Below are 576,716 nucleotides of genomic sequence, written 5' to 3' on the forward strand. Positions count from 1 at the left end.
TGGTCTGGCCCAAGGACTACTGCATGGACTATTTCCTGTTTAATTCATTCAAAGGCTTGTTGTTGCTCAGGGCCCCATTTGAAATCGTTCTTCCAGGTCACCTGATAGAGAGAGCTTACAATCAGACTGTAATTTGTCATATGCATCCTCCAGAAACCCACAACACCTAAGAAAGCTTGTGTTTCCTTTTTGCTAGTTGGTGCTATTAGCTATTTTGTTGATCACATCCATTGGGATCTGACAGAGTCCATCTTGCCATTTTATTCCTAAAAACTGGATGTCCTGTACAGCGCTCTTAACCTTACTTCATTTTATGGCAAAACCAGCTTTCAGAACGATTTGGTCTATTTTCTTTCCTTTCTCAGAAACTTCTGCTGCTGTGTTGCCCTATATGATGATGTCATCAATGTATTGCAGGTGTTCTGGAGCTTCACCCTGTTTCAGTGCAGTCTGGATCAGCCCATGGCAAATGGTGGGGCTGTGTTTCCACCCCTGGGGCAGTCAATTCCAGGTGTACTGGACACCCCTCCAAGTGAAGGCAAACTGTGGCCTGCACTCTGCTGCCAAAAGGATGGAGAAGAATGCATTCGTGATATCAATTGTGGCATACCACTTGGCTGCCTTGGACTCTAGTTCATATTGAAGTTCTAGCATGTCTGGCACAGCAGCACTTAGAGGCAGCACGACTTCATTCAGGCCGTGATAGTCTCCTGTCAGTCTCCACTCTCCATTGGACTTTTGCACTGTCCGTATGGGACTGTTAAAGGGTGATCAATTCTTGCTGGTCACTCTCCAGTTGATGAATCAGCTTATGGATGGGAATCAGAGAGTCTCGGCTGGTGCAGTATTGCTGCCAGTGCACCATTGTGGAAGCAAGTGGCACCTGCTGTTGTTCAACCCTCAGCAACCCCACCACAGAAGGGTCCTCTGAGAGACCAAGCAAGGTAGACAGCTGTTTAATTTCTTCTGACTCCTAGACAGTTATACCAAAAGCCCATCTGTACCCTTTTGGGTCCTTGAAAGACCCTCTCTGGAGGTAATCTATGCCCAGGATGCATGGAGCCTCTGGGCCAGTCACAATGGAGTGCTTTTCCCAGTTGGACTCACTTTGGCCTCCAGTACAGTTAACTGTTGGGAACCCCCTGTCACTCCAGAAATAGAGATGGGTTCTGTCCCTTCATAGCTTGATGGCATTAGGGTACACTGTGCACTGGTGTCTGCCAGAGCCTTATACTCCTGTGGATCTGATGTGCCAGGCCATCGGATCCACTCAGTCCAATAAACCCCATTATCCATTTCTTCTGCCTGGCTGGAGGCAGGGCCCCTCTAATCCTGCTCATCATATTCATTACTTACTTCTTGTAAAAATGACTTAGAAGTCCCTTCAAAAGGATCATAAGTACAATCAAGCCTTCCACTTGGTTGGGGGAACTGCCCGCTGGAAATGGGAGCAGCATTTTTCCTGGAATAATCCCTTTTTGTGATTGTTTTGCCTTGCAACTCCTGTAGTCATGCCTGTAGGATTGAGGTAGGCTTTCCATGCCACTTCCTCATGTCCTCTCCATGCTCATGCAGATAAAACCACAGGGTGCCTCAGGGTGTGTACCTTCTATATCCTCTCTGTTGAGCATGGTGTGTACCCTCTATATCCTCTCTCTTGAGATATAGGAGCTTACTGCTAATAGCTGAGATACCGGTCCATATGGGTGGGGAGTAGGACCTGTCCTCTTTGAGTTGCTGGACCAGTTTGCACAACCAAGACAATGGAGAATGAGAGATTTTCTTCATATTGCTGGAGCAAACTAGCCAATTTATCCACTGTTGGCCCTTCTTCGTCTTCCCAGTCCATTACTGCTGATGAGTTGGCATACAATGATGGTGCGCTCCATACAAGCTTCCACTACATGGGTCATGTGCATTGGACTTAATCTGGATCTGTGGGTAACTGCACATTGTCCAAGTCATAATAAACCATCTCCTGCACAGCTAATTCCCTCAGGTATTGGATACCTCTCTCCATGGTGGTCCACTTGCCTGAATGACGTGCATCATCTTTCTTGAAGGGATACCTTTCCTTCACACCTGACAGAAGTCACCTCCAACGGCTGAGGGCGTGTGTCTTTTTCCCAATCGCTTGTCAATGCCCCCTTCCCTAGACAGGGATCCCAGCTGATTGGCCTCCCTACCCTCTGATTCCAGGCTACCGGCCCCATTGTCCCAGCATTGGAGCAGTCAGGTGATAATGTGCTCACCTGGATAATGGCTGAAATCTTTTTGCATCTCTCGCAGCTCTCAGGGACAGGGATTGGGTGATTACCTCTGGTTCTGGCTCTTCCTCCTGTTCTCGTGATGACCCTGGTTCATCATCATCCCTTAGTAAGCAAAATGATTTTTTGGTGTATTTCTTCTTGTATACAGGGGTGATTGATACCAGCATGGGTTGTTTTTTTACTTCAGCAGCAGTGCCTGTCGCTGGGGTTGGAGTGGCTGTGGTGCTTCTTGCCGGGGTTGGAGTAGCCACAGTGCCTGTTTTGTTGTCAGATCTAGACACCTTCTCTTCCCCTTGATGGTACTGAATAGTGTTGAGCAGAGCTTGGTAGCCATGGCCTAGGCCCCAGCACATTGCAACGATTTCTGTCTCTCTGGAATTGCAGGGTGACAGCATACTTTTCCCAAATATTCTACTAGCTTTTCAGGATTCTGCACTTGTTCAGGGCCAAAGTTCCAAAACACTGCATGTACCCACCATCCTAGGCATTTGCCCATGCTATCCCACACACCCTGCCACTCATAACTATCCAGCCTCAAGGCAGATCTCTGGGTAACATTTTTAAATAGTTGTTTAACCCTAAACAAGACCTGAAACACATTCAGGAGACATAGCAATAGGAACATGCTGGTCTGAACATCCCAAGGATATTCAAAATTCTCAAGAGCTGTTCTAACTAGCCTGAAGAAGAAAGAGAAGGTGGAGGTATCCCCCTTGCCTCCCCCATAGATTGGTTCTCCACGGAAAAAAGTTAGAGAGTGTGATTATTAATAACTACCAGGAGATCACGCCCAAGGCATGGAAATGGCAACAATGCTGAATACACAGACCAAATCATTCTCATGGCCAATAATGTTGTCACATGTGGGTAGTGCACAGTGCAGCAAAAGGAACATCCTCATCCAGCTCCCTGAGGTGATAAACAGGACTGTGGGGAATACATAATGCAAGTGAGAACTTACATGACACAACCATAAAAACAAATAATACAACATTGTGACCAGCAAGTATTTAATATAATGAATGCTTACAACAAATTTGTTTTAAAACATTCTCATCAGATCTATTGTTCTCTCAACCATTCATGCCCCATGTTGGGCACCAAAGGACTGTCGTGGTTTAACCTGACTGGCAGCTGAAACAACCACATAGCCATTCACTCACTTCTAAAGACAGTTTAATAGGACAGAAAATGGAGATAACAATATCAACAACAACAACAACAACAATAATAATATAAAAAATGAGTGATCCACAACACAATTTCTCAACACCTGAAGTTGATGCTCAGCTAGTTCCTGAGCTGCCCCACCTCCCAGCCAATCCCCCAGTTATATATGGAGCATGATGTCATATGGTATGGAATATCCCTGTGGCCAGTTTGGGTCAGCTGTCCTGGCTGCGTCCGCTCCCAGCTTCTTGGGCGCCCCCTCACCTCCTCGGCAGGCCAGTATGAGAAGCTGAAAAGTCCATGACTACTTAGCAACAACTAAAAACATCAGTGTGTTATCAAGATTATTGTCATCCTAAATCCAAAACTCAACACTGTACCAGCTTCTAGCAAGAAAATTAACTCTCTCCCTGCCAAAACCAGGACATTATATATTTTAAAGGAAAATCTTCACTTTGTCCAATGGACTTAAAAGTATTAGTAACCATCTTTGTTTACCATTCCTACCCAAAGCAAATGCCCTTTGTATCTGCTACGTGCTATTGCCAAAGTGGTTCAGCTTCTAAGATCTAAAGCCTTAGAAAGGCCTAGAAAGTCAGTTTCTTTTCATGATCTAATCCTTTCATTCAAAAGACACTGTAACAACTGCTGAAATATTTCAGGAAAATAGCTATTTCTACTGTGTTTTATTATGTCTGATGCGTCTGTGCAGCCACCCAAGAATGATTGCATTAGCAGGAATAACAGTAATGAAGAGTTATAATCTGTGTTTGGATGGCAATTACATAATTTCTAAACAATTCCAGAAACTTCTTTTAATGTAATTTCTGCAGCATAAATTCAGGGCAAACTTATAGGACTGGATGGCTGTTCTACATCTGGTTTCTGTCTCTGAAAAGCTGACAGACACCATTTGCTCAGACCATCTGCAGAGAAAAAGGTTGTTTTTTTCTTTTAAGATAGACTGCTTTTTGCTTTCAGCATCTCAAGCTTGTAGTAACACAAGGCACGTTACTTCCAGATAAGTCTGAGAATGCCATTGTTAAAATTGTTCTGTGTAGCACTTACTTGTATACTTGACATATGAGCAATCCACTCTTGAGAAACTGAATATCTCATTTTAAATATTTGGTGTGCATTAAGGGGCTGATATAAAGCCTGCTGTAATTGATGTGTGTCTCCCTGACTTCACTAGCATGTATCGGATCCTCAGCCCTTTTCGAGATTTGCTAATAGACCCAGATTCTGTGAAAATATTAATAATTTGTCTGCCTTTTCACTTGCAGCATCCTAGCTGTGTTAAAATATTTTCTTAATGGATGCCCAGAGTTAAGGAAGACTACAGAACTCTTTTAAACTATCCTAAATAAGAAAGAAACAAGGGGAGCACCTTATGTTACTTGTCACCTTGATGATCTTTACCAACTGTTTTTTGTCTGAGGTCCAAATGATGTTGATGAAGGTACCCCAAGGCTTTGTTGACCTGCAGCAGTGACCCAGAGGACAAAAGTGTTGCCACATGCCAGCACTTGCTGGCAGAATGAGACCTCCAGATGCCAATGTTGACTGCATTTTCCAAAGTTGGGTGTGCATTGGACCTCATGTTTGGGACTGAAGTACACAAAGGGATTAAAAGATTATTGGCTTTTCCTGCAAGGGACTGTCAAACAATCTAACAACCCCTAAAGACAGAGAACAAAATCTCCACGCTGGTTAATAAAATCCATGAATGCATGGATTCAGTTAGATTTGGACCCAAATTCAGGGAAAGCCACATCCAGTCCATGGACAGTCAAATGGATATGCTAAAACATTATAATTATTCTATTAATTAATTTATGAAACAGAAATCCCATACCTCTTTCAGATAGTTTTCAGGGTCTGAAATAGAGTAAGTACCAGATTTACTTTTGCCAGTTGATTAAAAAGATTTTTTTCCTTTTATTAAGGAGTCTTTCAGGAATACCTAATTGCTTTTTTAACAGTGTAATAATACTTCCCCTTACAGATTTAGTAAACATTAGGACAAAAGTCATGACCTATACAATACCCCTCCACACTTTGAAACACATTGCAATTACCAACAGCTTTGCCATTTGTATGACAGAGCTTGTTTGGTGCATCCTTGAAGCCATATGCCAGTGACCATCTACACCCACCTACAGCTGTAGTGTCACTTAGACTACAACACTTAAATCCTTTATACAGCCTGCTCATTGGTATTTGATTTAGTCCTTGTGATAAGAGGTTGACATTGCTGGTTTTGGAGGCTGAAAGTCTGCTTCTTCCTAGAAATAATAAGGCAGCTGGAATTTCCTCCTGCAGAACAAGTGATGGCAGAGGCAAACTTTCCCAGCTGTCTCAGTCTGTAGCTTCACTTCCATCCAGATGGATTAATTAGTAAATGACATGTGCTTCAGCCCTTTCCACAGAGACTATCCACAGGATGTTTGCTACTGTCAGGGATGATAAGTTTTGCTGCACTTATTCCTAAAGTGAGGAGTAATATATTCAAATGTTAGAAGCCCTCCTTCAAAGTAGGTTAGCTATTTACAGGCTGTGTTGGTTTTGCGTGGCAAGGTTTTGGTAGTGGGGGGGCTACAGGGGTGGCTTCTGTGAGAAGCTGCTAGAAGCTTCCCCTGTGTCTGATAGAGCCAATGCCAGCCGGCTTCAAGACGGACCCGCCGCTGGCCAAGGCCAAGCCAATCAGCGCCTCTGTGATAACATATTTAAGAAAGACAAAAACAGTTAGAGAGCGCTTTTGCAGCCAGAGAGAGGAGGGAGAAGATGTAAGAACGTCTGCAGACACCAAGGTCAGTGAAGAAGGAGGGGGAGGAGGTGCTCCAGGCGCCGGAGCAAGATTCCCCTGCAGCCCGTGGTGAAGACCATGGTGAAGCAGGCTGTCCCCCTGCAGCCCATGGAGGAAGGATGAGGGGGTGTAGCGATTCCACCTGCAGCCCGTGGAGGACCCCACGCCGGAGCAGGTGGAGACACCTGAAGGAGGCTGTGGCCCCGTGGGAAGCCCGTGCTGGAGCAAGCTCCTGGCAGGACCTGTGGATCCGTGGAGAGAGGAGCCCACGCCAGAGCAGGTTTGCTGACAGGACTTGTGACCCCGTGGGGGACCCACGCTGGAGCAGTTTGCTCCTGAAGGTCTGCACCCCGTGGAGAAGACTCACGTTGGAGAAGGCCGTGAAGGACTGTCTCCCGTGAGAGGGACCCCACGCTGGAGCAGGGGAACAATGAGTCCTCCCCCTGAGGATGAAGAAGCGGCAGAAACACCACGTGATGAACTGACCGTAACCCCCACTCCCCGTCCCCCTGTGCCGCTGGGGGGGGCGGAGGTTGAAGCCGGGAGTGAAGTTGAGCCCGGGAAGATGGGAGGGGTGGGGGGAGGTGTTTTTAAGATTTGGTTTTATTTCTCATTCCTCTACTCTGTTTTGCTTAGTAATAAATAAGATGAATTCCCTCTCTAAGTTCGGTCTGTTTTGCTCGTGATGATAATTAGAGAATGATCTCTCCCTGTCCTTATCTCGACCCGTAAGTTTTTTTTCATTGTACCTTTTCTCCCCTGTCTAATGAAAGAGGGGAGTGATAGAACGGCTCTGGTGGGCACCTGGCCCTTAGCCAGGGTCAACCCACCACACAGGCGAAGAAGAGCTAGGAACTAAAAATATGAGGGTATGCAGGAGGAATGCTATCCAGAGATGCAGAAATGTTTTTGTGGCTTTCAGTATCAGTTCAGTGGAGACAAGTAGAACAGGTTTAAGACACATTAGGAAAAAGTATTTTAGAATTGTTGGCAGCAATGCCTTTTTCTATTCTGTCTCACAGGAAAAATTGCAACTGTCCACACATGACAGTAGCTAAAACACTCAAAAAGGCAGAAGTACTTTTGCAACCCACTGCGCCCTGAAGAACACTATGTCCTGGTGCAGACAGAAAGCATGATTTTCTTTGCAGATAGTCTTCAGACAAGTTTCTTACTTTAAATATTTAACAGTTGTTGGAATAATGTGGACAAAGCAAGGCACCATCTCCCAGGTGGAAATCTATTAATTTGGTTTGGTACAGGAAATTCTGTGCTTCTTATTAAGAAGAATAACAAGCTCCTTTATCACTGTCTTATTTGGGTTTAAAGTCTCCTCTTCCCAATCTGTCTTTTCAGAAACATCACTATTATGGTCTGCTGTCACAGCAGCTTGAGCTATAATGATCTCATATCCCAAGCAATGTTAAACCTGCTCTGGGACTGGTTGGATGAATTCTAATAAAAAATTAAGGCACCACAGAAGCCGATTCTGATACGTTCAATATGTGACCTTTAGCTGATCTTTAATTGTACTAATAACCCAGTCTGGAGTTAACGATAGCCTCTTCTAAATCAGAAGTAAAACTTAGATTTTTATTTTAAGAGGTAATGAGAGAGCCCATTACCTAGTTTTGACTTGACTTTTTGGCCTCCGTGTTTTCCAGCCCTCCATCAGGGGCTTTGCACCCAGTCTACAGCATTCTACCCGCAGCTTGCAGTACTAGAGGCTTTATATTTTAGCACATATGCATGCAAATCAGTTTTATAAAACACAGTCTTTGTGCTGTGAAGCATCAGTCAGCAATGTATTACTCTGTTGTAGCCAAATGGGACTGCACAATAGATGATTTGTTTTACTAAATAGACAAATGAAAGGTGCACAAGTCCATGGGACCTGATGAATTGCATCCGCAGGTCCTGAGGGAACTGGCGGATGAAGTGGCCAGGCCACTCTCCATCATATTTGAGAAGTCCTGGCAGTCCAGTGAAGTTCCCACCAACTGGAAAAGGGGAAACATAACCCCAATTTTTAAGAAGGGAAAAAAGGAAGACCCAGGGAATCACGGGCCAGTCAGTCTCACCTCCATGCTTGGCAAGATTATGGAGCAGACCCTCCTGGAAACTATGCTCAGGCACGTGGAAAACCAGCAGGTGATTGGTGACAGCCAACATGGCTTCACTAAGGGCAAATCATGCCTGACAAATCTGGTGGCCTTCCATGATGGGGTTACAGCGTTGGTGGACAAGGGAAGGGCAACTGATGTCATCTACCTGGACTTGTGTAAGGCATTTGACACTGTCCCGCACGACATCCTTGTCTCTAAATTGGAGAGACATGGATTTGATGGATGGACCACTCGGTGGATAAGGAATTGGCTGGATGGTCGCTCTCAAAGAGTTGTGGTCAACAGCTCAATGTCCAAGTGGAGAACAGTGATGAGTGGCATCCCTCAGGGGTCGGTACTGGGACCAGCACTGTTCAACACCTTTGTTGGCGACACAGACAGTGGGATTGAGTGCACCTTCAGCAAGTTTGCCAACAACACCAAGCTGTGTGGTGTGGTCGACACGCTGGAGGGAAGGGATGCCATCCAGAGGGACCTTGACAGGCTGGAGAAGTGGGCCCGTGAGAACCGCATGAATTTCAACAAGGCCAAGTGCAAGGTCCTGCACGTGAGTCGGTGCAGTCCCAACCACGACTATAGGCTGGGCGGGGAATGGATTGAAAGCAGCCCCAAGGAGAAGGACTTGGGGGTACTGATTGATGAGAAGCTCGACATGAGCCGGAAGTGTGCACTTGCAGCCCAGAAAGCCAACCATGTCCTGGGCTTCATCAAAAGAGGTGTGACCAGCAGGTGAAGGGAGGTCATCCTGCCCCTCTACTCCGCTCTTGTGAGACCCCACCTGGAGTACTGCATCCAGCTCTGGGGGCCCCAGTACAGGAGAGACATGGACCTGTTGGAGAGAGTCCAGAGGAGGGCCACAAAGCTGATCAGAGGGCTGGAGCACCTCTCCTATGAGGACAGGCTGAGAGTTGGGATTGTTCAGCCTGAAGAAAAGGCAGCTCCGGGGAGATCTAATTGTGGCCTTCCAGTATCTGAAGGGGGCCTACAGGAAAGATGGTGAGGGACTGCTTATCAGGGAGTGTAGTGACAGGACAAGGGGTAATGGGTTTAAGCTGAAGGAGGGTAGATTTAGATTAGATGTTAGAAAGAAATTCTTCCCTGTGAGGGTTGCCCAGAGAGGCTGTGGAGGCCCCATCCCTGGAAGTGTTTAAGACCAGGTTGGATGAGGCTTTGGGCAATGTGGTCTAGTGGTGGGTGTCCCTGCCCATAGCAGGGTTTTGAAACTAGATGATCTTTGAAGTCCCTTCCAACCCAAACCTTCTATGATTCTATGATTCTAAATCTGCATCATGTTTCTTTTGGTGTTACAGAAAATTACTTTCATGGCGTTTATAAAATAAATTCCTATAAAAATATAGTGATATTTAGGAAGGAGCATTATTAAATTTTTGGCTAGTAGTGCCTGGGAAATAATTTTTGTCTTAAAATAAAGCCCTTTCCAGAAGTATTACTACTACATTTATCACATCTGACCTTCCAAAATGCCAAGGGAGTACTGTGATGCTCTGAACATCTATAATTACACAGAAAAATTAGTCTGCTTGTTTGTTTGAGAAAGGTGCTTTTGATGTGAATCTCCTGGTTACCTGCTTTTACAGTGCTTCAGTTCACATTGTGGAGTGGCCTTGGAGCACACCAACTGGATTTCTTCTGGATGAAGCTAAGTAAGAAGACTTGTGCTTCAATCGCAAGTGGACATTTGGTCTTTGGGACCCTTCTGAAGCTAGTCCAAGAATGGGGAATGCTCTGTCCCCAAATGCAACATATTAAAAACTGCACAGTAAGGATGCCAGGTTCTCAACACCAACTGTTACACTGTTCAGATCTGCAGATCTGCTCCTGCTGGTGTGCTCTATCCGCTAAGGTAGATGTAGGCTAGGGCACCATTTTGTAGTTGGCAGCATGGGCTTGCTTTCGGCTCTTTGTGTGCTGTGAGCCCTGTAACAGGGCAGCACCTTTGAAGCAAATTGCTTCCACACTCAATTCTGCAGGCATGCTTTCCATCTGAGAGGGAAATTGTTTCTGCAGTGTTGAGGTTAACAGACAGTTTCTTCTGTGCTGTGATGTTTGTTAAATACCAGCTGCACCATACTTCAGCATGATCCTGATTATAGTGTTTAAAGCCACCTCTCAAAATGTCTTGTTATAGACAATGCACATTTATTTATTCATTCAGAAGACAAGATGAGGTGAGAACATTGTAGTTATTCGGGCATTATTGGCTGCTAATCCTATATGTTACTGCTGGTCTCAATGAACTTTACTAACTTTTACAAAGATCTTTACAGTTTGACTCCACCCTTTGGACCAGTCTGAGAAATATTCAGGACTCTACCCCTCTGTGAGTCCTTAGACCTGCTTCTTGATTTGAAGCTCTCCAATGTCTGGGAAGGCTAACATCAATGCTAGTTTTAATCACTATAAAACATATGTTATGTTTTTTTGTTACATATTCTGATAGTATCAAAAGCACTTGTGAGATTGAACATCGGCTTTCCAACTGTCTCCTTTGAGGGTGTTCATGTATAAAAAAGGAGACTGTACCTGCATTGAATCTGCAACTTCAGTTTTACTTGGTAAAGAGTTTTGTGGAGATCCTAAAAGCTTTCAAAGTCTAGACTAATTGTGACTGTCAATTTTATTTACAGATTTTGAAAGTTTAGTGCTTTCTTCATTAAAATACTACAACTGCAGAAAAAAATTTCACTACATTTTGAGTAAGTTGTCAAATCATTCATGCTTGTCAGTAAAGAAATAAGCTGCTTCTACTTTATTTCCAGCATATTTCTGAACAAAAAATATAATACATTTGAGGAGTGCTTTGAAATTTTTTTTTGTTTTCAGTCAGCCACAACTTAGCCAAAGCAAATGTAAGTCAATTCCATACAATATTTCTGGCAGATAATATTATCTTCTTTGTTCAGAATAACGTATGCTGTTACTAATGGCAGGGGGGTATTTCCAGTGTATCACCATGGTTTAACATGGTATCAATTTTTGCATACCCTGATAGCTTACATTCCCCTGTCCCTCAGCAAGGCAAAGGAAGTTGGAAAGCGTGAGGGATTTGTATGTTTTTAGAAGAAATTGTGCCTGTAGTTACCTTTTATTTTGTAAAATAAAGGTTGGAACTTTGAAAAAAACCACACGAGCCTTGTACCATGGCTTTAACATGAGGTATTTGTCAAACTGTTGCAACAACTGATGCAGAATAAAACACCACTATCAACACAACTTCCATCGAAAGGAATATTTCGAGTTTATTTTTCTGAAGGCAATTTAGTCTTACAAATTTCTGAAAGAGTATAGAAATTCCCTTCTGCTTTGCAAACAGATTGTCTAAAGAGAAACTTGTCTCATGATCCACAAAGGTTAAATTAAAAACCAGATGGCTAGAAATTGTCCACCACCTAGCTGAGGAAACCATAGAAACCAGGGATGCCTTTTTGAATAACCGGTTCTCTTCCTCACCCCCACAAGAACATCATATCCACTGAATCCCTACCTTTACCAGTGAAATAAACGGGATTATTAATGTTCTGAAAGAGGACTTTTCAGCACAGTAATGTAGAGGAAAAGCAACTCACTCTCCCCCAATGCTTTAAACCTATTGGTACAGAAAACATTCTGTGTTTGTATTACCTGATGCTATTGACTACAAAAACCTTTTATAATTTTTTTCTAACTTTTTTAATTTTATTTTTTATTTTGCTTTTTTTTTTCCATTCCCTCTTTTCATTCTTTTTTTTCTTTGCACATGCAAAAATGCATGCACAAAATCAGGTTACAACAGCATTACCAAGATTACAAAATCTAGCCCTCCTAAATTGTCAGACTTGGAGGTACTATACAAATTTGATTTGTGTGTTTGTGCTCGTGTACTATGATACAGTCAATAAATATATCATTGAGTTCCACTATTTACCTTGGGTACCTGCCGGTACATGGACAGAAGTTGCTCACTCATGGAGTAGTAAAGTACTTTTCTGGCCACCTTCTTTATGCAGGGCCAAAATCCCTGCCGTATTTACTGTACATCAGTTCTTCAGAGCAGGGTTTGAATTATTTCACTATCAATCATCTCACCTTTTTTTTTTTTTTTAAAGCAGCCATCAGTACAATTTGTAAAAATTATCATTATCATCATCATCATCTTTTTTTTGCAGATATAAAAGCAAATGGAGAGATTCGTCTTACAACTTTTTGATTTGGGCACCCAATTAGGAACACTGAAAACCTGATTTTTCAAGGGAATATATGTAATAGCCATTCATATATTCAAAGCACAGCTTCTAGAGGATTTATTATAATTTGGGAGTTTTTCCACATCTTAAATTCAGAAATGTCTTCTGTTAGATACTTTGCCAATAAGGATCACAATGAGTGACCACATGAGGTAAGTTTGATTTACACATCTTTGACTCCTTGCAGCTCCTTTGGTAGAGGCCAAAGCAGAATATTGTTTTTCGAAGAATCTATAAGATTATGTAATGTTTTTCTCTTCATGCACTCCTTTACCTGATTATTTTCATAACTTCAAGATTCCTGCAGTCGAGTCTCCTTCATTGTATAACTGACTTGTGTCCAGCATTGTTCCAGTCCTCAATGAACAAAAATCCCTGCTTATCCTAAGCCTGGCTTATTATCAATAGACAGGGAAATTCTTGATAATATGACAAACTGTCAATATGCAAACTTCTTTTTGTTTTTCCCATAAGGACTATAACAGGCACATACAAGATGTTTACTGTTTCCTTGCCTCTAATAGAGCCACTCACAGCTCTATAAAGAAGGTGATTTTTAACATGGGAAGAATGTTTTTTTTCCCCTTCTAATTCTCCAAACTTGCAGAAAATTTTCAGGAAAGTTTAGTCTGAGGAGATATAAAATACAAAAATTATCATCCCAAAAATGTAAACCTTGGTGAAAATTAAAGGCAACTTGTAAATTGCAATTTGAAGTATCAGCAGTCTTGACACTTAAGCCATAGTGTTAAACCACATTAGCATAATAAATATACCATTTACAAGGGAGATGGTGATAGCTGTATCCTGACTAACATGGGATGAAACAAATCTTTAATGTTAAGGGGTAATTATCTAAGTGTATTAATAAATGCTTGTTTTGTTTTATTAAAAAAATTAATGAACTGTGTTCGAGATGATACATAAACTGGAAAAATCTGAGAAGCAGGCTTAGCAATTGTACAACAGAGAAAGGACTTAAAAGAAGTTACAAAGCCTGAAACAGAAAATAAAGTTTCTGAATACATATATTTCAGTTATGTTGTCAAATTGTTGTGTTTTCATGGGTATAACCCATATGTTAATAACAGTTTTTTCATCAATGGCAGGAAAGGTTATAAATATGCATATTACTCAAGACCCTCTCTTGCACAGGAGCTCTCATATCTCCTGGTCTTTGGTCCTCTGTAAATCCGTCATTCGCCCTGTCTTCAACTCTTATGCGTGCACTTCACTAATCTGGGATTGCTAGGGAGGTATCTCCATCCACAGATGCCTCTTCCAAGACAGCCTTACAGTTGCAACAGGTTTTATATACATGTGACTACTTATCTTCAAGAAATGATATTTTAAAGGGCTGCAAGTTATCCATGTGAAAATACATTGAGTATGTGACAAAGTTGAATATTAGCTGAAACAATAATTTATCCTCATAGGTCTTTCCAACCAGCAACAACATCTGGTACCTGACAGAGGACAAAAAAAGTAGCCACCCATGCCAGTTTGGAAGCTGACAAACATTGTTCCAATCTTCAAGAAGGGCAAGAAAGAAGACCCTGGTAGTTATAGGCCTGTCAGTCTCACTTCAGTGCCTGGTAAAATAATAGAGAAAATTATGCTGGGACTTATCAAAAAAACACCTGAAGGACAATGCAGTCATTGGTCACAGCCAACACGGGTTCATGAGAAGAAAAGCCTGTTTACCAAACTTAGTTTCCTTTTATGACAAGGTCACCCATCTAGTTGACCAAAGGAAGCCAGTTGATGTAATTATTTTAGATTTCAGTAAAGCTTTAGATACTGTCTCTCACAGTATCCTTCTGGACAAAATGTCCAGCATACATCTTGACAAAAACATTGTGCAATGGGTGAGCAACTGGCTGATGGGTTGGGCCCAAAGAGTTATGGTAAACAGGATTACATCAGGCTGGCGGCCAGTCACCAGTGGGGTTCCCCAGCTCCATTTTAATGTTTTCATAAACAACCTGGATGTAGGACGAGAAGGTGTTGTGAGCAAGTTTGCGGATGACACCAAATAGGGAGGAGCTGTTGATTCCATCAAGGGTGGAGAGGCCTTGCAGAGAGATCTGGATAGATTGGAGAGCTGGGCAATCACCAATCACATGATATTTAACAAGGGCAAGTGCTGGATTCTGCACCTTGGAAGGGGCAACCCTGGCTATACATACAGACTGGGCGATGAGACACTGGACACCAGCCGTGCTGAAAGGGACTTGGGGGTCTTGGTCGACAGCAAGTTGAACATGAGTCAACGGTGTGCCCAGGCTGCCAGGAAGACCAACCATATCCTGGGGTGCATCAAGCATGGCATTGCTAGCCGGTCTAGGGAAGTGATTGTCCCGCTCTACACTGCGCTGGTGTGGCCTCACCTCGAGTACTGAGTTTTGGGCGCCACAGTACAAAAAGGACATAAAACTATTGGAGAGTGTCCAAACGAGGGCAACAAAGATGGTGAAGGGTCTAGAGGGGAAGATGTATGATGAGAGGCTGAAGTCCCTTGGTTTGTTCAGCCTAGAGAAGAGGAGACTGAGGCGAGACCTCATTGCGGCCTACAGCTTCCTCATGATGGGGAGTGAAGGGGCAGGCACTGATCTCCTCCCTCTGGTGACCAGTGATAGAACCTGAGGGAACAGAATGAAGCTGCAATGGGGGAGGTTTAGGTTGGATGTCAGGAAAAGGTTCTTCACTGAGAGGGTGGTCGGGCACTGGAACAGGCTGCCCAGGGAAGTGGTCACAGCACCAAGCTTGACTGAGTTCAAGAAGCATCTGGATAATGCTCTCAGTCATATGCTCTGATTCGGCTGGTCCTGTGTGGAGCCAGGAGTTGGACTCGATGATCCTTATGGGTCCCTTGGATAGGGAATCAGGATATTCTATGATTTACTGTTTAGGACTGTGTAAGTGTGAAGAGAACTTAATCTGCAAAGTTAAGGAAATATAGTCACAGCAAAAGTAAATATTACATAGGGGTTTTTTGTGCAAATTAGCGCAACCAATTATGGATTTAAAGTGAGGGAGGTAGCTTTTTGTAATTATTTTTGGAAATAGACAAAAACTAGAAATAAAATCCAGATCTGCCAGGGACTGTCTTATGACTGTAATCTCTCTGTATGTGGTATGCAATATGGACAGAGTATATTTCTGTGCCAGTGACAATCAAAGACTTTTTTTTAAATTAAATGACAACACACCCCAATATCATGTCTGTGCTTGAAATTACTGTAGTAATATTAAATTTAAAACTCAGTTACTGCAAATGCTTTTGTAATCATGATCCAGGTTGTAAACAACCATGAGACAAATCAGAGAAGCCTTTAACTTTGTTTTTTACTTAGCCTGTCCCAGTTACTGCTTTTCATGCTCTAGTTACCTACAGTTGCAAGTGCCTCTTTCCTGATAATAAAATGAGAACTGTTACCCATTGGGTAACTCAGCACATCATTCTTTGTCTTTTTGGAATAAAGAGTAATCAGATAATAAAATGAGAACAAGCAAAAATAATGGATTTTTTTAAATGAAGTTACAGACTGGATTCTTCTTTGAATCATTAATTTAATTATTTATTGCTTAAGCTGACATAAGAAGCTACCTGTAACACAACACATGAATTAAATGATAAGTTATATCAGACAGGCCTTTTTCCCTTTTCAAAATATTTGCATTAACACATTCACAGGTGGGGCCTGCGCAGAGACATGTTTACACCCTGAGTAGCTGCAACTGTTAATCTTGACTGTTTTCCTGCAACACATGAAAAGAATGGTGACTGCAAAACCCAATCTGCCACCCCTTATTGCTTAATTTAATATTCTAGGCTGTTCTCCTTGCTCTTTTGTTCTTTCAGCAGCATGCAAGACTGTAGCTAATAGCAATATCTCAGCTTCTCAGGAGGCAACAATCTTCTTCCACTGCTGTCTGGTTTCCACATCTGGTGAACAAATCCCAAGGGCACTGTAATCTTGGCAGTGCTATAATTTTACATGACTTTTCATACCATGATGTCATAATTATTTAAGCTATTACTTGCCTGTTATAATCTTGAAGGTTGATGCCTGTGTTCCTGCCCTAATAATTAAATCCACCTTTTTAGGGTTGCAAGGAAAACTGTCTTTTAAATTGTGATGCTTGTGGCCAAAAAGTTAGATTTGCCTTGTATTTGGAAATGCTCCATGTGTACAGGGGCATGTGTATATAACCGAGACTTTCTGAGATGCTGATGCACCACCCGGAATGCCTGGAGGGCTGAACTGGAAAGCATTTGTCTCAAAGCATATGTATTTACAGAGGTGATTGAGAAATGTGTTAGATCACAATGCACCAAAACCTTGTTTTCTCATGAAGTATTCACCTGTGAAAGAACTGAGTAACTGACAGCTTTGACTACTTCAAGCACAGTTTGAAATTATGGCTGGACTAAATCTGCTATTTTCTCTACAGATGGTGCCTTACAGTAAGATATATTTACAAAAGACAGTGGTAAAAGTATTTCTTTCTCTTCAGTGCTTGTTTGGTAACCATATGCATACAGGAAAGAGAAAAAAAAAAATTCTACTTAGAAATTTCCCATTTTTTTATTTCTTGATATAACACTTGCGAGTCCCAGTTGTGACATTAGAAAATATGCTTGGTAGCTGTATGGGTGACAAAGCATTGAAATATATTACCTAGCGCAGAAGTTAAACTTTAATCAATTAAGGATTTCAATGACATCAGTGTAGTGATGTGTCATGAGGTTTGGAGATAGACTAGGCAAACTACTGAAGTCCCTTCTGGCCCTATTTCGTGTGATTTTTCAAGTTGGTGAGCAGGACTCCCTGGGAAACAAAGGGACATTAAGGTACAATAAAATCAGGAAGAAGAAAGGCTATGCTATGCTGAAGTCAGTGATGGTGTTGAGTTTGGCAAACAGTATGGGTGATTTAAAAAAAAAAAAAGTAATAAAATGTAATTTTAATGCAATAAATGTAAATGTAATAAAATGTAAAATTATTACATTGTTTCATTTGTGCTCAGGTATTATTGTTTTTCACCCCATGTCCCTGATGGAAAGAGCAGGGAACTGAGGAGAGTAGGTGAAAACTGACTATTGCAGGACTAATGATTCCTGAGTAATGTTTCCAAACTATATGTCTTATACTTTTTTATTTTTTTATAATGCCCCAGATAATAGCATCTGCACATGCTTGCCCTTGAGCAAGTGCCTAATGGCACATACTGTGACAGACCCATGATAACCCTAGCATGTGCAGTCATGGTCTCTTGGAGCTCTTGTCAGGGAACTAAAAACAAGTTTTTCCCTCAAGCCTGGTGTGTAGACAACCATGAGATGAACTAGCAGTAAGAGTAAGTCCCCTACTGGGACACCTTCTTATTTCACACACACACACACACACACCAGTTCCATGAGCATGGAAAAGATAAGAAACAGTTGAGCTTGGTGAGAAAAAAACACAAAGCAACCCATGCTTCAGAGCCTAAGACTGGATTAGTCAGGAATAGATTTGGGCCAGTATCTACTGCAAACAGTGATCCAGCTGGCAGGTGGGAAGTCAGGGGGAATGTCTCCTGTCTCTGTTATCTCTGTAGTGCTGGAGCAGGTAGGAAGACCCACCATACTGTAATTCAGCAATTCTGTTTGGCAACAACAGTTCTGGTTGGCAACAACTTCTGTCTGTGTCTTTTACATGATCTTATCTGAAATGACACAACTAAAATAGTCGTATTTTGCAACTTACATCCTGGTCAGAATATGAGCCAACAATCAGAAGGTGAAAGGCTGTGTAAAAAAGCGTTTTCAAGTTCCCTGGAGTACAGAAGAGAGACAATAAAGCTGGTAAACTGTCATGAAAGGAAGTTTGATAATACTGCTTTTAGAGATGCATTAGTTTCAGTATTCTTTATACTCTAGGGTGAAGCAAACAGTTTTCCAAGACAATCAATGATGGAAAATCATACCAGAGAGAAGGAGCAAGGAAAAGCTAGCACAAGATCCATATGCTGGCAGGAAATAGTGAATTTTACATTCCTGTCTTTATTCAGAGATAAGAGTAGCAAAACAAAACCTCTCCCTGGCTTCCAAACCATTTGATCCTGGGCTTCCTTCCCATGCCTGGATGGAGGTTAAACTGCTCTGGTGGATTCATCACCGAGTTCAGTGCACACTGATGCTTTCTTAGGAGTATCTGTCCTCAGCTCTTCATTTTGCTTTAAAGTTGCAGGGAATGTTTGAATCCGTGGCTTTTCCTGTAAGCTCAAACGATGCTGCTTAAAAACACAACCTCTGCTTCCAGGGTGGGAGTTGCCTGAAGCTGACAAATATGAATAATACTCAGGCCTTTGTGGATCTCCAGGCTAGAGTACAACAGTTCATCTTCATACAAATGTTTATATTTAAAAATAAAGTACTATAGTTAGTCACTCACACCATTTTCCCAAAAGCAGCTGGCACCTCAGTCTTTAGGTGATAAGATTGGCTCTGCCACAAAAGCTAGATTTCACTCAGTATCAGAATTTCCCAGGCAGAAGGAAAGCATCCAGGCAACTCAGCCTGAATGTTCCTAGGATGAATGTCCTGGGAATGGCTGCCTCTTTCTGCTACTCTGATTCTCAGGAAGCATAAGTGCTCATTAACTTGTGAGGTAGAGGTAACTGTGAATCTCACACTCCCAAAATTAAATGTAATATTCACTACATCATTCTTGCTTTCCCACAGGAGGGAAAGAAAAGTTGAGGTCAAAGAATGAGAGAGACATGGAGAAACAATGGGAAAGGGAGACTGAGGAGAAAAAAAGTGTAGTGAATCAATCATCATAATAAATACCTATTTAATATGTTGGTTGTCAATGTAGGGAAGTAAGGTGGAAATCTCAAGCTATTGGTGAAGTGTTTTCAAATCTTTAAGAAGCACTGCACCTGGACTGACTCCATCAGTCTTATAAAACATGGACAGAGCAAACCTGAGGATCCTCCCCACCTGGCTCAGAGGTGACATATTTTGCAGTCTTTCAGTAAATCACTTTCCTTTCACCATGCATCTGTTCAGAATGACAGGCTGCTGGAGAAAGAAGGCTTTTGCCATTACCTGATGATCACTCTATGCTTCAAAGCGCAGAAGCTGACATTGCTCATAATTGTTTTCCCTTTGAACTCTTAACTAATTTATGTGTAAATATTGTTTTCATTCCTCCTTGGTAAGCCATTTGCCTCAATAGAGCTGTTTGCATTCTTTCCCATGTTGCCTTTCCTACCTAGGGGCAAACAGGTCTGAAATCAGCAGAATGGTTTGGTTAGAAAATCAAAGCAGGGGGTCTTCAGGGATGTTCACTCAGGTACAAGCATCCCTATTACTGTGGTGCAAAGCCCTCATTTGACATAATCTGACACCACCACTGCTCAATGGCAGAGCTATGGGTTGTGGCAGGCCCAGAAGGCAGCATCAAGGACTGAGGCAGCTAAACTGAAACACAGCAGGTGTTTTTACATGAATACCCATGGAGGTAAAAGTAATAGGCATACAGAGTATGTAACAGAACAGTTTTCCCTGAAAAACTTCAGGGGTTAATACAAGCACTGCTGGGTTGGCAGTGGATTGTCCCTGGAATAACATCCTTCCCTTTTCACTGAGTGTTTGCTCTAAAAACCCAAACCTTGCTGTTTGCCTCCAGACAGGCTTTGCAAATTGCAGTGTTGAGTGGAAGTGACAAAGCAGGATGTCTTCTTTGTGAGAAGGTACCCTGAGTACACTGCCCATCATCACTATTCACCTTTCAAAACAGGGTTGACACGGTGGGAGAGTGCCAGGGAAAGATCTGGATGTCGTCGTCATCATCATCTGCCCTGGTTCAGCAACGGCAGGAGAAGAGCTGGACAGATAAAACCCTGGGCAGATACCCTTGGTGACCGATGTGGCAGTGAGGTGGCAGGGTTCTCTAGAACTCCAAGGAGCTCTAAAGGCAAGTGCAAACAGCAAGCCAATTCCTATTCAGAAACCTTCCCTCCCATTAAAATAAAATATATTGTAACATACAGTAACTTTGTTTTATTTTATTGTATCTTGCACTTTTCTTCTTTGCAACTTCATTCCAGTCAATATTACTGACATTGCTGAATTAACTCCAGGTCAATAAGTAAAATCAGGTGTGATTCTGGACCCCCAGGTTTAAAAAAGCAGGCTCTGCTTTGAAACAGCTCTACAGAGTAATCCCATTTTCTTACACTGCCAGCTACATGGCATATTTGCAGCTAGCAGCAAAGCTACGTTACACGCATTTTTATATCTCAGTAGCACAGAACCACAGTGGTTGTTGCAGTTTGCTGGAGTTTTGCTTTCCATGACACTCACCAATGATGCAGCTATTGCATTTCATTTACAAGGTCAAAGCCTTACCTTATTTAGATATGAGAAATTCTATTCAGAAACTCAAATACATATAAGAGAAATGCTGATCCTGCAGAACTTTTATTCCAAAAGCATTGCACAGCCTTACTTAAGAGGGACAACAGGGCTGACAGTTAAAACAGGTTGGGTTTTTGAGGTCTGGGTATGTGTGCTAAGGAATCATGAGAAAAAAGTGTGTGGAATGCCAACCTGCTGTTGGAGCAAAGCTGGGCTCCTAAATTGCCTTGAAACAATGAAGTATACACAACACAAAATTCGTTCCACCTACTCCTTTGAAATGTCACAGCATCACAACAAAGTATAACATAAGAGTTGATTTTTATGAGACAGATTCAGAATGTAAATTCACTAGTCCTTTTTCCCTTCACTATCACTGCGTGCATTTATCTATTTTAAATGCCACAGTAGACAGTGGAATTCATGCCTGGGTTGTGCAAATGGTAAATCATTTAACATCCTTCCTTTGCTTTCCACATCCTTGATTATTTCATAGGACCCGTGAGGCATAATATTTGGAAGTGCTAGGCCTTAAGTTGATAGGTATTCTTGTTTTGTTTGATCCTTTCCATTAACATATGGAAATGAACATTAATAGAAAATGGTGGCTTGTCTAAAGTACATCGGATTAGTTATCCACATAATTTACAGTATCTAGAATTTAGGATTGGATGATCTCAGTAGATGTGTATTGATACATTTAGTAGTTTGATGGATCGCTCTGGGGAAAAGAGACAGAAACATAGCTATGTATCTCCCTGTTCAGAAGACTAAAGACAAAAATATGCAAAACAAAGGCTCAAATTTGAATTCCAGGTCACATACTAACTGTTATGGACTAGAAAAATTAGTCACGTCTCCAGCATTAATCTAAGAAGTATCATGGGACTAGCATGCCAGAAAACTTAAATTATTGAGAAATATGAATATAGTCTAAGTAATCAATTTCAAAAATATAAATGTCAACCCTCTCTTAAGGAAAAGGAGGATGACGGTTATAAAGATATCCTTAAATGTGCATCTTCTTGCGTTGGCACTGGAAAAAATAAGGACTGTGATTAACCTCTTAGAGCCTCCACATTCTGAACCTTTAAAATATCTTAGTAGTTCATCTGTCTCCACAAGTGTTTGCTTCTTTTTTTTTTTCTTTTCCCCATTTTCTCAAATTTTTTTTTTCCCATGGAGATGGCCTTGGGGCACAGCAGACAAAAATCTATCTTCCCCCTTGCTCCAGCTCCAGCACAGGGCAGAGAATTCACTAGAGCCAAAGTAACTTGAGAAGTTATCAGGGCCACTCACAGCAGACAGCAGCAGGAGGAAAAAAAGGCTTCTAGGGTCTGTTAATTAAAGTACTTGCTAACAGGCTCAGCTCCTTCACTGACTGTTGCTGTGAGTTGCTTGCACAAGCTGTGTACGTTACTCCCTGCTGGAAGTATGTAGAAATTCAGTAAGCTTGCATACAAAATGACCATCCAAGTGCGTAGTAATAGTTAATTGGCCTGGCTTCTGTCACAATTCACAGAAAATAAAGAGTGACACACTTTTAATGCCAAGGTCCCTATGTTTTGCTGAACTTGTCCCATCTGATGAACTGAAGGCACTCAGAGACCCTGGCGGTTTCATCTGTTTCAACACAGGGTGTCTCTTAGTTTAGTGTTTTCAGAAGTTGTAAGAAGGGGGGGGGGGGGGGGAAAGGCAGATGGTCCAAAGGCAAAGAAATTAGGATTTTAAAGTCCATATTCTGAAATTTTACTTTTCTGCTTTTCATGAGCTACACATTTAACCAGCTATTATTGTCATTAAAATAAGACTAGTACAAATACAATGGGAATGTGTATTAGCATGTAAAACTTTATTTGTATTATGGAAGTGATATAAGAGTCCAGTGGACTTGGACCCCTTGAGATACATGTGTAGCTGCTGCAGTTTCCCCCCAGTTAATAATGCAGCTGAGAATAATATTTTGTTCTATGAAAGACCTGCTATGAGAGTTGTTTCTGAAGTGTAATGAAGATGATATTTCATGTACTGGTACTATTTGCTTCCAGGTGAGGCCACTGAACTGCAGATTACCCCAAGAAAATGGAGGTAAAACCAGTCTTGTAATGATTCAGCAACAACAGCTACTTTGTTTTTCTGTTAATGAAAAATATTTTTTCACCTTAATTGAATCAACCTGTTCAAAAAGTAACGTTGTTTACAACAATTTGCATCTCATTCTGAGAGTGACTTACTCCTGCAAACCAGTCTGTCTGAATACTGTCAAGAGTAATGATTTTTCTACCTGTAAACCCTTTGCCTGTTCTCTTTAAGGAGTATCTAATATTTTCATGCTGTAATTACCCTCTTCCAAATTTATAACTGTCCTGGGTTCAGCTAGGATAAAGTTAATTTTCACCAGAAGCTGGGACACACAGCCAGGACAGGTGACCCAAATTAGCCATTATTCCATACCATGTGACATCGTGCTCAGTATTAAAAGGAGGGGAGGGGCAGGTGGGGTGGCTCCAGGGTGTGTGGCTCTGGGGTGGATGTGAGCTTTATGGTGCTTGGGTGTGAAACTGCATTGTGTGTCACCAGTTGTGTATATTCTGTTATCAGCACTGTTGTTGCTGTTTCCCTCTCCCTTGCCATCCCAGTAAACTGTCCTTATCCCAACCCATGAGGCTTTGCCTTTGTTTTTCCCATTCTCCTCCCCATCCTGCTGGGGAAGAGGGGGTGAGTGAGGGGCTGTGTGGTGCTTGGCTGCTGGCTGGGGCTAAATCATGACAATAAATAGCTAGCAATTAATACAAACTTTGTGCTTGGAAGATGCATAGTTTATCAGTAGGACTCACAAGCTTGAAATCAAGTACATGTTTAAGTATTTCACAGGCTGAGTGCATCAGATAATTTTTTTCTTTTGCAATGTGACAGGACACTTGAAATAACCTGTTTTATTTGCAGCAGCTTTTATTTGAAATACGTTTGACGTCAGCAGGCAAAGGGAAGAGAGAAATACCAGGGCTGAGCCATAGTCATTACTTCTCCAAGAGTCAGCATGGATTACCAGCTCCCTGAAGCAAGGACTCTCTGATGTGTTTATACAGTGCCTTAAAACAAAGGAGCTCCTCTGTCTGGTGAAGGTCCCAAAGAGCCCCTTTAATACAACCAGTAGTAGTAAGTCACCATGGTATTTTCCACTCTAAAGATAAGAAATATTTCAAATGGTGTGGAGGTTTAACTGAGTGGAACATCACCCCACAGCTGAATTACTGGAGGAGAGTAGTGTGTTAGGATAAAAGGTGGAGGAATGCAAGTTTTAGAACCAAGTTGCTTTTGGGTGCTGCGTGGAGCAAAACAGTGCTGGTATCAGCATACCACAGGCACATCTGTGTAACTCTGGCTGTTTTCTAACTCTCTCATTGCTAAAGAATCATACTGCATACATGTATTTATTTTTAGAGGTGAATATTTTTCTATTTTCTTCTACCACTTTCTCTCCACACTTTTCTTTGGTTTCTCAGGCTGTTTGGTTACTCCCAGGTCATACTGTCATGGTAATTTAATGCAGAAATGTCTGTTATGTGCTCTGCATATTGCATTGCATTTCATGTAACACTTCCTTTTGACACCATGTCAAAATGATCTTTACTTCTATATTATGGGGACTGAAGTGAAAGGGGAGTTTTACACCTATACACTGAGATTATCTGGTAATGAAACTTGCGGTGGTGTGTTTTTGGGTTTTTTTTTTGTGTTACTGTATTCCTCCCATCCTCCTCAAGCCTGGTCTGTATTACAATGGCATACATGGCAATGTGAACTAGCCAAAAGGGTATTGAGATAACACCACCTTACTGCCCAAGACATGCTTGTTCCTGATGTGTGCAATACTAACAGATATTCAGTTGTCAGTGCCTGCTGCAGCATGCCTCTCTTAGCAATCCTGTGCCCGATCTCACAACACTGACCATTCTTGAAACAGTTTGGAAACTTAATGTGACAACATGCCTGTCTTCCCCACCCCCTGCCCTTTAAAAATCTCTTTACTTTCTAACCTGAGTTTGCAAACAGAAACTTCTGATTTCTCATTGAGAGACAATTGCTTAATATTCTGCCCCTGCCTGATCTGCCCGTAGAGATACTCCTGGATATTTGGGTGGCCACGGGAAGACACCAGTGATCTGATAGTCAAGTTATGGGGCTACCAGAGAAACAGGGAAGCAGAAGAAGAGTTAGAAAGCAGCAGCTGCCAAAACAAGAGGTCTGCAGCAGGCTGTGGGGCAAGTCTTTAATGCAGGAGATGTGAAGCTGTCCCCGAGACATAGTCTCCTTATGACAGGCTGCATAGCAGACCTGCATTCTGCACATGATGGGAAATGCACCCACCTGGCAACTAAGTCCCACACACCTGCTTGCTCACTCCCACCCCAGTGGCATGGGGGAGAAAATTGGAAGAGTGAAAGCGAGAAAACTTGTGGGTTGAGATAAAGACAGTTTAGTAGGTAAAGCAAAAGCCACACATGCAAGCCAAGCAAAACAAGGAATTAATTCACCACTTCCCATTGGCAGGCAGGTCTTCAGCCATCTCCAGGAAAGCAGGGCTCCCTCCATCATGCATAATGGTGACTTGGGAAGACACATGCCTTCACTCTGAACATTCCCTCTTCTTTCTTCTTCCCCTAGCTTTATATGCTGAGCATGACTTCATATGGTATGATGTGATACAACCCCTTTGTTGGGGTCAGCTGTCCTGACTGTGTCCCCTCCCAACTTCTTGTGCACCCCCAGTCATCCCACTGGTGGGGTGGTGTGAGAAGCAGAAGAGACCTTGACTCTGTGTAAGCACTGCTCAGCAGTAATGAAAACGTGCCCCTATTTCCAGCACAAATTCAAAACATAGCCCCATAGTAACTACTATGAAGAAAATTAATTCTATCCCAGCCAAAACCAGCACACACTCAGTTAAGTACTCTCTCTATGTGAAGTGTGATGCCAGGGAAATGCAATCAGTATTTCAAAGAGCAAGTTGGGCTTACAGGAGCCAAGATGAGGGAAGCAGAGAAGGGAACAGAGGAGAATCTCGGTTAATTTCAACCATGCATTTCCTGATGCATATGCTTTTAATTCATGTCAGCATCCCAACCCTTCCCCCTTTATTAGAAAGTGCTACCTTTACATGTAGTCACAGAGCAAAATATTCTAAAATAGGGATTTTATCTTATGAAAATACATTAGCAATGAAATAAAGTAATATTAGGGCTATGTGGTAGAACTGGATCTGCTACAAAACAGCAGCATCCCAGAAAGCTGTTACGTTGCTAAGGCAGAGCAACAAAACTACCTTTACACTATACTCTGCCTTTTACAGGAGCATAATTCATGCAGGTAGATGAACTCATGTGCATAATAGCAATTCCCTTGCTTCCACTCCTTTTTTTCTCTAGAAGGAGAAAAATGTAAATATGTTAAGGACCATGTTGTGTTCACAAAGGAATCCTCTCAGACAGCACTGGGGTGTTCCTTGTGCTAGACCTGAGCGAAGCCCAGGCCCATTTTGCCTTTCCAGTGAAGGCAATGAAAGCTCTTATTACACACAGATATAGAACAATCTTTGAGTATTTGGCTCCAGGAATGCAGCCACTAAAATATTTTCTTAAATAACAGCAAATTATTTTTGTTCCTACTCAAGTATTGGTACAGTGTTAAATTATATTTTCTGTGTTTAAAAAAAAATCTTGCTCAGTAGCAACATTTTTACAATATGCTTTTTCATAGATTTAGCATACTTACAGTATTCATACCGACCCACAATGGATGATTACGTATAGCTCCTTATTTTAATTCCATAATTTTGTAAGTTAAAACATTAGTGCAAAATTCAGCTTGCCAAACTCTTTCCTGGCAGAAATGCAGATAGTTTAAATACAATCATTCATCATAGAACAATGATTATATATAAAATATTATAGTTATAACCCAGCGAGAGTTACATAACAGTTGGCTTTACAGAGATCTATTTAAATGATGAGGCATTACACGGAAGTTTTCAGTCAGCCAAAACATCCTGCATCTAAATGGCAGCTGTATCTGCCTCATTTTTTCTTTTTTGTGAACTCAGGCAGACATGTGTGGGCAGGGGCCCCAGAATCATTGAAGCAATCTCCTCGCCCCACTGAGGACAGGCAGCTATTCCAGAAACTTAGGGTTCATCATAAGAGATTTATGTAAATGCATTTGACACTGTCTCACACGACATCCTTGTCTCTAAATTGGAGAGACATGGACTCAATGGATGGACCACTCAGTGGATAAGGAATTGGCTGGATGGTCGCACTCAAAGAGTTGTGGTCAACGGCTCAATGTCCAAGTGGAAGTCAGTGACAAGTGGTGTTCCTCGGGGGTTGATATTGAGACCGGCACTGTTTAACATCTTTGTTGGTGACATGGACAGCGGGATCAAGTGCACCCTCAGCAAGTTTGCTGACGACACCAAGCTGTGTGGTGTGGTCAACACGCTGGAGGGAAGGGATGCCATCCAGAGGGACCCTGACAAGCTGGAGAAGTGGGCCCGTGTGAACCGCATGAAGTTGAACAAGGCCAAGTGCAAGGTCCTGCACATGGGTCAGGGCAATTCCCAACATCAATACAGGCTGGGCGAGGAATGGATTGAGAGCAGCCCCGAGGAGAAGGACTTGGGGGTGTTGATTGATGAGAAGCTCAACATGAGCCGGCAGTGTGCGCTTGCATCCCAGAAAGCCAACCATGTCCTGGGCTGCATCAAAAGAAGCATGACCAGTAGTTGAAGGGAGGTGATCCTGCCCCTCTACTCCACTCTTGTGAGACCCCACCTGGAGTACTGCATCCAGCTCGGGTGTCCCCAGTACAGGAAAGACATGGAGCTGTTGGAGAGAGTTCAGAGGAGGGCCATGAAGCTGATCAGAGGGCTGGGGCACCTCTCCTATGAGGACAAGCTGAGAGACTTGGGATTGTTCAGCATGGGGAAGAGAAAATCTAATAAAGAAGGAAAATCTAATTGCAGCCTTCCATTACCTAAAGGGGGCCTACAGGAAAGATAGTGAGGGACTGTTTATCAGGGAGTGTAGTGATAGGAGAAGGGGTAATGGCTTTAAACTAAAAGAGGTAGGTTTACATTAGATGTTAGGAAGAAATTCTTCCCTGTGAGGGTGGTGAGGCACTGCAACAGGTTGCCCAGAGAGACTGTGGAGGCCCCATCCCTGGAAGTGTTCAAGGCCAGGTTGCATGGGGCTTTGGGTAACCTGGTCTAGTGGTGGGTGTCCCTGTCCCTGGCAGGGGGTTTGGAACTAGATGATCTTTGAAGTCCCTTCCAACCCAAACCGTTCTATGATTCTATGATGATTCTATGATTCTAAAACAAAGGCAAACCTTATGGGTTGGGATAGGACAGTTTACTGGGACAGCAAAGGGAGAGAGAAATAAAAACACTACTGATAACACAATATACAAAATGGATGATGACACAATACAATTTGCTCACCCCTGGAGCCTGTTGCCGAACCAGTCCCCGAGCATCAGCCCCTCCTCCCTGACCAGTCCTGTTTATATACAGAGCATGATGTCATATAGTATGGCATACCCCTTTGGCTAGTTGGACATTGGCTGTCCTGGTTGTATTCCCTCCCAGCTTCTTGTGAAAATTAACTCTATTCCAGCCAAAAACCAGGACACTAGCTGCTCCTTCCAAGGTAGCATTCCCTGAGCCAGCAGGAAATGGCGATTTCTAGCAAAGTGTTGCTGTTGGTTATTCTTCACTCCTCCAAATATGCAACTGCTTCCTTTCTCACCTGAGTAGGAAAAAAGGTCCCTTTTAACCCCCCTCTTTTGTTTTGCCTTGTGGAAACAGAGGTAAGTGCATTAGCAGTGACCTCAAGGAAGATTCAAATGATGTATCAACATCATCTCACGCAAGCCCTCTTCTCCATTTTTACAAAGCTGCTACTGTCTGCTGGTTGTAAATATTAGCAAGGGACATGTAACAAGCTTTATTTGTGATGACCGGGAACAAACCTGAATTCATGTATCCAATTCTAATTCACGGCATTTATTTAATACCATTTTATTTAAGGATCTGATTTTGTTCCAAAGTTTAGACTGACAACGCAGTAACACTGTGAAGATGCACCGATCCAGCACACTCCAGCAAGACACCTCCCTTCTTTGCAGTAACACCAAGTAATGGAAATTCTGCTGAGTGGGAATACAAAATGACCTCCTGTGTAGTACATGAAGATGAATGAACCTGAGAATAGTAAACACATTTAAGATTATACTGTACAGGAAGCTGCCAAGCTCAGCCAAAATAAAATGTCGAATAAAGGATTATGTCATAAATTGTCCTCCTTCCTGGTACACACGCATGAAGAGTTAGCTTCAAGGAGACGGAACTGTCTGAACTAGTCTTTAGAGTTCTAGGGTTAGATGCTTTTACCATCTGTTTCTCACTTGGAGCTGTTGGAGGGAAGGTGATTTTGCATCATGCATCTGCAAGCTGGCTCTAACTACTCAGTCCCTCTTCCAGAAGCCGTTTTAACTTCCAAAGGATAATATTAACTGCTTCTTGGAACAGTCTACTGGTTATTGCACACAGTTATAGGGGAAAGACTTGCATTTCAATCTTACCCAGTTCTTTATTAGCATAAAAAATTGCAATATATAAAGAAGCAGGGACTGGATCCCAGGCCCATCCTATCTCAGGTGATGTGGAGTTTCAAAGAACAATCTACAGTTACCTTTCACTGAAATCTAACAGGGTTTTAACTCAATTTCAATAAAATGTCCGTGAGCTTTCCAAAGACCCATCAAAAAATTGTATCTGGATGTAGTCCAGTAAAAGTGATACATTGTTGCTTAATATTTATTTACTGCCAGATATATTTGCCTACAACATAAGTATCCAGAGATTCTTCCAACAACTATTACTGCAAACCTCTATATCTGACTATTGCAGAGATTATTTTTTTTAATCAAGTATCAAAATCATAAAGAATCTGGAAGGAGGAATAATATGGTAACTTTTTTGCTTTGTTTATTTTATTTTTAAGGCAGAATAAAATGGAATGTACCACTGCTTGGCAATGTTAACAATAGGAGACAACAACTATAAATAAAAAAAGCTGTTAATGAACTTATGCATGTATGGCAGGGGATGTTTAATCTACTAGAGAATGTAGATTAAATGTACTGCATGTTCACATTTTGTGCATGTGAATTTCCAAACTGCACTCAGGAAAGATAGTAGATCATAGCATAAATATAATGAATAGTGGAACAGGCTTCCTGGAGAGGTCGTCAATGCCCCATGCCTGCCAGTGTTTAAGAGGTCTTTGGACAATGCTCTTAATAACATGCTTTAAATTTTGGTCAGCCCTGGAGTGTTCAAGTAGTTTGACTAGATGATTGTTGTAGGTCCCTTCCAACTGAAATATTCTATGCTATGCTATTCAACACATATGGCAAAGGCTGATCATGGGTTCAGAGCGGTAAGATTTATAAAGCACAGACTCTGAAGGGCTTTTTTTTTTTTTGGTAATTCTTTGGTCTCTACTAATTCTTACTAATGCACTTTTATCTTCTTAAAGGACTTGTTTTGCTCCTATACTCTTTTCTGTGATTGGCCCCTTAAAGATGACCTAGGAAAGCAGCTTCAGCCATTTTGTAAGGGTTTGCTTTACATTCTTCTTTTCTGTGTAGTAGCTGCTGTTTCTCAAAGAGGCAGTTTTTACAGTTCCTCATGTAAAATTACTGCTCTGTATGTATTTTGATTTTTGGCACATAGCCTGGCCACTTCAAAATCATCTTCCTGAGCTGTTTCTCTCTCTGTTGTTACCAGTGTTTTGAACTTGGCATTCTCCTGAGATTCTAGTTGCAGGGAAACTAAGTCAGTTTTTGTTGCATATTTTGCCTACATTGCAGGAAAGAACAGGATATCTTGTGGTTTGGCAAAATGCATATGATTAGCTTTTCCTTGCACTTCATATATATTATAATTGCAGCAGCTGACAGTTTATGTGTCACACCACATGTGAGTCTTTAGCAAGCATTACATGTACTTCAGTGGAGAAAATAAGACAGTGATAGTCTGTCTTCAACACTCAAGCACTGAAGGTCTCTTACCTCAAAACTTGCTGGGGAGGGTGGGAGGCCAAGTTTATCTCTTCCGTCCGAAATCCAAATTAGGATCCAAATTAGGAGTAGGAAACAAAAATGTCTTTGATCCTTCCACTGTCTGCCAGAAAATAAGAGATGGTGTGCTTTCTTTCTGAAGTACCCCTGAAAGTAGTATCAATTTATTTTGTGCATTTTATTTCCTCTTTAAATGCCATTCATACAGGGAAGCAATCTGGATTCCCATTTTCTCTTTAGCACTTTAAAAAGTCTTCACAGGTGTTTAAAGTTTAATAGTTTCAGCTCTCCTGTAGCTCAAGAAGTAATTTAAAAATAATCTCTTTCTAGTCTGTTATGCAATATACATGGCTTTAGGGGTACTGCAGCTTTGCCACACCAAATACTTTCAGGAAAAGGTCTTAAATTTAGCTCCACTGATATTAAATTTTTCTGTTATTTTCTAGGGATGATAGATTTTTTTTCACATACTGTAATACATCTTCATTTTCTTTTCTAAGAAGCAGGAATGCATGAATTCTCTAAAAGTCCTACACTGTCTGGCAGCACTAGTATGTTTAACATTCCTTCAAATAGCAAGTTTCTCATCTTGAGCACTTAATTTTATATTTTGCTGCAACAGGAATTTTAAATAATAAGCAGAGTCATAAAAATACACAGTATATTTAATTTAGAAGGATCAAGTTTAAAAAGAATAGTTTTGTAAAAGCTATGCCATGCTTTTCTTTCTTGTATAACTTTCTGACCAATTAAAAATGCAAGGTTATTTTTCCTTGACTCTATTTTTACATAGTTTGTTCAATCTCTTCTTTGTAAGAAAAGTCCTTTTATCTTAAGCAGATATCCAAATTAGAGTCTGAAATTAAAAATGCAGGAAATACAGATGCATGTAACTGCTAATCTAGATATTTGTGCCTTGTAAATAATGCCAAGCATGCTCTGTTCAGGAACAGAGTGCACATGGAAGCACACTATTCTTTCTTAGATGATATGTTATTCAGATTTGTTTTACTATGCTTCCTGAGCAAGCAACAGGCTGTACGGTATAAAGACATCACAAGAAAACAAGGACCCTTTGCAACAGGTGACCATATTCATAAAGGTATTTAGGTACCTATTGGGATTTAAACTAAACTGGGCAACAAACTCCAGTGACATCAGTTCACCTGAGTGGTTTAGACATGCTGAGCTCAAATTCTGACAGTCTGAAATGCAGCGTCTCACTTCCTAAACCTGAGAATTCCTCCAACTTGCACCCATAGGAGTGAGCTCTTAGCATTTTCTCTAGGCAGACATTTTAGTTAGAGCAAATCTATTTAATATCAGTGTCCGGCTGAGACAGAGTTAATTTTCTTCACAGTACCTAGTATGAGGCTATGTTTTGGATTTGTGCTGGAACAGTGTTGATAACATAGAGATGTTTTTTGTTATATAGAGGTGTTTTTTGTTATTGCTGAGCAGTGCTTACACAGAGTCAAGGCCTTTTCTGCCTCAGTGCCCCACCAGTGGGATGGCTGGGGGTGCATAAGAAGTTGGGAGGGGACACAGCCAGGACAGCCAACCCAAACTGACCAAAGGGATATTCCATACCATATGATGTCATGCTCAGCTTATAAGGGGCTTAGGGAAGAGGAAGAATGTTGGGGGGTGGCAGCAGCATTCAGAGTGATGGCGTTTGTCTTCCCAAGTCACCGTTACGCAATGGTTACTTTCCTGGAGATGGCTGAAGCCCTGCCTAATGGGAAGTGGGGAATGAATTCCTTGTCTTGCTTTGCTTGTGTGTGCAGCCTTTGCTTAACCTATCAACCTGTCTTTATCTCAACCCATGAGTTTTCTCACTTTTACTCTTCCAATTCTCTTCTTCATCCTGCTAGGGAGGAGTGAGTGAGCAGCTGCATTGTACTTAGCTGCCGGCCTGGGCTAAACCATGACAATCAGTAATCAGCTAGAGCATGAATAATGCTGATTGCTGCTGATTACATGGGTAGCATCAGATTGACCCTCTTGTCCATGACTGCTCTGAATGGAGTCATTTGATGTCAGCCCAACACATACCACCTTCAAGTTGCCTGGTGTTAATTTAGAGAATAACTCCACAGTGTTTCACTAATCCATCAAATGTATATATGCTCAGGCACCACAAGAGCAGAGATTAGGACTCTTCAGTTTTATCATTAAAGCTGCTTGGGGTAACTTCCTATGAAGTGGGGTAACAAATACATCCTAAGAGGAACTTGGTAAATGTATGTGTACCTGTCTGTGGCCCTTTTATAAATGGCAGAGAAGCACATGCTACGGCATGTACATAATTGCTTGAGCTGTGAACTTCTCTATGGAATTGGGAAACTCTGAATTCCTTTCGAGGCACTAATATACTGGTGTCACTTTAAAGTAAAGGGGAAACACGTGTAGCTTACTAGTTCATTTATGAAAAATACATGAACTATTGTTTGTTTTTTACAAATGAGGTCCCCATCTCCTCTTAATCTTGGACTGGATGTTTAAAGTAGTCAGTTCTACATAACAGCCTGAGGCACGAGCTCCTCTATGAAGTTCTGACATCTGTTCAAACCCCAAGTAGTGGTAAATGGAGATCACATTAGCTGTTTGTGTCACTGTTTATAGTGGACTTCATGGTGCAGTCTCTCATGGTCTGTGAGGCGTTTTACAGTATATGCTATGACTCCTATATTCTGAAAATGACAATGGCATTTGTACAGTTGCTGGCAGTGGCTTAGCCATAACTGAAGCTAAGTAAGCTCTGTTAAATTCACAGTAAGTTCAAGGATTTTCTGAGAGACAATGAAGAACTGCCAGTCAGAATGCTGCAACCTACATTTCTTGAGGAAATCTGAAAAGTAGGAAAAGGTAAAAGTTTCACTGCTGCCACGCTAGCCTCTTTTGAGAAGGGCCTTCAATGTGATGTTTATGCTTCTTGTGAGAAGGGACTTCTGGGTGGTGTTTATGCTGCTCTTGTCTATGCATGCACACTGTGCATTCTTTAGTGTTTTCCTGAAAAATGAAGCACTTCCATGTGCCATATCATGTGTACCTGAAACCCAGCACACATGAATCTAGCAGATGCTGACTATGAAAACTATAAACATTTGGCAAACCCTTACGAAAAGCAAAGTACCTTTTTAAAATTCCCAGTCTGGAAAGCAAGCAGAGATAGTCATTCTCATTTCTTCTACCATTTTTCAGAAAACAATGAGTACCTATTGGCTTCTTGAAAAATAATATCACCAGTGGGAAAATAAATCTTAAATTTTAAGACCTCTTGCCTCATCTAAATAAACACACAGCATAACATGGGGTGCTCAGGAGGTCAGGTGGACCCACGGATGGGGGCAAACAGAATGCAGCTGGCAGGGCAGCTGTGGCCAGGGCATGTGTGGAGTTTCTCTCCCAAGCAGATGCTCAGCAACTTCTTGGAAATGCGTGGTGACATCTGAAATGCTGCGGGGAGCCCCTGGGGTCAGGGAGGTGGCCAGTCCCTGGGCAGGACGGATTAGGCTGGGTGGGCTGGGAGGGAGCTGACAGTCCTCAGTTAGGCAGCAGAAAGCAAGGCCACTGCCCTGCACCACCCCAAATGGACTAGAACATTGCGGTCGAAGGGTGGGCTTTTCTTCAGATCCCACCATCTGCCCCCATGTGGGAGTCCCCCTGGAGGCGATGCGAGGGGTTAGTTTGCTGCAGGAAGAGCAGCAGCCAGCTCCCGCTGGACTGCTCTCTGCCTTTATTGGAACCCAGCCTGAAACAGGTACAGAGGAGAATGTCCTCCACAGCTTTGTGCACAGGACTCTGCCCATCTCCTTCCTTTTGGCAGCAAAAGTGACAGCATGATAATGAGGGTTCTGCTAGAGTCCAGCCATGTGTTTGTGATGGACTGTACTTCCCACACATTCACATCTCAGCGTTTTAAATGACGTTCAATAACCCCTTTTCTCTCTCTTCTTTTACATCTTGCACAGTCCACTCTCAAATGTCTTGAGGGAGTGTTGTAGGGCTGCTGCTGTCTGTAACAGCAGAATAGATGCTGAATGAAAGATTTACCTCATTGGTTTTTCTTATGCCTGCAGAGGTATTTGGAGACAGAAAATATTGTGCAGAATGAAAAAGGGGTTCTGGTTTGCTTTCAGCTAGTCACTGTTGTCTCAGAAGGCAATGTGACTTGCTGGTGTGATTTTATTGAGAATAATGTTGGAGCAGCCCTTTAAATTAAGATGCTCACAATAAGATCTGCAGTCCAGGTCATTTGAGTTTGCACTAGCAAATAAGCACTATAGCATACCTAGTCTTAGGGCTGCTCATTTTATCTCTAGCTGAAGGTTTATATTCAAGAGTGGGAAGAAATGGTGGATCCACTTTCTTCTGTAATTTAGAGTACCAGGCTATACATCCTCTCCTGAAGTTTATTCTTGCTTCAGCTTTTAGTAGTGCAGGATATTAGCAAACTAATACCAAGGAAATGCCTGCAACTGGAGTCACATTACTGGAATACGTTCTGTATGTATATGAGTGTGTGTTTAACATAGATAGTATGTGTGTTTGTCTTTACAGAATTTTTAACAGTATTATATTTATGTCTTTTTACGATGATGTTTACATGGGCACACACACAGTATGCTTTCTTCAACTATTACAGCAGTTTCTGTGCTTGCTTGTTATTCCATCTGTCAGTTATCCTCTTACAGAAATAAAAATCAGTTGTTACACTGCAGGTTTTCTGAGTGTATTTGGGTATGTTTCTTTGGTCTTCACCTAGAAGTTAAATAACAAATTCTCCATGAGCATCCGTGCCTGCACATAAAGCTCCCATTTTGTGCAGCTATTGTTATGATTATTGGTTAACTGCACCACATATTGGGATCTTGAAAGCAAAGTTCCTGGCATGAGTGGATTTATAATCTATCAAATACTCCACTCAAAATGTGCACCCTATCCTTAACTGAATCACACATACCCTAAACTTCTCTCTGCCTGTTCTCGCTTTGAGCGGTGATGAGACAATGCGTTCCTATTGTCACCAAAATTCAGGAATAAAACAAAACTCCTTAACACCAATTTAGCATTAAGAAGCAGGCATTTCCTGTTATTGCAGCGCTGGGTGTCAGGAGGATAGTTCCTCAAATCAGGCACCCCTAATGCTGGTTCTCTTGTCATATTTACACACAAATGTTACAAAGATTACAAAGTGGTACACTCCCCATTACACTGATTGGTTCATATTTCTTTACCTAGTATGCAAACTAGAACGCATGCTCAGTTCCTTTCTCCTCCTCTATCTTTTGAGTAGGTGGTATAATTTGGGTAGGGGGCTTATGGGTTGGTGGTCGTGGGGACCCTGGCCCAAGTTACCTTTCCCCTAGTTTCTCAATACTTCGGTGTTGGTAATTGTTCGCTATATGCCTCAGGAAGATAAGGATGCTCCTGGAGACAATTAGTGTCCTCCTTTTCTGAAAAGTACGTATATAAGGACCTTGAAGTGTCTTGTAGCTCCTCCTTTTTATCATGATGTGTAGCAAGTGCTCATTCTAAGAATCGTTAGCCTTCTACCTAAAGTAATAATGAATAGTTTCTTAACACATGTAAGTAGGCCTTCATTACTGGCCTATCTTTTTTGCTACACTATGAGCTGAACAAATATTTCACTATGCAACTCCAGGGAATGCTTTGGAACACCATACCTGGCAGGGTAACTGACAAATTTCCCAACTTTCTTTTTTTCTTTTTCTGATCTTAAAATTGCAAAAAATAATATAAGAGGCATCTCATGTGCTGTAAGGATAAAATGCAGGTATAGGCCAGAGTTGTGAAATGAGCTCTTTGGAAACATTCTACAAAATAACGTGCCATCTGAACAATATGTTCTGTGAATTAGGACAGGTATGGTCTTAAGCAAAATCATGGTGTATTTAAAAAAAAAAAAAAAGCTACAATTTTGGAGCTTCCTAGCTTCATGTTTTGACTAATATGATTTTTTTATATTTCTTCAATCTTTTTCCTCCATGGCTTTTTAGTTCCTAATACAACAGGGTCTTCATCAAAGATAGTCAATCCTCTGCTGTACTACTAATTAAAATGATCCCACACTAATGAAAAAAGGAAGTGAAAGCTGTGGAATTAGAGGTGGCTCATGATACATCAACTTAGACTTACTCTAAAAACAAGCATCAGATACCTATGTTTCAGAAAATGTGGCATATACCTTAAATGATGCTAGAGCTCTCCTTTTTGTCAATCGGGTGGAAAACATGTGAGTTAAAAGTGTGTATTCAAAGCTTCCAGTACAGCAAGTGGAAAGCAAATGTATTTGTATCTCAACTCAAAACCCCAATGTTAATAGTAACTTTTTTCTCTCTTCTCTTTTCTAGCTGATACCTTTAAAGGTCAGTGGAGTTTTGCCCTTGGCCTGAACAGGTTTTCATTCTTGATGCTATTTTGGAAAATAAAGTTGTACATTCATTTGAGTTTTCTGAGAAATTATGCTGCTATTATCATATTTGTGAAACATTTTGAAGGTCTAAATTTCACTGTCCACAATGTAGCTAGATTAAGGTTTTTCTTCTAAGGGCTTCTTACTTGCTATGAATTTAAACAAGGTATTAGAAAGAAATATTAGTATTTGGGTAAAATTAGTGAATGAAAAAAATGAAATTTCCAGATTGAGATATTATTTATGGACTATATGAAGAATTCTCCTAGGTCTGTTACATTTATTCATTTTCAAGCATACTCTGATAAGCCCTGCTAACATTGGGGTTTGAGATCTGTGAAAATATTTTTTTTTTTTGCCTTAAAGTAATCCAGACATGGTTTGTAGCCAATCTCATTCTAGTGTTGAAATACATAGGAGTCTTCAAGGATATTTGCTGTTTTGATGTTAAAAGTTAATTTAACAGAGTAACATAAGCTTTCATTTCTTTATCTTTCAGAAAAATCATCTGTACATTTCCAGCTATTGATGAAGTGTGTCTTGGGGCAAAACTTTAGTGTTTGCAGTTACTTAGTTACAATACCATTTCACTAGCAAAGAGACAGTGTTTTACTAGCATAGATTCACTACTACTTGTCTCATTCATCAAATGAAGTCCTACCAAAGCTAGTTTGTCATGTGAGGTTTGAGGCAAGCTTTTTCTTTAGTTATTATTATTATGTGAATGACATCATTTGTAATGATAAAAGATGCATAAAATACCAAACAATGATTTTTAACAGAGAGGATTTGGAAAAAAAAAACCCCATGCATTTTTTTGTTGTAGAGGACTGTGCACATTTGTTGTCACTATTTTACAAAGTGACCTTGTGTTTCCTGATTTGTGTTTCAACATTTTTTTTAAACACAACCACACTAATCCTTCGGCATGCTAGTGTGCGAACATGTTCTGAGATGCTTCATCATTTAGTTTAATAAAAGTTAAATTATCTTGCTGTCTTTCCAAGTGCTACTTCATTAAAGGAAACTTGAAATAGGTAGGAGAAACTGGTACAATAAAAGATGCTTTTGGGGGCAAGATGCCACATAAGACAAAAAATGCAGATTCAAAGGCACGTGGGTTGTGTCTCTTCAGAGAAGCTGTGGCATTTTTCAGCACCCTTCCCTGAATGCTTGGCTGTCCCCACTTGAAGACTGGCAAGGCATTATAGAGCTGGAGTCCACTATGTTCTTTGATATCTTCACTACAATTGCTGTGGCTAGTTACACATGTGTAAATCCAGTGACAGTAACTAAACTGCAGTCTTGCTTTAATGGGACATACTCTGAGAAAGAACACTCTCTTTACTCAGTGATGCATGAGGATGAATGAACACAACTTCGGCTCTTCTTAGCTTCAGGCTGAATTTACAACGGTTGGCACTGGGAACAACAGTTCTTCAGTTACAAGCTGTGCACATACAGGATAAAAATCACCATTCCAGTCACAAACATGAAATCCCACAGCATTTTTATTTACTTTTCAAAGTTCAACTGTACTTTTAAAAAGGAGTCTCAAATTGCAGCATGCACCATACTGTCTCTCATGTGGCCTCTGTCCCCTTTTATTTCAGGAAATGCATTTGTGCAGCTGTTATCACCTGGGTGGTTTATTTATCCACTGTCTCAGCTACCACTTAATTTTGGGACAAAGGAAGTGTTCTTAAACTTACATATAATAATGTACTTACTTACATGTAATGTACTATTTTATATGCATATATTGGATCTGGCACTCAGATTACAGGTACCTATGTAGCTGCTTCCTGTTGGGTTTTGTGCTAAGGTTGATGTATTATTTGAAATTTAACAAGCTTGCTGTGACCTAGGCTAATGGAGATAATTCTTACCTTGTTGTGATGCCTTATTAAAGCCATGAAGAGAGGTCAGCAGGAGGCTTGACTTATTTCAAATGAGCCATTTATAAAGCCATAAATTGGTAAGTCTTTAAAAGTGCAGGTTTTCAAGCTGCAATTAACAAGATTTTAATACTGAGTTCCTCTCCAGGGCAAATTTACCTCTTTGCAAAAGACCTTTGGAATAGTGTCTTTATTATAGGTCTTAAATGCAACTTGAGTAACAAACTGGCTTTGCATGGCTTCCACAACAGAACTTAAATTTCCCTGTTTAATTACAGCTGTTTGCTTGACCATTAATAAAAATAACATGATTATGAACAATAAAGCCATAACTGGGAACTGCCAGAAGTTCAAAAAGGACAATTCTGTTACTAGCAAAACAACTGACACTGTCAGCCACATAACATTTCAGATGGAAGCCCTGTTCTCTGAATATTTTGGTGTAAATACAGATAGTAATCCTTTCTTATCATCGCTCGCACTGTTATCTTAAATCTTTCCTATCTCCGTTCATTCACAAAACTTAAGTTATTCATAGAACTCAAGCTTTTCATGACGCTGCCCTTTTGACTGTGTTGATCCCATCATGTTCATACCATGATTGCTAGTGATTCTCTTTTAAACTCTTGGTGGGATTTATGTGAAACTTTTGCTATTTCTTTGAAAAAAAGTATGTTTGTGTTCTGTAGAGCTGTAGGAAAAAATCTTGAGTAACTTGGAAAAAGTAGATAGAAAAAAACTTGTGTAGCAATAAAGAAAGTGATGGTAAGCCAGTGCTTTGATATATTGTGTTTGGTTGTTGGGTTTTGTTTTGTGTTGGGTTTGTTTTGGTTTGGTTTGGTTTTGGGGTTTTTTTTAAAATCTAAGATGGGTAGTACTGTTTCCCCATATTGACTACCCCTATTTTTCAAAAACAGATTAATACTATATCTGTTTCAGACTTTCCTTCCTCTATTGTCTTTTGGTAATAAACCTCATGTGCCCCTTTGCTCAGTTAAAGCGCAGTGACAGGATGTTCTGCACTTCTCAGCATGGAAGATACAGCAAGATTAAGTGAGAATCACCAGGAAAACTAGAAATTTGGGTGACTATGAAACCAAACATCTGAAATAATCCTTGAGAACATCAGTTTTGATACAACACAGTGAATCAAAGTGAAAAGATGACCAAGTTTGAGGAAAAGCAAAGAATGACTGCAGGGTCATCCTTTTGTACAAGGGGATTTGCACTGCTGTCCTGCAAACTGGAGCTCCCTGGGTGGAGAAATTCAGCCATTAATGAGTGACATATCCAAGGCAGTAGCAAGATAGTCAAATAAAGTTATTTATGTCACTGAACCTGGGCTAGGCTTAAATCTGACAGCCTGTTGGATGTCAATCTGTCATGTGATCATTGAGTCCAACCTAACACTGCCAAGTCCAACACTAAACTATGTCCCTAAGCATCACACCTACACATTCTTTAAATACCTCCAGGGATGGTGACTCAACCACTTCTCTGGGCAGCCTGTTCCAATGCTTGATAACCCTTTCAGTGAAGAATTCTTTCCAAATAGCCAATCTAAATCTCCCTTGGTGCAACTTGAGACTGTTTCCTCTTGTCCTTTCACTTGTTATTTGGGAGAAGAGAGCGACACCCACCCCACTACAACCTCCTTTCAGGGAGTTGTAGAGGGCGATAATGTCTCCCTTCAGCCTCCTTTTCTCCAGAAAAAAAACAACCCCAGTTACCTCAGCCACTCCTCATAAGACTTGTGCTCTAGACCCTTCACCAGCTTCTCTGGTTGCCATTCTTTGGACGCACTCCAGCACCTCAATGTCCTTCTTGTAGTGAGGGGCCCAAAACTGAACACAGTACTCGAGGTGCGGTCTCACCAGAGCTGAGTACAGGGGGACAATCACTTCCCTACTTCTGCTTGCCACACTATTTCTGATACAAGTCAGGATGCCATTGGCCTTGGCCACCTGGGCATACTGCTGGCTTATATTGAGCCGGCTGTTGACCAACACTGCCAGGTCCTTTTCCACTTGGTAGCTTTCCAGCCACTCTTCCCCAAGCCTGTTGCATTGTTTGGGGTTGTTGTGACCCAAGCATAGGACCTCGCTTGTGAGAGCTGGCAGCTCCTGGTGGCTGGCTTGGCCCGACGAGCATTTCCTGGGCTGAGGAAAGGCCCCTCCATGCTGCTGTCAGCCACTCGGCTGCATACTGAGCCGGCACTGCAGCAGAGCGCTTCAGAGAGTGTCTCCTGCAATTTCCCTGCAATTGTCCTGGAAATCATTCCTCCCTCAAATGTGGAAGATCTCAGAGGATATTTAGAAGATCAAATGACTTGCATGAAGGCTTTGGTTCTTTGCAAGGTCCCTGCATCTCCTTAGCAGTGCACTAAGAAAGCAGCTTATTTTCTACTCTCTCTCTATGCTATCTTCTCTGTTTACATTCTGAACAGAAACGAAATGAAGGTCATACACCTTGGGCTTCTGGAAAGCAGAAATGATAAAAAATGCTACAAGTCTCACTGCTTTTGCTTATGTGTTTTACTATACAGCGTTATCTGGCACATCTAGATGTGGAATAATTGATCAGCTGCTTTTCCACACAGAGGACTCGGGTGGTAAATAAAAACAAAAAAACCACTGCTAGTGAAATACTAGAAAACGGAGCAGAGAAGCTTAGTTTGTTCAACTTAGTCCAAGCTATTGTCTATTCTAATCCCAAGGCTTGACTTCTCCCTTGGCGTAAGTGACTAGTCTTTCTTTGTATAGTCTCAAGGACATGGATCTCTGCCCATATCCCCCTGCACAATAGGCCGTGAGAGATGCAGTAAAACTTGCAGGCCTCAAAGATAAAATTCCAGGGCACAGAAGAGCAAACCACAGGCCTGCTAAGCAATGCAATGAGCTGGAGGAGATCTCTGTTATCCTTCTTCCTTCTCAGTTCTCATTTCAAACCTCCACAGTGTCAGTTCATATCTTTACCTTTTTTTTTGACACAATAGAACAGTCTTGGAAGCTTCTCTGGCAAGATTTAGTTATAATATTTAATTCTTAATTTCTTTGCTTTGCCAGCAATTGTCTATGATCTTTTAAAATTTGTTTTCTATTTATAATTGCTTGAACAATTTTTTTTGCAAACTGGATTTATTTCTTCATCTTTGCATTGAAAAGATGCAAATGGCCAGGCCCCTGTGTTTCTTGAGAGTTGTTCTGAAGTATCCTACAGACAAATTAATTTGCCAGACAGAAGCTTCCAATGACTACATGGATGTAGGAGCTTCCCTCAGCCAGCTGGCACCAGAAAGAGAAACATTCCAGAAGAGCTTCTTGCCTCCAAACGTCCAGTGCTCCCACCCCCACTTCATCAAACAAATAGCTTTTGCAGTGTGCCTGGAAGTACATCAAATTGAGACTATTTTGAACCAAGGGAAAGGAATACATGCCAGACTCCTGGGGCCTCGATTGAGAATATGCAGCTGCCAGCACTCTTTCTCTTTGTAAGGAAAGGATCCAGACCAAACTCTGCCACTGGCCACAGCTGTAGCAGTGTTATATTTTGTGGATTTCTCTGCAGTATTTGCTTTGAGCAGTTTGTTGGGCATTCACTATTCAGGCTGAATGAATTGGTCCCTTTTTCGTTTTCTACAATAAAGATTATGCTTTGGCTGTAGCTATAGAGCCCAGTTTTAGAGGGAAGGGGGATGCATCTCAGTGATGATGAGTTACAAATTAGCTCAAGAAATTCTGAACTGGAGTAGGTGTTGGTGTTTATTTTTGTTTTCTTATTGTCTAGTAAAATGAATAAATCTGCCTGCATTCAAATAACCCCATGTTTTGACTGGACTCTGAAGGCTGCCTCTAGACCTGTCTTCACTTAATCACATGGACTGTGACCAGGGTGAAAGTCTGTCTCCTGCAGTTAACAGCAAACTTCCAATTGATTTTGAAAGGCTAACCTCAGAGTTTGACCAAAGGGCAAATTTACTCTGTCAGGGAAGGTAGGAGGGCTACTCCTTCTGTAATTTTTGCCTACCCATTGGTGATATTGTGGCTGCATCTGACCTTTATGTTGCACACCAAAGCTAGGGTTACATTTCAGAAAATACTCTACAACTACTAGCTATATCGTGCATAGCTCTTTTTTCAGTATGAACATATTCAATGCATGGTTCCGCTTGATCTCCATTTTCTATGGATATTTCTTACAGTTATTCTTCCTATCCTTACAACCACTCACATCAGCAGGCCAGATTCACAGAAACAGGCCTGACTTCATTTGGATGTGTGCCATGTCCTTCTAAAGTGTCGATTGAGAGGACAGTTGATAGCCAAGGACAAGTCCGAATACTTAGAATATGATCACAGCCTTCACATCCTTTTAATATTTGAACATTTTGCTAAACAGAGGACAGAGATGAGCTTTTAACTACATTTAAAGAACCTTTTTTTAATCACTGGAATATTATTTTTAGTTCTGTATGTATAGTGTCACTTCAGAAAGAAGCAGAATGTTTTTCTTTTACTGCAAATGGGTTTTCTTGAAGACAAAATCTAGGGAAAGAGGTAAATATCTTTGTACAAATGATGGCCCTCTCATCCTTCCCCAGTGTCTGTACTGAAGCATTTCTGTGCCATGCATTATAGGCCCAGTTTGTTGAGATGGGTGGGTTGAGCTGCAGGATGATGGTTTCCCCTGGTGATTACAGATGCTGTCTGTCTTTTCTAGTTCACATTTTCTCCTTTCCCTTGGGGGACAATCAGATTCCAATTAACAGGGATTAGAAAAAGCAGTGCTTGAAAAAACACAGGGTGTACGTTCAGATGTTCTTTTCTTTCAGGGCATTAATGATCTAGGTTTCAAGTACAGCTCAACAATTCCTGCTAGGTTTACCACTTTCAGCTCTGTAACCACTTTACAGATAGCACTTCTGCCAGTAGAGTGGTACAGCCATCTCCAAGGCTCTCTGAAATAGATGTAGTTGGATCTCGATAGTGTAAAGCTTTCAGAAACATGTTGCTATTACATGATAACTGCAACACCTCATATTATACATTAAGAAGTCAGATTTTCCAGAAAAACAGTATGCTTTAAGAGCTTGTACCCTGATGCTGCAATTCCGAGTTTGTCTTATTTTTACTTCACTTTTGTTTAGACTGTGCTTTGGTTAGCCTGCACAAAACCTCATCCTTGCCAGGGTAAAATAGCTTCAAGCCTTCAAGCATCTATCTGATTCTGGCTACAGTACATGCAAAAGATTGTGAATTAAGCAACTGTATAGATTTACCAAATGCTAACTATAGCTCCTGGGGACCTTACCTCATCATAAACACACTGCAGCTTGGCTCACTTTCATTAAGGTGTAAGTTGCTATGCAGTCACCTTCAGGTAAGAGCAGTCACACAGACAGTTACAGTGCCATAAGTAATCTTCTGAGATACTCAAACAAGTTTTTAAGGTAGCTGTACTGTATGGTACTGTCCTTCTGTATGGTATAGCCATATAGCATGGTACCAGTAGCAGAGTGGTTCCACTATAGACAGTAGTGTTTCAACCATATGATTGCACTGCAGGAAACTGTCCTCATAAAATCTTTGGCTTCAGACACCCACTGAAGCTGGAGATAGGAATCTTTCTTATTTGGGTTTGGCCACCTGATGCAGTTAATTGATTTAGAAGATGTACAGGTCTTCAGTTGTTTGGTTTAGTTAGTTGTTCTTAGTTATTTCTTGTTTGTCTTGATTGCCTAAATATTTCTCCCAGGACAGAAGCATTTTAAAGTGAAGAATAGTGAATGCTGAGCTTTGTATATTTATTTGTACAAATGAAGTTTCCTCACAAAAATAAGTCAAATTTCCTGGATTCAGAAAAAAAACACGTAAGTATACAACAATTGTTCATATGGTTGTTTGTAATGGAAATTAAAGCAAAGAGTTTTTCTCATTATTTTAGTTTTGGTTACCTGCTCCACAAGGTAACGCCTGAAAAAAAAAAATCACTTATTTGCAGGCTTCCCCTTTGGTAAGTGATAGAGATGTCATTAGGATTGTTTAGGACTGAGACAGAAAGCTCTTTTCTTTCCCTGCCCCAAAGTCATATACCACACACCATGATGGCATGAGACCCTTTGGTCACTGGGGCCCGGGTTCTGCTGTTGAGGGCATGGGTGTCCCTCACACTGGTGTCTCTGGTAGGGGTTTACACAGGATCTGTCCTGATTAGACAGTGTTTGGAGATGATGGAGCCTCTCTCCCTCCGTGAGATCCCACCATCCAGCTGAATCGCAGCCTCACCCTCTTGCTCCATGCAGGGGAGCCCACACTGACTTCAGCAGGCAAGAGTTAGTCCACCATGGAGCCCAGCCAGGAGCATGTCTCTCGATCCTTGTTTCCTTTGTCATTGGAGGCACTGCAGCTGGCATGACATACGGTTGGGTTGATGCGTGTTTATAGATACTGCTGTAGTGTCTGTACATCTCCCACTACTACTCCAAATGGGATTTATGCATCCTTGTGGATGCTCTGAATGGCTGCATGACCCCATGATGACTGCCAGGGACCTGGTGTATTGGGTACCTACTGCAGAAGGAGCCTAAGGCATGAAAAAGTACCACCAAAAGTAAATATATGCATTTAATAGAGGCTTTGGAGAGATTGCCGCCTCTCAGATGTCAACACCACCCTAGCCAGAATAACTGCAACAGTGCTGTAGGGAGGCTTAGGTGGCTGGGAAGGGTGAAAGTTACAGTGCTAGGACTCAGGCTGGGAGGGAGCGACCCACATATGGGGCTAGGGGAGGAAGGATGAAGAATCTAGTTTGTTCTAATAGTATTTTGTCAGTGATTATTCCGATGTGGATGTTGGAGTGTTACTTTAGATATGAAGCTGCAAGCATTTCAGATCAGGTTTCAGTTGTACTGAATTCTCCTTTTATTGTTTGACTTCAGCTATAGGCAGTAATAGGAAAATTTGGACCTGAGAGATGAAACTCCAACGCACAGTGTCATAAGCTTAGCCCTCTCATTGCATATGGTGAGAAGGAACTTTTAGCTATGTATCAGTCTCTTTTAGCACTCTGCATTCAGATGAATAGGATGAAGACTGCCTTAGATTTTAAATTTATTTTGAAGATATCTTCAGGGTTTAATAGTAGCTAGGCTGTAGTGCCAGCTCTTGCACTGGTTGCATAGTTGTTACAGGACATTTCTGCAGAGACAAAATTAGCTTTGTGTAACAAACCCAAGAGCAACATTGAATTAGGCTTATGGTCACCAGTAAAAGTGCCTAATTTTGAACCACGTTCCACAGTCAGTCCCCTTGCTCCCACAGCCTCACTTTCTATCTTTCTGCTTTACTTGGAAAGTGTTTCTGCTTCCAGCCTGTTCCTCAGTGTTTTTATAGTTTAGCTTCTTGTTTCTGCCACTGTGATTCCCTGAAACTTCTGTGGGTTTTTTTATGAATATGACATCATTCCTAAACTAGATAAATAGATGCTTTTTTTCCTCACTGATGTGATGATCTTATGCTCAGAATATGGATCTTTTTTCAGTTGTTTCATTTTGGGCAGTGTCTTCCACTTGGGCGCTTTCCATTGGGGTAACATAAAGCTGTCGCTGGAGATATTCAGTACGCTTCATTCAAATGTGCTTTGCATTTTCTTTATCACATGTCTATTAAGCCTGTGCCTGCTGTGTGGCTTTGAACTGCTACCCATTTGCTTTTGTGCCCTGAGGAGGGACTGGCACTTGGGCAGTCATCTGTCTCAGGTGAGTTGATGCCTGTGTGGCCATACAGCAAAGCTCATATTAGTAGCACAAGTGCTAGGAGACTGCATGTTCACAAGCCTCCAAGCTCCATTAGCTGGCCTTCCTTGTCTGCACCATGATACTCAAGGCTCCTACCAGTGCTGACATTTATTGAGTCTTCTGGTTTAAGGATGCAAAGATCGCAGAAATGAAATTCCTGGACTGTGCACAGCACAGCTACCTCCTGCACATCCTCACCTACCGTGGCAGCCTAGCTCTGTTCCCCATGCTGCTGATGTTATCCACAACTTCCTCTCTGTCTCTTTCCAAAACTACCTGCATCATCCTCTTCCCCCCCCCCCCCTTTCCCAGAGGTTTTATACTATATTCCAGGCTTCTGTGTGTAATTGTAAATGAGAGGGATTACTGTCAGTCTGTAATCTCAGTTCTGTACTGCTAGGGCACAATTTGTACTCTCCAGTTAAGACATCATTGATTTTAATATTTTCCCATACCTTTAACACTAACAAATCATGGTTATGTGGCTAATGTCCATTAAAACGTCCATAAATTCTTATCTAACTGATTCATATTTTCCAACCATAGTACAATGATGGTACAGCAAAAAAACTTGGTTCTCAGTCACATCAGTTATACATTTTTCTGTGATTTTATTTCTTTTTCACTTCTTGTGACTGGGATTTTATTGAATCCGGCACAACAAAAGCAAAATATAAATTAAGCCTGGTAATTTTCATTACATTCCTTTTCCAGATGGATTCTGAGAGGTTTTGGAAGACCTTAATCCAGAATATATGAACAAAGCCTACAGAATGTAATAGTGATAGAACCAGTGGAGTTTTATAAACCTAAGGATAAAGACACTGTCTTTTGTGTTGGGATTTTTTGAACCAGCTTATTGAATTTGAGATCAGGGATCAAATTTTTTATTAAATTCTGCACATGCTAAATAAAAATCTATAAAAAGATATCACTTTACCTTACATTCTGAAGTTTTTACAGAAAGAAAAATGAGGAACCAGTTATCACAAGATTTATAACAAAAGCAAAGTGAAAAAAATGAAGCAAAAGTCTTGAGAAATATTTCTGTAGAAGGCAGAAAAATATTTTTATGCTGAGTTAATGTCAAAGTATCCCCCCTGGTTTTTTTGCTTATGGAATGAAAAACCATTAATCATTCATTGGTGGCTGCTTGATTAAACATAATGCTGACACAATTTCTTTTCACTATGACTGATGGAAAATGTCTGCAACACAGCAGAAATCAATGTCTGTCATCCACCTTATTCCATACTTGTCCTTTTAATAATCTGTTTGCTTGTGTCGCTCACTATGTTGGCTTTTTTTTTTAATCTCCTTAGACTGTACATTGCAAAGAGCAAGATCTGTTTTTCAGTTTGTGGATATACAGTAACTCAATGGTTCCCTGGCAAATTTCTATTGCAATAAAAAGCAACAGTAATAATCTTTTGAAATTAAAATTTTTCCTAAATATTTTACATCTTCTTACAGATATATCTAGTATCTTTAATCCAAGTTTCATATTGCACACAGTGTGCAAAGATACAATATGGTAGGCATTAGTGAGTTGGGCCACATATCAAGAGATACAAGTGTGCATAGAGATCTCTCTGTGTAACCTTTTTCTTAGGAGATGGAATACTGGAAGTTCTAACTGCTCTTTTATTTGCTTTATAAATGTATTTTATTTTGTTTTCTTCTCTGACTTTGGCAAGCAGCAGTCTGGCTAATTTCTATTCACTGTGTTTAAATCCGCTTTGGTATCTCATTAGGGTTTCCACAATACATGGGAACAGGTGGGAAGCGGAAGCCAGTGTTTGATACCGTTTCCAACCTTATGTTCGGAAAGGCTGGGGCTAGGTCAAGATGCAGATGTCAGCTACCTCTCTAAGTCCAGGCTAAGATGCAAAGATGCAGTGGGAGGAAGAGGGGCAGGGGAGATGATAATTCAGTACCCCTGTGGAGATCTCTCAAGGCATCAGCTCCAAGCGACTGTCTGCAACCCAGCCTACCAGGCACCTGAACATGTGGCACCTTGCCATCCCTTCAGTATGGCTTTCTCCTTGGTTTTAAATGCAGAGGCCAGAGAGGTAAATTAAATGCTTTGCATGGAAATTATTGACTGCTTCATGGCATGAAAAGGAGGCTCTCAATGAGCTTCCACCTCTCCCTGCCATATATTGCATTTACTAGATGAAGCTCAGAGAGGGGAGTTCTATACTAGAGACTTTAGCTGTGTGCATTTGAGTATCTGTGCCCTCCTGGGGAATTTTTGTGTAAGAATGTATATTTGTTTATTCTGTCGTCTCATCTGAAGCCTTTCCATGGTAAAGTTTAACCATGTTCAAGGTTACGTCAGGGCAAAAGGAAAGCATTTGCTTGGTAAACTGCTAGGAAACACTTCTAGAAGTGCTGTTCTTCATAAGCAATCAAGTCATAATTACTGAGAATGTGTTTCCATGTCCCCTGAGAAATCAATCTCCAAAGACAAGTGGTGTTCACAACGAGCTGAAATTAAAAACCCCTATTTCCTGCAGTCGTCCTAAAGGTGAGCCCGAGGTGCAACATGACACTGGAGTACCTTTTCCATAGTTTTTCAAATGTAGCTCTAGATGCAGAAGTCGAAGTATTCCCACTGCTCACCTCCTTTCCACAGCCCAGACTCGATTTCCTCCATGTGCTTTCTCTCTTAGAGAACATCTGTAGTATGGAGGATACTCTCTGGTCAGGCACTTGACATGTTAAAGTCATGATCTTCAGTGAACAGAAAAGAAAATGTGGTAAGAAATTGATTGCTCTGAAAATCAAGAAAAACTAAGCTATGATGTAAGCTGTTGATATTTGGCTCAAATGCTAGTCCTGTCTAGAAATATGTGGTAATTCTCACTAATTTGGTTTCCATACTTAGTTCAATATAATGAGCTTGAAATAAATTTTAAAAGGAAAAACACAAAATAAATTTCCAAAGATGGCTATGTCTCATTGTTCTTTATGTCTTGCACTGCCTAGTGTAAATGACCATTGGAGATTGTGTTGGTTTTGCGTGGCAAGGTTTTGGTAGCGGGGGGGCTACAGGGGTGGCTTCTGTGAGAAGCTGCTAGAAGCTTCCCCTGTGTCTGATAGAGCCAATGCCAGCCGGCTCCAAGACGGACCCGCCGCTGGCCAAGGCCAAGCCAATCAGCGCCTCTGTGATAACATATTTAAGAAAGACAAAAACAGTTAGAGAGCGCTTTTGCAGCCAGAGAGAGGAGTGAGAAGATGTAAGAAACTCTGCAGACACCAAGGTCAGTGAAGAAGGAGGGGGAGGAGGTGCTCCAGGCGCCGGAGCAAGATTCCCCTGCAGCCCGTGGTGAAGACCATGGTGAAGCAGGCTGTCCCCCTGCAGCCCATGGAGGGAGGATGAGGGGGTGTAGAGATTCCACCTGCAGCCCGTGGAGGACCCCACGCCGGAGCAGGTGGAGACACCTGAAGGAGGCTGTGGCCGCGTGGGAAGCCCGCGCTGGAGCAAGCTCCTGGCAGGACCTGTGGATCCGTGGAAAGAGGAGCCCAAGCCAGAGCAGGTTTGCTGACAGGACTTGTGACCCCGTGGGGGACCCACGCTGGAGCAGTTTGCTCCTGAAGGTCTGCACCCCGTGGAGGAGACTCACGTTGGAGAAGGCCGTGAAGGACTGTCTCCCGTGAGAGGGACCCCACGCTGGAGCGGGGGAACAATGAGTCCTCCCCCTGAGGATGAAGAAGCGGCAGAAACACCGCGTGATGAACTGACCGTAACCCCCACTCCCCGTCCCCCTGTGCCGCTGGGGGGGTGGAGGTTGAAGCCGGGAGTGAAGTTGAGCCCGGGAAGATGGGAGGGGTGGGGGGAGGTGTTTTAAGATTTTGGTTTTATTTCTCATTCCTCTGCTCTGTTTTGCTTAGTAATAAATAAGATGAATTCCCTCTCTAAGTTCGGTCTGGTTTGCTCGTGATGATAATTAGAGAATGATCTCTCCCTGTCCTTATCTCGACCCGTAAGTTTTACCTTTTCTCCCCTGTCTAATGAAAGAGGGGAGTGATAGAGCGGCTCTGGTGGGCACCTGGCCCTCAGCCAGGGTCAACCCACCACAGAGATCCAGGAAAATGGTGACTCAGTCCTATTATGCCCTGTAGTAATTAGAACTACTTGTAGATGCTATAAGGTGAATGAAACAACTTGCCTCAAGAAAGACAGCATGAATGCAACATGTTTGATATTTACTTTTGGTATGTATGTACATTTTCAATACTTCCTATGTTTAATCTCATACAATAATCTGGCCCATGATGGGACCATGAAGAATGGCGGGCAGTAGAGGTGTTCCCTCCACGCTTCCAGGCTGGAGTGGCTCAGGCTGCAGGTGTGCCAGAATGTGACAGACTCATGGGCAGCATTTTTAAGCAGTGCTTTCTTCCAGTGTTAGTCTTTGAAAATGATAGTTAGCAAAATGCCAGGACAAGTGTCAGCATGACAGCCATGTAGGCCACCAGTCCTGTGCCTGCCTCTATCGCCCTGGTTCACAGTACAGCGAGACGGCAACACTCTTGGATGTCCCTCTGTACACTCTCCATAGTGTACACATCTCCTTGCCATTATTGTCCTTGGGCTCTGCTGAGAAGGTGCTTGAGGTTTGGGGATGCTATCTGGTATGGGATAGAGGACATAATGGGGTCATTATATTGTATTCATGATTGCTTTCTCAGAATGAAGCCAAACAAGCATTAATCAGCTCCAATTTTTGCCTAAGTTAGCAATTAGAGTTTAGACCATAGTTGCTACCTTTCTGTTTACCTATGTCTCCTATTTGATCTAGTCACGCTAAAGGATTAAATTTTCCTCCCTCAAATTTAAGTGTCCTTGAGCCAGCCTAAGTGAACACTTTGCCCAGGAATTAAAGAACAGTGTCTGTACTGTAATTCAGGGTTTTGATTTCATTGCAGGATGATTAAAGTGAAATTGGACTGGAAAGAGAAGTCAGTAAGGCAGAAATATTTTTCATCATTAGAAAAAGCATTCCAAAAATAATTCCTCTGTGCTTCTTCCACTACAGGGCTCTTTCCTTCCAAATTTAGTTATGTTAAAATTTCCAAAGCTAAGGGAAAAAACAATAGAAGAAATGAATTTCCCAATACTTAAATAGTACCTCTGAGTACATGTAGTTCAAAGGAATGCTCTCTCCAAAGATTCCACCATATTTATCTTTTTTTCAGTGCTTTCCTTCTCAGCAGAGACAAGTATTTAAATTCTTGCCACAGGCTTTAGTTTGCATGGCAAAAGATACATGGGGACTTGTAGAAAAACACATGCTTGTTTGCATGACCAAACATTGCATGGAATAGTTTATTTGCTAAGAAGGCCCTAAACAATGTCAGTATAGATGGCAATAGAATAAGAACACTTCAATGTATGGCAACATTTGACCGATAAATGTGTGCAGAGACATTGGGAGAATGTCAGCTTTTCAGCTGGCTGCTAATATAAAGAGGTATAGTTTATGCATTGGAGTTCCCCGAAGGTCACATGTAATGGCCCAAAGACATAAATTAGAAGCCTCAGCTAATAAAGAGACTGTTTAGTTAAGGCAGAGGTTCAGTTTTCAGGATTGAAAAATGCTTCTGGTTTCATTTATCATAAAAGGAATTTGGAGAGGACAGGGAAGGGCAGTTGATGATAGATAATGGAACATGGAGGAGAAGGCAAAAATGTTTACGTTGTAATAAAAGATGAATTAAAAGAACAACTTGTTATTTTTCCTCTGCCTGTTCCAATATAACAGGAAGATACAGGTTTTATTAAATTAAGGAGCACTGATCTAATTTTCCTTGCTTAGAAATCAAGTTCAGGAAAATACTACTGAATATTGCATGGAACATGAATATTGGAAGAAAAGTGAGGACTTGCTGTTGTACTGTCAGGTTAGTCTCCAACTGGGTATCTCACTCTAGATGAAATTTTGCTATAGAAGTCTCTGTGGCTGCAATTACTAATAAAACAGCTCCCTGCCCCCCAAAGCTGTGCAATGTTATAAATAACATTTCTGATATTAGTAATTTGTTGATCGGATGCTTTTACTGGCTACTATGACATAAAAGAAATATAGAAGGTAAATTGAATGCTTATATATAAAAAATTCCTTCCTCAATCGCTGTGTACATCTGGGAGGAGGGAAGAGAGAACTTTGTGCTCAATGACTTCCTTTTCACGGCTTCTTTTATACTGAGCTTAAACAAATCAAACAGTTATGCCACCTGGAAAGTATTACATTTCAGGAAGTCTGGAGTTCTGGTGTGTTACCCAGCCATGAGGCACCGCAAAGCTATTTAAATGCTTCTCATGCATCTCCTTTTATGGAGATCAGGCAGCACAGGCAAAAGTTAAGGAAAAAAACCCCCAAACAACAAATCCCACAACAAAAAGCAAACCACCCCAAAACCAACTCTCTCCCTCAAAAACCAAACCAAACCAAACCCAAACAAAAAACCCAAAACAGAATAGATATGGCAACATGAAGTAGAATTAAGATAAATCGTAACTGAAGTAATCAAGCATCTTCTTTAAAGCCTTGCAGGCCTATGCTCATGAGCTTGAGACTTTCTTAAACATTTAATTAGATGAGGAAGAGATACACAGACTTATTACAGACACTGCAAATACAGTGAAGGAGGGATGATTCAGCTTGTATTAGAAGACTTTATAAAAAATATAATTCTGGAAAGAATAGTAGAAATTAAATCCTAATGCACTAGAGGAAGGAAAACACATTTTAAAAAATCTGATTTCTAAGCTGAATAAGGTGAATGTAATTTTTGCTTTGTTGCATAATATGTGAGCAGCATCTTTCCATCAGACTGAACACATTCTTTCAGTGCCAAGATCTATTGTAGCGTCATCTTTGTCAGCTATTTTGAAGGAGAACCCCCCCACACTTCCCTACACATGGACAGATACCCTTGTAGATCTGCTGCCTTCCAAGGAAAAACTGCTTCTGCCTTGACATATCAGCCACGATACGGTATTTCATATGCATATCTGTAAGGAAATGGAAAGATCTGCTTGCTTTTATTTTCTTAATAGGTTCATGACGTGGTTTAGGCCCAGCCGGCCGCTGAGCACCACGCGGCCGCTCGCTCACCCCTCCCCCAGCGGGATGGAGAGGAGAACCGAAAAACAACCGCAAAGCCTCAAGGGTTGGGATAAGGGCAGTTTACTGGGACAGCAAGGAAGAGGGAAAAACGATCAACAACAGTGCTGATAACAGATATTCACAATGGGTGATAACAGAGAACGATTTACCGATCCAACAAACGACCGAACGGACGCTCAACCACTCCGGAAACTGCGCCGAAACCGTGCCACCCCTCCCCTGCCCAACTAGCCCCCCTTTTATGGTGAGCATGACATCACATGGTATGGAATAGCCTCTGGCCAGCTTGGGTCACCTGTCCTGGCTCCTTGTGAAATTAACTCTATCCTTGCCAGAACCAGGACATTATCCACCCCTTATTCTATGCCATCTACGTCATGCCCAGATTATTTCACAGACACCATTCTCTTACTCCATGGGCCATCGCTCTAAAGTGTCCATTGAGTTCATTTAGTCCATGGCTTTGGGTTCCATCTGCCATTACAGTCTCCCAGAGCAGGAACAATGGTACGTGCTGCTGGATTGTTGCACGCTGCATCCGGAGTTTTTTCACAGCTGGTGTATCTGGTATGGTCCACGCTCGCAGTCTGGACGTCAAAGATGTGATTTTCGATGAAGTTCCTGGGCACCAGTTGAAGTCAGTTCTAGTTCCAAAGTCCATCCTTCATTAGTTTTGGGTGATTCTTATGGTCATACCATTGATACAGTATATAGCTATTAACATCATACAATTTAATTTATTGGCTATTTTCACCTAAAATCAAATCCCCTTGGGGTACGCACCGGACTTCCCCATCCTTTCTCATCACCCACCAAGTGCACCCTGGTCCCTGAGCAAAACCAATCCCGCAGATGGGCTTGCCTTTGCCTGAAGCAGGGATAACCCAAACTGTTTTACCCAACATATTTTTCATGCGCACTACGGGAACTTTATCCTCTTCTACTGGGCGTGGAAATTTTGATTGGGCAGGGCCAGCTCGATTGGCAGATCCCCTTGTGTTAACTAACCAGGTGGCCTTTGCTAAATGTGTGTCCCAGTGTTTGAGGGTCCCACCACCCATTGCTCTCGGGGTAGTTTTTAGCAGTCCATTGTATCTTTCAGTTTTCCCAGAGGCTGGTGCACGATAGGGGATGTGATACACCCACTCAATACCATGCTCTTTGGCCCAGGTGTCTATGAGGTTGTTCTGAAAATGAGTCCCATTGTCTGACTCAATTCTCTCTGGGGTGCCACGTCGCCACAGGACTTGCTTTTCAAGACCCAGAATAGTATTCTGAGCAGTGGCGCGGGGCACAGGATGTGTTTCTAGCCATCTAGTGGTTACTTCCACCATTGTAAGAACATAACGCTTGCCTTGGCGGGTTTGTGGGAGCGTGATGTAGTCGATTTGCCATGCTTCCCCATATTTATATTTCAACCATCGGCCTCCATACCACAGAGGCTTTACCCGCTTGGCTTGCTTGATTACAGTGCATTTCACATTGATGGATGACCTGTGAGATGGCGTCCATGCTCAAGTCCACCCCTCGATCACAGGCCCATCTATATGTCGCATCTCTTCCTTGATGACCTGAGGTGTCATGGGCCCACCGAGCTAGAAATAATTCACCCTTACGCTGCCAGTCCAAATCCACTTGAGCCACTTCAATCTTGGCAGCTTGATCCACCTGCTGGTTGTTCTGATGTTCCTCAGTGGCCCGATTCTTGGGTACATGGGCATCTACATGATGTACCTTTATAACTAGCTTCTCTAGCCGGGCAGCAATATCTTGCCACAGTGGGGCAGCCCAGATGGGTTTGCCTCTACGCTGCCAGTTGCTCCGCTTCCACTGCTGTAACCATCCCCACAGGGCATTGGCCACCATCCATGAGTCAGTGTAGAGGTACAGCGTTGGCCACTTTTCTCTTTCAGCAATATCTAAAGCCAGCTGGATGGCTTTCACCTCTGTAAACTGGCTCGATTCACCTTCTCCTTCAGCAGCTTCTGCAACTCGCCGTGTAGGACCCCATACAGCGGCCTTCCACCTTCAATGCTTTCCCACCATGCAACAGGACCCATCAGTGAAGAGGGCATATGGCTTCTCATCTTCTGGTAGTTTATTAGACGGTGGGGCTTCTTCAGCACGTGTCACCTCCTCCTCTGGCAACATTCCGAAATCTTTCCCTTCTGGCCAGTCTGTGATCACTTCCAGAATCCCTGGACGACTGGGGCTTCCTATTCTAGCCCGCTGTGTAATCAGTGCAACCCACTTACTCCACATAGCATCGTTTGCGTGATGTGTAGAAGGAGCCCTCTCTTTGAACATCCAGCCCAGCACTGGGAGTCGGGGTGCCAAGAGGAGCTGTGCTTCAGTGCCAATCACCTCTGAAGCAGCTCGAACCCCTTCGTAAGCTGCCAATATCTCCTTTTCCGTTGGAGTGTAGCGGGCCTCGGATCCTCTGTATCCCCGACTCCAAAACCCCAGGGGTCGACCTCGAGTCTCCCCTGGTGCTTTCTGCCAGAGACTCCAGGTAGGGCCATTCTCCCCGGCTGCGGTGTACAGCACATTTTTTACATCTGGTCCTGCCCGGACTGGCCCAAGAGCTACGGCATGAACTATTTCTTGTTTAATTTGTTCAAAAGCTTGTCGTTGCTCAGGGCCCCATTTGAAATCATTCTTCTTCTGGGTTATGTGGTAGAGAGGGCTTACTACCAGACTGTAATTCGGAATGTGCATTCTCCAGAAACCCACAACACCTAAGAAGGCCTGTGTCTCCTTTTTGTTGGTTGGTGGGGACATGGCTGCTATTTTGTTGATAATATCCATTGGGATCTGACGCCGCCCATGATGCCACCTTATTCCTAAAAATTGGATTTCCTGTGCAGGCCCCTTCACCTTACTTCGTTTTATGGCAAAGCCAGCCTGCAGCAGGATTTGGATTATTTTCTTCCCTTTCTCAGAAACTTCCTCTGCTGAGTTGCCCCATACAATGATGTCATCAATGTATTGCAGGTGCTCTGGGGCTTCACCCTTTTCCAGTGCAGTCTGGATCAGTCCATGGCAAATGGTGGGGCTGTGTTTCCACCCCTGGGGCAGTCGATTCCAGGTGTACTGGATGCCCCTCCAAGTGAAGGCAAACTGCGGCCTGCACTCTGCTGCCAAAGGGATCGAGAAAAATGCATTAGCTATATCAATTGTGGCATACCATTTGGCTGCCTTTGACTCCAGTTCATATTGAAGTTCCAGCGTATCTGGCACAGCAGCACTCATCGGTGGTGTGACTTCATTCAGGCCACGATACTCTACCGTCAGCCTCCACTCTCCATTGGACTTCCACACTGGCCATATGGGACTGTTAAAGGGTGAGTGGGTTCTGCTGATCACTCCCTGACCCTCCAATTGACGAATTAGCTTGTGGATGGGAACCCGGGAGTCTCTGTTGGTGCGGTATTGCTGCCGGTGCACAGTTGTGATAGCAATCGGCACCTGTTGCACTTCAACCCTCAGCAACCCTACAACAGAAGGGTCCTCCGAGAGACTGGGCAAACTAGACAATGGTTCAATTTCCTCCGCTTCCAAGGCAGCTATTCCAAAAGCCCACCTGTAACCTTTTGGGTCTTTGAAATACCCTTTCCGGAGGTAGTCTATGCCCAGGATGCATGGAGCCTCCGGCCCAGTCACAATGGGGTGCTTTTGCCACTCATTCCCAGTTAGACTTACTTCAGCCTCCAACAGAGTCAACTGTTGGGATTCCCCCGTCACACCAGAAATAGATATTGGTTCCACCCCTTCATAGTTCGATGGCATTAGGGTACACTGTGCACCCGTGTCCACTAGGGCCTTGTACTCTTGTGGGTCCGATGTGCCAGGCTATTGGATCCACACAGTCCAATACACCCTATTGTCCCTTTCCTCCACCTGGCTGGAGGCAGGGCCCCTCTAATCCCGCTCATCATATTCACTGCTCACCTCTTGCAGAAAGGACTTAGAAGTCCCTTCAAGAGGATCATAAGTGCAATCAGGCCTTCCACTTGATCTGGGGGGGCTGCCCGGTGGAAACTGGAGCAGCATCCTTTCTGGAAGAGTCCCTTCTTACAGCTGTCTTGCCTTGTAGCTCATGTACGCGTGCCCGCAGGGTTGAGGTGGGCTTCCCATCCCATTTCCTCATGTCTTCTCCGTGGTCATGCAGATAAAACCACAGGATACCTCGTGGTGTGTATGCTCTATATCCCCTCTCTGGAGCAGAAAAATGCTTACTCCTAACAGCTGAAATACGGGTCTGTACAGGTGGGGAGTAAGATATATCCTCTTTGAGTTGCCGGATGTCCTGGGACAGTTTCTCCACAGTTGAGACTAGGGAGGAAGAAAGGCTCTCTTCATATTGCTGGAGTCGGCCAGCCACTTCATCCACTGCAGGTGCCTCTTCACTTTTCCAGTTGATTACTGCCAATGAGTTGGCGTACAATGATGGTGCACTTCACAAAAATTTTCGCCACATGGGTCAGGTGGACTTCATCGGGGTCTGTGGGCAACTGTGCATTGTCCAGATCATAGTAAACCATTTCCCGCACAGCTAATTCCCTCAGATATTGGATACCTCTCTCCATGGTGGTCCACTTGCCTGGCTGACATACGACATCTTCACTGAAAGGATACCTTTCCCTCACACTTGACAGGAGTCGCCTCCAGAGGCTGAGGGCCTGTGCCTTCTTCCCAATCGCCTTGTCAATGCGCCCTTCCCTAGACAAGGATCCTAGCTGCTTGGCCTCCCTGCCCTCCAGTTCCAGGCTACTGGCCCCGATAAAGTGCTCCCCTGGAAGGCGGCTGAAATCTTTCCGCATATCTCGCAGCTCACTCAGGGACAGGGATCGAGCGATCACTTCTGGTTCTGGCTCTTCTTCTTGTTCTTGTGATGGCCCCAGTTCATCATCATCTCTCACTAAGCAAATCGATTTCTTTGTGTATTTTTTTTTGTGTATAGGGGCTACTGATAACTGGTATGGGTTGATCTTTTGGCTTGGCTACAGTGCCTGTTGCAGGGGCTTGGGTAGCTGCAGTGCCTGTGGGTCCGCTCTCTTCCCCTGGATGGTGCTGTCTGCTATCAAGCAGTGTTTGATAGATTTTGGCCAGGGCCCAGCACAGTGCAGTAAGTTGTGTCTCCTTAGAATCCCCACAGCATTTTCCTTTCAAATATTCTACCATTTTATCAGGGTCTTGCAGTTGTTTGGGACTGAAGCTCCAAACCATTGGGGGTGAAAAGGTCTCTAGATACCCGCCCATACTCTCCCACATGCCATGCCAGCCCTGACGAAGATCCCTGGGTGGTATCCTTGAAACAATTTTTGCTAACCCTGAACAGGACTTGGAAAACATGCATGGAGGCCTAGCAATAGGAATATACTGGCCTGAACATTCCAAGGGTATTCAAAATTCTCAAAAATTGTTGTAACCAACCAAAAGGGAAAGGGGGGGTGAAAGAGCGGGAGAAGGTATCCCCCCCGTCTTCCCCATAGATTGGGTGCAATTATTAATCAATTCTGAAAGATATTGACTGAGGTATGGGCATGACAGAAATGCTACATGCAAGTACCAGCTCAGACTCATGACTGTCAATGATATCTTATCATAAGTCATTATCACACAGTACAACAATATGAGAACAGGAACCCCTCTCCCAGAGGTGATAAACAGCACCGCAGGGATTACATAGAGTAAACACGGGTTTACAAACCAGAGCCATGTGACCAAACAGAACATCATTATGACCAGCGACTGTTTCAATAACATTATAAATGCTTATAACAACTTTGTTTTAACACACTTGGGTCAGACTTGTCGTTATCACAACCCCTCGAGCCCCACGTTGGGCGCCAAAAGGACTGACGTGGTTTAGGCCCAGCAGGCTGCTGAGCACCACGCGACCGCTCGCTCACCCCTCCCCCAGCGGGATGGGGAGGAGAGCGGAAAAACAACGCAAAGCCTCGAGGGTTGGGATAAGGGCAGTTTACTGGGACAGCAAGGGAGAGGGAAACAATCAACAACAGTACTGATAACAGATATTCACAATGGGTGATAACAGAGAACAATTTACCGATCCAATGAACAACCTAATGGACACTCAGCCAGTCCGGCGCTGAAACCCGCACTGCCCCCTCCCCTGCCTGACTAGCCCTCTTTTATGGTGAGCATGACATCACATGGTATGGAATAGCCCCTGGCCAGCTTGGGTCACCTGTCCTGGCTCCTTGGGAAATTAGCTCTATCCTTGCCAGAACCAGGACAGTTCATCACAGCTCCAGATAGTCAGAACTGCAAATCTGTGTTGTTTTTTTCCAGAGACCTCTTTGTGAGTGTGTTTGAAAAGTCTTTTAGATGATTGTGCAAGCCAGGCACAGAACAGTGTTAAGGCAATTCCATGAAATTCAATGACATCTCAGTTTAATAAACTCTTCATAGAGCAAGCACAGAATCAGATGTCTTAAGGATCTGTACAAGTTCTCTTCAAGGAAGGACTGCCTTGCCCAGAACTGGGTATGACCTCAGGAAAAAGAAGACCTACAGCTTATAGCTGCAGAGGTTTCAGCTTTCTCAGTTTTGTTTGCATGATTTAAATATCCACTGAAACAGGTACCTTACAGGGCCTTACATGGGCCTTACATGAATACATGGCTAAAAGAAGACGTAGATTTCCCTGGCATTTAGAATGGTGGTATATATGCAGAGTAATATTTTTAAAGTCTGATGTTTTAAGCCTTATTACTGTGAGACCTTGTAACTGTAGAAAATACCACAGCTTTAAAACAGAGATAATGAAAGAAAGTCAATGTACTGCTATTAGCAAAGCTCACTAGCCATCAGCAAATGGATCATTTCTCTTTCTAGTTTGATTTTGATACAGAGAGATATAAAATTGACTAAGAAGTGAGTATTCACAAAGCAGGAGAAGGTTTGGAAACCAAAATGAAAAAAAATTAGTTTACAAAACAAAATAATCAGGTTACCTTTAAACAATCACTGCAGAATTAAGAAAAAAATTATGACTGAGGGATTCATGAGTCTTGACCATTCTGATTAGTGTAGCTAGTCAGTGTTTCAAGTCCTTCCACAATATTGGAAGATAAATAAGGCATCAGGTTGGCTTTCGACTTGCACTTTTCACTGACAGTGCCAGTGAATCCTTCCCCAGTCAGTCCGCATGTGCACATAAATAGCTGTATTTGGAAAGGTGGAACCACAAAGAGTGCCCAGTCTCCTGCTGTTTCCAAATCCTAATCTTACTAATGGACCTGTACCTTACTACGCATTCTTGTCCTTTCCAAGTCCAGCAGTTTTGCTTAATCTTGCCACTTACTATTTACTACCATCTTATCACACAGAATAGGAGAATCCCCATCATAATTAGTTCCTCCAATGTGTTTCCCTAAATGATCCCTTGCAATATTTTATCATCATTAATTGCCAAAATGCTTTAGATCTTACTCAGAAGAAAAGGAAACTGATGCATGGAGTCTCAATCTGTCAGCAGAAGGCCAATCTGGGCAATCTGCTCAGCATGATAGGGTCCTGAAGCATTTTTCCTGGAGTGTGACACTTGGTGTGGAGAGGAGGCTTTTGTACATATTTGCCCTAGCTTTTTTCCCAGATTCTGTTTGCTCAGTAATACCAAGTTTAAGAAAATACAGACATTAAAACATGTTCCATCAAAGAAAAATTAATTTCTTATCTTTCCTAGAATACCTGGAATGCAATTATCTTATTAGTAGCTTCTGTAATTATAGCAAAAGAGCTCTTTGCTGCTCTGCACTGCTATAAACAAGGAATTATCATGACTTGACTATCCAAATAGTAAAATCATTAGGGGGCTGGGTGTGTAGTACTTTCACTGGCAGGGGAATACCAGAAGTGTTAATTGTGGTGCTGCTAAGATTGCCAAGCTGTATTTGCAAACAGAGGGACCCAGGGCCAGCTCTGGCTGAGCAGTAGAGCCTCTTGTCAGTGTTGGAGATGGTATGACACTGCTCACAAAGACCCCAGGGACAGCACAATCATTTCGGTGTATCCCAGAACCAGATTTCTGTTCAGTTGTTGCTTGTCTGCAATTGACCAATTTGTTGGAGCGAGTCCAGAGGAGGGCCACAAAGTTGATCGGAGGGCTGGAGCCCCTCTCCTATGAGGACAGGCTGAGAGAGTTGGGATTGTTCAGCCTGGAGAAGAGAAGGCTCCAGGGAGATCTAATTGCAGCCTTCCAGTACCTAAAGGGGGCCTACAGGAAAGATAGTGAGGGACTGTTCATCAGGGAGTGTAGTGACAGGAGAAGGGGTAATGGCTTTAAACTAAAAGAGATTTAGATTAGATGTTAGGAAGAAATTCTTCCTTGTGAGGGTGGTGAGGCCCTGGACCAGGTTGCCCAGAGAGGCTCTGGAGGCCCCCTCCCTGGAAGTGTTTAAGACCAGGTTGGATGAGGCTTTGGGCAACCTGGTCTAGTGGTGGGTGTCCCTGCCCCTGGAGGGTTGGAACTAGATGATCTTTGAGGTCCCTTTTGTCACCAAAATTGGCAATAAAACTCCTTAACACCAATGTAGCATTAAAGAGCAGGCATTCTCTATTACAGCGCCAGATGCACGGGGGATAGCTCCATCTATCATGCATGCCGCCAACTACAACCAGTGAGGGTTATATTGCCCCAAATCATACATATTCATTATGTTTCCTGGAACTCATTTGTGTTGGGTTTGCGTGGCAAGGTTTTGGTAGCGGGGGGAGGGGGGGCTGCGGGGGCAGCTACAGGGGTGGCTTCTGTGAGAAGCTGCTAGAAGCTTCCCCTGTGTCTGATAGAGCCAGTGCCAGCCGGCTCCAAGACGGAGCCGCCGCTGGCCAAGGCCAAGCCAATCAGCGTCTCTGTGATAACATATTTAAGAAGGGAAAAAACAACTTAGGGGGAGCTTTTGCAGCCGGAGAGAGGAGTGAGAAGATGTAAGAAACTCTGCAGACACCAAGGTCAGTGCAGAAGGAGGGGCAGGAGGTGCTCCAGGCACCGGAGCAGAGACCCCCCTGCAGCCTGTGGTGAAGACCATGGTGAAGCAGGCTGTCCCCCTGCAGCCCATGGAGGGAGGATGAGGGGGTGTAGAGATTCCACCTGCAGCCTGTGGAGGACCCCATGCCGGAGCAGGTGGAGACACCTGAAGGAGGCTGTGGTCCGTGGGAAGCCCATGCTGGAGCAAGCTCCTGGCAGGACCTGTGGACCCGTGGAGAGAGGAGCCCATGCCAGAGCAGGTTTGCTGGCAGGACTTGTGACCCCGTGGGGGACCCACGCTGGAGCAGTTTGCTCCTGAAGGTCTGCACCCCATGGAAGAGACCCACGCTGGAGCAGTTTGTGAAGGACTGTAGCCTGTGGGAGAGACTCAGATTGGAGAAGTTCGTGAAGGACTGTCTCCCGTGAGAGGGACCCCATGCTGGAGCAGGGGAACGAAGTGAGGAGTCCTCCCCCAAGGATGAAGAAGCGGCAGAAATAACGTGTGATGTAACCCCCATTCCCTGTCCCTCTGTGCCGCTGCGGGGGGAGGAGGTTGAAGCTGGGAGTGAAGTTGAGCCTGGGAAGATGGGAGGGGTGGGAGGAGGTGTTTTAAGATTTGGTTTTATTTCTCATTCCTCTACTCTGTTTTGCTTAGTAATAAATTAGATTAATTCCCTCTCTAAGTTCAGTCTGTTTTGCTCGTGATGATAATTAGTGAATGATCTCTCCCTGTCCTTATCTCGACCCACAAGCTTTTCGTTATACTTTTTCTCCCCTGTTTAGTCAACGAGGGGAGTGATAGAGCGGCTCTGGTGGGCACCTGGCCCCCAGCCAGGGTCAACCCACCACATCATTATAATATTTGCATCTTAATTACGCATGTGCTTTAAGTCCCTGGTGGTCCCTAGTGGTTTGTTGAAGAGGCGCTTTTGGTGTCCTTTCTCATGAACCTCCGAGTCTTTCTTCCATATGTGTTCATGAGTTGGCTCATCGAGCAGTCTCACGGTGTGTTGCAAGAGGTGTTTCCTGACTCTTATCTGGTGATCTTATCTGGCATCTGCTCTTAGGTCGTTTGTAAGTAATCCTCCAGGAGGGACATTCTTGCAACAATTCCCCCCTTTTGAGATCTCTCTATCTCACTAGAGAGATCTCAGTACTTTATATGACTCACCCGGGCTTCTAATTATAGGAATACATTGTATTAATATACAAGTTACCAAGATGATTATAATAATGACAGCTATGAAGATTTGTTTAACCCAGGCTAAGTTTGGTAACCAATTTGTCAGCCATGACCAATCCAGCCCTTGTCTTTCTTTAATATCATGGGCTAAGTGTTTCAGGTTCTGTATTTTACTATCAGCTCTGAGTTGTCTGTTAGGTTGAAACAGCTCATGCCTTTGAATTCTTCACATCCATGATTGTGACGGAGTAATAAATAGTCTATGGCTGCCCTATTTTCTAAGGGGGCTTGCCTTATGTGGAAACAAAAGTTAGAAGTATTAACTACTTTAGTGGCTAATCGTTCCCATAAATTTTCCTCTGGATCCCAGATGGGAAGTTCATATGCATGCCCTTCTGACTCTAAGCTTCTTTTTGATCTCTGTTTCATGTTATTGTGCCCTTGAAGGGAGTTTGCCAAATTAATTAAGATCCCTATGCCCAAGAGGAACCTATTGTAAGTTTTAAAATATCTCTGGGTTAGACAAAGATAATTGGTATGACACATGTCCGTCAGATAGTATAGGTCCTATAATCCCAATCAAGGTAAACAACAAATACGCTGGTTCACGTGACTCGATTGATTTTTATCTTCAAGGGTCCTTCAGATTGATATTCACAGGTATCAAGTGAGCTTTCCAGCCCAGTCATTAGAGCTCCTCAAAACAGATAAGCACCATGTTTGATGACAATGAGCATTAAAGGTCCAGCCCCCAGTCATACATACTTTGCTTAATGCATAGCTTTAATATTTTGCTTTGAAGCCATAACACACTTCAACTTTTTATTTCATCTACATGTAAGATGACAGGAAGTAAATTTACATTTTGAGTGTAAATGTTTTCGATACCTGTGAATATTGAAATAGTAAGATCAATTCAAGCAATTAGAGCCATTGCTCAATAGAGGTAACCAAACAAAAGGGAAACCATTGTAACTTAGAAAATAATTAGTTGTAAGACAAGAAGCTCTGGAACAATCTCATTTTAAACAGCTCGGCCTTGGAAGAATAGATGCGCAAAGATAAGAAAGTTACAAGGTGATCACAAAACCAGCCTTGAGGGATAAGGTACACGTGATACCAGGACTGAGTCTGAGCCTTCATCTGAAGACCCCCGATGACCACCTGGAGGTGCCAACAAACACGTGTGAAAGATATTAGCATATGCTAACGAGTTCCCAGAAAATCCATGAATGTGATAAGCATTACTCAGACATATAATGAATATGTATATTAACACAGTATAAATACTTGCTAGTTTTGTCTTTTGGGTGTGCATGTTAGGTGCAGTTACTCCCCCATGCACCCAGCGCTGCAATAAAGAATGCCTGCTTTCTAAAACTTCAAAATAAGTCTTAGAGAGTGAATTATATTGCCACTTTCTGGTAACATTTTGACTTTTAAAGTTGCTCTTAAACATTTCCTATTCTGTTTTCTTAAAGTATTTTAATTTACAGACAGCTTTTGGACAGATCATTACAAGTCTAGTCTATCAAAAGAGTGCTTATCTGTGAAAAGAGCAAGTGAGCAGATGTTTTTGAGAGGGCTGTGGTAGGGGGATATATTGGAGGTATTTAAAAACAAAAGAAAAAAAAAATCTAATGCCTGCCTCTTTTCAACATCCTTTAACCCAAAGAAAAGCTGATAAAAAGGTAAAATTTCACTTGAATAAAATCCCAGATTCAATCAGGATAGTCCCTTTCAGTGGTTTCAACAGCAGTCTGTTTTGATTTTTCTGTTATAATGTTTCAACTTGAAGGAGATTTTGCTACATATTCTTTTTTAGAATAATTGAATAATAATAACAACTCTCCTTACACATTAGTAATATTTGGATCCAAACAGAGTGGAATTTTCACAACTTTAAAAACCAGGGAAAACACTGGTTTGTTTTAATGTGCAAATGGTACAATAGCTTATGATCCTTTAATATGCATATGGAAGGCAACAGCTTTCCTGAAGAGACCTGCCATATTTTATATCATGCTTTAAACTGCATGCAGTATAGGATGAGGTACTGTGCCTTGCCCTGCTTTATGAAACATTTTTTAATGGTGAGTTCCTTTTGTCCTTCTTAGTCATGAGATACACAGAAAAGGCCAAGAGATTAATCTGAACCTAGCTCTTTGACATCTTAGGCTGTTCTGCTGAGCATTCAGCCCTCTCTTTAGTCTACAAGTCTGACTGTCTCCAGTGGAATTTATAAACAGCTGTAACATTGGTCAAAAGATTTATTCTCCCAGTTCATATTTCTCTAAGTGTACAGACATGAACTCTAGCAATGGTACCTTGTATGGCATACAACCTTCTCTCCAAATGAATCTTTATCACTGATGACTAATAAGAAATGGCATCTCATAGCCTGAAATGGGCATTACACATCATAAGGATGATCTTACTGAATGATCCGTCAGGAATTTGCATAATGAAACTAGATAGAAAACATATTAATTGTGCAAGTGGTGAGAACAGGCTGCTCAACAATTGGAGCAAGCTGAAGAACTTTTGGAAAATGTTGCAGATGATTGCAATTTGGTTTTAAGTAAATTTGCTGAAATCTGTGCATTTATATAGCATACCAAAGGCTTTCCTTAGAAGTCTGGTCTTGTACCCTGAGCCTGCTGAATGGCTAAGATACATGTGAAAGGTGTTAAAGTCCTTTAAAAGATTTTAGCACTTTTCTGCTTTACTGTCTTGCCTTTGGTGTTTTTGAAGATTCTCTCCTTTCTTGATTGCTCTGCCTATATGTTTGCTAAATGCAAAGTAAACTAGCTTAGAACATAGAGCACTGATGATGCTGAGGGGACTATTCCAAACCACTTCTCCACTTTCACCCACAGATGGTTCAATCTTTTTTGTTGTGAGTCATGCACTGTCTCCTTTGACTAGGAAGTGTAAAGTGAATTGTTCAGTAGTGATATTCAAAAAAGATATTTTGAGACCAGAGGAGTATTTAAGACACATGAAATCTATGCTGCCTCATGGGACCACTGAGAAGTGCTGAGGAAGCAGGGCTGCTTGCTGGTTTGACAAGATCCTACATGTTATTTCACAATGTGTCTTAATACAGAGGGTCATAGTCTCAACCAGATCTTGAGGAGCTTGTGAAGTCCCAGCTGTTACATCCCTTGCGCTCCTGTTGTGGCTGACTGTAGCCAGGATAACTGCCCAGGGATTTTTTTCTGACTCTGTACTCATTTTCCTTCTGAGCAGTAACTTGGAAAGACAGAAGACTGGTTTTAACTGGCATTGCAAGAAGAAAATAAAAACAGATTAAATGCTTGAAGCAAACTGGCCCATTTGTAATATTCAATGCTTTCAACTCTTTCTAATCTTTAGACACAGATTCTTAAAAATTAATAGCTTATTTTTGTAACATATGAGTGGTCAAATGTATTAACTGTTGGCATAATTCTGCTGTTGTGGAAATCAGTAGTAAAAACTATTGACTTCATCCTGACCAGAAGTAGTGCAGTAATAAATGCTTGTGGGAAAATTGTCTTGAAACTATTGCTAATGAAGACAGAGAAGTTTGAGTACATATTTTTATTATAAGAAGTTTATTAGCTTTGCTGCACCATCTACTAGAGAAAATAGGAAAAAATCCAGTTCACTCATTTAAAGAGATAACATATTTTTGATCTTGACTTCTCAGCTGGCTTTGTAGTATGCACCTCCAAACATAAAATCTCAGTGCAGAATTTTGGACAATACTGACAAGTTGGATATGACCTTTGATCTTAGAAAAATCCAAGCAGTAAAACTTGCTGGATGGGAGTGAACCTGCTGCTGAATTTTTGTAGCTCATAGGAGATTCTTACTGGACACTAGTCCCCGGGCCAAGAGAGGACTGAAGCAGTGGGCAGCTGAAGCACAATTCCTGTGTGCCAATGTGTTCTGGTTTCGGCAGGGATAGAGTTAATTTTCTTCCTAGCAGCTGGTATAGTACTGTGTTTTGGATTTAGGATGAGAATAATGTTGATAACACACTAACATTTTAGTTGTTGCCAAGCAGTCAAGGACTTTGAAGCTTCTCATACTGCCCTGCTAAGAAGAAGATGGGAGGTGCCCAAGAAACTGGGAGGGGACACAGCCAGGACAGCTGACCCAAACTGACCAAAGGGATATTCCATACCATAAGATGTCATGCTCTGTATATAACTGAGGGAGTGGGCTGGGAGGTGGTGTAGCTCAGAAAGTAGCTGAGCATGGGCTTCGAGTGCTGAGAAATTGTGGTGTTCATCATTTGTTTTGTATATTCTTCTGTCGTCATCACCATCATCATCATCATCATCATCTTCCTTTCCTGTCCTATTAAACTGTCTTTATCTCAACCCATGAGTTCTACCTTTTTTTCTTTTTGATTCTCTCCCCCATCCCACTGCGGGGGTGAGGGTGACTGACTGACGGGCTGTGTGGTTGTTTTAGCTGCCAGCCAGGTTAAACCACAACACAATGGATCACAGTGAAGTAATGCAGTTTAACATTGAAATAGCATGAAATAAAACAGTTGCTAAGCAGAAATATTTCACTTTAGGTCAAATCAGTCTAAAGCAAAATACTTTATTCCAAGCCACATAGCACTGGATAAAATCATCAAAGCTAAAATACACTTTGTCTATCAGGAAATAATCTGGTAGAAAATTTCTGACCTGCCCTCTCTCTTGTATCAGTATTCCTACCCTATATAAAACCTGTTCTTAATATGTTGGGATACTGAGAACTCATAGGATAAACGTGTAACCACCTTGAAATGTTTAAAAATTCAGTCTTATGCTTTGAAGAAGTTAAAGAAATTCTGTTTGCATCAGATCTCTTGTCCAGCAGTTGTGTTAGAGCAAGTCAGTCATTCCCCCCAGCTCCTATTTACCAGCCGGGCATAAGGTAACTAACAATTGCAAGGCAGGCAAGGATACATGGCCACTGAAGCACATTTTCTTCCAGTATGAGACAGGTGGCATCACTCCTGGGTTTACCCTGGTTTTCCATAGGCCATTGTTTGTTAAGTAAACATAGGAAACAGGATGTGAAATCTTAGATTTGTAACCGTGGGATAGGGGCCATGAGACAGAAACTATAGAATCAGTTTGAGATAATTAGTTTGTCACCAAGGTAATAGGTAATGAAGCTAACTGACCATGGCAAGGTACAATGCTGCTATGTTCCATGTACAGCCCCTACCAAACCAAACAATAGGTTTGGAGATATTAATCTTAAAAAGTGATTTGTTATGGACAGATGCATCCACAACAATGATACTGCGCATGCCCGCAAGAGGGTTATCCAACGGACACAGGTGCGTGACCACTGATGACCACCAGAGACTCCTTGAAGACCACTGACTCAAAGCACTGAGCATGCATGAAGGGGAGAAGAATATGTAAATGAATTCCGAGAAATGATTATCATAGGACTGCCTTTTCTGAGAAAAACTATGAATATATATATTTTAATCCTACCTAACCTGTGTGTTGGTGATCAGCTGGCATGCACGTAGGGTGGAGCTATCCCCTGTGCATCCAGTGCTGCAATAAAGAATGCCTGCCTTTTAACACTGCATTGGTGTTATGAGGTTTATTCCTGGGTTTCAGTGACAGATTCATGTGACTCCATACAGTTTGGCTAAATCTTAACCTCTATGTGACATGTTTTTACAAGTTTCTGAAAAACTTCCTAGTTTACAGTGCAAGAAAAATAAAAATAAGGTAAATACCATTAAATATGTAACTGGAAGTGGACTTCCAAGTCAACACGCAACAAGGAGAAGCAGGAGATTAAGAGTTCTGGTCAGATTTCTGCTTTATCACTGGCATTAGCAGAAGTAATCAAATGGGGAAATTGTGCAAGATTTGGAGTACAATTCTGTTTCCAGTGCAGTCATTGGTGGGTTTATCACCCATTTCTTTGGATAAGATTCCTGGCCCTGAGCCTTTTCAGTTTTGTTGTGTAGAAGCTTAGACCTGCTTTTAATCATTTAATTATCCTTTTCTGAATTAGCTTTAATGTTCTTTGTAATTATTTGTACTAAAGAAACTACAACTATTCTTTCAAGTGCTTAAGTACTGTCTGGATGGGTGGTCTTATTCTTCTTGAAAGACAAAAGTGGTGAAAAAAAATCAAGCCCTGACATTAATTAGCTATTTGTGACTTCTTATTAAATGTCAGATTGTCATTTAGTATATCCTACATAGCTTAAAAAAACTTTAGCTTGGGTTATAAAATAGACCCTGATTATATGTGACTTACCTTATCCTCCCTGAAATTATTTAGGCATTTTGTCAATATTTTTCCATTTGTTTAAGTAAAAGAAACCAAATAATCCCAGGCAGAAAAACAAAGTGCTAAAAAGATCATGACTTACTGCATAAGCCTTCAGAGAGCCAAGGAGATACTGTTTCAAAAGGCTATAATTAGTAACTAATTAGATAAATTCAACAAATAAACAATTTAACATAGATATAAGCTCCTGATGTTCAGAATATTGAACATGAAAATATAAGGGTGAGATTCTGCTGCCATCAATGGCAATCCCGAATGCACTAAAAATAGTAGAAATAATAGTTCGGCTTCACACTTGCACAAAATCGGTATTATACCCAAGACCCCACTGCAAATACACAAACTGGACTAATTTGTAACAGTATCGATTAACTTTTTTTTTTTCTTAGATCTTAAAAAGACTTAAAGGTTCCAGTGAAAGATCACTGTGCTATGCAATTTATTTATATATAAGGAAATGATAGTCTTTCCCATAAACAGTAGATTCTAAATATATATATGCACAAATATTTAAAATCTTTTAAACTAGTTTTTAATTTGGTACTTAAATTAAGCAGATGCATTTATTAAGTAAATCAGAATGTGAAAAAGCTTCAAAATAGTGTACTATAACCTGCAGGCACTGCTCACTTTGTTAAACGGCATCTGGAAAATAGGGCTACAGTCCAGCTCTGTAGCAGTGCTTAAGGACTGACATGTGACTGTGACAGTTTCTAGAGAAGCAATTAATCTGTCTAAACACAGATGTCTAGTGCAGGTTAAGATACACCCCCAAACACCCCTCAAAACCAAAAGCAGACCTTTCATTTGAAAATGAGAGATGGATGTGCCCCTTACCCTTTCCCTCCTTCAGGTAAAAAGACAAGAGTTAGCTCACACCTCCAAGGTGTGGAGGAGCAGTTCAGTTCCCTCAGTGAAGCACACTAATTCCAGGACCCACACAATTTGTAGCTGATTGGAGACTCCAGTGCAGATACATTTTGTGCTGGTTTTCCAGGGGTCTTTGTAGGTGCCCTCCAGAATTCTTAATGCTGGCACCAAGGCATAACATAAGGTCCTATTTACATCCTTCTTGTATAAGTTATTGTATATATTTCCTGCTACAAACCTATCTTGATTGATCTGGTTCATCTTGTAATAGCCCCTGCCCAGTTACATTAGCCATGGGTGAAAATAAAACTCGATCTTACAGTCCTTTGGTTACTTGGCTGGCTCCCAGGCTCGGAGCTTGTTCTGAAGATTTCCGGAGTAATCTGTTTGTTCTTCACATAAGAAACTCTAAGATGCGTTGTCTGGCAGCCTTCCTTGTCCAGGTCAAGCCCATGCCACCTTCTACACATTTACATAGGACTGAGACATACAATAGCAATATGGTGGCTGAACCAAAGCGTTGCCTTTCAGTTGAGCTGGGATAACTGACTTTGCATGCTTTTTGATCAATGACATGTGAAAAACAAATACATTAACCTAAGTCTCAGTGTCTAGAGGGCTAAAAGCTCATACACAGGGGCAGACTTCTGCCAGTAGGGCAGTATTAAGCAGGGATATAATATTGATAAAGATTAAAACCCCAAAGCATTTACTGAAATCAAGAAGCAAGGGCTGATTCATAAAAGTAATGAAGGTAACAAAAACATCTATTTTTCAGATGTGATTTCACTTGTTAAAAAACTGGCTGGATGGCTGGACCCAAAGAGTTGTGGTGAATGGAGTTAAGTCCAGTTGGTGGCCGGTTACAAGTGGTGTTCCCCAGGGCTCAGTGTTGGGTCCAGTTCTGTTGTTTAACAATTTTATCAATGATCTGGACAAGGTGATCAAGTGTACTCTCAGTAAGTTTGCAGACAATGCCAAGTAGGGTGAGAATGTTGATCTGTGTGATTGATCCCTCTTCAGAGGGATCTGGACAGGTTGGATCAATCAGCTGAGGCCAATTGTATGTGTCTAGTAGTTTCCTCACCAAAGAGGACTCAATGGGAATTTCTTTTTAAATGCAGGCTTGTCTCACTCACCCCCCTCCCCCCCCAAAAAAAACCAAAACCAACCCAAACCCCAACCAAAACCAAAAAACAATACCCGAACAAAACTTCCAGATGTTCAAAACTATATTTTTTTTTCAACGTGACTGGATTGGGTTTGCTGTGCCAAATTTTGATATGGTCTTTTATTTTAAATGCTCTTCAAATAACGTTTTGCAACAATTTTGGATGTATGTCTTCAAATATAAAAAATAAATGTGGATAGAGAAATGTAGTGGTTAATTATGTTAGGTATGATAGTGGGAAAATGAACAGGTTTTTTATGCAGTCATTTTGATTGAATTTTAATCTACTAACAAAATCCATCTCAAATAACCACTAAAATAAATTTTGATGCCATAATCATGCTTTTTTTATCCCATCCTTTACTCCATGCCTCCTCTCTTTGTCAATTTGTATTGCAAGCTTTTGAGGGCTAGCTACTTTTCAGTTTGTCCAGTGCCTAGCATGATCAGCCTTCATTCTGACTTGCTTCTCGGACATAATTTTAATGCACAGGATTAACAATGTGTGGTTATAAGAAAAGTGACTCCTGAACAAATTTTGCTATATTTAGATTTATTGTCATTCTGTTTAGGTATTTATATATGCCTTGCATTATCCATAACTTGACACTAATAAACGGATGAATTCCACCTTCATGTTCTTTAATAATGTTAATCTGATAACATGACTTTTTCAGGCATGAAAATAAGATCGTACAAACTGAGTCTCTTAAGCAAGCAATAATGCCATACAGAACTTAATTTTCCATTCATGTTAACGTGATCTGTGCTAGCAAAAGCATGGCAGGTGCTATCAGTTTCTGGTATTTCTTGTGGAAAAATTATGAAAGCATAAATTCCAATTTCATCTTCACGGGAAAAATGTGCATAACAGAAACCAAAGTAAGCTGTCTGTGGTTGATGCTAAATGCAGCTCTGCATAGGTGGTATGCTAAATGAATGCTCAGGGAGGGGTTCTGGATATTGCTTTTCATAAGATAGGTAACCTGTGGGAACTTTGGGTATTTTCTCCTTACCGTAGAGAAGAATATAGCCATTCCCTATGACCACAGCTTAACTTCCATTCAAGCCATTGGATGTTATATTTTTCCATCTTTAACTTCTATATGGTAAAGTAGAGGAATTATGTCTTCTTCCCCCCTCCCTATTTTCTTCTCATTTCCAGACCTAATCCCAGCTTGGAATGCAGGGGATGCCCAGAAGGACATTGAGGTCCTTAGTGATCTTGTTCTCACTGCCAGAGAATCCCATGGAATTTTCACTTAGGATAGAAATGGTTGATGGTTTCACTTAGAAAAAATAATACCTAAATGTGAGGAGAAAGGCAAGAACAGACATTGCTTTGAGTGCTTAAACCTTCACTACTTCTTGTTTTGCTTAGATTAAAAACTTTTTACTGTTTCTTGCAAATTAAGAACAGCTGCTTATAAGCATAAGGGCCTGTCCTGGTCTTAAACCCCCCTACAAGTTATTTAAAAGGCAATGATGAATCTTCATGTAGTTTGATGACCATTGTTCTTATACATTATGTTTCTATACATACTCTTAACTTGCTTCCTTTGTGATTTGACCTTGCAAAGCATTTATACAGATGAACACAAGTATGTCATTTATTATTAAAACTTTCTATGGTTCAGACTCAGGCCTTTGGGATATCTGTGCTTTTGTGTACTAAAAAGGCAAAAATGACAGCTTTAGTTTTGCCTGAGGAATCCAGAAAAATAACACTGGTTCTTTCATTGTGCTCCAAGGTACTCTTGCAAAAGTGCATCATTCTTTTGTGAATTGTTATAATCTCATATATTTTTTCCTCTCTGAAATCATTGCCACATTTCACCACATGAATCTTTTATAACTTGTTTTTGCTCATTCTGGTTCTGAGAGCAAGGAGAGGAATCTCTCTGGTGGTACTGCATGTGTGTGGTCTGGAGCACATAGCCGTACATCTTAGCTTTTTGTGAAGAACAAAAGGTCTGCAAGTAAATTTTGTTGATGATAGTACTGCAACATAGATCCTGTATGGCCATGCATCTGCAAAATGAGATTCTTCCTGTGACCTGCTGGAAACTGCATTCCAACAGAAGACCAGATGACATGGTCATTTTTATAAACCAGGTCTCACGTCTTGTGTGGGTGTATTGCGAGTGTTGGCAGATGGGTTCTTTAAGCCTCTGCTGTCTGCTTTTTATCTTTTGCACTGGAATGAATTTAACCTCGGCTAAAGACACAGCAAGAGAAGTCTTATTATTATGTGTATTACAGTACAGGCAACAGCCAAAATTACTATCACCTGGGCTCCAAGAAAACCCTTATTATTGCACAGATATGGTAGTGGCTTTCTGCAAGTGGCCAGATGTTCCCCCTTGCTTCTCCAGCACACACTACACATATCTAAGAACAAAGTGGAAGGAAAGAGAAAATCACACAGACTATATTCTCTTCCTTTGGGTTGTTCTCCTCCTGTGCCCTTTGGTTGCGTATACCATTCTTCCCCCAGGGTGCTGTATCATCCTTTACACGGTTGCCCCCAAATGACTAATGTATTGTTCAATCCTACTATATTTACATACTTCCTGTACTGATGTGCCAAAAATCTCTTTTCTGAATTTAAAAGTGCCAAGAGAGAAAAACACAGTGAATGTTATAGGCTATTTAGAGCAGTGTGTTGGACAGGTATTGAGGTGAAAAAATCATCAGTAATATATTACTTTTTGAGTGGGAGAAAAATCCAGGTGTTGGCATGCTCTAATAGGAGTGTATTTTGTCTACAGGACATTCACCTTCTGCTTTTTGGTTTAGTGGTTTGTCGGGGGTAGGGGTGTTAAGTGGAATGCTCAGCCAAACTACACCGTAAACAATCTCTACATAGTGAATGATGCCCAGTGTATCTTATGATGACTTAACTAATGTTCATAGTCTAACTGCATGTCTCATGCTTATATTTGATGGAGAACAACACTCCGTCCTTTTACGTCCAAACCTGAAGTGGGATAACTGGATTATGCTATCCTTACTAAGACAAGGACAATTCTGTCCATATATCTGATCTTTCCAGTACTCCCTGAAGGAGCATCTTGTGGAATCTCCAATAGGAGATAGTTTGAAAATGCATGTGCCCCCTCCCCCAACTGTAAACTGCACACAGAGAAAACAGCAGAAGCTACATTTTTCTTCTTTTCAGCCACTGAAGGTGTGTAACCAGGTGAACTAGATTCCTCTTTATGCTACTGAACAGTACACTAACTAGCATCTTCTTGTGTTTGTGTTTACAGAAGCTTTAGTTCATAAGTATATACACTAATGTTTACACACACGAATGGTAGGACTGAGGTCTTAAGGAATAAGAAACTAGCGAAAAAGAAACCCTTTGAACCTTTTTTCCCTCATCCCCTCTCCACCCCACTTGGGCCACACAGATTTAAAAACTACTTTCAGATGCATAAGGATGCATCTTAATGGATTTGCAAGAATAACTAATTATTAGTTTTAGAGAGTATTTTTTTATTTGGAATTTTCAAAATGTTGTGGAAACATTGATTAATTCAACTTAACTGTATTGACTGTGTGAAAGATACTGCAGTGTTATGCCAACTTGACAAAATAGGAAGCGAGACTAGACATGTTCAACGCAAAATTGGGGACAATTAGACATCTTAACAAGTGGTCCAATTTTCAGAAGGTCTAAGTTCTCCTTAGTGGTACAAGTTTTACAAGTATCTATGTATGGCCACTAATAAAACTGAATTGGCCAACTAATGAAAAGGAAACAGAATACTTAAATACCTTTTTCTCGTCTTTCACAATTAATCTTTTTGTTTATGTTGTGGTTTAGCCCCAGCCAGCAGCTGAGCACCATGCGGCCACTCACTCCCCACTCAGTGGGATGGGGAGGAGAATCGGAAGAAAAAGGTAAAACTTGTGGGTTGAGGTAGGATAGTTTACTAGAACAGCAAAGGAAGAGGAAAATAACAACAATAGTACTTATAACAGAATATACAAAGCGGGTGATACACAAAGCAATTTTCTCACTACCCAGAACTGATGCCCAGCCAGTACCTGAGCACTGACCCCTCCTCCCTGGCCAGCCTCCCCCCCCCCTTATATAATGAGCATGAATGTCAAATACCCGTTTGGCTAGTTTGGGTCAGCTGTCCTGGCTGTGTCCCCTCCCAGCTGCTTCTGAAAAATAACTCTATCTCTGCCAAAAAACAGGACATCATCTGCCTCTTATTCTATATCATCTACATCATACCCAGATCCTACACTGTCCAATTAATTACCACCACAAGTTTCTTTGTATTGCCAGACAGACTTTCTCTGTATTGCCAGAGTCGGCCAGCCACTTTATCCACTGCTGGTGTCTCTTTGCCCTTCCAGTCCATTACTGCCAATGAGTTGGCATATGATGATGGTGCGCTCCATACAAACTTCCACCACATGGGTCATGTGCATTGAACTTCATCTGGATTTGTGGGTAACTGTGTGTTGTCTGGGTCATAATAAACCATCTCCTGCACAGCTAATTCCCTCAGATATTGGATACCTCTCTCCATGGTGGTCCACTTGCCTGAACGACATATATTATCTTCTTTGAAGGGATACTTTTCCTTCATGCCTGACAGAAGTTGTCTCCAGAGGCTGAGGGCTTGTGTCTTTTTCCCAATCGCCTTGTCAATGCCCCCTTCCCTAGACCTGGGATCCCAGCTGCTTGGCCTCCCTGCCCTCTAATTCCAGGCTCTGTTATCCCACCATTGGAGCAGCCAGGTGACACTGTGCTCACCTGGATGGCGGCTGCATATATCTTGCAGCTCACTCAGGGACAGGGATTGGGTGATTACCTCTGGTTCTGCCTCTTCCCCCTCCTGTTCTTGTGATGGTCCCGGTTCATCATCATCCATTACTAAACAAGCTGATTTTTTTATATTTCTTCTTTTGTATAGGGACAACTTATACCAGCACGGGTTGGTTTTTTAGTTCAGCTGTGGTGCCTGTCATGGGGGTTTGAGTAGCCGCAGTGCCTGTTGATCTGTTTTCCCTCTCCTCCCCCTGAGGATGCTGCCTACTATCGAGCAGTGTTTGGTAGATTGTGGCCAGGGCCCAGCACAGTGCAGTAAGTTGTGCCTCTCTGAAAGAGTCACAGCATTTTCCTTTCAAATAGTCTGTCCCTTTATCAGAGTCCTCTACTTGTTCAGGAGTGAAGTTCCAAACCATTGGTGGTGAGAAGTTCTCTAGATACTCGCCCATATTCTCCCACATGCCATGCCACCCATGACTATACAGCCTTGGGGCAGATCTCTGGGTGGTAGTATTAAAATACTTTTTTGTAACCTTGAAAAAGACTTGAAACACATTCAGGAGACATAATAATATGAACATGCTGGCTTGAACATCCCAAGGATATTCAAAATTCTCAAAAGCTGCTGTAACCAGCCTGAAGGGAAAAGGGGAGGTGAAAGAGCAGGAGAAAGTATCCCCCGTCTTCCCCATAGATTGGGTGCAATTATTAATTCTGAGAGATGTCATCTGAGGTACGGGCATGACACCAATGCCAAAACAAATACCAGCTTAACCTCATGACTAGTGATGATATTGTAAGTCGATATTACACAGTACAGCAAAATGAGAATCCTGACCCCTCTTCCCAGAGGCGATAAACAGCACCACAGGGAATACATACAGCAAGTAAGGGTTTACATAACACATGCATGTGAACAAACAAACTACCATTGAGACCAGCAACTGCTTAACTAATATTATAAACATGTATAACAAATCTGTTTTAACACTCTCTGGTCAGATCTGTTGCTATCTCAACCCTTTGAGCCCCATGTTGGGAGCCAAAAAGGACTGCTGTGGTTTAGCCCCAGCCACCAGCTGAGCACCACACGGCTGCTCACTCACTGCTCCCCCCCCTACCCTGGTGGGATGGGGATGAGAATCGGAAGAAAGTGTAAAACTCATTGGCTGGGATAAGGACAGTTTACTGGGACAGCAAAGGGAGAGGAAAATAACAACAGTTCTTAGAATATACAGCAGGTGATAACAATGCAATTTGCTCACCACCCAGAACCCAATGCCCAGCCTGTCCTCAGTAGTGACACCTCTTTCCTGGTCAGCTGCCCCCTTATATACCAAGCATGACAACATGGTATGGAATACCCCTTTGGCTAGTTTGGGTCAGCTGTCCTGGCTGTGTCCCCTCCCAGCTTGTTGTGAAAATTAACTCTATCCCAGCTGAAAACCAAGACAGCTTACTATAATTGTTTTATTACTTTCCAAACATTTTTTCAGAAGATACCATAGAAGAGATGCAGAAAGGCTATTTTCTGCAGACTTAGTGGCTTTACTACCTTATTTAATTCTTTTTACTTTGTTTAAATAGAGGCATGCAGGAAAAACAATCTATATCAACCACTGGAATGAACATAAGTCTTAGGTGGTTGACCCCAATCTATCTTTGATGACAACTGAACAAAGAAATACAAACTCACTTCCATATGCTTCTTACTATTTGCACTCAACCAGATACCTAAACATTCTGAGAATCTGGTAATTCAGGATTGCAGGGAAACTTCAATGAGCTTTTGGGAGAACAAGGGATGCAGGATGTGACCCCCCTAATGTGAAGCCTGCCACACTAAAATTAGATGCATTAAGGAATTTGTATGGACACTTATAACTAATGCTGTTTCTTCTCAGATTGCAGTGGCATTCAACAAAATTAGTCTCCATGTCTTAGACCACCTGGGGAAAAAAAACTTAAACCTTTCAAAATCTTAATTATTTCTCTGTTTTAGATCTAGACACAGTCTGGCTGCAAAAATTTAGTTTCCCTATAATCAATGATTTTTAATCATTATTTTTACCCTTAAAATTTTAAGACAGTAAAATATTCTGTATAAAGTTAGAAGGTAAAACTTGGACAAAGTCCTGCTGTGTGAGGACACATGGTTACATTTTAAATTAAATGCTTAATTAGGTAATTTTCTTTAGAATTTTGATTTGGGAACTACAGTTCTAACTTTGGACTTCTTTTAGTTAAGCATTTTAACTTCTTATTTTTGGAGAGACTTTTCACTTTCATTGACTTTATCATTGGGGATTAAAGAATCAAAACCAAAAGACAGTGTTTGTTTCTGATGAAAAAAGCATACTTTGAGACCCATCCCCAAAATGTATATATAAAAATATGGCTTTTTTTTCATGGAGATTTCTGAGCATGGTAGCGTGGGGGTTTTTTATTTGGAATTCAGGCAAATATAGCAATTATGGATAGCCTGAATGAGAGAGAAAACTCATTCTTCTCATAGCCTGATTGGTTACTCATATACTTCTAGTGTGTGCAAAAAGCTTAAACATTTTCCTATTTGCAGCATCCAAGTAGAGGAAATAATGCCTTAACTTTTATCAAATGGAAATTTGAGTATGTCCTAGAAATTGCAGTGGAATAGTTTGAAATAAAGTAACTAAAGAAACATTGGCATTGCTGCTCTAATAGTGGTGAGTAAATGCCCCAGGCTGCAGTTACACAGTCAGATCAGTTCTGAGATTTTTGCAGTACGAGGATTATGGGGGGATGGGGGACAGGGGGCTTGTTTGTATGACTTCGAAGCATATCCCCATCTGTTTTCCTCATTTTTCTGCAAAACTTGTTTTCTAACATATTAGCTGCACTAAGAATTTATTAAAGTTTAAGCAGCTAAAAGACATGGACTGCTTTCACCTCGGCACATCCATCTTTAACGTAGCCTGCTATAGTCTCTCTTCATGCCTTTATGTCAACTGACTTTGAGTTTTTTGTGTCTGCAATGAATGATTTTTGACCTTGCATTTGGCAGGCAAGAGATCTGGGAGAATTCGGGAGCATATGAATTATAGGAACAGACAATATAACCACATTGGTTTGCATGAGTTGAAGGGACTTACATGCAAAACTATAAAGATGGGAAAAGACAAGGGTAAGATTGGAGACGGCAGAAGTTTTGTCCCTTGAGCCAGCATGCTTGCATTCGCATAAAAACTAGTTAGTTTGCACAGGTAGAGTTTTGTATGGCTTGAGGCTCCAGAACCAGCTGACTGAGGTGATGAGCGTGCACCCTTTGGTCTGGCATGGATCATGCTCTCTATCCTCCATCTCTCTTTCCAGGGAAGTGAAAGACAGAGGTGAAGACTTAGCATGAAGCTGGGATTCACTTGGAGATGGCAAAGTGTGGAGAGGGGAAAGCCCCTCCCAGCCTCGTTAGTTGTCACTCTTGAGAGGGAACTGGTGGCCAAAAAGAGTAACAGACAAACTTGCTGCTATACTCTGGGGTGACTGAAAGCAGAGGAATACTGACTGTCAAAGTTAAGGTTGCAACCCTCACAGGTAATCAGACCCCACTGTTTGTGGCTTTTCTGCTGTCCAGGTCAAGGAGCCCGCCTGACAGCTTTGCAAAAAAGACACATGAATACACACACAAATTAAATTACCAGGATTAGATCACACTGGAACCTATTTCAGAGCAGCATTATGCACATGTGTAAGAGCTTGCTGTTTGGGGCCTGCAGTATCATGCATATACTTTGTCCATTAAAGTGTACTTTTGTTTTACTCTGAAATCTCACTTTTCTCTCCTTCCTCCTCTTGTGTATGTATTCTCATACATTTGTAAGACTTAATTAACGGTGCTGCTTGCTCTGGACCTGCATATCTTATCACCCATGGGAGACCATAAAAGCTAAATACCTTTGAGTACAGCCAAATATTTTTTCTTTAAATATAACAGGATACACATATGAAACACAGCTTTTCTTTTTTCCTTTGGTGTAGGCAAGCAAATGTCTTTGGAAAGACTGTTTTTGATCATACGCTTAGGAGAAAGGGTGGTTTTGATGATATGTTTAGGAGTGGGGAGACAGCTTTGCAAGGGGAAAGTTTATTGGATACTTGGAAGGAAGCAGCTTGTATAAACTGTCCCAAGTTCTGCGGAGCCACTCTGTGCATGCATTCTTTTGGGGTTTTTTTCTGAAGGTAGCCTGCAGAGCTGAGTTTGGCTGTGAGTAACAAAAGCCTGGCAGAGAGCAAGCCCAATCACCTGCCTGCTCCTGGAATGCCAAAAGCACCAGAAGGCTGGGGCACAGGGGCTGGGGAACAGTTCAAAAGCTTGGACATCAGGCAAATGAAAACATTACTGCAGCTGAGGACCATTTCCTGGTATTTCACTGCTGTTTTGTAGCAAGTGGGGGTGGGAGGGTGAAGGGTCTGGAAAGTATTAAATTGGCCCCAGAGGTCATTAAAAAAAAATAAAAATCTGGAATTTTGCAGACATTAACTGTCTGATGCATGGCTGTGTGTTTTTCTTGGAAATCCAGCACTGTTATGTAACATGCACGCGCTTTTTTAACTTTCCTTTCTTTTCAAAGTACCACCAGAGCTTTTAGCTAATGTTTTCATCATTATAACAAAGTTTTAAGTACGTGTTCTTACTTTTCATGAATAGCTAAGCTGATAAAACCTGAAAAATTCCAATTCAGATCTGCATTTATGCAGAGGTTGCCTTTCTCTTTTCGCTGTGTGAGCCCCACAGTAAACCAGCTTTTGACAAAAGATTATAGTCTTAGCTTATTTACTTTCAGGGTGAGGCTTTATTTGGGGTGTGAGAGTTAAGGACATAACTATGTGGGGAGCAGTTTAAATGGTTTAGCATAACCCCCTTTTTCTTTCAAAACTTTCCAGGCACATATACTGGGATTATAAAACACATGTCTTTTCCTTATGTTTCCCAGATATAATGAAGTTGTTAAGTCTGCCACATCTGTCTGTCCTTTCTCGACCTCCCACATTTTTGGCTTGGGGTGAAGAGCAGTGTTTCCCCCATAAACAGATGGCAGAGCAGGGAAGGGGATGTTCCTGCAACTGATAGCAGAGCACAATAAATGACATCTTTTCTTAAGCCTTTTAACACTGGCCCCTTTGGGGGGAAAATTCTTTTGGCTAGGTTTTATTTTTGGGGTATCAAAAGGATAAGTTAATGGAGGAAGTGGACAGAGATTAGACAATGGCCAGAGTGGGTTTTTTTTTGACATGTGAAGTTTGTTCAGTTCTTTCTCCAAAACAGTCCACAGAAATTAGTTTATTTGCATATGCTGGTCTCAGGTTGTGACCCAGGGTAGTTACAAATCTTGGATAAGACGGTCATAGAGATTCAGTTCTTGATGGGAATTATGTTCACACAGTTTCTTTCTAAACGGAGCTCAGAACTGTTTTTAAAAGTATCTCAATAATAATCTTACTTATTAGAGGAACAGTGAAATTATTAGAAGGATTTTGACAATGTAAAGAGGCTATGCTTGTCTTGGGGAACTTTCAATTTCTGGCTGTAATATACAGTTTACCCATATGTGTGTCAAGATGAGATTCAAGCTTCTTTTATTCCACCTCTCTCATACTCATGCTGTATTCAGATCTGGAACCCGATTAGGATAGTCAGGCTATCAGCCCCACTATGACAAAGCTCTTTACTGCTATTGGCATAAAATGTTGCTGGTACCAGAGCCAACCAGTGTAATGTATAGTAACTTTTGTTGAGATAAATCCATGGGCCCTGACTGGAAGCACCCACCAGTGCTAAGAGAGCTGGCAAATGTAATTGCAAGGCCACTCTCAATAATCTTTGCTCAATCATGCCACTTGGGAGAAGTGCCCCAAGACTGGAGGAAAGAAAATGTCACTCCCATCTTCAAGACAGGGAAGAAGGAAGAGCCAGGGAACTACAGGCTGGTCAGCCTCACCTTGATCCCTGGGAAGGTGATGGAGCAGCTTATCATGGAAACCATTTCCAGGCACATGAAGGACAAGAAACTCCTCAGGAGTAGTCAGCATGGCTTCACCAAGGGGAAGTCATGCTTGACCAACCTGATAACCTTCTACAATGAACTGATGCACCTGGTAGAGGCTAGTGTCCACTGGGCCTTCACTAAGGCCTCTAACGCTGTCTCCCATAAGAACATCATATAGCCCCTTAAGCTGTTGCTGGAGGGGCTAAATGAGCAAAGTGATGTGGACTGAAAACTGGCTGAATGGCCAGGCTCTGAGGGTGGTGATTTGTGCCACAAGGTCTAGTTGGAGACTGGTAAGTAGCAGTGTACCCCAGGCATCAATACTGGGTCCAGTCCTGTTTAACATCTTTGTTAGTGATCTGCACAACCGGGCAGTGAGTTTACTGATGACACGAAGTTGGGAGGAGTGGCTGACAAAGGCCAGAGGTGTATGCTGCCATCCAGCACAACCTCAACAGGCTGGAGAAATAAGCTGACAGGAACCTCGGGAAGTTCATCAAGGAGAAGTCCTGCACCCGGTGAGGAACAGTCCCATGCACCAGTACATGTTGGGGACCACTCTGCTGGAAAGCAGCTTGGCAGAAAAGGACCTGGGTGTCCTGGTGGACACCAAGCTGAACATGTGCCAGCAATGTGCATTTGCAGCAGAGAAGGCTAACCAGTGAGCTGTGTTAGACCAAGTATTGGTCTCAGTGGGTGGAGGAAGGTGATCCTTCCCCTCTAGTCAGCACTGGTGAGGCCACACCTGGAGTACTGTGTCCAGTTCTGGGCACCTCAGTGCAAAAGAGATAGACATGCTGGAGAGAAGTGGCCAGTAAAGGGCCATGAAAATGATGAAGGGACTGGAGCATCTCTCCATTGAGGAAAGGCTGAGAGAGCTGGGACTGTTCAGTCTGGAGAAGAGGAGGCTCAGGGGCATGTCATCAATATCTATAAATACTTGAAGGTGTATTTGCACCTGAAGGGAGGGTGCAAAGAGGATGGAGCCAGGCTCTTTTCAGTGGTGCCCAGTGACAGGACCTGGTTGATCATGGAGGTTGGACCAGGTGACCTACAGAGGTTCTTTCCAATCTCAACCACTCTGTGATTCTGTGATGTTAGTATTAAATATTATACTGATTCTGAAATTCACTCTGGAAATACTAAACCTGATAAACCTTATTTTCCCTCAACTCTGCATGCTTACATTCCTTCTCATGAAAAAAAAAAAAAAGTTTTGGAAAATCTAACAGCAGGGCTACTCTTGCACTGTTATCAGACTCAAGGCTTGTGACTGACACCAGTGCATTACTCTGTCATTCCACTGGTGTCAGAGGGTCTAGGTACTGCCCTGCATAGCTGAGGCACCATTTCACCTCCTCCAGAAGAGAGTACTTAGTTTCCTCAGTCTTTAGAACTGGATGCTTCCTGTAAAATCCTTACCAAAAAGCAGTACTGTTTGTGCAGACTTTGAAAAATGTAAAGTTTTACAGAAGAGCACATTCCTTCTTATTTTTGCCCAGCTCTTAGACTGTGCCATTTAAAGCACTATGCATTAAATGCAATGTATTATTGCTCTCACAAAACACTGTTGATTGAGCTCTGTTGAAAACTGGCATAGATTGATCTATCCTATTTAATACTTATTTCTGTCAGCCCAAGCAGAATGAGCTGGTTGCCATTTTTCTTCTAAAAACATATTTTCGTTATGTCTAGATAATCTGAATAATAAGAAACAGCTAAGGCTAATGGAAGTCTTTTGGCAGTCATACACTGGAATAACAAAACTGTTCAGTACAGAGGGAAGCTAAGTATTTGAAGAACAGAAGGCTGGGAATTGCACAACCCTGACAATATGTGCAAAATTTAGGAGCTGTTCCTGTTTCCACTGCAACAATGCTAAAAATTCGCTGAGCTTTTGAAAGAATATCGAATAATTTCTGTGCAATCCATTTTTTCTCTGTAGATGTTTCAAGACAGAAGCAGGGTCATGAAATGAATATAATTTTTGTGTTGCTCAGAAAAATAATGGCACTACAAGGAAAATGTTCCTCTTGCCTGCCTAATCCCTCTCCCACCAAATAACTGGCTACAATTTCATTAATGAGTTCAGACTGGTGCATTTCCTGGAGAGTTAATGGCAGACTTGATGCTAATATGCCTAGCTTTTGCCTTGGGCTGCAGTCATTATTCTCTAGGAAGTAATCTATGTATTAGCCACGGTTAGTAATTTGAAATCACTACACATCTGTGCATTATTGTTACTTCTTCCCCCACACTCCTTGGTCCTTGCCAACCTCCCTCTGGTTTTGCTAGTGACAAGGCTGAAACTCATCTTTTCTAAGTGCTAACAGTGGTGGAGGAAGTAGGAGGGGGGACTGAATAGTTAAGGAAACTCTTTCTTCCAATCCTATTTACTTAAATAATGACGGGTCATTAATGCTTGTCTGCCCCTCCTATAAATAAAACCACATTTACTACTTTTTCTTTTAAAAGACCCCTTTCATTGCAGATACTGCAGTGGATCAGGTTTGTGGTAATGAGTTCTCTGAATTACTAATTAATGGCAGTTGAGAGCATTTGACATGTCAAGAACAGGCTAAACACCTTGTGGAACCCACAGATAAAATTCCCTTCCAATTATGAACAAATACCCACTGAATATTTTTGCATACAAGTGACAGAGTCAAGGACTAATCCATTGGCATTTGAGTCCCAAAATGCTTTTGGTTACCTCTGGTAAGAAAGTTGTAATAAAGTTCCTGTGATCTCTTCTGTAAGGTTAGCTGACAAGCTGCCCAGCTACATTTGAAGAATCTATATACAAAGGGAAGTGGTAGCACTAGTCAAAGAAAGCTATAACCTTAGTTATCTACCAGCAGCACGACTCCCTGTCCCCTTCTAATTCTTGACTCTGCTTCGGTTTTGAGAAAACAAATACTGTTTGGTGGGGTTTTTTTGTGGGTTGGTTGGGTTTTTTTTAATACCATAACAAGCAGCAGAGCCATACTAAACATTGGCTTGATTAGTTAAGCTTTGCAAACCCTTTCACACATACCAAGTCATATTTAGAAGAAGACAGTAACTAAAAGTAGGGTCAAAGCACTAAAGCAATGGAAGTGATCATTCCAGTAAGGTAGAACAGTGAAAAGTCTTTCAGAAGGGGCTGACATTTCCACATTTATACCATTTCATTTCTGCAGAGAGATTTCAAACCTGTCAATAGCCATTCCTATACTGTCAAAGTAACAATAATGACTTAAGTTCTCTCCTCTTCCTGCCTTTTATTTGTGGATCAGTCAACAAGGATCAAATGAACTCCCCTTGGAGTAGATGAGCCAGTACAACTGCCAGTTGGAGAGGTTGCTTTTGACTAGCTCATAAAAGTCACCTTCACATACAGATTCCCATATTATAACTCCAGTCAGTTTGGGATATTTCAAATACAGCTCATTAGTCACTATTTGTGACTTCTCAAGGAAAAGGTTACATGAGAGTATCAGACCTTCAAGTTATCTAAGACTAGCTCTTCCTGTACAATGATCCTTTCTTCCTTAGTCTATTCCTCATCCTGCAGAAATAACCCATTTGTGCATTTGGACTCTTTGAATACAGAGTTCAGGCAATGGAAGGTGGGGGGATAACCATGGGAAGATTTATGCAGTGAAAATAAGCTGACAGCCCAGAAATGACCCCATGTAGGCTACTCAGTGTATACCTGAACTCCTTCATGCACAAGATAAGTCATTTTACTTCATAACATGAGTTAAGTCACTTGAAATTGAGTGCCTGGCATAATGGGGACCAAGTACTCAATTAGACGATCCAAATGGTAAAAATAAAAAAATAATAGTTTTAAAACCCATTTAATTAATTTTCCTTTTTCTTTATAAAAGACAAAATTTTGACATAAATCATAACATGCCAGATGTTATCACAACACAAATGTTCAGAAATGATTTCTCATCTCTTCTGTTCCTTGAGGAAAACCAAAACTGATCAACCCAGTTTCTCCAAATCTATTTTAAGATGCCTCTGCTACAGCACTGAAATTCAAATGCTTGGAAATAGGTAACGAACAAACTCTACTCTTCAGTTACAGACATCTTTTACAGCATGACAGTCAAATAAACATGTCTTGAACTTCTCAGGACACATCAGAGGCAGGGAAGCACTGATTTATACCGTGTCCTTTATTGCAGAGGAGGAAACTTGAACACTCAAAGAGAAGACAGCTGAAAGTTTTTGCCCACGATCCCTTAATTATAGCAGCAAGACTTATCCAGTGTTACGCCCTAGGTCCTGGTGGGAGCTACAGATTCTCAGCACTGTGGGTAAAGCAGCTGTGCCTTTCCTAAAGCTGGAGATCTAAGAATTAAAATATGCAAAATTACAGCACATGTCTGCAAACTTAAATTACACAGGACAGCAAACGTCTTTGGCAAAGGGGGAAACGGAGCCCCTGTCTCTAAGCTTACAGTGTCGTGCTGCCATCACATGGTGCTGCTTCCGGCCCCTTCGTAGTGTGCACCCTTTTGGCAGAGAAACAAGTTCTGTTAAAAACTAAAGGGAATTAATGAACGTACACAGGCAGACAGATTACGCAAAGAAACAGGAAATTCCTGTAGGTTTTTCTCCTTCTGAAACTGTTTTGAAAGTAGTTCTTGGTGTCAACTTTAAATACCCATTTTTCTCTCTCAAATTACTTGGGTACTATCAGCTTGCTTTAGTGACAGATTGCTGGAAAGCTCGCTTTTCTTCTACACAAAAGCAGCGCACCCTCCGAGGCAGACTGTTTTGCGAGTTATTAGTTTCGTTGTTATTGTATCCATACCACTCCGCGATCCAAAAACCCTCCCACCAGGATAGGGAAGGCTAAGTTTCCCCAGCTGGAGACAGTGCTTTCGGCACCGGCTCTCTGATTTGTTGTCTTGGCCCCGGAGGGGGCACAGTGTGGTCAGCTCGGCAGCCCAGTAACAAAAGGGGAACTGAAAGGGGAAGGAGCTCGGAGAGCGGCCGACAGCCAAGGGAGCTCAAACCGGCTGGGGAAGAGTAGCAGGGGTGAGGGGCTCATGGCTGCCGGCGGCGGGTGAGGCAGAGCCGCGCTGGAGGCGAGGAGCAGCGGGAGTGCCCCCATGGGCGGCCGGGGCGAGCCTGGCGTGCCGCGGGAGAGAGCTGCGTCCCCTGCCCCGTCGCCGCTCGGCGCAAGAAGAGGCCAAGACGATGATTCAGGTACGCGGGATGTGCTCCCCGGCGCGGAAGGGACGGCGGGACGGATTTCGGCGCTGCCGGGGCCACAGCCGCCACCGCCGAAGGGCGGGCCGCGGGGAGGCGCCTGCGCCCGGCGGTGGGAGCATCGCCGCGGCAGTCGGGAGAGCAAAGGCGCGGGTATGCGCGGTGTCCTCTCAGCGCTGTCCGTAACTACTGCTGGGAGCTTCGCGGTGCCCGCCCTGAACTCGGCGCAGCGCAGCACTCCGCTCGGCTCCAGTGCGCGTACGCGGCAGCTCGCTTTTCCCGCTGCGCCGGCTCGGTGACGGGTAGTGAGCCCGCGGAGCTTGGTCAGCAGCGTGCTGCTCACCTGTGACACCAGCCGCAGCCTCACAGGCCAGAGTATGGCGTTCTCCTTCCTACTTGTGTAAATATTCCCTGTTACCTTAATGTGTACCTAAATCGCTTCTTGGGGCAGTCACAGAAATGTCCAAAAATTAGGGTGGGTTGATAATCCTGAGGTACACATGCCAACTTTTCATGGGTATGAAAATTGGAGCGACTTTAAATAATTCTGGTTTTAAACCTATTTGATTTCAGTGATGGGTTCCCTTTGACTTTATGACTGTGGACAAAAACAGAGAAACTGCCAAAATAGCAGTCTCTTGGCACAACTGCAAATAGAGAGTACCAGAAACCTCCCTAGAGAATTAGTCGAGACTCAGTCCCACACTACTCATTCCAGAGAGTTATTCAAGCATCTCTATTTCTGGTTTGCTAAGCAAGCCTCTGGACCTTTGAAGTTTCATGCAGTTTCTTCTGGGTTACCTCTGAAATCTTAATTCAACAACAGATTTAAATTAAGCATGTGTTTAAATGTTTTTGCTGACTTGGGTTCAGCAGTCTCCCTTTCCTCTTGCGTGCTTAAGTGAGCAACCTCTTTTATTTCAATTTCCTTCTGAAAACATACCATTTCTGTTGAAATCTTTTAGGATTAGTTTCCCACAAATTCATGAATAATATACCACACAAATGGTAAACTGTGGCTATATGCACTAAATAATCTTTATTGATTTCAAGTGTCATGTGACTATCTTATGTGCACTTGATCTGTGAAACCATCTCCATTACTCTTGTGTCTAACATTTCAAACCAAGCAGCTTCAATTAACCATTTTATTATAAAAAGTTCGAAAAAAAAAAAAAATACCTGAGTGTATATTTTCCTGCCAGAATTGCTTTTCTTCGAGGTGTAAGGTGCATTCAGTTGTAGACAAGTGACTCATTTAAAGGGCTGAAATTTTTGCCTTCTCTCAGAATTAGAAGACTGAGCTTTATTCCATTTGAAAGCATATACAATGACCTCCAGTGATCTCTTGCCAAAGAAACATTAGCCTGTGACTTTAGGCACGCTATTAAACCTGAAACTCATAATGTTGCAATAGAAAGAAAAAAATATTGTAACAACCATTGTTGTTGTTCAAGGATTGATAAATTTTGCTGGATGTTCTTGAAACACATTAAGAAATGTCCCACACTTTGGGAGCCATGCTTTGTTCTCTTTTTAATGCCAGCACTTGTATTATTAGGGCTTACTTAGGGATGGGTAACCCTATTGCTCAGAAAGTGTCACACTGCTGTGGTACCTGTTCACCATGACAGTTTTGCCCCACCATGCTTTGGTTCCTGCTTTTCTTTGTGGCTGCCTAGGGCTGCTAATTGAAAGTCTGCCACTCAGAGAGCTCTCCAGCTAATTAATATTGCTTAGGAGTAACTCCTGTTAAGCTAGATTTTACCTCCAGGTTTGTTCTTGATTCTTCCTTTCCTTGTTAAGATATCCTGAAGGGTCAAGTGAACCTGAGCATTGAACCTAGGAGCAAGAGAACAAGCTAAATGATGTTAAACTCCTCTTGGTGTGACACTTAAAAGGACAAGAAGAGGGTAACACCAAGCAATGAGATAAAGAAGTCTCGTAGTTTCCTTAGCATCAGTCTATAGGGATATAGCAGGGACTGCTGGGGCTAAGTAGAGCTTCACCACCCTCATACTAAGTTCCACAAAATGCATGGTTTGCATTTTTCTCTTCTTATATATTAGTATAAATCAAGAGTTTATTCTCTGAAACCAACTGCATTTCATCAGTTTTGAATTAGTATGAGTGATAGGGGAAGCTGGGCCAGGTACTTTTCAAAATATTGGTTATAAAATGAGTTCAAATGATGGAATAGTCTACAAAGCTGGCATAGGCTCCAATTTATGCTGCTATTAGGGAACAGAAAACATGTGGGCAGGATGTGTTAACATCAGTGGCTGTATTTTATATCTGGAACATGAAAAAGGAGGCAACAAGCAACAGCTTAAAATCTGATCTTTATATATTGTTGAATTTCTATTGATCTTTCTCTTCCAGCAGGAAGATATCTAATTGCACAGTAGGACATTTGAATTTCTACCACTGGGCGGTTGAAATAATTGTAACGTTCTGCCTCAGAATATGCCAAAAGGTCTTAACACAAAGTTGAGGGGAAAATAGCATAAATTTGACTCTACAAAGGTGTTTTTAAAGAGTGAGAGGGTTTGTTTTGTATTTTCAAGGGGAGAGGTAGATTTTTTTTCTAGTATGATTACACCAGACAAGTATTTTTCTCTTGGAATCAATGGAATTAAGCTAGCTTAAAATTGGCACTAATGCCACATGTTTGCAATTATGTGGTTTGTTTTTTTTGTTAGGCCTCGCCCTTGGGTGGTTTATCAGCTTTCTTTGAGGGATGCTGTGACAACGACTATTGAATTCCCTGTTCTGTCTGGACTGGAGTCAGGACTGAATGCAAGCACCACCTCTGGCTCAGTTTCTGTAGGCAATCCTTCCTGAGCAGATCCCAATGTTACCTGAAAACTCATTTTCTTAATCTTTACTTTTTAACCACATCTTCAAGTTTCTTTTTCTTTCTGTATAATATTGTTAGAAAGGTCAGACCCCCTGAACAATCTTTAGTGAGGTCAGACTTCTTAGAGGAGCAATTCTTGGGATGTTTTTTTTTTTAACCTGGAAGTTGAGTGTGGGAGGTAGAACTTGTTTGCTTATAGTTTCTGATAATTTCAGTTCAAAGACTGGTGCTTTTACAGTTCATAACATTTTATGATAAAAACCACCTGTGTTTTGCATTGCTGATATTCTCTTGAAAAAGAAAAAAGGTATATCGGACCTGCTGTCTTATATCAGCAGGCAAAAAACCAATCTTGAAAAGTGCAAATATTGAAGTGCAAAATAAAGTGAATTTTTCAGAGTTGCTCAGCAAATACATAGGACTTCAGGTTTCCTGATCCTCAGTGTAATGCTTTTCCACTGAAGCATATTAGCTTTTAAGTAATGAGTTGTCACTTGTGCAAAGCAAGGAAAAAAAGACAGTCCAAATGGACCTCCATGCTGTCTTCTCTGTACAGTAGGCTTCTATATTATATCTTAGTATCTGACTCTGGGTGAAAGTGTGCAAATGTGAGGGTGCTACTCTACATTAGAGAGTAGTCACCAATATTAGTAGTCACTGTCCATAACATCCCTGTAGGAATATTCTCGCTTCTGCTACTGATGACTTATTTGTACAGATGGAAAGAACAGGAAAAAAACTAGTTCTTCCAGGAAGAATTTTTTGGATTGAAAACTAAACAAATAGCAGCATAGATCTAAAATGCCCACAAGCTTAGAAGTCTTTAGCATAATTTCCTTGTATTATGCAACAGAAAAGTCAGAATAAAACAACAAGAAACCTTAATAATTATTATTTTTGCCACTGCTAGGTCCTCCGTGTAGATTGCAGGCAAAGATGATGACCACCCTAGAAGACCCAGACAGCGGGGGCATTCTTAGTTGAATCCTCTTCAGGAAGCTGATGAATCCTGCGTGCCAATCACCCTTTTGTTAATAAATGTGTTCTTTCATCTAATGAATGCATTCTGGAGGAAAGTGGCATCACTTTTATTATTGTGTGAAGCTGGAAAATTGCTTAGACTATGTATCTTGTTCCCACTCCATTATTATTATTTAACTAGTCGGGTTAATTCATGTAATTATGTCCCTGTTGCTAATGTTATTTAGTACAATGAGAATCTTGGGCAAAGTGGAAGCTAGCCTAATACAGACTACGTAACAGTATGCAACTGGAGTTCTTTTTAAGGTCATCAGCACAATGTCTGGTTCTTTAAGTGCAAGTTGTCTGTCATATTTTTAATGATCAAGGAAAGGAAAAAGCTTTACAAAAATCTGAAGCAATTTTAGCTGCTGTATCAGTTAGGTTTCCAAGCGGTCTCAGACAGATAAAGTACACTGAAACATAATGGCTGTTATTGGAAAGAATTACATCTTCACTTCAGTATCCTGCCTTCTGTCTGACAGCTGTGATATGCCCTGTGGAAAATGGGCTGGATAGTTTTCAGTAATTTTTAATCCAGTTTTATAGCAGTTTTCAGCAAAAAGGAAGTAAAGGTTTTTTAGAAAAATAAATGGAGCCTCAAAACTAAATAAAAATAATTTCTTAGAGGAACTGATAAGCAAAGAAGGATTTAAAACACTTTTTCCTTCCACAAGAATATTAATTGAATAGTAGGAAAGAGAAAGTTCCCCAAATGGCTCAGTTACTGCCCTCAAGTGACATCCTGTAAGATGAACAACTTTCCCATGAAATTTACAGTAGATCTTATTTATTTTTTTTAGAGTTTGAGGGTTACTTTGAGCATTGCTGATGCTTTATAATTTCAGAATTGTTTCCTCCTACAGACTATGAATGTTAAATTGTATTATTCTAAAAGAAAACTTGTTGGTTCTGTTTGTTTGGGGTTTTTAAATCTAAATAGGAAAATTTCCTGGATCTTGGATTGTCTCTGGTTATCCAGAAAACTGATAGAATAAAAGTCTCAGAGAACAGTGAGAGAAATGAATGTGTTGAATGTAAGTAGCTACAATCTGCATCAAATCCAGCTCATCAAAAGCAAGGAGGTTAAATATTTTCAGTCACCTCACCATTTCATAAAGCTGTTTCTTTACACAGGTGGTTCAGATCACATTCCATCACTGATACACATTGTTTAATCATCCAAACCAATGATTAAATGATCATAATTGTTATTCAAAACATGTGAGTTCTTTTATGATACGTGGAATGGGAGTCATGCTCCTTTTCCTATTTCTCCTTTATTCCAGCTGGTCCTTCCTCCTGACCTTGGGGCTGATGCAGATCCCATGGCCCTCCAACAGCAGAGAGAGCTCCTGCTGATTTTAATATATGCTTGAGTAGCACTGGTGCCTGAGCAGTCCTGGCCTCTCATGAAAAAGTAAAATGTTAGTAGCATTCCCCTTCCTCCTCCACTGTGCTCTACTCATGTAAGAGGTTGAGGAATCATCATGAGTCTGCCATGGTTGAATCTGCCCTTAGCTCCAGCAGCAGGGTTCTTCATTCAACAAAGCACTTGAACATTAAGCAATTTCTTAAGCCTGTTCCTATACAATAAAATACTTACAGGCTTATATGATCTTAACATCTCTAGAAATTGAAAATTAATTTTAAAGATGACTTAAGAAATTTTAATAATTAAAGTTAGGAATGTTTAATCCTCTATGGTGCTGGTCGTGATAAATTTCCCCATCCTCCCCAAACATAACAACACTTATCATTATACCCTCTCATAATTTCCTCTGAAGAGATAACTACTTGATATTCCCTTTTGCTTTGTTGCATGCTGTCATGGTTTAACCCAGCAGGCAGCTAAAACAATCACAGAGCTTCTCTCTCACTCCGCTTCCTTCCCCACCTTCCAGTAGGATGGAGAGAATTGAAAATGGAAAACAAGAAAAAACCCCACCAAAACCATCCCCCTCCCCCAACTCCTGCATTGAGGTAAAGACAAATTAATAGGACAAAAAAGAAAGAAAATAATAAAAGAATATACAAAAGTTATGAACAGTACAATTTCTCACCACCTGAAGTCATTGTTCCACAAGACCCAGAGCTAACTTACCTCCCAGCCCACCCACTAGTTATAAACAGGACATGACATCATATGGTATGGAATATCCTTGTGGCCAGTTTGGGTCAGCTGTCCTGGCTGTGTCCCCTCCCAGCTTCTTGTGCGCCCCCCACCTTCTCCTTGGCAGGGCAGTATGAAAAGCTGAGAAGTCCTTGACTGCTTGGCAGCAACTAAAAACATCAGTGTGTTATCAACATTATTCTCATCCTAAATCCAAACCACAGCACTGTACCAGCTGCTAAGGAAATTAACTCTATCCCAGCCAAAACCAGGCCACATGCTCTCAGATACCCTTAAAAAAACAGCTTTTTTTGCGCACTGCCCTCCTTTTTCCCTTCATATGGGTACATAGATCACATGGTGCTTGGGTGTGAAACTGTATCTGTGATGTAACCTAGTAAAGATTTTCACTTGTTTAACCCCATGTGGTAGTTTAACCCCAGCTGGTAACTGAGTACCATGCAGCTGCTTGCTCACCCCTTCCCCCCCACGAGGGGATGCGGAGGAGAATGGAAAAGAAAAAAGATTCATGGGTAGAGATAAAGCCAGTTTAATAGGGTAACAAAGGAAGAGAATAATTATATATATATATAAAAAACACAAGTGATGCACAAATGTAATTGCTCACCACATGTGGAAGGAAAAGAAAACCAACCCGATGTCTGAGCAGCGATCCTGGCTACCGTCCCCAGTTCTATAGGGAGCATGACATTCTATGGCAGGGAATATCCCTTTGGCCAGTCTGGGCCAGCTGTCCTGGCTGTGCTCTCCCAGCTTCTGGTGCACCTGGCAGGGCGTGAGAAGCTGAAAAGTACTTGACTGCTTGGCAACAACTAAAAACATCCGTGTGTTATCAACATTATTCTCATACTAAATCCAAACTGCAGGTCTGTACCAGCTGCTAGGAAGAAAATTAACTCTATCCCTGCCGAAACCAGGACACCCTGATATTTCATACTTTAACATGCTTAGTTGTTTATATATAATATAGGCCCTGGTTTAAATATCTGCAGTTGCTGAATTAGGGTCTGATTCTATGGATCCTACAGCAACAAAACTTTCAGTGCTGAACCCAGCTCTTTGTGAATCTCGTCCAGCATTGTAAGAGACTGCTGGTGCAACACAGACCATATAAATAAGAATCCTGATTCAGTTTCATACAAAGCTGATAATGACTGCTTAAAAACTCCAGGCGAGTGAAGATTGCTCTAACTCAGAATATAATTTATACAGAATATAGTGCCCTGACACTTAAAATACAAATACCCTGCAGAAAATTAAACTTAGACTTCAGGTGGCTTTTTAATCTTCAGCACGGGTAGTAGTTAACAATCTTTGTGCTAACCTTCTTAAGTATGGGCTGGGTTGGGGAGGCATACGTGGGACGGACCAAGGGAGGAAAAGGAGATTTAAGTTAGAGGCCAGCTAACAGCTTGCAATAAACTCTGTAACTTCATATGCTGTACTCCTGCTTTATTTATGTGAAGTCCCACTATCTAGGTTTGACCATTAGAAAAGAGGCTATGGTACATAGTGCATGACAAGACTCGTCCCAGTGGCTGGATGTTGCAGCTACCTTCATGTTGTGAATTCATTTTATGTGACCTACCACTTTCTATAACTGATCAATTCTGGGTAAAATCTTTCCCTTCCACATGGCCAAAAAACCCCCAAATGTTAACTGGCCTTCTCTTAAAAACAGATGGAGAGAAGACAGCAGTGCACTAACTTGTTTCTTTTCTCCTTCCAGCCTGCTCTGGTTTTAATACAAAAAGAGCCAAAATAAGCGGGATTAGATTTTCCAGCTAGACATGATTTTGCCATGTTAACTCAAGTAAACACAGTAGGAATGTAAAAAGTAAACATGTGCCCAGTGCTGAGTGTATGCTAGGTGTTTCTCTATGTGTGTGATGGGTTGAGATTATTTTTGGTTTAGTTTGTGCCCTCCATAGTTCCTTGCAAGATGGTGGGGAGAGGAGTTTAACTCTGCTTTGTGACAACTGAAGGCATTACAAGATGCTGTTTGGCAGCTCACCCATTTAAGACTTGAATAATGTTTTCGTCCTTAGGAAAAAGCATTAAAATAGTCCAGGATTATTTGCATTTGTTGTCTAGCATTCTGTGCAGTCTTTACCCTACTATTTAACCAATTTCTGAATCAGAAATTATTATTCTGCTTCACTGGTAGCTCATTTTTCTTGGAGAATTACTGTGGAGTGTATTTATGAAACCTTGTTTTCTGTTCAATGACCTGCCAGCTGTAAGACAAATGGAAAGGAAGTTTGACCTAGAAGGCACAGTGCAAATTTTATCAGCATAGAAAGATGGCAAGAATAAGTATGAGAATCACCTGAAATTTATATGTACACCTTTATGCTTTATGTCTGAAACAACTACTTGAATTATAAGTTCTGTTTGAAATCTGTTAGGTTGATCATTGAGAATACTTCTACCTTCAAAATTAGTAGCATATCCAAAATGAAACTTGTATGTAAAGTCCTAGAGGTTCTTTTCCAAATGAAGCAAATACAACCTCAGATGTCACTTGTAAGAAGTACAGGAAATTTTAGGTCATAATTTTGATTCCAATTTCACAGATTTTCCATTGTCTCTGTCACAACACAGCACTTTTTCATCTTGGTGGTAATGAAATAAATGGAATGGTGAAAAGATACTTAACCAAAAAAACTTGGTAGCACAGCCTGTTAACAGATCTTCTTACTTCAGTTTGTGCTTTAACTGTTGGTCAATACTGCTTTCTATGATAATGCGTTCCTGGCTATTTGTTTTATTCTTATAAATGGCAATTAATGCCAAATTCCACTGCATTGTGGATCTTCTCTTTTGAATTAAGGGCATCAATAGCTGTTTCAGCTATCAGAAATAACATAGATGTGGAATGTTTTAGAGAGTCAACTGCCACTATTTTTTATCAGAGCTGTTCCAGATCTGAGGAGAAAAAAAACCGAATGAAGCCAGAGCTAACTGAGGTGAATAGGTGCTCTCACTCATTCCTGGCCTGTTTCATTTTATAACACATACATAAACTAAAGGAAGAAGTCTTTAGGGTGATAGGATAAAGTGAAGTTTATCTGAAAGTCTTTGAGATTCCTACTCATTATCAGCCATCCAGTATATTTTCTTGTATGGACTCAAACCTCAAAGACAAGGCCAGGATGACCACTTCAAATCATGGTGATCAGGAGGTGCTTCAGTCTGGTATTTCTGAATTGGCTTTTGAAAACAGAGTTCATTCCCAAATCCCAGGTGATGACCAGCTTTGAGCGTGCCTTGCTCCCTGACAATACTGCTGTTAATTCACAGATTTGTACTTGATTTGTAGATCTTCCCACTGGCCCTGGTCCAGCTGGTCATGGAAGTTACTGCATCTCTGGGGAAGGGCCAACCCCTATTCCATCCCAGTCTTTTCTGGCCTCCAATCTCAGCCTGCTGGTAATATAAAGATTGTTGATAATATAAGAGTCACCTTGAGGTGACTTACCATTTTCTAAACCCTTTTGGACCCTGTGGGCTTTAAGAAAGTTACTTATGTCCCAGATCACCTTCCAAGTCACCAAAGCGAGGACTTCTCTGTCACTTCTTGGACACTTAAGTTATAATGATAATCCTAATTGAATTCCTTCACTCACTGGGTATGAATAAGAACAGTTTCTGTAGCAAGGGTTTAGGTTTTTTAAAAAAATTATTACATATATTTTCACAAAACATGGCACATAATAATAATACATGTGTGAAGTATTCACATGCCCACTGTCCTGGTTTCAGCTGAGAGGGTTGATTTTCTTCGTAGTAGCTAGTGTGGGGATATGTTTTGGATTTGTGCTGGAGACAGTGTTGATAATAGAGAGATGTTTTTGTTCTATGGACTTATTGTTGAGCAGTGCTTACACAGGGCCAAGGCCTTTTCTGCTTCTTGCACTGCCCTGCCAGCGGGATGGCTGGGGGTGCACAAGAAGTTGGGAGGAGACACAGACAGGACAGGTGACCCAAACTGACCAAAGGGATATTCCATACCATATGATGTCATGCTCAGTTTATAAGGAGCTTGGGGGAAGACTGGGGGGGGGGGGGGGGGGGCGGCGGCATTCGGAGTGATGGCGTTTGTCTTCCCAAGTAACCGTTACGCATGACAGAGCCCTGCTTTCCTGGAGATGGCTGAACACCTGCCTGCCCATGGGAAGTGGTGAATGAATTCCTTGCTTTGCTTTGCTTGTGCGTGCGGCTTTTGCTTTATCTATTAAACTGTCTTTATCTCAACCCACGAGTTTTCTCACTTTAACTTTTCCAATTCTCTCCCCCATCCCGATGTGGGGGAGTGAGTGAGCGGCTGCATGGTGCTCAGCTGCCAGCTGGGGTAAAACCACGACACCCACGCTGGTTGTTATTCATATCTCAAGTTATTTGTGAACCCCAAAATGTATTTGACCACATAGCTAAACTGGTGGTGTATTAATCATAAGCAATAAGTCATGATCATGATGGAACTAGGGCACATCACAGAGCTGCTCCTTTCCTTAGGTCATGATTTTTAACAGTTGAATTATGCCTTTATATATGCCGCCTTACATATGGTGTGAAATCAACTATTTTTTCAGGAGCTGTGACACATAAAGCAAGATGCATCTTTTTGCTTCCCATATAGACTTCGGGATGGAGGGACCAGGTTGGTTATGTTTTGACTGTGAGACTTGCAAGAGCGCTGTTGAACTGCTGCTTCCTGTTCTCACAACTAGCTAGTGCGGGCCCTTTCGTACCTTCTGCCCTGAGAAGACTGTCATTCACAAACCTTCCCAGCTCTGACCTACCCCAAATGCATCCTAACGCCTGTGGAGGCATTAGCCCCTCCATTACATGTCTGGCAGGAATGTGGAGCACAGCTGATGGAAAATGGGCTGTTGCTTTTTGATCACCACTGTTAATACTTGCCATACTATTTGGCTGTGCCACCAGGGCACCAGGCAGATAGCTGTTTGTGGCATTCAGGGAGAAAACGTGAAGAAAATTGGGGTGATATGTGGAAATACTATGTATTCTTTCCTTTCTATTAATTGACGGAGAGCTGCCAGTGATGAATCAGAGCTTGATGTCATAAGCCACTTCTTATTTATCAAAGACAGTTGTAAGGGAGACAAAGAGCAAATGTGCTGTTCAGCATCTTGTTTCTGTTGCTCCCTGTTCTCTGTCATCCAGCTACAGAACACTAGAGCCTAATGCTTTTTTGTCAGTTATCCAAGCAATTAGAGCCAACAAATGCTTTTTTAAAGTAATAGATTCTGAGAAACTAATGCAAGTTTGGGACTTGAAAGAGCAAAAGGTTTTCATTATGTTTTTAAAGCAAATGTCAAACACAAACTCTTTTTCATGTCCGTATAAGCCCAACAGGCATGGAATGCCTGCTTCCTGCCAAATCTGGTATTAACTATGGCTATCACTTAGAGGGAAATTAAAACCATTTGGGTCTTTGTCCTTGAAGGCTCCCCATATGATTTATGAAGCTCTCTGTAGATTTATTGCAATGTCAGTTCACGGGTTTTCAGTGCATGTATTCAGTATGCTGCTTCAGCAATGGGCTGATCATGTTGTGGTCTTGAATGCAGTGGTCCATGGGCTTCATTTAGGCATATGCACAGTGGCACCAGGACCTAGACATGGGGGGGGGGGGGTGTGTGTGCGCGTATGCATGTGTGCGAGAGAGAGAAAGAAAGGTGATACAGAAGATGAGTGAGTTCGACCTGGGGATTTTGACCTGGATTTCATAGAGCTGTAATTTTGGTGGGCAGTTAAACAAAGGGTTATATTTTTTAGCCTGACTTTAAGGTGTTTGGAATGTTTTTTTCTTGCTTTTATGCTTAAGCAGGGGAAAGTGCTACTTTGTACATGAGTGTTTTTGATGGGCACTGTAAGAAGAACTGTGAAGTATTCATGTGAAAATAAAGATTGTGAATATAGCACTTCACTCAGCTCTTCCTGCGCCATGGCACCAGTGGCAGTGCTACCCTGAGGAGGGCTGAAGTCATGCAGAGGTGAGTCTGGTGGCCGATCTGTTGCCCTGAAGTCCTGTGGTTGTAACTTGCCTAAGTAGAAGGAAGCTGAGTTTTGCAGTTACTCTGACACAAAAGCATGTCTTCTCTTAACTGCTTATATTTGACCCATAACTTTTCCCTGAGTCAGTCCTAACTTAAGGACTTCCCATTGTCTTCTGGGTTGCTTTAGTTGCATCAACTGTGTCCTCACCTGGGAAGAGAATCTATTGGCTCAAACTGAAAAAAAAACTTGCACGATTTTAGGGTTTGTGGGTTGTGGTGTTTTAAAACCAGTGATCTGAAGGCAAAAGCTGTGGCGTTCTTCACTGTGGAACCATGTCAGAACAGTACAGAGGTGGCTTTTCTTTCCTCTGTCCTCATTTGAAAGAATTCCTATTTAGGAATGCATTTACACATGTAGCATGAAGACTCTCAAGATGTGAGGGTCTAGACAAAAGGAGCATTGACAAAACGCTCAAAAAGGGTGATGGAGTAACCTCTGTCACCAAACCATGACACTTTGCTGATTTCCCTACAGAAAAAGAAGCATGTTTTTAATGTATCACCTGGGATTGATGAATGCACTGAACATCCATTAAAATGAGAAATGGAAGAATCCTGTTTTGAAAGCAAGAAGATGTTTTCCTTATTCATCTTATTTCTCCCGTGCAATCCATCTTAAAAGGCCATTGATGCTAAATATTCATTAAAATGTAGAATTAATTGACCAGAACCAAGTGCTTGGTTTCTCTGTGGATGGCCCCCATCTTGAAAGGCAGAGGCCCTTCTAGAAAGGCAGAAGCTGAGCCTTAGGCAGCTCTGACTGAGATTCCAGCAATGCTTGCTTCTTCTTGGATTTTGCAGCAATATTGAAGTTATCAGTGTAACAGCATCGGAATGTCACTCAAAAACTTAGCAAACCTGAACTGGTTTCAGCAATGTTGGAAAGCATTAGATGGAAAAATTAATTATGTGGATCTCACCAGAGAACAGTAGTTTCAGTTTGAATTGTTTTAAACTCCTTTTAATTCCAACTCAGATAAAGTTAGCTGCAAAGGACTGGCTCACAAGATTTAAAAATATAATCTTAACTTTTTGCTAAAACATGATGAGAATGAGAAAACAGGATGAGAATGATTAACGTTGCAACAGTACTGCACACAAAATGAAGTGGTAGTTGCTATGAAATACATGGTAGATTTAATAATTTCCTTATAAATATTCATGTTCTCTCTCCTGCTTCCACATACTGTAGAAATTTTCATTAAGAAATTTACGTATTATACTTTGTCACAAGGAATAAATAAATAAATAGCAAGAATCCTTGTTAATACTACTGCAATAGCATTCCAGTGCTATCTTCAGTGTTTTGGTCAATTACCACCGTAACTTTTTAAAGCTAAAGATCTACTTAATTGAATTATTGCCTTCAACACTTTTGCATCTTGAATGTGACTGCAAACTAAAATCTGGCTTATACCTGTCAAACACTGACAGGGCAAATATGAAAAGTGCATTTTCAGTCTATGTTTACTGGGAATAAAGATCTGAGTTGGGAGCTTGTGGTAGGAAGCTGGGATCCTGGCTTGAATAAGCATCAGTTCACAGGGATTTGACACAGATGAATGGACTGCTGGCTGCTAGATTCTTGAAATTCTTTGAACCTCCATTTTTGGCTAACAGTTAGGAGGGAGGAATCACATTTTGCCCTTCCTGTAATAAGTCAGAAAAAACTTGCCACAAGGCATTCCTCCTCCAAAATACTGTTGCAGTTTGGGCCATTGCACAGCAACTGGGAGCCAGGATTAGAGAGGAAACCCTGCCAAGAAATCCTAAAAATAGAAAGCTGAAAAATATTACTGGTGTCACTGGAAGACTTTACACTTCTAATTACTTTCATATTGTGGCCTTAAACTCTGTGAAAGTCAGAGTTGCATTGAAAGCATTCTTCTGCAAATACTTGCAGATTTTAAAAAAACTTGTAAGCTGGACATTGAGCTGTGAATCATATTTTCCTAGATGCTAAGAAATCTGACTGCCCTTCAGTATATAAAGGTAAAATTAGAAATCACATTTCATAGGTGGTTTCCCACCCCTACTCCATCCCTTATAACTGTCCTTTTAGCTGAGGGGATAATTGGCATTCTGGAATGCAGAGGAATTTATAGTTAAATCTCACTTGATCCAAATAGTAATACTGCTTTCTTATTTGATGGGGGATAATTTTGCTGTAGGCTACATTTTAAAAAGAAAACACAAAAATCATGCTGAAAAAATATTTAATATATAGATAATTATAATACTTTTTAAAGGCTGTGCATTTTAGCCCTTCCACATGACTTTTGCCTGCTCTATGTAAGCTATATTTTCCATATTATGCTCTTTTCTTGTAGCCTGAATACTTGATCTAATAGACTGTAGGAGCTGCAGAAATGTCAGCAAGACACATAGTAACTATTTACTTCATCAAGCTACCATTGAAGATAAGTCTTAATGGATATAAAAATCAAATTACTTAGGAAAGGAGGGGCCAGTATTACTGCTTTGTTAATAAGATGGTTTATTGGCTTTTTTTTTTTCCTGAGGTTTGGGGTTGTTTTGTTTTGTTTTGTTTTTTACTTTTTCTGGAAACTAAATAAATGAAAACATTGTGATGGTTCAGAGATTCAGTATAGAGAAGACAGTTGAAGAAGAATAGAGTCCTTACAGGGATCTGGTTTAGCTTCATATTGTGTCCTTTTTTCTGTGCTCTCTCAGTTCCTTGCATTGAGGTCATATGCTTCCTTATGTGTGTCCTAGATTTAGCTTAGCTATTTGCTTGCTAGAGTATATCCCAGTATATACCAAATATCAGACTTACAAATCAGAAACCTCAGCATCAACATCCAGCATCAGGATGCTGGATTTTATATTTTATTCTTAAATGAAACCACAGGAGAATCCTGTTCTGACTCTTCAGAGTGTATGTGTTGGTCTCAGGGGCAATGGATTAGAAATCAATGTACCTTTTACATGGTGAGTTGTGTTGCTGTTGTTGATAATAACAATAAATTTGAAACTCATCCTATCCATCTTCTGGACCACCAGGTAAGAAAAACTTTATGGTGTGACCCTGCAGATTAAAATGATACTTGCAGCATCAGTTAATACTTCATTTGTCCACCTTGCTCGGCTTATAGCCTAGTTCTTCGGAGAGACTTTTTCAACTAATTTTCAAAACCTAAGGTATTTAACTAAGGCAAGCTGGATGCCAACATCCAACAACCATGTTCCCAAAAATGCCTGCTAAAAAGGCCTGCCTCTGCTGCTGGAGAGGGCTGGACTCACTGAGTGCTTCTTTCACAGTTTTACAGTACATCCAGTTTTAGCAATGGCTAGATCAAATAGATCCGGTAGGGTTCTAAATCACTAGTAGAATGACTCTGGGTACAGTATTTGCTTACACAGGTTAGAAATTCTTACAAGAACCTTTTGCCTGAGAGGGAGTGTCCTTCCTTTGGCTGAACTCATGCTGTACATTCCTCGGAGGCACACAGAGATTGGGGGATTAAGGAAAAATATTGTACCCAGTGTGACTGTGCATCCTGGCCATGATATTATGGTGACTTGAAGAGCACCTTAATGTATTGATTATAATATAGTTTCACGGGCTGCTGGACAATGTATATTTTGAGGCATGTTTATTCTGACTTCCTTTGATTGACCTCGTTTTATTGACTGGAAAGATGTCATTCAAAAACCTACCCAACAGAAGCAAATTACATTATTACAAGGTACAAATCTACATACAGGATTATAACCTCTTTTGTTTTTCTTTTAAATCACATAGGAAAATGTCTAATTGGGACATAACATCATGAGCTGTGGAACACTTGTGAGCCGAGTTCTCACAGTTGAATACCATGCAGAGCGTGGGAAAAACAGAAACCTTGCCGTAGAGAGGCTTCTTCTGAGCCAAATGGTCTCATCTGAGACCTCAGATTAAAGTGTAAGAGGAGGAAAGAGTTGATAACTACAGCATCAGATACATACAACTCTCAGGACATAGCAAATCATAGGTTGCAAATATAACTGGCAGAGTGCACCCAGAAGTAAGTTCGTGGGGACATATTTTCATTCTGTACAGACAACATGAGACTAACTGGATTTAGCTGCAGTGCTAACCAGGAAGAGAGTTCAGTCTTTTGAGACAATATGGTACTGTCAATTGCAAAAAGTGCAAAAGGCAACATAATGTCTTGCTTTCTGACAGACTTAAGAAAAAAATTGGTGCAGCAGTTTGGTGTTATTTACTGCATTTATTATATGTTCTTGAAACACTGTCCTTGGGAGCTGAATAATGAATATCAGCAAAGTGGTGCTCTGGCTTTTGCCCCCTGGTGTTTTCTGCCTCAGTGCACATTACACACATCCTACTGGAGTTATGACCATCTGAAAGGACAGGTGTTTATAAAGGTGCAAAATAATTTTCAAGGAAATGAGAATTATTTTAATTTTTAGCCTCTGTGAAAACTAGCTAGAAGACAAGCACAAAGATCAAGGGAGGGAAATCCTGACTCCCCCAGATTAGCAAATGTCTGCTTGGGTTGCTGGAGCCAGAACATCAACCCCAGACCTTTCATTAGTAAAGGCCTCTCTATAATTGGTCCTTGCCCTTCTGATTGTTACCACTGTACTGATCTGGATATCCCTGAATAGCTGTGGTATCTATTTGCAACATGCTTTGCTGGTTGTGAAAGTTTTCCAGTGCTGGGAAGGTGGTGTGAGTTGAGAACGTTGTACTTTCCTTATGAAACTGGAGGGGTGTGGTAGTAGCAGCAGCCAGTGATTCTGACCAGCATGGGTCTAGCACTAGGACAGAGTGGGAAGCCCCACAACCAAACCTGGCCACAAAGGGGCTGTTTGGAATTACCATGCATACTTGCACCTAGGACACTCTTATATATGCTGTGGCCTCTTGCTATGTGATACAGAAATGATATTTTTTATTTGTTTGCTTCCCTTCTCCCCATCAAATTCCAGACAGACGTAGCAGGGGGGGTTGGTGGGTTGAGAGCCAGTTCAACACCTATCTGTCTGGTTGTACTACAAAGCGCCAGGTGAAAACAGAGCAAATGAAGTCTGAAAAAGGCTGGTTCCTGGAGAAGTGGATGAAGGCAAATGAATGCTAAAAAGAGGTCCACAATATGTTTTCCAACGTTTCTGCTTGTGATTAATCTATCATAATTAAGACTAATTACCAAAATAAGAAAAGGGAACATCAAAGTTACACTGGTATAGGGCCACTGAAGACACTTACTAGTTCCCCGGCATTTGTATGCGATGTGGTCTGCTCTGACCAAACCCTGTGGCAGTGGTAGTGAAGGGAAGTAGCCATGGAAACAAATATGAAAGTCTTCTGCATGCTTTAATTAGGTCTAATACCTTGCCATGACAGTTTTGTCAGAGAAAAAGGAAAATGAGTCCCATTGGCGCCTCCTTCCTCCTGTTGAGCCTTTCTCTCCCTCCCTGCAATGTACATGATGTTTGCTATGGGATTGCTTGTTGTGATGTACAAATGAGTTGCTGTGGGAAGTTAGAAGATATCCATCTGAAACTGATTCTGGAAACCCTGAGAAAAGTTTCACTGAAACTGCAACCATTTACCCAAAGGCTGGCTGTTCCTTTTTAAGAGTTTTAGAACTACAATATATTCATAAACTAGAAGGAATAAACAAATTGTTCTGTTTCTAACTAATTTTTATTGTAACTTAATTATTTTTTGTGCTTTAAAATTACATCCTGCTCCAGCAGACTTGAATTTTTAGTGAAAAAAATATTTAATAATGTCCTTCCTTTTCAGCTGTTGTAACTGTATTCTGTGAGTTACTACAGGAAGAGCATCTTATTCCTGACTGCCAGATCTGCCTGCAATCTGATATCTGGTGCCCTCCTAAAACGCACAATTCTGTTTGCTGGTCCACCCAGTCATGCCAGATTTATGTAAACAAGGTTTATATATCTAAAGATGCCAGAGAAGAAGATGTTTTATGTTTACTCAGGGTCTTCTGGCATCAGGAATTAGAAAACAAATTTAACACATCCAAAGCCACATGCCTTCTTTAATTGCACCTATATTAGATTTGGTGGAGGATCACCATTTTGTCAGGCAAGAGGTTTTACTGATTAAATTACTGATTGGTAGCTGTGCAAACAGACTCAGTCCTCAGACTCTTTCTGGCTCTCAACAGGAGGAGAAACTGATCTTTAACAGATACTACTGTTCTCTCTGCTTTCTTCCTACCCTGTCTGTGTAGGAAAAAAGCTGCTGCTTGATCACTCTCTTGACCTTAAACGTTCGACGACTGGGAGAGAGGAATAAATAGTAGGGGGGACTCTGAAGGAGGAGGCAGGGAGTGAATGATTTGTATGTGGAGATTAAAAAAGGAAGAGAGAGAGCAAAGGAGATCTTGAACAGGAAGGACCGGAAGCTGGATATGAAAGCAAGAGCTGCAAAGAAAAGTGGATGAGAAGTGAAACAAAAATAGCTGAGGAAATTAGAGATGGGCTGGGGAAGAGACAGGGAGAGGAAGCCAAAGATGAAAAACCAAGAAGAGATATCTTACCACAAGCTGCACAAATTTCTGTAATATGTATGTATTAGCTTACATTAATATTTATCTAAAAGTTATGCATCTAGGCCATTAAGAATCTAGGCTTTTTAGTTAAGTACCCAGAAGATGATTCATTCAACGCATGTTAAGATTGACTACTGCTGTTTGCTGACTACAGAGGGAGCTCTGTGGTGGGTTGACCCTGGCTGAGGGCCAGGTGCCCACCAGAGCTGCTCTATCACTCCTCTTGTTCACTAGACAGGGGAGAAAAAGTATAACGAAAAGCTTATGGGTTGAGATAAGGACAGGGAGAGATCATTCACTAATTATCATCACAAGCAAAACAGACTGAACTTAGAGAGGGAATTAATCTAATTTATTACTAAGCAAAACAGAGTAGAGGAATGAGAAAATAAAATAAACTCTTAAAACACCTCCCCCCACCCCTCCCATCTTCCCGGGCTCAACTTCACTCCCAGCTTCAACCTCCGCCCCCCTGCAGCGGCACAGGGGGACGGGGAATGGGGGTTACGGTCAGTTCATCACACGTTGTTTCTGCCGCTTCTTCATCCTCAGGGGGAGGACTCCTGTTAATTGTGCCCCTGCTCCAACATGGAGTCCCTCTCACAGGAGACAGTCCTTCACGACCTTCTCCAACGTAAGTCTCTCCCATGGGCTACAGTCCTTCATGAACTGCTCCGGCGTGGGTCTCTCCCATGGGCTGCAGACCTTCAGGAGCAGACCGCTCCCGCGTGGGTCCCCCACAGGGTCACAAGTCCTGCCAGCAAACCTGCTCTGGCGTGGGCTCCTCTCTCCACGGGTCCACAGGTCCTGCCAGGAGCTTGCTCCAGCGTGGGCTTCCCACAGGCCACAGCGTCCTTCAGGTGCCTCCACCTGCTCCGGCGTGGGGTCCTCCACAGGCTGCAGGTGGAATCTCTACACCCCCTCATCCTCCCTCCATGGGCTGCAGGGGGACAGCCTGCTTCACCATGGTCTTCACCACAGGCTGCAGGGGGATCTCTGCTCCGGTGCCTGGAGCACCTCCTGCCCCTCCTTCTGCACTGACCTTGGTGTCTGCAGAGTTTCTTACATCTTCTCACTCCTCTCTCCGGCTGCAAAAGCTCTCCCTAACTGTTTTTTTTTCTGTCTTAAATATGTTATCACAGAGGTGCTGATTGGCTTGGCCTTGGCCAGCGTCGGGTCCGTCTTGGAGCCAGCTGGCATTGGCTCTATCAGACACAGGGGAAGCTTCTAGCAGCTTCTCACAGAAGCCACCCCTGTAGCCCCCCCACTACCAAAACCTTGCCACGCAAACCCAACACAAGCTCATACAGTTTAAACTTGAAGGCCAGCTTTTAACTGGCTGATGTTTGGTAAAATGATTTCTACTTACTGTATTAGAGTTGGATACCTTTGTTTTAAAAGCTGTAAAAGATGTGGCTTTCTTAGAGAGATCTTGGCGTTCCTGTAAGATCAGGATGGAACTGTAGGTCAGCACCCTTACTAGTGGGAAGGAAAAATTGTTTAGGTCAAAATAATGTTGCTTGACGCTTATACTTTCTTTTCACTTGTGTGTGAAGAATATAAGTGTTTGGTTTGTGTGTGTGCTTTGCATATCACTAAATAATCAACTCTAATAGTTTTTTAGAGATCTTGCCAAATTGTGAGGGTGTCGGTATAAGTATAGCAAAGGTCTCTGAGCACAGCACCTTAGAATGGAGATTACAAAAAAAAAAAAAAAAGAAAAAAGAAAAAAGTTGTGATTACATTAGAAACTTAGTTCTGTTAATAAGCTGTCTCAGTCTCCACACTTGCAACTGTGATCTCCCAGCACTTGCAATTATGATCTCCCAAAACTTCAATTCCCATGACTGAGAATATAAGCCTTTGTTACTATTATTCAATGTGAATTAAGGGATCTTAATATATTTCTTTGTCATCTGACTTATAATTACATATGTAGCAGCACTGAAGGCTATGGGCTTGTCTTCCAGTTGAGAAGGGGAAAGCATTGCTTTGAATTCAGTTAGATTAATCTGGGATGCTTATGGAAAAATTGTTTTTGAGGGGAGAAATGAAGAGTTTTTTCACACACACACTTTCTTCTGCACATTTAAATGTGTGTCTGTAAGTGCAGGTGTTTCTCAGTTCCTGTTTCAAAGTAAAGTGTTAGGAACTTTTCTTTTTGCTTCTCTGAAAAAGTCTTGATCCTCTGAGTAGGGACCCACTAGAAAATGTCTGAGTATAAATAATTTTGCTAAAATGCTGTAAGTAGTCTTGGGCACTTAGGACTGTCACAGGGTTTAGGTTCAATTGACTCTGTGTACCTTCTTACTTGGAAAGTCAGAAGTACATGGTCATGTTTGCCGTGGCTGTGCTAAGACAAAAAAAAGTTGTTCATGTGTGTATGTGAAAGATTAAAACACCAAAAAAAGTAGAAGAATATAGAACACTTCCATGCGAAATAAAAGGATTAAGTAGGCAAACAAAATTTTACATAGGAAAGAAGAATACTTACTGGAATATATGGCCTTGGAATTAAATGTTTCATATTCCTCTCTGCATCTCTGAAGACTTGAACTGCACAAAGGAAATTAGCACAGTATAGCCTAGCAGACATCCTGATGCAGATTAGCCAAAAGCAGCCAAAAGCCTTTTCCATGTTTCCTGTATGATTCCAAGCCTGTGTTTGGCAATTTTTATTATGAAGTCTGTAAAAAGTGGAATGTGTGCATGTGTGTTGCGTCCTCCATATTGAAGGTTTGTGTAACCATTTCTCTGGACACTCCTGCAGCATGCTCTCATAGCCCTCCTCCTGTGTGTCCCATCCGTGCAGCCAGCTGACTGAAGCTGTGGCAGTGTTCTTTGTTGCTCGGAACAGCGTCACCTTGTTGTATGAGCATCTGCCAGGTGCCAAAGCTCTGACTTGATCCTGGAGGGAGTAATCGATCAATTATTAGTTATGATCAGTTATTAGTGATTATCAATTAGTAGTTATTAGCAACTCTGACCAATGTGGACGTTTAGAAGAGAGCATATGTTTTCTGCAGAGTTAGCGTATCAGCTGTCATCTGCTGTTGTAGTGGAGGTGTTTCGAAAGAGGAGAGGCTCTGAAAAGCCCAGGTAGCAGCCCCCTCCCTGGCAGGCCAGCCTGCGGAGAGCCGGCGCTGCCGCCACGGGAGGGCACTGCAATTCTCCAGCTCCATAGGCAGAAAAAAATGTGCACGGCCTCATTTCAGGGAAATATTTTCAAGTTTCAGTAGGAAGCATGTATTTTTTTAAAAAACATCAAAAAACTAGCTCCTCCTCATTCTAGGACTAATTAAGCCAGCTGTCTGTTTAGTTGTGTTCCATTATTTACGTGTTCACATGGTTTCATAGTGGTTACTGTGAACGGCTTGTGAGTTGATCTCCTTTCACTCCATCCTTTTCACTCTCCTTAATTAACCATCACTGCCTCTTGTTTCCCTGTATATGCTTTTACATTCCTTTTTATTCTTATTTTTCAGGGTGACTGTGTACTGTTTCATTTATTGTAACCAAAATAAAAGAATAAAACTATAACAATCCCATACAAACCATATATATTTAAGATAATGGTTATGGAAATCAGGAAATGGCAATATTAAGGATGCCCATGCAAAGAACCCAAAAGAAAGCAAAACCAAAACCCAAACTCACCTCCAAGAACAAATGCAAATATCTTTTCCTTAGGCCTATAATTAGCTCCTTTGTGACCTGTAGCTATCCTAAAGAAATTTGTAACCTGAAAAGCATATATTTATTTAAGTTGATGATTTCTCTGCTGAAAATGGAAGTGCTTAAAAGAGAAAGTCTGGGGTCTATCAGATCACAACCTGAACAGAAATTTTTGTAATACACCCTGCTTTTGGTTATACCAAGTGTTCTTTTCTTCACATGTGATGAGAACTGGCTGCACTGGGAAGAGAGGTCTCCCTCGTTCAGGTGCCACATGCCAAAGAGCCTGACTTTCATTTCTGTCAAACTCGGAGCCATTTTAAGCTGTACTGCAGCACTGCTGACAGACAGGGGAAGTTACTTGGAATGGCTTGCAAGCACACATTCAGCATTGCATGCCTGCTTTATTACTCCTTCCAGCTTGCTTTTCTGCTGATTTTTAGCTTGTAAGCAAGCTATCTCCATAAAGTAAGTTCTGTCAGCTGTCAAGCTGACTCTGTTGTACAGTAAGTGTGACGTTTTCCAAGCCTCTGTTCTGCAGTCTGAAGGAGCTGTTGCACACTGCCATTAATCCTAGGACCCCTTCCATCCCCTCGTTTGGGCTACCAGGGCCATCGCTTGACCCTAAACAAGTTAGTTTCCATCTGCTGGTTTCTGCACATCTCTGCTGTCTTTAATTTTGTAGCGCGGTCTGAGTTTGACTGGTCCTTGATTCCCCTGGCACTAGAAAAGGACCAGCAAAATATTAGAGATGACATTTTATCACTGACAGAGAGAATCTTGTCTCAAATGTCATAGTATTTTCATAATCCAGAGGAAATGAATGAGAGACAGAAAAGCTTCTCTTCCCTCAGATGTGCTTGTAATTTGATGTGGGTCTTGGTCAATACAACACTCACACATAGGCAGTGAAGATTTCCTTCAAAGGTTGCTGTTTAATGCTAGCTTCTGCTTAGAACACTGAGAAAAAGAGTATAGGAGAACTTTCACTAGCACAGAGGTCAATCAGAGGACTTCAGTTGTCTTAAAGATACTATCCCAGGTTTTCACCCAGTTTACCATCATGCCTCCGGAGGGAGAGGTAGTGAGGGGGAGGGAGCCCTTGTTGAGCAGGAATGGGGTGATTAATGGAGCCTTGTCATGGTACAGGGCAACTGGGAGGAGGGAGCTGGGAGGCAAAGGCCAACTTTTTGGCAGGTTTGTGAAAGGCAGAACTGTTCTGTTGATGTGTATCCCTCTTATCACCTAAGGACAATGTTAAGTTTGAATTCAGCTCTGGCAAACACTGTTTTTCTCTTTTGTTCTTTAGATGATGAAGCTTGTGTTTCTTTACTGTGATTTGGGCTGTGGAGAGGCAATTAAGTGAATGCCCTTTTGTTGGGGAAAGGAGGAAGAAGTAGTAAGTGCATTTAAATCGAAGATTTCTATAAGCAGCAAAGTTACTTAAATCTGTTTTCCTGTGCTTTAGTGTCTTGAGGTCAGTCTCCTGAGTGGACTTTTTGATGAGCAAGGATGTGCCCTCATGATGGTATTCTTTTGATGGAGGTATTAGAATAGTTTGCATCTTCCAGCTAACTCCTGTTTTCAGGAAACCTGAAGGAACTATCCAGGATTGAAGTTGCTGAGTCTAAAAACTGCTAGAGGAGACACTAAAGGCAGAGATTTAAAGCAAGGTGATTTTTGTACTTGCAAGTAATAGTCATGAAACCAAGCTAAAAATAAAAGAAAAAAGACAAATGCATTATGCAAGGCCACCATGGCCTGCTTTCTTGCAGTTAGATGCTTAGGATCTGCTGCCTCTCTCGCTACAGCTTACTGTGAACTTTCAGCTTGTCACAAACATTTAACAAGCACATGTTTCATAGTAAACTGGAAGGCTTCTGAGAATAAATGAACAGCTCCAGCCAAAGCTGAGTCAGAAAAATCTGACAAACTTGCATGAGGATGCTCTGTAATAGGCTTGTTCAAAAACCTCAGGCAGTTCTGATGCTGCTGAGAGGTAACTTTTAAGAGGAGTATATATGAATTCAACACATTTGCATCCTCTTTCATGGTAAATAAACCTTTATTACTGTTAAACATTTTTTAAAAAGGATATCTAGGTTACAGGCAAAAGTGCTACTAGAATCTTTATCTCACTACAAAACTTTAAGTAATTTTAGTCTGATTTTAACTGTTCTAGCTGATGATTAGAGGCAGTGAAAGATTTGCCTTTTGAGGCAGGTGGCATTTGACCCATCTGTTCCTCAGGGAGAAGAAAGCTGTCAACTGGCAAGCTTGAGACAGGAGCTGAAGACTCTCACATCAAAATGCTCAATACAGCCTCAGAAATTAGAATGATTTGGTTAAACATCTGAATGGTCTTACTGGTAAAGAAGAGCCAGAGTCACTGCAATTAATCTTTTCAGGAGATTCTTTTGTCAAGTGTTAGCCATAATTATCTGCATTTCCACTGTACTAAGAAAGTGAACGCTTTGACACAATACACTGTTGATTGTATCCTTTATATTACAGTCACTGGTATATTGCCAGTGGTTTCCCATGTAATCAACTGAGACACAGCTAGTCAGGCTCACAGTGTATTCCAGATGTCAGTGGCTAAATCCATGTTGCAAATATGGGGTTTTTTATTACTAGTTGGAACTCCTTTCTTTATATCTCCAAGTTTTCTTGGTGAGGAAGATATTTGTGTGAATAGAGTAAGAAAAGTGATTGATGTTTTATCTTTCTGAGTAATTTTAAATTTTTTTCCTCCCTCTCAGTCTTTATTCACGATTTCGTTGTCCTATAGCACACTGAAGCAGTAGGCATCTTTGTCTTGAATATGTCTTTCTCTGGTGATTGAAATGAAAGGAAGCAGGGTGTATGTGAGGCTATAGCATGAGCTGAATGGAAGTAGGTGATTTAAGATGTACAGTGGTATATCTTAAGATATACAAGTCGCATACATTTAATAGTAGCTGTGGAGCTGCAGAAGAAGGTGTCACAAACTATCTGTGGGATACCCAGACCCTGCTGACAGTGTTACAGCTGTCTGCCTGCAGCACTCTGGATGCTGAAGTCCAAAGAGAGGTGGCATAAATACTTCAAGACTAAAATGTCATCAGAATGTTTGCAAATTATGTAAACCATTGTAAAGACTTGTACAGAAGAAAGGTGTTAGTGTTCAGGGAAGTTTCTAATCTGTTAATTAGTTTGCTACTTTGATTCTTTTCTCTAAACACTGGCAAAAAATTTTTGTAAGGTATTATTTATCTACAAAAAACCCAGACTAAATAGGGTTTAGTCTTATTGCTAAAATCAAAGTTAACGGACATCAAATATAAATTGAAATAAATCTGAATTAAATATGAAATCTGATAATCTGGAGATAGTGCTAAAAAATGGAATGAAGACAAGAAAATTACAAACTGTTGTGGGTTGACCCTGGCTGAGGGCCAGGTGCCCACCAGAGCTACTCTATCATTCATTCACTAGACAGCGGAGAAAAAGTATAACAAAAAAGCTTATGGGTCGAGATAAGGACAGGGAGAGATCACTCACTAATTATCATCACGAGCAAAACAGACTGAATTTCATCTAATTTATCTTCAGGGGAATTTCATCTAATTTATTACTAAGCAAAACAGAGTAGAGGAATGAGAAATAAAATAAACTCTTAAAACACCTCCCCCCACCCCTCCCATCTTCCCGGGCTCAACTTCACTCCCAGCTTCAACCTCCGCCCCCCCGCAGCGGCACAGGGGGACGGGGAATGGGGGTTACGGTCAGTTCATCACATGTTGTTTCTGCCGCTTCTTCATCCTCAGGGGGAGGACTCCTCTCATCGTTCCCCTGCTCCAGCATGGGGTCCCTCTCACGGGAGACAGTCCTTCACGACCTTCTCCAACGTGAGTCCTTCCCATGGGCTACAGTCCTTCATGAACTGCTCCAGCGAGGGTCTCTCCCATGGGCTGCAGACCTTCAGGAGCAAACTGCTCCAGCATGGGTCCCCCACAGGGTCACAAGTCCTGCCAGCAAACCTGCTCTGGCGTGGACTCCTCTCTCCACGGGTCCACAGGTCCTGCCAGGAGCTTGCTCCAGCGTGGGCTTCCCACGGGCCAGAGCCTCCTTCAGGTGCCTCCACCTGCTCCGGCGTGGGGTTCTCCACAGGCTGCAGGTGGAATCTCTACACCCCCTCATCCTCCCTCCATGGGCTGCAGGGGGACAGCCTGCTTCACCATGGTCTTCACCACAGGCTGCAGGGGGATCTCTGCTCCAGTGCCTGGAGCACCTCCTGCCCCTCCTTCTGCACTGACCTTGGTGTCTGCAGAGTTTCTTACATCTTCTCACTCCTCTCTCCGGCTGCAAAAGCTCTCCCTAACTGTTTTTTTTTCTGTCTTAAATATGTTATCACAGAGGTGCTGATTGGCTTGGCCTTGGCCAGCGTCGGGTCCGTCTTGGAGCCAGCTGGCATTGGCTCTATCAGACACAGGGGAAGCTTCTAGCAGCTTCTCACAGAAGCCACCCCTGTAGCCCTCCCCCTGCCCCCGCTACCAAAACCTTGCTAAGCAAACCCAACACACAAACTTAACAAAGGGAGGGTAATTTAAAATGACTGTGCAGATACAGGCATTTATGGAAGTACAAAGGCTTGAGCTAATTAACAGGGCAGAGCTATAAACAAAATAGATAGATAGAAGCTAATGTAATTCTGCTTTATGTGCTACCCAGAGTTTATGTGTAAATACTCTGGTAGCAGAAAGGCATCCCAGGTTCTGAGGGCCACTGGCCTTGTAGAACAGGAAGAAGCTAGGAATGGATCCCGGTTAGGATGAACTGTGCTGTTCAACTAAAGGATGGGCACATTCATAATTGACAAAAAGGTGGACACCAACAAAAGTAAAGCAGGCACCATATACATTGGCTCTACACATGTGGTGATCAAAACTGAAGATAATAAAAAGGTCCCATAAAGAGAGGAAACATAGTAAATACAGAAGAAATAAGAACTAGTATTGATCACAGTATTCATGGTGGAAAGGACAAAAAGTATAACAGGGAGTTCCACTAGAAATGAAAGAGTCACTGTTGGGTAAACCTTATTTCAAACCATAGCACTCTTCAAAATTGATCAATTAGTCCTTCCAAAGTAGACATTTACATGATTCCCTGAGTTCTCTATCCATATCAAGGATGTTCTGAAACAGGGACACAAATTCCTTTCTCCAAAATTTTGGGAAGTATTTTAGTCCTAAAATGAATATGTATTTAATTTGATGGATTTAATTCTACCTCAAGTTACTTGTATTGTGATAAACTGTTCCCTCCACACACACCTGCTTCTAATGCAGCTAGGGATTAGCTGTAAGCAAATGCTGTTTTCTGATCAGTACTGTTTTGTGATCTATGCAAAATAAGCTGTGACCTTAATACAGTTCTTACTGAACAGGTGTCTGGTTTGAATGATTATTGAAAACCCAAACTGAAATGATGCTTATTTAGCATTTTTGGCATTTCAGCTGTTTCATCAAAATGCTGAAATTTCATCAAAAGGGTCAAACCAGGATGAATAGGCTGAGTCTCTGATGGTAGAAGTAACCTCTCAGTCACCTCTTCTGTTAGAAGTACCTGGGCAGAACAGTAGAGTACTTGAATTTGCACTGCTGATTAAACCTGGCCCTGGGATCTAAACCAAGGAAAAGAAAGTAACCTTTCTTTGGACAAGGGCATTCCCTTTCTTTGAGTTTAGTTTCAGATACATCATTACCAAATGTTGAACATGAGATCTCCCCTCCACTCCTATACCTATAAATTACAGAGCAGTAGTTAGTAGAATTCCTCAGGGCACAAGAATTAGGGTTGCATGGTGTGCACACTTGAGGTTTCTGTGGCCACATTTGCAAACAATAAATGTTGTGTTTTTATCTTGTTCCCTTGGGGAACATTTTTTGTGTAATCTAGTTAAATGGTACAAGGATTATGAGTGTGTGTGTGTATAAATATATACCCACAATTTATCCCCAGGCAGAAATATGAATAAATCGTTAAAGGTCAACAGTTGTCTTGTTGCTGAGCCAGCAGTAAGAGGCTCTCTTGTGATGAGCCAAATAATTATGCCTTCTTAGTTATGTTCCCTCAGATAAGTTATCTGAATGTGACTGAAAAGTACTCTTGAAGTTTGTTAAGGTGCTAATGAAGATCTCTTAACACATGTTTGCTGCTCATATTTTAACTTACTCCTCGCATGCATCATGGTGGCTTGGTAACTGGGCTTCAGATGTTCTTTGAAGTTATAAACACAACACTGTGATCTCAAAACACAGCCTTTGGTGTGTTTGAAGTTGTTTGAGTTTTGTACCTTTTTGTGGGGGCTGTTTAAAATAGAACCTTAGAAGCACACCGTTTCCTTTCCTAGACCTTCTCTGCTCCACTATATGCATGAAGCGTTGCTGTGGTGACTGTTAGAAGCGAAGGGGAAAAGCCTTGGAAAGAACAGTCGCAAAAATCTGAGTCATGCAGTTAGACTACCACTGTGCATACTGTCTGCAGTAGGCATAGGAATGATCCAAAATAGCCATAAGCTTGATAGAGCTTGAAAGAGAAATTCCCTTACTGCACAAGAAATTTGAGTGGGAGATAATGTCCGTTATTTTAGGCTTAGTTCTGTTCTCCATACTAAAGAGAGAGAAAAGCACTATACCTAGCTCATTTCAGTGGTACTACTTTTGGAATAATGCATAATCAGGAAGATCAGGCACTCTGTAAATTTGGCATACATCAGCTTTTCTGTATGAATTTTGCTAACATAGGCAAACAAGTAGATATGCCTTGCCCATAGCAACTTTCTGTAATTCTAGGCAACATCTTGTTCTGCCTGTAGCTTTGAGAAAGTAGTTGTGCTTAGTTCTACTGTTCATTTTATCATTTTATCTTGCAATAGTTTGGTGGTTTTATAAAGTCTGAAGGTAAGTAAATAATATCTTAATCACAGTTTTCTTTATTATGAGGAAAGTTCCTTGAAAATGTGAACTCTTCAGGCTTACAAAACAGATTGTAAAGAAAAGGGATTAAAATGAAGGTTATTATGGATGAAGGGGCAGTTAGCCTCAGAATTTTGTCTTGCTCTACATTGTAAAGTTGTGAAGTTGGACTGGCACAGCCATGTCAACTGGGAGTCCTTTTAGGGAAAATCCCCTTTTCTAAACTGATGGAGCACTGCTGACAAAGCCGCAGTAGAGATGGAGGCCTCCTGGCAGAAGAGTAATTCTGTCTGCGTGGCTCATGTTGTTTGAATAGGTGAGATGGCTGTAGTGGCAGAAGAGACCCTTCAGGCCAGCGCAAACTAAGTCTGCACTAGGAAGCGTGTCCACATAAGTGGGCCAAAAGTGTGGGGTTGTACCAATTAGTGGTTCCCAAGCTCTGCCCAAGAAATTAAGGGCTTTCCCAGGTGCCTGAATGGAAATAGAAGTTCATGCCAGTACTTCCTGCCACTTACTAGAAATAACGTTTTTGTCTCTACTTGTGTAAAAGTAGCATAATCTAACAGGTAGGCAGAGAGTAACTTTTCAGAAACTTCTACTGGAAATGCAGAATTGTAAGAAGGTGCTTTACTGTCTTCATGGAGTACAATGAGACAATATGAGTCCCAAAGATGTAGTGCAATTGTTAAAACATTCGCCATCCCTATGATAGATATCGATGAGAGGATTTTTTTGTTTTCTATCCTAAATTTTTCTTGGCTGGTACTACACTGAGATTTCGTATTGCACAAGTAGCTAATGTGATCCCCTGTGCTTTATAATTGCTGCTATGCTAAAATGTTCCTCCTTCTCATTCAACTCTCATAGTTTTGGTTTGTCCTGCAAACAAAGTCCTGGGAAGATACAATAGCCTTATTTGTGTCTCTTGTTCACACAGAGTAATGGTGTTCCTCTGTTCTATTTCATTATAGCTAATTTGGGATATTTTCCTAATTCATTGTGATTACAGTTACGTTACTGCAACTCTCCTGAAGTCATTGGACAACATAAACCCATGCCAGACTTGAAATTGGTGTCTTCCCTTCTCTCCATATGATTGAAAGTGGGGAGGAAAGGACTTTTTGATTTATAAAGTATGGAGGGAAAAGGATACAGGAGTTTGAAACAGGATTTGGTGCCTGGACCCTGGAGGCAGACATCCATCAACTAACAAGAAGATATTTTATAAAAAAATTGGTCTTGTTGCATCTCCCTTTCATAATGTACCTTTACAGGTTAGGTTCCACTCTTTGGGATCTCTTTAAATTGTGTCATTGTGAATTAGAAAGAATACATCACATTCCCTGAGGAGAGTAACTACCAGCCCTGTAATCTAAGTGAATGATAGATGAGGCATTCAAACCCTTAATGCTTTTGTACAGCTGACATTATAATGAAAGCAGAGGAAACTTCCTTAAACTGGAGATGGTATGTGGGGCTGTAAAAGGTAGCCAGGCAATAGGGGAGTCACTGGACAAAGATTTAGGCTCACTGGGGTACAGCCACTGGTTTTACATATTACAAAGACATAGCATACTATGCTTGAGAAGAGATAATTATAAGGAGATCCTTGGTTAAATAAATTTCCTGTTAATAGTAGTTTAAGAGTGTGGCTCCATCTACTCCTGTCTAAAAAATCTTATTTTCAAATTAATGCCTGAAAACCCAGTTCTCTGGCTTCATATTCTAGAAAATGGCGGCTAACCTGCTGTCCATGAAGGGTCTAAGTGGACATGTAAACTTGTGGCTACTCATCTACAAGTCATTGTATAGCTTCACTGATATTTGGTAACTGATAGTACTGGACCATAACTGGCAGGTAGGATGCTATGCACAGGCTTGGAGAAATCTTGCTTTCTGGTTTGGTTTAAAGAAATCCACCCAGCTCCACTAATAATTAGTGTATATACATATTAATGTTAGGCACACATGTACAGCAGATTCTGTCTCAGAGCTGTTATCTCAAAAATAAAAAGTCCTCTAGACATTGTTCTGAGTTGGGCCCTGTTTCACTGTGTGAAGAAGGGAAGGTGGAGGAATATATAATTTTGAAGCTCCTGTGCCACAAAAAAAAAAAAAAAAAAAGCGGTCACCAGTGCTTAGAGTACACAAGGAGCGATGCACTGAGGTTTGATAAGGCATGTTACAACATCATGCTCTTGGTTCTCTGTTTTCTTGAACTTTGTGTAGCCAGTTGCAGGAATTTTTGTATGCTCTGCACTAAATTTCCAGTCACGTTGCACTGAGTATATGATGCATGACATTTGATTCATAGTTGCCTCCCATCACAAGGGTTGAAGAATTGTGCAACTGATCCCTGTGTGTGGAACTTCTGTCTGAGTCCTGTGGGAGGAACTGGCTGAGTTCCGAGAACAGTAAAAAGCAGCAACTGTTTTACTTTTCATTTAGTTCTCTTTCCTACCAGTTTTTTCTGTATCAAGTAACACTCCCTCACTCAGTACCACCATACTTATGCTGAAAGCATCTTCTGGAGTTGGATTTTTTTCCAGAGTATGGTAGTGCTAGTATATGTTATACAAAGCATCAGTTATACAATGCGTTAGAGGTTTTTCTGCAGCCTTCACAATTTCACTTTTAAACTTGACAATTGCAATGTTTCTCACTAGTTTCTTCTTAATTTTTTTTTTGTTCTTTCAAGAAAAACAGAAAGGAGGAACAGCTCTAGGAAACTGGAGAATAGCAAAATGCTTATCAGGTAACATTAAGTACCAACCATTTTTTGTTATATCACAGGGCATTAAGTATTGGTTTACATGAATAATTACATGTACAGTGCTCATTATATCATAATATAAATGAGCCTACCTTAAAATTGCATAGTCCTACTTCTACTTTTTATGGTTCTTTTCAGCACGCCTATACTATCCTGTAGTGGGCGATGCAGACATGCCCTTAGTTCTGCCTTGCAAGCTGATAACCTGCAAAATGCAATCATTTATTAGGAAAATGTGGTAAACTAGTACAAGGAGAAAATGTTGTAAATACTGTGCAAGATTCTTGTCCATTCTTCATGAAGAAACAGAGTACCAAATAAGAATCAGATTAAAGGTAGATTTCTCTGCAGCACACTGTGGATATGGACTGAAGTTACTCGTATGGTTTAGAAAGATTTTTGTTTCTCTTTTAGTTTTGCACCAATTGAATGTTTCAGAAGGTTAATGTAGATTGATGTTTCATTGCCACACCTGTAACACAACCACTGGTGTGTTTCATCAGTCAGATTTAACATGAGGTTTTTGACCACCACAAACACCATGTTCTGTACCACTAAGTCGATGATGGAAAACAGGTCATGCGGGTTGATTCCTAGAGCATAGAACATGGAGTTAACTATGGTCAGTTTGTGTGGTAGCTTGAAAATATATGAAATTGTGGCTTAGTGCCCATAGTTGATATATGCAGGGGCAGTTCTGTAAACAATACATGAATGAGATTATTATTACTTGTACAGCACTGCAGCTATAAGGATTTGTTTTATTGAAAATGAAAGAAAACAATAAAAGCTAGTTACCAGAGAACTCTGCTTTTTTCTTGTTGTAAGTAGAAATGTAGGCACTGTTAATTTGCACTTTTTTTTCCCCACTGACTGCTTATGGAAATAATTTTAAGATCTGAAGTTCAGGCTAAGTTTGAAATTGTTTCTCAGTCTCTTTTGTTAAGATTAAGCTATCATCTGAGTAAGATAGTTTCCTAGCAGTCTTCTCCAAAACAGAGCAGTAGCTTACGGGAATTGCCTAACTTGCAGATGCATAGAAAAGTGTCCCTTAAAGAAAACTTGGTAAACTGCTTCTGTGGGAAACTACTGCACATTTTGGCAGTACTCTGAGGTACTGATTATAATTTATTTTTGTATTAGCAGAGCAATCCATGAACCATTTTCTCTTCTTCTGAGAAAACTGATTGTTTTGCTTTTCAAGAACATCGAGGTTGATCAGTTGAATATTCTCTTATATTACCATCTGGAGGGTTTTTTAATATTTTTTTCTGTAAAGTATTTTACTTATTTTACAATTCTTCCATTATAAAATACTGTAGCAGAAAGGTAAACTTTACTGCCTGTCTTTGTTGTCTGAGGAAGAGGCCTTACCAATGAAAGGTAAAATCATATTCCAGCAAAATAAATGTTGCATGAAGAATAGGGAGCCTGTAGTACAAACTGGGATTTAGTGGTTGTTGTTCATGCCAGAATATAGAGCTGCTGGAGAGACATTTGTGAAACACTGTAAATTCTTATGCTACTGTTTATGTTACATAAACATAGCTTTAAGTAGCTCCAAAGAAACTATTATTTTTTGATCTCTGACACTGAAGTCAGATTACAAATTTTTATTAAGTGGCTTGCTTTGAAAGACTGTACCAAGTTTTAGGAGCCTTGCTCAAGTACTTTTGACACAAACATGATGTGTATCTGTATGCCTTATGAGTGGTTATAAATATAGCATATGTTATCACTGTATATATTTTATGCACATGAAAGAATACTGTTTTGGTTTGGATTTGTGTTATTTAAGCAAAATAGCAACAGGTAGGTAGGATTGAAAATCATTTTTCTGTGCCCTGACCTCTGCATAACTTGCTCTCCAAGTTTTTGGTTGCTGACAAGTGTGGATGGTTAGTTTCAGCTCAGTGATGATTGAATAAGCAGTCTCTCTTCATTTTGATTTAAAAGCTTTATTTGTTTACCTTATGCATCACTTAAATTTGGGTGTTTCTGTAGAAATAAAGTAAGAATAAAGCACCATGCACAATCAGGGGCAAGTGACCCCCAGTGCATAAAAGGTATGAGTTACTACCATCACTCCTCTTACTCCATTCTTCGAATTTTTAAAAATGTTTCTAGTGTCAATAAAGTAGAAAGCAAGACTGTTTTGATTAGCAGGTTAGCTTAGAAAATCACTTCACACAGCAGATTACTTGATTTAGCAAGTGTGTATCTGAGATGAATGTTTGACTTGGTCATTGGCTATACCTCTAGGCAGGTTCAAATACATTTAAAGCTCTTTAAAACACAGACACAGATTTTCTCTCTCCCTTCCTATTTTTCCCCATTCCTAGGAAAAGCGAGGAGGGCAGGAATTCAGAATACAGAGGTGATAATTAGGGATGGAAACATATAAGAAGATACTGTTTTTCAAAGCCATGTGTTATAAAATTTAAAGAACATGCAGTTATGCTAACACTGTGGCAGTAACCCTACATACTGAAGCTCCTGACATTGAGTCTTCATGTTGTATTGCAGGTGGTATGCAAAAAGAAATACTTTTTTTCTTTGGCTAGTGTCATTTATGTGTAAAAATATGTGAGCTGGTATCTGCATATATATGAAGTGCAAAGCAAAAGTGCAAGCATTTCAAAATCATGTGTCAGATTACTAAATCACATGATAGTTTAGTTTTTTTAAAGTATAATAATTTCTGCCTTCTTTCCTTGGGGTTCAGGTTTTGAAACTTTTGCTTGAAAGCTAGAAGCTGATTGTAATTCTTTTTTTGTTTTGTTGGTGACATTTTCAGGTAATCACATGATGGGGCTTTAAGAAAAACACCAAATGTTGTGAGGCTTTGAAGGTGCTGATTGTGTGCACCTGTGCACTGCTGATTAAGAGCTTGACCCCCTTCCCAGAGTCTCTTGGCTTGATTTAGGGACACATGAGCCATACAGTGGGGTCATGCAGATGGCATTGATCCAGCAGGAAGTTTAAGAGAAACTGTGTCTCAGAGAACAGTGAGATGTATATGCCCAAAAGGTTTGTAACACGTGTTCTCTTTCTCTGCTTGGCACAAAGGGGGAGAAGAGATTTAAGATGTGATGATGAATAGAGGATTTTGATTATGTCTGGTTTCTAAATATGCTGGAGCTTTCCTAGCAATTCAATATAGTCTTGTCCAAGTGAGATGCTAAGCATGTCTGGGACCTAGTTTGTCTGGGACCTAGTTTGCTCAGTCTTCATTATATTACTATCTCTCAGTAAGTAACGTATCTGTATTTGAATGTCATTGCCTTCCTATTCCCATAATATGAAGCATTGCAAAGAACAGACTTCGATTTGAACTTTGAATCCCAGCTCTGAGATCTCTAGAGATCTCTGTTTCTTGGGGGTCCTTCCTCCTCAATGCAAAGGATTTGCAAATACTAACCATTGTACTGCCTAAATCAGCCAGGGGACGTGCCAAGTGCTAGAATGGACTGGTCATAAATCTTGCCTCTAAGAGTAATAGAGTGAGGTATCTATTCCTGCTTAGGATTCACTTCCATGAGCTTGTTTCTTGAGCAAGGTACAAAGAGGTCACATCAGTATGGACACCCTACATGGGGCTCTAGTCATAAGAGTTCAAATCCTTTCCTTGTCTCTAGTGATATGCATCCACCTCTCAGGTGAGGCTCCAGCTATCAGCTGATAGCATGATCCAGGTTGGCATCACAGTACTATTAATCAAATTCTATTTTGCTTCAGTAAATATTTTATTTATATTTTTTTTTTTAATGCAAGGAATGAGCCTCAGGTTATGCCTGTTTCAGCTAAGTTTCAGGGTAACTTTGGGGATGAAATTCTTCACCATAGGAAGGATGTGAACATGAAATTTCTTGCATCTGGGGTGAGAACTCTGCTTTCTGAAATGCTGAGCAAAAGGACAGTAGTACCTCTATTTCCTCCCTGCCCTGCTCTTTGGCTTTTTTTTTGTCGTGCAAGTTATCCCATTCTGCAAGCAGCAGCAGCAGCTGTGATCCAGCAGGTACAGAGGACTGTGCCTGGTTTGTGGATCCTGCAAGAACTCCAGGTGCAGAGCTGCCCTTTCTTCAGCTACCTCAAGGGAGATGCAATTCTCGGTAAATACCATAACGTCAGCACAATAAGAAACTGTACTTGCATGAACACATGTGCACAGGGAATCTATGGCCTTAGGCAGTGGCTGATCTGTGATTTTGGGGATCATCCTGGCACCTCAGATGCTGTGCTGAGAAACTTGGGCCCCTTAGCACCCAACTGGTTTTGGCCTCATTACTGTGGCTGCTTTGCACGCGGCTGCCCAGGGCTGTGAAGATCACCCTTCTGCCGGCAGCTATGGCTAGCCGTCCCGGAGAGAGGTGGGTGCTCCTGTGCCAAAGCTGCGGCTCCCAGCCTTGCACTTAAGTTCAAAGCCGCCGGGGCACAGGTGGGTAAAGCTCAGTCTTGCAGGGCGCTACGGGGTGGTGGCGATCCCCTCGGCCCGGAGAGTCCCCCGCCCCCAAGCAACAAGCATCCCGGGCGGGGGGGGTTGGGTCGCGCCAGGTAGCAGGGCCGGGGGGAGGAGGGGAGTTGGGTGGTGTGAGCGCAGCGGGCCCGGCCCGGCGGGGCTGCCCCGCGCCCCCCCCCGCGCCGAGCCGGGAGCTGTGCTACGCGCCTGTTCCCCGCCTCCTCCTCAGCCTTGATCGAGGCGCTGGAGGCTTCTCCCCGGCGGGAGGGACTGTAGGACATAAAAACAAGTGTGTGCGGCGCTGGGAAAGGGGGATCGCTGCTCCGCTCTGCAGTTGGGCCGCCCTGCCTTGCCGCGGAGCCGGGGATGCGTGGTAAACTTGGGCGGCTGTCGGGAACCGCGGGAGTGGGAGCGCGCCCGGCCGGTGCGGCGGCGCGGAGCTTTCTTCCTGGTGGGGCGGAGGTGGTCCGGCGGTGGGGAGGGAGGCCCCTTGGCGGGCCACGGTGTCTGCGCGGCGGGGCTGAGGAGGGGAGGTGGCTGTAGGGCCGAGCACCGCTGGGCGCGGGGGCCGTGCTCTCGCTCCTGGGGCGCGTTGTTTCCGGTGACGGGCCGGAGCGCCCCCCGGGCCTGCCTGTCCGTCCCTGGCGGTGCGGGCCGCGCCGGGCGGGGACCGGGCCGGGCGAGAGGAAACGGGAACGCCGTCTACTGGGAGAGAGTCAAGGGTTCGTGTTACGGGGAGTGCAAAGGTGGCGGAGCGCTACTGTAGGGGGGGGCAGGATGGCGATGGCGCGCCGGGGGCCGCGCTGTCCGCAGGCAGGATCCGGCCGAGGGGCGAGGAAGGCGCTCCCGTATCTCTGTGGCCCGGCTGGGTCTCTCCATGTCGGACGGCTTAGCGGCAAAGCACGCGTTTCTCTTCTGGAAAGTTACCTTAAACTGTGGGCTTGCCAGGCAGAGGGAACCCCCAGTGCAGGGTTGAGGTGCGCCCAGCAGCGCGGAGCCGCCCCGCGCTCGGCTTTGCGGGTCACCGTCTGCTGCTAGCCCCTGCTGAGACTGCCCAAAACCGCTGCAGCGCATCTGTTTGTTTGGTGTCTGTGATAAATGGTCCTGTCTTTGGTACCCACTCAGATCTCTCCCGATGCCCAGCTTCTAACTGTTGGCAGTGGTTTGACATCACTGCCTACAAGTGCTAGCCATCTTACAGAAGGGTCAAAATCTCTAGTTCTTTACCAGTGTTTTTCTTACATCAGTGTTCCTTGCTGAGGATTGAGGTTCGTGATTTTTGTGTGTCTTCTGACAACTGCATAGGTTGTAAACAGCTTTAGGTATCGGTGCTGACCAAGAGTGCAGGCCGGACAGCTCAGGCTCCAGCACCATGATCCTCCCAAGTCGGGATGGTCTGCTGAGTGGTAAGGAGTTGAGCCTCAACCAAGTTATCTCATTTCCAAGCCTATGATTAGGTGATAATTACAACATTTTGTGTAATTTGAAATGCTCTTTTTTTTTTTTTTTGTTCGGTTGTTTTTTGTTGGAATGCTGTTTACATGTTAAACAGTGTATTATTTTTTGTGTGTTGAGAAGTGCCTGGTGGTAGTCATTACATTTGTAATAGTGGTGTTTATGTTTTACTAGGTATGAAATGAAACAGTGGCGAGAGCCACAAGGGCTTTAGCTGTATGAACGAAACTCTGAGTCTATTTTATGTGATGCTTGATAGGAAACTTCTGGATACTGTTCAACACCGTGACTGATTACAGATGTCTAAAGCTGGCTAATTTTTAAAAGAAACTGCTGCAGTTGGTCAAGTTTATTGTATAGAAGGCCAAGTGAGGCTTTTACTGAAACTAATGAGATTCTTGATGACTTTGAAGCTGTGAAATAGAATCTCTGAAGTATTGGTAGTAGTGAGTTTTTCACCCTTTTTTTGTTGTAATTAAATTGATTACTTCTAATAACTAATGTTTATTGGAAGGCTTAATTAGTCATTTGATTTGTTGGATGTACAGGTGTTCATGAATCAGTGGTGCATTGCCAAGAGTTTTCCATGAATTAAATTAAAACAATCCATTTCAGCATAGATGTTTATGTGCCACAGGGAATGATTATTTAGAGAAGGCAGTGGATGCAAGTGGTTTAACGAGTGTTCCTTGCAATCTCTCTGTCTTAATCCAAAGTACCTTTCTGCAGTTCATACTTTGTTTTACTGAACTGTGTTATTTTGCGATATCGTTACTGTTGGCATTACCTTCTTTGGCCTGCTTTTCTTTCCTGGTCATGCAGAAAATATTTGTAGCTGGAACATAGCAAAAGATCCCCGTTATGGGTTCTTTCTCTAGCTGTGCTGCTTGCAGAGTGGCATGTGAGTCCATTCCTCAGGCTTCTCTCTCTCTCTGACTATAAGCTCTGTGGCTGGCAGAAGATGTGGTATCACTGAGATAGTGATATAATAGTACAGGGGATTGGAAGAATACAGAAATTTCTTCTGTGTCTGACAAAGCTGATGAAGAGTTTCTTAATCTCTTCTGTGTCTGACTTTCCTTTTCTGGAAATGACTAAAATGACAGAGAATAAGGTGGTATTTTGGAGAGATTGGTGAGGCTTGTTTGAGTAAAATGTTATTAGTGTAATTACTTGTGTGTCTCCTAAACATTTTGTTATTTAACAAAAACAGAGATGGTAACCAAAATAGCAAGCAGTGCTAAAATTGCAGAATAAATGTAATGAAGGAAAACCAAATGTGGTCAAACATTTGCATACAAGGAAATTAATCTAGAAGTCACTACACAAACTACAAGAAATGTAATGGTTGGTTAGGCATTTAATTTTAGGGCTTAGAGTTCTGTTTTACTCCTAATGAGAATTTCTAGTGGTATTTTTCTGGCTGCCAGTTGAAGACTCAAATTGTTAATTCATTCGCACGCTGGAAGAATCTCCTGATTCTTACTGAGTACCTACTGACAAAGTGCAATTCCTACCGTAGTAATGAGTGCTGAATGTGCCATATCCATCAGCTTTCACAAAATTTGTCAGAAATTTACAGCTTTATGTTTTTGGGTAGAGAAAAAAAAAGTTCTGAAACAGCTTGCACATTACTGTTTATCATTGTGTTCTTGTGATATGAAAAATGCTATGTATTGCTGTAACTACAGCTTTGCCACTCTTTTGCCCATGCAGTATTTTAGGTTGCACTTAAAGGGTAGTCTGATTCCTAATTCTGACACTGAGTCATTGAGTAAAGTTGCAAAAATCACAGTGGAAGTGTTTATCCAGATGTTAAGTAAGGTACTCATTTACCTCATGTTGATGGTTTAAGAATTAAAATGAATTGCTTGCGTGAAATAGTACTGTGGAGCAATTCCTGTTGTTTACCATTCAGGTGTGTCAGACCATTTTAGCACTACAGGAGATGGATAGGCTGACTGACCAGCAACAAAGAAATAAAGCCTGGAAAAGAAGAACCTTTGCAGGTCGAGTTAACCTCAGCTCCTGTGCCTTCCATGCAGAGGACTCAAGTACAGGGCTGAAAGTAACCAGAAGTTAGCAAATCCTACCGAGAGTCTTTATGTATTAACTACACACCTGAGCTATTGCTGAAGAACCTTCTCTTGGAAAATCCCTCTTGATGGAGACTCTCCAGCCATGAAGGAAGATTTGTGTGATAGGAGAGGTGGGGGACAGGGAGTGAGTTAGTAGTTCAGGCTCTTTTTGTTGGTGGTGGTTTTGTGGGGTTTTTTGTTTGTGTGGTTTTGTTTGTTGGGTTTTTTCTTTCTTTTTTTTTTGCTTTTTTGTTTGTTTGTTTCTCCTCACCTTAGTACCTTAGTGGCTGGAAGATGAGAAGGAAGCCAGGTGACTATACAGTCTCTCTGAAAATCAGTTAGGTCCCTGCATAATAGTTTCTTACACAGCAGGCCTGCAACAGGGATTTGCACATAAGTATTTGTAAGTGTTTAGCAGCAAATTATTTTAGTGAGGGCTAGAGGATAAGGTGGAGGGAAGCAAGCATCCTGGAAATGTCAGAGCTATTAAAAGTTTTGATGAGCCAGTGTCCCCAAAGTGAGGCCTGCCATTTGATGATGAATGAAAACTGAGTTTCAGAAAAACAGCCTGGAAGATGGTATTTTGTACCTGGGATTAGTGCAGTCTGCTACCCTGCTCCTTGCAACACCCCTAACACTCTTGATGGGAGTGTACTTGATTGTATTCATTTTGGCTTTTAAAATTAATCTTTTAGTGCAGTGCTTGGAATGGCAGAATAAACATAGAATCATACAATCTGTAAGGTTGGAAACAACCTCTAAGATCATCACGTCCAACCGTCAACCCAACACCATCATGCCCACTAAACCATGTCCCTAAGTGCCACATCTACATGTTTTTTGAACACCTACAGGGATGGTGACTCCACCACCTCTCTGGGCAGCCTGTTCCAATGACTGACCACTCTTTCAGTGAAGAAATTTTTCCTAATATCCAATCTAAATCTCCCCTGATGCAACTTGAGACAGTTTCCTCTTGTCCTTTCACTAGTTACTTAGGAGAAGAGAGCGACACCCACCTCACTACAACCTCCTTTCGGGTAGTTGCAGTGAGCAATAAGGTCTCCCCTCAGCCTCTTCTCCAGGCTAAATGACTCCAGTTTCCTCAGCTGCTCCTCATAAGACTTGTGCTCCAGTCCCTTTACCAGCTTTGTTGCCCTCCTCTGGACACGCTCCAGCAGCTTAATGTCCTTCTTGTATTGAGGGGCCCAAAACTGAACACAGTACTTGAGGTACAGGCTCACCAGAGCCGAGTACAGGGGGACGATCACATCCCTACTCCTGCTGGCCACACTATTTCTGATACAAGCCAGGATGCTGTTGGCCTTCTTGGCCACCTGGGCACATTGCTGGCTCATATTCAGCTGGCTGTCAACCAGCACATCCAGGTCCTTTTCTGCCAGGCAGCTTTCCAGCCTTTCTCTTCCCCAAGCCTGTAGCGTTGTTTGGGGTTGTTGTGACCCAAGTGCAGGACCCAGCACTGACCCTTGTTGAACCTCATACAGTTGGCCTTAGCCCATCAATCCAGCCTGTCCAGATCCCTCTGCAGAGCCTTCCTACTCTTGAGCAGATCGACACTCCCACCCAGTTTGCTGTCATCTGCAAACTTACTGAGGGTGCACTCGATCCCCTCATCCAGATCATTGATAAAGATATTAAACGAGACTCACCCAAAGACTGAGCCCTGGGGAACACCACTTGTGACTGGCTGCCAACTGGATTTAACTCTGTTCACCACAACTCTCTGGGCTCGGCCGTCCAGCCGGTTTTTTACTCAGCGAAGAGTACACCTGTCTAAGCCATGAGCTGCCAGCTTCTCTAGGAGAGTGCTGTGGGAGACATTATCAAAGGCTTTACTAAAGTCCAGGCAGATAACACCCACAGCCTTTCCCTCATCCACTAGGCAGGTCACCTGGTCACAGAAGGAGATCAGGTTGGTCAAGCAGGATCTGCCTTTCATGAACCCATGCTGGCTGGGCCTGATCCCCTGGTTGTCCTGCACATGCCTGGTGAGCGCACACAAGGTGAACTGCTCCGTATCTTCCCCGGTACCAAGGTCACGCTGACAGGCCTGTAGTTCCCTGGATCCTTCTTCTGGCTCTTCTTGTAGATGAGTGTCACATTGGCAAGCTGCCAGTCATCTGGGACCTCCCCTGTTAACCAGGACTGTTGATAAATGATGGAGAGTGGCTTGGCAAGCTCTTCCACCAGCTCCCTCAGTACTCTCAGGTGGATCCCATCTGGCTCCTTAGACTTATGAGTGTCCAGGTGACGTAGCAGGTCATTAACTGCTTCCTCCTGTATTATGGGGGGTTTATTCTGCTCTCCCCCCAGCTCAGGGGGCTGATGCCCTGGGGACAACTGGTCTGACTGTTAAAGACTGAGGCAAAGACGGCATTAAGTACCTCAGCCTTTTCGCCATCCTTGGTAGCCATGTTCCCCTCTGCATCCAATAAAGGATGGAGATTCTCCTTAGCTCTCTTTTTGTTGTTAATGTATTTGTAAAAACATTTTTTGTTATCCCTTATAACAGTGGCCAGATTGAGTTCTAGCTGGGGTTTTGCCTTTCTAATTTTCTGTCTGCATGACCTAAGGAGATCCCTGTATTCTTCTTGAGTTGCCTGCCCCCTCTTTCAAGAGTGATAGACTCTCCTTTTTTTTCCTGAGTCCCAGCCAAAGCTCCCTGTTCAGCCAGGCCGGTCGTCTTCGCTGCCAGTTCATCTTGCGGCACATGGGGATGGCTTGCTCCTGTGCCTTTAAGACTTCCTTGTTTAAGAATGCCCAGCCTTCCTGGACCCCTTTGCCCTTCAGAACTGTCTCCCGAGGGACTTTCTCAACCAGTGTCCTGAGCAGGCCAAAGTCTGCCCTCTGGAAGTCCATGGTAGTGGTTTTGCTGACCCCCCCCCACCTTACGTTGCCGTGAATCGAAAACTCTTATCATTTCATGGTTGCTAAGACCAAGACAGCCTCTGACCACCACATCTCCCACCAGTCCTTCTCTGTTTGTAAACAGCAGGTTGAGCGAGGTGCCTTCCCTGGTAGGCTCACTTACTAGCTGTGTCAGAAAGTAATCTTCCACACACTCCAGGAACCTCCTAGACTGTTTTCTCTATGCTATGTTGTATTTCCAGCGGACCTCTGGTAAAAACAAGGGCTAGTGATTGTGAGACTTCTGCCAGCTGCTTGTAGAGTGCTTCATCTGCCTCTTCATCCTGCCAGCTACATCTGATAAATGAGTGAGGAGGTTTTCTTAAACTATCTTTATGGCAGCATGGGAGAGCCTGTAGTGATAATAGTAATGCACTTTGTAATGCACCTCTCCCTTTTTTCCCCACTTGACTCCTGTATTGATATATTTCACCATGTAACCGTGCTTTTGAAGTTGCTAGCTTTTTTGCATAGTTTAAGAATATAACTGGACTTGTGCACTCAGGACTTCGTAAGTTCAGAAAGAGGGTATAGCTGTTCTGTACTTCATGTATTGAGGCAGAATTTCCATAGCCTGCAGGGTCTGTTGTAGTGATCTGCCAGTAATAGGAAATTAACATTGCCGTGCTTCACAGGGACTAGGTTCTTTCTTTCTTTTTTCTTTTTTTTTCCCTGCCCATGCTGCTATCTCATTATCCTGCGGGTACAGACCTGTGTGATAGCAGAATTGAGATAATGAATTGCTTGAGGCATAAGGTGACAGACTGATTTGCAGTAATCTAATGGACAGGTGTGTTGATGCAGCCTGCTTCCAGTGCATCTCCACTGGAAAAGATCTGAGGAAATTAAGCAGCCTTGGAGACAGAGCAAGGGAAGATGCTGTTATGTCTTTGTAGTTCCTTAAGCTATATAGACACTCTCTTGGCTTTGGGGATGACAGAAAGAGGAGGTTAATCCATTTAGGAATGTATTTATTTGTGATTTTGGGGAATGAGAAGGAGAATGGTGGTGCTTGGAGAGCAGTCTATTAGGTTTAGATATTCAGGAGGCACTTCTAGAGCTTAACTTTTTTATTAATCTATCAGTCTTGCATTGATTTACTGAAAGAGAAAGGTGGTGGTGATATCTTTTAAGCCTTAACAACAGAAATGAAGACTGTAGAGTTGAGGTAATCTTTTTTTCCTTCCCACTTGTTGAAAGCTGTACGCTTGTGGACAGCGTGAGTGATCAGGACTTCAACCTGCAGGCATATGTTTTTACTTTCAATTAAAGTGCTGTATTTTTATTTTTTTCTTTCTTGAAGGAGGTAATTTTAGTTGGGTAAAATGTGGAATCCTGCAATGTAAGTGAATTGGTAGTTCTTCCCTTGTGTTGAAAAAAATCATTAGACCATATGTAAAACTTTCAATGTATCATCCCGCCCTCTTGTTCCTTGCCTACCATTTCTCAGACTGTATGTTTTATAAGCACATTCCTGCTGATCAGTAGAAGTGTATTTACAGCTGTCATTTTAGTTGAAGTAAAATGGGTTGGCTTCCTTCTTCCATAGGTCTTTCTGTACTTGCCCTTTTTCTGCTGTTAGTACTACTAAAATTCATTTGCAAAGGTAAGGTGAAAACAGAAGCCACTAGTGTGTAATTTGATGAGGGGTATTTACATTTGCATGATATTGTCTTGTTGGATATGAGGGTCTCTGCAGAAATATTTTTCTCTAGCAGTGTTTTTTTGCACCAAAAAAAAAAAAAGCACATTGCACCTTCTGTCTTTGAGCATGAAAATAGACAGAATCTTCAGGTTTTTGCAAGACTTCTTGATTGCCAAATTAGAACACTTTTGTGTCCTAATCACCCATATTCATCTCAATTAATAAGTTTTGAGGCTTTTTTCTACCCTCAGGTTTCTGTATCTCTGTTTTGGTGATTCAGCAGGTGGCTGCAGTTGAAAGTGGCCCAGGGGACACTTCGATCTGGCTTGCCACCTTTTGTCTGGAGGGGATGAGGAGGGCCCAGACAGCTGTGTGCTGTGTTCTGCACCTCCTTCCAGCCTGCTCATCAGTGTCAGGTTGCTGCTGTTGCCTCTTGTCTTTGCAGAAGTGGCTGCCTCCTCTTCCTCCTGTCCTCTGGCAGCTGCAGTGTCAGTAGCTCAGTTCTGTGTGCTGGCTAGCATATGTCCTCCTGTTTCAGGGCAGCAGCTGGGTTTGTAGTGGCCACTGGAGATGATGTCGCTATTGGGCAGAAAAGTTTGTAGTTGGGAGGGTGGGGAGAATTGAGGGCATCACACTGGGAACGAGGGAGGGGGGAAAAGCTGGTTTTGGGATCTGAGACTAGGCCATTGTAGTAAATAATCCATTATTCATGGCGCCATGAAGAGACAGATACTGTAGCACTGTGTTTGGGATGTTTGAGCTCATCTGCAATGTAGAAGCAGAGGAGAGCAGGAGCTTGAACCTGAGCCTTTTGTATCAGATGAGAGTATACTGGCTTAGAGGTCCTATGGGCTTCTCTCTTTGCATGCTATGCATGCAGACTGTCTCCACCCACTTCGATGCTTTAGTATGAAGTGGAATTGCTGTACCAGGAGAGACTGAGAGGTGCTCTGACCAGGCATAGCTCAAGCATTCCTGGCTGTTGGTATCAACCACAAGGTAATGGATTACTCCATTAGATGTTTCTTCTGGAGGTGGGATGGTTTTGTAACACCTAGCTCTAGCAGTGTTGAGCTCTGTGCCACACTGTGGGCAGATGCCCTTCCTGGGGCTAGTGAAGAGGGAGACATGATCTGTGTTCCACAGCCTTATATGAATTTTCCCCAAATTGTAAAGGAATTAGTCATGTAAACACAACTTGTCTGCATGCAAGCTTTTGTTTTGTCTATCTTTAATGATTAATAGGTGCTAGTGGCTTGTTACAGGATATTTTCCTAGCAGTCTGTGTCCTGAAAATAGTAACTATGAGAGCAAAGAATATCTTTGTGGGTATTGTGTGCTTGTACATCTGGCAACATGTGATTTCCTGAACATATGTGTTAGGTTTTGTTTGCTTGGTGTATCTTAGCCTTTTAATAGTGTTTGCAATCCAAATCTAATTTTTTTATGAATTGTTGACATTGTACTTTTGCCAGGTTACAGGTAATTTGCCTTTTCTTTAGTTACACATATGTGAAGAAACTTCAGCAGCCTGGATTTCTATAACAAACTATTCCCTTTCAGTTTGATGGAGTTATCTGATTTTAGTGCATAAACACACAGCCTGTTGCTATGGTCAGGAAGCAAGAGCCTGGAACCTGACTAGGTCTATGGTTAAATTAATTACTGTTGATTTTAGTATGTAATCAACTTAATTTGTGTTTGAAAAACCTCTGAAAACCCTTCCTTAAGAACACAAGGTATCTCACTAATTAAAAATAAGCCTTTCCTGAGGTGTGCTTTTTTTTTTTTTTTTCAGTCATTCACTTATTCTTGCAGCTATCAGCAATTCTCAGCCTTCAGAATTAGTTTTATTTTCAGTTGAGACAGATTTGATTTGGGAGGCGAAAAGTCAAGTACAATTTATGACCTATTACTGCAGCTTCTAGGAAACCTGGTGTTTTCAGTGACAGTTTCAATAGATCAGGGTGTTTAAGATCAGACTCTGGGGGATGGTGTACGTTTTAAGTAGTAGACTGGATTTTAAGTAATACATTTTTAGATTAGTAGATTTCAGTAAAAATACTGAGATTGTTATTAGTCTGTTTCTTAAAATTAATCTATGCTTTCTCCTGTCCAGTCCAAATACTGTATTTTTTTGAGCTGTAATGCTAAAAATCTGCTATTCTATTTTAGCTGTTTTGCTCTTTGATTATGGCTCATTGAAAGCAAAATTGTATTTTTCAAATATACCCGTTCTGGAAGTGCATCTTATCTGTAAGTAAAACATGATGAGTAAATATTGACAAGTCTCATATTTTATAAGTTATGACTCTGAAAATAAGTGACTGACAATAATTCTGTAGTCATTGTCAAAAGAGAGTTCCATGTTTTGTGCTTTTTGTGACCTTGCAGGTGTTCCTTTTCAGCAGATTCTCAGCAGTGGCCATGCTGCAGCTTGAATCCAGCTGTTCTGTATTATTTGGAGAGCTTTCCACGTTCTGCAGTATTTTTACCAATGTCAATATTCCTTTGCTTATTTCTTTCTGTCTTTTATACTGTGGTTACATAAAATATTTTGGAGCTATCCTGAAACTCCTTTGTCTGCTGTACAAAAGCATACTTAAGTGTGTAGGCTTGAATCTTATGTTAAGATTCATCTGTCTATATTAAATTACATATATGTTTCAAGGTGCTTAATGATGGAGCAGGGGAAGAAATAGATTTAATTCTGGCTGGAAACTTTTCTTCCATAGAATTCTTGCCTTTTGAGGCTTAAAATTGTTGCGTTTTTGATCTATTACTTTGTTTCTGTGCTGCTTCATGAGATATGCTTCATTTGCGAAGCATATAATTTTTTTTAGTAATTCTTTTTCCTTCCCTTGGAATGTGTGGGACTTTTCTCCAAGTTGTGGCATTGTAAACAATGGTTTTAGTCTTAGAGTTGATGAAGTGCATCATGGGATTTGTAGTTCTCTTTAAAGAAACTAATCTCTAGAGGAATTATGCCATAAGCCAGCTAGAACTCCATCCCCCAGGAAGCACAAGAGTAGCGTGCCAAAATCTTCTGGCTTTTGCTGTGAGTATTCTTTTGTCAAATACCTGCTTTCTTTGCTGTGCAAAGGTATTTTGAAGAAAACAATAATTTTTAAAAATGCAATTTTCACTTTTTATTTCTATGTAACTGAAACACTTTCATTTTCCTGTATTTATGCATGCTGTTACTCTCAGTTATTTTGAAATTCAGATGCTCATTCTGTCCTGAAGAGATAGTAGCTGTTCTTTTTGTATGTTGTGGGCATAAAGTATGTCAACAAGCTGACCTTTCCTGAAAGCTAGAGACTAGGGTCATGAGGCACCCCAGCTTTGATTATGGCCTGCAGGAAACAGTGTGCTACTCCCCAAGAAAGAAAATTTGGGAGCTAATTGGCAAAGAGGCTGTGTTCAGGTGTGACATCTGGAATCTGCAAGTAGAGTACTTCTGGGGAAAACCAGGACTGAAATGTTGATTCATAGTCCAGTTTAACATAATAGTCAGTGGTTGTATGGTTAAAGAAACTGGTTGCCAGAAGGAACTGATAAATAATCAGAAGCATCTTTAAGGATTGGGTTTTTTTTAATGGCTTGTGCTCATTTGAGAATGGGAATGCACCTTGTCATCCCTAGTTTAATGAACTAACACTTCATACAAGCACCCAATTGAGCTGGTTAGTGCCTTATCCATGTGCTTTTAAGTGAAACTGTGTTCCCTGCAGGTGTGAGATTTTTTTTGAAAACATAATTATTCTGCTGAATGGAAAACATGGTTAGGCTGAGCTGGTATGAAATGTGAGTAATGGCTTTTCTTCCTCTTAATAGATTGTTTTGATTGGGTTTTGTTTTAAAGAATGTAGTGACTAATGCTTGGAGTGCAGGACTGAAGCAAAGCAGACTTTACTGTTAAATGTTCTCCATGTCACTGACTCATGCTGATATTGTCATCTGTAACATAGCTTGAAATGTAAATGATAGACAGTAGGAGAGTTTGACGCAGCCTTATTGGGATACATTTTGTGTTCTTTTTGGAGGCAATAATTGTTCCTACCTCTTGCAAAGCAACTTTAGGTTCTCAGGTATCATCTGCATGGTGATGCTTGTTGTTGCTTAACCAGGTGGAATTGTGCATCTTGTGCTTAGAGCAGGGCCGTGGATATTGTTGCTGTGGGAGGGAAGGACTCTGCCTGCTGGGAGGCCCAGTGAAGTGTGCTGCTTGGGGAGGCTGGGCAGTTCTGCTAATAGGGGTGGGCAAGCTCTTAATGGGCAGAAAGCCCTCATGTTTCCTTTTAAGCTTGGAGTTTAGGAAGAACTGAGAGCTGGAGGGCTTTGTCACTCTTGAGAATCAGACCCTTGCCAGTGAGAAAATGCGGGTTCTCTTTCCTGATGGTACTCCTGAGCTTTGAGTTGTGTTCCTCTGCTTTCAGCTTCCATTCTGAGTGTCATCAATGTTATTCCATTCCTGGGCATCCTGGAACAATTTATTTCTTGTTCAAGTCTTTCAAGGAAATGAATGCTTCTTTTACAGCTTGCTTGTAGAAGGAGCATCACCTGTATTAACATTTTTGGGTTGTTCAATTTACTTGCTTTGGCTTACCCATGTGGGTGCTGTTACAGTTATTTGTGGTTGTTCCCTAATGAATAAGTGCTCTGAAGACCTGTGGAGCTGAGAAGGGAAAAACATTTCAAAATAGAGTGGGGGTGTTGAAGGAGGCAGAATTTTTCTCTTTGTTCTACTTGAAGTGGTGAAGGAAGTGAAGCATGCGTGCAGAGCAAATCAAGGTCTTCCTATGAGACATTAACTACCGTTTGACAGTTCTGAGTGGTGAGCTAGCTCCACTCATTTCTTACTGACACTAAATTGGGCACCAGTTTTATCTTTTTTCAATGGTCATGAAATTTGCTGCATGTGCTAATTTGGGAGTTTCAGTTCAAGTAACTCTGTTTTACTGTATTCAGAATTGAAGTTGTCCTGCACTTTCTGAAAGAAAAGTGTTATGCTCACATGAAGACTGAGTGCAACTTCAGTGGGATATGGCTGATATAATGAAATATTTCAGGTGTAGCTGGAGCCATTAGTTAATGAAGAAATTTAATGATTGGGAAAAGTGTGAATTCACCTGACTGAGGTTACAAGAATACAAACTGAGGATTTCACAGATTTAAGCATGTTCCTGTGAGGCACAGACAATTTCCTAGGTATCGTAATTATTGCTGAGCAGTGTTCAGCAAGAGAAAAGGTATTCAAGAGAGAGGCGGTCAGTGGCAAAGCAGAGGAAAAATGAAAATACTCCTGCTTAAAAGTGGTATGAAAAGACCTAGAGAAGAAAGGAAAGAGCATTTCTGGGGTGATGTTTTCATTCTGCATAGGTCTTTGAATATAGAGTTCCTGAGAAATGAAACAGTTGAGACCTGAGTTATGTGTCATTTAACCCAGACTGTTCTGTACTTCAGGACTAAAAAGAGTGTTTCTTGATTGCGTTTTGGCTCTTTTGGTTATTTGTCTTTTGCTAGGAATCAGGTTTTAATTTTTAAGGTGATGTATTTGTAATGAATAAATTAGAGGGGGCAATGACAGATGAACTTTACACATTCAGACTTCAGCAAGATAATCTGAAGATAATATATAATATTATAATAATAATATATAATATTATATATATAATTTGGCTATAAGGTCTATACCAGGTGGTAAAGTACTTGAAGATACCTTTTGCATTTCTCTTTGTTATTTGCACTTGAATATATTTTTAAGGTGTGCAGTTTTCTATTAGTTACCCATGTTATAGCAACAAGATCACTCATTAATCATGAATAGTTGTATACAAATTTGTTTCCTAACCAAATGACTGAAACTTTCTAAAGAGGAAAGAAAAGTATAGTAGCTCATTGAAGAAGAAAACAAACCTTTTCTTCTATTAATTCTGATGTTATATACACTGAAGTGCTTCCAAAAATGTGATATAATTTTAGAATGCAGTCCACTGAGTACATCCTCTTGTATTGCTAGCTTTCTTTCATAAGTGTAGTGAAACTGGATTACTGCTGACACTTCAAGTATGTTCATGCACAAATATATTAACCTTTCTTCCCATCTGTTACATTGTATGTTACTGTGGTATCTGGACAGCTTATACTCCTTCTCAAAGTTACTTAGTTGCATTGTCATCCCAATCTTTAAAACCCCTAGTATCTCCATTTTAGAGGTGGTGCACAACTACATGGAAAAAGTTATTTGTTCATGTTTTCCCCAGAGATCTGTGGTGAGGCAGGGAGCTTTTGACATTTCCAAGATCGAAATGGCAGGCTGGTAGCTGAAATGGTTTGTGTCTTAGCTATCTTTTATTTAATTTTGTGTATAACCTCTCTGTAAAGGAGGCAGTGGCAAACTTGTGAGCAGTAATGAAATGAGAGAACTTCAAAGCCCAAGGATGGATTTAGCAGGTGGAATTTGAAAGTAAAGCCCCTGTTCATCGCTTCCTTCCTATTAATGCTGCCTGACTTAACTCATATTGTTTCATGAGTTGTTGGAGCAAGTGATGTTGCTTGTCAGTGAGCCACTTTATTCTGTACATGGCAATTTCCCAAATTATACACTTTTCAGTGTAGTGGAGCTGATGGATGTAATGTGGGTGATAACAGGATAGGTATGCTTGTAAAGTCCCAGTAGCATTGCTCCTTAATCTGGCCAGTGTTCTGATGTGGTGAGAACTGGCTGTATTAATGTTACTCTTGCAGCTCTTACCAACCCCATCAGCTACTAGGTTTTCTGTTTCTAATGCTTTTTGTGAAAAATGGGACTTTTGACACTTCTGTAGAAACGAAACTTCTTTAGGTTTTTTTTGGGAAGAATGTAACTTTTTTTGTCTATAGTTTAGCAGAACAAAAATCTCTTTTCAGGCCTTCTCCAAACCATGATAGTTTTCATCTTGCCTAAGGGAAAAAATGTCGAAGAGTTCAACGTCACAGATGCCCTTTTGACATCTAACTAAGATATTGTGTAAAATACAGTTGAGCAGTGGCAGCTCAAATGTGAATAATATCCTGGAAATATTAGAAGAACTACCTGTCATAATGCATATATTTGCTTTTCCTAATACTTTCAGCTTCTCACATTCACTTTTTCCTGTTTATAAAGCAAATTTGCTTCAGAGAATCTGTATTACAGATGATAAATATTACTTTTGCTGTTTTAGCAGTTGGAAAGGACAGTCATATCTCTGTGTGATGCAGATGCTGTTTCAAACTTGAAACTGAGGTGAATAATTTTGATGAAGTGTAGTATCATTTTTGATAGAGAATGGGGGATAAAATTGTCTCAGCGATCTGTATGTGCATGTCTGGGGATGAAGGGGAAGGGGGAAGAACATCATCTTTCAAAGAGGAAAGGAGGGTGTATGTATTCTGGGGAGTATCATATTAATCTAAAAGAGCTAGATGCATTCTTTGAGCTTGACTTTTTGCTCTGGGAGGGACTGAGGGGGTGTAGTGTGTGTCTGTGTGTGTGTGTTGGGGGGGGTAGGTGGTGAACATTCCTGGAGGGGATTAATTTTGAGGTGACTCAAACAGACACTTTGATCCTTTCCATCTGCAGGTTGGCTTGTTTTAGCTTGTTAATATATGGATAGCAAATTCCCTCCTTCCTTTTATGTTTGGAAAAATTGTTCATAGCCCACACATGGCTCTGTAATTGGGGAGAGATTGTTCATTCTTGCCTGCAGGAAGACATTTCTCTGTTGGCTGAGCTGGAGTTCCAGACTAGATAGAAGAAATGCAAGAAAAACATAGATGGGGAAGCAGGGCTACACAACTCTTATTTAAGTTATGATTCTTGAAGAAATGTCCACTAATCCATCTGTGTTTGCATCCGGAATACCATCTATTCTGCAGAATGAGGGAAGTAAAATTGCTCAGTAGTGTTCTCAACCTCCCCTGTGCCTCACTGTATAATGGAGTGGTTGCCTTTAGGACATGGATACTGCATAGAAACCTTAGTGAGTTTAGGAAAGTTTTCTTCATTGGTAATCCCTAATAGTTAAATGTTCTCATGAACGACATCGGGTTTTCTTGGTGTTTTCAACTTCAGACATCTTAAATATGAGTAGGAATGATTATATATATTTAAGTGACCTGAAATTAGACAAGGGTTTGGTGATAACAAATGTGCTCTGTTTCTCAACCAAACTTCTGAAAGATTTTTAAACTTGTGTTCTGTTGCACTCATTGCCCTGCCTCCTCTCAAGTTGCTCTTTTAAGTCAAGGTTTTCCAAAAGTGTCAAGGTTTTCCAAAAGTATCAGGATTTTCTTCACACTGGATTTTCTCAGAATTCTGCCTGGGTGCTTATCCTGCAGGTAAGATAGTCAGGTTACAGAGAGATTCAATCTCCTATATCTTCCCCCACCCCAGAAGACACTTTGGAAAGGTTTATGTGTGTGCATGTGTCGTTTGTAACTTTTCATCTCTCTAAGGGTATATCATGCCACAAGTGAAAATTTTAGTACTGTTCAAGATAGGAAATAGCAGCACATAATAGCCAGAGTCCTGGCATAAGCTTATAGTATTTATTTAGTGGAATTTTTCCCTGTGTTGCTTATACATTTAAATTTGAAGATTCTAGGGGCTCGCTTTGGCTTGGACTGTTGCAGTTCTCTCTGATTATTTGATGGTCTCACAGAATTTTGTTCATAAATGTGATTGACCATGGGGTCTGGCCACATTCCAGGATGGATAATTACAGTCTGTCTTCAGTTTTGATTAGATGCAACACTATTCCCTTATCTTTCTGCTTTTGTAGTTGGTCGCTCACTCTGGCTGCTTTGGGGTCCGAAGGAAAGAGTACAAGGACTCTTCTCAGAGCCACCTCACAGAGGCCTTTTTAAAAGAAACTCTGGGGATGATTTAATCCCCCTAAACTCAAGGGGACTTTTTGTCACTTGCTGGTGGCTGGGCCTCTGCTAGCTGGAGTTTGTGTATTTGAGGTTGTATTTGAGTAAACCAAGTAAAGCGTGGGGTTTTTTATGTCTGAAAGGTTTTGCATTTAACCTTCATAGGTGATATGGTAGTGTTTAAATAAAGGGAGGGGAATCAACAAATCCCACCATTTTACAGGAGCATAAAGTGGTTCCTAATAATTGAATTGCTTTCTTAACAAATGTCTCTTGAACAAAAGAAGCTGATGACTAAAGCAAGTTGCATGACTGAAAGAAAACTGTGTGATAGCTGCAAAAATGAGGTTTTTGAGAACCGTTAGATATTGGGACTTACCGTATGAAGATCTTTGGAGGTCCTTGGAGGATGATTGCATGTTGCTGTCTTTGTGGAAATATTTGCTTCTAGATTTAGATAGATCAGTTAACAGTGAAAAGGAAGTCTTAGCATAGATCATGATGTAAGTAAGCACTGCTGTAGGTTATAAGCTAAGATAGTGTTGACTGTAATGCTTGGAAATTATGGCTGCTATAAAGAATGGCACGAATTGGACAAGTGTAAGCTTAAATTCCAGGTAATCTGATTCTGCTAGAAATTTTCACTTAGGTGACCTTGCAGGATTACCTTTCCTTCCTGGGGCTTGTGTCACTGGAACACTGAGTTGTCTGAATCAAATCCAAATCTCAGTTCAGGGAGCCTTATGTTTGGGTAATACCACACATAAACCGAGATGTCTATAAGCAGTCCTTTTCACAGAGGATGTTCCCATGACTGCATTCAGTCACAGAGAGACAGTTAAACACAACCATCCTCTAAAGAGGCAGAGTAATAGATCTTAAATTTTCTGCAAAATGTCATTATGACAAGACATTTCACTTAGTCTGAAGACATCTGTCTGTACATGCAGCACTTGCAAGCAGTAAGAACAAAAAGGGCATCTGTATGTTGTTGTACAGGTATTATGCAATTAATATCTTGTGTGTATGTGCATATTTTGCATGGAAAAGATTCATTTGTTGTACTTGAGCATATAGACTACAGTAGTTCAGGTTACTAAATCCCTGTGTTTGGTTTGGCTTAACTTTAAAGGATTTTATCACTTGTTCTAAGAAAAAAATACTAAGCTCCACTCTTTATTTGCATGCAAAATGATATTTCTTTGTTTAAAAAGATCTGCACTGGTATTGGTGTCTTACTACCTATTCTGTCAGCAGTAATTTTTTATTTTGATTTCCATAGTTCAAGTTGCTAAGCATAAACAAAACATGCTGGTGACTGCATGGGGACAGGTTGGAGTCTCATGGGCGCATCGTGAACTGTGACCTGTTATGTTGCTCAAGGTGGTGAAAGAATAACTGAACAGTTTCTAGAAAGTGAAAAGATGGAAAATTAATTGCGGCTAGGGGAAGGTGACAGCTACAGTCAGTATAGTAATAAGCTGTGCATTGAACTTAACCTGAACTGAAAACTGATTTGAACAGTCGTTTGGCAGTTTGCTTTTCTTTATCTCCCCCCTGCATTAAGCTCAATGCAGAGCTAGGCTGGAAGAGCTTCAGTCCCAGTGGGATCTGAAATGGGACTGCAATGAAATATTGCCTTGATCCTGTGGTAATAATATTGACAAGCTTTTTCAGATGCTTTTGGAAACATTTTTATTGCTTACTTAACTGCTAATTGATGTACAGAGGAGAAATGGATATACTTAGAGCACACCCATGTGGCCATGTAGGGGTTAAATGCTATTTAAAAAAAGTTTTAATGGGGGGGGGGGGGAAGGTTTCTAATTGTAGTGAAGTATTTTTGGAATTTGCCCTGTCAGTTAGTAATATTTCACTAATTAAAGCAACCCTTTGTTTAAGCCAGGCTGACAACAGTTCTTCTGGAGAGTTGGCTGGTGGACAAACCGAGGTATGTTCATTCTTCAGCAATTCAACCGATTTTATATGCTGATGTTTCTGAAGTAATGCTTTTAACTTGGAAGAAGGTAATCACATCTGTGAATTCCTTGTGGTTTCTCTGCTGCTGAGGGTTGCAGCCTATAAACAATTTTATTGCCCTAAAGCCTTGTGTGTAATGAAAATTAACAAATAAAACAAGCATACAGGCGTTAGGCTCTTTATGGCAGGAGGCATCAGGTTTGTTTGAATGGCAAAATTAAGGGATTATAAATTTTTGCTGAAAGAATGTTAGCAAGAGGCAGTTCTCTCTTTCCTCTTGTTCCCTTTCTTTTGTGTATGCTTTTGCTTGGAAGAACAGTGTGTGTTCTGACTATGGCTTTGTCAATAAGGTTTTATGTGTTTGTGGAAAAGGGGGTTCTCATCTGGAAATTGTACGTTTGCTGGAAAGGAGAGGGGAAGGGCTATATTGGTATATATTGTAAGGTTGAACAGCAAAAACAGACTGAAAACTTTACAGATTTTCCTGCTCTGAAATGGATTATTTGAAGAAAGTCACATAATGCTGAAAAGCCAGCATACAAATCTTGAATGGCTATCTGTATGCTTGCAGGTTGCTTGGTTTTGTCAAATGGCTCGCTGCTTGTAAAGAAGCGTATTTTGCCAGATCAAAGATCCTGAAAGAGTAAAACTTCTGACTGTCCTGGCATTTTGAGTGTAATCTGTTGAGTGATGAATACCTGCTGACTAATACTTTTGGCTAGACTGAGACTTGGTAGCTTTCTTTTGAATGATTACCACTTCGTCATTAATAGACATTCAGAGATAGAACTACTGTTTTTTTCAAGACCTGAGGTGTGTTTTCTTTTCACAACATTTACAAAAATTCCAGCCTGCAGATCTGCCTTGTCAACAGATCTGCAAATAAACATGTCCAGGCAGTAAAGATACTTCAGAAGTTTTATTTGATTTCAGTAGCTATATTGATATGCTACATGATGTGCTCTATAGTAATGAAGAACATACTGGAACATTTGGATATCAAAACCAGGATGAGCCTTTAAAATGAGCATTCTGTAGTCTCACTTGTATTTTGTTGTACATTCCCATGAAATTATTTCAGGTTTTGGCAAGTGTACCATGGGACTGTTACTTTTGTAAATTGCTATGATCTAGAAATTTGCTTTATTTGAAGAATCTGTTCTAGGAATGTTTTCTTTTTATTCTGTGGGGCAGAGGGAGCAGTAACTGTTGTGATAATGAATTAAATCCTCTAAAAGTGCAAGAAAAGAAATCCAAGTTACCATAGAGTAAAAATTACAAATGCTTTAAAAGAAATTGTCACTGTTCTGAGAGAAGGGGAGAGAACAGAGTACTCTTCCAGTGTGCTGATATGAAAGTACCCTTGATGCAGCAGACGAGAATGGAAACTGAAGAACACTGATGAAGTGATACTGATGGGATTGGAGAGTATTTGATAAGAAGAGTAAGGGTTTGTAGAGCTTCCTGGTTGTTAGAAGGAAGAACTTAGAGTTTGAAGTGGATTATTTGGGCCTTTAAAAAGGATAATGACAGTCAAGTTCAGCATATGTTTTAGTGATTATTTTTTGTTTGTTTGTTTGTTTACTCACTGTGATAAGGCATACTGATTTTAGTGCCAGGGAAATAACTAGGATAGTTATTCAGGAATTTAAAGTAGTATTATTTTGAGCTACAAGGAAGGAGCAGGTCAGTTGACTTAAGTAACAGTTGCGTTTTATGTAACTGTTTTTCTCAACATAATAGTTTAACTATTTGTCCTTGGGTCAGTGAGCAAGTTAATCAGCTACAGAGCAGGCACTGTATAATAACTTTATAAATGTCTCTTGTGTTTGATTTCCATTTCCACGAGAGCTTTAGATCTTGTAGCTGAGTGTGATCCTTGTGCTTGAGCCATTTTACATTATCCTGCTTCATTCACATGGCAGAGGAGAGGAATTGAAGTTCCAAGCCTCAGGCTAGTAGCAACAAATCTTTTTGTGACTGGGTGGGAGCCCACAGGGCTCCCCGTTAGTAGCAACCTGTGCTAGTCAGTGACTGGAATTTGTGTAATTTGTCAAGATGGCTATTTTCTTGTATTTCTACTAGAGGTTGATGTTTGAATGGGAATACCTAATCATAAAGGAGGAGACCATTAGGACAGGCAGGTGAGGGTGTTATCCTATCTCCATGCTGTAATTGAATGACTTTGAAAATGGTTACAATAATAAGATGGAGGTAAGGGTAACTTAATTAGAAGTTTTTGAGGTATAAAAACAGGCGGTTCAGCAGAAGTAGGTATCATTATGATTATTAGCTTGCTATAGACACATTATTTTACCATAACATGGTATGCTTTGCTGTTGAATTTTTCTTACACTCAGAGCTGCAGGCCAAACATCATAATGTATATGTGAACTGAACTTTACATAATTTAATACATTTACTGTGAGTTCTGCTCTCAAATAAAGGCAAAGCTTGAATCTGACATGGTAAGTGCTTTCTCTTTCTGTATATCAAAGTGTGACTGCATGTTGTGCTAGGCATGTCTGCCAGAGCCTGAACAGCCTGTTTTCTGTAGTACTGATTCCGGTACCAGAGTAGGAAGAGGAAGCAGGGTGAGGATCAGAAGAGGAGCCTTATTTTGCTGTTTGCCACAGTGAGTGATATATCTGTTGTCATCAGGCTAACCTTGATTCCTCCTTAGCCTTTTTTGAATAGTTGTGCATCATGAAAGTGATGTTGTAGTATTGTCCTGGTTTCAGCAGGGATAGAGTTAGTTTTCTCCCTAGCAGCTGGTGTAGTGCTGTGTTTTGGATTTAGGCTGAGAATAGTGTTGATAACACGCTAATACTTTGGTTGTTGCCAAGCAGTCAAGGACTCTTCAGCTTCTCATACTGGCCTGCCAAGAGAAGGTGTGTGTGTGGGGCGGGGGGGAGTCCCTGAGAAGTTGGGAGGGGACACAGCCAGGACAGCTGACTCAAACTGATCAAAGGGATATTCCATAGCATATGATGTCATGCTCAGTATGTAACTGAGGGAATGGGCCAGGAGGCAGGGCAGCATTGGCTTCAGGTGGTGAGAAGTTATGCTATGCATCACTTGTCTTGAATATTCTTTTATCTTTATTATTATTATTATTGTCATTATTATTATTATTATTCTCTTCCCTTTCTGTCCTATTAAATTGTCTTTATCTAAACCCATGAGTTTTTTCTTTTTTTTGTATGTGGGGTTTTTTTGTTTGTTTTTTCTTTTCAATTCTCTTCCCCCATCCCACTGCAGGGGTAAACTGAGTGAGTGGCTGTGTTCTTAGTTGCTGGCTGGGGTTAAACCACGACAAGTATGAATCATAGTTTTAACCAGGAAGTTTTGCCACTGTTGCTTGGGCTTTTTCTTTTTTTTTTTCTTTTTCTGTGTGTGGCTCATGTTCTTCAGTAAAAATACAAACCAACCTAGTACTAGCCTTTGCGCTCTCAAAATTTCCTCTAATTTGCCTGTTAGGGCTTAGGTGGTCATGGACTCTGTACAATACCGTCTGTGGTTAGTAGCAAGAAGGTAATGTGATTGAGATTTTCTGATTTAGTATACTGTTACCACATGATAAACACGTTGAGAGATGTGTTCAGAGTGGTTGGTACAACTAATCGTGTAATATCAGAGGAAAATAAATAGAAGGTATGCAAAATCTACAGTTGCAAGTAGAGTGTTTTTCATCAGCTTGTGTTCCCATAAACTTATCTGACAAGACCACAGAGGAACACCAGGAAAAATACAAAATCAATGGCTAACCACAAGTTGTCTGCTGTCCAATGAAAGTAATGACATTACATCCTGGTGCAGGATTGTTGAGTAAAAGTTTCTGATTTTTGGAGTGGCACTTACATTATCTTATAAAAAAAAATTTGTAGAAGTTTCTGTAATGTTAGTTTGGTTCTGTTTCCTGAAAATGGTTGATTTAACTTGATGGAGAAAAAAATGGCAAAGCTTTAGTAAAATAGCTGCCAAAGGTGAAACTAGATGTTATGAAAGAAAAGAAGTTCTACCCAGAAGTGCACAATGAAGATTTTTATGTTCTACTTTGGCTTCTCCCCAACCTCTTAAATTACTGAATACAAAATTTTCTATGTGAAAAATTCGGGGTTCTCAGATTTAACGAAGTGCAGAAAAGGTGCCTATTTTAAGTTGTTATGTAAAAAACATTGGTTTAGATTACTGATTGTGTCACCCAAATTCGGGAATAAAACAAAACTCCTTAACACCAATTTAGCATTAAGAAGCAGGCATTTCCTGTTATTGCAGCGCTGGGTGTCAGGAGGATAGTTCCTCAAATCAGGCACCCCTAATGCTGGTTCTCTTGTCATATTTATACACAAATGTTACAAAGATTACAAAGTAGTACACTTCCCATTACAATAATTGGTTCATATTTCTTTGCCTAGTATGCAAACTAGAACACATGCTCAGTTCCTTTCTCCTCCTCTATCTTTTGAGTAGGTGGTATAATTTGGGTAGGGGGCTTATGGGTTGGTGGTCGTGGGGACCCTGGCCCAAGTTACCTTTCCCCTAGTTTCTCAATACTTCGGTGTTGGTAATTGTTCGCTATATGCCTCAGGAAGATAAGGATGCTTCTGGAGACAATTAGTGTCCTCCCTTTCTGAAAAGTACATACATAAGGACCTTGAAGTGTCTTGTAGCTCCTCCTTTTTATCATGATGTGTAGCAAGTGCTCATTCTAAGAGTTGTTAGCCTTCTACCTAAAGTAATAATGAATAGTTTCTTATCACATATAATACAAGTAGGCCTTCGTTACAGGCCTATCTTTTTGGCTACAATTGGAACTGTCTTAACTATATGAAGTAAGATAACTTTATAAAATGAGGAAATAATTAAGGACATAATTCCAGTCATACAGTCATACACATACACACAGAGTGCTGTTTTCTGTATGGGTTACTGTCATTAGTGCAGATGATAAGCTGTATGGGATTGTGTGTTTAATTAGAGCTGCTTATATACTGAACCAGGGGTGTTAGGAATACCATTGTTTCTGGCCTAGGGGAATAGATTGAAGTATGTACTTTGGGGTGGGGAGCATAGGTGTGGAGTGAAGATGTTCTGGCAACAGATGCTGGTCTGCACTCCATTCCCTGCTTAGTGTAACCCCAGCCTTTCAAAGTACAATGGCCAGGTAGACTTCATGCAGTCATTAATACTACCTGTGTTGTAGGTCCCAAGGGCCACACTGATAGCCTGGGTTGAAATAAAGTAGTTAAATAAGGATCTTTGTGGGGAGAGGAGGAAACTAAACTGAGGTTGCCATTTTTCCATCCTACTGAATCACCTTTAATGAGATTTTCCTGCAGACTTGGGAAGCAGGTTATTTTCAACTTCTTGAAGATGTAACATAGTGATGTTACAGAAGGCAGATCCTGACTGATGACTGATACACTTCCAGATATATGCACTTTCAGCGTGTATGCTTCCTTAGCACAGCAGCTGCTAAGTGCACATGTATATGAAGTGTGCAACTATCAGCTTGCTTACCTCCATATTTCTAGCCTGGAATGGTGACTTTCTCTGGAGGATGGGGGTGGGGGGAAGATATCTCTGAAAGGTAGCAGTGCTGACAATAGAATACATGCATGAACTTAAAGTGCCAAATTGAGTATGTATTGGTGTAGCACACCTGCCCAAAGCAGGATTGTGAGGGTAGGAGGGAAAGCTAAAGCTGTGTAGCAAAATTAGCCTATATGAAATTGCTAAAATTATTTGCTGCATTAGTATTAATAATATTTCTTCCATTTCTTGGTGACTGATTTACTGACATGCATCTACATCCCTCTCAGCTGTTTTTCCTGGTCAGTGTTCTGGCACACAGCTGCTGCCATCTGTCCTTGTTCTAGCCCGGGTCTGACCTCTTCTTTTGCTTCTGCTCTCCCTTTCTCCACTTGCTTTGCAGATTTGGTAACTTCCCTGGTTGTTTTTTTGGTGGGGTGGTTTTTTGGGGGGAGTGGAGGAGTTTGGGGGCTTGGGGTTCTTTTGTATTTTAATATCTGGTTCTTACCACATCAGAAATTGTTTACTGTGAGACATAGTTCTTGGTAGCTCTTTGGTATTTGGCCTTCTAACTAACTGCATCAAGTCATAGGAGGGTTAGGTTGTGTGTTGCCGCAGTCCTTAGTGCATTTGCTGGGGATTATCGAGACAGAGGGAGAAAATACGCATAGAAGTGTGTTCTTTGCTTGATGTTTTTGTGTACCTGCAAGAATTCATCTGCAGTGGGAAGAGATTTGATTAGTGATTCCAGGTGAAGATGATTTTAAAAAAAGTCAGCATTTCAAGGGTAGACACCTGATGACTTTGAATTTTTGTTTTTGTTATGCCCTTCGCCATTTGGTTTTTTGTGAACTGAAGATAACCCAGGTATATTCAGAAATAGCCTTTTTTTCCAATGTTATTTAAAGACATGAATTCTAGTCTTCAGATGTCTAGCTCTGAATATGTGGGAGTTCCAGTCTTCATGTAATGAAAGCAGTGTTGTAGCCTCAGAGATGTCAAGGCCAGTTCATTTAACAAAAAAAGAAAAAAATTGACAGGCACTGAGCTTTCATTATGTACATAGGCCTTTGCTGCTTTCAGGCATTTCCTTTGTACAGTATTTTCCCACACAGAACAAAGTGTTGGTTTGCTAATGAGATGAGGATGAAAAAGATGTTTTCCAGTGTTTGGAGTAACAATTGTCTTAATGGTCTTTCTGTCTGTCTCCTAACTGGTTTTCCACCAATACAGATTCATGTGCAGTGGAGAAATGAAGGTGTTGAAACAAAAATGCAAAGAGCTGATGAAATGGAAAAATGTGAGAGTTGCTGCTATTTTACATTATGAGTGAGGAGTGACCACAGGCCCCTCTGTTTATCCCTGCTGGGAGGAGTGGAGATGACCAACTGCGCTCTACAGGCAACTGATTACTGGGGATATTTGGATGAAGAGGAGCAGTGAGGATTTGATTGGGGAAAGGGAGCCTTCTTGTCTTTCTCCAGCAGGTGTGCTGCTGCTCTGCCTGCATCCTGCTGGAAGGAGTGCCAGGCTGCTAATGGGCATTCATTCAGACCCCCTTGGGTGCTGCTTTTCTTCAGCAAGTGTCACCTGCCTCTAGACAGACCTGGACCTGTTGCTTTCTGGACTGAAATCTCAGCAAGATCATGAGGGAAAGGATTTGAAACTGTCTGGGAAAACAGCAAATATGAAAAAGTTCCTGTATGTTTAGAGTTTGAGGTGGCAACTTTAAAATAGTGAGAGAGATGTATTTGATGATCAGTCTTTTCCAAACACTTTACTCTCTTATATTACCTCTGCATCCTGTGGAAACCATCTTTCAAAGCAAGCTGATAGTGCTTTATCTCCAGAATTTAAAACTTTGAGAAGAGCATATGCAACTGATGATCTAGATGAAGGACCTCCTCCAAGGTGAACTGTCTACAAATGTAAATGTATGTGGCATGACAGAGTAATACATGAGGCATAGGCCCTGTCTCTTGATAGAAAGCAGTGAATTTGCTGTTACGTTCTCATGGCTCCCTCTGCGTGGGTCACTTGGTAGGGGACTGAGGCTACAGACTGCTGTTCCAGAACCCTGTGGCAGAATAGGTTTGTGCTGCTGCTTCTCTATGGCATCTTGTGCTGCCTTGTGTCATCTGGCTTTTAACTTTTTAGTTCAGAGCTGTAAGTGACAGAGCTAAGGTGAAAAGCTTTGTGTGTGAGAGCCACTACACTTTTCCTTTCAGCTCATGACCAATGTGTTTTTTTCTGGCAACTGGAATCTGAAGCAGGTATCCTGGAAATGTAGATCTAGAGACCCAAGTGCTAGGCTGTGCAAGTTGAACAGGCTGTGGACCAAATCTATCCTTTTCTTTTCAGTTGTTAACTTGAAACTTTGAAACATTATGTATCAGGTCCCAGCACGCGTAAAAGCATATAGTGGAATGAGAGCATGTCCAGAAAGGGATGACCAAAATGGTCAAGGGGATGGAACAGCTGCTTTTTGGGAGGAGACTGAAAAGACTGAGACTCTTCATTTTGGAGAACGGAAAGTTTAGGGGGAATATGATCACGGTTTTACAAAACCAAAGGTGGTGAGTAGATTGAACTAGGCAGAACTAGTCATGCAGTCTCATAGTGCAGAAACTAACCAGTGTCAGAACTGATAGGAGTTTACTTTAAAATGAACAAATGAAGGTACTTTAAACAAGGGGGAGCATGACCTTCTGGAACTCGCTGCCACAGATGGTTGTGGGGCAGTCAGTACCAGCATGTTCAAAGCAGAGTTTGACAAAATTAGTAGAAAGCAAGTCTGTTAACAGATATTAAGAGGATGGGTCAGGGATGGACCTTCCAGAATCCCTGGTACAGCAAGAACATGGAGGGAGCTGGGCACAAAAGAGGCAGGGCTGGCTTGCTCTGTTTGAGTAGTGTTTCCTTTTGAGGCAGTGCTGAAGTGTTTGGGAGGGTGGTAGATGTTGTGCTGACCCCAGTAAAGCATACCTTATGTTTTAAGCTGTATTTTCTACAACTGGCTGTTGATGCACTGAGTAAACTTTGAATGTAGGTGCTTTGCACATCCCTAACCTATTTCTTTAAATCTATGTAAGTCCTTTAAGGTAATTTGGACAGAAACTTCTTTTTTAGTTTTGTTTTGGAAAAGTGTATAGCTTTGAAACCCTGGTACATAGGCAGAGTTTCTTATTAAAACAATGAAGACCCCTGATTTCTTTTGTCTGAGAAACTACAAAGGCTGCTTAAAATTATAGCACCAAATATTTTAAATAAGGGGAGAAAAGTATTCTTTTTCTGTCATTTTCTATTATTCTCTGGCCCCTTATGCTCATACAGTACGTCAGTTTTGTACTACCAAATCATAGCATTTTTTCCCCCCTTGACATGAACTTTACTCAGCTGGTTCAATGAGGCTTTTTTTTCCTCACCACCTCCATGTGCCCTCACTTGAGTCACAAGTCAGGAGCAGACTCCACTGGGAGGGATATGCCAGCTCAGGCTGCACGATCCCGAGTCGAATGTCTTTTCTCTAGCTTGGGCTGCTTGTCTGTCTTTCTGTGAAGTGTCTTGAATGAATGGGGAGTATATGGGGGGTTTAACAAATACTCTCTTGTCTTGACAATCCCTCTGAAGTTATTCGGTAATAGTAAATGATAGCAATAGTAGTATAACTAGTTATTTGTGTACGTTTTAGTGTGTATGTAAGTATATGTGTGTGTGCTATGTCTGTCACTGTAGAAATAATCTCTGAATGTGAAACAGCCAGAAATGCCTTATTTCAGTCTGTGTAAAATTCCTTTGGTGTTTTTCATATTTATTTTTTTTTTTGGTCACTGTCCCGTATTCTTGTCATGTAGTATGGGCTCTTCAGAATGTATGTATTCACTGTTGGTAGTTGTGCATGTACTTAAATGTGTGTGATATGTTCAGTTAATGTAATTCAGCTGAAATACTGTGCTACTTTTGAAGCAATAGTATGTTTTCCAAGAAATTATTCTCATGTGGAGGAGCTGCAGAGAATCTCATGTGTTGTGGTGTTTGCTATTTCTGGAAAATTCTTCATTGTATATCTGTCTTGTCCTTGTGTGAGTGAGACTTTTGACATAATCACTTTTTATAGTTACCAAAAAGTTGTGGTCAGCGCTGTTGTTCTAAAAGCCATTTTAGAGGCTGGATAGATAATATCCTATTACTTGGCCTGTATGCATGGTAGGCGCTCTTAAATATTTTTCTGGAAATGAAACCTGTAGCAAATGTGAAACACTGGTTCAGGAATAGGAAAGTTAAAAATGCTATTTACTTTAGGGAGGGAAGAGAAAAGCTCTAAACTATTTTCTGTGATTAATAATACCAGCTGTTGTATTCTGGGCAGTCCTGTCTCGTCACTCTTCTCTTCAGGAATGCTAGTTATGGGGACGTCTGGGTAACCTGATGGAATTTTATTCTTTGACTTCTTCATGGGAGCTCTAAGTACCTGTGCAGAAATCATGGGACTTCTGCTGTGCAGACCTCTTGTAAGAGATGGGAGGAGAGGAAGTAGAGATGTGACAGAAGTAACGACAAGTAACCTTAACAGAAAGGGCTGAAAGGGTTGAGTTGTCTGGCATTCCCCATAGATGGCTGTGCTGTTTTTTTTTCCTTAGTAGTGTCATTTATTTTTGGAGCAATCTTACAGAAATAGAAGTATGGCTTAGTTTTGCAAAGTTTAAGTGGGGCTCAGTCTTTTCATGAAGACTGCTTTCAGTCATCCCTTACTTGAACTTTTTTGGCATTTCCCTAGCCCATAAATGGGCCATGTAAAATTCAGCAGGAATAGAGTCTGACATAGGGAAAGTTTATGGGGCTTTGCATGTATGTTTATAATTTTCTCTTAGCTGAAGTATATGGCATGGATTATTACAAGTTTTGGAGACAGAGAAATAACGTACAAACAGTTTTTTGGCTCTTTCTCTTTTTCATCACATAGAGTAACATCTGGAATTAACGATCTAATTTTAAAAGTCTTAATTATTTTTGTTGAGACTTGTATTTCCTCATAAGTATAATTTAGTCACTGCCTGGATGACATTGGAGAGAACCAATTCTGTAGGAATAATAAATAATCAGCTAAGTTTGATTACTCTTTCTTTTTATTGAACACATATGTATGTGACTGTATTACACACTTTTCTTGAAGATTATTTAAACAGGTTTAATTTTACAATGTTTGCTTGATTCTTTGATAAAAGATCTAAGCCCTGTGACTATCTTTTTAAAGAATGAACCATTATCACAGTTGCAGTTTACATATTGGAAACATAGAGTTTAAATAAAAAAATACTGCTTGGTTCTGGTCTTCGTTGAATGATTAACTGTTATGATGTAGTATGGTATTTGGGAATAACATTGTGAATGCCTTTTCGGTAGGTGTAATGAACCAGTATTAAGTCTCTACCAAGGAGGAATTGCTGTATCAGTATTGCCAAAACCCAAGTTGTGTATCTTGAGTGCTTTAGTCTGTATTGGCTTAATTGAAATCTGGAGAATGGTGGGGTTTTTTTGTGTGTGTAAATTGGTTTTCTCTTCTCAAAAGTGTTTGACAGAGTTGCTGTGAATTTTTTTATCTGATTATGATCAGCATGTTGCTACATAATGAAAATGCTCAATGATGAGGAGTATTTGAAATTCATCATAGCTGAGGATGTCCATGTAAATCTTTACACAGTCTGCTGTGTTACATTGATGCAAGTCTGGGATAAACTTTCAGCTTCATTAGATTTCTGTGTGCCATAGAGAGCTGAGCATGGCCAAAAATATTTCCTTGTGTGGTAAACAAAAGAGAGTTTCATAATGCTAGCAATTGAGACCAGACCTAATTACAACCTCTTCCTCAGGCAAAAACTCAGTCTTTAACCTGTGGTTCTGCACTGTTTTCTTCCAGTTTTCTCTCCTAACGATTATACCCAGTTTAGATTCCACTCTTGAGCCTTATGAAAGTAGCATTGCTTGTTGCCTGCCATGGTTGCTTTCCTTCTTTTTCTTTCTCTCTCTCTCTCTCTCCTTGGCATCTTCCTTAGTGGAGAATCACAAAAGCTGTACCAGGTGACAACAAAGAAACCTTGATCCAGGCTCGTCTAGGTTTCACAGTAGATTTATGTAGAGTTCTTGTATAAATGGCAGTGAGTACTCCTAAATGAACTGTTGAACTGAATTGTGTGGAGAGCCCATAGTGGAATGTACGTAAAATTAACAATAGAGAACAAAAAAAGTACATTTTTTTAAATTCAGATGCAAAGGCTGCATTGCAGAATATTTCCAAAATGCCACAGAGGAAAATGACTTTAATTGGTCAACTAGTCAGTCTGTCCATTTCATTTGTAATGTGAACATCAAATAAAGTCAAGACTTACTTCCACTAAGCTTCAGTTAAACAGTGAGTTCTTGTGATAGTTGTCTTTGGAACACCGCAAATATTGAAGAGCTTGTGAAGAAGCGTTTGGGAGGTAGGAAATAGAAAAGCAGGCCTAGAAACAGAATAAACTTTATGTGAAGTTTATCCGTGAATTTCTTCAAAACTGCAAGCTCTGCAAAACTGCCCTTTTCAAAGAGTCGCAGACATGTCCTGTGAACTTGACCCAGAAGCAGAACTCTTCAGGGAAGAAGAGTAGATAAAATCTAAAATGAGAACTCTGTTTTTCATCTATATATCTACAAAGCAGAGAAACCATAAACCGTAGCAACCGGTTGATGATGACATTGTTGAATTTTTTACATAGGAGAGGCTGTGGAGATGAGGGATTGTCAGCTCTTTGGGCACGATGCCTGGACCCATTATGGTGCAGAACCTCCTCATATCAGATTAGTGAAGTTACCTGGATGTAATGACACTTTTCCTTCCTCTTAGACCTCCGTTTCTTCAAAAGCATCTCCCATATTTTCAAACCTGAAACAACCAATCATGACAGATATTTTTTGAAAATAATAAATTTAATCTGTTTGTCATCCTGTATGTTCCTACATAATGTTGAGGTTCAGCTGTTCTTTTTCTTTATGGTTTACTTTTAACATGAATCATAATTCTGACAACATCTTTTGATTTAACCTGAAGTAACGTGATGGAAGTGACAGCAGTGGGGGATACAGGGGAATCTGTGACTTCGGCTTCTGATTAAAGTGTCTAATGAAGCATTGTAATTACAATTCAAATTTATTTCTCAAGTGCTTCATCCACTGCTTCAGCCTTTCAAGGATGTGGGCTATTCTACTGTTTCTCTCACTAATCTCTGTTGATTAATACACTTCACTGGTAGAAAGATTTTTCCTGAGAGTCCAACTTGAGTTTTATTCCTTCAGCCTAAATAATTTCTGCCGTGGTGTTTATGGAGGTATGTTAATTATCTTGGCTTTATACTGTGGGCAAGATCAACAATGTTTCCTGAAGCTGTTACCAGGATCAGGCTGACTGTGCATGGCCTCTGAGCACCCAGGCCTGCTGAGGGTGGTCAGTTGCTATCACTGGTGTTCCTCAGGGCTCCTCTGGCATTTCAGGTAGCCCCATATAGAGGCAGTACTTGGAAGGTGATATTGATTTTTACAGCTGTTCTTGTGCCTGCCAAGCAGCTGTTTTGTAGATGTTTTTGGAGATGGTAAACATTTTGCCTAGAGCCACATGTTGAATTGTGCAAAGCACAAAGAAATCCTATGTTACTGCATTGCCATAGACTTGTGCGTTGCACCATGCTGGGAAACTTTCTCATAAGATGTATTGAGTGGAAGCCTGTTTTTGCGGTGGCCTGGCAGCATGTGGAGGGACAGCTTTCTGCTTCTAGACACTTGTGATGCTAAAACTCAGTGCAGGTGTTGAAGCATTGAATGCAAGCCCATTTGCAGTACTGAATTTAAGGACAGAAAGGTGCAAATGTGAAATGAAAATGAGGAATGTGAGAATCGTTTGGGAATTTTCATTGTCTGGCAAAATACCTTTTTGTTTTTGAATAGGAAACTGGTATTTCCAAACAGTCTGCCAATGAAAGTGAAGGTGGTTGTACCCTTTCAGAGGAGATAGTGACTCTGTAATAGGCTTTTGGTAGCCCCTTCTGTTGTGTTACCCAAATGTTTCCTAAGTTATAGAAGCCATATAATATCCATTGCATATATAGTATTGACTTTTGCAGTTCTGTCCATTTATTAAATGAAAAGCCCAAGCTGTCTTCTGCAACAGATGACTTAAATTGGCTACTGTTATGGAGCATTGCTTATGTTATTTTTAACCAGTTTAAGCTGAACCAATGAAAAGTTTTTATATAGATAAGACCTTAGGTCAGAATGTTGTTGATTCATATCTAGAGATTATTCTGTATTTCCACTTAACAATAAGTCATAGAATGAATTCTGGAGTTAAGATATAAAATGTCTTGCAATGTGTGTGTCCTGATGCGCAAGAGGTTCCTCATGTTCTGTTGCTTCCCACACTTCAGAGTGGAAAGCTCATGTTATTCAATAGGAATGAGGGTGAGAGAGAGGGTGAGAGCACTTCGACATACTACTGTTGTACTGCTGGCACACTAGTGTTATGTTTAATTTAAAATTTTCTATGTTTCACTTAAAAGTATGACTCAAAAGCTGATGGGAGGTCTGATGTTATTTCCCTTGCTTCCAGCCTCAAGAAGCAGCTTCAAGGCCTCACACCTTCAAAAACAAGTCTTTTAAGAAATCCAAACTTTGTGGAATCTGCAAACAAGTAATTGATAGCCAAGGCATTTCCTGCAGGGGTGAGTAACATATGATGTGTTGTTTATTTTTTTGCTGTGTAAAGGAAATTAATTTCGTATTAATGTTAAAGTTCCTAGGAATCCATGTTTCTGGAATTTCCCCTGAACTAAGTGTAAATATTACCTTGGTTTATTTCCTTACTTTGTACAATAGTGTTCCCTGCTTTTGTTGGGGAGTGGGGTGCTGTAGTAGGTAATTGGACTTGTATAATGATGTGCTTTTATTACTGCGCTATTCAGGCACGTTCCAGAATAAGGTAACGCCTGTGGAGGCTCTCTGAGGAGCCTGTGAGTGATGTGTGCACAGTGGGTGACAGATGCCTCTGGAATTCAGTCTCCAAATGAGGAAGTGTATGACCCTTACTCACTGAGGCATGAAGGTTTTCTCTGCATTAATTTGCTAAAATTCACAAGAGCAGCCATCTGTTTGTTTATTTGAATTTTTCCAGTTGCATTATGCTATAATTCTTAGTCCTTCAGTCTGATCACTTGCAGAAACAATAAAGAGATCATCCTCCTGGATGCACAGACTACAGAGACTCAGCTGCCTCTGGCACTGTTGCCAGCTCCTTACTGCTGTTTTCCCTTGCTCTTCTCCCTTGCTGTGTAGAATTGAGCATACTTGTCTCTTCTCCATGGGATATCTGTGGCAGAATTAAATCTTGGGAAAGTTTAATAGGTCCTTTCTGCAAGTTGTCCAGGAATAGGGGTTTTGATCCCCTGTACTGATTTAGCCTGGTTAATGTTCAACTCCTGTTATTCCATGTTAATAAAATAGTCTCTTGTTGCATGTGTGATTTACCTCCTAGTAAGAGAATGCTATTGTCTTTTCATCTGAAGTGTAGTCACTTTTTTCACTTAGAGGTGTCTGCACTACTTTTCAGCTCTAGATGGATCTCTTTCTTCCACCTCCTCCCTTCCATATTCTTTAGACACTTTAGAATCCCTGTGAGGTTTTGAGAGGGGGGTGAGAGATTTGGATGTGGAAGGAATGTGGCCATTTCCTGAGCTAAGGTGCAGGTTTTGCAGATGAACAGCTAAATGTAAAATACCTCACTTGTTCAGCAGGAGTGGTAGTTATGTATTTCTTTAACATATTTCTCCTGTTTGTCCTGCTGTGGAGGTTGGTTCCAAAGTTCTTAGTATTTAGTTGTTTTCAACTTAGCAGAAATAGTATTGTTGGAAGGAAGCCTGCCTGGTGAAGGAACTGCCTGAAGACCCTCTTCATCAGTCAGGTTCGGTGTAAAAAGCACTGTAGGAGAGAATCAGTATTTTGAAGGGAAAGGCCTTGGGGGTGGGTGTCTGTGTGGGGGGAAGTCTGTCAGTTTGCTCTGGATTTGAGTTCTCACAGCCCAGTGCTGGAAGTCTCAAATTCACAAAAGCTGTGTCAGTGTGCTTACCTACCAAAGCTGCCAAGAGGTTTGGCATATGTCTTGTAAACAGGTCAGAGGTTAGGATGAATCTGAGCAAGATTTCCTTTTGCCTCAATGTGTAATAACTTTGGTTCAAATACAGAAACTAACAGTACATGCCAATGTAATTTAACACCTCTTTGACTAGCATTTATACATGGTTCAAAATATCAGGAAGAAATCAAAATTCATAGGTATTCAAACCATCAAGGAAAAAAGCTTCCAGGAAAAACAAAAAACCTGAGAAACTAAAGTTCTACAAGCACTCCTACTGGGATCTCTCCAACACACTCCCCAAACCAATACATTTATGGCTATGATATATCTGTGTCCATAGCTTAAGTCTGTCTGGGATAACTTTCTCTAGGTTTCTGGGTGCAATTCTCAGAAGGAGCCCCTTGACAGTTTCATATAGCCCCTTTTGTTGATGTGAGCACCGGGCAGACCTACCATCATTCTTTGCTGCTGGTACATTTTGATTATTAGTTGCTTGAGACTTACCTGTAGGATGGGAGCAACAGGAGTTGCACAAAGTGACTCCAAGTAGTTTCAATTTATTAAGTACCCATTTGTATTTTAACTTACAGCACAGGCTTTATAAAGCAGAGATTTGGAAAAGATAGAACTGAAAGTTGTCTGTTCCCTTGTCAGCGCTGCAGTACTTGAAATGTACCCTAGTACTGTGAAACTCTGAAGAAAACTAAACCAGCTGTGTCAGAGCCAAATCCTGGTGCTGCTGCTTCTGGTAAATTCTCCCTGATGTTGCTGAATGAAAGTGAGCAAGTTGGCATTGGGGGGAGGGGAGGGAGAAGAAAAGCCTTCAGTTAAAGAGGAAATAAAGTTCCTTTATGTATTAATGAGAAAATCTTGCTTTTTAACAGTTTCTCTTCACAAGATAATAGCTCTTTGTACAGACTGCAGGTTCCTTCCAGACTATAGTATCTTATCAGTTAAAGGAAAGTTATGTGTCAAGAGAAATGAGAGGAGGGGAAAGGCTCCAGATTGGTCACTATGTAGTATTTGCTGTTTATCTAGCAGTGAATCATCTACTTGTTGTAAGAAGAAAAAAAAAAAAGCTGTAACTGGGTGTTGTGTTGCTCAGGTAAGTTTGCATTAGTATGTGGCAGTCATTTTGGGGGTGTGTTGTTTAGACCAGTCTTGCAAAATGTGTCCTTTGGCAGGTCTGAATACAGTACTTAAAAGCTTTCTATTAAAAAAATAAATGATTGACTGAAAGGTACCTTGAATGGTGATGTCCCTTTGTCCTCGTATACTTCAGTCCACCTCAGTAAAGCATACTCACAGTGAATTTATTTTTAACAAGCTGTATAAAAACAGTGGCCAAAAGGAAAGGTAGATTTGAAGAAGGAGAAGCTCCTGACTGTCCCCCTGTCTGGTAAGCATTTATATAGCTGGGCTCTGTCTTTGATGCAGCTTCTCACCATGAAGAAAGGACAAACAGCTGTTGATTGATTGCTACAGTACTTGCACATTCTGCAGTAAACTGAGGACCACATGACTCCCCATGTTTCTTCAGCACTGCCTCAAACTTAAATACTTTTGAGCTCTGGTTTGAACTTCCCTGCAGTACAGTTCAATTTAATTCAGGACTAAGCAGATACAAATCCTAATCATGCATGTTTACATAGTTAGCCAAAGGGCTGCAGTGCTACAAAAGCCTTTTGATTTTATTTTTTAAGCTACTTACCCTAGATATTGAATATTCAGTATTTTACTTTATTTGTAAAGAAGCTGTCATAATAATAGAATATCTATGTATTTTCCATGTGAATTTCTATTTTATTATATATCTTTTATATTTTGTACATGTAAAACAGAAAATTATTTTTTATTTCTATTTTTAAAATTATCATTTGTATTTTGTGTTGTAATGACTGTTAGTGTACAACAGAGAGCTTTTTAGATGCTCTGAATATTTGCGATCTCTAGAAAGTACTTTTCTGGCAATTTAAAAACTGGAGAACAGATTTGGGAAATTCGAGTAGTTTTAAATAATGCAGTATTATTTCCTAGTTCTTAGAGCATCAATGGGTGAAAAAAGCATGAAGGATTGAAACACTTTACACATTTCTGTTGATGAAATTCCCCTCCAGTTGACTATTAAGTTAACGTGTTCAGGTGCCGCTAGTGATGCTTTACATGCAATACAAAGCATCCCATGAACTAGATTTTGAGCTTAAAGCAATTAATGGTGGTTTGAACAAACTGTATATCTCTTTGTTAATCTAACCTAGCCAGGAATGTCTTGGGTTTGGGAATATGTGGTGGAGCAATCCCAGTAGGAGTGCATGTAGAATTTTAGTTCCTCGTTTGTGGGGGTTTTTTTGGGTTTTTTTTGGGTTTTGTTTTGTTTTGTTTTAATTTTTCCTGAAAGTTTTTTTCCTTGATGGTTTGAATACATGTGAATTTTGCTTTCCTCGTGATATTTTGAACCATGTATAAATTCTAGCCAAATAGGTGTTAAATTACATTGACATGTATTGTTAGCTGTATTTTAATGCTTACTATGGTATTGTGTGTAAGCTGAGTGTAATAAAGAATACAATTCACCTTCTTTACTTAATTTTAAGATGCATAATAACTTCTGTCTTTTAAGTCATGTTAACATACGGTCTCATACAAGTGTTGATTGACTTACAGTAAGTCCTGGACTGTTTTCTTGAGTGTGTAGCATGAAGTGATAGTAGAAAGTGCATTTTCTCATGAAATTACAATATCTGTGTTTAATCAAGAGCTTCCAGCTGCTTACAGATCATAGATCAGGATTTTAAGACAATTGGAGCTGGTTTTCTTCTTAGAGGTTTGATATTTTCCTTTGAAATTCACCTGCTTGTTTGTGATTGTGCTTGTGGTCATGGCTAGTGATCCACTAAAAATCTCATTTTGGCTTGGTTGGAGTTACCCGATAAAAAGAAGTCTCTCTATTCAATCAAATGTTCATTGCTTCTGGCAAGTAAAATGTACATTTTTAGACTGAGAGTCATTTGGAACTGACAAACTGTTCTTAAGGCTTGGCAAACTGTGTGTGTAAATAGATGCATATTTAATCTTACATGATAGCAGATGGTTTTATATACTCTATCTTTCGGTAAGTGCTAAGTTCAGTAATAATATATTAGTATCTTAATGTGCAAATCATGTCTGTGGTTATAGTTCTGGCAGACAAACTAGAAAGACAGAAATGCTGAAGGAATTTGTATCCTCCTTGGGCCAGTAGTAGTTGACTCTCAATCATAGAATCATAGAATGGTTTGGGTTGGAAGGGACCTTTATAGATCATCTAGTTCCAACCCCTCTGCTGCGGGCAGGGACACCCTCCACTAGACCATGTTGCCCAAAGCCTCATCCAACCTGGTCTTAAACACTTCCAGGGATGGGGCCTTCACAACGTCTTTGGGCAACCTGTTCCAGTACCTCACCACTCTAACAGTAAAGAATTTCTTTCTAATATCTAATCTAAATCGACCTTCCTTCAGCTTAAACCCATTACCCCTTGTCCTGTCACTACACTCCCTGATAAGCAGTCCCTCACCATCTTTCCTGTAGGCCCCCTTCAGATACTGGTAAGCCACAATTAGATCTCCCCGGAGCCGCCTTTTCTTCAGGCTGAACAATCCCAAGTCTCTCAGCCTGTCCTCATAGGAGAGGTGCTCCAGCCCTCTGATCAGCTTTGTGGCCCTCCTCTGGACTCTCTCCAACAGGTCCATGTCTCTCCTGTACTGGGGCCCCCAGAGCTGGATGCAGTACTCCAGGTGGGGTCTCACAAGAGTGGAGTAGAGGGGCAGGATCACCTCCCTTCACCTGCTGGTCACGCCTCTTTTGATGAAGCCCAGGACATGGTTGGCTTTCTGGGCTGCAAGTGCACACTGCTGGCCCATATTGAGCTTCTCATCAATCAGTACCCCCAAGTCCTTCTCCTTGGGGCTGCTTTCAATCCGTTCCCCGCCCAGCCTATAGTCGTGGTTGGGACTGCACCGACTCACGTGCAGGACCTTGCACTTGGCCTTGTTGACCTTCATGCGGTTCACACAGGCCCACCTCTCCAGCCTGTCAAGGTCCCTCTGGATGGCATCCCTTCCCTCCAGCCTGTCGACCACACCACACAGCTTGGTGTTGTTGGCAAACTTGCTGAAGGTGCACTCGATCCCACTGTCCATGTTGCTGACAAAGATGTTGAACAGTGCTGGTCCCAGTACCGACCCCTGAGGAATGCCACTCATCACTGTTCTCCACTTGGACATTGAGCTGTTGACCACAACTCTTTGAGAGCGACCATCCAGCCAATTCCTTATCCACTTAGTGGTCCATCCATCAAATCCATGTCTCTCCAATTTAGAGGCAAGGATGTCGTGCGGGACAGCGTCATATGCCTTGCACAAGTCCAGGTAGATGACATCAGTTGCCCTTCCCTTATCTACCAATGCTGTAACCCCATCATAGAAGGCCACCAAGTTTGTCAGGCATGATTTGCCCCTAGTGAAGCCGTGGTGGCTGTCACCAATCACCTCCTTGTTTTCCATGTGCCTGAGCATAGTCTCCAGGAGGGTCTGCTCCATAATCTTGCCAGGCACGGAGGTGAGACTGACTGGCCCGTGATTCCCTGGGTCTTCCTTTTTTCCCTTCTTAAAAATGGGGGTTATGTTTCCCCTTTTCTAGTCAGTGGGAACTTTGTTGGACTGCCAGGACTTCTCAAATATGATGGAGAGTGGCCTGGCCACTTCATCTGCCAGTTCCCTCAAGACCCACAGATGCAACTCATCAGGTCCCATGGACTTGTGCACCTTCAGGTTCCTTAGATATTCTCGAACCTGACCTTCTCCTACAGTGGGTGGTTCTTCATTCTCCCAGTCCCTGCCTTCTGTGACTCAAGCAGTGTGGCTCGAGCACTTGCCAGTGAAGACTGAGGCAAAGAAGTCATTGAGTACCTCAGCCTTCTCCATATCCTGGGTAACCAGGTCACCCGTTTCATTCTGGAGGGGACCCACATTTTCCCTCATCCTCCTTTTCTCACTACCATACCTGTAGAAGCCTTTCTTGTTGCCCTTGACATCCCTGGCCAGACTACTTTCTGTCAGGGCTTTGGCTTTCCTAACCTGCTCCCTGGCTGCTCGGACAGTTTCTCTGTATTCTTCCCAGGCTACCTGCCCTTGCTTCCACCCTCTGCAGGCTTCCTTTTTTTGTTTGACTTAAACAAGGAGGTCCTTGTTCACCCACAGGGGCCTCTTGGTGTTTTTGCTTGACTTCCTCTTTGTTGGGATGCATCGCTGCTGAGCTTGGAGGAGGTGACCCTTGAATATTAGCCAGGTGTCTTGGGCCCTTCTTCCTTCCAGGGCTTTGTCCCATGGTATTCTACCAAGCAGATCTCTGAAGAGGCCAAAGTCTGCTCTCCTGAAGTCCAGGGTAGTGAGCTTGCTGCGCGCCCTCCTCGCTGCCCTGAGGATCCTGAATTCCACCATTTCGTGGTCACTGCAGCCAAGGCTGCCCTTGAGGTTAATGTCCCCTACCAGGCCCTCCTTATTGGTGAGAATAAGGTCCAGCATGGCACCTCTCCTCGTGGGCTCCTCTGTCACTTGGAAGAGAAAGTTGTCATCAACACATTCCAGGAACTTCCTGGATTGCTTGTGCTCTGCTGCATTGTCCCTCCTACGGATGTCGGGGTGGTTGAAGTCCCCCATAAGGACCAGGGCTTGTGAATGTGAGGCTGCTCCTATCTGCCTATAGAGGGCTTTATCTGCTCGGTCTCCCTGGCCAGGTGGCCTGTAGCAGACCCCTGCTATGATGTCCCCTGCCCCAGCCCTCCCTTTAATCCTGACCCATATGCTCTTAGTTGGCTCCTCATCCATCCCCAGGTGGAGCTCCATGCACTGCAGGGCGACACCCCCTCCTCATCTGCCCTGCCTGTCCTTCCTAAAGAGCCTGTACCCTTCCATCCCAACACTCCAGTCATAGGAGCTATCCCACCATGTCTCTGTAATGCCAATAAGGTCATAGCCTTGCAGGCACACACACGTCTCCAGCTCCTCTTGTTTATTCACCATGCTCCGTGCATTCGTGTAGAGGCATTTCAATTGTGCCCCCGATGAGGCTGACTTATTGGCTGGGGTGGCTGGGATTCTTTTGATGTATCTTCCCAGTGTTACCCTGTTGGTTCCTGTTGCATCCGGAGCCCCTGGCTCATCTCCTCTAGGCTTCGAGCGTGCTCTAGTGCATCCAGCACATCTCTGAGCAGTAGGCCGAGGGCCCTCGCCAGCGCCCCGTCCCTCCAACCTGGGCACATCATCCCACAACATGTTGCTGGCAAGCCTGATGTTATCCCCCTCCCCCTTCAAGCCTAGTTTAAAGCTCTGTCGATGAGCCCCACTAGTTCCTGGGCAAAGACCCTCTTTCCCCTTTGAGAGAGATGAATCGCATCGGGGTTCATCAGGCCTGATGCCATGTAGGCCGTCCCATTGTCAAAGAACCCAAAGTTGTGGCATTGACACCAGCCATGCAGCCATGCATTTATGGACTGTGTCCGCCTGTACTTCCCAACATTGCTGCCCTCAACTGGAAGGAGAGAGGAGAATATTACCTGCGCTCCCGAATCCTTCAGTGACTGGTGAAGCATATAGTGTTCTATTGTGGTGTAGGGGTATTTGTGTCACCCTGGCTTCCATGGAGTTATCCTTGTGAAATAAAATCCTATATTACTAGGCACTTATATCGATAGATCTCACAATACATTTTATAGAAGATATATATTAACTGTAATTTCAACATAGCTGTAACATAACCATCTTTTGGTTAATTATGGCAATAGGCATACCCATATAATTATATTAACGTAATACAAGGGATCTTTGAGAGAATGAACAGACTGTCGTCAAATTAAAAGGGTTTTTCATCATATCACTCTTGCTTTAAGTGATGTATGTACATACGCTTCCATATTTTCTTGAGCACTGATCCAGTGATTGTATTGCCTTCCATTGGACTGTTTTAAGGTGGTTTTAAAATAACTGCTTCGGTTAATACTTTTAAGATTTGTAATGGTGGATCTCTTGTCTGCATGGCTTAAACTTGTCAAGAAACAGCAGAAAACAAACCAGAAAAACTTACTATTTTCCTAAGCAATAACTGCTAATTACCTCCAAATTTAAAAGATATATGGACTTGTGAGAAAATGAGACCTAGACTTTCTTTTTGCTAGCACTGTGCGTTTTCAGTTACAACCAATATTTGATGAAACGACGGACAGACAACTGCATGTAAATTGGGATATGGAGGCTGTAGGACCCAAGGAGTGTGGTACCTAGAGCAGATTAATAGCTTGTAGCTGCTGTGAACCCCAAGGAAGAGGGATTACAGAATGCCCAAGCCAGGTTGGGTTAGGTAGGGACCCAAGCTCTTGCTATAAAACCTCATTTGACTGTCAGCCTTGTTTGTGAAAGGCATCTGGGAGGATGTCCAAGGGAGACTTCATGAATTGATATAGTGGCAGCTGAGAAGTCTTTTTAGGAACCCCTCAGAAATAGTTAGATGTTGACCTGGACATGAGTGACACAGAGTATATTGTTCTGGGGAGGAGGAGGCTGGAACGAAAAATGCGGACTGCAGCCCATCTGTGACACCAGAAGCTTGGGAAGGTCAGCCCCTCTTCTCCAGACAGAAGGTGCAGAGAGTAAATAGCAGTTTCCACCAGATCAGTAAAATGTATTCTTAACACAGCTGTACAAGCTGTGCATTCATATTTCATTGCAGAGCTTAGATAGTGAAACATGGAAACTATGTGCATAACAACAGCAAAGACGTGAAAGGGAAGGATGAATAAAGACTTAGTGGAGCATACAGAGATACAGAAGAAGCCACTGTAATTAGTAGGAATTACACAGGTAGTACAGTCAGTATCCTGGCTGAACACAGCTCCTTTTGGAGCAGAGAGAAACTGTGAAATTGACATCTTTTGATGGCATGTTTTTAGCCCAGTAGGAACTGGGGGAGGAGGGAGGAATTTTGGCAGAAATCTCTAGGGTAAATTCCTACTAATTTAAAAATAAAAAATACACAAGGCAAAACGCTCTAGTGGAATGTTTAATGTTTATAGGAGCCAAGCTGCATCACAGATATTAGGTGGTGTTTCAGAAAGGTGCCTGTAGTGAAAATGAGTTATGTATTTGTTTACCTCATAAGGACTGACTTAATCATGCCAGAATTTGATCTGTGGTTATAAAACTTATTTTAAAGTTAAAGTGCAAATGACTAAGGTTTCTAAAAAGCTGCAGCTTCTGTTCATTACAGCTAATAAAAAAAAAAAAAAAAAAGAAGTAAATGTGATACCATGTGCCACCCCCCTGCCCTTTTTTCCAGGAAAACCAGTGACTGCTGTGTGATCTGGTATACCTGTAATTTTACAGACTTAGCTCACTTGAAGAGAACCCAAAATTCCTAAGGGTAAACTGAAGTTAGAATTATCTGCTCTAACCCAAAATTCTGAAATGAAATGCTACTGTCATTAGAGTGTAAAATTTGAGTGTGATGAACTTGATATATGCCATGTGGGGAAAGGAAGCCTCAAAGTAAATCTTGATGCATTTGGCTGAAACATCATATTTCTAATTGGCTTCAAAACAAGGGGGTGGAGTGGGGGGGAGACGACTACTATGAGAGACAGAAATAATGTACAGGAAGATAAAGTTTAAAAAAAGAAGAGATGGGTGAAGAAATCTGTTGTAAGTAATGCTGAAAAACATGATACATGAATAAAGCTTCAAGAAACTAAGCCAGGCTACAAACATAAGTGCATTTAGGATCTGAACCCTGTAAATAGGTAAGAGGGGGAGTTCTTAGCTGATTTTATGCAGAGTCCCCATCTATTGTCATTAATGAAATTTAAAAAATATCCTTGGAAAACATGCCTACAACTAGTATAAGTACTTGAAGGATCATGTTGATGACATCCTTTGCATAGCCTATATTGTTTTCTGTTCTGGTGAAGGTCTTTATTGCTTATGTTTTCTGTAGGAGCTTGAGAACAGCTGTGACTCAAAAATTCCAGGCCCCTTGGGTCTTACCCACATAATAAATAAGTTTTTAACAACATCAGCTTTCTTATTTTGAAGATCACCCATTTTAAGCCAATCTCTTATTTTTCTCTGATCCTTGCTCTTAGCATAACTTATGCAGAATGTTTTCAAGATCCATCACAGGCGTGCAAGCTTTCTAGATCTTACAGTTCTTGCACTGTCTGCAGCTGTGAGAAAAACCTGGAGATAGTCCAGCCATTTTTTTTTGTTGTTTCATGTGGGTTGTTGACTACAGTAAACCATAGGCTGGTTGAAATGGTTTTGTGGCTGAAATGTTTCAACATGGGGTTGTCTGGAGGGAGGAGGACTAAAAATAACCTTTGGTTCCAAACTGGATTCAGGTTTAGTCATTTCCGACCTGACTTGCAAATGTAGCTTAAAAAGATGAGAAAAAGTTGTTGTATGAGTACTTATTTTAAAAAATGTAAAAACATTTTTACTGTGCTAATGTTCTGCCTTTGTAACAGCATCTATAGGAAATTAAAAAAACAAACAAGCAAAACTGTATGCACCCAGGATTTTTCAAGATGCAGTTGAAATAATAAAGTTAGACTATTAATTCCACAGGGAAAAACAAAACCAAAAAACCCCCAAAACCAAAAAACAACCCCCCAAAAACCCAGCCCAGAAGCTCTTGGTGGTCAAGATTCTTCCTACAAGACAGGAAGAAGATGGGAGTAAAGGAAAAGAACAGACATACTATTGCAGCAGTAGTGCCAAAATATTTTTCTCTTAATAAAGATTTACCACTGTTGCAACAGCAAGGGAAATATTTCATCTGCGGGAAAGCTCCTTCACAACACACTTTAATGTAATAACCACCCCAAGTAACAAATGCTGAAGCTTTGCACAAATTTCCCATAACTTTCATCTTCAAAAATAATGTCTTCAGTCCCTGTCATGAAGTGCTGGGAGCAATATTCAGATGAAGAGACAATGGTTGGCTGAATATGAAAAAAAGAGCAAAAGAAAGTCAAGGAAAATGTTTGAGGCACAGGAAATGTACCAGCAAATGTTGTTGCTGTAGTGTGGCAGTTAGACTTGAAACATCTTTGGCATGTGACTGATAACTTCTTAAAAATAGAAGTGTTTACTTTTGCAGCTAATGCCCAATATTTCCAGCTAGAGGACTGTTCCCCTACCCCTCACCTAGAGGTATCTCTAACCCATACAAAACTGCATGTCATGTGCATGTTGCAGTTAATTTTTGTGTGTCCGTTTTTCATACTGCTTTTGTTTTGGACATTTGAGTTGAATTGTTGGAGAGCTGGTAGGAACAGGTCAGCAGAAAGGTGTTTGTGTGTTGGTGAGAGGTTTTTACCTAATAATCTGATCATGGTGTTATTAAACCCTTGTCAAAATACAAATGGCCAGCAAATTGCACAGTTCTCTCCATTGGGGACGTTTTGGTCATGGATTCTCCAAGCTCTGCCTGGAGAAGACCCGGTCGTGGTGGCCTTGCTATGCATTTGTTAAAACATCTTGATTTGGTTTCTGAAAAAAGGAAGCGATCTTTTCTTCAGAGCCAGTGACAGAGCTGGGATTTTGTGCAAAACATTTCCTGCAGGAGGGAGATGTTGCTCAGCAGTGGTATCGCTAGCCTAGCTACTAAAATGGCTGGGCTTTACTGCTCCTGCGACACTCTTGACACCCATCTTTCTGTGGTATTAAGAGAGAAGACTGGAATTGGGACCTATAAAAGCTAAATCTTGATTACACAAATCTTCTTATATGCTTGGTTTAGATTACATTTTGTGGTGGATCCTTGAGGACTCTTCCATTACTGTCAAAAAAAATAGCTGTAATAGCATGTGTCTGTTTTGGGCAAGCTGAGGTGGAGATGCTGGGGGAAAGAAAGTATATTTCAAGGAGCTGGGCCTGTGATTTGGTATCCGAATTTATTATTTGTCACCAGGAAGTTAAAAAATACCAAGAGCTGTATAGTATATGCTTTTAGGGCAAGTGATCTTCCTTAGGGATTAACAAGTTATTAAACTGAGTTACATCTCTTGGATTTTCTATTTATATGCAAGTTTCTGCCCCAAGAGGATTTCTGAATTATCTTGTTTGTACCCTTGCCATACATACAGTTATTTAAAAAAAAAAAAAACAAAAACAAAACACACAAAAACTCACCATGGAGAATCATTTGATAAAAGCCGTGATTAAGTGCGAGTTTGTCCCTATAAACTAGTCATGTTTTGATATTCACTGAGTGTATAGTGTGACAGAATGTCTGTATGGAATATGTTGCCATACCATATGTCAATTAAATGCTAAAACGTTACAAGGTAAATAGCCGTTACTGCACAGAAAGAGAAACTTGAGCTCTTTGTCCTGGTAAACCATAAATCATTCTGTGGTTAGCTTACAGAAGTACTCTCTTACATTGTAAATACATTGCTACTGGTTTTCAGGGAGCATTTTACATGCATGAATGTAAGAAGTAGAGGTCTCATTTCATAAAAATTTTGGAGTTTAAGTCTGAAACATATGATTCACTATGCAATATTGTTGACTTGCAGGAGTTAACATATCTTCATTTTGATGCAAAGAAATGTCTTTTTTTTTTTTTTTTTTTTTTGTCTTTCTACTGCTTTTTAAAAAATGGCTTCTCAGAGCTATTGTCTAGGAACTGTTTTGAACTGTAGTAAATTGACTAAATATGGCTTGGCCTCCATTTCATTGCCAGCCAGCTTGGGACAGTTGTTCTTGGAACTGATGCCAGAATCCTTAAACACAAATTTGGAAAGTCTGGTATTTGACGAGAGCTGATGTGTGGGATGCAGACATTCAGCTGTTCAGTTGAAGAACTGAAGTAGCCTTGCCGAGTGTGACATTAAGTCCTCCAGACTGTTTCAGGCACATTTTTAAATTCAAATACACTTGGGCAGTGGTCCTGAAAAGAGTTGAGTGCTATTTTGCTAGTAAGCTTTGCCTGAAAAATGCCAGCATTTGGTAGAAGCTACTTGTTGAGATCTTTTAACTGTAAGTTCCATGTATTTTCCTTAAAAATTGATGTGCTGTGAGTATAGTCAGTTGTTTGTATGTTACTGCATTGCACGTTTGTTGCACTGGAAAGGCATGGGTTGCACGATTATGGTGTAATACTGTTTTTTTTGGCTCTAGCAACTTTCTGAAAGTGCATCTCTACTATTCAAGGCTTTCCATAAGAACAGCTGGCATATTGAAATGTGATTTAGTCTCTCTCGTAATCTAATGATTGAGGTAATCCATCTCTTTGCAAGTAGTGTAAATGCTTGGGCTGAGACAAAACTAGGCTAGGGCTGAGGGAGTACAACCATCCAGGCAGGATAGTTCTGTGAGGTAGTAGCGTTAGCTGTGGCAAGACGAATTCTAAGTAACAAAATATCAAGCAAATGGATTTTTCTCTGTAGGCAAGTGGTTAATTTGCTAATGTTGATGAAGGGATCTCTCACTGTTCATGATGTTAGCAGCTATAGTGGATAAAATCATATGAATTGCATTGTAACAGAATGTCCCTGGAAAGGTAGTGGTGCTTCTCACCACTAACTCTTCTATGCTCAGATACTTGGAGAGTTGTAGCTGCTGCAGCACAGCCCTTATTCCATTCACTCTTACTCATGTGTCTGCATGCTTCCTTGTACCCAATCCATGGTGTTTTCTTGATACCTTTCTTTCTTTGAAATGCTGCTGATACTCCCCCCCCCCCCCCCATGTGTGTATATACATTTTTTACTTTTTCCCTGTCTTCTAGAGAAGGGATGGAGGGTGTGGGAAATAGAGGAGACAAGAAAACTGAAGGACAGATTAGTTTAAAAGTACTCCAATTTAACTCTGTACTTTGAAAAAACTCTGTACTTTGAAAACAACCTTGAAGTTTTTTCTAATGACTCTGCCACACTAGCAATAAACTGTTGGTAGGAATTACTATCTAAAGATTGATAATTGGCTGCAGATTAGTGATCCAAGGTATACTTTCTTCCAATCAGTTGTTAATTCCTAAGCAATGTTCTATGCTAACAGTCTTTTTCTCTCTTTTTTTTTTTTAGTTGGTTTTAGCAAATGGTTGTATGTTTACTACAAATGTGGGTTTTGGAGTGTGTGTATATGTGTACCTGTGCATGTATATATTTGTGTACATATGTTCAAACATATATACATTTGTAAATGTTTATATACACACATACTTATATAGATCTTTATATACATAAAATGATTACCTCACCAGCAAATGAAAACTTGTGACACTTGCTGTACCTCAGTGGGACATAGGTAGATTATGCAAAATGCTTTGAATGCTTGAGCATCTGGTAAATGCCAACAACATTCTGGCAAAATGGGCTCAGTTATTTTAAGTTTTGTTGTTCTGGGCAGAGATTTGGTCTACTGGTGAAGTTCAGACTTATCAAGAAAAGGGAATTGGTGTTTGGATCTGTTACACTTGGGAATCCATTTATGTTGTTGGGATGTAGCTGGTGTGCCTTTTAGGAGCAATGTATGCAATGAGAAGTTTGACGTTTACCCAAGAGGGAAATGGGAGAATCTCCTTTCTGCTTCTGAGCATTAAGAAATTCTTTGTTTGTTCCCATCATCTGGACAGTTGGTGATCTCATTTTGTGTGCTTATTTCTATCCAGTATTATTATCATAATGAGTTCTGTTAGTGAGGGAGAGAAGGTAATGAGTTAACTCAGTCTAATCCAAGAAAGTGCTAAATTTAGATATGAATAGGGTATTTCTGGATGCTGAGGAGGAGCAAAACTGTCTTTATGAATGAATTGGATCTCTATCTTCAGAATGTTACAGATTTAAAGACCTGAAAAAATACAGAGTTTATTTCAGTCAGAGAGTTTTGCCTGATATAAGTGTATTTGGCTAATTACCTCTTGAGGCTTTAGTCTTCATTTCCTTTGAGTCTCATAAATGTAGCAATGCTTTGTGTTCTGCCTTTAATTATGTATGGAGTTTGTACGTCATATTTCTGTGTTGCTTATGAGTTTGAATGGGATGCAAATGCAAGATGCCACTGTCCAGGCTAAACTCACATCTGACTTAAGTGGTTTCTTTCCAGCAGAGACAGTACTGTTGTGTTACGCAAGAGCAGCAAACTCTGACTTTTTGTGTACATGGAAACTGAAAAAACTCTATGGCTGCATTTACTGTTGTCTACATCTTTAATAAAGATTTTGTGCATTGTTGGTGACATTTGTGATTTGGTTTTGCATGAGCCAGTAGCAAAATCATGGAAGTTGTCATGGAGTGAAATCTCTTTTTGCTTTGTATTTCATCTTGCCCCCCCAGGAATTTAGGGTTAAGCATCAGTAAAGATGAGGAACCTTGTCTGTAACATCAGGGTTTCCTGACAGATTTACTGTTTTATTCTTTACTTTTTGTGATTATCTCTGTTTTGTTTTGGTTATTTTCACCATTTTACAGGAGATCTCAAAGTAGGTTATAGAAGAAACAGCTAGTATGCGTGCATATTTTTATAGCATCTGTTAGCCTTTTGCACAAAGCTAATCATGATAATTTAAAATATGGATTTTACTAAATATACAGTTTTGGTGTATGAAATCACTTAATGCATTTAGGCATCTTTCATGTTATTATGCAAGAAAATGAAGTGTTTGCTCATGGATTAAAAGCCATCTTCTGTTTGCTTTAAGTTCAATAGAGTTTGTAAGTGGTATGTGGTTATTGATGATTATCAATGCTAATAGTTAGAGCAGTGTATTTGTGTGAACACTAATACATTTTTAGAATAAACAATCTTGATTCTGTGAAGTACTAGGAACAAAGAACTCATTCCTAACTTATACCTGAGGAAAATAAAGTGAACATAGCACCTACAAGATTGCATAAGAAAATGGGTCAGTAAGCCTTACTTTTTCTTTCTTTTTTCCCGAGAAGTGACTGGAGCATGAGGGTTTTTCATTCAGCAGTCAATGCATTTGAATCTGAAGTGGGCATGGTCATGTATGTGCTGACTTCACATCTTGGTCATTGTATCTTTCATGTTGGATCAGGCTGTAGAATATTTTTCTCTTGATAGAAGCATCAAGAAATGAGCGTGGCTTTCAGCTTCAGTGTTCTAAGGTTAGGCCCCAGTTAATCTTCCAGCTAAATCTCTATGATATTCTGCAACTTAGTGATTTGAGGATTGAATAAATAATTTTTTCCTGAATATAAAATACAATTTAGCTCACAGTAACCCAAAGGATAAACATTGCATGGAAATAAAGCAAATTTCAGAGTAAAGAAGGAAATGCATATAAATGGAAAATCTGTTAAAGCCAGCCTGTGTCAGATTCTAGCTATTATGCTGTTCCATCATAGTTACATTGCTGCTTATCTGGCTACTTTTTAAGTTAAGTGCTGTTTTCTGAGTCTAAACTTGCTAGTACGATTCATCCTTTCCTGTTCTTAGGTCAGCAGGAATTTAAAAGAAGCCAAATGCTTACCTCTTGGAAGTAATGTTTGCAACACTGTGTAAACTGTATTTCACAATCAGAAATTAAAGTCTGAACAATCATGGTCGCTTGCTTTTCTTAGGTCTCTGGAACTGCTGATATGACTAAGATTCACGGGTTACATTGGAAACAATTTGATCTTGCTATCTGTGTTATTTAGATGGTAACACTTCTAGTGCATGTGAAGCTGTAAAGGCAGGTGTCAAGATAATCAGCCCTTGAAGTTGAACCAGATGTATGTTATCATAAGATGGTGAAATGCAACAAATCTGATAACATTGCTGTAATTAATCTTTCAGGAATGGGTAAAAACAAAATGCATTTCTTTTTAGCTTTTTGTTTTGAAATACTTTTATATATACAGACTTGAGTTTGGCCAGATCTCTAGTAGAAAATTGATCTAAAGAAATGGAAGGGAAAATCCACCCACTCTTTTACTCATATTTTATTTGCTTTTTTTTTAGTTTGCAAGTATGCCTGCCATAGGAAATGTGAAGAAAAGGTAAGCATATTTATTTGCCTCCTTTCTTGCTGTTGATCCACATGCATTTGAAGTTGAGACTACAAAAGCTGTATCAACTAATTAAGAATAAGATTATAAAATCAGATGTCTAGCTGTCAAAAAAGAATTTTTTTTTCCTGGGGTATTGTTCTTGCCATTAATAAAAAAACCAGGTCCCTATGTAGTCAAAACACATGCACCAGTGGTTGAGTTTCTCATTCCTCCTACAGAAGGACATGTTTCAAGTTGAAAACAGCTGGTTAAGTGGGTGAAATAGAAACCACACAGTTCTACCAGAAAAGAAAAAATGTATCTGAGTGAATAAGATGTATATATGTATATACACACACACACCTACTATATATATAAAATTTTTTTACTGCAGCAGAGATTTAAAGGCAAACTTTTGACATTGGATTATGGAAAGTATAAGCATATTATTAATTTATTTTCACTGTCTACTGTAGATAGTTTCTACCCAGTTCAAGTTCATTACTAGAATTTTGTTAGTTTTTAAAATATCTGAGTCCCATTTACACAAGGTGTGATCAGTACTTCAATGGTTCCAAGTGACTTAAAGTTTCCCCTAGATTTGTGTAAATCAAAGACATTTACAGAGTGTTGCAGCCTAAATCTAGCAGTCTTGGAGGGCTTTATTTTACCGGAACCACCATCATGGGGTAATATTCCTTGCTTTTAACAAAAACTTTTGGTTATTACTTGCCATCTACGCAGACAGGATTTTTTGTAGTTAGAGCACTAGGCTTCTGGAGACCACAGATGTAGTCCTGCTACCTGTGTTGTTGACCTGGTATTTGGCCTTGTGCAAGGATTTGTTTGTTTCAGTGCCTCTAAGAAATATAACTAAATTCAAGACAAGAGCCTCAACTTAGTGAAGAACTTGGAGATTTGTCAAGTCATTTGGCGAAATTCTAGTAAATACGCGTGTCAGTTTGCTGAGCATCTCCCATTTTGAGTGAAAATGGCACTTGTGCATTTGAAAATCTCTGTGGAATGCTGAATAAATGCAGAATTTTGTTTTTTTAATGAAATAAGATGATAAAGTTCACTCAGTGGTAATTAAGTTTGCAAGTAAGGTATTACCTTTTGTAGGTTTTAATCAACTATACATTCAATAGTTCGTAGTAATAATACTATAGTAACGGTGGTCTAGAAGTAGAATGGAAACAGTTTAGTAGAAAGAAGTACTTCTTATTAGACCAGATGGTGTAATTGATCCCTTTTTGCACAGTAGCCGTGGTTCTCCAATTAGCACTCACAGTATGGAATTCTGCCAGCTTCCATTGGGAAGAACCTGATTTGTTGATAATGTTGGTAGCTTGCAGATTTGCTTGGGTAGGTGCTACATAGATGTGGAGTTTCCAGAAGTCATGGTATGTAAATGATGCTGGAGACTGTGGCAAGAAATTCTTTAAACTTGTTTTGGAGACAAATAATTTCATGCTTGCCATATGTTAAAAAAGGGAAACTATATTTCAACTAGTATTTATGCTCTCAGGCATTTGGGTGTTGAGTCTTGAAAAGACTATTTTATATATATACTGCTAATGGTAGTATAATTTTCATCAAAATACTGGTTTATTTTATGGTTTTTTAAATAATTAAAAAGAAACTACTAGCATGTATTACAGAAGATAGAAAAATAAGGTATAGGAACAAGACCAAATTTAATAATCAATTTTTTCTTACAAGAGGCATTTTTTTCCTGATTTTTCAGAGTAGTAGTAAGCCATCATGTAGCTGTATTTCATGCAGAGAGCAACAAATACATGAACAAGTGTCCCAGGCAAGTTTATTCCAGTGAGGTTACTCAGGACTGAAGCAATCTAATCGTGTCCTTGGAGATGGAGCTCTGAGTAGGGGGACTGGTCTATCAGTCTGCTCTGAAGATGTCCCTCAACTCTTGTAGCCTGTGTGAACTCTTAACCTATTTGTGAAACTGCTGCATGCCTGCCAGTGCAATGTCAGAGATCTTGGTGTGCTTGTGTAGAAACATTTGATTTCAGTACAGCCTCTCAGGGCAGCTCTTTTGCCTGTGTACTGCTCGTGGGCCTCTTCTGCATCCATCAGCATGGTGTGCGTTGGCAGTGCTGAGCTAAGACAGCCCTGTTGATCCGAGCCTCAGAAACTTGGTACATATTAATAGCAAGACACGTGGTTGTAGCTGTAATGTGACTTTTCTAGTATTCTGGATGTACATAATCATAGCGAGGTGTCGTCCTGCTGACATATATGCGTGCTCATCAAGGAGGCCTGATAAACCATACTTATCTCTGTGTTGATAGGAAAGAGATTCTAAAAATGCTGCCCTGCTTGAACAGTACTGGGGTGTTGTTAACTTGCTGGACCATAGTGGTGGCTCTAGTCATCATGGGAAGCCCTCATAAACTTATTGACCTTGCATAGATGAAACAATTGTAATAAATTTGGGTTTGCAGCAGGCTTATATAGAACTAAAGCCAACCTTTCCAGTTATTATGTAATACCAGCATATAATACCATCTCAATTTACTATAAAATATTTTTTGTGTGTGCTTTAGTCATCTATGGTTTTTTCTTTAAAGTGATGGGGGCAGAAAACCACTCTAGAGGAAAGTGTTTGCTATTCCTGTATGTACTGTGTTTTAAAACTCTGTCTAAAAGGCAACATTTTTGTTTTCACTCTGAAAAACATCGTAAGAATGAATTCTGAAAGATTTTTGTTTTGCTGTACAAATCCCAGTTCATTTAGGTAATTACTATCTTTTATGGCCTCTGTGCATGTTTAACTTGGAAATGTTTCTGTATGGCTCTTTGTTCAGATGTACATATCTAATTAGTGTTCCCTGAGGTTTCTGAAGCTACAGCTTGTCTAATGCCCCAGGGCTTTGCTCTAGATTTTGTTTTGGGAACTTGAATCCCCTTTGTTTTGTAGCTTTGTCTCAGGGCATGTGTATCTGCATATGATATAGGAATACTTGTTAGTCCCACTACAAGGCTTTCACTTAGCTCTCTGTCCTAGGACACCATTTTTCCATCTTTTACTCTGTTGGTTAGCTATGTGTTATAGATCTGGGGCATTGAAAGGTATCATCTCATGACTCTAGCCAAACTTTATTCTTTGAAGTCTGTGATTTTGAAAACCAGTTTCTATCTCTTGACCTGTGGGAAGACTGAAAGTGGGAGGAGGAACCTCTTGACCATATTTTCTTGACCTGTTTCTTGTATGCTAATTCTCCCTCTTGAGAACTGACTGATTTTATTAAGTTTGTAAGCAAATGCTTAAAATCTCTTACAATCAGTAAGCTCAAGTATTTGCTGGTCTTTTGCTGAATCAAGTGTGATCCAACTTTATGCATTTGCCTAACGAACATTGCATGTATTCTTAATTCAACCTGGAAGGTACTTTTGCTATGCTTAAGCCAAAAAGGCATTTTCTTTACACAATGCAGTTTGATTCTTTGGCAGTCTGAAATGACGTTTCAAAGAAACCAGTGTTCTAGACAGATGGCTTCATGGCTTTTTCCAGTTCCAATAAGATTAATTTATTTATATATGTTATATATATATAAAAATATATATACTGTTACATACTTTCAAATTCTATAGATTTTTTTTTAGAGAAAGAACAAATTTATAATATGTTTTTAGCATTTTGTCATTTGTAAAGCCACCAAAATTGTTTTAATCATACAAGGTATAAACTCTGATGTGACACTTTGTCCTGCTACTTTTCTCAAAGGCCATGTCTTTTCTAATTCTTTTTCCTAGGCATTTGTATCTAAGAAAATGTAATTCTTTCCTTGACCCTGTTCTTGCTTTTTCTTTAAACTGTTTAAGCTGCTGCTGATTGAAGAGGAATGAAAGAAGGGTCCCCACTGCCCCCAAAACCATAGTCCATTGTGATACCCTAATCTTTTTCTTTCTTAGTCTCTTCAACAGTTTAGGGAATATGAACGTGATTATGGAAAAATGCATAGAAATAAACAAAAATTTAACTTCAATTAGTGTAAATACCATGACTAGCAGCACTATAGAAGGGAGAGTGACAATAATCACAGCAATAAAGATTAGCAAGGAGTGACAGTTAGTTTGGTCCTAGGTTGGATGTTCAACTTGTATTGTGAAATCTATCTATACATATCTGTATATAGAGAGAAACAAAGATTGGTCAGATATTTTCATTTTGGAGATTTAAAGCACAAGCTGTATTGGCTCTGAAAAAGCTCTGTTGACTTTTGTCACTTAGGTACTTTCTTGGACTTGTTTGTGAATAAACGTTGTGCTTACTTGGTGATGTGGTTTAGGCCCAGCCGGCTGAGCACCACGCGCCGCTCGCTCACCCCTCCCCCAGCAGGATGGGGAGGAGAATGGGAAAGACAAAGGCAAAGCCTCGTGGGTTGGGATAAGGGCAGTTTATTGGGACGGCAAGGGAGAGGGAAACAATCAACAACAGTACTGATAACAGATATTCACAATGGGTGATAACAGAGAACAATTTACCAATCCAACGAACAACCTAACGGACGCTCAGCCAGTCCGGGAACCGTGCTGAAACCCGCACCGCCCCCTCCCCTGCCCGACTAGCCCCCTTTTGTGGTGGGCATGACTTCACATGGTATGGAATAGCCCCCGGCCAGCTTGGGTCACCTGTCCTGGCTCCTTGGGAAATTAGCTCTATTCTTGCCAGAACCAGGACACTTGGGCAGCCTTACTAAGGTTGTAAGGCTCTTGCAGTGGATGGGCATGAAGGCAGGTACTTTTACCCTGTGAAGAGAATCGGTGGCCCTTGGCAGTCCAGTGGGACAGATACGTATGAGAAAAACGTACTGTGCATTGCCATTTGACAATTCCTCTTGTGTTTTTGGAGCAAGAAGGAAAGATCCTTCTAGTTTGTGTAAGGTTGAGGAAAAGAGATGGTGGGGTTTTTGTCATCCTTGCCAAGAGTTTCAAGGCGGGTCATGTGCACTATTGCTTCATTTACCTTCCTGAAATTTAGTTTAAAATCTTGAAATAATGTCTGATGTAATAGTTCCCACCAAGTGGCTGAGGGGGTGTGTGTGTGTATATATATGCTTTTTATATATAGATAATTTTAAATATATATTTTAATATATACATTTATATATTTTTATATATATTTTATATATATACCCTGGTCCATATACATACTCCTGTTCCCCTTCTCATATGCATTTGTCTTTGTAATATACACACACATGCAAACAAGACAATTATGTGAGGTACTGCTTTGATGTAATGCTTTATAATTCATTGTAACTGGAATGTCCCCTGAACTTCATCAGAAATTCACCTTTATCTGAGTTTAATATTAGTGCACCCTGGTCCATCTTTTAAACAGCTCAATTAATTGTTCAGGATTGAGTTACGGACAATGCATTCTCATTAGTCATATCATAACAAAAACTATATTTCATTTGTGATTGTGGATTAGTTTCATGTTTTCCTACTACTTGTGTAAATAATGTCCAAATTAAAAAGAAACCACCACCCCAACCCAAATATTTTACCTTTAGTCCTCTTTTATCTTAAGAATATTGACTCTAATTTTTGTTTCGCACATTTTACTCTCTGCTTCTGTTTTTACTTTTATGCCTCCTGTATCAGGAATTTAGTTTAAATCCTAATCTCAAATGCACACACTTGGCTTTCTTTGACTTTTTTTTTAAAAAAGAAAAATCTGAAAGAAGACTTTTTGTTTAAAAGTTCTTCACTGTATTGCACTGAATTTATGTGAGCAGAACAGTGGTGACTTCTCACTCTGTGTACAGTGCACAGAATGTTCTGATTGCAGGACACTACTTATTGTTCATTACTAAAGAGCAAAGTACATAAATGAGCATGTCTTTAGACTTCCATTAGCACTGTAAGAAAGAATTTTGACTTATAGTCATAGGCAAGGGGACTGAAAAAAAATAACCTGAATTTAATGTAGGTGTACCCTGGTCCATCTTGTTAGATTACTGTTTCCACTAGGAAGGTGAAACCAGGGAAGAGACTGATAGCAGAAGTGAGTAAGCGGTGAGCTGGACTCTTCAGAGTGGTGGTGAGGCACTTTCTCTTCAAATGAAAAAAAAAAAAAGTAGCTGCTGATGTTTCCAAGGTTACTGTGTTCCTGCCTAATGTCTGATCTCTGCTGCTTCTTTGATTACTGCACTGAAATTGGTGTGAAGGTTGTCCCAGTATGTTCACAGTGATACTTGGTCAGTTTGGAAAGAGAAACTACCGTATCTTGGATATTACCATTTCTCAGACTATTGCAAATGTTCTCTCTTTTTGAGGGTGATAATTATTTTTTTTCTATCTGATTTGCATGCTGCATTGGCTTGCTATTGAGGGAATTCAGCATGTGTATTCCAAAAGGTGGAAAGAATTCCTCTTTGAATGTTTAAACCAATAAAAAATTAGAGCAGAAGCCATATTTGCAAGATGTCAAAATGTGTTATTACTTTTTAAAGAGATGGTCACTAGTTTTGTAGTGACAGTTTAAACATAGTGTTTCTCTTGAACTTTCTAACCTTGTTTCATACTTGCACTCAGTTGCATTTCAAGCACCACAGATAACGTGTCAAAATTTCTCAGAAAAATAAAGTTTTAAAATAATTGTAATTTAAATACAGTTTTAAAAATAATTGAACAACCTGGAAAAGATTTGCTTTGAGATCAATAAAATACTGCCAACTTTTACACCTTAATTAGAATCATAGAATGGTTTGGGTTGGAAGGGACCTCAAAGATCATCTAGTTCCAACCCTCCTGCCACGGCAGGGACACCCTCCACTAGACCAGGTTGCCCAAAGCCCCATCCAACCTGGCCTTCCAGGGAGGGGGCATCTACAGCTTCTCTGGGCAACCTGTTCCAGTGTCTCACCAGCCTCACAGTGAAGAATTTCTTCCTGATATCTAATCTAAATCTCCCCTCCTTCAGTTTAAGGCTATTATTAGCCCTTGTCCTGTCACTACACACCCTTGTAAACAGTCCCTCTCCAGATTTGTTGTAGACTCCCTTTAGGTACTGGAAGGCTGCTATAAGGTCTCCCTGGAGCCTTGTAATCTCCAGGCTGAACAACCCCAATTCTTTCAGCCTTTCTTCATAGAAGAGGTGCTCCAGCCCTCTGATCAGCTTCATGGCCCTCCTCTGGACTCACTCCAACAGGTCCATGTCCTGCTTATGTTGAGGACCCTGGAGCTGGACGCAGTACTCCAGGTGTGGTCTAACGAGAGTGGAGTAGAGGGGGAGAATCACCTCCCTTGACCTATTGGTCACGCTTCTTTGGATGCAGCCCAATATGGCACTGTTGAAAGTGTAGATAAAAACTATCATGACTAGCAGTGGACCAAATAGTGGTGACTTTGCTTCTCAAATGGGTTCATGTGGGTTTGTTTTTGTTGGTGGTTTTTTATGTCAGAATGGGTTCTCCTTAACCCTCTCAGATTTTGGGCAGAGGGAATCAAGGATTTAAATGAAAACGTGTCATGTTGTTTCCTGTAGACAACTATGTGAACGAACCTCTGTGGTTTTCACATTTTTGTGGGAATCCATAAATCCAAACATATTTAATAAGGGTAAAGAATTCAAGGATTTTTTCTTCATAGGCAGTGTTTAGCATGTTATATTACCATGCATGCAACCTTTTTAGTGCTGCCTGGTGCATTTCAAGAATAAAAATGTTTGCAGTTGAAGTCCAAGGGATGAATGTATGAGTTTTGTAACTGACATTTGGAGCCCAAAGAGGTCTTCAGATTTTTCCTGATTGTACCCAGAAGCAGTGTTTTGCAGATCCTCCTGTCTCCAACATAATTTGCCTTCTGTTAGATATAATATCCCTGTAATGAACTGTGAAATGAATAAACCTTCAGATTCAACCAGAACTGTAAGCTGTTGAGGGACATGAGGACTTGGAATTGCTTTTTATGGGCATAAACCCTGCATTGTTTAAGTGGCAGAAGTGCTGTGCTGGAGTGTTGTGTGTTTGGCAGTTAATTTGCTGGGGCTTTCAAAAAATGAAAAAGTATGCTAGTGTTTTTAGATAAGAACTCTTTTAGACTTACTGTTTCAGATAGCTGGTACATGTACAACTTCAAGGTTTGTTTGTTTCCTTGCTGGTTTTCTTTTAAAAATAAATCTAGCTGTTAGCAAGGGGAAAAGAGGATAAGATGATGTTAGTTAGGGAAGGAAAACAATTTCTGCTCTTCTTTGTTCACCACCAAAATAGGGATAGGTTGCATTTTCATGACAGATGTGAACTTTCCACTGGAAAATCTTAGGATGGTTCAGGAAAGTTGGGGGATTTTTTAATTTTTATTTTTTTTTCACCCTCCCTCAGTTCTGACATGGTTTAGCCCCAGCTGGCAGCTGAGCACCACGCTCACCCCTCCCCCGGCAGGATGGGGAGGAGAATGGGAAAGACAAAGGCAAAGCCTCGAGGGTTGGGATAAGGACAGTTTACTGGGACGGCAAGGGAGAGGGAAACAACAACAACAGTGCTGATAACGGGATGTTCACAATGGGCGATAACAGAGAACAATTTACTGATCCGATGGACTGGACGCTCAGCCCGTCCTGGAGCCCTGCCGAACCCACCCTTCCCCCGACTAGCCCCCTTTTATGGTGAGCATGACATCACATGGTATGGAATAGCCCCCAGCCAGCTTGGGTCACCTGTCCTGGCTCCTTGGGAAATTAGCTCTATCCTTGCCAGAACCAGGACACGTTCCCTGTCTGATTTTGGGAAGGGCCTCTTTACTGGTCCAGTTTTTTTCCTGGCTAGCTGTGATCCTTTCTGTATACATATAGGAGATCTCACACAGACTTGCCATGCAAGTTGGGGGTTTTGGGGGGTTTTTTTGTTTGTTTTGTTTTGGTTTGGTTTTTTTTGGGGGGGGGTTGAGAAAGAGGCAAAAAGGCATTTTTCAGTCTTTTAAAGTGGGATCAAAGAACTGGGAGTGATGCATTTTACATTGCTGCTGCTTGGAATGCTCTCTTAGGTCATGTTATATAGCTCATGCCACATTCATCTCTGGGAAATGGGAATCAAGTAGCTTACAAGAAAATACCACTCCTTTCTTGGTGAATTACTGTTATAAAAAGTTGTTTACCCTTGCTGTACATGATGCTCTTAGCTTTTACGCAAGAGGCATTGCTTTTGCGTCCGCTGTTACAGCTAAAGGCAATAGCAACATCTTGAAGGGTACTCTGATAATCAGCAGTGGCTGTAATTGGATAGCAGGCAAAATGTCCCCACGATGTGTAGCGTTTTGCACCATTGCTGTGTCATACTATATTGCTTTTGCTGGGGATTTTGATGAAGAGTGCGTACTCCTAGGAACTGGTTGGATTCCCTATTGCAATATTGCATAACAAAAAGTTGGAGCCACCTCAACCTTAAATTGCAAGGAGTTGCCTTACTGGCTTGATGGAAGAATGGAAACTGAGTTATAGACATTGTGAATAATCACAATTTTGTAGAAGCATAGAATGAGAGTAAGTACTATGTGTTTTGAAGCTTATGAGCTCCATCCCAGAAGAAGTCCGGAATGCTTTGTATCAGCAAGCCAAAATATCTAAGCTTCATTAAAATTCACTTTTACTACTTCTGTGTGATAATGTAGCATGTTATAGTATTTTACTAGTAATTATTTTTAAAAGACTGCTTCCCTTGTTCTGTCTTGCTGAAGAACACATGTAAAATACCTCCCATGGTTACAGCATAATAAAGCAAATTCAGTCTTGGTGAAAACCATCCATTTGGGAGAGCTTGTTTTGATGATAAAAAATATGTATTTAAATCTGTTATAAAGAGAACTTTCTGTACCCTTTTGTTGCATTATCTCTTTTCTGAATAGCTGGAAAATCAAAGATATATTTGAAATATACATGTTTAAGACTTTGTTTTAATATATTTTGAGAAGAGGGAAATTTGTTGAAATGACTAGAGGGCTATGAAGCCAGGATTGTGATATTAGAAAGTCAGAAATACTGTAATAAAATACATTAGGCTTCTAATGCCTTCATGTCAGCCTCCAACAAAATGATGTCAATCTCAAAAATGAGTGAACTGGGGCCTTGTAGAGGGACCTCATCTTTACAACATGAGAATACATTTTGGTGGGAAAGTGAAATGTTCCTCCTTGGTTCTCAGCCCTTTGGGCTACTTTTGCCTCCTTTGGCTTGCTGAGCAGTGTGCTCCAATGGTTTTTCCAAAGGATTTCTATAAACTTCCTTCTGGAGACATCAGTCTACATTTTTGACATGACTCTTGCAGACTCTTCACAGACTGAAACCAGGCCTGTGTTAAATTGCTGTACGTATCTTTGGATTGCCTGATTCAAAATGCTATCTTTCCTTCTTGTTACTTAATGCATTTATGTGTTAAACTGGCCTTGATGAGATGTAGAGAGTCATCCTGCAGGTAGATGGTTTTCAACTCTACAGAAAAAAAAAACAACCAAAAAACAACCCCCCCAAAAAACTCATTACTTTGCCAACAAGTCTGACATGTGACTTCTGCCTTCATATCTTTCTATGATGTTGAGTAGAAAAGACTGGCATTGCTGCCTTCTGGAGCCCTCCTCCTCTACCACATTTCCCTCTTCTCTGTAGTATGTATTAAGAAAAAAAAAATCACCCCCCTCTATTTTAACCGAAGTTTGTTGTTGAAATATTGCTTTCATGTTACCTTTAATACTTTCATTTGATGGACATCTGTCTGTCCCAGATGTTAGAGGCACACCAGAAGCAGTGAAACCTGTGGCTGAGCAGTGACCTCTGCGGTTTGTTGTGACAAGGCTCCTGTCTCCTCCTCCCAAAACTTCTAAAGCTCTTGACTGTGTGGTGTCTTTTGTGACCACAGGAACCATAATGCCTGTAGCTCTTATCGCCATTGCTCAGGTGTTGGAAGCAGACTGAAACCCTGAGAAATCACACCAACAGATATGTTAAAATTCCGAAATTCTGAGGTACAACAGGTCTGGTGCACAGCTTGTTTCCATTCAAAAAAATCCAATACATGCTGGTAGCTTGTTCCTTTGGGAGATGAAAATTTCCACAGAACTTTATCCCCGTTGCTTGCTAGAGCCCTCCCTGTCCGATAATGTTGCAAGGTTTGTTTGACTTTGCAAATGAAGCATGTTTTCTCATGGGGATTACACCAAAATAAATAGGCCTGGAATCCTAAAAGGATAACATAGTTCCCTGAGGAATGTGTACCTAATTAAGCTTGGAGAGGTCAGATCTGATAGAAACAAAGCAAAAGTCAGGTCCCTCAAAGATGTATGCAATTGCCATAATTAAGATTTTTTTTAACTGTTCTTTAAAGCAGCAGCAAAATGAGACGTTTTGAGCAAAGATACTATGTTTTTGCACTCGTTCAGCATCAAATCTTTTCCACCTACTTTATAAACCTATGGTTAAACAGATTAACTCAGGAGGGACAGTAGCTAGCACTCCATTTACAGTTCAGATTGGCAAACTGAATCACAGTGCAGAGGGCTAATGCAAAGTCCAGTAAAAATCTAGTTTTAGGATCTTGCTTTCTGGTTGTTTAACCCCTGTTAGCTACACCCAAGTTCTGACTGAGTTTCTCATCCTTCTGAAGTCTTTTGGAGCAAATCCAGTGATCTGATAAAGGAAAGGACTTCATCTCTAGTTACTGGTTTACAGTTATCAGGAGAAACTCATCCATTTTTTATTCTAGGAATCTTCTGTTTCATTGGAGTTTTGAAGAGGTTCTTCTATTTTGTCCTCTTTCCGAATAACCTATGTAGCAAATGTCTTGCCCTGTATGAGTTCTTTGGAGTTGGAGAACAACTTTCACGACCTAAGTCAGGACTGTAACTTTGCAAGATCAAATATCACAGCATGGAGGAAAGCCAGGCTTTGAGGTGCAAAGATAGGTGAACAATACATTTCTGTATCTTGGGATAACTGCATTCCTAGTTATTTATGAAAGGTTTCTTTTTTTTTTCAGCAACTTTGAAACAGCTTTGTTGTTTTATCTTGGGAAAGGGGGATTGTTCAGTTTCTGCTGTGTTTTAAAGTCTTCCTTTAAGGCTGCTGTTTTCAATGTGCCCAAAAATGCTTAATTTGAAGAGGGAAAATTCAGTGGGTTTTGGGCACACTTTATAACTGTTCTGTCTGGCATGAAGTGCTGAGGATACTTGATATCTCCAGTACAAAAGTCTGAGTTACATACTAATATCACCCAACTGGAGATGTTCTATTTAAAAAAAAAAAAAAAAAAAAAAAAAAAAAAAAAAAAGTTGTGTATTACTACTGTAGCTTTTTAATCCAAAGTTAACAGCCCAATTATGTTGCTTTTTATTCTAGATTTTGGATTTACATTTTTAATTTTGTTATGTTACAAGTTGTATCTCTGAAAGCATAGAGTTATTTGAAGACATACTGCACTTGATGTCCTTTAGTTTGCTTTCTTAGTGAGTTAGGGGATTTATGATTTGAATGTTTTGGGGGGATGGGTTGGAAGATAACTGACAGGGATGTCAAAAGAAGAAAACTAAGCATTTTTTTAAATCTTTTCCAGACTTAACTCCAAAGCTGTAGATTTAAATAAATAGATGTGTGTGTTGTTTGTTTTTTTTAAAAAAAAGGGAGAGGAGTGTGTGTGTGTTTGTATATATGTGTGTGTATATATATAAAAAGATGCATATTAAATATTTCCATGAGCTCCATTTGGGCTCCTGGCAGTCATTTATGCAACAGTCACAAGGTCTCCTAACATCACTGTAACTTTACATTATTTGAAGGATGTCTTTTTGGCTTCATTTTGCTGCTTTTTTCACCCTTTCACATCAGTTTTGTAACCTGATTAGTAGTGAACTAGAATGAACAGATTTTTTAGCAGGTGACATATGTTTGATGAAGATTCCACCCCCTTCACATCCTATGTGTTACACATAACCTGTGGCAAGCATACCAGCATTTCTTACTTGATAAAACTGTCGTTTGGAATAAAGTGATGCATTATAGCCATATGGTTACATTGCTTTTGGAAAAGCAACATGATAGTGTTTGAGATTTGGACGTTGAAATGCACCTCTGGTAATAACTGGCTCATTCTTTGAAGATGGTTCTCTCTCTGAAAGATCACCTACTTCTTGCAAAAAGAAAATAGAAAGTAAGGAAAATAAAAATGAAAGATGCATTTGGAAGTGAAAAAAAGCATTAAAATGTCAATACTGGATCCCCAGCAAATGATCTGTTGTGCGGCAGTGGAGGGCACTGTTGTGTCTCTGTTACAGCAAGTCGAGACAGATTTTATTTCCTTAGTGCCAGATATCCTGCCATTTGTTGACATTTTTTTCTTGTTTGAGTTAACATTTATCTCATGTTGGTTGGTTACTCATTAACTGATGTGACTGGTGTTACAGTCGTATGAAGGAAAATTACCCACAGATCCATTGCAGTCAGAATTCTTCATCAAAGTAATTATTTTAAATCTTTTTCTGTCAATATGGGACTTTTTCAAACTAAGGCTCGATTCAGGAAGTTTCACACCAGGAAAGTGTTTCCATATTAACTGTGTATGCAAGAACAGGTAGTTTGTCTTTCAAATATTTGCTTGGTTATTTGTGGGTAGACTAATGTGTCTATGTGCATGTGTGTGTATGTGCCGGGCGCTGAAGAGGTAACTATTTTTGAAAATCAGGCAAGGCATTCCCATATTCTGGTATTGCTTGTTAATACATGAATGTGCAGAAATACAGAAGCTAAATGCACCTTGGTTATGTGGAACTATGAGATATTACACTAATGTATATCCAGTATATTTCTTCCAAGAATAAATTTATTATTGAAAGCTGACAAACCAGATGATTGCAAATGTCTTTTTTAAGATTGGCTGTAGCTTCAGTTGGGGGATCAGAAACGTCTTTCTGAAGTTTGTTGTTTTGTGTGGTTGGTACACCGTGTGTGTAACTTTTTAAACCAATGAATGAGACATTTATACTCTATTTTGTCTCTCTGCATTGATACTGAAGTCCTGCAATCTTGCTTTCCAGCTGTATGCTTTTTCTCTAAATGCTGATTTTTTTTTAGCACGTCTCAGACCTCTGCAAACCAGGAAAAAGAGTTGGAGCCACTCACATATCCTCAACTTAGGTTGTCTAGACCTCGTGATAACCTCTCTGTTATCTGTGAACACGTCAGCTCTTTTGCTTTTAACCTGTCTCTGGATTAACCGTGGAAGAATTTACTGCAACCACTCATGAGAACTGAAATTGGGATACGTGGAGATCTTGACTATTTTGCTTCATCTGGGAAGAAATATGCTATGTGGAGTTGGAGGAGAAAAGTCAGTGCACCTTGGGTGATTCAGTGTGTCTTGCATTGAGTTTTGAAGCTCAAGAGTAGTAGCAGTGCATCCACGTCTTTGGCTGTGTGATGCATTTTGAGTGCTCTGCAGTTTAGTGACAGTTCAACGCAGTGATAAGTGCAGCGTGCAAGGGCGAAGGGATTGCTGTATACACCAAAAAGGGTATTATGTGACTCTTTGATAGTCATTGAACAGTGCCACCTAACGTGGGTGTTGATCTTTGTGAAAAGAAAGTGCAAAAGACACACAACCAGTAGAAGATGGAATCTGTAAAGTCAGGTTGCTATACATAGCTGTTGTAGGCATAGTGAAGCTCAAAGGAAAAAAAAATCAAGAAAATGTTACCTGTAATGTTAGCTTCTTAGAGCCCTGAGCCTCTGTGAATTGGCTGAATAAGATCTGCTAAAAAAGATCCGTAATTCTCTTCTGAAGTTCTTTTCCCAGTGTATGTCTCCAGTATTCTCGTGTCAGAATAAAGGTGATTTTTCTTAGGCAGTGAGTCAGCTTAATTATAGAGGAAGTTACAGCAGAATTGTGTTTTGGTTAGCCAAGGGGAAAGGAGATGCTTGATTCCTCGAGGGTTTTTAGCAGTGGAGGGAAGGGAGAGAGCACAGGTGATAATTATGTGTTCCAGTGATGACAATTTTATTCCACAGTGGTTCAAATTATTAATTATGTGAGCATGTAATATTAGTTTATCTCTGCTTTTCCACTGTGCTACCCAGCCAGCCAACTCCTTTGGGGTTTCCATTAATTCTCTCTTTTCTTCCTAGTATAGGCAATGAGAGAATAGTAATTGTTGACATTTCAGTTTTTATCTATTTTAACATTAGGTGTTGCTGATGAGAACACTAGCAAATACTGAATTTAGTGCTTATAATAAGTACTAGGTAACTGGATGATCAGGAGAACTGGGGTCAGTCTTCCATAGATGCAGTGTTTGCTGCTTGTGGTGGTGGTGCAGGGTGCACATGGCTTTGATTCTTCCTGCTTTGGACTGCTCTGTCTGGTGGTTTGCTATTTGGCTTGAAAGGAGAATTGGTGGTTGTAATGGAAGGTGGCGTATGAAGTTTTATATGTTGTGTCAGGCAAGAGGTCACCGAGGCAGATGTTGGTTTTGTTTTCAGCAATGGGAATGCTATCATGACAGCTTACACATGCTTACACTAAACATCTTCCACATGTTTAGTATGGGTGTTCAGTTGGATAGACTAGGGAGTCTGCAGATATGCAGCTTGTTAAGACCTTGGACTTGCAAGCCCACTGAGAAGTCAGAGGGTGCAGCAGACAAACCTCAAGGGTTCGTATCTGTCCTGTTTTCTTTAGGGATAGTGTGGAGATCATGAGAAGGCTGGGAGTTGAAAATCAATGTGCTTGTTTAGTTTTTTTCTTTTTATAAGTATTTTGTGATTTAAGAAGTGTTCAGAATCAGAGATACATCTTTTTCACAAGCAGCTACGGAGGCAAATGCCATCCCTTCCTTGCTCATGGTTAAAAGCTGTTCCTGGGAGTTAAGATGGGAGTGGGTTGTTCTGGTGTAGTCAAGTCTGTCTCTTTTTGTCTGTGATGCTTACAGGACTGATGCTTGTTAAGGTGAGCATACCTGATGACTGTTACTGAAGCTCAGCGGAGTGGTGTAAATTGATGAATCACAGTCTTTTGACTGTATGTGTAATGTCTGAGGGTGCCTGTTGCATGCAACTGTAGAAAGAAGCTAACACTTGCTTTTCCCTAGATCATCATGTAACTCGAGTTAGTAATGCTTTTCCTGGCTTTCTTTGTGTTTTGGTTTTTGAATATTCAGACAAGGTTGTTGGGGGTTGTTTTTTGGTGTGATGTATACAGAACGTGTTCTCCATAGGAAGCGTTTTAACTTGGAGCCAAGCCTCTGAAATTATGTGAGTCCACAGAATATCTGTTCTGCTTGCTCTGTTCAGCCCATGCCCCATAAAAAAATCCAGAACAAGGATAAGGTATTGGGAACTGCTGAAATTCTAGATTACTTGAAAAGCAGAATACTTGTTAATTAAAACTAAGATGGTATTAGAAGAATATGCTGCAAAGGACAGAGAGGGGGAGAAAGCCTCCCATGTTTCCCTTCATATGTGACCTGAGGGAGGACATTACTCTCCAACCTATTTCACTGATTACAGCATGTGAGCGGGGCACCGGCTTAGCACTGAGCTACTGCTAACTCTTCAGGGAGCTGGGAGAAAGTAATGCAGCTGAGAGCAGCTGTGGACACTCAGATTCTGCATCTGGTCTGGTTGGTGCCCCTTTGGCTCTGCCTGGATTTCACAGTATTTGAGGGAGCTCAGTCACTGGGATTGGGTCATCTCCAAAGGAAGTATCTTGTTGCCTTATTTTAGTATGTTTTTTTATTCCAGGTGGTGACACCTTGCTTTTCCCCAAGCAACTGCAAACTGGTAAGTATTTTTGGCACTTCTGATATCCATCAGGTTTTATTAGGCTATAGGTTATATTATTCCTTTAGCCTCTTATAATCTCTTGTTATTACAGTACTATGCCATCGCCTTTTCCCTGTGAGGGCTTGGCAAATCAAGGGAAGCTTGTTAGTGTGTCCTGTTCTATGCAGGATTCTTGTCATTTTATTGAGCATTTTGCAAGGCTAAGGATTAACTGGGTGAAGTGTTTTCTGCTGCAAGGATTCTTCTTAAACTGGACTGAACAACCTGTCTGTGATGTAGCAACCATATGCAGTTGTCCATATTAAATTATCTACTTTTATTTGTGTGTTTTAAATAAAAACCAACCAAACAAAACCATTAATTGATTCAACATACCAATGTCTCATGTCAGTTTGAAAGTATGAATAGTGGATGATTTGGTTGGGGCCAGTTATTTTTTGTTGATGGTGGAAGAGAGGAAGTTAACCCACATTTGGTCTGGATAGGAAAGTGATAACCCTTTTCTGGCTTGCATGGCTGAATTTCGTTATTTTAGCTCCAAGGGTAACTTGAATGATGCCTGGAGGATGGGGTGTAACAGTTATTTAGTGAACCAGCACTGCCACCTGCTAGTGTCATTACTAGGACTAATTAGCCAACAGCTGATGCCCAAGTGTCAGCTAAGAACTCTGCATATTGCACGTATGTGGTGCAGTCACTGGCAATTAGGAATCCTAGATCTCACTTCTGCCTTGCTATGTGTATCGGCTAAGTCACTTTGCATGTGACTTGGCTGGATGGTTGCACTATTGGCTGGATGGTCGCACTCAAAGAGTTGTGATCAATGGCTCAATGTCCAAGTGGAAAACGGTGACAAGTGGCATTCCTCCGGGGTCAGTACTGGGACCGGCACTGTTCAACATCTTTGTCAGCGACATGGACAGTGGGATCGAGTGCACCCTCAGCAAGTTTGCCGATGACACCAAGCTGCGTGGTGTGGTCGACACACTGGAGGGAAGAGATGCCATCCAGAGGGACCTTGACAAGCTGGAGAGGTGGGCCCGTGCAAGCTGCATGAAGTTGAACAAGGCCAAGTGCAAGGTCCTGCACATGGGTCAGGGCAATTCCCAACATCAATACAGGCTGGGCAAGGAATGGATTGACAGCAGCCCCAAGGAGAAGGACTTGGGGGTATTGATTGATGAGAAGCTCAACGTGAGCCAGTAGTGTGCACTTGCAGCCCAGAAAGCCAACCATGTCCTGGGCTGCATCAAAAGAGGTGTGACCAGCAGGTCGAGGGAGGTGATCCTGTCCCTGTACTCCACTCTTGTGAGACCCCACCTGGAGTACTGCATCCAGCTCTGGGGCCCCAGTACAGGAGAGACATGGACCTGTTGGAGAGAGTCCAGAGGAGGCCACAAAGCTGATCAGAGGGCTGGAGTACCTCTCCTATGAGGACAGGCTGAGAGAGCTGGGGTTGTTCAGCCCGGAGAAAAGGCGGCTCCGGGGAGATCTAATTGTGTCTTACCAGTACCTGAAGGGGGCCTGCAGGAAAGCTGGTGAGGGACTGTTTATGAGGGAGTGTAGTGACAGGACAAGGGGTAACGGGTTTAAGCTGAAGGAGGGTCGATTTAGATTAGATGTTAGGAAGAAATTCTTTCTGTGGGGGTGGTGAGGCACTGCAACAGGTAGCCCAGAGAGGCTGTGGAGGCCCCATCCCTGGAAGTGTTTAAGACCAGGTTGGATGGGGCTTTGGGCAACGTGGTCTAGTGGAGGGTGTCCCTGCCCATTGCAGGGGGGTTGGAACTAGATGTTCTTTAAGATCCCTTCCAACCCAAACCATTCTATGATTCTATGTTTTTGTGTCTTGATTTCCCTGCTGGAAAAGTACAGGTAGTCATACTTATCTAATATGAACCATAGAAGTAAAAAGGTGTTGTATAAGTGTTGGTTCATACTTGTCTTAATTATTATCCTTTTAAAGAAAGGCTGGAAACCTAAATTGGTGATTCATGCTATTATGAGGAATGTGAGTACCAACTCATGGGACGTCTCTCCTAATTTTGACCCAGTAATTTTATGAATTAACCCACGTCAGAGTCTGAGGATGACATTGCTGCTAAAATTATAAATAGAAAAGAAATACTTTCTTATGTCTGCAGCTCACAGTATTAGATGTATACTGGCAACCATGGTTGCTATTTCTTTTGTGTTGTGCCCACAAGCTGAATGTTGATTCTGACATGGAAAACATATCATTGTGATTCAGCAACAATTTTAAACATACAGCAAACAGTGGGATATGTTACCAGGCACTACCATTAATAATTCTACTTGAACTTGGTTTATGTGAACTGTGAACACGGGACAATGCTGGTGATCTGGGCCCAAGTGACTCTGCGACCTGCTGACAGTTGAACAATATGGATGGCAAAAGTGGTGTAGCCTATTTTAGTTTACTAGCAGGGATGTAGCCAGAGGTATATTCAGTCCCTGAATAAAACATCTACTAGTTTTAAGCAGAAGAAAGAGTGGAATTCTGTTTAAATATCTTGCAGGGAAAGCTGTTGGTGAAACATTTTCACTGCATAGTGTGCAATATGTTCTTATAGCTGAGAGTAAGATTGAGCAAGTTGGGGTTTTTTTTAATGTGAAATGTGGTGACATTTTTAGATTAGAAGTCTGCCTTGTGCACAAATAAATTTTATCTGTTTAGTGAAGAGTTCAGTTTTTCTGAAGGAGGATAATCTGTGACCATATTGGCTGTAAGCCATTTCTTTTACAGCTGTTTTTGAGTGTAAAATATTGAGAAGATGAAGAATAAGTGGTTGAGATCTTTAGATAAGGAGGACAGTACTCTATTCAAATTAATCAAAACTTGGTTGCATTGCAATTTGCTGCTGAACCATGGATTTTTCCCCATTCATTCCAGCCAGGGAGTTCCAACCTTTCCATCCTCACATAAATAAACGATGCATTGGCCTGCTCTAAGTTAGTGCTACATATATTTAGCCAATGTAGTGTTTGCTTGTAATGCTCTCCTTAATGTGGCTTATAGCGAGAGCTGTAGTTAAATCTCAGTGGTGTGTTTGTTGGAAGACTGTAGAAGCCTGATGAAACTCACAGATGCTCTCTTTCTTCAGAATGTGGGTTTTATTGATTATTTCAGCTTGGATGTCTGTTTCCAAAGAGGCCCTTTCTTCCCATTTCTCATGAGCCGTGTATCTTGAAGCTTTGTAATGACATCAGGACCCTCATATATCAACCCAATGCAGCTGTTAGGAGTTTCAGGTGCTAAAATATAAACCAGCTGCTGTTAAGTGTTCTAATACTACTTTATGTTGTCATGCACATTCCTCTGACTGGAGAAAGGGGGGCAATGTTAGTCCAGCTCTGTTAATTCAAGTCAAATGTTTACCAAAGATGCCCTATTCTGGTTCACTTCATTTTATTTCATGAAGAGGTAATGGGTTATTTGTGGCAATGGACTTTAATTGCAGAGATGTATAGCATGAACCAAAGGTTTTAAAAAAGAAAAACAAGGGGAAAGATGTGCCATGGTCAGTTGTTTTTTTTTATCTAAGAGCTGACTTAGCCTATATAACAGTTCTCCTAAAATTTGATAAAAATCAAAGATGACAAGTCTGTTTAAACAGCCTTTTCTGGAATTGTCAGATCTTATTTTGAAAGAAAACAATTACTCAGTTGATCTTATTTTTTTAAATAATGTAAAAAATATTTGCCAACAACTACACATTTTTCTTAAACAGTCTTTAGTGCTGCAAAAAGAAGAGAGGATTTAGGCCCTAACCTTAAAGCTCCAAAGCATTTCATATATTACTTTAAAAAGATAAAAATAAAAGGAAAGCCAATGGAAGGATATTATCTTTGTGGTCATTTTCAGATTATAGGAAGTATTCTAGGACAGTTTAAGATGTTTCAAGAGGGCAGTAAGTTTGTCTCCTTCACTGAAATTTTTTCCCCCATACTTCATGATAGTGTATCTTTGAAAAGAGTAAAAGAAATGAGATCTTAATTCCTCAGAGTCCCCTCACATATCCCACCAAATGTCTTGGCAGTAGTGAAATGTGGCATGAAGGCCACATGGATTCTTATCTTAAAATTACTCCATTCGTTGAATGGTCCTTATCATTGCATGACTTGTCAGTTTTAAGGCACGGTTAAGTAGTGATCTTTACCAGAGAAATTTCTGATTTAACCTTTATAACCTTTCTTCTTTTTTTCCCCTCTTTTATTTTTCTTTCATTTTTTTTTCCCAACTGGTTACCAAGGAATTCTGCATACCTGTAGTGCTGCCATTTAAACATCACATTTCATAACATTCTGTTATAGTGCGGAAAGATTAAGTGGGTGATTACCCAGCTACTTATGTTATGTTGTAACATCACTTCAAACTGAAGCTTGTTTAGCTCTTTTGCTAAGTCTAGGGTGGAAGTTTAATATTTTTGATAGAAACTGGGGAGGGGTGCCAGTGGTTCTGCTTTTTTTGTTTTGCTTAACTCTGTTTTCTGGGAGTACCCAGTCTCTTTTCTGCTTGTGAAGAGAAAAATCAAAGACTTTCACATTCAGGCCCCTCCTAACAAACCAAAAAACTTAATTTTGAACAGTGAGTCAGACTGTACTCTGGCCTGTCTCAAAAGAGGAGACGAACAAAATAGAATTAATTGTAGGAGAAAAAGGGTTTTTTTTGTAGGTGGGTTTTTTTGGGTGTGTTTTTCATTTGCTTTTTTAAAGGAGTGCAAAGGTAACTTGAAAAAATTGCTGAAGAAGCAAGTGGTGGAGTTGCAAAGGCCTCATCCTAATTGCATATCTTACTTTTACTTGAAATCTATGATAGTTAACACATACCTTCACCTATCCAACCTAGTGTCAGCATTTTCTCAAAAGAGACAAAAAGTGAATTTTAATGAAAATGTATTATGATACAAAGAAAAATAGAAATGAAACCCCAAGTATATATGTGAAAAGAAAGGAAGAGAACAGAAAACTTTAAGAAGACTCAGTACTCTAACAGTGTTTGAAAGAAAATTAGTCCATTTTAGCAAAAAACCCTCCCATTCCTTTTTTTTGCATGGTGCCTGGTGAATGCAATCCTTCCTAGATGCTTTGGCTGAGAAAGATCAGTAGATACAACATGTATTTTTATATACTGCATTCATTTACTTTTTTAAATGCATCTTCCCAGAAAAAAAAAAAAGACGAGTGAAGCAGTCTGTTGTTCCCATGGAGCACAGTCCATCTGTTTTTAATGTGAGCCTGCAAGAGATTTTTTTGAGAAATCTGAGTGTCAATTATTGTTTGTGCTTTTGGAAAGGCCTGAGCATGTAGATGGAGGATTGCATTCTCCAGTTTCATTTTAAGTGGGGCCTCAGTACTAGAAGATGTAAGATTGTTAACTGAAGTTAATCAGGAGTATGGTGACAGTGACTAAGCTGAATTAGGAACTGACATATGCAATGATTTCACTCTGCCAGCTCCAGTTTTGGTTTCTGGCTTAAATCAGTAAAAGCTTTGCTGGAAAATTGCATCAGGTGGGTTTGATTTGTAATAAATTTCTGTGACTTATGGCTAATTCATTTCTGGGTTTTCCTTTTTCTTCCTTCTTTCAAGCAATAGTGTGGAAATCTTATGGAAAACTAGGAAAATACCTGTATTTGTTTATTTACAGGGACTTTTTTCCCTATTTGCTACATCCAAACTTTAGCTCTCAGGACCTGAGAGATGCATACAAAGCAAGCATTATATGCATGGAGCAAGCGTGATTTGGTGGAGATAAAGGGCACACCAAGTCTAACAGACCTCCCCATTGCTATGATCTTTCCTGCCTCCTTTCCCGAGTTTCACCAGAGCAGTTCTGCCAGGAAGTGCTGCAGGCTGTGCTGCCTGTCTCGTGAACATCCCTGTGCATCATGGGAAGGGAAATGCAACAGGGCTGTTCTCTAGTTTGTTTGCAAAGGGTGAGAATATCCAGTTGGAGGTTTATATTTGCCTGTTCAGGTCCTGCATCCAGAACCATAATGCCCGTATCTCCATGTGAAGAAATCTGTGGGCTTTGGAGAAACCTTTCTGGGGATGATGTTTCTTCACTTCTGGTTTGTACAGCTTTCCTGAACTGATAAGAAAGCAAAGGTGCCTTGAAACATTTTTTTTTTATTATTTTACTTTTAAAGCTAGCTCACTCTTGCTATTCGGGTTTGCTTTATTAAATTTTGAGCTGTGCTTTCCTTTACTTTTTTCCAGCTTCATCCACCAATAATATTTCCACTTTTCTTGATTTCTGGCTTTGTTAGTGCTACATTCCCCCAGTGCCATAGATAGCAGAAGCATGGACCGATGAGACACCTTCCTGACAAAACCTGTGAACTGCTGCCTGAATTGAAACACTTGACACGATTATTTTTCAAACTTTTTTGGATTTCCGGATCGCCAGGAGGGGGTTGATGTTGGCCTCTATATAATACATTTCTGTAGGGTTTGTTTTTTGTTCTTATGTTCCACGTGCTTACCAGAGTAAGGCCATGGACCCCACAGGTCTGCAGAGTAGAGATTCAAAAATGCTATTTTAAAGTGCAGTTAGTGCCTTGTTCATAAATGTCTATGACTTAACCGTAAAAGGGAACAGAGAATGAATGAATATGGACACCATACTTCCCCAAACCAATTAGATGTAGTGATGTGAATTGAGCTGTGCAATGTATACTAAATTCAAAAGCCAGTCATTATATTTGCCAGGAGGGAGAGCTCATGTTGTTTCTAGGAATATTAGAGAATTACAAGATTTAATAAAAGTTTAAATATGAAGTTTTGTTATATTGTACTATGTCGCTGATCTTCATCCAAAATGAAATAACTATCAGGCTTTCTTTGAACAAAATCTGCAGAAATAGGGGATCAATGAGAAGGAAAGATTTGGTAGTTTCCAGAGCCAGGTTTGCCTGCTTGTTTGTTTATATTCTCCAAGTTGACTCCTAACCTTTCCACTGTGTGGTACTGTTGTGGGACAGAGGTGACGCTATTTACTATAGCAGCTAAATCCAACAGCCTGATGTTCTTGCAAGGTATACCATGCTTCTTTCTGTCTTTCCAGCTGTCTTTTAGCTAAATGGAAATTACCCATGTTTCAGACTCCTCAGTATTATTAGTTTTCAGTTGACGTAGAAACTTTTCACATATGTTTGACTTCATTATGCAAGTCCACTTGCTGTTTAGATTCTGCTTGACAGCTCACACTGGAAAAGGGAAATACACACTCCAGGGTAGGTTTTTTTCTGCTTTTCTGCATAATTTTCTATTCTTTGATAGGTTATCCCAGGAGTGACAGATCTTATGTCCCTTGCAAACATGCTTTTAGTTAATCTTTGAAAATGCTTTCTTGACAGTGGAATGTGTAAAAGGAAAGAACAGTACCAATCCCATCTTTATAAAGTGTATGTCAGCCAAACATTTAAAAAAAAATTAAATACTGTAGCACTAGACATTACAGTGTCGTGGAGGACTGCTACCTGTCTTTCAAAAGGAAAAGACAAATCCTTTACCGTTAATTTAAAAATCATCTTTTCTTATAGTCAGTATTCATTGTAATAAGCACAGGTAGCCATGTGGACCCCCCTCTTCGGACAGCACTGGGAAGCAAATGTGATTCCTCAGGTTGAATTCTGATGTTTCATCTGATGTATAATGGTGGATCATGTTTGCTCATTGCTTAACTAATCTTCAGTTCCTAGCATCCCATTCAATTTTAGTTCTCTGTCATTTCAGAAATCATGCTGGTTTAATTTGCTTTAAGTTAATGTTTTTCACATTGGGTCAAAAATTTAGTACTTGCATATAAGTAATAAAGTATGTGTGGCAGAAGTGTTATGTATGAACTTGCTTTTGATACTTCTCAATGTCATTAAATGCTGGATTGAGAGAGGTCAAAGATCAAGTCTGTTTCTTGGAGAAATATCACCGCACTACCTGGTAGATTTGGGGGAGGGAGGGAAGCCAGAGTTCATTGGTTTTTGGGTGTCTTTAAAGTGGAATCCAAATGAGAAGCTTTCAGGGCAAGATAGCCCTACTGATTAGCGAAACTTAACAGAAGAAACTGTGTGTCTTGAATGAACAAAAGGGGTAGAGTATCTCCTGTGGCATTCATTTTAGGGCTGATGTATGTTCTTTGTTTGTAAATACTAGAAGGAATATAACTTTTTTTTTTTTTTTAAGTAACTGTCATTTTATCTTTTGCTATAAAGACTTTATTTTTTCTTTAGAGAGGCTTTTTTAGGGAGCCATCGGCAGGAATCTGATGATCTTCCTCTGTGATGGCAGGAGGGGGAAGTGGGACTTTTTTTTAAAAATTATTTTTCCTCATTCCATAGCAAGGTGTTTTTTATTTCTAACCATGTGAATATAATTTCCTTTGAAATGGCTTTATGGGAGGGTGCGGACAAGAACATTTTGCTGTGTTTGATATTCTTGAAATGCTATGATTAGTGAGATGCACAATAATGCGCGTTAGCTATAACATACTGTCATTATAGTGTTCAGTGTGTTATATTGGGTCAAAGTATAATGGCTGTACATGGGTCTAATGAGATCTGAGAGGCATCTAGTCTCCTATTGTCTCTGATTTCTAGTTTTACGCTAGGAAAGTCGTTCTCTTAATATAGGTCACAGCTTCGCCATGGAGAATAGTAGCATTTCTCTTCCTTTTAGAGATAATATTAAGAAAAACAACTCAAAAATGAGATGTGATCAGATACTGTAACATGTTTTCCATGTGAGGTAGCAGGTCTTTTGCCTACGGCCTATGGCCTACATCTTCCAGCTGGGAGGGAGGAGTGAGAGAGAACTTGGGAACTGGAAACAGTGGGCATGAAATGAATAGGATTGGTATTGCTGTAAAAGCCGGGAAGGACGGAGGGGCAGAGTTTCGCAGTTTTGTTATGGAGTTTGTAAGATCAGTAAGTTTGGCTGTTCCTGTTAGAATTCTTTGATTTGCTTTACTTTTTTCACCTGGATGTCCCTGACTTACGTCAGCATGGCTTCTTTGCCGTCTCCTTTCCTTTTTCTCTTTTAGGACTTAAAGACAGGAAGACTTATAATTGGTACAGCTATGTCTTAGAGTGGTTACCCCATGCCAATGTAGAAAGTAATGATGAAGTTTCAAGAAGAAACGTCAAGCTTTCACTAAAACCTTTAGAAATTTGAGATATAGCTCTTTGTGGTGGGTTGACCCTGACTACAGGCCAGATGCCCAACAAAGCTGCTCTACCACTGCCCCCCCTCTGCAATGGGACAGAAGAGAGAAAATATAATGAGAGGCTTGTGGGTCGAGATAAAGACAGGGAGAAATTGTTCACCAATTACTGTCACAGGCAAAACAGACTTGACTTGGGGAAAAATTAGTCTAATTTATTACCAAGCAAATCAGAGTAGGATAATGAGAAATAAAACCAAATCTTAAAACACCTTCTCCTACCCCTCCCTTCTTCCCAGGCTCAACTTTACTCCTGAATTCTCTCCCTCCTCCTGGCCAACAGCGTAGGGGGACAGGGAATATGGGGGTTGTGGTCAGTTCATCACACTTTGTCTCTGCTGCTCCTTCCTCCTCAGGGGGAGGACTCCTCACACTCTTCTCCTGCTCCAGTGTGGGGTCCCTCTCACGGGAGACAGTCCCCCACAAACTTCTCCAACGTGAGTCCTTCCCACGGGCTGCAGTTCTTCATGAACTGCTCTAGCGTGGGTCTCTCCCACTGGGTACAGACCTTCAGGAGCAGACCGCTCCCGCGTGGGTCCCCCACGGGGTCACAAGTCCTGCCAGCAAACCTGCTCTGGCGTGGGCTCCTCTCTGCACAGATCCACAGGTCCTGCCAGGAGCCTGCTCCAATGTGGGCTTCCCATGGGGTCACAGCCTCCTTCAGGTGCCTCCACCTGCTCTGGCGTGGGGTCCTCCACGGGCTGCAGGTGGAATCTCTGCTCCCTATCATCCTCCATGGGCTGCAGGAGGACAGCCTGCCTCACCATGGTCTTCACCATGGTCTGCAGGGGAATCTCTGCTCCAGCGCCTGGAACACCTCCTGCCCCTCCTTCTGCACTGACCTTGGTGTCTCACATCTCACTCCTCTCTCTGGCTGCAAAAGCTGCTGCTAGGTTGGGGTTTTTTTCCTCTTCTTAAATATGTTCTCTCAGAGGCACTACCACTGTCACTGAAGGGCTGGGCCTTGGCCAGCGGTGAGTCCATCTTTGAGCCAGCTAGTATTAGCTCTGTCGTACCTAGGGGAAGCTTCTAGCAACTTCTCACAGAAGCCACCCCTGTAGCCCCCCGCTACCAAAACCTTGACACGCAGACCCAAAACACTCTTCCATCTTCATGTTGCCGATAGTCTTGGTTAAGATCTTTTAGCTTGGATATTAGAATATACTTTCAATGCCCCTCTTCATTTGTGTCCAGTCAAAGACTTGAAGCTGGATCTTCTACACCTCAAATGGATGTACCACAGTAGTTAGCCACTGAAGAGTTTTATTTGTAATTTTAATCCTGGAGTTGATGAATAGGCAGCAGGAATAGCAGTATTTGAATTGGGGGCAACCATTTTAAAGCTGTGCAGGGAGCGTATGGAAACTTGAGTGTACGTCCTTAGGTGGATCAGTTTTGAAAGAAAGGGATTAAACGCTGGACATCTGCTTACTCTGTGTGTGTGTGTATATATGTGTGTGTGTGTGTATATACAAACACTCATATTTACCTCAGACGGTTTTTCCACTGCAACTTATTTCAGCAGTCTTCCCGTTCCCTCCCTCTGTAGTAAGGTGGAGAGAACTGTTGCTTCTAGCAGAGTGAGAGAATATGAGGCATTTCAGTATTATAATTCCAAATTGTAAAATTCTTAATCTAGGATATCGTCTCTTGTGAAATGCCAAATCTTTACTTTCTTGAAGTCTTAAGCACACTTTTTGAGGGTATTTTTTACCCAGTTTTACCACTGTACTTTCCCATTACATTACCTTGATTTCATGCTGATTGTAGTCATTAATAAAAAAAGCATGTAGTGATGGAAGGTTGTGCTTCTGGTGTTTTGTTGGATTTTCATAGTAATGGATTGGCTCATTTATTTTAAAAGGTTTATTTTAAACCTCCACAGATACAACTTAGTATATTTTAAAGCCTTGAACAGAGATTTTACACAGTGCTTAAAGACCCTGTTTTCATGAAAAAGCATAAAATGAGAGATTGGAAAAAAAATCTGAAGGGGAATAAATATGTGGTTTACAGCACACATTTCCATGTGTATTGTGACTTGGAGTAAACACCCTCAGTAGCCAAGTGCAGGCTTACAAGACCTGAATGTGCAGGATGATAATATAAAAACAATTTATTTTCCATATCGGTTTGAAGGATAGTTTGGTTATAAATATTGTAGAACGTATGTATGCTTCTGAATGATTTATTTTATTTGTTGTGTGTATACATTAGGAGGGGATTTCTTAGAATATAGTTAAACTATCTGGAAAATTAAAGTCAGTTTTGTTAACTTTTCTCCTTTTGCAGGCTAATAGCTCTGAGGCCATTAAAAATCATGTAACCAGAACTGTAAGTAATTCCATTTTATTTACTTACTTTTCCTTTACTTGGCCTGATTTATCTTCCTGTTTGTGGCTGCTTATTTTTGTTACATTTTCACAAAGCATTCGTTGTTGGCCTTTTTCAAAGCATGTACTTTGGTTTCTATACTGTGAGCAATTAGCCTTTGATTAGGACAATTGGTGTTTTTTCCTCCCTTGAGTTTATCCAGGAACAATTAAATGAACTGTGTTCCTTATTTCTAAATCAAGCAAGGGAGAAGTAAAGAGAAATATTAAAATTTTCATTGACTGTATTCCAAGGAGATTTTTTTTTTCATCGGGAAGAATATTAGTTCTTGTATTGTGGTCAACGTGCCTTGATTTGTTCAAGTTACTGTGCCATGTTATTTACAAAACAAATTGAATGCCCCTTCCCAACCTCTGCTGTAGTACTATGGGTAAAAGTAGTATTAAATACATTTATTGAAGTGCAATAGAACCCAGTCTTCTAAGAAGTGATGCAGAAACTTCTGCAAATGGGAAGCATTGCACATTTCAACACTGACACCACTTATGAATATACTTTTAGCACAATTTCTGTGAAATAAGTAAGACGAAGAAAGGACTTTTTGAAGGCCTTTGGCATCTCTGATGAAAGGCAACTGCAAGTTTCTTTGATTTCTGAATAAACCTTGGAAGATGCCTGTAGTTAACTATCTGTTAGTAGGCAACTGTGATGCAGGAATTTGATTCACTGCTGTAGAGATGAAGTTAACATTTAAAAAGGGGCAGAAAGAAGGACTTGCAGGATGCATATGGTCTTCACTAATTCATTGTTCAAGAGCAGCTCTGTTGCAATAAATGAGCATCTGTTTCACAGTGTTAGTCTTGTGCACGTTGCATTTGTTTTGCAATGTCATCTGTGGTTCATTGCTGCAAGCTTCTACTGGTGCCACTCTGTGCAGGCTGTGAAGAGTTCTGATCCTTGACTACCCATACTGGCAGGTGTCGTGGTTTAACCTGGCTGGCAGCTAGAACAACCACACAGCTGTTTGCTCACTTTCCCTGCCCCAGTGGGATGGGGGGGGGGGGGCGGGGAAGGGGGGGAGGAGAAAAAAAAAGAAGGTAAAACTAGTGAGTTGAAATAAAGACAGTTTAATAGGACAGGAAAGGAAGATAATAATAATAATAGAATATAGTAAACAAGTGATGAACACCACAATTTCTCACCACCTGAAGCCAATGCTCAGCTAGTTCCTGAGCTGCCCCACCTCCTGGCCAACCCCCCAGTTATATACTGAGCATGATGTCATATGGTATGGAATATCCCTTTGGTCAGTTTGGGTTAGCTGTCCTGGCTGTGTCCTCTCCCAGCTTCTTGGGCACCTCCCACCTTCTCCTTGGCACGCCAGTATGGGAAGCTGAGAAGTCCTTAACTGCTTGGCAACAACTAAAATGTTAGTGTGTTATCAACATTATTCTCATCCTAAATCCAAAACGCAGCACTATACCAGCTGCTAGGAAGAAAATTAACTCTATCCTTGCTGAAAACCAGAACAGTATCCACCCCTTATTCTGTACCATCTATGTCACATCATGCCCAGGTGCCACGTTTTCCAATACCTTGAAATGAATCACCACCACTTTTCCTGTCTTTTGATATATACATACGGATATCATTCCCTTAGTCAGTGGTCCACCCCTGTGAAATGTCTGTAAAATGTTCATCAATGTCCATGACTTTAGGCTCTTTCTGTTATAACAGTCTCTCAGGGCAGGGGAGACAGCGTGTGCTGATTGTTGCATGCTGCCTCCGGAGCTTGCAGCTGGTGTATCTGGCATGGTCCATGCTCACAGTAGGCAGGTTGAAGATGTGAAACTTGAGGAATTTGCTGGGCACTCGTTGCTGAAGCCAGTTCTGGTTTCATCACCTCTGCAGCTTGCTCAGTTTCATCAAAGTTCATTCTTCATTAATCTGAATAATTCTTACTGTAATACCATTCTTATGGCATATAGCACTCATCATAATGAAGACACGCATTATTATGTAGCAATTAACATCATACAATTTAAATCATTGGCTATTCTCACCCAAAATCAAATCCCCTTGAGGTACACATTGGACTTCTCCATCCTTCTGCATCACCCACCAAGTGCATTCAGGTCCTTGAGCAAAAACAATCCCGTGGATTTGCCTGAAGCAGGAGTAACCCAGACTGTCTTCCCCAACATATTCTTCTTGAGCATTATGGGGACTTTATCCCTTTCTACAGTGCATAGAAGTTTTGAATGGGCAGGGTCAGCTCGATTGGCTGACCCCCATTGGTTAGTGTTAACTAACCAGGTGGCCTTTGCTAAATGTGTATCCCAATGTTTGAGGGTCCCACCGCCCATTGCTCTCAGTGTAGTCTTTAACAGTCCATTGTATCTTTCAGTTTTCCCAGAGGCTGGGGCATGGTAGGGGATGTGATAGACCCACTCAATGCCATGCTCTTTGGTCCAGGTGTTTATGACGTTTGTTCTGAAAATGAGTCCCCTTGTCTGACTCAGTTCTTTCTGGGGTGCTGTGTCAACACAGGACTTGCTTTTCAAGACCCAGGATAGTGTTCCAGGCAGTGGCACAGGACACAGGATGTGTTTCCAGCCATATGATGGTTACTTCCACCATTGTAAGCACATGGTACTTGCCTTGGTGGGTTTGTGGGAGTGTGGTGTAGTCAATCTGCCAGGCCTCCCCATATTTTTATTTTAGCCAACGTCCTCCATACCACAGAGGCTTTAACAGCTTGACTTGCTTGATCACAGCGCATATTTCACGTTCATGGATGACCTGTGTGATAGTGTCCGTGGTCAAGTCCACCCCTTGGTCACGAGCCCACCTATATGTTGCATCTCTTCCTTGATGGTCTGAGATGTCAGGGACCCATTGAGCTATAAATAATTCACCTTTATGTTGCCAGTCCAGATCTACCTGAGCCACTTCAGTTTTAGCAGCCTGATCCACCTGCTGGTTGTTTTGATGTTCTTTAGAGGCCCCCCCTCTTGAGTACGTAGGCATCTATGTGACGTACTTTTACAACCAGCTTCTTTAGTTGGGCAGCAATATTTTGCCACAGTGGGGCAGCCCACATGGGTTTGCCCCTGCGCTGTCAGTTGCTCTGCTTCCATTGCTGTAACCACCCCCACGGGGCATTTGTCACTATCCATGAGTCAGTATAGAGGAAGAGCATCGGCCACTTTTCTTGTTCAGCAATGTCCAGAGTCAGCTGGATGGCTTTCACCTCTGCAGACTGGCTCAATTCACCTTCTCCTTCAGCAGCTTCTTTGACTCGTCATGTAGGACTCCATACAGCAGCCTTCCACCTCTGATGCTTTCCCGCAGTGTGACAGGACCCGTCAGTGAACAGGGCATATTGCTTCTCACATTCTGGTAGTTTATTATACAGTGAGGCCTCTTCAGTATGCATCACCTCCTCCTCTGGTGACATTCCAAAATCTTTGCCTTCTGACCAGTCCATGATCACTTCCAGAATTCCTGGGCGACAGGGATTTTGTATTCGAGCCCGCTGTGTGATCAGTGTGACCCCCTTACTCCACATAGCATCAGTTGCATGATGTGTAGAGGGGGCCCTCTCTTTGAACATCCAGCCCGGCACCGGCAGTTGGGGTGCCAGGAGGAGCTGTGCTTCAGTACCAGCCACCTCCAGAGTAGCTCGAACTCCTTCATAGGCTGCCAATATCTCTTTTTTTTCAGCAAGTTGGAGTGTAGCAGGCCTCAGATCCTTGGTATCCCTGACTCCAAAACCCCAGGGACTGGCCTTGAGTTCCCCCTGGTGCTTTCTGTCAGAGACTCCGGGTAGGGCTATTCTCATGGCCAATAATGTTATCTTCTCATAAGTGAGTAGTACACAGTGCAACAGAAGGAAAAACGTCATCCAGCTCCCAGAGATGATAAACAGCACTCAGGGAATACATGGATGAGTGGCAGGGGGTCATTGGGAAATAGAAGAAAGTTCCCAACTGAAACACAGTGGTAGGAACACGTATTACTGTTTGGAAAAGAGAGGAGATGTAAAGCTGCAAGGCTGGGGGATTCATAAGAAAGTGCAGTCTTCAGACAGTGGGGCTAGATGCAGCCATTGCCTGGATGAGGCCTTTGCAGCTCTGGTTCTGTGACCCCTGACTGCAGCACACATCCTGTCCGTGTAGTGGTAATGGGAGGTGCATTCCTTGTCTTCCTGCCTTCTCTTCCTTCTAAATTTGTGCCACGCTTGTTCTCCTTTTGGTTTACTAACTGAATTGGAAGAGACTGCTTTAACCTGCCTGACCCTTTTCTTGGCTCTGGGATTTCTTCTCCCTTCCTCTCTCCTTTGCATCTTGTTCCATGGCGTCTGGTCCAGGAAAGAAAAGGTCTCTTGCTTTTTCCTACCAATGTGACTGCTAATAGAATATTTCTAGAGTTAGCCATTAATGCCTTATAGGAAAGCTGTGTAAATGTCAACAAAGAGAGTTTGGCTTTAGAATTCTAGGTAGTGTGATAACCGAAATTTTGTTAGCTTAATTCTAATGTTTGGGATAGCTCTGAGGCATGGATAACACTTTCTTACTTGGGAAGTCAGAAGTGCGTTTTCTTACATTTAGAAGGCTTCCTCATGCCCCTGGTGGCTGGAATCTTATTTTATTCTTAAAATTAACATATTAAAAACAAATAAATGAGGTTTCTTGTTTCAACTAAAGATTGGCAGAAGTGGTTCTGTCACTTTTTATCCAAGAATTATGTGCATGTGGTTAATAGGATCCTAAATTTGTGATGAAAGTTTGCTTAAGTTTTGATCTCTTGCATCATAACTAGGTCAGAGAGAAACTCAACAGATCTACTTCTGAAGTCTTTCTCTCTGCCACCGCATTCTTTTTTTTCTACTGTGAACATCACTTTATCTTTTTACGGAGTTAAGAAGTAGAGCCACATACATACAGGAAATTTGCATTAGGTGCTACTGGGTCATGCTGTACAGGACTTCTACAGACCTTCATAATGTGGCAGGTGTGAATTAATGCAGAAACCTTTACACTCTGCTGTGTCTGTTGTGCTTAGTTACATTGCCTGTGGATAGCATTCATTCAGGAAGCTGTTTCAAAGCTTCGGAGTAATTATGAAACTGCTACAACCAGAGCTGGAGCACATGTATTATTTTAGTCAGTTAGGGTTTTCTGAATCTAAGGGAGTTGGAAGATGATCTTCCTGCCCCGGTTAGTTTCTTGATGCCCTGGTGGATTGGTAGATGGAACTCTGTATCCAAGTGTCCCACAAACTTGATAAAAATGAGCTGTATAAAGCCCTACAGTCAACTTGTTTAGGGGAGCCTGGCCTGTATTGGCTGAAGTGCGACAGGGAAGAATTGTGGGAGCAGCTTTGCCAGCAGCTAAGAGTCGGGGTAGTTTTTGGCATGGAGACAGCAAGCTGGGATTTATAATTTCTGCACATGCTGCTACTTGCAAGGGGCACATCTGTCTACACAGGGAACAGATCATTATTTTTATGGAATGCGGTATACAGAGCAAAAATAAAATGTACAGCCAAATAGCTGCTTGCAGAAGAAATAATGATAAATCTCTTCTGCAGAGAGTCAGCTCCAAAAAAGATATTTTTTTTTTTTATTATTTTATGCAGACAAAGATACACAGTAGCATAGACACATTTGTATTCACAAGGCATGAATCTTTGTTTTCCACATTAGGAATCATTCTGAAGCCACAGGCCAAAAGAGTATGCAAATTTTGGTTCTTATCCAAGACATCCAAACAGGTGTTGCACTGTAGCTTCTGAAAGCAACTACTGTGTCAGTAGGAATTATCACGGTGGCACAGTCCAACAATTAGTGTAGTTCATTGTCCTCTTTTCTGCAGTACCCTGGAGTGTATAGAATTCTTACACTATGCCTTAGAATAGGTTAGATAATGTCTTCTGACTTCTATCCATGGTTTGGGGAATAAAAACATCATCACAAATTTGGTTGAAAGGCATTCAGGTCTCCTGCTGATCAGTGTCACTATTTATATTATTTGTGGCTATTTTGAATGGTGAACAATTGTGTGGGGAAAAAAAGTTTCATAAGTTAATTAAAAGCTGTGTAAAATGCATGTAATTTTATGATGGATTAGCTAATCAAGTTTTTTGATGCTTATATCAACATTAAAAATAATGACAAATAAAATATATCCCAAATAGATCCATGTTATTCTTTCAAAATATGTCCTCATACCTTTAAGTCACAGATTACTCATTGATTTACATTTCAGATAGTCATAGTTTCTACTCATTAATCCTTACACTTGTTCATGCTCCTATTCAAGAAAGAGCCCAGGAGAGAAATAGATGAGCTGCATGAATGCATGCAGCTGGATGGATGGAGCCATGGATCCTGCAGCCATGAGTTTTCAGTAGTGCTGTTCATCGGAGGAACATATAGTTGATGTACAGCTGTCTCAGCTGTTTAAAACAACCTGATCCTTGAAACTAGTAATTCTTATATTCTGCTGAGATTGCTTGTAAACAGATATTGTATTATTATATTATAGTTCACTGTCAAGAACCGTGAATTCAGGCCCTTAGGAAAGGCTACTGAATGATTTTTTCATTTGACTTCCTTAGCCTGCTTTTGATTCTAGTGTCAAATGGGATAAGTTGTTATCCCACCTGGTATTTCTAAGCCCATGTGTGGCCCACATGTCTAGTTTTACTTTGGTATTGGAAGCTAGCAGCTTACGTACTAGGGTTTTGATTGTTTTTTTCTAGAGCTGTCTCATAAAAGATAGTAAATCAGTGTACTGACAAAATGCAAATGAATTTATCTGGTGCAAACCTGATCTCCCTTCACCCTTTGTCCTTTCTGTGATCTTTCTGGTCTCTGAAGCTCTGTTACAAAGGACTTTAGCCTACGAAGTGTATAAGCCTACTAGCTGTAACCCAAATTCCCTTCTTTGATTCTTGGAAAGGTTGAGGATGATCATCTTGCTGAGACACATGATTTTTTTAACAGATGTGATTTTTAAATTTATTTTTTTACTTGATATTCCCTGTTTCTTTCCTTGAGAGGCAGCCTGTTGTCATAGGTGAGGGGATGCAGGCTTAGCGGAGAGGTTATTTCTTATTCCTTCTGTTTCTGGACTAGAGCAGAAGGTGTCTCAGTGCCACACTGTTGTGAGGTGGCCTGTACTATACCTGTGTCATGTTTTTGCTCTGAAGCTGTAGAGAGACTGGAAGAGAGATTGTAAAGGTATGAGATGCAGCCTGCTGCCAGGAACAGCACAAGCTTGCTCTTTGAGGCAGACCAGGTATTCCATAAGCAGGTTCACCATCTTTGGTGTCAGAGGAAGGTGAATAAACAGGACTGATCCCAAAAGCCTGTTTTGTCTAAGCTGTGCTTTAATTGCTGTCTTGCCCACTTCCTACGCTTCCATTGACAGCAGGCTGTGCTGGGAAGCTTACCTTCTAGTGACTGCTGTGGTCTGGTGAAAATGATACAGAATTAAATATGGGCTTGTTTCTTAGCTTCTGTATCACGCCTAGGCTGTACTGGACTCTGGGATAATCTCATCTGAGGACTGCCTTTTTGAGAAAGTTGGGATAGCAAGCTCTGCAATGTGCCTAGGACTAGATGCAGGAGCATCTAGGATGTCAGAGGAAAGAGCTGCATGGATTGAGTTTTCACTAGAAAAGGGCAATGATACAGTACCTTGGATGCAATGAATTTACTTGTTAATGTCATTCTGTGACTGGAGAGAAGACAGTTGTCTTTTGAGAAGCAATTGCTTCCCCCTGCTGGCTTTTGTACAACAACTGCTGCTGAATTTATCTGACAAAAAGGCTCTTTACACTTATTTACATAGGGATAACTTTTATGTGTTATTGTTTGGGAGTAATCTCTTTGGGACATAAAAATTTCTTAAAACTGAACGAATCGGTAAATGGGAGATGGTTTGGTTTTGTCGTGTTTTTTGGTGTGTTTTTGTTTTTGCTTTCTCAAAAGTCTGCTTCTCAATTGACTGGTTATACTGTCTGCATTGCCAGGCAGGCCCAGGGAAGCAGGGGAACAAGAATCATGGGGAGAATCTCAAGGAATAATCTCAGGGTGGTCTGTCCTACTGGCAACAAATCAATTGCTAGTTCCAGTCCATCTATCCTACTTACAATTCTAAATTTTTAGCCAGGTGTGGTTGAACAACCTATTTGGAGCTGCTATTTTTCATTCCCCTTCATCTTCTCTACTGCTCTTGGACAGGAAATGAAAATTGTATCTAGTTTTGCAAGATTTTCTGTGTAAATGTCCATCCTGGGAGAAGCTAGGTGGCATTTGCTGTCTTTGAAGATTAGCCAGATGTTTTGCCGTTACCCCTCCAGTGTGCAGCAAGGCAGAAAATAGTAGGGTTATTTTACTTGGGTAGAGATGGTTTCCTTTTATGGATAGCCTGCCCTGTGACATTGAATCTTGTGCTTGGTGAAACATATTCTGCTGGTAGGTGCGTATGACTTGGTCCAGAATTAAGGAGAATCCCTTCTTATCAGTGAAATGACCCTGAAACCACACAGAAATGTTGGGGAGGGAAGGGGCGGGGGGAAGAGAGGCAGTCAGAGAAGTTCAAGACAGGTTTTAATAGTCACTTAAAACCAGAATTCAGTCAGAAGCATAGTAAGATATGGGTCATGTTTATAGATTGCCTGTTGCGAAAAATGCTGTAACAGCTTCTTCACGTGTTTGAGAACATGTTGTGGGTGTATGTGCATATATGTATGTGTTTCATCAAACCTTTAAAAAGCTTTTTTCAGTAACCATGTTGCCTCTAGTAAATCATGTATTATATCTTTGTTGGATTTTGCTGAATATTTTAGCTGCAAGGGGTAAAGTTAGTGGTGTAGTCATTGATAATTAGTAAACGAAACAAATAGTAAAAAGAAAAACTGAAGAAAAAAGAACGCATCACTAGCTACAAGATAATTAAGCCATGCAAGAGAGGAGGAAGTGGCTATAATCTAGAGGACATGCAGAAAAACAGAGCTGCATCCTTGACTGTTTGTTTGCCAACAAGTCATTGACTGTAGTCAACATATAATGTACAAGGTGATCTTGACCTTATGAAGGGTTAAGTAATATTTAGTAATTTGGTGCACCATAGATAGGCAATGGGAAGTTTCATGGTCTGAATCAAAGTGTCTTTCAAAAATGGTAGGGTTCTGTTGATTTTGTGAGTTGTTCAGAGTTTGTATAAAAGCTTACCCATAATGACAGACTGAAGAGTATTGCAGCTATTCGAGACCATGTGATGAAACACGATACCCAGATGAGACTTCAGAGGAAGAGTCTTTTTAAACGGATATATTTATATTTTTATATGTGCAACCAATTAGCTAGAGCTTTAAACTGTGTTATAGGTACTTGAAGAAAAATTCTTTTCGAACGGCACTGGTAATTTAAGTTGTACCAGCTGTTGAATTGTGGAAGTTGTCAGGATTGTCCACTTTTGCACACAGAGCAGGAAAGGGTATATAGTACTGTGCATTTCTGTAGATGACCCAGCATGCATACAGTAAATCTATATCTCACTAACAGAGTTTTTATCTGCTAGTGGTTTGCATTATGTTATTATTCATATGCTTATATGCTGCATGCTACTAAGTTATATGCTAGTTTATATGCTACGACAGTGTGCAATAGAGAATTATTTTATCACTTATTTTCTCACCAGAGGAAGCTGCTAAGTGACCTGATATTCAGGTTACGTAGAGGTTTAGTCATAAAATTTATGAAAAAATGGTGGAAGTACTCCTTAAGCAATGGATGTCTCTGTGTGACCAACAGAGACCGAGGAAGTGGAGGAAGAGGCACGTTGTGCTAGTTGCTTTCTAGTTTATAACAGCAAAACAAAACATCTTAAAAGCTTTGTCTTTAATTTCAGTTATTAGTTATTTACTTGTTTTGGCACCTACAACCTTTGAAACCCTAAGAAAGGACTGGATAAAAAAAAGCTGAAAATGCCATGAAGTTTCCTCATTTTCTGTTGTCTAAGTAAGGACAGGAACTAGTGGAATTGGGACCAAACACTTAAGTGAGGTGCACGTTATGCTATCAGATGTGTTTTTAAAATTTGCCAGAACAGCTTATTTCCAGAAATTTTGGAAGGAAATGTGCCACTTGTATGCTTATATGTGTCCTAGCTGTTTCCAGATTTTAATACGCAGTGTCACTGTATGGAAAGTTCTGAGACCTCTTCTGTTTGAACACAATTTATTTGGCTTGGGAATATTTGCCATGTGTGTAGCCAAAATAGACAGGATTTATCAGCTTTCCAGCTCTTACCCTTCATCTAGATAAGCTTTTCTGTGCATTTATCTGTAGAGTAAATATAAATTCAGGGCTGAAAGAGTGAATCCTCTTATGTAGTTAACTGATGCATGATAGTAAATTTCAGTTCTGATTTTATGGATAAAAAGATATATCTAAATGTAAAGTAAATATTTTTATTTACTTAATGTTCGTATAGTAATAGCTGTCTTTTTCTAAAAACCTATCCTGGAAAGAAGGAATACTGCCCCCTCTAGATGTCTCTCTTTCTCTCCACTACGTACAAAGAACTTGGCTAACTGTCACACTGGAGCTTAATTCTGAGACAGCTAAAATTAAGTGAGAAAAATTCTATTACTAAGGTTCAGAAGGGAGAACATTTTGATGCTTTTTAATGCATAATTACTATTACTGAACAAATAGAACTACAAAAGTCACATGCTAAATTCTCGTAAAGAAAGCCCATTGCAGCTCAGTCTTCTATTCAAACTCCCAGGACTCTGATAGTGGAATAAATTGAGTATGTTTTTCAATATCGTCATAAAAGAATCACTTGAGAGGAACTTAATTTTGCAGATTTATACAGAAATTCAAGCTTCATCTTCTCAGAAGTCCATTTAATGTTTTCTCTAACCTTAATGCAGTTACCAAGAAGAGCACAAAAGACAACCAGTCCTTCTCTGGCAGTAGTGAGTTGGAAGAGGTAGTAGTGAGTCTATATGAAGAGTTGGACATAACGTGGCCATAACCACAGTGTTTGCAGTCAAAACATAAGGCGATGATACTCTCTTATCCTGTTGTTGGTATGTTTTCCACAGTATGGACTGTGGAAATAATAAATGAGGAAAAAAGGCAGGAATATTGACATCAGTGGCAGCAAGGAAGGTACCGCATTGACTGCTCTGTTTTCTTTGTTCCAGAATTCCACCAGCACTTCAAAGAACTCCTCTCTCAGTTGTGACAAAGGATCACGGCAAGTATTTTGTGTTTTGTGTAACAGTACCGCATAAAGTTGTGGTGGGCTTAGGTTTTGTTATTCGTGGTTGTGATTTCTGAGAGTTCAGTCTTCTGCAAGACATGCCCTGCTTTGCAAGGACCATTTTTACAATCCCTGTCTGAGAGAAAACAACTGGTATTATTTGCTGAGCTTGCTTTTAACTTAATGACTGTAATCTTCTGATTATTCTATTAAGAAGGACAAGGTAAGGTATCTAGTTGTGCCTTCAACGTGGAAAAGAAGTTAGAGTAAGCAGTATCTGTAGACTAACCTGTGAGATTAATTGCATTACATTGGTGTCTATTGCAGTTTGGGGACTGGTTTTGAATGCACTTCAGTGTTACTCAGAGCAGATTTCAAGATGGTATGTATCTGCAATGTTGTACAGATCACTGGTGAATCTACCAATTTGTAAAGCATTTGTAGAATTCTACAGAAAGAGAGATTTGTGCTTACATAAGTACCTATATGTTTTCTATTTAAGTCCCAAATTTATTGTACTAGTGTTTCTCAAATTTGCTTGTATTCATTTTACTGCTTTTCTGCGTTATTGGCTGCAGATTTTTTTCACTATAGTTTTGATGTGAAGAACTCTGAAGTTTGGCTAACTCCATTTGTGTAATGAATGGAATAAGTTGAGCTCTGTAGGCATTTAATAAGTTGTAATTGTAATGAGATTATTGGAAATATCAGATGCTTGACTGTATGAGTCCAACTTGCAGTTTCTCCTCATTAATATGCTATGTTTGCTCTTGGCTACTTTGCTCTGAACTGCCACATCTGATTTCTTCACAGAAGTGCAGACTTTGATCACATTATGGAGGAAGGCTATGAACTTGACCTCACTTACATCACAGAGCGGATCATCGCTGTATCCTTCCCAGCTAGCTGTTCTGAGGAAACTTACCTCCACAATCTACAAGATGTAACCCGAATGCTCAAATCCAAACATGGGGATAATTACTTGGTATGTGTATGATCAGTCTTTTGTGATACATCATCTTCTGCAGGAAGACCATTTATAGGTCCATGTATACGATTTTAAACTAAAAGTCGCTCATCTAAAGCTTCTCTTTGGTCCACCTTTACAGCTTTGCAAGCAAGAGCAAGATTTGCAGTAGTGTTTTAAGCTGTTAGGCAAGGACAGATAGGAAAAGCACTTTTCTGTTGGTGGTACTGCAGTCTGTGTTGTGATAGACAATAGTCAAATGCTGTAGAATAATTGCACTGACCATTTTCATTGTTCAAAACATACTTTTAAAAGATAAACACCCTGCAATGTGAAGTGCATTCTTTTTTTCCAGCGGCCAGCTAAATCTGGGTCCTCAGCTGGATATCTGATCATGATCATGTCTTGGCTGTCTCTATATTGTGAAACAACATATAAAAGTAAGGTTCCTGTTTGTGTGTTCTTTCCAGCTTTTTTCATTAACTTGATTTAGATGCATTTTTTCCCCTCCTGTTTAGTTTTCTGTGGGAAATTAAATTGTAAACAAATCTCTAATGAGCTCCATGTGCAGAATTTTGTCTTTTAAACGATGACCCAAACTGTTAATCCCCTGTGCTGTTCTCTGGCTAGTGCATCTAAACCCTATGGCTTGTATTGTCTCAGCTTGTCCTGTGAAGGTGAATTTAAAACAGGGCCAATATTTTATTTCCTTTTTTCTTCTACTGTCTATTTAGTTAGCGTATATAAACTATTTAGAATCAAATCCACGACTTCAGGAACATGAACATGTCTCATGGTGGAAATTAGTTTCTGGAGAGAATGCACCCAACAATTTAAATACATTATCTTTTGCTCACAAATCGAGGTGTCATAGATACATTATGAACCAGCTATTGTCCTCAAGATGCACTTTTAATACTTGTAATGTGGTCTGATGACCTCAGCGTGCTATCTTCTTGCTCTCAGCTTCCCTTTCATCAGGTGCTGGTAGCTTGTAAGGCACAAGATAGTAATAGTTTGAAGGTGACCTGTATGTAAAGCTTTACTGCTTCAAATTTACCTGTTCTTGGTGGCCTTTCTTATGTGACGACAGTGTTTTGGTATTTGTGAAATAAGCTTGTAGTCTCACTAAATACCTGTTTGTATTATAAAAATCTGATATGTGGCAAGTCTGGTTTAGGATACCCTCTCTGTAAGCGTGATCGCAGTCAGTTTCTCTTGCAAGGTTTGGATTTGTGGGGTTTTTTGGTTTTGCTTTAGTTTTGTTCTATTTATTTATTTATATTCTAATGAGTACTTTGGAAATCGGCTGGCTTGGTCAAAAGACAAATTGATGCCATCTGCACCAAATACATTTCTGCAGATTTGCAAGATAACCTGGTAAACCACAGCCAGGTTGTAGATCCAGAAAGCTAGTTTTTAAACTATCTTTCATTTCTCGTGTTTCAAAGACCCCTTCAATTGCTCAAGAGGCATGTGTGTAGCAGCAAAAAAACCCCAAAACCCCCCAAAAAAGGTATGCAAGTGAGCAGTTTACTGAAGTTGATGAGAACAGTTTTACTCTTTCATTGGGTCAGGGTCTCAGCTAGCAGAGTGTATACTACAAATCAGCATTTGTCATTTCTTATCTAGCTGTTCTCCCTCCGTATTTTTATGTATGTTAAACTGTTGCAACTGCAGTTGATAGTGAGGACAGAGAAGAGGAATGATATACTCAAAGAATTGGGTGAGTGCATTATTGCCTGTTTGAGTCTGTTTGTTACAAAGAGTATGAACAAAAAGTATTTAATTTCCTCTAGCAGTAGAGGATTATACTTTGATGATCTATGACCAGACTCCTTTATGGGGAATGGAAGCCTGTCCATAGCTTACAGTAAATTTTTCTCTGCTTTGTTGTCCTAAAAAAAAAAAGCTTCCCAGAAGGTTTTGGTTCCTCGAAGAAACATGACTTTTCTCTAACAGAGAAAAACTTCAAAACTGAATTTTTGTAGTATCTGTGTAGTACTTTCATCAATTTTTTCTGTTTATATGTGTGTGGCCTTGGTCAGCAAGAGGGAAGTCACATTAGGTTGAAAAATTCAAGATGATGTTACTCCAAAATAATCCAGCGATGTGTCAAAATTCATGTAGAGTTGGAAAAGCCTGATTTTTAAATGCCCGTAGCCTTTAGAAATTGGCTGTTATATCAACGAAGCTTTTATGTAAAAAATAGCAAAAGACTTTTTCAGTCCTAGAATAGAATCATAGAATCATTTAGGGTGGAAAAGACTGTTAAGATTATCGAGTCCAACCCTTAACCTAACACTGCCAAGTCCACCACTAAACCATGTCCCTAAGCACTATATCTACATGTCGTTTAACTACCTGTAGGGATGGCGACTCACCACTTATTTGGGCAGCCTGTTCCAATACTCGACAACAAAATTTTTCCTAATATCCAATCTAAACCTTCCTTGGTGCAACTTGAGGCTGTTCCCTTTCGTCCTTAAGTTAGTACTCTTTTACATTAATCATGAATTAACAATTTCTGGATTAGACAGAGAAAAGAAAGGAATGAGAGATTAAAATATTCCATAATACAGTTGTTAAAAATAGTTTTTAAAGTGGTCAAGAAACAGTAGTGCATTGGTGTGTTTGCTTTCATGCAGCATATTTTCATTGACAGATACTTTCTGCAACAAATGTTTATTTGAAAACCCAAACCTTTCACAGTAAGGAGATTTAAAGGATAGAATGAAGCATCCTTTTATTTCCTAATACAATTTTCTCTTGGTTACGAAGGAATGTATACGCTATTGCAAGATTCAAAGACTTGATTCCAAGTGAATGCTGTTTTAGACCAGTACTTTCAAAATACACACAGTGCAAATATCTGTCAGAAAGCAAAAAACAGTTTAAATGACACAATTGCTGTGTCATCTGAAGAACTCTGTTTGCAAAAAAAAAAAAAAATTCATTGTTATCGTTTTGATCAACTTCATTAGTAATGTATTTGTTGTGCTATTTTGACTAAAATGATTGCCATGCATTGCACTTGTAGGAGAGGAGTAATGCTCAATTGTTCAGATATTTTGAGTTTTTAACAACAACAAAAAAAATCCATTATATCTTGTCTGTGGACTTGTCTGATTTTATGCACGTTTCCTAAAACAGAATGTTTTGGTGTTTAAACAGATAAATATGTGTGGTTTTTTTCAGTCTCTCTAACAGATTTTATTGTAGTGTTTATTACTTCCAGTTGTCAAAGCAATTCTCTTGATGTTAATTTAGAGCAGTGATAAATGAGTAAGTTACCTTCTGTCTGCTGCTGTATTAGTGTGCTCCAGTTACATTTTTCTCACTGAAAGGTAATCAAGTTTTTTGAGGAATAAACTATTCTAAATTAGCTCACTAGTTAGAGAGGTTTCTATATAGGGGCATATAGAGCAGCTGATGAACAGTAATTAATTTATGTCAAAGGCATTAGGAGTCTGACAGTAAATACTATTTTCTAAAGTCATGATTTCATGGTCAGTTTTTTTTTTTTTAAAGTGAAACCCAAGCCCCACTGCTACAATTTATAAAAAGATTTCAGTGATTACATTACAGTCTTAGCATATATATATTTGTTACTAGGTTAGACTAATATAACTATTGCATTTTCTTAGTCTTGCATATGTAAATGATATGGTAATGCTTGTGTTTTGCTGTTGCTTTACTAGTTGGAACTATTTGTTAATTTAGCTTATGTCATGTTTTGGCCACTTTCCTCTGTTTCCAACTGTTTCCACTGTTTTCAATAAGCAAGTTTAGTCCCACCTGGTAGAACAGTTTTGCCTGCCTGCTCTTCCAGTCTCTTCTTGGAATGAGCTGTAGGCTGATGAATTGTTCCCCAGTCAGTACTTTGTGTTGTATCACCACAGTACATTTTTTGCTTTCCAAATTTGCCAGCTAAATGCTATTTGTTTCTGTTCTTTGGCATGAGATTTTTGTATTTCTGATCATCTCATTAAGGAGCAGACCAAATCTAAGACACTTTTAGTACCTTCATAAAAGTCTCTTCTCCAGCTAAAAGGTCTCCTTATTTTTGTTCTATGGTGTTGCTAAGCATTCAGCAGAGTGAGAGAATTAATATTATCTTAATAGTAGAAGTTACTTCCCAGTTCAGGATTAAATCATATGTGAAGTGGGAGGGGGATGTTTCCTCTCTGCTGTGTATAGGTTTTTTTTCCCCACTTGTTTCATCTTACTTCATTCTTACTGTGTAGATGAGGTCCTAAAATGTAGGGCAAAATCATTTTAAGTTTCATAGAACTAAAGGCTAATGCTCCTCTTTCTTGTATACTAAAACTTGTAAGTCTTGTTATACCAAAATATAAGAAAGTAGACCTAGGATATGCTAAAAAGGATGCAGTTAATCTTGCATTGACATCTATTATTAGCATACAGTTCTCTTCAAAGACTTCTGTGACCTCTTGTTTTGTTGTTGCATGTGAAATGTTGGTTCCTGTACCTTCTCGTCTCTATTTTGTGCTGATAGAACTCCTGGAGTATCTCAGTTTGATCTCTACTCTATAGCTTGACAGGGATTTGGGTACAACAGCATCTTTGAGTTTGGCATCTGATCCAGCAGTGACAAATACCATTATGAACAGGGCCATGTCCTCACACAGGAATTTTAAACTGATCTTACATATAAATACAAGAAAGATGAATAAAAAAAAGTTCTTACCAAATAGCACTTTTTTTTCCTGTGGAAAATTTTAGATAATTGATGTCTTAACATATCTTTAACACTAATTTTAAGAATTCTGTACTGAGAAATACAACTCTCCACTACGTTGTTGTGCAAATATGAAGACTGATAGAAAATTACAGAAATTTTTGTGAGTCATTTGTATAAGACACTTCTGTTTTCATTCCTCTTAAATTACAGTTGGTATTTCTGGAAGGATAACTATAGTCTTAATTGTAAATGTTGATACATCTTCCTGATCTAAAATAAAATGGACAGTGCACATACAAATTTTTGATTGCCATTTAGCTCGTCAGCAGTAATCTGTTTAAAATGGAAAAAATGGAATAAAGACCATGTTCCTCATCATATAAAGATGTTTTATGCTTTTTGGGGGGGCTTGAGGTCAATGAAAGTGGTGTATACCCTTTATGGTCAATATCATGTGTGATTCCAGAACTTTATGCAGCTTGAAATAAAAGCTGTTTTCTTGAGTACCTTGTTAATTTGGGGGTTTCTTCTTCTCTGGATGAATTTCTTGTTCAAAAAGTGTACTTTTTCCTAAAAATGGTGTAATGTCTTCCTGCTTCCACTGTGGGGTAAATGATGGAGTTGCATGTTCAACTTCAAGTACCACATCAGTGAGCAGCAGGCACCAGCTTCTAGAAGCGAAATTGATGTAGTTTCTTTAGCCTGTTCAGTTCTTGGCTTCTTTGCTGAGACTGCTGATGAGAGTGCTGCTAATGCCAAATGGGATGATACATTTTTAGAAAATGGTTCTTAAATTGTCCTTTGGTAGTGGTAAACTATATAGTGGACTTATCTCACATATTTACTGTTTCTCATATTTATGATCTGTTTATCCCATTCTGGCAATGTAATGAGACTTTTAAAATGATTTTGAATGTCATCTATACTTAATGTGACATGAAATAGCCACACTATGAAAGAGAATCTGCCCTCAGTAGCATCGTTTCAGTTGTTGAGTATTGATATTTCAGCTTTTTGTTATTGATTGATAATGATTTAAAGTAAGTACTGTCTAGTGAGAGTCAGATATACTGGTATACACTGCTTTATTTTTCTTTATGTTCGTTTAGCAGTCTTATCTCTTTAACTGTTCCTTATTAAGCAGTAAGTGTATGATGACTTACTGTTTAATGGGTTAACAGAAGAATTGGAAGATCTCACAGGCTTAGCTATAGTTAAATAACTATGCCATATCTTCCCTGTGAAGTTTTGACAGACTGATATTTTCTTGCCAGGCACTCAAATTCAAGTATTTAAGACTGTACCATCCTCCCAGACTTTTCTTTGTTAATTCTTATGCCATGCAGTTATTTTGCATGGTGCCCAGATCTCTCAGTATACCTCTGACTAAAACAAAGCTATGTGAAATAAATAAAATGTAGCAGAATTTTAATTGTCCTTTTTAAAAATGTGCATTTAGTTTCATCTTTAGTTTCATCGTATAACAACTGAATACCTAAAATACGTTTACTAGTGCTACCTGACATAAAATGTTAACTTAGATTCATAAAATAGTAGGTAAACCTGAACCCTTACCACTGCAGTTTCTTGTAATTATCACGTGTTTCAAATATAGCTATTTACTACATAGATTATGAAGTCTTGATGGTTGATTTTTTTTTTTCTTTCTTTCTGAACAGGTGTTAAACCTCTCTGAAAAGAGATATGACCTTGCCAAGCTTAACCCAAAGGTATGATTGTCTTCCATAACATACCTCTCTTTCTAGTGTTTCATACAACTTAAATGGCCTGATAAGCCCTGAAGCTATACAAGTGTTGATACTCAGAGTAGGAGAACAACTTTTGGAATATGATAAAAAACCCCAAATGGATCCCTTTTAATTTTTTCTCAAGTTCTGTTTTGTGTGTGTTAGGTCTGTGATTTACATAGCCATTCCTGTTGTTTTCTTAGATTTTGCACACAGGACCTGAATCCCTTTGTGACTACAGAAAAATTCCTGTTGAGTGATATAAATTTTACTCCAAGTATACTTTCTCTGTGCAGTCACGGAATACTAAAGGTTTGTCCTGGTTTCAGCTGAGAGGGTTAATTTTCTTCATAGTAGCTAGTATAGGGATATGTTTTGGATTTGTGCTGGAGACAGCGTTGATAATAGAGAGATGTTTTTGTTACATGGACCTGTTGTTGTTGAGCAGTGCTTACACAGAGCCAACGCCTTTTCTGTTTCTTGCACTGCCCTGCCAGCAGGATGGCTGGGGGTACACAAGGAGTTGGGAGGGGACATAGACAGGACAGGTGACCCAAACTAGCCAAAGGGGGTATTCCATACCATGTGATGTCATGCTCAGTATAAAAGGGGGGCTAGTCGGGGAGGGGTGGCAGCAGCTCCAGGACGCGTGGCTCGGGGACGGTCTGGTTTCGGGACGGGTCTGAGTGTGCAGTCTGAGTTGTACAGGTCCTTGGGTGAGAAACTGCATTGTGTATCACCAGTTTTGTATATTCTGTTAAGTACTGGGCTTTTTTGTTGGTTTTTTTCCCTTTTTTCCTCTCCCTTTGCTATCCTGGTAAACTGTCCTTATACCAACCCACTGGGTCTTGCCTTTTTCTTCCCATTCTCCTCCCCATCCCACTGGGGGAGGGGGGGGGGAGAGGGGGAAGCATCCCCCTCTGTCTTCCCTGTAGATTGAGTGCAATTATTAATCAATTCAAAGAGATGTCCAAGGTATGGGCATGACAGCAAAACCCAATACATGTAACAAATTAGGCTCATAACCATTGCTGTTATCATATCATAAGTTGATATTGCACAGTACAGCAACATGAGCACCTGGACCCCTGTCCTGGAGGTGATAAACAGCAGCATTGCAAGGAATACATACAGCAAGTAGCGGTTTAGCTACCACAGCCATGTGAAGAAATAAAACACCATTGTGACCACCGGCTGTTTAAAATAATACAATAAATACTTATAACAACTTTGTTTTAACACACCTGGGGCAGATCTGTTGTTATCTCAACCCTGCGTGCCCCACGTTGGGCGCGAGAAAGGACTGTCGTGGTTTAGCCCCAGCAGGCAGCTGAGCACCACGAAGCCGCTCACTCCCCCGCCCCCCCCCCCCTCCCCCTGTCCCCCTCTCACTCCCCCCCCGCCCCCATCCCGGAGCCCTTGAGCTGCTACTGCCCCTCCCCGACTAGCCCCCCTTTTATACTGAGCATGACGTCACATGGTATGGAATACCCCCTTTGGTCAGTTTGGGTCAGCTGTCCCGGCTGTGTCCCCTCCCAACTCCTTGTGCACCCCCAGCCATCCCACTGACAAGGCAGTGTGAGAAGCAGAAAAGGCCTTGGCTCTGTGCAAGCACTGCTCAACAACAACAGGTCCATGTAACAAAAACATCTCTCTATTATCAATGCTGTCTCCAGCACAAATCCAAAACATATCCCCACACTAGCTACTACGAAGAAAATCAACCCTCTCAGCTGAAACCGGGACAGGGTTATATAACGTACAGTCTGTTAGCTGAAGCTAATCAACTCGGTTTAGATACAGATTTCCCATCTGTACTATCTTTCACAGTTGCTTCTCTGCACAATACAGAAAAAAGGAAGGAAGCTATTAATATCTGTCTTTTGTTCCTCCTCACCAATTGTTGTATTTGTTTGTTATAAAAAATGATATGCGGGTACTCTTCAACAGCTATTATAAGGCCAGAGTAGCACAGATGTATATTTATAGCAGTAGATTTACAGGAATATGTGCTACCTGAGGAAAATATTAAAAGAACTCTTAATTTTGACCTTTTGAATGCTTTGTTGATCATGAAGGATTTAAGTTGTTCATGGTTACTGGTTTTGTTAGGGTTAAATATGCATATAATAATAATAATAGGTTGAGTAAACAGTTTTATACAGTGACTAAAGTTGAATAGATAATATGAACAAAATTTCGAGATGTCACATCTATTGCACATCAAGGAAATAAATTGCAAATTAAATAAAAACAATCATAAAATACTGGTCTAGATCAGTTAACATTCTTTGTTCTAATTTTGACCTTCTCAGTATTTTACCGTTATAAAAAAACTGAATTTCTAATTGAAAATTCTTTAAGAAATCAAGATCTTCAGAAATGTTGTCACTTATGAGTGATTGGTGGGTGTTAGGGGGAGTTGTTTGTTTGTTTTTATAAAAGTACTAGTATTTTAAAAAACCCCAAACAGATCCCCTTCTTACCCTTAAGAGACCTGTAAGCATACTTTAGTTACATCATGGCATTCAAATGACATGATTGTCTGGGATTGGTGAAAATGTGGAGGCTCTTCACCTTCACAACTATTTGAAGCCAGGTTGTAGTATGTAGTATTAGGGTCAAGGTGTCTCTTGTGAATGTTACTTGTTTAATTGTAGATTATGGATGTGGGGTGGCCTGATCTCCATGCTCCGCCTCTTGATAAGGTGTGCACCATCTGCAAGGCTATGGAGTCATGGCTGAACAACGATCCCCAACATGTGGTGGTGATCCATTGCAAAGTAAGTGAGCTTTGTATATACACGTTGCCTATCAGTTTGTATTCATTTTCAAAAACCTTTTCCTTTATTCTTACTCATTTTAAAAAAGTAAAAAAGGAAATTTGATCTGCTCTCAATGTTGGAAACAGCGTGCCACATCTTCAGTTGATTTAAGTAAGCTTAAATCCACTGACCTTGCATGCTTGTTATATATTGCTTTTCATGATAACTAAGGTTCTAGCCTCTGCTCTGGGTATAGCATGCAGTCATGTTAGTTCACTTCCTGCAAAAGTTGGTACTACTTCTGTGAGCGTATTTAGAAGCTTGAAGTTTTTCCAGCTCAATAGCAAACTCTTTAGAAGCTCTTCATGTTCCGTGGCATTCATCGATTTTGTTGCAGGATAAGGATAGGCAACATATTACAGATCATCCCTTTAGATTGTCGTATGGCTGTAGGAAATGAGGGCATTGAGTACCTCCTGGGTCCTTCTGACAGGTTCTGACTGCCAACATCATTGCAGTGCCTTACAGCAAAGCCACCATTGTGCAGTGTTAATTCTTCTCCTTGCTTGCTCACAATGAAGAGGTACAAAGAGAAGCCTTAATGTGGTGGTTTAACCTAGGCTGGATGCCAGGTGTCCACCAAGCCACTCTATCACTCCCCGTCCTTCTCTAGACAGGGGAGAAAAGGTATAACAAAATGCTTGTGGGTTGTGATAAGGACAGGGAGAGATCACTCACTAATTATCGTCAAGGGCAAAACAGACTGAACTTAGAAAATTAATCTAATTTATTACCAAGCAAAACAGAGTAGAGCAATAAGAAATAAAATCAAATCTTAAAACACCTCCCCTCACCCCTCCCATCTTGCTGGGCTTAACTTCACTCCTGGTTTTCAACCTACTTCCCCCTCAGCGGCACAGGGGATGGGGAATGGGGGTTACAGTCAGTTGATCACACGTTGTTTCTGCCGCTCTGTCCTCCTCAGGGGGAGGACTCCTCTCATTCTTCCCCTGCTCCAGCGTGGGGTCCCTCTCGTGGGAGACAGTCCTCCACCAACTTCTCCAACGTGAGTCCTTCCCACAGGCTGCAGTTCTTCATGAACTGCTCCAGCGTGGTTCTCTTCCATAGGGTGCAGACCATCAGGAGTAAACTGCTCCAGCGTGGGTCCCCCACGGGGTCACAAGTCCTGCCAGCGAACCTGCTCTGGCGTGGGCTCCTCTCTCCATGGGTCCACAAGTCCTGCCAGGAGCTTGCTCCAGCGTGGGCTTCCCACGGGCCAGAGCCTCCTTCAGGTGTCTCCACCTGCTCCGGCGTGGGGTCCTCCACAGGCTGCAGGTGGAATCTCTACACCCCCTCATCCTTCCTCCATGGGCTGCAGGGGGACAGCCTGCCTCACCATGGTCTTCACCACGGGCTGCAGGGGAATCTTGCTCCGGTGCCTGGAGCACCTCCTCCCCCTCCTTCTTCACTGACCTTGGTGTCTGCAGAGTTTCTTACATCTTCTCACTCCTCTCTCTGGCTGCAAAAGCTCCCCCTAAGTTGTTCTTTCCCTTCTTAAATATGTTATCACAGAGGCGCTGATTGGCTTGGCCTTGGCCAGCGGCGGCTCCATCTTGGAGCTGGCTGGCACTGGCTCTATCAGACACAGGGGAAGCTTCTAGCAGTTCCTCACAGAAGCCACCCCTGTAGCCCCCCCGCTACCAAAACCTTACCACACAAACCCATTACAATTAAATACAGATAAATTTAAATCAGAACTGAGTTGATAGCTGTGCTAGTGACACTTGAGGCAAATCTGTCTCCTTATCACTGGCCGACATTACTCTAAACCGAGCGAGGGTGATAATGGGACCAAAACTTGTCTTGAAGTCAGGTTGTTCCCCAGACCTGAATTGCTTGTAGGCAGAATGCCATGATTGTATGAAACACTGTTGAATTCTTACTAGTTGCAGGACTGTAGCCAGGAGAATAACCCATACATGGGACAAAAGAAAAGAGGGCAAAGTATTCCTAGGTATTTTGTATACAGATTGGTAGTGTATATTGTTGATTAATGCCTTTTGGTAATGACTTTAAAGCTTTCATCCATGAGGATAGATACAGCTACTTGTAGCAGCTGAGAGACTGATATTGTTTTGAAATCTGTGAGAATTACCGTTTGGAAAATTGTACTGAATTTATGTCATGTAAATTATTTAATAAGATTTTGGAACATATTTTAAATTATCCATAGAAAAATAAGTAGTAATTGTTACAAATCTCAGGTGCTGGGGAGGTAAAAATGCCCAAACCTGCTGGAAACTCGTATGCTTTCCAAAAAAAGGTATTTTATAGTATTTTGTGCCAGATATTGCAACATTGCCTAGGCTTGTCTTGAATGAGCTCTGGGAAAAGTAATATAAAATTAGAATAGTTGATACAATGTTTCTGGGAAAAATAATAGAATTAGAATAGTCAATACAATGTTTCTACTACTGGCCAAGGTTTTGGGGTTTTTGGGGTTTTTTTTTTTGTTGGTTGGTTGGTTGGTTTTTTTTAAATAATTTCCTCTCAGTCTGTAAGACTTGACAGGCATGCACATAGAAATACTACTTAGTGTTTTTTATGTCACTTGTTGGCCAGCTTGCATAGATAGACATACTGCTGCCCATCATTACCAGCTTTCTAACAACACAGGAAATGCATGAACAGAAGGACTCTCTGAATCTCCTGTATTAAAATTTTGTTTAGAATGGGTCTTAAATAAAATAATGCCCAATAATGTAATAAATTAAATAAGTTATCATTCCCTTTTTCTTACTACAGGGAGGAAAAGGAAGGATAGGTGTAGTTATATCATCATATATGCACTTCACCAATGTTTCTGCAAGGTAAGTTGTGAATAATGCATATTGTGTGTTTTTTACAATTAAGGAAACATTGGAAAAAGATGCCTTTTAATTGTAGTACTGTTTGTCAGCTTATTGTTAGTTAAGGATTGTCAAGTTTTCTTCTCAAAGAGTCTTGGAGTATGTCTTAAAACAGCCTGCTTTCATGGTGCAGTTTTCTTGTGGTCCTGCTTTCAGCAGGATGTTGGACTAGGTGACACCCTAAGGTCCCTTCTGATCGGAGATATTCAATGATTCTACAGGAAGATTATCTAAAGAGTCTTTCAAGATGAATAAAGAACTGTGCAAGAAATCATTTTCATATAATGGTTATAAAGTATATACCATCTTTATTCTATTAAACACATCTATTTGCCACATTCATGAAGTTGTCTCTTTTCAATCAATGGTAAACTATTCCTAATGTACTTAAGGAAAACAGTTAATAGAATCTGGAATCAGTATTTCAATAGGGAATTCCTAGACATTGATCAAAGTGCAGAATGCAGTTTAAGAAATAATCTAGACTTTATCTTGCAGTTAGTTCAAACAATAGGTGTCTGATTACTTGTTTTAATTGTTTCATTTAGAGTGCTTGAATTATGAAATTAAAATTGACAACAAAGCTATGTCAACAAAGATAAAATTTGATAAATGATCTCAAAATGATGAAATGTGTTTTGATTTGGGTTTTTTGTTTTTAATCAATTTGTTTTCCCTTCGTCTCTTTTATATAAATGTGTTAAAATCAAAATGCACTGTGAAGGCCATGGTTAAATCAAATTTTGTTCTGAATTCACACCAGTCTATCTATAGATTTGATCCAATACTGTAGTGGATGAAGTCCTGAATCACTATAGGCTGATGGCAAATTACTTATGGATTTCAGTAAAACCAGCATCTCAAAAAATAATCTGTGTTCACTCTGGTAAGCCTGATCAACAGGTAATTGTAGACTAAGAAATTAAGTGCATCATACACACCAATATGTGCTGAAAAAATAAATACATATATCTTCAAGAAGTAATTGGGACAGTGATTGACACAATTCTATAATATTTTGTTGAGAAGTATTGTGAATGACAAAATCTGTCAAGTGAGGATAGTACAATACTATGTTGTGATCTCAGTGTTGCAATATTGTGTCATCCTTAAAGGTGGCACCTGGCTATAAATACATTTTAGTAATGCCATAACAGAACAACACCTGGATGTGATTGTAAAGCCCAACAATGAAAGGTGTCATCTTTTACCCCAAACAAATTCTGGATTCCTCCAGTTGAGGTTGCAGGAGAGGAGTGAATTTGGAAGCCCTCCTTTAAATTTTTTTATTATCTGCCAGCTCCAAGCCAAACTTAACTTTTCTGTGTAAGAATGAAGTTGGGGAAGTTTCCCAGCTAGGATTTGTATATCCATATCATTATCAAGACTCTTCAAAATGGTACACGGCAACCTCACAGAAGCAGAAATTACTGCAGGCGCCGCTGTTGATAGTGTCAGCTGCTGTGTCAGAAGTGATACTCGGAAGACTTTGAGGATGTTCACACTAAATAAAGTTTCTAATTGTCTGCATGCACATGCCAAAAAATCTAGGCTTAGTGAAAAAGCCTCATGATGCAAGCCCATTTTAGCTGTATGTTATAAATATCTAATTTTCTCATTTAGTAAGGAATAATGTGCCGTCAAATTTAATGAGGACAGAGCTCTTTGTAATAGTTTGTAAACTGTTTTTACAAGAAAAGTACTAGCATTCTTTGGCCAGTTACAATTGGGTTGCCTAAATTCTAGGTGGTAGTGTGGGTGAAAATGTATGAAGATGTATGATGGGTTGGATGAAGAAGAGAAGTTTTGGGTCAAGGATATTCTAAGCACATGCTATGTAATCTGTAACATCCATGAAGAAAAGGCATGACTTTACAGCTTGATCCAGCACCCTGTCAAGATAATCAGTAACTTCTGATTAATTTTTGAAAAAAAGTATAAATTCATTTTTTAGCCTGATATGCATATGTATACTTTGTACAGTTTGGTTGGTTTTTTTCCCCTCTGGACTCATTTAGGTTGAACTAGATGTGGGCCCTAGCTCAGGGCACAGGAAACAAAGACTGAATTATTTGACTGCTTTAATGATCCTCTAGCCCTCCTTTGCACCTTATGTACTGTACTACAGTCAGAGCTAGGTAGTGGTTTTCATCTCCATAATGTTGCTGCTGCTTTTTGAAAAAGAGAATAAGTTTGTGTTTCGCAGAGAGAACTCCTCAGTGGCACTCTCAGGAAATTATGGCAAGTATCCTTCTTTTGCAGCCTGAGCTGCTTGACTTTGCTAAAGTTTATTGCATTATGACTTTAACATATTCAAGTTGGAAATATGTAATCAAGTTAATTGAATAAGGGAATAGGTGCTTTGCCTCAGGAAGGAAACTGTCTTAAGGTGTGGAATGAGGTGTCAGTGGAAAAAACATTCTTGTCTGACCTGTAAGTGCCAGAGTTGCTAGTTAGGGGCTTTTTTCTTTTCTTTTTCCTTCCTTTCCTTCTTTTTCCTTCCAACTATTTTGGCATATTTCAAGCAGTAACCTGCTAAATTTCCAAGATAACTCTGAACTGAAATAACATGGTATCTGTGTCTCTGTTTTGACAGTGCTGATCAGGCTCTAGACAGATTTGCTATGAAGAAGTTCTTTGATGATAAAGTTTCAGCTTTAATGCAGCCATCCCAAAGAAGGTATTTAATTTGCTTCTAATTCATACCAATAAGAAATGTCATTGTTATCTTCTGCCCCATCCCATACTCCCTCCCCTGCTATGTGAAGGCTATTTCCACAAGACCCTCCAGTGATTCCTGAACTCTCAGCACTTTATCTTATATTAATATTCCTTGATTGATGAGATCTCTCCCCTTCAGGTCCTGCATGTAGCCAAAGATAGATAAGACCTTTTGAACCACACTGTAATCTACATGTTTTCTTACTGCGTTTTCTTACTGCGTTTTCTTACTGCATAAACAGATGTCACAATCTATTTGTTGATTGCTCCAAGATAATAGTAAATTCATTTTTCTGTTTCAGAAGTGATGTGTATGGAAAGTGTGTTGATTAGTGTGCAATAAAGATCTTATTATCACTTGTTTGGAGGATCTGCAGATTATGCATCTGCACCATGTCGATGCTAGTAAACATTTGTCAAAGCATGCATTGTTCATTCTGTCTATCTGGATGTCTTATCTTACCTTTTCAGTCTGCCTGCATGAATTACGTTGAGTTAGGATTCAAAGCAAGCAGTTTGGAAAGTGAATAGTTCTAGGGTTCGCTATTTACCTCTTTCCTCGCCGCCCCCACCCCCCCCCCCCCCTTATGCCTATGTGTATTGCATTTTAATAACAAGGATTTGAGAGTGGTGCTTACCACATAGAGAAGTGTGAACCATAGGAGCAAAAGCAAATAGATGTTCTTTATCTTCCCATCAAGAAGCCTTATGCTGCAGGCATATTTCCATGAGAGCCAGGGACCCTTGCAGCAGTCTCTGTGAATCAGGGCAGTTTTTACATCCATGTTCACAGGAAGCTTCAGTAGCTACTAACTTATGTGATCTGTATGTGAGCCCTAAAGCTACAGATGAAATAGGTGTAAATGGTAGTATCTAGCTTTTCTACCCTCTTCAAGGACACTTGCTTAATTCTTCTGGGGGACTGAGGAGAGAAGTCTCAGAGGGAGTTGGTTCACCTCCTGACTGATGGAATTAGCATCTTTGCTCAGTAGTACTGAACTTGAGGTGTCCTTACCATCTTCCAGACGCGTGCACACACAGGTACTTTGGAGTGTCACTCCCCATGAGAACAGAGGAGGTTGTCCAAACCATTTGTCAGAACTGTTCTCCTCCTGAGCCTGGCCTTTCCTACCTTTTCCTGGCCTGGCAATGTCTGCTAATCTTATTGCAGAGAAAGGAAAACCAACTGTGCAATATTTGTGGGTAATTTTATAATCCTTTTTGATCCCATTTTGATCCATTAGTGGCCTGAATCACCTTTTTAATGTACTTTTTTTCTCTGAAACCATTCTTGGATAATTAATTAGTGATGTCCTTGTTAAAATCCAGTTGATGTATAAACAGGTACAATTTAGGTGAATATCAAAATGACAGAATTTGAAAATACACCCTTTATTTGCATTTTGAAACTTTTTCTCCACTACAGTTTTGTCTGAAAATAAAAAAAAATTGTGGCCATTAAGTGCATCAGACCTGAAAACACCACTTAGCTCTTCCCCACTGCTTGTTGGATGCTGTAACAGTGGCAAGAAAAGTAACTATAGACCAAATCTCCTATTCTTAATCCATTCTGACAATACCTAAAATTGATACTTATTCTCAGATAAGCAGTTGAAGGTTTGCCTGAATAAGAAGTGCAGATACAGACCCTTCATATTTAAAGCTTTCTCATAAACCTCCAAGGTAAATCTTTGAACACCCTTCTCAAAAGTAAGCCAACTGCCTATAAGCCCCCGAAATGCACTACCTTGAGAACGGTGTTCAGAAATTTAGTCAAATTTTTGGAATAATTAAAACCAGGTAGTGATAGAGAGAAAATGTTCAGAGTGAGAGGTCACTGTCCAAATGTTTTACTACACAATTTTTTGTCACGTAGGTGTGACAATTTGTAAATTTGTGCTGTTGATGTACCAAATATTTTCAGAAAGACTGAAGGAGGAAACCAAAAAGTCATCTTTTCTTAACATTTCAAAATAAAGTGAGCTTTGCTAGTTGTCTATAAAATGAAACCTATTTTAAACCACCACAAGCCCCATTCTGGGGCAGGAAAGCCGCCATTGAGCAGGATATCTTTACTTGTGGTGTTACCAGGAGCATGCAGTAAGGGATAGGTTAATGAGATCTGTGCGAAAAGGAGGAAGAAGAGGTGATTCTCTTTTTTCTGTATTTTCCTGAGAGTGAAGTCAAATGAAGGTAGTGTGATGGGCATGGAAGAAAAAGGGACTCAAAGCTAGTAGAAAAATTAAAGGAGACAGATTCCCCTTGGTTATTAAGAAGATAGGAGGAATTTAACACACACTGCAGTGGTGTTCACTTGCACGTATTTGCTCATCAGCTTGTGACCAAACCAGGTATTAAATAGTAGAAATACGATTTCCACGTTCCTATGGTAGCTTTCCTCTAGCGCTTAGTAAGATCGCTTCTCATTATGAAGATATTATTTGCCTGCATTGCCTTAATGTTGTGCTGCTGTGAAAGCCAATTGAGACCTTCAGTTGCGACTAGAAATGTATACCAAAATGATCGACTTTACTATGTCTGCTAGTTCCTTTCTTATTTAGAGTAGTGATGTAAATAACTAAAATGAAGACATCAATAATAGCAATGTAACAGCCATGGATGTAATAGTGGTAAATTAAAGTGTCTTTTCATGCTATTTTGTGAAGATTATTCTTTTGGAGTTTTGTGTAATGTCACAATGCTATTCACTACCCATGGCCTAGAAATACTAATGTGTAAAGACTATATTTCCTTGATACAATTGCATTACTGTTTTTATTTAATTCAGATAAATTTTGTATTTTTTAGATACGTGCAATTCTTAAGTGGCCTTCTGTCTGGATCTGTGAAAATGAATGCAACCCCTCTTTTCCTGCACTATGTTATCCTTCATGGCATCCCAAGCTTTGATGCTGGGGGAGGTAAATTACTCTTCCTATCCAAGTGTAGGCTCAAAGTCTTGTTTCGTTTTGGAGCTTTCTAGAAAGCCTGCATGAATCTCAGTATAGAGTTGACACTCCTTGATATCAGTCCCAATATTCCCAATAAAAGAACCAGGAGAAGAGAAATATCCTAAGAGTAAAAATTATAGTAGGTGAAATAAAATTCTTGTCCTTTGTTAAATGAAGAGTTGATGCTATTCATGTCTGCCTAGTTTCTGAACAGTTGTGACCCCTGCAAAAGAACTGAGAACCTGGTCAGGTTTCACCATCATTTCCTCTTTGTTTGTGAAATAAACATAATCATAAATATAATCTCATTTCTGTTCTGAGATTGGATTTTCTGTGGAAAAGCCCTGTGGATATGGTGTGTTTCTAAGGTGTCCTGCTATAATAAGTGGCTTTAAAATTAAAATGCTAACCCAAGATACTGTGCTAGAGCATAGTTAAGGAGTATAACTCTGTATTTTTATCATCCGAGAGTTAAATAGCGCCTGTCTTTTGAAATGTCATCAGCTTGAATTTGCAATGCTCCATTGTCATTGTAGTCTGGTTTTATTTCTAAAGCGACTGTTTCAATAAAGACAAGGTATTGTTTGTTGTAGTATGAAATTTAAGGGACTTAGTAGTTTTGAAACAAAATTAGATCAAATATTTTGTTTAATTTTGCAAGTGCTTTTTATTTTGTTTTGGGTTTTAGTTTTGGGTTTTTTTGTTTTGTTTTGACCATTCTCTTTCTTTCCTTGATAGTTTTGTTTTCCCACAGACTAAGTGGGAAGGCAGGCAGAGAAACATTTAATAAAGAACAAAGTATTCCCTCTTTCTTTCCTTACCAGAATCCTTTAAAATCCCCTCCTCCCCAATTCAGAACTAGTCTGAAAATCAGGAAAAAGTTACTTTTTTCATAACATGTAATCAAATACTTTTTTTGGGGAAAAATGAATCTGTCAAAGCAAATTTTGATTTGAAGGGTATTTTAACAGTCAACGCTGTGCCACTTGTGGCCCACTTTACTCAATCTGGATGCACATGAAGCTTCCTAGTTGTAATATTCAGATAAAGAAAAATAATTACAAAACAGTCTTTTCTGTTGACTTCTTTTCAGCTTGCCGGCCTTTTCTGAAGTTGTACCAGGCTATGCAACCAGTTTTCACATCTGGAATATAGTAAGTCATAGGCATTTTTCTTTATGTTTGAATTCGGGTTTGAATTTTCATAATTGCAGAATTGCATAGTCTTTTTCCTTTTTTTTTAAATCTAAACTATAAATTTTATTTTCTTTTCTCTCCTGTTAAGTAGTGTAGGGCCAGAAAATCAAAGCCGAATCTGCATTGCTATAGACCCTGCCCAGCTTTTGAAGGGAGATGTTATGGTAAGTTAATTGTATGGCATGAAAATCTAGTACTCATGTTTAGTTTACAGTCTCTGACCTGTTTTACCTTCTTATAAAAAAAGAATAAATTGAGCATATGGTTGCAGACATACTGCAAAATAGGTTATTAAGTTAATTTAGTCATCATCTTTGAGTATTATAGGAATCAAAATTCCTATAAAACTCAAATTAGAGGTTTTTAGGAGCTGAAACAATTGCCGTCAGCATTTCCATTTCATACCATCACCAAGTGCAGTAAGGCCTGTATTGCTATTTTCTTTGTAAAAATTGCTTTGGGGAGTATTTGTAACTCGGCATTAAAATATCCTTATCCTGTAACTTGGCAGGCAGTGTTCACAATCATAAAATTATATGCTGTAAAGGAAATACCTAACTAATTCTAAATTGTTTGGAACTCAAAAAGGTGTAATACTAAATAAAAGCTTTCGGATTCTACAGGCACCTGCAGTATTTAGAAAGCAATTTATGCATGCTAATATAGTGCATGTAATTCCCTGTGTGCAAAGCGTAACTGTAATTGAATTGCTGCACTATCATTTTAAATCTCTCTGCTTTCTCTGTTGCTTGTCATGCACAGTTACGCACAGACAAAGTAAAGAAAGATACTTGCCATGCCTTTCAATTTGTTAGACTAAGAGGACAGAAGAACATTTGGAATGAATGGTGGGGGGAAGTATTGTCAGAAAGTATTCCTGGTCTATTGCTAGTAGGTTTCAGAATGTTTGGGTTTTTTTTAATTTTATGTACTACTATGAGAAATATTGGACGTCAGTGTAAGGGGTCCTTGGTATCAGGTTCTTCCCCCCTCCTTTTTTTTTTAATAATCTTTGTTATCCTTTTCCTTCTCCCTTTCCTACTTCCCCTCCCCATTCAGTTTAGTATATTGTTCATTTCTTTTTCTCTCTCTTTCCCCATATACCATATATATATATGGTATACTCTGGAGGCTTGGGACAGTTTCAAATTCAGGAAGATTTGTTACTTACTGGAGGACTGTTGGTGCTGAGGAAACGGAATAGATCACTAAAGAAATCAGTCTGAGACAAATTCAGTATCTCTCAAATGTGTGTTTAAGATGAAAAATGAGCACATAGCTTTTCAGTAATACTTGCATCATTTTAAAAGAGATCGACCTCATTAATTCTATCCTGTTATTGAAGGTAATTCTTCGAGCAAGCCAGCGTCTTATTCCGCATGGTAGTATTTCCTAAACAGAGACTTCACTTCAGTTTTGAGTATTTTTTTACTACTTATAATCAAAACCATCAGTGGTTTCACACAAAAAAATAAATCTATAGGATGCTCTGCCTCCAACTGCAAAAGGTTTAACCACTTGAAGTGCATGGGTTTAAAAAAAAAAATTACTTGCTTGACTTAGGTTTAGAGAATTTGTTAACCCAATTTGAATAGTATGTAGTGATACAGCCACAGCTGTTGAAAAACTGCACTGACATCTGTAAATGCATATAGGTATTTCCCAGCATATTGCAGTGGCTTGCATTAATTATTGAGTATGGCATCAGAAGGTAGTGGAGTCAGAATTCAAAGTTAAGCTTAGACTTCATTGAAAGCTTGTTATGTATACCAAGCACTAAAAGATGTTTTTTCATATCCTGGATATAGATGTACACTGTTACAGATTGTAAGAGCAGTCAGATTTTCATAAAGAATTACAGTTCTGTGTAAGTAAGTTCTTGAGGATATGCTAAGTTAAAATTATTCAGGGCTGATACTTTGAATTAGAAAGAAGAAAGAAGCAAGAACTATGTAGTTCTGAACTGACCCAGATTCAGCGGTTTTATAAACATGATTATGTAAAAGACAGTAGATTCTGAGTAAATCCAGCAACTGTGCAAAACCAAAACTCTTGACAAGTTGGAGGATAAAATGTATTGTTCAGGTATTTAGTCTTCTGCATCTTCAGTAACTCTCATGTATGATCCACGTGTAAAAGTAATGTGATTGTTTAAACAGCTAAAGAAGTTAATGTTTTAACACAAAATTGTGGAGGAATGTATATAACCTTAAAGAAGCTCTTAAGTCTTTTCAAGATTCCTTTTGCTCACATAATATAATTACATAGAATTATCTCACAGTTATTTTCAGGCCAGTTCTACATTTTGGAGCAGGTTAGTTCTAATATTTCTCATCAGGGGCTCTTTTTTTTTTCACTTCTGGGCAGACTTGCAATTTTCATCCTTTTTGGTGGTGTTTTGCCTTTACATAGAGTTGCTGGGCATAGTGGAGAATGAGCATTTATTTATCCTTGAATCAAAGAGTCTAATGGTTTCTCCTGCCTTACAATTTGGTAATTTAAGAGACTGATTTACTGCTATGGTTCTTGTGAAATGATGCTGGTAGTTGTGTTGGACTAAAAGGAAATAGATCCCTTTAATATGTAGGGGTTTGCACACTATGTTAATTTTAGTGGGAGTAAAGTGCTGTTTAAAATAAAAAGCAAATAGTATTTTACCTTGGTATTACCACTATGTTGTAGGAGAATCTCTTTTAAAAAAACAAAGAAACAAACAACCCCAAATCCTCACTTTCAGATAAAATAATGCTTACTTACATACAGAATCTCCCAGCCTTTATAAAGGGTTAGGAATATATGGTTTTGCATAGAGAATACCTGGGGGAAAAAAAATATCTCTGGTATATGGGCTGAAATATTTCAGAAGTTGTCCTGTGTGCCATGTATATGGTCAGCACTGATTAACTTCCGGAATTTAAGGCACCATAGAGTTACTATAATGAAGGGTAGAGAGCGACAGCTTATGTTAGATTTTTAAAATCCTATAGTGAGAAGAATTTCATAACTGTGTTTTAATCCCAACTTTGAGAAGTGTCCCTCTTAAACACCTACATCTTTTTTATATTACTTCAGTTTGAATAACTGTTTGCTCCTTAGTTATTCAGTATTTTCTATCTAGAAGATTTTCCTCAGTCTGCCTTTAAAAAAAGTTATTTTTGTTGTTGTCTTTTTAACGCATTTCAGTAACACCTGCTTTATCATAAAATCCTGATATCAGAATAATATAAAATTTTCAGTCCTGGGACTAAAGTTATCAAAATTTTTATGTATTCCTGTAAGAATGCTGAGTTGATTTGTATTACAGTTACTTGGAGAATTAGTCGGTAAATATTCATAGGTCTAGTCTAAGGGGAGGTAGTGTTAGAAAGTAGGTTTAGTGTTCTCCTTTAGCTGCTGAAATTCGTACTAGATGATATTTTTACAGAGTTCTGTTTTATTCTAGCCAAAGTGTCAACAATACTACCAACTTCCCACAGTAACATAAACCAAGATCTTATCATCACTACAGTGGGTTTTTTAAAAGTCCTAAAATAGATGTAATCCGCTTCCAGGCTTGCTTCTAAAAACTCCACATATTCTTCAGTTATTTTGAAATGGGCGTGCTATTATTCAGTTCTAGATTAATTTGGTACTGTGAAGTAGTACAGATACAAGTCAGCATTCCAACATTGTACTGACAAATGTTGTGATTCTGAATCATAATCTACTGATTGATGACAGATAGTGATTAAAATAGTAAGAATTATTTTCACACATCCAGAACTATCTTGCCTTGAGCCTGTATAATTTTAAAGGCTTGAATAACACATACCCTGCTTGTTACAACATCAGAGGTATCTGCAGTAAATTGGGCTGTGGCTGCTTTACTTAGCAATTAATGCATACACATGTTTTGTTTGTTCAGATTTGTAAGAAATTACTTTCTGACATTTTTCTCTCTCTCTCTTTCTAGCTGAAGTGTTACCACAAAAAATACCGGTCAGCAACTCGTGATGTGATTTTTCGCCTTCAGTTTCACACTGGAGCTATTCAAGGACATGGCCTGCTGTTTAGGAAAGAGGACTTGGACAATGCCAGCACAGGTACTTGCCTTCTGTGGTTGATTGGATCTGTATGTGTGTGTGGGTGCACGTGTATGCCTGTGGATGTGACGATCATCTTCAGGACCTGCTTTCACAAGGATTGTTGGGGTTTTTTCCATCCCTGTTTTTAGGGAAAGGGAGATTGCTTTGTGTTAGTTAACTAATAGCATGTAACACAGGTAAAGCCCTAATGAGAAGAAGAGCTCTTTAAGTGAGTTAACTTGTCAAAATAGTTCAGATACTCCTACATAGTCCTTATTGTCTTCTCTCACATTTGTAAAAACAACAGACATTTGTGTAAAACGGCAACTCTGTTAGTCACCATAACAGGAAGTAAGATGAGCTAAACTGATCCCTTTTTTGGTTGATAAATACGGTCACAAAGTCTGATATTGTATGTGTGACCTAGTCTGCTTGAATATGGAGATCATCTAATATGCTTCAGAATATCCAAAAAGGGAGACAAAGTTTTCAGATACATTTGAAAATGTGTTGTGCTAGTCTTTGTATTTTCTAAATTATTACTTCAGTTTTATTTTTATGTTTATATGCGGGATTGTAACTCCCTAACCCTACGTTACTAGCAAACTAAAATCAAACATACTTTCCTGCAACATACAGCTACACAAAAGTTTTGTGGTCACGTATTGCAGTTTAGCCAATACAGAGAACAATTTTAGTTTGCTCCTGGGTGTATTTTCCTTTAAGAGCCAAAGCCAGCCATGTCTGTCTGGAGAGAGGTTTGGGAGCTGTACATCTATTCTGCTTTTGACTGTTCTTGGAAGTAAACAGAACTCTAACTGACACTTATGTGGTCTTTTCTGGAGAATATGTGGGGCAAAGAATGTGGCTCTTTTAGAAGCAAATTGCTAAACTGTAAGTGAGGGAAGAGTGACACAAGTACGTGTATTAATAACTATAGAGAATCCTGATTTCTGAGTGCCTTGGAACTACTTTCATGGGAGATTGCTGAGATACTATCCCTTGTTTTCAGATGACCGTTTCCCTGATAATGGCAAAGTGGAATTAGTGTTTTCAGGAACTCCTGAGAAAATTCAGGGTGAGTATACAGAAGAAAAAATATGGCTAGTTTGAAAATAAATCACATTGAAATGTATATTAAAAAAAAAAATCCCTTTTCCCTCTTATTCCGCTTCTCTTGTAGAAGATCCGAAATTCAACTTTACTGTTAAAATATGTAATATAGTTACTGGTTTCAATTTGAAAAAATTAATGAAGATTGCATTTACATCAGCATAGGAGTGATCAGCTTTTGTTTTAAAACTATACCAGAACAGTTGCTGATAACCAGTGGAAAACATTTGCATATCTGTGTAAAACATGGATAGTATAGGTAGCTTGGCCCAGTGTAAGTGACAACAGTGGCCTATCCCAGAAACTTTTTTGGATGTTGTCATAACTCATTATGTTTGCAGTGGTGAAGTTTGGACTGTCTTCAGTTCAGCATAAAGAGATACAGCTATAGTTTTGTTGGAAATGCTTCTGTTCTGAAGTGACCTTGTAGGGTATATCCTATATGCCTCCAGAATTCTATTGTAATATGTCTAACAGCATAGATAATTCTGACCTGCAGTAAGAACTTAAGATCATGCTTTATATTGCAGTTTAATTCTGTTAAAGGCTGTATTCTTACTCATTTTATGGTGTTCTGGAAAGCATGGATTCTGCCTGAGACTGAATGAAAACAAAATATGCTTAACTGTGTCATACATGTTCCCATTCAGTGTCCTGTGAATTTTCCTTTTTTTTTTCCCCTTCCCCCCCCCCCCCCCCGAGTTTGATCACTTAGAAACTTGTAGTAGCAGCCAGTAAGAAGTTGGATTCTGTCCAGCTGAACACGAAGATCACACTTAGCCTCTTGGAAAGTCATATAAGAAAAACAGTTGTATAAATAAATTTGTCTAGCTTGTTCTGAACATTTCTGGATAGTAAATGCTTGAAGAAAGGCCAGCTGATATGTCTGAAAAAGGATCAAAATTTTTTAAAGTCTCCCTTAGATGGCAAATCAGAGGTGTTTTTTTTAGCAGGCTCCAAGTTATTGGAAAGTAAGGTTCTAAGTAATTGGAAATTTGTATTTAATTGCTATCTAAGGGATTAAATGCCTAGGAAGAAGAGTTCACCTTGAAATACTTGCTTACAATTTCTGCAAAATGACTTTTCCACATCTGGAAATATTATAGAATCATAGAATAACTGCAGGGTATCTCTAGTCCATCCTCCTGATGAAAGCAGGGTCATCTGTGAGATCAGACCAGGTTGCCCAGAGCTTTGTCCAGTCAAATCTTGAAAATCTCCAAGGATGGAGACTTCACAACCTCTGTGGGTGCACTGTTCCAATGTCTGATTGTCCTCACAGTGGATTTAGTTTTCCTTATATTTACTCTAAACTTATCTGGATTCAATTTATACTTTGCCCTTGTTGTCCTTCTGCCTTGCTCCCACCTGTCTCTGTCTCCTCCATGGCCTTTGGGGGGGCTGCTGTCAGGTCCGCCCCAAGACCATCTCATCTCTGGACTGAAGAAGCCCATGTCCCTCAGCCTTTCCTCACAGGGCAAGTCCTTCAGTCCTGACCACCCTTGTTGCCCTCCCCTGAACTTGCTTCACTTTATTCATATCTTTCTTGTATTGTGTAGCTCAAAACTGGACACAGTATTCTAGAAAATAACTGACTGTGATACAGTTTTTAAGAAAGAATGCACTTGCCAAGAAGATGACACCTAAATATTTAGGTAACAAACTTCATAAATCTGCCTTGTGACAAACGTCATCACAGAAACTCTCTACAGATGGCTTTTTTCTGCCTGCAAATAAAGGTACAGGACCACATCATTCTTGTCCTTCTAATTTTAACTTGCCTTGTTTTGAAAGTCACAGCATATGCATAACACTCTGCATTTTTAGAACAATTTACAATAGGACTTACTTCTCCAGGCACAGCAGAAGAGTTGATAACTGAGGATTTCTTTGTTCCCTAATCTAGATAGAGGAACAAAGGCAGAAAACTGATTTGATTTGTATCAGTGTCAAAGCCAAGTCCAAGGTCATGAGTTCTTAATGCCTGTGCTTTGCTTTTGAATCACTGGACCACACCTGTGTTCCTCATAGTATGCATTTAAAAGCTGAATGTTATCTTATGCCTTGTTAAGGGCACAAAAATGTGGGTAACTGCTGAAAATTCCAGGTATGTTTGGCAGAAAGTACTTAAGCACAGTCAAACACACTGAAGGCAACCCTCCCGATCTCAGGTTCTGCCAGGAGGCTGCAGAATGGATGAAGCACCATAGTTGGCACCTTGGGGGAACTGGGGGGGACATGGAGTGGCACTTTTCAGCTCTCCTTATTCATCTTTAGTGATGAATTGCTCTGGTATCAGAATGATAATCTGTAACGAAGTCTTATTTTATCATTCCTTTAGTAGCATCTCTTTATAGATACTTGTGGTTTCATTCTGAAAAGCTATTTTATTGTGCCTGCCTATAGAGCTGGATGGATCATGTGTGTTAGTTGTGTTTAGGGGCTGATCCAAGTTGTCAGAGCTACACCATAATCAAGAAGCTCAAGATAAAATTCTTTGCTTGTACCTTCTGTAATGAAACATAAATAAAGCTTTATCTGGTTTATATAGCCTTTCTTCCCCTCTTGCTGCTTCTTACATTTCAGAATATGGTATTGCAGTTTGGGGAGCAAACTTCTGTCAGAAGGCCTCATACATATGTGCGTGGATATAATTACAAATGTAGCTGTGATAATTTTTGGTCTCAGACAGATGTTTATTTTTTAGGATGTGAACACCTTCAGAATGACCACGGAGTGATAGTTGATTACAATACCTCAGACCCACTAATACGCTGGGACTCCTACAAAAATATGAGCCCTGATGGGGAAGGTGAGTAATTTAGTCACATGAGACCAAGGCAAAACCTTCCAGAACTGTGCCAGAGCGTTTGAAAAGGAGGAAGGAGAGCTCATTTGCTTGAACCTAATGCCACTTCACTGATGTGTTAAGTAGCTGTCTATCCTTCCCTATTTAACTTTGGTGGCTCTAATGGAAAGAAAGCTGTAGTAGATTCTTGTTAATGTACTGAATTGGACTGAGATGCAACTTGTTGATATGAGTCACTATATTATTTGTAAATTTGCTTGATTTTTTTTTTGTTTTGTTCTAAAGTTTCTGTTGTGGTGAGTTTGTAGCATTCAGTATTTACTATGTTACTGGTGATATTGCAGGAGGTGCGCTAGGCTGTAAAGCTATGGGTAAACAAATAGCAAAGGATGTGCATACCTGCATATTTCCCCTCCTAAATTTACCTGTTTCCAGATTGCCCTTTTATTTCTTAGATTTTTCTTCTGTAATCTGCTGATACATACGGAAGATGAAAGCTGCCAGTAGCTGCTTTCAGATTTCTGAATGCAGTGTGGATGCTTTCCTGATGCTTTGCTTGAATTGAATGTTGTGCTTTTAATGCATGTAGTTTTCCTATAAGGACTCAGAATGTCACACCTATGTCTGCACACCTCAGTGTACATGGCAAGCCTGACATGGTAGCAAGTAAAAACATGAGAGAAGCTATTGAATGGATGCCAAAGTTCTTGTTTTTACAACTCTCCTGTTATGAAATGAGAGGTAGAGCTAGGATACTTAATTAGCTGCTCTCTAGACTCAGTTTCCATTGATTTTTATAATCTGAATTCAGGATTGCCCGTCTAATGACTGTATCGGTGAGGATTTTAGGGGCATACTGGGAGCTTGACTTTTTTCTACTGCTTATCTCTCGTACAGGAGTATTTCTTAATCCGAAGCATACTCAAATCTGCAGAAAACTAAGGGAAAATAGAGGGTGAGGAGCAAACAGTCATTTGACACTGTTACATGGGGCAGGTAGAGCACTCCATAGGGAGTCATCAGAGGTTTTATAGTTCAGTAAGACTGTGCAGTATCTTTGAGAAGGAGTAACATCAAAGAGACTGAATCTTGGCTGAAGAAGATGTGTCAATTTCTACCCAAGATGTTTCCATATAATTTCCTTTCTTTTGCCCCCTCATCCTTTTCCCCCTCCTTTCTATATACATAGCCCTTAGCAAGCAATGCATTGATGTAAAATATTTTTTTAATTGCTAAGATTGATTGGATAGATGGATTTGACCTTCCCATCCTCATGCATTGCATTGTATATAACTAACTCAGTACAGGAAATTGAAAGCAGCGATAAATGTGTAGGCAGCACACTGGAAGATACAGAACTGTATGCTGCTCGTATCTCATAGAAGACTTGATCACAGACCATTCACAAGTACAATTACCTTATTTTCCTGATTTTCAGAAGTCATATGTGCCACTTCATAGGCTTTTATGTGTGATTTGTTTGCATGATATATTTTTAATTACCTGAGATACAACATAAATATGATGTGTTAGCATAGATACTGAGAAGTTTGGAGTGAGTCCAGAGGAGGGCCACGAAGCTGATCAGAGGGCTGGAGCACCTCTCCTATGAAGAAAGGCTGAGAGAGTTGGGCTTGTTCAGCCTGGAGAAGAGAAGGCTCTGGGGCAGACCTTGCAGGAGCCTTCCAGTACCTGAAGGGGGCCTACAGGAAAGATGGTGAGGGACTGTTTATCAGGGAGTGTAGTGACAGGACAAGGGGTAATGGCTTTAAACTGAAAGAGGGTAGGTTTACATTAAATATTAGGAAGAAATTCCTTACGGTGAGGGTGGTGAGGCCCTGGAACAGGTTGCCCAGAGAGGCTGTGGAGGCCCCCTCCTTGGAAGTGTTTCAGGCCAGGCTGGATGAGGCTTTGGGCAACCCAAACTTTCTCTTCAGATCCCTTGGGAAGTATTTCTTGTATATCGAACTAGTCCTCCATAACAGACTGAAGATTTTGTTAAGTTTCTACATTTGTATCAGATTTCCTCCTCCTCGAGCAGTGCATTAGTACAGGGGCTTCTCTTATGCTGATTTAAAATTATGCAGTCAAATGTAGAATTTGGAACTACAAAAATCAGAAGGTCTTCCTACTGCCATATAGAATTCTGAGATAGTTGCTATTGGTTCTCTTGTGGTTTTAAAGTCACGGTACTCATCAAGTCTTGTGTGTGTTTTGTGGTCAGGAAGGAACAGAAATGATCGTGCCTAGTACTCTCTTTTTTTTCCCCCTTTTTTTTTCTTTTTTGCCTTAAGGCATCACTTAATATACAATAAATGTGTATGGATTTATCAAGGGTTGCTCATTTGCTGTAAAATAGCAAGTTGACCACAAAGGTATATCATCTGTGGCCACAAATGAGTAGTTGTCTTCTGTTATGTCAAGAGATTTAAATGTGTCCCAATTCCTCTTGATAATCATGTTTTTCAATTTAACTTGGATATTGTAGCTCACATACTTTCAGCGACACTTCACTGTCTGTCTTTTGGTTGCTAAGGTCATGTGCATCTCCTTTATATTTAGACAGATTTGGGTATTGCGATTGTTCGTGATAATATTTTGGGAGTAGCTTGAAGTAAAGTGATAGACTAATGTGAGGTTAGTAGCTATTGTTATTAAAAATTAATAAAAGCCATTACTGCTTGCAATTATGGCATTTGGGGCAGGGAGAGGGGGAGTTAGTGATAAATGAGGGTGAAGTATTTTCTATGGGAACAGAAAGTTGAAAGAAACAAGCAGTCCCTTCCCCCTCCCTGAAAAACTTTTCATATGCTTTACACTTACTAATATTTCTCTCTCTCAAATACCAAATGACAACTAGTTTTGAAAAAAAGCTCCCCCTGACCAGAGGGAAGAGGTAAATGGAAAAGATTTGATTTGTCTTCTGTTGAGGTGGTTTTTTTTAGTTCTCAATAATAATTTTCAAGATTATTACTTGGCATAGTGAGTAAGAGATACTATTGTTAAAACAAACACTTCCCTCCTGCTGAAAATGCAAGTCTCCTTTTGGATAGGAACCATCAGTTTATGTGGAAGCCACTGGCGGATCCTGGTACAAACCTGGGCTCTGAGTGTTCTGAAAATAAAATCAGAGATGCTAAAATAAAAATGAAATGTATTGTCAAAGAGCCAGAAATTCGTTTTGATAAAGAAGGTGAATAATTAGAAGATGACTGCTGCTGTTCCTTTTGCACTATGACTACTTTATCTCAGGTTTTTTCTAAGTATCCTGATAGCATGCTAATATTATTCTACAGAGAGGTTTAATCTGCCACAAAGGAACAACTCTGTCTTAAGACAATGACTGTGGGATATGTGTGACTGGGATGCTATACTGCCATTTGTGTGTGCAGCATTCAGTTAGTCAAGATATGAGACTTTTTTGTTTCATTTTGTTTTTTTTAATAAAGAAAACTGGTAAGCATCAAAAGTTGTAGTTGGCCAAAATAGTATTTGTTTCAATTTGACTGAATTCAGTGGATTGGCAACAGAAATGCACCTGGTTCTTGTTCAGTGTTCCATTTTAAGACATTTCACTTATTTTAACAACCGCTAAATCTCTCTGCACTGTTTTGTCTGCCAGCTCTACAATCTGTGGAAAGAAGAAAACATGTGCACCTTAGAAATTGTTTAAAATGACAAGGACTTTTAGCAAGTCTTTACAAGGCAGGAACTAAGTATCTTTCTCAACAGAACCTCACTGTTTGTTTCCTAGCAAAGTGGGTTTGCTTTGATAATTAGAAAACAACTTTGAAACAAAAGGATGTTTTTAATTCAAGCCAAATAGGGTAGGGCTGAGTGAACCCAAATTCTTATATCTCAAGAGCACTGCTTTACAAATTTTCTAGCCTTTTGTAACTGTAATCAACAGCGAGTAGCCAAAAATTGCCAAATATTTATGAACTAGTTTGCTCCTGCTCTTTTTCTTTTCAGAAAGGAAAGTATCTGAGAAGTGTATCCAGGTAGGCAATAACCAACATTCTGGTATGCACCCACGTCATGTGATTAGATGGGATGTTTGACTTTTATTGAAATTTTTTCTCCTCTTCAACCCAAAGTAAATAGCTATTCAATAGGGAGGTGCCCTCTCTTGTAGTTAAACACTTGTTTTCCCAGAGGGCCATTCAGTATTGCAAAACTCAAGGGCTGAGGCAAAATTGCTTGGCTTTGGTACCTTAACAGGAATGCAGATGCCTACCAAAGAAAACAGCAGGTTTGATGCCGTTTCTGGTGAGTGAAGCTGAAGGATAAACTGGTAGTGAATAAATGTTAATTCCAGCTTTTAGTCACCAGCTGGCTGCAGTATTCTTTGAAACAAAGAGAGATTTGTTAAAAGGTAGGGATGAAAAGGTGTCCTGCAACAATTTCCCCTCTTTCTATTTGACATTGAAAATAGAAACATCTATAGAAAACAGAAATATTTACCCTGTCAAATGCTGCCAGTTTGAAACAGTATCTGAAATGCATTGGAGTGTCTGCTTTTAATTGATTTTCTCTGATGAAACCCGTCTTCTATTTCTTGAAGTTTTGTATGTTCTTTTTTTTAATGTATAAATTTGGTTAGTTGTCTTAATCATGAGGCTGACAATGAGTTTTAAGATAAATTAATATAAAATGGTTTCTCTTGTACGTCAGTAATATTGAATGCAAACATAGGATTACAACCTTTAATTTCTGCTTGTGCACCAATAGGTAATTCTCTCTCACCTCCTTTAATACAGCATTGATTGTAACTGTACTGTAGCTTAAATATTTCTTTAGCTCAATATGTTAGGGACTAAGTATAAGTTCACTCAGGTGTTTTCAAGATTGTGCTTGACTAACTAAGATTGCTCTGGACTGTAATCTCTTATTTTCATGTTTTGGGGTTTTGGGGTTTTGAGGGTTTTCTTGTGGGTTTTGGGGGGGGGGGTTTTTGGTTGTTTGGTTGTGGTTTGGGGTTTTTTTGGTGTGTGGTGGGTTTTTTTTTTGTTTTTTTTTAAACCAAAAAAAAGTATTAGAGTATTTTGGATAGGTCAGTTAGGAGCCGAGAATTAAATGCAGTCAGGGGCCAGACTTTCAAAGGATTTACTGATTCGAAGTATCTTTTTTGGCCCATTTTAAAGGAGTATCTCTTAAGATACACTGTACACCTTCTTGAAAGTCTTGATTGCTTACTTAATGCTAAGCTGAGCTCTAGAACTTGGCATGTCAAGTTCTATTGAAAAATACTTTTTTCCTTTTACCCAAACACGTGAGTGTATTAATAAGGCAGGTTCTAAAGTGAGGAATTATGTGCACTGGGTGCACTGGGGTATTGATTTTGCTAGGTACCATTTGTCAGTTCTACTGAGTTTAAATTTATCTCAAATAAAACCAGAAAAACCCCCAAAATGCTACGTGCCAGAGAAGGATGGTTATAACTGAGATAAATGTTGAAAGTCTCATGTCTGAAAACAACAACCGATTAGAAGCAGAGTTCCCTAGGCATTTACCCTAAGCGCCTGTTTTTTTCCATTAGCCTCCTGCCTCTGACTGCCTGTACTTCCCTTTCTCTTTCCTATGAATTCCTTTGTCCTTGGTTCTTTGTCAGCTTCTACTTAGATATTCTCCTGTAAGCTTCTCCGCCTTTCATTCTGTTAAGGTTGTTTGGGCACACTTGCCTCCACACCCCCCAGTATCATGTCTTTAACAGTGCACAGATTTATTTGAAGCACAGGTTGCACATGTCACATACTTTCAAAGCTACTTCAGAGCCAATTATTTGCTTTCAAATAAATACATTTTTAATGCCTTCCAACTGATTTCTGTCCTGTCTCAGTAATAGGCAGTGGTGTTATCTCAAGCCTGTTATTCACTAACCCTTTGTCGAAGGCTTTCATTACACTTTTAAGACCCAAAGACCACAGGGTGAAATTTAAGTGGTGTAATAGAAGTTTATGGTACATTCAGATATCTTTTGCAGTTGTTTTTATAATACTGTGCAAAAGACCTCTCTCTTCAGCACAGGATTCAAACAGTAGAAACTCAGAGGAAGGTAGCACACATGACGTAGCTAGCATTCTCTCTTCTCCTTCCTGTACTCGGTATGTATTGCCCAAAGGCTGTTATCTCAAGGCCATGTAACACTGCTGTTTCAAGCAAGTCTTTTTTTCCCAGCTTATTTGGGTTCCTGAGCAGGCTTGCATTTACCTTTTAGCATGTGCCCGTTTCTTAGTCCTGTCAACTACAGCCTATAGTTGTTAATATTGTTAATTTTAAACACTAATGTCCAAATCAATATCTCCTTCCATGTAGCACAGGAGAAGCCTCTTCTCCCAGTCTTACAATCCGCTTAATGGCCCAGGTTGAATAGAGGGTCCTGAAAGGCAAACCTCTGCCACAGGTGTGTGTTTCCCTACACCTGCTTCCTGAACAACTCTTCCTGTCTCTTATGAAGGCGATAGGGCATCCCACCTGTTTAGCTTCATTAGACAAGGAAAAATGACAATCTTTTTTTCCCTGTAAAACCCTACTTGCTTGAGAGTAAAATTAGCGTGGCAGCATCAGAGATTGAAAGTGTAACTGGTGGGAACAAACCAAAATGCCTTAGTACAAATTTGGATTTGGTGCTTGTGCTGTGACTTTCCTAAGACCATAAAGAGAAGCAATTAAATCCCCTCTCTGCCGGCACTCAAGCACACATATACTGAACTACCTTGTGCATCATGCTTTCTATGTGAGTGTTCAGTCCAGTACCCAATGAAGATGTGAATAGAGGGCATCATCAGCCATGGTGCCATTTGCACATGACATAAGAGGTCATGCTGTCTCTTAAATGAATGCATGTGCATGAATGAACCTGTGATTTGTGATACTGAATTCATGATAATCTCCAAATGGCAAATCTCTGGGAAGATTTACAAGAGACAGACTTTAGCATGAAAGTGGTTGGAGTTTCTTGGGGTTTTTAGGCCACCATGAAGTAAAGGCAATCCTGAACTAATCAGAGTGTTCTGAGTGACTATTCCTGAGTTTGGGTGTAATTACTGCCCATTTTGCTGGTCCTTTGACAGCATGCACCTTGCCTTTTTTGGCTAAGTTCCTTTTCAATGACTCTCTCCTCTTGGTCCTGCTTCAGGGCTTCAGCTAGCCACTACACCACTCCCTTCATAAGAAGGCTAATGATTTTGTGGTATGGTGTTCACCCTTCTGTCCCCATTGGCAAGTATGTTCTGTTGATTAGAAAGGCCTGATCAGTTTCTGCTAACAGCTTATGTAGAATGTTTTGTTTTGTTATGGACGTGCTTTGGTTAGGAAGGCTTGATTCTACAATTAGTGCTGGTTTTTGAAGGAGAGCTCTTCCAGCAAATTGTGTGTCCGTTACTGTTGGGATTATTCTGGAACTGTCCATTTTGTTGAGAGTCTGGCTCTCAACTGGTTAATGAAACATACGTGTTAGTTTCTGCCATTGAGTACACACAGCAGGTACTGAAGAACTGAGGACTCTTCCTGGAAAGGTTTCTGCAGCAAGCGTCTTCTGCAAATAGTGGTTCTCTCTAAGGTTTTTTTTCCCCCTTGCATGTGTTTCCAAAGAGGTGTTAATACTCACACAACCACTTCCTATATGTGCTAGTGGGTTTTTTTTTTCCTTGAATTTGGAAAAGAGCAGAATGAAAGACACGTCCTCCTGAGTCCCATAACTTTTGATTTCAAGGTCTTGTTTTTAAGAGCTACCTGTTATATTTGATAGTCTATACAGAATGAAGCATACCACTCTGTAGGTGTCCTTTTAGCACTGTAAACCACAGGCACTTCTGATAGTAAAAATGTGGTTGAACAAATTCCTTCAAGCCATGAGATAATAAATCTTTTAAGTGACCAACAGCAGAATCTTAGCTGTACCAGTACCAGTAGCAGCCTTTAGTGCAGTCAGCTGTAGTGTTGTGCTACTTTTTCAGTAGTACGTGGTAGTTGCAAGTGAAACTTTGCTAAGGATAGTACACTTGTTATTCATGGATCAATCCCAGAAAGCTGTCCTGGGAATCTCTAACCCTGCTCCAGCAGTTTCACTTGTTGAGTGTTAAATGTTTATCTGTGATCCCTTCTATTTAAGGCTTAAATTCTTTGCAAAAATGTCCATGAAAATCAGAGAGCTTTGGGTCAGACTCCTAAGCAATGAGGGGAAATTGAGAGATGCGGCAGACTTCAGGTCTGCCTGCGTATTGATGATACGTCCTCTAGATTCTGCTTTCAGACATGGACGGTATTTGAATGCTGAGGAATAACAGCTAGTTCCTTCCAGACTGAACAGAAGGAGGCAACTTCCAGTAAGCAAAGGGATGGGGTTTTTTGTCAGAACCCATGCCTATTTCTTATTGTGGACATGTTCTCTCTAACTGCGAAAGCAGGAGTGGCGTTACTAGAGCTCTTTTGTATTGTTCTCTCTGTTCCTGAAGTCTATCAATATATAAACATGTTGCCTGCTGAAAGGACAGGTCTTTTACTAGACACAGGTAGAAGCACTGTCACGCAAGTCTTCATCTGTGCAGTTTCTGAGATGGCCCTGGGCACTGAACTGTCTCCCAAGCAGCTAGACTGTATCTCTGGGTTCTTCATGTTCAATATTGTTTCTCTGTCTTATTCTGGACCTTGATGAATGTTTCCTAATCTGTTAGCCATTTAAGAGACTTGTTAAACTTCTGAAGCTCACCTATGTTTCTGGCGTTAAGCTGTTCCTTGTATTCCTTTTAGTAAATATGCATAAAATATGCTTTGTAGGAAGAACTTTTGTTTCTAAGTCATTTAGGCACCTACAGAAAATTTCCACCAAAACTACATACTTAATTATGTTAGTATAGGCTTGTTTTTAGCATGTATGGATCATCTTGAAATACTCTTTTTGAGAAAGGCAAATACTATAAATATGATATTATCATGTAAGGTTACTATATATTACTTCTACTGTTGCTCTAATACCTGAAAATAAGCCACAATTCTCTTGAGTCCCAGTGCAAAAGCCTCTAAGTTTGATTAGTAAGTTAGGAAATCAAAGACCTCTGCTAAATGTATCTGTACCTTAGCTTCCCTTTCCAATATGTGCACTTGTTTAGAAACACCTGAAGATCAGTTTATTGAAAGCGCCAGAGTCATGGAGCAATTTTATTAATAATGGTAATACTGTTAGATTGCACGTTCCATACTCAGCAGAAAGTAAATTGATTATGTTGACCTTTTAGACAGACCTTTTTAAGCCCTTTCTTTTTTTTGCTGTGGTCCTGTACAGTTTTCAGCAACCATGTAGAGTCATCAGTGTTTTTCTGCCACTTCACATTTGAAGGCCATAACTAATTTTTGCATGAAGCCTAACAGTATTGTAAGAGAAAAGCCATGACTTGAGGTGAGTATGCTGTTGCAGCTGTAGGGAAGAATAATCATGAATTCTGAACCTCAGCATTTGGCGTACACACTTGCAAATTAGTGGAGTGTTCCTGAAGATGGGCTTTGTTTTTGGAATGAATGAAAGAAAATAGTTTCACGTAGTTCAGTGACTTTGTAAGCCCTTAAACTTTGCTTAGTGTTTTGTACCATGATGTTCTGTTACTGGTTATCCAAGCACAAGCTACTTCAAGTTAAGTCTTTGCTTAAATGACTGAGAAAAGTTTGGAGAAATAGAATCAAAATGACATGATAGATACTAGCTTCTGTATATCAGGTTGCAGTAATAAATGTATCAGTCTATTCTTTGTACTTTGGTTCATGGCACAAGTGATATTGTCTTTTGATCCTAGGTGAGCAAAAGTGGGAGAATATATTACAGTAGTATTCTAAGGGTGAGTCTGTGCTGGCTGGCTCTGCCTGTGTTCCATGCTGGCTGGACAGCAGCCAACCTCTGGTCTAGAAGCTGTGTGCTTTGTGAAGCAGTTTTTTCTTACTCTGGAATACTTGTAAAATCATTACAGTACAGATGTGATCATTTTGAATGGCTGGGAAATATATATTAGCATTTGCACAACATGAAGATTCTGTAGGGTCTTGGATGCCCTCTCCTTTGCTTTTCAAAAGATTCAAGGTTTAAGGACCTCATGTAAGCCTGAGGGTCCTGCTTGTTAGCATTTTGCTAACAGCAACCCCCTCAGCTGGTTTCCTTTCAGACTGTTTGTTCATTTTTTGGTTTTGTGATACATGGCTTGTTTTCTCTATGCTTCATTATTTATGTTAGAGTCAGGGACTTGGGAAGCATAGCAAACCAAACAGCTTCCTGATGGCTTAGCTACTGCTATTCCACGTTGGAAAACTAGTTCTTTAAAACTGAATGCATATATGAACATCAGCATTTGCTTGGATGTCTTGGATAATCAAGGGAAGAAAAAACAATGTTAGAAGATTACTTCATACCTTTTTCCCTTCTTTCCAGTCCATTCTGTTATCCTGAAATTATAATACTCTACAAATGTATTAAAGGATTGCCAGATGAATGTTTATGAACGAGGAATTTATCTTGCAGCCTTGGAGCAATTCATCAAATCAGGATCTACTTTTTATATCACAGATTGAGAGTTGCACTAAATGCAGTTTTAGGTCTCCAAATTGTAGAAAGCATCACAATTGGGCAATGCAAAGGTCTAAGATGATACAGATTCACAATGCTGATCCATATTCTTTTCCCAAAACTTTTGGTGAGTTCATTGTGATCAGTTCATTTGCATCACCCTTCTCTGCCACTGTGTGCTAGACCAGGTGTCATCTGTACTCACAGCCATCAGCATAAAAGCTTTGAAGAGGTATATATTGGAACCTAGCTTACAGAATTTAAATGTTCCATACCTGAACTGGACCAGATTGGCACAACCAGTAATCTGATAGTCATCAGATGTGAGAATGTGCACACAACCAGAAGTACCCACTGCTGCAAAGGGTCATGTGTCCTAGAAAGCCTGGAAACCAGTTGAGTGATATGGTTTGAGAACATTTTCTAAACACATCCATGGATAGGTTTAACCTGTAGTTATACAAGGCTTGCTTGAGTTCCCAAAGCATTCTTGTGGTGATTGTGTGGAGCACCACTAAGGCTATCCAGAACAATAAAATTTTAGCAGCATGGTGATCTGTCTGAATGAATCTGTTGCAGGTAAACTATCTATAGGATAAGTTAATTTATGCAGAGCTGCTATTACCTTGTCCAGGTTTCTTCTGGTAATCTAACCAGTGCATGTGTTGGTGTTGAGTCTCAGTCTGCGTTCAAGCATGCTGAGTACTAATGGTCCACAATCACCAGCATGCATGTGCAGTGCAGGCTTACGAAGGAGCAGAAGAGGCCTGTAATTGAAACAAGGAATACAGTTGGGTTATTTTCCTCACAGAGAACCAAAACACATTGAGATCAAAACTAAGTTTGCATCTTAAGTGAGACTCATCAGTTTGCATAAAGAATTTTGAATATACCTTTTTGTTTCTTTTCATGTGTTTGAGGCAGCTTACAAGCAATTCTGCATCGTCCCAGAAGACAGAGCCAGTTCTCTGGCTGGTTCTGGGAAAGTACTGCTCGCATAGCTTGTGTTTTGTGGTTTGTGTCTTTTATCAGAGTCCTGACTGGTTTAATGTGCAGCCACTTACTGATTTGCAAAAACAGCAACACTTGAACAGAAAAGTGTGTACTTTCTGAATTAGGATTTAACTTAACTTCTAACTTTTTCATAAGCAATAAACAGGTAGATGTATTTTGTGGATGCAAGAGCCACTTTTAGCCTTTGTTCATCTGAGAAGTCATTAAAATGTTGACAGTCCCTGAAATAGAAAATGACTGTTGTCTAGGAGCATGGCTGTCTGGTGGTGATGCATGCATACATATGTAATAATGTTTAGAGCAGAAGTTTGTGGGCTGCTGTGTGGTGAGATTCAGCTGTTATTAAAGGAGGAACTAACAGGCTCGCTTCCCGTAGTTTGAGCTGATTCATTCCAGGGACAGAGGAGGAGTCAAAACCTCCTGGGGTTTGGGAGCTTGAGAGCAGCAGCTGCTACATAAAAATAAGCATTATCATTGCAGGACTTCCAGAAGGCTATTCTTACATGAGAACTCCAATAATACAGAAATTGTTGAAGATGTGGATGCGAGTGTGTGACCTGATTGTTCAGTGTGGAAGAACAACATTTTCTAAAGGCTGTTTGTTTTAGGAAAAAGACATGAAAAGCATCAATCATAAGTGTATGGCTAAATGATCTGGGAGCTGAAACTCACTCAGCTTCATTTGGATATTGAAACAGACTGAAAAGAGAACCACTGTAAGGAAATAGCTTGCAGACTGAATTACCTTTCAGCCAACACATTTTCACTCCTCCTTGGCTCCAGGAGTTCAGATTTCATTGAACCCGATTGTCCCCTCAGGCTCCTCTCTCCTGTTTACATTTTCATTTGCTTTTTCTGGCTGATATAAGTCTCATGCTTCTTTAGCAACACCATTTACCTCCAGGAGCAGGAACAGCAGCTGTGGATCAAACAGCAGGAGTAGCGACATTTTTTGCCTCTTTAAGCTGGGGTGCTTGCCCTAACTCTTGCTTTCCTCTGTGCGGGATTTTGCTTAGAGAATATTAGTTGATTTAAATGAGCCAATGATTGACTATTGCAGAAAGTTCCTGATTGTGCCTAGTAAAGAGGTAAGAAGCTTTGTTGTGGTTCAAGAGCTGGAAATACAAACCACGTGTATTTCTGTATGGATTTTATAGGAATTACATGGGAAGAGTTTGCAAGGAATGAGGGCCTGTGTTTGTTAGGGAGGGAGAAAGGAAAAGCACACTTTAACTTTGAAGGAATGCAGCTCTGGACTTGTCCAGGTTTGTCTGAAGGTAGAAATATTTATTTATGAGGTTGAAAAAAATAATCCAGATCTCCTGTAATGTTTCCTGCTGCAATTTGAACAAGGGTACAGTGTGCAAAGGTTTGTGTATTTGCAACCTCCTTTTTGTTCAGGTGGACTGGGTCAGAACGGCTCTTGCTGAATTTGTGGTATATGTGTTTACCTAGCTGGCTTGTATTTGTATGTGTTTTCTGAAGTGGTGAATGGACAGGGGGTAGCTGTGGGGACAAGTCAAAAGTCTGAAAGACCGAAACCTCTTTTTAACTCACAAGCCTGCCTTTGGGTATTTGGATTTCAAGGAGAGAAGTGCCAGGAAACACAGACTTGGAACGAAGCCACTGAATTTGGTATGTGTTGGTATTTCAGCTCCTAATTTTTATATAAGTTGCTCATTGTGTATTAGGTATGGGAGTGAAAATACACACATACCCTTTGCTCTGAGGCTTTCATTTAGAAGAGAGTCCCTGATACTGGTGTGTGTGTGTGTAATTGAGATTCAGTGTGAGAATTTTGTCAGACTTCAGCCTGGGTGGTTCAGGGAGTTGCAACAGCTCCTGGGAAGAGAGGTCAGGCTGAAAGAAAGTGGGCCCTTTTGGTTTGGTTAACTAAATTCCAGCATTACTTAGGTCTCCACCGTTGTGAACTTCCCTCGTTTTTTGACAGCTGTGTTACTCCTGCATTTTAGAGACTGTTGCTTCCTCAGAAAAAATTAGAGTGGGGATTGAATTGTGCACTGAGATGAGGTATTGAATGCATAAGGCCTCTGCAGTACCATTGTTTAGCAAGGTGCACAGAATAAAATTTTGTATTGCTAGTATATTTTCTCATTTTCTTCAGACAAAAATGTTCCCTGCTTATATGCATAGCTTCACTTTGGCAGTTAAGTTGGTTATCTCTTTCTGGGGGAAAACATGGATGAAGACCAGAGTAAAGTGAAGTCTGACAGTCTTAGTGCAGAGGTATTCCAAAATTATGGTTTAGAAGAAGGTAGAATATGAAATGAAGGTGTTATGGAGTATGAGAACAACAATTCAAAACCTTGTATTTTGAAGGTTTATAGTATTTGAATAGTTCGTTTGTCCTGGTTTCATGAACAAATAAACCATATATATATATATATATGTAGTTTATATATATATATAAAAATATAGTTTTTATATATGTATAGGGGTTTTTATATATAGTTTTTTTAATATATAGTTTATACAGAGAGCCTATATATAAAAAATAGTGTACATGTATGTATTTTGTATGTATGTACACACAAATAAAAATCTAAATCTTGTATTTCTTTTCACTATTTGCATATTCTCTACTATGCTATCATTGAACCTTTGGAGATAGATTTGTGGTGGTTGTTTCCATTTAAAATAAGTCATATCTAAGTATTCTCTGTGTTACTCTAGTTCAGAAACATATCTCAGGCTGCCCTTATAACATTTGGGTAAAACCACTGATGTATACGTGTGCTTTATAAATGCTGACTGTGTCAACAGAGTGTGATACCTTATATGTAATTCACGCCTAGCAGAAAAGCTGTAGTTTAAAATAAAACTGATTCTTGCCTCATACAGCATTTCATGTTCCTTTTAAATCAAGTTAGGAGGGAAAAATTCTAGGTAGAGTTGATTTTTTTACCTCAACTAAGTTGTGTTCTTTCCACTGGACCTGCAGTGACAAATCTTACACAAGTCTGAGGTAAAACTAAACTCATAATGCTGTTTAGCATCACAGACTAGATTTTTTTTTAATCCTTATTGGGTAATTACATGTAAGTGTTATATTAAAACCACCCAAAATTAATCCTACAACTATGTAAATTTGAAAATAATTTAAATTTGTTATGTGCAATATCCATTGTGTTTTCCTGATCAGGACATGCAAGTTTAAATATCCAGACTCCTCAGGAGCATCTGGATTTTTATTTAGCTGTGAGTCTTATTCTTTCTCATTTGTTTATAATGCAGAATGGTAATTTTTTTTGGTGACTATTTGAGGTGTCTAAAAAGGCAGCTACCTAATAGAGCAAAATGGTCTAGTTGCAAGTTTTATCCACAATCACAGGTGTTTCCTTGTGAAGTCTAACAATATTGTATTTATCTTTTAAGTTCACAACCAAAAGTCAGCATGTCACAAACATTTATGTTTCTTGATTCACTTGTAGACAGATAACATAATATGACTCCTCAAGTTCTAGCATAAATATCCAAAGTAGTGTCTGTTAGGCTCACCATCCTACTTGTGACCAGTGCAGCCTCTGTTTGGGGAGCCACTGCTTTGACAAATTGCTTTAGGGATTTTTGAAGCTTGGCAGTGTACCAGACTTTCAGATATGGATACTTGAGTAGGACATCTAGATCCCATGTTTAACTGATTATATTTTCCTTGTGCAGCTTAAATGCCTTTTTTATATAGCTGGGTGCTCCCTTGAAATTGTGCGGGACTGGGAATCCTGGTAAATTTTTTGCTCATTTAATCAAGTTGAGTTCTCATGTATATGCATTTCCTTCCAATTTAGATAGTCTACATGTATTCGATAATAATGCAGGGTGTATAAAATATTTCAAACTGCTATTTTCTTTCATTGTGAAGAAGTTCTTAATAAGTGGTATACCTAGTCCTGTCGTCTTGGTTATGAACACAGACTGATGCTGAATACGATAGTGCTGATGTCCATGGCTGTTTAGGCTTTTTAATCCACTGGCATTCCACATAGCAGCGATCTTGAGGTACCAGAGTGAGACGCTGAATGCCACAAAACCTAGTTGCCAATTTTATGGTGCCAGAATATTTCACAGAGATGCTAGTATTGCAGACATCATCCCTTCTGCCATGGTGTTCAGTTCTAACACGGCTGTGTGATTCATTAGCACACATAGTAATTGAGAAGTCCAGACAGCTCACAGTCATCATTTCTAATACAAAGTGGTTCCAGTCTTCGTAGGAAAATCACAAATTTCAGAGATTTTATTTTCAACAGGGACCATACTGTAGCAAAAACATGGTTAATGTGGCTGAAGCTTCAGATCAGATTTACTGAGTTTCCCCATAAAAATGAGGTGTTTCCATATACAGACTCATGAACATATACAGACTCATGTGTAAGTTTTCCTCTCCTGGCCACGAACCTTTCAGTCTCTTAAGTTTACTGCCTCTGTTCTAACCAAATTTTGTGTTGGTCCATCCTAACCCAAACCCTATGAGAGGTCCCAGAAAGACTCTTGTTGTTCCCAGTAGTACCTCTCTATCAATCAGGCTTCTCATGAATACAGATGCCATTCTTCTGTGTAGTAGAGAACTATAGTTTTAAGTATTTTTGAGAAGCTCTGTTTGCAAAGAAGACATTTTCATTCATCTACATGACAGGTTAGAGGAGGGAGAAATTCCTCTAGCAAAATTTTTCTTCCTTTCATCTGATTTACTTGTCTAAAAAATTCCTGCACCCTTCCTTGATGCTTACCAGTTAACTCTTAACTATTCAGAGAAACATGAAACTTTTTACAGTATCTTCTTAGTGTTCACTACAAACTATAGCTCAGGTTAAAACTGGGATTTGAGTAGTAATTAATTAAATGTCTTAGCTGATAGTGGGATCATTTGAGAGTTCAAAGACAGCCATTTAACTTTTACATTTATCAGAAAAAGATACTTTTAAATTTACTTAAAAGACATCTCAGAATCCTGAAGTAGTTTAAGTCCAAGCTTTGTACTGATACGTAAATGCACTATGAAAAGGAACAGTCTCTAAGAAATGTAAATTGTTCAGAATTTGAAAAAACAAAACAGAACCCCAGCAAACTCCTGAACATTGTAAAGCTGTTGTATCTGATCCAAAATCTGATGGAAAGAAGCACCTGAGTGCTCTAGTTTGCATACTTAATAGGTAAACAGCAAACATCATAAGGAACCAAAACTCCATCCTCTGCTGAAAGCTGTTTTCATATTTATATTCAATCGTGCTAATTCTTAACACCATTAAAAATCCATTGAGGAATTATTTTTGCATACTTCCCAATTTGTGTGTAGAGATACTGTATAGATGTTTAAACAAAAGAAACCCCCAACTTTCTAAAAAAAGCTTTCTTTGTTTGAAATGGAAACATAAAGAGGAGACATGAACAGTTCTTGAGATTTATAATCCACTTATGTGACGGTAGGTTTGTTGTTTGTATTTCATTTTCTAGTGGTTTGGGTTTTTTTCCAAATGAAAAGGCATAATTTTAAGTAGAGATGCTACTAGTAAGCTGAACTCTCATCTCTTCTTCAGAACGGAAGCTGTACAGTTCACAGTCGGGAGACCTCCAAATGGTTTGTGGTTGCTCAGCATTCTGGGCAACATGCAGAATAAATTTGATAAGTTTTTATTCATGGAAGAAGTACTGGGCAGGGTTATCTCTGAACCTTACAGAGCACACATGTGCAAGACCCTTGGGTCAGCAGTCCACTGGCAGTCGGTCCGTTGTCTTGTCTGTATTCCTGTTGCTATGCTTGGATGGCACTGTGTGATGGTACAGGGATGGCTAATGGAGGGAAATGCACAAGGGTTTTCCGTTGCTTCCATGGCTGTACTCGAGAATTTGACAGATTTTTTACTCAACATTTCTGTATGGTGAATCAAATCTGCATGCTAGAATGTTTCATCTGGTGTGAGGTATTTATGGCTAACTAGCATGTTTGAAGGATTTATAGCACTGTGCCCTAGTTTTGGGTAACAGAAAAGTCAGACAGGAAGACTTCTTAATGGTTCAAGTGTACTAGTCCTGTATTTACATAACTGCATTCCAGTTCAGACCTGTAACGTCTTCAAGTCTATTTTGAGATAGGATATTCAACTTTTCAAAACAAAGCAGTTTTGTATTTTTTTCTTTTCTAGTTTTTAAACTCAAAACTAAGCACACAGAAAAAAATAATCACCTAATAGTTACTCTTAGTGTTGGTTGTTGGGGTTTTTTTTGCAATTTATTGTGGTAACTATTAAATAATTCCACATGAAGCACCAAGTGTGCTTCATTGTCCTAGCAGTAGTGAGAGCTTATGAGAAATCACACCATGAAAGAGGTTGGGAAACTGTCATTTGGCTGTATTTTCCTTAGATATGTTTTTTTTTTAAATAAATATTGTTTTAAAATATCTGTACACAGACATTCAGCCTCATGTATAGCAACTCTTTTCACCATGGGATTTACACATCGTAAATTTCAGCAACTTCTAACAGTTTGCCCATAAAGAAATTCTATGACAAGGGGAATTGCTTTCTTTTTTCTCTAGCCTGATGGCTTGTTCTGAAAAGGAGTATTTTGGTCTTTTGCATGTGATGTTTTTAAAATCAACAGACAAGAAATAGTACTTAGTCCTTAAAAAGTAAAAAGTTGTGCTTTAATTATTAGCTAAAAATCTATTAAACCTCTTGTATAGCCTCCAGTGTTTAAGTATTTTAACTGATGGAAACTTGGTGGTGTGTCCCATATCAAAGACCTTTTCCAACCAGACCACTTTTCTTGCCATTATAAACCAATGAATTCATTGCCATCATGGGTACAATTTCTGAATAATGCTTTTTCTAAAATGGTATTGCCTAGAAAAGCTTCCTCGTTCAGAAGCTTCATAATCACAATGCCATTTTAAGTATATTTTGAAAATATTGGTAGAGTTGATGTTGAAATGCATTTGCATCTCCATGGCTCTTTTGATTCTGGAACTGGCCACAGATGTAGACTAAGCTGTTGGTTACCGTTGACTAAAATCTGCTTGTTCCTAAACTGTAATGGTCTAATTTTCTTATTATCAAACAATTCTCAAACTATGGGTAGGAAAAGTTATTCAGAAACTTCTGCTTAATAAAAAAGTTTTGCTAAATAAGCATTAAATGCTTTGAAAGTAGAACCATTCACTTTACTTTCTTGGCTAGGCTGACAGTAGAAATATTTACTCCTAAAGCTTTTCATAAGAAACATAATTAATTGTGTTCATTTTCAGCATTGGGTAAGAGCTCTACCTCAGGTTGGTCTAACCTGTGTGATGTGTGTAGGAGTTGAACAAACAAGACTAATAAAGGATCATAAGAATGTGCCTCCCATAGCTTTGTTTCTTCTCCTTTGTCTGTAATGTCAAGGAGAGCTTTAAAAAGCTCTGAGAGGCAGACAGGAAAAAGTAGTTTGGATACAATAATCTGGATTCAAGTAGACTCTTGAGCTTTTAAAATGTTCCAGAGGGAAATTGCTGTATTCAGTGTTCTGTGGTTTTATCCATTGCCAGTGTTGGTAGTGCTGAAATAACATGGAAGAGATTATTCTGAGTAGTATTTTTAACTCAAATGGATTTTTTACTTCCTGATTGTATTTAAAAATCTGCTTGAGTTTGTTGTTGGTTTTTTCTAGGAAGCAAAACCTGATTTTTTCAACAACTTTACCCATTTTGTGTGTATTTTGTATTTGTTATTGTTTAATATATGTTTTATGTGGTTCCTGTTAGCAGTAAAGCATAATATCTAAAATACTACATACGTGATAAAACACGTAGAGGTATGTACATAGAAGACAATTCTAAGGCTGAGATTTTAGTCTCTAACTTGTGATTCTCTTTACTTTCTGCTGTATGTTTTGCATTCAGTTTTGTTGATTATTGAAAAGAAGTAATTGAGATGGGCTGGTGGCTGCAGCATGAAAGAAAATCAATATATCAGGTTAAAAAATACAGGATGTGTGTCTTGAGATAGCAAGAAGCAGCAGGGTTCAGCAATGCCAGTAACAGTTCCGGGATCAAAAGCAATATTGTCACTTCAGTGAAGCCCTCCACTTCAGTTCATTAGCCCTGTAAGATGGTAAAACTTGGCTCACCCAGTTCTTCTGTGTGTAGCTGATGTCAGTGAAGTGTGCTAAGTTGTGCTCATGCAACTGGAAGCAGGAATTTGTCTGTTCTCAGCACCCAGCCTTTGTAAACTCAGTTGATGCATTTTCCTGCAAAATTGTTTTATTTTCTAAAGATGTTCTAAACAGAAAGGAAAGTTCTAGCCTGTATTTATTCTGAATGGTTGTTCATAAACTTTAGTTGAGTACCTTAGAGATCAGAAATAAAGTTAGGTTCTTCCCATCATTGATGAGGGAGGCGTTATATTCTGATTTTTAAGGGACTATGGCCTTGCTTTAAAAGTGAAATGTGAAATGCATACCAGATCCTCCACACACGTGTAGAGATTTCATAGTCAAACATTTCCTCGTGCACGCCTTTGTGAAGAGGCCTTAAATGTATTCCAAGGACTGCAGGTCTGATTGAAAGCCTGTTTTTACCTTGTACCACCAAGAAAAGGAGTAAAAGATTAGACCATCAAGTAGAAATGGATGACCTGGTAATTGCATGATATATGTTCAAGGCAAGTACTGCTGATACGCTCCTACCATTCTTGCTTTGAATGGAATGCATGGTAACTGCCTCTCAAATTTCTAGCACTGTGAAAGTGTACTTCTTCAAATCAGTGCAAAGAATTTGTGGAGCCATAAACATGCATTCAAAACAGCATGAAAAGAGAGAACTGTATTTGATCTTGAGCTATGAATGGCATGTTATATTTCCATCAAGAAAACTGTTATAAATTGAAATGTAAAATGAATGAAGATAATGCCATTGGCTGGTGGTGTATTTGTAGAGGCAATTTAGTTTTGCAGAAACAATACCATTACTGTTAGCGGAACTTCAGTCGTGGTATGACACCAGTCAAAGCCCTTATATAATGCACTGTCTTTTCCTCTCCCTTCCTTGTTACTTATCTCTCCACAGTGCTGCATACCCAAGGTCCCATTGATGGCAGTCTGTATGCAAAAGTGAGAAAGAAGAGCTCTTCAGACAGCAGCATCCCTGGTGTTGCTCAGAGTGTTCCTGTGACTGGCAGTCCTGATCACAGCGATCATACCCTGTCTGTCAGCAGTGATTCAGGACACTCAACAGCTTCCATCAGGACAGATAAGACTGAGGAGCACCTTGTGCCAGGAATCAAACGGGGTCTGAGCCCAGAAGAGAAGGCAGAACTGGACCAGCTACTTAGTGGCTTTGGTCTGGAGGATTCTGTCAACACCACCAAGGATATGACTGATGCTCGAAGCAAGTACAGCGGGACTCGCCACATAGTGCCAGCTCAAGTTCATGTGAATGGAGACACCAAACTGAAGGACAGGGAGACTGATATTCTGGATGATGAAATGCCTAATCATGACCTTCACAGTGTGGACAGCATTGGGACTTTGTCTTCCTCAGAAGGACAGCACTCCACCCACCTTGGGAACTTTAGTTGCCACAAGAGCAGTCAGAACTCACTTCTTTCAGATGGCTTTGGAAGTAACACTGGGGAAGAGCATCACAATGCTTTTGCCCCAGACCTGGGAATTGGTGTGGAACCCCTCTATGAGAGATCATTTGGAAGCACTGAACCAAAGTCAACTCAACAGTTGCAGCAGAATCCACCTGTCTCACCCCAGCCTCAAGCCTATGGCCCAAGTAACTACTCTACTCAGACCTGGGTACGCCAGCAGCAGATGGTCACTGCTCACCAATATGGTTTTGCCTCAGAGAATGAAATTAGGTTTGGCATTCATAACACTGTGGAGAACTCAAGCAGTGTCCAGAGCCAGTCTCGAGTCCCAGACACCCCGACACGTGGTTCCAGCAGCAGAGATGCTGTGCAGAGGGGGCTAGGAAGTGTGCCAGGTTCTGCTGAAGCTGCAGAACATGCTGGTGCTGACAGTTTTAAGTCAAGGCCAGTGCCTCAGAGGGACACAAATGGCCTGGATCTAGGACAGAATGCAGGGGACTTGCCAGCTTCTCCAACTTTGGATATTGATCAGTCCATTGAGCAACTGAACAGACTAATCTTGGAGTTAGACCCTACATTTGAACCTATCCCGACCCGCATTAACACTGTCAGCAGGGACAGAAATCAAGTAAATGGCTTCACCAGCCTTGATGTAGACGTGGAAGGGCTTGGCAGGAATCCTGGCTTCCATGACAAATTAGAGGTCACAAACCGGAATCTCTCCCAGTGTGGTAAGTTGTTGTAATGCTTTCTGAATATAATGCTTTTCCTAGCACTTGTGTGTTCTTGATATGGACCTCAGGATGATTATCAAAGGACTATTTTTCATACTCTCTTTTACATAACCATCCAAGAAATTATGGAATCAAACTGATGTAAGATAAGTGAGTTTCGCAGGTACTTGTTTTTTGCTTGAAAAAAGTATTGTTCAGCAAATTCTTACCTGTTATAGATCATCAGTTGGGATTTTTTGCTGCTGTAAGTTTAAGAGATAAGGAGCAGAATTCCTACAATTCCTACATCGAGGCATTTTTAGAAGGCATCTGTGAACCAGTGAAATGGTTTATGATTTAAGATTATATGCTTTTTATTATTATGTATTTATAATTTCCACTTAAAGTAGGAGAAATAGCTCCAACAATTTTATCTTCAAATTTAGTGTAATGCTGCTGGAATTAAATTTCTATGCAGTATTTTCATAAATAATGTAATCTTTGCCAGTAAAGTATTTTAAAACACACTCTTTCTGAAACTTTTTGCTGTTTAAAAATTCAGAAGCTTCAGTGCTTCCTTGTTATCTCTGCCTCTGATATGATTGCAGAAATCAACTGGTGGAATTAAATATGCAACATTTGCTGACCATATTGCCTATGTAATGCTACTAGAATTAGCAGCTTTGCAAAAGGATGAGTAGTCTGTCTCCGCTTGAGTCCACTGAAACCTTTTGTTAATGCTGTAGCTGAAGTCCAGAAATATGATGAATATATGTGAGCTGCTTCACTGTTTGTTTTCAATACAAGGTATATGTTTTGTGGCTCTTACAGGATTAAATTAATTAGTTTGTAATTCTCTTGAATCTTTCCAAATGGTTAGCTGATGGACAAATTGAAAATGAGGTTTTTCCAGCAGGAGAGAACTCTTCTCTTTGGTATACAGTAAAGCTGGTGAAGGGGATAAAAGGTTAATTTAGAATAAGCCACCTTTTACAATTCTGTGTTTAAAGATAGGAATCTGAAAAGAGATGTTTGAATTTTTCTCATAGATTCTTATTGTCTCCCAAAGGAAGTAGGCATTAGTGTCTATTCCCTTCCATTTGTAAAGTCAGGTAAAGGTAAAGCAGGTAAACTTTCTGCTCTAATAAAGACTGAGGAGAATAGAAGTCCTTTGGGCATGTTCTGGAAGAGGATTTGTTTTAAAGATAGTGATGAATTTGGAATTAAATATTAATATACAGTTGGCATTTAGAATACTGGGTAATTTTTTGGAGGGGGCAACAGAGCATAGTTTTAAAGATGAAGGAGTTTAGGAGTCAGGAAGCTCCTTCACTTTTTGTCATCCCTTGCTTTTGGCAAGGCATCTCTCTCTCCTTTGTCAGTCTGATCAAGGGAGAAGGAGGGTGAATGGTTTTTCCATTTGTTTTTCAAACCTGTTGTTTACACCATACAGAGCTTCAAGCATAACCTTATGCATACTGATTCCTAATCCACTTCTAATTTAGGTCAATAGAAAACCTCTTTGATGGATTTAATTAGAGTATATGTCTCTGAAAGTGAGGTGGCGAGCACAGTTTGTATGCTGAAAGTCGTACGTAAGTGCTAACTGCTATCAACAGCAACTCTGTTTCTGACATTTAATTTTTTCTGCATACTCTCTATCTCTGCTCCAAAGCAACACCCACATTCCTACTGAAATCACAGAATCAGAGTGGTCGAGGTTGGAAAGGACCCCTGAAGATCATCTGATCCAGCCTCCCTGCTTAGGCAGGGCCAGCTAGCGCCAGTTGCCCAGGACCATGTCCAGATAGCTTTTGACTATCTCCTATCTACAACCACCTCCCTGGGCAACCTGTGCCAGTGCTCAGTCACCCTTGCAGCAAAAAAGGTTGTTTTCTGATGTTCAGAGGGAACCTCCTGTGTTTCAGTTTGTGCCCCTTGCTTCTGGTCCTGTCACTGGGCACCGTGGAAGAGACCCTGCCTCCCTCTTTTTGCAGACTCCCTTCAAGTATTTATAGACATTAATGAGATCCCCAACACACTTTCATTAAAGCAAGAACTTAGAGGAGTGCTATCCAGTGTTTTCTGGATAGTTCTGCACTCTACCAAATCGTGAGCGTGATGTTTTATTTCAGCATACTAGGCGTACTTTGTCTGGCAGAAAGGCTAATTATTTAAGGGATAGTTGGGGAGTGAATCAATTGGTATTTGAGCCTTTAAGTATGTCGTGGTTTTACCCCAGCCGGCAGCTGAGCACCACGCAGCTGCTCGCTCACTCCCCCCCATCAGGATGGGGGAGAGAATTGGAAAAGTTAAAGTGAGAAAACTCGTGGGTTGAGATAAAGACAGTTTAATAGATAAAGCAAAAGCCGCACGCACAAGCAAAGCAAAGCAAGGAATTCATTCACCACTTCCCATGAGCAGCAGGTGTTCAGCCATCTCCAGGAAAGCAGGGCTCTGTCACGCGTAACGGTTACTTGGGAAGACAAACGCCATCACTCCAAACGCCACTCCCCCCCTCTCCCTCTTCCCCCAAGCTCCTTATAAACTGAGCATGACATCACATGGTATGGAATATCCCTTTGGTCAGTTTGGGTCACCTGTCCTGTCTGACACTCCTGTCCCAACTCCTTGTGCACCCCCAGCCATCCTGCTGGCAGGGCAGTGCAAGAAGCAGAAAAGGCCTTGGCCCTGTGTAAGCACTGCTCAACAATAAGTCCATAGAACAAAAACATCTCTCTATTATCAACGCTGTCTCCAGCACAAATCCAAAACATATCCCCACACTAGCTACTATGAAGAAAATCAACCCTCTCAGCTGAAACCAGGACAAAGTATTTTCTTAAATTTTTGCTTGGAGGAAGTACTTAGTCCACACTTTTACTGTCCTGAAGTCAGATTCTGTTGAAGTTCTCACAAAGCCTTTCATTGACATTAGAGACTGAAGGAGAAAGGTGGCAAGTAAAGGCTTACCCTTGCATTTTTAGGGCCCAAAATAAATGAATGAACTGTATCTAGAGTTTAAGCACTGCAGAGAGCCTAAAATGTGTGGAATCCAGAATATAGGGTGCAAGACTTGTGTTGGCATCTAGTCCCAGCTTACGTCATCAGGATTTATGGGCCTCATTCTAGTCGCATTTATAGTGACTTTAGGATATTTATGTTTAGGAAAATTTCATTTAGAAGTTTAACCCTTAAAGTACTTCATTTTACCTTCTATTTTTCAGAGCCTTATGCTGCCAGTGTTGTTTAGGTTGGTTAGCATCTTCTAGCCTTACTAGACTCTTTGAAACAGTGTGCTAGTATAAAAATGTGTTGGATATTTTCAGCTGAAATCTGTTTGTGGTGGTCCTTGTTGAGAGGTTATAGTTCACTTCATCAAAGGCAGCAAAACTGAATGGGTGCTTTTCCTTTCTTCAAGCTCCTAATTTGGTGGGGTGTGGGGAGGTGTTAGTAGTTTACATTTCTGGGGGTGGTGTAAGCTTAAGCACTGGGGGTGTAAGCTTAAGCACAATAATTTTCAACAACTGCTAATTCAGAGGATGGCATCTCTGGTAGAAGAGGCAGAGAGCAGGAATAGCAAGGATTTAGATATTTTAATTTAGTCAGGGCCTTTAGGCAGCTGAGTGCATTTCAGTGCCCTAAAGTTTAAAGGCCTTTGCTTATGGTTAATGTAGGTGTTGTCTTGAGGAGTTTCCCTTGTGTAACGATCACGTGCCTTGCTCTCAAGTGATAAGCAGCAATTTTAGATGTGTGTTGAGTCCCTTGCTTGCACTTTGAACCCTTTGAGTATATTCATTGTGATTAACAGTGCAGTTTTACGTTGTGTCTAATGCAATTGAAACGCAGCAGACTGTTCCCAAGAGAGATGGCCTTACGCTGCCTCCATGATCCCTGGACATGCATTACCCCATTCATCTCTGCATCAGATCTGGTAACTCTGCAGTGGTGGGACTTGTTGGATTAGCTTGCTAATTTAATGGTTTGCAGGTTTTCTTATAGAATCATAGAATGGTTTGGGTTGGAAGGGACCTTAAAGAACATCTAGTTCCAACCCCCCTGCTATGGGCAGGGACACCCTCCACTAGACCACGTTGCCCAAAGCCTCATCCAGCCTGGCCTTGAACACTTCCAGGGATGGGGCCTCCACAGCCTCTCTGGGCAACTTGTTCCAGTACCTCACCACCCTCACAGGGAAAAGTTTCTTCCTAACATCTAATCTAAATCGACCCTCCTTCAGCTTAAACCCATTACCCCTTGTCCTGTCACTACACTCCCTGATAAACAGTCCCTCACCATCTTTCGTGTAGGCCCCCTTCAGATACTGGTAAGCCGCAATTAGATCTCCCCAGAGCCGCCTTTTCTCCAGGCTGAACAAGCCCAAGTCTCTCAGCCTGTCCTCATAGGAAGGGTGCTCCAGCCCTCTGATCAGCTTTGTGGCCCTCCTGTGGACTTGCTCCAACAGCTCAATGTCTCGCCTGTAATGGGGCCTCCAGAGCTGGACACAGTACTCCAGGTGGGGTCTCACAGGAGTGGAGTAGAGGGGCAGGATCACCTCCCTCAACCTGCTGGTCACGCCTCTTTTGATGCAGCCCAGGACACGGTTGGCTTTCTGGGCTGCAAGTGCACACTGCCGGCTGATGTTGAGCTTCTCATCAATCAATACCCCCAAGTCCTTCTCCTCGGGGCTGCTTTCAATCCATTCCCCGCCCAGCCTATAGTCGTGCTTGGGATTGCACCGACCCACGTGCAGGACCTTGCACTTGGCCTTGTTGAACTTCATGCGGTTCACACTGGCCCACCTCTCCAGCTTGTCAAGGTCCCTCTGGATGGCATCCCTTCCCTCCAGCCTGTCGACCACACCACACAGCTTGGTGTCATCGGCAAACTTGCTGAGGGTGCACTCGATCCCACTGTATAATGTCATGGAAAGTTCCTCTTCAGACTTTAAATTTGCTTTCTCTCCACAGTGCACAGCTGAAGCACCAGTTTAATGTGATTCCATTCCCCTACACATGCACATACATGCAGTAAAACTGAAGTACTCAATGTCCTTGCAGTGAAAGGCTGTAAACATGTGCTATACTAGAAATAAAAGAAACCTTATAATATAAGCTAAATAATCCCTTAAAATAACAATAATATGTTGTTGTTCATTGCCAGTTTGTGGTAACAGAGCCTGTTGGATGTGGTTTATCTTACCTTGGAGAAGATTCATAGAATTAGGATAAGCAGGAGGTTCTCCAAGGCAATTAATTAGCTGTTGAAACTACTGCAGCACAGGAGGTGTAATTGATAGCACAAAGAAATGCTGGCTGCCATGGGGATGAGGAAATACCCATGAATAAAGGATAACCAAAACAGCAGTTGTTCATTGATGTGTAATGGTCGGTCTTACACAGTCAGGTTTTAGGGGGAGCTCTATACCCTGTGACTTAAACAGTCCTTGACTTTACAAGTATATCAAGAGAATGAATTGGCCTGTGATGAAGGGAGTTGGCAGATCAGGGCTGAATTGCTCTGAGTGAGGTTAAATAGATGAATGAGGTATTCTGAGTGAGTGGAAGCAAATAGTGCTGGAGATGAATGGGATTATGTGATGCATTGTGTGTGTGCCTAACTTGAGGGTTGAATTACAAGAGGATACTGGGGTTATCTGGTTTTCTGCATGAGCGTGCAGAAAATGTATGCCTTAAGAAGGCATGTGCATGTTTCCAGTGACCTGCAAAGCTGAAGGAATGAGCTTAAGAATGAAACGTGTGTGTGTCAGCTGTCATGTACATTATGGTGTATTCTTACCTCTCTTTGCTTGTATGTTTTTGCACTGATTCACCGATAGGCACTGATTCTGCACTGATTCACCTCTCCTTTCACACTCCTTCCTAGAGGTTTTTATACATGTGTATCCTTAACATCAGTTAACATGGCACAAACTACTGACTACCCATGTAGTAGAGTTCTGGGTTCTGTCCAAAATGATGTCTTGGGTTAAGTGCTCCTGTTTGAGAATAGGAAGAAGCAGTGATCCTTTATTTTTCGCTAGGATGTGTCTTTATGAATCAAGTAGAACAGTGGCTGATGGCCTCTTTTCTCCTTCAGTGCTGTATGCATTGCTTATAGAGGTGAATCAGTGCGCTATTTATTAAGGTTTTTTAAGTTTTTGCTTTTATGTGAGCTGACTTACATGGAGATGAGTTTCTGGTAGTAAATGAAGCTGCGATTTACTAGTAACAAAGTTCTGCAGTGGTTCTTAATTTTAAATAATAGGAAAGTTCGTAGCCTGAAGAAATTTTGATGCATATGTAAGCTTTTCTTTGCAGCCTCATGTTCCCCCTTTATGTATATTCTTTCAGGCCTGATAACACATGACTTGGTTTACTGTTAAAGATCATTTGTAAGACTTATTTCCTTGAACTAGCCATCTTTTATCACAAAGCTTATGCTTACTGGTTGGAGAAGGAAAGCTAAACCAATGTTTTGCATCTACCTAGAAAACTGTAAAAGCAAGAATCTGTTAATGAATGAAGAGAACAGAAAGGTTTTTACCCATTTTTAGTAAAACCTACAATGTCTCCCATGTCTCATCCCCGCCCACCTTTTCATTCTTCAAATGTTATAATTTGCATCTTTAGAAAAATGTTAGAAGCAGTTGAAGAATTATGTGATAAAACTAAGGCAACGCACTTGAACACATGCATTCAACATTTGGAAGCAGCCCGTTTCCATTGCCGTGACCAAGAGATGCATGTCTATCTAAATTGGCCAGCATGAAGAAGAGAGGGACTGTATTTTCCATAAGGTTGATCTTATATTGTTGCTCTCAGCTAATTCTAATTCTTCTTCATGCGTGAGTTATTGTGTTTGAAAATATCATCTTAAAACATCCTTAGGTCATCTAAATGTGGTAGAGACAACACAGATACATGGTTCACAGTCTTAGATTTTGTGTGGAGTTTATCAGTTCAGTAAAGAACTGAACATTAGACAAAGCTGTCTTCCCTCCCTCAAAAAAATTCCAACATGCAATATGAATAAAAGTGAGGTGGTTAAACATCTGATTACAAGTGTCTGGAACATCTTCAGAGATCTTTCCTCTATCGAAAATAAATCTTTGAAGCTGGTCCAAATTATGGTATCATAAATCAGCGTATCTGCAGACAAAGGAGAGGGGAAGAAATCCTTTTTGCATACTTCATTAAATAATAATTTTTAAAATGCATTGAAAAAGCATTTAACTGTTCCAGATGTTTCCATTCACTCTGTGATATTCTATTGGAGAGCAAACCCAGTCCATCTGTAATAGGTTTTAAAGTGCCAGGAGAACAAAGCATGTCCAAATCCTCATGTGCCTTATTTGCATCTGCTAAAAATACACTACAAAATCTGTTGTAGTTTCCATCGCACAGGAAAATTTTGGTACTTAATTTTGCAGTGGTTAACAGTAAATTTAAATGGAATTTTTAGCTAAACTAAAGTTAAACCCAGAGTTTTTAAGTTAAAACAGGAGGTTGAACTAAATTCAATTCTTTAAACAAAACTAAATTTAGTTAAATTAGTTTTTAGTTAATTTTTAAAGTTAAAAATGGAATTTTAGTTACATTTAGCAGCACAGTAATTTTTAATTTAATTTGTGTCATGTACTGATTCCACAGATTTTTATCAATCCTGTAACTTTCAGGGTATGGGCCTGAGTGTAGCATCATCTTGACATCTCTGTATGGGTTTGGAGGTACCAATTTGGATTTTTCAACAGCCTTGCTGCCTATGCTTGGCACAGTGTGAAAAGGCTAAGAAACTAAAGCGGCCAGACCTGTGAAGCTGCTGTATCCTGACAGGTTTAATGGCCTACTTGGATTTAGAGTAGAGTTTAGACCTTTTCATTGCTTGTTACACTAATGGGTTATAAGGAGTTTGGACTCCTAGTCTACTACCCATTATAGATGGAGGAAAAAAGAATAGTTTGCTTGTGAATCATTGCTAAACATGGGGTATTTTTTCAAGAACAAAGAGATGTTTTTCTGGCTGCAATAGCACTTCCTACTACATTTGGAAAGATTAAAGCACTGAAGATATCACAGACACAGCTCAGTTGGCTTTTGTTCTGATTAATCCCTTTGAAACAGTGTTCCTATAGAGCTGTGAAACTGAAAATTTGAGCATAACAAAATAGTGTGTTAGCACTTGCATCAAAAATCCATGGTTTTGTTTCAACTGGATTGCCCTTTTTCCACCACAACAATGTTTAGCTCGAGTTTTGTCTTGCTATCTTTGAAGATGCTATTTTTCCTTTAAATTTGTAACAGTGATTGTAAAGCTGATTGTAAATTCTTAAAATAGATTTGCTTTGGTTTAAGCATAAGGCTGTCTTGAAAGCTTGTTCATTAAATGCCTTCTGCAAAAATCATAAACTTTGTAGATGACAAATGGTGCCAGAGAAGCAAATCACTTTTGATTTGGGTAGTGTTGTGGTAACATTTTATAGTATGTGGGGCAGTCCCTGAAGGCTTGTCTGTTAGAAGTTAACTTACAGACTTTTTTTTTTTTTTCTTGATGAATGTTTAAGCATCCTGTTGGATTGAACCCCCATGTTTCACAGTAATGGGTACTCAGAGTAATGCAGATCTTTTTAAACTGCTGTACAAGCAGCGGTATCTGGAATTTCTGCAATGCTAACGTAATTCTCCCCAGGGTCTTATTTCAGCCTTCATGACTATGCTGAGGTCTGTGAAAGGGGCACTGGAAAAACAGCCTTGTGGGAGTTTTCACTACACTTTTCTCAAGAGAACCCTGAGTTTTATCGATCTGTGGGTTGAACTGTTAGCCTCTTTTATGTCATGCTAACTTTTCATACAGATTGAAGCTATGGTGAGAAGCTCACTTGAAGTGCATCTGCTTTGTCTGTTCCTCTCTATGCTTGTCTGTGTGTGACATGCTTGCTTATAGACAGCAATGATTTCTCAGTTGTCTGTCTGCAGAGTCAGTTATTTCTTGTGGGTATTTTTTTTTAATTACAGTATCTGTTGTGTTGGTTGACTGAGTAAACATACATCCTAGTAAGTTTTCTTTTTGTTTCTTCAAACTGCATGTGGTTTTTTTAAACCACGTACATGTGGCTTGTCTACCTGCTTGTTAGATTTTCTTAAATGTATAGATGTTACCTTTTGTCTCTTGTGAAAGGGATAGTGTTGAAATGAATTCAAAATTCCAAAAATCCTGCTAGGGAATAAATGAAGTTAACTAAGTCAGAAGCTATCTGTGAAATAATAGTTAGCATTACTTAAGCTCTATCCAGAGAAGACTATCTTAATTGTTACTCAAGCGTTGATGATTGAAGTGGTTAAAATTAGTTTACAAGTTACATTTATATTTCAATGCCAAAACAATTCACCATCTTTGCAACCTGTCGGACAATTTCAGCACAGAACTTTTAAGATTAGTATTTTGTAAAAACTGAATAATCAATTTCTTCCCTTTTGATGGCAGCAATTCTTGCTTTCCAGATTGTCAATACAATAGAATTTTTCAAACTTGTTAAGCCCAATGTGAAATTTCAGTTAATAGTATTAGGTTCACAGCTTGATAGCACCTTTTGATTTAGAAAAACAAAACATCATATATATACAAGCTTTGATCACCCATTTAGTTATAAAATTACAAATAAAATCTTACAATCTACCACATTTTCATTAAGCATTGAAGCTGATGTAGATCTTTGTTAATTTCCAAAAGATACTCTAAATGAAAATGTGTTTGGTCTTACATTTAAATGTGAAAAATTTACAATTAATGGCTCCAGTTTGAAGTTAATTGTTGGTGATTTGATATCATCTGGTATTGTCTAAACTGCTCTGTAGTTGATTGAAGGCAGTATTGTCAAATAAAACTGCTCTATAAGGTCATTATCACACTGTATTTAGCATTGGTGCAGCTTCACCTTGAGTACTGTGTCCAGTTCTGGGGTACCCACAAGGTAAGAAGCATGTGAAGGTCCTTGAATGCATCCCAAGGAGGGCAACAAAGGTGGCGAAGGGGCTGTCAGGCATGTCCTCTGAGGAGCGGCTGAGGACTCTGGGCTTGTCTAGTTTGGAGAGAAGGGGGCTGCAGGGCGACCTCACTGCTCTCTCCAGCTTCCTGCGGAGGGGAAGCGCAGAGGGAGGTGCTGCTCTCTTCTCCCTGGGACCCAGGGCCAGGGCGCGGGGGAATGGCTCCGAGCTGCGACCGTCAGGGGAGGGTCAGACGTGGCACGCAGAACCATTTCTTTCCCAAGGGGGTTGCCAAACCCTGGAACGGGCTTCCGAGCAGGGTGCTCCATGCCCCATGCCAGTTAGTGTTGCAGAGGCGTTTGCACAGCGCCCTTAGTGCCGTGCTTGAACTTTTGGTCAGCCCTGAAGTGCTCAGGCACTTGGACCTGATGATCATTGTAGATCCCTTCCAACTGCAATTATTCTATTCTGTTGTATTCTATTCTGATTCCTTAATGCTAAATGAGAGCAAATTATTATTATTTCAATAATTTGAAGTACATTATGGAGCCTGCAGGTTATTCAATGGATAAATAACTGCTAAATATGGTTTTTACTTATGTGTATTCCTAACCAGGATAACATGTGAATCTAGAGACTCTAAAGCATTTTTATCCTGTTGTGATTCAATGTGTCAGGAGCTTCCCCTCTCCCCCCCGAGCAGTTTGAATAAGTTTATTTATAGGCTTTATTTAAGTCTTTTCTATAATACATTGCTTTTGTTTAAAAAGCAAAAAAAAAACCCCTTATATGAAGAAAAACAATGCAGAGGAATAGAAGAGCAGTTGAGTGGCCTGAAGTATTATTCAAATCTTTAAAGGTGACTGCACCTCTTCATGCACAAAGTCATAATGTGATTTAGAGCCCCTTATAGAGGGGTAAAGGTCAAGATGCTGAAACTTCCATATTTCTTATGAACTTTGTTTTATAATTGCCTGTTGTAAGTTTGACTGTAATTTGCACAGTTGGCTGTGATAAGGTAGAAGTTAGGGGAAGGTCTTCAATGGAGTATGCTGGGTTTTGGAAAAAAATTATAGCTCTGTTTTACAAATTATAAGGACTTCCATAATGGGCCAAAGGGCTATCAATCCAGCTTGGTTTTCCACCTCCACCAGAAAGGTTCTTCCCAGAGAGTCCTACCATGTACGCTCTGCTTGCCCCACTCTCACATAAAGCTGGTTTTGAGGCTAGCCCACAAGCCCTGTGAATCAAGTGGAAACATGTAAGCATGATCTTACTAGTTGTGGTAACTGAAAGTAAACGTGGACCTTTTTAATACTGTGCCTCATGCAGTCAGTATATACAAACGTAACACATGAAGAGTGAACATAACAGTTTTTGAAGTTTAGCTGGGATAACTGCTAATATACCAGATAGACCACTGTTGTTGACATGCCACTGCAGACAAGTTTTTTAGCTTAGAGTTGTTTTCTAATAGTTATAAATACCTCTCAATAGTACTCCATGAAAGCTAAGCAGCTAAAGAAACCAAAGATGAACCTTTAACCACTAGCCATGCTTCTGTTAGCTGTAGCATTGGCATGGTGATAACCATCTAACAAGATAAATGCCTGTTGCTGTTGTGATGCCAATCTGTTGGAATGTTATTTGTTCTTCAGGGAAAACAAAATTATTTTTGTAGTTCACAAAAGAAAAGAGAGAAATGAGAGTATACCAAAAGCTTTCAAAGAAATAAATATGCGCTCCGGAGATACTTATGAAGCTCTGCCAAAACTTCAAGCTAAAGTACAAGAACAAAAACAAATTATGTGACTTCTAAGACGACTTGAATCCTGACACTTTACACTGTAAAAAGACACCTTTTAAATTAATAACTCTAAACACCTGTTACATTAGGTGAGGCAGCTCTAAAGTACATTTGCAAAACTAATAAACTAAAAGTAATTTTTTGCTGACTTCTTCACTTAATTTTCATCACTTAGATTAAAATTACTTGCTTTAAGCTCTCTTGCAATCCATTAGCTCAACTTCTCCCCTATGTTGTCCAACATCTGCTGGGAATTTGATACATAAAGCACTTCAGCCTATTTAAGGAAAATGTCCAGTTTCCCTGAGATACCTGGTTGCAGCTTTCTGAAGACTATGTTAACTTAGTGGAAATTACAAGCTTCACAAGTGTATGAATACTAATGACATGAATGTGTGAATATCATTGATGATGAAATTCTCTCATTAGCGTAACAAGTAAAATCTGCGCTAAATCTTAAAGTCTGTTTTGACCCATCCAAAAGGTAGACATTCTCTCTCATAAAGTAGTCTACATGTTTATATCAAGTAGGAGAGGCACATTCAGAAAGAAACTGCCTGTACCTTAGTAACTTGGTTACAATGGAGTGAAACTCTCATGCGCTGTTCCTGGCTCCTGTTGCCTCCTGCAGAGGAGCAGCGGGACTGGGAGCGCCTGGTTACAGATGGTCTCTTAGAAGGCTGAGATTCTGCACAGTGATTTCCACTTATTTTTCTTTACAGAAATTGCAAATAAAAAAAAGAATTCCAATGCAAAAATTTGGTATATTCTGGAGTAGTATGAACTCTGTCTACATTCCAAAGTATCCCCAATTTCAATGGAAATCTTCATGACTTTTTAGCATCACTTAAGAGGTTTGGAAGATATTTGTGATTTCATGTCCTTTCTGGCTTCAGAGATCTTGTTTGATGCATGTAGTTTGCTCACAGTGTCTTCAGAAGATATGCTTTCCACCTGAAAGGCCACACATAAAGTTTCTAGACAGGGGGAAAAGGGTTAAATAAGTGTTTGAAATATGAGTGCTTACAAAGTATTTTAGTTTTCAAAGTTGTACTGTTAAAACCAGAATTTCAGCTGTATCTTTTCCAAGATGTGCTAGGTATATTTATATTGACTTGATAAAATAATTAACTGGCTAAATTTGGACCCTGAAATTTAACCCTATTGGTGGAATGACTAGCAGGGGGTTTATTTGTTTATTGGCTTTAGTAGTAGTTACTATCACACTGGCTTTGATGGTAGCAGAGCTGGATTTTTGAAAGTGTCTAATTCTGTAGTTTTAAAAGAGATTTATTAATATTTTTAGGATAAGTCACTCCTTGCCAGCAAGTTGATACATACGTATGTCAAGGCAGAATCACTTAAGTACCATGGATTTTAGTCTGAAATCCCTATCTATATTTTAATCTTGAATAAAAACTTCTATACAGAAACCTCTTTGTGCATTGATGCTGTATGATTGTGCTATGTAATCAAGGTGAAATGTCTGTAATACAGGCACTTACACTGCCTGCCAGATTTTACACCTTGGTTTCTGTCAGCTGCTTCAGATTAGGGAATGGATGTGTGTGGAAGGTGTACACTATTGTCTTTTCTCTACCAAAGTGGCTGGTTCAGCCCTCCTGCTGGTTTAGATGAAGGGCATGCTCTAGACTCCTACTGTTACAGCTCCATGATCAGAGTGTGTAGGAGACGCGCTTAATCAACACATACTTACAGTTGGAAATTATTGGAAGAGTTTAAATGACAACAAGGAATGAAAGTAAGTTCTTTTAGAAATCCTCAGCTCTTTTAAGAGAAATAGCTAATTCTCAAAGATCTTTTTGTATATAGAGACAGTTAAAACTCTCAGAGGAATATCTGAAAAGCTACTATGTATACGGTTATTTTTGTACTGTCTTGTGACTACACAGTAATGACACTCTCTTAATTACTGACTTTGGAAACAAATACTGCTTTATGCCCTTGAATATCCTGGATTGTTCTTCTGGCTGAGCTTACTCTTGTTTGTGCTCTGTTCCTCAGACTCCAAAAAGTTACAGCTCCTGTGTGTATCTAATACCTAATTTTTGTGATTAAGTGTGATTGCCCTGTGTGTCACAAAAGGTGCACAGTGAGCTGGGTTTATAAGGGCCAAGGTCTGCGCTAGCTAAAATGGAGCTGCAGTCCTGGGAAGCAGCCGTGGTTTTGCCGCTGAGAGCTGCAGCCGTGTGTTGGGGATGGCGAGAGCGGTTTCCCATTTGGCTGCCCGTAGCGGCCCCTGCCGGCAGGCTCTGCCGCTGGCACGGCGGCTCACTTCAGCAGTGAGCGTCAGCAGGAACGTGCCGCTTCACTCCTCTGGAACCAGGTGTACTGCAAATACATTCCAACTTGCGTCAGCAAGGCTAACTACGGCTGCTTTCCCGCCCCCCCGCCCCCGTTTTTGTAAAGCAGTTATGAAACCAGTTATTTCATGAGCATTCTTAACAGAATTACTGAAGTGATTCACACAATAGTGACGTTTGTTTTACCAGCACTAACTCAAAAAAAAAAAAAAAAAATTAGTTCATGAATCAGTTTACCTATTTGTTTTCAGCAACAGGTATGCAAGATGATGATGAAACAGGGGGAAGGATCAGGAAGTTAAGTGTTGGGCAGTATGACAATGATGTCCCTGGGCAGCCATCGTATAACAGGTATGGATGGATGAAGCCTCCTGCTACTGACCAGGCTATAAATCCAGGATCACCGATTCCTGTTGGGGAGACCAAGGAGGTAAACAATGAAGAATTTTTCAAGAAACATTTATTGAAGCAAATTGCCAATAGGGAGTCCCATGTTCACATTCAGCGTCCAAAATCAGTGTGAAGCAATTCAGCAGTTGCATCGTGGCAGTAAGAAACGCAAATGGCTGTAGTTATCTCAGAAACGCAATTCAATGTTTAAGGATGTTCTCTCTGTGTGTATGCATGTTTTCAGTGTTCCAAGATCTGTCTGTTGGAAAGGTGGATCAGATTATAGGAAACTTTCTGTAATCTGATGAAAAATGCCCCACTATTTTGTAGGGTTAAGTGGGAATTTTCACACTGTAATTTTGGGTTTTTGTGCCCTTTTTAGACAGCTGTTGCATGTTACCAAGATGAAATAGATGGGGGAATCTTCTCCCCAACAAAAAATGGGAATGAGGGTGTCCCATCCACACCAGCTTTTCTTCTGTCACCAGAGACATCATATGGTAAGGAAATGTCTGTCACATTTATTTATTTTAATAGCACTATTAACATTTTACCTGTTACTGAAGAGGAATTATACTTTTCCTTCTGTCCTAGTGAAAACGCCTCCACTATACCATCAGCGGATTCCCTCCAGTCAAAAGGTCAGCAGCCCGTCTGCACTGTACAGAACCAGTCCTGGTAAGATACCCCTACTTCTTAAATAATTTGAAACTGAATTGTATATGAAGGCAACTAACACAACAATTTCTTTATAAATAGGACATACACCTGGTGAATTTAGACATATGCAAATTGGAGAAATATAATTTAGCAGTACTATTTTAATCATAATTTTTTAAATATTTAAATATTTTTTTAAAAAAGTGAACAATGAAGAATAGTCCAAGAAAGATTTAATGCCATTAATTGCCAGCAGGGAGTGTCATGTTTGAGGCTATCCTGCTCTTGTTCTCTGTATGTGTTTTCATGGCTTCAATGTTCCGTGATCTCACTGCTTATTTTTGATAATATTAGAATAGTACTGTCAGGAGACTTGTGACCCTTGTGATTTTTAATAGGTTTTCCTCCATCTGAGGAAAGAGATGTGATATCCATGATGCCATCTTGCCAGGCAAGTGAAGTTGACAAGAGAGCTTGGCAGTAGATATGCTTGTGTCAAGGAGATCCTTTATCAAAGGAATGAAAATTCTGGAGGCTTTTTGCCACAATACAGTTTGTAAATGTGTAAGCATGGAAGAGTAGTTTGTAGTAGATGATTACATGGTTAAAGATTTAATGTGATCTATCTATGAATTTTATTAATAAAGGATTCTTCTTTGAGGTCTTAATTCTTTGCTGCTAAAAATAGCAGCAAAGCTGTTGTTAGCTTCACTTTTTCTGTGCAAAATTCTTTTAAAACAGTAAGTTAAAAAAAGTATTTCACATGACTGCATCAGAAAGTGCTGGACATAGAAGGAAGCCAACATTATTTAAAACCTGAATAAAAATCACAGACATTCATTTAAATTGTATGCACTAGAAGATGTTCAGATGATAATTCATGTTATGTATAGTTTTATTGCTTAGGCTATGACTGTCGTCTTAGGCAGGATCTTGATAGTAGAGTTTCCAATAAATTTGACCGTGGATTTTGATGCAATAATAGTTCCAATGTTGTGTTTTTAACTGGAAAAAACCCCTTCCTGTTTAATTTGCCTCATTTAATAATTATCAAAAGCAAATAACATCAACACAGAATAAAATTATCTTTAGTAATAAAGTAATCTTCTACCCAGTTCAAGACATCTCTTTATGTTTCAGTTGCTGGACCTTTGCCCATTACTCTCTCAACTCTTAAACAATTAGTGGTAGATAGCCTCCTGAGGGCAGCTTCAGCAAATCGTTGAGTTAATCTACTGAATGCTTTGTTGTTAAATGGTTTCCATTGCTGTTGCTAAGGGTTAGGACTTGCCCTGGAAAATTTTGTGGCTTTTAGTGTAGTTCTTTATTTTATTGGTGATTCTCCTGCTTAATTTCAAATTCTGGGTTTAGATACTTAGTTAATGGGACACTGAAAATAATTACTCTAGCTTAGACCAAAGCAGGTAATTTTCCCTTTGAATGCTCCTTTAGAAATGATGCTTAAGGTGTACTGAATGCTACAGGTTAAATGCTCAGCCTCCCTATGGCTTTGCTTTTAGCTGCAAACATAATGTACTTTGGCACTAAGGTTAAAGGTATATGAGGTGGGTCAGCTAGAAAACATGCGATACACCATTAGCGAACACCTCTAAGAAATGTTAGTTGGGTGCCTTTCGCACCAGTGCACAGAAACATCTATTGCCAGAGGCAATAAATATTTTTTTTCTTTTCTTGCATTGCCTTTCACTATTATACTTTATTTATTGCCTGCATCTACAGTAAGTATCTATTTACTGTATTTACTTGCTTCTGTGTCTTCTGATTTTGGCAAGAAGTGAAGAAGATGTCTTCTCATTACTTTTGCTACCAATCCCTAATTCATGGCCTGAGCAAGAGCATTTTGTTTCGTGTGTTGAATGAAACCAAGAATCTGAAGGGAACAGAAATAGCTGTTCCTGTGGTTGAGACTGCTCTAGTGCATATGCAACAAAGGTGACTCTTAACAGTATGCATTTTGCAAGAATTCTTAACAGCCCAAATTTCTAGTACTTTCCTTTGCAGCCCTGCTCTTCTAAATGCTTTCATGGGTTTTATTTTGGTAGAAGCTGGGAAACATGCTAACTTCTCCAGAAATTTTCAGCAAATTGAGGCCTTTGGAATCATGGACTCTGGAGTATTAATTTCTGCCATTAAGATATTGCCCCTTTTGTCTCAGTTCTGATCACTCTTGAATTCAAAATTGTTTTGTTCTGCAATCTCAGCTTTGCTGCTTATGTGCATTCCAAGTTAGCAGTGAGGATGCTGTAACATCTGGCTGCCAATTATCTAGATATATTACTTTTTCCTCCTCACTTCCTTGTAGAGAAAAGCTTTCAGTGTGGTTAGCACTTACCAAGGGAGAACTACTGTGGTTTTAGAAAAGTATACATTTTAAAAGAACAGTACATGGGTTTGTGTATTCTATGTTCAAGAATTACAATGATATCCAGTCTTTATGTATACAAAATTATAAAATTATCTGTTCTTTTGTAGGTTTCTCTTGTTGTAAACCATGTACCTTATCTCTTGAATGCGTTTAATTCTGATCTTAAACTATTGAAGGGCATTATCTTAGTTGAAACCTGACAGAACCCCCTGTAAGATGGTGCTTTGTTAGCCCTAGAAATATTAATTTTCTTTCAAGGTGGAACCTCTTTCTTAGGGAAAGTCAGGCTGGTGATGTTAGGTATCTGTCTGCCCTTTAAGATGCCGAGCTCACGCAAGCTAGAAAGAGCAGGATTCCTTTCCAGAGCCTTGTTCTTTCTTAGACTGGAGCAAGTTTAACATCCCTCAGTCTGTGTTCAGGCATCCGGTCCTTTTGTGTCAGCGCTGCTACTCCAGTGATCGCTTGCTGCCATGGTTTCATTGCCCTTTTCCTCACTTTTCATAGCTTGCAAGTAATACAGCACCCACGGAGTTAAATCTAAATTACCTTTTGAAAGACACCTTGTTTCTTAAGACAAACTTGAGCAGTCTATAAATTGGCTAGTTTTATAAATACCCCATGAAAAAGCAGGCTCTGGACAGAGAGCTGTGTCTGCATTCTGAGTAACACAATAGCCATTTTGTATCCCACGGGAGAGTCCCACACATCAGTGAAGGAACAGAAGCGCTGTTTGTTAGGCCATTTTGAAGCTTATAAAGGCTCTCTTGTCTCAGACAGCATACAGCTAATTTAAGTTCCTTTGTATATAGAAGGAACAAATAAAACCGTAGCAAGCTCTTTGCCAGAGGACTGAACTCTGGCTAACCACCCCTGCCACTCCACCCCACAGGCTGAATGTGAGGAGCTGCCCCTTCTTCAGCCCTGGCCAAAGGATAGACCGAGCTTTGCCAAAAATCTGCATTCACAAACAGGCACTGTCTTGCAGCAGAAGGCAGGGATCTGTGGAACAAGGGAAGATTGTCTATAAAACTTTATCCATGTAGTAACAAAGAGAAGACACGATGTCCTATTTTTCCATCTTTCCTGAACAGCCTAAGTAAACTTGCATAGTTCAAGCAGAGCATGTGGTGGAATGATAGCACTGCTGCTGGTATGAGGAATCTCAGAGCCTTCAAGTGTTACCGCTCAAATGGCAATAAAAACTTTCCAAAGAGAAATGCAGTTTAGAAAGCCAACATTGGTTTATTCAGCGCTGGGTGCATGGGGGATCTCTCCTCCTAACATGTACACCTAGCCTTTAATCCCTTATACGTTTATAGCCTTAGGTTACAAAATCACACTTACATCACTACAAAATTACATTTACATCACATAGTTACCTTACTGTGATTGGTAAAAAGTTATCTTGCTTTGATTTGAAGCTATATACTTAGAGAAATTCAAAGAGCATGCCCAGTGAGGGGTGGTCATACCTTGAAGGGAGGTAGCTTTTAGAGTGGAGGTGTGTTTTGGTGTTATAATTAGATTATAATGAACAAAGTTCAGTCAAAGGACATGATTTTGACAGAAAATAAAATATTACTTGCACCCACTGCCAACTATATGCTTTATCTATTCTATGGTTCACGCCAGGTTGGGGCTATACAATGGACATAATTAACAGCCACAAACTGGTTATCAACCACAAACGAAACACAGTCACCCAACCATCGCCATACTGTTCTGCTCAGAATGTTCCCTTCCCATCACCATGATTATTCATTTGGTTACACAAGCATGTGTAAGGCCTTGCCTTTTCATACCCACCATGGAGCTTAGCTTAGGTACTGTAACGCATACAAGCTGCATCTTTTCTAAAAAATGTCAAAGACCAGACACGGGCATACTTCCCCATTTTTTCTCATACAGACTCTGTTTTTATCTGACAGTGACATTGTAATCCTAAATTCCCTCCATTGACTAAGCCCATAGGCGTACTCTGTTACATCACTCAGGAGAGTGGTGAGTGTTTCATAAATCTCTTGAAGGCAAAAGCCTTCAACCTAACAGATATCCTCATTACTGCATAACTCTATTACTGATTATAATTTTATACTGTTGTAATTCCATACTGTTATTCAAGGATTGTAATTTCTTCCAGTCACTGAGTTGCAAGGGAAGTGAAATGTACTGCTTAATTGTTCAATTAAAAAAAGTCAAGGTTTCTGAACTGAAAACGTTTTCTGTGTGTCAGGAGGGTTAGTAGCATAGGGAATAAAAGTGATACTATTGTGAGAGGGAGAAATTCCCAGTTTATGATGTGCAAAAACTTTCTGCACAGTATGAAAAGGTTTCATATAGTATTTATAGCTGTTTTTCTCTTCTCCTCTTAACTTTTTATATAAGTATACATATCCAAAGCAAGAGATAGGGATGGAACTTTTCCATACATCTGGGTTTATTTGCTTAGAACATCAGTGCATCCACTTCAGTGGATGGTTATCATAAGCTCTGTCCTCCTGGAAACAAAGGTGAATTTTGGTTTTTGCTGTTGTTGTGATTTTGGGTTTGGGGTTTTTTTGGGGGGTTGTTTTGTTTTCTTTTGTTGGTTTTGTGAGTTTGTTTGTTTGAAACATTAAGGCTATTAAAGAGCAATAAAAGTATAAGTAGAGACAAGAAATTTGTTTACTACAAGGCAGATAGACAAGGTCTGTGTTACATTTTTCATTGTCCTGCAATTGACCTTGACATGTTTATCTTGCGGCTAAATACAGTGCTCATCTCCACAATATTTTTATAATGAAACAGCTAATGTTTCTTAGTTATGATAAAATTTACCAGTGCATATGAAGCCTCCCTAGGCTTCAGGAGCAAGTAGGAAAGGACTCAGTTTTCCTGTTCAGATTCTACCAACATGAACTTAATCAGGTCTCCCAGAAAGAGCACATGGAATGCTGTAAAGCATGGTCATAAATATTCAGAGGCCACTTCTTGGCTGTTGTAAATACTGAAGTCAATATAATGTGCTATGGTCTGTGTCACACTTTTTCCTCCCTGGATTACTTTCATTGACACATTTGGCTCAGTAAAACTAACCTCTATACAAACTTTTTATTGCTCAAAGTTTGGAGATGACTCCATGTATTTTCAAGTCTTTATTGTCACAGACCTTCCCTTTGTGCCACTGATAATACAGTTCTTAACATATCTTTCAACTACAAACATGGAAATCTGGTACGGTGTCTGGCCTATGGGGAAAGAACCATTGTACCAGTGATTTCAGTCTGATAATCGAAATTCACAGCAAAGGTAATAATGTTCCATCTTGTGTGCTGAATAGATTAATGGTTTCATTTAATTCACATCAATCTGAATGGTGGAAAATATGTTGTAACAGAAGAACCAAACTGAAATTGAATATAACTTGAAATACTTGTAGTCTATGCCTGCTTTTAGTGAGTGATAGTAACCAAAATAGTTAAGAGTTTAAGCATCTACAACTGAGCTGTTTGGTAATCAGCTGTAAGTGAGCTTCACACACACACACCCCCCAGGCTAAGATTTTCATGGGAGGTACTCTTCCAGTGCACACTGATTAACTTGCCAAAGCTTTATTCTCTGGCTTAGAGATAAGAATAGAATGATTTAGAGATTCATCCATTTAGCTAAATAGGGACTGGTTTTGCTTATAGCCATGTTATGTGTTTCTACATAAAACTTTACAAAATCTGTACATATTTTAGCCACTCATTAAAAATTCTAACATGTCATTGATTCAGAGGAGTAAGGAATATAACTGCACATACCTGAATATAAAAAGCTAGGGAGTGCCAAGTTCATGGAAGATAGTATGCAATAGAAGAAGCAGTGGGACAATATAAATGTGTTTTTCTTTACCTGCTATGTTACAGCTGACAAAATTCTTGTTACTGAATTTTCATAAGAAAGCTCATTGTCTAATGTATACTCTGTCTTGCATTGGTTTTGGATACTGTACTTTGATAAAATATTCTGGAACACGAATATATTTTGCTTGTATCTGATCACAGAATCAAAAATTCTTTAAATCTGATCCTTATGTCAAGACAAAGATATTTCATGGTAAAATGTTCTTACGGCTCTGTGAGCTAAACTTCTGCGAGGGATGGGATTTGGTGTGACCTGTACATTGAACATCATGTTGAACATGAGACAAATTCATGTGCAACAGATGGTCATGGTAAATAAGTTGACTTTGGGTGCTAGTAGAATGCATAAACTAGTGCACAATGCATGTAATTACATGTGTAGCTGCTCTATAATCCTTCAGAATTAAAAAAAAAAAAAAGAAAAAAAGAGATGTTAGGTGCTTCAGCCATTACAATGAAGAGATGATCAGTGAAGCTAGTCACTGTCTCCTCTTCCACCCATCCTCACTTTTGTAGCAGGATTTCCATCCGGACAAACACTGTGATCGCAGATCAGAATGAGCTTTAAACCATCTCTGCCCTGTTAAAATTGTGTTGAAGAATGAATCACATACTGAGTTGGAAAGACTTTCTGGTTTATACTGTGTGTTTCAACTTCCGTGAAAGTATTTGCTTTGTTCTTTTTTCTTGGTTTTACTGGATGAGTTTTCATTCAATATGGGGAAAGTGCTGATTGATAAGCAAATACAAGAACTGAGAATGTTCCTCTAAAAAAGGAAAGTTAACAGCTCTTTCAGAGGCCAGTTGGCATCATCTGCATTATCCATTTGAACCAAGATACTGCTGAAAAGTTACATGGAGTCTTCTGCCTAAAATAGCAAATGTGAATTAACTTTTCTCACAGGGAAATGAGTATCCAAGTGGCAGGGACCTTAAATGTAGAAACAGGCTCTCCAGTTTCTCACCCACTCATTTTGTCCTCAAGTCAAATGTTGAACTGTGTTAAAGGAATGGTGGATCTTCTGACAAAAATGCTGTCCTACAGGAATTCATATGTAATAAAGTTTTTAGTGCAGGACATCTTTGAAGTCTCTTACACATTATAAGTCTTCCATCAATGGGACCTCAACAGGTCTGACTGCTCCGTAATCCCAAGCCATTACCATTAAAGCGAATAACTGCTGATAGATTCTCCTTCAAGAAGACCCACCCTGTAGACTTCAGCCCTTATTTGGGGCACATCACTTTAATCCAGTCTGTCTACTATTTGTTTGTTCTCGAGTCGCTTTTTATAATACTGAATTTAAGATGAAACAACTGCCTTTTTTTCAAAAGGAGTTATTAACTGAGAAAAACCTGGAACCAGCAGCAATATAGAAAAGAGCACCTGCATGCTTGGCAATACAGTCTACTGGAAACTCTCTTCACTGCATATCTTGGCAGTTGACAACCATACAGTATTAAGATTTTGATTCTGTCTTCAAAGCCTGTGTTGCAGATGATCCCAAGCTCTTCAAAGACTGTCTGGCTGTTAGTGGCCTTGAGTGCCCCACGTGGCTGCGCTGTATTGCAAGAATGGAAAAGGAGGCTGAGGAGACATGTTAATCGCTCTCTACAACTACCTGAAAGGAGGTTGTAGTGAGGTGGGGGACAGTCTCTTCTCCCAAGTAAAACAAGTGACAGGATGAAAGGAAACAGCCTGAAGTTGCGCCAAGGGAGGTTTAGACTGGATATTAGGAAAAAATTCTTCACTGAAAGAGTTATCAAGCACTGGAACAAGCTGCCCAGGGAAGTGGTGAGTCACCATCCCTGGAAGTATTTAAAAGATGTGTAGATGTGGCACTTAGGGACACGGTTTAGTGGTGGACTTGGCAGTGTTAGGTTAACCGTTGGACTTGATCTTACAGGTCTTTTCCAACCAAAATGATTCTATGATTCTATAATCTCTGTTCATTGTGCACTGTCAGCATTACCAATTGAAGCATGCAAATATGCTACTAATAAATGTACTAAATATACTTATGAGTTACAGTAACAACTTGGAAAAATAAGTAGCCCACCATTTTTCTGACATTTCAGAAAGCAAATAAAACCCAGTATACTAGGAAATTCAGAGTTACTTGATTCATTCTAAGAGGTGGTTATGTTTATCAAGTGATAGGTACTGAGCTTTTGGAGTACCACCTTTAGTATATTCCTGTTCTCTGTAAAAATGAAATTTTGCGTGAGATACTTGCTATCATGGTTAGTAAATTTCACCAAGATTATATGGTGACCACTCACTTGCGTATTCTTTCCCTTTCTCTTTCTCTCTGTTTACCGTTTTGCAAAAACAATTGTGTGTTGTGGAAGATGCTCGCTGGTATTTTTCTTTGTAAACAGATGAAGTGGTGCTTCATTTTGTTATATATATTTAACTACATAGGTATTTTATCCAACAAACAGACATTGCCAATAAACAAGTAAAACTTCTGATTTAAGTATTTGATTTAAGGTTAATTCTTATTGTCTGCATATTGGTTGCTTATTTTCAAAAAGTCTTTAAAAATCACACAATTCCTTTAATAGCCTTTGGAATTGTCAGTTTGCTTTCATTTATTTCCACCTCCTGCCCTCTTCCACCACACCCTGCTCTGAAAACCTGATATGTGAGATTTCTCATATATGTATGTGTGTGTCTATATATATACACGTACATACATGTATATACACATGCATGCACACACAGACTTTTTTCCCAAGTGACTTTAGGATCCCTGAGGGGCCACAGGTGCATTGAATTTTTTCCCCTCCAAAACTACGTACATGTTAGAAACAGCAGGAAGGAATCTAGGGAAGAGTAGAGTCACCATAGCTGGGGTTGAGGGATATAAAAAGGTATGTTTAGAAGAACTAGTACAGAAAGGAGAATAGATTCCTGTTTATTTTCAGTCCTTCATCAAACACCGTGTTAGAAGTACAAACTCCAAATGGGTTGTAAATAAAATTAAATCTGAATAGTACTGCATCTGTAGCATTTCAAGAAAAACAGTGTGAAGGCAGTCTGAGTATTTCAATGACACTGCTAGTTTATGCCCACTATTGTCATTGGATTTCCTGAATATTCTTAGTTTGTGTCAGTGCTCTCATGATGTTTTAAGAATTTGTCCAGAAAGCCTCAAGAATAAAGTAAATGAAAATGAAATTCTTTGCTGGGAGATTATAAAACAGCTATGAAGATAACATAGCGCTGCAGGTGAGATGTTCTGGATCTGTGGGATAGTCATTGGGATCCCTGAATTGATCTGTGTACCAGATAAACTCTCGGAAATAAAAATTATGATAGATTATATAGACTTCTTTATAAGAAGATGAAATTGCACCATGTGAGTTTTATCGCTTTCAAAAAGCCTGAAAAAAATTGTGATTTCTTGTTATTATCACTTATTCTATTCAGATTTTTTGTTTACACTCTTTTTTCCTTTGAAGATAAATGGAGAACAAATTAATGAAATGTATAAGAATGTTAAGGGAACATTCATTCAGATGTCTTTAATTACTGAAGCCAAGCTGAGCTTTCATTTGTATACATTTACCCACCAATATCAGAAAGTTGAATCATATAAATGACAGTAAAGTTTATATTATGTTTATTTTATGGTGTTTATTTTGTTAAAACTGTTTAATGCAAAAATTGGAATAAATAATGTCAAGAAAAGGTTTGTTTTTCCTGAGCACTCAAGAACCCCTGTGTATTGAGGATAGAGAATAGATGCAGCTCCTAGTTTTCTAAGATGGGATGCGTTAGATTATAAATCCATTCTACACTTGGTCTCAACAAAATGTTAACCAAAGATTAGCAAAATCTTTTTTTTCTGGAAAACGGAGTATTTTAAAAATAGCTTAAGATTACACATCAGTTGTGGCTTTCATTTTTCATTGCTATTTCGATGCTTTCCTATCTGGTCAAAAGAGAGTGTATTATTAATACCTTTCATTCAGTGCTTTTGAAGAGTGCCTGCTGGTTGTAATTCTCTGCGAGCTCATTTGATACTCAGTTGGGAGATGACACACTCAGAGAGTCGATAAAACTGCCTAGTTACTAAGGTATGCATAAACTGCATTTTAATGAAAGCCAAGACCTGTGTAAGAGGGACCTCATACTGCACTCACATCCCTTGAAATTCTAAGATCAAGCTCAAACACTATATGAAACAGTGAAGTATAATGTTAATGAAAATGTTTCTGCTGTGCTTAGAATTTATTGCTTTTATCTTACCATTTATTTCTATGTCTGAGTGGCAGCCTAGCAATTCAAAACCTCTGCCTGCCTGTGTTCAATTGCCACAAATATTTTGGCCATGAATTTATTATAAAGAATGTTTGAAAAAGACGACAAAGTTTAAGAAAACATTAGAAAAAAAAATAGAGAATGTTGACTATGTTCAAAGTATGTCCTTTATATGCAATATTTCTTCTAGAAATTTCATTCCAATTTGTATTTGCTCTGCCAGGGAGCACACTATACAACCAATCTATTTGGATCATTGCTAAGCACTAGAGTTAGCTTACAAAGTAGATGCATTAAGAGACTCATAAATACCTGCATGTCAAAGAACTGTTTTCAGACCTCATTCAGGAAATGGATGTATTTTGGAAACTTCAGGTTGAGTTACTCTGAGAGGAAAAGCAGGTCAGAAAAGCCTCATGGATCACCAGAAGAGAATACCAAAAGGGGTGTTAGCACTCGCTTTACAGTCTGACGAATCCTCCTCCTACTCCCACTGCCCAGTGCTGAGGGCTTTGAGTTCAGTGGGCATCAGCATTGCAACCAGCAAAGTAAATATTGTTGACTTCAATGCAGTGACACTATACGTGATCACTCAGGTCTTGACAGGTCTGTACAGTCGTGCTATTAAAGCCAGTGGCATTTACAAGCGTGATTGTCTTCTACGTTTTCCACCAGCTGAACCTAAATCTTGGACATTTTCTAAATCACATTTAGAAGGAGGAGAAGCTTTTTCCATGCAAATCTAATAGCCAGTTAGAGTATTCATATGTCACAGGAATGGTCCAAGGTTGTCTCTCCTGCATGATTATCAGCAGGACTTGAACCAGGCTTTGCTATGCAAGTCTGAAAATGATGCTACTTTTGAGCCAGATTTTTTTCCTGGCTTAATTCATATACAGTACTATTTAATACAAGTTACAATAACGTAGAGCATGCTTCTCACAGGAGGAGAACTTGAATTCTAATCAGTAGCCTGATTTAGAGGAGGTCCTCTCTCCTGTTTTTTGGTGAGGATAGAGCTAATTTTGGGAGGAGACACAGCCAGGACAGGTGACCCAAACTAGCCAAAGGGATATTCAATACCATGAGGTCATGCTCCGGATAGAAGGGCTTAGCTGCTGGCTGGGGCTAAACCACGACAGTCCTTTTTGGCACCCAACATGGGGCACAAAGGGTTGAGATAATGACAGACCTGACCAGAAAGTATTCAAGCAGATTTGTTATATGCATTTCTTATATTAGGTAAATAGTCGCTGGTCACAACAGTGTTTTGTTTTGTTCACATGGTTGTGTTATTTAAACTCTTACTTGCTATATGTGTTCCCTGCGGTGCTGTTTACCACCTCTGGGAAGAGGGGTCAGGATTCTCATTTTGCTGTATTGTGTAATACCGACTTACGGTAACATCACTGGTCATGAGGCTAAGCTGTTATTTGTATGTGGCATTGATGTCATGCCCGTACCTCAGACAATATCTCTCAGAATTGATTAATAATCTTCCCTAGTCTATGGGCAATTCAGGGGGGATACTTTCTCCCGCTCTTTCACCTCCCCTTTTCCCTTCAGGCTGGTTCCAGCAGCTTTTGAGAATTTTGAATATCCTTGGGTGTTCAAGCCAGCATGTTCCTATTGCTATGTTGCTTCAATGTGTTTCAAGTCCTGTTTAGGGTTACAAAAAAATTGTTTTAAGAGTACCACCCAGAGATCTGCCCCGAGGCTGGATAGTCATGGGTGGCATGGCATGTGGGAGAATATGGGCAGGTCTCTAAAGAACTTCTCACCTCCAATGGTTTGGAACTTCACTCCCGTACAATGACAGGACCCAGATAAAGTGATAGACTATTTGAAAGGAAAATGCTGTGACTCTTTCAGAGAGGCACAACTTACTGCACTGTGCTGGGCTCTGGCCACAATCTACCAAACGCTGCTTGATAAGCAGCACCCTCGAGGGGGAGGAGAGGGAAAACAGTGCCACAAGCACTGCAGCTACTCAAACCCCCATGACAGACACTGCAGGTGAACCAAAAAACCAACCCATGCCAGTATCAGTCACCCCTATACAGAAGGAGAAATACTTCTTAGGAGTTTGCTTAGTAATGGATGGCGACAAACCAGAACCATCAAGAGAACAGGAGGGAGAGGCAGAATCAGAGGTAATCACCCAATCCCTGTCCCTGAGTGAGCTGCAAGATATGCAAAAAGACTTCAGCTGCCATGCAGGCGAGCACATCATTACCTGGCTGCTCCAGTAACAGGGCCAGTAGCCTGAAATTAGAGGGGAGGGAAGCCAAGCAGCTGGGATCCCTGTCTAGGGAAGGGGGCATTGACAAAGCAATGGGGAAAATGGCACAAGCCCTCAGCCTCTGGAGGCAACTCCTGTCAGGCATGAAGGAAAGTTGTTCCTTCAGTGAAGATGATGTATGTTGTTCAGGCAAATGGACCACCATGGAGAGAGGTATCCAATACCTAAGGGAATTAGCTGTGCAGAAGATGGTTTATTATGACCCGGACAGCACGCAGTTACCCACAGATCCAGATGAAGTCCAATGCACATGACCCATGTGGTGGAAGTTTGTATGGAGCACACTATCGTCATATGCCAACTCATTGGCAGTAATGGACTGGAAAGGCAAAGAAGGGCCAACAATGGATAAAATGGCTAGCTGACTCCACCAGTACAAAGAAAATCTCTCACCATCCCTTGTCTTGGCTGTGCAGAAACTGTCCTGGAAGGTCCAGCAGATCAAAGAGAGTATGTCCTATTCTCCACCTGTACAAACCTGTATCTGAGCTAGTAGGAGTAAGTGTTCCTCTGCACAATGAGGCACGCTGTGGTTTTACCTGCATGAGCATGGAGAGGACATAAGGAAGTGGCGTGGAAAGCCTACCTCAATCCTACAGGCATGACTACAGGAGTTGCAAGGCAAAACAATCACAAAAAGGGATTATTCCAGGAAAAATGCCACTCCAGTTTCCAGCGGGCAGTTCCCCCAACCAAGTGGAAGGCCTGATCATACTTATGATACTTTTGAAGGGACTTCTAAGTTATTTTTACAGGAAGTAATTAATATGATGACTAGGATTAGAGGGGCCCCACCTCCAACCAGGTGGAGGAAGGGGACAACAGGGTTTATTGGACTGTGTGGATCCGGTGGCCTGGCATGTCAGATCCACAGGAGTATAAGGCTCTAGTGGACACCGATGCACAGTGTACTCTAATGCCATCAAGCTATGAAGGGACAGAACCCATCTCTATTTCTGGAGTGACAGGGGGTTCCCAACAGTTAACTGTACTGGAGGCCAAAGTGAGTCCAACTGGGAAAAGCACTCCATTGTGACTGGCCCAGAGGCTCCATGCATCCTGGGCATAGATTACCTCCAGAGAGGGTCTTTCAAGGACCCAAAAGGGTACAGATGGGCTTTTGGTATAACTGTCTAGGAGTCGGAAGAAATTAAACAGCTGTCTACCTTGCTTGGTCTCTCAGAGGACCCTTCTGTGGTGGGGTTGCTGAGGGTTGAACAACAGCAGGTGCCACTTGCTTCCACAATGGTGCACTGGCAGCAATACTGCACCAGCCGAGACTCTCTGATTCCCATCCATAAGCTGATTCATCAACTGGAGAGTCAGGGAGTGACCAGCAAGAATTGATCACCCTTTAACAGTCCCATACGGACAGTGCAAAACTGTAATGGAGAGTGGAGACTGACAGGACACTATCACGGCCTGAATGAAGTCGCGCTGCCTCTAAGTGCTGCTGTGCCAGACATGCTAGAACTTCAGTATGAACTGGTGTCCAAGGCAGCCAAGTGGTATGCCACAACTGATATTGCTAATGCATTTTTCTTAATCCCTTTGGTGACAGAGTGCAGGCCACAGTTTGCCTTCACTTGGAGGGGTGTCCAGTACACCTGGAACAGACTGCCCCAGGGGTGGAGACCCAGCCCTACATTTGCCAAGGACTGATCCAGACTGGAACAGGGTGAAGCTCCAGAGCACCTGCAATACATTGATGACATCATCACATGGGGCAACTCAGCAGAAGTTGTTTCTGAGAAGGTGCATTGGATTTGTGTGTCAAGGTTTTGGTGGCATGGGGGCGGAGCTACAAGGGTGGCTTCTGTGAGAAGCTGCTGGAAGCTTCCTCTATGTCCAATACAGCCAACACCAGCCAGCTCGAAGATGGACCTGCTGCTGACAAAGGCCGAGCCCATCAGCAACAGTGGTAGTGCCTCTGTGATAACATAGTTAAGAAGTGGAGGGGGAACCCAGCAGCGTTTTTGCAGCCAGAGGGAGGAGTGAGAATATGTGAGAGGAAAAACTCTGCAGACACCAAGGTCAGTGCAGAAGGAGGGGCAGGAGGTGCTCCAGGCGCTGGAGCAGAGATCCCCCTGCAGCCTGTGGAGAAGACCATGGTGAGGCAAGCTGTCCCCCTGCAGCCCATGGAAGATGATGGTGGAGCAGATATCCACCTGCAGCCTGTGGAGGACCCCATGCCGGAGCAGGTGGATGCACCTGAAGGAGGCTGTGACCCTGTGGAAGAGACCCACACTGGAGCAGTTCATGAAGAAATGCAGCCTATGGGAAAGACTCACATTGGAGAACTTCCTGGGGGACCCTCTCTCATGAAAGGGACCCCATGCTGGAGCAGGGGAAGAGTGTGAGGAGTCCTCCCCCTGAGGAGGAAGGAGCGGCAGAGACAACGTCTTATGAACCGTCCACAACCCCCATTCCTTGTCCCCCTGTGCCACTTGCAGGGAGGAGGGAGAGAAACTGGGACTAAAGTTAAGCCCGGGAAGAAGAGAGAGGTGGGGGGAGGTGTTTTAACATCTGGTTTTATTTCTCATTCCTCTACTCTGTTTTGCTTGGTAATAAATTAGATTAATTTTCCTAAGTTTAGTCTGTTTTGCCTGTGATGGTAATTGGTGAGTGATCTCTCCCTGTCCTTATCTTAGACCCAAGAGCCTTTCGTTATATTTTCTCTCCCTTGTCCAGTTGAGGAGGAAAGTGATAGAGCAGCTTTGGTGGGCACCTGGTGTCCAGCCAAGGTCAGCCCACCACAGAAAGGGAAGAAAATTGTTCAAATTCTTTTGAAAGCCAGTTTTGCCATAAAAAAAAGTAAGGTCAAGGGACCTGCACAGGAGATCCAGTTTTTAGGAATAAAATGGCAAGACGGGCATTGTCAGATCCCAATGGATGTGATCAACAAAATAACAGCTGTGTCTCCACCAACCAACAAAAAGGAAACACAAGCTTTCTTAGGCATTGTGGGTTTCTGGAGGATGCATATTCCAAATTACAGTCTGATTGTAAGTAAGCTCTCTCTGTCACGTGACCTGGAAGAAGAACAATTTCAAGTGGGGCCCTGAGCAATGACAAGCCTTTGAATGAATTAAATTCAATGCAATGACAAGCCTTTGAATGAAGGGGATGAAGTCCCTGTAATGCACATGAAGACTGTGTTAGGGAAGACAGTCTGGGCAAACCCATCCACAGGATTGCTTTTGCTCAAGGACCTGGGTGCACTTGATGGGTGATGAGAAAGGATGGGGAAGTCTGATGTGTACTTCAAGGGGATTTGATTTTGGGTGACAATAACCAATAAATTAAATTGTATGATGTTAATTGCTAAATAACCATGCCATTGCATCTCATCACTGCTACAGTTGCTATATGCTGTGTCAATGGTATCACAGTAAGAATCACCCGAATTAATGAAGGATGAGCTTTCATGAAACCGAGCGAAGTGCAGTGATGATGAAACTAGAACTGGCTTCAGCAACCAGTGCCCAGCAACTTCCTTGAAATCAGCATCTTCAACCCACAGATCACGGGCATGGGCTGTGCCAGGTACACCAGCCACAAGCTGCAGATGCAGCATGCAACAGTCCAACAGCACACACCATTTCCCCTCCCCTGAAGGACTGTTATGACAGATGGAGCCCAAAGTCATGGATTAAATTAACTCAACAGACATTGTAGAGGGATCGCCCATAGAACAAGGGAACGGTATCTCTGTGTGTGTATACATATACATATATAAAAGAGGAAAAGTAATGGTGATTAACTGGAAACTGTAGGATTTGGGCAAGACATAGACGGTATAGCGTAAGGGGTGGATGATGTCCTCGTTTCTGGTGAGGATAGTTATTTTTCACAAGAAGCTGGGAAGGGACACAGCCAGGATAGCTGACCCAAACTAGCCATAAGGATACTCCATACCATGACATCATGCTCCAGATATAAGGGAGGAGTGAGGGAGCTGCCGTGTGGTGCTTAGTTGCCAGGTGGGGCTAAACCATGCCACCGCTTAATAGGATAGAGGATAAAGGGCTAATTCTATTAGACTACTTAAAGTTTGTAAGTGTGAAACTTGTGTAAAAATACTTGTTTAGTCTGGAATTGTCAGCTTTCTACAGTAGCTTAAAACCTCTCTTTTGTGGTGTTTATTACCTAGCCTTAGGTGACCAAATGAACATGATTCTTCCAAAGCTTGTGTTTCCCATCTATTACATGGCAAATCCAGGCTTGTTCCCTGGGGCTTTGAATTCCATCCAGCAGCAATACATCTGACAGTTTAATTGTGCAGTGTGCAGCTTACATCCTTCCTGTAGCTCTAGTCCAAAGGCATTTTCTCTTGAGAGAAAGCAGTAGCATTATCTGGTATTTATTTATTTGTTTATTTAAGTGATTTTTATATTTGCCATCCAGGATAACTGACTTTACTTGGAATATACACCTATTAGCTGAAAAGATAATGGCATTTCCAAAGGTGCTGAACACAGTTTTTCATTATCTTCACTGCTATCTATGAGAGCTTATCATTTCTAAAATTCAGGCATCAAAATAAACAGTGTAATTTTGAAGTTGTAAATCTAAAAAAAAAACATTGTTTACATAACCGAAGTATTACACAGGAAAAAAAAGTGTTTATACAAGCATTCAGTGTTGTACCTTTTGATCATGGTCTCAAAGGAGATGTGCTTTTTCAGTTAAACTTCAAATATACCCTGATACACACTGGCGTGTGGGGAGGGGGGTTGGGTTTTTGTTTGGGGGGGGGGGGTCCCCTCTATAAGAACCATTGAAAAATGGGTTACTTGAGAGGTTTCTGAAGCGTTAAGTTTTAGAGAGTTTGGTTTCTATTTTTCCCTTTCAGTGGGAAAAAGTCATGCATTTCCCCACATAAATCTGTCATTTGACCAATAACTATGTATATATATTCATTGAAGTATATATGAGTAATATCTTACACATATATAAAAAAGAGAAGAATCTGAAGCTGAGAAGTCCACCACTAATTTTCACTTGTTCTGAAGATGCAAGAGATAAGCCATTGGCAGAAATTTATCGGCAGTTTAACAGAAATACAGGATTGGATGAGCAGGCGGTCTGGCAGATATGGATTGTTTTCACACATACCTGTTGATGCTACTTAGCAGTGCACGTGGGTAGCTTGCATTTTTGAGATGTTACTAGTCCCTTTGTCTGGAAAAGCTTAAATTAACAAAAATCCATGGGAACAACTACTTCCCTTGCTATGATTACATGAAACAAGCTTTTTCAAATTTTCAAGGGTGATGCATCCTACTGTATGATGTGGCACTCAATGACTGTGATGTGCTGGAGTAATCCATGTAGTTTGAGGGAAGGCTGAAGGAGAATAAAGCTCCAAAAACTGAAGTACAACTGTGAGCACACCTTTTCAAAACAATTAAAGTCTTCAGGGTGCTTGGGAAGGTCTGGTCTGCTGCATTCACAAGTCAAAGACATTCTGTAATATCAAAATTACAGACCTGCGAGTGTTGAGTGAGGACATATACATTCAGTCCCACTTAAGTGTTTACAGTCCAAAGGCTATATTGCTCTATGTTTTTTTAAGATGCTGTCCTCTCCTGTGTTAATTTTCTTCATGTTTATTCCCTCTTGCAGAAGAAGAGAAAACTAAATTAGTCTGTGTTTTTCTATGCCTGAGTTAGGGATGGTATTTCATGAAGCCATTCATATTCAGACACCTAGTAGACAAAATCTGACATGCACTGTTACTTGAGATTGACTCCCACATTTCTGTCGATCTCGGGAGTAACAGGGAAACGTATGCCATTCCTTCACAAATTGTGGAGTTTACTGAATTTGTGTCGTGAGAGCCACAAGATAGCCACCCTCCTGCAGGGTTTCCTGTTCGAGAAAGGTGCATATTACAATTCAAGTCCTGCATTTTAAGCTACTTTGGATAGATCTTGCAGTGTGATGGATCTGATGAAACTGGGTATCTTGCGCACTTTACCTAGGAGAACTGTACACAGGCCTTGCTATGCAAGTAAGTACTACCACCTGGCACAAGATGGAGGACGTGATCCTTGTCTCTGTGCCGTGCCTGGCACAGTCATGAAACCAATTCTCCTTGCCAAATAACAGACCTTCTCCTTTTGGGATGGCATTATCTCACAAACTGCGCTCGTCTAAACCCAACCAGTTCCTCACCTGAGACATCCAACGCCCCCCCTCCTCTTCCTAACTCTTACTTCTGTGCTTTTGTAGATGATAAAATTTGCATCTGGCTCTTTATATCTCCTGGCTTTAGAGTTTCAGATTTTTATTTTCTTTCTTCCCTGGAACTCATCTCGGCTGTTTTAAACTTTGAACTTGTGACAGAAGGACAAACAAAAGGTGACGTTTCGTGTCAAGTGCCTTTTGTTTGTCATTAAAAGTGTTCATGTCAAAGAGATTTCATTGATGAAGAGCCCCCTAAGTATAACCAAGCCTGATTCTGTTAGAAAGCTCCACGCAAAATAAATCTTAACAAAGGGTGAATTTAATAAAATGGTCACAAAACTCATGTATATTAATTTCAATTTCTACTTACATTTGTACATTACTTTGGAAATTAATGCTTTTTCACTTAATGCAACCTTCATGTGGTATCTCAGACCACTGTTATCTTCTTGAACGTTACTATCCTTGTTCGCTTCTAATTCAGCAAGTGTAAATAGCTGAACAAGCAAAGCTTCCAAGACTTGAAAATCAGGAAGGAAATGTGACATCCAAAGGTTTCCTGTGCTTACAGTGCTTTTTATGCAGAGCCAGGAATGCTTTCTATGGAGAGCAATTTTCTCTAATAATTACTGTTTGTAGGAGTTTGAAGACTTGTGTTCCACTGCATTTGTCTCTGCCAGGAAGCATCCAAGACAAAGTGTGGTTGTATAATAAATTAATCAAAGTAACTGATGGCAGTTCTGGACTGCTGCATTAATAACCCATTCTGCCCCTGTGGCAAGGATTGTCCCTTATTTTTTACCTGATAGTATGGTGTATATCACAAATAATCCTTGCTATTTGGGTCTCCTGGGTGCGGCCATTATGAAATTGTTTAATAGGAGCAGTTGCTATGAAGAAAATCAGTAGTAGGAATGAATGTTGTTATAAAGGAATAGTTTGATTTAGTTTACCTTTTGGTCTGTTGAAGAAAGCAAGATTCTCATTAGTTTACCAGTACTTATCTTTATAATCAAGCCAATTTATATATTTTAAAGGTATCAAAAGGGTTTAGTACACACGTTCAAAATATGTTGCCATTAGAAATTTGAAAGCAATTGAGTAATTAATTACAGGAAAGCTTTAAATGGTCATATTTGTTTCTGTCCGTATCAAGTAATTTCCTATAGTCATCGTTTCAGAAAATCCGGTGCCCTGGGACACTGAAGAACAATCTGAAGAGGAAATGTGCTGCCCAGGGCAGCCCTGCAGTGTTTCCAGTCATCTTCCTGACCCCTAAATAAAACCTGCTGTGAACAATGATAGGGTGATGTTGAATGCAATACAGTAGGGTTGCACGTGGTGTTTTGTGAAAGAAATCTTGGGAAGTGAGTCAAACTTTATTCAGAGCTCTGGATGCTAATTTTATCGGAGAGTTTTGAGCAGTTTGGCATTATAGAGCAGCTGGGCTTTGGTGCACATGAAAAAGCACTTATCTGTCGGTTCTCAGTTTCGTGTCTTGCATCTCTGAAAGAAACAAATCTGTGAGGTCAAGTGAAGCGTATGTGTGTGGGGAAAGTGGGCGTCTGATTAAAAAACAAAACAAAAACCAAACAAAACCCCATCAAAACCAACCGCACGCTACGGCTTGCGTGCTGGGAGTCAGAGAAGGGCAGTGAGCTTTCAGGCACCTCAGCCGAGGTGCCCCTGCGGCTCCCGAGGCGCTGCGTCGAGCGGAGGATGCGCGGGGCGCGGCGCTGTGCGTGCGAGGGGCGGCGTGAGCCGCTGCGAGAGCCGGGCGGGGGAGAGAAAAAGTCAAATTCAAACGAGGTGGAGTCAGCAGAGCAGGGAGGCACTCACTCAACGGGCAGTGTGGCTGAAGAGCGAGCAGCAAAGTTAACCCAACACCAATCGGGGAATTAATTTCCGCCTGGATGGAGCGACCTCTGGCTATCTTCAGCCGAGTGGCTATACTGAGAGCGGGAACTTAGTTTTCTTTTGCTGCAGACGCTGGAATCCTCTTTGCTGTAAAGTTTTAACGCGCGGGGGAGACCGGCTGGTATTAGAGCTGGCAAATGTTGGAAATAGCTTTTCCCAAGCCTCTGCGTGGCAGAGCAGCTCGCCTGGCTGCTGTGCTCCCCTGAGCTGCAGGCAGCACACGGCGCGACCGGCTCAGCAGCAGGGAACAAAGATCTCGCACAGCCCCGGCTCCATGAGAGGGGTTCTGTCATGATGGCTTCCATAGGTAGGTTCTTGGTTTCCTGTTCTCCCTCTTTTTTGTGCGTTCTCCTCAATCTGAAAACTCGTTTTGTGGGGCTTGTGTTTCACTGGCCGCGTTCCTAGCCCCGCGCAGCGGCAGTGCAACGTGACCCGCGGTCTGTGTGTGCACGTTTGCCCGGGGTGCAAGCGGCAGGGGAAGGCGGGGGTTAACTCAAACAACAAACCGCTGCGGCAGTGCGCTGTCAGAGCTCGCCGGGGGCGCTCGTGCAGATCGTGAGGCGGGGGGGGGGGGGGGGCGGTTCATAGAGCGTGAGTGTGCTTCTGTGTTGGTTGCAAAATGTGAAGAAGTAGGGGGAAGGATTATGCCTTGTGTGGTTATGTAGCAACATTTGGAGTCCACAGAGAAACGGAAAAGCCTTGCAGACAGGTTTTGTCAGTATGAGCCTTTTTTCTGTGATCGTTAACGGATGACGGAGGGCATGAGCCAGGGTTCATGAGCTTTGGGAAGTTGCTTCTCTGCTGAGGAAGACTTCTAATTTTTTGTGGGTGGTGGTGAGGTTTTTTCGAAGAAGATACAGGGAGTGCCTGGAACATGTATAATTGCTGACTACGTACAAAAACTTTGTCCAGGCTGATTCTTTTTCCTCCCCCGAGGAGTTGCTAGTAATGTTATAGCAGCATTAAATTTCCTTTCAAAAGCATGAAAAATGAACTGACTTTGTAAACATAAGTCTTTCTTGAACGAGGAATACCACATAGTTTTCCTGCTCTCTTGCTTAATGAGAAAAACAGTGTATTGTGCCACTAGCACTGGCAGAGTAATTCTTCAGGCAGTACATGTAAAATATTCTCTCTTTCTTACTCCAGATCTGAATTTTCCATCAAAATATAATACAGCCTTAGAGGTGCCAGCTATTGCATGGTATGATGTGCAGGATGCACCAGAATACTTTTAAAGGGCCTGATTCCTACAGCCTTAATGCAAAATTTTTCCTTTCAGTCAGTAGCAGCAGATGCTTTTGTAAGGACTGCAGCCCTGAAAGGAGAGTTATTGAATCACAATTCTTAAGAGACCAAGAAAACACCTAACAGCTTCACTTCTCAGTTCTGTTACATGATACTGCGCAACACTGAAGATAAACTGAACTGAGTTTGGTTTTACCTGTTTCGATTCCAGATTATTAAAAGCAGCCTCTGAAAAATCAGTTCCTTTTCTGGTTCTAAAATGAAAATGGTTTAGGTATGCTACTTCAAAACTAAAAAAGCAGCTCTCACTTGTGGTAGTCAGGCTGCAGTGAGCAGGGTTCAGCCAGGTGAAACAGGTAAGCAACCAGAAAAGTGAACGGGTTGAAGGGGGCGATGTTCAGGCAGAATGTTTCACAGTAGAAGATCAGGACCAAAGTGCGATTTGGTAGAAGGTCCAAACATCAGTTTGATTGCTTCCATTCCTCCTGCTAGGCAGGTGCTCCTCAGACATGAAATGCTGCATACTTGGACCTCTCTGGTGCCTGCAGGCACCAGGGAACTTGACTGAGACAGGAAAAGGGGAGTTCAAACTCCCTTTCCCTCTTTTTCACCTTAGGAAGATTAGATAGGTTCAAACCACGAAGCTGAACATTTCACTGATGAGTCTTTGTGCTTGCTTTCCAGGACTGACAGAAAGTCAACCCCAAGCTCAGTCCCTCCTTTGTTCACTCAGTATTTGCTCCAGTTTGCCCCCCCTCCCCCACACTTGCCCCTTTGCATTGGCTTTGCAGTGGATCTGTCAGTAGACGTGAGTTGCATTTTTTCAGTTCAGCACAGATACCTCAGACCTGCATCTCCCACATCTCAATCAATTTTAATAGCTAATGAACTTGGGAGCATAGGGCAAATGTTTTACTCTCTTTTCTTGAAAGATGCTTGGTGTTCAGTATCACTATTCATTTCGAAGGTACCAGTTTGTACACTTCTGATTCCTAGTGGTTTTTTCCCCCTCTATTACAATTGAATTTTACAATTTGATGAAAATTGTATTCAGCAATGTGAATGTCTGAAATGCCATTATGAGATAAACCACGATAAGAATGGAATTGTCTGTTTCTAAAGCCACTTAACTAATTTGCTATGAAAACTTAGTGTGGGCATGTTTACAATTATATTGTAATTTGTTTTGTTGGATTTGGTTTTGTTCATCACTGAATGATCTGCTGTAGTTAAAGGTAGAATAGTAGTGCTCTTCTTTAGGCATTATGGACTGACAGTGGCTCTCTCTCTTAAAGAGTGTTTTAATAAATGTCACATTTTATGTTTGCATGTGACCCGGATGGCTTGAGGAGATGCCTCCTTAGCTGATTTACATTCCTAAGACAGCAAAGCTATTCTTAAAGTCAATAGCAGAGCATCTGCAAGGTCTTTTAAAATACATGAGAAGACTCACAACTGATTTCTTTAGTCCCTGGGGAAGTTTATTTTTTTTCTTTTTTTTCCCTGATACTATTTGGGAAAATAAGTTAGTATAAGAAAGTCCTTCAGAAAGGCGTGATAAGAATTTGACTGCTTTGAAGATGCTGTATTGTAAATTTGACTCAGCAAATAAATACGAGTTACTTGTATTTTGGAATTTTTGAATGAATATGTGATACCAAGTGTCTGTAAAACAGTGTAAGGATCTGAAAATGGAATGTCTATTTCCTCAGTAGAAAAGAAGCTGGATAGTAAGATCTTCAGGGCAGGAGCTGGGGGGGGGAAGTGGGGTCTGGTAAATCATCCTTTTGATACTTATCCCTGTGCAGACAGGGGCAGCAGGTAAGTGCAATTAATTCCCTGATCCTAGGGTTCCCTGGAGATAAGCTGACCCCTCGCACAGCTTCAGAAGCTGCATTTGTTTGTTACTGGCAGGAGCCTCTGTGGGCCGTTATGGGAGCTAGAAGTTGTGGAATGCAGGAATGTCTCAGTGTGCACCCACTCTCATCATGCATCTTGCCAGCAGGTCAGAATCTCCTGTGGAGGTGGCGAAGCACCAGCCTTACTCACCCAGTGCTTGCTGGGGAGGGCTGCTCTGCCAAGGATAATTCCTGAAGGGGCAACATGGATGATTTACAGCCATCTTTAGACATAAGGCAAGAATGGATTTTTTCTTAATGCTAAATACATTTGAAAGGTTCCCAAAATACAGTAAACACTTTTAAAATGCAGACAGTAAATAATTGCCTGAAGTTAGAAGCCTTCAGTACTGCAGTGTAGCTTGCCTTTAATTACTAGCAGTTTGGATTCTAACTGTCAAATGTGTTATTTCTTCCACCAAATAAATGTCTCTGAGAAATACTTTATCGCCTCTCCATATTTGCTGTTTTATTTCCCAGTTAGTCAGCCACCACATTGTTGTGCTTTCTGTAAGAGCCAAGCATGTAATACATATTCCACTGAGATCCTTCTCAGTTCTGTTTGATGAAGCAACTGAAGCTGACCTTTGTAGTGGAGAGAGGTTAGTATGTGGATGCTAAAGCCACCATCTTCACCGCTTCTCTGGGTTCAGCTCGACTGATTTGGTTACTTGCAAAGAGAGTTGATCCACTCAAACAGGCATTAGCTCAATCTCCAAGCAGTAGAAACTTTGTCTTTTCCTTCACAAGCATGGAAAAACCCTGTTTGCTATGGATGTGTTTTTGAATAGTGGGAGAACTGCAGGTGCCTCCCTGATGGTACATGATTTTGGCTCAAGACATGTTCTCCTTCTGAAAGAACATAGGCAATTGTGAAGAAGAGTTTATGGATGTGCATGAAACCCGGTAGATTCCAGGCCAACAGAGAAACTGCCCCTGTTCCATCCATTAAAAAACCCCAACAACCCCTTAAAAGAACCCCCTAAACAACTTTTATTTTAATCCTTAACTGCATGCCCTTTTTTTCTGTCAGTGTGTTAGACCAGTGATCTCCAAAGCTGGGGGTGTGCACCCCAGGTGATGCACAGCATGACCCACTGAGGTGTGGGAAGAAAGCATTACAACTTAGTAGTACATGTATACAATTAATAATTAAATAAATATACATATATTGGGGGTGCATGTTCAAAAAATTACTTATTGATGGGGTATGCAACTAAAAAAGTTTTGAAATGACTGTGTTAGACTCTTCTACATGAGGAAATTAGTGTTACCATAGAAAGCTAGAAATTATGTTTAGGAAGCACCTTTGGGGGCGTGTAGTCCAACATGTGACTCAGAACAGGACTGTCATGAGTACTGGATCCTGCTTTGTCTGAGTCAGGAAGACCCCTCCTGATGGAGGTTAATCTCTTCCAGTGTTGCACTGCACGTAGTGACAAAGCTCTTTTTGATTTTTTTAGTGAGAATTTCCCAAGACCTTTTTGTCCGTCACTACTGAGAAGAATTTGACTCTGTTGTCTCTTCTGGTAGAGAAGAGACCCTCTTCCAGTAGGTTTAGGCTGCTTTTAGATTCCCCACCTAGTTGCTTTTCTTCTCCAAACTGAACAATCCCAGCTTTATCATCCTGTCATTATGGGTTGTGTGAGCAAGGCCCAATGTCATCTTGGTAGCCTTCTACTGGATCCCTTCTCTTTTCTCATGTTCCTGAACTGATGGCCTAAAACTGAATTTAGTATTCCAGGTGAAGCTTTCCCAGCATCAAATACAGAAGGGTAATAACCAACTTCCTTTGATCTGCTTGCTGTGTTCCTCCTGCTGTAGCTCAGTATGCCTTATTTGGGATGAGAGCAAAGCAAAGACTCTTTTAGCCTGATATACCCACTGCAACTCCTGATCCTTTTCAGCAGGGCTGCTGATTACCAGTTGGATCCCAGCCGGTATTGTTGCAAGGTCTTGTTCTGCTCCAGGTCCAGGGTTTTTTATTTCATGTTGATCTTAACTAAGATTTCTGTTGGTCCAGTCCTCAAGTTCACCAAGGCCCCAATACTTGTTGCTGCCATTCTTAAAGATGGGCTTAATATTATCCCTTTTCTAGTTATCAGTGCAGTTCAGTCAAGCAGAATCATTGGTATGGACATTAACCCTTATTTTAAGTTCTCAGATTTTGTTAAGAAAAATTGGAAGGTGGATTTCCAAATTTCTTGTGAATTGATAATATTCAATTGTGGGAGGGGGAGTTAATCTGAGCAAATCAGGGTCTTTTTACTCTAGTTGGTATGCCTTTGTTTTTGCCGTCTAAGGTGAAGTAAAAAGGAAAAAAAAAAAACAAAACAGATAAAAACTGTGTTAATATTTTAGGATTTGTTTTTGTAAATAAATTAGAGTTTTGAAGAAATACTGGGAAAACCAGGGGTTCTGTTGGTATAGTCAGAGTCAGTAAAATAGCTGGCTAATCCTATAGTATAAAATCCGGTTTATTTATAAAATATACTTGTAGAAAATGTTGCAGATTTTCATGCTTCCACAGAGCTCTGTGGCAGTGGAGACTATATATAGCTTGGTGACTACAGTGGTCCAAATGACAAGGTGCTGATTCAGGATTTGATTGGTGCAAGTTTTGGGGGGAGATTGCCGGAGCAAAAAGTAGGCTAACAATCTCAGTCTACGGGTTTTTATTTGGAAACTTTCTTAACAAATACCTGTTTTCTAAAATATAAACCCCTCAAATCAATCCTATCAGAAATGTGAAGAGCATATAGCAATTAACTTCTTCTTTTGACAACAACGAACAGGAAGGTGTTGTGTTGCTGCCTGGATTTGTTAGGGGTTTTGCTTTCAATGTATATGGCTTAGATCAGTGTACTTGTGTTTTAACTCTTCTCAACCAAAAGAAACAGTAATACGGTAAACTAGCTGTTGTTCTCAGAGCTCTTTGCATGAAACATTTAAGAAATAATGATGGAAGCTGGCTAATAGCAACAGCTTGGGGGAATTTAGTCCTGAATGAGAGGTGGAACATCTTGTGTTGGAAAGGATAGCATATACTATGCAAAAGAGGTAATAAAGTTACTCCCTTCCTTGGTAGCTGAATTTATAAAAGACAAGATCTTAAGCATCTTTCATTGATTTCCACATATTCTATGGAAAGGAACAGTGGAACCAAAGTTGATGGGTTTCATGGAGGGGAATAATTTGGTTCACTGTGTTTTTGTGAAATTGAAAGCAGAATATAGCAAGTATAAAAGGTCAAAGTTTCAGTAAAGTCAATAGTTTGCAGACTGAAAGCAAGAGAGAGTTTCAGCATTATCTCAGTGTCTCTAATTTTGGCACATTAGCATTTGGAAAAGCAGGAGAGAGAGTGAAAGGGAAGATGGCCACCCCATAAGAACTTTACAGTGCTAATGCACTTGGAAAGGTGTTAGTTTGTAAACTGGTTCCACTGAGCCATCTTGCTGTCTCCTTTCTCCATATGCAGTGTTTTTAATTCTGACCTTCCCCATGAGCTCTGTAGACTCCTTAGCTTCACCGGTGCCGATTCTGTTGTTAGCGCTGTGTCAGCCGTTGGAGGGACTCTTTTTCCACAGAGCCAAATCCTTTTGTCATGAATTCACTGTTACCAGGGTTTCTGGCTTTACATAGTAGCATAAGCCTCTGCTACTCTATACTCACACTGTGCAGTTGGAATTGTGCGTTCCTTTTCACTTCATCCAGTCCAATTAGCTGTCACTGGACATTGCACGTTAGTACCTCTCTTCCACTGAAGCTCTCTTCCTTGCTTCAAGTTTTCTTCAAAACTGTGATTTTCCAGCTAATTTTTCCATCAACAATTTCCTTGCTGAAATATTGGCAAAATGTCTTAGAAGAACTAAAATTGTACCTACTCAGTATCATTAGCTCTGTATTTTGCTTGATGTTTTTGCTTTCATTGACTGCTTCCCTGATAAAGCTTTCTTAGCTTTTTTCCTCTTGTAGATTTTAAATTTTGGAAAGAAACATATCTAAACAAACCTCTTTCATAAAATGTGCTTAAGATCTTCATCCAGTAGTTTTTGTCTTACTGATATACTTCAAGCCATGGAGCCATCCACTGTGTCTCTAGATAGGTTGTTCTGATGCTTAATACTGAAGGCTAGGGTTTTCTTTGATCCTTGCTCTACCTTTCCTTGTATGTGTAATATCTCGGCTCTGAGTTGAGCCTAAATCTTCTGCAAGACATTCAGGTGAATGGCGGAGTAACTTGCTTAATGAGCAGTTAAGTTTAATATTGGGAAAGAGAAGTGGCCATCTTTTGACCCTTGGTCTCCTGGATAAAATAAAGTTGTATCAGCAGAGACTATTGTCATAGAAACTCTTACAGTTCCCTTGATGTGGGAAGGAGAGATGAACAACTCATCACTGTGGAGGAGTTTACATTGGCAGTAATGTAAACTCCAAATGATAGTTGGAGCCATCTGGATGCCAAGCTGCAAAGTGCCGTGGAGTTTCTGGCCAATGCTGGGGAGTACTGTGTGCTTTTTTTTCAGAGACATTTCAAAGGGAAGATGATCTTCAGAATGTTTGTTTGGTAGGACAAGTCCAAGGTGAGTCCTGGGAGAATGAGAAATATCAAGTCCTTAGTAGAATGCAACCATCCAAAACCAAAAAAAAAAAATACTTCTAGTGTGCAGAGAAGATACCAAATGCTCTTCCATTACATTCCTAGATACCTTCAGTTCTGTCTTTGTAGATGAGTTTGTCAGGAAATCTGTCTAAAGGAACTGGCTCATGAGCTGTTTGCGTGAACAATGAGAGGTGGAAGCAGAGGGCCTCTGAATGAGTGTGTTGATATGAGGAATTTGTCACAGCCACATCTGATGTGGTTTCTTGCAAGTCTTTTGTTAGGCTGGATATTTTCATCATTGCTGAAGCCATTGAAGGCTGGATCAAGAATTAGACTGTGAAATTTAAAAGTATTGCACAAAGCTTCTTATCCTTCTGCAGCTCTTTAGGGCTGTCAGTGGCTGAGTTGCTTTGGCTTACTTCAGAACAATACACTTTTCTGTGTCCATTCAGCTTTTAGGCTGGCCTAAGAGTTTTGGGAGTAGCTCAGGGTTTTGGGAGTGGAACAGTGACTTAGAGCTCCCTTTCCCCAAAAGTATAACTGAGGATCTTGACTGGAGTTTTCAAGCTCATGCAATGCAGGTTAGCTATCACCTTCTCACAAAAAAGGACTACAAAGATGGGAATGTATCAGAAGCTGCTAAATACAAGGTATGATATTGGAATGACTGCTCCTTTCACTTTCCTGCCATTGTTGGACCATTGACTCCAAAGCTGTGAGGTGACTGTGCTCTTCAGCTGCTCAAGTAAGAGGAGAAGGGAGGAATAACCCCAAGCACCAATACAGGTTAGGGGTTGACCTGCTGGGAAGCAGCTCTGCAGAGAAGGACCTGGGAGTCCTGGTGGACAAGCTCTCCATGAGCCAGCAGTGTGCCCTTGTGGCCAAGGCGGCCAGTGGTGTCCTGGGGTGCATTAAGAAGAGTGTGGCCAGCAGGTCGAGGGAGGTTACCCTCCCCTTCTACTCTGCCCTGGTGAGGCCACATCTGGAGTCCTGTGTCCAGTGCTGGGCTCCCCAGTTCAAGAAAGACAAGAAACTACTGGAGAGAGGCCAGTGGAGGGCTACAAGGATGATTAGGGGACTGGAGCATTTCTCTTATGAGGAAAGGCTGAGAGAGCTGGGTCTGTTCAGCCTGGAGAAGGCTGATAAGATCCCTGAGAGGGGATCTTATCGATGCTTATAAATATCTAAAGGGTGGGTGTCAAGAGGATGGGGCCAGACTCTTTTCAGTGGTGACCAATGACAGGACAAGGGGCAATGGGCACAAACTGGAACATGGGATGTTCCATCTCAATATGAGGAAAAACTCCTTCACTCTGAGGTTGACAGAGCACTGGCACAGGCTGCCCAGAGAGGTTGTGGCGTCTCCTTCTCTGGAGATATTCAGAACCTGCCTGGATGTGATCCTATGCAACCTGCTCTAGGTGATCCTAGATGCTTTGTAGCAAACATGCCAGGGGAGTTTGTACCATGCATACACAAGCTGTGAGATTGCACTGAGTTGATGATTGCATGAGATGAAGGGTTAACAGCTGACCGGTGAGTGTGGACTCTGCATCAGACAATAGAGAGGACATAGCTGAAATACTCAGCAAGCTTGTTTTTAATTGAAATATAAACAAAGCTGCTTTCATGGGAAGTGCCTTTCAGATATACTTGTTTCTAGCCTGGGAAGAGCTGTATAGAGTTTGTGTTCTTTCCGCAGATTACATGCCTGGCTGCCAGTGGGTTTTCACTCTTAGTTTACTATTTTACACCTGTGAAAATTGGGTATGGAAAGAAGTGCTGCATCTGTGAGCGTGACAGCAGTTCTTCCCTCACACAGCATTCAGTGCTCTAAAGATAATAGCAACAGTCCGAGGCCTGAAACAGGGAAGAATCAAGTCTTGGTCCATTTCTTTAAGCAATTGCTTTTATTGGTGGGAGAAGGGAGAGGACTTTGCTGAATAAATGCTTTAGATTACTCTTATGCATATAGCTGAGATCACATGAGAGCAGGAGAAGATTTTAAGCTCTTTCAGAAGGAGTGCCACTCCCCTTCCTGCCCCCAGGTTCTTGGTAAGTGGAATCTGGTGACTTCCCTATATATTCTGGTATCAGGGGAATAGACATAGAGGCACGAAAATAAGCAAGCTTACAAAGTTAAGCTTGTGATCATAATGCATTCCCTGCAGGCATGGGAATTAACATCTCCTATACAGTAGCAGAGTCATCTCAACCCGCAGTATAATCGGGAAGCATCTACAGGTTCATATGCAGAGATGAGATGTCTGTTGCACTTATGATATTTTTGTCTTATAGATGCTGATCTTGGTAGATCCATCTGCTACTAAAAGTTGTGTTTCTGGGGAGGCTCTAGTAGCCTTCAGATGTACAACATTAGTTTGACCAACCCACATTCAACTAATTGGCTTTTTCTCAGATACTAGTTAAGACAAAGTAATATTACTTTATGATTTATTGAAATCATTGCTCAAGGCTTAACATCAATCTTTGTAATACTTGGGTAAACAGTCAATATTTGTAACAGTTGCGTAAACAAGCACCACTGATTTCAGTAGAAATATGACCTAACTTAGAGGTTTATGGAGCCAGCTTTTTCTGACTGTGTTTGCACCAGTATGAGAATGACTGCAATATATCTGATCTGTTAGATAGATATGGATTCAGATTTCTCTAGCTCTTTCACACCTCACAGGTTTCTGCAGTATTTTCTTAAAGTTCACTTTAATGGGTGGCATGGATATAGTTAAAATAATAGGTATAGTTAAAAGACAGTGTTCCAATTTTCTAATGTTTCCCTCATCCAATTAAATGTTTGCTCTGTACAGTATGTGTGCTATGTGAGGAATTCAAATGGTTTTAAGTCAGGGCACTGATTTTCTTATCTCAGGCATTTCTACTAAGTACCTTGTACCCTCCTCATTCAAATAATAACAGAGCCAGGCTGTCAGGAATTGAAGGGAGAAGATGATTTATTTAAAATCGACTTGTTTCAGTGACAGTCACAGAAATAGTGAGAACCTTCCTCCTTTTTTACATTAGAAAGATTTCTTATGGAAAAGATGCATTAACGTGATCTTAATTCTCTGTGGGACTGGAATTGATCTGTAACTTTCTTGTATGTTTTTTCTCCCTCAATCTTTTGAAGTGTATCTACTCAAGAGACAGCAATTAGAGATTGTTTCATCTGTGATTATCTTATTGGGTTCCAGTCCTGCAAGTGTTCAGGTCAGTGGAACTATTCAGGTGTATGAAGCTATTCAGATGCACAGGCATTTGCAGTATCTTAGTGCGTGGCCTTTTCTGTGGTAGAAAATAGTGCCGCTGAGCCTGGGCTTATGTGAATAGGTGTTGGATTGCTTTAGACTATACCAGAATAATTAAATGTAATCCTCATTAGGGCTTGACTGGTTATTAATATGTACCTGTGAAAAAGGGGATTAAACTGTTCCTCATCCAAATGTATCCGTTTTAACGACATCCCATAGTATTTATGTCCAGTACAATTAAGTTGAACATAGTTTAGACTTGAATGAATTTAGAAACCAATTACTCTGATGCTATTTGCAAGCTATTAGAAAAAAAAAAAATTACAGTTGCTTTACTTTTTTGTCTGTGTGGTGTGAACAAAGTCACACCTGAAGTCTGTAGCTGTACTGGTAACTAAACCCCATGCTGCTCTGTGCTGTTCAACTGCCTTTCAACCCCAGTTCTGTCCTTTTCTTCTCATGTGAGCAGATGAGTGAAAGACTGGCTCCCTCATCTTCATTCCCTCCCATCAGGTTTTTACACACAGTGATAATATACCTCTGAGCTTTCTCTGCTTCAGGCTGCCAGTACCAGCTCTCTCAACCCCTGCTCCTATGTATGATGCTCAAGTCCTAGTGATGCTCCAGGCATCTTTGTGGCCTTGCACTGGACTTGCTCAAGCAAGTCCATGTCTCTCTTGCATTGGGGAGCCCGGAAATGGGCACAGAACTCCAGATGTGGTCTCACTAGTGCTAAGCAGAGAGGAAGGATTGTCTCCCTTGACCTGCTGGCAACACTTTCTGATGCAGCCCAGGATACTGTTGACCACCTTTGCCATGAGGTTGCATTGCTGGCTCATGGTTAGCTTGCTGTTCGCCAGGACCCCCAGGTCCTTCTCTGCAGAGCTGTCTTCCAGCCAGTTGGCCCCCAGCATGTACTGGCGCCTGGGATTATTCCTTCCCAGATGTAGCAGTTTGCATTTCCCCTTGTTGGACTTCTTGAGATTCCTCTTGGTCCATTTCTCCCACTTCTAAATGGCAGTACAATTGTTTGGTTTGCCAGTCACTCCTCACAGTTTTCTGTTGTCTGCAAACTTGCTGATGAAACTTTATCCCATCATCCAGGTTGTTAATGAAAGTGTTGAACAGTATTGGCACCACTATCAACCCATACTACTAGTAACTTGCTTCCTAGTGGCCCAGCCATTTAGCGAGTTTTCAGTCCAGCTCATTATCCGCTTATCTAACCCATGCTTTGTCAGCTTGTTTATGAGGATGTTATGGGAGACCTTGATAAAAAAAGCCTTTACTAAAGTCAAGATAAGCAATATCCACTGCTCTTCCCATAGACACTAAGGAAGTCAGTTCACTGAAGAAGGCTATCAGGATGGATAAGCATGATTTCCTCTGTAAATCCATGCTGACAACTCTAAATCATCTTTTTTTCTCTTTATGTGTTTGGAAGTGGTTTCCAGGGTTAGTTACTCCATCACCTTCCCAGAGACTGAGGTTAGGCTAGCCAAGTCTGCAGTTCCTCCAATCATCTTTCATGTCCTTCTTGAAGATAGGAGTGATGCTTGCTCCCTTCCAGTCTTCAGGAATCTCCCAGTCATTGTGACCTTGTAAAGATTATTGAGAGTGGCCTTGCAGTGGTATAAGCCAGCTCCCTCAGCTCTTGTGGGTGCAACCTGTCAGGCCCCAATGGACTTACATATGTCCCATTTGTTTAAGTGCTCCTTGCTTGATCCTCCTCCACCGAAAATAAGTCTTCCTTGATCCAGATTTTTCCTGTGGTCTCAGGGACTTGAGATTCCTAAAAGTCTGTCTTTCTGGTAAAGACTGAGGTGAAGAAGGTTTTGAGTACCTCAGTGTTTTGTGTGTCATTTTCCACTAGGTCCCCTGTCCCGTTCAGCAGTGGACTGAATAGGTGGGCTGAATACATACTCCAGTTTTCTATCATTTTGTGCACGCTGATGGTGTGTATAGTCACATACGGTACTTAACTAGCCATATCTGATTAACACTGTAGACTGTGGAATGCAAAACAACTTGGAACAGACGGGTCTGTTCTCATCTTTTGGGCTAGAGAATGTACCCTGGAGAACTGATCAAGCAGTTTGAGTGATGCAATTCTGTAGTGTTCATTCTCTCTGCCATTTGTCCTGCTGGATGTTTTCAGCAATCAGCGTAATGTTGTGAAATAAAATGTTACTGCTCAAACAAATAAAACCTCTTCTTTAGGGTCCTATTAACAGAAAACCAGATTGTTTTATAAACACTTCTTTCAGTACAAGGTCCATAAAAGTGTGAGTTGTTTTTTAATTTGCTTTTTTGTTTCCTTTGCTGCAGAATCTCGAAGTTACGCAGAAGCCATTAACCATTCTATGGTGATGTCTGACAGCACTGTGAGCACTAACCCTGCTTTGCTGAGGGCCAACATGCAGATGGATCCCTCCTTTCAGCACTGTTTTGCATCTTCATGTACTGTTTCATGTAACAGTCCTATCCCAGGGGGAGACAGGTAGGAAAAGATTCTCCTACCTTACTGTTTAGTTATCATGACTACTGTTTCTAGCCAGTATGTTATGCTTGCATCTTCATTGTAGAGCATTTGTCCAAGGACTTTTGAGTTTGGTTGTGACATTTAATAATGATGTTGTCCACCAGCTGGAGTTTATCACATATACAGATGCTATTTATGTGTCAGGGAGACAATTAACTGTGAAGATAAATAGGAATACAAAAATAAATAGGAATTTCTAGCTCAGTTACTTTATTATATGCTAGCACAAGCTGATACATATTTTCCTGTGCGCTTAACCAGCCTCTCTAAGGACTTACTGAGGAGCATTTAATGAAATTTCACATTGGAATAAGTTGTATATGAGAGAGAGGGAGCACTCTTCTCACTGCAGTACATGCATTTCTAGTCAGTAAAATGTCAGAGGAATTTTTTTTGGTAGTGAATAGCTGATTCCCATTTAACTGCTTGGCAGGCTGAGAAATTTTATTATTTCATATTTGTATTGTGGTAAAAAGTATGTTGTTCTATTTATGTTTTATTTATCTTCCTATCTAATTGATTTCATTTTCAATCAGTACTTAGACTGTGAAGGAATGTTTTCGTTACATGATTATGAATGTGAATCATAAGACTGAACAAAGTATGTTAGTATTCCCTGAGGAGAAGGGAACATAACATTTCATTGTAAGTGGATGTGAATTAAAAGCTTATCAGGCAATGCAGTCATTATCAACTTTAGGTTCCTACTTTATCTAGAAAATTTTGTTCCCTTCTTTCTAAATATTTATTCTGTCATTTTTCATTTCATCTAGCAGATAGCTACAGCTGTGGGGGTTTTTTTCTTGCAATGATGTCTTCTTCCATTTGCTTCCCTTCCATTTCTTTATGGCCCTTCTACTTTGATCTGTTAAAATCTACTGGTATCCATTTCCACAGCTCCCTTTTAATTAAAAATCCTTTTTTTTTTTAATATATCTTATGTTGGCTCCTTTCCCTTTGCATCTCGCAGTGAGTTAGTTCTCTCTACATTTGATATTGCTGGTAGTTGCTGGAAAACCAGCTACAGTCTAAGGGCATTTAACTTTTAGAAGCAAGGAGACAATTTAAACTTTTATCATATGGTTTCATCAGAAGCTTAGTTTGTCTCATTTAGAAGGATATTTGTTATTCTTCGCTTGAGCAGGTGGAATTGATACCCAGTAGAAAAATCTAATGTTTACTGTTGAAATATTTAATTGTATCAGTCAAAAATGATCCTATCAACAAGTAAATTAACCAGTGGACCTGTCTCCTTCCTTTTTTAATACAACTTGTATTAAAAGAGACCTGGTCTAAGAGTTGGGTCTTCTGAACTATGTTCTCATCATAGTTACTGACTTACTGTGTGATGGGCACAACTACCTCCTTAGCCCATTTATTTTATTTTCTTTTTTTTCTTCTTTCTTTTTTTTTTTTTTTTAAATGAGCATTCTTACTCTGCTGTGGCAGTGTCAGTTTTCTTCCATAGACCTCTGCCTTTGATATCAGGCAGTCTTGGCTTAAGAAATTCTTGCCTCCTATTGCTGTTTTCCAGGACCACTGTATGTGAAACAACGCTGTGGACAGCCTCACTGAACTGATTCATATTAAAAGTAACCCTCTCAAACAGGGAGGAGCAGGAGTATTTTTAACTGTGATTAATTTGATGGCCTGGTTTACAGTGCAAACTCAGAAATTGTCCCATCAGCATGGTTAGGTGGAGGGTGCGATGAGGCAGAAAGTAATGACCTATACTGAAGAAATGAGTGATCAGGATGGGGCTGGAATCCCTTCTTCCAGCTGCATTACCAGATCCAGCATGTTGTCAAAGAGCACCCTCAGGTATTGTCCTGTGTGAGGTCATGCATTGCTTTCAAGGATCACTGGAGTATGGATTGTGCTGTGATGTTTTAAGGGAATGATTTGGCTGTTGTTTTATTTTTGTGTTCCATTTTTGGCTTTTTTTGACAGTTCCTCTGCAACAGAACGTCCTTGGCTTGAAAGCAGCCCTAAAGCTTCCTCGTCGCTCCAGCTTTCAATGGGAAACAGCAGGCCGCCAGGAGGTTACCTTGTGCCCTCTGAATTTTCAAACACCATGCAAGATGTCTCTCTCTTGTCTCATTTCCAAACTCCAGGACTGCAAGTTGTCACCCTGAGCAGCCTGGAGAATTCACCAGCAGAGCCACAGCAAGAACCTGCTGTCACCAGCAGTGCCCGGGCCTACCTCAGCTACAGTGGGGGCAACAGGGGCAGTGGCTCCCCCCGAGAGGAGAGACAAGCTACTTTCATAGCCAATACTAGCATCTCTCCTAAAACCGTGAGCTCATCAGTGGCAAGTGCTGAGGACAATGGCTTTTTGACACAAAACTTTCTTACAGTGGCCTCTGGACACAATAGCCAGAACAGTGCGGTTCAGCAGCACCACGGAGGAAACCTACATGCTCAACCGCCTCTTCCAGAGAAAAAGAGGTCCTCTGAAGGGGACCGTTCCTTTGCCTCTGTGTCACCTTCTTCAAGTGGCTTCTCTAGCCCCCATAGTGGAAGCACAATCAGCATCCCCTTTCCAAATGTCCTCCCAGATTTCTCAAAAATGTTAAGCACTTCTCTAGTGCCAGGTAGGTTTTGCATCAGAGAAATGCAAAATACATTAGATTTTATATGAGTTTATAAAAAGCATTTAGGGGATTTTAAAAGTGAGGAGAGAAAAAAAAAAAGCGCAATGGAATGAAAATGGCACAGAGGACTCGAATATTTGCACTAACTGGCACCAGTTCACTGGCTTTGGATGTATTATTCAGAGAACAAGGCTGTAGGATCCTTTCTATGCTTTCATAGATGTCAGCCAAGGGCAGCCTACCTTTTGAACTGCCAAACCACAAGCAAGCAGTGTGGAGTCCAACTTCTTTTAATAAGGGCTGGCTTCTCTCTGCACCTTTCTAGACTTGTGTCAAGAATAGTTAAAAATGTAGACGTGTATTCACTGGACCCCATTGAGAAGCTTTGTATTTAATACAGCTTTATAAATGTAAGAGTTTTTCATATTTTCTGTGTTTTGCAAAATGAAACTTCAAGAATGCTTTCAGAATCTTAGTGTACGGTATTATATTTGCTGGTTCTAAAATAGTTCAGAGTTTCTCTAAATTGTCCTTATAATCATGAGTTTTTTGAATAATGAAGGTGATTAGAAGTTGGAAAGGAAAGTTAAAAATGCTTTTGTATTTAAAAAATTTCTGTACTTTTTTTCGTTTTATTTCACAGAAAACACAACTGATAAACATGTGACTGTAAAATTTGTCCAGGACACATCCAAGTTCTGGTATAAGCCAGATATTTCAAGAGAACAAGGTATGTCAACTGATATATATTCTGATATATACATTCACAGAAAGGCTAGTTGATGAATTCTCCTTAAATTCTTTTGATGCATACCTGATGTCTAAAAGAAATACAAGAAGAAATACAAACTTAGAAGGGCCACAGACAACCTCACTTAATTTCTTTTGTCCAAAGGCTGAATTTGAGCATGGAGGGCAGTCAAGTAGTCCTTAAAAATATTCAGTTCATCAGGCAAATTATTAGCCTAACTGAACTAAGTACAAAGTAATTTAAATCTGCCTGTGGTAGCTGCTGCAAATGTACTTTACTGAAAAGCTCCAGGTTTTGGAATGGCAGATATGCATGATGCAATACTAAACAACTGTCTGCTGTCTAGAAACCTTTCAAGTACAAGCTCTGGCATGATTTCAGTCATCTGTGTTTCCCTGCACAGATGATGAGTTGAGAGATGCTAAATATCGGAGAATAATTCATTAGCTAGAAGTTATCATAAAAGCATCCTCATCTACCAGTTGTTCTGTAGCCTGAATTTCATTGTCAGCTGCAAGTCACATACATTATTTCTTAAAGGCCATGAAATAACACTCCCATGGAACAACATCTTTATGATGTACAATACAGATACTGTACATCTATATGTAGGTGTGTATTGAATGAGATGGAGAAAGCTTTTATTATGTATGTGAAAACGTGTGCATAGGAATTTATACCTTGTCCCTGCAACAATGCGTAAATAAAGCATGCTGGGTGCTTTGCAGATGCAATTGGTCTGACAGTCCTTGTGTCCATATTGCAATATTCAGCTATACTGAACTGTATTTCATGACTTACGGCAGGATTTTAAACTGGGATTTTTAAAATGTGGTTGTCAAAAAAGGAAAAATGACAAATTAGTTCTGCATTGGAAAGGAAGTTCACACTAAACCAAAATAGCCTTCAGCTATTGGCAGATTATGAGTTGCAATGTCTGTCTAGTTCATAGTTTCTCAAATGGTGAGGATGCCTCTTGTAGTTCTAAATATGAGCCCAGGAGAATAACAGTCATAGAAAACAGATCATTAATTCATCTTTGTATGATGTTTTACTGGCCCTTTCACTCCAGTCCCCTTCCCCTTGTCTGCTTCCCACTCATAATGAGAACTGAGTCTTTTAAATGTGCAAAAAAAATTTCCTGACTTGATTCCAGTCCAGAGAGGGGAGTAGATAATAAAGGAAGTTTAAACCTAGCTGCTTGAACAAATGAAAATAAAATCTTCCCAACCTTTCAGTGTGCCCCTTTTCACCCTACCAAGTAAAATTCCTTTTAAAAAGTGTTTTAGGATACTGTTGCTGAGGAGGAGGAGCACTTGTTCTTTTTTCCTGTGCTTAATGGATGGCTCCTGTCACAAATGATTACTGTCCCCCTGCAGATTTAGAAGTGTTGTGTGAGTACTGCTGAATTGCAGGGTTGTTGTGAAAATAGTTGTTTTCTTCATCATGTGACGGATGAATAGAATGGAATTTATATGCATTTGCATTACTCACTTAAACGGGAGACAATGAAGTCTGCATTTTTCCGATTTTCTGTTGCTACTCTTTTTTTCATGGGAAAAAAAAAAAAAGATGTGTGTGTGTTTATGATGTATTCATTGTAAGGCCTTGCAAAATATGGCCTCATGCCCTATATGCATAATTTCCATGTTCTGTATATACAGACAGTTAAGGACTCCGGGGTGAAATTTGAGCTTTTCCAGGGTTTCTTTGAAGGCTTGCTGCTCGTTAGAAATTCTGGAAACAAACATGAGTATTTACAAAAAGTTTAAGGGGGGAAAAAAAAGCGCAAAGTACTAAGGTTTTATTAAGATCAAATTAAGATCAATCATTAGATGAATGTTTTGTCTTTTTTCAAAGTAAGTTTAAGATTTTGTGCTACTAGATTTGGAAGTCTGCAGCAGACTCATGCAAAGCAAGATCAGTTTCCCTGCAAATGTTTCCTCTTGGGAAGTACTTCATATTATACTTCCAGCAGAGATCATAGAATATAGATGTAAAATATTTCAATGCTTGGACAGTCAAAGAGCAAATATTCACTTACATCCCTTCCCTTGCTTTAAAACTAGTACAGGAGTGAGACAGCTTTGCAGGGACAGAAACTTGGTGGTGGATGATGACAGATCTGCTCCGCCTGTTGAAGCTATGTAGGAAAAGGAAAACAGTGCTGTCCAGCCAGGGAATTAGAGGGAGCTGTGCTCACTTCAGGCTTCTCTTGAAATACTTATCTGTGAGATTTGCACAAGATGTTTCCACTCAGATCCCCCAAATATGCTTGATTGTGTTCTGTTCTACTGCAGTGGAGATCGAAGAAAGGATCTTATTTCCTGTAGTCTCCTATTAATTATAGATTTGCACTTCTGTAGTTTTTGGGTGCGTGCATTGTTCTGGAACTGTTTTTCTCTCTCTTTCCTGGAATCCCTTGCAGCCATTGCTGTTCTCAAGGACAAGGAACCTGGGTCATTCATTGTTCGAGACAGTCATTCTTTCCGGGGAGCCTATGGGCTAGCAATGAAAGTTGCTACACCACCTCCTTCAGTGCTTCAGTTAAACAAGAAAGGTACTGTATCCCTTCTACCTATTACTGAATAAGCCATACATAGTAAGAAGTACTTATTACTGGGTAATAATTTGGAGGAATCTCCCGTCTTCTAGTAAGTCCAACTTGAATTACAGGCTCCATTTGGTACCTTGTTAAATGAGACTGGATGTCTGTTGTACTTTACGGTTTCACCATGGCTTGTAAGTGTATTTTCATTGTGGCTGTGCATGTGTTGTACCTTATGAACCTAACAGAAAGCCAGTGTCATCTCAGTATTGGGTCCTCCCTAGCAATCAGAAGTCTGCATTTGATCCACATACCACCATGTAAAGTGTTTTCTTGGCCCCCAGGTTTTGTTTTCAGACAGTTCTACATTAGATGCAAAACTGAGGATGTTCCCTAAGGAAAGATGGTAGTTGTTTAAAAGAAGTGATGAAATACACCTACTCTCCCAGCTCCAGTGCCTCCATGTATAACTTGTGCCTGATAGTTGTGAAAGGTAAAATGAGAAGAACGTACAGAAAGCATTAGTCAATGTATGGAAACTCAGCAGCCAGTATCTATAGTATTCTTGGCTTCATTTGTGCTACTGCAAGGGTAGCGGGATGGTTTTCAGTGCTGCTGTTTTCCTTTTACAAAGCTTATTATGTGTCCTGGTTTTGTCTAGGATAGAATTACTTTTCACATGGAGCCAGGACTGGTGAGCCAAAGCTGGCCGGGGGCTATTCCATACCATGTGATGTCATGCTCACCATAAAAGGGGGGCTAGTCGGGCAGGGGTGGGTTTGGCTATCTCCAGGGCGGGCTGTGTGTGTGAGCATCCTCCTGGTGGGTCGTGGGATCGGTAAATTGCTTTCTGTTATCACCCATTGTGAACATCCCGTTATCAGTACTGTTGTTATTTCCCTCTCCCTTGCCATCCCAGTAAACTGTCCTTATCCCAACCCTCAAGGCTTTGCCGTTGTTTTTCCCATTCTCCTCCCCGTCCCGCTGGGGAAGGGGTGAGCGAGCGGCCGTGTGGTGCTCAGCTGCTGGCTGGGCCTAAACCATGTCATTGTGTTTCATTAGTTTATGCTGCCTAGTGAGTTAAGCAACTGAAATCACAGGAGAGCAGTGACTCTTAGTGTTGTGGTTTTGGTTGGTTGGCTGTCTGTTGGTTTCTGGGGTTTTTTAAGATTTCATGCTTACTCTGGGGCAAGGTTAGCAGTCCACCTCTATTACAATTACACTTTCAAATTCTGTACACTTAATCTGGTATCTTGAGACAATTTCTAATAAATATTTGCCATGTCATCCTTCTTTTTATTGCCAAGAAACACCAGTAGAACTGCAATGTCTCATTCAGTGAAGACAATGGGTGCACTGGGGTGGTGATAGCAACAACAAGGAGGCAAATGGAGAGTGACTGTAGGTGGTTTTAGTAATCTCTTTTTATTATCAGACCAGTGAAGTCCAGGAAGACATGAAAGTTCAAACTCTATTAGCCTTTAAGAGCCGGCCTGTGTTAGTTGTACCACAGGCAAGTGGTAGTAAGAGAAAATTTTAGTTGAAATGGTAGCATTCTTCCATTTCTCTGTGATATTTAGCTTTTTGGGTTCCCACTGTTTCATCTCAGAAGGCACAAATTTGTTCAGTCTCCTGCAGGGTTTCTTGTTCCAGGTTTCCCCTTCCCACATACCCTTGTAGTCCTTTATTTTTAATATTGCGAGAGCATAATGACAAACAGTAAGCTATTTGACAAGGTGTATTTGCAATATGTGCTTGCATAGAAGTTTCTGCTGTCCAAATTAATGTGTTCATCTGTATTAGCCTGAAAGTCAGCCTTTCATGTCATGGGTTTCCTGGACCGTGGCTGATAGATCAGAATCAAAGGGAGCATTTGTGTTTGTGGCTCTTCTGTTAAGGTTTGAATGGTTGAGTAGTTTTGTCCCTTGATATTAAATAACCCTTTAATTACTTGGAGAGAGATTCAGTTTGAAGTCAGGTGTGAAAACCTGCGAACCAGTTTTTCAAGAAATAATGAAATTGTCTTAATTCTAAGTGTGCAGATGTATGTATATGTTTAAAAGAATGCTAAATCTTAAGGGAATTTTTATATGCCTCTCAGATTTTGAATCTTTTCATTACATTCAACTTAACAATTCTGATTTGTCCTAGATTCCTGAGAGATAAAAACTGTCTTTAAAAATGTAGTGAAACCTGAGTGTTTCATGTAATTGTTTGTTTTCAGGAGCAAAGATTTAGCATAAAACTGCAAACATTTCAAAACTTTAAAATTGACTGAGAGACTTGGCATCATTACCTTTGTATAGCTAAATCTTCTATTGTTTTAATCTGAAAAAAGTTCTGCAAGCAGAACTGTCACTAGAAATCTCAGTATTTAAGTTCATTATATTCATTAATCTTACAAAATATATATTACAGTTTTTGAACCAAATTAATAACTACTTCATAAAGAAACTAACTGTACATTACTGAAGTACTTGTTAGGATTTTTTTGAGAGCATAGTTAAACTTTACAATTGGACTTGATGATCTTAAAGGTCTTTTCCCACTTAAATGATTCTATGATTCTGTTTCATCATACTTTTACTCCCTTGTCACATTGGATACAAGTTCTTCTAATGGGCAAGTGCATCAGAATTTCTAACCATTTGTCTTCCAGATTTCTGTTCCTGTCTGTAGTGGGACCATGCTTGGACATTTTGGACACCAGTCACATCATTTGGATGTTCAGTCACGATTATAAAACTTTTTTATGTCTGGCTGTCTAAAGTGAACTATTTGCTTGGTTTTTTGCAACAGCTTGTAACCTTGCAGCAGAGCAGGTCTGCATGCTGTATATAAAACATTTGGTGGTAATATGGAAAACTGCTTCATAAAGACCTGCTAATTTGCGAGACTGTTGTCTGTTCATTGCTTCTCATCATGAGCTTGCTTTTTCTTTTTCAACACAGTTGGAGATTTGTCAAATGAACTTGTAAGGCATTTTCTGATTGAATGCACTCACAAGGGGGTGCGCTTGAAAGGATGCCCAAATGAACCGTATTTTGGTAAGTACTTTACATCACAAGGATACAGAAAATGGAAACAGTTTGCATTTGCCAGAGCTGTTTTATAGACTTGAGTGGAGTGCAAATGAGAGAATACTTTGCTCAAGTCCTGACGATTTCTGTAGGAACCCATGCTAAGGTTATAGGAGCCTTGTACACATTAAGTATATGTGCAGGGCACTCTAGCACAGTTGCACATGACCAAGCTTCAAGTGGCCAAACTTGTCTACGACTACAAAATGCTGCTGCAGACAGCTGAGCTAGATCATTGTTATGGGCCTTAATTGATTCAGGCCCTTTGCCTTATTTTATCCTGTGCTATATTTATACTGTATACTAGCTGCCTAAAATGACACCAGATTGGGACATTCACAAAGTACATTATGCTGTGTCAGCTTACCTAATGTAATATGATGAAAGTACGTTACCTGTTGTGGCAAACAGCCAAACATCTACCTAGCTGCATACTCATTTGCCTTCCTCAGTGAGGCCGGAGGGGAAAATAGGGTGAGAAGGCTCGTGGGTTGAGATAAAGACAGGGAGGTTTCTAACCTGTTACTACTGTGGGCAAAAGAGACTCAACTTGGGGATTTTTTTTTTCTTCTTTTTGCACCAATGAAAATCAATATTCAGGTAGTGAGAAACAAAGACAAACATTAAAATATAACACTTTTCCTTCCCCTTTTCTCCAGCTCAACTTCACTGCTTCCCCCCAGACTCCTCACACCCACCAGAGGCAGTGCAGGTGGGCGTGGGGGGCATACAATTATTACAGAACATTTCCTCTCTGACGCTCCATCCCTCTCCACTTTTTTGCCTGCTGAGGTGTGGGCTTTTGCTATGGGCTGCCATGCTTCAGGAAAAAAATCTGCTCCAGCATGCACTCTCCATGGGCCACAGTTCCTTCAGGAAACATCCATCTGCTCCAATGTGAGGTCCTCCATGGGCTGCAGGGTGGGGGACGTCAGCTTGGGTGCCTGGAGCACCTCCTTCTCCTAGTCCTTCTCTGACCATGGTGTTCCCTCTGCTGTGTCACCCTTTTTGTTCCCTTCTTGTCTCCGTGCAGCCTTTTCTGCCCTTTCTTAGATATGCTTTCCCAGAGGCATTTCCACCTGTGGCTCAGTGGTGCCCTGCAGTGGGTCTGTTGGAGCCGGCTGTGTCCAGCATGGGGAGGTCCCTGGCCTCTTCCCACAGAGGTCACCTTGCAGCCCTCCTGCGCCCTGCTACCAGCCTTGTTACATACACCCAGTACACCCGTGAAAGGGTCATCTACCATCATAAAATGAACAAGTGTAAAATGACAAATCCTATTTGAAGTAAAGGTGGATTGAATTTTGTCAGCGCTTGGCAAGAGACATTTAAAATCAGAGTTTTTAGTGCAGTTCTACCTTGATCTTGAAGTACCTGTTTATGGCACATATATGTAGCCCTACTAATCATTTAGTTTGAGCATCTCCCAATCTTTCAATGTATACAGCCTCAAAACTGCTTCACAAAGTAGGTGGGCAGGCACTATCACACACTCGTATGGATAAGACAATGAAGGACTAATAGTATCAATTGGTCTTTGTGTTTCTGTAAGACCCTTGCAGAACTGGGTCATCTTTTCATTTCAAAGAAATTTTTGTTAGGCTGTAAAAATGAGGTTGGTTTTGGTTGAACAACTGTGATGTTTCCCAAGCACCTGATCATAATGTTCAATGTTTGTTAGTAAACAGGATCGAAGGGTGGCTTTTTGTACAAACAGACAGATAAATATTATGCCTTCCTCTCACTCCTTAGAGTACAGTTTCACATGCTAATGTCAAGGAGGACTAATGTTTAATTATTTTAATTAAGCCAAGTCAAAATGACAAAAGTTACTTTGAATAGAAAAAAAAGTAATTTAATAGAGAATGCTACATAGATCACTGCTGCATTGAACGAAGGAGGTTTTATCTAGACCATGTTTTATACTTTTAGAAGCACAAAATAGAGGTCCGTGTAGACAAAGCACTCAACAGTGGAGACTAGGTGGCTAAGAGACAGAACTCACCCTTTCTCTGCCTTATCACACAGCATTGACCTCTTATGCTCTTACCATTTTCATAAAATTTACCACATTTAATGTAGCAGAAGTTAAGAGCATTGAAAGGAATTTACTAACTTCCATATGTTACTGGTTTTGTCATTTTTGTGCTTTCTCCATTTGAAGCAAAGCCATTTAGGTTAGGATTTAAGCAGTGTTTGTAAGCAAGGAAAGGGACTGTATGATTAATGAGTTCAAGTACATCCAGCTGGGACAGTGCTGGGTGCTGGGAAGCATGAATACACTAAAGATGACCTAAGAAGGTCTTGGCTTAGATGCCAAGAGAATTTTTTTTAAAGGGCAGGAGGGGAGGCCCCTTGGTCTATAAAATACTTGAGACTCAACATAACTGTTAAGCATTCTTGTTGTCCACCAAATTAACTGTGCATGTCTTGTTACTCTTCTGACCGCAGGGAGTTTGACAGCTCTGGTGTATCAGCATTCCATCACTCCGCTGGCATTGCCCTGCAAGCTCCTTATCCCAGACAGAGGTATGCTTGTTAAAGTACAGAAGAGATATACACAGCCAAGCTCTGCTTCAAAGTGCAAGTGTCTGAAGGCAGGTGAATATGTCACAAGCTGAGATCTAAGCAAGAATGCACAGGGAAGGAAGCTGTGTTTTAAAAGTGGTTCTTCAGTAGTGCTGTGGCTCTTTTCCAAGCTGTAGTTGTGAGCAGACTAGTATTGTGATATTCCGGTCATAAACATATATGCATGATGGAAATCCGCACAGTAATCTAGCATGTAGGAAGACAAATGTATTTCTCAGACATGAAATTATGCCCATGTATGGTTAGATGTAACCACTCATTCAGGTCTGGGTGGCAAAAGGGCTTTTGGGAAGGCAAGTAGGTAAAGAACAGAAGGTGCTCTGAGTGTGACACTGACAGGAAGGAAGTAGCAACTTAAACCAGGTACAAATATTGTTTAAGTGAATGATCAAAAAGCCTGTGTTGCATCATGAGACCTTAGTTCTAATTTTGGTTATGATGATTTCATAAACCACTCTAAGACAACAGCAAAATGTAGCTATGCTTGCCCCATAATTCAGTTGTCTGTTACTCTCCCACATGAAGTTAACACCAGATGTATTATTGAAATGTTAAACATTCTTGTGGTTTTCTACTCAACTGTTTAAACTTTTGTTAAAGGCCATATGTCTGTGTTCAAACATAGCATTTGAATTATGAAAATACATTAATGAAACCATTTTAGCACAAAAACATGCTCTGGTAGATGTAACCAGAGATCTCTTTATATGGCAAACCACTGTGGTAGGTGGGCTTGTTCTCCTTGTCCTTCTCACCTTAAATGGAAAGCTCCTTCTGAGCTTTCAGGACTGAAAAATTTGCCTTATTCTGAAAAAACATACTACAGTGAAATTTTATTTTGGATTTATTTTTGAATCCAATATGATTTTGCATTTTAAGATCATCTTCTGTGGTTAATGATTCTAGACAGTGCATGGAGTATTTAAAGCTTATGGATAACTCTAAACATGTGAATAGTGTCACACACTGTGTTACTGCTCTCTTCCACACTTGAATGTATTCAAAGACAGCATGCATCATGTTAAATACAGCAGTAAGTGAGATCTTTTTACATGCTTTTATATAACTGAAGTAACATACATACTGATGGACAGTTTTCTCACTAATTTTAACAAGATTGGCAGGCAAACATTCCACTGCTGTCTTAATAGTTCAAACGTTTGTTTTCTATATAAGTATGAAGACAGAAGGATTATGTAGTCATCTTTTGAATCAAAATACACTTAATTGATTTCATCATAGAAACACAAACTCTTTGTGCCTGAATTAGTGTAAATTATACAAATTAAATGAGATAATTAAAATGGCACAATTTAAAAAATGTTGAGGTTGTAATGAAGGATTATAACTATTAGTATTGTTTTAATGTGACATCATGTGTGTCCCTGCAGGATATGCTGTGTAGTTAGGTCTTTAACTGTCAGGAAATAAAGGTTGAGCACCCCTACTGCAGCGCTGGATGCAAAAAAAACCTGCCTGATGCAGCACAAAAACCACACGAATTATTATAGTTGCAGATACAAGATTGTTTCATGTTTCTAGCCAAGAGTTGTCCAGTAGATGAGATCACAGTTACAAAAGCTAAACTCATACTTGACCATGTGCATTGATTTGTCTGTTCAAGACCATACAAGACATGGACAGTGTTTTCTGTTTGCAGATCCCTTGGAGGAGATAGCAGAAACTTCTCCACAAACTGCTGCAAACTCAGCAGCGGAGCTTCTCAAACAGGGTGCAGGTCTGTTAAACTTTTTACTTGCATTTAATGTCACCAAATTTTGTATCTTACAGGCTGGGAGAAGCTGAAACTTAGACTGGACAGAAGGATGTTTAAAGGGAGCAGTTAAATTTAGAGTGCTGTGTAGAAGTGTAAAGGGCACTGTGAGGATGTGTACCAAGTTCTTTTTGTTTTCTGCAACCAGCTCTTAAGTCCTACAACCCTGTGTTTGCTTTCCAGTTGTGTCTCCCATGAGAATATGAGGTACACATAGGTTGGTTCAAGCACAGCAATTTTTATGTGGTGACGTTGCTTTCATAACCGATGAACTTAGAGAAGGTATTTTCAATCTGTGGTTGCAGAGGTTCATGAACTATGTCTGAGGTCTGAAAAAGGCAACTAAGGAAAATGTTCAATTCAACAATAACACTGGAAAATGGTCACTGTCCCATCAATTAAGAAGAAAATATTAAAAATCATTGCCCTGTGCTTCACTTGATGCTGCATGTTGTTAGGAAACGTCCAGTGTCTTCTCCATTGGATGCTGTTTTATGAATTCTCATGTGTACTGCAGTACCCATTCTGGCGAGTTAAATTGTCTTACCGTGAGTTTATTGATGTGACATAAGAACCCTGACAATATTAACTCCAAACGATGTGATGCTATGCGTTGGTACCATCTGTACCACGGTGAAATAGAGGTATTTGCAGCAGCCGTGTAGAGATGTGCTCTGCTTCTCATCTGCTTTGTTTGTGTGCAGCTACCCCAGAGACAGCTAGTGAAATAGCCCATCTGAAAAAGTGTGGTGGCATCCTAACCCACTATTATTGGACATGGTGCTCTGAGTATGCCTTGGTAATCTTTAGGCTGTCCTTAGTCGAAATGCAGCCACGATGTTATTCCCCTGTACAGTGGGCATGCCCAGGGCATCCTGTCCACACCCTCCCAGGGTCCCTGATTTTCAGGCTGCTGTGAATTCTCCCCAGAATCACAGAATGGCAGGGGTTGGAAGGGACCTCTGGAGATCATCTAGTCCAACCCCCTCCTAAAGCAGGATCACCTAGAGCAGGTTGCATAGGATCGCATCCAGGCAGGTTCTGAATATCTCCAGAGAAGGAGACGCCACAACCTCTCTGGGCAGCCTGTGCCAGTGCTCTGTCAACCTCAGAGTGAAGGAGTTTTTCCTCATATTGAGATGGAACATCCCATGTTCCAGTTTGTGCCCATTGCCCCTTGTCCTGTCATTGGTCACCACTGAAAAGAGTCTGGCCCCATCCTCTTGACACCCACCCTTTAGATATTTATAAGCATCGATAAGATCCCCTCTCAGGGATCTTATCAGCCTTCTCCAGGCTGAACAGACCCAGCTCTCTCAGCCTTTCCTCATAAGAGAAATGCTCCAGTCCCCTAATCATCCTTGTAGCCCTCCACTGGCCTCTCTCCAGTAGTTTCTTGTCTTTCTTGAACTGGGGAGCCCAGCACTGGACACAGGACTCCAGATGTGGCCTCACCAGGGCAGAGTAGAAGGGGAGGGTAACCTCCCTCGACCTGCTGGCCACACTCTTCTTAATGCACCCCAGGACACCACTGGCCGCCTTGGCCACAAGGGCACACTGCTGGCTCATGGAGAGCTTGTCCACCAGGACTCCCAGGTCCTTCTCTGCAGAGCTGCTTCCCAGCAGGTCAACCCCTAACCTGTACTGGTGCTTGGGGTTATTCTTCCCTAATCTATCTGTCCACCTGATTAGCCCCATTAGAGCAGGAGAATATGCTACATTTGCCAGTCTCATTTGAGTGTAGCCTACCACTGGAGCCACAAGCAAAAGTGTTGTGGCCAAGCATGCCTTTATAAGAATGTTGCCTCATTGCCCTCACCCATTTTAGGGCACTTCTGAAGGGGGCAGTTGTCAAGCTCAGCAGGTCTGGAGAAGAGGGAGTGTTGCTCTTTGCTTGTGCTGCAATCTGCTTTGACTTAAATATTTGAAGTACCACTTTGAGTGCTGTAATCAAGCAGGAATGTGTGCCTGAGGCAATGGCAAGCCTTTGTGAGGCTGTGCCAGGAGTGAGCACGTGTCAGCCTTTCTGTCTGCCAGTGCTGGTGATATTTGTTGTGGCCAACAGGGAAAAAAACAAGGTGAATGAATTTTTGTAGAACTTTCCCTCTTGAAAACCCAGCAAAAGGGGCACGTGTCGTGTGTTGAGAAATGTTGTTTTCTCCTTGCTCAGGCAATGCTTTTCAAAGAAAATGAAATAATTCTTACTTCAGCTGGGGCAGTAGAAAGATAACTCCTTATGGGGGCCATCACATCATGGATCATTTGGGGAACTTAGTATATCTGTTTTTTCCCTGGGCTTTTTTTTTGTTGTTATTTTTGTTTTTAAACAAGGGTTTGGAACCTAACAATCCTCGGGTTTTTTTGCCTTGATACATAATTTCCCACTGATTTTCTGTGTTTCAGAGGTCTCTCTGCAGACATAAAGAAACTGAAGTTGCGGAGTTCAACACTGAAGTGCAGGCCCCAAACGTATAAATTGTTTCTTTTCCAAATGTCTGAGCTTGTGTGAACACCTGCAGTTTAGTCAAAGCAGATGCACTTTTTCCCTGTCCACCTTACACCACCCTTCTCCCACTCCATAAGCAAAAAAATGAAGATGTGTTTTCTTAGAATGATCATTTTTTATAGCTGTCTGAAAAACCTAATGAGCCTTTCCAGTCATGATCTAAATGCAGAAGCTGACCAGAAGTCCTTTGCTTTCTAGAGTGTAACAGCTGAAGACTAGAAACTATGCAGTTAAGTGGCTTTTCCCTAGAACAGACTTTGTTTTATCAACCTTTCTGTTTGGCAGGAAAATCTTCTGCCCCAAATAAATCCCAGTTCTTTATATCTGTTTCCATGAATACAGTCGAGGGACTAAGCATTCTGTACAAAGCACATTCTCAGTGTAAAAGGAGCAGGAGTTAATCAAAATGGTGTAGCTGTAGCTACACATTGTGTAGCTGTTGGTGGTAGCACAGACATGACTACAAAATGCCACCAGTGGAAGACGAGAGCAGCAGCATTGCAGGGCAGCTGCAGTGCAGAAAGACACAGATGTCTTCCTTTTCTTCTAGCCTTGAGTATGATTTCTGTGGGATTGCTGTCATTTGATACCCCATCGGAACATGCATGATGTTCTTAAGTGAGAAATCTTTCAGCCTTTCTCATTACCTTTCTGTAATCTCCTTTTTAAGATGACATTTTTGTACTTTCCAACACTTCTGAAAAAACTTCCATTTATTATTTTTTGTGCTACAGAAATTTACTGTGTTTGGTGACTGCTTTTGAAATACCTCAACTGAGGGCAATCCAGACAAAATGCTTGGCTGTTCATTTAGAAACAAAACATGAACACAATCTGTTGACACCAATGCAATGTGTGGCAGAAGAGGAAGGGAAACCCTTCATCTGGGTCTCAGAAGGCAAGCTTCCTGTGATGGGAAAGGATCACAGGATAATGAAGAGTGTTAAATCTGTACCAAACATACACAGCAATGATGTGAGGAGAGCTTATGGTTCGGAATGTTATTTACAATTTTGGATAGACAAGACAGAAAGCTGGTCAGTGAGGAAGGCCTCATTGAACTTGTCGTTCGTTGTCTTAAATCCCTCTCTGCATGAATTATATAGTAATTGATTCAAACAGAGGTAATTGAAACTATCATACATAACAGTTTGCTTACTGTTAGGTAATGACCTCTCAAAGTCCGTCCCCTTTTTCATTACAGCGTGTAACGTTTGGTACCTGAATTCAGTGGAGATGGAGTCCCTCACGGGTTACCAGGCAGTACAGAAAGCCTTGAGCCTGACACTGATGCAAGATCCTTCTCCTATCTCAACCGTTGTCCATTTCAAGGTGTCTGCACAGGGAATCACGCTGACAGATAATCAAAGAAAGTAAGCAAAAGAGGGATGGGAAGAGAATATCCAGCCTTGTCCCCAACAAGTGTTGGCTGCTGTTGATTTGATTTTCCTAGTTCTGCAGTCTCTGTCTCAGAGGATAACAGGATTGTCGAATGACGGTGACAGTGTCAGCTGTCTGCAGTACTGGAGGATCAGTCTTTTAAACTATGGACTTTACTTCCACATGGTCGCTTTTACCTCTAGAAGTTCAGTTTGCCATGGCATTTTTTTCATTGTTGTTATTTCTTATGAAAAGGGAAAGTAATGGCTTTGCCCACATTTGATATTCAGCCTGTCTCGTGAAATAGTTTATCTTCATGGCATTTTTCACCAGTCTCACTGAACATATTTGGCCTAAGCAGACACAGTATTTGAAATAGTGCTTTGAATAACCTGTAAAATACTATGATAAAAAGTTAATCTATATTTACTTTGTACTGAATGATAGTAAGGCTACCACAAATCTTTAGATTTGAAAACTGGCAATAACAAAGGAGGGACAACAGGAATTTATTATAGGTTTAAAAAAAAAAAAAGTGCCTCAGTTCTTAATACCATGAGGTCTGCAGGTGTTTATAGCAAGGACAAAACCTTAAATTATAATGCCTAGGAGTGCGTATATTTTGAAACTTAATATAACCAAATTATTCACAAGTTCCAAGAAGTTGCATTTCCCACTGATGTGGTATCTAAATGGCCAGTTTTTAGAAAAAATATGTCATAGATCTAGTTCGTTTTCTTAGCTTGAGGATCAGTTTTCTTTTGGTTCAAAAACTTGACAATACCATTCTAAATATGGATTTATTTGATTGGAGCAATTCAGGTGGCTTTCAAAGTCACTCAGAGATAGCAAAAAGAATATATCACCATTATTAAATTTATATTAAATGTAATTTATTTTTCAGATCTGTTTTTTGTTTAAAATTTTAAGCACCTTAAATATTGCTAAAACTTATTTTATTTATTCCTATCCAGGCTTTTTTTTCGGCGACATTATCCAGTCAACACTGTTATTTTCTGTGCTTTGGATCCACAGGACAGAAAGTAAGGAAGACAAGCAGTATTTCTAATATGTTGTTTGTATCGTTGATCAACAGAAAAAAAACTAACATAGGTTTCATTTTTATTTCTCCATTTCTTTCTTTTTTTTTAACTGCTTCCTTAATGGACAAGATGGATGAAAGATGGCCTTTCTGCAAAGTAAGTGGACACATGGCTGAGTCTCTTTTAACTGAATGTTTTAGGAATATCATTACAGTGATCAGTTTCTTAGTGTTCTAAACTATCTTTGTCAGAGATGCAGAAGGGAAAGCAGCTGTTCAGAGACAAAAGTCTGTCAGCCAGCTGTAATTAGACTTCAGTTACTTCATCTGCACCTCTACAAGTCAGGGTCTAAATATGTGATGGTGGGATGTCTGGAGCCAGAGCTAGCATGGTTTATTTATGTTGCAGGTCTGTGATTTGACTGAAGTTTCAGAAATGAAGACAGAGCCATTTGCTACTCAGTTTTGTGTTCTACTTCTCCAGCAACACTAACACAAGCTTACTTGTCTCATTTAGACTGATAGCTTTAAAAAAAAAACCCCGCACACAGAACATAGGTGAAAACAGTCCCAGTAATACTAGTGTGTGGCATAAATATATAATTACTAGGGGACTGTAAAGTATTTTCTCTTGAAGGCAAACATAGTTGTCCCCCGTTACCAAAAGAAAAAACTGTAACAAAGCTCAGGCACCGATTTCTGGAAAGGAACAGAAATAGATGGCTTAAGTCCTATTTCCAGTACTCTGCCCACTGAGATATTGGCCCTCAGAACCTCTCTTTAGGCAATTCCTGACACACCACACCACACACCCCCCAAGGCAGGTAAGAGAACAGCAGTATTGAATCAGATTAAATATATCCCCAGGGTCAGCAACATGTCTCTAACAGCAAACAATACAGGATGCAATATAGACAGTAGAAGGAAGGGGACAGTCTCCTCCCCTGATTCTGGCCGTCCTGAACCACTCAGGAGCTCCTGAGTTGGCTGGTGCATCTGGACCGCTGTGTTTAGCAGTCACATGGGACCTTGTCCATCAGAGTAGATGAAGTCTGATTTGCACTTTGGGTTTCTGTGGTATGTTTTTTTGCTTTCTGAAACAAGGCAATGCCTATCTGTCTTTTCTCTGATATACTGTGATTGTTGCTCTTGCAGAGTATTTGGATTCGTTGCCAGGAAGCAAGGCAGTGCCACAGACAACATATGTCACCTATTTGCAGAGCATGATCCAGAGCAACCTGCCAGCGCCATTGTGAACTTTGTATCAAAGGTCATGATTGGATCCCAGAAGAAGATCTGATGCCTTTCCATTCTTGACTCGGAGCTCTTCGCTGACTTCACTGAAGGAAAGCACTGTGACAGGGAGAAGGCCTATTCAGCAGCAATGTCTGAACCTTGTAATTCCCAAGAAGGAAAGCAGAGGATGATGTATCTGCATTGTGTTTGCAAGAGTTCAGCCTTTTTTTTGAAGATGCCTCTGACTTAACAAAGCATTATTTCTTTGTTTTTATATCAAAGAACAAAATGAAAGAAGCTGGGCGCCACCCAAACCAACGTAGCCCGTACCTGAATGAAGCATAAATGAAAAGCTTTTCTCCTGAATGGTTTCTAATACATTTTCACATGCTGTTTCTCACCATTTATTGGAGCAGAAATACTCACTAGACTGTGCTACCTTTTTGTGCAGAAAATGTTTTGTATAACTTCCGCAAAGACACTTGCCATAGTTGCATCAATGGTAGCTATAGGCCTTGCAAACATGCTCTTAAGAGATTAATGGTCTGAGAAAGACTGTTTGCTCTTCCCTTCATCTTTGTGTGATCAGTGATGAGAACTGAATGGAGAAAGGGGAAGATGTATGTGAAGAGAAGGTTTGTGCAAGTTGATTTCTGATAAGAAAGGAGCAGCAATGTGGAATATTCAGGGAGATTGCTTTGTATGTAGTGTTAAGAAGGCTGGGCTGGTTTACTTTGAAAAGTTTTAAATAGGGGAGAGGTGGTAGAACAAAAAAAGGTTGCCTGGAAATCTATTCTGTAATCGGGGGGTTTTTTGTATTATTATTATTTTTTTATCCACAGAACTAAGCAGGGAAGATTCTGTATTTTAATAATTACAGGATAAAAATGAGGGAAAAGCAAAGAAGAAAATTTTATAATTTATATATTTTTACCTGTGAAGATTATTTATAGTAGATCTCAGATCTTGATATGTCACATGGATATTCTTAAAATAGGCCATTGTTGAGCTTTGCCTCTTTAGTGCTGTTTTGCATAAGTAAAAGTGTGTATAGCTTGTGCCTTGCTATAGACAATAGAGTCTCATATTTTGTCCTTTGTCTTACAGTGACAAGATACTTCCCATTTCCTGTCTCTGCAAAACTGTTCTGGTAGTAACATTTGTTCCCCTACCTAATACATAATTATAGATTATTTTGGCCTCCTTTTTATTGGAATTTTGGGGATTTTTTGGCTTTTTTTTATCTGTAGGAATTATTTGTGGTTTTTAATTTTTTTTTAATAATATCTTGAGTCAGGAAGTCCAAAAGGGAATGGAATTTGGTTTGTTACTCTGTCTCATTACTTGAGAGCATTTACATCATGATTTCTACAACCACCACACTTGTACATATCTCTGTATCTTTCTAAACACATAGGTATTTTAAATGCATAACACAGTGCTAGTTAGCTGTACAGAAAATTGATGCACTCGGTTACAGTGGAAACCTTTGTGAGGAGATGTCTACTGTGTAATTCCCATTCATTCAAAAAAGAGCAGTACTAGACCCCCGTATGAGAACGGATGCTAATAAAGCGGCTTCAGTGTGACAGTACTGAAAAATTTCATTGCCTGTATTTCTTTGCTCTGTGGCTGTCAACACTATATTAATAACCTGAAGAATAAAATGACATACTAAATTCGGCATGCCCGTGCCTGAGGCACTGGATTAACTAGTAACTGTACCCACTTGGAGGATTTAATCCTTTTATCCATGTTTACTAAATAATGATTAAATGGAATGGGAAACTCTGGTTGGGCTATACAGTAAGAAGGTTCCACCAATTTGAACTACACTTGTCCTGTATAAGTTATGATCTCTTTTGTATTAACAACTCTCTTCCTATTTCCGAAAGAATTAAGACCTTGGAAATGTTATTCAGTGACCATAGCCAAAGTGTTACCAAATTATTTGTGTAACTATGAATTTTGTATAAATAACTTTATACTTTTTAAAAGGAAGGGGGTGGAGAAGAGAGGGAGAGAGAAGAGAGATTGGAAGTTTAATGTATTTGGACCAGGAAGTGGTGTATTAGTAGCAGTGAGCATTGGATGTGTGTAGAAGGGTGAAGCAATCCAAAGTGTAGTAGCTACCGTTGAAGCAACAAAGGCAAGTGCCTCTTATTAGTACCAAATAATTGTGTTCTTCTGACACAGGAATACTACTTAAATGGTGTTTATGTACCATCCAAAAAAGAATGCAGTTCTTACTTTAGGAGCTTTGATCCTTTTGAAATATATGAAAACGAGTTTCCTTTTAATATTCTTTTGATGCACCAAGAACCCAGTTACCTAATTTAGTCAGCCAGTTGGAGCCCAGTGAATTTCTTCAGCTGACATCTCAATTAGATTTAAGTCTCAATTGGATTTAAAGCTGATGCATTGTGAGCATTGAAATGAGGAATTTTTTACTCTATTTTTTCATTTCTGTAGATGATACTTAAATTTTAGCGTGTCTTGTTAGACACCAAGTGTTGGCCTTTGGGCTCAAAATAATGTGTCTTTTTTTTTTCCCCTATGTAATATCATTTACATTCAGGGCCTTATTTTTTATTCCTTGTGCTTTCTCAAGGCCTGCTGAATTCAAGACCATAAGGAATTGATCGCTGACACTCCTGGTGGTGTTTCCTGGGAGTTTAGCTCTACTTGGTAAGTGGGAATAAAAAAGTTGCCCTGTTTCTAAGGGAGGTTTTCTATTATGCATTCCTTTGGATGGTATATTGCCATGTGCTTTTGCTTTTTAATGAATGAAAAAATGCACAAAGCAAGATAGTTCAGTATGTACCATTGTGTAGTGTATGTAGAAAGATAATCATGAAACTTTATGTTCATGGCAAATACAAGACTAAATAGTTAATAGAGCACTTTCTTTCAAGGTTTTTGGTAGATGTGTATATGCAGTTTCATAACTAATGGCAGCAAGTTGACACAGGTATTTAGCCAGACTCTTATTAACCTTCTTAGTAAATGTAGTACTATAATCGTACAGTGTTAAACTACAAAAATGCTAAAAGCCATGTTTTTAATTAAATGGTTTCCATGTATCCAACAGTATCTTTAAAAACTTTAATGTTTCCTTCTTGGATTTACCTAGTAGTGAAAATTTTTGCCTTTTTCTTGAAACTGTAAAGAAGCATTAAAAGGTATCCAGTATGTAAATGAATGTTCTATAAATTCTTTGTATAGTCATTTTCTCTGCTGTTCAGATATCACCTCTATTCAGATTCTAATAAAATTATGAATGTGAAATTTCACAACGCAATGTTACAGGGCAGTCTGTTCTGAAAGAAAGTTACCTTCTGGCATTCAAAACCAGCTAATAAGCAAAACCGTCTTGGTGAAGAATAGGTTGTGGGCTGAAACAGGGGTTTAGTTTTGTTTCTTAAAGATTTCTTTCACAGACTTGACTTCACGTAAGTCTGTGTTAGTGGTTCAAGTCTAGTTAAAACATATGATTTTCCTAGTTCATTTGTGGTTTCAATGGTATGAAAGTGCCTTTTGTCTGCATTGCATATTTCAGTGTAAGAAGGATGAATATATGATGTCACCTTCTGAGATGTCTGCACCCATTTAATTGTGCTTCCACAGTGACTACATTGGAAAAACTTCCAGAGGAGCATGGGGGCGGGGGTGGTGAGAAATCTAACCCCTAGCTGAAATAGCTCTCTGAATACAAAATTTGTGCATCAGCCACACATTGAAGGTTGAGTTTTCTACATGCTTTATTGGATTATTCTGAGACTGATAAACTCTGGTATGTCGTTGTGGTTTAACCCAGCAGGCAGCTAAAACAACCACACAGCCATTAGTTCACTCCCCCTGCCATGGGATGGGGGAGAGAATCAGGGAAAAAGTAAAATTCGTGGGTTGAGATTAAAAAAAAAAAAAAAGGACAGAAAAGGATAATAATTATAATTAAAAAGAAATATACAAAACAAGTGATATACAGCACAACTGCTCACCACCCGCTGACCAATGCCCAGCTAGTTTGCGAGCCACAGCCCTCCCTGGCCAGCTCCCTCCAGCTTATATACTGACAAGACATCATATGGTATGGAATATCCCTTTGGCCAGTTTGGGTCAGCTGTCCTGGCTGTGTCCCCTCCCAGCTTCTTGTGCACCTCCTGCAGAAGGCTCATGCCCCTCACTGGCAGGGCCTGGGAAGCTGGAAAGTCCTTGACTTAGTTAGTACTTAGTACTTGACTTAGTAAGTACTACTTAGCAACAACTAAACATTAGTGTGTTATCAACATTATTTTCATACTAAATCCAAAACACAGCACTATACCAGCTACTAGGAAGAAAGTAGCCGAAACCAGGACAGTTATGCTAATACCTTTTCTATGAGGCTTAGGCTGGCAGGAATTTTTCCTTCAGTGTGCTTCACTGTTGTTCATCACTACAGGCCATCATGAGGTTTATGCATGGGCGTAACACATAGCAGTTACTTGTGAAAAGTATTCATCTTTTATTGGAATGAATTATAAAGTGGAACGGATGACAAGGATGCAGCAGTAAAATGGATCTTCTGTGTCAGAGTCCAGTCTCCTGTTAAACTCTCGTTCTTGAACTCAGATGCCATTGTGCACGCGTGCTGCTGTTGCTCCTCTTTGAAGGCTGCTCTGGGGTCTCTTTGCTCCAGTGGATGAAAATATGCTTTCAGTATTCATCCTAAATGTATTTACAGCTAGTTTATATGCAGTTATGCCAGCATTGTCTCATAGCATGAATAACTGTTTTCTCCCCGAGGTATTTATAGCAAGACATCTGACCCCCTTTGTGTTCCTCAGTCTTCCTTTGGCAAGGCTAAACAAGTCAGCACTCAGACCTTACATTTTTGTCTTTGAAAGGGTACAGAGGCCTGTTCTTTTTTACTCTTTATCAGTTAAATCATTTATTTGGCAGGACCCTGAAGTGAACAGCCAGACATTTTAGAAGGGGCAAAAGGTGCTGTCTTGTGATTTTTAAAATATTTATATTAGAAAACTCTTGGAACAAGAAAAGTTGGCCCACCAGATATGCAGAGTAAACCCCTCCTCTGCTTCTGCTGTTGACACCTAGCGCAAGGGATACAATAGCATAAACTACATCAGGCACAAAGGAAATTATGAGGGCAAATAGCTAAAGAAGTTCTCAAAGACATAAGTCAGAAACAGGAAGTTTGCAGGAGACTTAACAAGGGCAAAGGGGAGCTATTAGGGAATTTAAGGATCTTGCTGAATAACTGAGAAGGGTTCACGTTACATGTCACTGCAAGGTATATCAAACCAGGACTATTCCCTTCCTTTGAAGACATTTAGTGTCTTGCATAAAGCACAAATGTTTGTGCCAATTTTAATGTTTTAATATTTGCAGAATCACAGTTGAGTTTGGTCGAGTGTGGAAGGGACCTCAGGAGGTCATCTGGTCCAACTGCCCTGTTCAAACAGGGCCATCTACAGCCAGTTGCCCAGGAGGATGTCCAGATGGCTTTTGAGTATCTCAAGGGATGGAGACTCCACAACCTCCTTGGGCAACCTGTTCCAGTGCTTGGTTACCCTCACAGTAAAAGTGCTTCCTGATGTTCAGAGGGAACCTCCTGTGTTTCAGTTTGTGCCCATTGCCTCTGGTCCTGTCAGTGGGCACCACTGAAAAGAGCCTGGCTCCATCCTCTTTGCATCCTACCTGCCAGTATTTATACACATTGCTGAGATGCCCCTGAGCCTTTTCCAGAACTGAACAGTTCCAGCTCTCTCAGCCTTTCCTCATACAAGAGATGCTCCAGTCCCTTCTTCATCTTTGTGGCCCTTCACTGGGCTCTGTGCAGTGTGTCCATGTCTCTTTTATATGGGGGAGCCCAGAACTGGACACAGTGCTCCAGGTGTGGCCTCACCAGTGCTGTGTAGAGGGGAAGGATCACCTCCTTCGACCTGCCAGCAACACTTGGCCTAACGCAGCACAGGATACCAGTAGCCTTCTTTGCCACAGGAGCCCATTGCTGGTTCATGTTCAACTTGGTGTCCACCAGGACCTCCAGGTCCTTTTCTGCCAAGCTACTTTCCAGCTGAGTGGTCCCCAGCATGTACTGATGCGTGAGGTTGTTCCTTACCAGGTGCAGGACTTTGCACTTCTCCTCGCTGAACTTCATTTCTCCAGCCTGTTGAGGTCATGATGGATGCCAGCATGCTCCTTTGGCCTATCAACTGCTCCTCCCGGTTTCGTGTCATCAGAAAACTTTCTGAGGGTACACTCTTCCCCATGATCCAGGTCATTGATTAAGATGTTAAACAGGACTGGACCCAATATAGGACCCCTGGGGTACACCACTAGTTACCAGCTTCCAACTAGATCTCGCACTGCTGATCAGCACTCTTGGGGCCAGCTATTCAGCCAGTTTTCAGTTCAACTCACTGTCTGCTCATCTAGCCCCTACATCAACAGCTGTATGAGGGTGTAATGGGAGACAGTGTCAAAGGCCATACTGAAGTCCAGGAAGACAATATCCACTGCTTTCCCCTCATCTACCAAGCCAGTCATTTTACCACAGAAGGTTATCAGGTTGACCAAGGATGACTTCCCCTTGATGAAGCTGTGCTGACTCCACAAAGATGATCAGGGGGCTGGAGCACCTTTGCTATGAGGACATGCTGAGACAGTTGGGGATGTTCAGCCTGGAGAAGAGAAGGCCTCAGGGACACCTTATAGCAGCATTCTAGTTCTTGAAGGGGGCCTACAGCAAAGATGGAGAGGGACTGTTTACAAGGGAGTGTAGTGATAGGACAAGGGGTAGTGGTTTTAAACTGAAAGAGGGTAGATTTAGATTGGATGTAAGGAAGGTATTGTTTACTATGAAGGTGATGAGACACTGGAACAGGTTGCCCAAAGAAGTTGTAGATGCCCCATCTCTCAAAGAGTTCAAGACCAGGTTAGATGGGGCTTTGAGCAACTGTTCTAGTGGAGGGTGTCCCTGCCCATGGCAGGGGCGTTGGAACTAGATGATCTTTAAGGTGCCTTCCAACCCAAACCATTCTATGATTCTATAATCCACAAACAGCTAGTGCTTTATGCCATGAAGATTTATTCTTTGATACACAATTTCGGCAGTGTTATTTGGAAACTGGTCCAGGTTGCAACCAAGTGCTTGTGCCCTCCCAGTAATCTAAGCAGTCTTAAAAAATGGATTCACCTCAAATTCCTGCATGGCCTTTTAAAAAACTAAGCCTTTAAAAGTACATTTTCATCATTGTAAAAATCTTCTAACATCTTTGGTAAAAAGTTGTCTCAAGAGCTCTTGAAAAAGCAGAATTAGCTTTTTACATAACAATGACTTTTTTCTGGTATTGTGTACATACTGTCCTCAAATTTTTTATTAATCTACAGCCATTTATATCCTGCTTAATTAAATCTGACTTTTGGCCTTTTTCCTGTTGCCACCTGTATTATACACGTCATGATTTGTTTGTAAAGCAGATGTCAGCTATGAAAGAAAATACAGGAAAACAAGCTTAGATGAAATGTACAATGGATGGGGAATCAAAATGTGAGATGGAATTGGTCCACAAAATTTGCATGCTTATGTTTACTGCAGTAGAATAATCCAGCTGTAAAAATAAACAGAACTATGTTGATTTGCATATTGACATACTAGTTTCCAGCCTTTTCGTTCGCAAGCTAACGTGAAACTCTCATTGAAGTGGCTGATAGCTGTTTATACCTAGAACATGCAGGTGATGAGAGGAGGCACTCAGACCTCAGCAGGAAGCTTCCCAGCACACAAACTTCTCCCTGCATATGAAAATAGTTAAAATGCATTCATATAACTGAGTGCTATAGCAAACTCTCAGACATATTCTCATATATAAGCATGTTTTGCTCCAAGTGACAAAGAAGGACAGCAACCCCCAAAAGTAACTGCTAGATGAAATCATTGTCCATGTGGGAGCACTCAAACAACTTTTGACCACTTTAGTCTCTTTCCATAGCAAGTGCCAGGCATTTGAAATAGCACTTAGAAGTCTTTGAAGGATTTTTATGAAGAAATTTGTCTTAATGTGTCAGTCTGTTTCCTCAGAAGGCAGTATTGATCGTGTAGTGACAAACCAACAGTATATGGTATATACATGCACTGAGACTTGTGGATATGAATTTGTTCCTGTCAAATATATACTTGATCTCACATTGTCTAGTTAATTGGAGAACATCCAGATTGGATATTTTTTTTTATTTTTTTCTGGGTTATTTCTTAGAACCACCCATATTTGTTCCTCAGAAGAAGTGGAAAAAACATGGTTCATATCTTTGCAATGGTAATTTTTAGTCACATTTCATGATAACGTAGCACTCACAAACCTCATTTTGTTAGAATAAGCCTTTGAAGAGCTCAGAATTTTGCTTGCTGTTACCTTTGATAAATTTGCTAGAGTTGGGATACCTTTATGTTCATGCCTAAACCTCAGCACAGTTCACCAAGTGACATGCAGTCTGTGTATACATTTTCCTATGTGCATAGTCGCACAAAGGCCATTTGTAAGGATGCATTCTCAGTAAGATTATCTAAGTGTGTAAGAACTTTTATACTAAAGCAATATGTTGCTGAGATGTAACAGGTAAGATTTTTAGAAAGCGCTGGAGAGATAAAAATCCCATGTGAGTTTGAAATCGGTGGAATCACTGTAAAAGAGAAACAATGTAAAGTGTCTCACAAGACTTCATTTAGCAATATTTTTTTGGGGGGGGGGGAGATGATTAATCATTTATAAAACTGTAGATTCCTGCATGGAAAAATCCAGTCTCAAGTTCATGTCTATAAACTAGACATGCTAGATGTTGTTGGCAAATGCTTTGAGTAGTAGACCCGTGTGGTGGGTTGACCCTGGCTGAGGGCCAGGTGCCCACCAGAGCCGCTCTATCACTCCCCTCCTTCTCTAGACAGGGGAGAAAAGGTGCAACAAAAAGCTTGTGGGTCGAGATAAGGACTGGGAGAGATCATTCTCTAATTATCATCACGAGCAAAACAGACCGAACTTAGAGAGGGAATTCATCTTATTTATTACTAAGCAAAACAGAGTAGAGGAATGAGAAATAAAACCAAATCTTAAAACACCTCCCCCCACCCCTCCCATCTTCCCGGGCTCAACTTCACTCCTGGCTTCAACCTCCGCCCCCCCGCAGCGGCACAGGGGGACGGGGAATGGGGGTTACGGTCAGTTCATCACATGTTGTTTCTGCTGCTTCTTTGTCCTCAGGGGGAGGACTCCTCTCATCGTTCCCCTGCTCCAGTGTGGGGTCCCTCTCACGGGAGACAGTCCTTCACGAACTTTTCCAACGTGAGTCCTTCCCACGGGCTACAGGCCTTCATGAACTGCTCCAGCGAGGGTCTCTTCCGTGGGCTGCAGACCTTCAGGAGCAAACTGCTCCAGCATGGGGTCCCCCACGGGGTCACAAGTCCTGCCAGCAAACCTGCTCTGGCGTGGGCTCCTCTCTCCATAGGTCCACAGGTCCTGCCAGGAGCTTGCTCCAGCGCAGGCTTCCCACGGGGTCACAGCCTCCTTCAGGTGTCTCCACCTGCTCCGGCGTGGGGTCCTCCACAGGCTGCAGGTGGAATCTCTACACCCCCTCATCCTTCCTCCATGGGCTGCAGGGGGACAGCCTGCCTCACCATGGTCTTCACCACGGGCTGCAGGGGGATCTCTGCTCTGGCGCCTGGAGCACCTCCTGCCCCTCCTTCTGCACTGACCTTGGTGTCTGCAGAGTTTCTTACATCTTCTCACTCCTCTCTCTGGCTGCAAAAGCTCTCTCTAACTGTTTTTCTCTTTCTTAAATATGTTATCACAGAGACACTGATGGGCTTGGCCTTGGCCAGTGGTGGGTCCGTCTTGGAGCCGGCTGGCATTGGCTCTGTCAGACACAGGGGAAGCTTCTAGCAGCTTCTCACAGAAGCCACCCCTGTAGCTCCCCCCGCTACCAAAACCTTGCCACGCAAACCCAACACAACCCATAAACATTAATACTATGTGAAATTTATGAATTGTTCTTGTGATTTCTGAAGTGGTAGTAAAGTTGTAGGGGTGTGCATCTGAAAAATAAGGACCTTGGCCTGTCTTTACCCAATCTGCCTATCTTATTTTTACTCTAGTAAAACTGAGTGGCTTAAAGCTTGCATTTGCCTTACATTTAGGTCAGGATAATAGCAGTAATGTAGGAAAAAATTGAAAATACGTTTGAAAATATAGTGGGAAATCTAGATATAAACAGGTCATTAAGGAAAATATAGAAGACTTTCATTGTCGACAAAAAAATGCTGACCTTGAGAACTGCAAAATTACAGAGTCTCAAGAAATCATGAGGATGTCCCAAAAGTTGCTTTGTTATTTGGGGTTTTTTGGCTTCAGATCTTCAGGAGTTCTGTAGGGTTAGACACATGCTTATTTTTAAAACTGACAGCTCAGGTTCTCATGTAATTAGCCAACTCCAAGGCCTTTATAGGAATGCAAGGCAAAGTGCTATGAGACCTTTGATAACATTGTGAGGGTCAGTAGCATTGTTTAAAGGGCTGTTTACAGGATACCTACACTATATAATGGAACTTGGCTTGTATTTTTGCTTCATATCTCTGTAAACTCTGCCCTGGACCTGGGTGTGCCTAAAGAGTGTCCAAGGGGATGGCTCTGACTTTCAAGTTATCCCTGGGATTTCTGGTCGTGCGGACAAGGCATTCCCTTTCTGCATGCTCTTCTGTCAAATATTTACAATCAAAAAAACTCAATAGAAGAAGTGCTGATTTTTTTTTTCCTTATTGTTTCCTCCTGATCTTGTTGTCCCAAAACTGGGGGTTCATTTACCTGGTGTGCAACATACCAATATACACACAGAGCAGAGGTATTTTATTGCATATTTGGCAGATACAGGTGTCTGTCCCAAGACAGCACAACAAAGCTCCAAATCAGTGACTATTTATACATACAACATTAACATATTCATCTTTCTAGTACATATGCATTGTTATTCTATTAAATTATTGGTTTAGATTTCTTCATCTAGCATGCAAACTAGAAGGCATGCTCAGTTCTTTTCTCCGCCTTTATATTTTGAGTAGGTGGTATAATTAGGGTGAGTGGTCCATGGGTCGGTGGTTGCGATCTCCCCTTGTTGGAATTACCTTTCCCCTAATTTCCTTCTTTGGCAATCCTCAATGATTCTTCAAGGCTTGTTGGTCAAACTAACAATTTATCAGTTACGCTTTTACTTCTTGACAATCACGTCTTCATTAGTACATTGTTTAGATATACATTAACTGACACAGGGATAGGATTATACAATGGTCGCCCTTAGCAGCAATAGTCTTGGTTACACTTGATTTTGCTGTAACAATCATCTGACCTACTGGTGGGGCGATGTAGCCAAAGAGCTGTAGTGATGCAGCTGATGGTAGCCCAGCCCGAGGGAGGAGGATGCTTGAGCAGCTCCTAGGAAGCCGTTGTTCTGTTTTTCTACTTCTCAGTTAATCACTATTTGCCACGGACGCCGGAGGAGGAGGAGCGGCGGCGGCAGCCACGCACACGAGGAGGGACACGCGCAGACAGGCACAGGCTTGCCTGAGCAGCGGGCGTTCCCTCAGCAACTGACCCCGGACCCGCTGATTGGACTAGACAGCAAGGGGCGGAGCCTGCGCCCGGCAGCGCGGGAGATTTAAGCAGGTGAAAATACTCAGCTTGGTAGGTTGTAACGGGTGAGTATGTATGTTTCCTGGTGGGTGGGTGGCAGCAAGATGACCATCTAGCGAATGGGAGTGTCCTCTGCTTCTCCTGGGCACTAGAAAGTACCAGGCAGAACCAATGTAGCCATACAGATGGAGCTCCTGTTCAACCATGTGAACACCCAGGTTTCCAGCTGGGGGGGATGTGTGAAGGGACATTCCTAGAGGTGGAAAGTAATTGTAAGCAAGCCTGTGGGAGGTGTGACTGGATTGATGACCTGCTCTGCTTGGTAGGCAGACTGAGGAGTATTTGAGAGTCTGAGAAGGAGACTGATCAATGGAGCTGTAATCTGCTGTCTGTGATGTGTGGAAGCCAACTCAGTGTGGCCACTATGGCATTAAGTCCTGGATCTACTTTGTGCCAGGAGGAAGACAGTGCCACAAGGGATAAGGAGGGGTGAAAGAAGGTCACAGCATGGAGTGGTAAGAGAAACCTCTCCCTACCTGCTAAGGTACTCTTACAGAACAGGTATGAGGCTCTGGGTACTGTAGATGAAGTCTATAATGAGAAAGAGGAGGAACCTGCATAAATAGTCTTGCCAAGGTCAGAGAGAACAACCCCTCGCAACAAAACCCACATTCGGACCAGCGCCGAGCAGAAATAGCATTAATGTGGTCACTGGCGATTCCCTCCTGTGCAGACTGGAAGCGCTCATTTGCAGACCAGACCCTTGTTTCAGGGAGTTTTCTGCCTCCCTGGGGCTGAATTAGGGATCTCACCACAGGACTTAAGAGCCTACTACAATCTTCAGACTACTATCCATTCCTGCTCTTTTATGTGGGTACTAATGATGTTGCAACAAAAAGTCTGAGGTTGATCAAAAGAGATTTCGGAACTCTAGTAAGAATACTAAAAAATTTGGGAGCACAGGTAGTGTTCTCCTCAATCCTCCCAGAGGGCTCAGGAACCTATGTGAAATGCTTGCACACCAACACATGCAGTACGAGAAAGAAGCAGGATGAACTGGAAGTGTTGGTTAGTTCTCAGAGCCATGATATCATTTGTATTAGTGAGACTTGGTGGAATAAGAATTGGAGTGCTGGGATGGAGGGCTCCAGGCTGTTGAGAAGGGATAGGCAGGACAGGTGAGGTGGAGGTGTGGCCCTATATGTAAGGGTGAGGTTTGATGGTACAGCCCTTACAGGTAGTGGTTGTGTGGTTGAGAGCCTCTGGGTGAGGACTAGGGGGATGGAGAACAAAGGAGATACTGTAGTGGGTGTCTACTACTGATTGCCCAGCCATGATGTAAGCATTGATGAGTTATTCAATAGGCAATTAGTATAAATTTCTGGAGTAGTAGCACTTCTTATGGGAGATTTCAACTTACCAGACATCAGCTGGGAATATCATACTGCTGTGACAGACAGGTCTTGGAAATTCTTAATGTCTGTAGGAAATAACTTATTGTCACAAGTACTCAGTGAACCAGTTAGGAAAAAAGCCCTCCTAGATGTGCAGTTTGTGAATAGAGAAGGACTTGGGGCGAATGTGATGGTAGGTGGCTGTCATGGCCACAGTGATTGTGAAATGGTTAAGATTAAAATTTTCATTCTAATGAGGAAAAAAAAAGGCAGCAGAGTAGCTACCCTGGACTTCAGCAGAGCAAGCTTTAAGATATTCAGGGAGCCATTTAGCAAAGTACTGTCAGAGTCTGCTTTTGAGGAGTCCATGAGTGCTGGCCAGTCTTTAAGAACCACCTTGTAAAAGCACAGGAGCAGACAATCCTATTGCGTTGGAATTCAGGCAAGTGAGGCAGAAGACCAGCTTGGCTGAACAGGGAACTCCTTGTGGAGCTTAGGAGGAAAAAGAAATTGTATGATCTCTCGAAGCAAGATCAGGCTTCACAGAAAGGTTACAGAGCCGTGATTTGCATATGCAGGGAGAAGACACAAAAGGCCAAATCTCAATTAGAGTTGAAACTAGCCAGTGTTGTCAGATACAAGAAGGGATTTTAAAGTATGTTAATAGCAAGAAGCAGTCTAAAGAAAACATTGGACTGATACTTGTTGAAGATGGTCACCTAACTGGGATGAAGAAAAAAGAGCGGAGGCACTCAATGCTTCTGCCTCAGTCTTGTCCTGGGTTTTGGCTGGGATAGAGTTAACTTTCACAAGAAGCTGGGAGGGGACACAGCCAGGACAGCTGGCCCAAGCAAGCCAAAGGGGTATTTGATACCATATGATGTCATGCTTCATATATAAGGCGGGGAGCTGGCAGGGAGGAGGGGTTGCTACTGGGGACTAGCTGGACATTGGGTTTCCGGGCAGTGAGCAAATTGCATTGTGTATCACTTGCTTTGTATATTCTTTTATTACTACTGTCATAATTTTCCTCTTCCTTTGCTGTCCCATTAAACTGTCCTTATCCCACAAGTTTTACCTTTGTCTTCTGATTCTCCTCTCCATCCCACTGGGGCAGGAGGACTAAGTAGGTGGCTGTGTGGTGCTTAGCAGCCAGCTGGGGCTAAACCATGACAGAGACATTTGAGCAATGCCCTTAACATGCTCTAGCTTTTGGTCAGGCAGTTGGACTTGTTGATCATTGTGGTCCTGTCCAACAGAAATATTCTATTGCATTCCCATATATGCATGAAATAGGCAAATAAGAAACTGGAACATGATCTGATTTTCCCTTATCAGGATCAAATATTGCCTTATTCTGCCTCATAGCAATTGTGGCTAGAACTTGAAGTGTTTTGATGACCTCACAGTTCATATTTGTACACACTTTGTTAAGTAAAATTTTCTCCTTCAGAGCATTTCACATAATAATGGTAAGAATCTCCCTCCACTTGCCAGAACAGCATTAAAGACCTTTCAATTATCTTTAAATTTCACTGAAAGCATTGGTCTGAAAGGTGAACTTCGCTTCCATCTGCTGGTGAACCTATAATATAGCTTGTATCTGGTTATTGAGTTGTAGTACACGTCAGGAGTTACTGTAGTTTGAATGCAACGGCTATCATTTCACTATCCAGTAAGCTGTTTTATTGTTTTTATAGCATAACTCACCAACGAAGAAAGAACTTAACCCTCCTCCTCCATGCCACTTCTCTGAAACACTAAATGCTAGTGGAACATCCAATCTATCTTGTAAAGTACTTTGCCATCTATGTACTGTCGGAATGGGCTGGATTCTGTTTATCACAAGTAAATGATACAGATGCTTTATACCACTGAAAACTCATGTTTCTTCACAGTGGAGCATCAGTACTGCTGAGCTGCTTGGAGTTTTCTGAAGACCTGGCCATCATTTGTTGGTTTTGTTTTTTAAGGCTTTAAGACTTGGAATCAAGTTAGCTTGCTTTTCCTTGTTCAAAAGAAAGGTTATAGCCTTCTAACTTTCAGTGAAAAGCCTCTCAATGAGAACTTCATGATCCAGTAACAGCATATACATGAAACATACCTAAATGTATTCTGCAATTAATTTTATTATAGACTGATCAGTATTTGAATATCTAACAACTTTTAAATGCTGGACACACAGTAAAACTGGATATTACAAAAAACTGTTGAGCAAAAACAATGTCTGCAGGTACACACGTATTCTTTACAAATGTAATTGTTTACAGGCACTGAGAAGTCAGGGCTTTTTCTATTAAGATTAGAGACTATATCAAAGTCTGGATATCTGCTATTGAGGAAATGTGTCATGCATAGCTGTGTATCTTAATGTTTAAAAACAGAAAAAAATTTCTTAGAACAATTATTGTGAGTTTTTTTTAAGATCAAACATTCACACTAAAAATACAATTACATTCTGACTATTAGCATTTAATGTTTACATATCGCTAATTATGAAGTTTGGAAATACACTTATGTAGGTAAAAATAAAACCAGATAAGTTCTTCATAAATATGTAACTCCAGCAGCTGGTTTTAATTTAAAATACCAACTATTACACAACCTATTTCATGTTAAGATACATGAATGGACTGGCAATGCTGTGAAGCTTCTGATTCAATGCGTTGCTGTATGGATAGAGAATCATAGATTATAAGTTAATTTAATTGCTGAATCAGTTCCTGCATTAGATAACACTGAAAGAATCATCTGGCTTTTACAATCAGTAAGTATTGCCAGTGGCAAATACACATCTCTGAACTTATTTAGGTATATGCAGATAATTGACCTATCTGGTAAAATGTGCTACACTATACCTCTGATAATGTAACATAGTGTCACTTATATTCTTGTCTGACTGTATGCAAATATATTAGAGATGTCCACGTGTTCCTTTGCAATGCAGTTTTGGATAGTTTGGATAAATACTGAGTCAGCCTGACAGCTACGTGTGACGCGGTTTCTGAGAGAGTCTGGAAGCTGTCTTCTCTGTCTGGCCTTGGAGGTTTACTAGCTTGCATCCTAGCATTCATGCTGTCACCCTTGCCATACAGGCAAGGATCCCACAAGCACTTGGACTTGCACCAAAAGGAAGAGGGGAGCTGGACATGTGTCCCTCAACAGCAGGAATCATGCAAGCACTTGACCAAGTGACGGTGAGACATGTTGCGTTCCAGGCAGATGCTGAGTGGGGAGCAGTCCCCAAAGCATAACCTTGCATTGTAAGCACTCCACTGCTTGTTTGAAGGCAAAGCTTGTCCAGGGAGACAGTCCATTTTAGGAGAGAAATATAATTTCTGTACTATGCTGTTGTCCATCAGCAAGATCCTTTCCTTGTCTATGTGTGTCATGTATTAGTGCAAGCTCAGCCACTGTGAAGGACAAACAGTGCAACCAGGAGCCACTGTGCAGAATGTGAAAGGACTTACGCCTTCTCATCTTCCCATACTCACTAAGTCAGCATACGGCCCCATACGGGAAGGCACTAAAGACAGTGGGTCCTGCCATTGCCTGGGAGGCGGAAGGCAATAGGGATTACCAAGTTGTGTGTTTAGCAAACAGGCCTTGGTAATGTGGGCACACAGCACAGCAGTCCCAAGGTCTCTGGCCGTAGTGGCTGACCCTGCTTGCTGCAGCACAGGCAGCTGTGGGATGTGCTCCTTACCACCACAAGAGCTAGGGAAGAATTTTGGAACTAGGGAGCTGTAAACCTGCAGGCCCTGGGTAGCCGAGTGAGGCAGGGAGAGAAAAAAATGACAACTGCAAGAGATACAGCAGAGGAGGACCTAGCTAAACCCTTAAAGTTTGTTTGCTGTTTATCACCTTGCCTGTTTTGGGAAGAGGGAGCTGACCTGTCTCACTCCTGCAGAAACTTTGCCTATCACAATCAGGAACTGAGGGGCTGTTGGGATGGATTGCCTAGATATGGATAGAAACTAGAGGACTAAGGGGTTGCTAATAAGTATCCGATCTCCTGCAAGAAAAGAGAAGGGAACAAATGAAGTAATTAACATAATTTTTTTCCCTCTCTCTTAAGCAGCCTGCATTACCCTGTTACGGCACTTAGTGTGCTGTGTGAACTGGGGAGAAGATTGCTTTTTGAATGATAGGCAGTTTGGAAAAATGGAAAAGTTTTATTAGTGCTTTAGGGGTCTTCCATGATCAGAAGAGGCTCACAAGACTGTGTGATTCCTGTTTGTGTCTGGAGATTGCTTGTAGCATAATGTGAACCCTGAATGCTAAGGCTGTAGCAGTGCTGTGGCAGCAGATCAGATGTCTATGCTTTAGGCATTGGTAGGCTGGCATAGACACATGCCTATTTTTTCCCCTTTTTTCTTATTCCTGTGTAGGAAGGGAGTAAACTGGAATAATCTTCCCAGGTACATGGTAGAGAGTTTCAAGATGGATTGGACAGGGTGCTAGATAATCTCACCTAGGCTCCCTTTCCCATGACCAGATGATCTTTCAAGGTGCCTTCCAACGTGGGCTGTTCTATGATTCTGTGTTCTAAAACTGTAATGCCCATTTGCATCTTCCTTGGAATCTCTTCCACTGTAGGGTTAAATTGGCCTAGGCAAAGGTGTGAGCTTAAATGCTGTAGTAGCTTTGCAATAATCTCCTCTGTGATGCTCCTACTGTGGAGCAAGAAAGCTGATATGTGTATATAAAGCAGGAAATAGATTGCTTTTATTTGCTATAATCAAATCTGCTTATCTCTGCTTCTCAAATTGTCAGCTGTTTGAAGCCACACTACAGGCATTTCTGTTGCTGTTCTTGATATCTCTTACTGCCAATTTAAAGTAGGGGTTCCCTTCATGAGGTATGCACGTAACCCTATAGACAGCATTTGTGTGGTAAGGTATAGTGATAAATTTTGTTGGCTTAACTGATTACTTCCTTGAATATGTTATGAAAAGGCATCTAAACACCTTTAATACATGTGCATGTACATATGTGTTATTTAACATTATTTTGTTGTCACATCAGCAATCTTATATGCACATATTAAATGTAATATGTGTATATTTGTATGTTTACCTGTTAAGCTTACTAGATTGTGTATATGATGCTTATTTCTGCTACAGGCATGCATTCCAATGTCTCATTCAAAACTACACTTAGATTGAAGGTGTTCCTTGCTGCAATCAGCAGCTGATTGTACTTTAGATACTCCATCAGTGGCATGCTCATCAGTACATAACAATGTGACACTGACAATACAGCTATTGTGTGACAGCTGTAAGTTATTCAGAGGAATGGAGATTTTTTGTTACAACTTGGACAGCTTGGTGGTAGAAAAGGGGTAAGAAAAGAGAGGGGCTATTTTTTCAGGGACATGTGACATAGACATAAAACTTTTTTTATAAAGAAGAGATTTTAGAGGATGTGATTAATTTGTCTTCCTCCATTCTCACAGACAATACATCAGGTATCTGATAATCCAGCTCAGTTTGTCAATTTTTACATATCGCTTCTTCCTTTTCTTTAGAATTTATCCTATCTGAGCAGAACTTCTGCTTTTATAGAAATGATAGTGTATTAACTCACAGGAACTTGAATTTCAGTCAATGTGTGTTTTAATGCAAGCAAATGGAGATTCAAGTGTTAAGTGCTGAGTGCTGGTTTGTTCAGTGGAGAGCATTGGAGCACAATGGTTGCTGTTACCTCCCACTGGTTTATTGCTGACTGATGTGATGATCTCTAAATGTGGGGAAAAGGTTGGCAGCATTTAATTAGATCGATGAGGACAGCAGAAGTAATTTTGCTTAACTTTTATATAGAGTTTGGTTTTCCTTATGTAACCAAAATGCTAACCAAAGACTTCCAGAATCAAAGTTATCATGCATGGACTAATTGTGTTGTATTTTTTATATATACATATGTGCACTGTTTTTTTGTATATACTGAAATAGAGGGGAAACAATAGCCAGGAAAATTTAAGGAGTCTGGCCATGCAAGGTCATGACAGAGCCAAAACCAAACTTTAACTTCAGAGTCAGTCCCAATGGCCATCAACTTACTCCTGTGCTCAAGTTTATTTCAGCTCATTTCTTCAGGAGCATCTGCCTGTTATTGCTGAGAGAACGCAACAGGAAGAGGATGGTTGGGGTAGAAACTGAACCCTTTTTTAGAAAACCTTTTGCATTTAATTTACTGTTTGCACTTGGCTGTACTTGGAATTGTACTTAGGTGTTTTAAAGCCACTGATCGTTGTGTAAGTGCCCTCGAATTAACCAGCCATGAAGAAAATCTCAGCAGTGTGGTCAGGTTGGTTGACTGGGTGTCCCTTACATACCAACACTGTCACCCTTTCATCTCTGTTTCCAGCAGTGGCAGTGCCACCTGGTGATCCTTTTTCTCCTGACATAATTACAAAAAAAGCTGTAAAATGTCAGTTGCCAGGACTGCAGTGTGCTTTCCAAAATATTGCCAGGTTCCTCAAGTTTTTGCTGATAGCTTAGAACTTCTGCCCAGCAGATGGCATGATTGTACAGTGCCTGAGACCTGCTTGGGAATGTAAAACTGTAATTCTCTTAAACTGGACTTTTCTAGGTGCTGTTCAGCTAGTTAAGTTTACAGAGTGTAGTGGTTTTACCCCAGCTGGCAGCTGAGCACCACGCAGCTGCTCGTTCACTCCCCCCCCCGCAGTGGGATGGGGAGGAGAATGGGAAGGAAAAGACAAGACCTGGTGGGTTGGTATAAGGACAGTTTACCAGGATAGCAAAGGGAGAGGGGAAGACAAAACAAAACAGTACTTAACAGAGTATACGAAACTGGTGATACAGAATGCAGTTTCTCACCCGAGGACCGTATGGCTCAGACCTGTCCCGAAACCGGACTGTCCCTGAGCCACGTGTCCTGGAGCTGCTACCGCCCCTCCCCGGCTAACCCCCTTTTATGCTGAGCATGATGTCACATGGTACGGAATACCCCCTTTGGCTAGTTTGGGTCATCTGTACCGTCTATGTCCCCTCCCAACTCCTTGTGCACCCCCAGCCATCCCGCTGGCAGGGCGGTGCAAGAAGCAGAAAAGGCCTTGGCCCCGTGTAAGCACTGCTCAACAATAAATCCATAGAACAAAAACATCTCTCTATTATCAACGCTGTCTCCAGCACAAATCCAAAACATATCCCCACACTAGCTACTATGAAGAAAAATCAATCCTCTCAGCTGAAACCAGGACACAGAGTAATTGCACAGTGATGTGTACACTTCTTGTCCCATAGAAAACAGGGAGTATATTGTGTCTGACAGTATCCATGGAGGAGATGGTCCTTTTGAAGAGCCTAAGTTGTTCAGTTTTGTTGTATTCTAAAGTTGAAGCCATTGTGTTTAAACTGAATGGTGCCACTTGGTTTCTAAAATGCAGGAAATGGACGAGGTAATTTTGGTCGATGTGGGCAATGAAGAGTGTCTGAATGGGGTCTAAAAACCTACCGAAGAGGACCCTGAGCTCTTGGTGCCCCTCTCCTGGGATTTGTACACCGCACACCCTCACCGTGGCCCCTCTGCACCTCCTTCCAGCTGCTCACAGTCAAACCTAGAAGTTCCCAAAGGGGAACATGAATTGTGAGTGAGGCAGAATAATGCTCTTTCCTGCTGTATCACTAGCCTCTACCCTGGACTGTGTCTGATTCCTTGCCAGCACACCCTGACATACAGATGTTTGTTTCCTTAAAGACATTAGTATAGCTCATTTAAAAATAGATTTTACAGTTATTTCATAAAGAACACTTTGTAAGTGAATTTCTAGCAGAATTTGTGTACGATATCATTCTGAAATGCCTCATAGTGGAGGAAAATTGTATTCTGTTGTGCAATTAGAGGCCAATTATGAACTTGCATGTTCCATGTGTAGTTAAAATTGAAAAAAAATGATCTGTTTTTTTCAACACTGTTCAGAGGACTGAAACTACAGGGTCCTAAGGCTTAGATGAAACGAAGTCAAATCTGCTGTTAATGGGTGTTCCCTAGAGAAGCATTTTTGCTGTGTCCCTTAAGGATTTTGTGATATGGTTTGTTGGGGGTTTGTTTTGGTTTTTTTGTTGTTGTTTTTGTCTTTACTACTTTGCCATGACAACATCCAGAAATAAGACATTTGGATTATGAAGAGAAATAAAGACCTTCTTAGTACATTGATGCTGAAATGAGGAAAGGCCTTTATTACCACCTTTTTGAACTCTCATGTATTAGTGTTGTCTCTTCTTACACTTCAAACTGGAAACTTTGAATATGCTTGCCTACAGTTTATTTCTTTTACCAGTTACCACTTCTAGCAAGTTTACAATGCTGGCATCTAAATATGACAATTGTAGAAATCTGTGGGAAAACTGAAAATCTGGTATTTACCCAAAGGCTTTTTAGGTTGTATTGCTCCCTGCTAATGTTTGTAGTTGCTACCTACATGGGTCAGAGTAAATATTTTGATATTATGAGCCACTTCATATTAAGTATGGAGTTTACAAATGTAAAAAAATTGCTTGTGGCCAGCACAGAGAGTTTTCTTCCCCACTTCTGCACTGTGTAGCAACCTTCTGCAAAGTAGAGAAATGGTCTGTGAAGAACCCAACATCTGCCTTACCTTTGTTGCTTTTCTCAGAAGAAACAGGGAGAGAGTAACTCAACAGTGAGCTCTCAACATTGTAATTACTGTTACTGACTCCTCTCATCTGTGAAGATGGATTCAGAGTGTAAATGTAGATGCATGAGTGGACCTTTTCCAGCTTTGTCACATCTAAAAAACTCTAGCAGAGTAATGCAGCCTGAGCCACATCCCTACAATTTTTATGGCTATTTCGATGAAGACATCTGTAGAATCCATGATAAATTTAAGGAGAAAAACAGTACAGTTACTACATAACATTTCTTACTGAACTTTCCAAAAGAGAGTGCTTATGCAGATACTGCAAGTCCATGATGGAGCACAGAAGATAATCAGCTTTCATAATCACAATGATCATTGTTAGAGAGTTGGGGTTCTTCAGTCTGGAGAAGAGAAGGCTCCAGGGAGACCTTATGGCAGCCTTCCAGTACCTGAAGGAGGCCTACTGAAAAGCTGGAGGGGGACTGTTTACAAGGGCAGGTAGTGGTAGGACAAAGAGTAACAGCCTTAAGGTGAAGGAGGATAGATTTAGATTAGATGTTAGGAAGAAATTCTTCCCTGTGAGGGTAGTGAGGCACTGGAACAGCTTGCCCAGAGAAGCTGTGGATGTCCCCTCCCTGGAAGTGTTTAAGGCCGGGTTGGATGGGGCTTTGGGCAACCTGGTCTAGTGCAGGGTGTCCTTGGCAGGGGGGTTGGAACTAGATGATCTTTGAGGCCTCTTCCAACCCAAACTATTCTATGATTCTTTGAATGTCACTTAAATCCCACACTTTGAATTGTCCCAGAATTCATTCTGATCAAATCTTATCACAAGATTTATTCAAAAATATGAACGCTGTCAGAAACAGAAAGAATCTTATTACTTAGCAGCATTTGCTCCTGTCATTGCCAACAGTGGTTGTGGAAGCCATTTCATAACTTTCTGAAACTTGAAAAGGTCAAACCTGAAAAAGATGTGATCTGGATATATGAAAAACCTATGAAAAACTATCAAATGTTCTGGTTGCAGGTGAGTACTTGGAAGTCTTTGACTTCTGCCTGTGCCCATACACTGCAGACCAGAGTGTGTTAGATAGTTGTGAGTTCCTGTTCAAACAGCAGGAGTACAGAAGGGGCGTTGCACTGAGAGAGCATTTACTTAGTGAAATTATAGCTGCACAGTGCATATCAAAAAACTATCCTTGGTTGCAGCTGTCCAACAGTGCCTCAAGCTGGATTCATTTTTATACACTTACACTGCCATACACATGTTTTAGGTTAAAATAACTTAGCTTCTATTAGTCTTTGTAATAGACCCTTACAGATCCACTTCAAGGCTGCTTCATCTTGTTCTCCTTTTCTATTAAATCCATGGAAATGTCTTTAGAGGATGTTTTCTTAATCCTTTCTTGGATTTGATCTTTGTTTTCTTTGTATTGTACTGAGCTGTCAGTTGGAGAACTGCTGTTGTTTGCTTGATGAGCTACTCATCTGCCAGGAAGCTCCATGAAGCCAAATAGCTTTCTCTATGCATGGAAGCTGAGTTTTGACATCATGTCATCAGCTACAAGGAGTTAGAAATAGTATTTTGTATAATTTTTAAAATAGTTTAATAAATAACTTGCAAAGACTGGACAGGCTAAAGCACTATTACTAGAGTTTTTATGCCAATATAAAAAGACCACACATAGCTGGAAGCCATAGCCAGTGATCCAGGTGCTTAGATGCTACAGCTGATGTCCCTACCAGGAAACTTTGGCTGACTTGGATTTGTTCTAGAATGGAAGTCAGTAGAGTTTAAAGACCAGTTAGTGTGATCCTCTGGCCTACAGCAGCTCTGCTGATTGATATAGATAAGCTGATGCTGTGTGCTGCTTTTTCTTGAAGTACCTTGTCCCTCTGGGAGACTCAGACCCTTCACCAGGCGTTACTTTTCTCCATGCATCCTTGCTTGCGCTATGTACAGTTCAGCCTTACAGACTAGAAAAGGACACTTACCTAGCAATGGCCAGCTTTGCATTAGCAAACATTAGCATGTTTGGGCTTTTTTGTATTTCTTGGGTGGATCAAATGCACAATTCTAATGCTTGCTCTAGATAGTTAAAGATCTTTATATTCTGCACAGGCTCACCCCTAAATGCCTTGCTTTTCCTTCCAGAAGCAGCATAGGAACAAGTGTTTAGGATCCAAAAGGCAATTTGGCAATCTTAGAGATTTTTGTCCCTTCTCATCTAGATATATCTGCAGAAGTGCATCTAATTGCTACTTGAATAGCCCTGTTTCTGCCCCAGAAAACTTGCTCGGTGGTGATATAATCAGTGGGTGTTTCTTTGACAACCAGGCTGCACAGCTTCTGTTGCTGAAACTGTTCCATCTTTTCCCATTCAGTGTGTCTGCAGGCGCTTTTCCCAAACTGTGCTTTCCAGTTAGGACTGTAGTGGAAGTATTTCCATTCACGTCAGGGGACAAAGGATCAGACCTTAATGAATAACAGAAAAGCTACAGCAGCAGATACATGCATTTGCAGGAAAATTTTGATCTAAAAGGTTTCTGATTTCTAACATGGTTATTGAGCCTCACTCTTCTCTCCTTTCAGGTGCATTAAGTAAATTCTTTGATGTAGATTGCTCATCTATAAGGTATTGGTGTGACACATATCTATCTACTGTGCTACTTTTTGAGGTGTATATTTAGAGACTGTTTTGAAGATGAAGAAAACCAATTGGATTGACTTAATAGTTCTTGAGAGCTAAGGAAATAAGTCTTAAAAATATGTCTTCAATGTTATTTAATAATTGTTTTTACAGCAGTATAGACATTTCTTGGTGAAGACTTGACATAAAAGATAAATTACAAGCTGCATAAAGCAGCCTGAACTGGTTCTTCTAGGTAATAAAGTATTATTCTCCTAAAAGAATATTCTGCCTAAAAGATAAGATTTAATAATCTCAAAACCAACTGTTCATTTCAGCTCAGAAGTGGTATCAACATGTGAGTATCATTTTTATTAAACGCTTTCTCATAAAATGGAATCGAAGGTAGACATATTAGGAGTTTGAGACACATTAAAATCAATTATTTGTACAAATTTTTTGGAAAAGAGGGTTTAGATAAATACTGTTCACTTGGTGAAATTACTTACGATGCACCAGCAAAGAAAATCACAGAAAATTATGTTTACTTTTCATATTGAGTTTTCACTCATATATTGCCTAATGGAAGAATGGTGTTACAGCCACTCTCTTAGCCTACAGTGTTTTCTCCAGTCATATGTTAAATTCAATGCAGAAATGAAGTTGTTAAAACCGCCAGAGGAAAGTTTCAGCTGGTCGGTTTTGGATAGGCTGTACGAGTTGTCTGAGTGCTCACAGTCATAGCACACTGTAGGCAGGTCGGTGGAAGGAGCTGCTCAATGTACAACAGCAATCAGAAATGGCAGCTTGTAAAGCAGTGCGATGAAGGAATTATAGAGCCCTTATGGAATTAGAGTTGGCTATTCTATCTCGAATACAGAGTTGGAAACATAATTTTCAAAGGGATATAGCAGAAGCTGAAGAGTTTCAATAAAAAGGCAGTGAGATGACAACAGACATTAAAATCTTGCCCTTTTTTCCTGACGAGATGACTAATAGATGTAAAAGAAGAAAAGCACTAAAGGAGGAAGATTGTCATAATTCAAATGATATTTTGATAATCATAGAATCATTTTGGTTGGAAAAGACCTTTAAGATCATCAAGTCCAACCACTAACTTAGCACTGCCAAGTCCACCACCAAACCATGTCCCTAAGCACCACATCTACATGTGTATGAGTGGTTTTAATTTATAAAATATTGTACAAGTGATACTTTCATTTTCTGCTTGAATATCCCCTTCTTGTATAAAGAGGAAAGAACTCTGTGATAAAGTGAAGCATTTACAGAACTCACACAAATATTTAATGTTTCTGTGAGAAGATTTTTCAGTTATACAACAGTGAGTAGAATACAATTGTGAGGGGTATCAGCTTTCATTTCTTAGTATAAACTGGGTCAGTGTTGTTTATGACTGCTATTATTATTGTAAAATGTTTCTTTATTTTAAGTAACAGAGTTGGTCTTGCTGGTTACTTGTGAACAGAAGGTATAATGCCTCCTAACTTCTTAAAATTAATTCAGTCAATTATCTCTTTCCCGCAGAAAAACTGTTTTATTAGATAAGTGATAGTTCTGTGCAAATTTGATTTGCATTGGGGTAAGAACACAATATGGTATTAATTATATTTTTAACTGGGTCAAATAGCTGAATATAAACTGGCTGAGGTCCACTGAAGATCTGCCAACATGCAGATTTGGCCCAGAACAATTGATGGAGCTAAAGTAATGCTGAATGCATTCTTCAAATGGGGGGAAAAAAGTCTCACTTTCATTGTTTTTTCCACAATGGCCTGTGAAAGATAAAATTTGTCTTAGTTGTATGTTGAAACACATTCTTTGTTGGCAGCATCTGTATGAACATCATTTTAGGGATATATATCAAAAGCAAGACAACAATAAAGCCAACACAGAGTTTCTGAAAGCAGCATTCAAGCTGCAAAATATGTATCAAAAAAGAGGTGAAATAACTCATGGACAGTTGACGTAGAAGCAGTAAGAGATATCAGGACCCAAATAACCTTGATCTCAGATACAAATTCTTCTGCTAATACCATATGTGGCAAGCACAAGTCTGTGACATGGGTGTCTTCCAAAATGTAATGGTTTCAATTGAAAAATGGTCCATTTTAAAGAGTCCTCAGCAATGGCTGCAGTCATGGTGAAAATAGTGAGGTTACTTTTACAAACACTAAACAAGAGCTTTCCAGGTGCTGAACTGATACGTGGTTGAGGCTGTACTTTAGATTTTTGGAAGAGCCTTAATTTCTGAGTTTTTGCATCAAATTAGTGAGCCTATTTATATATAATTTTTATGCATCAGTTTCTTAATATCTGCCTTTGTCTTCTATCCACCACTCCAGCTTTCACCATTGTAGTTACCACTCTTTGCTAATGTATTGTGGGGCAGATTTTCAGTTGCACAGTTACTGCTGGAGGACAATTAAATCTTACTGCTAGTGCACTACAACTAAGTAGAAATATCAGCTTTCCAGTTTGAGAGACCCATGTAGTCATGGTCTTTTTTCCTTTAATCTCATCCTTATTGGCTTTTTTTGTTCTTTTATCTTTACACACAAATAAGAAACAAGACCCACTGATGTTTCATAAGATATGTAGTACAGCTCAAACAAAATGGCATGAACCTCCTTCTGCAGCTTCTCTAAGTTTACATATCCTCATGCCTGATGTGTGCTGAAAGCTGAAATTATGTGAGCCTCTTTCCTGTTCAGTCTTGTTAGCCCATAAGCAGAATGGCATTATTTCACTTTTGTGATGGAGAATTCTGGCTCCACCCTTAATGAATGTGCCTTCAGTACAGTCACACCTGCCTACCCCTTCCTTGCCTCAGGTGACTGTGGCAGAGCAGGTACCTGTTTTTTTCCCAAACTGATAACCAAAATCTTGTGCATCTGCTTGCTTCTACCAGCTAGGCAAAAGAACTACATCAAAATAAAATAAAAACCCACCCTATTTCATCACAGGCACTCTTTCTATCCTGTACGAGGCTAAAATAAACTCCCCTCCCCCCGAAGTGTGAGCAAACGGAGCTTTTGTCTTTCTGTCGGCAGTGTTTTCCCTCCAGAGAAGGAAAGCCAGCGCGGGGACGGGGCGCCCCTGACCGGGTCACGCGTGGCCGGGGCCGGTCCCGCTGCCGCTGGGCCGACACTGCCACCTAGCGGACAAGCAGCGGAAAACCGACGATTTCTGGACGGCGCCGTCCGTGCTACATCATCACGTTCACCGTTCCATTGCACTATTAACGTAGTACGAATCATAATTTAATCTCGGAGGATGCTTGCCATATTACAATGTTTTATTTAAACTTTGTTACCAGTTATGTAAATCCAAGAAAAATCCAGAAGGACACAAAGACCCGTGACATTGGATCAAAGAAGTGCCTTTATGTTTCCCATCTATCTAAATGCACGCCCCATGCTTGACAAAAGCCTGATGTTCCAGTGATAGATGGGTGAAATCCTTTGGAGGGAATTAAGAAAATGAAAATTCTTTCTACCATCTGAGTTTTACTCTTTTACAATCTATTAAAGAAACTCCTTTCTATGGTGAATGTAGGCTCTTAGCCTATTCAATTGAATTTCAGTTTCCTCATGGTGAATGCAAGAGGCAAGTCTCTGCAGGACATGAAAGCCTATTTCATTGCTCCATATTTGTTTCTGCCTTCTAACTGTTGATTCAAACAGCTTACACTGTAGTGTAAGTAAGTGCCTGCAGGCCCAGACAAAGAAGGCTGCTGCCTTACATGGCTGGCAGCTATACCAGGGAAGGGCCAGAAATTAGTTATTTCTGGCTGTTCATTCTCTGCCAGAAGTCTAGGTTTGGGGAGGTGCAGTGGTGCAAAACTTTGGGAAGGAATGATATGTCACAGCTGTGGTTACTGCTGGTGCTTCCCTTTCCAGCCAGTTGTCCTCACAGCACTCTGTCCCATGCCCCACCACATGGAGACCCTACCCCTGCGCCTCATCTCAGGCAGCAGAGAGATGCTGCAACGATCACGCGACAGTCTTTGCTAACCTGTCATGGTAAATGTATTGCTTCTGCAAGTACACGGAGCGTCTCCTGTGGCATCAAAAGCAGTGATACGTGTCTTGTCCCAGGTTTGTGTGTAGAAAAAAATCCATGCATACAAGAGTGTGAAAAACAATGTTATGTTTATTATAGGACTGTGCAGGGACAAACAAAAGAGGGCTGCATTGTGCAACGTGCTTTCCCTGATTAGTGAAGCTGTGCTCATATTCAGCCTATAAACTCACTATAACTTTAACAAAGTAGAGGAGGCATTTTGCCCTTTTCTCTGTGTAGTACAGAAAAAGACAACCACACACGCACTCTTGCAGGCAGACACAACCCAGTCTGTAAAGCAGCAGTAGTACCATGATAATCTGTAAAGGGTTGGGGGTGATGAGTGGATTTTTCTAAAAAGGGGAGTTAAGCTTCTATAGAGAAAGGTGAAGGAGAAGTAGGAAGGCAGTGAGGGGGTCAGGTGAGAACAGAAATTGGGTGAAATGATTTTGTGCAGGAAGAAAGATGTAAACGCATGCACAGGCTGCAGCTGGGGGAGGTCAGCCTCAACAGCATGAAAAGTCTTTAGGTGTCTTCCTTCTGTTTGTGTCACTCAAATGTCTCTAAATCTACACAGACTTTGTGTGCCATCCACATAAGCATGCGTTCCAAGTGCAGTGTACCAAAGGTAAGTGGGTATGGAAGTATGCGATAAGGACAGGAGAAGAGGAAGGATAAGAACATATTGAGAAACAGGGACAAATTTGCAGTGTTCTTTAAGTATAAGATAATTTTTGCAATGGTATCTAGAGACTTGCTTGAGTCTGTATCTTTATCTTTTGGTGTCTTTGATGTCTTCTTTAAGAATATGTCTTGAAGATCCATTTCTTTTTCTGTATGGCTCTTATCCACAGCTACTTTAAAATAATTAGATCAATGCTGCTGCTAACTGATGGTACCTTTTCATAGAGTGGAACTGATTATCTTGAACCTTCTTGTATACTCTTGCTTCTGGGAAGAACTCGAAAAAATAGGTTGCAGTCTGCTTCACTGCAATAATCCTTGGCCTGTGTGTACAGAGGGGAACCTTGTGGCTGATGCTTGCAGTACCCCATAGAGGAGGGCTGAGGCAGGTTCTAGCTCTCCCAGGAGTTTAGCAGTTCTTAACAAACTTCTTGATACTTCTCAAAGTCAAGACCACAACAACAAAGTAATTTTTTTTTTTTTTCCCTGAGGTGACAGTAGGATAAGTTTTGCCATATTCCTTGTTAAGCATTTGAATAAAAATAGTTCCTGGTTGTGTTGTAAATAAATACCCCAAAATATTTAGCACATGATGGTGGCAGTAGCAGATGTACTGAGGAAAGGGAAATGACCTGTTTTCCATCTGATTGTTTAAAAAGAAGTCTTAAATTCAGGATTATCACTCCCAGACACTGTTAATATTAAGTTAGCTTGAGAGAAACAAGTACTGTGCATGCACATTGTGAAAAATATTAAATAGTCATGTGTTTTGGACACAATGAAACATGTCAATAGAAGGGATTCTGTGAAGTACATCTTAACTTACAGTTATTGAGGTGACACGTAAATACTTTGAAGGCTTGTGTATTGTAGGGCATAGCCAGCTGTGATTAATTTAAAAGATGTGGAAAATGACAGAAAATATACTCATTCTTCAGATGTCCCAGAGCAGGTAGAAAGAGCCTCATGCACAGCCCCAAGGAAAGGCTGTGCCAGTACCAGGGTAGACCCAACCATGCCAAGGACAAGGTGGAGTTTTCCAAGGCTTCACCTGTCTCTGTTCTCTCTTGCTGTTTACGTCATGTAATAAAAAATATTACTTATCTCTTGTCCTAATCTGCCTGGTCAGTGCATATGGCATATAATACAATATTATTTGCTTTATCCCTGGAGTTCAGTTAGTCTTTATCTTTCCATTGGTTTTATGAAGAAGCTAGGATCAATTTGATGTTTTTTCCCAATATGTGCCTTTCAAGGTAGGCACCCAAAGAATAAAGTTGTATTTTATAAACAGGATCAACTGAACAGTAATAGAACCACATAAACATAACATGGCAAAGATAGACACCAGATCTGATACATGTTTCTGAATAAACCTGACATATTGAAAATACAGTCTTTCAAAAGTGAAGTTCTTCAGAGGAAGGATAAAACCTGTTGTGAAAAACTTGTTGCAGATGTGGTTACTTACTGATGAAGTATGAACTGTGGCAATATATTAGCAATAATACTTATTAACAGAACAAAACCAGCATACAATTGATTAATTATGAAGGGCAAAGTGCTGTTAAGCACAGTTACTTCTGATGCCAGTTAAGAAAACTTACAAATCACTGAAGCCAGAACTTTCTATTTCTGTGAACAAATACTATCAATCAGTACTGTTTATCTGGCATGCTGTTCAAGTCCATGAGTTCATGATGAAATTGTCGCTCTAGAGCTAATAAATGGTGCAGTATCCTTTAAAAAAGGGAGAAATAGACATGAAAGATAGCAAATACCAGTAAGTATATTAGTATGAGTGGGTGGAAGAAAACATTTTTTTGTCACAAAAGTAGTTCCAAATACTGCAAATATTTGAATTCATGACCTCTGACATTCAACAAAATATGGTAGAGGTGAAATGACACATTTCACTGCTTAGCTGCTGTTATGTGCAGGATGGAGAACAGTAAGGAAATGAGGCAAAAGTGGGCTGACCAGAGAAGCTTTTCAAGTGGTACAAATAACAGAGTTGAAACTTCAGGGCTAGACACAAAAATCTGTAAAATGTAGAAAAATCCAAGATGGCTGTTAAAAGATATATACAATTCTTCAGCCTAAGTCCCTTGTGGCTGGGGATGACAGCACCAACTAGGTACTGTCAGTGAGTCAAACAGATAAAATCTTTACAACAAAAAACTAGAATAAGTGCAAGCATTTAATGTTTCTAAACAGTAGGGTTCTGAGACTAATGGAAGGCAATAGGGGTTCTTTGGAGAACTTTGAACTCTCTTCAGATGTTTCAACTGTTTTATGTATTTATGCTTTGTATAATTCAGATGTGTATTTGGCAGAACACAGATTTTTAGATACTGTTGTTCTTCCTAGTTAAGGTTCATCAGCTGGTTGATGTTAACATAGTCAAAATTGCAAATGATATATAAAGATTTCTTCATCTTGCACATACTGACAAACAATAAAAACAAGCAGTGCTTTGATATGTAAACTCAATCTGTCTTTATTAAATAGGGCTGAAACTGCTTCAATGATACAATTTTAAAATACATCTTTTAAGCTTATTTCAATGAGTTCAGACCATAAAAATACTTAGTTGCGTTTCTCCCCTCCGATGTGATTGGAAAGTTAGGTTTATAAATATCTTTGTGGATATGGCCGCTAGTGCCAATGAATTTTAGCCTATCATCCAGGCTTTGCATCCTGCAAAACAATTGTCCAACAGTATATAAGACGAAATATAAAGGAGCTCGCAGGGCAAAGCAGTAAACCAATGGAGCAAAATTGTAGGCAACATAATAGGCTGTGAGGTTGTGGCAGATGCACCTGCCCTGACAAAGCCTGTGGAAAAACCTTCCGGCCACAGTTTGAATTAAGCCCACATAGCAGTGGTCATTTCAGTTGACAGGTGATGAAGCTGAGGTCTTTGGCCTATGGGAGGGCTACATGACCATATATGACCACAGATCAGATTAGAATTGGGTATAAATGGAGTTCTGTGAGAGGGCCATTTTGGGTTGGTCTCCCTCAGAGCAGTGGGTCTGTGGTTGGAGGCTCTCCCTGTGGGTTGGGATGCCACCTACGGCTCATCTTCTGTACAGATTGGGAGACTTCATCTTACATGGGTGAATGATTTTTGTGCATTTTGAGTCATCAACCATAAATCTTAGAAGCTCTTAAGTCAGTGATGTAGCACTAACACCTTGACTGACGTCCTGAACCTGTGCATTGTTGATGTCTGTTGGAGTCTCAGAGTGGTTTCAGTTAGAGTAAAACTTAGTTTGATTTTGCTTCCATCTTGTAAGAATACATCTTGGTTTTAATTTGTTAATTGGCCTGGCCTGGTTTGTGAGGTTCCATGACAGAGATCCAGACTATTGGTTCACAAGTTGTGTTGAAGGTTGGCTGTAGGTTATTTTTTGAGGTATAGTGGAAAAGGAAACATTTAAGATCAGCTTTCTGTGTTTATATGCAGCTTCTTTCTCCAGAACAAACCTGACAGTGCAGTGTAAGCAGTCTGAAGGCTTCATTGGCCTCTCCAAGCGTGGAATTAACCCACTGTAATGGAATGAGAGATGGTGTGGGTAGTGAAGGACAGCTTCTCTTTCATATAACAAGGAAGGAGAAAAAAGTAAGGGATGTTCAGATGATGTGTGGTTTAGCCCCAGCCGGTAGCTAAGTGCCACACGCCGCTCGCTCACCCCTCCCCTGGCGGGCTGGGGAGGAGAACGGAAAAACAACGGCAAAGCCTCGAGGGTTGGGATAAGGACAGTTTACTGGAACGGCAAGGGAGAGGGAAACAATCAACGACAGTACTGATAACAGATAGTAACAATGGGTGATAACAGACAACGATTTACCGATCCGAGGACCGACCGCCGAACCCATCCTTGCCTGACTAGCCCCCTTTTATGGTGAGCATGACATCACATGGTATGGAATAGCCCCCGGCCAGCTTGGCTCACCTGTCCTGGCTCCTTGTGAAATTAGCTCTATCCTTGCCAGAACCAAGACATCAGAGAAGAATTGTGGGCTAGGAAAGTCAAAGTCTAATTGAGTTTAAGCTGTGTAGGCTTGTATTTGTCAAGGCTAGACAATAGAGTGGTACAATATAGTGGTGCAAGATGACAGCCTTCACCAGCTTGATGGTTAGAGATGAATTTCTTGGAGATTCTGTAAGTTTAATAATTTTTACTGAAGTTAATTAGCAGGGTGACAGTGTACTTCTGCAGGAATCTTTGTCATACAGCGTGCTTAAAAATCACCTAGAAAAGCAAATCAGTAGTAAGATTACAATTATTTGCTTATGCCAGCAAGTTACTATGGATACCTTCCTTTTAAGGGACAACTGAGTAAGGATTCTTAATCTTGGAAAAGATGTGAGAAAGGATGTGATAGATGTGTTTAAAAAAACCCCAAAACCCCAAACAGACCAAAACAAAAAACATCACTAGTGGCTTGGAAGAGGACTGATTGTGTTGCATGAGACCGTCATCAAGAATTAGGGCATAACAGGAAGCTCAAGGGTGGCAGGTTCAAGGCAAACAGAAGGCAGTAATTCTTCAGGCAGCGTGAAGTTAGGCTGTGGAAATTCTTGCATTCACATCGTCCTGTGGCTAAAGGTTACGTGGGAGGCAAGATTATTATAGGCCACGGAAATCCACTGAGAACTACTAAATGCACAGGAAATATGTCTAGCTCCTTAAGCTGCAAATGGGTGAATTGGTCAGAGGAAGGGTTAAAATGTGCTTCTTTACTCTTCTTCTTTATCTGATTTATTTATTATTCAATTGTTGTTGGAGATGAGGAACAGGATTTCATGAACTTGTGGTATGGATTCTTTTAGGATTGTGATCTGGAAAGACAAGAGAGTTGAATTCTCTTGAAGTCCATTTGAAAAGATGAAGGTGAATGAGAAAAGCCTCCAAAGATTGCATGAAAGAAAGAGACAAAAAGAACAGCAAAAAATCAAGGTAGGACAAAATTTTAAAGACAATAAGCATGGTTGTCACCTAAGCTAAAGTTGATGAAACAAGGATATTTTAAGGAGTCAGCAGAAATTTTGAGAATGTTTTTAGCTGAGTATAAATGATAGAAGCTAAAATATGAGAAGTACGCAAATGAACTTGAAAAATAGTATCAATGGGGATATATACTTTCTATGAGTTTAGGAATGAGTAAGACGAGGTTTTTAAATGAGAAAAGTCACATTAATTGTGAGTTTCTTTGTGAGAGGAGAGACTATCATACTGTGTATGAAAAAGAAAGAGGTAGAAGCAAGAAAATAGAAGAGTGAATTTCAGGTATATTAGAGATGGAATGGGCGTGATGATGGGGATTACAGAAAGTAAATGTTAGGTGTGAAACTTGAGGTTTTTAGTTAGGGTAGAGGAGACTCTTGACAAGGAAGGAGGTCTGCTTATCATGCTCAGAAGAACTTCATTTATCCTACAAACGCCATAAACTGGATCTAAAGTACAAACGGAAGTGGAAGGATGCTCAAGGTTTTCTAGAAGAATCAATTTTGGGATGACAGCCATAATTCTTCAGATGAGGCAGTAACTCCAAAAACCTTTTCACCAATGATTACAAATCCACCACTGTCACAGAAGTAAAAATGTAATTTTTTTAATTAAAAAAAGCTCCTGAGAATTACTGAAAAGGCAGAGATTTAGGTGTTTTAGGCATTAGCCAATTGTTCATGGTCAGGTCAGGAGAAGCTATGGAATTTAAGGTCATAAAGAACTATCCTGATCATGTAGATCATATATGCATGAACTCCAGTACAGATAAACCATGGCCTAAGGGTTTGATCCAATGACTGCAAATAAGACTTTAATTTTGGTTTTGTGGAGTTAAACTTAGAGACTTAAGATATGATTTCAGTGTCTCAAATATAAGGGAATATAATTTAGTCTGCCTGCAGTATTTCAGACCATAAAATATCACAGGCTTTTGAGACACTACCAGGTGATGCATTTGTAACAAATATTTTGGGTTCCATTTGCCCAAATTATGAAATTCTAATGAAAGGTAAGGTATGGAAAATAAGATCCTCAATCTGATTAATAAAATTTCAAATGTCTTCATAATTGAAAATATATCTTGAACAAAGCTGAATGCAGTTTTTATACTTTCTCTTCCAAACAAACAAAATCTTGTCATTGAAGTACTGATTTCACAATGTAAAACAGATGTATGATTATTTATGGGGATCATAAACTGTTTGGCTAATAAGTATAAAATATGATAAACTTTTTTATTCCAGATCTATCTCTGGCCAACAGCCAGTTGAAAAAATGTTTAAAAATGTTCAGTGAAACAATAATATTTTGTCCTGAAAAACATGTAAGTGGGTATTTGTGAAAACAGAAACGTCAATCTTCAGGTCACTGTTTCAAAAGATAATGAAATTAATTTCATGTTTTGTCATTGGCTGTGTCTTTAAAGAGTATAACATGATACAAAGTATTCCATGCAAAGAGTCAGCAATAGCCTGAAGCCAGCTCAAGAAATGATTGCACATGCAGATAGGGGGGACAAAGTTTGGGGAGTGCAGAGAGGGAGGAGAGAAAGGAAACAACATGTCTGAAACCTACATACAAAAAATTTAGATGTTCATAGCTACGTATGTACAATTACATAGTAAATTTTTTACTTTTTAGGTGGTTTTGATGAGATGTCAGGCTATGGCATAGACACCTAAGTGCTTTTGAAAATCTGGATCTGCTCATCTTAATTACATGTGCAAAAGCACATCTATATTACACACTTTCTTCTCCTCCACAGCTGCTCCACTTTTTTCTCCCCAAAAATTTATGCAAAAGAAAGTAATCATAACCAAAGGAAAATGGTTTGTGACCTAGTTAGTCCTAAGACAGCTGTCAAATAACCCAGAAAATGCAAACAATATGCTTCACAAGAACTATAAATTAAGAAAGGAAATACACCTCTAACAGGTCAGCAGAAAATAACTAAAAATGTCAGTATGAATTTGAACCCAATGCATGCTATTACTTCAAAAGAGGTATTATTTCAAAGAGCAAGGCAAAAGAGAAGTCACTTGGCATAACTAATATTAAACCAAAGAAAAATCATAAGTAGTTTGCGATGAGTAATTTGGAAACACGGACCTATTCCAAAGCCCCTTGAACTAGTCATAGAATTTCATCCTCTTCAGCAAGCCATTGATCAAGCCCGACATTAATAAGAGAGACAACACACATTCCGAGTCAAAATCCATTTGAGAAAATAAGTGAATAATTGAGTTCACAGGCAAATCAGTATGGACACAAACTAGTAATGAATAGAAAGAACTGACTATATTTTACTGTACATTTTGCTTAAAAAACTTGACCTGAATTACTAGCTTTAAACCCGATGCCTTGTAGATTTTTCTACACAGGAGGAGTGAATGATAAAGGAGATAGATCTCTTTGATATATTTCTGTTTGCTTGCAAATGTAAAAAGTCTGGAGGAAAAAAAGAGAAAACTAACAAATTGGATCAGTTTGCTGTATTTCCAACATGTGTTAGGTGAGATAAATGCCTTTTTCTTGTGTGCTGTGCTCTGTTGAACCTACCTTCTCTTTTTTCTTCTGTCTGTGGTTTTTTCATTGTTTTTCAGCTCATAGCTTGCTTTTTGGTGCAGCATGAGAACTAGTGCACATAGAAGACCCTGTAGATCCTAGTAATTAAAATTCTTGTATATAAATAAAATACCCTTATGTGTGCTAGAAATGGGTCCATATGGCTCTTATGTTTTCACATACATGGCATGAAGCCTGGCATTTTGCAGTACTGCAGCTTAACTTTTGACTGTGTGATAGAGCTGGTCTTAAATGGAAAACCTTAGGAAGAAGAATACCTTGACTGAGGTCACTAAAATCCTGTTCTTACAGTATGAAGGTGTGTATCTTATCCTGACCTTGCTCCAGCAAGTTCCACTGAGTCTTTCTTTAGGAGTTTGGTCTTTCAGAGATTTATAGTATTCCAAGGTATTCCCATAGGTCTAAAAAACTGTATTTCTTGAATACAGTTTTCTATTTAGAACATAATATCTAAGAGTAGGTGTCCTAGGATGCACTTGATCACTTATCATGGCTTTACCCAAACATTGCTGGAATTATCCTGACGTGGTTTAGCCCCAGCTGGCAGCTGAGCACCACGCTGCCGCTTGCTCACCCCTCCCCCAGCGGGATGGGGAGGAGAATGGAAAAACAACGGCAAAGCCTCGAGGGTTGGGATAAGGACAGTTTACTGGGACAGCAAGGGAGAAGGAAACAATCAACAACAGTAGTGATAACAGATATTCACAATGGATGATAACAGAAAACAGTTTACTGATCCCACGACCACGGACCGACGGACCAACCGGATGCTCAGCCCGTCCTGGAGCCACACCAAACCTGCCCCTGCCCAACTAGCGGCCCCCTTTTATGGTGAGCATGATGTCACATGGTATGGAATAGCCCCCAGCCAGCTTGGCTCACCTGTTCTGGCTCCTTGTGAAATTAACTCTATCCTCGCCAGGACCAGGACATAACCTTAGAGTATCCCACTAAGTCAGAATAACATTACCTCTTTAATAGAATCATAGAATCTTTAAGGTTGGAAAAGACCTCTAGGATCATCAAGTCCAACCGTCAACCCAACACCACCATGTCTACTGGACTATGTCCTGAAGTGCCATGTCTACATGCTTTTTGGACACCTCCAGGAACGGTGACTCCACCAGCTCTCTGGGGAGCCTGTTCCAATGTCTGACCACCCTTGCAGTGAAGAAATTTTTCCTAATATCCAACCTAAACCTCCCCTGGAGCAATTTGAGATGAGTAGCTGAGGCATGAAGCAGGTTCAGTTCTGTCAAAGGTGGAACCTGGAACTGAGTATCTTTGTTGTCTACACTGAAAAGTTACTTCAGTAACTCAGAGTGTGACTTAATAGCATGTTAGCTATTCCCTTGAAGTTGCTATTGCTTATGACCTCCCACACACCCCATCTTCCACTACACTTTGCTGCCCCAAATTCACAGGCATCCAACCTCTTCATAGCCTAGTTCCTGAACTGGGGGAGCCCAACATATCAGATTAATCTCTTAGCTGCTGGTTGAACTTAATGCTTTATGCTGAGCTTTTTTCCTGTTTTCAGGGTTTGACAACAGGCAGGGGTCTAACAGATACCTGCCATCAGCAAGAGATCTAGCCAGCTTATTTTAATTCACTGACAAATGTCTGTCAAAGACCTATGAATATCCACATATGGCACTATGGTCAAGCAGCTAGTGATCCCTAAATTCCCAATGTTACTTTGTAGTGCTTCAGTGTAAACAAACTTCTTGCCTCTTAAATGTGTGTGCCAGGACTCTATCCTCTAGACTACCCCTCCTGTTACATGCATATGGCTGCTACCTATGTGTAAGGCCAATGTATGTTGGAAACATCCAAAGTCTTTTATTATAATATGAATAATCTCCATTGGGGATAGATTTTTGAGGGACCAACTTCTTCATTTTGCCAAAAGTCTAGTTCAGCACACAGAAGAGACCTTTCCAGGACATTACAAATGGGTCAGAAAATGAAAAATAGTACTGACTACTTTTCCAAAAATTAAAAAGTGAACTAAACTGAAAAAAAAGAAGTTTAGTGTTTTACTGAAAATATTTTTTCCATGGCACATATTTTTCCAGCTGAACTCCTCCCATTCCACCCCCACTTTCTGGCAATCAGCAGTCTGAAGCACTTAGAAGACCAGCAGTGGGTTTTGGGTTGTTTTTGGTTTGTTGTTTTTTTTTTTTTTTTTTTTTTTTTTTAACAGGCAATTCCCTAGCAAGTTACCCTTATAAAAATATTTTGAAAACGACAAAGAATATTTTAAATGAACCCAAGCAGGCAACCACCTCCCCACACACTCCCTCACCTTTCTTACTACCTGCTTCCATGAGTTTGATAGCATCATAATTTGAGATGAAAAGAAACAGCTAATCAAAGCAATGAAAGTAGATGAGAGACTTGGGAGCTTTTGTGCCCAGGCAAAACTCCTACGAAGAATTCTTTCATGTGAACAATTGGCTGTCATGTTATTCCTATGACAGTCTTTATGTGGAATTTCATTACAGGGGAAAAGCAATTTGGAAATGAGGAATTTTTCCCCTGTTATCAGAAAGCTGTCTCGTAGTTCACTTTTTCCTTTCAAATTCATTCCTACAATGTGGGGGAAAGCTCTCAGTTGCAAAGAGGGAAGTGATAGTTTCTATTCCTCAAGACATGGGTTACATTTGATTTCATTTATGGGGATATTCTGAAAGTGCAAAAAAGTAGAAATCTTCAGGTATTTATCAGGGTTAGGTACTCCCAATCTGCCACATGGCAATGCATAGTTTTAACTCCCATGTGATCTTATTGTTCTCTGTTCTTGGTGGTAGATTGCTACACAGCATGCTGTGACTGCTGAAGTGCCTTGCTTTAGCTGTGTAAATTCCAGTCCTGAATCACTTGTCTTTTTTGCCTTATTTTCTTCATAAATACTGCTCCATACGTTTTTCCTACTCAAACCTCAGGTAGCTGAACAGAAATGGCTGCTGCTACTTTACTGTTTAATGAATACTTTACCACAGGAATTATCTACTATCCCATATGAATAAATGAGTAGGATAGGAAAAGAATAGTGGCAACTTTTTCAGAAATCACTAATTGAACAATAAGGCATTAGAGCAAATGTATATCTGATGGGCATGTGTCACCTTTTGTTCCTTCAGAACAGATGCGGGGTTTGTATGCCAAAGCAAAGTAGAGTAAATGTGGTTTCACCTTTCCACATAGAGTCCATTGGAGCAGGTCAGAAGCAGAGTCACTTATGCTTGAGTGTTCCTTAATTTGGCTTAATCTAACAGAAACATTTTGTGCTTGTTTGTGTGGTCATGGCAGCACAGGGAGGGAGAACTGTGGCTGGGATCAAGCTCAACTATTATAAATGCTAAATATGTAAATAGACTATAGTTTTGACTATAAATGGGAAGATGAAATGATGCCTATGAGGTTCAAGCCCAGAACAGTGACTTGGCAGAAAGCTGGGTTTAAGCTTTAAGCTCTGCCATAAACTTCCTAGGTAAAACAGTGCTCTCTTTGGGTTTCTTTTCCCTGATGTGTATGTAAGAAATAATCAGATCTTATTTATTTTAAAAGAGTATTATGAAAATAGGATCACTGCATTATTCAAAGGACTTTGGTTATCAGATACAGTAGACAGACTTCATAGGTTTGAAATGGCTAACCTCAAGGATGAGCCTAAGGGAAATAAACTTGATAGCATGTCCTTTAGCACTTAGAAAACAGCTATATCATACAGATGTTCCCAGAGTATAAGGTATAGTTGGGAGGAACAGGGATCACAGAATAGAAAAAAAGAGATTCCAGCATTCCTCACTTCTGGGATAAGATTCAGTTTGAATTAATCCATCACGCAAATGTATCTTGCATGGTGATATGTCGATTCATAGACCTTATTCTCACCAATAAGGAGGGCCTGGTAGGGGACGTCAAGCTCAAGGGCAGCCTTGGCTGCAGTAACCACGAAATGGTGGAATTCAGGATCCTCAGGGCAGCGAGGAGGGCGCACAGCAAGCTCACTACCCTGGACTTCAGGAGAGCAGACTTTGGCCTCTTCAGAGATCTGCTTGGTAGAATACCATGGGACAAAGCCTTGGAAGGCAGAGGGGCCCAAGACAGCTGGCTAAAATTCAAGGGTGTGTTGGTTTTGCGTGGCAAGGTTTTGGTAGCAGGGGCGCTACAGGGGTGGCTTCTGTGAGAAGCTGCTAGAAGCTTCCCCTGTGTCTGACAGAGCCAATGCCAGCCGGCTCCAAGACGGACCCGCCGCTGGCCAAGGCCAAGCCAATCAGCACCTCTGTGATAACATATTTAAGAAAGACAAAAACAGTTAGAGAGCGCTTTTTGCAGCCAGGGAGAGGAGTGAGAAGATGTAAGAAACTCTGCAGACACCAAGGTCAGTGCAGAAGGAGGGGCAGGAGGTGCTCCAGGCGCCGGAGCAAGATTCCCCTGCAGCCCGTGGTGAAGACCATGGTGAAGCAGGCTGTCCCCCTGCAGCCCATGGAGGGAGGATGAGGGGGTGTAGAGATTCCACCCGCAGCCCGTGAAGGACCCCACGCCGGAGCAGGTGGAGACACCTGAAGGAGGCTGTGACCCCGTGGGAAGCCCACGCTGGAGCAAGCTCCTGGCAGGACCTGTGGATCCGTGGAGAGAGGAGCCCAAGCCAGAGCAGGTTTGCTGGCAGGACTTGTGACCCTGTGGGGGACCCACGCTGGAGCAGTTTGCTCCTGAAGGTCTGCACCCCGTGGAGGAGACTCACGTTGGAGAAGGCCGTGAAGGACTGTCTCCCGTGAGAGGGACCCCACGCTGGAGCGGGGGAATGATGAGTCCTCCCCCTGAGGATGAAGAAGCGGCAGAAACACCGCGTGAGGAACTGACCGTAACCCCCGCTCCCCGTCCCCCTGTGCCGCTGTGGGGGGGCGGAGGTTGAAGCCGGGAGTGAAGTTGAGCCCAGGAAGATGGGAGGGGTGGGGGGAGGTGTTTTTAAGATTTGGTTTTATTTCTCATTCCTCTATTCTGTTTTGCTTAGTAATAAATTAGATTAATTCCCTCTCTAAGTTCAGTCTGTTTTGCTCGTGATGATAATTAGAGAATGATCTCTCCCTGTCCTTATCTCGACCCGTAAGTTTTCTTTCATTGTACCTTTTCTCCCCTGTCTAATGAAAGAGGGGAGTGATAGAGCAGCTCTGGTGGATACCTGGCCCTCAGCCTGGTCACCTCCTCCTAGCTCAGGAGCGATGCATCCCAACAAAGAGGAAGTCAAGCGAAAACACCAAGAGGCCCCTGTGGGTGAACAAGGACCTCCTTGTTTAAGTCAAACAAAAAAAGGAAGCCTGCAGAGGGTGGAAGCAAGGGCAGGTAGCCTGGGAAGAATACAGAGAAACTGTCCGAGCAGCCAGGGAGCAGGTTAGGAAAGCCAAAGCCCTGACAGAAAGTAGTCTGGCCAGGGATGTCAAGGACAAGAAGAAAAGCTTCTATAGGTATGTTAGTGAGAAAAGGAGGATGAGGGAAAATGTGGGTCCCCTCCAGAATGAAACGGGTGACCTGGTTACCCAGGATATGGAGAAGGCTGAGGTACTCAATGACTTCTTTGCCTCAGTCTTCACTGGCAAAGGCTTGAGCCACACTGCCCAGGTCACAGAAGGCAGAGAGAATGGGAGAATGCAGAACCGCCCACTGTAGGAGAAGATCAGGTTCGAGAATATCTAAGGAACCTGAAGGTGCACAATTCCATGGGACCTGATGAGTTGCATCTGTGGGTCTTGAGGGAACTGGCAGGTGAAGTGGCCAGGCCACTCTCCATCATATTTGAGAAGTCCTGGCAGTCCAACAAAGTTCCCACTGACTAGAAAAGGGGAAACATAACCCCCATTTTTAAGAAGGGAAAAAAGGAAGACCCAGGGAACTACAGGCTGGTCAGTCTCACCTCCGTGCCTGGCAAGATCATGGAGCAGACCCTCCTGGAGACTATGCTCAGGCACATGGAAAACAAGGAGGTGATTGGTGACAGCCACCACGGCTTCACTAGGGGCAAATCGTGCCTGACAAACTTGGTGGCCTTCTATGATGGGGTTACAGCATTGGTGGATAAGGGAAGGGCAAGTGATGTCATCTACCTGGACTTGTGCAAGGCATTTGACACTGTCCCGCATGACATCCTTGTCTCTAAATTGGAGAGACATGGATTCGATGGATGGACCACTCGGTGGATAAGGAATTGGCTGGATGGTCGCACTCAAAGAGTTGTGGTCAACGGCTCAATATCCAAGTGGAGAACGGTGATGAGTGGCATTCCTCAGGGGTCGGTACTGGGACCAGCACTGTTCAACATCTTTGTCAGCGACATGGACAGTGGGATCGAGTGCACCCTCAGCACGTTTGCTGACGACACCAAGCTGTGTGGTGTGGTCGACAGGCTGGAGGGAAGGGATGCCATCCAGAGGGACCTTGACAGGCTGGAGAGGTGGGCCCGTGTGAACCGCATAAAGTTCAACAAGGCCAAGTGCAAGGTCCTGCACAATCCCAAGCACGGCTACAGGCTGGGCAAGGAATGGATTGAAAGCAGCCCCAAGGAGAAGGACTTGGGGGTATTGATTGATGAGAAGCTCGACATGAGCCGGAAGTGTGCACTTGCAGCCCAGAAAGCCAACCGTGTCCTGGGCTGCATCAAAAGAAGTGTGACCAGCAGGTCGAGGGAGGTGATCCTGCCCCTCTACTCCACTCTTGTGAGACCCCACCTGGAGTACTGCGTCCAGCTCTGGGGGCCCCAATACAAGAGAGACATCAAGCTGTTGGAGCGAGTCCACAGGAGGGCCACGAAGCCGATCAGAGGGCTGGAGCCCCTCTCCTATGAGGACAGGCTGAGAGAGCTGGGCTTGTTCAGCCTGGAGAAAAGGCTGCTCCGGGGAGATCTAATTGTGGCTTACCAGTATCTGAAGGGGGCCTACAGGAAAGATGAGGAGGGACTGTTTATCAAGGAGTGTAGTGACAGAACAAGGGGTAATGGGTTTAAGCTGAAGGAGGGTCGATTTAGATTAGATGTTAGGAAGAAATTCTTCCCTCTTAGAGTGGTGAGGTACTGGAACAGGTTGCCCACAGAGGTTGTGGAGGCCCCCCCATCCCTGGAAGTGTTCAAGACCAGGCTGGATGAGGCTTTGGGCAATGTGGTCTAGTGGAGGGTGTCCCTGCCCTTAGCAGGGGGGTTGGAACTAGATGATCTTTGAGGTCCTTTCCAACCCAAACCATTCTAGGATTCTGTGATTTTTCAACCATTGTTTTTGTAACACTAAGCACGTGAATATCGGATTTTTATTTTTTTTAATCTACTTCTGGTTTTTTGTTGTCACTGAACTACCATTCTCTTTCTCCTGTCGAAGTTTGGTGAAATACCTCAACCTTTTGTTAGTGAGTACTAGTTGGCATAATGGGATGTCACAGAGAGAGAACTGTCTCAGGTCTGACTGATTTCAGGCTTGAAACAAATGTGGGACAATGGCTTTTCAAGAAGTAGTTATGCCAGACACAAACCATAAAATATGACTTAGTAAGTGGGCAAACTGGCTGGATCTAATAAGGAGTTGTGGAACTGCTGTCCATGCTGCGAGCATATGTGAACAAACATAGCACCCAGTGGTCACGGCTTCAGTATGGTGTACACCAGGAATATTATTCCTGGAATAAGTGACTGAAGTTCTTAGAAATCTGTGGTTCTGGGCATATTTTTCCCCTGTGCTACACATAATGTGATATCTTACATCTGGCAGTAGACAGGTCACTACTTGAATTTTGTGTCCCAAAACACAAAGATCTGGGAAAGAAGAGATGATGACTGCTTCGGAAACCTCTGTAGGAAAACACATTTCCAGAAAAACATAAACAAAACAAAAACAAAGTTTGCAGACATCTAAGAAGCATTTGGTACAATAAAAGGAAAAACAAACAAATAAATCTTCAGCAGCTGATAAATGAGTCAGAAGTTAGTGATCTCTTGTTGCAAAAATAAGGGTGAGACTAGGCCAACAGTGGCTTGTTTTTGATACATGAGTCTGATACTTGACCTTGCACTGAAGGGTCAGTAGCCGCACGTATAAAAGCTAATGTTCTCTTGGATAGAACCCTGGCAACCTCATTTGTAGTGATTAAAATAGCAAGTGCCAACAGGCACTAGTGAAGTCATGACCAAATCATTTAGAGTGATCAGAAGAACTGAGAACTTTCTGCTGTTTTGTAAAGGATGGGGAAAACTTATGAGACTATACAGAGAATAATGTATTTTCCATCTTTATTTGTGGTACCTGCAGTACAATAGTAAACCAAAAAAATACTAGTGGAAGAGAATAAATGTATAAATAGTGGACACCATTTCTACTCTAACTTTACTGCGTGTTTTCACTTTCTTTAATATGAATTGCTATGTGACTTCCCATCTACCCTGTTGCCAGTGAAGAATTAATCCATTTTCTTTTTTTAATAGTGTGTGAAATGTCTCGCTATAAACCTCAACCAAGGGGATGTTTATTGTTTCCTTCCTGAAAGCTAGGACATGAAAGCATTTTAGCTATTGAGCTTTATTCTTCCTTTGAATTGTTCATCAAATTACTTTCTCAGCTGAGATACACAGTGAGACTCTCTGCCTTCCTAGTCTATGACCTGAAGTAGAGTGGGCACCTCCAAAATGGATAGTTTGTTTGTTGCTGGTGCTTCATATGTCCTCTACCAAACACATCTAATACAGACATAGCTGGTTTTTATGTTAAACTCTTGTTTTATTGTTACCTTGTTTTCCCAACTCACTCATGTTTCTTTGTTTAAGCCCATCTGCCTGCCTGACAAGGCAATTGAAAACCTCCTGAGGCTAGGACTGGTGTGTCTGTACTCGGCTGCATGGCGCCTGGGACATTTGTCACTTTTGACCAGAGGCGTAGGAAATGCTCTTCACATAATTCAGCCCTGTGTTTTACTGTGTTTTTTTACCCCCCATCACTTCCCTTTCCAGGTTTCTTCTTCCCAATTCACATAGTTTCATTTTCCCTTCCCAGAAGTAGTAATTCATGTTTCCATATAATTGGATTATTTTGTGTCTATTTTTACCACAGGTATTTTCTTCATTCTGGTTTTGCAACATTTGTCTGTCTGCACAGCAGCGTCATTTAAGAATATAATAGTTAGCTCTTCCTCCTGGTTATTACAGGACAAGTGCAATCGGGCTGACTAGTAGCTAACTGCATACCATACCTCATTCTACAAATAAAGAGCTTTCTTGCTCTGCTTCAGTTAGTTTGCAATGTATTTGGTAGTTAGTATTTATATCCAAGCCAATCTGAATTAGTTATAAGAGTTACACAGTGTGATCTTGCCACAGGTGTTTAATTTTAAAAGAAAATCAGGAATTCTTTGTTAGACCACCTTTTTTCTCTATAGTCTTATACACATCTTCTTACTGATTGTAGTTCTTGAAGCATGGACCTGACAGCTGTGTTGTGAGAAACCTGGAAGACATTATTGTCACATGAGGTATTCTTATTTTAATCTGACTAAGTGTGAATATAATTGCATGTGTGTCTCTGTGGAGCATGGGTATAAAAGAGTGACTTTCTTTTCTAACATGGGTTCCCCAGTTAGCCTTATGATATGGTAATTGTTGGCATCAGTCCTCCTCTTATTCTGAAGACTATCTGATAGAGTCCTTCCCTTTCCTTTTACTCAATAGCTTCTGCCTTTTGCTACTTTTTGAGTACTGAATTTTTATTTATTTAAAACCAAATAGTTCTGTTAGCAACCTTGGCATCATGTTACCTATACCCACTAATGTGTTTCAATTTGTACATGTATTCCAGCACTGGCTTTTTAATAAGTAATCAGTTTCTTAGATGCTTATTCTTTCAGATAGATATTTGTGGTGGGTTGACACTGGCTGGCTGCCAAGCCCCAACCCAGCTTCTCTTTTACTCACCCTCCTCAACAGGACAGGGGGAGAAAATAAGACAAAAAAGCTTGTGGGTCAAGACAAAGGCAGGGAGGTCACATACCGATAACCATCATGGGCAAAACAGACTTGATTTTGGGAAAATTAATTTAAAGACTGTTTCTCACACTTCCCCTTGCCCCTCACCACCAGGCAGCGTTCTGCCCTTCCTTAGCCGCGCTTTCCCCGAGGGGCTCGCCTGCGCCCCCCCCCCCCCCCCCCCCCCGGGTAAGGGACTCTGCACTGGGGCCGCTGGAGCCGGCTGGAACCAGCGGTGTCCGGCCCGGGGCAGCCCTGGCCTCTCCTCACAGAGACCACACCTAGGCACTTGTACCTGATAAAATATTGCAAGTGGATTTGTGTGTCTATTTCCTCTTAAACAGTACAAAGCAAGACTGAGTATATATTTGTAACGTAAATGACAGCTTAGCATGGCTATATCTGACTTGGCTCATTTAAAGCTAACTCTAAATATTAAAAGAAGCCTGACTGTGGCAAATAAACTTTTACGTAAGGTGCATTAGCATTGGTACCTATGCTGACTTATTTAAAGTTACATCAGTTGATTCATATTATACTCTGATCTTCAGGACAGACGTATTTTTGACTCACTGAGTTCAAATAACTGTGTTGTGTCTGATCACTGTTTTTTTATTATGAAATCTTTGCAGGATACTGAAATAAGAGATGTGAGGTTAGTGTAGATAAAGATGTGAACTGAAGCTGAGATTTAGAGCTTCATCTTAATTTGAAGAGGAGCTAGGCATCAAGCTGTATTTGAAGGCAAGGCAATTTGAAGCAAGGTTAAGTAGCTTGAAGTAGAGTTTCCTTCATGAAGCTGCAGAGTAATGAAGTACATATTTCTTGCTTGCTGCTGAGGAGTCTTTCTACATTTTTTTTAATTTCCTTTCACCCACGGGGAAATATTCTCTGTTTTATAATGAACAGACTCACTAGCACGTGGCTTCAGTGATGCCAAAACACTGTTTAACTTCCGACTTCTATCAGATTGATATCTACTTTGTTTCCCCAGGGTGTGCTGATGACTCTGCCAAAAACTATGTATTCCTAGACAGAAAAGAATATTGCTTCATGATTGCAGCTTTATAGACATAGCGATCCACATATTTAAAACTTGTTCTACAGCGATGCACTCCCCCCTGCAAGATTTAAAAAGCCTGACTTTACCTGAAAGAAGCAAACAACGTATTCACTAATAGGCTTTGAAGGACAGGGAAAATGCTGAATTGTAGATTAATGTAATTGTTAGATGTAAAAATACTACTACAATTTATTTTTTAAAAATTCTCAGAATGCCCCATTTCATTGGTTTGAGTCTGCAATTATTTTAGGGTGTCAGTAATTAGAGCATTTGTCCAGAAGTCTCTGTCCACTGTTGTTGGATTCAAGTGCAATAATAGACATGGCAATACCAAGGAGCAGAGGCGGTTATGATACCTGGAGATGCTTTCATCTTTTGCTAGTGATCTGATGAGCAGTAGGGAGTGTGGAGTTTGCAAAGCAAGGTAACAATGGCTGCAGAAATAACCATTTTGTTCACACTGGGTGAGACTCAGCATGTAGCGTAAATAAACCTAGTACATGAGAGTCTCATTCAAGCTATCAGTATCAGTAAATGTCCTTTCTCTGTTGCATTTCAAAACTGAGGTGCAACCTATTGTATTTTACAGTAGACAAAATGAACATAGGAAGCCACCAGATGTTATGTGGAAAAGAGAAAAAACATTTCTAAAACTGCATGGTCATTTTGTTTGTGCTAGCTTCAACAGATGTTATATTATAAAGCAACTATTTTTAAAGTGGTAATGGTCAGTTAATCTTAGAGTAGGTTGGAAGCTAAATAATTGTGTACTTAAAATCAGGTATTCAGAAAAATAAGCTTTGGACCTCTGGCTCTGTTCTGTGCATGTTCCTTTGGACTTCCTTCAAAGAAATAGCATAATTCAGTAGAATTGCAAGTCATGAGCCAGATAGTGGAACTTTAATCATAATGAAAGCAGATGGAAATTCACCCATCATTTCTATACAGAGTATGATTGACTTTCTGGGCCAATGAAAAGGCCTTGAAGTCTCTGTTTCTCTATTGTTTTTTCTCCTGCTCTCCTCCACTTACACATTGCCACAAGTGGACTTCCAACAAAAAAAGATTTTCACATTGTTATTTTTTTGACATTGGCACATGTTTTTTGACTCAACATGTTTTTTATAATTAATATTAGGGATCACAAAGTCTAAACTTCTGACCTCTGATGTGGTTGAAATTCCTGGACAGGACTGAGTTTCTGGGAAGTACACAATCAAGAAAAATTAGACTGCGTGATTTATTGCTCATTAGAGCAAAGTAGAAGGGCAGAATCACCTCCCTTGACCTGCTGGTCACACTTCTTTTGATGCAGCCCAGGTGTGGGACAGTATCAAATGCTTTGCACAAATCCAGGTAGATGACATCAGTTGCTCTTCCCTTATCCACCAATGCTGTAACCCCATCATAGAAGGCCACCAAGTTTGTCAGGCACGATTTTCCATGTTGGCTGTCACTGATGACCTCCTTGTCTTCTATGACTGAGCATAGTTTCCAGGAGGATCTGCTCCATGATCTTGCCAGGCATGGAGGTGAGAGTGACCAGCCAGTAGTTCCCTGGCTCTTCCTGTTTTCCCTTTTTAAAAATGGGAGTTATGTTTCCCCTTTTCCAGTCAGTGGGAACTTCGCTGGACTGCCAGGACTTCTCAAATATGATGGAGAGTGTCTTAGCAACTTCATCTACCAGTTCCCTCAGGACCCACAGATGCATCTCATCAGGTCCCATGGACTCTTGCATCTTCCAGTTCCTTAGATGGTCTCGAATCTGATCTTCTCCTACAGTGGGTGGGTCTTCATTCTCTCAGACCCTGCCTATGCCTTCTGCAACTTGGGCTGTGTGGCTTGAGCCCTTGCCGGTGAAGACTGAGGCAAAAAAGTCGTTGAGTACCTCAGTCTTTTCCATGTCCTGGGTAACCACATGTCCTGTATCATTCCAGAGGGGACCCACATTTTTCCTAGTCTTCCTTTTCTCACTGATGTGCCTATAGAAACTTTTCTTGTTGCCCTTGAAATCCATTGCCAGATTTAATTCTATCAAGACTGTAGCTTTCCTAACCTGGCCTCTGGTGCTTGGACAATTTTTCTATATTCCTCCCAGGCTATCTGCCCTTGCTTCCACCCTCTGTAGGCTTCCTTTTATTCTTTGACTTAAACAAGGAGCTCCTTGTTCATCCATGAAGGCCTCCTGGCATTTTTGCTTGACTTCCTCTTTGTTGGGATACATTGCTCCTGATTTGGAGGAGGTGACCCTTGAATACTAGCCAGCTTTCCTGGGCCCCTCTTTCCTCCAGGACTTTGTCCCATGGTATTCTACCACGGGACTCCCTGAAGAGGCTAAAGGCTGCTCTCCTGAAGTCCAGGGTAGTGAGCTTGCTGTGCATTCTCCTTGCTGCCCTGAGGATCTTGAACTCTCACCATTTCATTGTCACTGCAGCCAAGGCACCTCTCCTCGTTGGCTCCTCTATCACTTGGAGGAGGAAGTTACCATCAATGCATTCCAGGAACCTCCTAGATTGCTTGTGCTCTGCTGTGTTGCCCCTCCAACAGATGTTGGGGTGTTTGAATTCCCCCACAAGGACCAGGGCTTGTGAATGTGAGGCTGCTCCTGTCTGCCTATAGAGGGCCTCATCCGTTCAGTCTCCCTGGTTGGGTGGCCTGTAGCAGACCCCCACTATAATATCCATCATCCCTGCCCTCCCTTTAATCCTGAGCTATAAACTCTTGTTGGCTCATCATCCATCTCTAGGTGGAGTTCCATACACTCCAGTTAGTCATTGATGTAGAGGGCAACAGTCCCTCCTCATCTCCCTGTCCTTCCTAAAGAACCTGTATCCTTCCATTCTAACACTTCAGTCATAGGAGCCATCCCACCATGTCTCCATGATGCCAATAAAATCACAGCCCTGCAGGCATGCGCACATCTCTAACTCCTCGTTTATTCCCCATGCTACCTGCGTTTGCATAGAGGCATTTAAGTTGGGCCCCTGATGAAGCTGACTCAGGATTTGTATTAGCTTTGGCCTAGACTAGACTTATTTTGATGTAGCTTTATTTAATTTAACTGAGGTAAATGCAAATTAAAGGAGATTCTAGATTCTGGTGTCAGAGGGTTGCTTGAGAGAGAAGGGAGCATATGTTGCTCTTGCAGTTGTTTGTAGCATGGTCCTGTGAGGTAGAGTGTGGAGATGAGCTGAACACAATTCTTGGCCTCTCACATTAGAATTCCTTCATCTAATTGAAGCGAGGGAGTAGAAATTATTATCTTCTGGAGTTCTCTCTGGACAGAGCTAAACTCCCTGTGCCAGATACAAATGATCCCTTAAGGTTGATAAAAATACTTAGGAGCATTTCTTCTTTTCCCCTTTGGAATGACCTTGCACAAACTGGCAAGCATTTAAAAAATATACTGTGGGAAGATGTCCCAGATATCCTCATAAAGTCTTAACTTCTCCTCTATCCAAAATATTGTGGCTGTAAAGAGTCTGTGCTAATTTTATACACAGTTGTATTTTTCAGGAGTATAATATCTAAATTCATTGCCAAAAGATGCTGCCTCCTTTCAGAATAATTTTCATGGATGAATTTTTTGGGCAATTGACCTTGGAGAAATGGGCCTTTACTGACTGATGTCCAATTGGTGGTAGAAGACTCTGAAACAGAGGAGTTTTATTCCTTAAAAAAGATACACCAACTTTTTTTTACAGGCAAAATGCAGAAGTAGCCGTTTACTGATTTATTTATTATTTCTACTAAGAGAGAACTTGTAATTCAAGTGCTACCTCATGATAACTATTGCTAAAGTCCAGGAAACACATGCTTTTACATAGATGGAGAGAGGAAATATTCCCTCTTTGGTACTTCGAATTGCCCCTGAGGAGAATACATTTCTGGTCTGAATAAATACAGCGCAGTGTTTTTTAAGATTCTAAATTAGTCACATTAAGTTCAATAGTATAAATGTTCCCTGTAGATTGTAATGATTGTAATGATAACAAAGATTATGATATTTTGGTGTGGATTGCTTAATTAGAAAACTTAATTCGAACTTTTTTATCAAACCTTCCTTTTGAAACCTATGATACAATTATTTTTTTATTATAGGATACTAGATTGATCTTTTATCAAATCCATCCTCGTATTGCAATTCATACGGTTTTTAAAGGATTCAGTGCAGGTTACAGTGTGGACAGGAGTCTGTTTTTTATTTCTGGCAACACTGCTGATCTTTTTTTACAACCTCAGCCATTTGATTTCTCACTCTTTGCTGACCTTATGTATTTGAATAATAAACTCACTGAATCTTCTATGATTTTCTACTGTACCTATCCTAATGGGATGTCCATAATTGGTTGGAGTTTTCTGGGTATCCATATACCTAATAATACCAGTTCTGCAAGAATAAGATTCGGAACTTGTATTCCAGTTTAAGCTGAGTCTTTTATTTTGGTTAGTTCTGGAGTTGAATGTTCTGTAAGCTTGTTTAGGAAAAGAGACATGGAGTTATCAATGACACTGTTAGTTGGGATAAAGACAGGGCTAGGTAAATGCTTCCCAGCTGGCAGTTTATTGTACTCACACAGTTGGACTCTGACATTAAGTAAGTTTCAACATGATTGAGCAATTGAAGTGTGTTGAACATAAAATGCAGCTCTTCATTTCTTCAATAGTTATTACAAACATTAATAGCTATGAGAAGAGATTTCATACATTGCATGATTCTTAAAAAATGGACATAAAATGAAGTATTTGGTAAGAAATTAGAATGTTAGTGCACAGTAAGTCCAGGAAATATGATGATTTTCTTGGTGTGGGGGCAGTGAAAAAAGGGATGGAAAAAGAGTCTTTAAAAGATTTTTACTGGCTTTAAGGCCAAAACTAGGAACAACGGCTGCAAGAAAGCTATGCCAAGGCCCTTGTGTTGGCATCTCTACTTGGCAACATGATAGTTAAGACGAAGCAGCTCAAAATTCACTGCATGTTGGGAACAATTTACTCATGATCAGTAACTAATTGATTTATAGGTTTCCAACATCCCTGCTTTCAAGCATGTTTATATAATTCCACTGGCTTGTTCTGTTTGCAGGCTGTACCGCAAGAATTAATAATACTATACCACCTGACTTATGAGAGCAATCTTTCTACATGTTAAAATTTGAAGTCTAGAATTGGAAAATTTTTGTGCTCCATAAGTATTAAAGATGGTGCTGGATTAGCAAACAGTGCTTAGATGTAACAGACTTTTAGGGAGCTGTGTAAAAAGTAAAACATAGGAAAGTGTTTTTCCCTTCAGTGAATACCTTTCTTTTCTCTGATAGAGCTAAAATTATGAATCACTGCCTATTTGGTGTCCCTTGCATTTTTTGTCAGCCAAGAAGCCAGTAGCACTTTATCATGAATATTTCTCCCCCACCCCCCCCGCCAGCTCCTGACACTTGTATCATTTCCCTGTCTCCAGACCCAAAAGAATTACACCTCCATCTTTCCTCCTCACCAAGTTCCCTCTAATCTTATCTTTTCCTCTATATGTGCTTCTGCTGCAGCAGGAGCACATCTAACAGAAATAACCTGCTCCAGGGCCTAGTGGCAGAGCCAATCTGTGGATTGTAGCTTAGATATGTGCAATAGCAACTGCCTAGTTTGGGAAAAGGTTGAAATAAAGGCATTTCTCACATCTTTGCAAGTGCTTGTTCTGCCTACGTCCATGGCAGTTGCCGTTTTATCTTTCCTTCCACTGCACCAGGAAATCTTTCCCATCTTTGCCCTCTATCACCTCTATCTTCAGCTATGTGTTGCAGTACTGTGATAGAGATGTTAGAGCAGGTGCAAAAAAGCCTGGTATGTCTGTGAGGCACAGTTCTGTATGAGGCAGAGATGTCAGCTTGGATTTTAGTAGCTAAATAAACATGTCAAGACGGTGTATTATTGGGCTTATTAGCCCTGTTTTTGATGGCTGACTTAACTGGCATTGACTTGGAAATCCCAGCATAGTGTCATGTTCTGTGATGCAGATATTTTTTTAAGGCACTTAACAGCCTTGCAGCTGTTTTGCTGCAGAGAAGAGGGGTTGCAAAACAGCAAGTATTCGGGATATTTTGCTTCACTTAAAAATACTTTCTCATAACAGGTATTATAATTTTGTATGATGGGCAGATCATTTTGTATGATAAAGAGGCTCTTGTGAATGTCAAGCATTGGAACAGCCTGCCCAGGGAAGTGGTTGACTCACCATCCTTGGAGGTATTTAAAAGATGTGTAGATATGGTACTTAAGGACATGGTTTAGTGGTGGACTTGATAGTGTTAACGGTTGGACCTGATGATCTTAATGGTCTTTTCCAACCTAAATGAATCTATGATTATATATGTGACAGCATAATTATTAAGTAGAATCATGCTTATTAGTGTTAAATTCATGCCACTTTCTGCGGAGGAAGGAGTGGCTGAGAATTTTTGTTATCTCAATATATTTTTACGAGTTTCTGAGGCCAATATGTCTACATGACTTAGTAGTATCTGCAAAAGAGAATAAACTCAAGTTGAAGGCAAAATTGAATAATGTTTTTCCCCAAATCTCCTCTGGCTCATCAGTTAGTTCATGGAAATGGTTACAGAAGGCTCAGCATCAAATTGTAATGACACAAATGGGGCTTAATGCTTGAGTCAAGTCCAAGGGCATAGGATGTGACTGTGCACATCCTTTTTCCATGTCTACAATTAAATAATTTCACAAGTAATTGTAAAATTGTAAAGTCACTATCTCATTAAAGTGTTAGAACACTCAATGACAAATTTATTTAGGAAAGTGGTAAATGTTGCTATTATTGTGCAAAACCACACAACAGCAGTGACAAAGTTTTAGCACTGTAAAAATACAGTCACAATGTGTCCATCAGGACATGATCACTATCATAACTGAGAAGAGATCTATTAGTATACTACGCGCTATTTTCTTTTTATACCTATTTTCAGGTTGTTTGGATATAAGAGGGAAGAAAACAATGGTTACTTTACTTAATAACAAGACATAATATTCCATTTTAAATAGATCTCTTACATGCTTTTTAAAAACTACTTGATGACATCACTGTTCCTGCAGAACTCTGACTTATTGACTTCACAGGATCAAAGCTTAACTGAATACACAAATATGATAGTTGCCTCACACCAATTATCTGTGTGATTAACACCATAACATGGTTTACATAAATCCTTGTAAATAATGTCTGCAAACATCCTGAAGAATATTCAAATCCTACTCAACCTTGATGGTAATAAAAGCAACAATCCAGGTGAGTTTCTACCCTTCAAGCTGCCTCCCTGGGGCCCAGGTCAAGGACATCGCTAGGAAACTCCCCAGCCTGGTACGCCCCTCTGACTACTACCCACTGCTGCTCCTCCATGTGGGTGGGGATGAAGCAGAGACACGTACCACGAAAGCGATCGAAAGGGACTTCAGGCTCTTGGGACAGTCACTGAAGGATTCGGGAGCGCAGGTAATATTCTCCTCCCTCCTTCCAGTTGAGGGCAGCAATGTTGGGATGAACAGGCGGATACAGTCCATAAACGCATGGCTCCGTGGCTGGTGTCGATGCCACAACTTTGGGTTCTTTGACAATGGGACGGCCTACATGGCATCAGGCCTGATGAACCCTGATGGGATTCATCTCTCTCAAAGGGGAAAGAGGATCTTTGCCCAGGAACTAGTGGGGCTCATCGACAGAGCTTTAAACTAGGCTCAAAGAGGGAGGGGGATAACATCAGGCTTGCCAGCGACATGTTGTGGGATGATGTGCCCAGGTTGGAGCGACGGGGCGCTGGCGAAGGCCCTTGGCCTACTGCTCAGAGATGTGCTGGATGCACTACAGCATGCAAGAAGCCTAGAGAAGACGAGCCAGGGGTTCCGGATGCAACAGGAACCAACAGGGTAACACTGGGAAGATACATCAAAAGAATCCCAGCCATCCCAGCCAATAAGTCAGCCTCATCGGGGGCACAACTGAAATGCCTCTACATGAACGCACGGAGCATGGGGAATAAACAAGAGGAGTTGGAGACGTGTGTGCGCCTGAAAGACTATGACATTATTGGCATTACAGAGATGTGGTGGGATAGCTCCTATGACTGGAGTGTTGGGATGGAAGGGTACAGGCTCTTTAGGAAGGACAGGCAGGGCAGATGAGGAGGGGGCGTCGCCCTCTATGTCAATGACCAGCTGGAGTGCATGGAGCTCCACCTGGGGATGGATGAGGAGCCAACTGAGAGCCTATGGGTCAGGATTAAAGGGAGGGCTGGGGCAGGGGACATCATAGCAGGGGTCTGCTACAGGCCACCTGGCCAGGGAGACCGAGCAGATAAAGCCCTCTATAGGCAGATAGGACCAGCCTCACATTCACAAGCCCTGGTCCTTATGGGGGACTTCAACCACCCCGACATCTGTAGGAGGGACAACGCAGCAGAGCACAAGCAATCCAGGAAGTTCCTGGAATGTGTTGATGACAACTTTCTCTTCCAAGTGATAGAGGAGCCCACGAGGAGAGGTGCCATGCTGGACCTTATTCTCACCAATAAGGAGGGCCTGGTAGGGGACATCAAGCTCAAGGGCAGCCTTGGCTGCAGTGACCACGAAATGGTGGAATTCAGGATCCTCAGGGCAGCGAGGAGGGCGCGCAGCAAGCTCACTACCCTGGACTTCAGGAGAGCAGACTTTGGCCTCTTCAGAGATCTACTTGGTAGAATACCATGGGACAAAGCCCTGGAAGGCAGAGGGGCCCAAGACAGCTGGCTAATATTCAAGGGTCACCTCCTCCAAGCTCAGGAGTGATGGATCCCAACAAAGAGGAAGTCAAGCAAAAACACGAAGAGGCCCCTGTGGGTGAACAAGGACCTCCTTGTTTAAGTCAAACAAAAAAAGGAAGCCTGCAGAGGGTGGAAGCAAGGGCAGGTAGCCTGGGAAGAATACAGAGAAACTGTCCGAGCAGCCAGGGAGCAGGTTAGGAAAGCCAAAGCCCTGACAGAAAGTAGTCTGGCCAGGGATGTCAAGGACAAGAAGAAAAGCTTCTATAGGTATGTTAGTGAGAAAAGGAGGATGAGGGAAAATGTGGGTCCCCTCCAGAATGAAACGGGTGACCTGGTTACCCAGGATGTGGAGAGGGCTGAGGTACTCAATGACTTCTTTGCCTCAGTCTTCACTGGCAAGTGCTTGAGCCACACTGCCCAGGTCGAAGAAGGCAGGGACTGCGAGAATGAAGAACTGCCCACTGTAGGAGAAGATCAGGTTCGAGAACATCTAAGGAACCTGAAGGTGCACAATTCCATGGGACCTGATGAGTTGCATCTGTGGGTCTTGAGGGAACTGGCAGATGAAGTGGCCAGGCCACTCTCCATCGTATTTGAGAAGTCCTGGCAGTCCAGCGAAGTTCCCACTGACTAGAAAAGGGGAAACATAACCCCCATTTTTAAGAAGGGAAAAAAGGAAGACCCAGGGAACTACAGGCTGGTCAGTCTCACCTCCGTGCCTGGCAAGATCATGGAGCAGACCCTCCTGGAGACTATGCTCAGGCACATGGAAAACAAGGAGGTGATTGGTGACAGCCACCACGGCTTCACTAGGGGCAAATCGTGCCTGACAAACTTGGTGGCCTTCTATGATGGGGTTACAGCATTGGTGGATAAGGGAAGGGCAAGTGATGTCATCTACCTGGACTTGTGCAAGGCATTTGACACTGTCCTGCATGACATCCTTGTCTCTAAATTGGAGAGACATGGATTCGATGGATGGACCACTCGGTGGATAAGGAATTGGCTGGATGGTCGCACTCAAAGAGTTGTGGTCAACGGCTCAATATCCAAGTGGAGAACGGTGATGAGTGGCATTCCTCAGGGGTCGGTACTGGGACCAGCACTGTTCAACATCTTTGTCAGCGACATGGACAGTGGGATCGAGTGCACCCTCAGCACGTTTGCTGACGACACCAAGCTGTGTGGTGTGGTCGACAGGCTGGAGGGAAGGGATGCCATCCAGAGGGACCTTGACAGGCTGGAGAGGTGGGCCCGTGTGAACCGCATAAAGTTCAACAAGGCCAAGTGCAAGGTCCTGCACAATCCCAAGCACAGCTACAGGCTGGACAAGGAATGGATTGAAAGCAGCCCCAAGGAGAAGGACTTGGAGGTATTGATTGATGAGAAGCTCGACATGAGCCGGAAGTGTGCGCTTGCAGCCCAGAAAGCCAACCGTGTCCTGGGCTGCATCAAAAGAAGTGTGACCAGCAGGTCGAGGGAGGTGATCCTGCCCCTCTACTCCACTCTTGTGAGACCCCACCTAGAGTACTGCGTCCAGCTCTGGGGGCCCCAATACAAGAGAGACATCAAGCTGTTGGAGCGAGTCCACAGGAGGGCCACAAAGCTGATCAGAGGGCTGGAGCCCTCCTATGAGGACAGGCTGAGAGAGCTGGGCTTGTTCAGCCTGGAGAAAAGGCGGCTCCGGGGAGATCTAATTGTGGCTTACCAGTATCTGAAGGGGGCCTACAGGAAAGATGAGGAGGGACAGTTTATCAGGGAGTGTAGTGACAGGACAAGGGGTAATGGGTTTAAGCTGAAGGAGGGTAGATTTAGATTAGATGTTAGAAAGAAATTCTTCCCTATTAGAGTGGTGAGGTACTGGAACAGGTTGCCCACAGAGGTTGTGGAGGCCCCATCCCTGGATGAGGCTTTGGGCAATGTGGTCTAGTGGAGGGTGTCCCTGCCCTTAGCAGGGGGGTTGGAACTAGATGATCTTTGAGGTCCTTTCCAACCCAAACCATTCTAGGATTCTATGATTCTAAGTTCAGGCCCTGAAGTCTCTACAATGTGTGTCTTAATAGCTTATTTTTCACTCCCAGTGAGATTCTTCAAGTGATTTGTCCAGAACCAATGCTGGTGCTAGAACTAAGCTGTTACATCATTTAAAACTCTGGCCATTTCTTTTTTTGTAACAGCTACTGACTTTTGAAGTAAACATTTTTCTTTTATAAATAACATTCAGGTTGCCTCTTAACGTTTCAGTTGCCATCAGCTGACTGACTTTGTTGAAAGTCTTCATCTGGTTGAAAAGCCCCTGTACATGCAGCAGCATCAAGTCAGTAATAATGCTCTTGTTGCTAGTTGTTTTCTCATGTTTGCTGTGTACAGAACTACAGTTTTTCTACCTCTATATCTTTTCTTCTGCTGATATAAATTTTTTTACTTTTAATTTTCCTCAGTACATGTAGGATATGTCCATATTTTTCTGCCTTTTTAATTGACTATAAGACTGTCCACACATCTCAAAAAGAGTCAAGACAGAGGAAAGACCTTTTTTTCTTTGCTTAGTTTCTAAATGGTTACTGTTTTCCTTAAAGTACTTATGGAAGTGCTATATGAACGTTAAGAATGCTAAGAGTTTTGTGGAGAACAAGCTTCTTTTGGAGTTCTGAAACTGAAATTCAAACTGAATTTGAGGCAGCTTCAACAATAATGTAGCTATAATTCACATTAATGCTGTTTAAAAGATGTATGAAGAAACCTAATGTGGTAGCTTTGTCAAACTTTAATGCTTGGCTGAAATAAATTTTTAGTGAAAGTGTTTAAAAGACTTACAAAACAAGTAAACGCAAATCTTAATTTAGTTACCCTACAATTGGTACATTGTTCTCCTGTCATTCAAGCATTTATGTGTGATGGACCGATCTAAGAGAAGCTTCCTCTGTTTGACCTTCTTGTGGCATAAGTAAAGCTAAAGCCACTTATTGGCTAAATTCCAGTACATTTTTTGGCTACTATAAACTGATGTGTATAGTAGCCTGGAAGAAAAGGTAAGAAAGGCATAAAGCAAGGAGCTGTCTACAGATTAACACTTTAAAGTTCACTTGGATCCAGGACTGGGTGGCTTCCAGATGTGGGAACTCTTGTGAGGAAACATCACTGTCCTGGTTTTCAGCTGGGATAGAGTTAATTTTCACAAGAAGCTGGGAGGGGACACAGCCAGGACAGCTGACCCAAACTAGCCAAAGGGATATTCCATACCATATGACATCATGGTCAGTATATAAGGGGGGAAGAGGGCCAGGGAGGAGGGATTGCTGCTTGGGGACAGGCTGGGCATTGGGTGGTGAGCAAATTGCATTGTTTATCATCTGCTTTGTATATTCCTTTATTAGTATTATTGTTGTTATTTTCCTCTTCCTTTGCTGTTCTATTGAACTGTCCTTATCTCAACCCATGAGTTTTACCTTTTTATTCTGATTCTGCTCCCCATCCCACTTGCTAGTGGTCACGTGGTACTTAGTTGCCGGCTGGGGCTGAACCACAACAATCACTCACTCTATATCAACGTGGGAAGTCTAAGGGCATGTCTGCCATGTTATCAAAAAAGTGTGAGCACAGTGTAGACAGGGCTATCTGAGCTTGTGTTAATCTAGGTAGCAGTAGATTCAGATTCACAGACATCCTAAGCCTATCTAATTGCTCTCTCCTGCTGGCAGGTCTTGATTCCAATGTTCCTAACTAAACAGGGAATTTCTCATGTAGTCGGAGAAGTAACGCTTGCTACATTGTCAACACAGGGAGAGATCCAACGAGTATCAGTTTGGAGGGAATGGGGAATGCATTGACAATTGAGATAGGTGAGAGTGGGTAGCATGAAAAGGACTTTCCCATCCTCATTTAATAGTGGTGGGTTAGATCTGTTCTCTGTAAATCCTGAAGCTGCAGCCTTCAAAAGCTGAGTTGTTCAGAAACTTGTGTTAAGACATCTTAAGTATTACTTAGCATATTTACTGGCTTCAGTATGCTTCCTCATGCTATGGACACACCTCAGATGACACTACTTCTCAAACTTTAAGTTTTATGTCCTCCTCCCTTCTCTGAGATGGCTTTCTCCAGGGTTCACGAGTAAGAACTGAACATAATTACTAGCTACAGGTGTTAATAGTTTTCATTGTACATTGACTCCTCTGGCATGAGATGAGAAGCAAGAGGGTTCAAGGAACCATCCCTAGAGAATCAAAGCTCTTGCGAGTATTTATTTAACAACTTACCAGGTATTGTTTCATGCTCATTTATTACACAGCACAGATAAAATGGCGACAATATGAAGTCTCTAGTTACATGGGTAAAAATTGTGAGGGAAAAAATAAAATAAGAAAATAAAGTTTTAAATGAGAATTTAAGGTTTACATTGAAGATCACTGAAAGGTAGTCAGTCTTTCAGAGAAGAAATCTCATCTAACTTAGCTTAGAGTTTCACTGAAAGTATTGGGTTATGGATAAGCATGTTTGTTGGCAGCTTAGAGTTAATGAGCCACTATGTTCCACTAATAAACTACCTTTAATCCACAAAGGTTAGCTGGATGTTAATGCTGTATATGCGGATGGGACAAATGGGAGTTTGTTCTGTTCATGGGTCTGTTTTGTGATATCTCTTTGGGGGGTGGGGTGGGCAGGCAAGACGAGAGCTGCCTCTTTACCATGCTCTAGTTGCTGTCTGGAGGACCAGGGAAGGCTCTGCCTGAGAGCAGTTTGAGTAAGTGGGAATCAAGTCCCTTCGTGAGTTTGAGCTGGTGCCAGTAAGGGTGACCACAGCAGTCAGGGAGCCAGGGGCTTGGGAGGGCTGTGGTGAACTGGGAGCAGCCAAAGTAACCAGGCCTTGCAGGAAGGGAAGACCTTCATCCTAAAGACCAAGGGGAGGCAGCACAGGGTTTGCTGGGATTCCAAAAGTTCTGAGTTGCTATATGGAGAGTGTATCTGGAAGGTCTTTGCCCTGTAAAGAGGCAGTGGGCTGTGTGAGATCTATTTATGACCCTGTTTTACTTCTCTCCTAGCTTGTACCAAATGTGCTTTCCTTTGAGACGTGAGCCTAGGAGATAGAAAACCTTTCTGATTCTTGTAGTCCCTGTACTCTTTTTTTGGTCAGAGCTTTACAAAGCTACTTAAGATACAGAAAGAAAAGTAAACATTCTCCCCAAAAGGTGAAATGGACAATGCCTTATATTTTTGTCAATAAATCTTGCTTACTTTAAAAATTGTATTAAACTTCTATCATTCATTTCTCTATTACATTAAATTCTCCCCACCCTCCCATGAGAGTGAGGAGGAGAGAAGCACAGTGGTGGTGAGGCAAACCCATTCTCCCTCACCCCCTTTCCCACCTCTGTTGCTTACTCTGGGTCTTTCTATACTCTGGAGACTTTGATGGCCTTGGATTGTCTTTTTTTCCTCTTTCTACAACTGAAAAAAAACGATATTTGTGTATAATCTGCTTTGACGCCACCTGGACCATGCCAGCTTCACCCTTATTGAAAGAACTGTTTCCAAAGACCTCTCCTCTTGGTTATCCACTTTTGGCTCAATTTAACTTCCTCCCAGGACTTTGTTTCTCTTGCTAGGGCTGCAATTTTAGCTCCAAATCCCTTCCACATAGCATTTCTGTGATAGGAAGAGGGCTGGCAAATGTAATTTGACCCAATCAAATAAGAACACTGAGTCCTTTGGCAAGAATTAGATAAGGGGTAAGTTTTAGGGTTCACACATCTCTGAATACTGCCACATGATCAGTGTATGTGCAAAACAGAAAGGAAATATAAGCAGAAGCAAACTGCAGCAGGAAAGTGGTTTTCATATAAGGTGAACTCTGCTCCAGTATTACAGCAGATTTTTTTTTTCTTGGTTTTCCTGCCCTCTTCCCCCTCCCATCCAACTTTAGTTTTGGGTTGCTATAAACTACTCTGTGAAAAAAACTCCTCTAGGTAGAGGTATTCTAAAATTAACTGGCTGATAAACACTTTGCTTTGAACTATTCAGAATGTAGTTCCTTAGTCAAAGCAGGAAGCTTTGGAAAATGTCCAGACTTCAAACTGACTACAGGACATTAGTAGTCTCAGGCATGCATCTACAGTGTTCATCAGCTTGGTGGCTTAAATCCATTAGACATGCTTATACATCTGCTCGTTTTAATAACCCTCTTGCCTTTTTTTCCCAGAAGGCTCGAAGACTGTTAGTAATGGTCAAAATGTAGCTTAAGAAACCCATTCTACATCTGTTCAGGCCAGACAGCTGAAAAATGAACAACCAAGATGCCCTTTCTCTTCCTTGAAGAAATTGGTTAAGCAATCCAAATGTAAATGATAAAGAGTTTAATAATGAGTGCTTATGGCTGGTTGAGATATTTTTATTTTCTGCATAAATTCACTTACATAGATGTTCCACTGCCAACAGATGACTCATTGCCATGCAAAACTTGCTAAAAGGTGAAAAAAAGTCTCAACTTGCTAAAAGGTGAAAGTTATAATAACTCATCTTTTTCCATTCCACTTTGTCCGACTGAAACTATTGAAATGCTCCATTTTTACTAAAAAACACACATTTTTATGATGATCCTTTTAAACAAACTCAGAAGATAAGCTAGAGTTGGTCAGACAAATATACCAGATCCTTTCTATCAGATGTAGCACACAGCTAAGTGAGTCCAAGTAAGCTATTGGAACTAGATGATGATGGGCAATCTAGGTATAGTTCTCAAATCTTATCCAAAGGCAAGATTTCATTTGACTTTCATTGAAGAAAAGAAATAGGAAGAGCTCAAGGATAGAACTGATGTGATGAACTCGGGAAGATACACAAATTAGCACATAGATTATAATCTCTGTGTTGCCCCTGTTGCTCCTTTCAGACTTTGGCTATCATTGCAGTAGCAATGACTATTCATATGATGTCTTTTTGGCAAAATAGACTGTTAAAACCTATTGCGTAAACATGCACAAATACTGTCTATAAATAGAAGACATATTTAATTGAAAAGCTTCAATTTCAGGGTATCTGTTCCAAACATCTAGGTTTGTATGCATACAGTACAATTCATATGGATATAAATATTTGGATGATCTCTTAAACAGAGTCGCTGGGGTGAAGGTGGAAGAGACTGCTGGGTGCAGCTTCCATTTTCTGTGGTTATATGGAATAGGACTAGGATAGTACCTCTCCTGTACCACCCATAGCCTTTCTTAGATGATTTGACCATAAAGCATAGTTCTACAGCTGACATCCAGCAGATTTTTGAGGGGCTGGCTTTAGTAAAAATACTTGAAAGAAACCCATAGCAGTAAAATTTGTCTCTGTATTCAGTGCTATTTTCTTAACATCATAGGAACTATCATTTCACATTCTTTAGGAATTCTTTTACATAAAATGAGTAATAGTTTATACTCTGACATGACACATTTGAAATAGAAATAATGAATTAAAGATTGGCGGTATAGATGTAATCAGAACGTAGCAATGAAGATCGTACCCTAAAGTTAACACATTTGTGATTTATCACTTCAGTGGTTAATTTTGGTCACTTATTGACCATTTTTGGTCACAAATATCTCTCTGATTTTGTCTGCTTGCAAATGTCATGGCCTTCATTGATTTCCATTTTATTGCCAGTGGCAGGGAGCTAGAGCCTATTACTGAAGTAGTGGATTGTGCTTGTAAAGATTTCAATTTACTGATATCAAGATTCACCTCTCCCCATCCCCCCAGTCCTCTGACATCTCTCTTCTATGTCTCCCTCCAAAAAAATCTGTGTATTTTCCAAAATAACTTATTTTAATTCTGCCCAATTGATAGGGAAAGCAGTACATGGGTTTTGGTCCAGACACTTGTCTGACTGGTGGCCAGTCAGCTACCCAGGAAATGTTTTTGCTGCTTAGCTGTTTAGCTTCTCCTTTCTAGCCAGTGGGTAGAACAAAGAGCCCTTATTGCCTTTTTACTATTTTGTAGATTCCGAAAAGTGTGCATTGTGTCTTAGCAGCTAATAGAATGGGTAACGTTGTGCTGTCTTTTGCTAATCTTTAGTTACAACTAATTCTTATGATTGTTCATCATTAAAGATAGGCCAGAAATAAAATTTGTTATCTCAGAGTCATTTTTTTTATTTTTATTTTTTTTCCAGTGATGAGATTTTTCTTGTATAGGTCACTTTATTGCAATAGAATCTTTACCATTGGGCTTTTTGTCATTAATTCCACTGAAAAATGGATACAAAATGTGATATAACTTCCTTATATGAGAGATCTGTATTTTAGGTATGATTTGGTATGCTTATTGTGTGTAACCAGTGTCATCTCTATTAACTTCTAAAAGCTGAAGCTACTTTACCTCTGAAACTCCCTGAATCCAGCTGGGATTAGCTTTGGGCTTTGGAAAACCTACTGGTATGTGGTTTAATAATGGATGGAACTACAGGAAGTGCCTGTATACAAGATGTACTTTTTCCCTTTATGACTGCATCATCTGCTCCTGCTCTTGAAGAAAGTCAATGCAGAACAGAGATTTGTGAGCTCATCTCCACTATATTTGTGGAAAAAGGAGTTCACACTTTCTTTTAGGTGATTTCCCAGAAAAACTCTAGATCTGATCACCTTTTCTGCTTTCTAAGTTCTGAGATGAACAAGAAGAGAAGTAATAGCAGATAGGACAAGAAGAGTCCAGCCCATTTGATATATTTACTGTGCTTGCTGCATCACAGAGCCTTTGAAGTTTGTCATCAGAAATATCATGTTGAAATCTCAAAAGACTCGAAAGCCAGGATGTTCAACTATGTTGTATGTAAAGCTGTGTTACTGTAACAGCTTTGACATTCACAATGAGTACGGTGAGATTGTTCCTAAGAAGTATTGGAATTGTTTTCTGAGCAGACAGAACTCCTTGGTTGACTCTAAGAACACCATACTTTTATTATGAATTGCACATCTGTCCTGAAAAACAAAGTTCTGTTGCAATGAAATGACTTAAATTGAACTCCTGAAAGTAGAAAAGGAAGGAAAAAAAAAAGGTAACCAGTTATTTCAGCTTTTCTAAAATATCTGGTCTAGGGGAAAACCTCTACCACCAAAAAATCCCACTGACTCAGAAGACATCATAACCTATTATGACCCGTCAGCTCTTCATATTGCGGTTGAAGACATCCCAGTGCCAGAGGTTCCATCTGTACCTTTGTGCTCAATGGTCTTTGAGTTTAATGGTGAATTTTAAAAAAATTTTTTTTAACCCTCTCTAAATGCCTGTGACTCACAATATCCAGAGGCAGTAAATTCAGTAGTTTAGTTACTCATTTTAAAAATGGAAAATGGGCTTTTGATTCTGTGTAAACAGTATCATCTGATAGTTTTACTCAATAACCCTTAGAGGTGAAGGTAGGAGCAAACAACTGTTAAACATCTCTGCTATTCATACTTTTACAGATTTCTTTTACTCCTTCTGCCACCTCTTTTTAAATTCAGAGTTTAATCTGTAATGTGGAAGCTTTTGGTCATACTCGCCACCTCTCTAGCTGTACTATACCCTTCTAAAGACAAGAGAGGTGGATATGGCATGTTACGTGAAAAAACAATTATTGCATAATATTTTTTCTGTTAGTATATTTAATTTATGCAAGACACTAGAATACTACTTACCTGCTTTGGACATGAACTCTGATTAACTGGCTTCATGATGTTTTTTTAATAGTATAATCAGTGAAGATTTGCAACATTTTGTATGAATAATTTGTGCATTAAAAATATACTTAATATTTGCGGACAGAGGGAATAACTTTTGTAGACATCTTCCAGACAGCACTGAGCAGATAGTAATTCCCACTGAAAACAGCTGTATGCCTAAATGTGGACTTAAAAGTTTAATACTTAATATTTTTTTCTGAAGAATTCCACCAGAGAACTTTTTCGTTTATCTGTTTGGCTTAGAACCGATGTTGTGAAGGGCTTTGTTTCAAAGAAATGCATAAATTTTAATTTTAGAAATAACTCCAAACAAAATAAGTACTAATTTAACAAGACTAAATAAAGGTCTGCAAGTTTAAAAATAGGTGCAACAAATAGGACTTAGTCTTAAAAAAAGAAATGAATACTGTAACATGACAGCATTTCCAAGTGTTTGTATCAGTTGACTCTAGGTGGAAGACTGAACTGATCCAACAAATACCAATGTTTGTAGGTGGCCACAAGATGGAGCACCAAGCTGCTGGATATCAACGTGACTTTTGCATGTGTGGTGGGGGACACAAGAAGGGGGGAGATGAAAAGAGTGTACTGGCTCATAGGGGAAGGCTGTTTTCTGAGAAAGAGAATGTTCTTTGTGGCTTGTTCTCATGAACAACTGTTCTATGATTGTAACTTAGTTCCAGCACGTCTTTCTACTGAGGAATGAAAAGTACAGAGAAGTACAGAGGGAAGACTTTATATAGCTTTATTTCCAATTAGTTATAGAAGAATGTTTGTTTTTTTTTTTTTTTTTTGAAAGTACAGTTAACGATCAGCATCTTCAATATCAGTTGCTGTTTGCCTCTTAGTGAGAATTGTGTTCCTGTATAGTACTTTGGTAGAGATGTTCCCAGGTCCAGAGTAGTTAGATTACTGCCACGTCGCATATAGGTGCAGGCACTGACTTCTTGACTGTACCACATGTGGGAGATGGATTAAGTAAAACAGATGCTGCCTCGTAGAGGCTATATTTTTCCAGATGTTCTCCTTTTGGATCTTACATATTTACTTTGGACCTGGACACAAAAGTACTGCAAGTTTGTTTCCTTTTCTCTCTGCGCTGTACAGTGAATATGTTCTCACTCAAAGTGTAGGTGGTCTTGAAAGGGCACTTTGGCTTATGCTTCACAAGTTCTTGCCTTCTTCATGTAGTGTGTGTGCGTTTTGTTTGTTTTTAACACAGGTGTGGAGGTTCAGTCCAGTTGTTTGGCAGTCCTCAGTGGTAAATTCTCAGAGTTGTATACCAGTAGACCTAGGAAAGGAGTTGTGAACAATGGTTATATGGCTGGGCTTACAGCTTTTAACTGTAGCATTGCTATGATTTAATAGAAAATAAATGTGGCTTCTCATCACAGGTGTATCTTTTCATGTATATTACCAGAATCCTTAACCAAATGATAGTGATTATAGACTCTTTCTGAAGAGGTGATAGAAAGATACATGGAGATAAACAATGACACAGTGTTACTACTTGCTCTGTGCAGCAGAGGCAGTTAACACAGATGCAACAATTGCTGCAGCAGTTATCCCAGGACAGACACTGGGACCCAGAAACACTAATCAAGACTGCATAGGACTGCTCGACACCTTGCAACTATGGTAGTGATGTGCCATGATTTCTGATGCCACCTGAAGCAAGTGCCCCAGGCACATCAGAACCCTCAATTCAGACAGGCTCCAGAGGGAGCAATGAGGTCTGGGGATGATGGAAATACCTGGTCCCTTTCCCTGGTGCTGGTGGTGAGCAAGACAAACAGTGAAGTTACAGTGTTGGACTTCAGCACAGCAGATTTGAGTTTGTTCAGTAAAGAAGAGTGCAGTCCTGTGCCTGTGATGGAATAACCCTATGCACTAGTACAAGCCAGACAGCTGGAAAGAGGCTTTGCAGGATTGGATGTACTGCTGGAAAACAAGTTGAACATGAGCCAGCAATGTGCCCCCGATTGAGGGAAGTGGTTCTTCCCCTCTCTGTGATACTTGTGAGACGACTGTATCTGGAGTGCTGTGAGGGATCCTAAGAGGAGAGGTTGAGAGATCAGAGTGCCTTCGGCCTTTGGAAGAGAAGGCTAAAGGTAGATTTTATTGGTGTCTATACCTACTTGTTGAAGGATGTAGAGAACATAAAGCCAGATTATTCTCAAAGATGTGTGTTGATAGTACAAGAAGCAGCAGATACCAGCTGCAACGTGGAAAATTCCAATTAGAAAAAAAATTCACCATGATGGTGGTCAAACACTGTAGCAGGTTGCCCAGTGAGGCTGTAGTATCTTCATCCTTGGAGGTAATCAAAACTCAGCAGAACAGGGCCCTGAGCAACCTGCTTTGAGCAGGACATGACTTTAACTAGATGACCTCCAGGTATCCCTTCCAACCTTGATATTTTTGTGATTGTGAAAAATACCCGAAGGAAGTATTTTGGGTGAATGTATTCAAACATATTGTCTCTTAGATCCTTACTGGGTGATATTGGTGAAGATGTCTGAAGTATTACATCCTTGGTATCTTACTAATATAGTTGCTGTCATTAATAACTAGTGAAAATCTATCAGAATGCTTCATCACTACAGCTGTTGTTACTGCCATTTTTTTAAACTTTATGCTCAAAACTAATGTCAAAATTATCTTTGGTTTATTTAACTATAGTTATATTACTAACGAATAAAAGTGAAAACTTCAAAACAGAATTTATGTTCAAATTTTTTTAATTACCTAAAATGTGTATAACCTGCTAAATTTATATTTTGTGCAATCTTATATATTAAATCTGGGTTTGAGCTCTGAGCTTTGGGTTGGAGAACCACTTGCTGTATTTCTGTTACTTTCACTGAGGGATGCCTGTAGCTAGTCTCAATTGTCTAGCTTAATTCAATCATTGCATGCAAAGCAGCTGAACTAGAGGCAATCAACTGATCTTGAAATGTGTTATGGAGGAATGACCTCTTAGTTCTCTAATTCAGCTTCTTTCTGTTCCTCCTCCCAGTGTGCACTGAGGAGAAGTGCTTAAGGTATAGCTGCATCTCAGTGAACACAGAAGCAATACAGCAGTAAATCTGATGGTCTCTAATCTTAGGGCTCCAACTGTTCTTGGGTTGGATTAGCTCCAACCACTCTTCCTTCCTTCCCCACCTCCCTCCAAAAAAATGAAAGAAGGATAAATTAAGGGCCTAATGGGATCTCCCTCCCGTTTGTTCCTTGGAGGGAAGGATGTTATTTATGATACATACAAACACAGTGTAGAACTTGATTTTCCTGTGTTGAACCTTCATCAACTGAAGACTTCTGGGGCATGGTTGGGGAGGCGGCTCAGTCTCTTTATGGGTGGCTATTTGGGCTCAGTTGCCTCTGGCATTCAGTTAGAGATTTTTTTTCTTTCCCAGTTCTTATTTTGAAACTTTACTGCTTCTGCTGGATGTCTGTAGGTATTTTATCAAAAGGTTAATAAGCCTATAGTTCGAACTTGCATTTCACTAATGTGTCTTTTACAAATGCTTACAAGTTGTGGACTGAGGAAAGGGAAAGTACAGAAAAATTATTGTGTTTCATGGGCATTTTTATTCGCCAGGGAGCAGGGACTGTGCAGGGTCAGCCAAGTCAGGAGCTGTGGATGACACTGGTGCAGGCTGTGCCCTCTATGATGTTCTGCTGTCCCCCTGGACTTGAGCCAAGTGGGCAGAGCCAGGGACTTGTCAGGGCTTGTCAATGGAGCCAGTTACACAGTCAGGGGATGAACCAGGTCCAGGATCTGGATGTGGGCTTCAAGTGGGGGCAAAAGCAGGCAGCGTCAAAGGCAGGGCTGGAGGCAAGGCTATTTTGAGGGTCCGAGGGGTCCATCCAGGAAACTGTCCCCAGTCCTACCTATAGCATAGAGCAGGTGAGGGCTCCCCGGCCTGAGCTGATGTGTGGCTCTTGGGCCTATGGGCAGGGAGAGAGTGGGAGTAACATAGGAGACTGTTTCTTGTCTGTTTTAGAAATACTAAGAATTGCAGTATTAGGCAATAGACAAATATAATTATCCTGATTACATATAGGAGATTAATGGATTTAAGAGGAAAATGTTGAGTAACCACAGGTAGGACAATAAATAACTTCTTTTCAGTCCTTTATGTCCCAATTTGCTGACAATACATGCCTAGGTAAGAAATAAGGAACAGCCAGTATACTTGGGGTAATTTGCCACATTGCCTAATCCCTTTCCTTTGGAAATCCTAGGAAAGGATAACCTGTCAAGATTATATTCTGAACGACAAAAATATGTGATATGTGATTTGTGATCTGGTATGCAGGTCCAAATGTTTTGGCACATGTTGTCTGACTTGGAAACTTTTTGTTTCAGGTACCATGCTTGAATGATCTCCTTGGCAGTCTGCTGGTGCCATAGTATGGTTGTCAGAATTCAAATCCAAAAGTGAAAGATTTTTTTTTAAAATCCTGGGCTGCTGAAGAAAATATAATTATTGAAGAAGTTGCTTCACATCAGGGCCCTGAGGACTCTAATAGGTCCTAACAGCCCTGACCAGCTGGGCCTGGGGCCTCCACTCACTGCCTGCCTGAGGTCCCACCTCAGCTCAGGGATGGGTGCCCTGAGGAGGGCTGTAGGTCAGCTTTGCCCAGCCCACCCCAACAGATGGCCCCATCTCCTACTTCTCCTGGCTGGCCCCTGGACCCGGTTCATCCCCTGACACGGCTGTTGACGGAGCCCGCTACCTGCTTGCAGATCTGCCCACCTGGCTCAGGCCTTGGGTACCCATCAGCAAAGGGGTCACCTCGGTGCTCAGCCCACCTCGCTACTCCCTGGATGGCATTTCACAGGGAGCCTACTTTTAAAAGGAAACAAGCCAAAACACCACAACCTCTCTGAAAACCCAGTTAGTTATTACTTCTGCACATGCTTAGTCCATAAGAGGCGGTTAGGTTTACTCTTCCGCCTCCTCTAATCTATGCTAGGAAAGATACCTATCCTTTGCTGTATTTAAATGGATCCTAGCCTGGCTAGCAATGTTTGTTTTTCTCCAGAGTTAGTCAGGGCTGTCTACTGTGAGCAGACATGGCATTTTCTTCTTTTCTCCCTTCCAGGAAGAACTAAATCAATATGAATGAAATAGTACTTGCTACCAAGAGCTGAGCATGGTACTATCCATGATTTAAATAGGATGCAGCTTTACTTCTCAAAAGTTAACATTAAAATCGAAAATAAATAAAAAAAAAATTACAACTGTGAGTGGCCATTATGCCAAAACATGTTTCAACAAATGTGTATGAAATCTAACAGCAGAGCAATTTATCCTATTTATAATAGAATCACAGAATCATGGAATCATTTGGGTTGGAAAGGACCTCAAAGATCATCTAGTTCCAACCCCCCTGCTGTGGGCAGGGACACCCTCCACTAGACCACGTTGCCCAAAGCCCCATCCAACCTGGTCTTAAACACTTCCAGGGATGGGGCCTCCACAACCTCTGTGGGCAATCTGTTCCAGTACCTCACCACTCTAACAGTAAAGAATTTCTTTCTAACATCTAATCTGAATCTACCCTCCTTCAGCTTAAGGCCATTACCCCTTGTTCTGTCACTACACTCCCTGATAAACAGTCCCTCCTCATCTTTCCTGTAGGCCCCCTTCAGGTACTGGTAAGCCACAATTAGATCTCCCCAGAGCCGCCTTTTCTCCAGGCTGAACAAGCCCAGCTCTCTCAGCCTGTCCTCATAGGAGAGGTGCTCCAGCCCTCTGATCGGCTTTGTGGCCCTCCTGTGGACTCGCTCCAACAGCTCCATGTACTGGGGCCCCCAGAGCTGGACACAGTACTCTAGGTGGGGTCTCACAAGAGTGGAGTAGAGGAGCAGGATCACCTCCCTCGACCTGCTGGTCACACCTCTTTTGATGCAGCCCAGGACACGGTTGGCTTTCTGGGCTGCAAGCGCACACTTCCGGCTCATGTCGAGCTTCTCATCAATCAATACCCCCAAGTCCTTCTCCTTGGGGCTGCTTTCAATCCATTCCTTGCCCAGCCTATAGCTATGCTTGGGATTGCGCCGACTCACGTGCAGGACCTTGCACTTGGCCTTGTTGAACTTTATGCGGTTCACACGGGCCCACCTCTCCAGCCTGTCAAGGTCCCTCTGGATGGCATCCCTTCCCTCCAGCGTGTCGACCACACCACACAGCTTGGTGTCATCGACAAACGTGCTCAGGGTGCACTCGATCCCATTGTCCATGTCGCTGACAAAGATGTTGAACAGTGCCAGTCCCAGTACCGACCCCTGAGGAACGCCACTCGTCACCATTTTCCACTTGGACATTGAGCCGTTGACCACAACTCTTTGAGAGCGACCATCCAGCCAATTCCTTATCCACTTAGTGGTCCATCCATCGAATCCATGTCTCTCCAATTTAGAGGCAAGGATGTCGTGCGGGACAGTGTGAAATGCTTTGTTTGTTGCTTTTTTTGGGTTAACCTGAGTTTCCTCCAACTTGCTGGAGGCTTCAGCTTCTCTTATCTTGCAGCCATCTTACGAGTGAAAGACTTGCTGTATACTTTACTTCTTTCTGATTGCCTTTAACATCAGAATATTGGAATATTTCACAGGATGGCAGGGGCTGGAAGGGACCTCTGGAGATCATCTAGTCCAACCCCCCCCTGCTAAAGCAGGATCACCGAGAGCAGGTTGCACAGGATTGTGTCCAGGTGGGTTTTGAATATCTCCAGACAAGGAGACTCCACAACCTCTCTGGGCAGCCTCTGCCAGTTCTCCGTCACCCTCAGAGTGAAGAAGCTTTTCCTCATATTGAGATGGAAAATTTGTGAAGACACTGGCTAGTACTCCTTCTCCTTTACTAATTTGCTAAATAGCTCCTGTGATAGAGGAAGAGATCAGTTACACAAAGGGATTTTTGAAGAGGCCATGATACTGCAGTTTTGGGGTTTTTTTGCATGTGTGTATGTGGAAATATAATCACTTCCCTTACTATCCTTATCTACTGACTGGAAGGAGAGAATTTTCCCAAAAGCTTTTTGGCAATCCATACCCGTATATCAAGCAGATGAATCATACTCATAAGCCTGTTGACCCCTTCAGAGGGATTCAATAGGTTCAGGAGGCAAGACTTCCCTTTTCAAAAAGTACATCGTGTGTGTATACACATATATTTTGACATGTGTTTGTTAATCATATTCCTTTCTTTTGCTCTTTCCAGTGCTTTCCAGACTTACAGGCATGATGTCTCTTGGTGTTCACTGTAACCTTTCCAAGTAATTGGTGAACTTTTCTTGCCATTGTCCTGTCCTTAGATACCAAGACAGTTTTAAACAAGAGGCCAAATACCATATGATTTGGCTATCATCTCTTGAGTCTGGTCAGCAGTCTACTGCACAAGCAGTGGGATTGCAGGAGCTTCATTTCCTTAAGAATACAGGGCCAAATAGTAGCTCAAAAAAGTGCAACTTAATACTAATAAAAAGCTATACTGATAAAGAAACATTTAATGTGCGTAACAGAATTCAGTCATAATAGGTTGTTAGATTTGCTTTGGTACACAAAAGCACTAGTTTTTACAGTGCCTCATGAATAGTAAACATAGTGTATACTATATACATGGATTGTTTTCTGGTTATTTTCTGAGCAACATTCAAAGAGCTTCAGACAATCAACTACAGATGCTGTATGACTGGACTGATTTATTACTGATATGCCCAGTCCAACATAATTCTACTTGCAAGGGTTGTTATGTTTTGCTGGGAATAAATGTGATTTACTTGTGACATTACTAGGAAGGACTGTATAAGCAGTATAAAAGTCCTGATGCACTCAAAGGTTAGGTATCTGTGTGTAAAGTAGCCATTAGATTTTTGGGGGGTTATTCCTACTACAGGTCTTGGAGGGTCCATATAGAGAAAGATTTAAAAAAAAATTTATTCCTTGCCTAGAAAATTATTGAGCAGGTAGATTCTAGGTAATGATGTCCTTCGTGTTTCCATGAAACGTCTTGAGGCATAGTATGAACATTTCTGGGGGACTGAATATTACCACAGCACTCTTCAAGTTGTTCTAGTGGAGAAATGTGTAAAGAAGGAAGACAGGAGTAGAAGTTTACAGACATAATAACCACTATATATACCAGCTGAAGACTTCATCCATATATTCTACAGTTGGTGATCTAGGTGCTCCTTGAAGTTGACTCCATATTATAGTTCTAATTTGTATTTGTTGGCCTTAGTCATCTGGCTCTAACTATTTCTTCTGGTTTACTTTGGCAACTAAAGGGAAATAAAGATAATTTGTTTTTTAGCCTTTATCTAAAATTTCTAAAGAACAGCTTTGTTATTTACCAGTTGCAGTGTCACTACTAGTGTCTACTAACGGGAGTCATGCAAAGGGTACATTTACTGCTTTCAGCTATATGTATCAATGTCATATTAATAAAGCCCTCTTTGGATGTGTGTTATTGCTGTGAGAACATCCTAATTCTGTAAGTTATCTCCAGAAAGCAGTTCAGACTAATTTGAAGGGTGTTCCAATCGAACCAGGCAGAGTTCAGAAAGACCTTCCTGCCTTCCCACCAGCTCAGGCACTTAGCTCTCTGGCAGTTTCTCTGCACAACTGGACTGCTACCTTTTTCTTTCTTCCGCTCTTTTTCCTTTGTGTGTTGTTGTTGTTTTCTTTTTTCCCCTAACTGGATACATGCACTCCCTTAAAACAAATTCAAGTAAGTAGACCCTGTCTGAAACTACTACTGCCTCTCTTCCACAGGACCCCAACTGGCAACATGCGCTGGAGATGAGGCTCCTTTCTCTTTCCAAGAGAACTTTGAAAACAAGTCTAAAACTGAAATGAAACTTTGAACTCCTGCATGAAATGTAATTCCTATCTTTGCTCAGTTGTCTGTAGCATACTCTTCCAGACAGAAAAATGAGGAGATTAATGTTATGATAGCTCATTTGTTTTTAGCACAAACTTCATTTAATTTGACTGAGGACTTTGGAGGCAGATACAATGTTTTGTGTGTTGCTGTGGTGGTTTGTGTGTGGGTTTTTTGTGAGGTGTTTTGGGGTTTTTTTTGGGGCAGAGGGGTTTGTTTGTTTGTTTTAATAAGGAAGCTGTGGCTGGTTTTAAGTTCAGTTTTCTGGAGTAATAAGATTATGGAACTCCGGGGAGATATTTCCTTAAAAGCCTATTTTGTCCAGGAGGTGTCACTCATTCATAAAGAATCTTAAAAGGATTTTTCCAGTCCCAATCTTTCAATACGCTTAGACAAAACCTTCAGAACCAATTACTTGCCTTGTCACTTATATCTCCCTATTTAAAAGAAGGTACAAATTACTAGACCATATATTATTGAATTTTGAAATGAAGGAAACTTCACAAGACACAGCTCACATTTTGACTCTAGTTCAGCCTGAACAAAAACAATGGAAAGCATTATAGCAAGAAGAGACAGTTCTTACTTTGGAACTGGCGTGGTGGTGATTCATAGCCATTAGGTCATTCTGACATGGTTTGAGCATGGCTTCTTTGCTCACCTGACAACAGTTTTTTAAAATGTTTTTGTATATACTTCTTTTGTTTTTTAAACAAAAACCTCATCTGCTCACCATCCTATAGAAAAAATATTCTTTCTTTTATCTCAGCCAACCTTACATTTTTAGGTAGTGCTGGAGAAATTAGGTGAAGGTTGGACAGTGTAAGAAACAGAGGCAGGATGTCTTTGGCTACATATTGGCAGCAGTGCTTATGGCACAAACATTAAAGGATGGGAAAAGTAGGCATGCTTGCTGAAGTGCACTCAGTTGCATTTGCAATGGGTTTTTTCCTTTCTGAATTTAAAAGTTAAAAGCTATACATTTTTACTGTAAGTGCAGGAAGAAGGAAAAATAACTGTAACAATGTAAATGAACCATGAACACCATAATGACCTGAGAAGGGTCTATGATATGTGAGAAACTATGGTTTCTAGGAGTACTTTTAGAAGAATAGTGATGTTTGGATGATATGTTTTAATTGTGCTTAAAGAGTATTTATGTTCTTAAGCTACATCTGCTTGATTCAAGTAACTTTTGATCAACAACAGGTCTTCAATAAACCACATGGACAGCACACTGCAATGATGCGTCAGCATTTGCTAACTTGGTATAGACCGGTGCTTTTGATGGTAACAAAGTACTTATATTACTGTAGTGCAAATTTTCTTTACACGTCTGGAATCTGAAATGGCTTAGGCTTTTATCGTTAGAGAATCATTGGATGTAAGAATCCCCCTACCATCTGCATGAAACTACAGGAGGGGCAGAAATCGGTAGAAACACTGGAAGAGGTAGAGGGCAATGAGCTTTATGTTTCCTCTAGACCAAAACCACTCTCAGTGCTTTTCTTAGATTTGTCCATAGGCAACTATTACCCAAAATGGATAAGATGCTGGCTGGCTGCAGAGGGGAATGTTTTGGAGAAATTGTGTCCTACTGAGGCATTTTAATGTATAATAATTTCAGTGGCGTAGAGCCAGGAAACCAAATGCATGTTGAAAAGCTGCAGGTTATACCAAAAAGAGAAACCATCCCTAGAATCTTGAGCAGATCTACTCTTCCATTTTCTTATGTTGGCTGTAATGTACAGGTCTATTTGAGGTTCTGCTTCGGAGGCTAGCACCATTTAGCTGAAAAATCACTTTTTTCTTTGAGTACCTCACATTAGAATAAGGAAGCTGTGACAAGTTGTAGAGAAAGCTGGCAGTACTGCTGATAGGTGTGTCCATGATGGCGGTAGACTTTTACTGTCAGATGTGAACAGCTAACACAATGTAGAGCAAGTTACTGAGGAATGCAGCTTTGGTTACAAACAAAACACCAGAACTTCATTATTGGGAAAGTAACAAGAATAAGTGGGGAATTAATTGTTCTCAAAATTAAAATCAGCTAGCTCTGTGACTTAGCTTATCCTCACCTGCACTTGCTCATACATATACGAACAATTTTTTTTGGAGAACTAAAATCCTATAAATTAAGCTGCTTCTCTTACATATAGAATAGAAAGAATTTTTAAAAAACCCAAAAACATAAGGAAAGAAAGCAAGCATGTTATTTCTACTTATAAGTATTGGTCACGCTCAGATACTACAGTGATGGGATCATGTAATTATCTGCCTAGATACAAGATTTTGTGCCATTTAGCTAAAATTTTTCCCACTGCCCTATTAATTTTCACTATACAGGGACTTTTCAGATCTTGCTTGCCCTATCCTGGCTAATCACAGGATTGTCAGCAGAGCAAGTAATAGTCACAGAGTCTCTTGCTTTCCCGCTTCCTTCCCACTGCCTCCTTTTGGGAATTACAGTATTAAAAAGTACTCAAGTGAGCCACTCATTTCCTACTCTGATCCCTGCATTGGGGAAGTAACAATATACGGCTAAAGAGAGTAAACAGTGGCAATCTTCTGCAGGCTGAGCCACAAGTCTGTGCTTCTAATGCAGAAAGTGAAAAAGGAGGCCATTTTGCTTTGACCTGCAAGCTGCACCAAGTGCACCTCCCTCCCCCATTCAGAAATAACCAGGAAATCAGGAAAAGTGACTGTACTGCATATATTGGCAAGCCACACTGCAGCAGCTAGGAGCATGGGGCACGACAGAAAAAACAACAGTGAATTGAAGGAAAACGGTCTTTCCTTTGTCTAGTTTTTTTTGTCATTGAGAGGTGCTGTTTCTTGTAGCTTTATTGAACACTTGATTGCAAAGGCCCCACAAAACCATTATGATAACAATCTATTCTCCTTTTGTCTATTTCCACAGTACAGCAACCCAAATCTATGGCTTATTGATTTGGGGAAGGCAAAATAACTGGAATAACAGCAAATACCTGAAATTCCTTATAAAGCATTGAAAAGTAATGTCTTTAGACAAAACACTGCTACTCTGAATGGCAGATCACAGCTGGGTACTACATGCTTCAAATCTTGGTCTTCTAACAGCCTTTTATTGAAGAAGAAGCTGACAATATTTTAGTTGTAGTGAGTTTGTCTATTGAGCATTGTAATCTCATTCAAGTTTCTGGAAGTTGTAGCTCTTAGAGGCTAGTTGACCTCTAATTTAATTGGTAGGTTATGAAGCTATGTAGCTGTATCTTGTGGGAAAAATAGTATATGCCACATTCTCACACTACTGTGGCATGTTAAAACATCTGTGTTCCTTCCTTTAAACCTCTATCTTGGCCAACTCATCCAGAAGAAAGGCTGTAACATGTATAAAACAATCAACTTATTTACAATACTTGTGTGCTAGGCTAGATAGAGCAGCACAAACATTGATATGCAAGGTTTTCTGTTAGGGAATCCTAACTAAAATCTCTTATGTTCCACATGTAGTGCATGAGCCTCGTTTTTCTGGCATTTGTTTTTTTTCCTAATGGCATCATCTGCAACTTCCATATTCTCTTCAGTCTGGGTATCTGTGCTGTAACTTTTTGATTTTCTGGAGAAAAGCACAGGAATGAGTTGCAATTAAGGGGTGCCTAGTGAGACTGTGTGGGAGGCAGCAACCTCCTACTTGCAGTCTTCTTGTCTTGCTCTTCCATCTCATTTAAATTAACCTAGGGAGAGTGCTTTCTTCAGTGCATGATGGTTCATAGAAGACAAAGACTAAAAGGTCTGCATTAATTTTGTTTCCTTATTTAGCATTTACATGCTGGAAGAAGGCTCTATCTCAGTGTTAATTTGTAGGTTCTGACTAAACACTTCAACTGATCACTCTATTCATACTAATGTTTTCATTCACTTCCAATTTTGTTCGTTTGAAAACTTCAGTGATTTTTTTTTTTTTTTGAATCACATCATTAAATACTGGAAAAAGTTCATGATACATTCTCCATAACACATATATGGATTTTTTTCTTGCTTCTTGAAAATTTGACTGTGAAAGAGAAAAATTAATTGCCAAGTCCCCTCAAGAGATTGTAAAGACTGAGTTTTCTCAGTAAAGTGATTGTAAAGACAAGGTTTTCTAAACTTGGATTCTATGTGCAAAGTAATACTCAAAGGAAAAAGTAGTCTAAACTTCCTTGGATTATTCTAGCCCTTATATTTTCACACATACACACATTTTATCAAAACTCTGTAATTTGTCAAGAGCCAGCCCTATCATTTTCATGTGAGTGAGAAGTTAGACCCTTTTTTGCCCCTATCAGCCAGGAGAATCTTATGTTGTCAGGTACATAAACTTGGACTTTTTATAAGTGACCCTGGTGTGTTAGTGTTTCAAACTGGCTTCAAAATGCAATTATTTGTCACATAAGTAATCTGAGTCATAATCTTAATTTAGAATGACTAGAAGTATGTGAACTAATAAAGAATGACAAGATGTCCTCATAATCTTAGGAAGCTGTCCTGAATCATGGCCTAAATGCTGTTTTGGTTTTTTTGCTGTGCCATTAATTCATGCTTTTAGTCAGTTTTAAAGGTTTAAAAGTTGTGTTGTGGCTTCATATTTCTAATTCCACAAGCATCTTAGGCAATATAAACCCCTGAATTCTTCAGTGATCTTCATGTTCTGTGATAAGTAATAGTGCATGGGTGGTCAGAGGGTGGGGGGGGTGTGTGCATGGCTGCCACCCTGGTTGACCTGCTGGGAACTGGGATTGCTGGTGAAAAAGCATTAGCTTCTGCAGGGTAAGTGGAGGCTCTTTAGCAGGGATTGTGTCTACCTCACTCCCCTGTGCGACTAGGGCATCAAATGTTTGTAATGCTCTCATTAGGATCAGATCCTAACACTTTCAAAGTGCAGTTTCCTAACCAGGTATCAAGCAGCATTGCCAACAGCAATAAAGCTTGTTGTTCAGGTGGTCCACTCACACATTCTTTTGTGTTATTTTAGAGGACAAAATGTAGGCGGGTGTGGTACCACTACCCTCTTACTGAATTTGTAGTTGACACCTCATATTCTGCTCAAAGACCAGAGGAGGAAAAAAAGGATAGTTCCTCTGCCCTCATCCTTTCTCTTCTCCCACCAATTCCTAAAGAAGGTGTGTTTTAGGACATTTTTCTTAGAGTTTTCCCAACATGATGCTATTTTTATCTTCTTGTATTTATGTCTTACAGTTGCCAAGTTAGCTGACCCAGGAGCACATGTCTGGTCTACTCCCTGGACAGATCACACTGCCATCTTTGCCAGGCAGGAAGTGGTGAATGCATATAAGGATTAGGGTAGGACCACTAGTAAACATTAGTAGCATATTTGTTAATCAACGGGAAATTACCAGGATGATATATAGCTGGAATGAAATATGGCCTCTCTGGGTCTTGAGCTCTAAGAGGTTAAGAAAGCAGAGCAAGTAATATGAAAAGGACATTGATTTGCTGCCATGAGTTATAACAGAGAACTACCTAATCATAGCAAAAAAGAGTCCATGGACAGCAAATCCCAGGAATGTAGCCTGAAGCCTCAGACTCTGGAGAGGGGCCAACCATAAAGTTCCCCTCCTTACCTTCAGTCCATTCAGCAGGACACAGAGGCCATTTACAGATGCTAAATTTTACTTAGTGGCTATGTTGCAAAAGCCAAAAATAAATCAATTTGTTATTTAAACTCCACAAATGTAGTTCACATTTGTTTAAAGCTATGGTTCCCAGGCCTGCCAGTGACTCCAAGGTGAGATGTTTTCGGAAATAGACTAATTATCTTTGCAGGCTTTTGTGTAACATATCTGTTGACACATGCAAATTATGGATACTATAGTATATTTTGGTGTATAATGGCTATACTAAACTTCTGTAAGCAATGAAGTGGCAAATTTTTATGAAAGAAGAAACAGCTGTGCTCCTAAGTGTCCCCTTTACTTTGAGTACAGGATGTCCATTATTTCAGCTTGCTGCATAATATAGGTATTTATTTTTTCTTTGCCTGAATGACTGTGGTTGGAAAATATTTGGTGAAATCAGTAATACCAGGTTATAGGAGGAATAAGCCATCCAGAAAGAAACCAAATAAAAAAATCTTATATATCTATTAGAATATATAATAATTATTTAAATAATAGACATGATATTTTAACAATTTCCTTAATTTCATATTGTAGAAAAATAGTAATTTTCAGACATCATGTCACTCAAATAACTGCTTACCCATTTTAATGGAGAGCTTGGATATGCCAGGAAATAGAAGGGACCCAAACTACAGAATACACTGGGCTTTGTGACTTTAAGCATCAAATATGATGTAGCGTATGTGGTACAGAATGAAAGAGAAAGGATTTGTTAATGTACCTTATCTTACATATTTCATAAAGTTAACTGTGGTGGAATTGCATATAAAGCAATAGAAATAGAACAGCATTCCTATTTTGCTGCAAGTGTTTTTTTTCTTAGAATTCCTTTTCACTTTCTTTGAATAACTAACATCCATATTGGTGTTAAAGGCTACATCAAGAATGCACTTTATCTCCCAATTGCTACCACTGAAAATATTTTGGTTCATATCCTGAAACAGTCTTGGAGTGTATGAACTACTTCTCTCTCTCTCCTTCCCCCTCTCCCCAGTAAAGCTATACCAGAAAATATGCTCTGAAAGTGCATCTAATGCACTGATAGGTGCTCAGTCTAGGTGGCCAGACTACAGCTACTCCAAAGTAAAATCCCCCACAAATGCATGTGTTGTGGACATGGGTTCCTCAGCACTAACTACTCTGCTGTACAAACCTGCCCTTATCGTGCTGTATTACTTGCTAATGAAGACAAAGACTGTGATGCTATGAAAAAATGGAAAAAGAGTAGAAGTGCAAAATATTTGGGCTAAAAGAATTTTACAATTTTTGCACATCTTACTGGGGAATGTACTGTACTGGATTTTAAGCTAATGAATGGGGGGGGGATCATCTTCCTATTGTTTTAGCTAACAATTTGTAGGTTTCAGATTGTGACTTCTTGTATCCGCATAGCATCGCCAGTGCATGCAAGGAAGCCTCATGTTCAGGCTGGGTAGACCATTCTTGTTGTGGTATTTATTTAGTTATTTATTTATATTTCATAGGTTTGACTGGAATGATGACTAAAGATGGAAGTCTTGGTGTACGGATTAGGCCAGTATGTCTCCCTCTACTAGTAGCAGAAGAGACCAGTTTGTAAACATTGCAGTGAAGCTAAACGTGTTTATGACTTCATGTCATGGTTTAGCCTCAACTAACAGCCAACCTCCAACCCAGCTGATTGCTCATCCCCCTGCTTTCCCAGGGTGGGGGGAGAAAATAGGAAAAGCAGGAAAGAGAAAGCTTGTGGGTTGAGATAAAGAGAGGGAGATTGCTCACCAGTCACAGTTACGGGCAAAACAGACTCATCCTGGGGAAAATTAGTTTAATTGATTGCCAATTAAAATAAAAATGTAATCACTAATTTGAGTAGTGGGAAATTAAGACAGACATTAAAATAACACCTTTCCTTCCCCCTTTCCCAGACTCGACTTTACTCCTTCACTCTAGTCTCCCACTACCCCTCCCACCTCAAGTGTCACAGGGGGTTGGGGAACAGGGGACTGCAGTCAATCCCTAACAGCTCCTCTCTGCTGCTCCTTCCTCCTCACACTTCTCTCTTGTTCCAGTGGTCTTCCCCACAGACTGCAGTTCCTGTCAACAAAATGTGCTCTGGTGTGGGTTCTATACAGACTGCAATTCTTTCAGGAATACCCATCTGCCCCAGCATGGGATTGTCCATGGACTGCAGTGACTATCTGCACTGGTGCAGGCCCACAATGAGCCATCTCTACTCTGGTACCTGGAGCACATCCTTCTCCCTCTCCTCCTTCTCTGACCTTGGTGTTCTCTCTGTTGTTATTCCCTCTTTTTTTGGTTGCCTCTTCCTGTCTCTCTGTGGTGTTTTCTGTCTTTTCTTACATACATTTTTTACAGATGTGCCACAGACTTTGCTGGTGGACTCAGCTTTGGTCTTTGATGGGTGTGTCTGGAACTGGCTGTGACTGGCCCAGAACAGCCCCTAGCCTCTTCCCACAAAAGCCACCTCTGCAACCCTCTTGGTGCCAACATCTTGCCACCTACACCAAATACACTTAGCATATTTGAAAGCCTGTAGGGTGACTGGTAGGGTAAATGGATAAATCTTGACTGACTCGTTTATTCTGACCCACAGAGTAAGAGCATGGTAGCTATCAGTCAGCAAGCAGGAAGGATGCAAAACTAGATATGTGTTATTGTATATAGGTTTCTTTAACAATTGTAGAAGATAGACATAGAATAAAAGAAAACTTATATAGTATCTTTACTAGCCTTTGTTTCTACTTTGCCTGCCTTTGGACATTTCACTTATACTAGGGTTAGGTGTGTAGTAAAGTTATGATAATGGCATGTGACTTAAAGAACCTTAGACTATATGAGATTTCTTAGAAAGAGAGCAGGAATTTTTGATCAAAAACCAAGAATGCTGCTGTAGCCTGAACCACTATTAGAGTCCAAATTGCAGACTACAATACCTAATATATGCAAACATATATTAAATTAGGATCCATGTAGAGCACAAAATGCACAAAAATGTAATGCACAAAAATGATGCCATAGCCTGTACATGGAAAGCCTCGTTGTATGTTGGAATTTCACAGAATGTCATCACTGCCAAGGGACCTTTCACCACATGTACTGTGTATTTGGGAGGGGAATCATTTATTGTGAGAATATCTGAATTTGCAGTATCTGGTAGGAAATAGGACTTTGTATTCCTGCAGAGTAACTAACAGAAAGGGAAGAAAGAATTTATCCATGATTTTTAATTTACAATTATTCTGTCTCCTAGTTACTTGTTAATATTTATATACTGGTTCCACATGGACTTCTCTGCTTTGAATATTTGAGAAGAATAGAAGCAAATAAATATGGTCAATTGACAGGTACATGCTAGTGTGCTTTTTTTAGGGAGGTCAGTCACCATGAAAGCTGATTTATAGCCTTAAAGACTGAAAATCTGTCTCTACTACCATATAGTAAAAGAAATAGTGTAAATTTTGTAATTTTTTTCAGCACACTTCAGTTGACCCTGCTTTGCCATTATTGATAGTTCATGATCCTCTAGGTCTAGATCTACAAAAGGTTTGTAACTGCCACTTGAGAGTTAAGCATGAAAATTAAGCATCAAAATGTTAGGCATGTGAGACTTATCAAATCTGCATCTGTGTGTTATTGTTTCATCTCTTTAAGCACATTTACCCTTATACAAGGTAGTATAGTCCTAGAACATCCAAACCAGAGACACTGTAAATTGTTTCAGGACTGTATATAATATACTTACTACAGTACATTCCTGAGACGCAACATACATTAGCTTAGGAACACCGCATTGCTAGTCCAGCTGTAATGGGTTAACCCCAGTAGGCAGTTAAGCCCCACACAGCTGCTGACTCACTCCCCTGCAGTGGGATGGGGGAGAGAATCACAAGTATAAAAGTGAGAAAACTCATGGCTTGAGATGAAAACATTTTAATAGGTAAAGCAAAAGCTGCATGCACAAGCAGAACAAAGTAAGGAGTTAATTCAGTACTTCCCAGCGACAGATATTTAGCCATTGCCAGGAAAGCAAGGCTTCATCACGCATAACAGTTACTTCAGAAGACAGACTCCATAACTCCAAATACCCCCTCTTTCCTTCTTCTTTTCCCTCAGTTTTTATTGCTGAGCATGATGTCATATGGTATGGGATATCCTTTTGGTCAGTTAGGGTCAGCTGTCCTAGCTGTGTCCCCTGCCAACCTCTTGTGCACCCCCAGCCTACTTACTGTCAGGGGGTCAATGTAAGAAACAGAGAAGTCCTTGATGCTGTGTAAGCACTGCTCAGCAATAACTAAAATATGGGTGTGTTATCAACAGTGTTTTGGTCACAAATCCAGCATATAGCATCATATGAGCTCCTATCAAGAAAATCAACTCGAACACAACCAAAACCAGTACACCAGCTTTGGTGCTTGAGTTCCCCTCATTGACCTGTGCAGATGTTCTGACTTGGAGGTGCTGGGACATTTTGTACTGCATTGTTATATGTGAATTTCAAACACCAGAGAATAGCTACTAAGTTGTTGCCGTGGTACAGACTTAGATGTATAGAAAACAGACTGGAAAGAACCTGTTAAAAGAACAAAAGTCACTGGTTTTGATTTGAAATGGTTGTCTAGATTTTTTTTCCTCATATCTGAGTAGTTTCCTGCATCATCAAGTAGTGCTGTAAAAGTGTTTCTAAATGATACTCTTGTATTTTCTAAACTAAGTATTGCTTTTTAACAGAATATCTCTTTATTTATTGTGTTCCTGTGGAGAAAGTCTTCTTATTAGTCATTTGGATTTTTTTCTTTTGATGACTAAAACTTAGAGGAGAAAAAAATGGAAAAAAATATTCAGGTTTTTATGCTTAAAAAATAAAAGGTTGAGAAAACTTGGCTTGTTGCTTAGAATAATATACTTTAATTGGCCAAAATGGTAGAGAAAAATGTTGCTTTCAGTTTGTTTGCCCTGAAATATGTAGTGAGAACTTTCATTATGTTTATATAACATGGTTTTGACTGCTAAGAATGTCCCAAATTATGCATAAATAGTTCATTTAAAATGTTTTTCATTAAATGTGCTGACTGGTAATTGGGAAGGTATTCTGATTTCCTCTTGAAGGGTGAGTTGCAACTGCACATCTGCACTCAAAATGACTGCATCCAGCTTTTGCCAGTCACTTTATGACACAAGTTACTCCTGGCACAAGATAATACCAGTACAGTAATACTCATGCTTATTTGACTCCCATGAATTCAAGAGTGATGATACATTTCTCTATGAGGTAAATTTTATACTTCAAAACTAGTGTCACAATATATTAAGTACTGTATATCAATTAGGAATTACAATTTAATGTCACGTATCCAATGCAAAAGTTCAGCAATCCTTATACAGACATTGTTGCTAAATTCACCATTGCAAGAGCTCTTGGCCTCCCCTCATACCAGGTGGACATTCTCAATTGGTGTTTTGTATTTCTACTTCACTGCCACGAGGTTTGCAATACATGCTGGTTTTCTCCTATTTGCCCACCTACTAAATCAAAGGTGTGGTTGAGATGTGGAAGACATAATTTACCTAATGGACATAATTTACCTAATAAGGTAACAGATTCAGTTTTAAGAGGTTCAGCAAGAAGCATGTAATTGTTGCCCTTATTTGGTTTTTAATGTTTATTGGGCCAAACTGGAAGCTGTGTGTGGTGGGTTGACCTTGGCTAGCTGCCAGGTGCCCACCAAGGCACTCTATCACTCTGCTTCCTCAACGGGACAGGGTGAGAAAATACAATGGGTTGGAGATAAGGACAGGGAGATCACTTAACAATTACCATCACAGGCAAAACAGACTTGACTTGGGGAATTGAATGTATTGCCAATCAGAGTAAGATAATGAGAAGTAAGAATGAATCTAAAAATGCCTTCCCCCACTCCTCCCTTTTTCCCGGGCTCAACTTCAGTGCTGAAGGGAGGGATGGGGAATGGAGGTTGTGGTCAGGCATCACACATTGTCTCTGCAGCTCCTTCCTCTTCACGTTCTTCCTCTGCTCCAATGTGGGGTCCTTAATGAACTTCTCCAATATGGGTCCTTCCCATTGGCTGCAGTTCTTCAAGAACTGCTCCAGCTTGGTCCTTTCCATGCAGTGCAGTCCTGCAGGCACGGATTGCTCCAAAGTGGGTCTCCCATAAGGTCACAGGTCTTTCCGAAAAATCTGCCCCTTCATGGGCTCATCTCCATGGGCTGCAGTTCCTGCCAGGAGCCTGCTCCAGCCTGGACTTTCCATGGGCTGCAGCTTCCTTCAGGGCACATCCATCTGCTCCGGTGTGGGGTCCTGCACAGGCTGCAGTGTGGATATCTGCTCCACTGTGGACTTCCACGGACTGGAGGGGAATTTCTGCTCTGGTGCCTGGAGCACCTCCTCCCCTCCTTCTTCACTGGCCTTAGTGTCTGCAGAGTGTTCTCTCTTGCATATTCTTACTCCTGTCTCCACCAGCTGCTGTTGCACAGCTTTTTTACTCTTTCTAAAATACGTCATAACAGAGGCACTACCAACATCGCTGATTGACTCAGCTTTGGACAGCATTGGGTCCATCTTGGAGCTGGCTGGAACTGTCACCCACGGGTGGCTCTGTCCAACGCAGGAGCAGCTGGCGTCTTCTCAGAAAGGTCACCACTGCAGCCCACCCTCTACCAAAACCTTGCCATGTAAACTCAATACACTGTGAAACACCACCACTATAATTCTTACATATATTAGCTAGTTTAAAATGTATGTATGTGTATTTAAGCAGTCACTTCCACTTCAAAAAAGCTGACTGTTCTGAGCAGTTTAGACACTACAATATAAGGATAATATAGGCTCAGCTAATGTTTTCATTTTAGTCAAGGGTACATAGGCTGTAAGAGATGTTTCCTTGGCCTGTGTTGCTTTGTCTCCATGTAGGACAGAAGTTCTTATTTTCAACTGGTGATGGATGGATCTCTGTAGAACTTCTGAGTGCTTGTGAGGACTGTATGACAGACAATAGAGAAACAAAGTTGCTTGTCAGTCAGCTTATGTTCATTATAAAAGGGTCTGCACTTCCATTACAAAGTTATAAAGCATACATAAATTGTGAATGTGTTGAAAATCACAATGCTTTATGTGTTTAGGATATACTTGAACTGATGGGTACAAAACCTAGGGAGGTTTTATCTTATTAATTCTTATAAATATCTAAAGGGTGGATATCAAGAGGATGCAGCCAGGCTCTTTTCAGTGGTGCCCAATGACAGGACAAGGGGCAATGGGCACGAAGTGGAACATGGGATGTTCCATCTCAATATGAGGAAAACCTTCCTCACTCTGAGGGTGACCAAGCACTGGCACAGGCTGCCCAGAGAGGTTGTGGAGTCTCCTTGTCTGGAGATATTCAAAACCCACCTGGACACAATCCTGTGCAACCTGCTCTCGGTGATCCTGCGTTAGGAGGGGGGGTTGGACTAGATGATCTCCAGAGGTCCCTTCCAACCCCTGCCATTCTGTGATTCTGTTTTTTGTTGGGGTTTTGGGGGGTTTTGTTTGTTTGTTTGTTTGTTTTAAGTGAGATAGAAATAATGGGCCACAGTACCACTGGCAGATCCTAGTAACATTGAGCAATAACTGCAAGGGTATTTCTGGCAAAGTTAATTCAGTGCATTCCATGCAGCTAATAGTTTCCAGAAATCTTATATATGTAGTACCTGTGTGAACTGGAGTTTGCATCAGGAAATTGCCAAAGTCAGTCCAGAAATGATGGTCAAACTAAGTCACTTTGTTATATAATCACTAACATACATGCTAGTTGACTAAAAATCATTAGCCATCCTGTATGATACACTCCAGTCTAAAGCTGTAATAAGATATAAGGCCATCAGATGGACCCAAAGATATAATATCTATGGTGATGTACATATATGATTTCCACAAAAGTTCTCAGTATGCTGACCATATTCTATTTATTTCTTTATAGTGAATGGCTATTTCCTACTTGTTTGCATTGCCCTACTTATACATGGCCTCTGATAGATTTTCCTTCTGATTCTGTACTTACACTTTTATTAGATCTTTACAAGTATTTCTTTATTCCAAGAACAAAATAAATGGCAATCTGAGGGTTGAGACAATAAGATGTCTTAGAATAAATGCTTGGAGGTGTTGGGAAAGTCACTAAATGAAATAAAATCTGACCAGTAAATTTGCATTTATGCAAAGGAAAGTAAATGCATTGCACATATAATTAGATGCTATAGGAATTATAGGAATTACATTCTGAGGAGAGAAGAAAATCAATAAAGCTTTTAAACAAGCTTTTTTCCTAGACTAGAATGTCAGCAGAACAAAGTAGATGTGCCTAGTAGTACACACCTTTTGAAAAGCTTCTGATCTTTCCTTTTTTTTTTGACTGGTATAGAATATCTGGTTACTTTTTCAATCTGTTGTCATATTGCCTCCTTAGCCAACTGAGGGACAACTTTATTAGTGATTGAAAAGCTCAAAGACGATATATATAATATAAGGAAATACACCTGGGCTAACATGGCTTGCAGTATTGATCCCAGAATGACACCTGCTATGTGCTGTAAATTGCCAACACTATCAGCCCTATTAAGTAAATCAATTTGAATTTGCTATAGGATACTTCTTCTATACCTGGAATAAATTCTTTGTATTATTCCTAAGTGTGCATATGTGTATACACGCACATTTTTACCTCAGTGCTCCATCCAGGCAATGTAATTTGATCAGTTCTTTCTGCAGGGCTTTTTAAGGTCCTGTTAATCCACTTCAGATTTAGCTGGCTATTTCAATTTTTTATTTTTAACCCTGCCCACCTGTATGTTGTACTTAAAGGAATGCAAAATATGTTCAGAAAATTTGGATACTGGAACAGTTGGGGAATTCCTTGTTAAACTTTTAAACAAAGAGGAAAAAGCACATTACTTTTAAGACCCCCAAAAAGTGGTAGTAGGGAATAGGACAGAATGCTAACTTCTGAAATCTTTCCATAAAAGAAGATAAGTATCTATTTGTGAAGGCAACATCCAAGAGGGATGTATGGAAAGTTGTTAATTAGCTGATAATGAGAATACAAGTTTACCCTTTAAGCTCTGGCTTGCTTTTAATTGCCTGGAGGTTTGGAGATTCCTTTAGACATGTAGGGTTATTAATTCTAAATTACAGCAAACTCATTTGAACTTCTTTGATATGGAAATTGGGTAGGAAGTTTATAGAGAACAAGATTGGTCAAGAGCTTTTCAGTATTCCCTAGATTTGACCGAGTTAGAAACTTATACAAAAATATCCTTTCTTGTGGTATTCAGACATTCCTTTCTGGCTGAAATGGAAAATCTAAAATACACTATTTAAAATAAAGAAAAAAAAAGTGCTGAACCTCTGAACTTAAAAATTCCATACTACTGTTACAGAATAAGGGAAAGCATTAAGATAGTTCCAATCTAATTGTCCCCAGGCTCTGGTTGATTTTCTTCTTTTCTTGAGTGAATAGCAAAAAGTGGAGGATTCATGGATTTTAAGACCGGTTTAATTTGATATCAAAGAAAGATTTAAGAGAGATCTTAAGATGTGAACTTCCCAATACTTCATCTGAAGTCTGTGACAGAAGCCTGGGATTCCTGAGGTCTAAGTCAATGGCTAATCTTTACATCTTATGCCCCTCTGCTGCCTCCTTAAGTAAAAGAACTACGTGATTCTGAGCCAAATTCAACCTAGTGCAACGTCTGCTCTCACTTGACTGAGAGGAGAATAGACATAGACTGTGGTGTAAATTACCAGTTGGATATATCTTGGTTAGAAAATTGGCCAAGTTCTGTGGTCATCAACTTCTACACTCAACTACATTATTGTATATTTGGAGTAACTGCAATAAAATTAAACTGATAAGAAAGGAATAAATAACATTTGTTAGCAATAAGCAAATGGCAAGTTTTAATAAGACTGGTTGATTTATTCTGCATTTACCTTGCTACTGAAGAGGAATGACCCTTAAAAATCCTTCATTTTTAACTTGCTGAAAACTTGCATCAAGTGACCTGAAAATTATGTCAGCTCCTGTAGGTAGCAGACATATCATCCCATAGTACTGTTTCTTGCAAGGGTTTTGGTTTTGTTTTTGTTTTGTTTTTTTTTTTTGGGGGGGGGTGATTCAGATACCTACAAAGTTGGAAAAGGAATATGTTTTAGAATAAATTTATCTACTTATATATTAAAGAAACCTCATTAAAATGATGGAATAAAGTAAAAGCTTTTTCAGACATTAATATTAGAATGCCTCCCACCAACTGTAGTACATTAGAAATAACTTAATTTCAGCTTTGATGGATAAATTAATTTTAGCTTTGATAGACGTACTAAGGGAAGGGAGGACAGAAGAAATAAGAGTCTGGTGGCTTGAAGGTGTTGACTTCAAACGCATCTAAGGGACTTCAGTATGCAACTTTAAAGTGCCAAAATCAATGAGATTTGTGTGTCCGTAAGCTTTTTTGACAAATCTGCCTTACTTCACTGAAATCCTGATTTAGCAAAGCAAAGAGCTACATTGTTTATTAAAGTTAAGCCCTGGGCTTAATATTTGTGAATACTTACAAAGCCTCTGACTGAGGTAGTATGGAAAGGAAAGTAACTTTATTACACCCTAGCTTACAGTTTTTAGTACTCGTGTTTTGCATTGTAAAATGAGAACGTTCATATTATCATTTGAATATCCTAAGACTCCTAGAAGCATAGGGATCTATTCTGTACATCTAAAACTTAAATGGGCAAATAACTTCAGCTAAAATGCCTCATCAGCATCGCATTAATATGGATTTTTTACAGTGTTAAAATTTTGAGGAGACTTATTTTACATATCTGCTTCACTGTTTTAGATATTCCCTGTGATAGAAAGATACTTCTAATGCTCAGGATTATTCTAAGGGATTTTATCCAGGATTCTGCCAAGCATTCTGGCAGGGTCATCTTTGTCCATGTCACAGTTTACTTTCTGTGTGGATGTTGTCTACTTTGCTTGCTTAGCATGTTAGTATCTGGAAGTGCACATTTTCTTAGCCTTTCACCTGTGTCAAATATAATCCCAGATGTATAAACATGGGTTGTATTATCTCTGTTCTAGTTCCTAGTACACTGAGTCATTGCATAACTGTTCTGTGCTGGACTTTTAAGAATTCCAGGAAATATAAAGCTGAACTCCTGAATACTGATGCTGTACCTTCCTTGTGTTAGAAATATTCTGAATATCACATTCAAGACCTTACTTCTTAGACAAGCTTAAGGAAGTTTTAATGACTAATAAGAGCTGTTGTCTTTTCTATTCTGGACATGAAAGCATTCTTTTATCCATCAAAGCCAAAACATGCCATCCTTACTTAGGTATCAAAATGTTGTCATGGCCTGATATTTCAGAGCATTTTCTTTAATGATCCACAAGAGGTGATGAGAGCAACCATGGTAGTTTTTCCCATTTGCCTTCATATAAAAATAAAAATATATTTAAAAAAAAAAAAATGCAGCAATACATAGTTTTCCACATTGCTGGGTTTCAGAGTACATCAGTGCTAATACTATTGAATTTCTGTCGTAGTAATACTAATACTTCCCTATCCTCAAGGAAATTTCATTTATTGTAGACTTATCTTTATTTCCTTTATATTTTTTGTCTGTTTTGTGTGTGATTTCTCTAGACACTGAGAATTTTCCTATCCAGTATTCACTGTGAAATCAGAAACATATGTGGCCTTCTTCAGCCTTTCAATTTACAGACTCGTCAGACAGATTCATCTAGTCTGACTGTGAAGTTTTTGAGCATAGTTACAAACTAATTAGGCTAGACTTTGAACAGTTCAAATGGAAAAAGCATACCCCTTGTTTGGGTTTTTCTGTTTGTCAGGTCACACTTACCTGTTTTGATTTAAAATACAGCTTTGTATTTTTGAATGTGTTTGGACTACAAATCAACCAAATCGGTAACATTTTGTAGAAATTAGATCTACACAAAATTTTACAGAACATTTTCACACAGATATTTTCAAAGATTTGTGGGGTGCTTAGTAGATTCAGGTTGCAAGTTGGTTTTGTTTTTTTTTTTCCCTTCCCAGCTTCAGAAGCCAACAAGAAGGCAGATGTAGCCTGTGCTTTCTGAGGTTTAAATAAACTTAAAGTCCAAAAAAATTTCTTCTTAATTTCCCTTAAAGAAATTCAACATCTTTCCTTTAAATGACTAATCAACAAGAAAAAAAACAACAACTAGGCTATTATGCTAGCATTCTCTCTACTTTACCATGCTGAATAAGGAAATGAAGTTTCTAACATTGCATGTGTTGTACAGACAGTATGCTGTAGTTTGCTAATCCAGAATGCCTCTGGGTGATTTAGAATACTACCTTTTGTAGCAGGAGGCATGCCTCAAGTTTGCCCAGTAGGCCATGCTGGCCTATACAGAAATAGGACAGGCAGGGGCTGCAGCCGTCTTCCTCATGTGTTGGAGCCAGACCACCTTGATTTGTGTGATATTTTAAATTGCTAAACAATATTAAACCTATTAAATATGCTAGTTAATATTGATAAACAATATTAAAGAATATTAATCAAAACGCCCTTAACAGGGAAAGTTTAGTCCTTCTAGTACACCTCCCTCCATGTGCATCCATGCAGGACTAACCACAGTACAGCCCTTAATTTGGACAAATCAGTGCTCAAACACTCTCCTTCTGCTTCAGAATATTTTGTTTATTTTTTCACTCCAGCCAGGCTCATAGGCATTTTCCCATCTGAAGTTCTTCCTCATATATCTCATGTCAATATTTGTGTTATGGTAGATTATGTTTTTCAGGGGCTCTCCCACAGCAGCTGAATTCTGACAGGTGACTCCCTAAAGAATGCTACTGTGGAGTTCTGTGATTTTTCTGTAAAAAGAAAGACTCTTTTTTTCCTAATGACCTTTCCTGCACATCAAGCCTTGGGATCTAAGCAGCAGCCTTTCTGGCTTGTGCTTCATCACATATAGTGCAGATTCCACAACAGTAGCTTAGTAAGGAATTCTGTCAGTCATTGGTGAGGCAGAATAACCACATCCTGAGGAGGAAAAAAATATTTTTTGTCCCTATATGGGAACATTTCTCTTATGCTGGGTCTGAAATGCTAAGAGCCAAAAGGTATTTGTACACATTTATTTAGGCCAATGGGTCTGAGCCTGTTGTCAAGAATTTTGATTTTGACAGGCTAGCCTGCCCCCTGGATTATTCCCACACAGGCATGCAATATATTCAGGAGTACTTTTGCAAATTTAAGGACCATATTTGCAGGCCTACTTCCAACTATAAAGGCTGGATAGAGGGCTACGTGGAGGCCGACAGTGCTGCAGCCAACGCAGATATCCTCAGCTCAGCTTCTGCAAAGCGCAACAAGCAGAATGGGCAGAAAGCGAACTCTTCATGCAATGTATAGCATGCTTTGTTCTGCTTTTAATCTCAAAGTAGAAATAATCTAGGTGGCTTGTTTGGAGGTCACAGTGAGCAGCTGAGGCAGAAAAGGGAATTTACCACAGTTTTCAATGTTATCCTAAGTACTTATTATTCCAAGCACATTACCTGATTCACCCATTAATTCTCCCTCTGTGTGCAAAGAGGTCAGATACATTTACTCTATGTGCAGAACTGACAAGTGTGGATGTATTTCTTTTTTGCTACAGAAATTAACAAATATGGTTTCATATATAAAGTGATCAGCTCCATTTACTTGCCAAGAAAGTGCTATTGTTTAGTAACCACTTTTCAAAGCAGAACTGCTCTGCTAGTTGTGGTTTTCTGTGGCTCCAGTTTAGTCAAACCTTTACTGTGCCCTGTTTCTGTCATACTGTGAATGAAAACACTGCACACACAATGTTCAAAGATTTAATTGAACATATTTCCAGCTTAATTTCCTGTAAATTTTAGAGATCCAAATGGACCATGACAGCACTTTCAAACAAAATATTAGGATCATGACCTGAAGGGAACCCACTTCCTATAGAATACTCTCATATGTACTCACTGTTCAATAAACAGTCTATGAATAAGAATAATTAATCTGATACTAATGACAATAGAATTCTGAATAAATTTAACACAACCTGAGGCATTGCTACAACACTCCCACAGTTCCCGGAACAGTCACACACTCACTCTCACACACTCACACTCTCTCTCTCTTTTTTTTTTTTTCTTCCCTTCAGTCTGTACTGATCTTAAACTGCCTCGGATCACTATCGTGGCTCAACTCTAACTTATTCCTCACTTGTGTTGTTGTTACACTGAGCTGAAACCAACATAAATGACAAGTAAATGTGATTGAGGTTTTTTCCTCCAACATATCTGCTGATTGATCTAAGAGGAGAAAAATATTGAGCACTTAATATAGAAATATTTCTATTGTTGTACTGTGATAATAATTAGCTTAATGGCACTGGAAAGGTAGTAAAGAAATGCTTGGTCTTAACTGCTGATGAGAAAGCCAATATAAAACATTTTTCCTATAATTCATAAGAAAATAATTGAACAGTTTTCTTCTGGGAAAAAACCCCCATGCATCCTAAAGAAAGACATGTGAAAAAAAGTGCTATAATCATTGCAAGGGTGCCAGAAATTTTGTTAAGTAAGCTTTTCTTTTTATGGCTACGTTCTTCTAATTTCAAGCTGGAAATGTAGAATACCAAAGATACTAGGATTTGTTGTACTTTATCAAAGAAAAGACTAAGTAGAGGATTAATTAATGGAGTAGCTGTTGATTTAAGGAGCCAAAGGGGAATTCAAACTATTCTCCATGCTCATATTTTCAAAAGTGGTAAGTACCAGCTAGTCATATATGGCATTCAGAAGTACCAAACAAGGTTAGGAATCTAATTCACTTTAATTTCAGTGGAAATTGTATTCCTAATATGTTGAAGGACATTTGAATATCCCCTTATAGAAACATGCACATTTTTATGTTGTTAAATCACTTTAAATATCTTGTCCAAGGTAAGTTACAAGCACAAACCCATTAATAGCAAATTAGTTTCTACGTTGCTTTAGTTTCCTTTTAACTCCAGCTTTCCACTCTGTGCCTTCAGTTATATCACTGCATTCTTGTGTATACCACTGGAAATAACTGCATCTTGTAAATTCAACAGAGTGTGTTTGCTAGTAGGTAGAGACTTAGCAAAAAGTCCTGTCTGTCACACAGACTAAAGCATGAAGTTGCATGTGCCAGAAAAAGAAGAATTTGAGGGCAACAGGAAACCATTTGTACCTTTTCCCTGCTCCATATACAAGGTGTAGCTGGTAGTGGCTACCCAAACGGGCAACAAGCTACAGCCAGAATGGGGCATGGGAAGAGGCAAGGCGTCACAACTGAGATGCAGCAGTAGCTACTGAAGAGTCTGAGAGGCAGAACTCATAGATGAATCGTGCTCTGTTGGGAAGAACTGACAAAGTTCTGTGGGAATTAAACTTATCACTCTTCTGTATTTAGTTCATTTTAAAGTATCAGCAGAAAAGACACTCTTGATGCAATTTCTGGTTGCTAATAAAGCATGTCCTACCAGAAAAGTACTGTCTTCTACAAAGCCTCATGCTGTCTGGCTATGAATGATAAAATTATGTCTGACATTTCTTCCACATAGGAAGGACAGGAATTTAGTTTATAAGGATATATGTGCTGTTACTATTTGAGCTGTTAGATAGCTTGGGGGGTGGGGGGGGGGGGGGGGGGGGGGGCGGGGAAGAAGTTTAGTCAGGAAACTGTTGTGAGTAAATTTTATAGCCTTGTCACTTTTCAGCAGGGAGGATTCAATTTCATTTTTACAATTAGATTAATAGAAAGTAGCTCCATAAAGAATAGAACATTTGAGTTCATTTTTCCTTCTAATGTAGAAGTTATTAAGTCCTGAAGTAATGTATTTTCCTAAATAATTTGGTAGTTCTCATACATCTTTTCCTTCTGTGGGATGATCACAGTCTTTCCTTACATGTAAATGGAAATAGAGAAAGAATGCTCATTATTAGGGAGGCTGCCACTGTAGCTGTAATTTTTCACTAGAAACTGAGTAAACTTAGTTATGTAATAATGTACCAGGCTTGATTCTGTTTATTTAAAATTGAAGTGACAAATAATTTTTTATAAAGTACTATCATATCACTTAACACATTTGTCTTTTAATATGATGTGTGGACATGTAATCTGATCATTAGGAGTGAACAGTTCTTATTCTGTGTTTTTAAGGGAAGGTATGTTTTGCAAATAGGATATTTTCACACGTTGGGGTTAAATCATAGTATGTTCTAACCTCAAAAGAAAGATTTTTAAGACTTAGGTAACTGCAAATTCAGCTGACATTTTTGACCTATTCAATAACCTAAATTCACTTAATGATTCACTTTTGTGAGAAAGTCATACTGGTAGGTGACTGTGAGATGTCTTACAAAGGCAAACATTTGGGACATAAATGATGCGGTGATAATGTTTTCATTTGGATAACGTATAACTCTGAAATTTTGCACATGTGAAATTAAATTGATTCTTTACTTCCTCTATTAGTTACATTTCCCAGAAAGAGCCCTGAGGGGTGAATTTTATGATTCAGAGAGTGATAGTTTCTGCCCTGCCTCTTGCTTGTTCCTGAAGAGAAATAATTTATATCCTTCTTTTCTCTTACTGTCACCGAAATTCGGGAATAAAACAAAACTCCTTAACACCAATTTAGCATTAAGAAGCAGGCATTTCCTGTTATTGCAGGGCTGGGTGTCAGGAGGATAGTTCCTCAAATCAGGCACCCCTAATGCTGGTTCTCTTGTCATATTTACACACAAATGTTACAAAGATTACAAAGTGGTACACTCCCCATTACACTGATTGGTTCATATTTCTTTACCTAGTATGCAAACTAGAACGCATGCTCAGTTCCTTTCTCCTCCTCTATCTTTTGAGTAGGTGGTATAATTTGGGTAGGGGGCTTATGGGTTGGTGGTCATGGGGACCCTGGCCCAAGTTACCTTTCCCCTAGTTTCTCAATACTTCGGTGTTGGTAATTGTTCGCTATATGCCTCAGGAAGATAAGGATGCTCCTGGAGACAATTAGTGTCCTCCTTTTCTGAAAAGTACGTATATAAGGACCTTGAAGTGTCTTGTAGCTCCTCCTTTTTATCATGATGTGTAGCAGGTGCTCATTCTAAGAACCGTTAACCTTCTACCTAAAGTAATAATGAATAGTTTCTTAACACATATAAGTAGGCCTTCATTACTGGCCTATCTTTTTTGCTACATTACTGCGAATACCAATTCATATTGAGCCAATAGAAACAAAATGTGCTTCCATCAAAGAACGCTATTTTGTCATAACAACCATTTGATGCAATCGTCTTTTGTGAAAACACTCAAAAGTTTCTTTTTTCTGCTTCAGTGGAGAACACAATTCAAAATTCAAAATTTGTTGCAAAATAGAAAAGCCAGCCCTGCTCAGCAGCTTCTGCTGTTGTGCTTTTCTGTTTGTTATTTTTCCCAGCCCATTTACTGTTTGCCCATTCTGGATTGTGGAAGTGCTTCATCCTGTGGCATTGAGAGCTCATTGCAGAAGTGTTGCTTCCAGAGAAAGACAAATTTTTTTTCCCCCTTTTTAATATGGATTTAGAAAAATCAGAGGGAGAAATAAAATGTCTTAAGTGCAGGAGGCTGGAAGAACTAGTCTTACAGTCTTGACATTCCTCCAGGATTTAAAAAAGCTGTTTAATGAAAACTATGTCTAGAGCATAGTGGGTTCATTTTTGTCTCTGGAAGAAAAGTTTGAGAGAACTCATATGGAAGTCTTGCTAGTTATGCTGTTGGAAATCGTGATATAGTCTGTAGTGGAATCCTGCCTGTAGTGGAATCTCGGAATTATATGTTAGAACCACAAAAGATATAGTATAACCCAAACTTCTGTACCGAGTTTTCTTCCAAGATTTGTCTTTTAAATATAAAATAATTTATTGAATTTTGAGCCTTAAATCCAAACATTTAGTCTTGCTGAATCTCTTAAAAGCTCTGTCAGCTAACCTTCCCATTTCTTTCACCCTTTTTGAATTTTTCTCTGGCCCTTAGGGCTACTTGCAAGAACTTTCTGACCCAAAGCTTTTTTTGGGTCTCAGTGATTGAAAATCATCCGGAGTTTCTCTGAAAATTATTTTTTTTCCCTTTTTTTTGTTAACCTGAAAAGTGGCTTCATATTAAGGCACAGTTGTCTGATTATAGTCTCAAATTCCTGGATGCCAACTACATAAATTGAAATTTGGGTGTAAATTGTATGATTTGGACCTGAATCTTTACAGCATGCATGTTGCATACTTGATCCAGCTAAAATCTAAGTTTATAATAATGTATGAAGAAAGGTGTGGGCTACGGATAGGAAAATATCTGGGTCCTGCACTTGGGTCACAACAACCCCAAGCAATGCTACAGGCTTGGGGAAGAGTGGCTGGAAAGCTGCCTGGGGGAAAAGGACCTGGGGGTGTTGGTCGATAGTCAGTTGAATATGAGCCAGCAGTATGTCCAGGTGGCCAAGGCGGCCTACACCATCCTGGCTTGTATCAGAAATAGTGTGGCCAGCAGGACTAAGGAAGTGATCGTCTCCCTGTACTCAGCACTGGTGAGGCCGCACCTTGAGTACTGTGTTCAGTTTTGGGTACAAGAAAGACACTGAGGTGCTGCAGCATGTCCAAAGAAGGACAACGAAGCTGGTGCAGGGTCTAGAGCTCAAGTCTTATGAGGAGCGGCTGAGGGAACTGGGGTTGTTTTTCTGGAGAAAAGGAGGCTGAGGGGAGACCTTATCACTCTCTACCTGAAAGGAGGTTGTAGTAAGGTGGGTGTCGGTATCTTCTCCCAAGTAACAAGTGACAGGATGAGAGGAAACAGCCTCAAGTTGTGTCTGGGGAGGTTTAGATTGGATATTGGGAAAAATTCCTTCACCAAATGAGTTATTAAGCATTGGAACAGGCTGCCCAGGGAAGTGGTTGAATCACCGTCCTTGGGGGTATTCAAAAGACATGGAGATGTGGCACTTAGGGACATGGCAGTGTTAGGTTGGATTTGATCTTAAAGGTCTTTTCCAACCCGAATGATTCTATGATTCTATATAACCACCTAAAGACACTGTTAGTTCCTTCTTTTATGTATGCTAGCTGTTCCTCTTCTAAAAGGTGTTTTAAATTAAGAGCAAGCAAGTTGTATTGTATTCCATGACTACGCAGACATAATGCAGCAAGACTGTTCATCAAGTTTTTATTACTTCTATACTGTATTAGCATGACTACAAAGACGAGCATTTGCTGCAAGTAAGTCTAAGCTGGATGCTAACTGTGTATCAGACAAAAGTAAAATGGCTCTTGATTCAAGATTAGGTTGTTCATTTAACAAATTTTCAGAAACATTTTGTTGGCTTCATAGTTAGCTGCAGAACTGGTTATGGGCTCAGTAAACATATGGGACATTTATATTTTCTAGTCCAAATTTAATCAGATTCTTTTTTTTGGGAGAGATGGAGCATGGAAGAGAGGGAAGTTGGCATTTAGATTGATGCTAGGGTTGGAAAAGATTGCTGTGAGTGGAGAAGTATTTTCAGCCTATTACATTAATTCCCAGGCGATGCTATGGTCATTTGACAGACAACTGTTTTTGCAATATTTAGAAAGTACTGTTTTGTCCTGTTGTAGAATATTTTTGGCACAGATGAAGCAAAGAATTCAGCAGATTAAGTCCATAGGAAAGGCATGTCAAAGAGAAGCACTCCGTAGTAACAAATGGGAACTGTACTGGCACTAGTTTGAGAAAAAAGAATGAAATATGCAGGCTCTGAAAGGTTCTAGCAAGTATCACTGCTGTGGTGGGATGAAAGGCAACAGAGGAAGTGAGCAAGATCTTGGGTCACTGCTATAATTCACTGAATGATGTTGCTTTCCCAGTGAGAGGCAGCATTGAGCTTATTGTTCCTTCTTGACATCAGTCTAAGAGACAAAATTGTACCAGTTTAAGTTCATATTCTTCAGTTTTATAGATTTTTAAGACAGAAAAATCTTAATTTAATTACTCAGCACCTCTCTAACTATGCTGAACACAAAGACTTCTTCCATTTCCTCCCCACACTTTTATTCTCTTTTCTTCCTGTAGATTGCAAATAGCAGGTTACACCACAGTTTGTTCTTTGGCCACTTGGTTTTAATTTCTTTTGTTAATGAAAATGCTGCTGTGCATGATTGAGAAATCTCATCAAAAGTTAATTGGTTTTGTGTCACTAGAGTTTATTCTTAAATTTTGAAGCTTTCTTCTTAGAAAGTGTCCGAGGCTGTTGTTAGAACTCAGTGCTGTTTTCTCTTCTGCACCCTGGCATACAATAAAAGTAGTCAGGCTTCATGAATTTCGACTAGTCAGCTGTGGCAACAGCACTGACTAGAAATTCTGTCTTTTTGTTTCAGACGTGATGTCGGTCTTGTCTGAGTCTCCTGAATGCTGTCTTTTTGGGGGGGTAGGTGAGGATTGCTCTTTTGGCAGCTGAAACAAATAATGGAGTTGGTCTGATATTTGCAGAGCAGAGAAGAGGTCTTTTCCTTCAAGTGGGTGAATGCCTTTGCCATGAAAGTTAAATTCAGGAGCCTTTAGTGGTCAATCTGCTGCATAGTCTTCACACTGAGAATGAGGCTTCAGGATTTTGTTTCCAGTTCTGTACCCAGGAGCCTTGTCTCCTTGAGTCCTAATTGTGTGCAGAGGGGAGATAGTATTTGCATGGCGATATAACTTTAATGGAAAACTCCATGCAAACAGGAGAGGAAGTGTACCACCAAACACAAGACAGGGAACTGGAAATTTTGAGATTAATCGTGGCTCTGACAGTGATTAAACAGTCTGTTCCAGCTGTGGATTGTATTTTTTTTTTTTTTTAAGCACAACTTTAAGCACAGATAAGATTAATGCACATGCACTTGGTCAGAAGATAAGTTTAATTTTGGTGAATCTGTTAATTCTCTCACCTCTTTTAATAACCTACTTTGAATACTGCTTTTGACATCTTGCTACTTGAGTTGATGTTGCAGAGTTCATGTGCTGATGAAAGGAAATAGCACTGATTATTCTCCCTTAGGTACTCTTGCAAGGACAAATGAGGCAACAGCTCTGTAGTCAGAAAAAGCTAGACAACACAAAGTGCGGCTAGATCTCCCTCCCTTCCTCCCTCGTTCTGGATCTAGGAGTCGGGTTATGTGATAAAGTTGTTTGGCTTTTCTAGTAAATGCCAGCCCTTCATGGCTAACTGGCTGGCTTCTTGGTGCAATGTGTTATTGTTCTGTCCCAAATGAGAACACGCTGGATGGAATTAGGAATGTAGGGCTAAGAGCCAAGGAAAACATTTCCCTGGCCTTAAAACCTGCCACCATCTCAGCACCTGTCTGGCATGAATTGAACATTGTAGCAGTTGATCCACTGCAGTCTGACTGATAGATGTGTGAAATCTTTAGCTGTGTGTTCTCAGTACTTGAGCACACTCCTGGGGAAAAAAAGCGTATGAAGCACATTATCTTAACCCTTTTTGTGAGGAGCAGGCCAGCCTACAGTGAGGGCTTGCTCACTTCATTTTCCTGCTCTTGTTTGTAGAAAATGGGGAGAAGTAAAACACTTGCAAATCAATGCAAATTCCTGTTAGGTTGGTGGCAACTGGGGAAACGGGGAAAGAATGGGAAAGAGAGAGATGAACCCAACCTAGAAGTGCACAGTATGTTCAGTTCAGGAAAAGATCTAAGTTAGCATTTACTCGTTAAGGGGAAATCTAATTGTAACTGCTTAGCAGTGGTAATTTGTGACCAAGGAATGATCTGACATGGAGGGCAAGGAGGCTCAACTGTAAGAAGGGGTTAAACTGGCTGCAAGCAGGAATGCCAGAGACAGAACAGACTCCTTGCAAGAGTTAAGTTTCCCTTGGTGATGAGATAAGAAATAGCCTCAGCATTGTTTTGTAGACCATCCTGGAATTCCAGCACTCAGGGGCCCAAGCTCAGGGGTCCCTTTGGGCAGCAGAGCTAGGCTGGAGGATGGACCGAGGGCTGGGCTGACCTTGCCCCGTGCAACTGCTCTGGGGATTGGTGCTGGTGCAAGTGTATATAAGGAATTTGCTTGTGATGCATCTTTGCAGACTCCATGTAGAACTGCATATTGTGGTAGGACTCTGCCCAATGCATTGTTCATTAAATTTTTCTTTTTTAATTTAAGCACAAGCGTGTGTTTAATTCGCCTCGAGGCGTACCATAAAAATTCTCCAACAGTTCTCTATTTGATTCTGATATGATTGCTTAGTACTAAACATGAAACAAACAGTTAATAAATAGTATGCAGGAAAATTCTGGAATTGCACACAGTGTAATTTCACCTGTCTGATAGTACTTTAAGATTCCTAATGGACCTGAAGTGATTTACAGGTGTCAGCCATTCCCCATGGAAGTCTGTGTTAGAACTGCTTTAAAGAAAACAGTTAAGTAAAATAGAAAACAAGTTAACTAAGGGCTAAGACTCTAGTGATGGGCAGATTGCTTGCATTGCACAAGAACTCCCATCTTTGCTGTCTTACCCCAAACATGATCTGAACTCTGCAACTTTAAAACTCAGTTTGACTGACTGATACACATACACATTTCTTTACATTTTTTATTTTCACTTCTTGAATTCAGAACACAAGAAATACAGAACGAGATATTTTTCTATTTCTTAAACAGCCTGAGAGGTGGCTGAAGCTTGCCTTGACAAAGCAACAGAGCTTTCCAGCTATCTCAAGTCAGACATGGGCTCTCACTTGCCCTCTGGAGGAGCCTCTGTTGTTGAACTGAGTACAGACTTAACATAATTAGCCTCCACAGTATAAAGATGGACTCTTGCCCTGCCTTATTCTTGTGTGGTTTCTTTTGTTTGTAAGAGACCTTCTTGTTATCTACCTGGATGGTTTTATGGTTAGTGAAGAAAATTACAAGATGGTAATATAAGAAAAGTAGAAAAACATAAGTTTTCCATATGTATTCCATTTGCCCCCACATTACCATCATCCAGGATTAATTTCATTTTTATATGTATTTTCTTCTATATATAATGTAAGAGATCAGTCTATGGGTTTTTTGCAGTTCATCTCAGCTACAGAAATTCTAAAAAACTACAAGGGAATAATTTCAATACAGGCAAGAAATTTGCCCTCTGATATCCAGAGCCTTTGCATCAAAACTGCACAATGGTAGGAACAAGCTGCTGACACAGCTGGTACTTAGGGTGCAGCTGTTGCTGTATCCTGTGTTCTTACTGAACCTTTAAGTAAGGGCTTAATGAGACAATTAGCAATGGATAAGCTTCAGAAGTTCAGTCTGGATAAGCTCTCACAAGTTTTAGATGCTTACCCAAAGCTTATCTTGGGTCTCAAAACTTGTGCTGGAAAGGGCACAAACATAAACTCTCAAGATTTGTGAGGCTTTGTGCATCTGCTGTTAGTGGAAATATTATGAGAACAACTTTTCTCAGAATCTAGAAGATTAACTGATGTTTTAAAATGGGTAGGAGATATTAAATCACATTCTCCTCTTAGACAAGTTTTTTGAGTTTTTCCAGGTTCCTGTATGGTTAAGTTTATCAGCATGGTTATTCTTTATTTACTCATCCATACTAATGTTGGTTTCTGATGAGAAAATATTGTTTAGATTTTTGTTAAAAGGATAATTATTAGTAACTTGTAATGTAGTACACACAGGTAATTGACACCTAGAGCCTAGTATATTATGTTCACAGCAGTTCTCCAGGAAACTTCCCTTTTCTCTTAAAAAAAAACCCTAAGGAAATAAGGTTTGAAAAATACAAATAAATTCTCTACAGCTGAGTTGGACACTTAACTCTTTTGGAAGGACAGCTGAAGAGGTTGTGAGGAAGAAAAGGTAAGCTAGACAATTTATGTGGGGATATTCCCTCAATTACCTGAAATTTGTCATGTATGATATATTTCAGTTCTCACACCATCAGTATGATCCCTTGGCTGAGTAGTCAGGTGATATAAGAAGGTTGATAGGCTGGAAGTTCACTTTCTCAGTGGAACAGAGGTGATGGATATTGACTGGAGTAGATTTCTAAAGTGTGATTTACATTGTAAATATCAGTCTGAATATCTGTTCTGAAGAAGCATCCCTGGTATTCATACAGTTCTCTGTGAGAGCCAGAAACTTGTTGGGCTGCTTAAAGAAACTTTGTCAAGTTAGCTAAAGGAAGCATGGCGTACCTTCTCAGTGCTGAATAGTATTTTGTACAGTCATTGCATGATACTTATAATCCTGTCCGTGGTACTCAAGAGACCAAATTCTCTAATTATCTGCATGTCTGCATAATATCAAACAGAGAGAGACTTCCTCATTCTATTATATGCATACATATGTTGAGAGGATAAGTTATTGGCATATTGAGGACTGGAGAAGAATAGAAAGGATGGGATTTTTATAAAGTGAAAAATATAGATGAGTTGACACAGTGCAAGATACAGTTTCAGGAAACATGCTTCCTAATGAAGCTATTTCACTGATGTGGTCTTCTTCCCTTTTGTCCTCTGAAACTAAAATAGTTTGGTTTTGGGACCTTAGTTTGTCTACCTCTTCTTCTGACGTGTATTTTGGCATTGGACATTGTGCTGTCCAGCTGCAGGGTTGTTATTTGGTCCAAAAAAGGCATTAGGTTGTACTCTAAACCTACCCAGGGAGAAAAATGGACAGAGATATCTTTATATACATATAGACCATTTCTCTAATTTGTTAACTTTTAGGAAAGAGCTTACCTTTCTGTGAGAGTATGAAAGGCAGATAGATTAACAGAACCTTCATTCTCCTGTGGTAATTCCACATAAGACGAGAAAGAATTACATGATTTGCTTGGAAAAAGTAGGTTCCTATCTGCTTGAATTTCCAGTACCTGGTATGTTTTCTGTCAATGCACCATAATGTACTGTTGATACAGGTAGCATGTGCTATGTATATGTAATATATGTAATGTATATGTAATATATGTATATTCTGTGGTGTACAGAGGTAGATATATGTTGTGCAAGTACTAAACCTTTATTCGTAGTTAACAATAATGAATTCTATGTACTTCTTACATATATCTTTTCAAGTTAAAACATTCTGAATGCTGTAGTCTTCAACTATAATTTGCTATTATTGGTGAAACACAAGTGGCATTGGTGCACTGCCTTTATGCTGGAGTGTTTGTAGGACACATATGTTGGCATACACAAGGAGTATACCTATGAAAGAAACTCAGTGACACTTGCTCTCGAGCTTTCCATCACTTGAGAATTTTAGAAGTCACATGGGAGTCCAAACCGACTAAACTAGCTTGCATAGTAGAAAACATGATGTTGTGTATCACTAATTTAATTTAGAATAATAAACAATCTATGGGGCTATTTCTTCTTAGAATAACTACAGACTAACTTGTTCTTTGAGGTCTATGGTGAAGTCTGTGTAAAACATCCAAGAGTACCATAATGTACAATCTCAAGACCTGCTCTGGTAAAAGTCAGTAGACTGTAGCAAACAAAATATTGATTATTATTAAAAGATTATTTTTGGATCAAGCTTGTCTGTGTTTCAAAATTTATTTTAAACATTCAAGTCCAATATAGACTTCCAGCTCTTTTTATGAATTACTCTGTTGATTAGCTTGTTGGCTCCCAAGGGAAAAATTACTGTATTTATACTGAGGTGTGTTCGATTTCAAAGTATTTGACAGCACCTAAGAAAGGCATTGTGAAAATAATTCAATTAAAATTAGGAGAGATTGCAGAAGTTTTGTCAGTCTTGAAATAAGCCGCTACTATAGCACCATATTCCAGAAGCTGTCTTCTAAAAGGTTCTTCAGAGACTCCTGGCATTATTCAGAGGAAATAATCTTCCTGGTGTGAGTAAGGATTGGCATTAGATTCTAGACTGTAATACCAATACTTTGAAATTACAAAATCTGTTAAAGGACTCTAGTTTAAAAATGCTGCTTTTGTACTTCTGGATTCTGATTTACTGTTATGCATAAATGCAAGGTTTTCCAAGTGATCACTCATGACTTTGCAAAGTTGGATTTCAGGAGCGTTTAATAATCTTATGTAGATTGGATATCCGATCTTTTTACTGAGGATAATTGCACTACTGTAATACTTGCCAGTACTACCACAAAAAAGTACCTGTGATATATCTTTATTAATTAACTGAATGTAGCTCTCAATCCTGGAGAGAATGCTCTTCCTAGTGCAGAATGTGATGCTGTTGGCTGTCTTTGCCATGAGGTTACATTGCTGGCTCGTGGTCAGCTTGAGCTCACCAGGAACTCAAGGTCTTTCTCTGCAGAGCTGCTTTCCAGCTTTCAGCCCAGCACGTGCTGGTGTCTGGGATTGTTCCTGCCCAGGTGCAGGACTTTGCATATCTCTGTTGAACTTCATGAGATTCCTCTCAGCCCAATTCTCCAGCCTGTCCAGATCCCTTTGGATGGCAGCCCAGCCATCTGGTGTATCAGCCACTCTTCCCAGTTTTGTGTTGTCTGCAAACTTGCTGAGGGTGTGCTCTATCCCATCATCCAGGTTGTTAATAAAGATGTTAAAGACTGTTGGCCCCAGTGTTGAATACTGAGGTACACCACTAGTGACTTACATCCTAGTTGACTTTGTGCCACTGATCATGAGTCCTTTGGCCTGGCCATTCAGCCATATCATGTGATGTCATGCTAGATGTTATTAGCAGTTAGGCTGTAAATTTCTCTAAACACATTTCGGAGTCCATGATTAAAGTTCTAAGTGTATGGTCCTGGGGCTTTTTTTGTTTGTTTGGTTTGGTTTGGCACAGATTCTAACTTTTTTAGGAGGCCATCACTAGCTGTAGTTACTGGCAAAAGAAGTTGGATAGCTAGGTATGAGATACTAAAACTTAGCTCTGATGTGCAAAGAAAAGCAGGAGGTAATTTTTAGTGGTCTTAAATGCCACACTTGCTCCCCCTGGAATTTGAAAAAGCTTGATTGAGATCTTAAGGAAATGTCTTTAGGCATGTACTTCCCATCTGCTTATTGAATTAGGCTGTCTAGAATTCCTTTTGGGGAATGTTCAAACTCGTAATTTCTTGACTCAGTGAAAAAAATTAATTTATTTCATGTCCTATGAAAAATTAGAACCATCTTTATACAAAAGCAAAATAAAGCAGACTGTAGTGAAGCATCTCTTCATCATCTGAAAATCCATGACTGTGACCCTAAATGCGACATATGACTTAAGCAGATTAAACAAAACATGAATACCCATGTTTTTAAAGGTGGTGGTGGGTGTTTGATACATACTGTCTCATTATTTCAGATCACTACAAATTTTTAGTGTTTTCTGTACCAGTATTTTCTGTGAAATAAATCAGCTGAGAAATTTACTAAAAGTATTCATTTAGGCTGCACAGGGCATATAACTTCAGGTATCTGAATATATGCTAATATTGCTACATCTTTGGAAACTGGGATATCTAACTACCTTTGCAACTCTGGACTTTAAGTTTTAGTAAAGTGTTCATAAGACTCTTGTTCAAAAAACTAAGTGTGACAAAGTCTTACTCTGTTTCTGCTATTTCGATCTTTACAGTCTAACGGTCAGATGCTGCATTGGCTGTATTATATTGAAATTTTATTTATCTTGGTGTCCTGGAATATGTGGGGTGTTTGAGACATAAGTATCATATTCAAGAATCAGAAACTGTGAAACAGAATATCACTGTAATCTTTGGTAATCTTCTGTAATTCTGGTAACAAAGAAAAAATAAATGTGTAAAAATAAACATGTAACCTAGTTTAAAAATGCTTTTGAAGAAAAAGTCAAGATTTATGTTAATAGCCTTGTGCAAATAGAAGACTTTATGTACAATAAAAAAATACAGGAAAATACTGTGTGAAAGTGTACATGTGTACATCATGGTGTACTAACATCACACATTACATAAAATATGCATCTGTATTTGCATTTTGTGTAAGAGTGTATTAACACCATATCTAAATCATTGAACAGCTAATATAAACCAAAACCAAAATTATATATCCCTTGGAGAAGAATCTAAGTGTTGAGTACAAAGACCTAGGTGTTTAACTGTCACCTAAGCCATGCTGTAGGAAATTAATTTCAAAATCTAAATTAAATTGAAGTGTTCCTTAATCCTGGTGAAAATTCAGAATTCAGATTTAAGGATTAGTTTTATGTGACATCTTAAATGTTACAATCTCCTGCCAATTTCTCTTTCTCTCTTTTTTTTTTCTTTTTTAACATTAATAAATCATGCCATGCAGATAAGGTAATTGAATGTTGTCTTCCACATCATGAGTGGGTCCTATAAAGACTGGATTAGAATAATTGGGTTAGGAGAATAACTGTGTATGTGTTTTCCATGGAGGAGTTGATTTAGGTGTCTACCTTAAGGAATTAATTCAGGATTATGAATTCTGAATGTAAACAGACATTAATACTGCTTGCAAAGGCATGATTTCAGGCACATTTCTCTCTCTATTGACAAATATTAATTGACTCTGTATCAGGTGTCCTACATCTTATGTGTAGAGATCCCAAGTGCTTAAATGTGGGCTTTGGAGTCAGTTGGAACAGGGCAACACCAACCTTTGTTTCCACTAATTCCCCTTGCTTACCTAGTTCTGTTTGAGTGCTCTGAAATGTTCATTCTGAAAAGGAAAAAATACTCCATTGTGTTGGGATATTACAGGATTCTCCAGAGAAATAGGCTTCACGTTGATAGTATTAGGAAAAGCTCTTGTTAATTGAGAGAAGTATGAAGCTTTTATGAATACCGATTGCTTCAGGGCTCACAAGCATAAGACTGAAATTGGAGTGCTCCTGTGACAAAGGGAAATGATAGAACTCCCTGGTACGTACACATTTTCCTGTGAAGTTGTAGTTTGCAGTAATAATGACAGATAACAGACCTAAGCAGTAAGCAAACCAATCAGTTCCCAAAACAAATTTCAAAATACAATGCTTTATTTGTAGAAATGATTATTGAATTGTAGAGCTTACTGAAAATTACAATTTGTTAGCTTTTGGAAATAGTCTACTGAGAAACTGATCACAGTGCAAACTGCCCATCTTTATAACACCATCTGCTTAAATCAGTCACTGGAAGGACTATTTACTTCTTTTGCTACAGTTAATACAGAAGCTAATTTTAGGGATGAATGACCAGTCATGTGAAAACTACCCAGGACTGAAGTGAGGTTAACTAAACTCAAACCTTACAATTTGGAATTCTCAATAGAAGAGGACGTGTGAATGATGTGCAAAAGTAGCCACAAATCCTGTAGAAAGTGTGATCTTATTTCAGCCGAGGATTAGAGAAAGGTGGAGACAGAAACTCTTAGGAGTATGGGAATAAATCCAGTTAAGACATTGAACTTCAGCTTGTGATCTCATCATATCCAAATGATGGACCTTAATATATCACTGCAATCACAGCCACATCAGGATGGTTCTTTGACAGGTCTTACAGAACAAGCTCAGATTAGGGCTGGGTATTTATTTGGTGACATCTGGGAGTTGCAGATGTTCTGTCTGCTATAATGAGGCATTTTCCATATGGTTAAAATAGAGCCTTAGAAAGGTTCTGCATTGAAGCCAGCAGTCTTCAGAAAAACTCACACTTTGTCGAGGTAGAGTGTACTTAATGGTATTTCTTGGCAGGTTTGTAGTTGATGGATGATCCCGCAATATCAAAGTGCTCTATAATAGACAAGTATATGGTTCAGATACTCCGTTGGTTAAAGGGACCATCAGCTACGATGAACTACCTGCTTTCATTTCAGCTGGGAATGGGACCTTTAGTTTTCCCGAGATTCCTCACACTGTTTTATTTTGTCATTATGTGAAGATGTCTGCAGTGGAGGACAGTGGTGTCTCTATGCTGTATAATCTCCTTACCTTTAATTGTTTGGTTTGTTTTGGTCCCCTCCCCCCCTTTTTGTGTTGCACTGTCTTAAGACATACTCTTTTATTCTGTCGTGTGGTCAGCTGAAAATGTTTTGTAGGAATTAGGGCTGGTTTGTAAGGCTTCTAGAGGGGAAAATTTTGCTTAAACACAAATGGTGAAGAAACAATCCCATAAGTCTATAAAAGTAGCTTCTAGCAACTATGTGATAAATATTTTTAGAGTTGAAAGTTCTGAAGAAAAAGGGTTTGAAATTGATGTATATTTTCCTTGGATTTTTTTTCTTTCACTCTCTTCCCCCTCAGCTTGGGGATAAATTTTTTTGTAATAAGTTTATACATCATTAATATTTCTGGATTTTTAAAGGTATTTTAGACTTTCAAAGGACAAATGTACAGAACCAAATCCTGTAAATATTCCAGTTTGGAACAGAAGAAGTGAGGAGGTACACAACTTTCTCTGGAAATGGGAGACACTTGCCTCTATATTGCTAAATAGATATTGATGACAAATCATATTTGGATGAGGAAGAATCTCAAATAGACTGTGATGGTTTTTAGTGTAGGTTAAGAACCCACGCCTTTTTATTCTGTGTTGTGTATTTTCTGTGCGTGTGTACAGAATTGCAGTATTATATGTATACAGTAATTTAAATGGGCAAATGTGGTTTAGCATATTATGCCAGTATTTCCCAGAATACTGTAACATTGTCATGTTATAATACATACAACTTAATACAGAATATATAATACATACCACTACCCTGGGTACCAGCTACAGGATTAATACAGGATTAATAGATTTCATATCAAGGCTATTGTGTATTTTTATTACCTTACGTTGTTTCTGGTCAGAGAATTGAAAGGAACACTAGAAAAAAAAAAAAAAGCCCCACCCATGTTGTCTCTAATTTCAGATTTTAGCTGCAAAATACTTGCTTATGATACATATTAGAATTTTAGTTGTGCACATATTATTACTAGCTATTTATGATTAATATGGTGTGTTGTATGAAGTTATAAATCTGTATTTTTTCCTAATATTCTTTTGCTAATGTGTTGAAAAATGTCCTTGCATATAGGTAACCAATATGCAAAACTCCTTTTAGGACTGCATTTACAGCACGTCACAAGAGAGTGCAGAATACTTCAGAGTATAAAGCCATGCTTCTGCAAGCACTTATGTAAGTACTTCCTCACAAGCTTGAGAATAGTCCAAGTTATTTGAATGAGACTATTTAGAAACTTAGGTGTTTGAAGTTAAGCATGTGTCCAGGTGTTTGCAGAAGTAGGGCTCGAATTGGACTTCTTGTGTTCAAACACTACTTTTGTAAAAAGACAACTGGAGAAGAAGCCCTTGCATGTGCACAGATGTCATGAAGTACTAAAAGTAACTGAAAAAAGGATGAATCTAGATGACTGTTTAGAGAGGAGAAAAAAGCCCAGGCCTTCATAATTCTATATATAAAATTGCTGCATTTTTTAAAAGGACTGCTGGTATATCACCTTGTCTGCAGTGACCTTTTGTTGTTCAGGTCTTTCCTTTAGAAATAAATCAGGATAAAAGGAACACTTTGCAACACATTTTGAAGTATTGAGGAAAAAACATTTTAGAGAAAAGTATAGAAAGCTTTCTTATACATCAGATAGTGAAGGAAACGCTGATTTAATGCAATTTAGGTTTTATTTGGCTCTTAAGTTTAACATCCCTGCCAAGATCCAGCTATACAATAACTAAACACTTTAGCATCTGCAACTTCTTAAAACCCTGTTAAACAGATGTAATTCCTGGCATAACTTAGTTCTCGCCAGCACTTTTTGTTACATTCCACTAAGACCAAACAGGAAATATATTTCCCTCAGTCTCAGAGTTCAGGAAGAAAATGAGCCTCACTTTGTAGCACAGAACACAAGGAGACCTTCATTGCTTCATACCATCAATTAATGGGTCAGTGGTAAAGTAAATGGGTAGTACTTTTAGTGTGTCAAAGATGTAAGTAAAGTCATTGATGTTGATTCCTTTTAATTTACATATTAAATATTTTTTCCTCTCACAGGTTTTAGGCATGTGATCATTAGAACGCTTTATCTAGTGGCCTTATTATTTTTGTTCAGTATATATTCACAGTCAATATCTCCAATGTACATTTTGTAAGCAATTTAAGTTTTGATTTTAATATTATTTTATTGATTTTGAGTGTGAAAAAATGCAGAAAGATGCCTAGAGGATTTTTTTAAAAGCACTTTGCAATCTAATCTTCAGTCAACACCAAATGCTATGGAAAAACCCTTCACAGATCTTACACGCAGATCTTAACCACGCATCTTGTGCATGGTGCATGCTATTTTGGGGAGACATAAGAATTAGCACTGAAGGTTCAGAATGAACTTGTACCTTCATATAGACCTGAAATTGAACCTTTTTTATAGTTGAAAAAGTTCATTTGTATTTTATTTGTTTATTGTATTTAATTTCTTCTTGTGGCTCTGCCCTTCCTGGTTTGAACTGGGCCTGGAAACGGAAATACTGAAATACTTGCAGAAATGTTTTTCTTTAGTCTATTTTTGGCTTAGGGAAACCACAAAGAACTGGAAATCCTAGGAGAAAACCAGCTCTTGTGAAATGCTGTCAGCCATGTTTCCAGATGTAGAGATTTTAAAAAAATTTAAAAAAAATAAATAAAATAATTCAGGATTTATCCAAATTTATGAACCCACTAAGTTTTAGCTACCAGTCATTCACTGGAAGGTTGTTGAATATTTCTTTTGGCTTACACAAATCAGTAAAAAGGATGTGTTGCCATAAGTTTTTACAGCTTTTGATGTACCGCTCGACAGCAACACTAATGTCTAAACTAAATCATGACAGAAGACAGCAGTACAGTTTTTTCCGTTAATTCAAAGCAGATCCAAAATTTAAATCTCCTTTGCAGAAATTTTCTGATCTCAGAATCTTCCCAAAATCCAGTTTTTTAAGATCTGGAGAAGGGACAAGGCTGTAAATGAGTACGTGTGTGTGTATGTGTATAACTCAAATTCATTGAATACTGTTATCGTGTGCAAGTCTGGGCTTGATTTTTGATTAGCAAGGCTGAACTTTGATTTTACTTAATCTAAGTTGGCAGAATTTAGAATTTCCCTTTTGTTTGTGACCTAAGTAAATGCTTTCAATTACTCATTTGAATTTTTTTACTATTTATCAAAAATGCTTTGGTACTGGTATATTTGACCCATTTGAACATTGTTTTTTAATTAAGCAATCTTTCTAATCAATACTAGTACATATTATATATTGCACCATTCTGTGTAGTAGATAGAAAGGGTAACTATTTTTGAATTTGATTAACCACATAATTTTTTAATTTTTTTTTTTTTTAACAGGTTCCTCTGGAAAGGATATTGCCTGTAATCTTATCTATAATGCACATCATCTACTAAATGGATGTTTTGTCATAATTTCTAGACTTATCTGTGATAAATACTTTTGAGAACTGAGTTACAGAGGAATATTGCAACATTTTGTTGCAGTAGTTATTTGTTCTTAGTACCAGTAGGCCATTTTAAACCATTTGGCCTTTATGTCAGAGGCATTAGCTCTCTGACACTTGTGAAATATTTTTCAGATATAGCAGTAGTTTTACTTAGAATTCTGGGTTTTGATATTTTATTTTCATTGTTGTGGTGGTGTTTTATAGTGAGTTGGTAAGCTCAAACACTCTTTCCAGTTGCTTGTAATATTGTCTGTACGTGCAACCAGTTATGCTCGCTACAACTATTATCACTGGTTAAGTCTAAAAGCTTACTGCTTATGTTTATAGTAACATCAATATGTCTATAATTCACGACCAATCTAGAGCCCAATGCTCCTCTCGCTAAGAGATTAAACAATCACGTGTACTGAACTTGAAGCCGAGAGCCTGAGTGGAGCAGAGCATCAAGGTGCAGCACTTCAGCCCCACAGCAGCAGGCACGGTGGGATGATGCCGACTCTCCAGGGAGCGGAGTTGGGTGCGAGTGCTCCATAGGATGGCTGTGTTTTTGTAGTCTGCCTCTGTGAGAATGCTCCCAGTCCAGTTCAGGGCAAAATCAAAGTGTGAGCTTAAATTACCTTTGGAACTGTTCTGTAAAATGATCATAAAACTGTTAACGTTGGCTGTACAAGGCAGAGGGGAGTCAGTAAGCTGATGCTAGCTGCAGTTCAGGCAAGAGGGCTAATGCCCTCAGCACAGAGCAGAAGAGCTTGGCGTGTCCTAACACTAAGGATGCTTTAAACCAATGGCTGCCTTTTGACACTGGAAACATCTAGAACTGTTCCTACTGTCAATTACAGATAAAAGACAGCTGAGGCTGCTATCTTAGTGAATTAGTGAGGAAGGGGTTCCACGTTCAATGACATCAGATATCAATGCGTCTTTGCCAGGCTGAGCTGAGTTTGAAAGTATTATAAGCTAACCATGCTTATCCTTGGCTGCTAGCTGATTGCTGTGTTGGGGAAGGGATGTAGGAGATGGGTTTATTTTCCCTGCACTATTCAGCATGTCTTGCTGTTTGACAAGACTTTTTTTTTTTTTTTAAGATTATGTATTTATCTTAACATGCCTTTTAAAAAAGTTCAGTCTGTGAAAGAGGAGAGATGCAGAATGTCAGAAATTACAGCAAGAGATGAAGTATTTCCAGCAGTAATTGTCTCAATGTAATTAAGTGCGAGTACATTTTTAAAGAAATGCTTTTTGACGGTCTAGGGTCTTTTAGGCTCAGAATTCTATAATGGGACTGGAGTGCTGTGGGAATATCACAGAAGCTTCCTGTAGTTCTCTTAAGTGCCTGGAGACAGTCTTTGTATGAGATTTTCTTGACTGTACATGATGTTCAGTTAGTATTTCCATTTATTTAATAAAAATATTAGTCTTTCAAGTCTGGTGTGCTAAGCTGCACCAATTAAATTATTTTTTTGCTTTTTGTCCATAAGGTTTGAGTAAAGCTCACTTGGGATTCAGACAGTTAAATCCATTTACCTTTCCCATCATTTATATAATGGGCAGACATTGTTTAAAAAAAAAAAAGTAAAACTTACTGACATTCATAGTCATATGAAAGCTTGCATGATAGTCTTACAAGGCTAAGAGGGGCTGAATATTGGCTATTTGATTTTAATATATTATGAAAATAGCTTTTGTTTCTTTGTACTTGTTCTTACTTGGTTTGGAAAGCTCTCAAACACTTTGTGCCTGGAAGGAGTTAAGAATTTACTATCACCTCCTCGAAAGAATCTGCCTTGGCTGGCATAAATTTAAGAACATGATCTAAAACATAACACAATTGATAGGATTTCTTTTCAAGAACTGTTTGTTTAATCCTTCTTTTTTCATGACTTGAAATAAAAATTGATCCTGCAGCTGTAAAAAGTGCATTTTCAGATATCACATGTGACTACTATAGTTACTAGTGAATATATTTATATACATTTTGTGCTGGTCCATCAATTTTGTAAATTCACTAAAGACACTGAAACATTGTTGAATGAATGCTTCATACACTGTTTTTCCAGACTGCAAAGTTGGTCATATATTCTACATTATCTTTACTCTGCTGTGGTTTAATGAGATTTTTAAAAAGCTTAATGAAATCTATGATGAAAGAGTTCTTCAGTGCATGGTATTTCTAACAGTTCTGGCTCATGTTTTCATTAATAATCTTGAACAAAAATAGGATTATGGTGATGAAATGCAGTTTTTCACAAAGCTGGGATGTATTTACATAAGTCATATATTTAGAGTATATGTGGAATGTTTATGGTAAGCTGAGGGATAATTAATTAGAAATAGTATCTAACATGGAAAGACTTGACTATACAGCATGTATCACTGAAGCTATTGCAGAGAGCGAGAATAGAAAACCTGCTTCACAAGAGAATACCAAAAGCTGTTGGCTTTCTATAAATACTATAATTTCTTTCAACTTGAAAGTTAAAAGAAACATTTCTATCTGCTAAGAGCAGAGCTTTTCAAACATTTCTACAAATACAACAGAGGCAAGTTTTTGATGCTCACACACAAATGTCTAAGCCCTCTCTTAAACTTGTCTATATTTAAAATGGGGCTCAGTTCAGTGTCACATGTGAAGATAGGATGTAATTTGGGTCTTAGGGGTGTGTATGTAAAGATTCAGGATTTCCTTACCATTTCTGTATTTGTCCGGATGATTAACGTCACTGTGAAGGGTAAAGAATCAGTTTCGGAAGTTCAAATGGCTTAAGTTTCTCACATGCATGAGTTATGGACTGTGGCATTTCAGAATTTATTTTAACTAAATTCTGGGAATATTTGGAATCAAATATTAGTAAGAAAAATTTATGCCATACTTTTCTATTTTTCACATACTTTAGAAAAATCTTTGCATCTTCTGAATTCCGGAGACTACTAAAATTCTGCCTTGAAGCAATCTGCTTATGTCAGTGCAAAGTTGATTTTAATTATATAACATTTTAGCTTCCAAAATCCTGCAGCATAAATAGCATAAATAAAGGAATTTGTGCACATATTCAATGCACATTGTAGGGGAAAAAACTCTCCAAGGACAGACACATGCAGCTTTCCACCGGAGCTTGCCTTTTAATGTCAACACCTTTACCATACAGAAATAGGCACTAAAATTACCCACTAAAACTGTGACATTACTCTCAGTAATGAACATATAGCATGCACTGTAGTTCTAGGTTCATGTTTCCAAAGTCACAAAATCTTGTCAGCATTCTCCATATTTTAAACACAGTTAAAAATTGACCTAAAGAGGAAAGTACTGAGACCAACATACTCACTTAAGTTTTCCAGCTGCAATAGGCAAGGCATCTAGTATCTACTTCTTATTTTGGAACTGTACTGCAGGCCCAGTCTTCAAAGAGGACTCAGCATGGTCATATTAAGTCATAACCAAGAGTTTACAAGAGTGATACCTATGTATTTATCAAATTATTTATGCACAAAAACTAAACATAGGAAGATTTTTTTCCAATTTTGTAACCCCAAATTGGTGAGATTGCAGAACATTTCGTCTTGTATGAGCCTCAAGTGTCACAGAGGTCAGAGGTGTATGCTCACAATTTTGTTTATTTTTAATCACCATAAAACCTTTCACATTTTGTTAGTGTTTTCCAAAGACATCTTTAAAGAGAGGATTTAAAAAACAGGGCAACATTAATTATTTGGGGATGTCCTCCCTGCTATGAAGAAGAATCTAATCTTGAGCTTTCTCAAATGAGACATTTTTACTTTAGTTGAAATTCACGATCCAACTTCTCATGTGTTTCATATTTGTAATTTTTTAAGGATGTTCAAGTTCAATAGAAGCTATGGAGAATGAAGTAGAAAGCATTTTAAAAATGACTTAATACCCCACCAGCATAAAAAAGGTTAGACATTTTGAAGTATTTATCATATATCAGTTGCCCATATGAAAAATAGGAGCCTTTTGTTGAAAAGCACTTGAGGAAAAATTAATATTTTATTTATTACATTAAAATAGGAATTGAATTGTTAGAAAAAAAAATGTCTGTTTTGAGTTTTGAATGTTTCTAAAACTAAGACTGTGGGTGATTTGACTTGAAATCAATTTCTGAAAATTAAATTAATACTTCATACTTTAAGAAAAGAAAAAAAGTGACTATATATGTGTGTATGTGTGTCTATATCTACACTGTAATATGAATAAGGAACACATATTGAAAGATGTATCTTCTCCTTTTTTCAAGTGTTGTATCAGATATATTCAGCTTACCCACTTAGCGTGAGAAATTCCTGATTCCATCAACTTGTTGGAAGAATTGTAGTAGTGCAAGTATATCTTAAGCAGCTGGTTATAGGAAGTGGACTTAATAATGTTCCATGCTTATCTTGGCAGGTAACCATATGCTTTGGCTTTAATGTGAGATCAGCTGATACTCAATCCTTTGAAATATGTAAGAAAAACCTGAGGTATAAATAGTTACATTTACTCCATATCTCTTTTGTTATAATACAAAATAATAATTTACTGATGGGAGTCACAACTGCATTTTCTGAGTTGCTTTTATTTTCTGCAATGTACCAATAAATGTTGTAAACGATTGGTATTACTACCAATTACTAACAATTTAAGGGAAAGTTTTGGTGCAATAAACTCCTTTCTCACAACAGTGTATGAATGTCTCATTGACAGAGCTACTGCATCTGAAATACTGTTTGATTCAAAATTTTCTTGTGTAAAGGCCATGAATAAACTAATTTGTCTTAGTTTTGAGGGAACACATGAACGGCAATAACTCCATAAAGTAATATTTTTTTTATTTTTTTTTTTTCTCCTAGAGAACATTTCCAGCCCCATTCCCTTACCCTGACAAGAGAAGCATTTGTTCATTGCATCTGACCAAGAAGGTAAAATTCAATGGATGTGAATAGTGGCTTCTGTTCTCTTAAAGCTAGTTTTATAAAGCAGAAGGTCTAGATGCTGAATTTTTGGGGTGCCTAGGTATAGCTTATGTTCTGCAGAGAAAACCACAAACATTACTTATGGAAGAAGACATTTGATAGTGATTTACTTAGCAAATTATTATCTACAATTCATTTCTTCTGTTTATGATCTATTTAATTAGCCTTCCTAAAGAAAACTATCCAAACCACAAAAGAAATGTTTAATTAAAATACTGTGTTTATAAATAGATTCTCCCCACAATAATTTTAATAGAAGTTTTTCAGCTTTGGCTGAAATTAAGGGCAGAATACCTACATGAAGTTTTATTTAAGTATCTATTGCTGAAAATTTACATGATGAGGTCAAAATGAAATCCAGTAATTTTTTTCTAAAAGTCAGAATTAGTTTTCAGCAATAATAATTTATCCTAAATCTACTAGCCACTTATTGTGGTTTTGAGAACAGTTTTTGTATTTATTAAATATAATCTTTCCTTTTTGCTCTTTCATACAATGCAAATCTACTCCCATATAGAAGAAAAATTATACATCTTGCAAAAACATATACATATTTATGGTTGTAGGAAGCCTGTCTTGTCTTTAGGCACATACCAAAATCTTTTTCAGACTGGCCTAAGAAAGGCCATCATCCTTCAAATCTGCAATTCTCTTTTCTAAATTCATAGTTACGGTAAACATTGTAACAATGTTCCATTCTTTGCAATTTTGTAGGCTGGAGAGTAATTGGATGAGCTGGAGAGCATTGTTTTACGTAGTTACTCTCTGTCCTCTTATCAGCAATACTTAATAAATTAAATGTGTATTTAAAAAATATTCTATATTGAGGATGATCTGTTCTGGAATAATTTTCTCTTGTGATCCTTATCACAATGTGTATGCTAGTCTGTTGTCTGTCTTTGGCAACAGAATTAATTCTGAAGATGTATACTTATTTAATTTTATCACCTTAAACTTGCTGCTTTGATGACACTACATACCAGCAAAGGATCTAATAAACTTGTCTGATGAATGCATTAAAATATTTTGTGTTAAAGAAGGTGATAAATTCAAAAAGGCTGCTGATTTCAGCATTTTATTTTTTTATTTGAAGACAAAATTATTGTATATGCTTTTTTCTGAATGTTTGTAAAATTGTTATTAAGATGACCTAATTTTGATGATAATTGCCCAGTTACACACTGATGCCAAAATCATTGGGCACTATCTTTCTAATACCTTCACACAGCTTGAATTATGAAAATATTTATCTGTTTTTCCCATATGCTGTCTTTTCCATCATGTTGCCTCACTGACCTTCACTGGCATGTCTTCCTTTTTTGAGGATTGTCATTAGGATACTGACAAAATTAGATCTTGCTGTAAATTGACAATTAGTAAAGAAAAATAGTTTCTGTTGTTTATCCTTTAGAAGATAATCTTAGTCTATCCATCTGAATCTCTGACAAAAAAACATAAGCAGTGTTAGTAATACACCCTTTAGCACCTTGAAACATTACATTGTCTCATTGGTTAGTTCTGCAATTATTATTAGACACCTTTTAGCAAATTTTCCAGTGAAGATTTTTTTGCCTTAAAAACTCTGAAAATACCATTGGTGGTGATTTTTAAACTGATTGCATATTTCAGTCACCTTCATGATATTGAAAAGGGAATCTATTGCACTGCTCACAGTAAGTGGTTAGATGGGAAAGTGATCGCCAGTAAAATCTTGCAGCATAGCCTGGAAATATCCAAAGTACCCACCCTTATTCTTTCTCAACAATATTTTTTCATGGAGATATTTACACTACTTAATGTTAGAATTCTCTAAATGAAGTGCCTGAATTTGAATCCTAGGCTCTCTTCCATTGTCAGTGGGCCATGCTAAAGGCAGCACAAGGTAAAATACAATATTTTTTTCAACTTGCAAAAAACTTTTTACATTTAGAAATAAACAATTATTTTAAAAGGTACTTCTATACCTAATAATGTCCAGTGTGAAAAATAATCACTTTTCTGTTGGATTTTGAAAAAATTAATTGCAGTTGGAGAGCATATGTAAAGATTCTTCCTTTCCCAGGACTTTCATTTTTTGAGACTGTGAAAAAGATGGAGATGAATTACTTAGACTTTAAACTGCCAAAGAAATCTGGGTGCTAAACTTAAGAGAACTAGATTTGCAAATATTTGGAAGATGGGATTTTTAGTTTTAATCAAGTCTATGGAAAGTTCCCAACCCAACATTGGTGTGTTGTTTTTTAAGGTAGTTTTTACTTAGGTTATGGAGCAATGTCCATAGAGGTAAACAAACAGGTTATGGAGCAGAGCTTCATCACCAATAACCTCTTTTTGCACACACAAGTCCTTCCAGCAGTGTAACACTTTCTCAGACTGTATCTGTATTTATAAACTGAAGGGGTTTGGTTTTGTTTTTAAAGAGAGATCAGTTTCCAAATCTTATTGTACATTAATTCATAATATGGCCTGACAAATAATGAGTATGGTAGAGCAAGGGACCCGTTTGGTACATGAGCAGGAATAAAAAAGTGGCAGGCAGACAATATGTATGTAAGGCTTATTGCTGAAGAAACACAGCTGAAGCACTGCTGTCTCATTGAAATACTTCTTCAATAACTGTCAAATCTTTAAGCCAACTAGATGTTTTTGTTATTGTAATTGCAATGTCAGGTAACTGATTTAGAATACCATGGACAAAATCACTTAGAATTTTATTCACCTTTCATTCACACTATGATAATGTGGTTATTTGCTGCACATGACCTCAGATAAAGAGTTTTCTGTGATGGATCTCAGCTGTATTATTATTTTTTTAATGTTGGCTAACTGACATCAGATGTGGCTCTTCTGTCAATATCTATGTGTTATCATTGTCTAGGAGTTGAAAATGGATGTAGGTAGTCTTTACTGACAGGATAAAGTATTGTGGAAATTAAAATGATGTTTTAACTGTTGAAGGAAGGTTGAGGCTAATAGCTCTCATTTTCTCATGCTCTTTATGCAACAAAGGGTTATAATGTGCATGTTACAAGGTGATTCTATCCTTTAAGAATGTTAGTGTATATGAACTATTTTGTTATTGTTACTTTTGGAGCAAGACAACATTCAGTCATGTTTTGTTTTACTTGTGTGTCAATGTAATGATTTTTTATTATTATTACTATTTTTTTATTAGTAAGGCTTTCAACAGTTTGCATAATGAATGAGGTGGGGTGACTTGTGTTCAATACTCAACTTCTGCTGGTACTTATATACTGTATTTATGGAACACACCTACAAAAAACTTGATATACTCACTTGGAGGCTAGGTGTTTATGAATTGTGTTAAGGGAAAGTCATATATTCTGGTCCTTTTGCCTGATGTTATCCTAGAGTCCTCTGGCTGGAATGTGAGTGTGTGGCTGGAGTGCCTGGAGAAAGCAACCAGGAGGTGCTGAGGATGCATAAACTCAAAACAATTTGTCCTCCCTAAATTGTATCATGTTTTACAGGTTATCTTCCATTCTGCTTATTTCTGTTCTAGACTGTGGGAATGCCTCCATCAGACATTCATCCTCAGGAAAATTTGTGTGTTTTCTGGTTGTCAGATGGCAAATCAGCAGGCAACAACAACACTGAAGCCATATATCTGAATATTACATTCTTACTGTTGTAGCAAAAAAGATAGGCCAGTAATGAAGGCCTACTTATATGTGTTAAGAAACTATTCATTATTACTTTAGGTAGAAGGCTAACGATTCTTAGAATGAGCACCTGCTACACATCATGATAAAAAGGAGGAGCTACAAGACACTTCAAGGTCCTTATATACGTACTTTTCAGAAAAGGAGGACACTAATTGTCTCCAGGAGCATCCTTATCTTCCTGAGGCATATAGCGAACAATTACCAACACCGAAGTATTGAGAAACTAGGGGAAAGGTAACTTGGGCCAGGGTCCCCATGACCACCAACCCATAAGCCCCCTACCCAAATTATACCACCTACTCAAAAGATAGAGGAGGAGAAAGGAACTGAGCATGCGTTCTAGTTTGCATACTAGGTAAAGAAATATGAACCAATCAGTGTAATGGGGAGTGTACCACTTTGTAATCTTTGTAACATTTGTGTGTAAATATGACAAGAGAACCAGCATTAGGGGTGCCTGATTTGAGGAACTATCCTCCTGACACCCAGCCCTGCAATAACAGAAAATGCCTGCTTCTTAATGCTAAATTGGTGTTAAGGAGTTTTCTTCTATTCCCCAATTTCGGTGACACTCTGACATGAAGTTTTAAGAAAAAAATCATCTTATAATTTAATAAACTGTGCTTCAGAAATTAAAAAAAAAAATAACCAAACCACTAGAAATGTGTTCTGAATAAAGTTCCAGAGTTTTCTTGACAACAATAACAACAACAGAATTAGAACCACACAGTTCACAGTTCTTGCCTGATCACGCATGCTGTCAGATGGGAAGTTGGCCTGAATTGTAACTAGCGGCTTTACTAAGCCATGCAAAACACAAATCTGGAAACTTGGAACAAAATTTCCAGAATATTCACAAACCTCTGAAGTTCTTGTGAAAACTTCAAGGTGCAGAAAATTAGCAGTTTAGGCTGAGCATACATTTGATAATTTTATTTAATTTGCCTTTTACACATGAACATGGCATGATTCTTGGCAAGGGAAAAGCCTGCCAAGAAGACAAGTGGCAACATGGCTTACAAGTCAGGGTGCTTACAGCTTATCCAAGGCTGGAAGAAAGCACTTTAAAAGAAACAAGGCGATCATGGCAGAGGTAGATACACAATGGCAGGCAGACTTGGTGGATACGCAAGAGTTTTCCAAACACATCAATTCTGTTAAGTACATCTTAACAGTAATAGACATCTTATCCAATCATGCCTAAGCCATGGCAAAAGGCAAACCAGGGCTGTTTAGCAAGAGGCACAAGCCTCAGAAATTACGGACCAACTGTGGAACAGAATTTTTAAACCAGCCTTTAAACAAGCTTTTAAACCAGTGTAATGTTTACCATTTTGTTGCTAATAATGAAGTAAAAACTTCTGTAATGGAGCATTTTAACAGGACGCTCAAAACCAAGATGTGGAGATATTTTACAGCACACACTGATGTGTTGTCATAGTTTATAAAAAGCTATAACCATAGCTTTGCAGAACTATCAGAGCCCGGTTGTGGATGTGAACACTCCAAATTGTGCAAGGGTTTGGAAAACTGTACATGGGAGTATGTTTAAAATTAAAAAATATGCACCTCTGCTTAAAAAAGGAGACCGTGCAAGGTGTCTAGAACAAAAGAGGGATTTGAGAAAGCACATGTTTAAAGATTAAATTTTTCACAGTGGCTGAAATTGTGAGAAGATGACAGATACCTGTGTACCGCTTAATAGACTATGATCACGAAGCAATAGAGGGGACATTTTACCCTAAAGAACTTCAAAAAGTTAATCCCCTTAGGGACATAATCTACAATATTGAGATCATCACTGCAAAAAGGAAAGGAAGAAACAACTGATAGTGATTTGGCATGTCTGGGCCCAGAAATTTTAAGAGTTGGACAGCAGCAATTGGATAGAAGGGGGGAAAAGATAGAAGGTAGATGGGGGTTTCTACATCACTGTCCTGGGTTCGGCTAGGATAAAATTAATTTTCACCAGAAGCTGGGGTGGGACACAGCCAGGACAGGTGACCCAAATTCACCGTTATTCCATACCATGTGACATCATGCTCAGTATTAAGCGGGGGGGGGCGGGGGGGAGGTGAACAGGGTGTGTGGCTCTGGGACAGATCTGAGCTGTATGGTCATTGGGTGAGAAACTGCATTGTGTGTCACCAGTTGTGTATATTCTGTTATCAGTACCATTGTTGTTATTTCCCTCTCCCTTGCCGTCCCAGTAAACTGTCCTTATCCCAATCCACGAGGCTTTGCTTTTTTTTTCCCGTTCTCCTCCCCATCCCGCCGGAGGAGGGGGATGAGTGAGGGGCCGCATGGTGCTCAGCTGCTGGCTGGGGCTAAACCATGACAATCACACTAGCCAGCAATACCAGAGCCAGAATGTGTCCACTAAACATCAGTCTGAGCTTTACCGGATAATTGGTGAGGCCCTCGTAGCTATATGGGAAGTTGGGAGGTGCGGCTGGTGGAAATACAGTACCCTCACAGCTCGAGCAACAAAATTTCCTGGTTGCTGACACTACTGCTGGCTCTTACGCTGAGTGCTTTCATACCCATTATGTCCACTGGGTATTTAGTGTTGGCCACAAGTAGTGCCTCAGTGTGCCTCAAATGCATGCATCACCAACACATTCTTAACAAAGAGCAAGGCATAGGTAGCTTGCAGGCTCTTGCTGCTGAGGAACTCCTTTAACAAAAGCTATCTTTGCTGTTTGTCAGCTTAGTTTTTACATTCATGTTGTCTAACAAAATCTTGTCTTGAAATAACATATCACTGTGGAGAGGTCCCAATTGTTCAGTGCTCCTACTGTGGGCTGTCAGAGCTGAGCATTTGCTAAACCCCTCATTACCTACACCATCCAGCAAGACTACTTCCTGCTGCCTGACAGGGTCTTTGTAGAACAGCCCCATGGATAAGTGCATGGACAGCATATCATGGCTGTAGTTGAGAACCAACTCAATGAAGGTACAGTAGGGGTAGCAATTGTTGCTCTGACTTATCAGTCAATCTGCCAGCACAATATCCATCTGGCTGAAAAAAGAAGCCTGCGGGTAATTGCTGAGGCCCATGGCCTCACCAGCTCTAAGGTTAGTCCTGTCAGCTTTTACAATCTTGCAGAGTATTGTTCATATCTATGTAATCTTCAACATTCCCAGCTATGAAAAGTCCAGAGGTACAGACTCTACAATAGTGGAAAGTGGAAGCACCTCAATAAACAGGGTTTTCTCAATGCTGGTCTGTGTTGTGGACACTTCAAACAAATCTAGCTTACATTTGATACATACTTTGGAGCACCATGAACAAAAGACATCCCTTTAAAAATATATTTCCTTTTTCTAGAGATAGAAAGGGACCTCTTACTCTGGTTTTCTGTCTCTTTTGCACTGTTTGGCCTGGCTTGTTATTCTTTTTCTTCTTGTCCTGGTTGGACTCCTGTCTGGCGTCCAACCTTGCTTTTTCTTTTAAAGGGTTAGGGTGAACATTTCTTCCAGGGGCATGACACAGCTCTCTTTCTCTTAAGGCTTTTTCTTTGAATATAAACAAGTCCTGAACCCTCCTGATTTGAGGGCATTGACAACTTGAAAACATGTCCAGACATGGTTTTTTGCAATATCTTGAGTGATGCTTCTAGTGCATGGCTTAACAATTCCCAAACACCTTTTCAAAAGCAGGACAGCCTTTCTAAACAGGATATGGAACATACTTCTGATATCCGTACCATATATCACAGGAACACCTTGAAAACCAGGGACCTCATTGCTGGCCTGGGATCTGTAATAACATACAATGAATCAAAATGCAGTATGAAAATTTTTAAAAGCATACCTTTCTACCTTTTAAAAGCACAGGAGCAGGCAATCCCGTTGTGTCAGAAGTCTAGCAAGACCAGGCAAGATGACCAGCTTGGCTGAACAGGGAACTCCTTGTGGAACTCAGGAAGAAAAAGAAATTGTATGATCTCTGGAAGTGAGGTCGGGCTTTGCAGGAGGATTACAGAGCTGTGGTTTGCATGTGCAGAGAGAAGACATGAAAGACCGAAGCTCAATTAGAGTTGAAACTGGCCAGTGTTGTGTCAGACAACAAGAAAGGCATTTTTAAATATGTTAACAGCAAGAGGAGGTCTAGGAAAAACATTGGACTGATACTTGTTGAAGATGGTCACCTGACAAATAAGGATAAAGTAAAAGTGGAGGCATTCAATGCTTTTTTTGCCTCAGTCTTTAACAATACTGACAGACTTTGGGCTGCCCAGTCCTGTGAGTTGGAGGACCATGAGTGTGGGAACAGTGACTTTCCATTTATGGACACTGAAACTGTAAGGGACCAGTTGTATGATTTGCATGTTCGTGAATCCATAGGGCCTGATGAGATTAATTCCAGAATGCTGAACGAGCTAGTGGATGTTATGGCAGGACCCCTCTCAATCATCTACCAAAGGTATTGGGAGGTCTCCGCTGACTGGAAGCTAACCAATGTTATTCAAATTTACAAGAGAGGTGTGAGAGAAGACCCAGGAAACTACAGACCTGTTAGCCTAACCTCAGTACCCGGAAACATTTTGGAGAAAATCATATTGGATGATATTGAAAGACATTTAAAGAACAATCGTCATGCCCAGTCAACATGGGTTCACAAAGATATCTTTCTATTATAAGGTCACCTGCCTGGTGGATGAAGGGAAGGTGGTGGATGTACTATTTCTGGATTTTAGTAAGGCTTTTGATACTATTCCTCACAGCATCCTTCTGGACAAGCTGTCCAGCTGCGAGATGAGCAGGTAGACACAGCACTGGGTGAAGAACTGGCAGAAGAGCAGGGCTCAAAGGCTTGTAGTGAACAGGGCTACATCTGGCTGATGACCGGTCACCAGCCGTGTTCCTCAGGGTTCAATTCTAGGGCCAGATCTGTTCAAGATTTTTATCAATGATCTGGATACAGGAGTTAAATGCATGGTTAGGAAGTTTGCTGATGATACTAAACTGGGAGGTGCTTTTGACTGTCTTGAGGGACAAGAGGCCTTGCAGAGGGATCTGGATAGATTGGAGCATTGGGTAATCAATAATGGCATGAAATTGAACAAGAATAAACGCCAGATTCTGCATCTGGGACAAAGTAACACCAGGTGCAAGTATAGATTGGGAGAGGAGTGGCTCTCCTGAGGTAACAGCAGGAAGTGGAATGGTGTGGACGCATTGAGCAAGTTACTGTCTTTTTTCATCCATATAGAACCTTCTGTTGAACATCTCAGATACTTGACAGACATTTAACTCACTGAACCTCAGCAGGCCTCGTCTAATACACAGGTTATATCATCTCCATTATATGGCAGAGTGAGTAAATTTCAGGGACAATCTGTCTTGAATGCTGTGTGATTTCTGCTGCATTCCTCATCTTCCTTTTTTGGTTTCTTTTTGCTTTTCCTTTGTTCTTTTCCCTCCCTTTCTTCTCTCCTCCCCCAAGCCCCCTCCCTTTTTTATTTCCCTTCCCTCCTTTGCCCCCTTTTCCCCCTTTTCCCCTGTTTCCCCTCCCACTTCCTTTGCCCCTTTCATTTTTCTTTCTGCCTTATTTAAGATGTAGGCCTATGAATGATTCTGGGTAGTGTTCCCAAACTAGCCATGTTTGCAGTTGGTGGGCCTTTAATGAAATACGGGAATAACTACAAGCTTCATTGCTGCAGAAAGAAACTGGAAACTAAATTTTCCCTTCTATTTGATGAGGCTTTTTGTATCATGAGTATGCAATGTTGGGCTCTGAATCCACATTTTGTTATTTAAAAACACTTGTCCAATTTAACAACAGCAACAAAAAAAGATAAATGTTAGAGCAGTTTCCACTGAAATTAGTAGAGCTAATGGATACATTTGAAATTTAGACTTTTTTGGAAGGCACACAAGAAGATTTTTGAACCTAATTGGTTAAAAAAAGCCACGGACATTATAGAGATTATACGTATAAAAAAATCACTTAGTGGGGAATATCCAATACAAACACCTCTCTTTCCTTATAAAAAATTCAGAGGTTATTTTAATGATTATATCTGTGATATATCTGTGATATATTTTTAATTTGAGCTGGTGTTCAGGAACTCTTTTAGAATATATGTTTAGAATTTTCTAAAACCTCACAATCTGTTGAGTAGGCATCCCAAAACACAGCAGCTCTGTATGCATAGTGAGGTAGTAAACTTAATTCTCAGTTCACTGCTTTGCTTAGGAATTAAATATTAGGGATGTTAAAAAATAAGTAGTCTTGCTTTTACCGTATTCTGATTTCTCACTTTCTGAATAGAAAGGAATCTCCATTGTAATATTAATTCCAATACTTCTTATGTTTTATTTGTCTCTTCATTCATTGGATGAATTGACTGTTCTTGTATGTATGTATGTATGACTTTTTGAAGGGCTGTGGTTTGGTGTTCTTTCTAATATTTCTGAACAGAATGTGTAGTGAGTTATTTTGAAAAGCATATTTGATTCCTAAAGAGAAAATGACTTGAGAAAAATTTAGTGAAAGATATTAACATTGAAAGAATACATTTTATTTAAGTGGCTGTATTATTTTCTTATAAAGAGTGGAAACTAAATATATTTAACTCCATTTTAAACACAATTTCATCAACAGGATATTAGAAGCAGATTTGACCTTCTGACCCACTTTGTAAACAGATGGTCTTAGCCAGGAGTATCAGCATGTGTCTAAATGGTACCATGTGGTTTGCAACACCCCTGGGAAGGAAAGCATTACGTTGCTGTGCAGCAGTTAGGTAACCCTATAGCCCCAAAGTCTGAAACAGCAACACAAAGATTCCAGTGCGTATTCGGTCTATTCATCAGTGAGCTACCATGTGTCTGCTGTAAGCATATTGAAAGGCCTGCAATTCTTCCATCAAAAGCAGCCTGCAGCTTAATTTTTTAGTACTCCGATATACTAGGATGCAGATGGGTTTTACAAAACAGCTGATTTGGGTTATAGACTTAGAGCTTTATGAAAGGTAGAGCATAAAGTGTGGAGCATCCCACAGCAGTGCATTCTGTTTCTTCAGCCTTCACATGTTATACATATGTGGAATTTACAATGAAGTACAAGAATAAAAGTTTGCAACGTCTGAATTTATATTGTATCAAAATAAGTATTTATAAGCCTTTAAAGCAAATGTATTGTGCATCCAGATGTATCAGTATAACTGCATTGACTTTAGTTATTTCAGAATTATTTCAGTATGATCAAAATCTCTCTTCACCTACCTTCTCTCACCATCAGATGTGAGATTGCCATTTGGCAAGGTGCTATTAAAGGCACAGCTCAGAGCTGTGCTTTGAAAACCATGGATGTTACTTTCCATCTACAAGTTGCATTTCATATTTTCTATGAAAAATCTATTTACTACTTGAATCTAGATAAGATTAACTGGTAACTATAAACAAAACTTGTGTCAACCATGCTTTTCCAAGTAGTTTTTATAGTGATTATTTATATTATCATGGGCTTTGGTAACATGAGGTTTTAGTGGTTCACAGGTAGCTTTTCTGTTAAAACATACCAGGCATTTGGAAAGCAATTTCTAATATTATGTGTTTGGAGAAAGCAACCTGGTTTCACGCATTTACCCCTTAAATTATGTGTCTTGATCCTACTAATTTTCCAACATACGCAACAATGACCTTATTTCCAAAAAGATATTTGATGTAGAACACATATCATCTCTTAAATAACTGTTTTAAAATATGGACTTCCCTTCCCTCTACTGTGTTTTCTTTAAGAAGTAATTCTGGGCATGACATGGACTGTGCCTCAAAGGCTTCTCAATAAAAGTAGCTGGCCATCCAAGAGAAAAAGAACAGGTAGAGTGCTGGCTTTTTTGTTTTTCTTCACAATACCAGTTAGCTTATAATATTTGATGTGGTGCACATTTGAAATGGCATACATTAAATAAATTACTCCCTCTAGCTAGTGCAGATGTGGATGCCTGCTCTAGGACCATTGTCCACTTTGTGTGGTCCACTGTTAAGGAATGTTGACACAAGTCTAGCCCTAAGAGTGTAGTCTTCCTTTCTAAGCCTTTCTCACCTTATTGATCTTCTATGGCATTTTATTCTGGCTTTTGAAATTTCAGACTTCTTAGCAGCCATCTTGAAATCTCCTGTATTCTTATAAGAACAATTCTAACACCTTCAGCTTTTTAAGTTTTGTAGTTTTATTTTTTTAAAACTTCTTCCTGAGCAAATATGATAGAGTGTTTTAAACTCGGATTCTTGGAAGCTTGTAGAGAAATGGTTGTCATCTGTCTTTATTAACACAAATATTACTGTACTGCATTTATGAAGACAGGTTCATAACGTAAGATATTCAGTTAAAAGACTGGGGCCAGATGATACCCTCAGTTTGTTTTTTTTTTTTTTTTTCAGAATATAGTATTCAGAATATAGTGTACAGTTTAGTTTTGCAAATCTTTTCTGATCTGTGGAACTGACATTGGACTAAATGAGCAGAAGCTGGCAGAGGAAGTTTGTCTGGACCTGTCTTCCATGACAGAGTCTCTGTGACCCTTTAATTTCTGTGCTGAATCACAAGTGGGATGATTTCTTATTTTTTTTTTTTTCACTTACAAAATTGGAAGAAAGGTAGTTTTACTCATTATGAGAGAAAATATATATAATTCCATTCTAACTGACCTGTGGTTATACATAATCATACTCTATCCTTTCTTTACAGATCTTGTTTCTCCATTTTAGCTTCTTGTATGTTTGAGTGCTGCTTACTGCTTAATACCCATTTTTAATCCCATATTCTTTAAAACATACGTGAACTTGTTAAACAGAGCACTATACAGAATGTGACTTTCTTGATTTCATTGGACGTTTTTGTGATGATCTGTACAGTGGATGCTGTAATGATCCACTGTATAGAAGTAAATGTCACTGTCTAGAAGAAAATGAGAGTTAAAATAATGGTTTTGGAATCAACCAGATGGATAAAGCATGCAATACGTGTTCCAAGTGTGACTGCAGAGGGGATCACAAACTTGGTTTCTCCTGCATACTTTTCATATTACTGCAGACAGGATGTTGCTGTCAAGGCTGTTTGTCCAAGTCATAGTAAATTTTCATGCTGAATCTCACCACTAATTATAGACTTGATAATTATTCTTGGGAGTTCTCTAATTTTATTTTTTTGATACCTGATTATAAAACAATATTTGAGAATGAACACAGTGCAATTTAAATGAATAGTCTGGTGGACTTACAGCGATGTGACATGACTTGATGCTTTGGATGTAAGAAAAGTCTCTACAGCTTTAAAAGAAAGCAACCACAGCTTAAAAATTCCTGTACGAATTAATAATAAACAAAGCTGGTAATAAAACAATAAAACAAGGAATTAACAAAAATAACTTACAGAAATTATTGAAACTAAGGACAAGTTGTTCCAAAAATTGCAAAAATTCCAATACAGAATTTCATTACATCATAAGTCATTTTTATGATTTAGTTATGAGTCAAGCCATATTAAATAGGAAATTGTACCAAAGACTTTATATCCCCAACTTACCCATACAAGGGGGAATTTATATTTTTCTCTTAGGAAAAAAAATGAAGAATGATAGATCAGGTTTCCTAGCTGGACCTCATTTCTGCTCCTACCAACACTGACTATTTTAGGAGTCATACAATAGGAACTAAAAAGTTACTTTTAGCATTGAAAGATGTGGTTGGAATTGGGTGAATAACTGGGCTGAAATTTGTTCTATCCGTGTAAATAACAACATGCTGTGACTTGAATCTATCTTTTTTTCTAAATGAGAAGGCAACCATAATAGCAGTGGCAAAACTGTCTCCCAAGCTTTTACAAGACTGAGAAAGTGTGAGGAACTGATATTCTAGAGTTCAACATATGGGGGCATGAGAGCCTAAGGCAAGCCAATAGTCTCCACTTGGAAGATGAGAATATTCCAGTCTAACATGCAATGCAGCAGTAGCAACTGTGCGCTTTATTAACAGAGCAGCTAAGAGTGATTTAACCTTTTTGGAGTTCAGCTGTCTCAGAACAGAAAACAAGGCACCTTGAAAGCAATGAATTAGCTGCATTATTTAAAGGAAGGCCCCCATGAGCATAAGTAAGGCTGAACAAAATATTTCCATACTCATCTTTAAGTTTAAGAGGAAAAAGCACCTTTGCATGGGTTAAACACAATGTGCCAAACTGTCATTTCAAAAGAGGAGCTTGTTTTGCATAATGGATTTTTTTTTTTTATTATTACATTTTGTATCTCAGTGAAAGAGCCGTACATGGCTCTGTACATTTTCAGTTGTGTGACTGGCTGTGTTTATCAAAAAAAGTTCTTGCTTGCCTATATCTAGGTAAGACATTGTATCACTTATTTGAGCACTACTTTCAGAACTCTGGCTTTAATTTATTGGAAAAATGTGGCATACCACGCTGGTGCAAATCTAACTCAGAAATGTCTACTAACTCAAAAGAGTCTTTTCTAGTTGTAGGTATACTGTGTAGTTGCCCACTAGAAACAGGCAGATTTCCGGTACTGAAAGGATTGGTTTGTATTTTACATGTTACCCTGTGTGAAGACTAGCTTTAAAGTATGCTAGGAGGTGTAGTTCTTCCTGTAATCTCTTTTGCTCTGATGTCAGTGAGATGGAAAAAACAATTCACTGAAGCCCTTTCCAAGGAATAGCTTATTTCCCTACTAGTCTCAGGAGACAGAACACTTTACTAAGTTTCTGTTGGTCAGTGAAATGGAAAATGAATTGTTCTCACAGTGCTAATTATGATTTATAACATTTATTTTTGTATTAGATGCTTGGGTAGTTCAGAGGATAGGTGAGAACATGGTCTTTTCATTATGGATAATGTCTTCTTGTCTGGTATGTTATTAGCAGTGTTTTAGTGGGACCAGATACAAAACTACTGCTAAATGGATTGATTTTTAGATCCCAGATAACATAAATACTAAAGAACAAGGAAATGGTTTAACAGCTGATGCTATAATTGATATAAGCTATTATCTTACTCTAGAACCCAGTATATTTCAATAATACTACTTAGGAGGGATTCATCTCATTTGAATTCATTTAGATGATGTAGACCTTTGCATTTATGTTAGCCATATTAGACTCTTCTAATGCTAAAGGAGGCAGATAGGAGAGAATAGGGATTTGAGCTATTTTAGATGTCTTAGTTTGTGAGAAAAGGAGCTGCATGCTTGACATATTTCTCTCTACTGAGTGTACAGGGAACACAAAGGAGCTATAAAGGGACTATGAAAGAAAATTAGCCCAGCTGTCTGCACTTTATTAGCAGGAAAAAGGAGAAACAGAACTTTTGGTAATACCTTTGCGGCAAGCCCACTGATTTTAGCATTTCTGCAGTACTTACGTTGCTTTAGTCACATCTGTCATTTACTACATTAAAAATTAATTTTCCATTTTTTAAAGGCTCTTTTTGGGGGGAGTTCTGTTTGATGCTAACTACAGACCTATGTATTGTGTTCCTGAGCAGTTAGATAGGCTCAAGCAACAAGACAGAAGCTCTAATAACTGTGATCATAGAATCATAGAATCATAGAATGGTTTGGGTTGGAAGGGACCTCAAAGATCATCTAGTTCCAACCCCCCTGATAAGGGCAGGGACACCCTTCACTAGACCACGTTGCCCAAAGCCTCGTCCAGCCTGGTCTTAAACACTTCCAGGGATGGGGCCTCCACAAACTCTCTGGGCAACCTGTTCCAGTGCCTCACCACTCTAACAGTAAAGAATTTCTTTCTAACATCTAATCTAAATCGACCCTCCTTCAGCTTAAACCCATTACCCCTTGTCCTGTCACTACACTCCCTGATAAACAGTCCCTCCTCATCTTTCCTGTAGGCCCCCTTCAGGTACTGGTAAGCCACAATTAGATCTCCCCGGAGCTGCCTTTTCTCCAGGCTGAACAATCCCAACTCTCTCAGCCTGTGACCCTCCTGTGGACTCTCTCCAACAGCTCCATGTCTCTCCTGTACTGGGGCCCCCAGAGCTGGATGCAGTACTCCAGGTGGGGTCTCACAGGAGTGGAGTAGAGGGGCAGGATCACCTCCCTCAACCTGCTGGTCACACCTCTTTTGATGCAGCCCAGGACATGGTTGGCTTTCTGGGCTGCAAACGCACACTGCTGGCTCATGTTGAGCTTCTCATCAATCAATACCCCCAAGTCCTTCTCCTCGGGGCTGCTTTTAATCCATTCCTCACCCAGCCTATAGTCGTGCTTGGGATTGCGCCGACCCACATGCAGGACCTTCACTTGGCCTTGTTGAACTTCATGTGGTTCGCACTGGCCCACCTCTCCAGGCTGTCAAGGTCCCTCTGGATGGCATCCCTTCCCTCCAGCCTGTCGACCACACCACACAGCTTGGTGTCATCGGCAGACTTGCTGAGAGTGCACTCAATCCCACTGTCCATCATAGTGAGAGAACATTCAGACATCATCTCTCCCTCTGCTCCCATTATATTCCAAGTGATTGCCAAGACCCAGCCTATATACTGTTTCAGAAAAAAAAAAGAGGTGAGGAAAATAATCATTTCAATGTTAACAAGGCCAGATATCCATCTCTGGGAGGGATGGACTCCTCAAATAGCTTGCTAACTGCCACAATTCTGAGAAGAAATCAAACAATAATAAATAATTTGGCAGTATGGAGAGATGGCTCTTGGTGGAGCCTATAGATGTGTCACAGCCAATGTTATCTTCTCTCAGAAGTGGGGAGTTGGAAAGAATCACAGACTCTTAGCTTTTAGTCAAAATGAATGTTCTTCTGGTTAGGATAAACTTAGCCAGACTGCTCAAATCTTAAATGTTAATAATTTTACCACCAAAGGAGATATAGAAATAATATGGAGAGGGAAAGGCAGAGAAAAAGAATTAAAAACACACAAGGGAAGTGTGTAAAGGAAGTAAAATACACAAGGAAAGCCAGAAAGAGGAAAGAGAAGGACCCCAAAACAGGACTACGTCCTTTGGGCTACATGCAGCAGAGAAATCGAATTGTGTTAGGCTGAAGGAGGAGGTCAGTGCTTCCTCTTTTCAACGTCTGAGTTGTTTCTTTGCTCAGTGCTCCAAGGTTAAATTGTGGTGGTGAGAACTACTATTTTAAGTTGCCAAGCCAGCAAACAACTTCATAAAATACACTATTCTTTGTTCTTTTATGACATTTTGCAATGTATTATGTTTCATTTTACTAATCCATTCACTGACCAGGAAGCAATCTCTAAGTACCTTTCCTGTGTTCTAAAATAGTAGCATGGTCTGGATAATTACTACAGAGCACCTGAGGCAAAAGCTTTTGTTTCACTGTTGTTAATATGTATTTGTGTTAGAACTCAAAGCCTGCTCTCCAAATGAACTTGATGCTTTCTTTTCTGTATTGTTGTTGAGGCAGAAGCAGCACAATGCCAAGGTGACCAAACTCCCCCCTTCTGGTCTGAAAGCCAGGTTGTACCTTCTAGGAGTCGGTTTGAATCCCTGGTTGCATACAAGTCTGACTAACAGTAGTTGCTGATCTAATACTGGATACGGTTAAAGAAATCACAGAAAGAGATGTGTAAGGTATTTTTGCTTCAGTGTGCTTGATTTTGATTCTTGCTCTGATGAGTAGTAACGTTAAATGCCTAAGTTTAATACTATAATCTTGCTATCACCTGAAATAGGAACAATTGTTTTCCATATCTCACAGCTTTTTTTTTTTTTTCTTTTTTCCACAAACTGCTGCCTGTAGACCACTTTATACTCACTGGCTACTGGCACACCTCAAAGAAAAAGGTCTATAGTTCAGCATACGCTTGACACTTCCTCTCAGATCCTTTATGCTAGTTTCCACCATTCTTGCATTCAAAATTTCTTAAAAAGAATGGAGTAAGTGGAAGGTTTTTATATCAAAAATTAATATAGATACAGTAATTTGAGTATCAAACTTTCATATATATTATCAATATCAAATATCAATATTATTATGCTATTAACATTAGTATGAAATATATGCTATGAATAGCTATCTATTACTAAAATCAATTCCCAGAAACTTTAACAGTGGTGAAACAGGGGATTTTGCAGCATTTCATGCCTTCTTGTATAAAAGGATGGTATTCAGAGTAAAAAAATACAACTTTTCTATAGCTTGATCTATGGAATGAATTTGCTGCTTACTTGGTTACAAAGTAAATAATTAGAAGTACTTTGATACAGATTAGGTGGAATAAAATGGAAAAATAGTTTGATCTAGTATGGTTAGTGCATTTGTTGTTGTTTTGAAGTTTACACTTCATTAAAGAGGGTACTGTAGACTTAGGAATATGGTACTTTGGGGGAGAAGAGTTGGAGCTCCATAAGGTTGTATTTGAACAGTCTTCTATTTCAGCTTGCAGTTGTACCCATATGCATACCATAATTATGGAATTTCCATATGTGTGGTAAATGGGAGTTTTCTTACTTGCTCTCTTCATGGAGAAAATAGGTATATTGATCATTCTTGAATATTTTTACTCTTTTTTTCTCCTCTTTTTCAACCAATTTTTTATTAAATTACCCTTTTTTTTCAAGATTGACATTGATAGCAAAAGTTATACTTAAATACTATTTTTTTTCAAAAATTATTTAAACTTCATGTTTTGAAAATTCCTATAGTAATCCTGGAAATCTTTACAACATCAGGTATTGTATTGTATTGTGAACCAGTAGAGAGAAGCATTAGTTTTCTAGCTTTTATTGAAAGGCCCTGAAGTGCTCTGTTTACATTCTCCATTTGGCAAATCTAGTTCCCTTCTGTGCTGCCTTCATCTTTTATTTCTGTGAGGGAAAATCAGCAACACAATATTTGGAATGTGTTTTGTGGAGGAAAAAATAAAAGTTGGATTAGGAATCCTGTTTCTTGATATCCAAGAGAATTAAGATCTAATAATTGAATTTGCATAATGAAAAATAACTGCAAAACACTGTGCTGAAGTTTTTATTCAGTAGGACTTTAGAAATTTGTTCTTTACTTCTATGCTAACACAGTTTTTATTTGTATTCCTTCTGTGCCTTTCTGAAGAAAAACAAGTTGATTGACAGAAGGATAGTAGCATATTCCTTTATATGATTTTTTTTTTTTTTTTTTTTGGAGGTACAGCGAAATTAAAATTAATCTACTAAAGCTTAAGGGGATTGAAGGTAGACTTTGGCTTGTCAAGTCCTCCAGTGTATGGCCATCACAATGGTTCTAATTTTGGAATAGATCTGATAGACCAATACTGAAAAAAAAGGTGTCACCAGAGCTTAGGCCCTAAAACTTGACAATGATCTGTGATGTTTCTTCAAGGCTGTGATCATGTAAATACAGTTTAAATCAACCACCAGGGCCTGGACATTTGTCAAGAAGTTAACCTGGCCTTTGTCTATTAAAGAAAGTAAATTCCCTTTGCTATTCTCAAAGCTGAAATAGAAAGAAAGTCTTTATCCCAACAGCAAGTAACATGAACTTGAGGCACCTGCTGTTTAAATTCTTCAAGGTAAATTTCAAGATATTCAGTTGAATCCACCAGAACAGACATTTACATACACCTTTTGTAATCAAAATAGCATCATCTTTTTTCTTTCATTTCAACTTTTATTTAACTTGAAGTCCTTTACTGGTAGACGGTTCTGAAACTATACAGCCTGTATTTTCCACTGGTGAATTGTGAACTGATATCATTGATCTGACAGAGCTTTTAATTTATCTCCTTGTAGTTTCTTACTTTTAGAAGAAAAGAAACCCTGAGGAACTGAAACTGAATCTAGCTAGCAGGACATAATTTCTGAACGAGAGTTACTAAAGAGCGAGCTGTGGGCTAAATTTACAACTTCTATGTAAATGTAAAGAAACCACACAAACCTCTTATAGATCTGTTTGTTATAACAACAGTAACCTGAACACCTTAAATTTTAGTTTTCAATGGAAGGAATGCTAAAGAAATTAAACAAATGTAGTTCCTGTCCACCAAATTAAATGGTGCTTTTCAGAGAGAAATAGGGAAGGGGTAACCTTTATTTTCCTTCAAGATTTCCTCAGCCATGTGATCAAAATAGAACAGGAACTGGTGTAATAACAAAGCAAGGGCTTTTTTTAGCTTTTAGTGGTGCAGCTTGAAGATTCACAAAGTAGTACTTTTCAGTACCTGAAAATGGGCTGCTGGCTCTCCACAGAGAATAAAGGAATACTTATTTTCTCCAGACCTACTATGGTTGACACAATTATGACACACTAAAGGAAGGTGATATGCTATTCAAGATCATCTGTAGCCCTCCTGCTAGGGCCTGTAAACTGTTTCCCTTTTCCCTTCAAATGTACTGTGGCTAGTCAGCAACTTTCCCAGCAAAAGTAGATCTTCAAAAGAATGGGAATGGAAGGGAACAGGAGGCTTCCTGGACAAGCTGAGAGTAACATGTTTAGGAGTGAAAACAGGGGTGACGAATGATTGACAGAATAATTGCCAAACGTGATTGAAATTGAGTAGGCAAGATCAGTATGTTATCTCTTTTGATAAAATATTTAAGGATTTTGGCTTGTTTCTATATAGAGTTCGGGAAAAATTGGGGGGGGGGGGGGGGGGAAAAAAAAGGTCCATGAGCTAGCATAAGTGTTTTCTATCTTGCTCTTTCTTTTCAATGACAGTGATGTCAGAGCTAGTATGTTGCGATACATGGAGTAGTTAATTTTATTAATACTCATTCCGAGCAGCATGCAAATGCCACCAAATGATGGAAAACATTATTTCTTTTATCCTTTACTATGTTTCAGAAGCATTTAAAGCCCTCCAATGAAATCAATATTGTCCTGTACATAAGCTCTCTTAAACCACGTTACTGTGAGTCAAACCCAGCCCTCAGGAAGTGTTTGCAGAGCCTCAGGTCTCATGTGTCCCAATGAAGTGCCCTAGCAAGTCTGCCTTTAATTATAATGTACACAACTAGTATTACACTCAGTTAAACTTAATTAGAGTTAGCATAATTCACAGCATTCAAAAGAGATTGAATTCTCACTTTATAAAAGCAGGCAAGACAATGGGCATTTTAAAATTTATTAGCTTTGCCAGGATTAGAATGACCTTGACTCTCAGCCAAGAACATTCCAAGTGAGCTAACAGCAGGAAACACATCCACTGTTGAGATCATCTTTGCAATCAGATAACAATTTGTTTCCATTTGTGAAAGTCATCTTGCCTCGTTTAAGGACAATATTAGTGTACAGTACGTTCACGATATGTTTTAATGTCACAGTGTGGACATGAAAAGAAGTTCAAGACCCAGGATATACAGACTTTAAAAAAATGTTATAAAATGATGCAATACTATTTTTGAAAAATATTATAATGAAATGCCACAGAATACATAGTTGTTACTCTAACTTCAAAATCTAACTTTGAGTTTCTTCCATTTTCCCCCACCACTTAACTGTGTATTTTTGCCCACTATATATAGGTGTATGCAGTTCAACCCCATCATACATCTGGAATCAGAAACCATTGTTTGAGAAGTCAATCAAGACATTATCAAACTGCCCAGAGTAGTCATATTTGACTAATTGGAAATCAGAGAAACCGCATTCAAAACCATTTCAGAATACCAGTGCAAAAGAAGCAGTCTTGCTCTTCTGATAAGTTTTATTTTTGATTCATTTCATCATGCAGTCATGCAATCTCTTCAGATTGTGCAGACTGGGATTAAGGACATGATGAGTGCTAGGGGAGGCACCTTTTTTTTGCACAGCACTGTCTTAAAGCATGTGTGAAAATGTGGCTTTAGTTTAAACTGCTCAAGGAAGTGGCTGTGCTATGGTTCTTGTCTGTGAACTGGCGTGACAGAAGTGTAGGGTTATTCTTCTCTGCCTCTTTACATGGCTGAGTGAGGCAATTTCTGCAACTGCCTCTCCTACATATGCCCGTGGATGCCTCTCAGATCTTGTGGATAGAGGCAAAGGAGAGAAAGCTATTATAGTCTCACTAATTTGTCTGAAATGCTTTTCAAGAAAACAACTTGTAATTTTTGGAAGATCAGTCACAGAAATCCTTGGGAAAAAAAGAGCAGAGGTAACAGCAGACATAACAAATCAGAGATTGTGCTACAGATTGCTTTCCTGTTTTCCAGGATTCTGAACAGAACAGGAAGGCTTTACTTTTAATAGCTTTGAACTCATTCAAATAACCTATGTTGGAAGAGTGAGATAAAGAGAAATTAGGGACAAAAATGCAATTTCAATTAGACTTAGCAGGTCATCATGACCTCCTTTCTCCTCATGTTCCAAATCTTTCAATCTTTGGAGTTAAGAGGAAAGCCTTACTTGGATGAATTAGGTGGTATTGTGATGAATTATGATAACAGTGAGTTGAGACAAAGACAAGTCTTCTCTCTTCTCACTCTTCTTTATCTCTTTGCATTGCTGAATATAAAGATGCAACAGCCTTTTTTAGATGATACTGCTGAAGAAGAGGTGAGCTACTAGGTCCCCAAAGACTTCGCAAATCAAAGAGGATTTCAGTGCCAGTTGTAGAAGAACGATTTGAAGGATGCTGGCAAGTCTACTCTTATTGTGGAATCAGGGAGAAGCATACTTGGCTTTTAAGGGACTTAAAGCTAGACAGACCAGATGCCTTTATGAGAAGTTTGTTTTCTGAAAAATCAACATTTCTTAATCTCATAATTGAAGAATTAGCGAGATTTAGATTTTTTTTCTTAACTTTCTTTTTGTATGACTAATACTGATTTTACAATTGCAGTGATTTAGGACTAATTCTACCACTGTAAAAGGGGCTGTACCAGGAACAGGTTCCTGTGGAACAGGTTCAGGGAGTTGATAATCAGTATGTCTAATTGCCTGTTCATCTTCTTTCTGGGGTTCTATGCCTGTCTCTGCCACTGTGTCATTTCTGAAAAAATTTATTTGCCTGAAGTTAATGTGCATACTGTTTAGCTTTAGGTAGCACTGGCTGTGCTTTAGGGCTCAAGTAACTAATCTATCAAAGTGTGCCAGGTAAAAGTTGCTATGTGGCCACAAATTATTTGTAGCAATTATTAAAGGAGTGTGCTGGTTTTGGCTTGGGTAGAGTTAATTTTCTTCATAGTAGCTAGTATGGGGCTATGTTTTGGATTTGTGCTGGAAACAGTGTTGATAACACAGGGATGTTTTCATTACTGCTGAGCAGTGCTTACACAGAGCCAAGGCCTTTTCTGCTTCTCGCACCACCCCACCAGTGAGGAGGCTGGGGATGCACAAGGAATTGGGAGGGGACACAGCTGGGACAGCTGACCCCAACTGACCAAAGGGATATTCCATACCATATGAAGTCACGCTCAGCATATAAAACTGGGGGAAGAAGAAGGAAGAAGGGATGTTCGGAGTGATGGCATTTGTCTTCCCAAGTAACTGTTACATGTGATGGAGCCTTGCGTTCCTGGAGATGGCAGAACATCTGCTTGCTGATGAGAAGTGGTGAATGAATTCCTTGTCTTGCTTTGCTTGCATGCACAGCTTTTGCTTTACCTTTTAAACTGTCTTTATCTCGACCCATGAATTGTCTCACTTTTACCCTTCTGATTCTGTCCCTCATCCCAATGTGGGGGGAGTGAGTGAGTGGCTGTGTGGGGCTTAGCTACCGGCTGGGGCAAAACTATGACAAGGAGTCTCAGTAAAACTCATTTTACATTACTAATACTGTACAGTAATGAAAACAGTGAACAGTGAACTGAGCTTTTTGTGATGAAGTTTGTTCTACATATGGAAATCTCTTCTAGTGAGGTTCATGCTTTTGTCCTACCATGACTTTTGTGCTTTCAAAGTCTTGTATTTGCAGGTATTGAACCTATTTCTACATGGTAGTGTATAGGTCTGATGATTTATTAGAAAGTTGCTGGCTGAATATCTGCAAAGGCCACCGCTCCTGCTATCTCACCTTTCTTAATTTTAAAAGTCACAGGAAAGGTATTTGTCTCCTGGCTATAAAGTGTATACACTTACTAAAATAACCGTTCCAAGTCAAACTGCTGCACATTACCCATTTTCAGTTGTTTTCAGACTGTTTTTTTTTTTTTTTTTTTCCCTGGATGCTCACTGCAATATCCTTCTATTCTCTGCATTTCTTTAGGCATTCAATTCTGATGTTTCAAGCTCAAATTTTCTTGTTTGTGTGAGAACAACTAACTGGGCACATGGGTATTTACAGTCTTGGGGCATTCTTATGTTTATCCTCATGGGTCTGTTTGCTGTTGTGTGACTGAACACACAATTCTGGCTTCAAAAATTTCTTTCAGGCCTCTGTAAATACTGAATAAACTGCTATATCAGGAACCATTTGTGGAATCAATGTTACATTAAAGCTTCTGGCTAACTTTGATACCCTGTCTGTTTGATAAATAATGATACTGTTTGATAAATAATGTACTGTGAGTGTTTTATAATCTTACTGAAATGTATACACAGGCAGGATGATCTAAGCAGATGTTTAGAACTTTAGCACAATCAGGAATTTGACCATTTGTATGGCACCTTTTCTTTCTCAGAAAATAAAAACTTAAAATCCCAATGCACTAGGAGGTTCTTCACATGAAATATTAGCCTATTGAGATCTACAATTTTCATACCATTTAATAAGTTGGTTTTTTTTCACCACTTTAGATGCCTGCCAATGTTCTGATTGGTGCTGCTATCATGATCTGTAAAACTGAGACCCTCAGAGTCTACTAGCTAAAACCAAAAAGTGCCATTCAGATGACATTGTCCAGAATACTAGTCCTGAAAACACTGGCAAAGTTACTATGTGGCTCTACAGGAATGGAAATTCTGTCATTACTGAGTAACGTGGTTTTTTTCAGGTGCCTGAAACATGCCGTGAGCATCAACATATGTTACTGCCTTGTAGTAAGGATTCCCAGTGCTTTTATGACTGACAAATTCCATAGTCATAAGACTTTGAACTCCCATGATACTTTTTAGCAGCTTGACTGCAGCTCTTTTTCTGACAAGCTGATGGCCAAGTTCTGTGGCTTTTTTAGACTACCAACTCATGGGCAATAAATCTGGAAGTCCTGGTTATTGCTAAAATTGTCTTATTTACACATAGCTTGAATAGCAAACTTTGGCTAGCTGTGCCTTCACAGTAATATTCTGTGATGGCGATGCAGAAAACATAAAGGACTCCAGACACTCCAGCGGGCTTCTAAGAGTCAGCTGCTTTAAGATTTGCTGGCAGTTTGCCAAACTTACAGATTTGTGTTGAAAAGGTTCAATTGATTTTTTTTTAAATAGACATTTGCTTTATTTTTAAGGATTTTTTTAAGGATGACTGCTTTTGAATGTGTGTAATTTTTTTGTTCCACATACCCAAGTGAAAAATCTAAACGTATCTCAGTTTTAAGAGTCTAGAAACCCATGATTTGCCTTACAAGTACTCCTGTTTCTTAGAGAGAATTGATTGGCTCCATTAAGAAACTACTGGGAAATCCACCTCCTTTTGTGCTCTATTTAGTATTAGAAAGGTCAGAATAAGGCTACTCAGTGAATTGAAGAATTTGCATTGGCCCATTTTCCATGATCGAGAGGTATTAAGAAACTTCCAGCATCCGCTTTTTGTTGTTTGCAGAGAGCATCAGAACAGACTCTGGCAAATGCAAAAAGGTAATATAAAATCTTGTAACATTGTTGTGGGTCTTTTAAATGTGTTTATAATGAGCAGGTCATTTTGTACTGGAAGAATGTCAAAGCCTGAAAAGTTGATTAAATTTGGAAACAACTTCATTCAACCCCCCTAGTAAATTGTGTTGTTAGGCAAATTTTCCTACATGAATGATCTAAGCTAGCTAGGGGATGCATTCTAAATTCTTATAGGAATTTACTTCATTAAATTCTTTTTTAGTGTTATTTGAATAACCAATAATAACAAAAAGACACTATGAAACTTGAGTGATTTTCAGCAATTTAAATAGCTGAAATAGGTATTTTAAAAAATTGAACACATTGACATTTACAAGTGTTTTCCAATAAGTGTGCCAAAAATAAGATGAACTTGTAAATGTGTCCCCAAATTATAAACTAGTGCCTGCTACAGGTTTTTTAAGGTATGACTTTACTCAATTTCACCTTGCAGGAGTAGTGCTGGGAAAGATTTCTTTTTCAGGAGCACTTGTGTTAATCCTCCCTCTGTATTGTTGCCAGCCTGGCTGAGAGGAAGAAAATAAAAGAGAAAATGAAGGCCAGAAAAGAGGAAGGAATGAAGCATAAATTTATAGGCATTTCTACTGCTGCTGAATGGTCCCAGTTTTTAGTACAGCTAGAGCTGATCATGTAAGCATTTGAAAGAAAAAAATAAGGAAGTTTTAGATCTGCAAATAGGCAAATATATTGCCTTATTGTTTAAATTAGATAAATACATTCTGTACTATATGTAATTTAATAAATCAGCCCTTGGAATCTCTAGTGTTAGTTTTGCAATTATTTTTTCTGTGATTTCTCTCTGTGAAAGGTCTTGTCAGACAGTCTCAGCAAAATCTCTTTAATTTTAAGGAATACACAGGTAGTTCATAATTGTGCAAAGAGAATGAAAAAAACCTCTAAACATCTAAAAGTCTTTGTCATACCTGCAAGATGTCTACAAAAGATGAGCTCATATTTCATCTTTAGATTTGAGGTAACAGTTGGAACTGGTTACTGCTTTTGGTCTGCACTTGCATGTCCTGTGGTTTCCACAGAAACATTTGTCATGTTGAATTACTTAAGTTCTGCACTGACAGTCATGCTAAGTAAAAGGTGATAATAGGAATAAACCATCCTGCTACTCAGTTTTAAGACAAACTTAGATGAGATCAGGATTCTGATAGCTTAAGTTGCATAGAATATGACATCACTTACGGAATGTAATACCCACTGCATGCAAATAGCATGAAGGTGTAGGTTAGCCCATGGGTGGTTTTTTAATGTAACTGTCTCAGCTATCCCACAACATGTGCAGTAAAAGCTTTGGAAATCTCAGCCCTTGAACTCACCTGGTTAATTATGTGATCTATTTCACTAGTGGATATTTATTTTAAGAAAAACAAAAGTAATGTTACAACAATGTGCATTAAAAAAAGATTTGAAACTTTATGCATGGTATCCACTTTATACCTTGAAATTATCCTCTAAGAACATGAGAGAAAAAAAGATTATACAAATGGGAGAGTTCCAGCTTTTAAATACAGGAAATATGAATGCCTCTCTAGTTGAAGTAAAAGGAAGAACGAAACATGTATCTGAAAAAAATGGAACAGATACTTGTACAGGCTGATGTGAATCATTATATCTGAGTTCTTAGATCTGACCTTTACTGACTGGAGCTCTGATTTTTGAATGTGAAACACAGATGAGCTTGAGAATTAGTGTAAGCAAATTGCTGTGACACTAGAGAACTTCTTCAGATAATGTGAAAATTAATATAGGAGCAGCTTTTCCATTGGTGAATATCTTAGAGAATGTTCCAGGATCTAAGAAAAAAATTAGGGTTTTTGTGGTACGGAAAGAACTTCATCAGTGCCAGTAACATGGTTTCCAGATTTCCTAGGATTTGATTTTGCAGTGAAAACATATTTGTATTTTGAAGAAGTCAGAGCTTAATTCTCTGACCTTTATTCACACAAATGTATCTTCAAAGTGAATGCATCTACTTGACTGGAGAAAAACTGAAAGTCTGAACATATATGTTCCTCAGATTGCCATCTCCAGAGTAAAATAGTCTAAGCACAACAGTAGTATTTCAAACTACTGAGTGCTTTACAGTCAACTTTTTCCAAAACTCATCAATCTCTACAACCCCTCTACTTAACAAAAATCCCACTAAACAAACCCAACCCAAACCAAATAAAAATAAAACAAACCACCCCTTACTCCCCCCAACCCCCCTTCTTTAGAAAAGATTTAATATCTTTATTGCTCATCTACAGAAGCTGGCCAAAGCATAAATTGTTGCTTCACTGTGACTGTCTAAAATACTGAAGTGTTTTGTATGTAAAAAATACTTTCCGTAAAAGGTTTTCTTTATTCAATTATTTCCTTCTTTAGTTGTTTTACTTCTTACGGATAGGTTTCTGCACTTTGCAGCCCTATGATGCATTGTGTTTCCACAGAAGCTGGAAGATGTCAAGTCAATGCACAAAAGAATATCTAAGTCATTTTAATGTGTATGAATTTAGATGGTAGGGTATGGCTTTCACTGCAAAGAATGTAGGTGGGCAGATGAGGTTTGGCTTCAGATGTTCAAGTCTCAGTTATATGGCCCAAAGTACAAACTCAATTTTCCACACCATCTGCAGGATTTCAGGTAGACCTTATTTGCATAGACAAAGGTAAAGTGAGCTTTATGTTCATGTAAAACTCATGTAATTCTCAAATTGATCTTTTTTTGTGGTCTGTTTTTCATTATAATAACTTAGAACAGCATTAAATTAGTTCTACCCTATCAGAAAATGACAGCAGGAAGTTCAGCTTAACATAAATTCCAAGGGTAGACCATATGCAATTCATTTTTATTTTTAATTGCTTCCATAAACACACAAAGATTAAATTAGCAAGCTAGTGTAGTTTTTTTAGTTGTATATGGTACTTTACCTAAATACTGAAGGATAAAAATGGAAACCAGCAATACCCAGGAAACCCGCAGGTTGTAATTTATGTTGTGGGCCATGACCAGCAGAGAAAAAATGGATCTTTAAGATATTTCTTTATGGATAACAAGTTAGCCCTAAATTGCTTGCTACAAAAGAAACATCATCAAATGCCAAAGCCCAAGTAAGCAGGCAGTACTGGAAAAAGTACTTTTATTGTTATTTGTATCAATTTTCTAAGTACTTTAATCTGAAATAATTTATCTGAATTAAAAAAAATAAATTAAAAGTAAGTTGAAATAGATTCTGAATATTATGCAGAAAGGCATACTTCAGGCCACACAAATAAAAGCTACAAAGCAGACTGGTACTTAACATGCTGACAGTTTTCTCTGTACATTGCAAATAGGCATTAACTACAGTGTCAAAAAATTGAAGACTGTAAAACAAGCTAGAAAAAGAAAAAATTTCTTTACACCGGAAGTCCAGATTGAAATACAATCATAGAATAGTTTGAGTTGGAAGGGACCTTAAAGATCTTTTAGTTCCAACCCCCCTGCCATGGGCAGGGACACCCTCCACTAAACCAGGTTGCCCAAAGCCCCATCCAACCTGGTCTTGAACACTTCCAGGGATGGGGCATCCACAACTTCTCTGGGCAACCTGTTCCAGTGCCTCACCACCCTCACAGTGAAGAATTTTTTCCTAATACTTAATCTAAATCTACCCTCTTTTACTTTAAAGCCATTACGCCTTGTCCTATCACTACATGCCCTTGTAAACTGTCCCTCTCCAGATTTCCTGTGGCCCCCTTTAGATACTGGAAGGCTGCTTTAAGGTGTCCCCGGAGCCTTCTCTAGGCTGAACAACCCCAACTCTCTCAGCCTATCCTCATAGGAGAGGTACTCCAGCCTTCTGATCATCTTCATGGCCCTCCTCTGTACTCGCTCCAAGAGCTCCATGTCTTGTACTGGGGCCCCCAGAGCTGGACGCAGTACTCCAGGTGGAGTCTCACCAGAGCAAAGGGGCAGAATCACCTCCCTTGAACTTCTGGTCACATTTCATGCCATATGTAGCAGTCCAGTATATGATGCCAGAAATAGCAGTTGGACATTTCCAAGGAAATAAAAAAATAAAATGCTTCTTTCCTGTAAATCGGTTTGGGTTTGGGATTTTTATTTTTTTGGAGGGGGCTGGTTATCATAGAATCATAGAATGGTTTGGGTTGGAAGGGACCTCAAAGATCATCTAGTTCCAACCCCCCTGCTAAGGGCAGGAACACTCTCCGCTAGACCACGTTGCCCAAAGCCTCGTCCAGCCTGGTCTTAAACACTTCCAGGGATGGGGCCTCCAAAAACTCTCTGGGCAACCTGTTCCAGTGCCTCACCACTCTAACAGTAAAGAATTTCTTTCTAACATCTAATCTAAATCGACCCTCCTTCAGCTTAAACCCATTACCCCTTGTCCTGTCACTACACTCCCTGATAAACAGTCCCTCACCATCTTTCCTGTAGGCCCCCTTCAGGTACTGGTAAGCCACAATTAGATCTCCCCGGAGCCTTCTTTTCCCCAGGCTGAACAATCCCAACTCTCTCAGCCTGTCCTCATAGGAGAGGTGCTCCAGCCCTCTGATCAGCTTCGTGGCCTCCTCTGGACTCTCTCCAACAGCTCCATGTCTCTCCTGTACTGGGGCCCCCAGAGCTGGATGCAGTACTCCAGGTGGGGTCTCACAAGAGTGGAGTAGAGGGGCAGGATGACCTCCCTCAACCTGCTGGTCACGCCTCTTTTGATGCAGCCCAGGACACGGCTGGCTTTCTGGGCTGCAAGCGCACACTGCTGGTTCATGTTGAGCTTCTCATCAATCAATACCCCCAAGTCCTTCTCCTCAGGGCTGCTTTCAATCCATTCCTTGCCCAGCCTATAGTCGTGCTTGGGATTGCGCCGACTCATGTGCAGGACCTTGCACTTGGCCTTGTTGAACTTTATGCGTTCGCACAGGCCCACTTCTCCAGCCTGTCAAGGTCCCTCTGGATGGCATCCCTTCCCTCCAGCGTGTTGACCACACCACACAGCTTGGTGTCGTTGGCAAACTTGCTGAGGGCGTACTCGATCCCACTGTCCATGTCGCTGACAAAGATGTTGAACAGTGCTGGTCCCAGTACCAACCACTGAGGAACGCCACTCGTCACCGTTCTCCACTTGGACATTGAGCCGTTGACCACAACTCTTTGAGTGCGACCATCCAGCCAATTCCTTATCCACCGAGTGGTCCATCCATCGAATCCATGTCTCTCCATCCATCGAATCCAAGTCCAGGTAGATGACATCACTTGCCCTTCCCTTATCCACCAATGCTGTAACCCCATCATAGAAGGCCACCAAGTTTGTCAGGCATGATTTGCCCTTAGTGAAGCCATGGTGGCTGTCACCAGTCACCTGCTGGTTTTCCATCTGCCTGAGCATAGTCTCCAGGAGGATGTGCTCCATGATCTTGCCAGGCACGGAGGTGAGACTGACCAGCCTGTAGTTCCCTGGGTCTTCCTTTTTTCCCTTCTTAAAAATGGGGGTTATGTTTCCCCTTTTCTAGTCAGTGGGAACTTCACCAGACTGCCAGGACTTCTCAAATACGATGGAGAGTGGCCTGGCCACTTCATCCGCCAGTTCCCTCAAGACCCACAGATGCAACTCATCAGGTCCCATGGAATTGTGCACCTTCAGGTTCCTTAGATATTCTCAAACCTGATCTTCTCCTGCAGTGGGCGGTTCTGCATTCTCCTAGTCCCTGCCTTCTTCGACCTGGGCAGTGTGGCTCAAGCACTTGCCAGTGAAGACTGAGGCAAAGAAGTCATTGAGTACCTCAGCCTTCTCCATATCCTGGGTAACCAGGTCACCCGTTTCATTCTGGAGGGGACTCACATTTTCCCTCATCCTCCTTTTCTCACTAACATACCTATAGAAGCTTTTCTTCTTGTCCTTGACATCCCTGGCCAGACTACTTTCTGTCAGGGCTTTGGCTTTCCTAACCTGCTCCCTGGCTGCTCGGACAGTTTCTCTGTATTCTTCCCAGGCTACCTGCCCTTGCTTCCACCCTCTGCAGGCTTCCTTTTTTTGTTTGACTTAAACAAGGAGGTCCTTGTTCACCCACAGGGGCCTCTTCGTGTTTTTGCTTGACTTCCTCTTTGTTGGGATGCATCGCTGCTGAGCTTGGAGGAGGTGACCCTTGAATTTTAGCCAGCTGTCTTGGGCCCCTCTGCCTTCCAAGGCTTTGTCCCATGGTATTCTACCAAGCAGATCCCTGAAGAGGCCAAAGCCTGCTCTCCTGAAGTCCAGGGTAGTGAGCTTGCTGTGCTCACTCCTCATTGCCCTGAGGATCCTGAATTCCACCATTTCGTGGTCACTGCAGCCAAGGCTGCCCTTGAGCTTGATGTCCCCTACCAGGCCCTCCTTATTGGTGAGAATAAGGTCCAGCATGGCACCTCTCCTCGTGGGCTCCTCTATCACTTGGAGGAGAAAGTTGTCATGGACACATTCCAGGAACTTCCTGGATTGCTTGTGCTCTGCTGCATTGTCCCTCCAACAGATCTTGGGGTGGTTGAAGTCCCCCATAAGGACCAGGGCTTGTGAATGTGAAGCTGCTCCTATCTGCCTATAGAGGGCTTTATCTGCTCGGTCTCCCTGGCCAGGTGGCCTGTAGCAGACCCCTGCTATGATGTCCCCTGCCCCAGCCCTCCCTTTAATCCTGACCCATAGGCTCTCAGTTGGCTCCTCATCCATCCCCAGGTGGAGCTCCATGCACTCGCGCTGGTCATTGACATAGAGGGCGACGCCCCCTCCTCATCTGCCCTGCCTGTCCTTCCTAAAGAGCCTGTACCCTTCCATCCCAACACTCCAGTCATAGGAGCTATCCCACCACGTCTCTGTAATGCCAATAATGTCATAGTCTTTCAGGCGCACACACGTCTCCAACTCCTCTTGTTTATTCCCCATGCTCCGTGCGTTCATGTAGAGGCATTTCAGTTGTGCCCCCGATGAGGCTGACTTATTGGCTGGAGTGGCTGGGATTCTTTTGATGTATCTTCCCAGTGTTACCCTGTTGGTTCCTGTTGCATCCAGAGCCCCTGGCTCATCTCCTCTAGGCTTCGAGCGTGCTCTAGTGCGTCCAGCACATCTCTGAGCAGTAGGCCAAGGGCCCTCACCAGCGCCCAGTCTCTCCAACCTGGGCACATCATCCCACAACATGTCACCGGTAAGCCTGATGTTATCCTCCTCCCGCTTCGAGCCTAGTTTGAAGCTCTGTCGATGAGCCCCGATGTCTGTAGCGTGACAATTACAAGACACATTTAGTCACTTTCATTTTCTAGGTAGTATTTTCAGAAATGACAGCACAGGTTTTTCCTTTAGCAGGAAAGGGATTAATTTGGGGTTTTTTTCCTGTTTTTTTTGTTTGTTTGTTTGGTTTGGTTTGCTTGGGTTTTTTTTTTTCTTTCATTGGGTAGTGCATCTGCAAGCCAAAAAGAGGCAGACAGCAAAGAAGGTATAGGTCTCTGTTAGAAGTACTGGGGCAGCACAAATGCATTTCTTGTCCATTAAGATACAGTTCTGTAGGGATTCTTTGAGTGGTAAGTTAGGGCAAGAACTCAGTGGCCTTTGTGTAGCAGAAGAGGGGTAGGTACATTTTTCTTTTTGCTAGTTGTCTGATAAAACTTTCTCATCATTATTTATTTATATTGAGCCTTTTTCTATTTTCTAACATTGGGGAACTGTTCCTTGTTAGATGGAAGACCTGCATATTTAAGTGATCCAGAGACCTGGACTTGCATGTTTCTAACTTAGACTCTCCTCTGGAGTAATTGGCTTAACTCTTACTAAGGTCATCTGAGACAGATAACTGTAGGGACTAGTCATAAAACAACGTGCTAATACATGTGTACTATAATAGGGATAAGAGTGGAGTTGTATTTGTAATTTTTGCTTTGGGCTTATTAGGTTTTCTAGAATTAAAAAAGTACATTTGTATCACATTAATTAGCCCAAATGAAAAAATCAGGCTGCAGCCAAACTTGTGTCTTCTCCAATGTGCGTTCTCAGTTTCCTATACTTAATAAGCACAGAATCATAGAATGGTTTTGGTTGGAAGGGATCTTAAAGATCGCCTAGTTCCACCCACCCTGCCATGGGCAGGGACACCATCCACTAGACCAGGTTGCTCAAAGCCCCATCCAGCCTGGCCTTGAACACTTCCAGGGAAGGGGCATCCACAACTTCTCCAGGCAACCTGTTCCAGTGTCTCATCACCTTCACAGAGAAGAATTTCTTCATAACATCTAATCTAAATCTACCCTCCTTCAGCTTAAGGCCATTACTCCTTGTCCTACCACTACATGCCCTTGTAAACAGTCCCTCTCCAGATTTCTTGTAGGCCCCCTTTAGGTTGCTATAAGGTCTCCCTGGAGCCTTCTCTTCTCCAGGCTGAACAAACCCAACTCTCTCAAGCCTGTCCTCATAGGAGAGGTGCTCCAGCCCTCTAATCATCTTCGTGGCCCTTCTCTGGACTTGCTCCAACAGGTCCATGTCCTTCTTATGTTGGGGACCCCAGAGCTGGACAAAAATGGTTTCACTGAGATTCTCACATATGAATTTTGAAGTGTGCTACGTGCTATTACTCATACAGACTAAACTCAACCACTCAAAGTTATTTTGGGGAGGTGGGCATTTCCTGGTGTCCTAGTACAGATCACACTGTTGCATTTCATGCCTGCAGAAGTACTTTGTGTGCCAGGCTGCTAACTTCATCGCTGGACAATCTTTCAGTGGAGAAGAATGTTTATACTACTTTTTGAACTCTAGCATAATTTTGTCTTTCACCACTTTATTTTATGAATACACATCTATATGTTTGAGCAAATAGATAAGGAAGATTAAGGCATATCCTGTCAAACCACAAAATGAAATAAATTATTTATAATTTCAAAATTAAATTATACTTGACTGTTTTACCATATTAGCATATTATTTGTCACATTTTCCTCTCTGTTTCTCTTAGGTTGAACTGGAATTTCCCTTTGTTGACATGAAATTTCTTGTGCATCTGTTCTTTGGGGTTACTTATGCTGTCTATCCATCATACAATGAGAAATCTGAAACAGATGCTACATCTATCTTTATTGTTTCTTTGAGACCATTGTATTAAGACTAAAAATAAACTGAGTATGGCATGCCTACTCTGGATAATGTCTTCTGCTCGATTGAGCGTAATTTTTCTTAATCTTTTTCAGGGCTACCTATGCAACTGGTTCTACTGCATATTACTTTAAAAGAATGGCTATCATAGCTGTTGGACTAGGTGCAATGCAGAAGCAATAAACTTTGGGATTATGGCAAGGATCCTGACAACCCATGGAAAGATTAGATAAGACTATTTCTGTAATCGGTTTTCCTAATCTGTGCAACTGGCAACATTATTTTCATATTTAATGTCTGACTTCTTAGTATTTGATGTAGTTTCAACTAAACAGATGACCCTAATTAAATTTTGCTGTACTGGTATTTGCTTTAATTGACCAATGAAAAATCTGGAAGACTGATGACAAATTGAAAAGGATTGAAGATTTACAACAAATACTCACGGTCTAAAAAGATAAGCTATGATGTAAGACTGAGGAAAAAAATTTTAAGAGTTGCCCTTGTCACAAACTAAAACCATCTACATTAAATGAAAACTTCTGGTGTCAGTGAATGAAAGCATAATGATATCTTTGTTGGAAGTTGAAAATTGACTGAGATCAGAAACAGTGTACTGCTTTCCTTAGTGAAGTAATGAGCAGTTGAAATAACTTTACTGAGGAAGTGGTGGATTTTTTTATTACTAGGTAAAAACCCCCAAACTTGATTTGTTTCTAAAAAGATGTAGTCCAACTCAATCAGAAGTTATAAAAGTTATGGTAACAACTTTTGTTGTTATAGTGATAACGTCTTGAGATGAATCTTCATCAAAATGATTGTGCTGGCATGCAGAACTATGAATCAGCTTCTATGTTTAAATTGGCTTTTTCTATTTGTTACAGCTCAGAATAATGTTCACTCTCTAGATTTTCAGAATATTGCAATCTAATGAGTAACAGTCATGAGTCTTTATGCTTTATTATTTTAGGAAATATTTCTATCCAACTAGCCAAGGATTAAACAAACAATTCTTAGTTGTTATGGCTATGAATAGATTCCTCAAATTGGACTTTAATTTCCCAGATCACATTTTGAGATGATTATGAAAAATAATTAAAATTAATAAATGAAATTCAGCACTGTTTTAACAATTAAAGTTTAATATTACACACTCTTGAAACAAACTCTAGTTCATACCAAGTGGTGACTTTTTTTCAGGATGGAAACTAACAGAAGGGAATAGCAAACCTGAGAACAGAATATTTCTTTAATATTATAATTTATTCTTCTTCTTAGAATAGTTATCATCTTTATCATGTAATTTATCAGTGGGAATAGGTTATCTTGAATGTTAGTTTTACTGTCTGAAGATGTGTCCATCCAAAAAAGTGAATGTGATATAGGGACAACCGTTGTTGTTATTCGTTATAAACATGTGTTATAGTCATGTGTGCTATGAAAAGTTACTATAAAAACAATAGCTAAAAAAAATCTTATGGAAATTTTCTTCATCAAAACTGTTGTATTTGTATATTATTTCAGAAAAGCAGATAGTCTTGAAAATGCAGATGGGGAGTGAAAATAGTCAAACTATATTCTTTCTAGCTCATGCAGTGGTTCAATTAATAACAGTAATGTAAGGTATAAATGGAATTTTATAGTATTTGTATACATCGACTGTGACACAATTCCAGACTGTATAACTGCAATATTTTTAGTTCAGCCTCATAGCTATATATAATCTTCACTTCAGCAGTAGGGAAACATTTTGTCAAAATGATCTTTGTTAAATAAGTGGTGCTATTTGTACTTTTATTTTCAGTACTGTATGAGTAATAATCCTGTTGCAGTAATTCTCTTGGTAAGCAATGGCCAACAGTAGGTGTGTGCAACTGGACTTGTACGTAGCTGTTATCTCACTGACATTCAATTTGAGAGCCAAACCAGTGTAGCCAAGAGAGATGTGCATAATTTCTGGCTTTCCTATTGGCATGAGATGTGGACCATCCAGAGGATATTGTCTCATACAGGCTTGTGATGTGACTCACAGGACAATGAGAGAGGCAGGAAGACTGAAGAAGCAGCATGTGGCAACTGAACATAAATGAGTCCTTTTGCTCTGTGGCAGCTCACTAGAGTTTGAATAATGATTGCTCTCTAAGGAGTTTTATTTTGGTTATTTTGAACTGTTGCTGTGAAAACAGATTGAGGGAGAGGGACATAGAAAGTAGAAGTAAGGTAAGAATAAGTTGTGTTTGTGGGGGGTTTTTTGTTTGTTTTGGTTTGTTTTTTAACTTTTTTAAAATTTTATGTCTGGCTGACTATTGTTTATGTTGCTCAAGATGCTCACCATTTATAGTAATTTATGTATATTCTGAAAGATTATTAAAGGTTATTAAAGCAGCTTTAAATTTTGTTGTGGATTAAGGATTTCCCACTGTCCTGGTTTTGGCTGGGATAATTTTCTTTCTAATAGCTGATACATTCTGTGTTTTGGATTTAGGGTGAGAATAATGTTGATAACACACTGATGTTTTTAGTTGTTGCTAGGCAATTGTAGTGTCTACACCAAGTCAAGGACTTTTCAGTTTCTGAGGCCCTGCCAGGTGCACAAGAAGCTGGGAGAGCACAGCCAGGACAGCTGGCCCAGACTGGCCAAAGGGATTTTCCCTGCCATAGAACGTCATGCTCTGTGCATAACTGGGGAGGCTGGGAGATGGGATCACTGCCTGGAAACAGACAACAGTATTGTTTGGGTTTTTTTCCCTTCTGCTTGAGGTGAGTAATTGCATTTGTGCATCACTGGTTTTATTGTTATTATTGTTATTCTCTTCCTTTGTTATCCTATTAAACTGTCTTTATCTCAATCCACAAGGTTTTTTTTTCATTTTCCTCCCCATCCCCTTATGGGGGGAGGGGTGAGCAAATGGCTGTGTAGTTACTTTCTGCGGTTAAACCACAACACCTACCCAACAAATAAAAAGTTGTAAAAAATAAAATGTTTTGTTACATCAACACAGACATTCAGTGCGAGCCATTCAGCTATTTCCTCTTCACAGCAGTTAGAGAGAAAGGCTTTTCCATAGAGTAGATGTAAGGAGAGTGAAAAATAGAGACTAAGAATTTAATTTTAAAAAGAAAAGTCCTACATAGAATGACAGGGTTGGGTTGGTTGGGTTTTTTTCGCTTTTGATTAGGTTTACACCATGAAAAGAACTATTATTTTATGTTTGTGACATTCATCCTTAAAAAAAAACAACCAGGCAACTTTGTTTTTTAATGTTCATGCTGTAATATGAGCAAAGCTTCCTCTTTTTTCTATATTGAGGCATGCCTCTGCATTCAGCATGGTAAGGGCAAAGATTTTGTCATTGCGGTTCTTGATATTCCAGAAAGGATCCTGTATAAGTGCCAACAATCATTGTCGCAACTTTGCTGAGTCATGACAAAACTGAATAGAACTGAGAGAAGTAAGAAGGGAGAGGTCTGGGGGGGGTTCAGCAGAACTGCTACCTTGGACTTCTGGAGGGCAGACTTTGGCCTGTTCAGGGGACTGGTTGACAGAGTCCCTTGGGAGGCAGTCTTGAAGGGCAAAGGAGTACAGGAAGGCTGGACATTCTTCAAGTAGTAAATCTTTAAGTCCAACCCCATGTGCCAAAAGATGAGGTGGTGGGCAAGAAGACTGGCCTGGCTGAACACAGACCTTTGACTGGAACTCAGGAAAATAGGAGAGTTTATAACCTTTGGAAGAAAAAGTAGGCAACTCAGGAAGACTACAAGGATGTCATGAGATTATGCTGGGACAAAATGAGTAGGGCCAAAGTTCAATTACAATTTAATCTGGCGACTGCCATAATAGACAATAAAAAATATTTCTACAACAAAAGAAAGGCTAAGGAGCATGTCCATCCTTTATTGGATGCAGGGGGAAACAGTGACAAAGGATGAGGAAAAGGCTGAGGTACCTAATGCCTTCTTTGCCTCAGTCTTTAGCAGTAAGACCAGTTGTTCTTTGGGTACCCAGACCTCTGAGCTGGAAGACAGGAGTGGGGAGAGAATGAAGTCCCCATAATCCAAGGGGAAATGATTAGTGACCTACTACACCACTTAGATGCACAGAAGTCTATGGGGCTGGATGGGATCCACCCAAGAGTACTGAGGGAGCTGGCAGAAATGCTCACCAAACCACTTTCCAGCATTTATCAGCAGTCCTGGCTAACCAGGGAGCTCCCAGTTGACTGGAGGTTAGCCAATGTGACACCTATCCACAAGAAGGGCCAGAAGGAGGATCCGGGGAACTACAGGCCTGTCAGCCTGACCTCAGTGCTGGGGAAGGTTATAGAGCAGATCATCTTTAGTGCCATCACACGACAGGTACAGGACAACCAAGTGATCATGCCCAGTCAGCATGGGTTTATGACAGGCAGATCCTGCTTGACTAACCTCATCTCCTTCTATGACATGAGGACCCACTTAATGGATGAAGGAAAGGCTGTGAATGTTATTTACCTGGACTTTAGTAAAGCCTTTGATACCATTTCCCACAGCATTCTCCTGGAGAAACTGGCTGCTCACAGCTTGGACAAGCATGCTCTTTGCTGGGTTAAAAACTGGTTGGCTGGCTGGGCCCAAAGAGTTGTAGTGAGTGGAGTTAAATCCAGTTGGTGGCCAGTCACAAGTGGTGTTCCCCAGAGCTCAGTACTGGGGCCAGTTCTGTTTAATTTCTTTATCAATGATCTGGATGAGGGAATTGAGTGCACTCTCAGTAAGTTTGCAGATGACACCAAGTAGGGTGGGAGTGTTGATCTGCTCGAGGGTAGGAAGGCTTTACAGAGGGATCTGAACAGGCTGGATCGATGGACCGAGGCCAACTGTATGAGGTTCAACAAGGGTCAGTGCTGGGTCCTGCACTTGGGTCACAACAACCCCAAGCAATGCTACAGGCTTGGGGAAGAGTGGCTGGAAAGCTGCCTGGGGAAAAAAAGGACCTGATGGTGGTGGCTGATAGCCAGCTGAATATGAGCCAGCAGTGTGCCCAGGTGGCCAAGAAGGCCAACAGCATCCTGGCTTGTATCACAAATAGTGTGGCCAGCAGGACTAGTATTCTTCAAGAAGATGGAATATTGCCAAGGTGATACATTAAAACCACAAAGCATGCAGTTTTTATTATGTGGCACAAATTGTTAATATGCAGAAATGAAGTGATCTTAATCCACTGATTTGTTCACTGGGGATTAACACCATAGACAGTGCTTTCAGAACAGAGATCCTTCTAGTAGCATAGTCACATGATATAGTTTAGAAAAGTAATAATTTTCACCAGAAATTATCCCTGTTAGATGATAGATTCACCATATTACCCATATAGTTGTTCTAACTTTTCATCAGTGTCCTTGACAAGAATCACTTCTTTATTCAAAGTTGAAATTTCTTGTACTGTCATTATGCTAACTCTGCCAAGCAGGTTTTTTTAATGTCATGCTCAGCAAAGTTAAATCTCCCCTTTAAAAAGATTTGCCTTTAAATATGTATGCACAACAATGGAATCTCCCTTCTGCTTTCTGTTTTGAGTGAGTTGAAATCTGCAGCTTCTCATTGTATTATGTGTTTCCCATCTCTGGATCATTTTTATGACTGTCCTTTGAACTCTCTCTGTTTCCAAATCTGTTTTTAATAACTTAAATATATTTAACTTGAAATCACATAAACAAATAATATAGATGTTAGCTTAAATCAGTCTGCCTCTTATGAGTTGCTGCTTTCCTTTTAATGATTTTTTTTTTTTAGACCATTAAGTACACTATTACCACTTTTTTAAACCATCCACTAATTCTGTGGTAAAATTAAACTGTATCTTTACTTGGGTTACAGTTTTTTACTTCCTGTGAGTCTTTTTTAATGTCTACTTCATCATTTAGAGGTTTAATGAGAGAAAATTGGTTTCTTAAGAGCTCTTTTATTTTCCCCAAAGAAATCTATTTTCCATATGTGAATATTGATACAAACAGGTTTGTATTTTTCTGAAGTTCCAAGCTATACCAAAAATCTTACATTGTACTAAATTTTATACATCAAGAACTTCAACTGTTATCTTTTGCAGGTGCCATTACTGAATTTGATTGAGTTTTGAAAACATAACAAGTTACCCAGCTACTGAAACTCAGTTGTGGCCCTGCATCTTTACACAATATGTCTAAAAGCCTGTCATTGTGCTTACTTGTATTTTTCAGACTATCTAGTACTTTGTGTTTATGTGTGAGTTACTTGCTACAAACTGATCAATATTTTGATAGGAATGATGATTCTTAGGTGATTGAAACCAGGCAGCAAAGGGAAGCCAGACAGATGTTTTTTTTATATTCCAAGGCAATATATTATTTCTTAAATTTGGGCTAGAAATCATAAAACCTTATTTTGCTTTCCATATTTTGAATGTTTTTCAGAGAAGTGAGCACTTTTCAATGAAGCTTTTTTTTCTTAACTAGTAATGAGTTGTTGTCTTTGACCAACTTCTTGCAGTGTTTCCACTTTAGCATTTTTTGCTTTATGATTCAAAACAACATTTTTTTGTAGGCTTTGAATTTTTTTGTTTGTTTATTTTTGGGTGGGTATCACTGGAGCACCAATACACTTTTCCCACCCCTAACTTTACATACAATAAGTTATTTTTGTTAGTGAAAAATATATCCTGTTGGATCCAACATCCCAAGAGAGGCAAAGCAGCTGGTGCTCCATGTGCCGAGCCCCTGTACCAAGGCTGCAGATGTATTCTCAGAAGGCAGACACACACACAGACTACACATATACAGTACATATATCTGTATATCCATATATCCATACATACATGGCTGGCCATACAGATTGCAGACAGGCACTCACATTAACACAGCACCAATGACCTCATCCTGCTTGCCTCTCTGCTTGATCTGGATGGAGGTCCACTGGTGACAATATATACATATGTACAAGGCAGAGCCCTCTAGCAGCCAGACTTAGACAGTCTGACCAGTAGCTCCCCTGTTGCTGGCACATGAACATTCATGCTCCTGAGGCCAAAGTCCCAGTCCCAATGCTGGTACAGACCTTGGCACACAGACACAAAAAGACAGCTGGCCAGGACATTCCAAGTCCCGATTGCTGACCCCTGTGCTCTTAGAGACACTCTCACACATAGAACTGGCCCTTATAGACCCACTCATCCTCTTGCTCCCAAGCTTCTTCACCTATTTACCAGCTAATCTATCTTGATCATTACTAGTGATCACGCATTCACTCACACACCCAGACTTGCTCTGGAACCATGGGGCCTTCCATACACACACATACACATACACAGAATAGAGAACCCCTCACTCAGGAAAGAGGGGCTTGGCCAGACAAACATACAGACCAGACCACTATTTGCAGGTGACCAGGCCTTTTTATTACCTTACCCATCTATTTGCCCACTCTTGTTCCTCTCCTACATCACCCAAACCCATCCCTTCTCCTATCTTCCGTTCTTCCCTAAGCATCCTATAATAAATCCTTTGTGATCCCAAACTGCTTTCCTTCCGCATCCCATGATATGTCCCACCCCCAGGCAGCAACCCTTAGTCCAAAAGGTAATTCAGAGAGTTGCTCTAGATGACTCACTGTGATGGTTTTCACACTTTAACCCTGGGGCTGAGGCTGTGGTGGGACAGCCCTGGGAAGGGCTTCAACAGGGTGTTCCTTCCTTGGAAGTCATTGATTTGGGTCCCTGCATGCCATTGTGCCCCTTTGCTCTTCTGGGCTTGTACAGATAGGCATTTCTGGACATTGTAGACCTTTTGATAAAAGAAATCTACACAGACAGGATTTGCACTCTTGAACCCTAAGGAACATAAACAACTGTCCAAATCATAGAATCATAGAATGGTTTGGGTTGGAAGAGACATTAAAGATCATCTAGTTTGAACCACCCTGCCAGAGGCAGGGACACCCTCCATTGGACCAGGTTGCTCAAAACCCTATCCAACCTGACCTTGAACACTTCCAGGGAAGGGGCATCCACAACTTCTCCAGGCAACCTGTTCCAGTGTCTCACCACCCTCAGAGTAAAGAATTTCTTCCTAATATCTAATCTAAATCTACCCTCCTTCAGTTTAAGGCCATTACCCCTTGCCTTGCCACTACATGCCTTTGCAAACAGTCCTTCTCCAGCTTTCTTGTAGGCTCCCCTCAGGTACTCCAAGGCTGCTATAAGGTGTCCCCGGAGCCTTCTCTTCTCCAGGCTGAACAACCCCAATTCTCTCAGCCTGTCCTCATAGGAGAGATGCTCCAGCTCTTTGATCATCCTTGACCCTCCTCTGGAGTCTCTCCAAGAGCTCCATGTCTTTCTTGTACTGGGGACCCCCAAGCTGGACGCAGTACTCCAGATGGGGTCTCATGAGAACAGAGTAGAGAGGGAGAATCACCACCTTTGTCTTGCTGGTCACAGTTCTTTTGATGCAGTCCAGGATGTGATTGGCTTTCTGGACTGCAAGCGCACATTGCTAGGTCATGCTGAACTTCACATCCACCAACACCTCCTCAGGGCTGCTCTCAATCTGTTCTACACCCAACCTGTAGTTGTGCTTGGGATTGTGCCGACCCACGTGCAGGACCTTGCACTTGGCCTTGTTGAACTTCCTGAGGTTCACACAGGCCCACCTCTCAAGCCTATCAAGGTCCCTCTGGATGGCATCCCTTCCCTCCAGCTGTACCACCAGCTTGGTGGTGTCAGCAAATTTTCTGAGGGTGTTCTCAATTCCACTGTCCATGTCACAAACAAAGATGTTATAAATGGCATCATGAGATGGAACACAGGAGGGCCCTGTACAAAAAAGTGAATGTTGACTCCTTGCTTCTTTATTCCTAGCTTTTATTCCTTGAGACTACTTTCAGATCTGTTACTTCAGCATTTTCATGCTCCCCGTCTGCAAATGACCCCAGACCTTTCTTCAAGTTGCCTTCTAGTTTTAGGAATTATATTATATTATATTATATACCCCTTATATAATATAGCCTTTTCTCTATGGCAATGACTTTCAATTAGTCTTCCAATACTGACTTCAGTATTACTGACTTTACCTGTCTGATTTTGTTTCATCAGTCTTTTAATATTTGTTGCTTTCTCTCTTATTTTCTCATCTTGATGAGTCCATGTTCTTTCCTAGATTAGGACCATCATTTTTAAGATCTTTAAATGAAACATTTTCTTTTATATTGACCTTCAAGTGTTGTAGATATTATGAGAGACACAGGGAAAATAACACTACTACAAATAGGTTTGCTAGTTAAATTTATTTGAACACTATTTTTGTTAATATTATTCAATAAAGCCAGCCAAAGGCTTCCAGTAATGGTGTGAATTTAGTTTTACACTATGCATCCTAATGTATGAATTGTGAAGGTTGAATTTGACTATCTCTCTTGATTAATCATTATGGTGTTTATCCTCCATTGTTGCTAGCAATTGCATCTTACTATTTCATGGATGATCTTGACTCTTCTTCTTATGTATTTAAGAAATTAAAACCACATTTTGCTTACTCAAAGGAAAAGACTTACTATTATACAAAATGATCTAACTGTACTTATGTGGAATTTCATTGGCACAATCTGTACAGATGGATCAACTTCTGTGTTAGAAATTATGTAATACACTAACATTCTTAATAAATATAAAAATACTTTTAAATCAATTAAAACCAGCCTTGAATGCATAGAATAGTTTAATAGTTTAACTCTGATAAAAAGAAGTTGTCTCAAATGTCTTAATGGAATAGGTCAAGTGATCCAATTTGAGAGAAGGAAAAGCATTTTCAAATAGCATGGCTGTCACAGCAAGTCTAATGCTCCTGCTGGGAAATAATTTTTTAAACACGCAAAAATGACTAGGACTGCCACTCTTGATTGAGGATTACTAAGGAAGGCCTAATGCTATATCACAATTTAAGTTCAAATGGAGAAATTGTTTCTGCAGCTGAATGGGGTAAAGTTGGACAGTAGTTGAGTTTGGATTTCTCAGGCCTGTTCTGGAATACTGTGCTGAGGTATGCTCTCTGATAAGACAAACTAATGCTATTTCTATCTGTTTTCAACTGAGATTTTTCATTTTAAGTTCTAATGCAAACTATTTTTGAAGGTAAAATTATTACATGCTTTTAAAACAAACTCCAGAAAATCATGAACAGGCACTGACCCATACAACAACTTCTACTTAGTCATCATGGCACAAGCCCCTGCCTGACAAATGGACTTATAACTAAGACCACTATCCATCTAAGTTAGAATTTATAGAGCTGAAGGAGTGAGATAAATTTCCAGTATTTTTTGACATGTTAATTCAAAACGTGTTTTAAGTAGCCAAAGTTGAAGTTAACATTTCAAATCCTTGTGCAAACAAGCTTGTTTGTGCATCATGTACATGTTAATAAAAATAGAGATCATTCCTTAAAATTTGTCATGAAACAGTATCAGAAGGTTAAAAAAAAGTAATAAAAATTTCATTAAAAATAGCCTTTTTTTACATAGAATAAATTTAGATTAAGACATAACCACTTAAAAAACCCCCAAACTCCTTTTATTGTTTCCACATTTAATTTTGTACTTGTTGGAGTATGCCAACAATAATTCATATAAATTTAACCTGCATGGAAGCAACGATCATAATTCTACACCCACAGCAACTCTTTTGAAATGTATATGACTATTAGGTTCTTAGCCACCTCAGTCACCTTCTGCTTTGGAAAATCCAGTGAAGAAAACAGAGGTCATTTTGCTATGAGAGTGACAGACATAAGAGAATGGAAACTCACGGGGAACAACTTTACACAAACTTTCAAAGTCAAGTGGGAAGTTTATTGATAGCTGTGGTGGTTTAGCCTTAGCAAACAGCCAAACTCCCATCCAGGCACTTGCTGAGTCCTCCACTCCCCCGCAAGGGGACAGGGAGAGGAAATGGGACGAGCAGGAATGAGACAGCTTGTGGGTCAAGGTAAAGACCAGGGAATTGCTTACCAGTTGCTGTTACGGACAAAACAGAATCAACTTGTGGAAAATTGACTTGTTTGCCAATTAAAATACATATTTTTCAGGTAGTGGGGGGAAAAAAAAGACATTAAAATAACATCTTTCCTTCCTCTTTTGTGAGACTCGGCTTCACTCATTCATTCCCAAATCCTCTACCTCCTCTCCAAGCAGGCTGCAGTCAGATCATAATGGTTTCTCTCTGCCACCCTTTCTCATCACCTGTTTTCTCTGCTGTGATTTAGGTCATTCCAGAGGCTGCAGTTCCTCTCAGGAAAATCTGTTTCAGCATGGGTACTTCATGGGCTGCATCTCTGCTCTTGATTTTACTCTGCTTAGTTTATTTTTTGTATCATCTAGCTTACGTCCTAGCACTCAAAGGGTAAAATCAAATGTCTGTGATATTAGTAATTTTCATTGAAAAATTTTTACTGATTTACTAATAAATTTATTATTAAAATAATAAAGTGTCAATAATTACTATTTTAGAGAAGAAGCATGTCTTGCCCATTTATAACCAAAGCTGTTTAAGGCTAAACCATTTCTTACTTTACATTTGTACAGTGTCCACCACAGTATACTGTGGTGAGAACAGTATTTTTTAACATGTAGTTTCAATTACTTCATTTTAGCTGGATGAGTGCTTCTAGAAAGCCTCAGAAAATATCAGTGTTATATCTGAATTCTAAACCATCTCTAAAAATAATGACAAAATCTTATGCACTTAAACATATGTGTACATATAGGTTATTGGCCTTTAATTGGTTGGCACATTATTCTAGTAAAGAAAACAAACTAAAATTATTAATACATAAATATATACATTTTTATATATATAAGATATATATTTTATATATATGTACGAATATATAAAATATATACGAACAGGGATGGATCAAAAGGCCAATATCTCAATGCTATTAGTGCATTTGGAGAAAAACCAGTAATTTAACAACTTTTCATAACCCCTTTATTTGAAAAAAAAAAAGCAGTTTTTTTAAAGTAATGGAATTAATCACTAACTGGAGTTGAATTAATAACTGAAAAACTGAAATATTCAAGAAAGAACTTCAAATGACAGATTTGCAGCAGTTAGTAGGACTTTCTCTTGACGGATAATAATGAATACTGAGTATTTCAGAGAAAGAGGAAAAAAAAGTTGGAGTAATCTACTATAAGGGAAATTTCCTATGTAGCCTTCATCTGCAACCAGATGACTTATTTCCTAGAAATACAATGATTCCACATGTTTCTTATTCCAGAAAATTATAATTCTGGGTTTTTTTCTCATTAATTTTGAAGTCTTTTTATTAGATCACTAATTTTTTTTAATCTCCTAATCATAAAAAGTGTCTTGGGGTTTGGAAATTCCAAGGGTTGTGGGAATTCTGCATTGTGTAAAAGTTGAAAGCTAAGATACATAGACTTTTTTTAAAAAATAATTTATTTATTCATTTTAAAGAAACTCAGCTTATCCTGAGATTAATGAACTATGTCTACCCCACTCCACTTGTTTTTCCTGGACACAGTGATAACAAGCAACTTCTTTTCCTGAGACCTTGAAAAATAGATTTTAAGCATTTTGACTGCTTAATGATTAAGATTTCACTCAAAAATTTCTGAAAGATTTAGCTAGCCTTGGCTATTGTTCCCTTTAATTTATCATTTTGTTACATTTCCTCTTGACACTGTAGTGTTTGACAGTGCTTAATTTTTGTTAGAGAAAAAGAAATTTTTCATGTTCCTTTCATTTCTTGGCTTCTGTTAATACCAGTAAGGTAGTTAGCAATGATGGTGGCTTTCCAGGTGTGTTGAATGGAAATATCTTTCCTTTGCCTCTTGTCTCCAAAACTATATTAACTTTTAATGTCTGGACCATGAAGCATCTGTTGAAAGGGAAAACGACTAGTCAACTGTAGAACAAATAGATGTGTTTAAGTTAATGGACTGCCTCATATCAAATACAGGATAGTAGTGAAGGTGATAGTTCCTGCCCTCTGCCTCATGATATGTTTTCAGATATTTTGCAATGTTTTACTTAGTTTCACATAGAATCAGTATAAGCAGCTAATCCATTATACAGGTCTTCCTGATCTTTTAAAAAATAATAACATTCATTCTTGAATTGCATAAAAGTTCGATCGAGCTGAGACTTCCTCTTACTAGGTACATTCCTCTTTATAAGTAGATGTTAGGAGAGGCCCAAAATAAATTGAAGCTCATTGATGCGGATCAAAGACATTTTCTTTGCCATTGGTCTATAATTTGACTTTTTGAAGTGTGAGTTCATGTTAGATCTCATGATTCCTGCCACTAACAAGTGATGGAAAATGGACTTTTGAGTTTGAATTATGCATTAAAAAATACTTTTTTTTTTTCACATCTCCTTCATCATGTGATTATTCCATCTTTCTTTTTCCCCCCTCCTCTTTATTTTACTTTATTTCAACAAAATATTCAATGTGACACAAGCAAGGTAAATCCTAAAAAAATGTCAGGACAAGAACATACATAATCTTTACAACAGTGTAAGAAGATTTACTGGGACTTTGACTTTCATCCAAGTGTAGACTGCTGTATTTTTTTTTTATATTTGAAGCTTGCTTTTTTTTTTTCTTTTTTTTTTTTTTTTCTAAAGCTAGTGTATTCAAACTGTGTGTTAAAAGGAATGGAATGGGCATGGTAAGGAAAAAAGTTTCACATGCAATGATTTTACACTGTAAATGTATCTGTATGGTTGTATAAACATTCAAGAGTTGCCAATTATCATCTTTATGAAGATACATAAACATACCATAAATTGATATGTTGTCTTATAACTTTGAAAGCAGATCTTGCACGACTGTTTAAAGAAATACAAATTTACATATACTGGATTTCCATGCTTTGCCTTTGAAGATTTTTCTTCCTATTTGCATACTTAGATCCATTAAAGAACTAGAACTCTTAATACACCCGTTGTATGACTAGCAGTTAAATACTCTGTTGCTGTAGTGATTTGCAGAAAGTTCTGGCCTTTCGGAAATATGTGTATACTGGTTAGATTACTACACTACCTTAAATGAAACAGTATAGCCAGTGGAAAGCCTACAGATTAGGTATGAGTAGTTTAAAAACTGAAATTTGTTGCTTGAACATTCTAATTAAACCCCACTTGATAGTTTTTGTTTCCTGATGGGATGACTGTGGCTTTAAATATTCTATACTGAAACAGTTCCAGTTAACCATCAAACTATTCCTGATTGTCTAAGTATCTTGTGTAGATACAAATTGCACTATAAACCAGATTGTATAAATTAATAGTTAGCATGAGTTTTCATTAACAAAGAATGATGATAACTTTAGTGAATGGTTTTGTTAGTTATGAACAAGGCATTTTCTTACTCAACTTCAGCTATGTAAATCACAATAGAGATAGAGTGTAGGAAATGAGTCAATGTGAAAAATGCAATGACTGTATCTTAATTTTAACAAAAAAATTGTTTTAACAGATACTAGAGGAGAGAATAGAATGCAATGTTTATGGGGTGCCTTTCTTCCTAATCTTGGGAGTTTAGTTTATAGACAGAAGGGTGAGAGCTGTGCAATTAGATTTCCTAGTCCTTGTAGCAGTCTAATTATATCTTATGCACAGAAATAACTTGTTTATTTCTAAATTGTATGGTGCCTCCTTGTTGTTGCTTTATTATGAGGTAAGCACATGTTCCTGGTTTTTTTTTTTTCCTTGCTGGATCTCAAAATGAAACCCTGATTATTCTTAATGAAATATTTCTAATCAGTCTTCTAATGTAGAAGGCTTTCCTTGCTAACAATCATTCTCTGACCATTTCTGTTTATGCCACATTCTTCCTGAGATTTGGCTGATAGAAGAAATGTGTTTTTAAGATATATTCTGTCTCTTTATTTCAATGCAGCTTAATTATGGAGAGTCAACACTGAGTTCCTTGAGTAGTTCAGATGGCTCCCTTTAATCTCTCTTGTTTCATAGCTCTTGATTTGTCTTTTTTAAAAAGTAATTTATCAGATATGGTACTAACAGCTCTGTGATACTTATTTTTGTTTTTTCTAATGGTAGTCATTTATTTCTTATAGCTCAGACAGGGCCTCATTTTTATTATATTCCAATAAGAATGATGACCAAAATACTGGTTTCATGACTGTCTCCGTAACCTTTAATATAAGGACCTTCACCAAAGATATTATTTCCTTTATCTTTTGCCATGTAACAGGTTGACTGTCATGTGCTTTCTGCATTGGCTATGCATATATTTTCTTCTCTGCCTCCATACCCATAGCCATTAGTTCACATTCTCTGTTAAGTCTCGAGGTTAAATATTCTACCAGACACACTATAGGTCACTTTCTGCTGTCAGCTTTAAGCTATCCACTTCTGAAGAAGTTTATTTTGTTTTGAACAAAGTTGGCTTACCTTTCTATTTACATTTGGTATCCCTGTCAATGTTCTACATGTTTCTTTGTTGTCGATGGTTATGGTGGGAATGTGCAAAAGATTGTGGTTGATGGCCTAAAACTCCTGTGTTTGAAATGATATGGAGTCTTCAGAATTTTCTCATTTGAAGGCAAAAAGATTAGTTGGATAATGTTGTGAAACTCAAAAGGTTGAGAATTAATCATGTAATTAAAGTAGTGGGTGAAAAAACAAGCTGGAGATACTAATGTGTTAACCATATTAAGGGTAATCCAGACGACCTAGTGAAGAGAATGTGGAATGTAAAATAATATTGATTACAAATAAGGTACACAAAGTATAGGGACAAAATTCAAAATTACTGCTTTTCCACCTGTCATGTTAAATGAGAAATATTTGGTATTTCTAAGCAAGGAATCAATTTCCTTTAATAATATTAAGCTATAATGATGCTGAGAAAGATGACTTGTGTCTGGTGTAGGACTCTGTTAAAATGTTAAAGCAACTTTGCTTTCATCGCTTGTGTTTAAGTTCAGATGTTGGCATTACTGACGTGGTTTAGCCACTTCTCTTTTCAAGAAGGCAGTGCTGGAGGTGAAAAAAAGATGAAGACTCTGAAGAAAGAATGATGGGACAAGACATATAGATAGCACATACTATACCGAATGCTAGAATTGAAGAATTTGTAATTGTCAAGTCAGTGAGTTCACAAGCTTCACTCTGGTTCTAAAATCACTCGCTTACAAGAGCCCTGGGTCAGTTACATTTTGGTAGATTAGCATATCATTGATATACTACTCTTCTTCCTTAAAGTGTTGGATATCAGCACCAGCTGAGATCCTATGCATCATGGAAGCAAAATATTTACAATTATCTCTTTGTCAGAATCTTGCCCCTGTGCAAATCTCTGGCTCCTGTGAATTCCCGCAGTCTGGGATTTACTGCTCACACAAAGGAACCTGTAGCTCTTGCAATCCAGCCTGTTCCTGTTCTCTATGGAGTTGCATTTAGCTACACTAGCTTTACACCCTGGTTTAGTGTTTTAGTACAGGAACAGCCAGTTTCTGCAGATGTGCTCCCCTTTCCTCTTCAATGGCAGTAAGCCTGGCAATATTACTGACTGCTTTCCCATCCTCTGACCTTGATAATGGATTTTCCAGGATACTAGGCTGAAAGGAACATGGAACAAACTTGTGGTTTTGCAAGTATGGCACTGGTGAATACATAAACAGGTAAGATCAATTGTGCTAGAACTGATTTCCATTCAAAAGCCATCATCTTTTCTGTTTGTTTCTGCACCAGTAGTACCAGGACTGCTTTTCTATATAATATTTAAGAGATCCATACTGTTATTTTCGCTATGATGATCACTACGATCACTATGTCTTTCATGCATAACACATGCAAGAGAGGCAATGAGAGTCATTATCAATAACATTTAGAAGCCTTTTTTTTAAAAAAGTCTTTTTATAGAAAGAAAGGTTTAGTTCTTTTTTATGATCTAGTAGGAAATGTATAATAATAATAAAGGTGACAGGAGATGATTGGTAGATTTGGGGATTTCTACAATAACCATTAAATAGCTTCTTAAATATGAGACACATAAATTTAATACAAAGCTCAGTTGCTGAAGTAGTTCTTAAAATTACAGAAATGCTAACCTGAGTAATGTTCGAGGTGGCCTAGACATACCTTAGAGGACACTAGTTGTTAACATTTGATCCTACAGCTTCAGTCTTGGTACTTTTTTAATTTGAGACTCTTGCTGATAGCACCTGTGCTATTCTGGCCTGTACTAAAGAGCAAGAGAAGCTGTAATACTCTTCACTAAATAATGAAAATTAATATCCTCATACTTATATGTAATTTTTTATATATATTTTTATATATATGTAAAATATTGGGCTATAGTAGTACATTACTGGGACATGCAAAGTTTAGATTTAGAGCAAAATGAAAGTCTTTCTGTCAGGAAAGATAAGTATATCCAGAGATGACAGTTAACAAGAGATTGATTTTTGGAAGGATTGTTATTTTGCTAGTACAGTGTTTCATTGAATATAGTGGGTATTTAAAAAAAAACAAAATGTATGAAGTTACTAATGATCAGAAGAATAAATCCTTTTAAACATTAAGCAAAAATCATTTGAGGACAATGGAGAAATTCAGACATCCTTTCTGTAAAAAGTAATGGAATTTGTTCTAATCTTGCTGTTACTACAGACATTTATCATGAATTTCAATGACTTTGTGAGGGCTTACGGAAATCTGGTACTGTAGCAAATTGAATTACATTTTTTAACTTCTTACAAGACATCTTGGTTATGCACAATAAAGCCAGAAAATAGTGGAAAATAGTTGGCATAGGAAAATAGTTGTTTGGCAACTATTGGCAATAGTTTGGCATTGGAAAATAGTTGTTTCCATGCAAAATATAAAGGAAACTATCTCTGTCCTAACCAACATGGATAATATCTACACATTTCCAGATGTGAATACTGCCTACTGAGAAAAGCTATCATGCAACTTCCTAGAAAAAGATCCAGTGAATCTCACTAGCTTTCTGAAACGAGGTTAGAGCCGAAGGTGGAAACTACATTTTCTTCTGTGACTATACCTAATAACAGTCTTACTAGCCGAGGTCCTAAGATTAATGGGTGTTTGGTTGAGGGTTTTTTGGTTGGTTTTGTTGTTGCTGTTGTTTGTTTGGGGGTTTTTTGGGTTTTGTTGTTGTTGTTGTTTTGTTTTTGGTTTTTGTTTGTTTGTTTTTAGCAAGAGAAAATAAGAGAAAAATTACTAGGGACACTAAACACAGTTATAGTTCTTTTCCTGAAGGTAAGCAATTCCAAAGCAAGTAACATTTCTTTGAGAGGAAGAAATTTCTTCCAGAAATACATTTCCCATTGGTTTCAAGCATAGATATGAAGTGAAAACTGCTTTTTAAATGAATGTAGGCATTAGAAAATTTGACCCATGTATTTTACATTTTTTGTTAATCTTTCTATGGTATTGCTTGTCAAGGACTGATGACTTTTTCACAAGCTGTGTGGTAGCTATTGACTCATTTGAGAGATCAGAGAAACAATTGATAGTGTAATTGTTCATCCTATCTGTGACACTGATCAAGTTTATGAAGAGAGAAATAAGGAACAACAACAGACAGAGACAATGGGTAGAAATGGACTACTGGCAGCTGATATCAGGAAAAGGCTGTTTCTCTATGCCAATATATCTGGTGCATGCAGCACAATTCCCTTCCTATTCCAAGGTTTGAAGGAGGAATGTGGAAAATATTCATGATGAAGAATAGCTAACCCCAGTCCTCTTCAGGTAAGAAAATAGGTGTTGCAAAGAAGGAGAAACCAAAATGAAAAAGAGATTGGAGAAAATGGAAAATAGTAAACAACTGCAGTGTTGGGGATATGGGATTTTGTCTGCTAAAGAAATGGTTCATGAACTCACAAGTGGATTTAAGAGTTACAGTCAAAAATTGTAGGTAGAGGAGAAAACACTGAAATTTACAAGGGTTTTGAAGTATATAGTAAGAAACATAACAACATAATTTGGCACACTTATGAAGACAATAGTGTTTAAAAAAAGTTCAGCTGATCAAGGGAAGGAGCTTCGTATTTTCACTATTAAAGCCCAGCATAACTTTTTATCACAAATTTTTATTCACATGATCAGTGAATGTTCTCTAACAACATTCAGCATTCATATTCTCTGTAAACATTCTTCAAATATTCTAGTGACCTTTTATTTTAATGGCAGAAATATGCATGAAAAAGACACATCTTCTGTAAAAATGGCAGTATTTCCAATAGTAAGTGCTGTAAGAATGAAAACATTAATTTTAATTTGTGTTTAAAACTTTTGAAATTTTGTATGTCAGAACCTCATCTTAAAAATTTGAAAAAGATTACAAATGTAGGAGTTTGGTTGGTTGGTTGGTTTTTACTCATAATTTTTTCACTCTCAGTTATTAGGAAATCTTAGCTGGCTTGCAGGTTGAGCATAAAAAATTGAGCATAAAAAACTGATATTCTGACAAATTATTTTCTAAACAATTTGTCCTATTGTTCTTCATTAGAATGATAAACATGTCTTACATATCTCCTTTTTTAACATCTCTTAAATTAACATGGATTGGCTACATGTGTAACAGATAGTCCTTCTTTGGAATGCAAAACAACTTGGGCATTTTTTAGAGATTAATGTGTGTGTTACTTAGTTAAAACCAGACCTCATTGCTTTTGTTGTCTTTAGTGAAGGTTAATGTTATACATTTCAGTTACCCATTGTGGGTCTGACTCAGAGCTTGTTATGTTTGTAATTGTTTGGTGGTGTTTGGCATAGATGCCACTTCTGCCCCCCTCATTTTAGAGTTGAAGGGCAGGGAAAAGATTCTCTTATAACATTTAGAGAAATGTATTTTCAATAAAGCTATTTTATTTTCCTGGCCTTTTCTTGATTTGTGAATAGATGTTGGGAATCATCTACTTCAACCATGATCCCCATGTGCATGCATGCAGACTGAAAATCATTATCACAGGTGTTTTGTATTCCTGAATCCCAGGGCTTTAAACTTGTGTCTCACCATAAAATTTGACTTCTTTTAGGGTAAAATCGTTAAAAATAATAGTCTTTGCTTCATGATACTTCTTTTTTTTCCCAAGTCAAAATTATATTTTGCAGTTTGGGTTTTGGCCTTTTAAAACCTTTTGAGGAGAACTAGTAGGAGTTTGGACATTCAAGAAAATATTAGTTTTTAATAAAGACACTAATAGCTGTTGACTTTATCATTAAGTAAGATGAAATAGATTTACATCAGAATATATTTTTAAAAATAAGCTGTGAACAAATAGCAATTATTTTGTTCCTAATAAAAATGTGTCTGTGTACTGGATTAAGTTTTTCCGTCTTGTTTTCCATGTGTGGTAAGGAGGGAGGAAATACTGAAGATTGTAAAGTTTGTTATTTTTATGAAACTGAGTACTTGTGAAGTATTCAGTCTGATGGTATATCTCTTATTTGTACACAATAAAAAAGCAAACAATAAATGAGTACTTAAACCAGACAAAATCTAGTGAAATACTTACATGCTAAGACCAAAATGGTGTTCAAGAACGAAGTAATCTCTGACACAAGCATCACCAAAGAGCAGAACCAGTAGTAACCATAAACCTGCCATTAGGACTGCCAAAAGAATCTATCAGGGAGCCAAGTAATACATTCCAGAATTTGGCATATGGAATTCCTCATTTTCTGATGAACATCCAAGGAAGTAGAAGGGTAAAATGCAATCATCCCTTGTTAGTGGCCTTATGGATTGTTAAATGAGTACTGAGCACGCCATGTCATATACCACAAGCTACATAACAAATTTAGAAAAGGATTCAAACTATGAGACTAGATTTTTCTTAAGAAAATAACAGTAGTATTGTAACTGCAATTAACAGCCAAACTCTTTCCATACAGTCTAGTTTTCTCATGCCTTCTCCAGATAATTTTCCTTCTGTCAATGTCAAAGTATCTGAAGTATCCTCCAGGTTTTTGGCATCTCCTTCCAATTTTCTACAGACTTATTTGCCACCAGGCACTGCCACAGAAAAGAACTTAAAAAACCATACTTTTAAAATGTTTAGATTTTTTTTTTAACGATAAGTAATGAGATCATCAATGCTCACAGAGGAAATTCTGGCCAGAGTAATTATAGGCACTGAAAATTAGGTGGAGTTCATTCACTTCTACTATATTATGTAGTGGACTACAGTTTGTATTAGTAACACTGAGTAAAGCTCAGTGCCCTAGTTTATTTTGGTTTATAAATTTTAGTTGACCCTAAGTTCATCAGGATAAATGCTGATATGACTCTAAAACATGGTATTTTGGAGAACAGCTGGTTTTGATCATAGTGATTACTACTGCGGGTATTGTAGAAATTTTTCTTTAGGGCTTTACATGGAAAGGTACTGAATTCAAGTCAGATGCTTTTGCTAGTTGAAGGGGTGATAACTGCTACCTGGAGCAGGCACAGTTTAAACACTGGTGTCTTAGAGAACCTGAGAGAGAGAAGAGGTGAGCCATAACATTTGTTGTGGATATTTTCAGAAAATGGCAATGACTAAATGTCACAGTTCTACAAAACAGCTCAGTCTTGCTGTCCAGTCAGCTCATTGGTAAGTTATTAACACTGTTTGGTTCCAGTCTCTGTCTTCCAGATAGGCTGTCGAGGCCTGTTATTTTGGTAGCTGGTTTTCCTCCCCATCATTTTATTTATCTCACCACCCACACGATGGCAGCAAAGTATTAAGGAACCCCACTTACCACCTCTAGCATCAAATAGCACAATAACCAGCCACTATAAGATTTTAGCCTAACCAGAATGAGAGCCACAGACAAACTGCACCAAACCTAGGTACAGATAATGATGCTCAAGCAATAAAACCATAAGCTCTGTGTATCTTCATCGGTGAATATTGCTTTGCTAACTTGTTATCTATAAACATACTCGTATGTTAGATGCCAGTATGGTTTAGAAACGTCAGCTCAATGTAGAAAAGAAATTAAATCAGTTTGCTTTATAAACTCACATTTTGTTGTAATTTACATAATCACCACTCTCAAGTGAGAATGAAATTCAGTACAGCTATATTCATCCTGATGAAATCCAGAGTATATTGAATTGTTATCTCCAGGTTTAAAAATTCAGCAAAAATATGGAATAGAGATATCTTACTGCCATTCGTAAGCCTATGTGCCTGAAGAAATTTTACACAATGTAGCTCTAATACACAAAAATAAAAAGGCACAAACCAGATGAACATAAAATACCTTAACTGGAGAGAAAAAGAAGTGTGTTGGCAGAAAACAGAAGGGATAAAAGAGGAATTTAGCTGAAGACCTTGTCTATTTTTTAATAACCCTCTCCTTTTTCTAGTCAAAATTTATACACACACCCCCACACACCCCCACACACCTCTGTGTGTGTATCTATGTTTGTATTTATATATCTATATATCTATATGCCTTAAGCAAGGGTCACAGAAGTAAAAAGTGAGTTATATCAGAGCTACACAATTGCTCTGAAATGTTAGATTTCTGCATATAGAATTGTTCAGTTCATTTCATGAAGAATATTTGGGCTGAATCAAACCACTCCAATGTCATAAATTAAAAATGCACAACTGTCAATTTCTGAGTGTAATTCTGACTCAGCTCACTTATTATTTTGTTAATAACCTGTCATTAATAATACTATAATGTAAAATGATAACCACATTTCATAGTGAGTGTATGCAAAATTCAATGAAAAACATTTACACGTAAAATTTGTCATTAGCTAAATGGCATATTTATGACCAATGAAGTATGAGAAAATAATTGTTTCTTATGATAGGCTCATGTAGCACTTACCCATCAATGTATTTCAGCTACGTATTTTCACCAAGAGTTGAAATGTTTTCTGTATCCTTACACTTTTAGATATTACAGATAAATTTCTAAAACATCATAGAAAGTGCTGTATTTTCACTGTTTTGAATTTCACAAAGAAGCTTCTAGAAATCTGTACTTCAATAGGACCAAGCCAGGCTGCTGATTGCCTGAGATGTGAGTTTGAACAGCTTTACTCCAGTGAACTCCAGGGTATTCTCCCCCTCTACTCTGCCCTGGTGAGGCCACATCTGGAATATTGTGTTCAGTTCTGGGCTCCCCAGTTCGAGAAAGACAGGGAACTACTGGAAAGAGTCCAGTGGAGGGTTTTGAAGATGTGATTAGGGGGCTGGAGCATCTCTCTTATGAGGAAAGGCTGAGAGAGCTGGGTCCGTTTAGCCTGGAGAAGAGAAGACTGAGAGGGGATCTTATCGATGCTTATAAATATCTAAAGGGTGGATGTCTAGAGGAAGGGGCCAGACTTTTCTCTGGTGCCCAGTGACAGGACAAAGGGCAATGGGCACAAACCGGAACACAGGAAGTTCTGTCTGAACAGGAGGAAAAACTTCTTCACTCTGAGGGTGACCGAGCACTGGCACAGGCTGCCCAGAGAGGTTGTGGCGTCTCCTTCTCTGGAGATATTCAAAACCCGCCTGGACACGATCCTGTGCAACATGCTGTAGGTGATCCTGCTCTAGCAGGGGGGGTGGACTAGATGATCTCTAGAGCTCCCTTCCAACCCCTACCATTCTGTGAATCTGTGAACAAAAATAATGACATTGCAGATGTGACTCCTTCTAATGTGGACAAAATAGCTTTCTACATGACCCATGGAGCTCATTTCCTACAATATATATGCTTTATTACACAGCTGTTCATTTATTATGTTTCTAACTAGGAGTGACATTTTTCTTAATCTCACAGAGACTAAAGTGGAACATTGATGTATAGAATACAAATTGCTCTTAACCTCTTTGAAAAATGTGCAGAAACCACCCATGTTTTCATCTCAGTGTAAAAGATAATAGACACAGAGGAAATCTCAATCACTAAATATTTAATTTAAATGTAGGAGTTATTAATTTACAGAACTATCTTCCTTAAAAATATTTTTTCATGCTAATATTTTTTGTGTATTTAGGAGAAAGTTAATATCCCTTTAGGAAATGTTAAAACTCATAATTGTATCTTTGCAGATCCCTAATCAGCTTCAGTTATTAAAAAATATTGCTTGGAGTATGGCATAGCACTGTTAAAATTATTATTTTAGATGTGTAGAGCTTACATAGAAGCCCATTCTGACTGAGCAATTGTTCTATCTGTACTAGCAAGATAGTATGTCAAATAGACCTACTAACACAGGCTGACAGAGGCCAAAGCCTTAAATGAATTTGCACTTGCCTTATTTATCAGTATCAGTTAGATATGTTTCTTACTACACAGCATCTTTTGCTTTTAGTGGCTAGCCTTTATATCCTGCTTTTCCTGAACTACACAGAGGTTAAATAAAGAACTCATATTTTCAGTAGATAAAAATTATAGTGGCTGGTCTGGTATGAGTGACTAAAAATAGATAGCTCTCTTTTTCTAAACATAGTTGGATCATAAAGAATTATAAGGAATTATAATTTGTATACTGTAATTTTTCAGTTTCTCAATTTTATAAAGTTTTTGTCATAAAGTATAAAATATCCCCACACTTATCCCTTACATTGGCCTTTTAAAAATATTTACTGTCAGAATATCTGTGGACAGGGTGGTGTAAGCTATCTATAAAAGAAGTAGTACAAAGACCAAAGAGTAATGAAATTAATGCAAATGACTATGTCACCTGCTGTTTTGAGACTTATATCGAGCATGCAGATGATTGGTTTTAAAGATTATTTTTCAAAATGAAAAAAATCACATGGATTCTTCTGAATATTTCAGCTAGCTTTGGAATATGGTTTATGATGCCTCTGATGTTCAATTGCCAAGTTTGACACCTAAGAGTTAGAGAAGGAAGCTTTAGAATAGCCCAACTCTACATTACCTGTCTATCCTGTGATGGCAGCTGGATGCATCCATAGAGTTACAGTCAACAGCTCAATGTCCAAGCAGAAACTAGTAGCAAGTGGTGTCCCTCAAGGGCCTGTACTCGGACCCATACTGTTTAATATCTTCATCAATGACATAGTTGGAATGAGTGCTCCCTCAGCAAGTTTGCAGATGACACCGAACTGAGTGGTGCAATTGATTTGCCAGAGGGAAGGGATGCCATCCAGAGGGACCTTGACAGGCTTGAGGAGTGGGCCCATGCGAAGTTCAACAAGGCAAAGTGCAAGGTCCTGCACATGGATTGGGGCAATTCCCAATGTCAATATAGACTGGAGAATGAATGCATTGAGAGCAGCCCTGTGATGGAGGACTTTGAGATAGATACTGGTGGATGAAAAATTGGACATGAGTTGGCAATGTGTGCTTGCAGTCCAGAAAACCAATCACATCCTGGACTGCATAAAAAGAAGCTTGGCCAGCAGGTCATGGGAGGTGATTCTCCCTCTCTAGTCCGCTCTTGTGAGACCCTACCTGGAGTACTGTGTCCAGCTCTGGAGTCCACAGCATAAGACAGACATGGACCTGTTGGAGTGAGTCCAGAGGAGGGTCAAGGATGATCAAAGAGCTGGAGCACCTCTCCTATGAAGATAGGCTGAGAGTTGGGTTTGTTCAGCCTGGAGAAGAGGAGGCTCCGGGGAGACCTAATGGTGGCCTTTCATTATATAAAGGGGGCTTATAAGAAACAGGGAGAGACTTTTTAGCAAGGCCTGTAGTGACAGGACAAGGGGCAGCAGTTTTAAACTGCAAGAGGGTAGATTTAGGTTGGACATAAAGAAGAAATTTTTTTATGGTGAGGGTGGTGAGACATTGGAACAGGTTGCAATATATATATCACAATATAAAATGTGCTATAATATGATGGAGTGGTAATTAGAGACTATATCATGGACAACAGTTCAGAGTTAATGACATCTTTTCCCTTAAACATACATATTTCCTAATTTAGTTTTTTTAAATACATCCTTAATAGACTCAGGTTTAGTCATCTACTTCTAAGCTCACAATGTTAGGCATAATGAATGCACCTCCTCCATAAAACCTCAATTACAAAGATACTGCTGGTGTTAGAAGACTTTCACCGAAGGTACTCTACAGTCTTTTAGCAAGCTGTTGGACTGAACCCTCAGGTAACAATATTACAAAATTTTATAACTTATTCTACTTTGTTCATTTCATAGTATTTTTAATCAGCAAGAATACTTTCAATTTAAAGATAAGGTTGGGTGGGGGTTTTTGGTCTTAATTCACCCTTACCCAAGGGAGGATTCTGTAATCTGTTGTAGATTTTAATAGCTTGCCTCTGAATTGCTCATAGTCTGTGGTAATGGGAACTGCAACTCTGTGTTTAGTAGAAACCCTTGTAAGGTAAGATGATGACAATCTGAACAAACTACTCAAATTTGAATCAGGTGCTAGAGTTGTGAGCACAGATGTGCTTCTGAGTCTTGTAGCCACTAAGTGGCAGCTTCCCACATTATTTTGTGGTAGCTCAGCGTATACATACTGTATTTCTTAAATTTTAAATTAAATTTAAATTTAATAATTTTTAGTGTGCTTATAGAAACATTTCCTTTCTCATTGTTATGTCTGATTCTAAAAAAAAAAATCTTCTCTTTTTTTACTGCTTTTGTAGTCAAGCGTTTTGTCCATGTTAATTGTACAGATGACTAGGGAAGCCTGTGATAACCTGTGAAATTAGTAGCTTTCCAATAGTATTTGGTAGTTACATCTCAAAACAATAAATTGAATTTTAATTTGTCAGTGTTGTGTGTCTGTATTAAAATTCTGAAGAAAATAACTGTTTATTGCAGTAAATAGGTGTTACTAAATGCACTATTTATTTCTTATGTCTCAAACCAAATATACTACAATGTTATTACATGTATTATGGGCAATATGCTTATATTGTAATAATAGAAGTGTTCTGGTTTCAATGTCTTTGTAACATTTCTTAATATTCAAACATATGTGTAATTCACATCTAAGAATTTTCACTTTGCTCTCTGTAAAAATCCAAATTTGAAAAGGCTATCCCAAAGATAATGGCATACCACTTTAGACCTGTCTCATGTCCAAACTTTTATTTTGGGTATCTCTTATATTTTGGAAAACTTTCTGTAAAATGGAAATTGGAAGAAATGTTTTTCAGAAATATCTACACGAAATTGCATTATGACTACACTCTAAGATACACAGGTCTAAGCAGACCTATTTTGCCTTAGCAGACCTGTTCTTGGGTTATCTTGAAAGCTGTAAAACTAACTGGAAAAGTATAGATCAGTAATAGAATCACTGTTCCTGTCTGTCTTATGGAAGAGTTCAAAAGATGACCGCAGCTTCAAATGTCCTGCTAAAAATATTTAAAAACAGCCTAAACTGAGACCTGGTAAAAATATACTTCTTTCTTTCTTTTTTTTTTTTTCTTTTTTTTTAAGCATAGTTGTTGGTTTATAAGTGTGCTGGTTTTGGCTTGGGTAGAGTTAATTTTCTTCGTAGTAGCTAGTATGGGGCTATGTTTTGGATTTGTGCTGGAAACAGTGTTGATAACACAGGAATGTTTTCGTTACTGCTGAGCAGTGCTTACACAGAGCCAAGGCCTTTTCTGCTTCTCGCACCACCCCACCAGTGAGGAGGCTGGGGATGCACAAGGAATTGGGAGGGGACACAGCTGGGACAGCTGACCCCAACTGACCAAAGGGATATTCCATACCATATGAAGTCACGCTCAGCATATAAAACTGGGGGAAGAAGAAGGAAGAAGGGATGTTTGGAGTGATGGTGTTTGTTTTCCCAAGTAACCGTTACGTGTGATGGAGCCCTGCTTTCCTCAGGATGGCTGAACACCTGCCTGCCCATGGGAAGTGGTGAATGAATTCCTTGTCTTGCTTTGCTTGCATGCACAGCTTTTGCTTTACCTGTTAAACTGTCTTTATCTCGACCCATGAATTGTCTCACTTTTACCCTTCTGATTCTGTCCCTGATCCTGATGTGGGGGGAGTGAGTGAGTGGCTGTGTGGGGCTTTACTGCTGGCTGGCATTAAACCACGACAACATCAAATCCATAGTCAACTGAGAACAAATATTTTGGAACAAAGTGAGGGTATCTAAATGGATGGGTAGCTAATATATACTTCAATGAAAATATTAATGTTGTTTTACAAATTAATGCAGGGGGAATTTTGAATTCACATTTCTATTTAAAAACAATCTATTTCTTGCATAAATAAACTCTGCACAACCTTCTTTTAACAATCTCTTGGAGAATGTTAGAGAAAACATTCTTATTAGTTCTAATTCTAATCTATTTTTAATTATGACCCTCCACATTTTCCTTTTTAAGATGGGACAGGAAAAGGAATTAGTTTGAACTGATTAATTTCAAGACATTTCACATCTCTAAGGGATTTTTAAGATTACTTGCTTGTGAGAGTAAGTTCTAATTTGCTGTGAATTACAGTAAGTTACACTTTCTGTCTTCATCATTCTCAAAGATTAAACCAGTGGTACCTCTGACTAATTTTGACTCATCTATAATTTATTTGTTCAGGCAAAAATAGTTTCCTGATATTGTTGGAAAAATTGGTCATGTTTCTTTGGGAAACAGGGGAAATGGTAAATTAAAAAATCAGAAGCAATTTGATAGACATGGTGATTATAATATTGTTTATAGGTATACTCAGCACGTATGCGAGAGAGTTTCAAAGACTGCTGGCTAAAAGGCATGACACTTCTGGAAATGAAAAAAAAAAAGCCACCCACCCACTTGCTTTTCCTTCTATGGCTACAGCTATTAAATCTCAGCAGCAACTTCATTTAACTTTTATCACAGCAAGGTATAGTGTACCTTCAGGAAAGAGGAGGGCTTGGGTGCTGTTTCTTTTTCTTTTTTTTCTTTTTTTTTTTTTTTAATATGAGATTTGGCTCAATGGACGAAATGTAATGGTTGTGAATTTTCTCTGAGCAGATTAATACTTGTGAGACAGGTCATCCATCAGCAAACTGGCTGTGAGGAAACCTTTCATGTGAATCTTCCTTCTTTAACTTCTTTTAACTTCACATTTTTGAAAATGACTCAGAGGAAGTAACTGATTTAGACTTTGAATGGTGGTCACTCGCTTTACATATTACCTCATTGAAAGACTGCACACACATAAACATAGGTGTTAACAAGTTTTCAGTAGCTTCAGGGAAAAAAATATCTTTTGTACTTTTAAGTAGAATGTGTTTTTCTAAATAGTAAAGTACCTTCAGTACTTCAGTACCTTCAGCTGTAAGAAATATGAATCGTATCAAAATGGAATTTTAGTCTATTCCTTCCAGTGAGCAGTCCCACAGGAAGGTTTGATAATTGTTGTATGCAAAAAAGGAATATTAATATATAATGTGTAAAAATATTATGTTATGAATAACGTTTAGACCGAATGCAGGGCAGCAGTTGCATTTAAACTAATTACTTTAAATGTAGTTGTTTAGAGAATTACAAATCCAGTACTTGCACTGAAGATGGGGAAAGAGAGAGGAATAGTATCATCCATGAACTATACCAAAATTCGTCTAACCTCAATAAAATGCAAATTTCAGAACAATTATGAAGGAGACATGGAAAAGACAAAAAAAAAATGGAGTACAACTTTACCAATTGCAAATCACTACATATATACTGAGCAAATTGATTCCATTTAAAATGTCTGATCATCTGTAGACAAAAATCAGGAGGAAAAAGAGTCAAAATCAGACTTGTCTTTGGTGTTTTTTTAATGCATCTGCATTCAGCACCACATATGAATGCTGGCTTGTACTCAGTCTGGCATGAGTTTATAAATGGTGAACCTGTAGGAAGAGTTTTGCAAACATTTTTGTTTCTTTTTTTTTTTAAATTACCCTCACATTTAAAAATGGACACATCCTGATTAAACTAGCTGTCACTACAAGGAGCTAATTTGAATGACTTTGAGGATTGATATAAAAGAAATGGGTTAAGATTCGATATGATAAAGCCATTTTCTTAGAGACTACCAGTCAGAATATCTGCTGTAGGCTTAGTGTCAGAATAAACAAATAAGAAAAAAAAAATCTGTGTGTTCAGCAGAGATTGAGCATGAGGAAGCCATGAAAAGTGATTTAGAATTTACTGGATAAATGCTTCTAATAGAAATTAGAAAGACAGTAATACCATTGTTCAAGGCTGTGCAAAAGCTGTGTCCAACTTGAATAACTCCTACAGAAAATGCATGTGAAAAAGGGATATAGATATACTTACTAGAACAATTAAGGGAGTGGTGTCTGGCAAAGCTAAGGCAAAGAAGGGGGGGATATATTTGTGAGGATTAGAAAAAAACTTAGTGGCACACACAGCATAAAAGAAAGATATTTAACCTAAAGAATAGTATTAGCAGAAGAGGAAATAAGCAAACTGGCTACTAAAGCATTTATCTAAAAAAGGAAAAAATTAAATGCAAAGAAGTTGTAACCTAATTGTAAAGGCAATTAGGTTAACTCCTAATTGGGAGTGACTACTTTCAAGATGCAAAATTATGAAGGGAATTCTATAGGGCAATAACTGCAAAAGAAGGGGATTAGGCTAAGAGAACTAGGAAGTCTTTTATAGTATTACACACATAATTGTGTCCAATAAATAAGTGGTATTCTCAGTGTATGATGTAATACATTTTCAGGTTTCAGCATTATTTGATTAGTGATAAAGGAAGGATAAATAACTGATTAGGATGCATACCCTAAGAAAAGTGTAATGGAAGTTTCATCTATGCTTTAATTTTTACTTTACTTTTTTAACTTAACTCATTTATATGTATGCTTTTTCTGACTGCCCCATAATCCATTTTGATATAAATTGCCTTGTTTTCATTTTAGGTTGACCATTTTTGCTAATTTTGAGGGAAAAAAAAGTGTGGTTTTGTTGCCATATAAACTATCTATATGTAGATTTGTGTCAAAATAACTGAAAGAAGTATGAATCATATATTGAGTTACTTTGGTTCTTGACAAATCATAATTCAGACCAACCATAATGTTCAAAATGTCCTTGCTTGGTAGCATGCCACCTCAACTAGCAGCCATCATAAGTAGAAAAGATACCAATGCCAAATTGTTTTGAAATAATTCACTTGGTATCCCATATATCGTAACCAGATGGAAAAAAAAAAAACAACTATGGGGAAAAAAGTATCTGTGATTTGGGAGCTTTTAGAAAGTTTCTGAAGGCAACCAATTATTTTTTTTTTAAATTATACATCTGAAACCAATTAAATAACTGTAATTGTAATAAATAAGGTAATCTACTTGCTAGATTCAGCTTTGTATTTGTTGAAGAAACAGAAGTTCATAGATTGATTAATGCAGTAAACTTAGTACTCTTCACTGAAGGAATACTGTTGATTCCCATTTCCTAGAATCATTTCAGAGAAAATTGAGACATGTCCAGCTGGCTTTTGAAGATCTCCAAGGATGGACACTCCAGCACCCCAGTGGGCAACTTGTACCAGTGCTCTGTCACCCTTTCAGTAAAAACATATTTCCTGATGTTCAGAGGGAATGTCCTACTTTTCAGTTGGTGCCCATTGCCTCTGGTCCCGTCACTGGGCACCACTGAAAAGAGCCTGGCTCCGTCCTGTTTGCACTCTCCCTTCAGATATTCGTATGGATTGATAAGATCACCCTAAGTCTCCCCTTCTCCAGGCTGAATAGTCCCATCTCTCTCAGCCTTTTCTCACAGGAGAAATACTCCCATCCCCTAGTCATCTTTGTGACCCTTCACTGAACTCACTCCAGTATGTCTTTTCTACTGCGGAGCCCAGAATTGGACACAGTACGCCACGTTGTGGCCTCACCAGTGTTGAGTAGAGGAGAAGGATCACCTCCCTCAATAGGCAATACTTGGCCTAATGCATTTGAATGTCTGCCCTCAAGTCTGTGGTTATCAGTTCATGTTATACTGCAAAATTTCTTGAAGATGGAAGAGCCTGAAATTAGAAGATTAAACATGGTTGTTGTCTGTTATCAGAGTTGTCTGGATCAGAAAGATTGCTATTATTGTTGTAACATTCTGATCACAATGCACAAAAGTGTGTACTTGAAGATTGTTTAAAGTCTGTGGTTGTCTATACTGTGATTACAAAAGTAATCTTTGCACCCAGCAGAGTGTTCTTATCAGAAGCATCCTCCCTAGGAACCCTACTGGGTCATTCAAAACCTGAAACTGACTGTGGAGTTTTACTATAAACTACTTAAACTTATTTGAGAAATGCTTGTTTCTGATTAAGAATTGACTCCTAATTATTTTATGGATGCCTGATAAAGGATATTTAAAGCTGGTTGATAAGATTTAATGAATAGAAACCAACTTATCAAAGGCTGCAGGGAGGTTGGGTGAGCAATCTATGTTAAATTTTTAAGGTGGAGTGGAATTATTCCAAAACTATTTTCCACTTCCTGCCTTTTATTTGGACTCAAAATTGTATAATAACTACTCTAGAACTTACAAACATCTGACTTGGGGGGCCTATGACTATTACCGCTGTGGTACCCTCAGTTTTCAGAGTCCTGCTGTTTCCAGATTCTGATTGCAATAATTTTACTCCTGGCAAATAAACCTACTGTTTACTAAATAACTACATAGTGTGGTTCTTTTCAGGTATAATTTTCTTGAGTGACTCATGTTGATTCTCATCTATTCTGTTTGCTTGATTGAAGTACTTAAGATGATTTTTTTTATAGGTAATATGTTTTCAGACCTGCTGTATGAAAATAACTGCTCTTAATATTTTTCTGATGATGGACCTGTGTGTCTATAAGCTCTAAGGATGATGAGTGTAAGTTACAAGGAAGGACAGAATCAGAATTCGGAATGACAAATTGTAAAGATGGTGTGGAATCAACATAGTGAAATAAGCTAAAAAATGGTGGCAGTGGGTCACTATTCCACTAGGATAGTTACTTTTCACAAGAAATTGGGACAGGACACAGCCAGGACAGGTTACCCGAACTAGCCAAAGGGGTATGCTCATATGATGTCATGCTCAGCATAAAAGGAGGCCAGTTGGGGAGGGGTGGTGCACCTCCAGAATGGGCTGAGTTTGTGGTTGTCGGGTGAGAAATTGCATTGTGTATCACCCATTTTGTATATTCTAAGTACTGTTGTTATTTTCCTCTCCCTTTGCTGCCCCAGCAAACTGTTCTTAACCCAACCCATGAGTTTCACCTTTCTCTTCCCATTCTGCTCCCCATCCTGTCTCAGGGGAAGGGAGTGAGTGAGTGGCTGCGTGGTGCTCAACCACCAGCTGGGGCCAAACCACAACAGTACTATACCCAAATTTATTTCTGGGTGATTTCCACTTTGATAATAACATCTAGTGTTGTGTTCTGTTTTTCCCTCCTTATTTTTGACCGATCTTCTCAAGAAGCAATGTATTCTTTCATCTGTATCTTTGTGTTTTGCATACCTTTTTCCCAAGCACCAAAGAGATCAGTTTATATCCTCTTTCTTGTCTCCAGCACTAATCCTTTTTATGACCTTCAGTTTATCCAGTTCTCAAAGTTCTATAATTCTATGCTGTTTTCAACAGTATCTCTTTCCCCCCCCGCCCCAATCCCATAAGCCTTTCATTTATCAGCTGTATAATCTCAGCCTGTAAATTTTTCCTGTTGAAGGCTTAATTATTTGGCCTCCTTTCAATTAGTTATTCAATCCTTGGCTCAAGTGTTCTGATTTTAGAATTAAATTTTCAATACAACCTTTTCTCAGTCACTCTCCTTTAATTCCTTGACATTTGGCCAGCATTCTGCATGTGAAACTATATATATAGTCACTTTCCTAACATGCTGTCTCTTTATAGTTCACAAGGAGTATAGTTCTGAATAACTTTTCCTCTCTTTTACAAGTTTTTTCTCCCTGTTCTAACTCCTTGCTTTTAATTGAAATGATAGAAATGAGTTAATTGGATAGTTATCAGCTACCTTTGAGGGAAATGATAAATTCATTCCCCTATATCACTTTAAAAAATGGAGGACTTGACTAAAACATAGACTTTCTGCTCAAATGGAACATTAAAAGAAAAAAAGTTATGTGATAGATATGTCCCAGCTTTTCTGACTTCATTTTCTTCCTCCCAGTTCCATACATGGTGTGTAAATGGTAGATAGATTATTCAACAGTATTCTTTAGTAGACTCCATATTTTACATGAAAAACTTTTTTTAATGCTTATAGAACTTCACAAATCACATATTAATCCTTTTATTTATGGCCTATGCAATTCTACTGACCTATGATGATGCTGATAAACTCTAATTCCTTATTCCTTCTGATTAACCTTGGATGATGTAAACAGTGACATGACATATCTGGACTGACTCCTGCAGGGTGACCATAAACCCCTTCCTGTAGTAGCTTTGGATCCTGTGCTTTACTGGAATAGGAATCATGAAAGGAGTTCAGAAATATTCAGTTCATATGTGCTAAACTGTAAGGGTTCCCCATATTGACAACACCACTGATTCATTCAAAGTACAGCTCCATGCACAAAATGTCAATATTATTTTATTTCCAACTCTCAGGGGGCTATTTTATGCACAAGCTCAAAAGCCAACATGTTTGGAAAAAATGAAGTACTTTTTAACGTTAGAGTATGTTAAGTATGTTCTATGTTTAATGTTAGAGTATGTTCTATGTTAGCTCTGCTTACCCGTCTTGGCTGTTATTCAGAGCCAAATGTTACCACACATACCAGCTTTCAGACAGACAGCTGTATCCTGCATTTAAAGATGCTGACTGGGGGATGCCCTTATATCCTGCTGTTAGAGTTCTAATACACCAGCTTTGTATACTTCATCCTACCTTAAAACACCAAGGAATGGCAGTGTGATGTGACATTTTTATCATTTTCCACACTTGCAATGCCCATTTCTGCACAGTTGCTTAGTCCAATATATGGTAGAAAAAAGATGCAGGATATTGTTCTTTTGTTTGGTAGCCATTCATCTACTCAGTAACTTTTGAAACCACTGGCTAACTTCTAGCAGTTGTAGAGGAGAGTGAGTTTATAGGCACAGCACCTGTTAAAGGAGAGACACTTTTTAAGTTCCCTCACTGAAATGCAGATGAAATTGCAATGAATGATATTAATCAGGCTTTATCATTCCAAGAAGCACTGCTGGCTCACATGTGTCAGCTGACAAATCAGACAAAATGTGTGCTACCTCTTGTACTGTCAAAAAGATGGATGTTTTGGAGATGTGCAAATACTTCAGTGGTGAAAGGGGAAAGCAAGAGTTAAGGAATATGTTAGGTACTGATAAGTATCATGGTAGCTGATTTACTAGGAAGTTGACTAGCAAAGTCCTGCATTTAGCACGGGTATTATAAGGCAGGTGGAATTTTAATTATGGGGAGCTGTAAATTAAACTAGCTTCATTAACTGAAATATGACAATATTTCATTAACAAATATTGGAATGTTTGGGGTTTTATATTAAAATTAACAGTGTGTCAATCTGTAGTTACCTAGCACTGAGTACGAGGCTTTTCATTTTTGGATTCTGAAGCACTTGAGAAAAAGGATGATTTTTCTTTCATGTAAGATGTTTTTCATGTCTGTATTGATAAACACGGAAATTTCCTCAAGTTAATCTCTTCTGCTGCAACTGAAGCCATGATACCTTTTTTTTTCAGTTTGAATAACTCACGTAAAACCTCTATAGCTAATATTTATTCAGATTTGAAGAACTAAACTTTACTCTTTTTCAGATGCTTATACGACAATAAAAAATGCATATGGTGTAATAGAATTAAGCCTAATTACTAAAATTTAAACATGGAATTTTTGAAAAGGAGGCTCAGGGAAAGCATTTCAAGAAAGGCAACAAATACAATTTTGCAAATACAAAAATAGAAACAAAGTTTTGAACTTCAAAAACCTTCTTTTCAATATTTGGTTGGCTATGTGGACAAGCAGATGGACAGATTAGATGTTGGTGAAGTGGTTATAACAGAAGCTTGGCTGAGTGATTGGCAAAACTGTTGCAACCTCTATTTTCTGTGGTTTATTGCAGAAAGGAAAAACTAAACTACACTTCTGTTTAACACCAGTCAAAAGATCTTTCCTTCTGTTTAGTGTCTAGAAGACGAGTTAGTTCAGAAAATATCGTGTATTCATAAAAAATGAAATTATTTTAATGAAATAAATTTTTAATGAAACAAAGTGATTTTTATCATAAAATCATAAATAAATGTGTTTATCTGCATTGTCATTAATCATTGCATTTTCCTGACCCACATCTCTGCCTTGTTCCACTAGCAGGTGAATTGTGCATCCTGCATCTTTTGTGATCCTTTTCAGTCCTTTTCTGTGGATAAAGTGCCTGTCCTGGATAGCAGAGTATGTGTGGTTGTGTAAGGAAAGGGAGAGGAAAGGGTCAGGGGAGGAAGGGAAGAAGGAAGTGGATGAGTGTTGACAAAGAGCTCCTTGAAATTCTCTTCACCATTTGTCTGATTTGCATTGATACTTACAGGGGAATCAAGCTTTATTAAAAGTCACCTTTAGTGATTTCACACTAACAGAGATGAAGAGCTGTTAGTCACAGCGAGTTGGCACACGTAAAGAATAGAATGATAGGTGGGATTAACCCTGAGTTAGTCATGTAATATAAGAATAAACAATGTGTGTAAAATATTCATTATACAGCAACTAATTGTGTCTTGCCAAGACAGTCTTTCCAAAGCCTGCCAATGTTATTAAATAGTTACCTGTAAGGAAACAAATATGAACAGCCTCAATAAATGTTATGGATGTCAATCTATTAATTAGGAATTTATTTATTCTTTTAATGTTATATTTTTGTATTTTCAGTTGATTTTTACCCATGTATATGTGCTAAAATCTTAAATAGCCTAAGGCTGACATAGAATCATAGAATCATAGAATGGTTTGGGTTGGAAGGGACCCCAAAGATCATTTAGTTCCAATCCCCCTGCCATGAACAGGGACACCCTCCACTCGACCAGGTTGCCTAAAGCCCCATCCAAACTGGCCTTGAACACATCCAGGGAGGGGACATCCACAGCTCCTCCAGGCAACCTCTTCCAGTGCCTCACCATCCTCACAGTGAAGAATTCTTTCCTTATATCTATCTAAATCTACTCTCTTTTAGTTTAAACCCATTACTCCTTGTCCTGTCACTACATGCCCTTGTAAACTGTCCCTCTCCAGATTTCTTGCAGGCCCCCTTCAGGTACTGGAAGGCTGCTATAAGGTCTCCCTGGAGCCTTCTCTTCCCCAGGCTGAACAAGCCCAACTCTCTCAGCCTGTCCTCATAGGACAGGTGCTCCAGCCCTCTGATCATCCTTGACCCTCCTCTGGACTCGCTCCAAGAGCTCCATGTCTTGTACTGGGGACCCCAGATCTGGATGCAGTACTCCAGTTGGGGTCTCTGTAAAAGAAATCTACCAGACATGAGTTTCCCTAGATTTGCTTTATTGCAGCGCTGGATGCAAAGGGGAAACAGCTCCACCAAATGTGCATACAGGTGATTACCAAAACACAGGTTATATAGAATCAAAATATACATATTCATTATTTTTCCAAGAAAAGGCAGTCCTATGATAATAATTTCTTAGAATCCATTTCCATATTCTCCTCTCCGTCATGCATGCTTAGTGATTTGAGTCGGTGGTCCTCAAGGGTCTCTGGTGGTCATCAGTGGTCTTGCACCCGTGTTCACTGAATGACCCTCTTCTTGCAGGCATGTGCAGTATCCTCGCTGTGGATACACCTGTCCATAACAACTTACTTCATAAGATTAATATTCCCAGGCCTTTTGTCCGGTTGGGTGGGGACTGTATATGGAACATAGCAGCATTGTACATTGCCATGGTCAGTTAGCTTCATTACCTGTTACCTTGATTAGAAACCCCTTTCCCACGATTATAGGCTTTGAAACAGTTCTAGGCCTTAAGCAGCTTTCTAGTTAACATAAGTTTTCTTATAGCTAAGCTTCTATATTTTTTACAGTCTCACGAGAGCAGAGGAGAGAGGCAGAATCCCCTCCCATGACGATATTTTCTTCAAGAATCAGATCTTCATGCGTTCTTTTTCTCTTTCTTTCTTTCTTTCTTTCTTTCTTTCTTTCTTTCTTTCTTTCTTTCTTTCTTTCTTTCTTTCTTTCTTTCTTTCTTTCTTTCTTTCTTTCTTTCTTTCTTTCTTTCTTTCTTTCTTTCTTTCTTTCTTTCTTTCTTTCTGTGTTTGGTTTGCGTGGCAAGGTTTTGGTAGCGGGGGGGGCTACAGGGGTGGCTTCTGTGAGAAGCTGCTAGAAGCTTCCCCTGTGTCTGATAGAGCCAGTGCCAGCCGGCTCCAAGACGGACCCGCCGCTGGCCAAGGCCAAGCCAATCATTGTCTCTGTGATAACATATTTAAGAAAGAGAAAAACAGTTAGAGAGAGCTTTTGCAGCTGGAGAGAGGAGTGAGAATATGTAAGAAAGTCTGCAGACACCAAGGTCAGTGAAGAAGGAGGGGGAGGAGGTGCTCCAGGCGCCGGAGCAGAGATCCCCCTGCAGCCTGTGGTGAAGACCATGGTGAAGCAGGCTGTCCCCCTGCAGCCCATGGAGGAAGGATGAGGGGGTGTAGAGATTCCACCTGCAGCCCGTGGAGGACCCCATGCCGGAGCAGGTGGAGGCACCTGAAGGAGGCTGTGGTCCGTGGGAAGCCCGCGCTGGAGCAAGCTCCTGGCAGGACCTGTGGACCCGTGGAGGGAGAAGCCCATGCCGGAGCAGTCTCACAGGAATTGTGACCCTGTGGGGGACCCCACGCTGGAGCAGTCTGCTCCTGAAGGTCTGCACCCTGTGGGAGAGACCCACGCTGGAGCAGTTCATGAAGGACTGTAGCCCGTGGGAAGGACTCACATTGGAGAAGTTTGTGGAAGACTGTCTTCCGTGAGAGGCACCCCACACTGGAGCAGGGGAAGAAGAGTCCTCCCCCTGAGGATGAAGGAGCAGCAGAAACAACATGTCATGAACTGACCGTAACCCCCATCCCCCGTCCCCCTGTGCCGCTGAGGGGGGCAGAGGTTGAAACCGGGAGTGAAGTTGAGCACGGGAAGATGGGAAGGGTGGGGGAAGGTGTTTTAGGATTTGGGTTTATTTCTCATTGCTCTACTCTGTTTTGCTTGGTAAGAAATTAGATGATTTTTTCTCTAAGTTCAGTCTGTTTTGCTTGTGACAATAATTAGTGAGTGATCTCTCCCTGTCCTTATCTCGACCCATAAGCATTTTGTTATACCTTTTCTCCCCTGTCTAGTGAAGGAGGGGGAGTGATAGAGTGGCTTGGTGGGCACCTGGACTCCAGCCAGGGTCAACCCACCACATTCATTTATACTGAAGCTGGACTGGTACACAATTAGTGTAAATGCAATTTTGTGATATGCTAGTTGGAAAGGAATGCCCTGTGGAAAGAGGAAATTTTAGCTATCAGATGGTGGTTCATGTAGAATCACAGAGAACATTGATGGAACAGAGAATACGGCTTGAGAAAATAGTAAGGTTTCTTTGAGCATCCAGAAGATATTTGTGCCAAAAAAGCTATTGGAAGAGGTAATAGTGAACCAAGAATAGGCAGAATGTTAACTTCTTTTCCCTCTATAAGAAATTATTATTATTATTGTTGTTGTTGTTGTTGTTGCTGTTGTTGTTGTTGAATAGACCTGGAAAGAATCCCTTATCCAGCTACAAACAAAACATGTTCTGCTTAGCGCAAGTTACACAAACAGAATTTTGAGATTCATCCAACTCTGTAACACATGTTGGTGCCGTAGGACATCTGTATCAGAATTATACTATTAGGAAAGAATTGTTCTGCTGATTAGTGCTGTGCAATTTAACTGAGTTTTTTTGCAGGTAATGTTAATATTGAAGATGGTCAACCTTAAGATGGGAAAGAACAAGAGACTGTGGAGTAAAAAACAATTTCAATCTATCTGCTTAAGGTAAAGCTCTTACACTAACCTAAAAATGTTTTCTCAAATAAGTTAGCCAGGTAATGACAGTTTGGGAGTGCATGAGAATGGATTTGCTTTACTTTATTGCAAATATATACAAGTATTAGATAAGTAACTGTAATTGTCTCCATGGTAAATGTGTCTTTTGCCTTCAGATGCTGAAAATGGCCAATGCTTTAAACAGGTATTCGGGTACTCAATCCTAAGCACATCTGAGTTACTCAGTGACTTCAGGACAACCGTTCATGAAGGAATGGAGCCCAAAGGTAAAGTTAGCTTTCCGTTGTATTTATACAGCACTGAGTCCAGAGGAATATCTCTTTTGGTTTTAGCTTTTGGGTGTTTTATTGTAAATCTATAATGATCTTAAATTAAGTAAGAAAAAGAAATCATCTTTTCTCTAGTGGGATGCTGAAAAATTTAGTCACCAATGAAGCAAGGCAGACTTGTTTTAATTATTCATATGTATGGATAATTTCACAAACCCCTTGAAGATATGCAGACATGCTTCCTAATTATTGGGAAACTTATTGTACTGTCTCCTGCTAACCCCACTTCAAGCACAATGCTTCAAAAATTAGTAATCAACTAAGATTCTACTTTAGAGACAAGCTTGCTTCCTACTCAGTTATTCTTAGCTCATAAAAATTGTGCTGACAAGTGGCTGAGTCATATCTTTTATAAGCCTGCCAAAAGCCACACAGCAAGCACAGGGAAGGAAGATATAAAGTGAAACCATGTGCACTAACCCCATAATATAATTAGATAATTATCCAGAACACTATTCGTATGAATGTACATTATGAAGCAGTAGGTATCACACTATGAATATTCATGCCTTGTGAAAAGGTCTGTTAGACCCTTGGAAGTAAACTCAAAGGCCTACAGTGCTGCCATGGTGACATTACCAATCTCTGCTAGTCAGTTATGATTTTCAGGAACTTGGATTTCTGCAAGAGCATTCGAATTTCTTAATACTCAAAGGAGCAGGACAGGACTCTCTAAAGTAGACCACACAGAGACTGTAAGCCTGAAGAACAGCTCAGCAAAGTTCATGTTGATTGGTGTGGATCATGCCCACACAGGTAAGTTGTGAGTGGCATCTGTATTGCGTTTCTTCCCGACTACATAAATAGAAGTCTGTTGCTGATAATTAAAGTGGGTGCTGTACTGGATACAGGTGTCCTAGCTGCCTTCACTTTTTCCTGTGCATCTGAGGATCTTTAGCTTTTCCCACAAGATCCACAGACACAGCTTGCAAATTCAGATAATCTCTGCTGCCTCAACTTTTATCTCTCTTGATAATGCAGTTGCTCACTGCATGTAATGAAATTAGTTCAAAGTTTAGACCAGAATGGGAAATACTCTATTTAGTAATACACATTCAAATTGATAGTATTCTTCTAGGTTTTGGGATATAGCAAAATGAGCTTTTTAACAGTTAGTGAGGTAGCCTGTCTCCCTGGTGAGAGAACCATACAAATTTACCCCCACACTAGCCCCACTATGCTCCTCCAGGAACACTTGGCTCTTGTCCCAGAGGAGATAAGCAGTTTGTCATGTTTCTCATTACTAATAGTCGCCCTTTGTTTGGAATATCTCAACTTGCTTTCAAATGATCCAATCAAACAGGCTATTATAGAGAAATTGTTCTCAAATTATATTTCACTTTGATGTTAGAAGTTTCTATTTGTAAACAGATATCTTTCATTTTTTCCAGTTATAGCAGAATCTGTAACAAATAAGAATGCATGTGCTCCTTAACTTTTACAGTTCCTTATGCTGTGTTACTTTAGTATCAACAGGTGGTTTTTTTAGGGGTGTGTGTTGTTGAATGACTTTGTATTCTTTCTATGCTAATACAATGCTTGTTGTCACAAAAATAACATATATATGCATTCAGTGATTATATGAATGCATGTAATGGGTTTGTCAACCACTCTAAATTCACCTAGTTCACAACAAAGCTGAGGTAGCTTGGGGGGGAAGATGGTTGCTTTCTATTCTTAATAATTTGGCATAAAGTAGGTTCATGAATATCTTGACTTTGCATTTCAATCAACTTTATAGTTTTGTGATTGAAAACCCCACAATATTTGAAAATTCAGAGATTAAAAATGAGTATGAAATAATTTTTCAGTAAAATTTAGCCATTCTCAGACTTCTGTATTTTTATTACCATTTGTAAACTTTAAACATATATGTCATTGCAGTTGATAACTTTTTACATATATACATATACATGCACTCAACTTATAAATCCATTTTAAACACTTTGGATTCATCTTGTTCTTACTTGGTTTAGTAAAATTTCCAGGCTTAACACATATTGTACAATGGAATAGCTTTAGCTCAAGTAATCTTTGCCTTGAAATACATCTGCAAAGAAAAGTCTACTTGCTTTGTGGCAAAGCTTTCTCAAAGATAGTTTCAAACAAGACTCAGAGCTAATGAGCCTAACAGAGACCTTGTGGTTAATGGTGAGTCTTTGTGGCTGAGTCTGGGATGTACTAAAATGTATTTATATAGGCTTTTACTGTCAATTATTTAATGAATCATGGATCTGAATTTTATATCTTTGAAACAAAACTTAAAAGGCCCATACAACAGTTTAAAGTGTATATTTCATTCAGAAACAAACTTTATGCAGAGCTTGAATTGTCATTATTGACAATTCTCCCTGGCAGATAAAGGGGAAAGAGAATACATTGAGTGTTTTTCAGTGATGTAGCCACCCATACACAGCTGAGTAATCCTAGGGTTCCAAAAAATGAGTTTGATTTCAAATTTTTGGGCTGGGAAAGCCCTTTTTACATATAGAAAAAGCACGATCTGCTTCAGCATTGCTTTTATATTTTTATTTTGAATGTTTTTTCATAAAATACAAGGCAAGGATAATACAAAATTCACAAAAAGGTCAGAGGATACGATGGACATGTCAGCTGCAGGATATCTTCAAAGTATCAGTCCAGTGATCAGGGCTATGTATTTATCCCAGCCGTGAGACTACAATTCAAATAATTTTTTAACTTGTTGAAATGTCAGCATACATTTCTCATCCAAGAAAATGGTCTACTTGCTGTACTATAAGGAACATAGGAGAGAAGGTTCTCAAAACTTCTCCCTTAATATTGCTCCACTTCTGCTCTGTTTAAATGCTCATTTACGCATGGGTTCTTTATTTTTATTGGTATCGCTATTGCAAGATCATAGCTATAATCTGGTTTTGGGTCAGATTCAAGTTTCTTTTTTGAATCAGCCTCCTACAAGTGTCCCAATTGTGGCTGTTAAGTCCACTGTTCCCCTTGCTTGCTTTGCTTCCTATTCCATTCATCAGTTAATTTTCTTTTTACATGTTTGCTAAGAGTATTAGCAATAATTTTAAGAAGAATTAAATATACCAAATATCAGAGCAATTTATGATAATGGATTTAGTCTTTGAGGGGAAAAATACTCTTTCAATAAAGGGAAATTTCCTTAGAGATTTTACAATTTGTAAAAAAAACCAAACTCTTTTAGACTAACATTTTGGAGAGGGGATATAGGAAGTCTTTGCACCAAAGATAACAGAAGTTAATTCTAGCACTTTCAGTTTTCAGACCAATTTGTTACTCTCTTCTGACATTTCTAGGAAAGAAACTTCTGTTCTATTAGCTCTACTCTCAGTATAAATAAACAGAAATTGCCTTCCTTCTCTTCAGTTAGAGTATCATTTTAATTTCTTCATATACTGTATATTTAAATTTATTTTCAAATTCAATAGTGCATCACCAGGTTATCATCTCAATTGAAAATGTACAGTGAGATGTAATACGTAATCGGCATCTGGAAAATTTTAAGGAAAAAAAATGTTCCAAAATAATCACTTACAGCCTTAGTTATTTTTTATGATTTGTTTTATTTTTATTTCCTAATTCAATGCATGAGAAAAAAAATCTTTCAAAAATTGGTTTAACAAGCTAAATATTCACTGTTGTTATACAGACAGACATGCATATACAGTGCCATGTAGGAGGTTAGTATTACATGCTCCTACTAAAGTATATGTTTCTATAAGCCTGTGAACACAGGCTTCGTAATATTTTCTAAATGGAAAATCTTTTTACTGGATTACAATGAACTTCCAAAGAAATCTGTCTATTGGAAGGTTTCAGCCTTCTGGTCCTCTTCTGCGGAAGCATTAGCTATTTAAACAGAAAATTGCAAACATTTCTTATAATGTTTATTTCCTCCTGCTGCCCATTTATCCAATAGATTTAGTTTTGTACTTCAAATCAAGCTTGGTGATACTTTACTTAACAATAGTACTACTGAAATGACTAGTGGCAGGTGTATCATAAATGGAATGTTTGAAAAGGAATAATGTTTCAGAATCTGACCCAAGAGACTGACCTTTTTTACAGCTAAGCTTTGTAAAATTTCAACCCATAAGCAGAAACTAGGCCTGTACAATTAGGCATGGATTGCTTAATTTCACAGAAGTTAGATAGCTGTTTTAAAATGAAATACACAGATTAGTTTAGGTAATAGTTCATACTCTAGTGGAACCCGAAAATGAGAGTTTCTTTTATGTTAAAGAGCATTTTGTGGTGCTGATTTTTTAAAGTCCTCATTTATCCGTGAAGAAAGGCTATAAGGAACAATAACTACAATGAGGAACAAATTATACTTGAAAAATATTTTTTATTGAAAACAGACAGAATTATTGCATAGACTAACTTGTAATTGGGTGGGTTTTCTTTGTATTTTTGTGGTATTGTGAGTACAGCTACTGTGAATATATATCTCCCACATGGCCATTAGGCATGGAGCTGGTTATGATTTTTGTAGGGGACCTCAATATGTTTGATAGGTTCCTGTTTTATTGACATTCTTGTCTATAAAGTTTTTCAGGGCAACAATGAATGGATTTTCATTTTTATACATTTTTAAAAAGCAAAGAGAAAATAGAGACTATGGTAACCAACCACTGTATGTTATCTGTCATCCTAGGGCTGGGAAACTAATTTTCCAGGCAGAAACAGGGCTTTTAAGTTATGTTTTCAGAGTTGTAGGAAAGAACTTCAGCTCTCCCTTCTTTGGCCTTCTGGGGCTTCTGGTCGCTTACCCTTAATAATGTTGGTCCCATTCTGATGCTGAAAAGAATAATGTTAAAATGTTCCCACTTTTATAGACTGGTAAAACCATTTCCTGCCCAGTTCTAGCCTCTGACTTTGTTAAATTGGAGCTGGTGCTCCACATGTTCTCTTTGAGGAAAGAGCATTGATGTATTAAGAACAATTCTGGTGAGAAACAATGTATCCCTTTAACCAGTGGCATATGCAGTTTGGTTGCTGTTATTATATTGGAAGGACTTTAACCGTTAAAACTCAGTGAGTCACTGCTAGAGTGGTTGCAGATATTTCCATGATAGGCCTCAGGATTGATTTGAGCCCAGAAGAGCACTAAGTGCCTTATCTGCTGCCTTGTCACATTTGTGCCACTGGAAAATCAAAATTGAAATAAGGAGAAAGTAGATAAGCTGAACAGTGCATATCCTGTGGTGTGCTTTTGAGTCTGGTACTCTATGCATGCTTGAGAGCTATAATCTAGACATGCCAGTGAATTTTCTTGTGTGTTGATCTTGCCATGATGGAACGTTTTAATCTCCAAGTTTGGATTTTTTAAATATGGCCAGGAAGAAAAAGCAAGAAGGAAGAGAAGCAGAAGCTATGGAGTTTCTTTGATCAAATCTTTTCTTTTGCTGCTTTGGCTTCTGCTTTGTGGCACTTTCAGCTGCTGAGCATTTCTAAAACAAATAACATTTTACACTTTTACTATGTTCTTTATTCTTCAAAAGTGGAACTGCCCTTTGCAAAAAAACCCTTGCCCTGATCACAATCCAGCAAGTAAAACTTAAGTAGTAATGTGGGAAGCACCTCATCTAAAAGATGCTATTAGAAACAAAATTACTTTAGGTACTTAGGACTTTAGGTTCGTAACTTTGAGTATCCATTAATCTGGAAAGATAGATTCTTGTCAATCAGGACTGAACATATCTTCTTCCGTCTATGAAACTGAGCTTCACTGTTCACGGATCATAAGGTCCTTGGAAATTTTTGGCTTTTCTAGCTGTTTATTTTATGATATATTCTTAAAGCAGGATTGGTAACTGTACAGACTCTTGCACAGTTTAATTTTATGAGAAGTTTTGCTGATTTAACCTGGCAGGCAGCTAGAACAACCACACAGCTCTTTGTGCATTCCCCCCCACCAGTGGGATGGGGGAGAGAATCAAAAAGAAAAAGGTAAAACTCACGGGCTGAGATAACGGCAGTTTAATAGGACAGAAAAGAAAGATGATGATGATGATAGTAATAACAACAATAACAATAATAATAATATACAAAACAAGTGATGCACAGGGCGAATTGCTCACCACCTGAAGCCGATGCTCAGGTAGTTCCTGAGCCATGCCACCTCTCAGCAAACCCCTCAATTATACGCTGAGCATGATGTCATATGGTATGGAATATCCCTGTGGCCAGTTTGGCTCACCTGTCCTGGCTGTGTCCTCTCCCAGATTCTTGGGCACTCCCCGCCGTCTTGTGGCAGGTGTCCTGGTTTCAGTGGAGAGGGTTAATTTTCTTCATAGTAGCTAGTATGGGGCTATGTTTTGGATTTTTGCTGGAAACAGTGTTGATAATAATAGAGATGTTTTCATTATGTGGACCTGTTGTTTTTTGAGCAGTGCTTACACAGAGTCAAGGCCTTTTCTGCTTCTCACACCACCCCACCAGTGGGAGGGCTGGGGATGACCAAGGAGTTGGGAGGGGGACATAGCTGGGACAGCTGACCCCCAACTGACCAAAGGGATGTCCCATACCATATGATGTCATGCTCAGCATATAAAGCTGGAGAAAGAAGGAGGAAGAAGGGATGTTCGGAGTGATGGTGTTTGTTTTCCCAAGTAACTGTTACGTGTGATGGAGCCCTGCTTTCCTAGAGGTGGCTGAACACCATGCCTGCCCATGGGAAGTGGTGAAATGAATTCCTTGTCTTGCTTTGCTTGCATGCACAGCTTTTGCTTTACCTATTGAACTATCTTTATCTCAACCCATGAGTTTTCTCACTTTAACTCTTCCAATTCTCTCCCCCATCCCGATGTGGGGGATGAGCGAGCGGCTGTGTGGTGCTCAGCTGCTGGCTGGGTAAAACCATGACAGCAGAGCAGTATGAGAAGCTGCAAAGTCCTTGGCTGCTTGGCAACAACTAAAACCATCAATGTGTTATCAACATTATTCTCATCCTAAATCCAAAACACAGCACTACAACCAGCTGCTACGAAGAAAATTAACTGTCTCTCTGTCGAAACCAGGACAGACTGAGGCAACGTCAACTTCACAAAGATACAGATCACGGTATCCAACCAGTGTAAATTTAAACCCTCCTATTGTCACAGAAATAGTTAGTAGAATAGTTTGGCTATGCTTTGCATGTGTGTACCTGCAGCTCATGACCAGTAGTTCAGACTCATTCTCCTCCCCCACAGCGTGCCCTCCAAATCTGTGCATACTCTCTTGATTGTGTGGCTGTGTGCTAGGTTTACAACATGGTATATCTGCAATAAGTGATACCATTGTTGCAAACATTAAAAGGTCACACAATTCAGCACTTCACTCTTTCTGTGTAGTTTTGATGATTTTGGGTTTTGTGTCAAGCAAAGGAGTTTTTTTTATCATGTGATGATTTGGAGTTTTGGCATAACATACGGATGTTATCCTTGCCTTGCCCCGTTTTCAAAATTTCTGGTGACACTTGAAGCTAAACCAGAAACTGTTGTTTCATGAGTTTGTCATCACATTTTAGGAGCGCAGAATTAACAATGATATCTTTGTTCTAGCCCTACTGCCAGTTTCATTAGGTACTAAAGAAAATGTGTCCATTAGTTCTCCTTTTGCCCAGTTTTGTTAGTCATAGCTACTTAGTCTTTGGTTTGACTTTTTTTTTTTTTTCGCTCCTCATTCATTTCTCTCCTCCTTCCAGCCTAATTATTGCCACATTTCTGGGAATTGAGACGATTCAATTATTCTAGTGACATAGGACTTGAAAAGCAACGCAGCTAGAGCCTATTTGCATGATGACTAATTTCCAGTATTTGTTTTAAGATTTGGGAGATGAAACATGCTTTATACTTGTACAGAAAGGAAGAGCCCTTCCTTCTCAATGAGTTCTTACAGGAAATGTATCCTGAATATCTTGTCCTGCTGAGAATAGGAAACAGATATAGAGACTGACTTAGTTTGGGTAGGAGCACACTGTGGGAGTGACAAATTATGTATCATCCTCATCATGCATGCAGTGTGAAATGTGACTGTGAAATGTCTCACAGTGAAGGGGGGTGATTCCAGGATAGTGATCAAACACACACAAGCAAGACTCAAGTTGTGTGGAGAGCAAGCAGATAGGGCTGACGAGCCCTGTGATGCTGGTAGTGATTTTTTTTCATGAGGGAGCAAGAGAGGGCAAATGTGCGCAACTGTTTTCACTAAAGAATCAGTCTCACTGTTTTCAATTGTTAGCTATATTTTAATATTTTGTGAAATTATATAGCACAAGTCAAATTCAATTCTGTAATTATATTCTAAAAGCCAAGTTTCATCTTCTGTTAGTTGAAGTGCAGGAATGTATTTACCATTTCTGGAACAGTATTTCATGGCTTTCATCTCAATGTTTTGCCAGTAGAAATTAAGAGGTATATTGTAATGTGTACACCTTTCTAGATGTAGGTACAAATGTATGATTGAGAATTTTTTTAAGTAAAATTTATTTTCGCTGGGAAAATGCCAATTCCTAGAACTAGAAGCTTGGGGAACATATCACCTCTGGTAAAGGCTTTTTGGAAGGGGGGAACAGGCAGGTGAGTGGAGGAGAGAATTTTCCCTTTTGTGACTTTGCATTCACTATCATGATCTGAGGCAGATCAGACTTGATTAAACACACTCACATATACATATATTTGTGTGTGTATATATGTATGTGGTGTAGAACATTACATAGTCATCTGCAAACACTGCAGAATTATCGTGAATAAAATGGCAAGTACACAAGTTAATATTACTTTGATTGAAAGTTATGTTTCAACAATTTTGGTAGAAATTTGCTAATCATGCCTCATGCTGAAACATCAGGTTAGGTGCAAATGTTGTTAATTTCTGCTCACATTCTGTCTACAGCCAACACTTGGTATGAGTTACATAAATGCCACTTTATTATATACAATAGTTAAAATGCTACATGAAGAACTTTTGTGAGGTGTTTTCCATCCAGAGAAGGATAAATGAATTTCAGCTGGATAAACCTGTAGAAACGAAGTGTGCTTTCTGTATCTATGGGATGAACCATATGTTGTTGTGATGGGTTTGACCCTGGCTGAGGGCCAGGTGCCCACCAGAGCCGCTCTATCACTCCCCTGATTAAAGGTACAATGAAAGAAAACTTACGGGTCGAGATAAGGACAGGGAGAGATCATTCTCTAATTATCATCACGAGCAAAACAGAACTGAACTTAGAGAGGGAATTCATCTTATTTATTACTAAGCAAAACAGAGTAGAGGAATGAGAATAAACCCAAATCTTAAAAACACCTCCCCCTACCCCTCCCATCTTCCCGGGCTCAACTTCACTCCCGGCTTCAACCTCCGCCCCCCCACAGCGGCACAGGGGGACGGGGAGCGGGGGTTACGGTCAGTTCCTCACGCGGTGTTTCTGCCGCTTCTTCATCCTCAGGGGGAGGACTCATCGTTCCCCCGCTCCAGCGTGGGGGTCCCTCTCACGGGAGACAGTCCTTCACGAACTTCTCCAACGTGAGTCTCCTCCACGGGGTGCAGACCTTCAGGAGCAAACTGCTCCAGCGTGGGTCCCCCACGGGGTCACAAGTCCTGTCAGCAAACCTGCTCGAGCGTGGGCTCCTCTCTCCACGGATCCACAGGTCCTGCCAGGAGCTTGCTCCAGCGCGGGCTTCCCACGGGGTCACAGCCTCCTTCAGGTGTCTCCACCTGCTCCGGCGTGGGGTCCTTCACGGGCTGCGGGTGGAATCTCTACACCCCCTCATCCTCCCTCCATGGGCTGCAGGGGGACAGCCTGCTTCAACCATGGTCTTCACCACGGGCTGCAGGGGAATCTTGCTCCAGTGCCGGGAGCACCTCCTCCCCCTCCTTCTTCACTGACCTTGGTGTCTGCAGATGTTCTTACATCTTCTCACTCCTCTCTCTGGCTGCCAAAGCTCTCTCTAACTGTTTTTGTCTTTCTTAAATATGTTATCACAGAGGTGCTGATTGGCTTGGTCTTGGCCAGCGGCGGGTCCGTCTTGGAGCCGGCTGGCATTGGCTCTGTCAGACACAGGGGAAGCTTTAGCAGCTTCTCACACAAGCCACCCCTGTAGCCCCCCCCGCTACCAAAACCCTTGCCACGCAAAACCAACACAGTTGTGAACTCATTGCAACTAAATTTGTCATCTTAGAATTTTGGGGTTGCATTTTCTCATTGAAAAGCATACTAGTTCATCTTTCCTGTCCTCTGAACACTTTCATGGCATAATACATTTTGACATAGGTTTTTGACTTAGCTTTGCTGAGTGTGGTCTCAGAAATTAACCCCTTTGACTGAAGGGGTCATCTCCCTCTAAATAAAAAGTGTCTGCTTAGAGCCACTCCTCTGTGTCAAGGAACAGCAACAACCAGAGCAGTACAGAAGACATTTCCCCAAGTACTCCTCCAGACTCTGACTATTTTAACTTCTTGGGATTTCCTGAACCCTGTTTTGATTTGGTAGGTCTCACTGGAATTCCTCTCTAAATACTTGTCTGATCTCTTCTGCAACCCATGAAAGCTCTTTCAAAACCATGGTATCCAGTGGCAAAAAATTCCGCAAGTCTGCTGCCTCTTGCATGAAGAACAACTTAATTTTTATTTGTTCTGCTGTTCTTACCTGATTTTAACCCAGACATGTCAATAATCCTGTTGAAAGCCCTGAGAGAAGGAGGAGAACATCTAGAGACATAACCATTTTAGCCAGTTTTGCTGCCCAATAGACATGTCATGGAATTATGCCTTTCTGATCCAACATTTAATACTCTGAAACCACATCCAAAGTTAGATGCTTGACATATCCAGGATGCTTACTGCTTAAGCAAGGGGAAAATCATTAATATCTCCATATAAACTTTTGATTTGGAGTCTCCTATGTTTATTTAGTGGATAGATACTGAAAACTAGAACTAAACTTTTATCAGATTAAAACCAGCATGAAAGTACAGATCTACAAGGGATGTGAGCTTTGGTCTGTTTCAAAGTGAGGAAACAGTGGAGGAGAACCAGAGACACAAAGGTTGAACCAGTATTTCTCTAAATGTTTTGGAGAGAAAACTAGACTTGGGGTTCAGAAGTATTAATGGGTTTTGATTTTTTTGTTTTGTTTTGGGTTTTGTCCCTTTTGAGGTATTCCTTATATAGAACACTTTTTTTTTCTTTAAAGTACATATTTGATTAGTTTTCAAAATTGTATCTTCTTTCCTCTGCTAGAGAAGGAAAATAAAATGGCAATAACTGTTAAGGAAAATTTGGGCTGGGCTTAACAGCCCAAGAGAGACAACGCTGCTGCCTTGTCGCCAGGTCTAACCAGCAGTGAGGCTGAAGCATGTATTCCCAGTAGGCACGCACACACACAGACACATATATACACGACATATATACCAGCTGGCTACACAGATCAACACAGACAGACATAGAGAAGCACCCGCACAAACAAAGACAACACCAACGGCCTCATCCTGTTTCCCTTTCTGGCTGAGCAGGATGGAGGTCCACTGGTGAGAACATATATATACATATGTATGCGGCAGATTTCCCCAGCAGCTGGGCTCAAACACTCAGTTTGTGCCCAGTAGCTGCCCGTGGATGCCAGCCTCCCCGGATGCTGGCACATGGACATAAGAGCCTCCAAGGACTGCAGCCCTCCTCCAGTTGCTGGTACAGAGTGTATCACAGGGTACTCACACATGTGCACACACAGAGAGAGCTACTCTGGTTTGCTCCTGGTCTCCCAGTAGCCAAGCTCCCTACCCATGGTCTTCCACGTAGAAACACACACACATGCAGGTCTCACCCTTAGGGACCCCCCGGACTCTATGGTCTCTCCAGCTGGGACTCTGATGGTCCCTCTGGTAGCCAGCTCCTCTCATGGTCTCCTCGCCCCTAGATACACTGACCCCTCTCCCAGCTCACAGGGCACTTCAATCTACTTCCTGGCTAATCTGGCTGGATACTCACTAGTGCTCACACCTGCACCTGCTCCAGGTGCTGCACCATGGGCACAGAGGTCTCTGGCACTTGGTTTTACTCAACCCAGTCTCTCCATTTAGTGGCACCCAGGCACAGGAGCCCTTTGGCCCCTGATCCCAGTAGCTGGCACCCAGACACATGCTCACGCTAGCTGCTGGCACCATGGACACATGGTCCCCTATGACCCAAGGTCCAGAAGAATGCTCCAGGGTTGACTCATCAGGATGGATGTCACACCTGGACACTGGGGATGAGACTCTCTTGAGACAAGCCTTGGGAAGGACTGAACAGGATGTTCCCTCCACTGAGTTAACAGTTTGGGTTCATGCCTGCTTTTGTGCCCTGAGCTCCTCTGGTCTTGTGCACATAGGCCTTTGACTAGCTGATGGCTCCTGTGATGGTATTGTTTGGGTTCCCCCCACCTGCTATTGCCTCTTATCACAATAGTCTGACATTATCTGTCAGGATCTAATGCATTTGTCAGAAACTGGAATAAAATGAACAGATGGTATTGTCTCTTTCAGAAAGACTACTGGTTACTTGAAACGGTGTGGTGTTCTGTATATTTTCATTTATCTTCTTTGTGCTCACATGTAAAGTCCACATCTGGGAAAGTTTACTCTTTCAATAATTTTAACCTATCCCTTAATTTACTAGTAAAACAAAAAGCAATCCTAATGTTTCAATTTATAAGATTTGACCACTTCAGATTTCTCGACCGTGCTATCTGAAACATCAGAGTGCTGAAATGTCGGAGCCTCTGAGATTTTCAAGTTTGGCAGCTAAGTAATTTTTAGACTTTTTCTGCTGGGTATTGGTGTCAAACAACAGAGAATCAAATTTGCAACTTTTTTGTTTGCTGCAGGAAACGTATAGGAAAGGAGACAGTTAATTCAGAGAGGTAAAGTTTGCAAGACCTAAGTGCATAAAGAGGGCCCTCCTTTAGTGATGAAAATCTTTCAAACCATACCCTACTCTCTTGTAACTATACACAAGCAAACATTCTTTCCATCTTGTGCAGTTTAAAAATACTTTCTTTAATACCCAGTGCAGGGTTCAGTTTATACAATAAGACAGCAGTGCCGTGGGACAGTATAAACTATGCTTAAAGCTATTTTGACTTATGTAGCAGTTTTTTCCTGACTATATTAGGAAAAAAAAAATATCATCTATGGAATAAAATGACTTATTTCAACTCTGACCATACTAAGTTGATCTAAAGTCTTGTTCATATAAGCATAGGGATGTAATAAGGTGTTTCTCAGGGCTTCTGAAAAACATTTTGGAGGGAGTAGGTTTGATTAAGTGGAATGTGTATGATTCACTTTATTGTTTTAATTTACCTATCTGAAGAGAAAGAGGGGCAGAAAGGGAGGTGTCAAGGTTCAGTGACTGATATTACTGTATCTGAAGTCAGATTCTTCTCTATAAACCTTTCTCTATGATCCTTGCTGTAGATGAGCTTTCTGTATCAATATGCAAACTATAAACCCAGGACATTGTAAATATTATCAGCAAACTATCAGCAGATTTGAATGGTAATGATGAAAGATGTGAAATGAGCATATCTGTGTGTGATGTATTTTTATGTGTGAGTCCTTTAGTTATAAGGGATAGACGAAGATGTCATGGTGCTGTTTTAAGCATGATGCTGAGACTATGGAAACTGTACCATTGTCCATAGTGTAAAAACCTTTCTGACTGGAAATAATGTGATGATTTTGTGTGTACATCCTGCTCCTTTTTATCAGAATAAACTTGAGGTGAGCTTTGGAATTCAGAATGATCATATGTACTATATAAAAGATGAGGGAAAACGTCTACTTTACGCTCACAGCCTGTATAGAACTGACATTTGTTGATTATTTCTCATTTAATGTAAAAAGATTTATTTTGCAGGATGATGTAGTCCAAATGAAAAAAGTTTATCTTAATATATTCTTCAAGGCCCCAAGTGTTGAACAGTACAATATGCTCCAGTGCTTCACTTTTCTTAAGGGTTTTTACCCCCTGAAGTTTAACCTAAATCTTTCTGTCTGCAATTTAAACCCATTACTGTTTACACTTTCTACAACAGAAATAAAAAAGATGGTATTTCCTTTTTGTAGCAGCCTTTTCTAGATTTGAAAATTATTGTCATGCTCAGTCTCCTCTAAACTGCTTTCAGTCTTTCTTGTAGGTCATATTTTTGTGAAGCTATCCTCTTCTTGCTCAGTTTGGACTTTTAAATGCCATCTGCATCTTTCTTTAAGCAGTTATACAAAATTAGACATGCTGCTCACAGTGAGGCCTTTCTATCCATCCTTCTTTCTAAGATGTTGTTTATCATGCTTTCTTTCTTCCTGTAAGGGAGTATAAAACCAGCCCTTTCTACCTTACAATTTTTCCTTTCCTTATACCTCAGATTTTCTAATTTCTGTGCTTTTACCTATATCCTCTGAATTGTATTCTACTATTTTTCACACCATGTGTCAAGTTAGCCCAAGTGATTTTGAATTCTATTCTGTTCTCCATCTTACTTGAACTTCTCTCCAACTCTGAGGGTACTATATTAAGCACACACTCAACATTTTATTGTTTGGTTTCATTAATGAGAATAGTAAAGTACCTAAATCAAAGCCTGAAGAAGCCTTTTCTTGGGAAGTAATACTTAGTTATTACTCTGAATACAGATTATTAACCATTTACAATAGATTCATCTAGACTGTGCTTTTGTCAACTTGCTTATAAGCATGTAATGAAAAATACTATCAATAGGTCTTACAAAAATTATGGCTTCCGACTGTAGTTGTCTCTTGTCTATTTATACAGCTTGACAACATGTGTTTACTGGGATAGTAGATTGATTTCACATTCCCCGTTCTTCTCAAAATATGGTTGGCTCCTTGGCTTTTTTTAGGTCTTACAAAGAATCTGTTTCTCTGTCTCGGTGTTCTTCCTGAGGGTTGAAACTGCCATCTTCTTCCCCAGTTCAATGATTAGTGCTGCATAATTACTTTCTTTCCTCTTTGAGGGGTTCTAGAAAAAGAACTGCTAATAAGCCTGAGGTCTCTTTATTTCCGTTTACTAAATTTTATGTGGTAAATTAGGGAATATGCAGCTGACTTGGAAAACGTAAATATTTTTTCAGATTCTTGTTTGAGATCTTACTGTGAAGTCACTAACATTACATTGCATTAGCTGTCTGATTTGCAATTGCTTATTTTTGTCAGAAGAAGAGACAAGTAAACCCATTCACTAAGTCTGGCTTTCTTAGTATGATCATAGTTATACATGATTCTACGAAACTGTCAGCACTTAATTAGAAAACACTTCTAGTGCTCATGGTTCCAAAGAAAATCTTGACAGTGTAGCCAAACTCATGATGTGGTCATGTCTTTGAGCATGAAGGAGAAATAATAACTCCTAGAAACAGAAATTAACATTTAATCTTGTGAAGCTGTGCACTTCTAAAATCATTGCTGTACTAGCAAACGTGATCTTGTCTTAAAATGTCATATAATAGAAACAAAAGTATATGGAGTTTCTGCCTTTTGGGACAAGGTCTGCCTTCTTCCCATTCTGTGTTGTTAAAGAAAGGCTGCTGTGCTGAGGAGGGGTCTGATTCAGTTACCCTTCTCAAGATCACCCATGCATCGGCCATGTCACAAAATGGAGTAGTAGTGTGTGTTTCTATTCACTGTCTTTCCAGTGTTGAACATAAACGTAGTTTCAGTGCTCTAGAGTCCAAATGGGCAGGCAATTATGTATTGAAATATCTGAACTACATACTCATTTTCCTTTTTACCAGTTATTATTCAAAGGAATAGTAACCTTGGAGGTACCAGAAACTGGAAATGCCTTTTAAGAATAATGCACGTAAAAAAAAGGTGCATCAAAATCTATTTTTAGAAACAAAAAAGGTGGAGGTGGGTTGCTTTTTAAGGGATTTTTTGATTCTGTATGACAGATGCTTGATTTGTTCTGTGATATTTTGGTTAATTTTAGTATATCATATCAAGTAAAGGACATAAAAAGTCTTACAGCAGAGAAAGGAATTTTGTCTGAGATCCATTTTTTAAAAGGAATTCTTTTACTTGCAATGTCAAAATTCATACTTGCAGACTAGGACTTTAACTGAATTATGGGAATTGCAAAGAAAACCATACTGACCATACATCCTGATGAAAACTTTGTGCTGTGGTCCTGGTGATATTTTCAGAGAGTGGCTATAGACCTGTGAGCAGAAACTACAGCCCATGCCAGCTGCAGCAGCAGTTTTTAACTAGAGATGATTATTGTTGAGCTGCATCAAAATATTCATCAACACGGAATGTCTTGATTGGAATCTGAATTTATGGCTTTGGGCCTGTGTTGCCACCTCCTCTGAATTTTATTTCTATAAAGTTAGCTAAACTAAAAGGAAAGCAAAAATGCTCAATTGACATTCAGGCTTGAACATATTTAAATGAATTAGACTTTAGGACTTTGCTGAAGGTTGGGTCAGCAAATGAATCAGAAAACAAGCAAAAGGAGAAAGAAATGTAACAATGGAATTGAGATGAAATAAAAATGACAGTAAGATTTTGTAACTTTTTAAAATTACATGTTTTTCTTCAGAAGCATTTGCGAAATACTATGAATCATCATTTGTTCACCATTCATTCCTCAGGCAGTGGAATCAGTGGTGTGCAACACTCAGAATGAGTCTGATTAAGTTTCATGTAAGGGAATTCCTCTGTGAATGTCCTTTGTGCTGCCTTCACACCTGCTGAGCTAGGAGAAACATAACAGCTCCTTTCATTGCTCCAGTTAAAGCCTGTCACAAGGGTGACATCATTGCTACCACAGACATTTTAACTTCAGGCTCTGGAGCCAGCCTTTCAACTCTTCGACAGAGAAATATCTGAACATCTATAACTGATTGTGTTAACTTGCCAGATTCAGTTTGCAGGTATACAGTAGGTTATATAGCTTCTTCAGGAACAACGTTTATCAGCTAAGCATTGTTAGCCATTTATTTTTCAAATAGAGATGCGTCTCTTGTGAAAAGTGACTTTATGCTGGTCTGAGCCCTAGCTGAACTTCTGCAATACCTCAGGGATTTGAGTATCAAAGACAGGGTATGCAAAGCTTTGGCTTCTTCTCAAATCCCCAAACAAAGAACTCCACAGATGGCCCTAGTGAAGCATAAGTTTTCAACTTTTTGAGTAAGCAAATGAAAAAAAATCATTAAGTGAGACTTATGAGTACAGATCAACAACAGTGTATTATTCTTGGCTCTCTCAAGACATCTTTGTTCATTGTTGCCATTGAAACTGTGAAGAATAGGAAGAAGACTGTGTGTGAGAAGGAAGAAGAAGGAGTTGAAGAGCAAAGTGGGGGATGGGGAAACCCATTACATCTTGTGTAAACTTCAAATTTCAGTAGAATAAAATATGTACTTTCTTAATTCTGGCATTTCTTGCTTCATGGTATTTTTGTTGTGTATGTGAATACGAATTATGAGAGAGTTATTATTATGACTTTTTATCGCTATGAAGAATTCATTTCCACAAAATACAAAACTCAGATCACATGGGGAACAGGGACTTGCTTAATTACATAGTAAATAAATGAAAGCAGCAGATGGATTTAACAAGAAAAGTGAACTGTGCCAGGAGAAGAGTTGGAAAAAAATCAGTTAATCACTTTCCAGTGCAAAACGCCATTTACCAGTTTAGGACCATGTCTTCTCTATTTTTATAACTCATTTGTGAAAATATTCTCTTTGCTAACTGGAGTTGTGGGGAGCAGTGATGGTACACGTATCTAGCACACGTAACAACGATAATAGAAGGACATGTTTTCCAACTCATGTTTTGACTAGTGTTGGGGGAAGGGATATTGGCGATGACTGTAATAGAAGTTGGACCATACTTGTATTCTGTGCTACAAAGCATTATAAAGTAGTCTAATGAAATATTTTAAATAAATCTCTATAAAAGTACAATAATCTGTGTGTTACTTATTGTCAAATTAAAACCATTGTATGCTTTGTACTGGGAATGTTCCTGTGAGAGGTAAATTCTTCTTTGGCCTCAGTTCCTGATGGAGTCAATGGGAATATTTATTCATTTTGTTTAATCTGAATTAGTCATTAGTGAGCAGGAAGAAGAATCTGGTTTTATACACTGACTTATGGGATTTGTGTATACTCATTTTCTCAGTGTGTAGAAAGCTATACGCAGGACTTGGTAATTTTTTGTAATATACTTCAATGATTTCCAGAAGCAGAAGACAGGGAAAAACTCTCTATGAATTTTTGTATGCTTCACTGCAGATACTTGTTTTAACCCATCCTGCAAAACCCTTCTTGTTGCATCACACAGAGTCTCATTGGACATGACCAAGGAGACTACACTTATTCACTTGCTGGGTTTCCTGTAACTATTACACCAAGACATGCAATAACATACAGCATTCATTTTGGGTGCAAAAACAATCCCCGCTTTTAGAACTGGTATACAAAATACATGCTCCGTGGGTTTTCCCCGCCCCCTCTCCATTAAAACATTATTTTCTTTTTCTTCTTCTTTCCCAACAAAATAAAAAATTATAGGGAACCTGAATAAAAAAGAAGACAGGCAAAAATTACAACCACCTACACAGTGAACATTTCTGGCAGAATTTCTCTTCTTAGCTCCCTGCCTTTGAGAAGTTTTGAACATTTTATACTTAGCTATGCTTTTGTTCATAGGAAATATGGGTTTCTGTTTGAATTATACTGTATTTAGCATCCTTAGTAAGTATACCCTATTATGGATAGTATCAGAAACATTCATATATATATTTTATATATATATATAGTTTGTAAATTAAAATATAATCCTTTGAAATAGAAAATTCTGTTGGATTAACCATTCTTTGAAGAGTGCTTTCTCCTACTTGCTTCCATTTTGCTTCCAAAGTGGCTATCAAAGTCATAGAATCATAGAATCATAGTATGGTTTGCGTTGGAAGGCACCTCAAAGATCATCTAGTTCCAACCCCCCTGCCGCGGCCAGGGACACCCTCCACTAGACCACGTTGCCCAAAGCCTCATCCAACCCGGTCTTAAACACTTCCAGGGATGGGGCCTCCACAACCTCTGTGGGCAACCTGTTCCAGTACCTCACCACTCTAACAGTAAAGAATTTCTTTCTAACATCTAATCTAAATCTACCCTCCTTCAGCTTAAGGCCATTACCCCTTGTTCTGTCACTACATTCCCTGATAAACAGTCCCTCACCATCTTTCCTGTAGGCCCCCTTCAGGTACTGGTAAGCCACAATTAGATCTCCCCGGAGCCGCCTTTTCTCCAGGCTGAACAATCCCAACTCTCTCAGCCTGTCCTCATAGGAGAGGTGCTCCAGCCCTCTGATCAGCTTTGTGGCCTCCTCTGGACTCTCTCCAACAGCTCCATGTCTCTCCTGTACTGGGGCTCCCAGAGCTGGATGCAGTACTCCAGGTGGGGTCTCACAAGAGTGGAGTAGAGGGGCAGGATGACCTCCCTCAACCTGCTGGTCACGCCTCTTTTGATGCAGCCCAGGACACGGTTGGTTTTCTGGGCTGCAAGCGCACACTACTGGCCCATGTTGAGCTTCTCATCAATCAATACCCCCAAGTCCTTCTCCTCGGGGCTGCTTTCAATCCATTCCTCACCCAGCCTATAGTCGTGCTTGGGATTGCACCGACCCACGTGCAGGACCTTGCACTTGGCCTTGTTGAACTTTATGCGGTTCGCACAGGCCCACCTCTCCAGCCTGTCAAGGTCCCTCTGGATGGCATCCCTTCCCTCCAGCGTGTCGACCACACCACACAGCTTGGTGTCGTCGGCAAACTTGCTGAGGGTGCACTCGATCCCACTGTCCATGTCGCTGACAAAGATGTTGAACAGTGCCGGTCCCAGTACCGACCCCTGAGGAGTGCCACTCATCACCGTTCTCCACTTGGACATTGAGCCGTTGATCACAACTCTTTGAGTGCAACCATCCAGCCAATTCCTTATCCACCGAGTGGTCCATCCATCGAATCCATGTCTCTCCAATTTAGAGACAAGGATGTCATGCAGGACAGTGTCAAATGCCTTGCACAAGTCCAGGTAGATGACATCAGTTGCCCTTCTCTTATCCATGGAGGCTGTAACCCCATCATAGAAGGTCACCAAGTTTGTCAGGCACGATTTGCCCTTAGTGAAGCTGTGGTGGCTGTCACCAATCACCTGCTGGTTTTCCATCTGCCTGAGCATAGTCTCCAGGAGGATGTGCTCCATGATCTGGCCAGGCACGGAGGTGAGACTGACCGGCCCGTGATTCCCTGGGTCTTCCTTTTTACCTTTCTTCAAAATGCAGGTTATGTTTCCCCTCTTCCAGTCAGTGGGAACTTCGCTGGACTGCCAGGACTTCTCAAATATGATGGAGAGTGGCCAGTTCCCTCAAGACCCACGGATGCAACTCATCAGGTCCCATGGACTTGTGCACCTTCAGGTTCCTTAGATATTCTCAAACCTGATCTTCTCCTGCAGTGGGCGGTTCTGCATTCTCCCATTCTCTCTGCCTTCTGTGACCTGGGCAGTGTGGCTCAAGCCTTTGCCAGTGAAGACTGAGGCAAAGAAGTCATTGAGTACCTCAGCCTTCTCCATATCCTGGGTAACCAGGTCACCCGTTTCATTCTGGAGGGGACCCACATTTTCCCTCATCCTCCTTTTCTCACTAACATACCTATAGAAGCTTTTCTTCTTGTCCTTGACATCCCTGGCCAGACTACTTTCTGTCAGGGCTTTGGCTTTCCTAACCTGCTCGCTGGCTGCTTGGACAGTTTCTCTGTATTCTTCCCAGGCTACCTGCCCTTGCTTCCACCCTCTGCAGGCTTCCTTTTTTTGTTTGACTTAAACAAGGAGGTCCTTGTTCACCCACAGGGGCCTCTTCGTGTTTTTGCTTGACTTCCTCTTTGTTGGGATGCATCGCTGCTGAGCTTGGAGGAGGTGACCCTTGAATTTTAGCCAGCTGTCTTGGGCCCCTCTGCCTTCCAAGGCTTTGTCCCATGGTATTCTACCAAGCAGATCCCTGAAGAGGCCAAAGTCTGCTCTCCTGAAGTCCAGGGTAGTGAGCTTGCTGCGCGCCCTCCTTGCTGCCCTGAGGATCCTGAATTCCACCATTTCGTGGTCACTGCAGCCAAGGCTGCCCTTGAGCTTGATGTCCCCTACCAGGCCCTCCTTATTGGTGAGAATAAGGTCCAGCATGGCACCTCTCCTCGTGGGCTCCTCTATCACTTGGAGGAGAAAGTTGTCATGGACACATTCCAGGAACTTCCTGGATTGCTTGTGCTCTGCTGCATTGTCCCTCCAACAGATCTTGGGGTGGTTGAAGTCCCCCATAAGGACCAGGGCTTGTGAATGTGAGGCTGCTCCTATCTGCCTATAGAGGGCTTTATCTGCTCGGTCTCCCTGGCCAGGTGGCCTGTAGCAGACCCCTGCTATGATGTCCCCTGCCCCAGCCCTCCCTTTAATCCTGACCCATAGGCTCTCAGTTGGCTCCTCATCCATCCCCAGGTGGAGCTCCATGCACTCCAGCTGGTCATTGACATAGAGGGCGACACCCCCTCCTCGTCTGCCCTGCCTGTCCTTCCTAAAGAGCCTGTACCCTTCCATCCCAACACTCCAGTCATAGGAGCTATCCCACCACGTCTCTGTAATGCCAATAAGGTCATAGTCTTTCAGGCGCACACACATCTCCAACTCCTCTTGTTTATTCCCCATGCTCCGTGCGTTCATGTAGAGGCATTTCAGTTGTGCCCCCGATGAGGCTGACTTATTGGCTGGAGTGGCTGGGATTCTTTTGATGTATCTTCCCAGTGTTACCCTGTTGGTTCCTGTTGCATCCAGAGCCCCTGGCTCAACTCCTGCATCCAGCACGTCTCTGAGCAGTAGGCTGAGGGCCCTCGCCAGCTCCCCATCCCTCCCAGCTGGGCACATCGTCTCACAACATGTCGCTGGCAAGCCTGATGTTATCCCCCTCCCTCTTTGAGCCTAGTTTAAAGCTCTGTCGATGAGCCCCACTAGTTCCTGGGCAAGAATCCTCTTCCCCCTTTGAGAGAGATGAATCCCACCAGGGTTCATCAGACCTGGTGCCATGTAGGCCGTCCCATTGCCAAAGAACCCAAAGTTGTGGTGTTGACACCAGTCACAGAGCCATGCATTTATGGACTGTATTCAAAAGCATGATTGTATTCAAATGTATGAAATCACATTTTCCATATTCTGTTGAAAAGCTTATGAGGTTTTTCATTGTGAAATTTCTATAATTTGATTATAAAAAATGGCACACACAAACAAGAGAACCGCAAAATGTTGGGTATCAGTGTTTTCTGAGGCTCCTGTGCAAGCAGAACAAAATTATGTTAATTCTGAACAAATAGAGGTTCTCCTGTGTTCGGCTAGACCATGCTGACATTAGTCTAGCCCTACCATAAAGCTGATTTAGCATTTTCACTGTTATTTGGATTCTTTCCTGGAGTCTAGCTTCAAGTCTTCTAGAAATAAATGAGTTTTCTTTAGAGGTAAAGTTAGGATTCAGAGGTAAAGTTTAGATTTGGTTAGGAGTACAACTTCTGAAAGTGAGGCACAAGAGATTCAGTAGAAATGAGGCATACCATCCTTACAACATGGCAGAAATATAAACAATTGAATGCTAATTATTTTATCAAAAGAAGAAACTTTCTTAAAAGAGTAACAGGATAAGAACTTGTGAGCAGACACGTGGCATATGAAATCTATCCACATCTGCTAGGTGTTAATCAGCTGAAATTGAATTCCTTAAGCTTGCGTACTTCACTACCAAGCTGCTCTAGCCTGCCTGCCATGCTGTTATCTTAGAAGTCATAGTTTGGGGTTTTAGCAGGCCTGTGCTGGATGGGCAGCTGCTTCTAAATCTTTTCCACAAGAGGGATTTCCAAAGGTCAAAATCTTGCCACGGAGCCTTTAATTGTATGTGGAGCTTGAGCTCATGGGAAGACCAGAGAGCTTGGTAGATGTGAAGCAAACAGCTGCCCAAGTAAGGCATCAAATATTTTTGGAAACTCATTGGATTTGAAGAGCTAATAGAAATTTTGGATGTGAAGGGAAAGTGCTATGTCTGTTGGTGGGGACTTGAAGGGACGGTTACCAAACAACAATGCAGAAAGCAAGTGGTATGTGACCCATTCCAGGGTGGGTTTAGCATGCAACACTAGCCAGAGAGCCCAGAGGTGAGCAGAATCTCTGAAGTAAATTCAAATGATTAAATGCCACAAATGTTTCTGTATTTCATCTCTTAACTCCTGTTTCAATGGCACCTTAAGACCTTAAATAAGGGTTACAAGTAAAAATATTCTCTTAATTGTCTTAAATTCAGAAAAGTCTGCTGGATACGGTAGAACTAAAGATTTTTATTGGAGATGGCTCACATCCAAGCTTGTAAAACTCTGCAAGCTAGATCTGAACACTGGAGTTTGGCTTCTGTTTTGAATAATTCCCTCCCCCCAAAAAAACCTCCCCCAAACCTGTGGTCCAATAATCTGTGACAAAATGGCCCTTTGCTGGTTAACAGAAGTGTTCCCAATGCTCCATGGAGCCTTGCTGTTGTGTAGTCTTAGAGCTGATGTGAGTAGAGGTGACTGTGATTATTTACTATGACTGAATTACTGTAAGGTTAAAATGCATTAAATGTCTTAATGTACAGTAGCAATCTTAACATATTCTTTAGAGATCAGTGCAATTTCATAAATGAAGGCAGATATCAGTGCAAGCAAAATCTAATCAGATTATAAGGCTTTGTTTAACTGCTTCAGTGCTCCTATGGATGGTATGTGTCTGTGCTCTATTGAAATTCATGGGACAGTCTCACATATCAACATTTCTGGGACTAAAAGAACACAATTGAATTGAATGCATTAGTGGAAGGCATTAATGGCAATTAGCATTTTAAAATGAATGCTATAACATAAGACCGTTGATTGCTAGTCTGATAACTACAGCATTCAAATCTGAGAGATGTTCTGCACCTGTTGATCTCAAAACAATGAAAGCCCTTAACAATTCCAGCCTGATGCCAAAATAGAAGAACTACAGTGTGTGCAAATGGCATTCAACAAAGAGCAGTGCTACTCAGCAGCAAGGCAAGTCCATGACTTTAGAGGTGACACTCTAGTTTCATTCGTGTAAGCAAATATGAAAAAGCATTATGGTGTGCTCATAGACTTGAAACTGGAAGGGAAAAAACATCATTGTGAAGGCCATAATTATAAACCTGATATAATTGCTGTAACAAGAGTACTGACAATGTAACCAGATTCTGTACAACTGGGCTAACATTTTTTTTTCTCTCTAGTGTTTCCACTTTTTTTTAATATAATGTATAAATAAATATGTATACTGCTGCATTTCTACAGTTTAGTGCTTCTGAAATGTACTGTATTGGTCAACAAAGTACTTTCTCTCATAGTGTTCTTCATTCTCACTTCTTACTCATAGTCATGTTTAACACATCTTATTTACAAGGAAAGACTGAAAATCTTTGATTAAATTGTTTCTTTTAAAAAATGCTTTGAAAAAATAATTTTTAGTTAAATAAAATGAAATCTGTAATTTGCAATTTTTTTTTGTAGTAAAAAATCCATGTATTATTTATTTTCCTATTTTGTATTATGAATGTGATGGATAGATAGTCAAAGTGACAGATATGGTCTTTAGAATTTTAACACAATCCACTTTTTTTCCATTATGAAAATAGGTGAAATGAAGAATAAAATTCTCATTGGCATTCAGGTTGGTCCTGGGTTAGAAAAATAAGTGAATTTATTGCTTTGAAAAGCAGTTTGAAGTCTAGATATACAAGCACTATAAAGAATACAGGTAGAATTATAGGTGCTTGTGCAACACAGACATAATTTAGGGTGTTGTTTACTAACACTTTTTAATATTGTTATTACTTTTCCTTTCTAAGGTAGAGAAAAAGCCAGCATCTTTCTTAGATGTACAGGGAATAACATGAACTTTCTAAATCAGACAGCTTAATCCACAAGAGTCTTTATATAGTTAGAATTACTTCTATGAAAATTTCAGATTCTGTAAACAAGTAGATAAAAAACAGTGAAATGGACTTTGCTGTATGTTTGGCAATAGTTAAATTTTCACTTTTTGGAAAAACATGCAAAAAGTATTTTCAGTTCCATTTCTTTTACTCTGAGAAGCTGTTTGCTGGAAACAAAGGTTGGGAGTGGATCACCATGCCTCTATCGTCCCAATTCAGTGGGAGGTTTTCAGCATGTTCCATTATTTGTCTTCATCCTTGGCATATCTGCTTAGTTCTCTCCCCACCCCACCCCCCCCCCCCGCCTTTTTTCCCCTCCTTTGATAATCAACATGGCATTCAGAGCCTTCCTTCTTGCGTCACTGTGTGCCACGTATCTACTTGCCATTTGTTTTCTTTCTTCATTCATTTTTGTTCCCAGCTTGTCTGCCTAGAATCACGTTTCTTTGCATTAATTCTGCACGTTCACTCAGTGTTCGTTGACTTTTCTGCATTCATTCCCATGCACTGCACGTGAACTAAGCATTCATAATTTTATCCTGTATGTCCTCTTGCCTTCACATCCATTCATCTGTGATCTCCTTCCTTTTTCTATTCACTATGATTTAAATCACTCTGTTAACGTGTCCACCACCTGCTGGCAATAAACTGCAAAGCAAGAAGGCTGAGCACATTCCTCTTTTGTAATTTAAGCCTGGATCAGAGTCCAGACTCTATTGGGAATTTATCTTCCATTCAAACCACAACACCCCCTAGTTGAGACTGTAGGACTGCACAAGAGTTGCACTGGCTGTCTCATTTGCAGCTAATTTCAACTGTAAACAAGGTTTCACAAACAGAGAGTTGCAAAGCAACTAACTCCCTGACATCCTGAACTGGTGGCCTGGAGGAGCCTGGGCTCTGAGGAGGAATAGCATCCAATGGTAAGCTGCTGTTTCAGCCACTAAACAGGGGAGAGAGCTTTAGCCCAAGTATTACTTCAGAGGCAAAGGTAGAGGGTCGCCAGGTTTTCTGGACCAGACCCTGGACTTAGGACTTACTGTGATATTCAGAATAGAGTGCAGTAACAGCTAGCCAGGTCGAATGGGTTTGAAAGGTTTACTCATTGTTATCTCAGAGGGTAATCAAATGCAAGATCCTTGCATCATGCAAGTTGGACCTACACTCACTCTTACTGAGACATCTATTTACTCTTACTGAGACATCTATTTGTATATTAGTATTGTGGCCTGAACTTTTAGTGATTGGCAGCAGTTATTTCTAAAACTGCCTGTCTTTAGGACTTCAGTTCAAGAAATTATTCTGGTTTTACAGGAAGTAGTCTTGTGCTTCCAACATCAGTGCTGAGCGATAAAATGGCTGTTTCTGGCAAGTTCTAATACATTCAGACTTACACAGCAATCAACTATACTATCTCTTAAAATAGTTTCTCAGGGATAATCCTTTTTATTTCTTTTGAGATGAAACTTGTACAAAGCATATTATTCACCATATATGTAAAATCAGCAAAGGATATTCTCAAGTTTTGAGTTTCATTCAAAGCAAGAGTCATATGAGTTTATACAAACAACACATCAAAAGAGAAGAAACAATTTAATAAACCCCTGGGAAGTAAAAATTCTGTGGTTTGCACAGCTGTTAGCTAGGATGCAAGTGAGGTTGAGTGGCCTAAAGCCACTCCTCAGCTGCTACTGCTCTCTTGGAGAGAGAGGAATTAATCTTTTCATTATCCACTTTTGACCAGTTTTGGGCAAAGGCAGCATAATTTTCAGCTGAGTCTTAGGTTCAGATCACAGACTAAAGAGAAATTTGGATGTAGATTTCAAATACATCAAAACTGTTATGTTTTCTACATTGATACCTCTTTTTATATGTCACAGTTCTAATGCCATCTGATATGCACATAGAATAGTTGCTGCTTAAGAGTTCTAGGTCTTCTCTGTAAGGCAGAAAATAATTTTATTTGCTTTGCAAGACAAGGCTTAATACAAAGACAAAACAGTTTTAATTTGAGGGGTTTTCTTTTTCTTTCTAAAACTGTAAATACAAATAAAAGCTTCTGCCTGTGTTTCTTATGTTCTGAATATGGACAGAAATTATTTAAAAACAAAAATAAAAGTGACTTGATTTCTCCTAAGTAGTTTAATATTAATGAAACAGAAATATATTGGAGTGAGCCACAAAACAGATCGTCACGCATCCCAAAGAAATGCTCCTTAAAGGGTCTGGAATGACACTTCAAAATGTTCTGTACTGAGTAAAAAAGAGTAAAAGAATAAAAATTTCTGACAAGTAGTGGAGAACTTGCTGGCACTAAAAAACTATTCTAAGAACTACTGTGAGGTCTGCATAGAGGCTAAGCCACAAAACCCATGGAGAAAGAGGAAAGAAAAGTACCGTGAACAAATTATTTCTTATGGTCTGTTCAGTGTCCACAGTTGGAAGCTTTTGTAGTAGAGCTAGTGATGGCTTTATTTCTGTTATCACCCCAGGCATGAAGGGCATCTTTGCATCCTGCCACAGAGGTGTTTCTATAGAAATGTATGAGACCAAATGGTGAAACACCCATCATTAATCTCTTAGAATCTCCCATGCAGCTGTCAAGTGGGAAGGCGTCATCATCTGTGGCAATGTAGTCACCATCACAATTAATGTGCCTGGGCAAGGATTGCAGCTGCTGTCAATTCCTTGCCTGTATGTCCTTTTAATCCAACATTGTACGTGACTCTTAAAAAAAAGTGTACTGTGAAAAGTAATAGAAGAGAGTTTAACTGCTTCATACACTGTTCTGTAGAAAGAGTAAGTAAGGGAAGAGAGTAGATAATGTGGAGAGAGAAGGGTGAGGTGAGCATGATTACCTACTGATATCAAACAGGAACGAGATTAACATGAGTGTCTTGTCTTCTGAGAATGACTGAAGAATTTTGTCATGTGCAGGGAGATGAAAGTGTTCTGTTTGTTCAACTCTGGCTGCTGAATAGGTAATACAATTATTGGCTTGGCTGTGCTTTGGAAGTTGAAACATCACAGCCCTTGTTTATGTTTACTCATAATACTTGATGAAGTAAGCCAGGAAGTGAACCTCTCTCAGAAACTCCGTTTTTCACATCCCAATCCATAATCCTTGGCCTGAGGTAAAACCACTTCAGACAGCTCAGTAAAGCCAGGACTGGTCCCATAAATCAAATTTCCAGAGCAGACTGTCTGCTTATGAACTAATTGCTTAAGTTGTACACTGAACTGTACAGCCAATTTTTCTTTTTTTATGAGTTCATCTCTTATTTTTGTTGTCTCACAAAAAGGTGGTGGAAGTTGCTTGGTTTTTTATCATTTTATGACTAGGAAATCAAAAATGTCATTGATGAGTTTATAGTCCTTTAAAAAGCATTAAGCCTCTTTGGTCCAAAATTACACTTGTCATTCACAGAAAGCAGTTAATGTGATGCTTGTGGGTGGGATAAACAATGTGGACCCCAACATACTGACTTCTCCTTATTTCCTTTTTCCTGGCAGAGATAGGCACCACTCATTTACTTATCTTAACTGCTAGACACTGCCACAAAGTCTTGACCTGCCTAGTTTGAAGATCATTGCACTGTTTTATAGAATCATAGAATCTTTTAGGTTGGAAAAGACCTTTAAGATCATTGAGTCCAACCGTTAACCTAACACTGCCAAGTCACTAAGCCATGTCCCTAAGCGCCACATCTACACATCTTTTAAACACCTACAGGGATAGTGACTCAACCACTTCCCTGGGCAGCCTGTTCCAAAACTTGATAACCCTTTGGTGAAGAAATTTTTCCTAATATCCAATCTAAACCTCCGCTCATGCAACTTGAGGCCTTTTCCTCTTGTTCTATCACTCGCTACTTGGTAAAAGAGACTGACTCCCACCTCGCTACAACCTTCTTTCAGGTAGTTGTAGAGAGCAATAAGGTCTCCCCTCAGCCTCCTTTTCTCCAGGCTAAACAACCCCAAGTCCTCATAAGATTTGTTCTCTATACCCTTCACCAGCTTCTTTGGTTGCTCTTCTTTGGACACACTCCAGCACCTCAATGTTTCTTGTAGTGAGGGGCCCAAAACTAAAGAGTGTATTTGAGAACAAAGTAGTGTGAAAATTAGGGGTTTTTTTTGTCAGAGAGGAAGAAGACATTGAATGACAATAGCGCTGAGTGTCTTCAGCAAGCAGAAGAGAGCATCTTAGATCAATGTACCACTTAAGTAGATTAGTTCACAAGCAAGAAGTTGTTTTTCTGCTTTGTAAATTTGACTTACAGAACTACTTTTGGCTTTAATGAGTTGTCCAAAGTAGTTTTACTTCAGGCCTAGGATTATGCTTTGGGATGTGAGAAACTGTGTGTGGATTTTTTGTCACTGTGTTCAGAAAACGTAGAAATACCTTTACATGCTTAATAGTGTTGAGTGGGAAATGGCTGTCTGTTCAGTTCAAGACAGTATATTCAGTTGAGTACATGGGACAATATTCAATTGTAATTTGTAGGAAGACCAGACAGTTTACTGTTATTAAATTGTGAAATTTCATTGAATGATTGTGAAACTTGTGGAGGAAGAGAATGTTTCAGTTTTTACAAACCTTTCGTGTTGTGAATGCAGTAAGAAATATTTTGTTTGGTTCTCCCCTGCCCACCGCCACATTCAGATACCGTAAAATAGCCTATTGAAGTTTCTACTGTGTCATGGGAGCCCTATTTGTTTCCCACAGAGTAGCTATCTGATTGTCCCCAGAGCCCATTTACTCTAGTCATGCAGATTTTGTCAAATGCCTTTCCAGATGGATGGAAGTGGTATACCTATGCTTGTGGATAGAATCAAGCAGTTTGTGCTTTTCATTATCAACAGAGAGGCCAAACGAAGCAGCTTTATGTACTCCCATTGACTTTATGTAAACTACTTTTTGTTTTGTGCGTTTTTGCAGCGAAAGACAGTTTTACTTGTGCAATGGAGAAAGGGAAAGAAAGAGAATACAAAGAAATCAGATTAAATTTGGGGACTGAAGATTGCAATTTGTATTCAAGACTACAGTTTACTGCTCAGTCTCTTTATTTCTTCTCTGTTATAGTTTACTGAACTAGAGAGCTATAAAATGAATGACAGTATAACAATAATAAAATACAACATGTGACCCAAGGTGGAGATTACCTGAGCCTCAGTATAGAACAAACTATGTCCAGTTTAGACTTTTTGATTATCTTCTTTTTATTCTTTTTATTAATAATATTGTTTTTATTAAAGTCCAAGTGAGTCTGTATCACATTCAATTTGTTGCTTCCCTCAGATCTGGTGAAAAACAATTTGTATCAAGAAAGACAAATAACTGTTAAAAGATCCCAGTCATTTTGCTTAGTTGGTTGAACTCTCATGTTTTGCTGTGCAGTGGTAGCTAAAAAAATATTTGGATTATTTTGGGTTCTAGTGGTTGACATTCAAGATAGGGAATAGATATGATTTTAAGAAATGTTAGCTTAAGACTCAGGATCACGTAGAAAGCCTATGACAGAACTGTGTTGGAATATAGGTCTTTTTGGTCCCAGTGTATTGACATAACAGTAACGATTTCCTAGTAAGTGAAAGGTATGATATACCACAGCTTCAAAATGATGAGAGAACCTTGACTGAAAGAGCAAGTCAATGAAAGGGTGTATTTTTTATGGAAATAAGGTTTCTTTTATGAATTCATCTACATAAGCAGATAGCATATAATCTACAAATGTAATAAAGTAACATTCTTTGTTTAGAAGAATGTATGTGATGCTGCTGACATGCTTAATATGTTAAGAATGCCTTTGCCTAGGTCAAATGCCTTTGTCAGCTGAGATTTGGTGTGAGGGAATGCAAATAGTTGTTTGGGGTAAAAATGAATTAATTTGGTCAATACTTTGGGTTTGGTACCTAAAAGGAGTGACACATGTATCCAGTCTGACACAATTGGATATTTGCAAAGAATTATCACGTATGTAAATTATATGTGTGGTAATTTTGCTACTGTAATTGATCTCCTTTTCTAGATATGAGCTCCATTTTTTCACTCCTAGGTAGCAAGGCTGAATATATGCTTGGAGCCATATGCTATACCACATGGAAATGATAAAACGAAATGATACTGCTTTTTTTTTTTTTTTTTTTAGAGTTATCAAAATTTCTATTGACTCAACGGGAAAGAAGACCCCAGGATTTATAATCATCTAACTTTGGTGGGTATACTATGAAAATATAGCTATATAAAGGAAATTGCAATGTTGTGGAATTTCTTTGGACACAAGCAGTATGTAATTTTATTATAGAGCTCTGAGAGAAAACTGAAATGATTTTTTGTCATTTTTTTCAAAAATATTCAGATGAAATCCAGTGTCTATTTTGTTTCTTCCTATAATGACCTTTTTGGCAGCATCTGATGGGTTATAGTGTGTTTTGCTTCACAGAATTTAAATGGAAGTTTCTTGACAGCTCTACTTTTCTATGGTGATTTTTGTTGTCTTTCTGTTTACAGTCCTTTTATTAATGTATTTTTGGTTCTTTTACTAATCAAGGAATTGAATTCTCAGATGTGTTAAGAATCAGAAAATCTAGCAGCATCACTTCAATTAATCATAGCACCATTTTTCACTGCTAAAATTCTGAGGAAGGAGTGTCTTTTGAACTGAAAATGTATCTGGAGTTATGTTTCATGGCATAGGCCTGCTCCAGTACGACCTAACTCTGGATGAGTCTAATCTCCATTAGGGTCTCAGTTTTTAATTTGTTTTCCTAGGGAAACAAATTTTACGTGTTATAGTCTTTTCATAGTCTTTTCTTCCTGTACCCTCCTCTCTGCATGAACAAATTCAGGATGTTTGTGAAAGCAGGAGGCACCTCCTCTTCTGAAGGAAAAGCTCCATTAAGAGCTCTCCTCTTATTAGACATGGGAAAATTCACATGGAATAGCTTTTCATGTGGGTGGGACTTTGCAACTTTTTTCCCCACATGGATTCTTTGATCTATAACAAGGGGTGAGGTCATGCTTGCTACAGTGCTGTTAAAAAGTCATTCAACAGCTTTATTTAAACTCAGCATTCAATTATTTTGATGCTCACACAACTGTTATTTACCTCAGAGCTCCTCAGGCATGAAAGATTGAGCTAGAAATGTTTTTTTCTCAGCACTGCTGAGCAGCATTTTGTTTATCTTGTGCTTACATGCATTCAAGCCTCATTGCTTTGTCAGTCTGCATAGTCTCGGTGTGGTGGTCTTCCTTACACCTGTGGTTAGACTTTATGCAAATGTGATGGCTGCATGTTTCAGTCCAAAAATTTGGAGTTTCCCATGGCAGCCTGACTGCTAAAGTGCTGACCTGGAATAGGGTACCATCAAGTTTGCTTTGCCGCTTGAAGGCACTCAAATATAATTTGTGATACTTTGTAAGCTGTTTGCTAGGGCAGATGGAGTTTAGGAATCTGGATTTGGTAGATTGCAACTGTTATGTTCCAGTTTGTCCTACTTTGCAGTTCCTAACTAAACTGAATTCCTGAATGTCATCACACCTGAGCTATGAGGAAACTCATCTCCTGATCTGAATATTATCATGAACTTCAGGACAAGCCAAAACCAGAGCCTTGGATCCAATTTCTCCCCGTTCCCTGAGTAAAGGGAAAATTTATATCCAGATGATGTGACCCAGGCTCGTGTCTAATTGCAGCCTTTCAAACTATTTACATTTCTACCAATTATAGACGCATAAGTCACATGAAACCTTCTTTATAGGAAGGAAAAAGAAAGGAGCAAAGCCTATGTCAGGAGGCTGATGCTTTGCAGAATGCATGGGGCTAGCAGTGGTATGGCATGTAGCACTAAAGTATTTCAGAAGAAGCAAAGGCTGCGCTGTGTTTATGTGTATTTTTTACTGAAGTGAGCGACTAAGTTTTTGAAGTTAGCATTGTTGTTGTTTATAAAACAGCTGTTCTAAGTAGGTGTTGCTTCCAAGGCTATATGTGTTTGCCTGGGTGACTGTTGACTATTCCTCAACACCGCAGCTGCAGATGACAAAGTTATGTGCAACTGAAGACAACACATACCACTTGCAAAGAAATTACAGGAAATATTGTTCTTTTTCTTAGAATCTCCTCCACAAAGAGGAAAAGAATACAACAAAACAAAGTATCACAAGTACGTAATGGTCATACATTCCTATTTCTTTTGCCCTTTAACACTATATTTAGAATGTTTGTTTGATATGACCATATGTCTCTTTTAAAAACAACGTCTGTATCCGCTAAGAGGAAAGGCCTTCTTTGGTGGGAGATGCCCTGTGGAAACAGATTTTTCATCTCACTTTATTTCTTTTTAAATTAATGTTTCTACTGTAGGCTTAGCCTTGTTTGCATCTGAAATAAATTAAAGATAAATCACAAACTTAAATGAAAATAAGACTGAATTTCCAAAAGTAGGCCTTTGAAAGAGAATCTGAATTGAATGTGCTGTAACCACTAGGGAGGTACATTATTATTAGTTCCCCTTTTTTCTGTCTACCTTTTTAGTTCTTGAATCATGTGGTAAGCATATTCCAACTATTTATTTTTCCTAAGAGTTTCCTTCAAATATTTCCTTTTAAGAGTGTGAAAGAGTTATATGTCCCATAAAATAAATTTAGAATTTAGAGAAGTCGAAAGTCTTCACAGATGGTAGTACATCTTTTGTATTTACTGGTACAGAATGTATTATTATAGAAAAACTCTCATGAAAGGGATTAATCTCTTCAGGGAGTAGGTGATGTGAATAGACAGCACAGAAAGAAATACAACCAATCCGATCAGATTTTCTTTTCTCTCATACAAACAGACACATATACCTGCTTGTGTAATCACCCTTTTTTTTTCACAACTAAGTCTACCTCGTGGGATTGTTTGTGCTTTACAACTAGTCTTTTAGTACAATTCATTACTGATCCACATGGTGAGACCTCATCACATTTGACACCGTCATTGCTTGATAACTTATGCATCAAAATGCTGATACGAATTATTAGCATTAACAGTTGTTCAGAACAAGTCATCCAGAATCAAACAGATACTGAATTTTATTTAACTTGTCCTAAATAGTGGAATTCTTAAAAAACGAAGCAAGCACTCTCCACAGATAAATGCAAACCATAGTATTTGAATGACATGAATGACAGGTCGATATAAACTCATAGAAATTGCATGGGCATCTAGCTTCCCAAAATGTTGCCTAGCCTTTAGTTCACTCTTTTAGAAATTTTTTGTACCTAACTGTATTTTTTCAAAATTTTTTTTTTTTTTTTTTTTTTGAGCTGGAGATAGCAGTTAACATTATTAGAGATCAATGACCTTAAAAATTAAGAATTTTGTTGCCTTAACTGGTACTAGTGTTTTGACATCTGTTTAGCAGCTGTAGTAATCAGTGGTAGTAGAGATAAAGGTGCAATGCAAAACCTGCATGAATTAAGGTATTTTAATAGAGTATCTTTGTAAGAACTGCTTTTTATGCATTAACAAAGGATTTGTGTGCATGTGATTGTATATATATTCACAAATATGTGATACACTTTTGAGCTTTTATATTTTCAGATCCCTGAAGTATTTGTCTATGTAACTGTAGTACATTTACTGGATTGTGTATAGTTCTTCAGTACCAAGATATATGCACATCCTTTGCCAGCAATAACCTGTGATATAAACCAAATGTCTGTTTAGTAGACAATTATTCCAAAAGTTGTCTATTTTAATTCAAGCACTGAAAGAGATTAAAAGAATTTTAAAAGAGATTAAAAGATTTCTTCTCAGAAGTCCCTCTAAGGCACACAGTAGCAGAGAGTAGTTTAATGAAGCCTGTGTGCAATTTTGACCATAGCTGGTACAAGCGGAAGGAGGTTGCAATTGGTGCTGGATCCTCTTTGGAAAACCTTTGAGGATGTTTTGAGAAAGTGAGGGGAACTAAGATACTGTTAAGTCAATGGCAGGTGGTCTGGAAAGTTTCAGGTGCATATCTGAACTGAGTGATTTTAAAAGTTTTTGTAACAGAAAGAAAAATATGGTTCATAATATTGTACCTCAGAAAGAACCTTTTTTACTAAGGTAATCCCGCAAACAGGAGCTTTGAATAGTGGCCTTTGTACAGTGGCCTATCAAGTGGCCAACTTGATGAAAATTTTCCTGTGTTGCTCTGTGTAGTCTTCATTATAACATGCACTGGAAAAAAATAGTCTTAAAATTTCAGAATTCATCTCTCTTGTTTCATTTTACTGGATGCAGCATTACTTTAGAAGTAATAGAATGGAAGGAAACCTTTAAAAAATGTGTCTCTGAGGTTTCCTAATCCTCACAATCTGAAGCATCTGTTTCTGAAACTTACTTTTCTTAATATTGGTTTTGGTGCAAAGTTTTATTTGTAGCTTTAAACAAATGTTATTCTATCATCAGTATCATCATCCTTGGTGCTGTCTAGATGCTTCTCATTAAATAACTGAGCAAATGATTGGGAAAATGTCTATTTTGTTACAGTGCAAATTTCATAAACCAGTTATGGCTTGTATTTATACTTTTTCCCAGAAGAACACATGGCTTCTTGCCATATTGGCTTTGGTTCTTCAGTGAATCACTCATAAAGGAAATCCAACTGGTGAAGTAATGATATGATATTCCGTGTTTTGCTTTTTTATTTTATTTTTCAAAAATTGTCTTGTGAATTAAAATGACACTTCTATCCAAAAGAAAAAAAAAACAACAAACAAAACAAAACAAACAAAACAGTAATTCATCCATTTGCACCAAATATCAAGGTTAATAGATGTAATAGAAAAAACATATCAGGATGCTTTTGTGTGCTTCATATAGATACAAATATATTTATTTATAACTAGGATGTCTTCTGGGGGATATGGAGACCAGAATAATGAAGCTGTGGGAAGTGGTAGTCTTTTAGTGGTAGTAAAGGTAAAGGATTGACAGCACTTCAGACTGAAGCCAACTGTTTGCCAGAAAAGTTGATGATAATACATAGGCACAAATTCAGGATTGCTTTCAAGCCTTGCCAGGGCATCTCAATGAGATGAAATGTTTCTTCTGCTTAGTCAAAAATTGTCTTCCCTGGGAAATCTTCCTTTCAATTCCAGTAATGCTCTAGGGCACTGCAAATTATATTTATTCAATGCCTTGACTCAAGCCATTTACAGGTTTAAAACCACATTGTAAGAATATATCATGTCTACATTAAATTACATAGAGTGTAAATTTGCTTAGATAGAAATCTTTATAGAAATTTTTTCTTTCTATTGGAAATCACTTAACAATGACTGAGCAGTAGACTTTGAAAGCATCCTACTTTACCCATCCTTGGAGCCTTAACAGAATAGTTTGGCTAAATCATACCAAAATTTCCTCTGTACTGGAGTGACTACTCTGATCTTGGCTGAGAGAGGGCTCTTACAGTAATTTTTGCTGTCAGATGTAGTGGTTCTTTAGCAATTAAATGGGACAAAAGTGATAACTGGGCACAGTGCTACCGATTCTTGTCTGAGAATGCTCAACACTGCATACAAAGAGAATAAGAGAGTAACAGAAAAGTATGAGTATAGGTAGAGAGGAAGAATACATGGGAACAAGAAGCTCAATCTCTTCAGAGTATTTTCCCCACTTATAACTCTTCCAAGAGGAATATAATATTACAGTGTAGTTAGGAATAGTAATGAGTGCTGGCAACTTTGACTTGCAACAGGTGCAACCCAGCACATGTATTTGTGTGTGTGTATCCATATATACACCCACATATATACATGCATTTATTTTTACTTAGAAATTCTGCTATGTATATGTTAACTTCAAAGCTGGTTAAGTATAAACTTTTCAAAGAGTACTTTACTTCTTTTCCTTAGCCAGGATATTAACTCTAGTAGAGGGAGGTTCTTGAAGAGCCTTTTAGTGATTCCTCTGTACTGCTGATTTGCTAGACCTTTTACTTACATTGACTGAGCTGTCATCTCCAAATCTTGAAATATAAATGACTGTAAAATACACGTGTATGTGGGCATGCACACATATGTACAGACTTAATTATTTGCAACTTATCCAGTTGTAGATTACTTGAACACAATGGTTAAAACTATTGCGACTTAACCTGAATACGTTCTACCATTCTCTGGCTTTTAAAATCATGACCCACATCTTTTCACATTCAGGAAAGGATTTCAACTAAAAGTTATCCACAAAGATTTCTGAGGACTCTGTGATACTCTTCCATTTAAGAGAAATTAAATAATCTCCTATTAGTTGTCTGCTTATTCATAATTTTTTAATTTCTTGATTCTTCAATATATTTTGAAACCAACTTCTGAGACTTATAGCCTTTCAAAAATAATACTACTATGACAAGGTATATATGAGCTTTGTTTTGAAAAATTAATTCTGTCATAGGTAGTTATGTTCTCTTTTGTAGTATTTTAATGTAAAAGACAAGCTGAATAACTTTCCCTGACATGTTTCAAAATCAATAAATAGCTGACCTATCTGTTAGTAGTAGCTATTATGTCTCCATGATATACACCATCCCACAAATCTTAAAACATTTTGTGACTTCCCATTTTTTTGTTTGTACGTTGTTTGACCTTCTGTGGATCTTTAGATGATATCTGCTTTATATGCACTTCTTCCTGGAATAAATCCAGCACTGAGTTGAAGTGTAGTAGATGTTATTCTAAATCACAGCAATAATTCATTTCATGTTCAGCTTCCAAACCATGATAGACTAATTAAAAACCAATCACCATTAATGGTTTTGAATTTCACGAGACTAACTTGAGCATATAGGTGCTCATCTTCCAAGAATTTTTCTTTGTTTCTGTCTAAGGATTACGTACATCAACTCTTCAACAATTTGTTACCTTGGATTGATACTACAAAAGTGTTTTTATCTTTTTTTGGTAACTCTTCTGCTCATATTGCAGACATATTTTTTTAAACAACAAAGGAGGAATATGAATTCCTGTCTCACACATAGAGTAATAAAACCTGGTCTAGGAGTTTATTTGATTAAAACAAAAGGTCTAGAAACACCCTGTCTGTAGCTGAAGAAATCAAGCCATGAAAAAGCCTCTCTCTTTCCCTCTGAGTGGTATGTTCCAGAAGTTTATCATTTTCACTGCCTCAAATATGTCAAACCTTACATTTCTCTTTTATACGTGTGCACTGAAGGTCATGTTGGCTTAGGCAATTCAAAATTTCAGGATGGAAAAGGGAGACCAAAGCCAGACCTTCATGGAAGTGCACACAGATGTTGTCATGTCCCTCGATGCAGCCACCACTAAAGCTGACCTGATCATGGCTCTGCAGGACTGTGACTGGAATACATCTGAGCACTGAATTTGCCTCCTTTTAACCACTCCCTTTGGGCTTTTCTTGGAGAATTGGCCTGCAAGTGTGTGGACATCACACATTAATCTGAGATGTGAAGACACCAAAACCAGCAGTAAGATGACCACAGGTAGGCATGTGGATTTGTTATCAAGCTAATGGTCGGTATTGCAATGTGCAGCACCATCTTTAGAATAAACTGCAGTTTATCAGTAGCTTGAGTGTCTATCTTTCTGTGGTTTTATCTCATTTCTTATGATTGGAACCATTTCCTTAATGGTTAATTGACTATTCAATATATTATTAGAAACCTTAAGTTTAATTTCTTATTAGATATTTAAAAATAAAGTTCTCACTCCTAGGATTCAATTTAACTTCTTTTAATCTCTTTGTTAGCATTTTCAGAAGGGTCTTTTCTTCCTTTCAGTTTAGGATAATTTAGCCCCATTTTTGAGGCACCATTTTGATATTCTGCAGATGGCTAAATTTCCTGTTTCTCAACTGTCCTTTGTAGTGTCTTTTTCATTGTTCATTCCAGGATCACTGTATCATCTGCCTCAGTCTGTGGTTTTCATTTTTCATAACTTCTTGCAGGTATATATAAACTTCAACTATAAAGGTTTCCGGGCCTTTGTCTGGAGTGGTACATTACAAAATTGACTAAAAAATACTCATCTCCCATTGTTGTAAAAAGTGTATACTGTATTTGAAAATAAATTTGATCATGACCTTAAGATATGATGCATGCTAGCAGAATTAGGATTTTGCAGCTTTCATTCAAACTTTTCAAGCTCCTGCTATAGATCATGTTAATCTGCTGAAAGCCATGCCTTCGAGGGTGTAGGCCATAGTGGAAGGAGAGAAATAAGCAAAGAAGAAAAAAAAGCTTAAGCTATAGAATAGCTAGAGCTATTCAAAAGCAATGGCATTTTCTGGGTTAAAATTGCAACAGACTCTTTACAGCTTCTTTACTTTTCACAAAAAAATTAACAGATCTCTGTTTTCTGCCAGTTTCTACTAAGTGAAAGCACCTTGAAAGTATCTTCTTGGGCCTTACTGAATGGAGGATAGAACCGTAAGCCATATATACAAGCTTCACAAAATGTTTCCTTAGTTCTTTCCTCCTGAAAGGAAACTGAATCTGTTGCTCACAGGCCATAGAAGTCAGTAATTGCTGAAGACAATGCCTCAATCTATTCCCTGTATCTTCTTCCATGATTAAGCCTTAGTCAACAGCCACTCATGACTTCTAATTAGTCTGAAATTGAATGCAGCCCCTCCTCCTTCAGTAGCTCATATTTTTTTTCTCTTCTGTAGAAAGGCTGATAAAAAGAAGCTGAATGCATAAACCTGACTGCTCAGCACTTCTTCCTAGCCATATTTTCTCAAGCCCTTTTAATGGCTATTTGGCCTTTAGGAATGTGTCTATTTTGCTTATCCCTCACTGCTTTCTGTCTCAGTGATGTCATTCTGCTTTACCTAAGCTCTCAGCTTTGTTGAGCGGTATTATTACCGTACATATGGTGAGGGCCAACAGTGCTTGCAATGTTTGCTTCGTAATGCATGAAAAAGACTTAATTATTCATGTTGCTTCAATAGGCTTTCTGAATAGAGGTTCCTATTAACCAGCTTTTAAAAAATTGGCTGGAGGCAATGGTAGACACAATAACACCACCACCACAGAACAGCAAAGGTTAAAGAAGGTTTGAGATTTACACACTAACTTTTCATTTAATAAAGTTTTAGGCTCAGGAGAGCCTAAAATTTTCTATTCTACTGTGCATGCATTTTTCTTTCTCAGTAACCTCCTGTCTATACAACAAATTAAGCCAGTCTTGCCTGCACATGGGTATGCACACAAGAAGAGTAAAGCTGTTATTAATTGCAGATGCTTGTTAGTATGTAAGACAAAAGTAGTGTGAGGCACTAACTGCCCTGCCATCCTATACAGAGTCCGGCACATGTTCAGCCTGAACAAGCTCACACGAGAATGTCGTATCACCTAGGAAACCCAGTAGAGGTTGCTAGTGTTGAATTTTTGTATAAATGGACATGTACAGCCATCCCTCATATGATCTAAGTACAACACTCCAAGAACTGAAGTTCTTTAAATTTACTCTTAGGTACCACAATTCATAAGAGACTTTAATTTAAAAGGCCTGCATTTCGGGTAACTGCTAAAGCAAGTTATATGTGTTAGGTCAGGGAGACTGAAACTGTTTTTCTACTTTAACAAACACAGTAATTTTTACTTTTACAGCCTTTTTTCCCCTCAAATCTAACAACGAAAGATTGTTAGATCCTTATCTAGATCCTCTCTCCTTATCCATAGCATAATTCCGGTGATGACTTCTCTCAATATAAACTTTGGTTTTTTTCTGGACTGTAGCCAGTAAAAAATACAAAAGCAGGGAAGAATTATTTGCAGAATGCCTGTGTTGGCGTATGGTAAGGAGGGTCACAAAGAGAAGGTGGCATTTAAATTTCTCTACCGAATTTCTGAATCAGTGGGCTGCAGTAGCTGTAAATATAGGTTGATTTTATGTGTAAAGGAAAACTGCAGTTTTTAGGACTACGAATTTTCATTTCAAATCACCACATTGTTCCTAGTTCTGCACTGACTGAAAAGAAGATTGCTTTCTTTGCTACCTAGTAAAAAATTAAACACTTGGATATGATTTGGAGCAGAATAAATGACTACTAGACTCTGCTGACATAGTGTGTAGTCAACTGCAGTTGGTTGTGCCAAAGGAAGAAGCAGGGTAAGGATGGAGGATCCCTGTGGTGGAAGCTGGAGTTCTGCCAAGGGCAAAAAATCACAGCAAAGCTCAGCTTGTCATGATGTCCTCTGAGAGAGGAGAAAAATTAACATGAACATTCAGGAGAAATAAAGTGAACAAGGTTAGTGGTGATGAGACACTGTTAAAATGTTATTGCCAGCAAGTCACATGTTTCTGCAGGTAGTATTTCAAACCAAATGCTGATGGCTGTGACATCTGGAAATAATTTCATAACAGAAAGAACTGGGAGAGAGTGCATGAATAGAATGATAATACAACTCATATGTGTAAATTGAGAAGTGACTAATTCTTCTCCAGGGTGGTACTGGATGATCTCTGGTAGAGATGGTTTCTGGTTGGGGTGAAATTTGGTTACTGAGGGTAGTAAAATGGCTTTGTTATTCTCAAAGCAATTAACTCAGAGAAACTGTGGAAACAATAAAACTAAAGGTCAAGGTTATCTTTGGTTATGAGTCCAGGTGCAGAATCTCACCATAGGAGGCAAATGTCAGGTTATGTGATAGAAGCTCATTTGCACACCTTCAAAGGAGCACAGAGAGACAATAGCAAGTGGAGGGGAGCCTAAATAATACCCTGCCCCTGCTGCTCCCAGGCCCATCACGGTGGCCATCAGCCCATAAAAGGCTCATCACCACAAGCCCAGAGAAGCACAGGGGCACAAAGGCAGGTGGAAACCCAAACTGCAGACTCAGAGGAAGGAACTGACGTGTTGTCCAGTCCCACCCAGGGCTGTCCCAGGAAACTCTCATACCCAGCTCCAGATGTGACATCCATCACAATGAGTCAATGCCGGAGCATCTCTCGGACTGAGGGGCATAGCTGCTTAGAGGTGTGGAGCACATTACAGTATGCAGGGGAAGAACATTTTGGGATTGCACAGGACTTATTATGGGATGTGTAGCAGAGGAACCAAGGGTGGGGAAAAGGAAGGATCTAGCTGAGAAGGTGATCTATGTGAAAAGGAAGGATTTATGTGGCAAACTTAAGGTATGTTAGCATACTTTTATTTAATACAGTGCTAATCTGTTAGTTGCATGCTTTTTTAATCAAAAAAGTTTTGGTTTTCAAGAAGATTAAAAGTTATATCTATACTGCTATTGCTGTTTGCTGACCATGTTATATTTCTGCTGTAAAATAAGTGCATTATGTGATAAAGATACAGAACTTTGAAAATAGTTTCTATAAATTTGTGGGTTTTTTTCCTGTTTCTTTTCTATTTCATCAGTCAGTACACAGTTTCTATAAATAATTTTTAAAGTTTAACAGCTAATTAAAAGTAAGTTAATACAATCTTTGTGAAGAGTTCTGGGCATTTCATAGCTAGTTCAGAGGTTAGAATTTTGCTTAACAGTATTTTTGGAAGAGTTAGTTAGGAAAACTGTAGCATTTACTTTTTCCTAGGGAGAGGAGAGGAGAACTACAGTGAGGAGATATACAATGAGGAGATAAGGGAAACACATAGCATGAAATGAAGAGTCTGTTAAGGAGAAAAAGGAGGTGTTGCCTTATCTATGATCCTCAGATATAGAAACAAAATAGCAACTAGGCAATAAGAAGAATTTGATTCTCAGGGTTCAAATCTGTAAAGGAACTTGCCCATAGTGTGTGTCTGAGGTATAATTTAATGTTGGTGTTCATGTTCATAAATCAATGTTGGTTGTTTAATGTCCTATTTAAATCACCCGCAGAACTTAGGCGCTTTGAGGTCCATAGACACATAAGGTTTTCTATTACAGTGCTTGGTGGGCCTACAGTCCTATGTCTGGATGTGTGCAGGAATGTCACCTGGGCAGGACTGAGCACACACATTGTGTTTAAGACCCTGGAGGAGACACAGAATTTTCCACTTAGATTCTCTGAAGGTCTAATATGGCTACTGTGTTATCAGTCTCTTAAGTCATATTAACCCTGGGATCAGCACAAAACATTACAACTTTATTCACAATGATTTAAAAACACAGTTGCAGGAGGTGGGTGCGGCATGCATTTTTGATAATATATGTTTGGTTAGAGAAAACATAGGTTAAAAAATTGTAATTCTGTTCTAGAACACCTGTCCTGGAGGTGTAAATTTTCCACTCCTTCGATAGCAATACCATAAAGATAAGAGTTTATGTTTTCTTAGTCTACTAAGAGTTGTCATGCACAAGATGACATCTTGGAGGCCCATAGTTAGGTCATTCAGCTGGTATGGAACCATAGCATGGTTTGGGTTGGAAGGGACCTTCAAAGATCATCTAACCCAACCCCGCTGCCATGGGCAGTGACATCTTTCCCTAGATCAAATTGCTCAAAGCCCTGTTGAACCTGACCTTGAACACAGTGGTGGTGCATCCACAACTCTAGGCAACTTGTTCCAGCATCTCACCATAAAAATTTCTTCTTCATGTCTCATCTAAATCTGTTCTCTTTCAGTTTTAAAGTGTTGTGCCTTGTCCTGTCACTACAGGTCTTGGTACAAAGTCTTTTCCTGTCTTTCTTATAAGTCCCTTTTATATACTGGGAAATAGATTTTGGTCTTTATGTATAGGAAATAGATTCTGGTCCCTGTTTCCAAGGTTGTTTATGCAATTTGTATTTTGTGGTAACTGGAGAAGAGAGAGAGACACTGTGAGTGAGTGAATAATTGACTAGAGTGAATTGGGTATCCTCAGTTATTATACCTTTGCCACGCCATTATATGATTGGATGTAGATGGCTATCTCATAGTTTTAAGCAACTGACTCCAAGAGATACAGTGAGGCTTTAACTTGAATCTGAGAGAGAGGAACATTAGGACTTAATATCTACATCGTGCTTCCTTCCGCATTTTATATTGAGTACTCAGTATGCTGGCTGTAACGAATCTTATTCTAGGAACTGTCTGTTCTTCCCTGTATATTGCATAAGGGCTTGGGAGACTCGTCTTGGCAACACTTAAGTCTAGTTCTTGGTCTGGACAATTAGCTTCAAGTAGCTTTCCCTCCCTCTTCCCCTAGTCATAAAAATTAAAATGTCACATGGATTTTTTCTGTGTTTTTAATAAACTGCATTCAGTGGTACTTTTGAAAAGTTGGTAATTTATATTTCCTTTATAGTTTGTATTTAATCTTTAAGTGTCCTATATGCTAAAGGAAACAGTGAAAATCTAATATGTGAAAAATTTGCAGATTCTGAATTGTAACTGAATAAATACGAATGATGAGTAAGTGAAGTTCTGTAATATCTTGAATAACTTAACCATATATTGATACAATTAAAATTGAGTACATTTTTTTGGTCTTGAATTTGCTCAGTTGTTGAAATTACATCTTAGCCAAATTGAATAATCAGGTGGAAATAATTATGTTGATATACTATTTTCCTGATAAAATCAATTTTAAAAGAGAACTTTTTAAAAAGTATTGAAGCGTAATAAAACCAGTTTGCGGAATATTACAAAATGTTCTTGGTAGTGTTCTGATAACATAGCTGAAGAAAAACACTGAAAAAATATTAAACCAGGTGTAAAAAAGAATACTTCCTTTCTGACATCATTCTTGAATAATACCTATTTTTTAGAACAAAAAGGGAGTGGGAGTGACAGAAGAATGCACTTTCTTACACATCATCACTGTTGTCTGATGTTATATGGGACATTATTCCAGGTATTATATAGAAAATGAGACTCCATTGTCCTTGCTGTGCTCTTGGTGCTTGATCCATACTGTTCAGTGCAGCTTGACTTCTCTAATTGGATCTGACCAGAGTTCAGAGTTTGAAAACTCCATCATTGGAGGAAAAGTTGGATAGCAAATAAGGAAGTATGTAATTCCTGTCACTTGGTTTTAAAAAGAAGGTAGTTTTTATTCTCTTCCTGCTGTAAATATTTAGGGACATGGATCCTTGATCTGACTTTTCTTTTATCCATATTCATCTATTATTATTTCTTGCAATTCATAATCATTTAATGAAAGCTCAAAATCATAAAAAATTATTTTAAACAGAGAATTTAGTCAGCTTCTTAGGATACATAGAATTTTACTCTTTGAACTGATCATTTCATTTCATTTCATCCTATGCCTTGGCATACCTGCTACTTGTTACACTCAAGGGAAATACTTTCATCCAGTACACTATAAAAAGTTTTGGGAAGATATAATCAATTGGGGTTTTGTTTGTGTGTTTGTTTGTTTAATTTATAAGTCTGTGCTGCTTTGACATTTCCTAAGAATGAAGTATTCTTTATTTAGTTTCATCATCTGAATTTATGTCATTCCAGCCTAGAGGCCTTTATATTAATGTACCAGATCTTGACAGCTGAGTTCTCTTGCTATTGAAGGGCTGCAGTTATGAACAATCCCACGTGTTTTATTTTCAAATTTTCTCTGTTTAACCTGTAAATCCAATGCTTACAGTCAGTCTGACTAGTTCAACCATTGGTTGTAGTGACCACATGTAGCAGTCACTCTTACAAGAATATGAAGAACACTTGATTATAGCTTCAGCTCCTTGAGTGCCTATCAAAGAGATGTTTCTGTTTCTAGAAAATGAATGTGATTACTTAGCCCATTTCTTTACAAAGTAGACCCATGTTTCCAAAGCCCAGGCTCTTCTTTCACTATGATAATTACTGGTCAATTTAGTCGGTTCTACATGTATTAAGTTCACTTTGCAATTTGAAATGCAAAGGAAATAAATTAACTGTTAAGTTGAAATGTCTTCCAAAGGCATGCGTGAAACTTGCTGTTCTGAGTATAAAATTCTCCTAATGTATGAACTGAATTGACATTAATATGACTAGAATAAAACAGAGAATGACAACTGACAACTCAAACTTTTTGTTTAATCTAATAGTTTAAAGAAAATAAATGCAAAACTCTAAAACAGCAGACAAAATGAAAATGAAAAAACCCACCATGACATTTTAATTATTTAAAGCACAGAGAACAGAAAATGAATTATTGCCTTACTATTAGGCAAAACTTGCAGTACAGCTATAAGAAAGCTTGTCTTCATGAACATAGATAGTCTTTTTACTGTTTTTCCAAGAAGCACTACATAATTGAATCAATAGCAATACAAGACAATTGATGCATTAAACAGTGTGGCTAACCCTAGATTTTTCAAATAAAGCTTTCTCATGGTTCTTTTTATAACAACAAAAAATATGTATTAACATGGTATCTCTTGAATTTGTATTTGTTGATTCATTAGCTCTCAGCTAGGATTAACATCAGCTGTTACATCTAAAGGGTATAATAAATGACTGATGCAACTTTAAAAGACATGGTACCTATCTAGTTTCTTCTTTTTTTAAGCATTGAGAAATTGTTAAACCAAATATTCCCCTTCTTGTGCAGTCTAAACTGTTCATATTAATCAGTCCCCTCCATCCCTGCCCCCATCCTCTTTTACAATTAGGGTTTTTCAGTCTTCTCACTTGGAGCTATGCCATACACTGAATTCTTTCTCCTGGCAGTTTTCCCAGAGTAGGTTTCAAGTTTTGTTTTGTTTTGTTTTGTTTTGTTTTGTTTTGTTTTTTCTTTTTGTTTCCCAATCATTTAGCCACACCCTTAATCAGACCCGGGTGAGTTTTATAATCCTTAACAGTTGCTTGGCAGATAGGGCATTTTGTTGCCTAGATAGGACAGGAGTTCCTGTTATAAAGGAACTAAGAGAGTGTGATATGTGTTAACTGTAACATCTTCTCTAAGACACTGACAGGCCTTTGCAGTTGTTTCTTCTTTTGATAGCTGTTTCAAGTGTTTCTTTGGTCTCTCTTTCTGCGGTTGTGTGAAATAATAAGTTGTTTCCATAGGTGAGTGTTTATACCAAGACCTTGGTCAAAATGTAGGAGCATTGAAAGAGTATGGCCTTGTAGCTGAAATTATGTCCTCAGAGATACCAGAGATGGAATTGCCCTATATTTGTAGGGCAACAAATACTGATTTGACACATAAAGACCAGAGTGACACCACAACTAGCCTAGGAAATATTTTACTGACTTTAGCTTGAAACCTGAACCATCCTCAAATTAGAGTTTCTTATGCAGGCAGAACCACTCTCATCTTGTTGAGTAAGCATCTTATAAGGTAAAAGGTCTTGCTAGTCTGATGATTGTAGATGTATCCATTAATCTGTGTTAGCTGACCACAGTTTTAATCATGAAGACAGTTTATTCACTGAGGTCAGCAAAACCATTCCTATGGCATAAAATAAGGAATAAAGCTTTGCCTAGTGTTGAGGCCAAGGACAGTATCTCCCAATTAAGCTAGTTTAGCTAAGGAATATATTTGAGGGGACACAGAAGGAGAAAGCAAGAAGAAAGAATCTTTTTTAGTCTTTCTGAGAAGTTATTGAAAACAATTTAGTTGTATCACAAGCAGTTTCTCTTTGCTGACATCTAGCATCTTTGGAGATATTGTGGAATGGCTCAAGTGAAAGAAGTGCTTGTAAGACAACAATGTTGTCCTTCACCTAGCAACAATTCCCTTTCTATGCTCAATCTTCTCATAATTTTGCTCTTTTATTTTACAGTGTTTTGTACAGGTGTCTTGC

At 40.0% G+C, this 576,716-nt stretch overlaps 1 protein-coding gene across 6 annotated transcripts; it reads left to right on the forward strand.

Annotated features, from left to right (window-relative positions):
* Positions 1–88,504: 88,504 nt before the first annotated feature.
* TNS3 (tensin 3) lies at positions 88,505–338,195 on the forward strand. 6 transcript variants are annotated; one of them, XM_075745266.1, is made up of 33 exons: positions 88,505–89,018; positions 144,455–144,499; positions 158,699–158,810; positions 176,224–176,261; positions 193,003–193,041; positions 204,578–204,619; positions 215,852–215,904; positions 216,724–216,895; positions 223,262–223,312; positions 225,991–226,113; positions 228,901–228,965; positions 231,601–231,684; positions 234,534–234,646; positions 235,770–235,830; positions 235,964–236,036; positions 239,825–239,954; positions 240,949–241,014; positions 243,757–243,861; positions 264,483–265,742; positions 280,090–280,268; positions 280,611–280,728; positions 280,823–280,906; positions 315,189–315,360; positions 317,353–317,996; positions 318,640–318,726; positions 321,176–321,307; positions 324,247–324,342; positions 326,824–326,901; positions 328,622–328,699; positions 332,446–332,614; positions 333,596–333,664; positions 333,794–333,820; positions 334,819–338,195. In XM_075745266.1, the coding sequence occupies exons 1-33, from the start codon at positions 89,010–89,012 to the stop codon at positions 334,961–334,963; spliced, it is 4,719 nt and encodes a 1,572-aa protein (XP_075601381.1). In that variant the 5' UTR covers positions 88,505–89,009; the 3' UTR covers positions 334,964–338,195. The 6 variants fall into 6 exon arrangements, with proteins under 6 accessions (XP_075601381.1, XP_075601382.1, XP_075601384.1 ...); XM_075745268.1 differs by lacking the exons at positions 88,505–89,018; positions 144,455–144,499 and adding exons at positions 146,372–146,996; positions 147,086–147,163 and having other exon boundaries at positions 235,961–236,036; XM_075745267.1 differs by lacking the exons at positions 88,505–89,018; positions 144,455–144,499 and adding an exon at positions 125,759–125,917 and having other exon boundaries at positions 235,961–236,036.
* Positions 338,196–576,716: the final 238,521 nt, after the last annotated feature.

The sequence above is a fragment of the Balearica regulorum genome, chromosome 2, assembly GCF_011004875.1.
Source record: "Balearica regulorum gibbericeps isolate bBalReg1 chromosome 2, bBalReg1.pri, whole genome shotgun sequence".
NCBI lineage: Eukaryota > Metazoa > Chordata > Aves > Gruiformes > Gruidae > Balearica > Balearica regulorum.

Coding starts and splice junctions, on each gene's coding strand:
- TNS3 (XM_075745266.1), top strand. Junction 280,729..280,822: donor GTCACCAGAGACATCATATG/GTAAGGAAATGT, acceptor CTTCTGTCCTAG/TGAAAACGCCTCCACTATAC. Junction 333,821..334,818: donor AAAGATGGCCTTTCTGCAAA/GTAAGTGGACAC, acceptor TTGCTCTTGCAG/AGTATTTGGATTCGTTGCCA.